The 558,765-nt window shown below is 48.6% G+C and overlaps 8 protein-coding genes, 3 long non-coding RNA genes and 1 other non-coding gene across 37 annotated transcripts; 6 read left to right on the top strand and 6 right to left on the bottom strand.

Annotated features, from left to right (window-relative positions):
- Positions 1–39,006: 39,006 nt before the first annotated feature.
- C10H11orf24 (chromosome 10 C11orf24 homolog) lies at positions 39,007–66,626 on the bottom strand. Of its 5 annotated transcripts, none has more exons than XM_037402895.1 (5): positions 66,505–66,626; positions 61,741–61,862; positions 45,288–45,526; positions 42,117–42,233; positions 39,007–40,884 (listed from the first exon to the last, which is right to left on the bottom strand). In XM_037402895.1, the coding sequence occupies exons 3-5, from the start codon at positions 45,442–45,444 to the stop codon at positions 39,671–39,673; spliced, it is 1,488 nt and encodes a 495-aa protein (XP_037258792.1). In that variant the 5' UTR covers positions 45,445–45,526; positions 61,741–61,862; positions 66,505–66,626; the 3' UTR covers positions 39,007–39,670. The 5 variants fall into 5 exon arrangements, with proteins under 5 accessions (XP_037258792.1, XP_037258791.1, XP_037258795.1 ...); XM_037402894.1 differs by having other exon boundaries at positions 61,751–61,862; XM_037402898.1 differs by lacking the exon at positions 61,741–61,862 and having other exon boundaries at positions 39,007–40,191; positions 40,228–40,884.
- A 69,374-nt stretch (positions 66,627–136,000) lies between these two features.
- On the top strand, positions 136,001–166,574 carry KMT5B (lysine methyltransferase 5B). 3 transcript variants are annotated; one of them, XM_037402167.1, is made up of 10 exons: positions 136,001–136,661; positions 144,430–144,672; positions 145,486–145,633; positions 155,659–155,824; positions 157,124–157,233; positions 159,153–159,319; positions 160,012–160,031; positions 160,211–160,347; positions 162,360–162,556; positions 163,836–166,574. In XM_037402167.1, the coding sequence occupies exons 2-10, from the start codon at positions 144,513–144,515 to the stop codon at positions 165,302–165,304; spliced, it is 2,574 nt and encodes an 857-aa protein (XP_037258064.1). In that variant the 5' UTR covers positions 136,001–136,661; positions 144,430–144,512; the 3' UTR covers positions 165,305–166,574. The 3 variants fall into 3 exon arrangements, with proteins under 3 accessions (XP_037258064.1, XP_037258065.1, XP_037258066.1); XM_037402168.1 differs by lacking the exons at positions 136,001–136,661; positions 144,430–144,672; positions 145,486–145,633 and adding an exon at positions 150,873–150,937; XM_037402169.1 differs by lacking the exons at positions 136,001–136,661; positions 144,430–144,672; positions 145,486–145,633 and having other exon boundaries at positions 155,673–155,759.
- An 18,819-nt stretch (positions 166,575–185,393) lies between these two features.
- On the bottom strand, positions 185,394–202,630 carry LOC119154454. Of its 3 annotated transcripts, none has more exons than XR_005106472.1 (4): positions 202,534–202,630; positions 201,472–201,704; positions 196,393–196,486; positions 185,394–191,295 (listed from the first exon to the last, which is right to left on the bottom strand). It is a non-coding gene; the product is annotated as an uncharacterized LOC119154454 (long non-coding RNA). The 3 variants fall into 3 exon arrangements; XR_005106470.1 differs by lacking the exon at positions 202,534–202,630 and adding an exon at positions 201,838–202,149; XR_005106471.1 differs by lacking the exons at positions 201,472–201,704; positions 202,534–202,630 and adding an exon at positions 201,838–202,149.
- On the top strand, positions 202,355–225,613 carry CHKA (choline kinase alpha). Of its 3 annotated transcripts, none has more exons than XM_037401973.1 (12): positions 202,355–202,832; positions 206,714–206,825; positions 213,891–213,944; positions 218,051–218,164; positions 218,783–218,916; positions 219,189–219,293; positions 219,647–219,705; positions 221,347–221,434; positions 222,367–222,475; positions 222,934–223,040; positions 223,368–223,449; positions 224,210–225,613. In XM_037401973.1, exons 1-12 carry the CDS (start codon positions 202,501–202,503, stop codon positions 224,267–224,269), a joined length of 1,356 nt encoding a protein of 451 aa, XP_037257870.1. In that variant the 5' UTR covers positions 202,355–202,500; the 3' UTR covers positions 224,270–225,613. The 3 variants fall into 3 exon arrangements, with proteins under 3 accessions (XP_037257870.1, XP_037257871.1, XP_037257872.1); XM_037401975.1 differs by lacking the exon at positions 202,355–202,832 and adding an exon at positions 203,155–203,257; XM_037401974.1 differs by lacking the exon at positions 213,891–213,944.
- A 26,923-nt stretch (positions 225,614–252,536) lies between these two features.
- On the bottom strand, positions 252,537–266,012 carry RNH1 (ribonuclease/angiogenin inhibitor 1). 2 transcript variants are annotated; one of them, XM_037402883.1, is made up of 10 exons: positions 265,921–266,012; positions 262,079–262,184; positions 260,184–260,354; positions 258,262–258,432; positions 257,432–257,602; positions 256,528–256,698; positions 255,862–256,032; positions 254,758–254,928; positions 253,321–253,491; positions 252,537–252,881 (listed from the first exon to the last, which is right to left on the bottom strand). In XM_037402883.1, the coding sequence occupies exons 2-10, from the start codon at positions 262,162–262,164 to the stop codon at positions 252,794–252,796; spliced, it is 1,371 nt and encodes a 456-aa protein (XP_037258780.1). In that variant the 5' UTR covers positions 262,165–262,184; positions 265,921–266,012; the 3' UTR covers positions 252,537–252,793. The 2 variants fall into 2 exon arrangements, with proteins under 2 accessions (XP_037258780.1, XP_037258779.1); XM_037402882.1 differs by lacking the exon at positions 265,921–266,012 and adding an exon at positions 263,677–263,734.
- Positions 266,013–271,413: 5,401 nt separating this feature from the next.
- TRNAA-AGC lies at positions 271,414–271,486 on the bottom strand. The gene has a single exon. It is a non-coding gene; the product is annotated as a tRNA-Ala (tRNA).
- Positions 271,487–271,611: 125 nt separating this feature from the next.
- On the top strand, positions 271,612–353,555 carry LOC119154592 (USP6 N-terminal-like protein). Of its 7 annotated transcripts, XM_037402354.1 has the most exons (17): positions 271,638–271,694; positions 284,925–285,006; positions 318,674–318,950; positions 321,323–321,521; positions 327,413–327,486; positions 328,020–328,105; positions 328,905–328,944; positions 329,636–329,716; positions 337,305–337,412; positions 340,970–341,079; positions 341,910–341,958; positions 343,446–343,566; positions 344,434–344,528; positions 346,166–346,231; positions 347,616–347,715; positions 348,918–349,070; positions 349,296–353,555. In XM_037402354.1, the coding sequence occupies exons 5-17, from the start codon at positions 327,421–327,423 to the stop codon at positions 351,323–351,325; spliced, it is 3,105 nt and encodes a 1,034-aa protein (XP_037258251.1). In that variant the 5' UTR covers positions 271,638–271,694; positions 284,925–285,006; positions 318,674–318,950; positions 321,323–321,521; positions 327,413–327,420; the 3' UTR covers positions 351,326–353,555. The 7 variants fall into 7 exon arrangements, with proteins under 7 accessions (XP_037258249.1, XP_037258251.1, XP_037258250.1 ...); XM_037402352.1 differs by lacking the exon at positions 321,323–321,521 and having other exon boundaries at positions 271,612–271,665; positions 318,674–319,026; XM_037402353.1 differs by lacking the exon at positions 321,323–321,521.
- An 8,311-nt stretch (positions 353,556–361,866) lies between these two features.
- HRAS (HRas proto-oncogene, GTPase) lies at positions 361,867–405,590 on the bottom strand. Of its 2 annotated transcripts, none has more exons than XM_037402074.1 (6): positions 405,190–405,590; positions 371,721–371,874; positions 367,191–367,369; positions 364,739–364,898; positions 363,917–364,041; positions 361,867–362,168 (listed from the first exon to the last, which is right to left on the bottom strand). In XM_037402074.1, the coding sequence occupies exons 2-5, from the start codon at positions 371,829–371,831 to the stop codon at positions 363,922–363,924; spliced, it is 570 nt and encodes a 189-aa protein (XP_037257971.1). In that variant the 5' UTR covers positions 371,832–371,874; positions 405,190–405,590; the 3' UTR covers positions 361,867–362,168; positions 363,917–363,921. The 2 variants fall into 2 exon arrangements, with proteins under 2 accessions (XP_037257971.1, XP_037257972.1); XM_037402075.1 differs by lacking the exon at positions 405,190–405,590 and adding an exon at positions 391,655–391,754.
- A 10,382-nt stretch (positions 405,591–415,972) lies between these two features.
- On the top strand, positions 415,973–423,024 carry LOC119155116. The gene is made up of 2 exons (XR_005106612.1): positions 415,973–416,115; positions 422,567–423,024. It is a non-coding gene; the product is annotated as an uncharacterized LOC119155116 (long non-coding RNA).
- Positions 423,025–427,358: 4,334 nt separating this feature from the next.
- On the top strand, positions 427,359–492,771 carry LRRC56 (leucine rich repeat containing 56). Of its 4 annotated transcripts, none has more exons than XM_037403279.1 (14): positions 427,359–427,679; positions 428,568–428,702; positions 439,614–439,778; positions 449,595–449,682; positions 456,600–456,660; positions 476,544–476,640; positions 477,052–477,249; positions 481,454–481,631; positions 483,744–483,944; positions 485,428–485,492; positions 486,636–486,760; positions 487,630–487,823; positions 490,425–490,791; positions 491,577–492,771. In XM_037403279.1, exons 2-14 carry the CDS (start codon positions 428,658–428,660, stop codon positions 491,776–491,778), a joined length of 1,986 nt encoding a protein of 661 aa, XP_037259176.1. In that variant the 5' UTR covers positions 427,359–427,679; positions 428,568–428,657; the 3' UTR covers positions 491,779–492,771. The 4 variants fall into 4 exon arrangements, with proteins under 4 accessions (XP_037259176.1, XP_037259175.1, XP_037259178.1 ...); XM_037403278.1 differs by having other exon boundaries at positions 428,565–428,702; XM_037403280.1 differs by lacking the exons at positions 427,359–427,679; positions 428,568–428,702 and adding an exon at positions 442,210–442,260 and having other exon boundaries at positions 439,682–439,778.
- A 39,932-nt stretch (positions 492,772–532,703) lies between these two features.
- RASSF7 (Ras association domain family member 7) lies at positions 532,704–552,081 on the top strand. 5 transcript variants are annotated; one of them, XM_037403052.1, is made up of 7 exons: positions 545,284–545,400; positions 546,053–546,250; positions 547,202–547,355; positions 547,557–548,461; positions 549,439–549,607; positions 550,271–550,381; positions 551,042–552,081. In XM_037403052.1, the coding sequence occupies exons 3-7, from the start codon at positions 547,253–547,255 to the stop codon at positions 551,071–551,073; spliced, it is 1,320 nt and encodes a 439-aa protein (XP_037258949.1). In that variant the 5' UTR covers positions 545,284–545,400; positions 546,053–546,250; positions 547,202–547,252; the 3' UTR covers positions 551,074–552,081. The 5 variants fall into 5 exon arrangements, with proteins under 5 accessions (XP_037258952.1, XP_037258951.1, XP_037258949.1 ...); XM_037403055.1 differs by lacking the exons at positions 545,284–545,400; positions 546,053–546,250 and adding an exon at positions 532,704–532,928; XM_037403054.1 differs by lacking the exons at positions 545,284–545,400; positions 546,053–546,250 and adding an exon at positions 533,881–533,944.
- Positions 552,082–556,090: 4,009 nt separating this feature from the next.
- Positions 556,091–558,386, bottom strand: LOC119155103. Its single transcript, XR_005106607.1, has 3 exons — positions 558,331–558,386; positions 557,821–558,144; positions 556,091–556,447 (listed from the first exon to the last, which is right to left on the bottom strand). It is a non-coding gene; the product is annotated as an uncharacterized LOC119155103 (long non-coding RNA).
- Between the last annotated feature and the right edge of the window lie 379 nt (positions 558,387–558,765).

The following is a 558,765-nucleotide window of genomic DNA, read 5'->3' as shown; positions in this document are numbered from 1 at the left end:
AGCTGCTGAGGTGACTTACCCATAGCACCAAAGGTGGCATCAAGCCACGAGCCTGCCTGTAAGGGTGCTGGAGGGGAGCAGCAACCTCTCCTGGTATCCTGGGACCCAAGGTCCCATACTAGGATGTCATATGGCTGCTGCTAGCCCTGCTCCATCCAAGCACTGCTTGTTTATCTCCCTATCTGACCCTGCCAAGCTGCACGGGCAATTTAGGATTGGCAGCGTTTTGTACCAACGGGGAGAAATAGCAGCATGCAAGCAGCCACACTGGAGAAAGAGGCGGTATTTTATACAAAAGGGTAAAAGAGATGAAGACGGCACTGACTGACAAAGGGATCTGGACTGAGAGATTTCAAAACAGAACATTTTTCAAAGGAATGTACCCACCATAACGAGAGATACTGAGACCAAGTCGATCCACCGCTGACCGATCAGAGCCAACCTTGCTGCCACGGATGACTATTCACAGGCATAAACTGTGGAGTTTCACACCACATGGAAGTGTGTTCTTCGCCCTAGCACAGATCTGGTGTAAAAGTTCATGTTCAGAGTGGAGTATTCTTGCCTGGTACCCCCTTTCCTTCCTGACTAGCTCTACTGCAATTAGCAGGTTGGGTGATAGACTCCAGGCTAAAACAAAATGAGGAGAGAGGCCGGGCCATGGAGGCAGGCAGCTAGGGAAGAGTCTTGCCAGGATGCATCTTTGGGGCTTTGACCGTAACACCTCTGCTAAAAAGACATTAATCGTAATCTAAAGTGATGACAAATCTAGTAGCAGCCAGGAACGCAGTATTCCTCCGACCTAGATGATGCCATCTTAAACTCAGTTAATACATTGCAGGGGAATTTGGAGAAAAGTAAATTTGGGCAACTCTGAAAAGAAGTCTCATCTACATGCTGACAAAGTTGCCTTCCACCTGTCTTCCAGCCCTGCAAGAATTCCTCCAGCAAAATCAGGGGACACAAAGCTGTGACATTCCTGAAATGTCTGATATACACATTTCTGTAAGAAAGTAAAAAACAGTTTTAAAAACCAAACCAAACCCCCAAAAACCTATCAGGATAGCAAAAGCATGGTCCTATCCTTCCTCCTCATGGAAAAAAGAGGGATGCTTTCTATCCTGTTGTATGCTCACAGTGCCCAAGTAGGACTGCAAAAACAGAACCAATACCGCATTTCACCTAAGATTTCTCGTATAATCCTGGGCAAGTCGCAGCCTAGCATTTCTTCAGTTTCCCCTACAATAAAAGGAGCAGGGGGAATAATTTTCCATCCTTTCTGCGTATAGTGTGAGGGAAGCAGCAGCAAGTTTTGGGCCTCACTGTAGGAAGCAGGAAAGGGAGAAATCCAGACTGGGAGCCCAGCACCCCCATGGCAGGCTGTACACAGGCCAGGTCTTGCATTCTGCCATTGCCATCACTGACGGAGAAAGGAGGGACACGCAGAGACACAGGAGGGAAAACAAAGAGCCCAGCTGTATCTGACCATCTAGAGATGTCCTCCAGGATAACCTGGCCATCCCACCACAGCTGGCAAACTTGCCTTGACTTGGGGGTGCTAGTGGATAAAAAAGCTCGACAGGGCTCAGCAATGTGCGCTCGCAGCCCAGAAAGCCACCCGTGTCCTGGGCTGTGTCACCAGCAGCGTGGGCAGCAGGGCGAGGGGGGGATGCTGCCCCTCTGCTCCGCTCTCCTGAGACCCCCCTGCAGCGCTGCGTCCAGCTCTGGGCTCCCCCCAGCATAAGAAAGACACGGAACTGCTGGAGCAAGTCCAGAGGGGCCACAGAGATGGGCAGAGGCTGGAGCCCCGCTCGGTGAGGGCAGCTGGGAGAGCTGGGGCTGTTCAGCCTGGAGCAGAGAAGGCTCCGGGGAGACCTGACAGCCGCCTTCCAGCACCTAAAGGGGCCGACAGGAAAGCTGGAGAGGGGCTTTTTACAAGGGCAGATAGCGACGGGACAAGGGGGATGGCTTTAAACTGCAAGAGGGCGGATTTACATCAGGTATTAGGAAGAAATTCTTCCCTGTGAGGGTGGTGAGACACAGGCACAGGCTGCCCAGAGCAGCTGTGGATGTCCCATCCCTGGAAACGTTCAAGGCCAGGCTGGACGGGCTCTGAGCAACCTGATGTAGCTGAAGATGTCCCTGCTCATTGCAGGGGAGTTGGAACTAGATTATCTTTAAGGTCCCTTCCAGCCTAAACCATTCTATGATCTATGAAAATACTCCAAATGTTTTCTGCATGTTTACTGCTCCTGGATTTCTCCCCCCTACACCAGTTTACAGCATCCTTCCCTCCCAGCTGCCAGAGCTGTCTGAGCTCCTTCAGAGCTAACATTTACTGACAACTGAAGAAGCCCCTAAAGTGAATTTACTGCCTTATAAATGACACCCAGGTTTATTATATGATGAATATCAGTACCAAGACACGCATCTTTATTTTTCTGGGGCAGCACTGTTATAGTCAAGATGAAGTTACTAGATCTGGATAGGCTGAGTGGGGATATTCTTTGGTGTTTTGCAAAGGGAAGGTAAAATGAACAGGGAGAAACAAAGACAGCATCAAAACATTTTCCTTCTCTACTTCTAAGGCCATAGGACAAAATAATTTTCCTTTCCCTGTGTCTCAAATAGACTTCTTCACATTTCTTCTCTCAGCTTTCAGGCTAAGAAGCATTCTCAAACTAAATATATGTAGGGATCCCTATTCTTTCTCCGCCTGTATCACAAGAGAGAATGTTTACAGGTAATGTAGAACGAGTCAGAAATTATAGAAGAAAGCATCATCTGGACACAGGTTCTCTCATTTCCTCCAAAAAATACATGTACTAAGGAAAACATATACATACAACAGCCATAGTTAAGATTACACCTCCTGAGAAGAACTGAAGTAACCTTAGCAAGCGATGGGTTTGGTCAAGGACTTACCAGGACAAGCTTCAGAAAAGCTGGGTTTAGTCTCCAGGTCCCTCTGTCACAGACTCGACAGACACCACTCGCTTTCTCCTCCAGCATCAGGTGCTCGTACTTGTCCCACTTAGGTGGGATTTTCACTCCTTCTTTACTTGCTTGCCCTTCAGAACACCCTTCTCAGCACAAGCCAGCCCAACAGCCGCTGCAGCTGCGCGGGGCGTTCAGGTACTGTTTTGAAAAAGGCGGCTTCTTCAGTGCTAAATAATACTTAATGTTTAAAACTAAATCACTGCACTGCAACTCATTAAGCTGCCTGAAATGATGGGAAGGTGTTACCATCACCACCTCTTTATCCATAGGGAAGGTGACAGTAAGACAAATAATGCCTTTCTTTATATCATGCAGTTTTCCTGGCATTACACAAGGATAATGGCAGATCTTGTTCAACCAAATATCTCAGTTGTATACCCCAAGTCTACACGGCAGTTTTCTTCCTCATCTTTCTCCCCCTTCCCCAGATAAACTCTAACATGACCTCAACAATTAAACCAGCGCAATCAGCCATTGCAGACACAAAAAGGAGCGACTTTTTCAGTTTAGATTAAAACCAGTGATCTTTCAGCCTGTGGTTTCTGTGCTACTTGTAAGACACTCCTAAAAGTAACAGTGAAAAGCAAGCCAAACATCGGTCCATTGAAATTTTCTATACAGGACTCTCTGTGCTTATTATGAAAGCTTTAAGAGCTGAAAAAGGTAGAAAGGCTTGGGATGCTCAGGGAATGGTCAAGGGTCGGTATCAAAGCAAGCCACTCTTCCAGAGCCTGGGCAGCCAGGAGAAAGAGCACAGGTAATTGCAGGTGTAACTAAAGAACACTATCCATATCATTATATAGAGAACAAATTGGATGAGGAGTGGCTGAGGGAACTGGGGTGGGTTTAGCCTGGAGTAAAGGAGGCTCAGGGGGACCTTACTGCTCTCTACAGCTGCCTGACAGGAGGTTGTAGCAGGGTTGGGGTCGGTCTCTCCCCCCGGGTAACAAGTGACAGGACAAGAGGAAATGGCCTCAACTGGCACCAGGGCAGGTTTAGGTTGGATACTGGGAAAAATTTCTTCACTGAAAGGGCGGTCAAGCCCTGGCACAGGCTGCCCGGGGAGGTGGTGGAGTCACCATCCCAGGGGGTGTTCAAAAAACATGTAGATGTGGTGCTGAGGGATGTGGTTTAGCGGTGGGCTTGGCAGTGCTGGGTTACTGGTTGGACTCCATGATCTTAAAGGTCTTTTCCAACCTAACCAATTCTATGATTCTATATTATATTATATATAAGCTGGAGAACTTTCCTGCATAGACAGGGCTCCGGTGCCACACCTGGAATTGCAACACCAGCATTTCCAGTGCAGCTGTTTCCAGTGTCCCAACCCCAGTGAGGCTGGTTATGGCAGTCACAGACCGGACTGGGAGCTCGCAAAAACCCATTTTGTCAAATAGTTATGGTATATTTTAAGGGATGGAAGTGCTGCAAATAATCTAGGTTGGACTACAGAAGGAAAAGACCGAGAATGGCAAGCTTTGAGCATTTGCCGGTGCTTGAGATTTGCCACAGTATCCAGGGCCCATCTGCCGAGAGCTTCTGCGGACAAACAGGACACACATCAGTAACTCAGATGCAGGGAAGTGCGGAGACATTGCAAGCCAAGGGATCTGAGTGCTACAGAACAGGGACTTCTTGGCAGACATAGGTTTGCAAGAGGAAAACTAATATTTTAAAAACTATGAAAAATATACCACGGCTGTTAGGGGTTTTCTGTGTTAGTGGGACAGCAAGGGTAAAAAAGTCCGTTCCCAAAGCCTCCTGCTGGCTAGCAACCCCAGGAACGGAGGGGCTGACACTGCTTGAGAAACATGTCACCATAAAAAGTTCTGAAAACATAAAAATAGTACAGTGGGGGTTTTTGGTGGTGATTCTTGGACACCGAATGCTTTTCTGGTTACAACTACAGTCCCTGCCACAGCTACCAGAACAGCAGTCATCGCATTTTGCCACACTGTACAAGCGAGACTTTGTCTCTAAAACCTCCAACGACAGCCACCTTGGCACAGCTGCTTGTAAAATTAACTATTCCTGGCACTGGAGCCACACCTGATGCCACTAAAGTTCTGTATCAAAGAGAGGAAATATCCTGAAGGGGCATGTAAATTCAGTGGCAGAGGAGGAAGGAGATCACCATCACCCGGGTCTCAATGCACGAGCCCTCTCCTCAGAGCTACTTTGCCCTGTGTTCCTGGGGAAGGACCATATTTTATTACAAGCAACACCAGTATTCCTGTGGCAGTCTAAAGCATTAGCAAAAATTAAAGAACTCAGAACAGAGATAAGCACTGAAGCAACACTAAAAAAACCCTAACTGAATCACAGAAACATAGAATGGGTTGGGAGGGACCTTTAAAGGTCATGTAGTCCAACCCCCCTGCATTGAGCAGGGACATCTTCAACCACATCAGGTTGCTGAGCCCCATCAAGCCTGGCCTCAAACGTTTCCAGGGATGGGACATCTACCATCCCTCTGGGCAGCCTGTGCCAGTGTTTCACCACCCTCACTGTAAAAGATTTCATCCTTCTATCTAGTGTGAACCTGCCCCCTTTTAGTTTAAAGCCATTACGCCTTGTGCTATCACTGCATGCCCTACTAAAAAGTGTGTCCCCATCTCTCTTACCAGCCCCCATTTAGTATGGAAGGCGGCTGTCAGGTCTCCCCGGAGCCTTCTCTGCTCCAGGCTGAACAGCCCCAGCTCTCCCAGCTGCCCTCACCGAGCGGGGCTCCAGCCTCTGCCCATCTCTGTGGCCCCTCTGGCCCCGCTCCAACAGGCCCGTGTCTCTCCTGTGCTGAGGACCCCAGAGCTGGACGCAGCGCTGCAGGGGGGTCTCACCAGAGCGGAGAGGAGGGGCAGCATCCCCCCCTCGCCCTGCTGCCCACGCTGCTGGTGACGCAGCCCAGGACACGGGTGGCTTTCTGGGCTGCGAGCGCACGTTGCTGGCTCACGCCCAGTTTCCACCCACCAGCACCCCCAAGTCCCTCTCCGCAGGGCTGCTCTCCATCCTTCACCCCGTATCCATACTGGGGGCTGCCCCGACCCCGGTGCAGGACCTGGCACTTGGCCTGGCTGAGCCTCAGGAGGTGCAGGTGGGCCCACTGCTGGGGCTTGTCCAGGTCCCTCTGAACGGCATCCCTTCCCTCAGGGTCGTCACTGCGCCACTCAGCTTGGTGTCACCTGCAGACTTGCTGGGGGCGCGCTCGGTCCCACTGTCCGTGTCACTGGTGAAGATATCTAACAGTACTGGTCCCAGTATGGACCCCTGAGGGACACCACTGGTCACTGATCTCCATCTGGATTTTGAGCTGTTGACCACTTCCCTCTAGATACAACCATCCAGCCAATTCCTTACCCACCAAACAGTCCACCCATCAAATCCATATCTCTCCAATTTAGACAGAAGGAAGTTGTGAAATAATTTTCTTATAGATAAATCCAAATAAAAAGTTGAACTCCAGAAAATATATTCTGTCCCCTCCTTCTCCTTTCCGCAGACTGTCGTGTAGCCTAAATTACATCTGCATAACCAACAAAGCAGGCCTGTTTGTAAAGCAAGGCACTCCCCTTCCTCCATAGTTTGCAGGGACCTAAATGAGATAGAAACAAGGGTAAGGAGGAGAAGTCTTCTCCAAGTGCAGTATTAATCAGACAGATCTGCCCTTGAGACAGTGAGGATGCAAGGATGGATGCTGGATGGCTCGTGGAGAAGTGATGTGCTTTAGGGTAGCATCTTCACATGCCCCTGCGCTGCTCCAAACATCTCGGCACTGCGCAGGTGTCTGGGTACTGATTAGAGCAAGAAAAGGTACTTTTGAAGGAAGAATAAACACAGTGTTTGTTCGTGTAACAGCCAAATCCTGCCTCACTTTACACCCCAGCCAGCCGCGGTTGCTACACACATGTAAAACACCAGTAAGCTGTTCCGATGCAGCTGGCAGGCCACGATGTGCAGCCTTCGTGGGGGGATCACCCTTTCGGTCAGCACTTGGGTTTGTGGAGGAAATGTTGCGAAACACTGTGATCTGTTACCACCGGTACATGTCTGTCACATTCAAAGCTCACTTCCACCATTAAACGCATCACCAGGCCAAGCCCTGTAGGACTGGCAGGCGCAGAACTGGTACCAGACCAACTGGGTGGTGAGGCGCTCCCTTCGCTGGGTCACAGGCAAGGTGACCAAGCTACTGTCTTCATTTCCAGCATTAAAAAAGAAGCTTAGTCCACCTTTGAAAGCTGCTCAAGGTAAAGAACGTCGTAGGCAGGCATGAAGACATGCACAGCTAGTTGCCACCTAAGTTGTGTGGGTGGTTCGAATGCCCGGCAAGACCTGCTCTGTCAGGGCCAGGTGGGCATCTCTCCTGTGCGCAGCGGGAAGTGCCCCGTGATACGCTCAGCGCCACGACTGCTTAGATATTAAACTGGTGGCTGTCGAAACGGATCCTGAACGCAATCCGTTACACAAACTCTACCTGCCATCTGCCTGCTGATGGCACCAGGGGTGGTTCTTGCCAGGACTGCAGCGCGTGCTCCTCTGGGCCACCGAGGAAAGTAGAAGGAAGTTGTGGGAGGAAAAAGAGGAAGGGAGGGAAAGTCACAGCCAAGCGTAACTGAGGGGGGAAAAACCTTCTGATAAAGTTTCCTCCACATTTACACATTACTAGACATCACTACACACACAGATTCATCACACTTAACGTCCTCTCCAGCAGTGTCGGGTTGGCACTTTGGAATATATAAGAGCCCATCACTAAGCCCACGCTGAGTCTGCTGTGTGGCGAGTCAGGTCACTGAAATTCTGCCTGTAGGAAACGCGAAGTTATTCCTGTGGCGGTGCAACGTGTGCCAGAAGGTCCAGAACTGGGACTAACAACCCGTAGATGGCAGCATTGGTGAGCACCGCTCCTGAAACCCCCGCCTCATGCGCCCGGCCAACACCTCTGATTTTATAGCAAGTTTTTTAACACCTTTCACTGTGGAAAACGGGGTGGTTCTTTTCACCATTCATTTACTTTTCACCATTTCAGCTTTTTAAATAATTTGTGTTTTCTTCCTCATCCCTGTTGGAAAAAGCACATTGGCCCGGCAGCAATAGCTCCCTGATCAAAATCAGAAATGTTTCAGTCAGCGCTAAGGGACGTGCTGCCACGGGCCCTAGCTGGCTGTAATAAGGACCACAGCTATTCCTAGCAGAGCTGTAATTCACAGTAAGTTAGAAGTCTAGTGAAGGCAAAGCCTGGCATCCTGTTGGTCTGTCAACGCTATTTAAAAAGCGTAAATTTGCTCTTGCAGGGAGTCCCAGATTAATTATAAAACAAACAAACTTTTGGTCATACAGAACTACAAAACCTGTTCTCACTTTCGAGTCAATTTGAGTTTCAAACTCCCGTGTGCCAGCAATGGTTGTTGAATTTGTGCTGCAAACAGCATGGGGGAACTGATCAGGTTGGACCGTATCCACACTGCTCAGCAAACACACCACCACCACTTCTGTGAGCTTCTCTGCCCTCTAACCATTAGTTCCCACAAACTGGTTTTTGGGCTGGGTTTTCCACTTGTAGCATCTGTTCGGTTCTTCCCACCGTTTGCACCTTACAAGCCTCTAGTGTCCAGAAGAGAAGCTGAAAGTCTTGATCAGGGCTCTCATCCTGCTGGAGAGTTCAACTAACCTGAAACCCACTGGAAAAGTAGCACGGTGAGCTCCAGGCAATCCAGCAGACTCCTGGAGTGCATTGAGGATAACTTAAACTTCTTAAACCTGCCAGCCCTAGCAGGAGATGGACCTGTTCCTCGCCAACACAAGCGAGCTAACCGGTGACGGCAAGACTGGAGGCAGCCTGGGTTGCAGTGGTCATGCACTGGTGGAGCTCGCAGTCCTGAGGGACATGGATCAGGTGAAGAGTCAAGTCAGGAGTCCGTATTTTAGGAAAGCAAACTTCCAGCTGTTCAAGGAGTTGGTCAATAGGACCCCCTGGGAACCTGCCCTCAGGGCCAGGGAGCAGAGCAGAGCTGGCAGATCTTGAAGGATGCTTTCAATAGAGCACAAGAGCTCTCAGTCCCACATGTAACGAATCAGGAGAAGACAGCAAGAGACCAGCATGGATGAGTCAAGACCTGCTGGTTAAACTAAAGGGCAAGGAGGAAAAGCAACAGGCAGGGGAAGCAGGGACAGGTATCCTGGAAAGAGTACAGGGAAGTCGCTTGGCTGTGGAGGGATGGGGTCAGGAAGGCGCAGCTGGAGCTGAACTTGGCAAAGAGTGCAAAGAATAATAAGAAGGGCTTCTATAGGTATGTCAGCCAGAAAAGGACGGTAAAAAAAAAAAATAAAGTACACCCCCCCCCATGCTGATGAACACGACTGGCAACTGGTAAGAAGGGACGAGGAGAGGGCTGAAGTACTCAACAACTTTTCTGCCTTAGTCTTGGCTGGCAGCCTCTCCTCCCACACCTCAGTACGACACAATACAGGCCACACAGACGCGTGATTCTGTGATCAGACACTTGGCATATTCTGGACTCTACACCTTCCCTTCACCCATCTTTCTCCGATACTAAGCGTATGCATCAAACATACAATATTTGCACAACAAATACATAATAGACATGAATTTTGACAGAATGATACAGCAGACACACAGGCACAGGAACGTGATGCTGAAGAGCCACTGAGAACTTATGCACAAGAATTGGTGTAAGGCTCATAGTTGTACTGATGAAGTACCAGCATGGCATCAATCCAATTAAAATAGAGAACACATGATGTCCTGCTTAGGAAACAGAAGGGTTAAGGTTTCATTGCTTCTTCGACTTCCGTGAGATCAGAGCAATTCTTTCAGCCATTGCTTCAGAGTGCTCTCCAAAGAGGAGGACGTGTCCAAGTTAAGGTCTTGGTCCTCTTCACTCCAGAGGAAAATGGGATCTTCACAAGAAACTTCTATCAGCTCTACCTTCAGCTGACTGCCTTCACTTCTGAAACGGGCCAGCCTTGAAGGTAGCTTTGGTACACCGACTGCCACAGCCCTGTGCGACACACACCGCTGGCATTTCTCAGTTTTCCTTGCTGCTCTCTTTCCTGAGGGATTTTGTAAAACGAGCATTTAAACTCCTCAGCGTGGTGGGTAAGTTGGAATAAGATCTGACAGAGAGTGCAGAGATGGCTGAGGTAAATTCAAACCATAAGCAAACAGTTTAGAGACCAAATTACAAATCTTTAGCCAGACTGAAACACAACAACGGTCACCTGTAATTGCCAGGGCAAGTAAGGGGCCACAGGGACAGGAATGCCACAAGCACAAGTTGCTCACCCATGTGCAAGGAGAAATGCTGCAGATGCAAAATTCTGAGAAAACACATAGGGGAGCGAAGTCATCCCTATTTGATGCTGACAGCATCGAAATGCAGGGAAACAGCAAAGCAGGGAAGGAAGCTGGTTGAGAAAGAGCAAACGATAAAGTCTCAGAGTCTCAGGAAAGGAAAAAGTGAGAACAGCAAAAGAAGCTGTTGTAAAGAACATGGCATTAAATGAACAGAATTCAGATGCTACGGGAAAGACAATTGTAGAAGAAGCCTCCAGTCTCTAAACAAAGCATACCTAAGACACAGACTGTGCTAGTGCAGAAGTGGCAGAGAGACACTAAGCCATGAGGTTCTTCAGCAACCTCCCCCATGGAGAAGAGGCATTGAGGGTGCAGGAAAAGAGATAAAAATTACAAGCAATGATAGTACAAGTACAAGAGAGGCCAATGCAAAAGGTAAAATACAACTAGCACAGAGAAAAAAAGATGACAAAGCTTGTGTTGGTACAATATTACTAAAAGGAAAACAAGTGAGGAACAGATCTATTAAGAGGCAGTGAAGGCATTAGACATCAGCAAGCAGGCGGCGTTTAATAAATTTTTTGCTTCAGCGTCTATTAAAAAATCACTGTGGATCAGGCAGTCATCAGAATTAACACCAGCAGTATCAGGGATAACCTCAGGCTAGGATTCATAAAGAAAAGAATAGATAATCTAGATAGGTTTTAGTTGGATGAAATGAATCCAGGGAAATTTAGAAGAACACTCAGGGCCACCAGTAGCGGTACCTGACAGCTTGTGCAGGACTAGTGTGTTTCCAGAAGAGCTGTAAGGACAGCGTCTACCTTTGAAAAGGGGAAAAGGAGAAGTCGGAATTACGACTTGCTTCATTTAACTTCAATTCCAAGAAAAATCAGAAGTAACAAACCATATGGAAGCACCTACCAGCTAATCAGGAGGTAGGTAACATCCAACCCACGTCTGTCACAAACAGATCCAATGAAGCACTTTTAAATTTCTTTTTATGACAAAGACCTTGTAGAAAGACAAGGCAAGCACAAGGAACCACATAGGCTGACTCTGCCGAGGGCTTTAACACTGTTTCATGTGACCTTGGCAAAAACAAACTAGGGAAAATATGGTCTGGGTGAAAAATATTACAGAATAACTGTGATATTAATCATAAAGCTGCATCAGTAGCTGCAATATTCCTCCAGATTGGCAGTCTAAAGGAAGGAGGACTGAGAGGAGACGTGAGAACAGCATTAGCTTCTGCAAAGAGAAAAGGGATAACCTACCTTCCACGCCCGTGGCGAACAGCACAAGGAGTACGGGGAGCAACTCACAGAAGACGGGGGTCCAGGCTACACACGAGGAAAAACATGACGATGCTACGGATCGCTGGAATGGATAGAGGAGATGGAGGAATCAGCCCTGCCAGAGGTTTCAGGAGGTCAGATCAGACAAACACCTCTCAGATTTATTGTGCACAGTCAGTTCAGTGCTGAGGCTGGGGCGGGGGGCAGCTGACCCCTTGAGGTCCCTTTTCTCCCTTGTTTACCTTAACACTTTTTTACAGAAGTATTACCTTAGTTTACTAGGATGTCCAGCAGTACAGAGAGGTAAACCAGTGCCAATGAACAGAAGTACAAACTGACCAGTTTATCTCAGTTGCCCAAGTTGAAAATATTCAAATATTTACCAAGTTAAAAAAAAAAAAAAGGTAGAAGATAACGCTGTCAAACCACCTCACTTTTGTAATATCAGACATCACTTAAAAAAACCAAACCAAATATTTTTAAAGAGGGCAAGAGCAACAACTAATACAGTCACTTAAAAAGTCCTGTAAGGAAAAGAGTAGTTTTCTGTCATTTCAGAAACTCTCTCTTTCATTTAGTGCAGATTCAAGGGGAAGAGTGGTGAGAAAAACCAAGGCTCCCCAACCTTCCCGTCCCATAATTTCTTTCCTCCATCTCTGTGAATGATCTGGAAGACCAACACATCTTTCTTTCTTGTAAGCACCCCTGAGTGGCCACGCACTGGTACCCAGGAGCAGAGCTCCTCCCTTCTCATCTCCCAAGTGACTTGGGACTTGCCAGAAGTGTCCTGGTGCTGCTTTTCCCCCCTCCAGCTTCCGAGACTCCTCTCACCTGATGGGCCCAGGACTCTGAGAGAGCAAGACCTGCACCGCCTGACCTAGGATTCCCCACACCCCGCATCTCCCCAGCGTTTCTTCTTTTTCTGTGATGGATCTCCTACCCCTGCAAGTAGCCCCATGCCTTTTCACGCAACCTCTTGAACGATTCGGCATGCTCTCCCATCTGAGCAGTTCCTACGCCGCCTGTGCCCTTCAGAAAGATTTCCACTTACATGACCATGTTGCCCTGACCCACTGTCACTACTATAACCTTGCACACGCATTCCAATCTTTTCTACAGTTTGGGATTTTCCTCTCCATTTGCTAGAAAAAAACCAGATGTCAACATTGGCTGCCATGAAGACAATAACCTAGACAAGGCAAAGCTTTTTGGCATTTTTAATCACCCTTGTGCATAAACCCTCTCCACAGAGTGGATGGAGAAGCCACAGGGTTAGGCAGGGCTCTGTCATGTTCCCAAGGGCTGCTGTCCCTCTGTGTGTCCATGAGATGAGAGGATGGCCACCCAGGCACAGCAGACACTCTTCCCCGCTGATTTTGGGCTTCCCATCGGGACCTACAGAGCTGCTCCCTGGCTGTCGGCGAGGTCTCCCCTTGCTCTGCAGCTGCCCTCAGACCCCTGCAGCCAGCACAGCCTCAGCAGGGCAGTCTCCAGAACCACACGCACGTCTCATTGGGGATTTGTACCCAACTTGGCCAGGAGGCCAGTTTGGACCAACACCTAAACCAGTGAGACCTCCCGGTGCGCCTTGCCGGAGGGCTCTTCTGGGGAACGCCAGGGAGGTCCCACTAGCCCACAGAGCATCTGTGTAACGGGACAGCGGACACCAGCAGGCAGCTTTGGGTAGGCAGGGAATAAAAATAGAGGCAGCATCACCCAATGATGTAGTCCAAGAGGCTGGAGACCTGTATTCTGGTTCTGTTCTCAGTTCAGCAGCTGATCTGCTGAATAACTTTTTCATGTGCTTTGGTTTTCCCACCTATAAAAGGGTGGGAATTAATTTTGCTTTCTTCTGAAATGCTTTCAAGTCCACCATGCTACATGCTAGTTCTGTCAGTCCATCAGCAAGGCAGGCAGACGCTTCTTCACGTTAAAATCGCTGTCTATATCTTCTTTTATGCACTAAAGGACTTTCAGGATGCGCTGCCAGCTCGTGTGAATGGGCACAGTGGGCAACACTGGTCTGCTCTATACAGTCCATAGCATGAGAGAAGCTGTGCTGACATCTGTTATTATTGTGAAAAGACACCCTAACTCAGGAACTACCCAAAACCAAATGGAAAATAAAGGGAAAACATAACAGGAACAAAGGATTCTTCGCAATTGGGCAATAACAAGCCAAAGTGGAAAGTTTAAAGTGGCTACTTGCAAACAAAGAGCTGGCACTTTATCTGCCAAGACTGGAAAAAAAAAAAAAAAAAAAAAAAATCAACCTCAAGAAGGCAAGCCAGGGGAAAATAAATCATCTATACAGGGGCAATAGCTCTGTGTCTGACAGCATTAGCAGGCGTAGGCTGTAACAGGTTATTAAGCAGCTTGGCTCTGAGAAAAACCAAGGGTTTATTTCCAAGCCTCTAAGAACTGCAGGCTGACCGTGAGTCTACCTCGTATAAAATATCAGGACTCCTCGCTTTTGAACTAAAAGGTACGTCAGTCCGTGAGTAATGTGAAATTAAAAGGCGGCAGGCAATAGGTAAATCCATGGCAGTTCACTTCAGCGAGAAGCCGTGGCAAGGACGTGGTGTGCTGCTGCTTGGCCACAGGGAGACACGCAGGTCGCCCAGCCCGGGTTGGCGGCTGTGGGGAAGTTTGCCCGTGCTCCTCTCCGAAGCGGCTGTATTTGGGATACGAAGGTCTTGTCCCCGGAGGACTAGGGAGGAAAAACAGAGAAGCCACATCCCGTGGCGTTTCAGCTGACTGGGAAGCAGAAGCCAGACCTGCTCGTGTTCTCAAGTATCGCAACCTGTTTGGGGAGCCAAAGGAAGAGAGACCTGGGGAAAGAGCAGCCAGGCTCTCGAGCTGTCCTGAAATCCAGCGACGCCTTACCACCGCCCTCTCCTCTGGCAACGTGACTGGCACATCCTCTCTGCACTGTCTTTGCCAGGACCCAGGACACAAAGCCCACAGCTTACCTGGTGCTCCAGCCCAGACCATCTGGATGTGAGCAGCAGAATACTTGTTCCCATCTCTCCCCTTTATTTTTAGCCCTTATAAGTGATTAATTGTGGTGATTTGGGACCTAGAGGGGAAAAAAAGTTGGAAGAGGAGGGATGGGGGAAAAGAGGGAGGGAAGAAGGAGGTCATCTGAGCAGTTCACTTTGTTGTTACGGTAGAAATGAAAAAGGCTCAAGTTCTTAGCACTCAGACCTCCGAGAAACCCGTGATGTTAGAAAGGCAGTCTGTGCTCATCAGCCTTTGCTTAAATATTGACTTTGGCTCCGGGAGTGCCCCTGGCCCAGGCTCTTGGCGCCATGATGTCACCATGAGACGCCAGCACCAGACCCCTGGTAGGAGCAGTGGCCGTCAGGCTGGCTTTCTGGCACTGCGCTGGGTTAGTCATCCGCTGCCCTGCTCCCCATTATCACACCAACGTGTCCGGAGGGAGCAGGCCAGCTTGGCTCTAATCTTTGTATTTCCCAGCTGTCTGCACTAGGAAATCTCCTTTATACACTCTGTAGCTCTGTAGCAAAGTATCCAAAAGGACTTTGAAGGAGTTTACAAGTAGTGGGTACAATCCATGCTGGAAGAGATGGGAACAGCTTTGCAGTCCAAGACCAAGCTCACCAGCAACCTGGTGTTCCTGTATGGTGGGATATTACCAGTGCCAGCCAAGAGTCTTACAGAAGAAGCAAAAATCGCTCACCCTCTCCCTTAATACAGGAGGAAAATTAGGAAGAGTAAAGTGAAACATCCTGATACCTTATACACACATTCCAAGGAGCATCATGGCCCTCTTAAATGGGAATAGGTGGTCAGAAACAACCGTATTTTCAGTTTATGTGACGATGCTCTCTACCTGTGCCTGCCTGCCAGTCGTTATTTTCTTCTTCTTCCTTAAACTTTTTAAACCCGTTTGTCAGTCTTGACGGAAGAAAAGAGGATTCAAAGATACCAAATTTGCACAAGTTTCACAGAAATTGATGGCTAGCTGAGGAGAGAAACCTTACTAGTATTCCCATAAAAAGGAAGGGTAAGGCAGGACCTGAACTCAGACACACGAGAATCTGTATGGGACAAGACCCATTCTGGCGGTCCCATGTCTAGGTAATTTTTCAGAACAGAGCCGCTCTCTTATTAGGCACTGAAGATCCCACTTGTAAAAGACAGATCCGCAGGAGAACTGCTTCGTTCTCACCTCTGCCCGGGCAACTACGAGCTAGATCTCTTATAAACCAGTCTGACAGCCAGGCTAAAACAGCCATACAAGAGGGACTGGTTGAAAGAGCAACATTCAGAAGTGCTTCAGCATTCACTTCTGGAGACTGGGTATTTCAATTAGACTGGCAGTCAGATAAGCGTTGAAATAAAGGGCTGGATTTCTTACACACCTCAGTGTGCTAAGTCCGGACAGATTGGTCCTGGGGGGTCACGCTTGAGAAACACAAGCCCAGCTGCTGGGTATTCATAGCATTAGCATAGCTGGCCCCACTCCGCCAACACGTGCATTATCTGGAAATGTCCCCTTTTCCCTTGGGAAGGTCCTCCCACCAGCCTAGGCCAGCCCAAGCCTGCTGAGGATGGCTCACAGACAGGTCACAGGCTGAACTCCAGTGAAACACCCTGCCACCAAGGGTCCCATCTGGGGGACGCTGTACAGCACAGCACGCTGTCACGGGGTGCCTGTGCCAGCCCTGCTGGCCAGCTTTGTTCCAACACTAGGACGATGCACTAACAGTTTACCTTGAAGATATGAGACCAGGACACCCTTGGCCTGCAGCCCTGCCACTTCTGGTACCCAGGTCCTTCACCAAACACATCCCTGGTGGCATTACCGGTACAGCACCAAACCTTCCCAGTAGCCAGGCTGGGAAGAAAAGGATGAAGCGTATCTCTTTTCTGTTTGTTCCAAATTGCATTCAGTTTACGTGGCCACATCCAGCAGAAGAAGCAGTTGGTGATCCACACGGAGGACCAGGGGATGGCTAGCACAGAGTCCAAGAGGAAGGGCTGAGACGTGGCTGCACCGCCTGTGCTCTGAGCCTGCTGCGTGGCCCTGGACACAGGTTTTCACCTTTCTGCCTCCTGTGAACAGCAGCGATGGCGCGTGCCCGCGTGCCAGCACGTTTCTGGATTGGACCCGCAGAGCTCTTCTGCACATCCCTCACCTCCCCTTCGGCCCTCCGCTCCCTCCGGCAGGAATCTTTGCAGAAACTCAGCAGAGCAGCCATAAATACTAACAGTTCTTCCACAGTACAAGTTCAAGCTGGCCTGAGAACAGAATTCAAAATATGATTTAAAAAGCAAGCAACGCATTCGTAAACACAGCCCATAGAGAGCCCAGCGCCTGGCCCCTGGCACAGCTGGGAACTGCGCTGCGGTCACTGCCAGGTGAGGTCAGCAATTTGTTATTTCAGCGGAGGTGGGGAGGAAAGGGCAACCCTTTTGCCAAATTCATTCAGGGCTGGGCTGTGAAAGTGATTTCCCGTGTCCTCCAGGCTCTATCCCCCCTCCCTCCACGCTCATCCCTGCCTGCCTTCCTGCATCTTTTACACCAGCTCTACCGTGGTATACAAGGGTTCCTTGTCACCAAGTCCTCCTCTTGCCTTTCAAATGAAAAACAGCTGTGGCAGGCATGTCCCAAACAAAGCCTTACGCATTCCTGGTGGAACTGCCTCTTCACCGCCAAAACCCCCAGACTTTATATTTACTACAGAAAATTCAAAACACAACCACTTTTCCTCCTCCAAGCTGTAATTTCCTCCCTGACAGGCCCATCAAATTTAAGATTTCACGTACTATTCTTATCTCAAGTCCCTGCTTCCCCCCTGCCCCACCACTTAGCAAAGCTGACAGCCCTCCAGCACCACCAGCACTGCTATAAGTAGCTCCTGTGGAGCAGAGGAGCACATTCTTCCCTCTCTGAAAACAGACCGCAGAGGGTGGTTTGAAGTAGAGATAGGAAAATCACTGTGGCACAAGAATCCATCTGAACCATGCTAGACCTTCTCACCAGGTGGACCCCTGTCTAAAACCAGGCAGGTGGTGAACACCTCTCCTCTCTCACTTGGGTTTTACTTCGCATCCTATTTTCTGGCAGGTTTGCCCAGAAACTGCTACGGTGAAATTCAAAGGGAAAGCCTGGGCTTCAGATATTTCAGGTCCGGTTCTGCAAACCGAAGAAGTCTGGGTGATCCAGTTTAGGTTTCGGTACAAAGTGATAGGTGCCCGCTGTGAACAGAAGACCCATGAGCATTTTACCCCTCCAGTCTGGCTCTGAAAGCCAAGTCTCGAACTGGGTTTGTGCTGGCACAAGAGCAATTATGTTGATTTTTGTAGATTGTACTCTGAGAAACCTGCATTGATCCGAACCACTCCATGAACTCCAGTGAGTTATCACCTGTAATTTTTGCTACTCACAAGAGGAAAAAACAACCACATGCAAGCCACTGACATAGCCAAGACATACAAGATGAGTTTGAGCACCAGCAGCACACCTCAGTGTATCCCGTCATAATCCTGTTGTAATGCCATGACTCAAGTACCAGAGTGACCTCTGAATGAACAAGCTTGAGTCCCACACAGCCCCCCAGCTGCCATACAGGGGTTTCAGGTAGGTTTTAGAGTAGCCAACAGGGTGCTTTGCACCCCCTTCTCTTCTCACAGCTGCTAACGGGCACCCACCACTACCATGCTGCTCCTCTTCCTCACCCCCAGCAAGCCGCACCAGCACCAGTCACTGCCAAGGTAGGTGATGGAGCTCAGCAGAAGCCTCCCATGAGCAGGGTCCAACTCCACCAGCCACAAACTGCAGTCTGGAAACGGCGAGGAGAGCACAGCGCTGCTTGTTTAGCAAGATTTGTTCAGCTTTTTGCAGAGGTTTCCTACGAGGCTGTGCTCACCCTTTGGTCAACACCGAGGTTTACAACACGCTCCTGCAAAGCTCAGGTCTTGTCTGCATTTTTGCTGCCCGATTCTCCTCCTACCCAGCAATCGGTTTTAGAAGAACAAGGGCAACGTGAGCTACCGACAGCCCCAGAGATGGGGAGGAGGAGGGGTCACCAGCCAGGGGAAAGCAGTAGCATGGTATTTTCTTTCCTGACCACTTTTTCTGGAGTCTGAGCTCCAGAACAGCAATTTAAGTTACCAAAATTTGTTCCAACATTACACAAATGAGCGAGGGAGAGTCTGAAAGCGAAGCCGAGCAAAGGCGGGGGAAGCAGCCTCTCCTCCCAGAAGACCTTTATTGAGGACATTACTTCTTGATTTGCTAGGATGTATTTATTAAGACTACCTCAAGCTTGCTCTCCTGCAAGCTATCTTCAGGCACTAGTTTCCATAACACTGGAATTCTTGAAGCTTAGAAAGGCAAGTCTTCTGTCGGCCTGACAGCCAAAGAACAAGCATCCCTGCCTTTTAACTCCTACCCGGTTCTCCTTCTCAGCCCAGCAGCTTTGCTACGTAGGCAGCATGCTAGGTCATGCATGGTGGAGCAATCGTTCCCCTGCCACATCCTCCTTACTCCAGATGATCAGCAAATCACGCGGAGATCCCGGGAAGGTCGGTCTCACCAGAGTACCTAGAGGCCATAAGTAGCAAACAGCAGCCGTCACGGGACTTGCCAGAGCCTGTACCTGCAGCTATGTTCTTCTGAAGTCGGGCAGCCCCAGCCCCCTCCACAAGCACCCCAAAGCTCCCCTCCCACCAGGGTGCTCAGCGAGCTGAGAGTCTGTTAGCAGAAGTCCCCAGTTTGGAAATACTTCCTCCTAGTCACCACCCCAGCAGATTTTCACAAACTGCTGTCAAATTCTGATACTTGCACTCTTCCAATAGAAGAGGGTGTATAAGTATGGTATTTTAGTACCACAGCACATGGAGCTTACCTAACGTCCTACCTCATAGAATCTCCCACTAAGATGGGTTCAGGACAGTCCATGCTGTGTCGCAGAAGATGCTCACTTGCCCTCTGGCTACAGCACTGCTGCGACCACAAGCCATCTGCCTACCCCCTGCCTCTGAGCCACCGGGCACGTGGCCTTGAGGGAATGACTGAGTCAAAGAGAGTTTCCGGCCACCAGCTGGCCAGCAAAGCCAATCTCAGCAAAACCTACATAGGACGTGGTGGTTGATATGTGGACTATGATTTCCTACATTACACACAACTGTATTTCTTTAATATAGAGGCAGGGGCACTGTCTGGTCTTTACATCTCCCTGCAGGTATCACCTCCAGCCCCCAGCTGTGCTCTCTGGAAGATTCCTGCTAACTTTCCAGAGGTCAGGTACGTAGAATAAGCGGTAAGTGGAAGAGGAGAAAACCCTTTTAATGATATTTATAGAGACATCTGTACAGTAATTCTTTTTTACTGAACCAGACCCGTAAAGTTACCAAAACGGAATGATCAGGGGCTACAAACAGCTCGGTATAAAGGGTTAGCGCAGCAGCATCCTCAGTAACGTAATGGAGGTGACAGAAGTGATGAGCGAGCAGGCCAGTCCAAGGGTGACAGGGACACGGGGAGGTTACGGAGTGCAGGTGCAGCCACACTCCCCAGCCCTCCGGAGCACCGGGCATATGTGCCAAGCAAGTTTCTACCAGACACAGCAGGGGAGGGAAAATCCTTTCCCAGATTACACGCTGTCCCTTCCCACAGGCAGTTCCTTCAGCAGCCGAAATGTCTGTGATTAATTTGTGCAGGAAACTGCTGCATCTCACCTCCTACTTCAGCGGGAGATTTGTGGCGTTGCAGAAAGGCAGGAGTGGCCGCTGCTCTGTTTTGGAAGGAAAGCGTGCAGGACACTTCAGAAAAGAAGTTTTAGAAGGAGTCAAGGAATAGGCAAGACAAAAAGATAAATGGCAAAGTTTGGTGACTTCAAACTGTAATCGCAGTAGGATTCTTGATCTTTTATCACCCTCATAAAGCAACCAATGTGCAACCTCATTCCTAAAACCTCATAAAATCCCATAAACCATATTTATCCTGTTCTTCCAACAACAGCCTATGAAGCAGGGCTTGTCCTGGCACAGAACGCTAGCACCTCAGCCCTCCGGAGCAGCGTCAAACCTGCAGGCTGCTGCAGCCCAGCTGCAACCCTGCAGAGCATTCAGGCTAGAGCCTGCAGTTCTGCCGGTTTTGAAAAATATATATATTAAATACACGCAAGTAAGGGTGAATGCTAAAACACACAGAAGGAACCGGAAAGACCCACTATTTCAAGGAAGGAAAGGGAAACAGAAGAAGCCGTTACATTTCTCTGAATGACTGCTAAAGCTGCTTTGTTCAGCTGCAAGAACTCCCTTCTGCAAAGTGCTAGAGGTGATTCGGTCACAACCAACGCATTAAATCAGGTCCCATTTGGAAGAGAGGCAAGAGATCACTATAAGCTGGAACCCAACAGCTCACGTGCTGAGGTGGCAGGCGCTGGCTCCTGGTAGCAAGTTCTTGAAAACAAGAATTTAAGCTATTTATGTCCAATTTACTCAAATTTCTGCATTACCTCCCTAAGCTTTCAAGAAATCATCAATTTCCATCAAATTTAATTTAAAAAATTAGATAATTAAAAATATCACATTAGGGGTGACATTTCCAAGGACATCTACTCATCCTTAAACTTTCAGATTAAGTTTGATCCTTGAGCGATATCTTAGTTGTTTAGCTGGATGGAACTGTTAAGGTGAAATACCACATACGATGCAAGAATTGGCAGACTGATTTGGCCAGGGCCCAGCATTTAATATTTACTTTCTGTTGCAGAACCAGCAACCAAGGTGGCTTCTTGGTCTAGTCTAGAAGAGCAAATAATCCTGAATTCTCAAAGTTCATGGCTCACATGACACCTAACACGCAGTAACCGGCCATAAGCATCCTCTTGTTCCCTGGCACAGACAAAACAATTCAGTCTAGATTCTTCATGAAGACAGGCTTCTGTTCCTGCAAACAAAGCTGCTTTAGATGTAGACAAATCCAAAGCAAACTGGTGGTTACACGTATCTCAAGAACCGCCGAGTGTTGGTGCTGGGGCACAGGGCTCTGCCCTCGGTGTAGACGTGAGGCATCGCTTCCAGTGGTCTCCACCTGCAGGACAAATGTCTGTGTCCTGAAAAACAAAATCTGGTGAAGAAAAGTGCCTTCCCTGAAGAGGGAGAGGGGAAAATAATAAACCAAACTCACCTACTCAAAAAGGGGAGCAACTGACTAGGCAAGACGCTGAAGAGAAGGGTCAGGACTTGGACTAAACCACAAACGAACCCAGAGCCGGCAGTGTGGAGCAATTGCCATAATTTTTCTAGAGAAGGTCAATTTTATTGTAGGACTTCAGGAGTGATGTACATTCGGTACCAGAAAAAAATCCAAACGTGCTGCCCCTGGTCTATGCAAACACGGATGATATGGAGAACACTTGCTGCTCCGCACAGCGCAAGAGCTAACAGGGGGTACGGGGGGTGGGAGCAGCAGTTAAATTGCCAGGAAAACACATCTGAGACAAGCTGTGGGAAATCTGGTTTTTAGTGTGGATAGCACGTAAATGGAGGAACTCTCTGTCACCAGATGCTTTGAAGATTAACCATAAAATTTGTCTAACCTCTTTTTCAGTCAATTGAATTAGCCCATCAGGGTCTATTAAATGTGCTGATGTAGATGCAACCTCCAGCTCAGGAAGTTTTTAAACCACTGATTGCTGAAAGCTGAGAGCGCCTTATGGGGTAAGCATACCCCGACTGCCGTGTTTTCCCTACTCGTTACTGGCCACACGAGACACCTGACTCAGGCTGAACTTTGTTTGAGTTGGTATTAAAGTGTTTTTCTACAATTACAGTTCTTTACTTTGGCAGTGTTTAACTTCTTCCAATTCTCGCTTACCCAAATTGTGATCTAGTTAAGAGAAAATGAAGAATATTGAGAGTTTAGGAATTACAATCAAGAAGAAAGTTAGAAAGAACACAGTCGTTTTGCCTCCCAGGGAAAAAAAAAAAAAAAAAAAAAAAAGAGGACTATATGGCAAAACACCTTAAATACCTTTTCAAACAACAAAAAAAAGCACTTTTTAAGCTAAAGAACATTGTTCAAATTGTTTTCCACCTGGAAGAGAATATAAAAGGCTAAATGTACAATAAGTGAGATTTCGGTTAATCATTGCAATAAAACTTCATAATTATGAAGTTGGTGAAGCATTATAGTAGACAACTGAAATTGCAGAATCCTCTTCATGTAGGAGCATCAGGAACAGGTATAGGCAAATCATTGTCAAGGTGTCTAGGTACGGTCTAGGTATGCTTGATGTTCCTCTGTCCATAGGAATAACTGCATGATTTTATCCAGTCTCTTCTCGCCTGCATGTCTCGGACTCCCTTGCACTCAAGATGCCAAGAACAAAATCAGTGGAGACTAAAGAATACAAAGTGCAGCACACAAGGGGAGTCAGAGTCATCCCTAGAAAATGATACATTTGACAAAGCTGATACTTCTAAAGCCTTGTGAGAACACTCAAAACCATTGCTCCAGCCCACTATAGAAAGACGCAGCAGGAAGAGAGGGAAGGCTGCGTTTGATGATAATACGTTGCTCTGGGAGAAGCAGAATCAGTACAACTCTTCCAGCCACATCCATCCCGTGTCCACTGTGAGATCTCCACAGCTAAAAACCCAGCAGCTCCCTTGTTTCATGCCCACCAGGCAAAAAATAACGCTTTGCTGCTTGTCGAGAGCTCTGCGTAGGCTGCCCAGCTGCCTAGCACATGTACTGGCTGGCCAGCCCGCGTCACGCTGCTTTGGTGGAACAGATCCTGGGACAGGGTCACAGCTGAGTTCTGGCCTCTTCCCCAGCTTGGGCACCAACCTGTGCTCCTCTCTTCTGTCTACCCAGGAGCTTCAGTGGATTTACAGGCACTTTACTGCGGTGATGCTAAGCCCTCTGCCTAATTTGCGATCAGCGGACATTGTAGGCATCACAGGAATCGGCAGAAGAAATAAACGATTCAAGTAGTGACTAGCTCACCTCCCAGTTTCAGTGGGACACATCTTTCCTCTACCCTCCTGAATGGAAGATTAAGGGATGATTTGACAAGAGTTTGGATGCACCTACATTTCAAAATAGATGGGCTTCCATCACCACTAGCAAAGATAAAATAAGCTCAAGTGGTCACATACTGAAGTCCTGGCTAGCAGCGGACACATTTGCAACCCTATCCCAGGACATTTTGTGTCATTTCTCCCCTTGCTCTCGCTGCAAATCGCCGTCAGAGAAGAGTGCACCAGGCTCAGCTGGGCATTCTCCCGGTCTTCCAGCAGCCCCCAGTTCTCCAGCATCAGGAACGGCTTCTTTCTGGCACAGGTTTCTTTCCCACATTGGCAACCACTGTGCTTGTAACTAATGATCTATTCGCTGTAATTAAACAGTGAGTGCTGCCTTGGGAATCAGCTGCTATAATCCGTTACAGTAAAATAATGAAAACGTCATTTGAGTCAGATGGTACCGAGACCATGGGTTACAGGACAACGTATCAAATTATGGACTGATCTGCAGTAGGTGCAATAACATATTGCATACTGTTAACCGTACTGGGTTAAGTTAACCACTTAAACCATACTGGGTTAAGCTTCACGGCTTGATCCAAAGGGCAAAATGTTGAATTAAGCCTAAATTACCTTTGGCAGCGCTTGACCGGACCAGTAGCATCTGCTGTCTTAAGGACTGGATGCCCTCACTGAAACCAGCGTTCGGCACTACCTGAGGCCATGGTAAGTGACAGTCCCCCAAAACCGCGGGGATGACAAGCGAAGTGCGGGGGGAAAACAGACAAGTCAGCAAGAAAGAAACCTTGTTGCACCCCCTCCCTCTGCAAAATTTGCCTGCTCTGCTTGAGACTGAGCTCCCCATGGATTCCTACTCATTCAGAAAGGGAGATCTCAAGAACTGCCAGCACGCTCCCCGGGCAATACACTAACCTCTCACAACAAAGCAGAACGATAGGCAGCTTCAGTCACCGACAGCTGCAAACACAGCCCCTCTCACCACCGCTGTGCTAGCTGCAAATCTGTATCATCCTCTGCCTCCTCGCTGAGCGCGGGAAGGATGTGGTTCACCAAGAATCATTTTCCAAATCCATCCCAATTGCTCAATTAATTAGCCTTTAGCTTCAACATGAGGAACCAGTTTCTACCTTCTGTAGAAGGTCTATTTTTAGTAAAGCATCAATTTTCTCTGTTTTGTTATCCCTTACTCACTGTTAGTCCTGCCCACACAACAAATCTGGCATTGATCGCTTGTGGTAGACAAATATTTTTGGCTTAGGCTATGAAAGAGGCAAGAGGAAGGGTGTAGAGAAAAGGAGTGTTAACCATCAGAAAGAGCATCACTGTAAATCAGAATTGACATGGAGAAAGCAAACCTAACAGAAAGAAAAGGGGGAAAAAAGTACTGTGAGTATGTAGAAGTGAATGTGTGTTTGCTAATATAAATAAACAGAAGCGACAAGCATCCCTCAGCTTCTGCCAGCGCAAATTCAGATCAGCAAATTCAAGTCCATTTGAAGGGACGCTTCAGCTTTGGCTAGTGTCCCTGGTGTGCCAAAGGCAGCCCTGCCAGCTGCCCAGTGCCATCCCTTCCCACCAAACCACGGACCTAGACCAACACGGGACAAGACCGACAGAGCATTTCGCAGGCACTTTATATCCTCATACCGATTTCTGACTCGGAACAGCTGTCAGACAAGGGGCTGATCCTACCTGAGATCTCACCTCTGCATTAACTGCTTTCCTGCCTGGCTGAAAGGAAAGTAGGTACTGGGGGTACTAATACGACCCAGGTACAGTACACCCAAGAAAATACTGCTCTGAGTGATGATGGTCCTGCTACTTGAACGGGGAAAAGGGAGAAGTCAAAAGGAAACATCCTCCTCGTCTACATTCATCCACCTTGTAATGACGCTGACACCTGAAGTGATTGGCTTTAAGGACAGTCCGGCTCTGTGTGTTACATGCAAGCTCTGTCACCCTAACTGGGTGACACCCGGCACCACACGGCTCCAGCTGTGGCCACCCCCAAAAAAAGCCTTTCCGAAACTCCTGTGCATAGTCTCATCCTCGAACTCCAGGTCCCGTCCCTCATCCAGCTCATCTGGCAAGACCTGCTTTCCTTAGAGAATGTCTGAAGCTGAATCCAGAGCTGGACTCGATGCAAGTGATGGAGCAGCATAAACTGCTCCACACCACAGCGCCTCTGCTCCGTCATCAGGATTTAACCTTCACAACTCACCTTGTAACCTAGATCTTTGCGGAGACTGCCTGAGCCAGGCAAGGTGAAACAAGGCAGCGTGACCAGCCTCCTTTGACCTGCATGCTCTGCAATGGCAAAGGGTAAAAGATACTGAAAACTATAAAACTAGCTGGAAATTTGGCCTAAAGCCCTGCATTTCTGAGCTTCAGCCTGCTTTATACAAGCCCATCTGCACCACGAGCTCTCTTTTGTGAGCTGCGTTAAAAGTTTAAGAGCCTTGGAGCACCTCAAGCTTACTGCCATCCTTAAAGCCCAGCCTGTGAGAAGCAAGGGGCCTCTCAAAATTATGCAAGCCAAAGAAAGCCTGAAACTTGAGGACGGTGGTTTATTGGACTCAGGACAGCAAGAAGCAGACTCAGCTCTGGCTGAAAATGTCATTAATGCTACAGGTCCTGCTATGGACTGAGGAACACATAGCAGAGTGGGAGACAAAGTCAGGGGCACCAGGAAAGGCTGAAGGGACAAAACAGGAGTGCAAACTATTCCTGAACTGCTTATCATTGTGTACATACGTGCCTACCACTTTCATCCCTCTGTCACCATCTTGACCCATGCTAGCCCTGGATGGGATCTCCAGCCACAGCGTGTGTGCAAAAGGAAAATAATCCTCATTTGATCTGGAAATCTCATATTCCTGACTCCGACTGCTGCTCTGGGATTGCTGGAAGAAACAACTCCTCCCGGCCAGGCCAGGTGTTTAAATAGCTTGGACTGGAAGTCACTGCCCTGAGCCACAGCTCAGCAGTTGCTAAACCTGGCCATCAGCCAGCACCCCAGACCACGAACCGTTCCAATTCCATCGGCATTTTTGTCATCTCCTGGAAAACAGAGGAGCTTGAACCAGACAGATAAACAATAGAAACTAAATGTCAGGGATGCCTATGATCAGTCCAAATACACGAGCTGTCTACAGTTCTGCGTGAGCCCACCCCTTCCAGTATGTAGGAGAGAGGGAAGGTAAACCCTGTGGCAAGACATTTATCGTAGAGATAGGCTCCAAAAGAGTTTTCAGGGAAGGCACGCAGTTTGGGAGGCAAATGAGCCACCCAGCCCAGCTCCCAGGCCTGCTGTGGGCAGCGAGGAGGAGCAGGAGCAGGATCGGGAGGTTATTAGGCTCCACCTAGAAGTCTGCCCCAGAGCCCCAGGCCAAACGCTGCTGCCTGCATCCCCTCCCCTAGGTGCGGCCAAAGCCGGCATCGCCAGCTCTGTGCAAGGTTCACGGGCACTGGTGCAGCCCTCTCCCATCCTCCTCCCCTCTGCATCGTCAAACAAAAAAATCCCAAGATAATACTGGCACATTTCGCTTCTGGATTCCCGGGTTCCCAAGCCAGTAAACATCAATTCAGCTAGTGGTTTTGTTTCTTGGTTGTTGCTCACTTTAAGCAGAGAAAAAACAACCCATTTGGGATTGTGCGAAGAAGAGCTGAAGCTTATGGAAAGTAAGAGCAGAAAACTGTTTTCAGGAGCCCAAAGCATTCCATACAGGGGACGAGCCATCCTTCACAGTGCAGAGGGAGGAGATGCCGTTTAAGGGAGGTTGCTCAGAAGCCTTCAGTTGAGTTTTCAGTTACAGTCTCCCTCAGTCATCTTAGGTATGTCATCAGTTCCTCTTAGGTCAGTTGTATTTTCCCACATCTGTTAAACAGGGGCAGCAAAATCTCCCATTGCTCCCCGTCCCTTTTGCCTGGCCAGATAGCATAGCCTGCAGCTCAGCTCTGCTTGTGGTCTTAATTAAGACTTGAGGCCATGGGTTCAGAGTAGAGCTGAGTTTAACCCAAGCTGTGCAAGACACCAAGGGAGGCAAACAGAGGTCCCTTCCCACGTTCAGCTTTGCATTTCTCTTGTTCCCAAGGGACAGCACCTATGCAGCGCTCCTGCTGTGGCCCATCCATTCCCAGTGCGATCGCTCCCAGGAGAAGCACACTAACTTTCTGGAAATGCTCTTCCTCCACAGGCACCACACCTAAAGTATAAATTATTTTCCAGAAAGTGGGGGAATTTTTGGGTTCCCCCCCTGTTTTAACCTTTTGCTAGGGTGTGGAAAGTGAATAAACCCAACTGAGCATTCCTTACCTAACAAACTTACAGTTGGCTGCTTAATTAGGAATTTAATTAATGTGACTTAATTATCTCCTAACGAGATTGCTTTATTAATGCCCATGGCCATAGCCCTTTAGGGCTCTCGATCTTGTCAAATCTCAAAAGCTAGGCTGAGTCAACACTTGAATAAACAGCTGCCAATAAAATACCATGTGCTGCCAGAAGTGGCATTCGGATTTTACCAGATGATTCCTTCCCCAGGTTGAGCTCCAAACCTCCGCACCAGCTAATCTTTGTGCTCAGAGGTCCCTTTTCTGCATGAGATGCAGAGTGAAGAACTGACCACTTCTGACACAGCTCACAGCAGGCAAAGTTTCAGAAGTCTTACCGGCCAGCCCGCACTCCAGCTGGTGTAATTATAGTTCCCTTCACTTAACTCAGTTTTCACCAGGAACCAGTTTTCTCCGCTTCTGAAGAGCCGTTGTGCAATGCTGCCATATACTGTTAAGACCTGTTGAAACGACAGACTTTTGGCATCTTCTTAAGTACCTGAAGTACCTATAAAATGCTCCTTGGCCACCTAGCACTCTTATTACTATTAATATCAGAAGAGAAGCACGTATGGACAGTTCTCATTTCTATTCTCAAATGGCTTTTTTCAGTTGTAAGCAACTTCATTAAACTTATTTTCAGGTGGAATTTTGCCCTTCTGGTTTCTGCCTAATATTTTTGGAAAGTTTGGTTCAGCTGTTTTTTAGTTTTAAGGCAGTGAGTAGGCAGGAAAAATACAACCGTTGCCATGATTTGAAAGTTAAAATAAATATTCTATCACCTTGTCTTGAGCAATCCCGCACTTCACCAAGAAAAGAAAACTTATAAAGTTGGCTCAGACATGCACTTGTTAGTTTTCCAGTGAAAACACATCTCAAATTAGCTGAATCACATCAATGCCTACTGAGCTAACCTACCCAGAATCCGCTGCTTAAAATCCAGGAACAAATCCAGAGACGAGTCTCTTCAGCAATACCCACTCGAGCAGCAACGGTGATAGAGGTCATGGCCCCCGAATGCTAGAAAACACTCTGGTCAGACCCTGTCCTTCAGGTCAGAGGAAGGTGCTTTAAAGGGATGGTTACATCCAACATCCGAAGAGAAGAAGATGGTGCCAGAGAACAGCCTGTTCCTGATATTTTTGTTGTTGAAAAAGTAAAAAAGCAAGCAGCACTCTCCCACCCCCAAGAAGCCATGCTGTTAAAGCAGCACCGAGTGAGCAGCAGGACCAGCTGATCAGTGCCACAGGAGATGCAGCAGCCCCTGTGGAGCAAATGCCTAACACCTCAGACGGGGTCTATATCATACAGAACAGCATGAAGCCACAGGTTCAACACAAAACTAGCTGGATGAGAGCAGAAGAGTGCTTATTAGACAACAAAAAGGTCTCCCCCCCCCGCCTTTTTTTTTTTTTTTTCCCATGGCTACCCACATCCTAGACAAGTCTAGAAAAAAATTTTTATGAAAATCCACATCTCAGCAGACCATCTCTGGTCCTTTCAAGGCATGCTGAGCCTTGGTACCATGCTCCCTCTCCTGTGATCTGAAATACCCAGCATTTCTTACATGCAAAACAACTGCAGCCCCGTTTGCATTTTCTCCTGGCCTGCCACAAGACGAAGGCGTGTTTCCTGGCAGGCGGTTTGTTGCTCTTCCAAACCGCCCTGAGCCGTCTGCTCAGCGTTACAGCCAGCGAATGCAGCCTGCCGCGGCACAGCACGCTGAGGAAATGTCCTGGAACAGTTTTATTTGGAGCTGACGTCTCTGACGGTGAGCCGATGCCTTGTGGAAGGTTTCGGAGAGGAGCTAACACTACCTCTAGAGCAGGACAGCTTGTTTCCCTCCCCCTTCACCACAGATCCTTCATCTTGTACAAAACCAGTGGTACCTGCATTGTCAGGGATGGGGTGGGAAGCAGTAAACTGGAAACCAGAGCCCCAGGACCTTCTCTTGACTTCACCACTCCTCTACCTCCCTAAGTTAGCTGCCACTTCTCTGCATTCACTCTTTTCTACCCCAAAGATGTCTAGACTGTACAGGTCACAAGCTCCACCGGCAGCGTCCCAATGTATGTATGCTACCAGCCTAATGCAATGGGGACCATGACTAAAATATTTTAAATAATTAAATATCAACTAATAGAAGTCATGTGGTGTAGGAGGGACTGGCCAGCTTCTCCTCTTTTCATGCACTTGGAGGCTAAATGCTTTGTAGACGTTCCTCTGTCAGCTCTTCTGGCGAGTACCACATGAAGGAAGCACCTCTTGCTCTTCTGTCCCAAGATCTAGAAGTACCTCTGGCCTTTGGGTGACAGCCATGGAAGGATGGAGAATGGACCCCACCAGTAAGATGTTAAAGACCATGAGCAGCAAAGCTGGCTCTGGTCACTTGAATTTACTCGTCACCCATTTCCAGGCACCTGCACTACAGGGAACTATCAGTACCACTAGTAAAAGATGTTAGAAGACTACAGAGCCTAAGTGACCCTCCAGCTCCAACCCCCCCAGGCCAACACAGTCGTCTCCCCTGCCTTCGAGTGGCCTGCATTCTCTACAGAACCTGTATCATGACACATGGCACAGCTCGCTAGTGACATTTCCAGGCACACCTGAATCTCCTAGGCTGGTGACAACATCAAGCACCACTGCGTTTGATCACACTGCACAGCATCTGGGATGAACAAGGCACAACCACTCTCCTCTCCGTGCTCTCACCCATCCCACGGCCACCACTCCGCCAGCAGTCCTGGCTCAGAAGCAAGAGAAGAGCCTGGTGCTCTCCATCAGCCTGTCCATGCAAGGACCGCTCTTCCTGAGCAGGTAGCCAAAGTTCCCCAGACAGGGTGCTTGGTAGCAAACTTCAAGGACCTGTCTCCTCTTCCTCTCTACTTCTACTGAAGCTTGCTGAACACTCCCATTTTCTGCCCTTCCCTGTCCCTGGTGAATGCAGCTGTGAGAGCCACACAGCAGGAACAGCTGGCCCAAAAGCAAGCAGCAGCAGCCCCCACAGCTCGTTTGCCATCCTCCTGGCCCCTTCCCTTCTGAGCCAACAGCAGAAACCCTGCCCTGACACCAGAGCTAGAAAAGCAGCTTTTTGCTCTCCCTTCTGCTGCCCGCACGCACGGATCAGCCAGAGAGCAGCACCGAGGGCAGGCAGAAGCTGCAGCCCCACAAGCCGAGCCACCAGCACACATACATGGGAGAGGAAGTTGTTACTGGGTCCCAGTAACACAAACCAGCTACTGCTCGGCTAGGGCAGCCACAGCTCACCCCTCTTCGGGGCTGCAAAGCAGCTGTGCTCAGGAAACCTGCTGCTTTAGCTTGTGGTCCACATTCCCAGTGAATAAGGAGGCACCCCAGGAGGTCCCAATGAAATCAGCACCCGAAGTCTTCGTTTGCCCAAGCTGCTTCAGCATCTCAGCCCAGGGACCTCACTAGTGTGGCTTCTCTCTTAAGATGCCCTTTTTTTTCCTCTGGGTTCTGCTGGTTCAAATAGGCAATGCTGCAGCACGTCCCCAACACGTGGCAGTTGTAGCTAAAACGTACTGGCCAGGCATTTTGGAAATCTTGGAGAAAAAAAAAAAAAAAAAGAAAAAATACAGAAAAAGACAATCTCAGCCTTCCAGTGACCTGCCTTGGCACCTCAGCCCCACTTCAACTTGCAGCACAAGTTGCTCCATCATCTGTCCCACATCCTTTCCCAGCTTCACCAGTGCAATTCCAAGCCAGCTATGAGGTCTTTAAGGCAAGTGTCTCTTGCAAAGCCTACATAAGCACACACCGAGAGGGATCTGCACCAGAAAAACCCTCAGCAAGGCTGCTCTAGCTAGGGGATGAACAAAAGACCAGGTGAAGTGATTTAAAATCCACCTTCCACAGAAGTACTCCCATCTCCTGCCCAGTGACTACCTGCCAGGAGTGTGAGAACCTTGCGGAGGGACTGATGCCAGCGCTGCTGTGACCTCCTCTCTCCCATGGCATGTGGGTGGCCCAAGGCAAAAGGTCGCACAGAAAATAATTTTCCCCTTGTCAGAGGCTAAAATCATCTGTATAAATATTGTAGCAGTAAATTAATGCAGACTGCATCCCCACCCAACCCACATGGTATCGCAAGGCAGGCAGGTCAGCTCCAGCCCACGTTTCAATTAAAGAGCACGTTGCGGTGAAAACTGTCCCTGCCTGCTTTTCTTTTGGGTTTAAAATTCCTCCAATGCAGCTGCTTTTAGTGCAGGTTGATTATTAGTCTCATCTACATTACGACCTCCTCAGCTCGCTTGAATGACCAGAAAACCCACGGAGAGAGAACAAACAGATAGCACGTGGCAGTCTTGCAAAAGGTACGTTGGTCATTTGGTGAGTGAAGTTTAGTTTTAATTAGTGGTGGTAAAGGGGAGTTTGTGGCATAATAAATCTCAGAATAAGGATTAGCCTCCCTGTGGCACCTTGCTGGTCATTTTTGGCAGGAAATGGCAAGACATGAAGGAATATTAAACCTCGCGCTTCAGGGCTGGAGCCAAGCAGATTCAGAAATGTGGAAGAGACATCTCACACATGCCTGATTTTACAGGAGAGGTCTTGCGCTTTCCTTTGAAAAGAGCAGTGACATCTGTGCTGGCAGTGGGTGAAGTACATACACTTCAAAGCTGCTGTGGGACGACAGTTCCTAGACCGACACATGCACATACGGCCGCACACATGTGGGGTGGGAAGGAGCAGCCTCAGTGGGTACCCACGCACCCTGCTAGGGGACGAGGCAGTCTCACCTTGCCACTGCAGCACGTCGAGGCAATCGGAAGTTGCACTAGGAAAAGGACAAGGTAACACAGCGAACTTTTACGCAGTCCTGTGGCCAGAAACTGGCTCCACGACCCTGCTGTGCGGATCAGCAAAGCCCAGTATTTTCAGCTAGCAATGCAAGTCAAAGAGGTAACAACATCTCGTCAGCACTAACACCAGGTACCTCAAAGAACGCTTCTGTCCTGGCTTTTAATTCCCTCTGCAGACGGTTCTGTACAAATGCATGCAGAGGAGTATTTCACTTTCATCTGGCCAGAGATCATGTACACCCAGAAGCATAAAGACTAACAGACCAGTCAAGGACGGACTATTCTCCATGGGAATGCCTGGGTTTTTTTTTTCTTTAGCATGCACACAGTTCTCTTCACCTCATCTGATTTCTTCCATCATTCATTACCTCTCGATTTCTTCCATCATTCGTTACCTCTTCACAGAAGAGTTCTCAGGTCATCCCATTCATCCCCAGAATTTTTCCTGTGCTGCGTTAACCTGCAAGGTTTGAAATTCCTGTAAGGCTGCTGCTCCTTCCCTTGGGAGATCATTACACAGTCTGACAGCTCATACTAACATTTTCCAGAATTCCCCATCGGCTAACGGAACTGCAGACATTCCAAGAAAAGGACACTCCACCAAGCCCTGCACACGCTGATGGAAGAACCAAGGTTCACAGCTGGAAAAAACCACACGGGTTGTCCCAGCGCAAGCCATGTGCATCTGCTGCCCATGTGGAGCCCTCCACCCCTTTCAGCCACTGCTCTCCTTCCTGCTTTGGTTCACATGCATGTGGTTTTCAACTGGTGAGATCATCTTTTGAAAAAGCTTTATGTTTGGCTACAAACAGACCCCAGGGCTGCGTGTGATCCAGGAGAGGCACGGAGACCATGTTAATGAGGCTTACCATTTCCTTCCAAATGGGATGCTCACTGCATGTCACAAACTGCTGGGGGATGAGATTGCTCTCTCCTGCAGAAGAGTATTTCTACTTCTCTTTGCAGACCAAAGTAGAAAGTGTAAAACTTTCCACAGACATTCCCGAGGCAATTCTGGACCACAGGAACCTGCCTGACCCTCTGTGAGATGCTCAGGACTTCAATGCCAGCTGGGGGCCGGGCGCTGGGGAAAGCTCCAGTGAAAACTGACCCACGCCAGGGTGCCACTTCCAGGGCAGCTCATTTCATCTGAAGATCTTTAACCTGCTACTAAGCACAGTCTAAATACTGAAGACACATAGGAATATGTAAAAATCAATAAATCGGGGCAGGGGGAGGGGAAATCTGCCTTCAGCTCTTACAACATCCTTGCAATAATACACTTTGACCAGCAAACAGGAGAATGAGATAGAAGAGCTGGCTTTTATCCCATAGATCAGACGCTTTCTGCCTGGAACCTGTAGCCGTCAGCTTGCAGCACACAGCGCCGCTGCTGATCTCTCGCTGTTGGGCATATTCACCAGGATGCACGCAGGAGGAAGCAGTTCAGAGCGATCTTCTACCAGCAACAGGTCCCCGTAAAGAGCTGGTCAGACATACAGAGCACATTCATCCAGAGCACGTCTCTTCCATTTGCCCTGCGCACCCTGAGGAGCTGTATTAGCACAACCTACACAACAGGCTTTGCCCAGTTGATTAAAGCCATCAGTAAGGACTTCAGCTGCTCCCCAGCAGTGCTGCCCTGTGCGCTGATACTAGCAAAGCCTCCTCCTTAAGCAAAGTCTTTTCTGGCACTTTCCAGGCTCATCTGCTTGCTGGCACCACCCGGATCACCCAAGGTACCACACCATACCAAGGATGCTCTTGTTACTGTCTGATACCACCAGGGTGCAGGACCAGCTGGCAGCCGCTGCACACCCCCACACCCCTGCTGTGGGAAGGGGTGTCTCAGTTTCCCAAGAGCAGGGGAACCTTCTGCCCCCTGGTACGGCTTACCTTGATCGTCATTGAGCTGCCGATTTCAGCTTAGCTGCATTGACCAAGGATGAGCAAACCTGCTCAGAAACATGCCGGGGCAGGGGTGGGGGGTGGGGGGGATGACAGAAATCACAACATAAAATTTTGGATTTTATGATCCTGTTTAAATAATTTTGAAAATTCTCACCTTCTAATCTGCAGCAGTGCCTAAAACCTCAAGACCTCAGAGCACAGTTTATGATTAATCTAATTCTAGAATTTGGTTAAATCTTGACTTTTTTTTTTTTTTTACATTAGCCATGAAAAGTCACTTCTAAATGTGAGCATTTTCAAGCAGAATAAATCCCTCCTCCTTTCTTCTCCATTCCTTAGCACTGTAAGAGTTATGCAGGAAGATTTAACAGTGTGTACACTCACAAGCTCGGGCTCTACAATTTCACGTGCACGCAGTAAAGAACAGGAACCACTTGCAGAAGTCCATGACCCTCAAACCAGTGTAATTGGTTTCACCTGCCCCAGCTTGAATGGGTTAAAATATTGAGCCACTTTTCATGAAGACATGTTATTTGTTTGGTTTTTCAAACAGATTGTACGATCACCAGCGAAACAGCTTTAGTCTTTTTAATTGGGACCAGCAGGATGTTGGGCAAGTACTGCATGCTAGCAAAGGAACTCTCCTTTAAACGTACTTCGTAATTCGAACAGAACTGCAGCCAAGGCACAAACTGAACATCACCCAAGGCTAACCAGGAAGCCCCAGATCAGGCGGAGACTTGATTATTTTTATTTATTTTTTTTTTCCCCAGAGCTTTTGGGGTTTCCCTGCCAGAGGGAAGCTGAACAGGCGAGCTCCAGAAGAGCTGCCCCGCAGCACAACCTGCTGGCATCTCTCAGCCAAGGCAGGGCTGCTCCGCACAGCCAGCCCAGCAGCAGCACCACAAGGTCCAAGGACATGAAACTACGAGGCGGTCGACCCAGAATGCTGTAGAGCAAAGACCAGCTTTGCCCACAATAACTAGCTATCCAGCAGGGCCAGAAAGTCCAGGCAGAGCCCTGACCCTGAACTCCTTATGCCTCCTGGCAGAGAGGCATTGCTACACCTCTAGGCTTTGCTCATTTCGCCTGGTTTCTTCCAAAAAAGCCCAAACTCAGGAGCCCGTACTTGGTGCAAGGTGAAAGCATTGCTTTTGAACGCATAGGCCAACTTCAGCAAGTGCAACAAAGGTAATTACGTTTTGTGAGACTCGGAGGCCGTGGAAAGGAGACAACTAGAAGTGCCCTGGTCAGGGCAGATGCTGCAATACCAACTCGCCCCCACCGCGTCCCAGAGAACCCGCGCTGGAGACAGCCTTTAGAAATGCTTCAGCAGGGCAGCTGCACTCAGCTTTCCTCTTCTGATGCCAGAAACAAGCAGCCACCAGACAAATGCAGATAAACCACCTTGATGATAGGTCTGTTTCCAGAGCTCCCTGGGTGTTTTCCAACTACATGCATTAGCTGTTTTAAAGGTCACACTTAAGATTTCTGTATACGCTCCCCGATTCTCTGGACACCATCTGGCATATTGCAAATTCAAGTTTGCAGTCAAAAAAATTCTTCATTCCTATTATCCCTTTAAGTGTTTTAATATTCCATTATTTCCTTTCTTCTCCGCTGTCTAGAACAACAGACTTCTAAATACAGGCAATTAAATAAGAGGGAGGTGGCATTTAGAGTTAATCTAATCTACATTTAATTCCAGCGTGTTCCTCTGTTTTATTGAGAAAGAGGCCATACAACAGGTTGAAATGCAATGTGTGTCAGATATGCTATGCTTCACAGCAGCAGAATGTTGGTTTTGGCAGTCCCTGGCAGATGTCTTCTAGGTAACTTGGTAGGACCCTGTCTATTGTTATATTGTGAATTCTGCAGGCAAACTTTCAAAGGTGTTGCATTTCCTCATCTAACGTACTCGCTGCTAGCTATTGCAACACTATACCATGAAATGCAATAGATTTGCCACCATTTGCAGCCTCAAAAGCAAAACAAGTGAGGCCACTTCTAGGAGGCTGGGTTTAGCCCAAAGAGAACCAATGGGTTGGAGGTAAAAACAACCAAGTGAATGTTTGCTGCTGGTCACCTCCAACACAAGAGCCAGAAGGGAAGAAATCCTAAGTGCTTCGGACTTGCACATCAAGCCACCGCTACAGAAGAGCCCTTTAGCAGACTGCATGGCAACCTACTTTCCACAGTCCCACTGCACCCCCTCTTCAATGTTCACAAGTAGCTAGATGCAAAATGGAACCAGCAAAGCTGCCAAATCTTTACAACTGGGTTTCAAAACTCAAGCCAGAAAACACACCTTGACTTTCAGAGGCCAGGCCCCAGCCCAGTATTTTTAATTTTTTAATGTACAAGGCAAAAACCGTTGGGGATGCAAATAAAAACCTACTTGACATTTCTCCTGCTGGCACTGCACTTTGAGCACCATTGCAACAGAACAAGGGGCAATGGTTTTAATCTGAAAGAGGGTAGGATCCAAACTAGATACAGGGAAGAAATTTCTTATAATGAGGGTGGTGAAACACCGGCACAGGTTGCCCAGAGGGATGGCAGATGCCCTGCCCCTGGAAACATTTGAGACCAGGTTGGATGGGGCTCTGAGCAACCTGATGTGGTTGAAGACGTCCCTGCTTAATGCAGTGCAGATGGACTAGATGACCTTGAAATGTCCCCTCCAACCCAACCCATTCTATAGTAAGCATTAAGATCTCTACCTTGTGTGCAAAAATGCAGAGGCAAGACTCGCGCTGGTGCTCAGCCTTACACTGAAAAGCTCAGTTTATGCTGAGAAAGTAATTCACAGCTGGAAGTACAGTAACTCAAATAAGAACAAAAAAGACAGGCTGTGCCAGTATCTGAAGAGGAGACCTGGATGAAAACATACCAAGGCTGTGGGAACTGCAATGAGCTTCTGAGGAGTACTCACCATCCTGTAAGAACCTGTCAAGCAGCCACAAAGATTTTTATGGTGGTGGTTTCTCTTAGCCATGATGTAGTTGTAATATTCTCACTCGTCCGTGAGAAACTCCCTAAGACTCTTGTAGAGTTGTAACCCAATTCCACTCTTGTAATTATATCATACTCTCTTAAATTATCCCCCAAGAATTTTGTTTTTAATAAATCAATCTTAGAAAGTATCTGGTTTTAGAAAACTCTTTCAGAGTTTTGTTTAAGTAATGCCTCCTTCTCCTCCCTTCCCTTCCTACTCCCTCCAAGAAATCAGTACAGGAATCTAATGTCTCTTCAAATACGAGACTAAAACCCAATGCAACTTCACAAGCTTCCATTCCACTCCATGGAATCTGGTGTCCAGCTTTGGTCTATGAAGAGATCCACAGAGACCAAAAGAAACAAGGCCACAGTTAGTGCAAAGCTCATCCAAAAAATTCCCTATTTCCAGGATAAGCAATTACAAGTCTGAGGATCATAGTTTGTCTTCGCAGAAATGGCTCAGAGAACTTTAAATATATATATACATATACACACTGCAGAGCACTAGCAGAACAGCTGCAACACCAGCCCTTTTGCAGGAAGGCACTTCCTACAGACAGGAGGGATAAATGACAAGAGCGAGCACTATTGTCTTGATTCACCCTATCAAAATGCAAGCATTTATTCAAGATGCCTAAACGAGGAGAAAAAGTAGTGAACTGAACCCGAGGCAACACCCACCTCCTTACCTGGGAGACAGCAGGGAGTGGAGGAGATGGCCCTTATCTCAGTATCTGGACTAGGGCTCGGAGACCACATGGGTAGGGCTGTGGTTAGTGACTCCCCTGCAATTAGGGTGAAACCCGAGATCCCTACGGAAAGATAAGTCTCTGGACTTTGTGGTTGTACAGCAGCACCAGCCCGACACTGGCTCAGAACAGTCCCGAGCATCTCGATGGGCTGCCACTGCCCAGCTACGGGGATGTTCCCAGCACCTTGCTGCACAGATACTGCATGCGGGCAGCTGCTGGAAGATGGCAGAAATCAAGGTTCAGTTCCCTTCTGCTGACGAGAAACAAATTAAAAATAACCTTAAAATACAGTACAATTCAGTCCCTCAAGCTCACTAAGCAGCGGATGGGTTTGCATACCTGGGAGGCTGGCAGCATGCTGCTCTGCAATTACAGAAGCAGCACCCTGGAAGATGATCAGCATCTTCTGTGATACGTCCATCCTTCCACTGAGGTCTTCAAAGCCCGCATACTTGGAATCCCAAAGTACAGCTAATTTGCTTAAGACCCAAAAGCCCACTTTTCCACTTCTGAACTGGCAGGGACAGGAATGAAAACAGAAATGCAACAAGATATGCCCTTCCAGGGCCCCATTTATTAAGTGAATACAAAAATAAGATCATTTCAGTGCAGAGGCACAGTAATCCGCTCCATGGTGAAAAGATATCTTGGGTTAGCAGTAAACAGAGTTTACAATGCCTTGTAAACAGACCTCTTTACAAGCAAGAAGCATACTGAAACATGACACATGTTGGATTAAAAGTTCCCCGTTGCACCACTACTCCACACTTCTCATCTGGTGATTTCAGAGCACTTCGCAAAAGGTAAGAGCATCCTTCATTCTGTTTTCAGAGGAGCACACGTGAAACGAATGAGACACGTGGAATTTGCACTGTAAACTGTTGAAAGCGCCACAGCATTTTCTGAGGATGATGGCTTACCCCTTGTTAGGTTTGTTTTGCAATGAAAAATAATGGCCAAAGCTATAGTGCATTATGGAAGTTTTTAAAAATGACTTTTTTTTTTACAGCAACCTGTTGTATGGTTGAATAAAAATTACTCTTTTTTGTTTCTTAATACAGTACATGGCATTTCTCCTCAATTGCACTAGAAGCTAATTTGGAAGCACTTTCAATTTGTGTTATAGGCAAACAGGAAAGAAAAACAAGTCAGGCAGGCTTTCCATCTCCTTTCCATCTCTCTGCCCACTGTTTCATCCCCACCCTTTCACATCTCCGAGTCCACATACATTCCATTGATCAGGTAATCCACTTGTGTGTAATCCTTCTTCTTGTAGCTCTCATAGGCCTGCATAAGGAAAAGAACTATAACAGTTATGAAAAAACACGTACCAACTAAAAGCACTGCAAGAAGCGAACTTTTATCCACTAAGTACTGAGTCAGCGGCTCAGCAGCAATGAGAAGATACTCATTGTCTGTGTCCTGAGTTTCCACAAGGCTCGAAGCTGTTGTTTTGGGTGTATGTGCTGGAGCTATGGTTGTTGAAAAAACGTGAGATGCTGTCTTTATCTCATGTCCAGTCGTAGTTCCTGCTGTAGTGGCAGTAGTTATAACTGTGGTACCTCCTGTAGAGCCCAGAAGAGAAGTTGGTTTACTTAAGGATGTACTTGCTTCTGGCTCTGGATGGGGCAACGTAACGGCTGGCAGTGAATTCACAGAGTGAGAACTCTCTGAGGGGGTGAGTGTCGTGGCACGTGTGGAAGCAGTGGCACGTGTGGAAGCAGTGGCACGTGTGGAAGCAGTGGCACGTGTGGAAGCAGTGGAAGACGTTCCTGCATCCTGCAGGATGAGGGTGGTCAGTGTGCTTGGTGTCTTCAGGCCAGCTCCAGCAGTGGTGGGGCTACTAGAGCGGAGAGTGCTGGTGGTGGCTGGGTTAACCTGCGTGCTTTGAGGTGTCTGAGTACCTGCTTCAGGAATGGCACCGAGGGGAGCAGAAGAAGTGGGGGACAATACTGAGACAGAGTTACTATTTCCTGATTTTTCAGTGGTGGTCATAAGCTTGGTGACAGGGCTGGAAGTGGAAGCAGGGATGTTACCAGAAGTGGGAGAAGAGGCAGTAGATGACACAGCTTCAGCAAGGAGACCAGAACCTCCAGGGCCATCGGAGGCTTTGGCAGTTGTTTCATAAGCTGTAGTGAGGACAGATGCATTTGTAACGTTTGTTGTTACAGCTGTGGTGGTGGTGGAGGTCACTGTGGTGGTGACAGCGTTGCTTGTTGTTGGTTTTCTTGTATTCGTTCCTGCAGCTTCACCCTCAATCCCAAGCAAATGCCTCAAGTGAACCTTGGGAGTCCAAGCAGTTGAGGAAAACGCATTTTCCACGTTGTGTTGGTCAACTCGTGCATTCACTGTCCTCTCCTTTTCCAGTGGAGAGTTTTGGTGGTGGTACAGGACTGTTTCCCTTTTCCCATCAACCATTTCTTCAAAAAGACAAAACCAATGAGTTTCATAGGAATAAAACTCTCAAGCTCAAATCTGACCTTATACCCCCAACAAGCAAACCAGAACATGTATTCTGCAGTATGTGCAGAACAACTGGAATACATCAGTCCTGAAATCAGCAAGAACATGAAAACTCAGGCCTCTGCTTTTATTACACATAATCCTTCTAGGGTTTTTTTGTGTGAGTTTTTGGGGGGGTTGTGGGGGTTTTTTGGTAGGTTTGGGGTTTTTTTGTTTGGGTTTTTTTTGGGTTTTTTTGCTACAGACCTCTGGCATTTGCCCAACCAGGGAATTAATTCCAGAAAGTGGGGGTGAGGGTGGACAATGAAGTATAGATCTACAACCCAGAAGCACATCATCAACAGAAACAGCGTTATGAATGCCAGCTCCTGAGAAGGCTCATGCTTTCAAAGTCACATAGCATTGACAAAGCCCTTGTGCTCACATTCAATATTTTCACTTCTCAAAACTGAGTGGATATTTCCACTTACACCTTCATACTTTGGGAGACTCTCCTTCACCACTAGTGATCTACATTTATAGTGATATAAATCCCACCTGCTTGTCAAAGGCCTGGTTGCTACGTTGCAGAGAAACCTTTGCCAAACCAAAAGAACCATGAACAAACTTTTTTTTTTAACTTGGGTACAACAAACTCTTGAAACATGCTTTAGAAGATTGATTCCCAAATTACTAGCAAGCTCTGTTTTGTTATCGTGTCACTTAATTAAGATTGAAGACCCTGGCACTAGAAAGTCACCATGAGCAATTGCTGCTATGGCTGCTCGGATTATAGAAGCAGCCGGCTGCCTCTGGCACAAAATCCTGGCAATCTCAAAAAAACCCAATGCCAAGACATTTTCCTTTCTCTTAAAAAACATAAATACATCTGTTACGCCTTTATTTTCCAAAGGACAGCGTGTGGAGTGAAAATGGCTTGAATGAATGATGTCTCCAGCATGGAGACAAACCGTTAGTAAAAGCTGGAGAAGTTACTCAAAGACAAATCACGCACATGTAAGTGCCAGAGCCCTTAGGAGGGCTAGGGAAAGAGTATTTTCCAGTGAACTGACTTCACCTACAGAACCATCCTGCAGGCATTTCACAAGCCATCTCCCTCAGCTGAAAGCCAGTCAAGGTCTAAGGGTAGGCGTTTAAAGCAAAGGGACCAGGATCCTGGATTTAACAGGAGCCCGAAGCACAGCATTACCTCCAAGCAGATCTTTGATGCCTTGTTCTCCAGCATCCTGGCACACGCTCAGCTGGTGACACTGCAGGAGGATGCAGTGATTCTGGTAGAGCACAGACCAGTTACACTGGTGGTCACCTGAAAACAGCAGAAAAAACAGGTTGTTGCACACAGGATACCAAACACTGCTTCATGGCTGCAATTAAAGAATTTTTTGAAAAAGCGACAGCTGGAAGGTCTAGCCTTAACAGATCCTGACTCAGCCTTAGTGAAAATAACTGGGAAGCCACTGAAATCAAATGTAGCAGCTGCAGCCCACCTACCTGCTTGTCTTCCAGTACCAACATCTAACAACAGGGATTCACTCACCCAGACAGGGACAAAGAGAGCATACTACAGTTTGGACCCATCAAAATGCTAGCATTTGTCTAGATGTCTTAACGAGGGGGGAAGAAACCCAAACAGGTAAGCTGAAACTGAGAAGACACCCATCTCATCCCCGACGGGAGACAGCTCTCACCTCAGTGCTTGGAGTTACATAGAAATTTATTCATTTGCTGAACAACGACACCATTAGCCACAGGAGCCATCACAGAAACTGTCTTTTAGTAAGTCAAATCCCAATGTAAGTAAATGAATTCATCACAGCAGGGAACTCTCTCTCCCGGCAGCCCTTCAAGCTCACTAACTTTTTTTCTGGGCATGCTACAGACACAAAGCCAAGCTCTGAGGGAAGGAATGAACCTCCTCTAACCAGTTCTGAGGAGACACCTCAATCACTGCGTCCAGTTTTGGGCTCCCCAGCACACAAGGGCAGTACTGACATACTGGAGCACATTTCAAGATGCTACTAGAATTCTGAGGGGCTGAAACACATGATTTACAGTAAAGCCCAACTCAACAACAAGGGGAAAAAAAATAGTTCCCACCACAAGGGCACTCAGACACTGGGCTGGGGACCACAGAGGTGGTACAATCTCCATCAGATCTTGAACAGCCAAGATCTAAGTCAGGTTTGGGGCAGAGATCCTGCCCAAATTATGCTATGATTTTATGTCGTATCACAGTAGCACGCAATTGATTTCTGGGGCACGTGCTGTTGACAAAAACCACAGATGATAACACAGTGCTCAGCCTGGGGTGAAGCAGATATGTGCCCAACTGACCACCTATCAGTGGATTAAAGGGAACTCAAGTGTATGGTAGGAGAAATTAATTTCTGTGTTTCATCAGAAGTGTGAGAAAGGGCAAAGAACATGCCAATGTGGTACATATGGGTATATTTAAAGCTCTTAACTACAAAGAGAGTTACCCTGACTGAGGATTAAGGCTATGGGAAGCTTGAACTTTTCATTAAAAAAACATTTGCATTACCAGAGTTATTAAAAGGGCTTGTGGAAAATTTAAGAACTTGGAGAAATCGCTGTACCAACAACTGCAGTCTGCTTTGACAGCCCTAAGGAAACTAGCAAAGGTGGACTTTTTCTGACTTTGATAAAATGTTAGGAAAGCGACTGAAACCATTCAAAGACTTTAAAAAAAAAAAAGGTCATTAAAAAGCAATAAAATTAAAAGCTTCAGCTCTCACAGAGCGCTGGAATTACAGCAGCAGCCCTTCAAGAAATTAAAATCCACTCCTCAGAAATGAAAACGTGTTTGGATGTGTCCCAATTCCCAACCTCACCCCGCATCCCTCACTGGGTAAGCCACGCTATTAGAAAAACACAGACCATCTACTACTGTAAATTGTGCTATTTATCACTTCTTGAGAAGGGGAAAACAAAAAACCAGCCGCATCTCTTGCACTGGCTACATGCCTAAGTTAGCCAGTTCAGAAAGGTCAAGAGACTAAAAAAAATGGGGTCAGCATGGGTAAAGCACCCTGGTTTCTGCTGCCATCAGGATGGCATCCAGCGGCTCATGACTTCCCTGTTGCTCCCCAGGACAACCAGATAACCTCTGTTGAGCTGAGCTGGTGAGGATGCCCCTTGATGCAACTCCAGATTAAGGCTCCAGCTGATGCGTCCAATGCAAGATTCATGCAACCAGTGGTCCCTTTGTGCTCACTTCCAATTAGGAGACAGAAAAAAAAAAAGAAAAGAAAAAAGGACAAAAAAATAGAAAGCAGGAGGACAACAGAAGCTCTTCAGAGGTATTTTGAAAGGAAACCTCTGGAAGTGACAGCTGACAGCACCTTTTCTACCCTAACAAGATACCGGGAGGTTAAGATGACGTGCACAGTGCTTAGAGATTTTCAGGTGGAATAAACACGCAACACTACAGACCCTTAGCGTCAGCGTAGTCAGTGTGAATGTGCCATCTCTTTAGGATTTGCCACCTTAAAAAGCAGAAGCTGAAGTTTTCACAGCTCTGGTGCCTGGGAAACAAATCCACTCATATTTTACCTCCTAAATAAAATGCTGAGTTTATAAAGGTGCTTTTTTTCCCCACTATGAAGGGATGTCTCATGTTTAAAATAAAAGGTTTGAAATGACTGGGCATTAAAAAAAAAGGCATCTTTATGATGTTCCTATCAATCTGACTGTCAGACATTCATCCACCTGAGCCAAGGTCTCATCACCACCACGGCATCACCAGTTGTTTGTAGGTGCTACAAGCTTTCACATGTGGCTAGATAAGATAGGCTCTTTCATAAGGACAACTGTGAAAGACTCATTTAGAAGTTTAATGGTTTTTAAAGACATCTCAGAGGTAGACAGCAAAAGCCTTCCATCTCCCCAGACTTGTTAAACCCTGTGCTTATTTGTAGGACACAACTGGTTTCTTCTAAGGCAGAAAAAACCTACACAAATACCAGTGAGCAAAGACTACTCATTCCAGTACAGCTGTCTACAACAGCACTATTCACTTGCAAACATCTGGCAGCATGGAATAATCATTCTTCAAGTCAAGGGACCTAACACCGGTTGCACACTACCAGTGCACACCAAGCGCACAGGCACGCTGTTCCTTACAGAAGCTAGAAGGCCCCTGGGAAACAGTGATTCTGGATTCAATTTAACCAATAAAAGCTGCCAGAAGTTATTTAGCACCACAGGACTGCAGAGAAGCCATAACTGTAATTGTCTGTAAAGAATTGGAGTTAAGAAAGATAGTTGTCAGGGGAGCAGAGGAGACCTTTAAGGAACAGAAAATCCAGCTGTAATTCCAGCCAAGGGACAAGAATCTCACCTGAAGCACCTGGGCTTTGACAAGCCTGCCTGCACTGCTTCTCCGTTGTAAGCCTGCTTATTCGCACTACGTGGACTTTTCTCCCTTTCAGGACAGAAAGCCTCTGTTCACATATACAGAAGGAAATCAACAGGAAGAATACAAGAGCAGTCCACATCTTCAGGGTTGGTCTTGCAGGGAGGCTTCTCTTCCCAGGAGCAATTCTTTCTTATATCACTTCCAGATCCACTGCAATATACCTATTAAAAAAAAAATCAATTTATATCTAGAGAATGTTCTACTAAACAGACTCCCATCAGCAGAAATAAAAAAAAAAAAAGTACAAAAGGCAGGCCAGTATCACTACACACATCATACAGGCAATGACGTAAAGGCAGGAAGAGAGAAGACCATTCCCAAATTCATGGAGAGGCTCTTTCCTAGGAAAGCGTACTTTGCTCTTCTTCCCTTAGGTCCCAGTGGAGAACAGCTCAAGTCAAAAGCACCATGTACAACACCAGACTCAAAGCCCACAGGTGTACAGCACCACAGACGCGACTTCATTTTAGTTTACTTATTTTAAAGCCCTGATTGCCCCCCACAAAACAATAAACAGGCAATGTCTTTCTTCATTACCAATGCACACTAACACTGTCCCAGTGGATGGCCTCTCATGCTTTAAGTCACTGGAGCAGCTTCTATTGACTTCAGAGCAGGTCACCAGCTCTGGTGATCTGGATTTACCCTCGTTTCCAAGACTTTCTAAAGCTTTGTATCAGCTTCCAAACAGCTCAGCCCAGACCAGACCAATTTTAAGTCTTCCCTAAGTAGTTTTCAAGGGCAACCCTCTTCCTCACCACCGAAGCAAGCTTTAGTCCTCAACCTGCAGTTACGAACAGAAATGTCATGGCCTTCAAAGAGCGTTGAGATTCAGCTTCACATGATCTCTCAGAGGTGTACACGATGACTGCAGTTGAAGATGCAAAGGAGTTCACAACACAGCATGAGCAGCATGTGTAAGTGGTATAAATAGCATAGTGAAAAACATCCACAGCCATCAGTGACACACTTAAGACTGCAATTTAGCCACCCACGCAAGAAGTTTTGCCCTGGGCTCTCAACTCCAGCCCCAATCATGCTTGTGAATTTAAGAATCTAAGAAAAAGCCTTTCCCTCCACCTCCAGGAAAGCCCAAGATAATGTTTATTAGTTTTGACTCCCAGACTGCAACATTTTGATGCTTCATACTTTCTGTTTCCAACTTTTTCTTCTTGTTCTATGTCCTAAAGCCCCAAACTATGTAATAGATTTTTAGCCTCAAAACCACCCTACCTGGAAAAGGGTGAAATATAAACAGCTACCCAAAGCTTTGGAGAGGGCACACAACACACAGGTCCACATCGGAATACCGAAGAGTCAAAGATGGGGACAAAGCCTGATACTAAAAGGCAGTGCCCCAAATTCAGCATCCCTTGTCACCCTGCAAGTTGCCTAAGGAACTCAAAGCCTCCTTCCTGCTCTTTTATTTATTCTAGTAAAAAGAGTTGGTTTGCCTGTTGAAAACAGATGGAGCATTTATACATCATCTGCTTTCCCAGAGAGCCGGGGAGCCCAAAAGGACCAGACCGTACCTTCCCCACTAACCTTAGCTCATGCATCCCTCTGCAGCCTTCTCCCTGGAGTAAGCGTGCACGGCATCACACTAATTCTGTGCAAGTAGGTTTCTCACTGCAGCCAAAACTTCATGCCTGGCTCATCCCACCTGGCAGCTGGATATATTTCTACATGTGACCTGACAGCAGAAGTCTTGGTGGGGAAAGGCAGCTCACCAGCCCCATCTAGTCCTGTGTACCAGAGACTGCGCCAGCGTCCTGGGGTCTCTCATTTCGGGGTCTCTCTCCCATTTCTCAGGGCACAGGCACAGCGCAGACCGACTTTACTGGTTCTTTCCCACCACCTGCCCTCCCCAGCCCACCTCAGAGCGAGCTGAAAGAACCAGTGCAGGAGAGGAGGGCGACGCACAACCACAGCCCCCGCCATGCGGTACACAAGCATTAGATGCTTAGGAAAGCAGCCCCATGTTTTCGGCAGGGATTTGTGTTATTCAGCCCAGAACTTCAACACTTTTCCCTCTGTTCTGAATTGCAAGGCGCTTCCACAAGTGTGCCTCAGCCTTTAGCATGCTTCTACTGTCACTCTTCGCATATGTTGTAATCTAATTATTGAAAACTCCAGTTGACAAGACGGCAAGCAAGGGGGAAAGCAAGCGAAGATGTGAAATACTCTGTCCACACTAGATTTTCCTAGAGCGGACAGATCACCTTTGCTCACAGACAGCAAGAGTTTGCTTTAAACTCCAAACCTTCAACTTCAAGCAAGTGATTTGTGTTCCCTCGCAGACACTACAGGTACCTCACCAAGACACTCAGAACACCCTTTGTCAAACTGCATTCCCACCACGATATGCAGAAATAAGGGCACTTTTGTAAAATTCACAGGCAGAGATTCAGTAAGTGGTATCTAACCCACAGAAAAGAAAAAAAAAAAAAAACATCATGAAGGGTAGATTTTCTATTTTAAAGAGAGTCTGGCTGCTTATGTTTGCTGTCCCTTTTCAAGGTAAAAGGCTTACAAGAAGCGATATTTTATAGCTCAAGAAGCGACCCTGCGAATAAATTGGCTGTGCAATAATGTATGCATTTACTGTTTTAAAGGAAATGGTGAAAAATAACAGCAACAAGTACAAATGCAGAGCACACTTATTATAGGGGTGGGGTCTTCCTACCTTTACACACAGGTAAAGGTACACATCCTACCTTCCTAGTTATACTAACCAACCCTCAAAGAATAAACACCTTCCACCGCATTTTGGAAATGCGGATATAGCAGCGTTATATCTGTGAATAAATACCATTATTATAGTTAAAATCTCAGTCTTTTAGGACAAACAAAATAATCTTAATCAATCTCAGCTGACCCAAGAACTGCATACACTTGTCAGGTCAGGTGTTGATCACGCTCTGTGCCTAGAAGGTGCTGCACTAGCATAGCCATCTGTCCCCTATGCATTTGTATCCCCAGCCACATTAACCCACCAGAAGTCCTTCCCATCACAGCTGAATTTGGTCCTACTTGACTGCCACAGAGGAAAATAAAAGCCCAGTAAATGTCCCTCACCTCTTCCAAAGCACTGAGCAGCCTTTCTGGATCAGGCCAGCACCAGTTAAGGTGGACATGCCGAGCTCAGACGCGAGAGGTCTGTCTCCTTTCCCTCTCACTAAACACGGTCTCCTCAGGGGCCAACCGATAATCCTTCCCCCAAGGCGCTCAATACAAACTTACAAGGTTAAAATACATTTAAGTGTTCTTTAGCCAATTATAAAAATCCTTTTACAAATTGAGCGAGACCACGAAGCAGACAGATGCGATACACAGGCTGTCAGTGCAGCAGACAAGCAAACAGCTCATTTCCACGTCCAGTGAGGTGATAACCAGATGCAGTTGTGCCTTAATGCAGTCCAGATGATGCCCGAGATGATGTATTAAATATTAGAAGCTCCAGCCAAGTGGTTGGGGGTGTTCTGCCTCTTCCACCTTAGCACTATTCCATACATCCAGAACAAGAGTTGCAATTACTTGCGGGTCACTTTTCCCTACTTAACAACTGCCTTCCATAATTACAAGCTATAAGCTTTATTTCTGCCTTCCTATCACACTTCCAGCCAGTCCCATACGGCTCCATTTGTACTCAGAGACCCCACTGAGCCCCCACCCCACACGCCTACATCCCAGAAAAGCACCAGCTAAAGCTGCTTCTCCAGATCGTGTTGCTCCCCAGAAGGAACCATCCTCTGGCTGTTGGAGACAACACAAAGGAAGAGATGAACACTACTGTTCCCATCAGAATTAATTTTGAGAAATCAGGGCAAAATTCACTCTTTGAGCACTACCTTCTCCATCTGTAGATATCCCCAAAGAAATTAAAAGTCCAACCAAACCACAAAAGATAGCAACAAATAAAATCTGAGAAAGGATTACACTCTGAAAAGTGCAAGGTTTACTTTACCGTCTGTGGCTATAACTCAGCAGGGAACAAGCACGCTGGAAAACCAGAGTAACTTTGAGTCAACAACTGAATGAGTGATGACTTTGCAATGTACACACACATCCAGAGGGCATTGCCTGCTGGGTTTCAGAAGCCTCCCTCCCTTCTTGCTGATCTCCCTGTGCTCGAGCCAATAAATTTGTGAGGACAAAAAAAATCCAAAGCATTATTTCAAACAATATCGATTGGGGTGATGTGGCAAGTGAAGCCTTTGGAATATAAACCGCTTGCTTCCATGCTCTCCCAGGCAGCCTGAGCTGCTCCTGGTTAAGCAGCTGCAAAGTGCATGCAGTGATTGCACCAGGGCAAAAGGACAGACAAAAAAAAAACCCACCAAAAAACCATGAAAGAGGGAGTGTGTGTGTTAGAGATCACACGTACAAAGTGAGCAAAGCAAATCATATAGGGCAACACATGCTCCTTTGAGCTGTCAAAGAACCAGCATGCACTGCCCCAAAATTCATACTTACAAGCATGTGTAGAATAGGTCGAAGAGCTACAAAGAAATATTCTATCCTCAGTGTAACAACAAAGCAGGAAAAACAAGGGTGGGATACCTTTCGCAGACAACGATGCTTCTCTCCCATCAAAATGAGAAGGCATAAGGCCTGTTTTCAACTTGCAGTTGCTGCTAAACACTTCATTTGTTGTCAGCTCTCAAAACAAGCGCTATATTTCACTCTAGAAAAATAGAATTAAACCAGATTTTGCTAAGGGAAGACAAGTACATCTCATTTTGCGAATCGAGGCTCGAATGCAGGAGGCAGGGAATCTGTGCTGCAGTCTTGAGAAGTGTTTGGCTTCACAGACTTATCTCCAAGGCTGAAGCTGCACATGTGGATAGGTCTGGAGATGGAAGGGGCAGCACCAAGGCACCTGAGGCTGACCCACTGTCAGCTGAGCACAACCAAGTGAAGTTGTATTATTCTCCAAACAGCAGCTTCACAGCCATTAAAGTTCCTTTGGCTCCCAAGGAAAATTAATGACAAGTTACAAAGCTGTTTCCACAAATTGTCACGTGCTATCAACAATGAAGGATGAACTGAACAGAGACTGTGAAGCAGGGACATGTTAGATATGACAGGGGAGGAAACGTGTTACTAGGTCCTTGGTCTGGACAAGTTCCTTTGACTTCAGCACACAAACATAGCATGAAGTGTTCCCACTTCCTTAGAAAACCCAGAATAAAACGGTCAAAGGTCCATTTGCTGCCCCAATACAGGCTCTCCATGTCCCCACCATCTCCGGTATTAACAAAATGTTCCTCTGGGAGGACGACCGAGATGGGACATGCACAGTTCTGTACTTTCAGAGGGAGTTCTGAAAGAAAGTTACCTCACAGACATCAGCCAGGCTAAGATGGTGACCAGCAAGCTGGATCTGATAAACACCTGGGGCTGACATGAGTCCAGCAGAGCATTCCAGGTTGCTCAGCTCCAGTGACAGGATGTTCTGAACATGTTCTGAAACACCATTTGGAGAAGAAACATTCTTCTGGACCTGAGCTGGCAATATCACCTACATTCCTTCTCCTACCACACAACTTCTGCAGTTGGCCACTTGAAGAAGAGTTGTCACATCCCTCCACGTTCGCAGGCACACTGCTTGCTGCAGCAAGCACAACAGGGGTATTGGATGGGCAGCGGTTTGGTCTGTTGCTGCCTTTTCTGACATTTCTCCTGATACACGTCCACACACACACACAAAAAATATTTGATAAAATACTACAAAGCCAAAAAGTCCACTCAGACTGCAGCACGTTGGACTCTCTTAAGAGCAACAGCCCAATAAGCAAAAGCATTTTAATCAGGCAGCCATAAAGTTATACATCTTCTCCTCCCCTAAATATGAACCACCTTCTTCAGTTTGTAGCGTAGTCCCCATGTATGACTGAGTCTTCCACCAACCTGCACGACACACACGCCACAGAGGAGTGACTGCAATGCCTACAGCAACACCTACAGGCTTCAGGGAATGAGCCAAAAGATGCCAACAGCTGCAAATGATGAAATCAAGAGAACAGAGACAGCGTCCTTGCTCAGCGCACCCAACACACCCTCTAGATTCACATCTGACTAACTTAGATGGGAGTTATTAAACCAGAGAGCAAGGAATAATCCAGTGTCACTGAGCAGACAGCCTCTGAGAAGGCTGCTGCATCCTCAGGAAGATTTGGTGTGGAAATGGTGCTTTTTAAAAGAAGTTTGTAGCTGCTAAAGTATTTCTCCAGCTGCCACATATTAACCTCTGCAAGAAAATAGATTCTTCTGTTCGTAAGCAGCCAAACACAATAGATCAGGACCTTTAAGATGTTCTGCGTGAATAGAACAAACACCTTAAAGTCTCTTTCAAAGAGGCAGAATCCCAAGTTTTGCTGAGAAACTGCAATCGCACCTTGACGACACATGAAACTTTCTTAAGTATAGAGCACTTGAGGCTCCGTGCTGACCAAGGCACGTTACGCTCTGCAGGGCCAACGCTGAGCAAGGCTCACAAGGAGCAGCCACCACACTCCCACAAATGGAACGGAAAGCCATTCCACGCAAGACGTGGATTAATTGCAGGCTCCAAACAGCAGACCTCATTAGTGCAGATACTCAAGTGCAATATCCTTCAGGTTCAAGATTTTCAGCAGCTTGCTCAATCTTCCTTTCCCTATGGGGAACCCAGGGAGGATGGAGGTTTTGGTGGTGAGAACCCATGCCTGACAGTGACACAACTCAAGCTCAGGCTCCTTCCCCACTTCCATCTTCCCGTGGAAGTGATGCAGGGTTACAGATTCAAAATCTGGGGCACATTGATAGCTGCACTGGTTTTTGTGGGTTTGGTTTTTTGGGTTGGTTTTTTTTATTTTATTTTATTTTACCAGCTTTACCCATCTCCATCTTTCTGTGCCTTGGTCCCCCCCACCCTATTCCTGTCTCAGGACACAAGGTACAGCTTATGCATTTGTTATCCCACTAACGAGGACAGCCCACGCTGGCACCATTGAAGCTTCACTGCCATCACACTTCGCCTGAGCAAACAAATGTTCAAGCCTAAAACCCCAAAACCAGCATCACCCATCCATCATCCTTTCTCACCCATATTAGCGCCGCGTTCTGCAGTTCAGATGGTGAGAAGAGCTCCTCAGCAGGAGGCTTTTCCTGGGAAAAATGACCCAGCAGCCATTTCACTTATGAAAATGTGGCTTGTTTTGGAATATCTGAAACAATCCAGTTTTAATATAAAGAAAAATGAACTGCCAAAGGCTAACTGCATAAAGATGTGACTGGACAATAAATCTGTCGACAAAAATACCTCCAAGCTATAAAAATGTGTGCTATGGCTCAACCTTCCCTGGTCTGGTCCACACCCAAAGCGGCTAGCAAATTTTCAGACATGCTGCTGTCTCATGGAAATGGGACATCACATGCAGGGCATTTCACACCACGTGCTTCAAATTAAACAGCTTTCAACAAGGCTCTCAAAGGAACCATCCCAGTGGGCTCCCACATGAACTCTGCAGCCATTGAGCTAATATAGAGCAAAGGAAATCAAGAAGGGTAAAAGGCAAGGTCAGGATTGTGGTTTCTCTAAGTGCCTGCAGAAGCGTGGGTGCTTCATGCTTGCTCAGAGATGGCATTAGAAGCTGGAACCAGCACAGTGTACGTGCACAGGAATAAACCATGTCCCAGGTGCTATTCAATACAAAACTGCCACGTTCGGAGCTAACAGAGACTTAAAAAAACCCAGCGACTTCAGCATGAAGGTACAATTAACCAAGTGTTACTTTTGGAGCAAATAGAACTGCCGTTGCGTTAAAGTCTGGTCACCCACCCACCACCTGCCCTGCAGAATTTTACCCCAGTCAGCAATTTCTTGGTAATACAGGTCAAGTTAAATTTCACTGAAGTTGTTAGTTCCAACACTATTTTTCACTCCAGATATTTTTTAATAAAACATTATGCCCCTCTATAGGTTCACGTAGCCATAATGCTAATTTTAGGTGTGTCAAAAGAGAGGACATTTCTCCATGTAAAACACAAGGTTGCGCAAGTTTGCTCAGGAATTGAAGCCTGTGCATGGTTTTCAGTAGGCTTACACAGAGCAGTGATGAGACCCTATGTCACAAAAGCATCGGGCAATACTGTGAAGAGCTCAGAAATGGAGAAGAAAGTTCAGACAGCCTGGACACAGCCAAAACATGGTGCCAGTGCAACGGCTGAAGGGGAACTTCTGCTCAGCACTAAAAGAACTGCAAGAAAGAAAAGCATTTTGGCTACAGGATCTTTGTGCATATCCTGAAATATGAAGATTTTTTAAAAAATTGTATATATTTAAAAAGATACATGCCTCCACCTCTGGTTAGCCTTACGAGCAAAACAACTTGAAGGCTCCCACATTATAGGAGGTTTCTTCTTTCTAAGCTAAGAACTCCCGTTAAAGAGCAAAGGTAGCTTTATGGAAAGTCTGCCAGGTGAGATGCAGCAAAAAGACATTCCAGCTTATCACAATGCTGTATGATACCAAGGAGCTTTTCCCCATATATACGTTAGCACAAAGCAAAAGATTCTTCCCAAACTCTCCAAGCCAGGAAGCCATTTATAGCAGTATCGAATGAAGGTTGCTGGCACATGCCTCCCCGCTTTGTGATTTTGACAGCTTGAGAGATGTGGAAATCACAGGGCAGGGTGGGTGGGGAAGCTTAGCCAAGTCTATTTTTTTCCAAACAAAGAGATAATCAAACACAGTAGCAGCTCTCCTCTAGGTTCCTCATAACCAGTAGGTCTCCAAGTCATGCGCCATCCTGAATTTAAAATTATGGGTCATCAGAACCTAGAGGGAAAACTCCCTTCCCTCTCCTTGCTCTCAGGGGTGTCTGTGGCTGCCAAGGCAGCATCTGTAGAAGTGCTTCAGCCCAGCTCTTGGGTCTCATCTCCCACGCAGCAACAGGGCAGCAGCCGTGCTTTCCTGCCTCGTTCTAGGTTTCCTCTTTCCAGTTTCAGAGGAACTTACTTGAGCCCTGATGCTGATTAATAAGTCAAAGTAAAACAAGCTTGGTTTGAGCTCCAAGCTCTTCCAGTCCAAAAAGCCCCTTATTCACGGAAGAGAGACTGCACAAGCAGTAGCAGGTTCTTCTGAACTTTTCTGAGCTCAGTACGGAAGGTGTATCTGTCTACCCATCTGCCTCTGATGCTGCTAATGAGGACTCCAAAACCATTCCACAGGGTTACCTGAATACCATGGGCATCTACAGCCAGTCAGCAGCACAGCTCACCAAGACAGATTACCACAAACATCAGTTTAATTTATACCAAAGCCATGGAAGTGAAAAACTGCATGTTTTCCCATAATGTCCCTTGTGTTCTATATTTCAGTGGCTAGATGGGGTCCAAATACAGATATTTTCCGAAGCATTCTTGGATGCCTCAGTGCTTATCTCAATTTTTGCTCAGCAGTACAGCAACATAATATGGGAAAAACAAAGTTGAAGCCTCTCTCTCAACTCCTAACACCTGAACTTGAAACAAAAGCAAAGAGGTTATTCTTGCTCTTCTAGACGTTGTGACCTAAAAGCAGCAGCACAGCCTGAACCCATTAGAAAGTTCTAGCTACTGACTTTATGCCAAATATGCTCTGATCCTGTAATGAGGAGGAACAGTTAACTAGGAAAGCCAAAATACCAACAAGATCAGCCCATTCTGGTCCAAAGATGAGCTCAGCATACACAACACACTCAGAGAGAATTCTACAGCTATCTTTTAAGTGACTGCATGGGTCAGAGGAGCAGCAGTCACCTCTCCTCCTCAGGTTCCCTCTCTATTTTGAAGTTTAGTGGAGAACCGGTGTCTTCTAAGGACTTGGTGAAGGGTTCTTTGTGGAAGGCTGTGGTCATCTCAGTAAGAAGCTGGAAAGCAGCTTCCCAAGCTGTTTCTGGTCAATCTAATGCCAATGCTCCCTTCCAAAAGGCCAAAAATTAAAGAAGCAGAGAAAGTTAGCTCCCCTAGCCTTAAAGCACGGTTGGGCTCAAGGTGACCTGGGAAAGGAATATGAAGGAAGACTGCGACTGATGCCAGGTTTTCACTTTCTTCATTAACAACCGGTGGGCATCAGGCTCCCGCAGTATGAAGCTGCTGACTTTCAAAGACAAGAGAAAGAAAGAACATTTCCACTGAAAGTTGGGCGACAACCCTCAGCTCTCCTCTGCGATTCCAAAGTTTACTTCTGCAGACCCCGAAGCACCTCCTTAAAGGGGGTACCATGGCCTTTCACACAGAAATCAGTCTTTAGGCTTATAAAGCAAGAGGCAACAGGGCAACTCTCAATCTAGCAAGGATTAAGTCCTAGAAAACCCGTCACAGTGCTAAAAAAAAAAAAGTGTGTTTGCTTTTAATGGAGAAAAGCCTTAGCATGCTCCACTTCAGGAAGAATCAGCTCCAAGTGGGACCCTGTGACTACCTCTCCAAGGCCAGAAGCTGTGACTGAGTTGCGTGTCCGTTAGCTAGCATGGTTAGCCTGCACCTAAAGCCAGCAACAGGCTCTAGCCACCATCAATGAAACATTTGCACCACCTCTTCTTGCCTATAGAACGTTTATGTATTTAGTGAAAGCATGACATCGGCCTAGAGCTGTGTTTTCAGGTTGACATTGTATCAGAGACCTTTCCGTCAGCAAATTATTACCCTAACGTCAGTAACCCTGAGGGCTTCAGAAGGCAGAGTGGAGATCATATTCAAGTGAACCACCATGAAACAGAAGGGTTCTCCGTCAGAAGATGCTCTGCTGCTGGTCCATGGTCCCAGTTCAGAGCGATGATACCAGAGGCACACAGGGAGCATGAGAGCAAGGCACAGAGACACCATCTCCCCTACCAGCTGCATCTCAAGCAATGCAAGCACCCACAGCAGGTTCTAACAAAGCTATAATAACAACTCGCACTTCAAACTCACTCATTTTCCAGACAGCCTAGCTGTAACTGAACAGTCAAGTACTTTTCGCATTCGGTGGAAGAACATTCACGAGTTTCATTTCGAAGTGTGAAGAAATCACAGGCTTCCTCTGCCCTAGAAAAATAGCACTTCTGCCTCTACCATCTTCCCAATAAAATCCAGCTCCTGTCTCAGCCTCTTGGGCATCTGAGCCACTTTACAGGAGGACACTTCCATTTCAATTGCCTGAAACAGTATCATGAGAAAATGTGCCCAAGCAGATAACAGAGCAGGAAAAGCACCCTGCAGTGAAGATTAGATGATGTTCACAGCATGGACTGGGGTTTTGTGGGGTTGGGTTTTTTTGGGGTTTTGTTTTGTTTTATGGCAGGCATCTGAAGAGGAATTACACGTCAAATCTTGCTTACCACTGATAGGCCAAGATGGAAAATTTTCTCTTCCCACATGCCAACATCTACAACATCAATCGCTAACCACTCAAACTGCAAGCCCAGCATTTCAGTCTTTGCTTTTTAAAGGTGCTGCACATTTCCTTTACTTCCCTCCAGCAATAACTTTCCTGGAGACAAGAGAAAAATACTGAAATAAATTTGCACACGTATTTTATTTACAAATTCTCCCCTTCATCCAGACATCCTTTATGCAGATGAATCGCCATACAAAATCCAGCGTGATAGCTGTATGTTTGTTGGATGCCATCCACTCTATCTTGCTCAGAAACAACTGTAAATGTGAACGCTTGAGCATGCTGTGGGGTATACCTAATGAATCACAATTTTGGAGTGTGTATTTTAACTCCAGAAGAAACCTCTGCAGGTGTAATCTTACTGATTTCAATATGGTTCAGCAAACAAATCTGTCCCAAGGCACGCAATAACCTAAGAGCTCACTCATTCAGCGGAAGGGTTTGCAGTTTTCGGTCTGCCCCCAGGGGACAGCTTGCCCACTCCACAGTTCGCGTTACATCTGGCTTCACTTTCAGAGGGGTCAAAGACCAAGTGGAGAACATACCACCCAGAAAGAACTGCTCGCTAATATTGACAAAACCTGCAGGGGGGAAAAAAGCACAACCAAAACCCACAAAAAAACACATCTCACCAGCATTTTCTGTTTATATATTAATATATATCATTCAGATATTCCTTACAGGGATGGATCACCAGCACCAGAAATCCATTTCTGTTACAGCTGTTTATTTGCTGAATGTATTTCATTGCATCAACACATATCCAGCCTCCAGACATTACCAGCTTTTTCAGAGCCTAGAAATCCTTGCTCCCTTTGCAACAGACTGAAAAGCAACAAACAGGAATCTATGAATACACATATCCAGTCAAAAGCTGTTTGCCACATAGAAAATGAAACAAACTTTCATGCCTTTGCTTTTCAAGTCAGCTGGTACCAAAAGCCATCTGCATTACAGCTCCATCCAGGCCACTTGCTTCTCAAGCCCAAGCAACAAGTGTCCCTGAAGAACGTTATCAGTGTCCCTGCCTCAGGCAGCAATTCTTCACACACACAAAGCATGTGTTCAACTTTATATGCGCGAGTAAGTCTAGCAGAACTAGCAGAACCTGTGACCCACATAAAATTAAGTCAGGGAACCATTGGCAGGCTCATGACATTGTATTCCCTGCTGGCTTCACTGCCCAAAACGTGCCCGCTAGCCAGGCATACCTCAGACATAGCAATGCACTGCAGCCACAGCACATACCTACTGCTGCCACCTCAGAGATGGTCACTGTAGCCAGAACACGCGGATCCTGCCTTGTCTACACAGCAAATACAAGCTGTTGGCCATCTATCAAAAATCATCATCAAAGATGAAGATGTAATTGTTCTTGGGTCAGTTATCACCCTGCTTCATGGAAGAGTCAATGTAGCTTCTGTAGAAGGAAATTATCCTTCATATCTAAAATCTTCGAGGCTACTCATTACATGTGGATTTGTATAAATGTTTTTGGTGAGGGACCATTTCAAAGTTCTAATGCAAACTAAGATGCTGTTGGCTATAAAGAAAAGCTTTAGCGTGGACTGCTAACTGATTAGAATAGAAAACAAAGAGCAGAAAGAAGCCATAGGTTTTCACGAGGACAAGCAGCCACCAGTGAAGTTCCAGTTACCTGTGCTGGGGCCTCTGCTATTCAATGCACACAAAAGATTTGAAGGGAAAGAGGACAGTGGGAAGATACTGGCTTTTAACTGAACTGCCAGAGGGTCTCACGATACCAAGTGCTGGGGAACAATGTCTCTACCCAGCACTCCTTATCACTGTCAAAGACAATACTGTACTAGACAGACCTCTGCTTCTCCCTCACAGTCCACTAACCTGGCGCAGTAAGCTGACTGATGAACCAGCCCTGCAGCTCTTATGACCAAATGTCCACTGCACCACTCTCAATAAAGGCCCAGAAGCAGCTTTGTCCAGCAGAACTGGACATACAGTTCAGATGACAAAAGCCAGAAGAAATTCCAGAGACATGTGAACCTGCAGACCACGCAAACCAAGTTTATTTTGTACCAGGTAGCTTGGACAGTTATGACTTCCAGTTAGACGTTAAAGAAGCTCTCTGCACATTTTTTATAGAGTCACAGGCCAGTTGAGGTTGGAAGGAACCTCTGAGATCATCTGGTCAAACTCCCCTGTTCAAGCAGGGCTGCCTATGGCCAGTTGCCCAGGTCCACGTTCAGATGGCTTTTGAGTATCCCCAAGGATGGAGACTCCACAGCCTCCCTGGGCAACCAGTGCTAGGGCTCAGTCACCTACACTGTGAGAAAGTATTTCCTGATGTGCAGAGGGAAAACCCTATGTTTCAGTTTGTGCCCATCGCCACGGTTGAAAGAACACCCTCCCTTCAGGTATTTATATACCTTGGTAAGATCCCCCAGAGGGATCTCTTCTCCAGGCTGAGCAGCCCCAGCTCTCCCAGCCCATCCTCACAAGAGAGCTCCCCAGAACAGGAGTCACAACACCAATTCAAGAACAGAAGCCTCTACGAATGCAGAAGCGAAGGGCAGTTCGTACGGACAGTTCATACGTGAGATGGCTTAACTCACTGCCAGGAAGAACAGTCACGTTCAAGGGCATGTGCTCCACCTTACTGTTGGGGGTGAGGTGGTCTTCACCCACAGCACTTACACTTCCCATTCCTGAAGCAGCTCTGCACAGCGGTACCACCTTCAGACAACGCAGGAGATGCTGCTCTTGTAAACAAGGCCATTTCCAGGCATGGAAAGCATCTGAAATACATTGGGCTTGGCAGTTCTACATCAGCCCAAGCAAATAGTGAAAGACACCGTATCATCTGTATCGCAGACCAGGGAAGATACCACGACTAACCCACAAAAACCTCACTATAAAAAGAAACTGGAAAGATTAAATAGGTTTTGTGTATTTTGTAAAGCTTTACACAATCAGGATTCATTACCAAAAAGGACTAACAACAAAAAAAAAATGTTTGAGGAGGGAGCATGCTTGCTCTTTTCAAAGCTGGTCTCACGTTTTCACGCTCAGTCTCAGCACTTTCCATCACGTGCATGAATGAGATATTTTCCAAACAATCTTTTTTTTTAAAATGAAAACTGGGTATATACTAGTTTCTTTAAAGGAGGGAAGCACATTGCTTTTTCTTTAAGCCTCATCAGGTCAAAGGGTGTCAGAAACCCACATGAAGATTCACAGAAGTTGCTATGAAATCCTAGTGACAACATCATCTTTGCAGATCAGCCAGGATACAAAGGGCTTTAGAGACAGTAAGAATTTATAACTTGAAAGAAAACTGGTCTCATTGGGAAAAAAAATCCTTGATCAGCTCAGCTAAGAAAGGCAGAAGAAGTGCTTATAGCAATACCTTTTGTTTATTAATGTAATAATTAGATTAGCACCCATTTACTGCGGGTAGAGATCTAGGAGTAAATGCTCTTTGCTTGGACATGGAGAATTTCAGATTACCACTGGGAACTTCTCACCCATCAGAAACTCCCATCCTTAACCCCCTTAATAAGCCAGTCTCCTGTTCATCTTATGGCAAAAAAAAAATCTAAAAAAATAGAAAGCTGCTTTTCCACCGTGCTCTCCTTTTTTAATTAGATATGGGAACTGAAGTCCAGGTGCTACTGTCAGCAAAAAGACACACTGATGACACACAGTTTCATCAAAAAGATGATGATGTAAAGGAGCTTTGCTGACACAAATATACCAGCACAATCTTTGTGACACGGGTCAGCCCATAGCACAACAGGTCCCCAGTTCAAAAGAGCAGAATGTAGATGAGACAGACCAACCCTCCCTTATCTCAGAAGGTGGAAAGAGAGGCACGAGAAGCCCGAGTCATTTGTGTACAGCTGTAGGAGGAACTGGTGAAAACTGAGTCTCTTGAAATCCAGCTTAGTGCATGAGCTACAAGACAGTCTACTTTCCCTACGAAAGCATATATTTAGTAAGAGTGTCATTAAAAGCATCTCAAGAACATTCAGAAATACCTGCTGTGGAGTTTGTCTTTTCTGGAGGAAGGGGGGAAGAGGAGCATTCCCATAACACAAATCACATACAAATCAAAAATGATTAATCAATAGTAAGATTCAGGGGATGATATACATTGAGAAATGAGGAAGTGACCAGGCAGCATAAACGCATTAAGTAGTCTTCTCTCCAGTTAATGGCTTGCTTGATCTTAAATGGATCCCCAATATTTCCCTTTGACCAGTCTGCATTCACAACACTTCTATCTTCATTCCCTGTTCTTCAATTTATTCATTAATAGGAATGAATTTTGCCTTCAGTGATCTGCACATGCTCAGTTCCCGCTGACTTCTACAAAATTTCCCCCTACTAGTGGACTTGTTCCACAACAGTTTCAAATTTGTCCAGAGGGAGCAAAAGGAAAAAAAAAAATGGAGTGTAGAAACTTGCTAGGCAAACACTTGTAACTGTTTTCTTGCTGTCAGGAATTATTGCACCTTTAGGGGAAACCAAAAGCCAATAAAAGCCTGGATACAGTAGGACTACAGCTGAAAGCATAGGAGGAAAAAAATAAATGTGTAAAGTATTATTGTATGCAACCAAAGAGCCACTTCTCCAAGACTGTCAAAGCATTTTCACAAAGACATGGCAGAGTGGAAAGGTTTATCCTGCTTTTTGATACAGAGAAGCCAAAGAAAGAAAGATAGAGAAGACGACTCAGCAAAAGAACATGCTTAATCCTATTAAAATTAATGAGATTTCATCCTGGCCTCCACACATAAGTTGTATTGGGAGTTTAACTTAAGTGGATTTAAACCCAGATTCAGTTAAAGTGCTGCAAAGTCTCCCCAAGCCAAACAAGTATAAATCCAACACAAATATACATACAAAATTCAATTTAAATTTCATCAAGTCACTTTTTTCTTGCCCCCCACCCCGCCTTTTTTTGAATTTTTAAAAAAAAAAAATTCTAACCCCAGTGCACCTTCTCTATCTGAAGTATGTGCTCCAGCATTTTGCTGAACTATTGCATAAGCAGTTCTCCAGGCCTGGCACGGGGTCAGCTGGAGCTCCGGGAAGGCAATCCCAACGCCCTGCTGGACAGTCAGAGACAAGAGGGTCATCATTAGCAGAAGCAGTGATGGAGAGGCAAGAGGGTCATCATTAGCAGAAGCAGTGATGGTCATGAAAAAGACTTGCTGAATGTCTCAATAAATAAAACCAGAATGGCCCTTGTACACAGATAACCTCCCCTTCCCTCTCTGTGTATTTAGGGAATAACAGAGGTAGCTACGGGGGCTTGGACATGCCCCAGCCATGTCTGCAGAGCACAGTTTAGTTGTCCTTTGGGGGACACAGCTCAACTGGGGCTCCCCAGGCAAAAGTGACAGGAGCTGTGGCAATGGGGACAATCCAGGCACGCAACTGCAGCCTGCCCCGACGGCGCAGACCTAACGTCCTGCTCAACCGGAGAACCCGGCTGGCTCCTCACGCCAGGGCAAGATGCACAGCTGGGCTGGGGGCCCCGCCGCATGCACGGCCGGGCAGTCAGTCCAGCTGGCTGCAAGTAAACAAGTACCCATATCCCTGGCGCTCTGCCCTCCATTCCTGTCTTCATACCACATTGTCCGACAAGAAAAACAAACAAGCAAGCACCCCAAGTGCTTTCCAAATGGTTAACACATTATCACGTGAACTGGGAGGAAAGGCTGCGACAGAAAACCCAGGCTCACGCTCATTCCAGAGATCTCGCGTTCTGCAAAGTGCATTTGAAAACTAGCTCTGCCACCACAGCGATGCAGCCATCAGGGAGCATGTTGCAGGCCCATCCTGCCCAATGACACTGCACAGCGTCAACTACTCTGTGTCAGGGCAGTGGCACTGCCACCTCTCAGCACTGAAAACCAAGATCTGATCCTTGAGGCCAAGCCCACAATGGCCAAGAAAAACAAAGCCAGCAAAGGCAATGGAAGACCACCATAAGTTTTGGCACCCACACTGATCAATACTCAAAACTGCCCAGAGGAGACCTCATTTCAGTGATAATCATAATAACGGCACAGCAGAGCCATCAGCTAAATGCAAAGTAACCATGTATACATCTGAAGAACCAAAGCAACGAGGAAGCCAGACAGCACAATAGCAAGCAGCCAAGTGGTGCTCTACACACCAGCAAGGGAAGCGTGTGGTTCCACCGAGTATTAAAACCCACTTCTGCAGTCCTTGCCGCTTGCTTTTGTTGCATAAGTTGTTCACAGGAACACGAAGTAATGTCCATGCAGACATTCCTCCAAGAAGGGTGTTCCCATAGCATACCAGAGATAAACTGTCCTCTACTGGATTAACTGCTGCGCCACAGGCACCCTGGACACCCTACCTGCACGGTGATCTCCTTGGATTGTCAGAAGCTGGAGGAATGCGAACATTTCCAAAGTGCACAACTGGGTCCTGCCTGCACTCATCTTCAACATCACTACGGCCCCTGCAGCGCCAGCAGCATCCTTACACCCCAGCCACCAACCCACGAGCCCTGCATGTCAAAATTGTGCAAAGGGAACCACAACTTCAGTCCAAAGGAGCAGAAATGACAGGAAGAACAAATAGGTTAAGCGCTTGCTACCATCCAGAGAGAAAGGGTTCAATCACAGTTTACTTCACAGGACGACTTGGCTTCCCAGTCAAAGTCAACAGCCCTCTGGGAGTTGTTCCCAGACCCAAACAGGCCAGGAATCATTGACAGTGGGGTCTGAGGAAGGGTTACACCTGCAGGACAGGCTGCAAGCTGGGAAGGGAAGCAACCTTGCTGATCCAGAGTGCACAGTGTCAGATGGCATCCAGCCACACACAGGAGGGATATTGCCCTCCCAGTCCTTTTACAGGTAGGAGGGAAAAAAGCCACAAAGATCACCTAGTCTGGCTCCTGGTGCAGCAAAAGCCATGGGAGTTTCATCCAGCAATTACTGTGGGCAGGGGGGAGGTGGGATGGGTATCTCACCTACCACACAAATGAACTTTGTACCAGCTCTGTGTTCATAGGGATGAACACCCCCTTCAGAGAGGCATCTGAACCCAGTTTAACCCCTTCAAAGGGCAAACGGCCAGCTGGTGTGGATTGCCATTGCTCTGCAAGGGGGCCAAAGCAATGCACAGCAGCTGAGGATCTACACGCAAGTGCCAGTGAATTGACTGCTTTTTCCTCTGACTTCCCCAGTGCGTAATTGCCCTTGCTATTAGAAGTTTGTATCAAACACAAAGCAACAATTAAAGGGCAACAATAAATCTGAACCAGACATTAGCAGCGCTTGAACACACATATATGTGGGGCCCAGCAAAGAGCGCAGACAGGTCAGAGCAGAGGGGTCTGAGCATGGCTGTTGAGCACGCGCATGCAGGCAATGTAGAAGGCAACCATATGGAGATGAGGGCTGCGAGGAAATGCATATGCATGACACCCAACCATCCGCAGGACTGCTCCGAGTCCTAAGCCCAGCATCACTCAGGACACACGTCAGCCAGGATGAAGCAGGCGCTGTGATATGTACCTGGCTCGTGGGTACACAGAGGAGCAACAAGTTCATTTCTCCTACATCCAAGTCCCCTGTAATTTTTCACTGCAAATACAGTGGCACAGACTCCTGCTGGGCCTGCTTTATGGTTCTTTCAGTTGATAAAACTACGTTCAAGTGTGGATGACAACACACAGAACACATGCTGTGTTAACACTATGTGCCGGAGCATGAGAAGACACCAGCAGAACTGTATATTAAAACTTTTTTCCATGAAGCTTTTATGTATGCCTTTTTGAAAAAGGAAAAAAAAAAAAGAGGGGGGCAAGAAACTCTACCCAAACAAATCAGTTCTTCATGATTTCTTCAAGCAAAGTTTTGGACATTTTCAGCACGCGCTGTTTTAAACAAACACCTTCATTCCTTAATGCCCCTGTGACATTTTCCCTTGAAAATTTACTCAGTCAAGTACAACTGAGAGTCAGCTACTACATTTAAAAGTAGCTACATTACCTAACCTTGTAATCCAGGGTATGCAGCCAGACATTTCAAATACATTATCAGGCCTTCAGTATGGATGCTTTCCACCACTGAAACTTGAAATTTCACTTGCAAATTACTCCCATCACCTTTGAAAACTCTGTGCCGGGAGACTTCCTTTAGAAGGCAGAGGCTGCAGGTTGCATGGATGTGCCAATTAGAATTTCAATAGCAGATAACCAGATGCAAAGTCTGTTTTCTGGCAGATGGGTTTATAAATCCGGCAGGGAATTTGCAATAAAAACAAAAAATAAAGATGTTTGCACCAACGTGTTAAGAGGTACATAGCCTGGAATTTCCCCCAGAAAAGTACAACAGTATGTGTGTGTATACATATAGATTATATATATATAAACTAGAACCAAGCAGCAAACATGCACAGCAAGTGCATTAGTCTCCTACAGACATGAAAGCTAATAAACATGGATAGATTCCCTCTAAAGTATCCACTACCATGTAATGGGCTGCATTAACATACACAGTAGAAGATTATTATGGTAGGTAATTAAGATTAATACAGTAATACATGCACTTTTGAGAAAGAGACACCACATCAGCATGCACCTTGTAACCGAGTTTTCAAATCTACTGATCAGCCATGCACTCTGAGGTCTAAAGGGCACCAAGTGCTCGCTATCAGATAGCACCTTTACCTCACCCAGCAAGGCTACAACTTAGCTCAGGGCAGGGAGGATTAGTGTCTCTACGGGTTTGCTCCTCCAGTAAGCAGTCAGTTAACTCACTTTATCAGGAAACAGGAGCGCCGTTGCGTGACCAAGCCTGGCAGGGATTCAGGCAGCCAGTTGTAGGACATCCAGGCACCTTACTTGACAGGATTTTGAGACAGGATTTCTCTTTGCTAATCCTAGAAGTCAAAGTTTGGGAGACTGCAGAGGAGAAAGTTCAGGGATTCACAGAATCCACCAGAACAAGATCCGCTGTGACAGGATCCCCCCACAGGGTGCTGTACGCAAGGGCTGGGTGGAGGAACACTATTTATTCTGCCCACCATGTACTGGATCCCAGCTAGCACCTTGTTAACATGGCCCAGGGAATGATGAAACCTACCGAACCCGACGAAAGAGACTTGGGTACCATACCGCATGCAGCAGGGCCCCGCTTCCAAAGGCGACCTCAGCTGTACACACTCGACGTTATTTACTCAGACACGATATATTTTGACATATCCGTGATGCCATGCATAAGGGCGACCTGCCACGGACACCCCATTTTTTGGGGTGGTCCAGAGGGCCTAAACCCGCCACGTTTCAGACGGTGACCGACTTGCTGAGTCAATCAGCTCTCCTCCCCGCAACGAGACGAGCTCCCTGCGCCCCCACCTCCCCAGGAACAGACCCTCCGCCGACCACACACGCATCGCACTGCAGGGAGCGCAGACCCATCGCTCCCACCATTGCTGGGGGCGGGGGGATACAATTTATTCGCAAATTTACACGCAACTTCCCGCGACGAATGTATTTGCAACTTATGTGGCAGTTTACGGGAAGGGCTGCGGAGCTTCTGCTCCCCACCCAGGCCGCGGCCCCCGTCCCGCCCGCGGTCCGCAGCTGTGCAAATGGACACCCACCCCACGGCAGCCCCCCACCACGGAGACATCCCACCCATCCCCGTTGCCGACTGGCACGGCGCACCCCCCGCTCCCCCAGGCCGAGGGCGAGCCGGCCGTACTCACGCCGTGGCGGAGGGCAGGGCCGCTGTGCAGAAGAGGCGCTCACCCCGGCGGAGGCGGCCAAGCCGCCCGCCCCGCTGGCGCGGCCCCCCCGGGGAACCAGGCAGCCCCGCCGCCCGCTCCGCGCCACATGCCACGGCTTCGCCCCGCCCCGCGCCCGCCCCTCCTCCCCTCATTGGCCCGTCTGTCCCTCGCCCCGCCCACTCCCGCTGAGGCCGTGCCCCCTTCCACCCATCACCACGCCCCCTCTGCCCGCGCCGGGGGCGGAGCAGCGCCGTGCGCAGGCCGCGCCGTTCACCCCGGAACCAGGGGGGAGCCGCTTGCCCGGAAGTGACGTATGCGCGGGGGCAGCGGCGGGGCGGCACGGGCTAGGCCGCCGCCCCAGCGCTGGGACCGTGTGGCGGCCCGGGCCGGCTGCCCCCGGCGGCGGGGCGGGCTCCGAGCCCCGGCTCGGCCGGGCCGGGCCGGCCCCGCCGCTGGGGCGGCGGGGGGCTTTGCCGTCCTCGCCACGGGCCCGCCGGCCCCTCGCCCGGCTGCGAGCCGCAGCGCTGGCCCCGCCGTCGGTTCCCTGCCGTTACACCGAGCCCCGGGTGCTGCTGTTAGGTATAAATCACCCTAACCGCGCCCGCCGCTTAGGGGCCGTGCCATGCGCCGGGGCGAAGCTCCAGCCAGAGGAGGAATTGCCATTCTCCTCCCGAATTTTCAGAAGGGGACCCCCGCCGCCCCCATCGTCCGTGGGAACGTCTTGGGGAAAACTCGGTTTGATGCCGGCGCGTTCGGCCTGTGGTTTCTGCAAGCAAACCACAGGATTTACTTATTTCACCCTAAGTAGAGGAACAATGACTTAACAAGTTGGGTCCAAGCTCTCATAATCGCCACAAAGGAGGAAAAATCAGGAAAATGTGCAGGCTACCAGCTTCTGGCTGCCCTGGAGTATGAAAAGTACTCCGCCAGCTATTCCACCAGCCATACTCCACCGTAATCTAGATAGAACTTTTCTCGTATCGTCCCTAAACTGGGCAAGACTCTGTTTCACTAGACGTGATGGTCCACTGGCAGCAGCAGCACTGTTTTAAGTAGAGAATGCTGCTGAATTAGGTATGTATCGAATAGCAGAACTCCACGCCTTGCTGATTGCTATTTTTAGTGTTGCTGCCTATGCCAAAATTTTGCACGTTGGCAGCCCACAGCTGCTTGGGGCAAGCCCTAGCAACAGTGGAGCTGTGAAGCTTTTATATGCCACGTTAGGTACATGTATATACAGAGACATATATGTCCGAGTCGCATCCTGAAGTGTGGAGCCAGCTCTGTGAAATGGCAGATGGTGCAGGGCTTCCTTTAAGCCAAGGGCTTAAATTTTAAATTTTAGAGCAAGCACACTACCTCCTGAATTCAGCTCCTTTGGGTTAGTATTTCCAGATCACCCAAAGAAGAGTCATCACAAAAAAGTGCAGAAAACAGCACTGTGCACACGCAGGCACAGTCCATACTGTCAGATGCTTTACATAGTGATTGTGGCATCGAACAGGTGAAGAAGGAGCCCATCCTACCTCAAATCATGTAAGGATTTCAGCTGCTACTGCTAATCTGGCTGTAGATGAAAGTGATGCTGAAATCATTCACACATCCCAATGTAATTTTAGAACACACAATTTGGCTTCTCAAAATGAGCAAGGAGGAGGAGGAGCTGATACCCTGGTCCATCAGTTAATTAAAAGTAGACAAAATGCAGAGCTGGCTAGCACTGCACATTAATGACTCAATTTAAAGCATGTCTGTGTATATATTGTATTGATATATCATTTCATCATTCATGTAGGATGCTGACATCTACTGAAATATTCCCTCCCCTCCTTTCCAGAGAAGGAGGAAGAGAGAAGGAAGCTCTGCAGTTTAAGAGAATTAGAAAAGACAGTTGAAGGGGGGAGGAGGACTGTCTGCTGTAGAACAGATTATCTGGCAGAACCAAGCACAACAATGGAGGAAATAATGTGAAGCTGTTGAGCAAAGCAGGAGGGCACAAGGCCCTTAGGGTTGGTGTAGTGGGGAACAAGCACATACTTGGGAAAAACAGTCTTGGGAGAAAAAAAAATGCACATCTGGGAGAAGCCCAGATGTGCAGTGGGAAAATAGAGGCACTGAAAAAAAGCTGTGATGCTGTGATCATGCAAACAAAGAGAATGGGATGTCATGAAAGTGCCCTCGCCCACCTCTCCCTAGGATGCATGGGGAATGTCAGTCGGTTGGGCTGTTTCCTTTGAGAATCCCAGAGGACATAATTTTGAAGTGTTTATAGAGATCTTTGCAACTTTACATCCCTCTTGTGAGAAGCTGGGGTGCTAAGACATGCTTGCAATAGCAGGTTTTCACAGAATATAAATAAGGGCTAAGCCACTGTTGAGCTTTCACTTGGTTGGTATTTATTCCAGATTGTCAGGAGAGCAGAGATTATGGGATGTAATGAAATGCTATCAAAGGGGATTGGGCTGGAGGTGCAGGAAAGGGGATTTTAGGATATTAGTTTAAATGGAAATGGCTCAAATATACTCAAGCTATGTCCCAGACATTAACCCGTTCAGGGATTTTGTACTGACAGGGCTAGAGACCTCAGTCTCTAGCAGATCTGCATTTGTGAAATAACACATTTCTGTTTTAAGAACAGATGGTGATTGGGATAGGGAATATTTGCTCTTCTGGAGTATTCAAATAAACTTAGCTAGTTGATCACACATCTCCTATTATGTCTAAGAAAAGGTAGAACTACGTTCCTTGAAATAGATGGAAGGCTGGACCTCTCTTCCCTGCATTGCAGTGGCCCTTTTCACCCACTGCCAGGAGACATTCCCAGCCTGCTTGGAAGAGATGTCCCCCTAGAACCATCATCCTTCTAAGTCTGCATGTGGTAGGTACAAGCTCCTATAACAGCGTTTTAACTTGGTGTGGGCCAGATTCACCTCTGATATAGTTCCAGTCTGATTAAGCCAAGAACTTCTTCAGCTTTTTCCATAACCATTATTTCACAGAGGACATGCCTTTGACAACTCTTAGGCTGCAATTAGGGAAGAGTCTGGATAGAGCTGTTGACAATATGTTTGCAGAGTACTAAATACCATCGAATATGATCTGTAAATATTTACACTTGGAGGAAGAGATTTGCTCTTTGCATATTTTGCATGCTGGCATCTGCTAGGCTGAAAAAAATACTAATAAAAATCACATTGTGAAAAAAATAGTCCGTGCTGATTCTTTGGAGCTATTTACTTAAGGACAGTGGTGTGATAAAGAAATACATTCCTTGGGAATTACATCCTCTCCAAAATTTCAGTGCTGGAATAGGCACTCTCACTCTGTGGAACTGAGGCAGCACACACTGCAGGGGTGCAGGTTTTCCTAGTAAGGAACCCTAGGAAATTCATGGCGCATTTCACCTGGGGAAGGAGTGTCCTCCTTGTTCAGCAGGATTAGTACCCACAGCTATAGCTGTACAATGGCTTGCTTTGGCATGACAGTCTTGAAGGGATTTAGTTACAGTTCCTTTCTGGTCTTGCACCTTCCCCAACCCTGAATTCAGTCCCACCAAATTGTAAGTCTGGCCAACTCTTCCAATTTTGTGACTTTTCTGAGCATTCTAGTTTTCCCAAGCAAGATACTGCATAAGAATCTTGACCCATTTTTAAATGGTTTTGGTGTATGTGAGGAAATGTCTGGAACTGTGAAACAAGTGCCCCTAAAAGTAGAAATGTGGATAAGCATATCTCAATTTCAGTGAGCTGAACTCCTCATATTTGAGCACAGTGGTTCCCATCCACTGACAGTAGTCGCTTAAAAGTAAAATTTCATCATTAAAATTCCAAATGCTCTTTATAAACTTATTTAAAGCCAAGATTCTCATGTAATATCATAATTGTAGCAATGTACACCAAATTAAAGAACTGGTCACAGAGACAGGCCATCAAATTGACTGCATTTTGAATTACTATAAAGGATTAAATACATGCAGACAGCTAAAATTACCCTCTCTGTGCATCTACACGTTACAACCACAGATATAACATTACTCAGGACCCATCAGGATGCTCCAGTTATGTTCAAACTCTTCAAGCTGTCCCACTGGCATCATGTTACTGCAACTTCATCATGAAAAATGGATATTATGCTCTGCCAGACATCCTGCCTCTCCAAAGCCATGGGAATCTCTGAAGCACAAGTTTAAACATACATTAACTCCCCACAGCTAAGCAGCAGCATGAAAGATATTTCCAGCAGCACATTAGCAGGCATATACTGCACCTAACATCGTGGCACAGTGTGTTGCAAGGGCTTGTAATTTAGCTTTCTCCTTACTGGCTAGCAGTGCCTCCTGGTGTGGCTCCACGCTAGGCTCGTCATCCTTGATGGAGCAGAAGAGAAAGTACAGGATGGAAGTGGAGGGAACCAGGGACTAAAGAGCTACAGACTGTGCAAGAGGTAGGGCAGAAAGGAGGTGCCAGCAAACTGTTACAATTGCCCCTGTGCCATGGCAGAAGGCAGAAAGCAGCTCTTGAGAAGTTTCTAACCACAATGCCACATTACCCTGCTGCCAGGCTGCAACCTGGAAAATCTCTTTACCTGAGTACCGACGGATGGCTCATCCGTCGCAGATGTGCCACGTGAAGACTGGGTGGGAGCGCTGTCATAGCTCATCTCTGGGCTGCAGTTGGGAGCTACGCTCCACTGTAGGGGGCTGGTATACACTCCGGTTGGCAATGGTGCCATCATATATCATAGGGATATATAATAAAACCAGAATATAAATTCATTCCAGTTCCCAAGGGTCCAAACTCAAGCTTCTTGTCTGTTCCAGCATTTGGATTTCTCATGACACAGTAACTCCAATATCGCCACAAAGGGGGAGCATATGGTGTTTTCTGCTTCTGTTTTGTAATATTCTTGCTGAACAGACGTGGAATGTGTCTGATGGGTACTGTACAGATACACACAACAAGACCTGGTCCTCACTCCTCAAACACCATCCTGAAGAAGAGCAGACAGGCTTTGTCTTCACTAATGGGGTTGGCAAAAGAGAAGGGACATGTTTCTAGTGCATTAACTGATGAAATTTTCCTAAGGGAAAGCAGAAACGTGCTTTGACTGGTCAATGCAACCTGCCTTGTCCACACAAAGATTTTAAGCACACCTCTCCTTCTGGCATAGGTGTGACCATACAGGGAAGTAGAAGGGTTGGGGGAGACACAGATCAGAAGCGACATGCCAGGGATATAGCTAAATTCTCATGAGAGCTACCGTTGACCTGGTTTCTGCTCTGCTGTGTTTAGCTCTTCCATAAGGATTTCTGACTCACGCCAGAATGCTTTGCACTGGCTGCTTCCTTTTCTGAAGGACTGCCCAAGCTGATGCAAAGGATGTATTTGGGAACAAGAGGCAATCCCTTCAGAAAGAAAAACTGGAAAAGCAACATAAGCAAGAATCCAAACAGTGGAAAAAGCAGGTTGCTGAGTTGGGGTTGCACAGAACAGGGAACTACCATTCAGAAAAGAAAAAAAAAATGATGAGTATAGTCGCCAAATCCCATCTTTGCCTAGAGCTGTGCCGGGAGGTTTTTTAACTGGAGGGATTAAGAGTGCTTAAAAATAATAATCTGGAACTTGAGCCTGTATCCTTTATGCTGAAAGCAGGGTTTGTCCTTCTTGAAGAGATCAGCCACAGTAAGGAATCAAGCTCAAATGCTACTTTCCTGATGGAATAGGCAGCAGACTTTGCACCACACCTGATTTTGAGTGCTATGTACTCCAGTCAAATATAGGGCTTCCTGCTGCAGTCCTCCTCCTCCCTCCTTACACCACAAACCTAGACCTTGATCCTTTTCCAGGAATACCTGAAGATTATGTGCAGCTGAAGGTGGAGCTGACTGAATGCTCTGCAAGCGTTGCTGTTGAATTTTTGCTTTTTCCGGCCTCTGTGTGTGTGCAAGCAATGGATTTGCTAATGAATTTTGCATTGTTTTCTCTCTACTCACTGTCTGAACAGTAGCATCCATTGAACCATCGGAGTTCTGGCCTTAGACAGGCACACAAGGAAGAGGCCGTAGCTGCGTGCATGACTCAAAGAAACAAAGATCCTTACAGCAATGCCTGGCAGTGTTGCTGTCAGCCTCATGTCTGGTGGCATTTCTGCAAGACACCATTGTGTCCACCACCTTTCCACTCCAGGGTTTATCTCTTTGATATTAAAAACTGAGGTGAACAGAAACCTGCACAAATGAACTCAGTGTGGAGCAGATGTGCTACCAAAAAAACCCCAAACAAAAAAAAAGCTAGTTATTTTAAAATAAAGCCTTTTGACTGGATTCAGGCAAGTTCTGAGGCATCCCTATGGCAAAAGAGGCACTGCATTATTAATAAGCCATCACAGTCTGTACTTGTAGATATTTTAAAATCAAAAAGTCAACCCAAACAAATCACACAGCAGTCTAAACAGTGGAAGCACTGACAGAAGAACAGGGTAGCTGCTCTAATGATACAGCGAGCACATGAGCACCTACATCTTTTTAAACAGGGGTCCATGCAATGTCCACAGAAGCTGGAGGACAGAAGTGCATGGTGCCATTCTCTTTCCAAGATCAGGTACAGCCAGGGCAAGAGAGGACAGTTAATCAGTAACATACTTTCTGATGCTTAGTTTCCAAAATAACAATCTGTTTAACATTAACTGAGCTGATAATAGTTTTTTCCCTTCCACATGGGTGGCATATGCCAGCCAAGGATTCAGAAACTTCCCCCAGGGCTGGTAAGGGACAGTGCAGCAGGAGGCAGCAGTTACAGGGGGCAACTCTGGAGTTTCCTCTCCAGCCTGTCCAGTTCACTGTGGGTTTCCCAGCCTCCACGCAGGACACCCTAGGACTGTTAACAGCCTCAAAGAAGTGGGGTGGTGCAAGAAGATTGCCTGAACATCAGCGGGGAGTCAGAAAGCGGGCTAGACAAGGAGGTTGCATGCGTATGATCAAGGGTGGCTTAGGGACTGATTCCCCCTTTCCAGAGCCTGTGAGGAAGCAGAGAAAGGTTAAAGCTTCTTGTCCTCACTGCTTTTTCTACTTGATTAATCTGTTGCCATCCTGTCAGCCAAAATGAATGTCTTTGGTATAAGCTGAGTCTTGTGCCACTTTGGCAACAGAGCTGAAGTCACCCTGTAAAGCCCCAAGACCAGCACTCAACCAGATCCCTTAGGGTTTTCTTTGACCTCCTCTTCTGGACTTGATTGCATCCCAGAAGCAGAGAAACCATGTTCCATTCATGCACGTGCCACCCCTTGCTCCACAAGCACACTCAGCAGCTGGCTAAGAAGCGTTTGCCTTCACATCATCATCTGGTGGTGGGGAATGTGCTCCACTGCCAGGCAGTAACGCTGCAGCACTCCATGTGCTCCAGGCTGGGGCTGAGCCTCCCAAACACATGCACACACACCTGCACATGCACACAGGTGGGAAGGTGTGTGCTGGATGTAGGCAGAAATGAGGAGCACAGGCGGTGGAGGGGGACTCACCACCACCACCTCCTACCGCTGCACCGGGTCCCCTCTCTCTGAGGACGCAGCCTAACGCAGGAGCAAATAATAGCCCCTAGCTTGTGTATATGCAGAAACCAGATCATCAGAGGTCTCTCCCTGGTCATCTCATTTTCATGTGGCCCTCCTGTCTCTGAGGTCTTCCTGCTCATAGCCAGGTTTAAAGTACACTTGTGATGGCTGGTCCTGTGGCCTTTTTGGACTGAAAATGTAGACCAGCTAAACCCTCCTGCTTGCTGCTGTGGGCTGACCCCTTCTGTAATCTCTACATCCTGAATCAGAAGTGTGGAAACTCCTTTGGTCCAGGCTCACTCTTCAGAAATGCCAGCTGGCTTGTGCAAAGGGTATTTGCTAGAGAGAGGGAAACCACTGAAGGGAGAAGTAAGAGTATTCCATTATGGGAGGGGAGTGGAAAGAAGAGTTTAAGCAGGAGCTGTTGAATGGGTCTCTTTAGAAATATTCTTACACCAAAGTCCACCAGGTCTCATGCGTACATTGTGGTACTAAATCTGTTTTTATTTTGTAAGAAGGAGGAGGATAGAGGGAAGAAAAGGATGCAAATAATAATCCTAATCACACTGTACTGTCTGACAACTATGCCTAAGGGTAGCACAATACTTCCAGATGGTTCAACTCCTGCAAAAACCCTCACGTGCTACAGGGAAGTATCTATGACCATCAGTCATAGGGCATGGGCTGGGTTACTTGGCCATGGGCCCATTCAGTCAAAGTACTTTTTAATACAACCATGTGGAAGGACAAACACCAAGAAATAAACGTTGCATCCCAGGCTCACAAGAGACGGCGTGGAAGAGAGAAAAGCACAGGCTGCATCTTGAATAAGGACGTGATAAAACATAAGCTGGGCACAGACATATGGAGCCTTGGAAAAGACTTAGGAAAAGCAGCTAATGCACCTTCAGAGGAGCTCTCTGTCGGTACAGAGGACAAACTATTTTATTGGTTACTAAGAATTAGCTTTGGGCTGGCAGAAGCCATGTAGATCCATCACTCTCGAGGCAACAGGAGACAGGACTCGAAGCTGACAATTCAAACAAAGCTTCTTTTCTTGCCTTTCACTCTCATGAATGTTCCTCGCTTGGAGGGGGAAAAATACAACTAAGTTACTGGTCTATCTATTTCCCTAGCTCCTTTCTTTGTGGATAATAACCCAGCTCAGCAGCTGTTAGGTCCTTCGAGCCAGTAACCTTAGCCAGACGTTTCATGCCAAGAGAGAAAGAGCAGCAGGTGAGGAGGGAGCCGATACCAAAGATCTATGTATCCTAAAGAGCTGTATGTAGGGGGAGCGCAGGAAAAGGAACCTGGGAATTATTCAGGGCTGGCAACTGGCAATCAGATTTAGAGTCATGAGTTATGTCTGTATGTTAGGCATCTCTTTGGTACTTCACAAGTATTCCATCAACAGTGAGAAATAAGAGAGGACTCAGCATCCCTGATATTGCAAAAGCACAGAAAAAAAATGCATAAACACATCAGGAATGAAAAACCCTTAAGCAAACAAATATACTTGCAGACTTTTTTTCATCTATCAGTATGAAGCAATATGGCTACTTGCCACTTCTCTGCTCATTTGGTCATCAGAAAGAACCCAACTACAGCAAGTTTCATCACTCCTGTCCAGAGAGAACGTTCACAGCTGTTGGCATAGAAAACAATGCAAGCAAACCACTGACACTGCATGAGGTCCCTAGTTCCCCTTGATCTGAGACTGGCACCATGCTATTTGAATTAATAAGGTACTGGGTGCAGTCCTTCTAAACCCTGAGTGGTTGCACAACACATTGAGCAATAACATAACACACTGAAAAATTCTGTCATTGCTGGCATATAAGCTGAATGAGTGAGATATACGGCCCTCCGCTCATTAATGACTAAGTGTGGCAACAGTTTTTCATTACATTGCTCAAGCCACGTCAAACCTTCAGCAGACCAAGCAAGTTAGGCAACAATTTACACAGTTCACACAGTTACCCAAAATGCTAGATAAAACTCCCTAGGTTTTTAGTAGATCACAAACCATTTTTAGTAGCTTTTAACTTACCTACAGTAACATGTAATCTCTGGTTTAATAGTCTAGAGAGCAGAAGGGAAAGTGAAAGCTGGAGCTCCTGCAAGGGAGGGCTAGCATCCTTCAAAGAAATAACTACATTTCAGAGATCATATTCATGGATAGCAACCACAGCTTGCAACCTTCCCTTTGAAAGGGTTAGAGCCTCTAAAAGAGCCAGGGAAGACACTTGCTAGCTGGGTATCTTCCACAAGGAAAGGTATTGCTCAGCTCTCGTGCGGTGAAGTACCTCCCCTTTGGTGTCTGCAGGAGCAGTGGGTGGGCTTCAAAGGCTATCTCAGTTCAGAAGCTCAACCAGCTGCTGAAAACTGATCTGGGAAATGGTACGGTTTGTACCCACTACACCGGTTCAGGAGCTGTCGAGGTCAGCTCCACAGTTGCCTACCCATGGAGTACCAGGAGGGCTCAGTTATTATCATTAGGCATCTCGGGAGGCTGCTGCTATCTTGATGTTGACTGCTTACTAGATGCCAGGAGACATTACTCATCACATGAGAATTAAAATTGTTATTGGCCATATTTTTTGCAGCTGGGCTTTCAAACTAGTTTCATTTGGCCAAGGGGTTGCACTGCTTTTTTCTTTTTGGTTCATGTTGACTTTCATTTAAGCTGGATGTTGCTGCAGGTAGCGAGGGCTACATGTCTGAATGTGGTGGTGCATGTATGTCATCAGAGCTTCTCCCTCTGGACATACTGGTAACGTTGCTACTCACATACCTCCATTTTGCCTGCATGCATTACTGCAGGTCATGTACCCAGTATGAATGTTCACATACACACACCATTTAGTACCAGCCCAGGAGGTAGGCTGCAGTTTTAAAGCTGGTGGTAGAGCCCAGAGGCAAGAAGGCCTTGGGATCACGGGCTCCCAGCACAGTTTTGCGGAGCTGAGAGGAGCAGCAGCACTGTCCATACAAGCATGTCAAGAGGGCGTTAGGCAGAGCTGTGGCTGGTTGGACCAGCTCCTGCCAGCAGGATGCAGGAGGACAGAGCACAGATGCATGAGTGGTGGCCCAAGGGGTTGTTCAGGACGCCAGGGAAGGGCAGAGTCCTAGGCTAGATCTGTGGGTAAGAAGATGGGCTGATCTGAAGGGAAAGGAACACTGGCATTTTATCCACACTGAGAACCTGTGTTACTGCACTGCTGCCTCTATCAGCACTGAAACACATCAGAACAATATGAATAGAGAATGGGGGAGTGAGCTAATCAGGGCATCATTTCATCCCATAGGATACCATGCCATGATAAATTACCATGGCAAGAGCATTTAGACCACGTTTGCTAATCCCAGGCCTCTCCATGCATCTTAAGCCTCCCTGGTAAAGCAGCCACAGACCTAACACAGAAGAGGTTCCCATTCCAAGCTCTTCTTTTGAATCCTTAACTACATATTTATTGCTCTGGCTTCTGGCTTCCCCATGAAGTGATGTTTATACCTCCAGTACAGATGGGGCCCGTTGGACAGAAAGGTTGTGCTCTCTGATGCTGAGTTCCTACAAGCTGAGACAATAAGGAGGAAGGATCTTTGGCAGCACAGCTGCTGAGGAAGAGGAGGCACAAAGCCTATGTCCATTATGAGACAGAAGGGAAGCCACACTGTTGCTCTAGAAGTCACCAGAACCAGCCCTTCTACCTAGCTTTTCTTCCGCCTCCTCACAGTACTGCCAGGATAAATACAAAGCTCAGGGGAAAACAGCATTTGTTGCTTTATTGAACTGTCTCTAGGGATTGCTGCTGATTTAGCCTTCTCACACGGCTCTGCATCATTAATCAAGATCACCTTCATCAGAGCAGCCAGGAGCCTTTAGAAGAAGGAACTGCAGGAGAGGAATCTTTGGGAATTAACTCAGATGCTTTGGACCTGACTTATCTGCAGCACTGTCAACTCACTATTTTCCAGTCATACAATACAGCTTTGGGGCTGTGGGTTTCTGGCTTCTTAACAGTGATTTAGATACCTGAGCTTTCACCCACTAGCAATAATACAGATTTATAATACTTAGGATTAGAGAAAAAAGTCTAAGAACAAGTGCACCCTGTAGCCTAGCAGAGTAACCAGCAGAGCGCCATGTTTTTAGGGGGAAAAAAATAGTATTTCAGGATGCTTAATATTGAACTAGCACATATGATGCTTACGATCCCTCTTTCCAGCCCCTTGCTTTGCTCCCCCTTGAGGCATCTGAAGCTTGAAGTCGCTTCTTGAATCTCCAGCCAGATTCTTACCGGGTTAGTAGAACACCTCCTTCCAACCTAGTTGTCCCACCACCACTGCCTAAGGGCACAGTCCCTCTTCACCATCCAGTGTCAGCTGAGCTAAGCCTTTTATTGCTATCTCTGCATCTAACTCACAGGCTGAGCAGAACAGAGTGAATTGATCTGTAATTAACCCCTGCTTGGACATTCAAGACCTATATGAGAAAAAATTGGTATCCACCCCACTCCTTGGCAATTCCTGGACTCACCGCGTCAGAGCGGGGCTAAAAGCTGCAAATCCAACAGCAATATACAAATTGTATTGTGCTCTCAGAAAGAATTACTCTGTCCTTGCAGCTTGTGTCCCGATGCCTCTGATGGTCCCTGGGACCGCTTCACCCCACAGGTGCCCCTGGGGTCTAGGTTGTGTGGCCTGGCTTTGCTGAGGGGAGCTAAACCTTTGTGGAAAGCTGGCAGGAGAAGTGACTTTTACCATAGGAAGCTAGGTCACCTGAGAGGACAGCCCTCCCTCCTTCCCACAGGTTTTGTTTCTGATCCAGCAGAAGTCAGTACATATTTCGTCAAAAGCTGGTGCTTCTTTTTGCAGCTGTTTCTTCCTGACTCTGGCATTCTTCATGCATGGCCATGCATTTCAGATGCGTAACGCAGCATGTCTGCATGCCCTAGAGGTTGCTGGTTCCTGCCAATGCCAATCCATATGGGGTTAGTCAAGTGTAAGAGAGTCCAAGATATGACCTCTAGCCTATGAGCATTTCTGTTTCCAAGTGAACTTTTTAAGTATTTCTTCTGATTTGGGGGTGACAGATGGTCTGCCCCCATGCTTTGAATCCCCAGACGTCTAAGGAAACATTAGCAGGTAGATGAGGTTCAGAATTCACCCTTGTAAACCAGCTGAGTCAGCATCAATGAAATAAAACCACATTGCAGCTCAGCTAGCAAGGTCTCTCCCTCAGGGCTGGACCGAAGTGGCTGCCAGAGGAAAACAGAAGGGCTTGAAGGGCTCCAGCAACACTGTCAAACTTGAGAGCAAGGGCATGGGTAGATCAGTGGGCATCCTGACTTCACCCTTTGCCAGCAAACCTCTTCCCTCCTTGCTGTTCACTAATGTAAATTCAGCATCAGCTGGCAGAAGAAATATGCAGACTGTACAAGGTCATAGATTTCTGTATTTCCCATGATCTCAAGCCTGCAGTTTTCTCAAGCTTCATCATTTGCTACTGGAACCATTGCCTTTAGTACCACGTTACAGATAATGACACTCCCTCTTAAGCTGGAAGTTTTCATTAATGGCAATAGCCACACTAACAGACAACTTTCTGGACAGCTTGGGTTGCAGCGTTAGCTGCTGGGTTATTATGAAGGACAACTGACTGCTAGAAATCTCTGCCTAAACAGAGAGGTACCTCATGGGGTATCATATGCAGAGTAATGTGCAGGTTTTTTTCATTGCAGACTCTTCTGTATTCACACATGAAATATAGGTGGAAAGTTAGCTCCCTGCCCCTAGAAAACAACCTCAACCTGCAAACTTGCATCATATTCTCATTTTGTTATAACTACTACAGTCAATGTCTTCTTTCCCCTTTAAATGCAATCATTTGCTGGGAAAGAATAGCTAAAAACTTAGCTGGTGTTCATATAGATTAAAAATTACCTAGCAAATTCCCTTCTTACACTTGAATTTGCAGTCCAGGTGTCTGTCCGTGTCAGTCTGATTCATTGCTGCGGGACCCCACTGGTAGAATTGCAAGCCCTGTAGCTGAAGGAATCGGACCTCTCCCCCTTCCACTGCATGCCAGTGTGGGTTTGTACAGCTCAACATACCAGGCAGCTGCAAATAAAGCCTAGGGTGTGCTGCTGGTAGAAAGAGTCCAGCTGCCACCATCAGGGGTGCTGGGGCAGAGTGGGTGAGCACAGGGTCCGCTCAGACCACAGCCAAACTAGGAGCAGGGAAATTTCTGCTGGGGTGCACGACAGGAAATCAATGAGTCTGCAAGATTTTAGAGACTGTTGGATGGAAATGAGAGGCAGAAGGGGAAGAATGCCAAGCCTTACGTAAGAGTGGTGGTTTGCAAACTGCTGTGGGAGAAGAGGTCTCCAGGACGATGCACTGGTTTGCTTTCCTGGGGTGGGAGAGAGACACAGGATATTTCTGTCCAACAAAATCCTGTAAAGGCAGCGATGACTTGGCTGCAAAAGAAAAAGGAAGGATAAGGCAGGAGAGGGCGCCACTGGTTTGCTGGCATCTCCCACCGCATCTGGCAGGCTTTGCTGATCCCTGCTGACGTAGGTCCAATCCAAAGCTGATTGAACTGTTCCCACCAAGTGCAGCGGACTCCGGAGAAAGTAGACAGCAGAGAGATCTCAGCGAGACATGCTGAAACGTCCCTGCAAGGAGAGGCAGGTGGGGTGGGAACATCGCTTGTGGGGTGTTACTCCAAGGATGCATCTCTCCTGATACATACCGCAGCACCAGGCTGGCTTCATCCCGGCACCATCACATAAAATATGCTCACAGAGCCCATGCAGCATGGAGCAGCTGTGGTTCTGTGTGTCTCCTGGTGTGCTGGGTCACCACCTGCTCACTGCTGGGTCACACGCTGCGGGGCAGTATGTCCCCTCTGCATCCCTCTCTCTCTCCACCTTGCTCCTGCCACTGATAGCAAAGGAATTGCTGCAGGAGACAAGCCACAGCCTGGGTGCGAAGGGAGCGAGGAGGCAGGATGGTGGGCGGATACAGACAGGCTGTGAGCACCTTTGTGCTGCCACTTCCCTCGCACTCTGTGACAGCTGGGCTCCAAGCTCCAGCACGCTGATGCGATTCCCCAGTGTTACGTGTTACGGGCAGGGGAGGAGGAGGGCATGCTGCTGCTATCTGCAGCTCCTTGTCTTCTGTCCTGCAGGACCAAGGCTGTGCCCAGCAGAGCAGGCTTCATCCTGTACGTGGGAGGGGCAGTGGAGGCTGCCACTGGGGAGGGAGAGAAGCACAGAAGGGTGGAAAGCCCTCATTTCCAAATCTGATGTACAGCTGCTTAGCCTTCCTTGGTGTACACTGAAGAGCTCACTGACCTCACAACACACCAGCTTCACTCACGTATTGGTGAACAGAAGCAAATGGGGGTATTTGGGAGCAAGAACTAGAGTGATCTGGAAGGGGAGGGCACTGTAAGTGATCCCTGAGGCTCTTTGCAAAGCGTCATGGACCGTTTTTGAGAGCCTGCACTCACACTCTTGCAAATGCACAGCTGGAGCGTAGTGCTGCATGGGGGGGGCGGGTGGGGAAGGAAGCGATGGGGTCTAAGGGAGCTGTGCCTAGCAGCTGGGGCTGAGGATGGCACAAAGCCCAGCAGACAGCCAAGCTGGAGCAGTAAAATAGGAAAAGGTCCGCAATGGCAAAAGAGCAAGTTCTCCTGTGTCCCCAGGGATTTTCCTGCTCCCTAAAGGAAGGTAGAGCTCATGGCAGAGGCCTCAGATGACTGAAAGTTCCAAGCTACTGGAGGGGAGCTTTGGGGGAGAGAACAGAGCAGCTTTCTTTTAAGGAACCATGCTCCCACCTGCCCGCTTCTCCTCGGCCACCGCAGGCTGCTGGTGGTGCTCACCATCCACAGGACAGCCAGGGGCTATCCTCAATGGATGGCTTCTTTGGCTTGCGCTCAATACCAGCCTGACCCTCTAGGAACAATATTGCTGCCTCTGAGAGCAGAGAATGACTCCAGGTGAGAAAAAAAGTGTGTGACAACAACGTGGCTATTTCAGAAAGGATACCCAGCCCTGGCATTGCTTTCCCTCAACAAGAAATGCACCAGCATCTCCCAGCTCCTCTCTGCTGTCTCTCCTTGATACTTGCAGGTGCTGCCTCCTTTTGATGCTGCTTTTTTTTTTTTCCTGGCTGCTTGGTACCAACCTCAGCTTCTTTCCTCCTACCAACCATTCTTCCAAGAGTGAGAGCATCCAGGCAGCACTTGGGTATGTGCCAACGTACACACGCTCTGCCAGATCGCCAGCACAACAGTGGGGTAGGACATCCAGCGGTGCAGGGGTTAAGCCAGTTCTGCTCTGGCTGTCCGGGTCTCTCCCCTCCGTTTTCTCCCATGAAAAATAATCAGCAGGTTTTAGCCTTGCAGGCATGCAGAGGGGGTCCAGCTGCTCTTGTGCAGGCAGTAGTATCCTCTAAGCTGCTGGGGACTAGCTGTCTGAAGGAATCATTTCCAGGGACACATTCACAGTTGAAGGGTAAATTTGCAAGAAAAAACAAGCAGAGAGAGCCAGCAGAGAGGTGCAGCTTATTCTGGCAACATTTAACACAGAGGCCGAGGTCTCAGTGTTTGCATCTCCCAGTGTTTTAGGGAAAGGAGAGATTGTTTTCCAGCGGCCCTGACTGGAAAAAAAAAAAGCGAACATATAAAGAAATACTCATCTTTATGAATGAAGGAAGAGCACAGCTGAATGTCGCTCTCTGTCTCAAACTGAATTTCCACAGGCTGGCTCAGGAGATGGGTGACAGGTAAGAACACAGACAGAAAATGTGCATTTTTCAGCATCAGGTCACAGCAAGCAAATGAGATGCAATGGGATTTGATCTGCCTAGCTGGCCTGGCAACCAGCCAGCCCAGAATAAGGCAAGAGAGGCCATGGTTTTGTAGCAGTGGTAGCTTTCTTTTGTCTGAAAGTCTAGCAGTTGCAAGACTGGAGAGAAGCATCTGCCTGGGTACCTCCATCTCTTTCCCTCTATGCCATCAAGTTACCAAAATCAGCTCGTTCAAAGGAAGAGCGAGGACAGGGAGTCTGTTACCAATCCACTGCATGTTAGAGCACACAGAGCTTGTAGCCTTCAGCCATTCTGTGCCCACTGACATGACATCAGGGGTTCAGGTGGCAGGGAAGAAGTCAGCAGAGCTCACTAACCTCCACCTCCTCTGATTGAAAAGTTCAGATGATTGAAAAGTTCAGAGGTCTCAAATGAAGGCAAGAGGAGGCAGATCTGAACGTTTAGGAGGAGGTGGCTTTTCACGTGATGTACAGTGACAGTGAAGAACTGCCCACAGTGGGATGTGGTGGATGTTGGACAGGAAACACCAGACAGGTTCAGGGAAGACAAATCCACCCGGACACAAAAGCCTTATTTGGCTCAGGTAGTGCCTAAACCACACATACGTTGGTGGAGGCTGTGAAAACCCTCAAGAAGTTTGACTCTGAGCTTGCTCTGTTCTTCAGCTCTTGCTCGGGTGTCTGCAGTTGCCCACTGCCAGACACAGGAGAGGAAGTAAGGTGACTTGGAAGCTCTCACTGTACCCAAGAGTCATTCACAACTTTTACAACTGCTCGTTTGCAGCTCTGTGTCAAGGTGGGGACATCCATAGGCCTCAGTTAGCACAACCAGGCTTACATGGGACCCACAACCGCTGCTCATGGGCCCAGGAGCCCCGTTGAAGTTCACCGTTGTCCCTTCAGTCCTGGCTTGATATATGTTGTAGGCATACCTGCTCTCACACCTCTTCCTGGGTATTTGGATTTCCTGGCTTGACCTCAAACGTGACTTTACATCCTTACTTCGACTTGACTGTCACAAGATCACTGATGGGACCCACTGCCGTTACGATCCCTGCACCCCTTACCCAGCTCTGATGCTGTGGGACTGTGCGCTGTCTGCGAGGGTGCTACAGCCCTGTGTACGCTTGGGACTTAAAACCAGCTGTGATGGGGGTATTATAAGCTGATGCCAGAGGACTAGTTTCTGTGTCCTCTCTTAGCTTGGCTGGAGGAGCGTGCTGCTGGCTTGCAGCAAGGTTGTTACTGGAGTGGACAGAAGGCTGTAAAGCAACCAGCAAGTGTCAGACTCGCACCATAAAGCACAGGACACAAGAGCAAACCCAGGGTGGTTTATGAGGGCAAGGGCCTCTGAGGAGGAGGAGAACCTCAAAGCTGAATCTACAGGAAGATTTGGTCCATCAGTCAGAAATGAGATACTCTACAGGAGAAGGACTGGGCACTGGGAGCCCACACTAGCTCTGTATCGATTAGGGACACTTCAGAAAAGCTGGATTTTTTAGTTAGATCGTTCAGCCAGACAGGAGGATGAAACTGCATTTCTCCTATGGGGATGGTGTTTACCAGAAGAAGCAAACTACGTTTTGTTTTGCGTTCAGGTGTCAGCTGCATCCACAGATGCTGTTTTGTCATCAGAAGGTCCCTGAGTGGTTTAGACTGGCCTCAGAGCCTCTAATCTTGCTGGAACTACCTGCTGCACTGCACACAAGTGGGCTGCTGGAACTGCCCAGCTGGGCAGGGGGGTTCAGCTGACTGCTTGAGCTTCACCAGGGCCTCTCTGAGACTGGCAGCCCCAGACCTCTCTGCCTGGGAGCAATCTCCAGTTCCACAATTCCAAGATTTAATCCTCTCCTCCAAGGAGACTTGGCAGACTGTAAGGGAAGCCAGCTGGTGATGGTCTCAGGCTCTCCCTTATCTACCTGTCCACTTTGCTGCATTCACTTCTCTCCTCGCTGCATTATTTCAGTTGCAGCTGATTTATGTTTTTGATGAGCAATCAATAAGATGCTGTGACTCTTTTCCATACCCTCCTGAGGCCTCTGCTCCTGCTCTCCCAGTTCGTTTCTGGGGGTAGCAGTCAGCTGGTGGACATCCTCACCCTCAGGTGAAATACTCTGCTTTGTTTTCATGCTGCACCAGCACTGATTGCTGTTGTGTAATGCAGACCTGGGGCTTGCCTTTTCTGCCTGAGCTACACAAAGCTCTTGGTTCACTGAGTGGCTTGGATCTTCTTTGCAGGAATGAAGCCTCTTCCCTGTCTCCTGTTGCTTGCAGATAGCCAGAGAACCAGTGATGGAATTTTCTTAAGGCTTCTTCTACTACTTTTAGGGAGTTTCAGACTTGCTGTAACTTTTTGTCTTTTGTCTGCCAGTTTCTCCCCAGTTTCCTTTTATTCCCTCTGTGGATTACAGGAACATATCAGTGTTTCAGGACTCTGCAAGAACTCTGCTTTTCCATGTCCCGTTTTCCTGGGTAGCGAAAAAAAGAGCTGCTCCATGCCCAGGAGTTCAGCCCCCCATGCAGCATGGACACCTTCCTATTCCTTGGCCATACTTTGTCCCTGGCTGAAAGCAGAGCTGCTGCTGCCTCAGCAGGGTAAAGCTCCCTTTCAGCTTACCAGGTCATGCAACCTCTGTGAAACAGGCCAGGCTGAGTGGGAATCATCAAGCTGGTAGCAGTGCTGGATGCTGAAAACAGGAGAAAATTTTCTGCCGCTTTTTAAATTGGAAGCACTAGGCTGTCCCAGTTTGGCAGATTTCCGCTAATCCTTCCTGTCACCTTTCCAGTATAAAAAGCTTTAAACCCTTCTTATTCTGGTCTGGTCTGAAAGTCCCTAGCCTTGTTCCTCCTCACCTGCTCTGCCCCAATTACCTGCACTGCTGATGAAATTCATGCTCCAGAGGGGTACTGTGTACCCACTTGTCCACCCCTGGTACACCCTACACCAGGGTGTGCCACCAACGTAGGTGGAGGTCTTCTGCTTTGACATCTCAGCTGAAGAGTTTTGGAAATCTGAACACTTTATTTACCCTCCTGAACAGAGTCAGGAGCACTTGGAAAAGTCAAGACCTTTCCACCTGACCATCATCAGAAGTCACCACAAGCTGAGCAGGGAATACACATGGTATTCTTGGGTTAATCAGAGCAGAAAGGGACATGCAGACAGAAGGACATGGATTGACATGGAGTGGGCAAGTGCTTTTCAGGGAGGAGCAGGCTGCTCCAGATGGAAGCAAAGGGTCCACATAGGGGTATGTTCCCAGGGCTGGGAGGAGAACTCTGGTCCTTGGCTCCATGGGGAGCCCCAGTGCTTTGTGGCTTTGCAATGCACGCTGCTGCTTACATGCAAAAGGCCACTAAGTCCACAACTGCAGGACTTTGTGTTGCACAAAGCTTAAAGCATCAGTTTATAACATATAAAGGAATGCAGAATTAGGCCCGTATTCTTTGCCACATACTGGTCGATCCTCTGGTCGGCTGCACATGAAGACTGCAGCAATGTAACTGAGCCAAGTGCTGCAGGAGGCTTTGCCTGATACTTTCAACTACTCTGCCACAGCACCTACCTTGGGGAAAAGTGTTGAGAGATAAGGGCCAGCCCCACTTAATTCTTTCCATATAAGCAGTGATTACCTGCTGTCATAGAAAAGGTATGTGTATAAAACTATGGCCTAGGAAAAAGTAATTAGGACTTTTGAGATTTCCTTTCTGCTTTTTATATTGACAGGTTGACAAAAGACCAGCAGACGTGATTGGTAGCATTCTGCACAACTCTGGTGTCAGCCCCATAACAGGTCAGGATCAATGTCGCACCATTCACGTGGCAGCAAACAGGTGCTTTTCCCTGTGGTTCCCTTCCAGACTCCAAATCTGCTTCAGCTTCTCTGCTGCTTTAAATTAAAACAGAATAATAATATGCAAAAAGAGATGCCATTACACAATCTCTTCTAGCAGCTGGCACAGCAAACAGGAGCACACTAAGAGCTCAGGGAAGGGAATCACTTGGCAAAGCATTGCCTGGTCAGGAAACTTCAGCTCATCAGAGGTGAAGTTGCTTGTGCTCTCACTGAAAATGATTCCCCATTTGTAATGTCTGTGAGATTTGAAATTTAGTCCCTGATCAGACACTATGGAGGATGGGATGCGTGGGGGAAAACTACTTTAGCAAGGGGAGAAAACAGTTTCCCTGCCTCTTCTTGCCAGGGCTGCTGGGTTCTAGACTCTGGTCCTCACTCCACCACTGCTTTGTAGTGTCACCCCATGCAAGGCTGGGTGCTCCAGTTGCAGCACCCAAACAAAATGACCAAGTAACCAAGGTGCATGGAGCTGCAGGCGCGGCAAGAGTGGTGGGAGATTCCCTGTTTCCCTGTGGTCCTGGAGGGCTTGTGAACTCTTTTCAGAGTCTTTTCTGCCAGCTTTTCGTTGAAAATCTGAATTGGTTAAGTGTTGCTAAAAGCAAACGTGGTTTTAAGTGGGTCTCTTTTCCTCACCAGTCCCCTTGAAATGAATTTTCTTGGCATCTGTGGGGTTATAAAGGTATTAGCTCACCCATTTCTGTACCACTTCAGAGGAAAAGACAGGTGGTACTTGGCTTCACCTATAATGAAAGAAACAAGCTCTTTTTCTCTTTTCTCTTTTCAGAAAAAGAGGAGATTCTGGGCCACCTTTAATCAACTCGTTAAAGCCCTCCCCATCACCAAAAGGAACCCCTTTATTAAAAGGGGAGAACAAATGATCTTCATAAGAGTCTGGAATTGAACCATCAGATGGCTTTTTTGTTGTTGGGTGGGGTTTTTTTGGTGGGAATCTGAGATCTGAGGAGGGGGATAGAGTCATCTGAGGATGATGCACCTTTTCTGACTTGTCAGAAAGGCAGCTTCAGTCTCCCTTGCTCGTTGTGCTCCAGCACGGTCAAACGCCAAGGCCTGCGTGATGCTGTGCACTGTGCAAGCCACCTGCACGGGGGAGGGAATGGGGGATGCACTAAGTTTTGCTCAGCTCACCGACTTCAGCACTGAAATGGGAAAAATCCTCACACAGCTGTTGCCTTTTGTTATGAGCCCCGAGTGGCTGAAGTGCAGCTGTTTAATTAGCATTTTCCCCAGAATTTGGGGCTACCACCTCCCCAGAGGCTAATATTTGGATTATCTAAGGCAGCGAAAGGACTGAGGCTTATGGGGGTTTTTATCAGAGGACTGGGAAACTGGCTGCTTGTGCAAATGAATCATATCAGCATGACACACTAAAAATCCGGAAAAGCAGTTGGCCACATGACCAGTTTGAACCCCATGTCCTCCTTGTAGGCTGGTGACTGAGCTGGGGAAGAATCAAAGAACTTAAGAGTCTATAGACTGACATTACCATTAATTCAACAGCTGTCTGAGATAAGGGAAGGGTATTGTCTTGACCTTAGCCAGGAGTGAATTATGCATGTTTACAGATGCATCCCTTCAAGGGTGTCACCACTTCTCAGCAATAATAGCAGAAAGAGAAAATACCCTTCAAACAATAGAAGTGAAGTAATAAAAAAAATAAATCCTAACACTGGTGGATGTGGTGTCCTGGCAGCATCCCTTTGAAATTTGTTTAGTAAAGCTTTAAAAAGGCTGGGCTGGCAGGACACACAGCTCTGGAGAGGAACTCAGCCAGCAATGAAGGCTGCCTGGCTGCAAGATATCATTTGCTGCAAGTCTTCCAGAGATGAAGCTATGCTCTCTACCAAGTCCCAAGTCCTACACAATCCTGGGTTACAGTGTAGACCTTTCATTTGCTCTGTTGAGCATGTGAGGGGGAGGTGATCAGTGATCTGCATCTTTCTCTCTAGGGTGATAAATTCCTAGCCACTTGGTGGGTTTCAGATATGCTGACATCTGACTGTTTTTAGATTACTGGTAATCTGAGGGGTGGGGATAGGCAATTTATTGTGTTTGCACCATGCCTGGTAAAACTGTTGAAACCTCTAATCATCATTGTAATAAAAGGGTATAATAGTAATAAAACTAATCCTTCACTCAGGACTTCAGTATCACAGTGGGGAGGATTTGCATGATGTTCCTTTCAAAACATGGAATTCTCACTCTCCTTTCCCCTTCTGTCACTGCTTCAGCAAAACAAAGTCTCCCCAAGCAGTTTGCAGCATGAAACTTATGACAAAGATGAGAGTCTAACTTCTCTGAGAAGCAATGGCACAATCACACGTGCACACACACACACACACAGTTGCAGTAGCTTTCGGCAACCAGTTTATCATTAAGCTATGAGGAGCATCTCACATGTCAGCTTGTCAGAGTTCCCTTAGAAAGTTAAATGGTGCACACTTTATTTGTAATTGGATGCAAATTAAAATATCACTCATGAGAGGGCTGAAATCCTGAAAAGGCAGACTGCATGCATTAAGCCTCAGGATCTGAATAATGTCAGAGAATATACTGTTCGTTTTTAGTTTGTTTCTGTCCTCTGCCACCCCAGCAAAGTGAATAAATCAGTCTCTTCCTCCTTCCTGGAAAGTGAAAGGGGAAGATTCAACATCTGCTGATGAAGAGCATTTGACTCACTCACAATCTGCCCATTGGAGCTGCTCAGTCCAAAGTCTGAAAGGCAGGATGTCAGCAGCTCTGCGGGGACAGCAGGGACAGCCAGCCTGCGGCCATGTGTCTTACTGGGGCTGTGGAGGCCAGCCTGCTCTCCACGGCAGCCTGCCGCATCCTCAGTGACTGAAGTAAATCAGTAGATGTGCCCTTGAATTCAGCTGTGAAGAGGAGGGTGGTGTTAGGAGATAGCCACCTTCCTTGTGCTTGGCGTGGGGCTGGCCTCTGAGGAGAATATGCCCAACCTCCCTCATGCCCTAAAGAGAAAAATGTCTTGCTCAGAAGCAGCCGGAAGAGATTTTTCCCGAGTTTTTCCTTCCCATTCAAGAAAAGGTCTCGTGCCTTCCTCTGCCCAGCCACGTGGGTGTGGGCTGACGGATTCCTTCCTTGTTCCCCCATACAGAGACATGCCTTTAGGGGATGGGCAAAATGCAGCAACTGTCTTTATCCTAAGGGAGCCCTGGCACAAGCAAGGGATGAAAGCCAGGCTTGTCACAGCTTCCATAGAGTAGCCATTGGCCAAGGACGTATTGCTGAGGAGAGCTCTCTCTAAACTATTCCAGAAGGAACTGGTGAGACTCCTTACTTGGCTCCACTCCCAGCAGAAGCCTTAAATCCTGCAGGCATTACCATAATAAAGACGGGCGACAGGAAGATGGAGGCCTCATTCAGAGCTTATAGCTGGTCTTTGTAGTCCCTAACTTTTCTTTCATATCTTTCATACACATATACATGCCCCAAAGGTGTTCCAAATCTGCAGCCATCCTGTCTTCCTGCCTCCATCCTCTGGCTGGATTTCCAGTTTGCATTTGTACCCAGCCCAGTGTGATCAGTATCCATTCTCCATCATCAGTGGATTATTTTGGGGGGTGGGGGGTGGAAAAAAATCCACACCAAAACCTGTTAACCCTAGTGCTACTTGTGCAGAGAGGCCAGGGCAAGGTCAGCTTAGCAGGGCAACCTGGGTGAAGCCTGGTCTGCAGCAGGTTTATGAGGACATTCCATCCTTAGGGTAACATCCTATCTCATTATGGGCAACATCCCATTGTTCTTTAGGACATAACAACAGACTCTGGGTGCAGAGGGAAGGCAGCCAGGGAGGGAGGAGGATGGTGTGTCCATACAGGTGTGTGGAGGAAGCTCTTCAGGGAGATGGGAGACTCTGAGAGCCACCCTTTGGTGTCAGGCTTCCCTTAGGCAGAGCCATCCCTTTAGCAGTAAAAGAGAATTAGTGACATCTGGTATTTCTGGTGGAAAACAAAACGATCCCTCTAAACAAACAAGTCACACTGGCTTGTGCAGCCTGGAAATAAGTATGGGATGGAGAGGTGCAAAACTGGTGTCCCTGTAAAAGGATGTTGCCCCTCCTTAATCACAATATTATTGTCTTTTAGGGAAGATTTTTGCAGTGTCTTACCAAACAGCTGCCTGTCCTCTGCTTTTTATTAACAGGCACATGGGATTATAAAGCTGGAAGGGAGCAGGGAAAGTCTTCCCCACAGCACAGACACAGGCATCTTGTGGGAAGGCCAGGACCAGTCTCTGTACCCTATTCAGATCACTGGAAAGATGCTTTTCTCCCACCTCACTGGAAGTGCCTGTCCTGGGTGTCTCAGCTTCTTGGGGCACGCTGGCATCTGGAAATGAGTTGCAGGCAGAGGACAGTATGTCCTCTCCTGGTATCTCTTATTCTAGGGAAACTCAACTAAAAACCTAAACACAACAAAGCAGCTCCAAAAGCAGTTAAACCTTCCTTGCTTCATGAGCAGCATATAAACAGTCTGGCATCACACATCAGCCTCTCTATGACTGAGGCAACTTGTTCATCACAGCAAGGCAGAAGTAGTCCCCTAACGTATACCCAGAGAAATTTCTCAGAAGAGGCTTCATAAAGAGCCTCACCTGCCCAAGAAAGGGATTACCATCAAAACAGGACCCTCATGGGTTAGGAACAAGAGAGGCACACAATCTTCCACCTTCACCCTGCACACGGGAGCTCAGCTCCTCCAGCTGCCCTGTTTTCTTCCCTGCCTATCACCTGAGCAGGGTCTGAGAAGGTCCCTGCCATCTCAGGAAGAACCAGCTGGACAGCAAACACTCAGCCAACTTGCTGCCATTGTTTCCCCCAGCTTGAGCAAGACACAAAAGCACTGATACACTTGTATACCAAGACAGGTTGTTAGTGGCTGTGAGCTTACAGAGAGGAAATGGGGATACAGGATCGATACCGCACAGGAATCAGGAGCTGGTTGCATCCTGCACAGGCGGACTGATTTGGTTTGGTTTCCCTCCTGATGCACAAGGCAGACAGGTGATATAGTGAAAAAACCTAAAACTCTGCTGCAGACAGAAACTGCATAGGTAACAGAAACATTAACAACCAAGAAAGAGGGAAGGGGGGGAGCCACTTGGAGAAGGGACAGTTAGTACGAATGTAGATGAGCTCAACAAGAACGTAAATAAGGAGCCTTCTGACAAGGACACGCCAACTGCTAAAAGAAAACAAACTAGGGTAAAATAACTGTGGTAGTAGGAGATCAGCACTTTCTATGCAAATGTAGGGGATCCACCACTGAAGAAGGTGGATCCCCCACCCGGGGATCATGCTGGTATAGATTAAAACCAGCCCAGTGGGCATGTATTAGCTTGGCATGTTTAGAGTGGACAATAAGGAAGGACTAATCATTAGCCAGCAGATGTTTTAAGATAACAGAAACTAGATAACAAAGACTGCTAATGCATGCAAGAACTTCAGGTAACTGCCCAAGAAGGTGAAAAATACATCTTGAAGAAGTATCAGAGGGGGGAGACTCTGAATGTTCGGAAATCTTATGTATATGCATGACTTTGTATAATAAATATTGGGCTGCTTGTTGGAACGGTGTGCAAGTTTGGAGGAGCGAACCCCCTTGCACCCCCCTTGCACCCGATGCCGCAACAAACATACCTGCTTTATAACTCTCCTGGAGTTGTAGTTTGATTCCGCACATCACAGGGAGAGATGTGCTTGTTACACTTCTTCTCTGGAACAACAGTCAGCAAAGTCCTGAGCATTTCCAAAGGAAAAGATAGAAAAATGGTGTCCGGGTTCTGCATTATACAGGCATTTAGGCACGAGTTGAGATGTGATACCAGTAACACCAAATGATGTTGGAGACATTTGTTCTCCCTACCTCCTCCCAGTCAACTTTACCTAACAAGTACAGCAGCTATAGATATCTCCTTTGCTAGTAGCCCCCAGGGCACTACCAGCTTTGTTTTTTCACCTGTATTATCTTTGCAGCTTGCCTTCCTGCTACCAGCAGCAGTAAACACCACTTTTCTTTTTACATAGGGTAGGAAATGGTCTCAGAGGTAGGATCGTTTTCCAGATTTGTTTTTTCCTCTTTTTTCTCTCCAGACTTCCAAAGATTCAGGACTGAAACTTTGCTTTGAGCCTTTACCTAGTATAACCACAAATCCTATGACTGCAATTGGTTCTGTTAACTGAGTAGGTGAATAAAATTTTGCTGAGTAATTTAATTAAATTTCAGTATCTCTACAAATATATAGGGACAGGATTCCTTGTGGACTGTCACAAAACCACCAGCAGCCAGATGCAGGTCATGCTACAATCCCATATTATACCTCATAGCATGATACAAACAGTTGGAGGTTGTTCACTAGGTAGCACTGGTCAAGTGCAGCTGATTCTTATAGGGGATCTGCTATGAAGTTTAGCCATTTCAAATCTCAACATTTTTTATCTAGAATTACAAATAAGAAGATTATTTTTTTCCCCTTTCTGGCACTGCATGTAAACCAAAACATGAGTTAATGCTCTAAAGATAATGTCTAGCCCTGGGCCGATTGTTAATGCTCTTCCAAAGAAAACTCTGTGCAGAAAATTATGCTGCACAGCAGTTGCAAAAATCATGCTGCAACCCAAAAAGCAGGAGCAGGTGATTTTGCATAGATCCGGATTACTTCCATAGCTTTTTACTTTTCCCCATAGCTGGACACAGATGCAAAACACTGTCAATATTTCATTCAAAGTTTTCAACTGCAAGGGCAAAATGTAGAGGGGTTGCTAAAGACCAGTTTCTGCCTGTAGTTCATAAACCTAAGTGTGCTGGCGAGAGCGTATAAAATCACACTGCGAAGACAGAAAGAAAAAGACTTTCTTGCTAGCACTGAAATGCCAAACCTTGAGAGAGGCAGAAACAAGGGTTTCTTGGGCACTGATTTGCCTCATCCTCTCAATAAAGTTGCACATGAAGATCTGCATAGCGGGTAAGATAAGACGATTGGAGTTTGATGATGGCTGCTTTAGTTTAGTTAGGCTGACAGGTGTTTCCTTTTCTAAATCCCTCGAGGGGCTACCTGGCTACCTTCCCTGAGGAGACAGTGGTTATCTGAGATGATCTCCTTTGTGTTTTATCTTCTGTGAAGCATTACAGGTGCTACTGTATTTTGTGTGCACTACCCAGCTCCCCTCAGAGCTTTTCTAGGGTGTTTCTAGACATTGACTAACTCTGCTCTGAGTCTGTTTCTTCTGCTCTAAACAGAGATGCTCTAATACAGCGAGTCCTGTCAGGAGAGCAATCTCACAGCTTTAATAGGAATGATGTGGTTCTCAGCCTAGGCTGGTTCCAATTATTTAATGGTTTCATCATGCAAAAGGGTGTTTATAAAGTCCTAGCCCCTATTCCACTCTGAAAGCTTTCATGGTTCTAGCATCATCTACCCAAAGATCTCAAAACAATTTACTGTGTTTCCTGATACCATGGATATTATCTCGCTTCTCCAAAAGGAGAATAAAGTCAAACTTTGCAAAGTGGGTGATTGTTTTTGGGAGCCTGATTTTTGGCCACCTTTTGGACTAGTTTCTAGAGCTGCAGGCTTTTCTGAGTCTCACAGGTCAACAGTACTGCAGAGATCTAGTACTTACAAAAAGCAAACCACAGATATTTTAAGTTTGTTGTTAAGAAAAGCTAAAGATGATGAAAAACTGACTTTTACAATTCAGAAAAATGTAAGGATTAGATAACAGAGCACGGAACTGAATCTGAGAGCTTACACAAGCCCCTGTAAAAGCTCTCCAGCCAGCTGATGGCTAATAACCCCCCTTGGAGTCCATGGAGGGTTGCTGCCAATGGGAAATCCTGCAGTTGGGTATCTTTGGGAACAGGCTGAAAAGCTCTGTTGCAGCTGACTTCAGCATCCTGCCAGTGGTACCCCAGAAGCACAAGACAGGAGTTTGAGGACATGTTTTTCCCTGCCCATGGTCTTAGAGGGCTGTAGTCCTCCTACCCTGACTAGGAAGAGGACGAATGCATGCTCCTTCCACCACATCCCAGGGTGATTGTGAAACAGCCTGAAGTGACTTAGGCTCAGCTGGAGAAAATGTTATGTTTTCGTAATGTTCATAACATAATGTTCTTGGTCTGCAGTTTGAGGCCTAGTAGTTGTGATAGATTTTTACTATGAACTCAGCTGACCCCCAGATTTACTCACTTCAAGCTCTGCCATCTGGGCCTTTGATTTCTTGGGCCCTGATTTATAGCAGTCTACTGCTGCTGCAAGGAGTTACATGCTCTAGACTGGGTGGAGAAATAATCAGTTTGGGGTGTACAGTCCCAGATTAGTAATTAAGGAGTGTAGTAACACTCACAAATTCATTAGCATCTAGCATTGTTTTGGCCTCCCTTACAATGATGAATGATGTCTTGCTCTAGTACTGTGATGTCCCTCACTTCTATGTACAGTTTGGAATCGATTCTTTAGATCAGGTCTGTGATATAGTTGTTTAAAACTGAGAGGAAGCATGAAAAAAATTTGTGAGTGCTCAGACCACAGAAACACTCGTTTTTTCAACAGATTTAAACAAGTAACATTGATAAAAACGAAAGAACATGCACATCACAGCTAGGAATTCAAACCCTTACAAAGTTTCTTGGGATAAGCATCAATTTGCCATAAAATTTAAAAACTAGCTGGCTAAGTTTATGTAATTCTATCTTACCTATATTCTGGTAGGATTTTTTTGTCATAAAAATTGTATTAGTACTTAGTTGTTTTAACTTGCTTGATTTGTCCTAAAATAATCATTATTGTCGTCAGACTGGCTGAAAAACTTTCTAACACATGGGAAGTATTTTTGCAAAATGGTGGGAATACTGAAATAAACTGCAGTGTGCCTATAATAAGCAACTGTACCACTAGCGTTTTGCAAATCATAAACACAGTGATGGCTATGTTATGGGAGGAACTATTGTGATACTGAGTTTAAATGCATTTGTTTGTTTTTAAATGATTAATTGCCAGGTTTGTGGCCATCCATCATTAGGCTTCAGGATTAGTGGCTGCACGGAGGTGAGTAGAGGCTGAGGGTGTTAGGTTAGATTGTGCAGGGTCCCTTGCTGTGCGCAGAAGATGCCTTGCATGCTGCTTGAGCCAGCAGCCAGCTCAGCACAGCAAACAGCTTGACCGCACATCAGACAGTGATGAGACGGGAGCTGCACAGATTCTTGTCACCCTGTGATTGCTACAGAGACTATGAGACACCTCTGTCCTTGGGACGCCGAGTGCCTGACATGTCCCCTTTTCTGCACAGGGCTGCAGTGTGCCCCATCTATGCAGGGGAGCCCCAAGTCCAGCACTGCCATGGTCACAGTGTGACACCAGAGGATGCAGGGCATCAGCCAGTGCCTACAAGAGGTGGGAGAAGCATGTCTGCAAGCCAATTTATAGATGAGTAAGAGTCCTACTTATGTCTTCCCATGTAGTAAATCCAGACAGAGGTTTTGTGTGAACTTGTTTTCTCTGCAGGGCCAGGGACTAAGTTGTTCATATTTCCCTCTCAGCTCTGTTGTATATGTATGTACTTATTTTATAGTGCAAGAAAATTAAAAGCAGGAGAAACCACAGAGCATTTTCTGCTGCCAATGAGCCAGTGACTTACCTGTAATTAAAGAGGAGGTAAACTCATTTATTTGTTGATTCAGGTTGGGGAGGGAGGAGTATGTTGACTCTTTATTATCCAAAACAGAATTGGGTAAGCCCAATTCACTGTTGTGGATAGACAAGTCACCTTCACTTAAAGTGAAAAAACGCCATCAGTCCAACAAAACTGATGACATGTAGGAGAGCTCTGAGTATATAAATTCTACTCTTTGCAGCATTAAGTTACAATGTTGTTTCTCCCACCCTGGGTAGTGGGGCAAGTCTGTCCTACACATCAAAATTGTTGCCAGTTACAGTCTTAATCCTTAATACCACAAGGCAGTCTCTATCATGTGAGTGTTATGGCCCAAGGAGTATACAGTACTGCAGATAAAGATGGACAGATCCTATTACAAGCGAAATCCCCCACTGCTCGTTGCTGTCGTCTGGGTTAAAGGACATGCACAGTGGCAGCACTGCAAGTGGACAAGGCTAAGGCAGAATCTGTGGTGTTGAGGGTTTAAGATACAGTTAGCATGCAGCCTTTGTGGCTTAAAAGCTCATTTGTTAGCTTTGTTCCCTTATGAGCTGTCAGGGTAATGTATGAATCCATGATTCCTCCCCTATGGGCTCCAGATCCTGCTTGTAAGAGGTCCTGAAAAGTATTGTCAGGAGGCTCAGTTCACATTACCACAACCTACCTACCTACTGGAAAAATATCCACCACTGGAAAAGGTTGGAGATGGCTGGTGTTGACCAATTATACTAGTTCTGGTTTAGAAAAAAAATAAAAATGTTTGTATTTCAATGTTACTGCTTCATCTCTTCCATTCCTGTTAATGCTTCCCTTTACTTTGAACAGAGTGCACCTTTCTCCCCAACAATACATATTCCTGTAAGGAAGCACGCACTGCATTATCTAACTAAAGATCATGCAACAGGTGGGTATGACAGATGGGGGGACAGCAAGGTAACAGTGAGCTAATTGGGATTAGAACCATAAACAGCGGTGGTGGCAGACATTATGACAGACATTTGCATGAAAATTGGATCTTTGCTTATGAAGAGTTCATTGCTTCCTGCTGTTCTCACCAAAAAGACATGTTGCTTTGACATCACAATTGGTTGCTATGGAAATGCTGATGCTACCAAAGATAGGACTGAGCTGGAGGGCTATAAAAAGTCCTGGAGACCCAGCTGAGTCCATATGCATTTGGGAAAGGCCAGCACAGCATTTATTTTTGGCAGTGGCACAGCAGCCCATTCATGTGACACCAAAAGTGGATAAAGGGACATCACAATACAACAGAGCATCATAATGCTGGGACTGGGGGGGCAGGGGGAATAGTTGAGAGTAGGGGGAAAGTAGAGTACTTGAACTGATACCACCCTGGCAGTAAAGCTCCCCACAAAGGAAGTAAGTTTTAGAAAGAGGAAATGCTAGAAACAGAACTTTTATGTTCCCCAAAAGATCTCATAGGCTTTAACAACCTTGTGAGATACGTCCCCTGGTTAATTTTAAATCTCAGTAAACACAGAATCATAGAATCATAGACTCATTTAGGTTGGAAAAGATCTTTAAGATCATTGAGTCCAACCGTTAAACTGACAAGTCCACCACTAAACCACATCCCTAAGCACCACGTCTACACAGCTTTTAAATACCTCCAGGGATGGTGACCCAACCACCTCCCTGGGCAGCCTATTCCAACTTGATAACCCCTTCAGTGAAGAAATTTTTCCTAATATCCAATGTAAACCTCCCCTGGTGCAACTTGAGACCATTTCCTCCTGTCTTATCACTTTGTTACTTTGGGAAAAAAGACCCACATCCACCTTGCTGCAATCTCCTTTCAGGCAGATATAGAGAATAAGGTCTCTCCTGAGCCACCTTTTCTTCAGGCTAAGCAAGCCCAGCTCCCTCAGCCGTTCCTCACAATACTTGTTCTCTAGACCCTTCACCAGGTTCATTGCTCTTCGTTGGATGTGCTCCAGCACCTCAATGTCTGTCTTGCAGTGAGGGGCCCAAAATGGAACACAGTATTTGACTATTCAGATACCATAACCAATCACACATGCTCATCATCGCTGTTTGCTGTGGCTTTTGAGCAGTTACCCACTTTGCAGATAGAAATGGATGTCCCTGCAGTCTTGCAAGAGAAGTTGAGAATGGTTATTAACGATTTAATACATGTGTCCTATGCCTCCCTCCCCCTGGAAGCAAGTGCCTTGGGAGAGCAGCATGATAGCTGACTGTCTGCCACAGTTTTGGCAAATACAAGGCTGTTACAGTGCTTTGCTTCCTGCATTCTTAGAAATAACTGCCCAGGAATGATAAAACCCTCTCCTCACCTTATGCTAGGGACTGGGATGTTCCCATCTGGAAAGAAAATGTCACACCACTTCCTACAGAGGCAGTTTCTTTATCCCTAGTCCTGCAAAAGGCAAATGCCACTGGCAATCATTAGCCACAGATGTACTGTCATAATGATTTGGGTGGCAGAGACAGACACACAGTTCCTTTATTATTTCTGTCTCAGAATTGCACTGATTCATTCGGAATGAAAAATGGAGTCGCCTGATTTAAGCAGAAACCTGTCTGACTGTGGCAGAGAGACAAATGGGTCTGAAATGAAGCTGTAAGTTGCTGTGTTTTCTTTCTCCTCCTTTCCTCCCCTCCCTGTCCTGTTGACCTATGAAGTCACACAGTGTAAGTTAATTTATTGCTTGGTCCCATTGGCTGTCAAGTCTGCTTGCCTTTTAGGTGATGCACGAGATAGATAGTGGCACAGCAACTTCTAGAGCATGCCGATTTAAGCTGGAGCAGTAGGACTGTCGACTCAAGAGCATTAAGTGCATAGCACCTCCCCTACCCCTGATCTGGCTGACCTCAATCTCCTTGCCACTAAGGCCAGGCCTGGCTGCCCCAGGGAAAAGTGCAGGGAACCCTGACCACCATTAGCAGACAAGTCATCTTCCTGCCACCGTACTGAGCACTCTACCTGTCCTGGCAGAAGCAAACTGCATACTCAGGTTTGCTAAATCCACACAAAGAAGCCCCTAAACACCCACCAAAGCGAAGCATGGGGTCCCCTTTTGTGGGCAGCTCCCTATGAAGGACTGCTTTCTCCTCCAGTGGCAGCCTCCTTGTGTCCCCACGCTGCCTGGCACCAAGGGAAGGAGGAAGGGTGTGTTGGAGATGTGACCGGACGCTGTTTCCAGCCGAGGAAGGGCTTGCAACTCCACCCATGCATCTCTCAGGCCAGAGTTTTATTCTGTAACAAAGCTCTAAACAAAACATTTCTTGTGTTCATTGTGGATTCCTGCTCCTCAAATCCTTCTCAACTTCTCTTTGTAGTTTCTCCTGTCCTTAGACAGGTAACTGAGCCACTTCTGGAGCTGCTAATTGAAAAGACTTTCCAAGCTTTGGCCAAAAAGGAGGCAGATCCTTTTGTCTTAAAGGCATACAGGGATATATACAGAGCAGACAGAGGAAGACACACTGTTGAGCAGGCTTATGGCACTCTGATCCAAGCTGAGATAGGACTAAAGGATCCTAATTTAGGGACCTACAATCAGTTCCCTGCAGCAATCTCATCTTCACAGCAATGCAAACCCCCTGCAATTACATCACCAGGTCTTTATCTTTTAGTCTTTGCTACTGATACATCATAATTAGGTTCTCATATTTACCACAGAAGCCCCTTGGTTTTTTTCCAAACTCTTCAGCAATGCAAAATATGTACTGTTCTTTACATAATGGCCACATTGCTCTTGCTTCTGCAATTCTTCTTATGCAAAAATCTCGCCAAGCTTTACCAGTAGAAGTGAAGGGAGCCTCACACCCCAGCTCCCCTGAGAACTGGAAAGCATGTTAACTTCATCCTGCAGTTATTCTACTCTGCTGTTCGCAAGCTATCAAGATATAGCCAAAAATCATTCAGCAACTCAAGAGTCACAAGTTAGAGGACCCTTAATTCAGCTCCTTGGATGAGAAGCATTCTTTTTCTTCAGCTCTGTCATGGCCATAATGACATAAAGCTTTACAAATTCAAGTTCCTAGACAGGAAACCTGACGTCATGCAAGTACTCAGTGGGATAACTTACCGGGCAAAGCACAAAACAATGCAGACAATTTCACCACAGAGAGCCAAATGCATCCTGCCAGGCTCTTTTTAAGCCATTAGCTCTGTATTTTATAGTGCACAGACCTCAACATTGCAATGTTGAAATGTGACAAGTGGTATTTGCTTGACAGGCAAGACTGATCTCCAGATGAACCTTTAAAAATGGAAATTATGTGCAAAAGAAACTAACAAAAACTTCCACCAATTCTGTACTTAAAATGTGAAACATGTTCTGTACCTCTCCAGTCTTCCCTTGCCAGCAGCCAGGGTTTTCAGGATTTTAAATCCCACACTATCCTGTCAGCCTGCAAAACTTCCCCCCTTGAATCAGGTTCCCCACCCACCCCTGAAGTGCATAACACAATACTTGAAGTACTTGGGACAAGCACTTGCCATTGTGCTCATATGTCATTGCTTTTCATCATTGTGCCGGGTCAAATGAAAACAAAGTAATTTTAAGTACAGTGGGTGTAATTGTTACAAAAATAGTAGAATGGGCTATTATAGGCATAGCACTTTCTTTTGAAATAAATGCACGCTCTCAAAATATATTGTAAGATGCTACTAAATTTTTGGTAATTTTCCCAACCTGAATGCGTGGGAATATGTGTGTGGGGGTTTTAAAGAAAATAAATTGAAAATGTTTTGCAGCCCCCCTCATGATGTCTCATAGACCACAGATTAAGAACTGATGTTCTATATCAAACCGTACCACTTTTTAGAACCCATTTCAAAATTCCTTTCTTAAAAACTTGCAAAGATAGCAACCCATAACAGATAAAATACCATAAGCCTTGATGTTGCTTGAAAATAATGGTGTGGCATAGTTGGTCTCATAGGGATTTTCAGCCAATCTTACTAATCTGCTGTGTTATGCAACTTTTAAAGATAAGTCCATAATAGCAACAGATTTTTCAGCTTCAGAACTGATAACAAAATAATTATGTGAATTATTTTCAGCTTTTGGATCTGTCCTCATTTTCCTTGTCCTGGACATGCACTCAGATGCGTAGAGTTCATTTTTTCACCTTTTCCTATGATTGCGAGTAAGATGCAAGGAGCCACATCAGCCAGCTGATAACCATTTTAAGTCTGCCAACAGTATCTATAATTTTCAATACTGAATGTGACTGATGGGGAGGGGATGGTCACATATGGCAATTCAGGATAGCTCAGGAAAGCATTCTTACAAGCCTTCTCATGGCTGACCTGGTGATATCTGTCTCAGCATCTCCTACTGGCTTGTCTCCTCATCAGTCAAGTATTCAGATAGTTCAGCATCATCCACCCCAGTCCAGTCTCATGGCCTCTCACATAGTACAGCCACAGGTTGGTCACATCCTTACAAAATACTGGAATTCTAACTTTTCCAGTGAAATTGAAAATTGTTCACAGAGCGCTTTTGGTCTTTTCTCCTGACAGTCTCTGTTCTGGAGTGGTCTGTATTTGCTTGCTTGCTTGCTTTTCTTACATTTCTGTTGTGCTTTCATTGATCTATGTCCAAAATGCAACTTCTCTGTCTCTTCCTTCTGGATATAGTAATTGTTTTTTTGCTGCTCAGCCCAATAATTTCTCATCATATGATCAAAGAAATCAGGGCTGTTACAGGATATTTTGGCTGCCAGTTCGGTATTGTGCTCTATCCCAACAATTAGCAATAGGAACAGGCTATTAAAAGGAATGGAGAAAGCACGGCCAGTGCCCCTTTGCCTTCCTTGTTGGCAGCGAGGGTTTGTGTACCTGGCAAAAGTCTTCTGGTAAGAGCTCATTTTTACAGTAGAAAAATGGAGGATGAAGTGGTGTAGCTTTGTCTCCTTCCTTAACCTGTAGCAAGCTTGCAGCCGCCTTTTTTTCTACCCGATTCACACTCCAGACCCATATGCTTGGAGAAACAGAGATACAGTGGTCTTATCATGGGTATGAAATGCCTGATCCAGACCGTCAGACCATGTATTAGCAGATGGAGCACATACTGTCATGCATATTTATCATTACCAAGCAGAACCTGCATTGCATTGCCACGATCTCAAAGTATTTATTGTTTCAGATATATCTTTGGCCATACTTTTCCAAGTCCTTTTTTGTGCCTTGGAGTCCACTGTTCTGTTTTGTTTCCCTCTCTTTCATATCTCTGTTTTGAAAATAAGGTCATACAGAAAAGTTGTGAAGACGTCTACATCCATATGCCAGACTTTGCATCTTTTTCAATTTGTTTGCGTATCTTATCTACAGCTACTGTGCACACAAGGCGGACGACCTGTTTGTTCCATGGCACTGCAACTATATTTTCCTTTGTCCTCCTTATGGTATCTGTGAACAGCCTCCACAGATAGCTTTACGTCTTCCTGTGGGTTCAAAAATTCCAGAAGTGATGTTCACGTCAGAACATCCTTGGCCTTTTTCAATTCCTTCCTAATGTGGCCTACCCATTGGGTGACACTGTGAAGAACCAGCCCTTTGTATTGTATGATTTTACTGACCGTATGTATTTTACTGAGTGTATGAATTTACTGACATACCTGAACATAAGTAACAGTTTCAGATTTTTTTTCAGACTGGGTTTCAGATTGTATCTTTAATATTGCTTGAGTCTTTGCATTCTCAACCAAATTTCCCTTTGACAACAGTCTCACCCTCCAAATGAAGTGAGTTCATGCTTTGAAATAGATATTCAGCCTTGTTTTGTTTAAGTTTACTAAGCTCTTACAATTTCCAGTCCTGTCCTTTACTGTTCTTAAGCTAAGGGTCCCTAGTGCCCAGTCTGTTAGGCCATCAACATAGATTTTCTTCTCTGCTAGACATAGCGCTTGGGCCCATTATACTGCAACCAGAAGAACTGTGCTGAATACACTCAAAAAAACACCTATTTAAGAATGCAGTAGCTGCCAAATGCTGCTCTTAAAAGTGTGGCTCTTGGAGCATGTTGTGTTCAAGGAGATCTGTTAAAATCCTGCCATTGCATTCAATTTACTTAAGAATTTGGCTCATGCCATCTCAGAATGGATTTTATTTATTATGGTCAAGTGAAAGCATTCCCTTTCATTTGTTTTTGTTTAGCTCCTTTGAGTTTCCACAAAGTCCTCTGTGTGCCTTTTCCCTGATCACTATGGAGTCAATCCAGTCTACTGGTTCTTTTATTCTTCATCATCTTGCACAACTTGCCTTCCAGCCCCTTTTTTAAAAACTTGCAGAAATTGTCATGCAGCATGCCCTGCAAGTACTAGATCGGCTGTTGGATGCTGTGGGGAACTTCCCATGTCGCCCATGAGTCTGTTTAACAGCCGTATGTGTGGCTCTAGATTGTCCTGAAACACAGTGCCATGTAGTCTCTTGATCAGGCTGAGGGACGTACACATTTAACTCCACGCTAGATGACTTCTTAACCTGCTAACATTTTCCCTTTCTATTTGAATGTCAGGGTGTGCTCTCCCAGCTCAGGCACTGTTCTTCCAAACAGCAGTTCTTTGCAGATACGTCTTTAACTCTTCCATTCTGACAGGTGCCTTATGCTGACTGTGCTATTGCCAGTGATGGACAGTTTGTGACTCTCAACTGGAAAATCCTTCTCAGTTTGCTGCATGGTGTTACAACCCTAAAATCATCTCCTCATCATCACATGAGGAATCCCTTTCCTCGCTCACTATGCACATTCTCCTGCATTTTGTAAATGTTTTAACAGTGGCCTGGGTCTAGTGTAAGTTCTACATATTTCTTGCATCATTTGTGCTGATTTCCACACCACTGGTACTGTTTTCTGCTTCCCATTTTTCTGCCTTCCACTGAATTTCATTCTGTTAACTTTTTCCTAACCAACACAGCTGTGTGCACTGAGTGATCTTTTCAGCATCTTTATCTTGGACTTGTATTTGCATTGACTTGGTGTATTCACACTGGCCTGTCCCAGGGTCAGACTCACCGAAGTAGCTGCTTAGGAACGTTTTATTGCTGTGCTTTGTGACCATCTGGTCAGTAAACTTTTTAATGTCACTTACTGATAAAATAACCTCTTAGCCCTGGACAAATCTCATTTTCCCATCATTCCATGCTGTCACCTTGAGCCCTTCCCTAGTAAATAACATTTTTTGCAAGAATACATGATCCTCTGACACTTGCAGACTCTCCACAAAATGCCCTGCCATACCCCGCTGCCTTCACACAGCGTGATGGCCTTACCTCACACTCTGGGTCTGCACTGTTGAGCAGTTGTTTCTATCCTCCAGTTTAATTGTCCCAGTAACTTTAAATTTCCATCTGACACTTTTCCAGATGTCTTTAGTGTGTCCCCTGATTCTCAGGGCTGCACAGGCTCAGCAGCAGCTTTCAATATTACCGCTCTTTCCAGGTCTCATATTCTGTACTGGTGCTTTCTTCATGAGCAAGATAGGTTTCAAGATAAAACCTTCATGACAAATGAAATCTATGCATGGAATAAGATATTTTTTTTTTAAATCTGGTCTTCCCTAAATGTAGGCTGTCACTACACATTGATATATTGTCCCTGTGCTCTTCTGTTTTACATTTAGCGGCCTGGTGTGCTGAGAGATGCAGGGCACTGAACACTTCTTGAAGCCTGCCATATACCACAACTGGATCTCTGTGCAACATTTTATCAAACGTGTGCATCCCATTGAGTTTCAAGTTTTGGTGCAAACCCGCAGCTTCACTATATATGAAACCTGCTCACTTCCAGAAGCTTTTGGAGGAGGCTTGACCAGAGTGGGGTGACTTCAGGTGGAAGTTATGAAAAATTTGGAAGTTTTGCTTGGATTCACCCACAATTTCACCACAAAAGCTCCATTCTAAGCTGAATCTGAAAGAATTAAGACAATTGGGTTTTTGGTTGGGTTTTTTTGGGGTTGTTTGTTTGTTGTTTTTTTTTTTTTTTACTCTCTCCTGAATGAATTGTTTAAAGCACAGTAATCCAAATTAATGTGACATTCAGGATTTCCAGCAATGGAATAACATTTGAAAGTTCATAATGTATATGCCACTTTAATTCTGCTCTCCTCATGTAGCTCCAGGTTGCTGTATAACCAAATGTAACCATATACATTTTTCAGCAGTATTTGATAACATTCTAAGCTGACATCTTCACAAGGCAAGAAACTGTTACTGTTAAATGACTACGACCCTACCTCTTCAGGCCAACTACCTGGACTGGCCTTTCCAGTATTGTGCTCAGCCAGTCCATCTTATTGAAAGAAATCTGCATTCACTCAGTGACACATTCATGGATTATGGACCCCTTAATGACAGGAGAGAAGAAAAACATGAGTTCAGCTGTGAGCCTTTTCTCTGCCTTTGTTGTATCAAATAGGTATGCATGGCAGAGGATCCCGTGAACAAAACCTTCATCCACTGCCATCCTGCCCTCTGCTTAAAGTCAATATCCATATGCTCATGGCTAAGGGCTCCAGGAAGAATTGCTGCCATCCTGAACACAGTTTACAACATCAAAAGATTTCCGCATGGCTGAAAATTTTCACTGCTCCAGGAGTTTCATCGTAACACAAGCATGGATCTGTCAAACCAGCTCTGCCTCTCCTTTAGCATATTAGCATCCAAACACCAATCATGGAAAAATACAAGCCAGTGTCAACAAAACTCAGACCTGAAGAACTAGCCTTCCTTCCCTTGTTGCTGGCCTGCAGCCATGTTACCACTGGCTGCAATCTCATCACACAGCATGCTGTAACCTCAGGAGGGTCAGCTGGGGTGCTAGCTTACACGAAACTCAAGTGCTAAGGGGCCAGAGGGGTTTTGTGGCAACTGGTTCTATTTTGGGCTCAGCCTGTGTTTCCATTCCCTGTGAACTTCACTCTCCAAGATGTGGCTTCAACCTAAATGCCACTAAGTTAAACAATACTGAGGGCAATCTTTTAGCCAAGCTGAGCTGGACGATGTGGGGCTACTAGAGATCTCATGCCACCATTCCCAGTGGAGAAGGTTAGCTCTGAAGTGTGATCGGTCCCACTCTAGAAGATGGCTTCTGCTTCCTGCTGTCTCACCTGCTCTGACAGTTTCCATTTTCTATTTACAAACCCATGTATAACACTGAGGGTCCCAAAGAAAGGCAGTGATGAAGCATGTGTAAATATGTAGGAGAAAGCTGGGGTGGAGCGCTTCCAGTTTGCAAAGACCTTCTAGATCAGACTGTGGCAAATAAGATGTATAATGTAACCTGGCATATATTCATACACATATGTATGTGCACATATACAAATGCAAAGGTCCATACCCTCTCATTTATGCAGCTACTTTCATCTTCAGACTACTCACAGTAATAAGAACGTCCTTCTGAGATAAGATAAAGGAGCATCTTGTCTTTCTAATATGCAGCAGAACATAGAGGTGAGAGCTGTATCTACAAGAATGAGTCTCCCCAGCCTAATTTGCAGGTATTCATTGAAACCGACTTATTAAAACCACTGTTAACAATGTTATAGAGGCAAGTTTATGGACTCAGATGGGCAAACTTCACAAATTCTTCCTGGGGCTGCTTAAAATACCACTGTCCTTAGGTTTCTGCTACTCCTGCTGCAGCAGTAGCACACCTCGCAGCACAGCTGGCAGAAAGGGAGAAGTTGCTGGGTGTTCCAGTTCACAGACTAATACCTTAGTTCAAGCTCCCTTTTACTAGCAAGTGAAGCTGAGATGTTGGACTGTGAATGAAGAGGAGGCATATGCTCCTTTGTGTGCATTTGGGGCCATGGACAGTCCCATCCAGCAGTGGTACAGTCAGTGCCACCTGAAACCCACACAGACAAACATGAGTCACAACATTGTGTGGGAGATCCATGATGGGCCCAGACTAAACCCTGGAGCTACTCTGATAGCAGGGTGTTTCCGAATGTCAGATCATACTGTGATCCATTAGCTCCCCCAACAGACATCCTTCAGGGCAGGAGCCATTTCCACCAGCCAGAATTACTAACGTCGCTGATATCAGAAAAGCATCACACGGGGAAACTAGACAGCTGCTCTTTTGTATTTGCTTAAGACAAGTTCCCCTGCACCCTCTGCCATGGTTTCCTTACCTCTAAAATGGGCATATGCTGCCAGGCATACAAAGACATGCCACTCCTCATTCACAGCTGAAAGCAAATTAACCACATTGCGGTGGTTGTGTCCAAATGAAGACACCAACAAAAGCAGCAGAGCAGCTACCCTGTCTTCATTCTTTCCCTTCCCTCCATGTTATGCTCAGTGGTAAAATTTAGAGTCTTAATATCTGGAAGTGCCCCAAATGCCTTTCCCTTAGAAACCACGTGCAAACGGTATTAGGTCTTAGTTTAAGAATGTTGTTAAGAAATTTAACAGCTCTGCAGAAACAAGTGCAAATCACTCAGTCCCCTACCTCCTTTCCCCAGCCACTGTCTGGGGAAATAAAAGTGCAATGAGGCTACCATAGAATCAAATCTGCTGTAGTTCTTCTGGACAGAATTTAGTCTTAGAGACAAAATTTCAAAAATGTAAAGGCTTCATTAACCACCACCAGCAGCAGCAGAACAGGGAGGAGGAGTGACAAGATACACATATCTAATGATAAGGTTTGTGCTGCTGATGGAGATCACTGATGTAAAATGGAGCCCAAAGTACATGCTAATTGCTCTTGTTGGTACAGTCCCCTCACTTGAGAGCAAAAAGGGATCAAACTACCTCAATCTGCTTTTTCACCTTGGCTTCCTACTTGCTTGCTGAAAATTCAGACACAGTGACCAACAAGTGCTATGATTCAGGTTGTCCCCGCTCCCTGAGAGACCTTTTTTGGCAGTCTTTTGGGTTAAGGAAAATGAGTCTGTGATTCATCTCTCTTTCTGTTAATGATGTAAAAGGGACAGAGCCAATCCACGGCTTCAAATTCAAACTTTTTTAAAGCTAAGTTTTTAAGGCTTCGGTGGAAATCTGAGCATGCCTTCGACTGCCATGGAAACCCAACAAATTGTCAGCTCAGGAAGGATCACTGCTACTGTGTGGAGGGAGAGCTCATGCCATCTCCCCTGAACCTGAGCAGAAGCCCAAGTCACATCGTGCTAGTTGGCATAGTTCAATATGAATGTCTTGAGACCAGCTTGCAGCATCCCTTCCAGCCCTGGCAGGAGATGTTATTCAAGTCGTGAGAGTTCATGATCCTCTCCACTCTCCATCAACGAGGGCAATTACAAGCATCTGTTATGATGTGTATCCTGCCTGGCAATGGGTAGCTCACTTTTCAGGGGCTACCCAGTCCTCTGCGACTTCTTGCCTCTACAGGGATAGGCTGTGTTTCAATGAGTGCTGAGGAAAGCATGTATTTCCCAGCTTAACCTAAAGCTCACTGAAGTCACTGAGCTTTGGTACAAAGCCTAGCATTCCCATGAGTCATGACCTGTAAGGGCAGTTTACATTATCACTTCTTAATGAGGAACACCTCTTTGCAAAGTGCATTATAACGTAAGCTGAATATTTTGCATCTGAGTGCACTAAAAAAGGGAGTGAGTCACACATCCCTTTCCATCATGCTTTGCAAGATGATATGATATGACTTTGAGTAGTCACAACAAAATACTGGTTTTTTGCCTTTTAAAGAAAAACAGTTGTTTTCTTTTTCTTCCATAAAGGAGGCTCAAGATTTGGGTCATGCTGAGTTGACCTCCTTGTGAAAAGCAAGAAGCCAGCATGGCTGGTTTTCAGAAGGCAAAACTAAACCCAGTGTTACGTGGAGAAGTTTATTGCTAGCCATAAAAAATAAATTATGTTGTTAAAAGCTTTGATTTTGTCAATGAAGAGACTTTCCTAGAAAGGTTTTCCAGATTAGATTGGTTCTGTAATTGAAAATAAAATTACGCAGAGGAGAGTCAATAAGCTTTCTAGGAGGGTCTAGTACTGTCGCCACTCTCTGTGTCAGTCAACAGCTCTTTGGCTTCATAGTTCAGTTAAAGCTGGGATCCTGTCGGCAGTGCTTGTGTTATCTAGGAGTCTTCTAGGAACATGGCTATGTGACTGACTATATTTCTGATACTACACATGGGAAGCAGAAGGCTATTTTATGCCTCTGGGCCAAATTCAGTTCAGTAATTTGCCCTGCAGGGATGGCATATACCCCGCACACCAAGTGAGACTGCATATGCTTGTCTTTGGGAAGAATTTGATCTTGCACAAACCTCTGAATTAAACTGCAAGAGACTACATTGCAATCAAGTTATATGTCATAAGAAATCCTAAGTAGAGTTTAGAATTGCTGATGTTCAGAGCATACTTGGAGATTCTTGAAAGAATAATCCTTTTCCAGTTCAAATCTTAAAATAAAACCTCAGACCTTATCACCAACACAGGGCCAAGTGCTGAAGAGGAGCCTTTGTTACGTGACAAGCATAGCACAGGCTGCCTTGGTTATGCTGAAAAATATGGAGTTCCAGATGCAAAATACCCTAGATGTGAAAATGGACAAAACCATTCTACTTGCACCTTTCAAGAGGGTGAGGGGTTACTACTTAGGCCAGATGTTGTGGATGAGTCTGCCCAAAGCAAGGATAGATAATAATGTGTACACTGGCATGATGGACACAGGCAGTATCCAAATTTCTACACTGACATCTTACTTTAAGCAGTGCCATTCCCGTTTCTTGTCAGGAGACAGCTAATGGCAGAATCCAAAAGTATTAGGGTCAACATTCTACCTACAATTTTTCAATTAAAAAGTTACATAATTTACAGTTTTTGTCTGCCTTTGAAGTGTTAAGTATTTTAGCACATAAGAAAATATGATTCCAGGGTAAACAAACGGCTGATCTGATCAGAATTTGCTCTGCTGTTCTTTCTTGGTTGGTGGAGATAGGTATCTAGGCAGTTCTTTACTTCAGCCACAAGTTATAAGACCCAATTCAGGACTTACAGAAAGAAGCTTTGTGCCCTCTGTTAGATGGCAAGGATAGAGCTAGGCGATAATTGTGATCCTTTCTGATTGGAGTTTGTGACTCTGCCTTTCTGCATTAGCCCCATGGGAACAATCACACTGATCTCTGAAAGCAGCAGGGCTTATAAAAGAAGTAGTGGGAAGGCAGGACGATCTTCATGGCAGAGCTGACAGTGGTGGTGGCTGTTGCTTAGGAATGCACATAGAAGCAGAACCACACAGTGTCTGGGAGTGCTTTCAAGAAAGCAATAGCTGGGGTTTTGGCACAGAGACTTCAAGCTGAATCCCAAGGGAAGAGGAAAGCAAACTGCTAGCAATACAGAAGATGATTGCATTATCAAGCAAAGCTTACAGAACTAAAGGACTCTGACGTGACTCTGACGTAAACAAATGTCACAAGATGGACAGGCAATTCAGTGTCATGAATGAAATCAAAGAAGTGATTGTCTCCTCAGCAAGCTGATAATTTAAAAACAGGTCAGGTACAAGCTCCTGAAGCTTTGACGCATTACAGAACCACCCTGCTGCAGGCCACTGGTACCCAAAGGGAAACTCAATGGACAAGAAGAGAAATGGGAGGGCCCACAAAAGAAAGAGAGGAGGAAGTTCTGGCAGAGAAAAAGGAGGAAACAATAAGAAAAGTTTGTGCTTGGGGACTGAAATTCAGAGGGTGCTTCTGGTTAGCATGTTTCTCTGGGTACTGTGATCGGCCTCAGTGGCTATTTCCAGCTACCCTCCTTCCCTGTGTATCCCCTTCTACAAGACAACAGGAGGAAATAAAATTTGAAATCAAAGAAATTAATGGGAAATTGGCTACAGGATAGACTGTGGGGTCTAAGATGCTCTCCCCTCCTTCCTAATTCTAGGCTAAGTGTCCTTTAACACCTTGCGATAACAGAGTGTAAGCCAAGCACAAGATTTATTGACGTTTTCTGTACATCTCTGTGAGAAGCCATAGCTTTCAGTTCTTTATCATCTATGCTGGATTACTGATTACTAACATTTGCTGAATGCCAAATTGTATAACATGTTTTATATATTACATGTAATGTAATTCTACTTAAATTCCCAGCTTTACTTGGCTGCTTAGGTATCCGAGTGCCTCCAGCACTGCATTAAATGAAATTATTAATGTCCACCACATGCTAAATATTCCCTCATCTTTTTTTCAAGAAGTATGTGCAGTAGAATGTCTTCTATCATACAGGTGCTTTCATATCTGTTGTAGGGGATTCTATCATGGCTTGTTTTTAAGGGAAGAAGTGTTTTTGTTTTCTTCCTGTACGTGCTGGTTTTTGTGTCAGGGTAAAGAAGCAACCTTTGCTTTTTGTGGAGAGTCTTGCAATGGCGCTTGGTCCTTGCTGGCCTCCATGCTGGCTGCTCCAGTTCTCTCTCTAATTTGGGAGAGCCCATCCTTTTGTGAATAATCCCTGATAAAGGTAAAGGAGCTGAGAAATCACACACAGATGCTAATGGCAACAGTCAAAGTATGTTTCTTCCATGGAAGAAACCCACTGAAGAGGATGCAAATTCTGAATCTCCATTAAGGTCCAATATGTTTTACAAAATTTTATGTCCTACTCCCACCTGCAACGGCCCACAAACATTTATGCCAGGGTCCTCAGACTTTTTAACCAGGGGGCCGGTGCGCGGATGAAGTGGCAGGCAGTCATCTGCGGCTGCTTGGTTTCCCCCCACAACCCCCGGGGGGAGGGAGGCGGAGGGGTTCTATAAATACCGGGGGCTGGATTGAGGACCCTGGGGGCCGTATCTAGCCTATGGGCTGTAGTTTGAGGACCCCTGAATTTTATGCCCTCTCTAGCTCCTCCAGAACAGCTCCACTGGGAAGTCTGTCAAACTCCCCTGGACAAACAGGCAGGCAAAATGATGGAAGGGAAAGAGCATGTACAGACTTGGGGTCCCTGGGGTGAAATACTCTCTGACAGAGTCTGAGTGCTGCCAGAGAAACTCTCCAGATCTTCCTGCAGACTAATACAGTCTCCCACTGCCCTGCCCATCACCCAGCACATGAGATTAAGTGACATGTGCCACATCGCCCTGACACATAACTCTGGGCCTGGGATCTCCTGCACTGATGAAGAAAGAAGGTGAGCTAGCCAAAGCACAGGCAGGAAACATTGGTCCTCCTCTGGGAACGCTTATGCCAGAGCTCCAAAACCAAATTAGTGCTGCTCAAAACTCAATAACCACTTTTTCAGTCTCCAGCCTGCAGAAGGATGTTCAGTGGGGTGTGCGAATATAATCCAGTGAAGGCAGCATATTCACAGAGCAGCAGAGCAGGGCTGCTAGCAAGTTCTACTGCACATGCAGGAATAGTAACTTTCAGTCTTATAACACAACCAAATTGGGCAGGATTTTTGCAGGGATGGCAAAAACCACCTCTTTGACGCCAGGAATATTTCCTTGCCAAACCTCAAAGTCTTGTGCCAACCCCCTAAGGTACTAATATGTCTTTCTTTTAATTTTTTTTCTCTTTTTTTTCTCTTTTCTTTAAATGGATGTTAATATTGGCATGACTACCCACATTTTGCTAGCTAAAATAGTTCTCTAAATTACCCTGAAAGTGTATGAAGAAGTTAGCCTGAACCTAAGCATGCTTTATCTCCATAAGTTTAAAGCTTGAAATAGTCTTTTGTGATTGAAAAGGAAGAGGCTGCCCTGGGAAGGTGTTAGGCACCAAATATAACATCAAGACCCCACTCTTGCCCAACATTAAATTTCAAAAGATGCTGGGGCAGGTATATGAAAGGCTTTAATTTTCCGTATCATTTGTACTGAAATTTTCATGGAGAGGGCTCACTGCAACGCTGGAGCTGCATCTATTTGACCTCATTTCTGTGGCAAAACTGTTCCTCCTTGGCCAAGATGGCATTTATCTGGGCTTCCCCACATAGTGCCTCCCCAGCTAGCACTATTAGAACTTTTCTCACTTCTGGGGGGATAGACAGTGAGAAAAGGGGCGAAAGCTAGAAGGAGGGCCCTGACCATTAAGTTTCCAGAAAGAGCTGGCTTTGCAGTCCCCTCTTCTCAGTAAGGTTAAACAAAAAGCACTGTAATCACTTCGCAGAAGCACTATCTCAGATTCCTGAGCATGCGTTAAATAAGACCTTTTGTGATTTTTTTTTTTTTTTTTTTATATATAAAAGGCAAATCGTCTGAATTTCGCACAGGTGGTGTTTGCGGCAGGGCAGTGTGCAATGAAGGAGCTGCTCCATCGGCAGCTCAGAACCAGCACTACAGCAGAGCAACACCATAGGAGTCGGAGAGAAAATAGCGGGGAGGAGGCACGGTCTGACTGCACAGAGATTAACTCCTTCCCTCCATTTCCCATGTCTCCGCAGAACCCTGCCAGAGGGGGATGAGAAAACTCCGTTAATATCGCCTCCCCTCCTGCAGCTGGCCAGGAGCACGTTATGCTGTGACTGAGATGGGACCTGCTTGTCCCGTCCTCACCTCCCGGCGTCCTGAGATGGAGCCATCACTTGCAGAGCCCAGGAACACCAGCCGGCTTTTCCCTGCAGCTCGCAGCAGATGCTGCTCGGTTTCCTTCTTTCTTTGGGTTAGTTCCCGTTTTCATTATCTCTGCCTTTGTCTTGCAGATGCTGACTGCATCTCGGTCCTGCTGAATGCGGGCCGTGCTGTGCATGGTGCCATCCCCAGCCACGGGGTTTGGGGCCATCCCCAGCCACTCTGGTTTTAAACTTGTTTTCTTCGAAAGGGGACGGGAAAGCCTTTCTTATTGTAAGGCACAACCCTGGGAGGTGAAAAGAGGATGGGGAGATCCTGGCGTTTAGCTCTTGCCTAGGTGGTCGAAGAAATAGCAGTGTAAATTAAAAACCAGTGTTCACCCTACACACACCCCGGCTCCCCGCCAAGTCTGCACGTCTTGATTGCTCTTTCTAAGCACTTTGCTCTAAAGGTTTTTGTTTAGTCGGGATGTTCAGGGAATGGCTGCTTTTCATACCAATAGCCGCATACAGATGCAAACAGTGCATAAAGAAAGGAACTGCCTCTCACTGGTTTACTACAACTTTACCGTATTAAAAAAAAACAGCCATCCAAGACACCCAGAGCAGGAACAAAACCCCAGTTGATGGGTATCAAATTTCCACACCTCCATTTGTTTATTCACAAACAAACCATAGGCTGAAAGTGAGTCAGAATGGTTAGGGTTTGTTGTTGGTTTGGGGTTTTTTTGCTAGGATGGAACAAGGAAAAAGTCCATCTCCTTTCTTTGTTGGAGTTCCCGAGGTATTTGGGAAGGGACACAAGTAATTTCCCTCTGCTGCTGAATCACATCATCACACTGAACATTCCCTTTATCCATCTCCTACACCACAACTGGCAGCTAATTCAAATCCACAAGCCTGGACACACCTGCAGGCTGACCACCTGAGATTTACTGGCATCCAGTGGCCTCCCAGTCCAAGGAACTAAGGTCTGGGTCTAGGAGCTAGAGTCTGGCTCTGCTGATAGTTGTCTGGGCCATTAGAACAAGCGACTTCTCCATCTCCCTGTCTTCTGTCATTCTTTGTGTTGTCTCTTGCAAGAGCAGTTTTGCAAGAACAAAGCACTGCAGAGAAGCAGCTAATAGGTACATACAGCGCCTTCTACTATGGCACCTAAAAAAAGCCCAAGTTTTTTTCCAGGCTGTACTGTAATAACAGTAACATACAGAGATTAGCCAAGCCATGATACCAAAAGCAGCTTGAAACAACTTCCAAGAGACTAAAAGTAAAATGAAAGTAACAATTACGTATTTTGCTTAACAGCCACAGCAACACCATCAAACCCATCAGCAAGTAGATTTAATAGCCAGGCTGTTGTCTCATTCAATAAGCAGTATGAATATGTATTAATTGGCAAGCTCAGAGTAGGCTTCCTTGAATTGGGGCAGCAGTGGGGGTCCAAAACAGAGGAAGGTCAGCACCTGAGCTTTCTCCAGTTACCTCAGTTTATTTGAAGTGTAGCAATTCCTTGCTCCATGCAGGTCAGATTTAGATTAGATTCCAGTGAGACCCAGGGTTTACCACAGGCCTGCAAACTATGCGCTTCTGCCAATGTTTTGATAGGATTGCCACTGCTAAGTGACAGTCCCCACAGAATGCTTCTGTCTACCATTTCATGCATCATCTCATTGAATATAATCTGATTGCACAAGGTGCAATTAAAGCATGGTATGAATCTTGAGTACTGGACATCCAGCTTCACACACTGGACACATACTTAAACATGTGCAGGTGTAAGTTGATTCCTGAAATAAATGGAAAACAAGAAAGTGCAAACATTTAACATCCATTTTCCTGCCAATTCTGCCTCCCTGTAAGAAAAGTGATGAAGAACTAGGATTACACAGGTTTTCCCATTTTCCATATGAAAATCACAGAGGTCGCAGTGTAACATAAGAGAAAGCTGAGAAGGGATAGGGGAAAAGAGTAAAATAGCAAGTAGATATGGTGAGAATCCAAGACCTTTTCTATCCTGCCTCTGTAATCTAGCTGGAGCACATCCAAGTTGACATCAGCAGTCCAGCCAAAAAGAAATGCCTCCTGGCCCTTACAGTTTCTGATGTGTTGCATCAAATGCTGTCAGTTCAAATTAAGCAATGCTGTTTTCACACTGCATCCTGCCTGCTGTCTGACTTGTTGCACTTCTGTGTGCAACTTCATCGTACCCTGGCAGGGGCTGGTACTGCCCTACTCCCTGGATGGTTTGAGGAAGCAGCATGGCCAAGCTGGCAAAGCACTGGAATAAGGATCAGACTTGCCTACCTCTGCAGCTCTCTGGAACTAGTCCCTTCACTCCCTGGTTCTCTCCAACTTTTTGTTTAGATGGAAAGACTGCTAGCCATTCAGAACAGGAGACTGATGCTTGTGCAGCCCACAGCAAACAGATTTCCAGGCTCAGCTAAACACACAGCCTCAAATGAATAGCAGCAGCACTGAAAATAAGTGGAGAGTGCCCAACTACTGCTACACTTTATATTTAATTGTGTTCTGTGTCCAAATGCTTCTACTTTCTCTGCAGACCATTTTTCTACTCATTTGAAATGGCAACAGGTACATTCAAAACAATCACAACATTCAAAAGCTACAAATAGATGCAATACAGTAGCAAGGATTTTTGGAGGAGGATTAACAAATCTCAAACTGTCAAGGTGTAAAATTATGTTGTTTTGAAAACTGGAGTAGACAAAACCCATACACAACATCTCTGGCCTCTGTGCCTTGCCCTTCCAATTCTTATGGTCAATATATTCTTGGATCTTAAGACCAAACACTTTATTTGCTCTCAGCTGTTAAATGAAATCACTGGACTGTTGAGCACAAGAGATTACATCACAGCAAATACAAATTTTCCCTCACAACACACTGAGGATCATCTTTTACACCATGCCAGACCCTTAAGTGCTACCAAATTAGTGCTGTTTCATCTCCTCAAACTAGCAGACACTGAGTTTCCAGGGCTTTTAGAAGCTATACGCACAAGGTTTCACACTGGCTACTTTAGGAAGAAAAGCGTGGGTCAGAAAAAACTTTTTCTTTGGTGTGGTTTGGAAAAAAACTCATCTTTCCTGATTTTAGAGACTGTCATTCTTTTCCAGATGCTCCGATAACATTTTAGGGCTTCACCTGTTAGACAAAATGAGGTCTACATTGCAAAGCTCAAGGTTTCTTGAGCCAGATTCCTAGGCTCACCTGGGGGCTGTCACTTATTTAAATGTCCTGCCTTATGTAGCCATTGACTTCAGCTGCAATCATGCCCCTAGCTCCATGTGGTGGCAGGATTTTCTTCACAATACATGTATTTTTTATGGGCCACTACACCCATCTCGTAGGAGGAATTCCTTGCCAGAGCATGTTTTATTTCTTGTCAAGACACACACTTTACTGCAGAGCAGCCCTTTGTGGAGTAGCAAAGGAGGCTACCTCCTCTTGCTAGTACAAAACAAATGTCTCAGAAGGAGACACCTCACAATTTATTCACAAAGCCTAGGACACAGCTGTTCTAAAGGAAAAATAAAAGATGGACAAAATACAGGTTTAGGCTCCTTAAAGTGTCCTGGGGATTATATACACTATCCATTTGCATAGACTCTAGTGTGGTATGATGGGAAACACCACTGGAGTCCATAGCCATATTGAGCCCACAGGACATCCTAGCAAGTTACCAGCCTAAACATGTAACCGTTATCTCTTGACTACTTAATTTGTGTTTCTTTTCCCCTTGCATTCCTTCTCTGGTTCCCAGTGCATTAATTTATCTTGTCCACAGACCTAAAGAAGTTCTAAATACTATCTTCTTTGCCTGCTTCCTCTCAGGTAGGGCACTGATTTACTCCTGAAGACTTGAAGAAGGTGCCCAGTCAAGTAAAGAAGTGCAACTTGCACTTGCTGAGACTTGCTCGTACAACCACACCCTTTCAAACCACTTGGAAGGAGTGTCTCAGAGCAGGTTTTCCCACTGAGAGACCTGATCTTCCACCTGTTGACCTCTGGCATGGAAATTAAGAAGGAACCTGTCTCAGTAGACCATGCAAGTGTTTTGAGAAACCCTGTTCCTGCTACTCTTGAGAAAATCCTTTCCTCCTCCTCTTTTCCTTCCACCCTCCTTCCTAACACTTCTCATTTGGCATGTCTATTACATTTACAGACACGCTGCTGCATAAGAAAGTGTGATGCAATGAAAGATCTCTGCTGTCTCTTTCCAGAACTTCATGGTGCTAAAACCAATAACACACATTCACTGTGGAACAACCCAGCTCAAACTGGCCATGCTGTAGGAAAAGCCTCCCTTAGAGCAAAATGGAGACTGGAGACTTGTGGGCTTCCAATGTCATCATAGCGTGGAGTCTTAAAACAGCTAGGTCAGATCCTGAAAGCCATAATGCATAAGCAGAACAAAGATTCATACTGGCTAATTTACACCACCGACTCTGCAGTTAGTTCAAGTATCTGTGGAGTTTCGCTGAAGACAAACACTAAGAGGAAGACATCAAAGACCTTAACAGACCTTGTAGTGTTTACTACAAGGACATCCAACCAAGATCTTTCTGTGATCATTATTCCAGAATAAATGGATTGGAAACAGCAGGCAAGAAGTGTTTGTTCAGGCAAAGGAGTTTTGGATTTTAACGTTCCCTCTGATTTTTGCATAGTTTTGGCACTTATATTTAACAACTGTTCCAGTGCCTCTTGCTGAACAAGGAGCTAGGTGTTACAGTAAGCCTATGTCAGTAGTGCTAACCAAACACTTGTGATCCTGAGCAGATGGAGAAATGCAGCTGAGTGTCATCATATGCATTTTACTTGTTTCTTTTTCCCCCCTCTCTCCTAGCCTCCATTACTGAAATAAAGATTGCTGAATCCACTCAGTCCTTCTGCATTTAGGGCCAATACCCAATTGCTTCTGTAATATTTTTTAGGGCTTTATCAGTTCAGTTTTACATGGCTCATAACAAAGCTTTAATCACTTTCTTTGTGAGATAACTCAACAGTCTTCTAGACAATATGACAATAGTACATTGGTCCTAAAATTAAGCAAGAGAAGCTGTATGCTAATTCCCCTGTAAAGACGTCCTGTGAACAAACCTGGCTCCACAACTTCTATCTTTGCATATTTTAACTGCTACCAGAGAGTTATCAAACCTCTCTGTAGTATAGCCAAGTTCTTCTTCATCTGGTCCTTTTTCTCATTGTCTTGTTTGAATGTCAATTTGACTCCTGGTTAGAATCAGAAGCTGAGAGTTCGCAGTGCTGTCACTAGGTAATTTTTAGCCTTGTTCCACAGCCATCAAAGTGACTAAACATTTCAATTTAATCCACATGCTCTCAGTTCTTTGTTGAAAGTTGCTAAGGCAGATTTGAGACATTTTTCTAACCACTCCAAGTTGCTCTCATGTTTTCTCTCAGTTTCCTGTGTAGGTCTTTCACATTTAATAGAGCCCTTCTTCTGGCAGAGTAAAGTGTGTTGAATCAGACCATTTTTTTTAAGATGACTGGCACTTGTTCTTGTCAGATAAGAAATCCAACAAACCCAGGTAGAGAGAATCCCTAGCTGTAGAATAAATGGTGCTTGTTTAAGACAAGACTGTAGGTATGAGCAAGGGCTTCCACAGAGCTGCAGTTGCAACACTGTTTAGTTTACCAGTAACCACACATTCTCTGAAAGTCGTCAGTGGCATATACAACAAGGTCCAAATCCTAACAGGGTTGTTTAAGCAACTAGGTAGAAATTAGAAATCTTGTTACTCATGGATTTGTGATGAAGCAACATATTCAAAGTGATGACCAAGTAGTGCATTTAGCATCTCTGAAATTCAGCCATGCTCAGAAACCTCAGGTCAAACTCTGTTATAAAATAGGGTGAGTCATGAAGAATACAATTGCCTTGAAGGTCTCTCAGAGACCCCCAGGAGCTTGGCATGCCTATGCAGAAATAACCAAAAGTAGATTCATCCTTGTCAGGATTTGAATTGCAACTCTGTCATATATGAAGCTCAGAGTTAGTTGAAAATTACTTATTTAGGTAAGCAATAGTGTGCACTACATGTTAATGTTTTATAATATGGGGACTCAACAGGAAGAAGGTAGCAACTAGAAAGAAAACTCAGCAGAGAATTTTGAAAGGATAGCATCTCTCTCTCATCTTACTTAATATTGAAATAAATTGTCCCAAACAGACAAACATGAATATAGACTTTTGTCATTCTTGACCTAGAGAAATTTAGATTCAGTGCTTTAATATGAATCTGTAACACAAAAAGCTTATTAGGTGGAATTTACGAAACTGTTTTGCTAAATGTGGATTGCCCAGACTATTGACTTTGAACCATTTCCACTGCTTTTTAAAAAAGAAAACTTTGTATCTTATTGTTTTCCCCTACTCCTGAAATACTTTTCTTCTTCTTTAAATGGGGCCATCACTGAGAATTGCACAGAGATGCACAAAGATTGCACAATGCAAGAAATGGTGTAATGCAAGCATGCATTTCACCCTCCTTTTAAAACATACTACCTAGTGAGAGAAAACATCTATCTTTTTTGTAAACTTCTTATTTTAGCTCCAAATCATTAGTATTTTGCCCAGTTCATTCGGAGATTCAGGAATTAATTCATCTACAAAAGGGGAGATAAAAATTATGCAGATCAAGGAGGGGAAAAAAAAGGGGGGAGAACGTTAGATATGAAACATAATATCCCTCAGGCTATTATGTTACCCACTTGTGTTTTCATTAACATTCAATATTTCTTCTTTTAACTTGCAACTTGTATGCCCTGTATTTTAAGGCATCAAATTACACTGCCATATTGAGGATTATTTAAGCAATCCCAGTAAGTAGGTCAGCCAGTAATTTACTCTTGGTTTATTAGAGGGTGCTAAAAGAACAGAGCAACACCGTTATTTGGTAAATGAACAGCTGGACCCAAATTGTTGGGGGATAAAAGGCCATTAGTTGAGAAAATGTTTTGTTAAGATTTCTAGTGCAAAGGAAAGTATGGCAAAATCTTTGTTTGCCACACAAATTTGTGTAGCGAGCAAACACAATTAGAGCAGCCTCTTTTGCACAGCAGGTTAGATTAAGCATCAGGAGGAACAATGCAGAGAAGAGCTCTGTATGACCCAGGGGACCGAGATGGAGGATGCATTTGGTCTTGTGTAGCCTGATTAGACTAGGTTTTTCCCCAACTGTGTTAACAGTCCAGAAGCTACCACTAAAAGAAAGAAAAGGATCCCAGTCGGTTTTCTTCATAATTACAAGGAAGAATCATTCAGTTATGATTCTGACATACGTAAAAGCAAAAATGATGAAGTTGTTCTTATGAAACTAGAATAGCCTTCTGGCACCAGACCTCAGATATTTACTTGTGAACTAATCTCCAATTTCCCAGTGTTCCCACTGGAAATTCTCTCCAGTACTGTAATGCATCAAATGAATTTTAAAGAGAAGGTATTGATTTTGATGCATGGCTGTAGGTAAATATGAAAGGCTAGCAAAAGCTTTTAAAAGACACTAACTGAATGGCACAGAAAGGGTGAAAAGGGCAAAGATCTTGTCTTAAAGCAGGCAGATCAAAGCTGTAACATTCATCCTTCCTTCTGAAAGCAGTATCTGCAGCTCCTCCATGTGAATACTCTGTGGTGAGGGATTTCCATGGATTTGGATAAAGATGAGGGTGATGTCCTGTTTGTGAATCACCATCCCCAAGAAACTGTCACAGTCATCCAGAATGGGCAACTGTGTATGTTCATCCTTGGCATTCAGAGAGGCGGCAAATGGTAATGCTCTTCTGCCTCAGTTCTTTTACAACAGTGCAACTGTGCCTGGGCTGTGGTAGTGAACCAGAAGTTTTGCTGACGTTGGCTTCAAGAACTTCCTTGAATGGTAGCTCTCAATTACAGGTTGTTTTTTCCTTTACTTAGAAACTTTGCTCCTTAAAAACAAGTTTTATTCATGAACCCAGATCTAGTTGGCCTTCCTCAGCGCAGGAAACTGATTTCAAAAGTTCAGCTTCTCTTCCCTTCCTCTCTCCCTCACAAAGATTTTTTTTTTCATAACCTCTGAAGCAAAAACATCATTAAATTTCCAAATCACTGCTAGAGGGTTTTATGGGAGGCTTAACTTTCCAAAGGAGCCTGCAAGAAATCAGAATGAGGGTTTTATTAACAGCTAATTAAAAATATCCTCATAAGTTTTCATATTTATAAAAATGCAGAGGGCAAGTAAGACCATCATGTTTGCTCTGCTACAGAAAAGAGAGAATATGAGGCAGCAAGCAAGAAGAAATGGGTATTCAGAAGGTCAATGTTGGGACAGTCCCTGGTCTCTGTTTAGTTCCCAGTTTTCTAAGTTCATAGCTTGTGGTGGATAACAGCATGTTCCTATTAAATACTGGTGACTATTAGGCAGTTACAGAATACATTTTTGAACACATTACAAAGATCAGCTTTCCACAGAAGGCAGTATGTCCAAATCCCTGCTGTCCAGAGCATTAGGAAACTTGGGCAAATGCATGCATAGAGGCATCCCCTTTTTTAAGGGTTCAGGAAAACAAGTATAGACTCAAAATATGAACAGAAAGTCAATAAATTAGGGTGGTGAAAGGCAATAAATTAGGGTAGGGAAAGGCAATAAATCAGGGTTGTACCAGCCTGATGGGGGAAACACATTTCATCAGAAATTCATTTTAAAGAAAAGTCCTAGATCCTTCCCTGACAACCGTCTTGTAACTGAAAATTAGCCCAACAGCCTTGTAAGCAGCAGTATCACTCTCTCTCCTTCAGGTAACCAGGAATCAACCTATTTAGGATGTCATGCATCGTATTCCATCTGACCGCCCAGAAGCCAGCAGAGACTGCACAGTGCAAGTTGTTTCCTGAAGAAAACACTCTGCAGTCAATAGGCAATCGTATCGGTTGAAGTTTATGGCTAGTCCTAAGGCACAGCCATAGAAAGAACACATATGAAGAACATATATGAAGAACACATCCTTCAGGTGGCACATGAACAGACTGCTGCTCCATTGTTTTCTCCAAATTCCTCACCTAACTTCATTGCTAACAGCTGTGGCCACCTTATCCGCATCCAGGCCCTGCTGCCAGCAGGACACTGCATAACTGACCAAACAAACCAAAACAAGAAATACAGCTGCTGCCTTCAAGGTGTCAGAGACAGCATGACCTGCACAGACTCACTGCAACCTTGAAATAGCTCAAGCACTGAGGAGGGATGGACAGAAAAACTTAGAATTCTCCATTTGAAATAGTAGAGGAAGATGACAGAGTCAAAACAGGTAAGCAAAGCTCATGAGTGTCTTTTGCCAAAACCTAAAGAATAAGGCCATTAAAGAAATGTACGTCTCTGCCATGATGTCTAAGCATGTTAGTATTTCCATGGTCAAGAGAATCAGAGATATGATTCAAAAATGTTGGCAACAGGCAGCCACAAAACTCATGCAGTCACCTAACTTTGTGCAGAGTACAGAAACTATCCAGGCTCCAGAGAGTCAGAGGGTGTCCGGCATTGTGAGGGATGAATCACCTTTCTTCACAATTCTCTCCTAAAATAAGAGGTTCAAGAGCAGAATCATAAATAAGACTGCAAAAAGCAAGAGAGCAAACAAGGATGCAGTAATCCCTTATTTGAAAACAAGCTTGACTCTGTGCTGCTCCCCCCAAAAAGGGCACTGTCAGTCTGTCCTGTGTACCTACTGTCTCACCACAAGACATTACAGAGACACACAGAGTCCATTAATAGATTCCCTTTGCAAAACTCCACTTCAGAAAACCATTTTCTTCCAAAGAAACTGAAACTTCAAGTAAAAATCAAATCATCTTACCCAGAAGATATGACAAAACTTTCCATGTCAAGAAACAGACAGGTGAACAGCTAGACAAAGGCAGCAGGATTTTGCAAAATGTCTGCTATATAGTATCTGTCTGATACCATGAATCACTAAATTACTGGTTTGTGACCTGTGGATTTTCCATTCCCTCACACAGCAGAGGGGAATATGGGCTACAACGTGCTCTATCAGAAGACTCAGTAGTACGGCACTTATACACTAGCTACAAAATACTGCTGAAAAATACACCAAAAGTAGAACCACCCCTGCTAGTCCTGCAAATACCACTTACAAGTAAGTGTACTTTACCCAAACGTACTTTTCTGCCTTGAGTAAACAAACGTATGAGGAAAACATGAACAGCTAAGAGAGGTTTCTTCTTTTTTTCTGTTTTTATGTCTAGTTTAAGTAATAAATAGATTGATTCTAGACTGATGACTTCTCAGTCAGGAGGGGTCATTTGGCTTTTAAAACCTTACAGGGACTGTAAGTAGACCACCGCTGCTTGCCTGTGAAATATGGTTGTGATCTAAAGCTTCATCCGCAATATAACAAAACTGGAAGAAGAATGCAAAAGAAGTATCGGCATTTCTACAGGAATGGAGAAGTTATCACCTGAAATCCACACACAGAGCTTGGGTTCAAAGATGCAACAGCCTTACGAGTATGGCCCGACCTGCAGAGCACCGGGTGGCCAGAGCCATGCTGACAAGACAATGGCTGGAGGGCGAGGGCATGAGTGTGAAGTGGCCTTTTTGGGGAAAGGATATGTGACACTAGCCAGCCCTGTCCTACTAGCCCTGCCTGCTACACATAATGGATACTAGTTGAAAAGGAAAAAAGCCTAGAGAGCAGGTTAGTGGTTATTAGGGGGTGCAGCAGGCCTGGCAGACTGGGGACCATGTACAGGCTGTAGCCTCACTAAGCAGCTGATGCAGGATAGGATCTTGTGAGCCAGAATTTTGGAGTTTAGCATCAAGTTACATTTGCAACTCAAATATCACTTCAAGCATGTTTCAAGTTCTTTTCTTTTAAGCATCTATATTTTAACTGAAATCATTGATCTTTTCTGTGTATCTATACTTTCTGGACAAAAAAGAATGGCAGAGGCCAAGAGTGTACCTGTATCAGATATTAGGTGTTACTATGAAAAAATTAAGGCAAATTTATATTATTTGACCATAATGGAAAGAAGGCCCAGACCTATCAGGGGCTACAATAAAGAACACATCCTGGTTTCAGTTGTGCAGTCCTTTAAAGGGGCTGCTCTTACATACCAGCTCTTCTGCTTTCTTGTGGAGATGAACACACGATCAAAAGCAAAGCTGGACTGGAAAAAGGATGATTATTCTTCTGTGCTTCCCAGTTTCAGCACAGAAGCTGTTTCAAAGCAAAGAATAAACTCACTGTATTTCTTGAGGCAGCTGAGGAAAACCTTCACGGTTTGCTGTCAAGGTACACTAATCCCTCTGCATTCAGCACAACACTGCACATGCAGCAACATCTTTGGCAGCTGGGGCTTACACACAGTGCCCTTTATGCACTGAAACACAAGGCAGTTCTTAATGTCCAATCTCGAGCCTGGAATTTTGTTGTGGGTACATAAGGCAGAGTCTATCAGCCTAATTAGACATTTAATAAGGCATTGCTCTTATCATCAAGGTCCTCAGTGAAACCAGGGCCTTCCCACCGCCTTCAACTTTCCCTAAAAAATCAAAGCTGTATGCATCCTGAAACCACCTAGACAGCTCTTCCCTGCCACCTCCCCTGCCATGTCACGTACAGATTTGAACCTAGCAGCCTTTTCTTGGGACTAAGCATTTATTAGCTGCCTGTAGTTATTTTTTCCCAGGGTAATTGGGATGTGAAGAAGGTTGCATTGATAAACTGGGCTCTGACTCCCTGAGAGAGAACAGTCACCCTCTGCTTGTGACAGGTCAAGCCGATACGACCTTTCATGTTGGCAAGATGTCTGTTGGAGAAGCAGCTTTCTGACAGGATGGTACAATGCACATTTGAAAGCAGAACAACTACAAAGTTCCTCTTCATGTGAAAAACCACTGACTAGAAAAGCCAGGATCTCCTTAAAAGAAAAAGGGGCTTCCCATCAATATTCAGAAGTTTTAAGGAAAGTTTCCCCATCATCAGATGTTCTCTTGCAGATCAGATGTTCAGGTGATAGGAAAGACAGCAAAGCACAGAAAGGAGAAGTAAGATTCGTTTGCTTTCTGTAGGTAGACATGTGTGCAGACATCTACCCTGATCACTCCATCCACATTCTCACTAATCCTGAATGTGGAATCTCCTTGTTTATCCTGTTGCATCACTGAAGAAGTTTCTCTGTTCCTCTCCACCTTCCCTCAGAGGCATCTTGGAGTTCTTCAAAGAAGTAAATGGGTTTGGCATTTAAGGGACTGGCCTTCAGCTACAGACTCAGAGCCCTGAATCATGTGAGCCAGACCTGCCCTCAGCCTTGGAGCACAGGCTGCTTCCTTGTCAACACTTCACTAACACAGTGTCTGCACACTGGGGCCTCCTTTCTCCCGGTGGTAAAACTACACCCTCCTACAAACCCGATCCAGGTCTTCAAAACCCACGGAGATTTCAACAGAGATGACATTGCCAAACCAGCCTTCATCTTGTAAGACCTATCATCTGCACTGCTACCACCATGGTTACTTCTGTCAGAAGACTGGGAAGGATCGTTAAAAAGTGACAGCAAATCGAGTAACGTATGTGAGTACTATCTGCACGTGCAACTGAGGAGCAATAGTTTCCAGACTAGAGCTTTGATGCTTTTCCTTCTAGATGGTCTGAACAAGAATGACAATTTTTGTCTTCTAATAATACTAAAGAACTTTTTTCCCAGCTCAGTGAGAAAGCCGGATCCCAGTTCATTCTTCCTCTAAGTAAAAGGAGAAGAGGCAAATGTGAAAGGCTGAATTTCAGGAGGACCTTTTACTTCATTGCAATGCACTTTTTATACACTCTTTAAGTTACATGACAAACCTTTTGGGTAGATTTCATTAATTTACTGATAGATATAAAAAACAGGATTAGAAAGACAATGAACTAACAGAGGGAGACAGGAGATTAGTGAAACATTTCACATGCAAAACTAGAACTGCATTAAGGAATCTGTCATCCCAGTCCTTCCCTAACCTCTAATAGCACCATTTTCAGCAGAAGGGTTTTGTGCTTCCATAACGCTTCCTCTGTAAACTGCCAGCAAAGGGTTACAACTCAGTGGAAAAGCAGACAGCTTTCGAGACTGACCAAGAGGAAGGTGTCTTCTGCAGAATAACAAAGTCAGAAGAAAGGGCAGGCACCCCTAGAACACATTATACCCTGATTTTTTGAGTTTGTCTGATCCCATCCTCTGTCATGAAAAGTATTAGCCCCACTCACCAAGTTCAGAGCTTGCAATCCTCGTTCTTACACCTGCTATTTTGCAGTTTCACACAAAGGCTAAAATCACCAGGATAGAGCCCATAAAGGGGGGACACCCCCCCCCCCCCCTTTCAAGCCAAAAGAGCCTTGTTGCCAAGGCAAAGCCCAGTCCAGATGTGTTGGTAATTTCTCACTTGCCTGTATGAAAAAACGCATACAGCCAAATATTTCCTCTTTGCCTTCCATCCAGCCTCGATGAATAACACAGCCTTTGCAAAGCTTAGAACAGAGACATCAAGCCATACATCCATGACAGTAGCCAGATGTTTTTTTGCAAAACTTCAGTTCTAGACAGAGCTGAAAGGAGAGTGTAAAGGCCATTTCCAGTGACATATTTCAATGTGTTTTACAGTCACAAGGAAGCAGGTCAAGTATGACAGCTCCGGAAGTAATAACAACTGAGGTGGATTTATTGCATTGCTCTTTGGAGTCCAGAAAGACTTTCTATCATATTTAAGGAAGGGCTGTTACCAAAACTGTAATTCTATTGCACTGAGATACAACTTCTTATCGCAGACACGTTGAGTGAAAGCCTCAGAAGTAAGCATAGACTAATGTTCAATTTTTCTTGAGTAACCAAAGTAACTCATTATCTATCCCAGAGACTCCAGCAGAACCCATGGCTGCATAAACGAAATAGCCAACTGGGCATTATGACCAAAATTTTCAAAAGCAGCTAGGGATGGAGTGCCTGCCCACTTTGTGACATTTTACAGTGATCTCTAATTACAGAAAGAACAGAGCAACAACCTCTCTCAGTCAGTTGAAGCTTGGTACCTTACATGGCTAGAGACTGGGAAAACCAAAGGGAAATCAGAAAATTCCATCTCCACACAGTGAATTTGCCTTGGACCTTCATGAACCTCTCCTGAGGCTGAGCAAGTACTCTTTTAGGGCCAACATCCTGTGAAATGATGTGCCACTCCAACCTGCAGAAGTGTAAGGGTGGTACAGGAAAAGCAAATGCTTTGCACCTGTAGTTGTATCACCAGAGAAACACCAAGGCTGGTGCATGTCTTTCAACCCCAAATAAAGCCAAAGGGTTTTGCCCACATAACTGATAGCTGGTACTGTATCCAAATGCCTAACAAAAACCGGCTGGCCTTTAAAGAGATTTTTTTCTGGCTTCCTTCCAACCTGATTTCAATGCTATCTCCATAATATGCTAGCTTCCATCGTAACAGAGATGCAAGAAAAAAAAGATGCTTGATAGTTGCACATATTAAATCCTGAGCCATTTTCCTTTGCTGCAGGTGTTGATATATCATCTAGTCCAAACTTACTGCAGCTCATACTTTTTATTCTTCCCCAAAACAGATGAATGAAGCAGACAAGGACAGAATTTAATTCCTCATCTTTCCCTCCCCTCCCCTAAATTAACCTCTTGCATGCTTCCAAAATGTGTAATCACGTGGTGGGAGACAATCTTTTCCTTTTCCAAGCAAGTCCTGAACACAGTAAACCCCATTTTGCTTGATGGAAATGTTGCAGGGATGCACTCTACTTATTTCTCATCACTTGACAGAAATGCTCCGTTTTTCTAATTTTTATTTATTTATTTATTTATTTTTCCCTGGGAGAGGAAAAATTCTTATGCCAGCCCTGGGACATGAAGTTAAAATTACAAGCACACAAATTATTCTCCTCACTGCACCATTGCTGGGTAAAGCAGCCTCTCTGGAAACAATAGCTGGAGCTTGAGGTATCCACAGGGAAAACAGAACATCGTGCTTGATTTAATGCCCTTCTTATGGGATTTACTCTTGGCAAAGTGCCTGTGTGGTTGATGTCAGAAGGGATGCATGATTCGCATGTGGATCCAATGCTCACTGTGAGGTAACTCTTTAGTACTCATGGAGCATAAAAGGAGTTAGCATCCCATGAATTAAAAAAAACACAAACACTAAAAGCACCTGAGAACCACCCTCCATCAGGAGAAAACTGAATGCTTGCCAGACTGGTAGAAGGAGAAAGACAAATATCGACATCTCTCTCCAATATAACCAAAAGCAGTGGTGAGAAGAAATTATTATTAGGTTCTGTAATCAGACAATGAGCAGAACAGTGCCAGTGCATGAAAATCTGCAAACAAAACCATGAAACAAGCACAATTTTGAGTCCTTTTTTTTTTTCCTTTTTTATGCCCTTTGCATCATTTTAGAAACAGATGCTATTTTTTCCAAGTGTGAGATAATTAATACAGGTAACATATATGGACAAATAAAGCCTCAATCCAGCATGCTTTGTTGGAACCAGATCACTACCCATCAGAAATTTTCCATAATCCTGTACTTAACAAAACAAAACAAACAGAAAAGCCCCCTCAAACTTTTACAGTAACAAAGCTTGCAAGGTGAAAAAATGTGTGGTTTTGTTCTACCACTTGAAACAAAGCACCCCACTGCTGTTCACATGGCTGGAGACCCTGTTCACTAACAGAACTGCAAAAAGCTTCATTTTGGATTTAGAAATCTCGAGTGGATGAATGCAGTTCTTCCCTCCCTTATAACAGGTGCAGCCCAGGCAACCCAAAGACAGAGCACAGCAGAACCTGGTCCACTGCTATTTACCATGGATCTATAGATAATAAATAGTACATTGTTCCTTTTGGTAGCCGTTCAGGATTAGATCAGCTGTAACTACTACCTCTGCTTTGCCATTTAAAGGAATTGAGGGTCTGAGAACATTAGGCAGCTTGTTGCTTTTTATGGAGAAAATAAGTCTCAGAACTTGCAGAAATAATGCAGAAACAGAGAGGAATACTGTACATCATAACTCCTTGGGACCCCACAGATTCGCACTGTGATTTGTCAGTCTGCACAGGGAGGAAAAGCCTGGCTGTGAAAAGGAGACAAGCGAGAGTGTTGAAGCATAGCACCTGTACAGAACTAGTAGCCTTCCCTATTGGTATGACAAAAGAAAATAAGAAAATCCCTGCCAATATAACAAATCTCTCAAGTACAATGGAGCTCTGGGAAGACAGTAACAATTCCTCCCTCCAAAGCATGAAAACAACTGAGATCAATACAACTTAAGGATGATACTTGCCAAGCTCTCAGTTTTTTTGCACAGCATCCTTCATATAAACTAGGTCCAAAGTAAGCAAGTAGACACGCAGAAACAAACAAACAAAAAAAACCAACCCACAACCCAACCAACCTAATTTCCGCTTGAAAAGGAAAGAGATGCATTCAGATACTATTTGAGAGGAAATGAAGGAGCCTGTTTCAGAACTGACCTGGAAGTTGCAAATCAGGGACAGGCTGTGGTCCAGCTGGTCATCTGCTTTATGTATAGCTCCTACACAGTTAAAGGTAAGCTTTTGGATATATCCTACTACAAACCCATCAGTGATTTTAAAAGCATCCAAAGGACAGCATTTCATTCCAGAAAGCAGAAAAAAAAGGAGGAAATAATGGCTATTTTTTCCCTCTGTTTCCTGATACCTTTCTGTGCATTTGTGTAGTATCTAACATAGTGGGATCCTGATGTCACTGGGCTTCACCTCTGACACTATAAGAGCAGCAACAGGCTTTGTTACATTGTTGAAATTAGTAAACTCACCATGACTTCAAAGGGCTTTGTCTCAAGGCAACGAACAATTTCTGAGCCTGTTTTTCTTCAAATTCTAAACTTTGTTTTCTGTACAAATATCACCTTCCTTCTATTCGCACCTCTTACGCAGAGACAGGTCAACTCAGACAGATGGTGGTGAAGAAAAGCAGGAGTAAAGCAGTATTTGTTTGGTACCAAAGGAGTATTCCTTGCTGAGGACAATAACTGCAGCACTCTCCCAAGGACTGGTGAAAATCTAACTATCAACAAAACTAATCTCAGAGAAGAGGAAAAGCTGGAAGGGTTTTCACTAGAATCTAGCCAGCGTCCAAACACTCGCTGTGAACTTGCTGTGAGAAATTCTGCATCTTTAGCAAAAACAATATGCAGAGTTATTTGCAAATTAACTCTGTTCTTTCCTGTTATGCAACTCTTCATCATTTATTCTTATCTCTCTTTTCCTCTCCCTCTACAACTTGCATTACTTTTTGAAAACGTATCCCTTGTTTGAGGAACAGGATTTAATATTGTCCTAACTGCCTCCTATATTTTTGGAGGGGGGAAAAGGAATGGAAATGAATATTATTTCATTTGCTTGCATATGCTTACATGTTAGAAGGGTGTGATAAACCTGGGATCCATACAGAGAAAATTCTCCCTTTCACCATGCAGGATTTTTATGGAGGAAAGGAAGGGTTTCTCCCTGAACAGGGATAGTGTTAGGAGATGAGACAGTCTCTTCCCCATAGACAAAGAGTTTTGGTTTCCAGGTGCCTTTTGTAGCCTCCTGGATCTGTTGCCTTATTCCTAAACAGAAAAATCCAGTTATTAGAGATAGCACTTATTCCTGTTTAGCACCCAGCACTCTTCTGTCTTTTTGTTTTGGACATAGCCTAATGTGCACAGAGGCACTGACTGCAACATTGTGTGACAGAGGTTCCAGGATCAGAAGATACGGACATTATTTGTATTTGATGGTGGCAGAAAATAAAAACAAAATAGGACTTAAGAAAATCTCCGCAGATATCTATTAGCTTATTTTAAAAATAAAGGGAAGGGTTGCTGTTGATAAGCGTTAGGGCAGAAAATCTGCCTTTACTGCCGGCAGGGAGCTCAGCTTTTATACTCATAATTTCTGCACCATGCCCCCGTATTAAGTCACTGAAAAGATCCTTAGAATAATGAAGAAATACAAACCTCCGTATTTTATAAATAACACTCTGCAGACCCTAAGTGAATACAAGGATGTAATTCACTCTAGGATTTCTGCAGCTGTTAATAAATCACTCAAGCTGCACTCTGGCAGTTTATGACATCAGCAGATCCCCTCAAGTGAATTACAGCCATTAATTTACACAGAGGAGGCCATCTATCATCTATTATTGACCATCTGTTACTAAGAAGATGTATATTTTTGATAAATTAGTAAGATTTTTATAGAAGACTTCTTTAATTTTATTCCTATGTACATTCATTTGCAATGTTCAACTTTGGGTTTCTAATAGTCAGTGAAAACCGACTTGTGACATCAGCCAGAGGTGATTACACATTGATTGCAGTGGTACGCCTCTCAGCAAGTTAGCGAGGCACAGTGGCTAGAGCTTAGGGCCATGCTCCTGCACAGATGGAAGGGATTGATCCTCTCAAAGATGGCACAGGAAGATATTTACTCGCTCAGCATACAAAGGAAACAAATTCTCTGCGTGCCCATGCCAAGAGAAAAGTGTCATTTGCAATGTGAAACCTGTTACCCCTTTGCATGTCATTTCTTCCCAAAAGTAAAAATAATGGCTATAGAGCATCTGCTTGCTGTAAACAGGAGACAAAACATTACCATCAATGAAATTTCAAGCTCGTTACACTCTACTATTTACTTCAGCTTCTTCCTTGTGTTTCTTTCTGTTTCCTCATGCTTCTACTTCACTGGGTGATACTGCTGGGCTCTTAAAATCGGTGGAACTGATGATAGGGATTTGGGCACAGTATTTCCAGTTTAAAATTCCAATGTAAGTTATATGTTGGAAAACAATATGTTCCAATATAAGTTATAGAACAAGACGTGGTGTGCCTTAATACTTTCACAGCACAAAGGTGCCTTATAGCCCAGCAGGCCTGCTAAAGAGCCAGAACATGTATGACAACTCGGCTTTGTTATTGGCACATAAACGCTCCCAGATGTCCATTTCAGAAATGCTTACGCTGGTTCTGTGTAAAAGTACTGCAGAATAAAAGTAAGCAAAACAACCCCAAACGTCTGCGTGGCTGAGTAAAACTGTCGAGCGGGTGATGGACTTTTCAATTGTGGTTATATGTTTGTAGTCCTCCAAATTACCCATTGCCACAGTATTTAAGTCAGATTTGCAAATAAAGTAAGAATGGACATACAGGGACAAAACACCATTTGCCCAGCTAGAGCTGTATCTTTTTCAGCTTAAGCTGGATTTGGCTTCATATCAATGGAAAGGTTTTGTTGCAGGGGTGGTTTTGAATAGGGAAGCTTAGGGCTGAGGGCTGGATTCTGACCTGCAGCTGTGGGCAGAAATCTGGACCGATACAAAGCCCCAGAGATCACAACGCAGCAGCAGCTTCTTCACGTAACTCAAGTCTAAATTTCAAGTTTTGCTTCTTGAAAGACGTTTTTTACAAAACCACTCATGACATAAATATTTCAATAACTACAGATTTTCAGTGAAAACCAGATGACCAAAAACGTTTGCAATAGTAGGCCTGTACTGTCATAGCATATATGGGACAGTAGAAATGTAAAAGTTACTATTCCCAAAGTGGGAACTTCTACGAAATCAGGAAAAAGCAGATTTTTATAACTGCAATGACTAAGAAATACTACTTTGGGAATTAAAGGCTACTGATTCTTGCCAACTGAAATAAACTCATCCATTGCCTGGCAGACGCTCTAAATCTTTTGGTCTCATAGTATCAGAAAAAAATTCTCCAGCAGAAGTCACAGAATCACCACAGATATCCCAAGTAACACGTAACTGAATGAAATTTTTATGCCTTTAGAAAACAGTGCCATCATCACCATCCTTTGATAACTAATTAGAAAACAATAAAAGTTTGTTTTATCTGAGACCTTTCATGTTCTGGTGAGGGTTAAGCCTGGTACAGTGGTATTATCTTAGGCAGTGAAACTGGTGTTGAATCTAGAAGTCTTTCACAATAAAAAATATAATAAATTTATGAAACTACATTTGGTTGGGAGCTAATTGCCATGTTATCTACTGTTTTCCAGAAAAAACATGGGCACTCAAAAATTTTTAACAGGGTAAACTTATTCCTGAAGCATCCTGTCATGATTTGACCGTGGCTTGAACACCCAACTTTCTTATTTTCAAAGGCGGCATTTTGTTTTGTTGAATTAATTCAACAATGGGAACTACAATGGGAAAACAATATAACATAGAAGAAATAATAAACCCAACTGTAATCAAACCGGAAACAATGCTTATTTTTTCTTTAACTTTTGTTACCAGAATAGCAGAGGAAATAAGGTTTAGATGAATGTATTCTGAAAAAAATAACATCCTTTCAGATGTAGCCAGGGCTTTGTCACTAGATCACCTGCTGGAGTCTACGGTGGAGATGTAAATAAGGGTTTCTGTGTGCACTGCTTCAAACACAATTAAGGACTTACCACCTGTTGCTGGAGCTATGAAAAACTCTTGTTACTGTCAGGACTGAAGCCGGCATCTTCCACTCTAGCAATATCTAACCTTCCGACGCGACGGCACTCGTTCCCGTAAATATACGGGACAACCTGGTGCATCTATAAAACCACATACACACATTGTTACCAATATTATCAGTGTGTCAGTGCTTGCAATGTTATTAATAGCCCATTCAGGTCTGAAGTAAGTCTTTCAGAGATTTGTAATTTAACCGTAAACGTCTGTGTTAATCTGGTTTAGCAACGGGGCCTGCAACAATCTCAGCTTCAGAGGCAACTTCTTGTTATCAAACTAGAGTAAAATCTATTTAGCTAGCAATTTGGTTTGTTGGGGCACACAGACAATTGTTTTGCTTATATAATTAAAGCAAAATTAAACCCCATTCCACACAAAATTATATTTAATTAAAAAAATTTAGCATCCTACTGGGGACAAAACTGAGGATTTAGCATTTTTGGCAAGTGGCTACTGAAAGATGTTACGCAGCAAAGCTTTTCCTCTTCCACAAGCACTCAAATTTAGCTTAAACTGAATGCAAATAACTGCAAAGCTTCTAGTAGACTTAGGAAATGGTATTTGAGAACAACCCATACTGTAATCAGCAGACCACATGACACCACACACGAAGGGCAACACGAGGCATGTCATAAAATAATAAAACTTCTGAACTTTGAGCAGAAAACGCTTGCCTTCAAGTTTTCCAACTCCTACAAATGTGGAAACACTCGGCAGTTACTGTATTAACAAGTTTCTGGGTGTTTTTTTTCTCCAGAAACGCGTTTAATTCATCCCTTTTCTGCTGCCGTGGTGGCCTGGTATCCCACTGCCACCTTTTGTTCTGAGGGGGCTCATGCTGAGGGGCAGGCGACCCCCCCCCGGGTCACCCCCCGGCACGCCGGGGTGGGCTTCAGGAGCCGGGAGTAGCGGAGAAGAAGGCAGCCCGGCCCCGCAGGGCAGCCCAGGGCGGGAGGAGCCGTCCCAGCCCCGGCAGGCCGCAGGGGCCATTTTTAAATGCCTCTCCTCAGCGGCGGGGGGAGCAGGTGCGAAGCCCGGAAGCTCCCTGAGGCGCTGAAGTTGCGGCTCCCGCACCCTCAGGCCGACTACCCCCTCACAAACCCCGGAGTCAGAGCGAAAGAAGCACCTAAAGCCCCCTCCGACCACCCGGGGTCACCAAAGCAGCCGTTCACCACTCGCCCCCGCGGCGGGGAGTCCCCCGTATTTAAAGGGCAGCTCCGGGCGGAGGGATCCCACCGCCGCGTGAGGTGGACCGGCACTTCTTCTCCGCACACACGGCCCGAGCCGCGGGTGGACCGGATCTTGTTTTCTCTCAGCGAAATCCCTCCGCCGCGGCGCAGCGCCGCGCTGAGCTGTCATGGGAGCGGCAGACCGCGCCGTCCCTCCTGCGCGGCCGGGGCGCGGGGGCTGGCGGGCGGCCGGGCTGTCTCTGTTGCCGCCGGAGTGAGGGGGCGGCGGGAGGGAGCGGGAGCAGCGGAGGTTGCGGGAGGGGGGCGGGCAGTGTTTTCTTTCCAGCGCTGTATCCCTCCGCGGCGGCGGGCGTGAGTTCGTGTTTGCCGCCGTGTCCCTCCGCCGCCGGCAGCGCAGGGGCAGGCGGTGTCTCCCCAGACGGGGCGAGGAGGTCGCGGGCTTCACCGGCAGAAAGAAGAAGAAACTTAGGAGCGCGGTGGCCTGCCCGCCTCGGCAGCCCGGCGGAAAGAGGGCTCCCCGCAGAGAAGAAAGAAAGAGGAGGAACCGGCGGCGACAGCGGCCCGTCCTCGCGGCCGCCCTGCGGGGTCTCTGCGAGGGAGCCCAGGGGACTCTTTCTCGCGGGGCTCGGCGGAGGGATCTCTACGCGCTTCGCTCCGTCGCCTCCCCCCTGCACCGCTCGCTGCTCGGTGCCGCCATCTTGGATTTTAATCCGCCATTTTTTTCCTCCCCCCACTCGGAATTATTTTTTATCACTATCGCCGCTTTTTTTTTTTTTCTCCCCCTCCTTCGTTTTCCTCCCCCGCCGCCTTTCCCTCGCTCAGCCTTCGCTTCGCCCCCTCCCCACCTTCCTCCCCTTTTTCCCCCTCGCTCCTTCCCCTTTGATGATTCATTTTCCCCCAGCGCCGGCTGGGGCAGCGCCGAGGGACCCAGCGCGGGGGCAGCGGGGAGGTGAGTCCGTGTCTTTGGGGGGGGTGGGGGCCCTGCGAGCGAGGCAGGCGCCAGGCCCGGCCTGTCAGCGGGCGGTGCAGCGGGGGGCGCCCCGCGGCGGGGCCGGGGGCTCCGGGGGGCCGTCAGGCGGCGTGCCCGCTGCGCTGCCCCCGCCGCGGCCCGGCTGGGGCGGTGAGGGGGGGCGCGCACCGCGCAGGGCCCCGCCGCCGGGGGTAGGGGGAGGGCGGGCTGGTCGCCGCGCTGACAGCCGGGCCCCGGCGCTGCGGGCCCCGCGGGCACGGGGGTGTCGGCAGGCGGGGCCGGGGGCGGCGGGGGCCCTAGGGGGCAGCAGGGGGCCGGGGAGGGCCCGGCCCGGCCCCGCCGCGCTCCCTGCGGGTGGGCTCAGCCCCGGGGGCGAGCGGGGACCTGGCAGGGCCGGCAGTCGGCGGCGGTTCGTGCGGTCCCGCTGCGGCACTGCCGGGCCCGGCGACACGGCTCCCGCCTCGGGGCCAGCCCCAGCAGCAGCTCCGAGCCCGGCTGTGCCGCTCGCTTGGCATTACGGGCTGTTTGAGCCACCGTTCCGCGCTCGGAGCCTGCTGCAATTAACGCCTGACATCCTGGAGTGTTTTGTGATTTTTATTTTTATTGTTTTTTTATCGCGGAATACATGCTTTTAAGGAAGGGGGGAAAGCACAATCTTTGTCCGGCATCTGTATCTGAAACTTAAAAGTCATTTGATCTTCCACACGCTGCTCGCTGAAAAAGTAAAGCAGCGGGTGGCAGAGAGCCCGTGGTGTTTTGTCGAGTTGTGTCGCAGGCTGTGTGAGGATCTGAAGTGTGTAACTTGGTGTAGTTGTCTGGCGGGTTGAACTCAGCGCAGGGTGACACATATGAGGCGGCGATTTGATCGAAGTGTTTAATAGCGTAACTACGAATACATAGTGGGAGGTTTTAATCAATGAGGCTAAAATGTGTCACAGAGTAAGTTGAGACAGTCATGCCCTGTTTCTGTCGTCTTGGCACTGTAGCTGTGCGTGCATCCTCTTCTGCTTTCACTAAAGATGATCTTTTGTCTTGAATTCTTCAAGCCTTCTTCCTTGCAACTGAGGCTGTGTGAGGAAATCAAGATTTATTTGATTGAAAAACGGGGTTTGTTTACCCTGCTATTCTGTTATTAGAGCCAGACACGTACAAACATCTCTGCTTTATACCCATTTGAGTTTGCAAACTGGAAAGTAAGCCTTATTTAAAGTAATTACTTAGTGCATTGCGTATTAAATGAATAAGTGGGATGATTAAATGAATAAGTGGGATGATGTATCCTTGTATACTTGGTAACAGGACTGACAAGGCTCTTGAATACTTGTTTTGCTCTGCTAGCACTATCCTACTGCAGGACTACAATTCCCAGTATCCTTTTCACTTCAGACAGCATTGTGCTTTAATGCAACATGCCCAAATTAACATAGTAAGTGTAAGGTATGATACTTCTGGGCCAAACAGTGAATCCATAGCTGTGGTTTGAGAACGCAGAGCATTTAGGAGCAGTCCTAGCTTAAGTGCTCCTGACCTTGTCCCCCCACCCTCCGGCAGCATCCTCTTGTATACGGTGGTTCAGGCCAGGGAGGTTCGGACTTTTCTGGTGACTCCCCTGACTCGGTCACCACTTGCCTCCCCAGTGGTTTTGCTGGCACAGAGGGAGGATGGTGTGGAAGCAGGCACATACAGGCGGGGAGGCAGCAGGGCTGCTTTTGAGGTTATGCTGGTTTGAAACCTTCGTTGAACTATGGTGTGGTTTGTGCCAGCCATGGTGGGGCTCCCCTGAGCTGCTAGGTTCGGCTGAACCGGTGTAAGTCACATAGCTAAACTCTTCAAACAGCTGATGCTTTTTCTTCCCCTTTGAAAGGTTCTGCTGCTGCTCCTCCGGTACTGCATCCTCTCTTGCTCTAGTGCCCATTGGATCCTTTGCTAAACCCACTCAGCACATTAAACCAGCAGAAAAGTACCTGCTGACCCCCCTGTTGGGGTAGTGGGTTAAACTGAGTTATGGAGAGGTCTGCTGAGCTCCAGAACTGGTGGAAGTGTTTGTGTGAATTGGCAGAAACAGCAAGCTTTTGGACTGGTCTGTGAAAACCTGCTGAACGCTGGAGTTGCTGCAGTGAGCTGGGGGGGAATCATGCAGCCTTTAGGGTGCTTTGCTCAGCCCGTTATTTGGTTTCACCCTGAGCCAGCACCTAGTGGGTGGGGGGGGTGGGCGGGGAGGGAGAGGAGAAGGGGCAGGAGCTCCTGAAGCACTTCTCTGTGCATTCCCTCTCTGCTGCTGGTTCGTACTAGCACCTATTGCTTCTGTGCCTGCATTGTACTTGGATTAGCATCCTGATTGACACACAGAAATCACGTGGCAGCGAAGGGACTGGCACAAGGGAAAGTGGCAGTGTACAGACTGAGCTATGGGTGCGGGGCTGAATCCTGGGTTTGGCTCCGGTTTGAATCCACATGTGCTCTCACAAACCCCCATCCTGGGGCTGGAGTTCTGCAACAGTTTGAACTGACAGGAGCTGGTAATTTTGACACAGCCTTACAGCCTCCCACGTGCTGCTGTTAACCCCTGTCCAATTCTTCACCGAGCTTATTCTGAGAACTAAGCAGCTGAAAAGAAACATCCAAAAAACATTTTTTCCCCCTTGTTTTTCTGGTGGTTTAATTTACTGAACCAGCTTATCCCAGGGGCAAAGAAAGTCAAAAGTGGGTATGAAATCAGGTGGCTGAAGTAAGCATCTGCAGGGGTGGGACTGAAGTAGCATTTCCTAGGTAGCTTTTGTCCTGTTGAGGAATCACACCCTCAGCTCCAGAATCTTTGAAGTCCTGTGGGACTGCCTGGCCTGTCTTTGAGGTACAGCTTTGACTACACGGATTATGGGGAAGTAAACTCCCAAATACCTTTTTCTTTTTTTTTTATTTTTTTTAATTTTTTTTTTTTGGTCACCTCCTGTGGTTGCAAAGACCTCTGTTCCATGCCTGGTTTTGCTGTGTTTTAGTATCATCGATAATAATTTGTAGTGTAACATACAACGTTAGGTTTCTGTTTGAAGTGACACTGTACCTTGGCTTCACACCCTCTGTGAGCCAGGAGCATCCTATGCCTCCCTTTCCTCTCTGGCTTAATGGCACTTGTCTGAGCTGTCAAAAACAGTAACTGAAATAAGATTTGAGGCTGTTGAATAACTCCTTAAAGCTGCGCAATTTTTCATTTCACTTTGACTTTGTTCAGAGTCTTCTGTGGTCTTAGAAACTTAAACATGGGGGTGGGTGGAATTTTTTTTTCTTCCTTACCTGGATGCAGTGGCTGTAGGAAATAGTCTACAGCCTAGTGATTCTATAGAAAACCTGGTTGCATGATTCTGCTCTGCTTCCCAAATTCCAAGGTCTGTTGCTTTTTTTAGAACTATCAATAACGAAACTTGTATCTTTTTTCTTAATATCACTGATTTCTCCAGAAAAGCTGAGGCTGTGGTCATTGGGTCTTTTTTTTGTGTGTCCTGTATTTGCCTTAGGCCACTGTCTTGTTGAGGAAGACTTTTTGCAGCTAATTTTAAAAGAAAGCACCAAAATAAACAAACAAAAAAACCCAAAACAAAACCCCAAAACTGGTTTAGATGTTTGAGTTCTTAAACAGAAATAAAAAAGAAACCCTATTTTAGAAGGAAGTCCTTTGGCTGCCTGTGTACTGGAGACCATAGGGAAGAGGAGGATGACCATGCCTGGGAGGAAACCTCCTGATCCTGATGTCTTTGCCTGTGTCCTGGAGAGGGATGAACAAAATCCACTGTCTCTATTTAGAAGCTGTCCTTGTCCTTTAAGTAATAAATATATACAAAAACTGTCTTACGGAAGACTAAAATAAATGATACTTGAATTTCTTATGGTTACTGATGTATGTGTTTCTGTGGCTTAGGGTTTTATTGATTTGATTTTTGTTCAGCTTTTTTCCCCCCCTCACAACAAAACTTTTCTGAATTGATAGATTTCAGAGATGAGAGCCTAAAACCTGGGAGGCTCAGACAGCTTTTGAGATCCATTTTAACCGCCATAGAATTTCTTTACTCAAATTCATAGGTATTTACTACACTTCCCAGTATAAAAGGACTGAAGCTTTCCATGTGTGATATAAATGTGAATGGTACTGTTTAATCAGTCTGGTAAACACATGGATAAGTCTGGCTTTGTGAGCGTATTACATGATGACCGTGTTAATGATGTTTGTGCTTCAGTTGTTGATTGGTGCTTCTGAATGTTACAGAAATGCAAATAATGCTCACAAAGTGTATTAATAGGTTTAATAAATTTAGAACCAGGTAAATGAAACTTGAGTTTTCATTTTTGAGGGCACTTCTGCAATGAAATGTTAAACTCTTCAGTGAGAGGTGCCAAATGTGATTGAGCTACTTTTTGACATTTGAGGAAACGTGCCTGTAAAACTACCATAATAGAATTATAAAAGGCAGTATAGTTCTAACGAGTAGTAGTGTAATTAATAAAGGGTTAAAAAAGCAATGTGGATATTTGCATGGAAATAAAAAAGGTCCCTTGGAAGCTGTAGTTGTGCTGGTAAACTTCACAGTATAGATATACCCAAAGTCATAAATGATCCATGGGTGATGCTACATTATATGATGGTGGAGCCCTTTAGCAGGAATTTCAAAGTATGTGGAGGTGGAATATGTTCCTTTTTTTTCTTGAATAGGAAACTGGTGTTCATGTCTTACTTGTCTCTCTCTGTTCCTAAAGGACTTGTCAGCATGAGGCTGATGTAGAAAGTGTTGAGAGCAAACCTCACCTGAAGATGTATTAAGGAACACGGGGTGATGAGTGGGGCACCTCTTGCTCTCTTTTAGGTTATCTGTTGGCACTAGGAGCTGTGGTATTCACTGGGAAAGGAATCCTGTCTGCTGGTTCTGGCTTTTCACACTACCCCTTAAAAGCAGCGTTTGTCTATTGGGAGAAGGAGTAGAGGCTGAAGAAGCACAGTTGCAGTCTTCAAGTTTGTCATCTGGCTGGTATTAGAAAGTAAAAGGCAGCAGTAGATGGAGACAAAGATTGTCTTGCTTGCTAGGCTCAAATAAATGGTTTTTCACAAGAATATTTGCTAGGCGAATGACTTGATTTTGCTTGGGAAGGACTTCTGTTGTCATCTATATCAAGGTACTTTGCAGCAAAAGTGAGTATTTTTCCTAACGAAGTATATACTAAGAGTATGGTTTGAGTGTTTTTCTGTGGCCACATTCCTCCTTACCTTTGCTATGATACTTCCCTTGTCGTTACTGTATTTGTTAGGGAGAAGTGTGTTAGCAGAGATAGTACTCACCCTTCCCCAACTGGACTGATGGAAGATCAGTTTCCTTCTTTGTTCAGAGTACGCCTTTTTCCAGCTGGAAGTGTAGCTACTGTACCTCTTAGTTGTCAGAAGTGCTGCTGTATTGGATGTTTTTCCTCCAGATCGTTGCATCCAATACAGTAATTGCCCATGGTCTGACTTCATGGTTGACTTTGTTTGCCTGTACTGCTCCCAAACTGCATGTGGCGCGCTGTGGAGTATAGTTGCATCCTGGCTTACAAAGAGACCGAGGCTGAATTTAGTGGAAGTCTTTGATGTAGTTTTCGTTTTAATGCTGTTTATTACCACTGTTAGAAAAACAGGGAACAGAGTTTAATTAAAGTATGTAGAGCTGTAAAAGTAATTAAGCAGAAAGAGGGAAGATTGGGTTTGTCATTAAGTGTTTATGTGGTAGTCAGTCAGTGGCAGATCTTCATGGGATGGCTGTGTTCTGAAAGAAGTTCAGGTGGGGTCCTTAACAAGAAAGTTTTGGGGTTTTATTTGGGTTGTTTTGGGTTTTTTTCCTTTTTAAATGTATGTTATCAGGCAAGCTCTATGATGGACCAAAAAAAAAAAGAAGCAAAACAGTTTAGTGTTGCCTAGTGCAGGTTTAGCTCCGAGATTTCCAGGGGTCGTTTTTAGAGGTACTATGTAAAAATCTGTGGTTCTGCTTATAGCTGAATGCAACGAATAGGGTTTTCCCAAGCAAATTTTCAGTCCCTGGTTTGTTTTCTGAAGGCTGTATCTAGTAACTTCCTAAAGAATTTTTTCATTATGCAGAGCAACTTTTGCATTCTGGTAGTCTCAGTTAAAGATTGCTGGTCCAGCAAAATAGACATTTTAAACTGTTGTTGTTGTTGTTTAATCTTGAGGTCAAAGCCAGTCACCACTTGGCACTGGCAGCAAGAAAATTCCTTGTCCACTGAAATTGTCTCAATTCTTTTTCTTTATATTGAGGCAGTAGTTGAGCCAGCTTTTCCTCAGTATGATTTGTTATATTTTTGTCAATAATCTTACTATCCTTCTTTGACAATTTGTAAAACTTTTTAAAACCTGCAGACTTCTGAATGATAGTTCTATGAAAATGTTTGAGCCAATGTATCTATTAAAGTCACTTACCTACTGTTTTTCTCTAATACCTCAATCTTCTGAATCTTTTAAAGCGACTTAGTTAGTAATCGTCTGGCCATAAATATTTCTGTAGCTTTAAATTCCTCGGTTATGAAGTTGTCTAACAGAAATCAGTAGTTTGCTACTCTTAACTGATTAAAAACATAATTTCTACAAAAGACACTGTCAAAACTTTTGTTAGTTTGTTGCAGATTTCTTAGCAGATTGAAATGCCTGTTAGGTGGTGTTATCTGCTGGGAGCAGAGCATGAATGTTCTTTTTTATATTACAGTAAAAAGAAAAGGTATGCTTTGTTTCTTTATGAGGCAGCAGTAGGGAGGACGATTAATTAAAACCAAATAAATTAATTACTAATGCATAAATGTAGTTGTAAAATAATTGTTTAAATCAGCATTGGATTTTTTCCTGCAAGTTACACAGAGTGAGACACAACTGTGTACAAAAGCATTAGTAACTTTCTTCTAGTTATTTATGCAGAAGGCATTGAGGCTACAGACAAAAACTAGCATGTGATTTGCTGGCCACTGTAAAATTTCAGCTCTGTTTGTGACCCCACTTACTACTGGCCCATTGAGCCAGGTGTGTTGTGACTGGGGCTTTTTTTTGTTCCATGGAACAGTAAAAGTAGCCTGGGCCCTCTAGATCATCATTGAGGGTTTTTTGAACTCTGATTTTTCAGTAAAGGTTTAACATCTTTCCCCTACCCCCATTCCAAAAATGTTGTCATTTTTCTGATTGCTTTTCTTTTTCCTATTGTTTCTTTAACTGTGTTCATCTTTAGTTCCTGGAGGATGTTTATATAAACGTCATTCTTTGCTGTAGAGTTCCAAACAGGTTACAGGTTTCATTTATTAGGAAATAAAATTGTAATTGGGTGTGTTTGAAAATACTCAATTTTTGGTGTAACATAACTGTGTGTCTATTTATCCATGTGTATGTATGCCTATATAAATATATAGGTATAATATGTGTATAGTCCAGCTCTTAAACTGCTATGGACAGCTCAATTTTATCAGCTTTAGAATTCTGTCTTTGCTTCCAGATGTGATTGTAAGTCATAGGACAATACTTCACCTGTGGATATCTGTACTTGCAGCAGTTCACTGTACTAGTGCTAATTAACTGCTTTTCTTTCTTTCTAATACAAATGCAGATCTCAGTCTTTCCCCCATCCCCTTTTTCTTTCTTTTTTTTTTTTTTTTTTGTTGTTGTTGTTGTTAAAACTGTGTCTTGGAAACAGTTTCCCAGTAAGTTCTAATCATGTTTATGTTTTGCTTCTGGTAGGAATTGGAACTGAAATTATTCATCCACTTCTCCAAGCCTTTTGAAAAGTGACTAAATGCAACTGAGTCAGATTGTCTGTGGGAATGAAGTGGCTGGGAGAATCCAAGAACATGGTGGTGAATGGCAGGAGAAGTGGAAGCAAGTCGTCTAATGACCATGCACAGAATCAGACCAAACTGCAGCATGCTGGAAAGGAGAATCCGAAGACGGGCAAAAATGGAGTTGAGAGAAGGTCTAGCAGATGTATGTACATGTTTATGGGGCTTAGCGCTGTATGTCATTCACCTTATCAATTTGCAAGTCAGGCTTCAGTCTTGTCTTCATGAAGGAGGTCTGCATTCAGCGTGTAGCTATCGTCAGAAGTATTAATCGTGTTTGTATTTGTTGGATGTGTTAACTCACTTCAGGTATATAGATCTCTTCAGATCAGTCCAAAAGTTAAGTGAAGAAAAACTGTATAAGTATAAAATACACGATTGGCATGAAGTGAGAACTAGTGTGATTGGAAGTGGATGATAATGTAATTTGAATTAGTAGCCCAACTTTTAGTAGGTGTGCATGTAAAAGTAAATCCCATTTTGAATGAAGTCACATATATTGATAGTCATTGTGAAATGGTTTTAAGGAAGATGGATTTTTATTTTTACTGTTGGTCTGGGCTAAATATAAATTCAGTGTAAGTCCCTTATTCAGATTCTGGGAAAATCAGGTTTGAAATTTTCGCATTTATAGGTCAGAAACTTGAGAGGCAGGCATAACTGAACTGTGTAGTCTGGAAAGGTGCTTGTAGTGGGGGAGGGGAAGAGAGAAGGAAAGCAAAATTAATTGAGACACCCATAAAATACATTCTAAAATAACTTTCTCCATTAGCTACTACAAAAATGAACGAAAGCAAGAGTGAAAAATTAACTGTGCTCTTGCTTCTTGAGATATCATATATCTCCCTTAAATGTTGTATATTGTTTGTCTCCCAACCCGTGGCTGTCTGTCCATGAGCATAGCTGGACTTTGTAACATTCCTTAAACAATATCTAATATATGCTCTCTTGTTTGCAGGTAGCGGTGCTTCAGGATTTGAGGGTCAAAGTCGTTATGTGCCTTCCTCTGGAATGTCTGCCAAGGAACTGTGTGAAAACGATGACCTAGCAACTAGTTTGGTTCTTGATCCCTATTTAGGTTTTCAGACACACAAAATGAATACTAGGTAACTTGTCTTTATTTTTCTAGAAAAGATTTCATCTTCTTAGTTGATGTAAGCAGAGCAAAACTATGGAATTTCTTGCATGTTTGTGGAAGTCTGAATAAATAGCTATTTGTGAGTAGCTGCCGCCTTTAAAACGGAATTGCATGTGAAACTGGAACTCAGAGCTGTGTGGCAGGGTGCATTTGTAACGCTGTCATAGGTCTTTCTGTTAGCCCTCATGTGTTTTTATGCTGTAGAACAGGTTGTTGGCAGACACTGTTTCCTAGCTTAAACAGTTAAGTTAATCATAAGTTTTAAACCCTTAGTCCTTTGAAATATTTCGAAGACGGAAATTAGTGTTTGGGGACTTTTCTGTTTATTTCATGTGCCTGGGTGCTCCCCCCACCCCCCTTACTTGTAGGACATCACAAGAAAAGTGCAGCTCCTGAGCACTTCAGTGTTGGTGCCGCTTGATTTTAAGTTCTTGCAGACTCATGCTAAAGGAATGATACTCAGACATGTCTGCATGTATAAGATAAATTAATGTGCATGCTGGGAACTTGCTTAAAAAAAGAATCGCATATACTTTTGCACCGTTATGCACTTGTCTGAATACTTATGGTCTAAATTCGGTGTGGCAGTAAGGTTTAGTTGTTGCATGCTTCTTCCTGTTTTATAGACATACTGCTGATTGTAAGTATATTCTGTAGATCTCTATTAAGCTTTTGTTTGTGTACAAGATCTGCATTGCTAGCTTAATGGAGAAGCTGTATGTAAGTGGTAAGTTTCTAAGGACAGGAACGGTGTGCTTATTATTGTACAATAATAAGAGCTGGGGTTTCCAGGCCATACATCATGGGAAACAGGCTGCTCAACCCTTCAGACTGTTGCTGTGGCGGTTTTTAAAGAAGAACAGTTTACCTGCAGAGCATGGTCACATAACCAGAGTAGCACTTAGGTAGATTTTTGTATGTATGTATGTAAAAAGCAGATTGCCTCAAAAATGTCTACTAGATTAATTGGTGGTGTCACGTAACATAAATGGTTGCTGGTATAACCTGACAGCATGAGTTGCACATGAAATTGCAGCAGAGTGGTCCTAATCACTGTAAAGACTTGCTCCAAAGAGATTTTTTTTTTCTCCCCACTGGAGACTGCAACATCTGTCTTTGAGGAATGCTTGAGTTCTTCCTGTTGCGTCCATGCTATTGCATTGTGCAGTATTGCATTGTGCTATTGTGTTGTGCCTCTGTGCTCGCACATTGTGCCCAAAGCTGTGGCCAGGTAGATGTTCTTACAGTTCAGAGTGTCTTTGTATTTCCTGCAGTTAATCAAGCTAAATATATATGCTCAAAAGACTGTTGTTGTTGTGTGAATGGTAGTCTGCAAGTTATGCACGGGTAGTTAATTCGTACGCTTTTTATTAAGGAAAAGATGTATTCATTGTTAAATAGTTGGAGAAGCTACTTTCATAAATGTTTTCTGCTGATATGTTTTGAACACCTAAAATACTACTTTAATTACTAATTTGAATCAAAAGACTACACAAAGGCTATCATCATGTATTTCTTCCTATCCCAGACTTGGAGAACAGTTACAGGCAGCCTTCAAGGACTGTAGTTAATAATCTTGGAGCACTATGGGAAATACTTAGGTGAGGCTTGCAATTCCTACCAGAAACATGTCTTCTTGGCTCTTTCATAATGTCCTATTGAGAGAGTTTCTATTGTTGCAATGAGTGAAAATAAAGGCATCAGCATAGTTCTTGTTTATCTTTTTGATACGGTGATGACATCTGCTTGTTACTGTACCTGTGACACTTAGGTCATCTTCATTCCATCTAGTAAACTGTAGTCTTTCTAGAGCTCCTGAGATATTGTTCTTGTATGGCTTTCAGGGAAGGTGGGGGGAAAGCAATACAAAAAGACTGGAGTGTTTACCAGATGCCAGCACACAAATACGTGACTGTAGTAGAAATTAAGATTTACAGCTTATGTTTGGGCATCTTCTGCTTCAGTGTGATGAGGTCGTATTAGTTACATAGTTTGTGTATTGAGGTGCACTTAAAATGAAACAGCCGTGTGTGATGGCAAGCAGCTATTTCCTGTTCCCTTCTGCCTGGTCTGAGGATGTGCTGTGAAAGGGACAGTGCCACCATTCTGCTTTTACGTGTTTCCAACAGCAGAGGTTTGTAGTTTTGTAACGAGCAGCCCTGCATAAGTTGATGACCACACTGAATTTGTACTTTAGCTTACTCCTGGAAGCCAAGTCTGTATTTTTGTACTTGTCTTCTATATAAGCACTTTCTGTATTTCATTTGTTCCTGTAGTTGAAGAATTTGTAAAGACCTTTTGTTTTGTCTAGAGTATATTGATTAGAGGAAAAAAACCCTCGTAACTTTCTAGTAAAATACCTAGATTATTGTTGGAATGTCTTTGTTTTCCATCTTCTTTATACTGAATTAGTGATCTTATGGTAGAATGGTGACGAGAACATGATTGTTATTTTTCTTTTTTTTTTTTTTTTCCTGGAGCCGTAGCTATAAAGTCCTGCAATTCCTGAATGCCCTCTGTCTTGGGAATTGGGCTGTTAGCTCTGTAAGCTGTCAAGTCAGTAGTGTCTGAAAGAGCTGAAGACTAGTTCTGGAAAGATTACAATTGGATTCCCCACTGAGTTTGTCCAGTGTTCCTCTGAAATACCTTCTTGTCACCAGGGATTTGATGGACAGCATAAAACGTAGCTCTGGAAACATTTTCAGTAGCTTTACCCACAAGTAACTTTTTCTTTTCATCATTTTGGATTTGCAAGAGAAAGCAGGTTGTCTTCAGAGCTTCTGGCCCTCTCTACAGGCCTTGTGGTCATTCTTTCATCAAATTGGTAGCTCTTATCTCGACAGAATAGCAGATTAGCAATTAATAAAAAAAACCCCCACACCCATATGTTAAGAAGCATAATCTTGTCAAGTATAGCTGCTCTAAGAGGTTTTGTTGCTTCTTGTACAAATCCTGTTATATCAGACCTTTTTTTTGTGACAAAGGCTATCCTGGCTGTAAGATTTACTTAGTCTTGCATGCTTGTCCTCTTTGTAAAAACAAAACTAACTTTGCAAGCTATACTTCCTGGGTTGAAGGTTGTCTAACACTAGATACTAAGACTGACACTTGTAAAAATCCAAGTGAATTTTTGTTTATCTTGCCGTCTTTTATTTTCAGATGCTTTTCCCCAGGCTGAGCACTGAATCTTGAAGTTGCGTGCCTCAGTGGCTAATCCAGTCTTTACTATTGTGGATACAAATGTGTCAGCGTTTAAATCTTAAGCCAGACTCCTGATCATACTGCTGCTGTTACCAGTCACTGTTGTTTCCTGGTTCCCTAAAGCACAGACAGCATCATGCTAGGGAATCTGAGAGCAGTTCCAATGTCTTTTGAAATTTGCAAGGGATTTAGGAAGTCAAATGCATTGTCAGTTGGTTTAGGGGAATCGAGGGGTGTTTCCTAACTCTGTGTTGCTGCTTTCAGTGATGTTGCAAACAGGTGTGTGGTGCAGGTGGTTTTGTCTGGTAACACGAGACTAAAGGACTAATAAGCTTTAAGAATTTCTATGTTTTCCATAGCAAACATGAAGTGTTTGGGGATGATGTATGGGGAAGCTGCTTTCTCTCAACACTGCACCAAGAACAGTTGCTGGCCTTGGTGTAAACTGTCAGTCATTCCTGAACTTGACCGAGTACATCAATTTTTGTCCCTTTAGAATCACTGTTGAGCAATAAAGACAAAAAAGGCAAAGTGGTTCCATATTACTTGTATTCGTGGGTCTGTGCTGAATCTCTTGTGTGCTCCTTAGCTCATTTCAATATAATAATTAAAGGGCTCGGTATTCGTCTTGAACTGTGGTGTTTGGAGGTAAAGCAAGTTATGTGGCTGTATACTTCAACTTAAGTGTTGTGGCATGATAGAGGTACTGGATTAGAGGTACATAGCTGTTACATGGCGACACCCTGTTTCGAAGTCAAGGTTTTACATTCTTCAGACCTCTGTGTTTGTATACTTTCCAAAATGATTTTGTTTGACTTTTGTGTAAAATCTGCTTGCTTTCTTCTTTTTTTTTTCTTTTTTTTTTTTCTTTTTTTCTGATAACTTAATTTGGTGAAGTCCTTTAACTTGCTCCTGGTTGTCTTCCTTCACTGTGTGTAATCACACACAGTGATTACATTGGACCTAACTGTTTTGCTGCTGCTGAATGTTTTGAATTTAAAAAAAAAAAAGAAAAAAAGATACACCAAACTGTGCCCCTCTCCTAACCAACACCCACCACCTTACTCTTACACAGTTTTTCTACTTTCACCTTTAATTTCAATAAATAGTGTTATAACTCCAAAGGATGGAGTGGCTTGCATCCTGTAGCCATGGTAACTGCTAAATTAAATTTACTACATGGAGTGTCAGAATAGGAATGAAGGAAAGTGTTGGGGCTTTTTTTGTGTCCCCCATATGTATTTCGAACCCACCCACCCCTATTTATTTGCTAACCATATTAAGGAGAATGAAATGACATGGTTATTAGAATTTTCTTTATGTCTGTTCTAGACTGTATTGTAGTTTTGACCACAGTTGTGTGTGTAGTTTCAGTTCAAGAAATTTAAGTAATGTGGATTACTTTCATCGTTAAAAACGACATTTTGAACTTTGGCCTTTAAAGAATGTGGGTTTTTTTCCAGATAACAACACTGGAGATTAAGCACAGAACGCGTTGATTTTTTAATATAAGTAGATTCTAATTAAGATACTTGTACTACAAGGTTGGGCGGGGTGGGAAGCCAAAATGTATATCAACTAAATCAATTGTTTCCACTTATTATAAGAAGATTATTTTCAGCTTCTGTTGTGTCTTGAATGCTTAACAGCCTTGCAGTTTCAGCTTGTGTGCTGAATCTCTAGTATTAGATGAACAGTAACTTGCTGTCTTTCCATAGCCACTTAAATAAAAATACCCAGACAAAGTGCCTGTTGTTAGGAGGTTAATGGGATGCTATGTTTGATGAATTCACTCTTCTTGATGTTCCCTAGTCAGAAGTTAAGAAAGAGGTTTAGAAGTATAACTCTTTTATCATGCACTGGTATGCTAGATGGAGTTCCGTACTGGATCTCTTGCAGGATCAATTTATCCTTTTTGTTCAAACTCACTGCTCTCAGTGACTAAGACTGAGCAAGGTACTGTGCTTCTGAACTTACCAGAAACTCTCCTTTAACTTCCTTTATAGGCAAGCATCTCACTGACCTTTGGCTTTATACCTTGGAGTTTCAAGATTCTTTAAGTATTTCCGAGGTAAGAGAAACTTGAGAGAGAGAGAGAGAGCTTTGCTTCCCCCAGCCATTTTCTTACGTCTTCCTTATTGAGACCACCTCAGTTTGCCCTTAACTACTGGGATAAGCTCATCTTCTAGCTGATTTTGAGATTGCAGTAGCGATAGCTTTTTTGGATCCTGTTGACTAGGGAAAAATAAGTATTTCCTAGGAAAGTGTGAAAAGTTTCTGTTCTGCAGCTTGTCAGGAAGAAGGGCTATTATTATTTCTTTAAAGATGCAGTGATAGCTGAGTTTTTCATTCTTGGCTTACTTCTAACAACAGACTGTTTTGCAGCAGACTCCGTGTGAGACCTGACCCCTAAAGCTGTTTGTAGGGTGGCTCAAGGGGTCTGTGCCTGTGAGCAGATTCAAATACCAGTGTGTCTTGTTCAGTTTCCATGATTGAATCTGATAAAGGTACTGTTCATAGGAGCAAACCAGAAATCTGGGTAAACAATTCTGACTTTAGTCGTTTCTCTGTTTAGAGACGGGGTTGGCTGGTTTGTTTTGTTGGTTTTCTTGTGCTCTTTCCATCTCTCGATTTCTCTTCTTTGAACTGGGATCTTATTTCACTGACACTTAAAAGCCAGTTTCTTTGGCTCAGTTTATAGATATATACATTTAGCTGTGGGGTCTTTTCAGGCTGTCTTCATGGTGGTGCTCAAAAACAGTCATGTAGATTCTTCTAACAGATGCATAGATTTTTTTTTTTATTGTTGTGTATAAATGAGGAGGCTGTGTAACACCAACATGATCATATTTAAGGTTGCTTCTCAAAAGTGATTGGCTTTTTTGGTAGTTAGTGCTGGGAAAGACTAATGAATAAACTGCTATTTCATGATACTCCTGGGAGAAGTAAAGTGTCTTATCATCAGACCCTCAAATTCTTAAGGAACACTTGACTTCTCGACTTCCTTGGTATATTGGCTTCTTCAGTGTCTCAAATCAGAAGGTACCTTTTAAAGTATATATGGAGATACACCTGAGAAAGTACTGAAGATTTCACAGGAGTCTGGTGCAGTATTCTGGATTAGCTCTTAAACTTGATATGCTCTCAGTGCAGTTTGCACGTGCTGTTGAGCTGTAAATAACTCGCAAACTCAGGCTCACGGTGCAAAGTGTTGTTCTGTTTCACTGGTGTGGGAACCCTTGAGGTGAAATGCTGTACATGATGTTGTTTTCCAGCGTCTTTCCACGTACTGGTGGACACTTGCTTGTTTGGATTCCTGTTTGGCTTTTCTCATTGTCTCTGCCTCGTCACCATGTAAAGAATACTGGTATACTGGTATAGCATTTTGATAGAGGTACTACAGGTGGTACTTAGTGCTAATTTTTGAACCCTTGAGTGCTGAGAGTTGTGTTCTTTGGAAAACCCAGTTCCTGTTTCAAGTTTCAGATGCCTGGCATACAGTGTAACGTTCATCTGACCTTTTCGCATTTCGGGGGTTTTACAATCTCTTCACCCCCTTCCAGTATCCAGCTGCCTTTTTGGCCTTTTCAAGACTTGGGTTTACACTAACTATTCTGCTTGTCAAGAATGATGTTGCATGAGTTTCTAGTAAACATTTAAAGGAATTCCACCAGCAGTGTGGGATGCCTGAGACAAGAACCTGTAGAAACACCTACTGAATGGGATCAGTGGAGGTATGCGAGTGACTTACAGGGTTGGGGCCAGGTTCTCAGCTACCCGAGGTGGCTAGTCAGGCGGACATCCAGTCAGTGTCTGAGAGTAGTATGCTGTGAAAGACCAGAATAGCTTTGGGGCTATAAGAAGTGTATATAATGGCTAGGACATGCAGGGTGTTGATTCTTTTTCTGTAGGTCTTGAGAGCCACTGTTTAAGCATAGCATTTGCTCTACATTTTTTTCCTCCTTTTTTTTCCTCCGCTGGTGGTTGAGTGGAGATCCTGCTTTCTTTAGTTTAGACCAAGCTTCTTTGATGATACACAAGTATGCTTATGTCTGTCTGCACTTCCGTTGCCTGTCTCAGGTGCTAATGCAATTTTGAATGTGATGAGTTTTCCACCTATCTTTGCTCCTGCGGGTCACTTAGCTAAAAAGATGGTGCATTTCAACATATACATAGAATGTAAGGGAGAGGGCAATTGTTCGTTTAGCCCAGCAAGAGCAGAAATAGCTGAAGATCAATTTCTGCTGTAAAACCTGTGGCTTTTCCTCCTGTTATGTTTGTGGATAAAGACGTAACAAAATGTTGGCCTGTCATGTTGTACATATTGCTGTGCTTTGTACTTCTCACGATGTAAGTACAATTGAGTGTTGAGAAAACTGTTTCTGATGAAAACTGAAAACGAGAGCAAGTCCTATTCTGAAACTAGTCAGGTTCAGTTCAGGCTGTATCATTTTAAATTCCCTTAATATCTGAGGAAGCTCTGTGAGTTATGACTGTCAGATCTGGGAGAAGTCTTCCTGCTTTGGGGAGAACCGGGAGACACACTTCTTAGAGCTGACTGGCAAGTCAATGGCGACTTCGCTGTGCTACAGAACAAAAATAATAATGACCATGTCACCTGTAGTCTGGAGGGAGTTTTCTTCCAGGATGAGGTCTCACCAGCTTGTTAGGCATTTTGCTTTTTGGGGAGATGGGATAAGTACATTCTTTAATAAAGAACTTGATTGAAACTTCTTGGCACAGTGTGTGCTACAATTCTAAGTGGGCTTCTGTTTCTTGATGAACTCTTGCTATCTTGTTTGGTGTTATCCCAGCCAGAAGTAAACTTAGCAAAGTCTTCTCAGAACTGCTTACTGTATCTTCTTCTATGAAAGCTCACGGTTTATGCTGATAATTTTTGCCATAGTCAAAAAGATCTAAATGGTCACTTAGTTATATTACAGGGAGGTTTTTCAGATGCAGAATGTGGAGAAGACGTGTAAAAGCAGTAGCACGGGACACTGATAACCTGTAATGCTGCTGTTAGGAAGCCTGTATTGTACCAGGAGCATAAGTACAGCATTTTACTTCTAATGAAGGAAATTGAATCCTCATCATTATTAGTTATTTCTGATTAACCTCTTACAGTTTTACAAGGTGAAGTAAAATTGGGCTGTGCAACACTGAAGGTATTTTGTTTTCTCCATACAAGATGCATAGAAGCAGCAGATCTTATTTGGTCATCTGAAAAGAAGTTACTGGCAACATTCAGTGTTCAAAGATAAGGATAAGCCAAGTGATACGGTAATTTAAAAAACAGGGTATCAGTAAGGGAGTTGATGAGGTTTCCTTCCACCAGCTGCAAGAATTTTATTTCCCCTTGTTTACTTCTGTCATCAGATACATTTGGTAAGTAAGAGGAAATAAAATTGGCATGGTAACACACTTCAAGCAACAAGTGATGGGACTCAGTCTTACGGATTTAATCAGATGTTGTTAGCTTGTTTAACGCTTTTGTCATACGCTGTGTAAGCAAAAGGTGTCAGCTGTGAAAGGAGCTGCAGAAAACTGTTTCTCTGGCGAGCCTGGAAAATTTGTATCTTTGTGAAGAGTACCCTGGGGTGTCTATACTTCAAAAGTGCACAAAACCTGCCTCCACCCCAAAGTGGAGCATGTATGGGTATGGGCTCGGTCAAAAGTGATGTATAGAAATTGACATAATCTCTTAAGTTCTGCTTTATCTCAATGGTTTTGCAGCTCAAAAATGGAGCTCCTACTTCTTGCGGTCATATAGCTTTTTTCTGTAACCATTTTTTTCCTGTTGAAGATATGAAGGATGGTTTTTCTTATATCTCAAGCTTTGAGAAGAAGGCAGAATTCTCTGCTAATGTACCATGGTTTATTGTGATATGTTACCTACCTGTGATTTTCAGCTACCTGTTTCTGTAGCCAGTATTTTGGGGGAAAATGCTTCTGATCGCACTAACTTCTGGAACTTCAGCCTTCCACAGATATTGTATCTATGCTGTGTATTGCAATTTGTAGATATTTCTTGTGTAGTCATTAAGAGTTGTGTTTTATATGAACACAGATGTTGAGCTTGCGATCTACAGAAGCCCATACAGTGCATTTGTCAATATAGTATGGCTTTGGGTTGGGCAAAAGTTGATTTGAAATCATTCCACAAGACAGTTGCACATTTTTTTCTGTTGTGAGATTTCTTACTCAGTCTTTTTAGTTGTGCTGTTGAATTGTTTGCTCCCAGTTTAAAAAAATCTAGTGTAGTATGTGAGGTTGTAGAGGGCTTACATTTAGAATCACACACACATGCACACTTCCCAGCCTAGCTATAAAAGGCAGAACTGTGCAAAGATCCCTTAATACTGGTGTAAACTAGGAAACTTACAGCCAGTCTATTTGCTGGATTTTTTTGCACATGGTAGTAAATTCATTAGGAAAGTAAGGACAATAACGCTTTTATTATGCTAGCTCTTTAGCTGTTTTGTTCAAAATGATAGGCATCGAAAACAGTGAAATTTTATTCTGTGTTGGTTAATCTTATCAGAAATTTGTTCAATAAATAAATTGTGCTTCTCAGCAGAATGGAGGGCTTTAATGTTCCAAGTAGTATGCTTGGCTTTACCTTACCTCAGGAAACGAGGACCTGTGATTTGAGAATATAATGATCCGTTCCTTTACACTAGGAGTTAAATATTTATATGGCTAACAAAAGAACTCCATGCTGCGAGTAGCTGTGAGGAAGAGTTGAGAATGAGTAACAATGGACTGGAATAGTTTTATTCTTTATTTCAGATTTCGACCTATAAAAGGAAGGCAAGAAGAACTAAAAGAGGTGATTGAACGTTTTAAGAAAGATGAGCACTTAGAAAAAGCCTTCAAGTCCTTGACGTCAGGTGACTGGGCCCGGCACTATTTTCTTAACAAGAACAAAATGCAGGAAAGGTTGTTCAAGGAACATGTAGGTGTATTTGTAATTAATGTGCTTTTTCAGATGGTTGAAAGGCTAAGAAAATGTACAGATTTCTTAGGAATGTAGCAGTAGTAAAGTAATGCACTGCTCTGTAATGTTACTTGTTTGATTTCCTTTTAACAGAAACTTGCTTTGTTTTTTTAAAAACCCAGCTAGCTCTGTGCGCACACACAAACCTTTTTTTTTTTGTTAACTTACCATTGCCTTTTATTTAATACACATGTAAAAAGAAGAACACATTTGCCTCTTTTGCTGCTGGCTTAAGTCATAAGCAGATGAGGAGACCTGCTTCTGGGAGTCGAGTTTCAAAGACTTATTTCATGCTTTGAAAGGGTTTTTTCTTCCTTTTTTGTTTATTTTGTGTTGGTGGTTTTTTTGTTTTGTTTTGGTGGGGGTTTTTGTTTGGTGGTTGTAAATTGAACTGTGTGACTAAAAGATGAAGGAAAAGGGAGAAGCCTTGCTACCTCAAAATACCATAACTGTTTTGGTTATAGAGGCTTTATGTGGAAGGTGTTATTCCTCTTCCTTCACTTCCCACACCCCAAAGCCATTTTGTATATAGCATAAAGGTGGTTGACTCTGAAAGTTGCAAGGAAATCACAGTATTTTTTTACTTAAAAACAAAACAAACCCAAAACAAACAGAAAAGCAACCAAACCTTCTTCGGGAATGAGTGTGGTGTTCTCAGATACAACCAAAAGGAATTTGGCCTACTTTAAAGTGATCAAATTTAGCAGTGTAAAAAAAAAAGTAGGTAGCAAATAATTCTGTTTTCCCAGAGTGTTTTTTGAATAATACATCTGCACTTTAACTAAAAAGAATGTATTCAGCAATCCCTGAATTCAGTATCTACATGTGTTATGGAAGTAATATATTTTTCAGAACTGGATAGAACAAAATAGCATCCTGTGGATTGTTAGGTCTCGGTGGTTCTTAGAATTCTTCTTGAATGCAACCACTCAGTGACCTGAAGCAGAAATCCATTTTCATTGGTTGGGTTAATTTTGTACCATTTGAGGAATCTTTTAATTTTTTTAAACTCTTTGGATATTCATGTTATCCATGTGAGGATTCCTGCAAGTTACTCTGAAGAAATAATATGAACATAATATGTATAGCTAAAATTTATAATCAGAAATACGTTTCAGCAAACAACATCCCGCTGCAGTATTCATTTTTTGTGTGGTGTTTTTTGTGCGGTTCACTGACTGTCATTATTTTTATATGAAGTACCTCACTGCCTTTTTCTTGCTTATAACAGAAAAGTACTGTTTTCTTTTGTGGCAGGTATTTATTTATTTACGAATGTTTGCAACTGACAGCGGGTTTGAGATACTGCCTTGTAATCGGTATTCTTCTGAGCAGAATGGAGCCAAAATCGTTGCAACGAAAGAATGGTAAGAAATACAGTTTACTGTTACGTTCTATTTCTGTCAATTATTCTGGAAGATTCTAAAAAAGAAAACTAAAAAGTATGATTTAAAATCAAGAATGCGACCAGAGAAATAAAGTTTTATATTTTTACTTGCAAATTAAATTTGGTGTCTGTTTTTGCAAAGTACTTAAACACAATACCTGCGTATGTGAGACATTCCTTTGTAGATTTGGGCGTAGCCACACAGTTTTCAGTATACAAGGCTTTTTTAATCTTGTTTTCAGTCAGATAATTATCTTCCTCTAATCGTGAGTTGTTGGCCTTTGGTGAGAAACATGACCGTGTCAAGACTCGCATTATGCTGGATTTGCTACACAACAAATGATTGTGGGGGAAATGTGCTTTTTCACCTTGGTGAAACTGAGGGGTGTTAATTTGCATATTTTGGTTGTGCAAGATAAATCTCTCCTGGAAACACGAAGTTGGAACCCCAGTGTATTTCCCCATCTCGTTTTGGCACAACTGAGTTTTATTATAAGCATTTCCGTGGCAGCACCAGCAGATCCCTGGGTTAATTCAGATTTCAAAATAAATGTTCCCCTTCCTCCCCCCTCCCCTCTGTAATTTACAGCCGGTTTGCTTGGTGGCAGTACATGCTCGGAACAGCACATCTGAGACGATGACAGGCCATTACGCGCAGGCGAGGGATGAGTAGCTAGTCGTTACGCTGGCAGCGTACCGAGCGAGCATGCCATTGCAGTGGGGGTACGGCCTCGGCGTGTGGGAGGGCGAGCTGTAAGAAGGTTGAGGGCAGTAGCTCTTCATGACTAGCTAGAAGGTCCACAGTCATGATAGAATCGGTATTTTGGGGGGTTGGGTTTTTTCAGTTTGAATTCTCCCCTTGGCTGATTCTTTGGGGTGGAAGCTTTATATTTAGGTCTGTTGGAAATGAATTAACTCTTCATGCTCGAAGTCTTGACTGACCTGTGAGAGAGCAAGACAGGAGGCCCGCTTCCTAACCCTGCTGATACCTGGAAAACTAGTGAGACTCAAAACTGATAAAGAGATCTCAGCGCTCTATATAAAAGAAGAACTTTGCGCTTAAAAGGCTCAGCTTCTAGTTCATGCCCTTCATGTACGTTTAGTATCTCCACATTCATCTGTGTCGGAGTAATCGGGCCAGAATTTGGAAGGCCACTCTGAAGAGCAGTGGAAACCATGCCCTTGCAAGCTGCTGGAGACGGTGCGCTTCTTCCTGGGCTGGCTGTTCGGCGCCTCTGATCTGCTGTGCTTGTGGTGGCAGGTCGGCTGGCTGCACGCAGAGGCACCGGGGGTTTGTTGGTGTCCTGCCTCCAGTGGTCTGTTTCAAGGACCAACTTGATGCTGAAGAACTACTTGTGAGAGAGGAAAACATCTTGCATGAATTCTGGCCTTTTTTAAGTCGATACTATTGGGTGTTTTTAAGGAGCCACGGAATTCCAAGCGTCTTTTACTATGGGGTGTTTTCCTGACCAAAGCAAGAAGTATAGGAAATGCAAAAAAGGGCGGCTGGAAGAAGTCAGAACATCTTAAGTGTTGATGGGGGGCGGGAGCATGCACAAATAAAAATATCTTGCTTTTGGTTTTAACAACTGTAGAAGCTGAAGTAAACAACTCTTGCAACTACTTGCAGTCTCAGGAAATTATAGAAACAATGGTGATAACGTCTGTCAGAATTGATGTAATTGATTCTATATAGTAGCATAAAGCCATTTATTTTGTGTCTGACAAAAAGTCTCTTCAGCCTAATATCTTGTCTCTAACCAAATTAAAACACGAGGCCTATAAGGATTGAGAAACGGTTTACAAAACGCTTCCCGTTATTGACAGCTTTTCTTTTTGTGAAATTACTTTGTAATTTTGGCACATGTTCTTATTTCTCCTACTCTTCTTACGCTAAAGGAAACGAAATGATAAAATAGAATTACTTGTGGGCTGTATTGCTGAACTATCAGAAATGGAAGAAAACATGCTGCTGAGACATGGGGAAAATGACTTCAGTGTTATGTATTCCACACGGAAAAACTGTGCGCAGCTGTGGCTCGGTCCTGCTGCATTTATCAATCACGGTGAGTAGTAAGTATAGGAAGCATGTTAAAGGGCTGAATCAGTTCTGCTTAGGAGTGTTGTTATACGTGAGCTGAACAACACGGGACCTTAGGGGAAATGTCTGAATCTGGCACGCTGGCTTATCGTAGGGCAAAATCCCGTGGGGATTTTCACAGACCAGAGCTGATCACCTGTGAACTGGGAAACTCATGGAAGGTGCTAGGAGGTGATGCCTCCTTAGGTGCTAGGAGGTGATGCCTTCTTCCTTCGCGGAGACTTTGGAACTGGCAGCTAAATTAGTGGAGCATATTGCAGGCTACCTTGAATTCTTTGTGAATTTAGTCAACAGTAACGTATTTCTTAGGTGAGCTTCTTCTGCCGCCTTTAACCTTTAGCACAGAGGCTTAACTGATTCTGTTGCATGTGTATGCTGAAGGAGAGCAGGTAGGATTTAAGATAAATCCTATTACCTTAAAGAGGAGGGAAACTTGAACATTGGTGATAGCGTAAGTAAAAGCTCAGAAACCAATCTATATCAAAATACGCATCTTTTTATATATAGCTTTGTGCAATACTAATGTAACTCCCAGTATTTAGTTGAGATTCTACAGTTATTGAAGACAGAGTGAATCCTTACTTTAGATATCTACAACTATTCATGTTTCAGGTCTTATCAACAGTTAATTGACTTTATCTTTTGGACCTTTTTCAGATTGCAGACCTAACTGTAAGGTAAGCAAGAAATTAAAAGTAAATAAGCACCCCACGTTTGTTTGTTTGTTTGTTTCGGTTTTCCCTGCACCTTTTCCTCCCCAACTGTTTTTTTTTTTTTTTCTTACTTAGATACTGTTCAATCTTAATGATTATGATTAACCTCTCCCCCACCCCCTTCCTGTCATCTCCTTCCTCAGTTTGTATCAACGGGCAGAGATACAGCATGTGTGAAAGCTCTAAGAGATATTGAACCTGGAGAAGAAATCTCTTGTTACTATGGAGATGGGTTTTTTGGAGAAAATAATGAATACTGCGAATGTTACACCTGTGAAAGGTATGCATTGATGTAAATAAGTTTAAGATGGAGTTGAGCGTATTCATCGTATATCTGGTGAACCTGAAAGTCCTTGATTATGAGTACTTAGATTTTTTGGATGCATCAGGTGATCAGGCCCAGCCGCACGGGCTTAGGAAAGGCAGGTCCTGCTTGACTGACCTGATCTCCTTCTGTGACAAGATGACCCGCTTAGTGGACGAGGGAAAGGCTGTGGATGTTGCCTGTCTGGACCTTAGTAAAGCCTTCGGCACCGTCTCCCACAGCATCTCCTGGAGAAAGCGGCTGCCCACGGCTGGGAGGGGTGTGCTCTGCGCTGGGCTGGAAGCTGGCTGGACACCGAGCCCAGAGCGCGGCGGGGAATGGAGTTACACCCCGCTGGCACCGGGCACAAGCGGCGTCCCCAGGGCTCGGTGCTGGGGCCGGTCCTGCTTAATGCCTTTATCGATGATCTGGGCGAGGGGATCGAGTGCTCCCTCGGTACCTTTGCAGATGACACCGAGCTGGGGGTGTGTGGATCTGCTGGAGGCAGGCAGGCTCTGCAGGGGGATCCTCCTTTGATTGTTGATTTTAACATAATATGGACATACATTCTCTTTCAGGACAAACTAGTTTTACGTGTCTGAACATTTTCACTAACTTGTCATCTTCGTGTTTTAAGTACAGGAAAATGTTGCATTTTAAAGCTAACGTTTGGGTAATTCTAACTTGAGGAATATGCTTTTCATTCACCAGGCTGTGTTACAGCAATCAAATATGAGATTTTATTTTTTTGAATTTTGAAATTTGAATTTTGGGGAGTGGAGCAAGGAAAAATGAGACCTTAGCAACACTGATGAGGCAACTGTTGCTTTGTACACCACAAAAAATCACGTTTTAAGTGACCCAATTTTGACTATGCTGTAAAGGGTGTTAATTTGTAATGTTGTGGGAAGGCTGGCACTGTACAACTTTTTTTCAAGCCTTCAAAAGTCATCACCAAGAAAATTTGCGTATCTTTATGTATGTGCGTGTACTGTTCTTAGGTGAGCCTGCTGTTCACGCTGGCAAACTTGAGACAGCTGGGCACCAAAGATGCCATGTCAGAGGACTGTTTTGTTTGTAGCGCCATTGCTTTCTGACCTGAAATGGCTGTTGCTTGTGCTGAGTTCAGTCTAGGGTCTTCAGAATTCAAAATAATACTGAAAGAATGTTCCATCTCAAATAAATACCACTTAATTTGAGAACAAGCATTGTGTCTGCATAATAATTAACCCTGTGGAGCTTGAGATACTGTTTGATCGTTTTGGTGCACTTGTGGTTAAGATCCATAGATTTCCTTCCAGTACAACACACTGGAATCCAAACTGAAGTTGTCTTCAGTAGTTACGGAAAGTGCAAGCGTACTGGGTTATTAAAGTGTATCGGAGGAATCCTAGTAGTGGTGGTTGAAGTGCAAGTACAGGCATTCTTAATCTTCATCCTTTTCTCTGATTGCTTAAAAAGAAAAAAAAAAATCAGCCATTTCATTTTCATGGTAAATACATGCTGGTGTATTTCAAAGGAACAAGAACTGTGCGATAATTTTACTCCATCTTCTGTACTTTCCAACTCTTGCTGATGCAGTTAACAATCTTTGTAACTGAAGCTGGCATTTTTATTACGAGCCTGATGTAATTGGGGAAAATGAAAATACTACTTACGTTAGGTTAGGTAACTTAAAACAACCATATTTAATTTTCACCTGTGTAATTTGACAATGAAATGATATTAAAATAGACATAAAGCAAGGGAGACCTACTTCTGCAGTTTTTCTTCTTGCAAGACATAAATGGAAGGTTTTTCCACACATCTTACTAAAATGAGATAAGTGTACAGATACCTTATTAAAAGAGCTAACAAGATGCTAATGCATTCAGTTATTGGTATTGTCTCTCCAGATGCACCTGGGATTCAAACTGTTGTATGTGAAACAAAGTTCCAAGTTTATATTAAGAGTTATTAATACATCGTGTCCTCGTTTTCCTTTGTAGACGTGGAACTGGTGCTTTTAAATCAAGAGTGGGATTGCCAGCACCTACTCCTGTGATTAATAGTAAATATGGACTGAGAGAAACAGATAAACGATTGAACAGACTTAAAAAGTTGGGTGACAGCAGCAAAAATTCAGACAGCCAGTCCGTCAGCTCGAACACTGATGCAGATACCACTCAGGAAAAAGCTAATGCAAGTAAGTAAGGGGGAAAGCTCAGAGCGCAGCATTAAAGGTTTCCTAAAAACTTTCACCGTGATGGAATTCCTCTCTTAGCTTCGGGATGCATCAAGATACTGGTCTTGAGAACTGTAATTTATTCAGGAATCTGAAGGCAATGTCGATAGCAAATTCATCTTTTTCCTTAAGTGTTTCAAGAACAATAGGTGGTATGTTCTTGTTCTATTTAGATCAAGAGCAAATGGTTACATGCAACATGTAATAGCAACGTGTCAGTTGAAGTTCTATCCATTATGTATGTATTTCAAAATACAGTAAACTGTCATGTGCAGTAGTATGGTTTAGGAAGGAAAAGTTACAGAGTTATCTACATTCTGTAGGAAAACAGTTTTTAAGTAGAGATTATTAAACAAAGAGTCATTTCCTTTAGAGATCCTTTAAGTTGGGCAGCTATTCGCTCTCTGCATCCAAGACTGATAGTTCAGGTACCTATTCTGAAGTGAAAGTGCACAGTTAGTCATCTCAGAAGAAGTTGGAAGGGGTTTTTGTTTGTGATGCTCCTGAGGGACTTGTCTTCATGGATTAGTGAGTATCATTTATTTACTTTCCCCCTTTCCGTGCCACTGCCACCCTCAGCATAGGCAAAACATAAATAACTTAAACTTTGACTTAAGTAGCAGACAGGTTTGAAGCCACATAAAATATTTTGGTTCCGTCCGCTGCTGTAGTACTTAAAAAATGCCTCCCAGAACCCTCTTACGATCACTTAATGACAAAACTTCAGAGCTGCAGCTTTGCTTAGGCAGCTGGATCTCCTTTGATTACCACTGTAGGTAACAGGCACCTGGGTACCTGGAACGGAAACAGTGATAGGAGTTAAGAGTTTTGGTTTGTTTTGGTTTTTTATTCCTCCCCTGGAGGAAGACGTTCCGGGGTTAATCCTAGAGCACACTGACCCTCAGGTTTTGTGGAGTAATACTCAGTAAAAACTGTAGATAATGAGGGGTGGGTTTTTGAAAAAAATCGGTAGGAGAAGAAATTCAGGAAAACCCGAACCTGGTATACTGGCGCAGTGAGGGAAGTGTACCTGGAATTGAGGTGTGCCTTTGGCTTGTCTGACAATTCCTTTCAGGTCGGAGTTGCAAGTTAGACAGTCTCACTCCTTCCTTTCTACTGTCTTAGCCTGTTTCACAGATGTCGAGGAAGTGCTTAAAGTAAATGAAATAATTACGGTATTTGGAAGTGGGAAACTCGGGATAAAGCAGTGCCATAACTAAACCACTTTTTTCTTTTGCAGCTAACAGAAAATCTTCAATTGGCGTAAAAAAGAACAGCAAAAATAGAACATTGACGAGACAGTCTATATCAAGAATTCCAGCATCATCAAATTCTACCTCATCTAAACTAACTCATATAAATAATTCCAGGGTACCAAAGAGACTGAAAAAGCCTGCAAAGCCTTTACTTTCAAAGATAAAGTTGAGAAATCAGTGCAAGAGGCCAGAGCAAAAGAACGCTTCTAGAAAGCTCGAAATGGGGAATTTAGTTCTCAAAGAGCCTAAAGTAGTTTTGTATAAAAACTTGCCCATTGAAAAGGATAAAGAATTGGAGGGACCAGTCAAAGTTGCAGTCTCTAGTGGATGCTTAACGAGGCATGCAGCCAGAGAACATAAACTGAATTCTGTGAAAGGTGCTCACGAGCATGGTGATATACCACCCTGCACGTACATAACAAGGAGGTCAATGAGAACAAGGATGAATTTGAAGGAGACCTCTGACACAAAGCTTGAACCAAATATGTTGGATAGCTATAAGAATAATTTGACCGGAACGCAATCGGACATTTTAGAGCAGCAGTCTCATGCGATAAACGAAAATGATGTGGCTCATGGACCATCGCATAAAGGGGAGATCAGGTGCCAGAAAAATGAGGCAGGCATGTCAAAAAAGAAATCCCGACAAGGAAAACTTGTGAAACCATCTGTAAAAACAGAAGAAACTGATACTATGCACAATACACCTGTGAAAGATGAACTACCGGATTTGATTAGTTCTCATTCAGAACTGGGAGAGAGGAATAACGGAGTGGACACACCTGTTGGCTATAAAGACTGTATCCCCGGATCTGGTGGCTGCTCTGTTGTAACGTCTGACAATTTTAAAGCAAAAGACAGCTTTAGAACTGCAAAAACTAAAAAGAAAAGACGAATCACGAGGTATGATGCACAACTTATCCTTGAAAATAGCTCTGGGATCCCTAAACTGACTCTTCGTAGACGTCATGATAGCAGTAGCAAGGCAAATGACCAAGAAAGTGATGGAATGAATTCTTCAAAAATAAGCATCAAATTAAGTAAAGACCACGAAAAAGATAATAATTTATATGTAGCAAAGCTGAATAATGGGTTTAACTCAGGATCAGGCAATAGTTCCACAAAATTAAAAATACAGCTGAAACGCGAGGAAGAAAACAGAGGGACGTACCCTGAGGACCTTCATGAAAATGGTGTGTGTTGTAGTGACACGCTCTCCCTTTTGGAGTCACGAATGGAGGTAGATGATTATGGTCACTATGAAGAGGAAACAGCAGATGAATCTTCATCAGAAGAGGACGATGAAGAGGAAGATGACTATGATGATGAATTTGATGACTTTATTCCTCTTCCTCCAGCGAAGAGATTAAGGCTTATTGTTGGCAAGGATTCAATAGATATTGATATTTCTTCCAGGAGGAGAGAAGATCAGTCTTTAAGGCTCAATGCATAAGCTTATAGGTCTTAAACTGACCTGGATGTCATTTTTAAAAAAAAATATCAAAAATTAAAAAAAACCAAAACCCACAACAAAAAAAAACCCAACAAAAATTCCATTTGATTATTCCTCAACTGAAGAACTTTCTGAAAAACTTAGTGGCAGCACTTCTTTATTGTTTATTCACCTATCAACGTAATATTGTAGAAAGTGTACAGCATACTGACTCTTCTTAAGTCTGATTTGTGCAGATTTTTATTGTACTTTTTAATAGCCTTCTTATGTGCAATTCTGAGTTAGAGGTAATGCTCTGTTGTAAAATAAAGGCTCAAGCAAAGTTATGAAATTGCATCAAATCTTTCAAATGCAGGACAATGAGAATACAGTGTGGCTACATAATTATTTTTGATCAGTAAAGAGCATTAGTTTGCTCTTACGATATTTGACTAAACAATTAAAAAAAAAATCATAGTAGCAGCATATTAAGGTTTTCTAGTATATGTTAATATCACCAGCAATGATTACAGCTTTTCGATTTATTTGCTAGATGTTCCCCCGCCCCCCCCCCCCCCCCCCCCACCCCCCCCGGAGTTTGTCAGTTTTAACACTGTATGCTGTCCCAGACGTACTGTTTGTGGCCTTTGTTATAGTAGCAAACCGTTGGTTGGAAGTCAAATTGATTTCTTTAAAGAAAAGAGAAAAAAAAATTTGAAAAGGTGTTGACAATTTGCTGACTTTTTAGTACATTATATGTACAAGGGTAGCAGTATGCAGAATAAAAGTTTGGATATGGTGTATTTATTGCTTGTTATGTAAATTAAACACCTTGTATTTAACACTTTTCAATACTTTTAGATAAAATTGTTCTTTGCAAGAATGATTGGTGCTTATTTTTTCAAGAATTTGCTGTGAAATAATGTGATTACAACGGGCAACATTTATCCAATGAACTGCAGCTATCCTAAATTGGTTCTTCATATTTTTCTGTTGCACTTGTAAAATGCTACAAGGAATTTAAAGAAAATCTATTCACTTTAACTTATGATAGTTTTATGAAATTAAAAACAACTAAGTCACAGCTTTTGTTCTGTGGTAACCTATAAATTGTTTGTCTTTTAAGAACCAGTTGTAAAAGACTGAAAAAATATGTATATGTTGTAAATATTTGTGTGTTGTGAGAAATTTTGTCATAAGAAATTGAGATAACTTGCCAGAAGGGTTTTTAAGTTTAGAAATACATCCATGCCAATAAAATAGGAAATTGTAAACCTAGTTTTAAACTCTGCATCAGTTGGAGTTCTTTGCTCATACGCAGTTCACTTCATACTTCAGAGTCTGCTTGATAACGATGAAGAGCGTCGGGGCAATCTGGGGCTCTTTCAGTTTTAATAAAAGGCTGTTAGGAAACCTCTGGGCACAGCGGGCTTGGTTGTGTGTCAGTCGGCTCATGTGTAAGTAACTTCTTGGAAACGGATCTAAAATGTATTTGGGATAACTGTGTGGCACTGTGGTCTATGGTGTTGGTGGTTTTGGCCATGGGTTTAGAGTGTTTATATCTCGGGGTGCAGAAACAGAAGTCGCATCGTGAAACACGTGCTGTGGAACTCGCTGAGTGCGCTGTCAGCTGCCTCCTCTTCTCCTGCCAGGTGCAACTCCCTCTGCCCAGGAGAGCAAGAGCCTGAGTTAGGTGACCGCTGTGTTGCGCAGCTGTGGAAGCCTTAGTGGAAAGGGGTGGGTGAGTTTGCCTGGGAGCTGATCGTGTGGCTCGGCCCGTCTCTCTGACCCTCACTGCCACGAAGAATTTTTTCAAAGAAATGCTTCCAAACGCACTTCAGCAATTTGTCAGACTGCAGGTCAGGCGGTGGAATCTGCCTTCATCTCACTTCCCTCCTGTATTCTTAGCAGAGAATTAAGTGCAGAATTAAACATAATATTTGTAACGTTGTTTTTTACAATGTCCAGCTGTTAAAGGCCAGCTGTGTCTGATGTACAGAGCGTATACATTTTCCAGAAAGAGGCAGGCCCGTATGTCATGTAGCGCACAGTCTCTCCCGTCAGGCCTGGGCTTTCACTTCGCGGAAGAGTGAACACAGAAGCTCGGGTAGGTACGTGGACGCCTTGGAGTACTGAGCCGGCTGCGGTGGATTGTCTGGTGGGATTTTTAATTGTGCTATATCGCATACAAATGGGTTATCACAGGTCGGGTGACGGGGCGGATAGCTGCGGTAAGGGCTCGCTCTGTCGTAGGAAGTTTACCAGCAAGCAGCCGGTGACAAGTAACAGTCGTGCAGCTCTTTCCTTGGGAGCTCACGTGGTCACCGGGTGATGCGCCCTGCGAGTGTGTGGCTGCATCAGCGAGAGAGTGGAGGGGGCGGAACAGAGCATCTGCCCGCGGTCTGGGGTGCCCCTGCCCCTGCTTTGCTCCACGGACCGTTTTCCTTGCAGCTCCCCGTCTCCCTGCTGCTCCTGCTGGCACTGGTGGGCCCTCCGGCAGCCTGGGTGGCTCTGGCTAGGGTGCCTGGTCTGCAGAACCCGCGCACTGAGCGTTTGGGGGAAGGGTTGGTGCAGCCAGCAAACGCGGTTGGTACTTACTGACCCGTGTGCTCAAGGGCAAGCTTTGGGCTGGCTGAACGGCGTTGAGCGATGAAAGCAGAGCCTGAAACGGGTGGTGGAAGAATTGCAAAGAATCTGCCTTCAGAGGCAATAGCTCCTTTCCTGGAGCAGGTGTTCCTCTCATAACTCTTAGTTCAGTCAGCCCTGTAATGAGAGCTGCTTTTCTTTTCCTCTGATGTGGAAATAAGTACAAGCGGCTCTTTGGGCATCAGGAGCTCTGGATTGCTCTTCTTCACTGAACAGTCTTCTTGTCTTGGAGAACTTGGAACAAAAGCTTTTAGTCATTGCCAGGGTAGACGGCTCCATAGCTATGTCCTGGTACAGATTTTTGGTGTTACGGATGCCTTAAAAATAATCCAATAACCCCACCACCCCCAAGCTGATGGGGTAGGCAGGGGTTGCAGAACCCCTGTCTCTTCTATCCTTCCCCTGCTGCAGAAAATATTTTTTTTCATTGTTCCTATGTAAATTGGCAGGTCCTGATGCTTCCCTCACCTTAGTAGTAGTAGAAGATGGATGTTTGTGTCGCACACGAGAACCCGACGGGCTGGGGACGTTCCTTGCGGTCGGGATGAGGCGCTGTGAAGCTGTTCATCCTTTGGCTCTTGGGACCCTGCGTAGCCTTTGTGTCTTATTCCCCAAGGGACCAGTAGGAAGAGACGCAGCAGCTGGGTGGGCGTAGGGTGCCCACAGCTCATCTTCTAGCGAGCTGAGGCACTGGAGGGAGCGTGTTCCAGATGGGCCCTGTTGTACGTTCGGCCTAACAGGTGGTGAGGCCAGAAAGGTAGCGTTATGAGCACCGTGGAAGTGGCAACTTGGCCGCAGGTTTGTGAGCATCCTGGCCCAGGCAGCACGTGCCCAGGACAGGTTTAGCGTGAGCTGCCCAACGCTCGGGCGGCGGGCGGGACTGTTAACCCACTCGCACCTTCAATACGGTGAATGGAGAGGGTAGGGGCAAAGGTGTCGGTTCTTCGTAAGGCAAAAACCCACACGCTGTTTCTTCACAAAACAGTGTTACGGAATTGTGAGTGTTCTTTAAAAAATAAAGGCAGCGAGCGTACAGGAGAGGGAGCGCTCCCAAGCGCTCTGCTCAAGTAGAAGCTTGCGTGGACTTACTGTAAGTGAAGTCACCGCAACGTATGTTACGGTTTGATCCTACTGGGTACTCTTGGTGTCAGTCCTGGAGAGAAGAGGTGACTGCTCATTGTGTTTGTCATGCATAGGGCAGTGTAACCTTTCCTGTGGTCTCTGGAGTGATAAGAAAGGTATTTTACATTTATTTGAGGAGGAGCGATTTGATTGGAAATAGCCAAACAAGAATCAAGCCTTTTCGTGCTTCACATGTACAGGGACGTTTCCCTGGACATCGGGGAATTTCTGGAAAATTGCTTGTGCTGAGAAGCAGCGATGTTCTGCCAGCAGCAGAAGCTTGTGATTGTCGAATGTTACTACAACACTGAGATGAGTCCCCCTCTGAGCCAACGCTCTCTCCTGCCTCAAATGCTGCTCCAGCAAGCAGGGGAGTTTGGACTTGAAAAAACTGTGCCTGATAAAGTTGCTGTGCTTTCTCTAGGAGATTAACATGCAAGTCTGGTTGCTTTTTTTTTTTTTTCGTTTTTTCCCCCTCCTTCTGTCTTTCAAAGGCCGGGTTGTTTCCCAGCCCTCCACCCCCCAGTGTATTTGCTGGCGTTAGGTGTTGTCTCTATGTACCGTGCATGCTCAGTTATTAGCTTGCATGAAGCTCACCATCGTCCAGTGTTACTCTTGTTCTCGGTGCATTGGCTTTAATCAGTTGCCCTGATAACTACGCCATGTTAAATGCATCCAAGGTACTCCCTGAAGTACGTATTCACCTCTGCTTTTGGATGACTTGGTTTGGTTTGCATTTTTTTTCTGGGTTCTTTCTGTGTTTTGCCTCACACTGCCAGTGCGCGCTCATTAAAATAAGCTCAGAAACAGAATCCCTTTGCTCCCCGCGTTTGCATGGTTGGTTGCATTTTTTAGAACAAAAGGGTAAAGATTTGGGAGCTGTGCAGAAGAAAACTTACTGAAAATGAAAAGGAAAGTCACGTAAGTTTGCATTATATCCGCTAGTATCATGCGTACTCCCGAACTCCTTCCCCGGCCAGTATTCTCTTGCTTGGGTTGGGTTGTAAGTAAACCTGCGCCCTTGCGTAAATCTCTGCTGCTCCTTCCAAAACTGGTGATGTCCCAGGTTAGTGAGGTGACAGTAGGTTGGTGCTAACCGTGTATCTGCTTTTTTTCACCTGTTGTAGGGGCTGCTTTTTTTGCCCGCCAGGGGAACTTCTGTGGCAGTCACGCTTGAGTTCACACCCCTTATTTACACTAACCCCATAAAATATTTTTATTATTACAAGGTGTATGTGGTTGTTTCAGAGTTACGCCTCCTCCCCACAGGCAAAGGGGATCCATGACTTCTTCCCAGGTGGCTACGTTTGAGATGTCATTTTCCTCGGATTTGTCCTTGCGTGAAACATAACCAGAGCAGCTCCTGCCTCAGGAACAGCAGCCTCGGCAGGGCTGTCCCGCCGCTGTGGGCGCAGGTGGCCGGTGCTGACACAGGTACGGGCCAAGCGGTGCTGCTTGGGAGCTGTTTCAGCTCAGCAGCCGAGGACCGGTGGGTTCATTAGCGAGTTTCTGTCAAGTGTGGAGCCATCAGCGGGTCCAACAAACCATAGATTTTTCCGCTGATGCTTTTTGATGTTCATCAGAAGTCAATTCTATTTTGTAATTAGATTTATAGTCTTTTCTGCTCCAATTACTGTTTGGGTACCACTTTATACAACAGAATTGGTTGTAAACTGGCAGATCTAAGGTAGAGGATGGCAGTCCCAGAGAGGCGTTGGACAGGACATGGTTCCATTCATATCCGCAAAAACCAGGCGTGTGCAGCGTTAGGGCAGGGCTGCTGGATCATTCATGGTCGGGGTTACCAGCACCTCTTGGATGATACAGGCTGACGAGACAGGAGGATGGTCCGTCCGGATCCGGGGACAGCCCTCGGAGCTATCGTAGATAGCTGTCGTAGATCTACGGTGACATCCAGAAACCAAACTGCTCTTTAAATGTGGGACTGGACAAAGGTTCTGGGGATATATTAATCACTCCTGAAAATTCAGTGCATTTTCTTTTATATTTCAAAGTTGTGTATCTCTTCATAGCTGAATAACTTACGAGGTTTTTTAAATCTTAAAACCCTGTAGATGTCCCATGCATTTTCTGCATGCTGACTTCCATTTAAAACCATTTTGAAATTAAAAAATATTCTTTTTATTCTTCTGTTGGGGGGGGGGGGAGGAAGGGATATGTATTGAGACAGAATACGTGGTTTTTTTTCCTGTCCACACTTAGCTGCCTTGTTAACTTTCATATTGAAATTGAGTGTTGTAAAATCAAGTGGAAAAATAGTTTCACACCCTGCCCCCCCAAAAAAATATCAGTGCTGTTCCACACAGCATTGTGTAAGGTTTAAGCCTGGAGTGAGTCCTTTTGTGTAAGTTACTCTGAATTCCAAGGCCAGTATTGAGTAGCAGAGATGATTCAGCTGCCTGGAGTAAGTGACTAATGGGAAAGGATCCCAGCTGGGGGAATATGTTGTGTAATAAAATGAAAATCTTTTCAGGTTTATTAGATTTCTAGCAAAAAGCCCAAAGCTGTTGATATATCTACTTTTAATTTACAGCACAGGATGACAAATGAAATCTCTGGTGAAACTAACTGTATGTGTGTGTGTGTTTCAGTTATTTTGGCAGATACAAACAGCATCAAGTGTGAACTCAAGATACAGAAATAGCAGGCAAGAAATGGGAAGGGGATTAAGGAAAAGTTGAGGAACTGAAATATTATAAGTTTTCTGAATATTTTTAAAAGTTTCAAGGCAGGCTGAAAGGTAGCATCTCATCTTTATGTTAAAAACCAACCAAACCAACCAAACCCCCCAGAACTTAAAAGCCTTTTCTTTGCAGAAGAAATACAGAAAACATTGATATTTTCTAGGTTTATAGTACACCAATTCTAAAGCTGTAGCTATGCGCAGGAAGCACTGATGGTGGTGTTTGTAAGTGTAGTCACTTAACGGAGAGTTTACACCACTGAGCTCGGGTCGGTTTGAGGAAACCGGGAGTATTGCTTGTAAAAGGAGCGTGTGAACATGTTGCCCATGTGCCAGCCTTGCCTTACCGGCCGCTGCCAGAGATGGACCTTCTTGGGTCTGAGCGGTGTATCAGGGTGGCCGGGACGTGCAGGACCTGCAGAGGCTGGCAGGGAGATGAGGATGAGGAGTGTGTGGTAGGGAGGAAGGGAAAGCCCGTGCTGTCGGCTAGTGAGGACAGGCAGATTGTATCTAACCGATGATGATGATGATGATGGCTGTCCCATGCCTGCTTGTGTGCGGTGCTTCTCTGCTAGGTTGGGCAGTAATTATGCTGTCAGTAAAAGTGTTGTAATCAAATATTAAGGATAGAGTTATTAGGCTAATCAGTAATTAGTTTGTATGGGCATGGCCCTTCTCACAGCGCTGTCGGGCAGAGCACATGGATGGATGCCCCCACGTCAGTGGCATCCAGCATCCGATTAAATGGTGTGCCTCCCTGCTGGGAAGTATTTGGGTCACAGGGTCCTCTGCTCGCTCCCTGCTTACCGCTTCCGTCTGGGAGTTTCATGTTTTACTCCATCTTCAGGCCCTTTCTTTAAGGGCTTTTCCAGTATCACGCTTCCACCCCGTGCAGCTGACCCGACCTGCAGGCAAGGCGCACGTGCCCTGAAAAAAGATGCAGGCAAGGTGCAAATGCCCCAGAAGCGGCACGTCTACAGGGAGAGGAGAAAGGTGTCTAGAGACTGGAAAAGCCACCTGAGAGCTTGCGTCTAGGACTGTGGAACTGCTCCGGTGCTCCCGGTGAGTGCTCGTGGTTGTCCTCACGCCGATGTGGACGGGTGGTGCTGAGCATTAGCATGAGGACCACGGCAGGAGTCTGGGAGAGAGAAGGTAAAATTCAGCTCTGGTTGACATCTCTGAAACTCTGCAGTTCCAGCGGAGGGTCCTCCCTCCCCGCTCGGAGCGCAGTGTCAAAAAGCCGAGGTGTGCTCCCCCTGCCCACAGGCAGCTGTGGTGGTTAATCGCTAATGGGGAAATGATTCATTTAGTGCTCTTGGTTTGACTCAGCCTTGTGAGCATGCACACAGAGCGTAACCTTTATACACAGCTCTGTCTTGCTGGGGACGGACGGACTGCTTAGATGTGTGGCTTTGCAGTTTTGCTTTGTGTGAGACCCTTTGGGATAAGAGCTGTGTGCTTTAATTGCAATTCCGTGGCACAGCCAGATTTCTTCTGGACATCACTTGAAATCTGAATTTCCTGGGTTTATCACCTTTGCTTTGAGAAAAAGGTGTTGTCCTTGTGGCTCTTTCAATCCGTAGAGTTCCTAGCTGTAGTCTTAACTGCAAAATTCAGGTTACTGGATTTTGACTGTGAGCAGTTGTCATGAACAGGATACTCACACCCTGTTCCTTTCCAAGGTGTTTGCAAAGGAATTCCTACCTTGCTAAAGAAATATTTTCCAGAAGCTGCTTTTTTTTTTTTTTTTCCCCCCTCTTAAGTTTGTGGAGAAACCCGAAGTGAATAAAACTCAAAGCAATACTGTTTCTGAGGCTATAGCCGGCTTGCAAAAATATTCCAAGTTATAGAAAGGTTAAATTTAAATTGATCAACAGCAGTGCAAAATCTTTTAGCTTTGACATGTATTTTCACACAGTAACGACCTCCCATTTTTGAACAAATGAACGGAAAAACTTTTCCATCAGGCTGACGATGCTAAAGCCCCCCCCCCCGCCCCAAATCACTGCAGAGAAGCAGGCATTCTCAGAAACTCGCTTGAGGCATCTCACATAATTTGACCAGATGAAACTTAATCCATCTTTAGAGAAAAAGCCTCAAAGTGAATTTTAAAGAAACAAATAGGAGCCTCAAACCCTGCTTTTCTTCCCCGCGAGCAAGCCAGCTGGCTTCTCTCACCTGCGCATTGCTTTAGGAGAGCAGTACTTTGCATCTGGAAGTTGCTCTGTAAATGCTTGTTGCGTTTCACTGCTTCGTCTCCCACACCTGTATTACTTACACGCTTGGCTGTTGCCAACGGGGACCTCGGGAACACTCGACAAAATTTTACGAAGGTGCCACCTTGTTTCTCCCTGGACTTGCCGAGGACAGAGCTGGCACCCACCAGCTGTAGCTGTTGGTGCCCTTGGCTGGGCCAGGCCCTGTGCTGCTGCCTGGGCTTGGCGCGCGCCTGCAGAGCCGGGGGCTGCAGCCCCCTGCCCCCCGCACAGCACCCACCCGGCAGCAGGGTGCTGGGACGGGGCTGGCTGGCTCCAGCACGGAAGGTCCCCAAACATCCAAACGGCCGGTGCAGCTTCACTCGGGAGATGGTGGTTTCTTGTCGCCCTTCTCTGGGTTACTGGTCTGGACAAGCTTTTATCCATGGACTGTTATGTTCCCAGCACAAGGTGGCACTCACATTCCGAGGGAGGAATATCCCTTTAGGAACCGGCCGGTGTTAGTTACAAGCGGTTTGGCGCTTTATTGCTCTTTACCGTGTCATATCCCAGGAGTGCGTCTGAATGGTACCGGGGGAAGAGAACACCCAACCAGCGTGAGCCGGCGGGAGGGAGCCAGCCAAGCCAGAGCAACGCTCGGCAAGGGGAATCGGGGAATAGCTTGCTCTTGCTGGTTTTAATCCTTCTGTATTCCACCTGCAGGAGGTTTCTCCTTTGGGATTTTCCAGCCTCATCCATGCCTTGAGTTTCTGCTGTTCCCACAAGCCAGAATCACTGGTGTGAAGGACACAGGCTGTGCCGCACATCCCTGTGCCAAAGGCCCTGGGAGCGGGCGAGGCGCAAGTACAGGAGGCACAGGGCTAGCAGGGAAAAAGAGTGGGAAGAGGCGAGTGGTGTAACATCCTCCTCATCGCTGAGTCTGTAGGAATCATTTCTTGGTCAAGATCCAGCATTAACACTTGCCTCAGGAATGCTGCGTGCGTTCCTGGGGGGGGAGGGGTTGCTGGCTGGTCTTACAGCTCCCAAAATCGAGTGAAAACAAGTTGGCTCTGCCTGTTTGGTTGCTACGGGCCGCTTTAAAACCAGTAAAAACCAGTGCGCAGGGGTCGCACCTCCATGCTATGAGCTGGAAGATCCCAGCCACCTAGTCAGCATCTCTTTCTGGAATACTGAACCCTCGTGTTTGGTTTACTTGATATTCTCCCCCACAACGTAAGGTATTTATTATCTAAATAGTAGATTCATTTCTGTGAAGTCTTAATGAAAACTATGGAGGAATACAAGCAGCAGAAGATGTACCAAACACTGCCTGGCCTTCCCTCAGTCCAGGGTGTGCCGCCCCTGCTTGCTCTGGCAGCCCTGGCTTGCTGCTCCCACGGAAACCATGGCTTTAAACTTCAGGACTCTTATTTTTGCCTATCCCTTTTTTGGATCAAAAATGACTGAGATCAATGCAGCAATAATCTACCACGTATCAAAATGATCTATGAAGGGGATCAGTTACGGTGGCAAAGAGATGGAGGCGTTGGGGCACAGAAACATGAACTGGCTGCCTTAAGGGAATAGAGCCGAGCGGTGCCAGACTGAAGTGGCGCTGATCTCCTAAACCCAGTTTAAAGTGCAGAGAAGAGACCTGATGCGTCACCTTCTGTGCAGGTTTAAGCATTCCCTGACACTGACCAGCTAGTCCAGTGGTACAATGGTGTTTAGAGATGCAGGAGATGTTGACTGGCTGTTAAAAGCTGTTTGTGTGCCCCCGAACTGAACCCCAGAAGGCAAATTTTACTTCTGCAGAAAAAGAAAGCAGAACAGTGCCCAAACCCTGGTCTGCTTTGAAAGTCTGGCTGAGGTTGGGTGCTCCGGAAAGTCAAATTGGCTGACAGAAAGGAAGGTGAAGAGAGAGGAGGTGCTGCCAATTCTAAAGCGTACGCAGATGCTTCTCATCAGCGGAGAAGCGGTCGCAGGTGTCGGTGGGGTGAGCGCCCTGCGAGCTGCGCTTCTCCAGAGCTCATGAGAGAAGTGCCCCTGCCAGAAGCAGCATGCCGAGGGAAGCAGAAGGGACCTGTCCTCTGCCTCAGCCACCCAGCTTGTGTGTGTGACCTCTGGTAGAGGCAGGCTGGTGGCAAAGCACCTGAGGCACCAGCTGCCCTCCCGTGCCGCAGCCCCGGCGGCAGTGGTGCCAGCCTCGGGGAAAAGGGAGCAGCGTGGGCGCCTGGGAATCGGGCTGCTTGGCTGCTTTGGTCAGGGAAGCCTGCAACGGATAGTATTTTTTTATACTCTTGAACTTTTCCACCTTATATTTAGTGCTTCTCCTGTTCCTGTTGCCCTTCGCACTTGCCTTACTAGAGTTGCCTTACAAGTCACCGAAGCATTTGAACTCTGGCTCCTGGTCTCTGTAAAACAAGGATGATACCACCTATTGCCTAACAAAGCCTGTAAGGCTAATAAAGCTATAAGCTCCTCAGGACAAGGGCTTTTCCTAGTTATGCAGACTTCTGTGTATGTATTATGAGTCTTGAATTAGGTAGCCATAACTCCCATGGTCAGTAAAACAATTAGACCTCTTTCCTTTTCTAGCTTACAGAAGATGTAGGGCAACAGTAACCTTCCTCTGTTCCTTTTTATCTTTTGGAAACGCTCTTCCCCCCATACAAACCTAGCATATCTGTAGAAGTGAGACTTGTATCCCTTTTATGTTGCCAAGAAGCTGCAGTTGCAGTAAGAATCTATTTAGGCTAATTAGATTTTGCAAATCCATTACGGTTCTCTTGCTGGTGCCTGCAGACAAAAACCGGTGTGCCTCTTACAGGGCCTGACCATCGCATAGGGCTTCCCAGTGCTCGGCAGGCATGAGTGCTGCTTCACTTGACCACAAACTGGTGTAAGAAGGAGGAGCCTTGGCTCTGGAAAGCAGCTGTAAAGCCGAGAGGAATGGCTGTGCGTCTTGTGACCTTTGCTGATGGCATGCGTGATTGCCCGACGTGGTATCACATGATGACCATCATAGACTGCTAAGAATCAAGCAAAGCTTTTTTTCTTCCTTGCATCACCAGGGTGAAAGCTTCCACAAAGCTGACGTAGCACGTGCAGCTCGACAAGGTGGATGACTTCGGGCAAACTCCAGGGATTTGGAAAGCGTTAGGTTTTTTGGCAGCTCTGCCACTGCTTCCTCTTTACAGGCAAACGTGTCCCCCTTTTCCCCTCTGTAAAATGGAAATAACTCTTCTCTCATTTTTAATTGTGTGTATTTGAACCGTAACTTTTCCACAGCAGAGATCTTCCCCCGCTCCCCGCTCCAGCTGGGCAAGGATTTAGAAGGAAGAGGCTAAAGGGGCATTAGTTGTAGACCAGTATCAGCCAGTATGGTATATGCTCATGAGCTGCTAAGCTCAGCAGAGCCTTTCACCTCTCCAGGGCTGCTTCATGTGGATCTTTGCTGGCTGCTGTAACATGCCATTTTTCCAGCAGCTGGTTCTAATCTTCTTGCAGGATCTCCTGAGCTAGCTTCGCTGCGAAGATTTTAACTGGGCTTTGGTATCCTAAAGGAGTAAAGGGTAGGTAAGTGGTGATTTATTTCTCACCACAAGAGTATGTTTCAGGATTGTCCTTCCTTTTTCTCACTTACAGACTCTGAAATTTATTTCTCTGGCTAAAAATGTCAGTCCTTACCAGCAGTCATGACTGGAACTGATAATCTCTGTCCAATTCCCAGAAAAGAGGCATTTCCACTCCAACGCTCACCCTGAGAAGTGCTTGTAAGCACCTAGCTGCTGGTTTGGGAGGGGAGGGTGGTCCAGGCGCTGCTTGGCAGCGCTGCCATAGCAGGGAGCAGAGGTGGCTGTGGGCTGTGCCGGCTGGAGCGGTGCTTAGCCCTGCGGTGGTGGCCTGACCACCCTGGGCTCCTCCAGCCAGGACGGAATCACGCACTGGGAAGGGCAGCGTGGGGGTCTCACACCCTGCCCTCTCCGACTGGAACCTGAAGCATGGGGACTGTCTGCCTGTGAGCTCTGTGGGAGCGTTGTTTGCTTGAAGAAATGGTTTGGATTGTGGTTATTTTTCATTTTTTTTTGGCAAGATTTCCCCGGGAGAGGGAGCAGTCCACACAAATGATGTCGAGGGGAATTAATCAGCTTGTCCCAGCTCCAGCTAAACTGCATTTTCTGCGTTGCTGTCAAGTCCTTCTTTCATGCTCCTCATCCTCAACCCCTCTTCCTTCACCTTCTGACTCCTCTCATAACCCTGCCGTACCTTTGCCTGTGCTAGCCCTCTGAGGCTGGTATTCAGTGAAGACGCTTGCACCTCTTCCCATTTTAAATCATCCTTCCTACCACCAAGGCTGCTTCCAGCACCCTGTCCCACAGCCCACATCTCCTTCACTGGTCCCTGCGCCCAAGTCACTTCCCTCCCAGCGCTATGTCCTCTGCACCCCTGGCCCGAGCCACAGAGCCAGGGCTCAGTGGCAGCTCCTGCAGTCACTGTGGTGATAGTCATCAGGCAAAAGAGGAGATGCATCAGTTCAGGAATTTGGGGCTGCCTTCGCTTCTTTCGGTTCTAGCAGCAGTCACTTCCAGAGGCTTGCTGCTGCTTAGATAGCTGTTTGGAGGTTGACTGTTTTCCTAGCAAGTTGATTATATTTCCAGTGACACATGCATAGAAAACCAGAGGAAGATTAGGGGTTGTGGAGTTCAAAACCGCTGCTGCCAAAGTTCCTGTCTTCATGGTGTCTTTTGTTATATCAGGAAAAGTTCCAAAAAATGGTAGCCTAGTTACCGCTTGAAGGAAGGGTTTGTGGCTTCTTGCTGATGACTTCTTTCTTTATTCATTCCTTTCCTTTTTTTTTTTTTTTTTAATAACCAAGAAGGGATATAACAGAGCTAACCTTGTGATAATCAAGCCTCTGTTGCATTGTATCTCAGTACATCTGATACAAAAACATCTACTGACATGTGCTGTGATTCTTAGTGCTGCTGTAAGCTGAACCGCTCTGGGAAAATTTCCAAGGAATAATGGGCAGAATTCTCAAGGACAAGATGAGGAGGACAGCGCAAGGAATCTGTTCAACGGCAGTCCTGGGAAATTAGTGTGGCAGGGAGGCTGTCGTAGCAGTGACTGGCATTCATAATAATGTTACTCTTTATCTCGATGTGCCAGCGGAAAGATTTAAGAGGTTTTGTGTGTGGATGACCCTCAAATTAAGGGTAGAACTGGAGTAGTGGATTTTGCAGCACAGACTTGAAGTTCTACAGCTGTTAGGGGAATAAACGGTTTTCACTGGAGTGAGATCTGCAGCTGTCTGCTTGGAGATGGTCATCTCTGGTAAAGACATACCCTGAGACAGAAGCAGTCTTCTAAGAGCATGGCTGTGACAGTTACGTCTCTGCTGTGTGCTCTCTCTGACTGTTCAATACAAAGAAGCCTACAGACACATGCTGTGATTTTTAATGCTACTGTCAGCTGAACCACTCCGGGAAATTTTCCAGGGACCATTGGGCAGAGTTCTGAAGGACAGACTGAGAACAGTGCAAGGGACCGGCGCTAAGAGCAGTGCTAGGAGGCTGCTGCGTTAGAGACGTAGCCTGAAAGGGGGCACGCTTCTAAACGTGTAGCTTCTTTTAAGTTAGTACAAGCAGGCACGATCACGTGCTGGCAGACAGCTTGTGTTACAAACAGCCCCCAGTACTCCAACGTAACAGCATCTAGGCCCGTGACTCAGTCCCCGTTTGTGTAGGTGGGTGAAGTGGGATTTCAGTTATCAAGCTGTGTGTCCCCTTTCTTTGGGCAGAGAAGTGTATTGCAGCTGCACTGTGTTGCAATTCACAAAGCAGTAGTCGGAGTATGATGGTTTACTTCTCTAGTGTTGCTCTGTCTGCTCTTAGTGAATGTTATCTAAGCCCATCAGATCATGTAGTTCATGTTGATTTTGGAGCCTGGTGGGTGATACTACCCGGCGGCCAGGGTAAACAGTTCACACTGCAGCCAAAGTTCACTCTGGCAGGTCTGAGTTGTCATCTCTACTTCCAGTTTGCATTGACAAAATGGTACGAAAAAGGCAGGGGGTTAGTGGAAGTGGGTGAGGCAGTTTAACTCGTATTGTTGATGTGTCTATTCAAAGGGCAACACCAGAGTCAGCTGAGCATGAGTAAATTCTCATTTATGAGGGCCTGACCTTAGACTCTGGACCTCCACAGCTGAAGAATCACTAAAGGGCTGCAGAATTACATTTCCACCGAAACAAGGATGACTTGAACTTCAATAGAAATGCCAGGTCCACCTCGGCTTTGTAATGTGCTCTGAAATAACAGCATGCGTTACTTCAGAGGAATCCGTTTTGCCATCTCACCAGAGACCTGTTGGCTGGTGCCATCCAAGGGCCAGTGCTCTGACAGAGCTTACATCTCCAGGAGTTTCTGTTCAGAAGACATCTCTAGGCATGGAATTCCTGCTTCCTGTTAAGGCTGGGTGCACAGCAGATTTTGTCTGTTGACATTGGCAAGACTTTTCAGGCTTCATTTCAGTGCCTTTCTAGCTCTTTGCTTGGCTGTTTCATTACTTGAGTTGCATGACTTAAGTTCTGAAATTCTTTTCAGATGTTTTTTCTACTTACCAGCACCACACTGCCTGGATATGACTATCAGAAAGCACAACAGTGGTGCTTAAACCGTGATAGTCATGCATAGTGGGTCTCCCAGGATTTTGATTCCATCACTTTTTGCTTGAGCCTGGGTACCTGTTTAAACAAGGAGAAAAACTACCATGCAGGATAAGCTGTTGCAAAGTTCAACTGAAGTTTGGGGTGAGGCCTTAGATGGGTTCTGACAACCAGTGGCTCTCTGACTTCTACCTGGGAGGCAAATCTATGTGGTGGAAAAGCTCCTGGTTAAAGGGTTGTGATTTTGTCCCTTTGTGGAGGAGCCCAGTTAAAGGGCAGATCTCACAGTGCTGCCAGGAAGAAAAGGACGCTTGTCTGGATAGCTCTTCTCTACCGCCCAGCCTCTCCACAGGACTATGGATGAAATAAGTTTTCAATTCTACTGCGGGATAGAGAAAGCAGCCCAAGTTCACAGAGCCCAAGGGTGGCATTTTTTCGATAGTCCCAGCTGCCACATAAGCCAATGGCAGATTCGTCCCCGACCTCCACGGTAGCGGCACTAAGCCAACATTGTATGCTCCAGCAAATCATTCCCTCAGGCTCCATAAATCCTGTGCTGTTGTCCTGCTTCTGGGGCGGTGAGAGGACACCCTGTGTCAGCGTGCTCTGAGAGCAAACTATGCGGCAGGGGTGGCAACAGTGTTTTAAGCTGCTAAACTCAGCATGCAGGGATGGAGCTGAATGCCTAATTGAGAAATATCAATGCCCAGACCACTGCCAGTGAGCGAGCGTCGCTTGTCTGGTTTGGCATTTGCAGAAGTGCATGTTGCCACTCTCGCTGCAGAACACGGGGCTGTGGAAAATGGAGGTTTCTTGACCTGTTAATCGGGGAGAGACACAGCAGCTGACACTATGGACTACCCTTATGCTTGGCTGGAAACACTATTTGCTGTTTTAAGCTGAACACAGCCTCCTAACCTATTCTGCTCTGTTTCTCATCTGCTATTATATTCAGTGTACAGAAGCCTTTTTTGTTATGAACTGAGATACTATGTGAGAACACACCTTCCCCCAGAGCAGAAGGCCAGCAAGTCTCTTTGCAATGACTTCCACAGAGGGACAGCAAAAACACTGGTCAGGTTTGAAGGCTTTGGTTTCTCCAGCTTCTAAGAACTTCCTCTCTTTCAGATGCTCTGGAAAATACATCAAGACTGGATGAGTTAGCAAGCGAGACAACAGAGAGGCTGTGTGGCACCTGCATGAAAGATGGCAACAGGAGAAGGCGGAGGCAGAAAGCATGGGACAAGAACAGAGATAAGAGTGACCTTGACAGGAGAGGATAACAGGTAGTGATGGCCCGGGAGATGGAAGTGCAATAGGCACTGGAAAGGGGAGACCTTGGAAAGATTAACAAGACTAAACTGTACTGAGGAGGAGGGGCCATGCACTGAGGTTTCCAGGCAGCTGTGCAACCATTTTCTCATGCAGTGAAGGAAATAAAAACATGCACCATGTGGTAGAAAGCAGAAATCCAAGAGCAAGGGATTTTTCTGTTTCCTCCCCCAGTTTTGTGAAAAAAGTTTGCCCTTTCTCTGGAGTTGCTAACTTTTCTTCTAGAAGCTACTTCCTTCAGAAGGCATGGTCAATTTTGCAGTTCCTCAGAGTGCAGATTTTAATTACACATCTCAGTATAATGCCTTTGTTTGGAGAAGTGTTGTGCAAAAAATTGACATCTGAGTTTTTACAGCTGGCAGAGCAATAATGATTTAAAGGAAATTCCTCTCCCTATACAAGTCAAGGCATGCTGAATTCACCCTTCCCCAGAAGCTTGTGTCACCGTCCATGCAAGCAAAGCAACTAGTCTGGGCAGGTGACATTTCTCATCTGCTTTGAAGTTCCAGTCAGTGGCGGATCAGACCCACTCAGGGACTGAGTGAAATCTGTCCTGCCAGCTCTACCACTCACTCAGCAGGTTCACAGAAGACTGTAGCGTGGATGTCACTGCACTGTTGCAGTTAGTAAAACCTTGAAACTGCCCTAATTCTGCTGATTTCATTCTATCTTGGCACGCAAGAGCTCAGGTGGCTGGTTTTTACCTTCTTCCTGAAGTTTGCCCCGGTGCACATGGAGAACTGGCCCTACTTTCCCTTTGGCAATCTATGAAGGGCCCCATTACTCACCTTTCCTTCAGGGAAATGATGAGGATGGATTCTCTTGCCTGCAGGAGCCCAAAAGAACGTGAAGCACCTGGACTGGAGGCTGCTCACCCTCCATATCCAACACCATCTTCCTTGGTATTTCCAGTCAGTCCCTACATTGAAAGAGTTTGGGGATAGGCTGATACCACCAGAAGAAATCTGGGTTCATTCTAGCTACCACTGACAGGCAGTGCTTCCTACGGGATGTGTCCCACATGCGTAATGGCGGCAGCTCTCAGCTTGCTCTGGTCTACATCACAGCCGGGACAAGCTCAATCCCAGATCTGCAGCTTATGGGCTCCCTTTGGCCAGATGCTTCTCAAACGCAAGATTGTGAGGCTCGGTTGGATCAGTGACCTCAGTGAAGGCTCTGAGTATTCAGAACAAACAGTTCCTCTGGCTTAAAAGCTTTGGCAGATGCTCCTGCTTTCATGTTCACTTACTTGGCATAAGAGGGGCTGCTTAACAGAAGACTTAAAACCCTCGCACTCTAGACAAGGTGCTTTGGTGCTGATTGCTTTTACCATATTAGAAAGCTCCTGTCCTCCAAATCATGGAGGACTACGCTTTGCTTCTTATATCCTCTTTGCTGAGCTTTTTGGGATTACTTCAGGCCTTGGAAGTCAATATGAAGGCTTGTGTTAATTTGAATGATTGCTAACTCAGGCCTTTTGCTGTTCCATGCCCACTACACCCTAGTCTATCAAAAGAGAACCACTGATGGAGGGAGAACCTGGTCCAAGAGGGTTGAAAAGCTGGAACCCTGGCATTACTGATCTCCACAGGTGTCAAGAGACCTCGGCTGTGAATTGTCAGGGGGTTTGCACAAGTTGTGAGCATGAACGAATAACATGAGCCTTATCTGCTAAATAAACTCTCTCAAGTATTATAGAGGTGCCCACGACCTGGGACGACCCTTAATACTCCACAGCACTGGCTGCACGTGAAGTGGTTAAGTGCATGACTGACGTGTAGATGCGAGCCAGCAAGGGATGCTTAGGATTCTCCATTTCTTATGCTGAATTGCAGGAGAAGAGTGAGTTGGCTCTGTAGTATGGGATGTAAGAGCCTTGGGATACTTAGGGGAATAGCACAGGAAAGAAGGTTAGAGAAGGAAAGGCTGGAATTCAACGGTCTCCAAAGAGGATGCAGATTATGAAAGGGGGAGGGAGACGTGCTCTAAGGCAGAGAGATCAGCAAGCACTAAGGTGTGTGCTGATAGCAATAAACAAGCTGCTAGTGTTTTGGCTGAGGGGAGTTGCCTCACTAATCTCAGCTGAGACAGTGGAAGAAAAGCAGCAACAGAGCTGAGTAAAGAATGGGACGCTGGGAGAGAAGAAAATCGGGAAGCAATTGAATTACTATAAGGTGGTACAGGAGTCAAAGGGCACACAGTAGCAGTGTGTAATCACAGCTGAACAGCTCTCATCAGGCCAGTCATCTGTCTGCCTTTCAGCCCGCTTTTGGTTTTCATCTCACTTATTTTGTCCTCCCCCACCTCTTCTTCCTGAGTCAAGAAGTGGATGTTCTGTTTACAGAAGTGGATGTTTCCTCCATAAGAAGTGCTAAAGCTGCACGTCACTTCTCCTGGGTGCTCCCCTCTCCTTGTACATTTATTTAACAGCAGCAAACACTTTTCATTTAGAGATGCTGCTGTAGTTCACAGAGGTCCGCTGGACATGTCCTTGGCAGATGGATTTCCCCGTTTGCTCAGGATTTGCCTGTGACATTGGGTCCCAGAGGAATAGCCACTGCACAACTGTAGTCTTCTCTGTGCAGGGCATGCTCTGCACAGTCTATAGCTGGGTACACAGTGTCTGAGAAACCTGGCCAGGGCAGTTTGCCTGGCACACTGCAGTCCTAGATGTTCCAGCTGGAAGTAGCACCCCACCTCTCACTGTTGCTGGGGCTGCGGCTTTGGTACGCAGGCTGCTAGGACTGGAGCTTTGTCTGTGTAACTAACGCTGCCGCTCCTAGCGATCCTTGGTCCAACTGCTTTGCCAGAGGCCCTTTCCTTCTGAGCCCCAAACAGCAGCAGTTTGTCTCAGGATGGGTTTCATCATACTGAAATGGAGGCATCCTAGCCAAACAGCCTCTCTGTGCTCTACGTACCCGGGACGGGTTGAGCTGCCTTCTGCCAGTGCCATAGACCGGCAACGCAGATGAATGCGCTCAGTATTGGAGGAATTTCTCCTTTGAACACTGAGATAACTAGCTTTTAGTAGATTCCCAACATAGCGAAGGCTTGTGTTAAGTGAATTTATTTCCTCCTTCCTCTCACTTTTACGTATTGAATCAATATTTTCTTTTCAGCAAGTCAGCTGTGCCTGCCTCTCTGTAAGAAACATTGGAGTTTGCTTTAATTCTTCTCTCAGAAAGTTCTGCTTATCCTGCCTGTATACAAGGTCTCACTTAGGAGACCTCTATTTGCATGCGGTGACTATGAAGTATTTCGGAATAGCTGGTTCTTTTGTCCCTGCTAGTGTGTTCCTAACACAAACGTCATGAACAGGGCGGATGGTGGGTGCAAAAACTCTTTCAGCATTGGCAAGTGTTTGGTTTGGTTGATGGCACCTTGTCTTAAGTGACACAAGTAAACTTGGAGACAAGAAAGGAAACATTATCAACTGGTGTGTTTCCAGAGGTTTACACTGCTGAATTGGCAACTAGCTCTGCTTTTATTTCCCCCAAGACTGACACATCTACACTGCACGTCAATTTTAGTGCCGGCTACAGCAATTTACAATCTTCCTTTCCAGAAGTGAAGTTTCTCAACCAATTATAAATGAACAAAAAATATTTCTTGCCAGTCATGCGACCGGTCCGTGAGCAATAAGAATTAATCCAATGGACACAGGTACACAGAACAGTCTGGGAATCTTGCAAGGAAGTGTTTTCTGAGGAAAACTTATGTCTGTAGGATATGGTATTAAAAAGGGTTCCATGCTGTATCTCCTTCTTTCCCAGAACAGCCCTAAACACTGGAGTGCAAGTCCTTGCTGTTCTTGGTGGTACTGGCAGTGAGTGCAGGGCTGGTGCATGCATTGCTGTGCAGAGGTGGGAAGTTTAAAAGACAAGGAAAATCAGAAAAGCACTTTTCAGAAAATGTTAGCCATGTCTCCAAAGTGTTGGAGAGGTGGAGAAAGATGAGAACAGCATAGAGAAGATTATTACAAAATAAAGCAGAGATGGTCTTCTTTAAAACTACGGTAGTTCCATCTGTCTCAAACAGGCAGAGCAGCAACTTCTTTTTCTGGCCGTTGGAAGCTGTTGAATTGATGGGCTGCAGACATTTGGCCTCACTGCTGTGGAGGAGACCATCCTCTACAAGCAGCCTGCTTGCCTTCCAAGGCCACATCCAGACCCACAGGCACATTTGCAAAGGCACTGGTATGTTGCTGATTTGTGGAATTTCCATTTCCCGTGGTGATTTTGCCTCAGAAGGGGGAGCTGGGGATAAGACTGGAGCTGGAGAGATTTTCATGTGTGTGTGGGCCTTGGAGGGCAGAAGAGGGAGGCCGCTGTTACTTAGTCTCAGAGAGGCAATGGGCAGGGGGACTATTTCTATGAGAGGTGCAGACATTTCCTACAGTGGGATCTCTGAAGTACCTGCTGGCTGAAACATTCCAGGCATTCCTGCGCTGTGCTGTTAAGCTCATGCAGCAGCAGCTAATACCGCTCAGGCTGCAGCAGCCTGGCCTTGGCAAGTGGCTCTTAGTCACAGACTCTCAGATCCACTACTCAAAGTAGCAAATTTGCCATGTGGAGTAGCGCTGCAAGCTCTGAATTTGCAGCTGCGACTGCAAGACAATTTTAGTGCATTTAGACCTGTCAGAAGCAGGCAGAAGGACTTGCAGTGGGCTATTCAGCATAGCGTTTTCTCTCAAGGTTTCCTGGGTGCTTTGTGCATGTCCCAGAAACTGTAGTTCTCCATAGCTCTTACCACTCCCATAGCTGCCGTGTCAAGCTGTGCTTACACCTACTGTAAGGGGCAGAGAATCTCAGTGTCAACAAGCTTGTAAATCATCTACTTAACAGTCACAGGTAAGATAACATATTAAATACTAAAGGCACCAAGAAATCCTTCCCACCTCACTCACCCTCCCCACCAAGTACTGAATCTTGTCCAAAGCTGCACAAACAGGATTCTAAGATAAAGACCTTGGGTAAGAATTACTAGAACAAACAGAGCACGGAGTGATTTGTTGAGGGACTGGCCTTCTCAAGGCCGAAGGGTGGGTGTGGAAGAACACACCTTACTGAAAGGAAAGCTAAAAGCATTATAAAAATACATCTTGGAATAAACAAAGCCCTGTCTAGAAGTCTAATATCTTAATTACATTGATGTAGCGTAGGAGGAAAACCATACAAGTACCATGCACTCTGTGCAAAGTATATTGTCTGGGATTTCAGTAACTAGCAGCACAAAAACTTTCTAGAAATGGAGGGATCCTATTCTGCTTAGCATGATGCAGTGCAGCAGAGCTATTCAGTTAATGCAGCTCTAGCAAGGAAACTACATGCTCCAAATTGCGCTTCTGTCTTTCCTTTAAAAGTGCTTGAAGAGAATTTACCAATCATCTGCAAACTGCCTGACTGTGAACACAAAGAAAAGAGCAGAAATTTCCCAGTTTACCTCTTCCCCTTCCCTGCTGTATGCAACAAACCCTTCTGTAGCAGTATAGTTCCTGGGGGCACGTTAGCTCAGTCACCGTGTGGTGCCTGTCTATTGATGACTGGCTGGATGTCAGGGTTTTCTTTCCTATTTTTGCTGTCGCATGGATGAAATGCACTGTTAGAGCACTAGCTGCTATTGATGGGGGCTACGTTCTGATTTAAAGGCAAAAATCTCCTCCAAATCTGTGATTTTGCTAGCCTGTCATCAGGACCTGGGGGAGATAGTTGTAGGTGGGAACATGATGAACCACAGGACTGTGGTTTTAGGTCAGTAACATCTCAAAACCTGTTCCTCTTGCAGTTTTTTCCCCTTGAAGAGTATGTGGTCTATAGCTTTAGTCAGTGCATAGGGGTAATGGCTACATCCCCTTGACTTAAAGCTTGTTTAACTTTCCTGTGCTGCTGCAGAGCTATTGTTAGTTTGCAGATAAGGCAAGTGTTATCATTTTAGCACAGTCTAAAAGAAAAGGATAGGAGGGAGCTATTAGATTCTCCAGCGTGTTACTCTCTGCCTGGTGACAGAGTTGTCCTTCACACTGATCTCTCAAATGTGGTAATAATAACAGTAAAGCTTTATTTTTACTGGTTATCAGCCAAAAGCAACAGCTAGGCTAAACCAGAAAATATCATCCCTTCTGCCTTTGCAGCATGTGTGCTGATGCTCTGCTACTTCGCTAGCTCTTTCCTGAGGAGACAAGCAGACACAGAGACTTTCATCCCACCGCAAACAACCTGGTCTGCCTAATCCTGGCCACTGTCTAAGAACAGGCCTCCTGCTCTCTTCCCAGCAGGCTGATGCTCTCCTGTCCTCCCGGTGCAAATCAGCAACACCTCCCTTCTCTCCTATCTTGCTTTTGCACCATTTTGCTTTTTACCATTAAGACGTGGTGGGTTTTTCACAGCTGCCTGTATCTGCCTCTAGCAGTTGCTGCCTCTTCTTCCTGCATGTGGGCATGACAGTCTTCTGTCTTTTCAACAGGGCCCTATCACAGACAAGCTGCCAAGTTTGAAACCAAGGAAAAGAAACGCTGCATGTCTGACCAAAAAAGCCCCTGTAAGGGCGAGAACTGAGAAAATACACGGACTGATTTCATGTGGGCACTTTGCATCTCTCTGGAGTGCAGATGCTCTTTAAGGAAATAAGAGGCTGTCTCACCCAAGCTGTTGAGGGCTATACTGAATTCAGGTGGATCTAATCTCATTTGTTTATGCCGTGCTTTTAAGGAACGAGGTGCTGCTGCAAAGGTTACAAAGCAGAAGGAATTCTGGCCCTCCTACTGGAAAAAAAGAGCATGCTCCTGGCATGCTGATGGTACATGGCTTAGCTTTCTCATCATTTGTGTGAACAGTGGGGAAATAACCAGGAAGTAAATCCTGTTCAGACAGAATTCAGAATCACTTTGGATGGTGTTTGTCTTCATTCTAGATGTCTGCAAAGTAGGTGTGTACACCCGAGCTGCCCAGTCTGGGCTCCTTTAATAGCCAAAGGAAAGAAATTGGCACTTGTCTGAATAACTTTCAGCTGTAAGCAAACCTTGCCCTTGGTGCTGTTGACTGTACACAAGAGTTTGGGTTGAGCTGAGATGCAGATGTCTGTGGTGACATCACACCCCTGGCATAATAAAATCTTGGAGAAGATCCTGGCACCCAAGTTATTCTGTACTGTGAAAGGAAGATGTGAAGCACAGAAAAACTGTAACCGAACAATCTATTAAGAACAAGGAAGTCCTGTTAAGGTTGTGAGTCTACCAAGTTTAGAGATGAATGGTTTTTGAATAGGGAAAACAAGTGTAACAGACCCCTGTAGACTTCAATATGAGGGACAAAGCGTTGCAGGGAGCAAGTCATCCATTTCAGGGCTAGCCTGCTGGCCTGTGTGGCCATAGGACACCGACAGAAAACCCCTGAAGGCTTGTCAGTAGGTGCAAATGATGGAAATAGGATTTTCTAGGAAGACAGGTGGTGATTGAATACTGCTTCTATTTTTGGGTTTTTGAGGTCACTTGATTTGTTTTGAAGTCATTCTAATTCAGGAAGGGGGCAGGAGTTGGTTTTTTGGCTACAAATTTGGTTTGAACTTTAACTGAGCAGTGTCTTTCTGTGGCAGTCAGCCATACAGCCACGAGGAAGGATTTTGAAGGGCAGTAAGAGGCAGCATTGGCAGCATCCCTTGGGCTGTGCTGACAGACTGGGTCATGTACAAGTGCTGGAATGGCCTGACCCAGGCTGTGGCCATCACTGCTGAGCCTCTGCCTCCCACCTCCTGAGGATAACAGAACCGCTGGGGCCGTGCCAGGGAACACCAACTGCCAGGCAGGTGCAGGGACACTAGTGTCCTCTAAGGACAAATACACAGAGTCCCAAGCCAAACAGGCTAAGGACAGGGAAGAGATGGCCTGGCTCCACTCTTGTTGATGTGCCACGTAGCTGTGGGTTTGACTGTCAGGTCCACAACAGCGGACCTCCAGGAGGAGAGGAATGGCAAGTCACAAGACAAGAGGACAGCTGAACGCTTCAAAACATCTGTATGGGGAGTATCTTACCAAGACCTTGCACATGCTGGCAGTGCGCTAAGCAAGTTAGTTATTCATCCTTGAACCAAAACCTTTTTTAGCAATAGCCTTCGCAGCCATAGCCTTGGCAGGTTAAAAAAGGAAACCTCTTATGGAGGCTTAAGTAAGCCTTTCCATCCATTCCCTGAGGAAAAGGTTTCTTGTCCACTAGCTCCTTGCTTGGCAAAAATGCTGGTTTCAAAGAACCTTGTAAATCAATGTCTGGCAAAATCTACAATACAGGAGTAAGAAAACAAATTAACTCCTTGTCCTTGGAAAAGCTTTTTCTTGTTTGACTGCTCTGTAAGAGAGTCTCCTGAAGACTTCAGAGTGACAGTAATCTTACAAATATTGTGCTGGGAGTCAGAATTAAGTTGGATTTTTGTTCTGATATTGTGGAGGCCTGTAATCACAATAATTTTTGGTTTGCGTGGCTGATGAGCTAGAATTATTTCTCGTAGCAGAGCCAATTGATGAGATAGAGATATATTTTGATACTTCTCCATCTCAAGCATGCCCAGAAAGCACACATCTTAACTCTTACATGTTATTGTTTAGAAGCTGGGAGAAAATCCTATAAATATAGTAATGGCTGCGACACTGGTACAAAATTGCCCCCTTTCACTGAACCCAGCACTAGAGGAAGGGCTGAGAAGGAATTACACAATAATTGACCACACCTTATTTACAACACTTTCTCTGCTCCAGTATTGCGATTAGAATCACAAAGTGGCTGAGGAGATCTTTTTCTGGGCAGAAAAGGTGCACGTGGGGTTCAGAGCAGCAGTTCTTGAAGGTAGTTCTTAAGTTAGTTGCTTCAGCATACGTCTAGCGTAGTTGTTGTTCTGCTGAGTACCACAGAGCTCTGGTTCCCCAAACTGATGCTCGCTGCCGCTGAATTTGCTGCTGGCATTTCTCCAAATGGCAGCACAAGCATTCCTAGACAGCTGGGGTGCAGATCCCACGGTAATAAGCAGAGGAACGAGTACTGTGGGAACTCTCTTCCTCCTGCCCAGATGCAGCAATGAATCACTGCATGCATTATCCGATGACTGGCCGCGAGGCATGCCACGCTTTGGTGAGGTGCGTAGCTGAGATCCCCAGCATCCCACTGGAAGTTACACCAGAGAGGTCCCATATTCTGCTGGAGGTCCTGTGCTCTTCCAGGGTGCGTAGATTTGCCAGGCTCATATCAGAGCCTGCAGAGAAGCTGAGGCAGATCTTCAGATGGCCAAACCCGGTCCCAAAAAGGAGGCTTGTTTTGAAGAGGACTGGCAAACTGAATTCCTGTGGCAGACAAGGCAGCTTCTGTAGGGCAAAAAAATACGGCAAGAGACCAGTTGGGAACCAGCAGAAGTTTGTTTCGGCCGCAGCAGCTAGATTGCAGTAGCCAAAAAGTCCTTAAGATGTAACTAGTTTGTCAACCACTGAACAAAATAATTTCTTGCACAATTCAGAGCAATATGCTAACTACGTATGTAAGGAAAGGGTTTAAAATTGCACAACGTGCTGAGGAATGATACAAGTGGGGATTTTGTCCCACAGCTATAGACAATTAGAAGGAATGGGGAGATAACTGAGTTCACTCTCTCCTCCATTCCATGGAGCATAGGAAGCCTTAACCACAGCAGATACTGCAGGCCAAAAGAGTTCAGTTGTGCATGCACGGGATGTGTCCGTGGCAAGGAGAGTTTGTGCAGAGAGCAGTTCAAAGAACAGTGATTTTCTGCACGTGCATTGTGGAGAGCATATTGTAATAAAGGTGTCACTTGGGGAACATTTTGCTGGGCTAATTGGGTATTAGGAAAAAGTTCTTCACTGAGGGGGTAGGTGGTCAAGCATGGGAACGAGCTCCCTGGGGAAGTGGTCATGGCAGCAAGCCTGTCAGTGTTTAAGAAGCATTTGGACAATGCTTTGTAGATATATGGTTTAACTTCTAGGTTGCCCTGTGTGCACTCAGAAGTTGGACTCCCCTGTGTGCACTCAGAAGTTGGACTCAATGATCCTCGTGGGTCCTACCCAACTCAGGATATTCTATGTTTCTAATTACTCTGCATTCAGTGACCAGTTAGGTATTGGTTTTTACTATCAAGCTTTTGTGATTTATGTGGTGTGATCCTCTAAGCTTTGATTCCAACCACTTCTCTTACAAATATTATTAAGAAAACAGTGTTACTCTGAAAGCTAAGATAATGTATAGATCTATTTTCTGTGCCTTTAAGAAACAAAAGCAATGAACTAATCTAAGAGATAAAGCTATGCCAGGCTTCCTACATTTAAAAGGTTGAGCTCTTTTGATGTAAACTTAAATTACTCAAAACAGGAACTTCATTCCTATGATGTAAGCTTTTTCCTTAACAATTTGCTTAGTGAATATAGCAATTGCAGAGCCACTCTTAAAAACGAATATCCACATGACTTGGAGATCTGGAGCAGCTGGCTTGTGTTATTCACAGTCCACTTATTCAGACTGCTTGGAATGGAGCATACACGTGCTTTTCTCTGGTTGCTGGCTTAGGACTTGCTAAGACAGAAGTGCCCTGGAGATTTTGGGGAAACTCATTCTTGTTTAGATCTGTAACTGTGAAATGTATCCAGAAGGATCTGTGCTGGCCCTGCTCAGAACAATTGGGATTCAAGGCTAAGCAAAGGAGATATCTATATTGCAACAGAAGAGCAGATTGCTAGTGTAGATGTGTCTCACGATACCTTTTGTTAGTGTGGAAACAAACGGGATGGAGCACTCCTTTTCCCTTGAGCTTCCTACAACTGACGACAGATTACTATTTAGTGTGGAAATGTGGAAGATAGCTTTTCATTTTGTTGTTGAATGTGTCCTTCATCTCATATTCCTTCTTCTTGATTTTTGGGTAGCAGTTGTTATAGCATCTATATGTCAGGAAAAAAGCTATGTGCCTCCCTCTCCCCCTGCTTTCAGTGCCCCATAAAAAATAAATTCTTATGTCTCAGTCCCCTCCAGATGTTACACCTATCTGGAGTGTAAATAACTGAATAACTTAGTATTTACACATGCTGTGATACCTTTGATTTAGAGCATCAAAAATAGGTTCTGATATAGTGTCAATATCAAAAGTGAAGGGAAATGCTGTGTTCCCATTAATTCAAAGTGAAGTGAGCACTTTGATGTGAATCTGAAGTGAACGCAGAGGGAGTGGTCCTCTCTAAAGTAGTTCAGCCGGCACCTGTAACCTCTTAAACTGCAGTCGTATCTCTCATGTGAATCAGTATTTGAACTAATATTTACTTAGGACTCAGGCATGATTTATGTGGGAGTCTTGGTATTGCAACAACTGCTGTGTTACTCAATCAGATTCCCAGATGACTGGTTAATACATAACAAGCCAGATTTGTAAATTCAGTTGGCACAAGTTATCATCAGAATGGAAAGGAGAAATTCATTATATCATATTGTATTTAATTCATAAATCTATTAAACACCTGTAATGGAGTACAACATGCTCCAGTTAAAGAGGCAATGGGTTTCATCCTGTTTTCAGACGATTTCTAATCTGGATTAATTGCTTGGTGACAGTTTTCTAGTTGTCACGAGAAATTGTGTTATTCCTCTGTCAGAGTGGAAACAAAGTAGGATTAAATTAGTTAATCACAAAATACCACAGTTAAAAACTCCATAGCGTCCAACATTATTCCAGTAGCAACTAACAGTGAGCTTAATTCTGGGGTCAAAAACCAGCCTGCAGCTTTGAAATTTAGGTATATCACGAAATCGTTTTGGCTATCTATAAAGTTACCCTCGCCTCCCAGGCATTATTAATGACTGCTTCTGAATGAAGGCCATTTATCTGGATGATGTGGAGTGTTTCACAGAAAAATCCACTCCACTCATTTTATGCCAATATGGCAATAAAAATATTATTGTATATCTAAAGACCTGTACAATAACTAGATATTGTTAGTCAAAGATACTAGGGCAAAGGACTAAGTTTGCAAACGCTGTTTGATTTTTTGGAAGAGTGTTTTTTTAAAAAATGAAATGAAGCATCACAGGAAATTTAGAGCGATGTTTCCTTCTATAAATGGAAATGAGTTAAAACTCTTCATACAGGCTAAGAAATCCTCAGTGTCTGTGTAAAACTGACAAGACCTATAGTTTTCTAGGTTTTAGGCTAGAACATTTGAAAATCAGCGTGTCTCTGTGTGTGTGTACACCAGGAAGAACACAGCCAGCACCCTATAATGCTGTAACTTTACTCTTCTGATCTTCCTGTATTTACCCTGTCTGCCCTTCAGCACGTGTATGCTCCAAGTCCAGTGACCACTTTGGCAGGCAGTGCCCCATGAATAATCATACTGCTGCGTATTTGGAAACATGTAAAGACCTTCTTTAACCTCCAGCTGCTAGTTGTTATCACTGGGAAGGAACATGTGTCTGACTGAGGTGGATAGACGAAGCTGTTGCCTAGAACATGTATCTTGGCTCAGGCTCTGCCAGCAGAGTCCCATGGCTGCCATTGCTGCAGGCTTGGCTCCCCAAAGATTCAAAACCTCTCTGCCACCTCCTTACTCTGATTGTGCCCAAGACAGAAGTTTAACAGCACACGAGGAAATAACCCGCTAGAAACCATTCTTTGGCTTAAATGATGAACTCTGCTAGGATGCCGTAAGAACTATGCCAATTACTCAAGTACAATCAGTGTTTGAGTCAAAACTACCATGTCTGGAATCCATATCTGGAACCCACCCTCTTACATCCTAACACAGGAAAAAACTGCAGCATGCTTGAATGACCAGCAATACTGGAATTGCAAGTTCCATCACAAATCAGTTATTTCAGCTTGGTATTAGTCCATTGCTATGCATGCCTAGCATAGCAAATTGTTGCATAATGAGAAAAAGAGGAGGAAAAAACTCCAATTGTGAAGTCCAAGTCACTTTAAGATTATTCTGTGATCTACTTCATTATTTGGGTCAACAACAGATTTTGAAAGGGTTTGGAAATGTACACACGTTTTTATTTTTCTACTGGCTGTTGTTCAAGCGAGGTGTGGATGTGCCCTTGGATCTTTTTATTGTTGTATTGCATTGTATTGTACTGTTGCTGTATTTAAATATAGGGCATTTACTGTTACGTTAATGGAAGCTCCATGAACATGAGAATGAATCTTCTAACTGGCTTTGCTCCTGCCCTGTCTGTGCAAATGTCCAGTGAATGCTCTCGGGTTCTTCACAGCGTATGGGCTCTGAGCATTTAACACAAGCAGTGACAGTGCCTGATGCCTCGTTGTAGTGCATTACCAGCTTTTGTCCTATGTGCTTCCCTACAGCCTTTCTTAGTGACCATTATTACATCCATGGTAATTAATTCTGTGGCTTTTTTCCCCCCTCCCTAGTCACCACATCATACCCACCTCATGCTAGTCCACCTGCTGCCGGGGGAACACGCCCCAGCTTGTGTAGGCAATTTGCCTGTGTTGCACACCTAAACCAGCTAGAGGTGGCTCTGGCATGTTCTTCCTTACCGCAGTTTCTTTGGCTCCCAGCTATGCATTCCCACAGTGGAATTCACAACGCAGAAAACTATTAGCCCAAGGACTGGCCACAAGTAGATATATTGGAAAAGATGCAATTTAGCCAGGTTTAGAACTTTCTGAGTGTTTTTAGTGATGAATGTGGTCACTTTCAATTCCAGGCAGAGTTGCAAATATGTGCTATCACAGAAAAGAAACTGTATCCAGTTTCTTTTTCCACTAGCAGGCTGAAATCTATCCCGGTGAGGCTGCAAAGGATGCAAGTGAGCCTACGGACCAGTGGCAGGTCTTTTCTCAGGCAAGATAGCAGCAGGGCTCCACCGCAAGCCAGGGCCAATAAGAGGAAGCAAAGGGCCTGTTCCTCTGCAGCTTGGGTGTCTCTGTCACAAAACAACAGTGGTGACAACCCTCACGCAGGACATCCTCCAGCAGGTGAAGTGAGCAAGCAAGGACCACCTGATGGGTGAGGACCCCCCAGTGCCTTCCACACACTGCTAAAGCCTGCAGAACCAAGCGCAGCTCTGACCTGACGAGCTGCTTCTTGCCCAGAAATAATAAAACCAGGGAAGATTAAGAGGGAAGAGAGAGCTGATCCAGTGCAGGTAGAGAACTCGTTACTATAGCAACTGTTTTCTCCTTTGAGCATAGGCTGGGAGGACTCCCTTGCGAGGGGATTTCTGCACAGTCCCCAGGCTGGGAGGAGAGGTTGCTTCAAGAATCTCGTCTGACAAAGGCTTCGTGGCTGCACTCTTGAACTCTGCTGGGGATCGGGGGGGGGAGCTGGGAGAGGTTTGTAGAAGAGTTTGACGCTTGTCCAAAAGTAAAACAGATGTTGAAGTGCCTGAACTCATGGGAAAGATTACAAAACTGGGACTGTATTAAAAGTGATACTCACCTCATGGTGTATTGTTCTGTGGGTTGCAGATACATCTGAAGCTGTTACAGCACCACAGTACCCCGCACAACCAGGAGTTTCAAAGCTGGAGTTTCTAAAAGAAATAAGAGAATATTTAGCTAATTCCTACTGGATTTTTAACTCTCTCTGAGGCCCCGAGAAAGTTTCCCAGCTGGGTTTCTTCAATGAGGTGAAATTGGTAGAGAGTAAGAAATTAAGTAACTTGTAATATAATAAAGGCTTGGTCAGTCTGACTCCAAGAAAAGTAATTCTCTGGGACCTGAGCCAGGTATTGTTATCTTACCATACTGCTTGGAGTACCTGGCACTGTACAACCTCTGGGTCTCTGTGGTTATCTTAGACCAACATAGCAAATGAATGAGCATATTATCCTTTTGGTGGGGCTGCTCTCCGGTGTAACACTTCCCCTGCATTCACAGGAGACAAATAAATACCAACTCAGTGCCTAGGGTAAATCCTTCATCTTAAGCCCTTGTTAACCCTGTCTGCTCTGGCAGGTATACTTCAGGAACCAAACCTGCACCTTGGTTTTTTTTGCTGGTATTTTGTGCTGGAAACTAAACAAATGCAGAAATAAAATAAACTAACGTATGACCACCTAAATTCAGTCCTGAAATTCGCTTTCTTTCTTAGGGTCAAGCACAGAAGACATTGTAAATTCTCTTGGTAAGGGATGAGCAAAGGGAGCTTTGGGTGAAGTACCTCCAATCCCCTATTGTCTCTAGGCTGTTTATTGTCTATTTTTCCATGCAGTATTGTTGCTGGAGACATGGATCTAGGAGAACGTTGCCTGTCGCGATCCCAATACCCTTCCTATCACTGAGGAAGAGGAGGGGGGGACAGCTGTGCAGCCTCTGTCTTGCAGCTGCATCTTGCCTAGGTGGCTAACACAGCTTCAAACCCTCACAATCCCTGCCTTTCAGAGTAGCATTTTTTTGGCTTTTGATGCAGGAATAAGAAACAGCAGCTTAGTGCTCATTTTTTTTAATTCATCAGGGCTTTTACCAGACGTAAAACCAAGGAGTTGGAAAATGAAAACAGGCTCCCTGGTCCAAAAGCAACTTGAACGCAGAAGTAGGCCGAGAGTATTTTGCTATTGCAAAATGCTCCCCCATGAGCAGTATGCCGAGGAGGTGAGCCAAGAGGCTGAGGGACTCAAGGACAGCCCTGAACTCTCACCCATACTTGCAACAACTGCACAGTTCTGTGTCAAAGTCTCTGGCCTGCGCCTAGTTTAAAAAATAGGGACAGACAACCCAAGAGCAACCTGCTACCGGTCCATCAAGAATGTTTATCAACACCTACTATTAAGAAGCCTGCAAGGCCTTTCAGCTGAAATAAGTATCTGCCATCCTTCTACAAAAGTACCATTCTCTCCCTGCCATGTGGCAGATCTGGCCTAGCTGGCATTTGATGTTGCCCGTAGAATCTGCTGCTGCTTGGCATGATAGCCAGAAAGACTTGTAGAAGGAACACTTAAGTGCTTTGTGAGTCAGAATTCTAGACTTAGATCTTTTGTGAGCAATAAGCAATTTTTACTGCACCAATGCAACTGTGGGTGAATAAAATCATGCATCAATCCAACTGCAATTCCCATTGCTGCAGATACACAAGTATTACAGAAAAATGGGAAAAAATATTCTAATAAGCTTCAGTAAATCACACATATTAAAAACCCAACAAATGGGTCACGTTATATTGTCTTATATGAATATATATATATGAAAAGAGAAATATGCCTTCTCCCAATTGAGTATGTGATTGAGACTGCATTCAGAACCAGTGAAAAGTAGAAATTTTCCTCAAGACTTGGTGAAGAAATGTCTGTTACTTCAAAGGAAGTGGTGGACATTGCTGGCCCGTTATATTTTGGTCAGCCACTGAATTATTAAGATTGCATGGTCATGGTATGGAGTTGAAGGAAAAGTAAATTACAAAAAAAAAAAAAAAAGCTGGGTTTTACTGTCTGAGGGGAAGGAGATTTCTGTGATGAATACCTTTCCCTTCTCCACACTGACAGCAGAGGTCACAGAAACTCTCAAGCCTCTACTCACCCCAGAAAACAGGACCTTAGTCCAGACTGTACCTCGCTTACAGCATAATTAGTCACTATGTGTTTTGTCTGTGCCCTAACCCTACTTATCTCACCATTATTTCCTTCACAGGTTTTTAAAGCCAGGTTAGGGTTATCCAGGGGATACAGGCAGCTAAGAATTATTCTCCTTAATGGGTCCTCTTTATTAGAAGCTACAGTAATTAAATCTATTAGAGTGGAATCAGAAATTGAACATAGATACAGAACCCATGTCTGCCATCTATAAAAAAATGTGCTAATGCAGCTTGGTTGCTATGGTGTAAAATCTGACATCAGGAACGTGAAGACACGTTTGCCTTTTTCCGTTACTTAAGGGATGGCGGTTGATTGACTAATCCATTGGCTAGGATATTGCATTGCTACCTAACAACAAGGTGCTCCTAGTGCACAAGAAATGGAAACAAGGCTCAGCTGCTGCTGAGAACATAATCAGGTTTCTCAAGTCTGAGTCCAGTATTCTATCTGTTCAGTCTTGGAGTGTTTGAGCCAATAATTCAGAAATGAATTCCCTTCTTAGGGTTTTTTTTCTGATGCCTTTTAGGTTTCAATACATTCTGATGTTAGCAGAAGCCCAAGTTTTTCTGAGTTTGACTACATGCATTGTCTAAGTGTAATACATTCCTCCTCAGAAGCAGAAAAAAATATCACATACACAAGTACAAGAAATAGGTTTGTTTTCTTCTTTTTTGGATTGTTCAGTTTGAATGTGGACTTGAAACTTACAAGTACCACCTTAGTAGCACTACAATGAGAACCTCTCTCTCTGTTTATCCATTTAAAATACACTGCATGAAGAAAGGCAGTGTAAATTTCTCCGGTGTTGCTCCTCCTGCACGCTTTGAGCCAAACCAGGGAAGTTCTTAGGTAAGAGCAGAAAATTATTTTATTTTCACCTTTAGTGAAAGCAGTACCTGTCCTCCCACATACTCTGCTGGGGTTTGCGTCATGCCTTCAGGACCCATTTCATCTCTGGCATTGCTGCGTAGGCTTTCAAGAAGACCAAGTTCACGCCATTGCTGCCACATGGCTTCCTGCCCATTCGAATCAACCACATTTGAAATGCACAATTGCGGGATAACGTGGCTGAAAGAACTATTACCCACAAGTTAAAGACGAAAGTCCTCTTAACTAATAATTAATTCCCTAACCAACGTTTACTTTCTGGGAATAATAAAAGAAAAATAATTTGGGCAAGTAACATTGATATGCCTTCATATCAAATAAACCTGCAGCCAAGCCCTTATGATTACACTCACCTCTATTTCTGTCATGAGTTCCTCTACCGCTCTGTTCTCACCTTCATTGCACTGTATGTGCTTGAGGTTCCCCAGAAGACAGACCGTGTTTGTTGTAAAACACTCTGAACAGTTTTCAAGTGAGTTACACCCTTCTTGTAAACTCAACAATACATTACAATGAGTTACTAACTACTAATAAGCTGTTAAAACAACAAATGATGTAATGAGCAGAACAAACTTCTAAAGGAAGTATGTGTATGGGCTTCATATGGATTGAAGATACTTATCAACACAGAATTCATTACAGGACTGAAACCCAAGCTAGACTGACACTATGAAAGTTGTAATCAAAAGGATATAAAACAAATAGAAACATAATTTCCTATCTCCTTCTAAATTCTCTGAGGCTTTGAAAGACATTATTTAAGGTTTTGAAGCAAAGCTTATGACTTGGTATGGACAAATGTCATTGAAATGGCCAGTATCAGTGAGTTGGAGCTTTCTTGTCTAGTAGAAGAGGATAGAATTCTCTCTACCCAAGAAAACCAAATCTTTTATTTCTCTGACGTTTCTGCCTTCTCTTTCCACACTGATAGCAATCTAGAAAAAAAATCAGTCAAATTAATTAGGGAAAAGTCTGTTACTTATGCGATGACAAAGTAGTGTGAAGCTCAAGCACTTGGAAACAGAAGGGCCAGTTTGAAAGGCAAATTTTTCTGGTATTTTTACCACTTCTTCCTAGACATAGAGGCATCATCAGCATTTGTGGCAGAATGAGCTTTCCATCCGTAGAACTGTTTTTTGGTGTTTGGCTATTCAACATCAGTGATGATGTCAGGTATTTCAGCAAGGACCTGTAAAAGGAAGGTGTTCTCCACAGCCCCGTGTTGCCAACTTCAGCAGCCACTGCATGCCCCCTCTCCAGCATCCTAATGTGTACTCGGATTAAAGGACTTTATTTCGTAAATGAAGAGGTGAGGCACAAAGGGCAGAAAAGAGATATTTTGTCTGTTCTGTTCCAGTTTGGCACCCCTAACTCATACATCACTCTTCCTCTAAATTAGGGTCTGGTATGCCTCAGCCATGACAGTTTTGGTTGTGCTGAAGCTGCTCTGCCAGCACAAAGTGGTTCTGAAGCCAGTTCTGGAGCTTTGCTGCCACTTCTCAGAAAATACCTGGGCTATTTGGGGTTTTCCCAGCACTGGAGTGCCAAAGTGTGCAGACAAAACCAGGGAACAGCTGATGCAGTGAAACAGTTTGGGGAGGGATGAGGGAAGGATTGTATCAGGAAGTCCCCTCGCAACCCAGCAATCCCCAGCTTTAATGATCACTGCAATAATGGCAACTATTATTAAAAAAGCCCACAAGCTTCCCCTATACACAGTAAAAGACCATCAAGGGAGAACAGCCAAAGGAGGAAAAAAGTCAGGAAGGGCAAAGGTAGTTCAAAAGTCATTTGTTCCTTTACTGTTCAGTTATGACGAAATGGTGTAACACATCAGGCAACATTCTGGTCCCCTCTGGCTGCAGGAGGGCCAGGAAAGCTGTGGCTCCTTCCAGCTGGCTCTGACACCACCGCTCCGGCACTTCTCACAGTGCTGCGAAGGACCGGAAGGCAGGTGCTGATGTTTCCCGTAACACGAGAACGCCTTTCCACAGCCAAAACTAACAAAGAAAATCAATTTTGTAGCACTGCATGTGGAAATTTTTCTTCTTGTAGCTTACCTTTCAGTTCAGGTATGATTTTCTTCTGAGCCAAGAGAGCAGTTTACCATATAGACATGAACCAGCCCTCACACACAATAACTCAGTAACTTTCCATAAGAAGCAGAGTTTAAATAAACATATTATTGATTGGTGTAATCCACTTTGTACAGCACAGAGATTTCCCACGTTTTCATGGCAAGTCATGGGAATGAATGACACGGGCACGTTACGAAGCGTCGGCACGGCCAACCCTAAGGGAGAACAAGCTCAGTTAAAACACCATATAACCAAAGACACCAACCAAGGCAGCTCCACCGCACAACACGGCGTGACGTGACCCGCACCCTGCCCGACCCGCTTCCTTCCCCTGTCCTCAGTGCTCACCTCCGGCTCAGACCCCCACCACGAACTCTCCCGTTAAATTCTCCTCAGGCTGGAGCGGCAGGCACGGAGGGGATGTAACGGGGCGGGCGCGGCGGGAAGGGGCAGCGGGGCCTGAGGGGACGGAGCGGGGCGGGCGGGAAGAGGGAGCGCCGCGGCGACTCACAGGAGGGGTGGGGTCACCTCGCGCTGCGCCCCCCCCGGCTGCGCGCGCCGGTTACCGCGACAACCGGGACGACGAGCCAATCGGCTCGCTCCTTTCCCAGGGGGCGGCCCGTGACAGGCCGAGCGAGCGCCTCGTGCTGCCTCGCCCACCAATCAGCGGGGCTCTCCGGGGGCTGGGCGAAGGCGCGCGCGCTCTCCTCGCACTCGCCTCGCAACTTCTCCCCCTCCCCAGGCTGGACCCGGCAGCCAATCAGGACAGAGGGAAAAAGCGTGAGGCAAGCGGGCCCGCGTGTCGCGCTGTCTATAAAAAGGGGGGGGCCGGGAGCGAGCGCGCCGCTCACTCGCCGCTGGCGCTCGCTGCGGAAGGACGTGCGTGAGGTGGGGGAGCGCGCCCAGTTGTCGCGCCCGCCCGCCCGCCCGCTCGCTCGTTCGCTCTCCGTCTTAACGGCCGCCGCGCCCCCTCCGCGCCGCCGTCGCCCTCTGGCCCGCCCGCCTCACGCTATGAAAACCAAGTTCTGTAACGGCGAGACCGACCCTTCCCCGCTCGGGCTCCTCCTGGGCTGCAGTTCCGGCGGGGGCGGCGTCGTCCTCCCCGCCGCTGGGCAGCCCCCCTCTCCGCTGGCTCACGCTGACCCCGAGGGGAAAGACCCCGTGGCGGCGAGCAGAGGCGGGGGCGCCTCGACCCCGCCCTCCGCGCTGCTGCTGCCGCCGCCTGAGGAGGAGCCGCCGCTCGACCCCCGGACGCGGCGCAGGGCGTATCTGTGGTGTAAGGAGTTCCTGCCCGGCGCCTGGCGGGGGCTGCGGGAGGAGCAGCTGCGCATCAGCCCCATCAGGTCAGCGCTGGGGGGGCCCCGCTGGGAGCGGGCGGGGCGGGGGAGTGCGAGCCGCCTCCTGGCGGAGGAGGGGCGGGGGGTGAGGCTCTTCCTCTTTTACTCCTAAATTAGTAATAATAATCATTATAAAAAAATCCTTGCTAAATTTATTTTTCGAGGGGGGGAGGCTGGTTACCGCGTGGGGAGCGGCCGCGCTCTCTGAGGCGGGGGGGCCCGTGAGGAGGGCGCGGGGCCTCGGGGGGGGGGGGGGGGGAGGTGTCAGGGCCCGTGAGAGGGGCGCAGGGCTTGGGGGGCGGCAGGGCCCGGTGCCGGCTGCGTCAGGCCCTCCCGGGCGGGGGGCGGTGGTGCGGGGCCGCCCTGCGCCGGGGGAGGAGCCCGGAGCCCGGCGGTGGGAGCGATGGAGCGGGCCGGGGCCGCCGCCTGAGGTAAGTGCGGGCGCGGGGGTCCCGGAGCGCGGGGTTAGCAGGTAGATGCGGTGTATCGATGACGTGAGTCATCTTTTCGTATATATAGTAACAAGTGCTTGTGACTCAGCGCGTTGGCAGCAGGAATATGTAAATTGGGGATGTTCTAGAAGCCCTCCGTAACGTGTTTGAGATCAGGGGTTTTTTATATGAGCCCTATATGCTAGTTAAACCGATGTTAGTCCAGAGTTGCATTTTTACGGATTGCTTGTCTATTGTCCTAGTGATCATTCTACCTGATTAACTGTAGTCCCGTACAGTTTCAAAGGATATGGCTGTCAGCTTCTCCCTCAGTCCTGAGTTTCCTTTTTTCCAGTGTTTCTCTTTTTGTTGATGCACAAAATACATGTGAATCTACCCCCAGTTAGGGCATAAACTGTTGACAAAGCTCTGATATGCCGGAGTATAATCAAAACCCATGGTGCTCATTTCTAAATATATTTTAAAAGCCTTGTTAACAAAAGAGCAACTCGCTGAAAGCCAGAGCAGATAGTATTTGTCTTTTTAGATACTTTCTCCTCCCTTGACGTGATCATAGTAAGTTTATGAAGGGAGATAATTTTCAGAAGACCAATACGGATCCTAGACAGTAGACTGGTCTGATAATATGCTTGTAATCTGACTTGCTTAATTCATTATTCATCCTTACTGTGTACTGCTGACTTTGGTACTTACTTTCTAAAGCGTTGGGTTTTAGGGCAGTTATTCTTGAATTTCTTGGAAACTTCCCCTGTGAGACACCACTTCAGGATGGCTTGATGGTTTCCAGATTGGGAAGAGGAGAGGATGGGCTGAAACTTAACACATAAAACCATGCTAATTGACAGTTGCATTTATTTTGGCAAAAGTCTTCTCTTTGCTTTTATCTACAGTGAATGCATCATACTGGTTTGCTAATTGTAGTTTCACAAAAGTCAGGCACGTGGTGTGTGTTCTCCAGGGTGTCTGTCAGTATTGCTGTTTTCATGGTGTTGGTACACATCATGTTCAGGAACAGCTGTTAGGTACCTGCTGTCATAGGGTGAGGGGGTCCAGGCCTTATTGTTTGCGAGCAAAGAAGTAGATTTGTAACTAATCAGAATGCAAGTGTATAAGCCCATCTAACTGCTGTGGTTTGGGGAAAGCTATGGGAAGCTCTGAAAATAGGTGACCCTTTTGGAAGGACTTACCTCTAAGTAATAATCTGTACCAGTAGACTACTGGGTAGCTTTATCTGTGTGAGATATGCCCTTTTGACCATTCAACAAGCTGCTGAGTCTACTGACCTTCCAGGAAAACAGTTCCTTTTATTGGGCTCCTGTAGGGTTTTCTTGATTAAAGGTAATGCTTCAAACTTTAAGTGTGTAAAACTATAGTGAAATTTCTGTTCAGCCTCAGTAAGACACTGCTGTTTGGCTGGAGAGGTATAAAAAAGAAGGGTTTCTGGACTTCCCTGCACTGTATGCAGGCTGAGCGTGTGTTTAAATAAGTAACATAACTGTACCAGCTCTAGTCCAGTATTTTTTGTAAAGTGAATTTCAATGTGTTTAAGTGTAGATATTTTCACCAAAGTCTAAATCAGAGGCTTAGAAAAGGTGGTATTTTTTTTTTTAAAAACTGTCTAGCGCAGTTTAAATGAAGCCAGAAATGTAGCTGGTATAACTAACCAGTGTTCTGATTGCATCTGAATAGTCTGGTGTTGCTCTTTGTTTGATATCCTTTCCATCTGTCATTTTTGTTTCCCCCTACCTGTTCACCTTCATGGTTCAAAGTTACTTCATATCTCTTGTCTCTAAACATCCTTCTTTGGATGCCTGCCAAGCCACCTGGTTTTCTTCTGTCTCTTGAACATATTGTGCAACTGCTGTTTCACCCGATTTTCTTGAGATTTCTTTTTTTTCTTCAGTGGTTGAATTTGGATATGTAGGCCGGCCCTTCTTCTGTGTATCATCTCCTAGTACATACATACAGATTGTCTACTTCGTGGTAGCCTTTTTCTCTGGAAAGTCTTTGCTGTTTCCCCACTGAGTTGTAAGAGAACTCAGAAAAATATTTAAAAAAGCATAGAGAGGAGTGTCAGGTTAGGGCTGAGAACTGCATTTTGGCTACTGCAGTTTGGATCTGCCATGGATTCCTGGAATCAAAGCTCACTGCAAGGTAACATTATATACTTATGTTTTAGGTGTTAAGAAAAACTGCATTAATTCATGAAGGAAATCACAACATGGAGTACTGCTATTTAAATTCTAGCATTACTGCAGTAAGTTATGTAGCATGCTACAAGTAAAATTGCTTACTTTTTAAGTTTGTGCTACTTCATCCCTTTACTGCTAGCTACTGTATTTGGATTGTATCTGGTTTTGAAAGGCCTTTCTTTAATGGAGAGAGAGACAGGTTTTTTCAGTAGTGCTGATTTGCATTTCTGTTTTGCAAATCAAGTTTCAGTACTTTTTCCTCTTATAGTAGGAAAAGAGGTAATATGTAAAACCTATTGCAGAAGGGAAAATTGAGAACTTATTAATGAAGATACTGATAATGAAGAGGGTGCAGAAAGACAATGTAGTAAAGAAAATGTGGGCTGAGTAGACGGTGGTGTTAGTGGGCTGGTAGAAGTAAGAAACTTAGCTTCCGTCATCTAGTATCTACCTAGCTTGATAAACCTGTAGGAGACAAATGCTGTCACTTTTTCCTGTAAGAACACCCTTGTAAAACAGTAATTATATGAAAAGTCAGCATGCCTATTTATATAAGTTCAGGCTTATGCCCTAAACGATTGAAGCTAGGACTCCCTAGTTTGTGTCTTACCATGTAAGATTCTGAAGGTGACTTCAGTTTTGACAAATGCATGAGCACTTTCTTTAAAATGAAGAACTGCTTTAATTGTAAAACTCAAAATTGAAAATGAGTGCCCAAGAATGACAGCATAAGACTTTATCGTCAGTGGTGCTGTGGCATAGGTGTTCAGGTTAAATATTTGTGGCGAATCTTTGGAGCTGCCATCGCAGTGGTACTAGCTCTTAACTCAAACTTAGGGTTTTTGTACTCACTGCATGGTTTTAAGCTTATTTTGCTGTCTTGTTTGTGCAACCAAGTATATCTGACAGAACTCCAGCATCACTTTCTAGAAGTTCTGAAAATAATTAACAGAAATCTGCATCTTATCTTAGTTGCCTGTTACATTTTACTTCAGTTTCTTTGTAGCTTGAGCTGTAACTTGGATCAGTAGATCTTGATGGTGAGTCATACATTAAGTATGAAGCTGCCAACTTTTTTATTGAAGGTTTTTGTTAGGAGTTATTGGTACTGTTGGAAAAATCTCATGTTAGGAATAGATCAGTTAATCATAGTAAAAAGATGATTAGTGTGCCTCTGAGTTCTAGAAAACGAAATGTGTATGCTCATCCAAGTTGGTTGATAAACTGACCTTTCTCTTGATAGAGGTGGCCTCAGCAACATGCTGTTTCAGTGCTCACTGCCTGATACCATTGAGACAGTTGCAGATGAACCACGGAAAGTTCTCCTGCGCTTATACGGTGCAATCCTGCAGATGGTGAGTATGGAGAGTGCTTTGGGAGTGGGTGGGTTACCGTTGCTTAATTGTAATATGTTTGGAGATCTTCATTTGTGACACACTGCAAGTGTGTGCTGCTTTATCCTTTTGGGAATGTGTTTTAGTGGTAGTGGGGTAGGTTGTTAGCTTAAGGCAGTTCTGTTTATAGTTTGTTACTGTCTAGAACTTGCACTCCTTTCTATACAGATCCTGACTGGCATGTATCAGCTGAAGGCTCATTTGCTGTCTGTTTGATCAGTAATGTTTTGTTTATGGTGTTAAGTTTGGACTGTGGTGTTTCAGAAAAGTTTGCTTCTGTACAGTATGTAGGGCTTTGGCATAACTAGCAAGATTGAAGAGACTAAACTGCTTAACTTTAATCTTGGTAGCACTTACGAATCTTGGATGTAAAAGCTGAAGGTTTTGTCAGACTTGTACAGTGCTCAAGCATATTATTAGATCTTGCGGGTAATTGTGTTGCTGAAAAATTTGATCTATAGTGTTAGAATAAAAATGAAATACAAACGTCAATACTGTACAGCCATCTCATTCCAAAACATGCTTTCCTAAATGTGATATGCCTTGTAGCTGGCATAGAAGCTTAACCAGATGCTTGTCGAACTCTTCTAATGTTACTTTTCTTTTATTTGGTTAATAAAACGTAAGTAGCACTTGAATTTGTCAAACCTTAAGAGAAGTGGTTGGCAAATCTGTTTCAAATTGTAAGGTTTAACATAAAGAATATTTTGTAAAGGTGATCTCTTCTAAAGCTTGCAGGCTGTTATCATAGGACTGTACAGCAGATCGTCTCTTGCCCATTTCTGCTAGACAATTAATTATGTTGTAAATAATCATAAGTCTTTTAACCTTATGAAAAATTGCAGCTTCATAAAACTACATTTGGATGTTGGCAGTTGCTTCTATTTGACTTAGAGGGTCTGGTTTTATTATCCATTAATTTGGTATTTTCCAGTACTCAGTCACTTGCTCTGAATAACTGATCCAATACCTGCAGGAGATTGACTCTTCCTGAAATTTCAGCCCATTCTTCCTGCTTCTGCTGCCTTGACCAGACTTACTATTAAAAATCTCATTGGATACTGTTGCTTAACTGGCTTTAAAGTGTTTTTATTATACTATGTGAGGTATTAACTTTCCCCATGGTATCAGATTTTACCAGAAATATGTAAAAGATTCCAGTGGTTTGAAATGGCATGAAATGCTTGGCTATACCACTCTAGGAGTGTTGGGAAAGTTACTGTTAAACAAGAAAAGTGCGTAGAAGTTAGTTAAACCAAAGGGAAGACTATTTAAGCTTGAAGAGACACCAAAATAAAGTGAAAAAAATGGTGATGAGAAACTTTGTTTTTGAAATGACTCCTGGGGTTGATGCTAAGAATTTTTTCCAGAATTATTGGCGGCTTTAATGTAATGCTGACAATATGTAGGAGGCATGAGTAGGAACATGGGCTGTAAAACTGCTGTAGCGGTAGAACTTTTATTGCCCAATAGCTGTGAAGAAATGTGCCCTTTCCCTTATATTTCAAAGGAAAAGTAAAGTAGACCCTAGAATTTGGTTGCCCTCCCCATCCCTCGGGGATTTTTTTTTTTAAACTTGCCTTTTCTGTGCCCCTGTCCACTGAAGAAATCAAAGTCAAATTTTGGGCTCTAAAATCAGAACTAATTCGGTTTGAAAATTGAAAGTGTGTTCATAACTTTCTAACCTTTCTGCTCTTGGTGTTGAAGGATCTTTTGAGATGTCTAACTTCCTTTATTTCCGTAGTGGCAGTGAAATGACTGCTCTTGTTGGTGCAGTTCACTAAAGGTTAAGTAAGCAGAGAAAGTCCCAAGGTAAAACTTTCAGATTGCATTGAGGTTCACAATTTTGTCGGCAAACATTTGTCTCTTCCAGCCCCTCTACCTTAAATGCAAGTTAAAATATAAGCAAACTGTTTTATTGGGGTATTTTGAAAACCTCACTTAGGATTCTTAAGAATTTCTGGGTGGCGTAAGCAGAGCCTTATGATGAGCCTGTTAAGAGGGAATAATTTGATATTTTTTAGTAATGTTACTTAAGTTTAAAGCCCTATAGAAATTAAGGGACACTGTTTAAGTAAGTTAAGTTTTGAGACCTTAAGCTAAAATTGCAACTTAATTCTCCATGACTTAACTGTAACTGCCACTGGGTATTAGTAGTTACCACTTGTTTGTTTGAGCCTTTGTAGCATGTTTTAACTCTTGTCCATTTTACTTTCTGTTGAAATTGGAACATAAAACAGTGATAGTATCAGCTCTTCTTATTCTTTTAGTATAAATACTGTAGATCTATAGCAATCTGCACCAAATTGTTGTATGTACAGAAGGCAAGCATAACTTAAATTTTGAATAGAAGTGAAAAATAGATACCTTACTAACTTAAGAATGAACAATACTGGCACCATAATTCTTTGAGCCACCTTTTTTAAAGGAACCTTTTTTGCCGTTTGAAAATAGCCCCAGTTTGCTTACTATGAATCTTGGAAGACACAAATGTCAGTACATGAAACTCATCCAATATAAACCATGCCAGTTGGCTAAAGCTGCCACACAGGGAAGGCTTTGTGCCTTCATCTGTCATAGCTGATATGTTTAAGCCAATTTTTTTGTGTGCATGACTGTTTTGGGGGGAGCTGGGGGGGAGATGAACTGAGCTGGCTCGGCCATTATTATGAATGGTCGCACTGGCATGGATGTTTAAAAAACAAGGACTTCTCTTGAGTATATCCTTGAGCAGAACTTTTTTTTTTAAGACAAGTATTTGTGCTTGTGACAGGTTAAATTACTAACCACATTAAAACTCAAAAGTTTGAGGCACAATGCAGATATGTTCTACATTGAAAAAAGGGAAATGTCCTACTCTGCTTCACTTATTCTTGCTCTGGCTTAGTTGCTAAATTTAAAGGGGAGCATTGAAAGTAAAACTTCCTCATGACAAAATGTCTTTAACTGTTGGCTATATCAATGTTAAAACAACTGAAACAAAAGGTTCTCCAGCAATATGCCATTTAATATCCAGACTTTAAGACTGGATTTCATATGCAGATCACGCTGTAGTGTTTCTACTTAAATTCAGAACAACCAAAACTTCTCCCATCTTAGAAATGCTGATAGGATTTCAACATAAGATAGCATCAACAGAAAAAAAAAAAAGCTCAAATTAATGTGAATTTCTTGGAAGTTCACCTATCAAAAGGTAACTTGGGGATTGATTCCCATTCTTTTACACATGTCAAAAGAACCTTGAACTCTTGATTCACTGGGGCTCTGTTACTTTGCAACAGCCAAACCAAAATAGTGTATATAAATGAGGAAAACCAAACCAGTATACCTAATGTTCCTCTCTGGTCTCTCAATTTTCTATGTGAGCAGATGCAAAATCAGTATAAATGGTTGCCACAGTTCTGTGGTAAATCTTTTTCCATACCTGCCTTGCTGCCTTTTATTTTTTGTAACTAAATAAAATGCAGACTGCTGTGTAACTGTAATTATCAACGTCTTCTGTGGTTGTTGGTGTCCATGTCTGTTTGTAGCATGGAGTAACTACAAATCCCTGGCACTGGCAGACGGCTTGAAAGAAACCAAGCACCTCTTACGGGGATATATTTGTGTTGGGTGGAGTTAAGGGTATTCTGGGGGTAATGTACCACTTTAGTTGTATATGCATGTGTTCTCTGCTGCAGGCTTGCCCATGCGATCGTGCCTAGAGCACTCTGGTTTCCAGGTGACAGACACGATTCACGGTATAGTATGAGATCTCTGAAGTTGGAGCATTCTCTACAGCTTTCATTTTCTTCAGTACTGGATTTCATTGTTTAAAAATAAGGCTTAAGTAGCACCAGCTACTGTCTGTGCATCTGAATGTTTACAGCAATAACAAAATACCAAAGTACTGCCCCTTCCTTTCCTCTGCTCCCTCATAAGAGAATGGTAACTTGAAATGAAGAGGATTAGAGATGTCTTTGTGGCTTTTGTAGGGCTTGAACTGGAAATTATTCTTCACATGCTAGATTCTAGGACTTCAGCAAATTAGTAGCAGTTCCTTCAGCTCTGGCAGGGATCAGTGATCAACAGCAGATTCTTAGAAGCAGAAATAGTTATCGCTGAATCCAAAACTGTTTGTTCCCATACCCTGAAGTTCAAATTGATGTCTTCCAACAGCTTCTAGAATTGAGAAGTTTCCCCTGCGTAGGCTGCTTCTAACCTCTCAGGCAGTTCCTTGTAATGTTGTAATTCCTTGATTTGTCTAAATCAAAGTGTATTTTAGTATTTTGAAGTCTTGAAAACTACTAAAGCTGAGTAAACTCGAAAAAATGGAGTTACAATGGAAGATATAAATTTGTGGGCAGAGCTAAGGGTTATCTGGGGGGGGAAAGTTTGCAAGTTCCTCCTCTAGACAGAATTCTGTCAAGCATCATTTGGGACTTCTGATACAGAGCTCATCTTGCAGGTACAAGAAAAATAAATTTGGGGTGTTAGGGAGAAAATGGTGATGAACTCAATTTTCTATGTTAAACTACCAGATGTATAAACACTGTCTGGTCATTTTCTGATCACAGATCAGATAATGTGCAATGTCTGCCATCTTAGGACTTCAGTCTTGTACCTGAAGCTTCCTGCCTTAAAATCAGTTCATATGATCACAAAGTAGATTCTTAACTTCAGTCATCTCTGTCCATACAGCTGTCCTCCCTTACTAAAATTGTAGTGAGCTTTCTTAATCTGCTTGGAGAATAAACCTTCCCACAATAAAAGCATCACTGAAGAAATATTGTAAAGAAATCTTAAAGGCTTAGAACACATGGTCCAGTTCTAGTTAATGCCTCCATATAGAGGGAATGATTAAAAACCTGCAGCAGTTATTCAGTCATGCTCTTACTGTTGTAATTAAAATAGCCTCACTGCTATTGAAGTAAATGGCTTCCAGAATTGGGCCTAAGTTGGAAAAAGCTGTTAGTTTATGGAAAAACTGAAGTTGTGATCAGTTTAGCCAAGAACACATGAACTAAATATGTACATCAAACACCTCACTGTGTGAGATGCTTTGCTTTGAACCACTGTTCTCATAGGTGATTGTTCAGTCAGAAAACAATCAAATCCTTCCACTTTAACATCTTGGAGTTAAACTCTTAAACTTCTGTTATGTAAAACTGCATCCTGCTTGCTTCATTCTCCTTGACCACGTGACCTGGAGACTTCCCTAATTCTAGGCTGAGTATATGGCCACTTGTGAAGACTGATCCTCTCCAAGCTCCCATTCATATTTGCAAGTTATTTAACAAATTACTTTGTATTCATTTTCCTCTGGACACTAATGCTCCATGCTGAGGGAACAGAAAAGAGGAAGGGATGCCAGAGGAGTCTCCTTTTCTGATGACTCTGCAGTACACATCCCTAACTGTCTTTCTGATGGCACAGTAGATGCCATTAGGCTATCTCCGACATTAATTTGAGGTGGACTCTTAGAACTGGCTAGCTCTTTATACAGTATGACTTACAGAAAGTGGATGCCGGTTCAGGTTCTAGGGAAAAGCCCAATCTGCTTACCTTCTGATGAACTGAACCATTCTGAGAGCACCATTAATCAGGAAAGACTCCTGGATGGTGAGTAACTTTCTGACTGTTCAAGAAAAATCTGTAAGTGGTAATGATGTAGGACATGCTTGTTCAGAGAAGCCCTCTGTAAATGACTTTAATACTATTGAGTAGTTACGCATTTAGCTTTAGTGAATATGTTTTGACACTATTAATTTCCTTGAAAGGAATATAAACTAATAGTAGTTTTCATATTTTCTTGTTTTAAACTTATTATCCTAGTGGAATGGGAAGTACTTGCTGAAAGACCATCGATTCATGTTAACTATACTTCTTCTATAGCTTCTGAAATATTGTAACTGCATAGCTTGTGTAAATCATTAGCTTGTTGTATTGTACTTAAGGGAGCTGGTGTTGCTTAACTGTATTCCATTAAGTTCATATTTCCACCCTTGTTTTGGACATGTTAGAGCTGTGGAACAGAAAGGTATGCACATGGTTCTATGAATCAAATGTTTTTGTTCAGAAGGTGGAGATGCAGGCTACCTTTATGGGCCTCTAAAGCTAGTCTGGTTTAAACAGTCAACGGTGGAATTGCAACATAAATGGCAGCCACAAACTGTCGCTAATTCTAAGCAAATATTTGCTTTCTCTTCTCCTTACCTTCAAGCCCTTTAAAGGACAAGGTTTTTACTACATCTTAAAATTTTAAATGTGCAGCTCTATTAAAAGCATGTGCCATTGAGAGCTCACTTGCTGAGGGTATGGTTTGATACTCTTGAAACTGCTTTGTAATGACTGTTCATGATCCAAGCACAATACATTATGCATGGAATTCGTTAAAGTTTTGCTAGTATACTGCAGTTCTGAGACACCCTTAGCTTATGTGGGCATTTCATTTGAAGAGAAATCTTGAATTTGTGTGGCCAGTGGTACATAGTACGTATAGCCTAGGCAGATACTCCAAGGAAATTTAGTCACAAGAAATTTGGAAAATAAGGTAATAGAAAAAAGCAAGTGCTTTGCAAGCTTCATCATGTGCCTCTTCTAGTAGTCCTTCTAAGGCTTTTATGTCATCTCTGTAATGTGTCTCAAGTGCTTTAGCTGCAAGCAGAGTATCATCCTAGATGTTGTGCAGAGGGACTTAGTTACCTCAATTAAAAATAAAGATGTTCCTCTAAGCTTATGATACATTGAAACCTTGTTTTGAAATACTGGGAAGCAATAAAAACATACCTGAAAATCACCTTTCAGGCTATTTACGGGAGTGGCTTGGTCTCAGTGGCACATCCTTTTGAAAGACTTTGGAGTTGTTGAAATAGTGCGGTGGTCAGAGGTCAGATGGATACTAGTGCTGTAGCTGTCACAGATCAAGACAGTGTTGAGACATCTAGTTAATTGTAGTTGGCACTTCTACTCCCTTTGTTCTGGTGGTTGCAGGTTAATCATGTTAAATTTCATCTTCTCATTGTGTTTGCTTTTTCTCATTCATAGAGGTCCTGTAACAAAGGAGAGTCTGTACAGTCTCAGAAGGAAAATGACTTGCAAGTGAGTAATTGAATGTCCTTATTTCGCAGAATTCTATAGGTGATAAATGTGGTTATCCTGCTTCTAAACAAGCAGTTATTCCACCTGGTATCTGGGCTGTACTTCCAGAAACTGTAAACAGTAATAAAGAAATCTTACTTGCTTATAGAAGTAACATTATAATGTGTGGACATCTATACACAGTTTGGAAAGATTTAAGCATTCCACCTTAACAAGAAACACTCCCCAGTTCTACCCTCAATGGTTTCTTACCATTTCTAACATTGGTATCAGTACTGCTGTTTTGAATACTAGGCTCCTCTTCCCTTAGTAGAGGAAGACCAGTACTCTGCTTTAGCTAATCCCTATTTTATAATACAGTGATGAACTTCTCTGAGGAAAGTATGTGAAGCTGGAGAGAACTTCCTCTTGAATATGAGGTGTTTCTGATTAGCATTGTTCTTAGATTATCTGTGTTCTGCGAACTTCAAAGTTTTTGCATTTGGAACCATTTCCGCTCAAGCAGCATAATGTTTAGCTAAGTGCAATTTTTCATAAAGTCATCTGAACAGAGTTTAGTAATTCAGTTTTCTATCCTGGCAGTACTTTTTTCAGTAAGGCATAGCACTGCAGCATGTTAGCCAGATGCTTTTCTTGTTACGTACTATTGTTTTTCAGATCTGTAATGGTTTTGGCAGCGCTGAGGGAGAAGTACATTTTACTTGTTTGATAAGTGCTGCTTTTCTCCCCTTATATTTTCTGCCTTCTGGGAATGTCATCTGAAACAGTTTTTTGGGATTTTTGGTGGTTTTTTCTGGTGTGTTGAAACTGGTTTTAAAATTGCTGTTGTTGAATGACTGCTTTTGAAGTTTTGTTGAACTTCCAGTTTAGTTTATTGGAACAGCTTCAATCAGTTGAACCAAGACTGAACTGAAAAATGTACTGATTTGATTCCTCAGTTTTCTTCAGAGAGGAAAGATGGAGGTGGTTTGGTTTCTCCTGTGCCCCAATCCAGTAAAAGTTCCTAAAACTATAAAAGAAAACAAAAATCCAAACAAACCCTGGCCTGGTGCCAGCAGCTCATGGAAGTTTGCAGTACAGGAAGCAAGGCTTTGAACTTCAGGACTGTCTTTGTTTGTTGCCTGAAAATAGTGATTTTTATGCTGGTAGGTTATTGTTTTCTGCTGGGAATCTCATAGTGCTGGAACTTCACGGTTAGATCAGTGTACTCAAGAATTCCTGTCAGGATAAACTGGTTAATTTTCTTGAGTCTAGATTAAAATTGTAGGTAGGTTTGATCAGAGGAGTTAATGTCATCCTTTGGGGAGAAGAATATCATCTGGGTAGTAGTAAAATGTTCTGCTTCACTAACAAAAGCAGTGTAGCTGTTCTGAGCTGCCTGGTGTTTGACAGCTGACTAGAGAGGGATGGTTTTCCATCAGCTCATACGGCCCTTTTTAACAGGGATTATCCACGTTTGTTCTTGGCTTTGCTATACTTGGGGATAGTTTTCCTCAAAATACTGCGTTTCTTGTATTTTATAGTGAGCTTTTGTCAAAGAAAGAATAAAGCAGAAGTGTCAGTTCCAACTGGAATACAGACGGGCTTTTGATCTCTCCCTGCCTGAATGGGAGTTGCATACTGGAAAAGTCTTGTAAAGAGTGTTCGTAGGTTTGAAATGCAACGTTCAGCTCTTAAGTATTCATTTGAAAGTGTGAGTGATCAAATTTTATCCAGAAGCTTGTCTTAAATACAGGTGCTCATGGCTACATCTATCTGATAAAATTGAGTCTCAGAGCTTCAAACAACGGATTGTTGTCTTGCCAGTAGATTGCAAAGTATTTGAAGACTTTGAGATAGACTATTTACTTGGCTACAGTGCTTGATTCTTTAAAAAAAGTCATTAGATCAGCATTTTAACTGGAGCATTGTATACCTCGGTATGCTCAATGTCCATATGAAGGATGCTATAGACTTCAGATGTCCTTTAGTAGTTTATTCCACACCCATACTTGACAGTAGTGTGTGGAGTGGAGAATTGGTAAAAGGTCTGTCGGGTATTACAGAGGGGAAAGCTTTGTGCCTGAGATACATAGATAACCTATGAGCTCTGAGATGCAGAGCTCTTGTTGGACTTGTTCTCAAATGACCGTTCTGTTACAGTAGAGGAAGCTTTTTCTGGTGCTCTAACCTTTTTTCCTTATTTGCCAGGACATTGAAAATCAAATATTCTTGTACTGCTGTTTTTAGATAACACTTACCTATACTTCTTAATCTTGAAGCAGATCTTTCATGGAGACATGCCGCATCCAAACACTGCTTACACAGAAGTTTACAAACTTGTGATCCTGTAGTTGTGGATTATCTGAAAGTTCTAAATCTGTAAGCACTTCTCAAAGGACAAGGGCTAGGCAGGTGGCATGGCAGGAATAACCCAGAAGTGCACTGCTGAGTAACTGGAAATGTCACTGTTTTTCTGGTTGTCACTTCTGATGTATTAAGGGACATCTTAAGGAAGAACACTTCTTTGGCACTTGCTGTCTTTCAAGTATCATGAGTTGGTTTCTCAGTAAGATGTGAAAACAAGGAACTGATGACTTAATGGGGACAGCCAATAGGATTGCTGTAATTGGACTTTTAAAATGCCCTGGTGTTGTACCAGGCACGGACAAATTCGATATTGGCTAATAGAGCAGACATTCAATAACCTATATCTAATTTGTGTTTTGGTGCTTGGTGTTAGCCTCCAGAACTGAAATCAAAAGTTCAGATGTGTGGTGGTGAGGGCATGCGAAATAATGAGAAGCAAATATTTTTGGTGTGTTAGTTCTGCTTTGAGGAGTTGAGATGGGAAAACAGGACATGTATGCAATACATTCATATGCAAATCATCTTAATATCAATTGATATTCTTGCTGCCTCTTGTACCTTTTTTTGAAGTTAATGCTTCAGTACATAGTTACATGAGTCTTTCCTATGCTTCAATATGAATTTCTTGAAGAAACCAGAATAATAGTGTGGGCCAATAATAAAAAAATTCAGTGGAACTGCCTGGAGTGTACTCAAGAGTGGAATTCGTTTACAAAGAGTTATTTACTGTCTGAGACCGCAGTGACTACACTAACTCAGGAGTCTGAAATATCTGAGAACGTTCTTAACTTTGTGCTCTTAGTTCTTACGCTTCTAAGTGTCCTGGGTCAGACTTTGAGATGAGTTGCTCAAAAGTAGGCAGAGGCTTAGCAGACCTCTAGGATTTAAGTACAGCTGGATTGTGGTTAGCATAACTGCTAGAAGTAGTGATTCATACTGTGGCTTCTGTTTGCTTACAGCTAATCTTAACCATCAAGGAAGCTATACTTAGGTGATTTTTAACTGTATTTGAGATGGATTTCATGTATCTAATAACTATTAAACATTCAAATGAAAAGAACTGTCTGCTTGTGATCATTATGGGCTGAATTTATTGATGGAAGGAGAGCCTTGAAGAAAAATTATTGAAACTTGAGGTATCTTTGGAGGTAGAAAAGGAATAATGGTTATTCACACACATCTTCCTTAGCAGGAGTTTACATTGGGGTTTTTGTTAGTTTTTTTTTTTTTAAAGAAAGGAAGATCTAAAATGTGCTTAACAGAAACAAATCCTAAGTTGTCATTCTAAATGATAAATTGGTTAGTTCAGTTGTTCACTTCATCCATTTGCATAGTTAAAATGTCCTTTTGTGAGGCAGTGTTCCAAAGTGTGTTAAAATAGCCAAGGATAATATTTATAGTTCCTGTGCTGTGCTTCAGTAGGATAAACTCCTTCAGGAAATGAATTTGCAGAGTTCCCACAGGTTAAGGAGGAGAGGGTGTTTTGGTTTTTGCATAGCTTTCCTTCAACCTGGCCCACCAACAGGACCTGCTGCGTAATACAGATTTTACTCCCTAGCTTTAAATGTGAAGGCAAAGTACTTGTATTGCTCCCATGCTGTGAGTTGTTGCTAGTAAAAAAACTTTGGTTAGTAAAATGTTGAGTCGTCCTCCTAAAGTTAACCCTAAAATTTCTCACTTTGTAGCAGTTTAGCTATTGTGTGTGCTGAAGTTAATTTCTGTGTGAGCACCAACTAACGCTTTAATTTTTTTTGTAGGGGGCAGAAGCCATGGTTCTGGAAAGTGTTATGTTTGCCATTCTTGCAGAGAGAGCTCTTGGCCCAAAGCTGTATGGAATCTTTCCACAAGGGCGACTGGAGGAATTCATTCCCGTAAGTCCTGTTCATGATTAGTGGGCTGCTGGTAGCTGTTTTAATTGATCATGACAGGAAGGTCTCCGGACTGCCCAGAAAGGCAGGGATGTGGGAATGGAATACTTGGCAGCCTGTAATAATTGCTAGCTGTAATATGATACAGTTACAGTGGGTGTTGGAGAACCCAATTATAGCTCTTGCCAGCGAGGGATATCTTAAAAACTCTTCAGCTGTAGCAGAGACTAATAAATGAAGATAAAAAACCTGTTAGATACCAAACATAGCATTGGAAGCTATGGAGTAACACTTTCCTTTAACAGCAACAAGAGCAGATGCTTTTGATGTTCTTAAATATTTATACCCAATCAGCTTTGAAGGTATTTTTAGTGTGAGATGTGATATTCCCCAGGTTTTGATCTAGAAGAGAATTGACTTAAGTCATGTGTAAGCTAGGCTGGCTAACTCTGCTTTTGCAAAGACAGCAAATTTGTCAGTTCATTTGGGTTGAAAATTGTATTGCTTGAGTACGATGCTAGAATTTTGTACTATACGATAGACTAATGCTACTGTTTGTAATGAATCACACTTTGTAATTATCAATTAACTGTATTTTAAGAATACTATGTTTTATTACAGAGCAGGAAACTAAGTACTGAAGAACTAAGCTTACCTGATATATCTGCTGAAATAGCTGAGAAGATGGCTAGATTTCATGGCATGAAAATGCCATTTAATAAAGAACCTAAGTGGCTTTTTGGAACAATGGAAAAGTAAGTTATGCAATACTTTATGGAAAAAGGTGACCTGTTGTAATTTTGATAAACAGATCATTCTTCCTGAATGTCTTGAGAGCCCAAGTTCTCACTGTACCTAGAAACTATTTTGTAGTTACTTGAGGAACTTAAATTACCTTGAAGAATAGTAATGCTTTCTGGAGTAACTTTTTTAAGACTTTCTTGATTTTAGTTTAAATGTGATATTAGTATGGGAAGACTAATACACTTAGTCATAAATGCTGTACTATTGTTGCTATTTCTAACAGATATCTAAATCAAGTGCTGAGGATTAAGTTTACCAGAGAATCCAGAACTAGAAAACTGAACAAACTCCTCAGTTACAATCTCCCCCAGGAAATGAAAAATCTGAGGTAGGCTTATTTTGTCTATCCCTGTCTTCAGATTTGCACATTTTGAGTATGAATTTTTTTATACTTGTTCAAACACATTATACAATGTAATACCCTGTCTTTATTTTTCTTTACAAGTTGGGGATTCTTTTTGGTTCTGTAACCACCCCGAGTCTCAGGGCTACCAGTTGATCCAATCAAATTGCTGATCAATGAAGTACAACTTTGTTGTCCTGATCTTGGGCTCCTAATTGAAAAATAGGGCCTTGCTAGAAATGAATAGTGCTTCAAATTCTTAAAACAAAATCCATTCTTTACATCAAAGTGAACTGAGCTTAGTGATTTCTCACTTATCCTATGTTACTGTTTTCTAGAGCTATGCTTGAAGCTACTTCATCACCAGTTGTATTTTGCCACAATGACTGTCAAGAAGGTAAGCTGCTAATATTTCGTGACCTTGTTCAAGGATGCAGTATGAAGCCTTTGCTGGTCACTTGTTTGCTTTCTGGGGCGTAGTCGTGTTATCAAGGTGCTGACCTGAAACGGTAGCCTGTGCACTCCCGGTGCACAACAGTTGCAAAGCAAAGTGAATTGGCTTCAGCAACCCTTCAGGCTAATGAAGAGAACATCTAGTATCATAACTGGATTAAGCCAAATATGTACACGTGCTCTTAGTAGACTGATTGATGGTGGGAGCCTTGAGTCTTTTCTGTTAAGACTGTACCTTTCTTAGCTGTCTGCAATATACACGATCAGGGTAGGATATACTTTAGTCCTTTTAAAAGAAAGATACTGAAGAAGTACAGTGAATGGTGAAAATGGAGACTGGGGTAGTTTGACTCAGCAGTTCTCAGCTTGTATTGATAAGAAATATTAGGAGAACTTTATCCACATTTTTTTTTTTTAGCGTGCTTTCTTTGGAGTCATGGGGGGAGTTACAATTTTTCTGAGCCAGTTCTCTATAAACAGTTGAAAAGGAAGCAGAGCTGAAGGTGTTGAGTGTGCCGTGTCTGTGCTCCCTGTCACCTGTACAGTGGGTGAGATGGGCAGAGCTGGAAGGATGCTGTACTAGGACCATATGCAGGGCTGGTTTGTTCTCAGGAGTCCCAGCCTTGTTAGCTAAGGCTGAGGAGCTGGCCTGGAAGAGGATAGCCCTGAAGGATAGGTAGGCACGTAAGGATAGGCAGCACGAGGGAGAAAAGGCCACTGATCTGAGGTCTGAAGAGCTAGCTCAGTAGTGGTGGAGTTCAAGGTCTCACTGCTGGTATGGAAAAGTCCGGTACTGGAGGAGTCAGGCAGGTAGGACTGGGGCAAGCTTTGGCTCCAAAATTTCCAAGGTGAGGGTCGGGGGTTGAAATACTATGACTGTTCAGTTGGTGCAAAGGTGTGACACAGAAAAAAGATGTACCTGTGGAGAGGGGGCGAGCTACTGCTGAAGTTGAAATTACTCTAAATTTATTTACTAGTTGGCACTTGACAGAAGCAGACTTGATGCCTTTCAGAGAAATTATAGGGACTTAAGTGAATTGAAAGACAGGTAAAGCTATCTCCCTGATATGATACAGTGGAAAAGACTGAGCTTTTCCGTAGGTGCTGGTTGTGCCACATACTAGAATAACAAAGTGATCAGTCTGGCTTTCAGGCTGCTGAAAAGCAATTCCTGTCCCGAGTGTTCTGTGATCAGTGATAGGGCTATGCAGGTATGAGAGATGCTGCATAATTTACATCTCAGGCTGTGGAAAGAAACAATTCAGCAAGGGCTACTGAGGCTGACAGTGTCACCTGAGTTAGCTGCAAGCTAAACACCAGGGAAGCGGGACCCTTGGAAGAATGCATCTACCTCTGCCTGTACAAAAGAAAACTTTTCTTTCAGTTTTACAAGGTTTATAGTGTATACCTCTACTTCCAATGAGCTGCTATACAGCCAGTGCAACTTGGGTCTTCCTGTTGTTCTTCTGCACAGATGTAAGGGATAACTGGGACTATCTGAACAATGTTTCTTAAGATACAGTATTTCTTTTCTCTAATTTTCCTGGGACTTTACTAATATGCTGTATTATCTTTAAATTTTCAGGTAATGTCTTGCTTCTGGAAGGCAGAGAGAATTCAGAAAACCAGAAGCTGATGCTCATTGACTTTGAATACAGCAGCTATAATTACCGGTAAACCACTTCTTATATTCAGCAGGAAGGTGTATTACTTTCTGCATGCTACAGTGAGAGCAAGTGCTGCACTACTGATTATCAGTCTATTCTAGTGAATTATGTTCCGCTCTACTAGCGGTAGGCAGCAAATATAACTGGTCAAAACAGTTCTGGTTCTGATGGTGTTGAGTATAGGCATACAGCAGTCAAAGTTTTTGGAGCTCCTTGGTTGTCCAGACTAGAGGGCTTGTGTGTGCACAAATGGCTTCTTGCTTGCATTGTCAAAATGTCTTTCTAGTGGGGAGGTGAGAAGGATGATAGATTGTGTGTGTGTACATATGTACGTGGGGCAGGTTTTGCATGTTTTCTTCACCCTTTCAAATAGCTTTCTCATCTGTGCAGATGAGTAATCCTATGTTTTTCATGTAATCACATAGTGAAATGCTTTCTGTTTTTACCTCAGTCATCTAGTACCTGTGTTTAAGAATGATGTAAGTGTGTGGAGCCATTGGGATCATTAAATGTTAGCATAGCTGGAACATAATGGAACCCTGAATTCCAGTAATGAGGGAGTAGGATATGTTAAATACCTTGAGCATGACGTTTTTGCCTGCAATAATGCTAATGCTAGAGATATCTGACTTTGTGCTGAGATGTAGTGTGTACTCAAGTATTTTTTAACTGCCTCCATTGGTATAAGACTTTATAGCAAAGTCTAATATTTTCATGTAGCTGATAACTTCAATTCTTAACTGCCCATCCTTACTAATAGAATTTAATGACTTGCAAAAAAAGCTGTATTCTAGTCATCAATTCTCTACCTAGTTTAGCAAAACTGCAGTAACTTATAAGTAGCCCTGTACTATTAAACTTGATTTTAGGTTTGCTTAAGCAAAGCCAGAATGCTAGTATACAAATATTGAGATGCTCAGTGTTTCTGCCTCTTTCAGAGGATTTGACATTGGAAATCACTTCTGTGAATGGATGTATGATTACACGTATGAGAAGTACCCATTCTTCAAAGCTACTGCTCTTAAATATCCTTCAAAGAAGCAACAGGTAGGCACATACAACATAATGAATAAAATGCCAGCATCCACACTCTTCAAATCCTGACTCTCTTCCAGTTCTGTTTTGAACTTTGTCCCAAGACCTTTCCTTCATGACTTCTTTAAATATAACACTTTGTGTAATCCTGACTGCCTTTGCTTTAAAAATCACCGAAGCTTCATAATAGCTATTCAGGAAAGAATATTTTGTGTGCCATGTAGCTATCCACCACAAAGTCTAATAGTTGTGGATTGCAGCTGTGAAATTAGTTGGCAGCAGCAAAATGTCTGTTGTCCCTAATATGGCTTTTCTTAAACCAGCAATTAGTAGAACCACCATTAATCTTAAAGCTAACTCCAACACTGTTGATGTCTGCAAACTTACTGAAAGGCCTGCTTAGTTCTTTCTGAAAGAAGCAAATATGTCTTGAGATGAAGAGCTGTAACGCTTGTTTACTTGCCTTCCAGCTTCATTTTATCTCCAGTTACCTGTCTGCATTCCATGACGGCTTTGCAAAGCTGAGCAATGAAGAGAAGTCCAAACTAGAAGAGGAAATGTTGATAGAAGTTAACAGGTAGCTTGTCTTTCACAGCTGTATCTTGAAACTTCCCCTGTGACACCTATACTTGCATACCTCACTGGGTGGAGAAACTTCACCCGAGAGAGGTGTTCATATATACTAAAGGAAGATCTGTCCATTGTAACCTTTAGGTATGTGGTATACGCTGTTAGTGGAGTAAACAAAACACTGTTCCATGGGAAAGCTATGGAATTACTTTTATAATGTGATACTTAGAGGTGTGGACATCCCCAAATTAAGGAATCCTATTCTAACAGGATATTGAAATAAGGTGCTGTGACTTAGCTGGATATTTGAATAAACATAGTCTTGTAATTCCAGGTTTGCGCTTGCATCGCACTTCTTCTGGGGTCTGTGGTCTATTATACAAGCAAAGATCTCATCTATTGAGTTTGGTTACCTGGTAAGTTATTTAATCATGATTCCATGTAACTAAACATGTATTCTAAGTAACCTGTGGTACGTTATCAGAAAGGAGATGAAATGGCCTCCCACAGCAGCTAGTATCTTCTAATCCTCTTAAAATCAGTTCGTTACTGGTTTGTACTCTTAGCATAAGAATGCAAGCACCTAAGATGATAAAAACTTCAGAAATTCTTCCCATTATTATGTAGAGAGACCATAGCCTTAAGTGTTAGGCCTTGCAGTGAGATGATGTCCTGCAGCGAAGTATTATTCTGCAGTAAGGTCCTGTTCCAGCGGGATGCTAGCATGCACTAAGTGTGAATTTGGAAATTGAGAACTGGGTGCCCATGTAACAACATGTTGACGTTTGGTGTGCAGCAGTATCAATGACAGGTAGCTTGTACTTGAGAAGGGGATCAGTGTAACTCCTGATAAATGTTTAGTGTACTGTAAAGTGATATAACTGTCAGGTACACTGAATATCCTGCAGGAAACATTGCAGAACCCAGCCTTTTTAGTTCAGGTTTTTTCTGACATGCTGGCAGCAGCTAATAATGTTAGAGTTGAAATAAGGTGGGAGAAAACTTTTTAAGAGTCTGGAACACCTCTGGAGAGAGTATCCTTCCCAGACAGAGCTAACTAATACATTGAGATGGTGGGCTAGGGAGGTTAATAACTTCATTATGTTTCCCCGTCCCAAGACAGAAAACTCAGCTGTGTTCACTATATTGAGTGCTGAATGTCCCTTACTTCCGCAGGAATATGCGTTATCCAGATTTGATGCGTACTTTGATCAGAAGAAGAGGCTGAAGGTGTGAATGTGGGAGGAGTGGCCTGCTGGTTACTGTATGAAGAGGGCAGCTGGACAGAACTTAGACTGTGCTTAGGCTACTGTATCTCTAACGAAGGTGTCACTGAATTCCAGTTCCTTGGAACACAGGTGTACAGTACTGAAGACTGTATAAAAATGACTTGTTTACAGTTTCGTAAATACTTGGAATGAGATTGGGAGGCAAAAGTAAAACACAACAGTGCAATATCTTTAAATCTTTTTGATCTAGAAGGTATTTTATATTATGGGAGAAGCTTACACTTCAGTGTCAATACCACATGCATCAGCAAACAGTGTTACTGTGAGTACGTTTTCAAGGGGGGTGTTGGCATTATGGTTTGTAAGCGGAACAGTTGTAAAAGATGATTCATTGTAGACACTGCCTCTTAATGAGAAAAAAGCAAAGGAGACAACTGTTAAACTGTGAAGTAGGCTTGAAATCTTACTGTGAGATTAGGTTCAACATGCCCCATGAACACTATCTTCAAAGCTGCTGATACGTTACACTGCTTTAACCATAAGGCAACTAAACACACTGAAGCAATATGCTTTAAAGTGTTACCTACATATACATGAATGTTTTTCTCTTAAGCTGGTGTGCCTGTGAAGTATGAGTGAACTTTGACCTGGACATTCTGAAGGAGTTTGTCTTGAACTGTTCATTCCATGTCCTTCAAGAACATACTTTAGCCCAGCCTGGTTGTCTCTTAAAATGCTGTGTCCTGCACGGGGGGTTCCGTGGGCTGGCAGCACTGGCAAGAGTGCCTTGAATTGCTCTAGCAACTCCCCAGATAACTGGATTGGCATTGACAATACTTGTAATTGGAGCTCATCTTTCTTGTGTTGCCACAGTATATGGCTGTAAAAATAGCAGAGCCAAAGACTGCGGAGAACACTTCAGGAAATTGCTGTTCTGCCTGTCCAATGCTTATGTGGCTTGAGAGGTGCTTTTCTTGCACCTTCAACTTTCACCGTGTTCCAGCAATCCAGTGAAGTGGAGTGTCTTGTGGGGAACAATAACGTGTATATTGAAACTTGAGTATAATCTGTGTACATGTCATGTAAAGATTTCTTTAGATTTTTGGGAGCTTGTTTATTTTGAATGTTATTTGTTTGTGCTTTCTAACACACTGTATTATAAATAATAAACTTCTAAGCCTACCCTTTTTTACTTGTATAGCAAATACTGTTCCAAGCAGCTCAAATGCACAGCATTTCATGTACTGTATAGCATAACTTGTAAAAGCTGTCATCTTATTCTCTAGTATAGAGAATAATTTTCCATACACTCTATTAATACTTTATAATAAATATGAAGCACTTAAAAACATCATAGTTGATACTCTTCAGTCTTCATTATAACTACAGGATAAAGTAGGTGCTGTTTCTGGCCTTAATCTAGGCTGAAAGTACTTTCTTGCTTCCCTTCAAAGGCAGGTTAAATTAAGCTTTAGGTGGGATATACCTTCTATTTAAATGTCTTTGGTGTTTATTGTATAAGTGAATGCCCTTAGAAAGCTCAGGGGAGAAAGGTGGTTAGAGCAAGTGATGAAGCAGACTGGCGATCGGTTTATTAAAGTCTATAGTTGTAGAGGCGGGAGAAGGTTTTGGTTTAAGCACTTCCTCTATCTCTCCTGTTAACTACCCTAAAAACAAAGGTCAAATTTACCAGCATTACTGAGTTCTGCTGGCGCCCCAGGTAGAGCGTTTGTAGTATGAATAGCCAGGTTATTTGTCTGGGCTATTGAAGCTTCTCTTAACAGGTACTACTGCACGCAGCAAACCCAGTGGGAATGGAAGGGGGGTAAACACGGTTCAGCAGGATTCTTTGCAGCTAGCTGGAAAGGACTGACATGTAATAGGTGTCTTGATTCTGTAGGAAGCGTTGGTTTGTATTCTGACGGCAAGTTCAAGTCCTCAGGAAGCCTGTGGAGACTGTCCTCTGACTCATCCATTGCATCTCATGCTTGTCAGAACCAAACGGGGAAGGAGACCCGGTCGCAGTAGTGCTAACTGTAGTAAAGGTGCATCAGAGGTGAATCCCTTTGGGCTCTTGTTAAATTCTGAGAGGAAACTAAGCTATGAAGTTCCCTGGCGGGACTGCTTCGGGTAAGTCCCAGCGCTGCAGCTGTGATTTCTGAGGGTGAGGGGAGGAAAGGCCCTGAAGGAAAGCAAAGCGTGCTCTGACTTGTGCCTTTTGTAATGTAAACGTTAAAAGAGGGGGGGATTCTTCCAGGTGTTGGGTTGGCTTAGCTGGGGGCCCAGGTAAGTCAAAACCAACGAGCAGAGAGCAAGGCGCTGTGTCTTCCTGGTATGATTTTTTTGTTGTTGTTGTAGATTTGTCTGTTGAGGGCAAGTTCTTGAAGTTTCTTTTGAGACCTTGTAGTAGACAAAGAGGAACTTGAGCACAGCCTTCTCTTACTCCTGGTCACTGTTCAAGCTGACTAAGCAGCTATTTAAATGTATTGGCATTTCTGTCGTGGGATATTGTTTTGTGAAGTCGTATTCAAAGACTTAATCTGATTTGGTTTTTGTAAAGACAGTTTAAAATTACTGATTAATTCTCCTTTCAGTTGATTTGTGAATACAGCTTGTGCTTGAGCGCTGTCTTGAAGTTGCTGGGTTTTAATCTGTGTTGTGAATTTTTGTCTTGGTGTCCATGTTGCCTCACAAGTCACTGGTGAACAGACCTACTATTAACTGGTGAAAATGTGGCTTTATTATTATATGAGTTAAAAAAACCCCACCTTTTTCTTTCAAAGGAAACTCTTGGTGGTCTAGCCAGACAGCTGGTCTCAGCTGCCACTTTGGGGTGATTCAGTGGATAACTGGCAGAGTCTAGGGTGTACCCCTGTTGCTCCTACAGCCATTTCTATAAGGTGAAAATCTAAATGCTTTGCCTTGGCGGGGGGCGGGGGGGAATGTCCTGTGGCTCATTAAGGCTCAAACCCGGCAAAATTCAGCCTGTGCAGTCTTTGGGCTTTATCGGTTGTGCTGCCTTCTGTCTGTAACTGGAAAAAACCCATGTGCTTTTGGTCTGAAATGGATACAGTCTATTAAACACCTTTCATAGTGACACTACTAAATAGAATGAGACTATCTGATTTTCGGAGCTGCTGTTCTAATAACTGATTAGGGAGATTAAGTTTGTGTTCAGCTCTACCCTCTGGGAGCACGCTCTGCGAAGTATGACAATGGTGAAAAGCAAGAGCAGCCTGTGCTCTTGGTGCAGTGCGGTTTGTTCTTTCTATCCGTTGCAGTTACTTGCCTTAGTGGGAAGAAGCCGGGGTTACTGGTATTTTGACTAGTTAGTTACTTTTTGAAAGCTGTGGTTGTTTTCCACTGCTAGGCTGCTTCACTTAAGGGTCAGAAGCTACCTTGGAAAATCCCTGTTCCCCAGCGCTGAAGAGACTTAACAGGAGAAATCCGCCGGCTGTTTGGCATTCCTCTTTGGAGCCTTTGAGGTGTGATAGCGTTCTGAAAAGCGATTACCTGGAAGGGTTGCTGTGCGGGTTAACTCCCTCTTGGTGCGTCTCGGAATTGCTGATATCACAGAATCGCAGAATGGTTTGGGTTGGAAGGGATCTTAAAGACCATCTAGTTCCAGTCCCCCTGCCACGGGCAGGGCCCCCTCCCACCAGCCCAGGTTGCCCCCAGCCCCGTCCAGCCTGGCCTTGGGCACTGCCAGGGATGGGGCACCCACAGCTGCTCTGGGCAGCCTGGGCCGGTGCCTCGCCGCCCTCACGGGGAAGAATTTCTTCCTAATACCTGATGTAAATCCGCCCTCTTTCAGTTTAAAGCCATCCCCCTTGTCCCGTCGCTACCTGCCCTTGTAAAAAGTCCCTCTCCAGCTTTCCTGTCGGCCCCTTTAGGTGCTGGAAGGCGGCTGTCAGGTCTCCCCGGAGCCTTCTCTGCTCCAGGCTGAACAGCCCCAGCTCTCCCAGCTGCCCTCACCGAGCGGGGCTCCAGCCTCTGCCCATCTCTGTGGCCCCTCTGGACTTGCTCCAGCAGGTCCGTGTCTTTCTTATGCTGGGGGGAGCCCAGAGCTGGACGCAGCGCTGCAGGGGGGTCTCATGGGAGTGGAGGGGCAGCATCCCCCCCTTGCCCTGCTGCCCACGCTGCCGGTGACGCAGCCCAGGGCGCGGTTGGCTTCCCAGGCTGAGTGTGCATTGCTGGGCCATGCTGAGCTCATCCACCAGCACCCCCAAGTCCTTCTCAGGGCTGCTCTCAACCCGTTCTCCGCCCAGTCTGTATCGGTACTGGGGACTGCCCCATCCCAGGTGCAGGACCTTGCGCTTGGCCTTGCTGAACCTCATGCTGTTCACACAAGCCCACCTCTCACCCCCGAGGCCCCTCTGGATGGCATCCCTTCCATCCAGCGTGCTGACCGCACCGCACAGCTTGGTGGTGGTGGCGGCAAACCTGCTGGGGGTGCGCCCAGTCCCGCTGTGTCGCTGACAAATGTTAAACTTGCCCCAGTCCCAGTACCGATCCCTGAGGAACACCACTCATCACTGGTCTCCACTTGGAGTTGTTGACCACAACTCTTGGAGCGTGACCACCCATGAAACTCCGTATCCATGGAGTGGTCTATCCATCAAATCTGTTTCCCCAATTTAGAAATAATACCAATATAATGTTAATATCTGTAAGAATTTCTGCTTTTTCCTCCATATTATCTTGGCTGAGGTTGCGCTACAGCTCAAATGGAATGAGGTGGGTTTGAGCCCTTCCAGTGGGTGTAATTGTTCATCCCAGCTGATTATGGCTGTGGAAACCCCTCAGGGGCCTGGGGCTTGCAGCCACGTTGGTCAGGGACCTAATTTGTCCTCCAGTTCACTTACTAGACATGATGATGGGAAGGAATGAACCCAGCTTAATTCTGTGAGGGTCTGCACAACTGGAAACTGAAGGATGCATTCTCTGATTTGCAAACGGAGAAGGAGAAAGCAAATGAATTAATTCCTAGAATTAAGAAAACTGACTCCTTAGCCCAGGTGCTAGCATCTCTGAGCTTGTGTATCCTGCCTTCCAACCGCAATGCTCTGCGTTCATGAGGCTCAGCGGATGAGTGATGCGGCATTAAATCGCTGTGCCTGAATCTGCTCCTGCCTAGAGATCCCAGTTTGTCTCCTCTGGAGACCACATCCTCGGCAAGCTATCGCAGCTTTTTAATGGTCCTAAAATCATAAGCCCAGCAGCCAGAAGTCAGCAGATGCTGCTGCGCCACAACTCAGCTGCCCCAGCGAGCCAGAGCCGGCGCAGGGAGCACAGCACAGCCCTGCGTTGTTCCGTGGCTTACAGAAAAGCAGGTAGGTGGAAGAAGCGCTGGTTGCTGTGCCTTGCAAAAACAATAAGGCTTTTAAGAATTCAAATCCTCTCTTGAAAGATCCTTGAGGCAGCCTTGGGCGAGCTGCTTCAACACGCAGGCAGGATTGCCCCCGATGCCAGCCTGGGTCCACGTGAAGCAGCAAATGGAGCATTTCACTGGAAATGAATAAATAGCCCTAATGGTTCTGGACTGAAATAAAATACAGCATGCACTTACAGGGCCCTGGCAGGGAGCAAAAAGGAGCTACTGTACTTGGTACCCAGGCAACAAAGCTGATCACCAGCAAACAGGCTACTTGTTTTTCCTAATACGAAATTCATTTTTTATGGTTTTCATTTTCGAAGTATGCCGAGCTCCGAGTGACACAGCATTAAGTGCAATTATATTATAATGTGCAAACAAAGTGCTGTGTGTTCGTGTGTGTATGATCTATATTTACCAGTCTCATTAAACAGGGATCAGCCAGTAAAGTCTGAACGCAGTCCAGTCTGCCCTTGGTGAATACATTGGACCCTGCCTCAGGAGAAAAGCATCCCAGCCAGGAGGCGGTTTGAGTCTTGGAGTGGCGTAGCACTGAAGTGCTCGTCTGAGGGATGGTGCTAGAAGAGGCAGGAGGGTAAGCAGAGGTGATGGGATTTGTTCGAGAGTCTCTGGCAGAGCCAGCCCAGCACGCAGCAGTCGCGTTCCAGCCCGGCGTGCTGTGTGCTGGGCTAAGTATCCTCTCAGAAAGCCTCACAAACGCTGCCTCTGCTGCCAGCCCTGAGAATGTTGCTTTTATTCATTGTTCCCTTCTTACAGAAAAAAAGTAAGACTCGGGAATCGGCCATCCTTCCTAATTCTTGAAGCCCACAGCTCTCGAGGCGCTGTAAAGTCAGGGCTGGAAACTGCTGTCTGAAGTGGCCCAGAGGCAGAATTTAAACGGCACACGGGAGAGTTGAGGTGCTCCAGCACCCCGTGAGGGCATCCACAAGAAACTCCCAGTTCCCACCAAGTCGGGAAAACAGCCGAATCTAAAGGTACAGCCTTGAACAGGGTCGGAATATTACCAGTTGCCCGTGTCCTGCCTTGGAAACAGAGATCTTCCTGCCCAGCAGGACACTCAACCTCCGGCTGGGTAGAGAGAAAGCACCCCCTGCAATCATCTCAAACATCTGCTGACCTCTGCTCCGGTGTTTGCCATCTGGAAACTCTCAGCATTTCCTCTGCACGTGGGTTTTTTTCTCTCCCTGCCATTGCGCTTCCTCCCCACAGCCTGCGAGGAAGCAACCGTGCCACGTTCGTCTGGGCTGTGTGCGCTGAAGGAAAGGGCATCGCAGCTTCTGCCTTAAACCCCTGCATCGCCCACACTGAATGGTCCCCCCAAGCCCGTCTTCTCTCTCGCTGCGTCTGACTGAACCACGAGCCACTGGAAGGCAGCAGGGACTGTGACCCCGCAAGCCTGTTGAAGCCTGTTGCAGAGGTAAATAAAGAGAGCAAGGCATGGAAAGGAGGAAGGAAGCCTGCTGCAATTGCACAACACAAAGGCCATTAAATAATACAATAATTTCCTCAGGAAGAGATTATAGAGGATTGTGTGTAATGTCTCAGGTATGAAGGGCTTAAAAAACTCACCTTAGAATGAAAGTCTTAATTGCAAGGCTAGAGCTGCAAAGAAAAACGTTTTTTTTATTAATCCCTCGCTAAAGTTGTTTGGAAAAATACTGGTTTCTCTTTATGAATAAAAAAAGCAAACCATTCATTTACATTGAATCGTGTTTTGGATGAAGGCTCAAGACTCAAATTTCATGATTTTGAAATTCATTTTGAGGTCTTTTCATTCCAGTTTGAAAGTGTGAACAACCTCAAGGAAAATGAAAGTTTTCCATGATGTCTTTATTTGTTTTTCTCTCTGGCCTCTCCCAACTAGTTTTGATTTTTTTTATATGTATTTTTTGATAGGTTTATTTATACATACACAGGCTTTTAGGCAATATTTATATAAATAGGTCTTTGTACACCCGTAAAAGTACTGAGTAAGTGACAGGTAACGAAGTTTCCGGAGGAGCAGGTAGATCTCTTGGTTATCATCCTTTCTACTGTTCAATTTAATAAAAAAAAAAGACAAAATCAGAAATATTAAGGCATACCTAAGCAGCAGTTTCTGTGGCTGCACGCTCCAGCTGTGTTCTGTATGAGACCACCATTTGTGTCACAATCTGTGTTCTCACTTCCCGAGCAAGTAAAGAAAACCCAAAAAGAGGAAGGGATGAAAAAGACAGACAAAACCGGAGGCACTGCAGACAGCATTGCACCAGCGCCCTGCTGCGCAAGTCACGGGCTCTCCTGGGCATCCTCGAGGGCTGTGCTCTGCCATGGCCCCTCCAGGCCACCTCAGCACTGGAGCGAGGTGGCAACACGGCAGCGTGGACCTTGCAGGGAAGGGGCTCCCCCATCTCCAGCTCACGATGCTCCTGCCTTTGCCTGGCTGCTTCGTGGCTTGCACTTCCCAGCCTTTCTGCTCGCCGCCGTGCAAGAGCTGGCAACGAGAGAGAGTGGTTCCCAATGAGCCTGTGATGCTGGCGGGGGGATTTGGAGCAGAGACCCTCTAGGGGGTCCCTTAGGAGTGCCCTGAGGGCGCAGCATCCTCGCTGGCCTCAGACACCCAAACCAGGCTTCTTGCTTTCACCTGCTGCTGGATGTGGCGATGCAGAATCCAGAGGAACTGACAGAAATCTAGGCTCCCACTGAAATGTTTAACGGTGACAAAGAGTTCAGATCTCAGCTCTTGTGGTTCCTGGTAGCGTTCCCTCTTTGTCTTCGTGTGTGGGAGAGGCTTGAGCTCTCAGAGTTCAGCTGTGAGTTGAAGTCTGGATACAGCTTGTTCAGCTGGACTGGTCTCCACTCCCAGTATGGGTCTGTGCTGGGCAGCACACGGTTTAGTGCCCTGCCCTCAGCCCAAGCAGCGGGTTCACCCTGCCTTGAGGTCCTTGTGCTCTTCTCATGTCAAGTCTAAGTCATCTCTGACCTATGCAATGTGCCCGAAATCTTGGTGCAGATTTGACCAGATCTGTAAGGTAATTGCTTTCTGTTCTTGCTGATCCTTTTGCTGTAGGAGCAACCTTAGCTGCAGCGTACTTGTGCATCATGGATTCCTTCAGTGGTAGACCAGTGTGAACCTGGCAATGTGCACACATTGAATTCACTGTATTTTGGAGAGCTGCTAGTGTTGCATCACCCTATGGTCTCTGGCAAAAAACTGAATGCTCTGCCAGTACAAGCTGGCTGACCTCTGAGAAGTACGATGTGTTGATGTGTTGGGCTCAAGATACCTGTGTAAAGTTGCAAAGGCACTGGGCAGGAGGTGTAGGCGGTGTGGGCTTTAAAAGCCTGGCTCCAGTGAGTCAACGGAGCCTGGAGATGATCCTGTGGAGCTCAGTGGGCTTCCAGGTGAAGCAGCAGTAGATGGTGGTGCTTAAAGAAGCTGTTTTAAAAGCAACTGGTGCTCACCAGAACCTGACCTGAGGGAGCAGGACTCAGGACCTAGTGGAGCTCGATGTTCCTGCTTGGTTTATCCCCTTGTTGTAGCTGGAGATCAGTGGGTCAACAGCTTATTTACACTTTTTTGTCCCAGAAATTGCAACACAGCTTTGCCTGTCCTGAATCTGCTCCTTCCCCGGGGGAGCCTTTGGACGTAAGCTCTGCCTACAGTTCCCAACTGCTTTTGGGTCACGGGGGGTGAGTTCAGCGGTTTTCCCTGGGTCCTGGCTGAAGAAGGAAGGGCTGAGCCACAGAAGCGGGCAGCTCACGGAAAGGCCAGCTCCTTCGTGTCGAACCCCTAACCCCAGAGGACGAGGATGTCACTCAGAAGGGGGAAATGTTATTTTTATCGTGCTGGCTATTCTGGCCGAATGACAGATGTCTTGCCTTAACCTTTACCTCCCACCAATCCAGAAGACTGTGTGCTGATCACCGCCCTTCTGATTAATGCATCTGTATTTTTATTACGTCAGGGTTTCTATGAAGGCTGCAGGCGCTGACTAGTTACTGCTCTTCAGCCCTGCCTCCTGTTCCTGGGAGAAAGTTATTTGGATTCCGCGCTGAGGTGCAGGGAAAGGACTGCACAAGCTCTGCAAACAGATGAGAAAAAACAGAGAACGTTTTTGGCACAGTCACCCCAATCTGGTCTTCATTCAGCTCCCATGCACCTGGCCGCAGGCTTGGCTTTTGTTTGGTGCCAGTTTTCCCCTCCTGCTGCTGGGAACTTCCAGTTGACGGCACTGGTTTGTTTGCAGAGATGGCTTGTGCCTTGCGTACACACATCTATACACATTTAAAAAAAAAACCCACCCCTCTCTTTGCGGGCCTTTGGGGTCATGGATGTTCCCATTCAGCAACTGGGCTTGGCTTTGGCATTCGAGGGCAAATACTCTGTGTGCAGAGTGACAGGCTGTGGGGCAGCTGGTAGGGATGCTGGGCTGACGATGGGGGACGATCAGCCCCTGGGGCAGTGTCCTTGCAGGAAAAAAAAACAACGTGACTTCTGTGCTGGGGGACTGGCTGGGCATGGGTGAGACAGTGTGTTGTGCATCACTTGGGGTTTTTTTCTTGGGCTTTATTCCTCTCTCTCCTTTTTCTTAATTGATGTTGGTTTTGTTGTTATTGTTGTTATTATTATCATTATTGTTGTTACATTTTACATCATTTAAATTATTAACTTGTTCTCATCTCAACCTTGTTATTATTATTATTATTATTATTATTGTTGTTATATTTTACATCATTTCAATTATTAACTTGTTCTCATCTCAACCCACAAGCTTTATCTTTTTCCACTTCGCTTCCCCATTCCACTGGGGCGCAGAGCAGGGAGTGAGCGAGCGGCTGCCTGGTACGTACTTGGCTGGGGTTAAACCACGACCGTCCTTTTGTGACTGTGCTTCTGTGCTTCTGTTCTCGGTGCCTCCTTCATCCTCAGCCTTAAGAAAATCAAAGCAGACGCTGCCTTCCCGGCTCACATCTCATTGCGTTTAACAAACCGGAGCTAGCCAGCACTTGCACCAGGCCACCCCAGCGTCTGAGTACGTAAGAAACAGAAACAAATTACCTTGGGGATGCCTTGATTAAAAAGGTCACGAGTTTTTGTGAGCCCAGCTGCTCATTTTTGGGGGGGACCCAAACCCTCCCTCCTATGCATAAAAGTATGGCGAGGGCAGACCTGAAAGCCACCTGCTCAGCCACCTCTGGGGGCTTTTGGTGAAAACGGGATGGCAGGAGGGATCCGGGTGAGAAACCTTTGTTTGGGTAGTGAAGACATCAAACCAAAGTTCTCGCGGCATGGGTGCAGTCAGGATCCAGTCCTGTCCTTGCTGGGGGGGGAGAAAACCACTGTGCCGTGGGCTGTGCACCATCCCTGCGGGGCATGCCGGTACCGTGCCCGTATCCCGACGGCCTTTAATGTCATCTCCATCTAAACCCCAGCTTTCTGAACCACAGGGAAATCGTGTGTCTCATGGCTAATGATTAAGACGTTCTGGGGACCACAACTTTGCTTGGAGGCATTGACTTGTTCACTAACACGTTTCAAACCAGATGTGAAGCCTGTTCCCTGGAAGGCACCCGATTAGTGTGCTTCTCAAACTGGAAGTCTCTTTTTCTCTTAGGGAAGGCATTGCTTCACTTCCCGTGACTGCGAATAGCAAGTTTGTGGACTGCCTGCCCAGGGTGATCTCTCAAAATCCCACAACCTTTTGCATCGCTGAGGAAGACAGCCATGCTGGGGATGGTTGGTACAACACAGGGCTCTGGAAGAGGCTGGGATAGGGAGAGGAATCATCCCGAAATATCAGCCCTGAGCACCCCCGAGTTCCCATACAGAAAGCCTTAAAAAAAAAAAAAAAAAAAAAAAAAAGGAAAAAGGTACCATTTCCCCTTTAAACAGCTGTGAAGACTGGGAAGAAAGAGCTGAATCTTAAGTACACAAAGTGAAACGATTACCGGAATTGGGCAACAGTCCGGGGCACCAGTAGTGTAGTTATTTCTAAAAACATTAATAAAGGGTTTTATATAGCTGGGACCGTGAGACTGGCTGGGATGCCACGGGGCTTGCATTTCCACTGCAAACCAGTTCAACCAGTGGCCCCTCACCAAGCATACAGTGTGGGGTGCGTGTGTGGAGCGTGTGGCACATCAGGAGCTGGGTCCAGAGCCGGTCTAAACCACTTGGTTCTTGAGCAGAGATTTTCAGCTGTGTAATGGTGAGCAGCCAGTGCTCCTACAGAGCAACACGTGTTCTACAAAAGGGTGTTTTGCAGCCGGTGGTGATTCAGGCAGACTGCTAGATTTGGCATCTGGCCGGCTGGGTTTTATTTTGTTTTGTGTTTGAGAAACTCCTCAGGCACGGAAGGGTTTCTGAAACATTTCTCCATTACCCAAGTGGTTCAGTAAAACCAATTTTCTCTGTTTGGGTGATGTCTTCTGGGGAGTGTGTTTTCCCATTTCGTTCCTGGTTAGGGGAGCGGGTAAAGCCTTTTCCCTTTGTTTTAAAACCTGGGTGTTGTGGTGATAGGAAAGACGACCTGATTTTATAAAACAGTGTGAAGAGAGCTACATCTCAGAGAGATTCAGCACTTCTGAAAAGAAGCCTGGCCCTGACCAGAGAGAGCCAGAGCCATCATTTTACGGGTCTCCTTGGCAGCCGTGTGAAATTAGAAGGTGAATTTAGGACTAATCTTGGAGCAACATCGTTCAAATGGATGCCGGGAAGGTCAGAATGGAGCTAGAGATCGGGATCTCCCTTTCGCAGGGGGAATTTCCTAGGGAGGGTTTGTTGGAAGGGGAAATCCAGAAGAAATGATGTTGCTCTGTCTCCTTGAGGGCTTTCTGCTGCCCAGGCTCCAGGCAGTGGCCACCCCGCTAAACAGCAGTACGAACACAGAGCCACCGCGTGGGTTGTTTGGGGTTTTGTTTTTTTTTTTAATTGACAAGCAAAAAATTAATCTAGTTAAGAAGCTTATGGTACTATTAAGCAAATGCTCTGGAATACGTCCCACGGGCTAGTTGGTCCCTGAGCGCAGGGACTGGGTTTTTGGGCTAGCTGCTCTCTCTGAGTGTTTCATGCTCCGGGGCTGGGGGGGGGGTTTGCTTCCCATCCACAGCTGTTCCTATAGCACCAGCCCTGTGCACATGCCGGGCATGCCGCCGTCTGCACCCGCTGAATTCATTCCAGTGCTGCTCTTATCGATGCCTCTTAATGCTCACTTAAATGTATTTTTCCAGCTGTCAGTCTTGCTTAACTAAACAACAAAAAAAGTGTTCGATTGCTGCCCTTGAAGATAAAGTGCCGAGAAGCTCCAAGCAGCTCCTTATCTCGCGGGCTTCTTTTGAGTGAGAACAAGAGAAACTCAACGTGCATTAGGGCTGCTGGGGTGGGGGTGGGGGAGAGTGAATCCAGTGGGAGCCCCGTGCCCAGCAGTGCAGGAAAGGTGCTGGCTACCCCGCGGAGCTCTGCCCGTGGAACCCAAACCCATCCCGTGGGTGAGAAACTCAGCGGGCATTCGGGTCATAACCTGGGCTAAATCTGGCTCTTTTCCCCTCGGTACCTGCCCTGCCAGCTGTGCCAGCTGTGGCAGCCGTGGCAGGGGCAGAGCTGCTGTGTTTGGTTCGTGGTGCTGTAACTCCCCGGAGAGCACACGGAGCTGGGGCATCATCCCAGGGCATCATGGCCAGAGCCCCAGCCAGCCCCGGGATGTCTCCCCAGGCATCCCGCTACGGACCAGCAGAGCTCTATACAATTAAAAGGACAACACAAGAACAGGCTGCCTGGACCACAGATGTCTTTTGCGCCTGCGCCAGATGTTTAAAAATGGCAGTTGTGGTGGTCAGATGCCCAAATGTGCCGCTCCGGTGAGGCTTGAGTTTTTCAGGTTATAGCCAGGCAGTTGGGGGAACTTGGGTGCCTTTAAGATGTCAGGTTGGATGTCCATCTGCTGGGGCACCAAAAACCCTGCAGTGGGTCTAATTTTTTTCTCTTGCTCTTGCCGAGCTGCGTTTGGATGGCAAACCCGTCCCGGCAGGACCAGGGCTGGCTCCAGGAGCAGGCAGCAGAAGGGCTCATTCCCAAAGCTCTTCGGGCCACCGGCTGAGCAAACCAGCATCTTTATTTCTCTTCCAAGAACAAATTGAACTCTGTGCTTGGCCGGTACCTGAGGGAGACGTCTCCCGGGAGTGTTGTTTGGCTCGTGGTAACATTTCCTCCGCTTGCTTACACCGCTTCTTCCTCTCCCCGCCTCATCCCCCGCGCACGCACCTTGTTTCCAGAGTTTTTCCTGCCACGTCGTTATCCCCATCGCAACCGCGGTGAGTTATCGCTGGAGCCAGGAGTCGGATGCTGCGTGCCTTTGGGTCAGGAACTCCTCCCCTCCGATCGGAGGATGTGTTGTATTTGTTGTTGGCCCTCGGCCGGCGCGGTGCCCACAGGAGGCAGCTGGAGGGGTGCCGGCGAGCAGGGGCGCAGCGGGAAGGAAGCGGCTGGGACCCAGAGCCCGGCTCAGCTCACAGGGTGATGCTCCTCAGGCGCCAGCGGATGCTCAGCAGGGAAAAGCTGAGCCTCAGCTCTCAGCGGCTTTCTCACTGTGTGTTTGCATGGGAATGGGGCTACCGGCAACGCGAGGTGGCTGGAATATATCGCCTTTGGCCCTCCACCAAATCCCAAAGGCACAGCAGACTCAGACCTCTGTTTCTCCAAGGATGCAATTGCCTTTTATCCCCCCTCCATTCTCCCAGCCTGCTGTTTCTTTAAAAACCCCACAGTTTAACCCAAATCGCAACCATTATGCTACCACCAGGTAGCAACTTGCAACTTTCTGCCGCGGCCAGGGGATGGTCAGACCAGACAGTCCCCAACAGGCTCCCAGGTGACAAATGGCCGGTACGGGATGCAACCGAGCTCCCGCAGGAGTAAAGCCTCTGCCTGCAGCTAACAAACAAAACCAGGGCTCCACAGGTTTTAATTCTCCTGCTTTTATAACAGGCTTTCTGCGTGATTGCGGTCTGCACCCTTATCTCTTGCCTGAGATAACATTTGCCTCCCAGCCAGTTTGTTGGAAAAGTTGAATCAGCCATGAAGCCACTTGGGTTCGGTGATGAGAACTTTGGAAAAGGAGGTAAGGGGTGGCAGGGAGGTGGATGCTTATCTGGAGCCAAGCAGACGCTGGAGGCTCACGGGCTGTTCTGTTCTCACTGAGGAGGCAGGGACAGGGAGGGAGACGAACAGGACTGTTCCTCCTTCGGACAACTGTCACCTTGCTGATTGTCACCTTGCTGATGCCGCCGGGGGCCCTGCGAGAGCTGACACGCTGACACAGAGATGCCGCCTGATCCCCGGCTGGCGCACTGCAGTTTATTTTTTTTAAACACATATTTGCATTTTGTTTACGTGGGGTAAGTACCAGGGGAAGAAAACACAAGTGCTCGCTGCTGGCTGTTGGTGCAATGCTCTGCCTTGCTTGCCTGGGTGGGGGCTGTGGATCACCACTGCCTGGTGGAGCTGGATGGGGACCATATGGCTGGGGGGGGGCATCAGGTGAGGAAGCAGTCATGGAGCTGGCCCACACACACGCTGCTTCTGGCCTTGCAAGCACAGGAAAATCCTAAAATACACGGAGGAGTTCCCAGAGGGATCATATCCCATGCAGAGCATGGGAGCGCTGTAGGGCGGTAGGTGGCTGGGCATGGGCAGGCATGGCCGGGGGGGCTTTCTGACTCCCTGCTTTTGGCCTTCTGATGGATGTGATGGTTTAATCTTGTTCTGGGACTGCAGTTTGGGTGGGAAATGTTGCCCAGCATCAGGTCCTGCATGTGTGTGTGTGTGGGGTTTAAGGTTTGGGCAAGATCCTTGAGATTTCTGAAGGAGTGGGGCTCCACTGGTGCTGCTGCAGGAGCAGCAGCTTATGTGCAAGGTCATCATGAACACTCCCAACGAGGGATTGTTCTTATCAGGACTGCTTAGGCCGTGCCAGATTAGGAACAATCACATGCTTGTTTTTTTTCCAGAGAAGCTGTGGCTACTGGTTTCACTAGCAGCAGCTACCAGCATGCAGGGAGGGGAGGAAGGAGGGGGACAGGCGGGTGGGCTGTTTCTCCTCACTAGCAAACATGGCTGTACCAGAGCATCTTCATGGTGATGCTCAATCATTAGGATTAGCATCATCCTAGATTATTTTTTCTCCTGGTCAACAGCGAGGGGGAGGCACCATCCAGCTCTGGCTCAGCCCCTGTGTGGTTTGAAGGTGCCCACCCCTGCCGGGGGGTGGCTGGGGGTCTGCAGGAAGGCAAGCAGGGGGAGTTGCAGCCTTTTTAGCTCCTTCCCCTGACAGCCTGTCACAAAGTGGCACTTTGCAAGACCCCCACTGCCCACCCCAGCAGCTGCCACTGTCCCCAGGGACGCAGCTGCACAGGCCAGGAGGGGACCCCAGGAGGGCCAGCTGGGGGGCACAGGCAGGACCTGCTGCTGCCAGCCTGGCTCGCCTTTGGGTGAGCTTTTGGGTGGCTTTTGCTCACCCAGAGGGCCCACGTGGGGTGCGAGGAGCACAGTCGGGGCTGACTTTGGGGTCTGTGTGGGCAAAGTTCCAGCGGCATGGGGAGCATGGGAATGGCAGGGGAGATGCCCGAGCTTCACGCATGGCGCACGCGGGGGGCAGCTCCCTTTTGTCTCTTGCTTTCAACTGGGGAGAAGAGCCTGGGGAGCGGGGCTTGCGCTGCACGAAGATGGGGGGCAGGGAAGGGGAGAGGCAGGTCCCTGCTGCGCTGTAGAGAGCAGGTGCTTAGGGAGGAGGGGGAGGGAAGGGTGGACACGGGAGGTTTGCCAGGCACCACAGCAGCTGGGAGCTCCTGGAGAGGAGACACGTGGCACGTGTGGGCAGATTAACGAGCTGAGCCGATCAAAGGCTGCTCAGCCCTGCGCACATACGCCCGGGGCTGCTGCCAGCACCTCCGCAATGATTTTTGCTTGGCCAGCAGCTGCAGGAAGGTGCTGTTCAATGGGGGAAAATTCATGACCATCTGAACTTTTGCTCCCACCGGCCGAGACTTGGTTGCAGACTCTCCTGGCTGAGACCAAGACTTGGGTGCCAAAGTGTCCAGTGGCACAGCCTGACTGCCTGCAGGGCCCTTCCCACCAGCTGAGGGGAGCATAGCCCTAGGAACTGGCTTAGGGGACTTCAAACCAAACGCTGAACTGGTTGGGCCCCAAAATTTGTCTCCAGAGCTGAATGTGAGATCTGCCATAGTCTGGAGAGGTCTAACATGTCCAGCTCCGAGTGTAGACCTGAATGGGATGAGTACTTTGGTGTCCGTCTTGAACTGGACGTCTTGCTTCCAGTCCATTTGCATGGTGCTTGGCTAGGGCTACCCGACCGTGAATTACAGGCGGTGCCTCCAGGCTTGCCGCGCACAGAAAAGCAAAGGGTATGACAGTGTTGTCCCCCAGGCACGGTGGGGAGGCCCACAGCCTGGCTCTCCATCTGCCCCCCCAGCTCCACCGTGCCACCCCAGCGAGCTGCAGCTCTGTGCCCGCAGCCTCACGTGCAAACTCCTCCGGGCGCAAGGAGAGAAACCCCCCTCCTTCAGCCCCTCCATCCCAGCCGTGCGCAGGGGGGAGCTCATCTTCACTGCAGCGCATGATGCCCATGGGGAGAAATCCCCGCAGTGCTGGGGGCTGCTGCTGGTCCCAGGCTGACCTCGCACTGGGCGCTCTGGGCCAGACCCCTGCGCCTTGGCTTGGTGCAAATTGGCTGGTGCCTGCATGAGAGCCTGGCACTGCAAAGCTGGGGGGAGGAGCTTGGAAGAGGATGCAAAAAACCTGAAAAACCCCAAAAATAATCCCAGGTCATTAAGACCTCCGGCTGAAGCCACCCAGCCCCCACGCCAGAGCTGTGTTGCCTCCGCTCTGCATGCGTGCTGCCTTCAGGCTATCCCCGGGCGCTGCGTGTTCCCTGGGGCAATCCGGTGGGTCCCCCAAACTTCTGCTGCTGCCTCAGTAGGGCGTTCTGCTTTACGACCCTGAGAACACCGTTGCCTGTGGTTACTACAGGCGGGCAGGAGAAGCTGTGTGAGGGCTTGAGGCCACAGCTAGTTGCCTTTCAGAGCTACCCCAGGCGCACCCAAACCAGCCGAACACGGCCAGCCACCGGCACGAGCAATTGCGCGGAAATGCATCTCCAGTTCATGTTAATAGCTCCAAACCTAAAGTGGCCAGAGGCTAATTAGAGAAGCTTTGAGACTTTGAGAAGTAAAATTATCTTCATAGTTTAACTGCATAAACTCGCTGACTCGTTATATTGAGGGTGGAATAACGGGCTCCTGAGCACCGTGTTCACCTGCCAGCCAGCGGCTGGCTTCTGCTCCGCACGTTGGCCTTGAGATAGGGGGAAGGGAGTGAAGGTTGTGGCTCTGCGGGCTGATAGGGCTTTGCCTTAGTGATATGTTTCTGCTAGGATTTGCAGGGCTACTTGCCCATCTGTCTGCACAAAGAGTTGGAACTTATTATTTATATATATATTAAAAATATATATAAATATGTATTTGCGATATATTTTTCTATATAAAATATATATAATCCCACAAAAGCACCGTATCTTTATTTGTAAGCCACCTTTTTCTTCCTGGGCTGAGCTTTGCCTCGCTCCACCCGCAGTCAGACCTGTTTGCTGCCCATGCGCTCCCCTGCAAAGGCAGCGCAGTGACGGGCCTGAGTGGCTGCAAGCAAGTCAATACACAGTGTTTGGGAGAGGAAACTCATCTGCCGTAGCAGACAGGAGCGGGCAGCATGTTCCCAAAGAGGCCAGGGAAAGCATCTGCCCCAGGTGCGGCAGCAGGCAGGGCGACGGGCATCCCGTGCCTGGAAAGGGTGGCTGCTGCTGCGTGCCTGGACAGCTCTGGAGGTCAAAGCCTGCAAACATGGTCATGGGTGACAGGGAGGAGACGCCAAAGCCAACCAAACCACGCTTGGCCTCTGCAGGGAGGGCAGGACAGAGGATGGCAAAACCAGTGACTCCTTTCTGCTACCTCCTTGCAGCCCCGCGATGCTGTTTGCCTGGAGAGCTTCCAGCACTCAGGAGCCACTGTCCTGTTTGCAGCAGTTTATTGTCCAGGCTGCTGGACTCGAGACGCCACTTGTTCTCGTTCTAAAATACACTACTATCGTTAGCAGCCGCTTAAAATACACCTCCAACGTTTTTTTAAATCGCTATTCATTCCATATTGGCACACAATCACCTGTCTCCATTTTGGGCTGCCAGTCTCTTTAAGCAAACCAAACGGGCATCGGCGTAATGTGCAGTGAGCTCTTGTCTCCATGGGTGGAGAAGGTGCTGCAGCACAAGCTTGGTCATCAATACACCTCCATCCTTCCCTGGAGACTTCACCTGGGAGATGCATTTTCAAACTCCATCCCTGTAACACCCTGCCTTCCTGCGGATCCTACCTGAGGAGTCTGCTGGGAACGGAAGGGGTCTGCTACGGCAAACACCCCACAGCTGGTCCCCGAGGAGGCAGGGTGGGGATTTCTCGTTAGTCAAACGAAGGGCTGGCTGTACCGACACACAGCTCCCTGGCCGCCCTATGGGCATGCAGGCAAGGCTGTGTGATGGAGCCATCGCCTTTGCAGCCTTCACACTTTGGGAGGCATTAGCTCGCTCAGGGTGACCCTGACTTCCCCCAGCGCAGCATTTCTGGAGCGTTTGTTGAACCATCGGACCTGTGGGAGAGAGGGAAAAAGTGCGTCCGTGAGGGTGAGGTGCCGGACGAAGCTGTGCCACAAGTGCATCCGCATGGACCACACCCGCACCTCACACAAGGGGGGCGACCTGCCTTTAGGGCCAGTTTCCCTGTGTTTCCACCCTCACTCTGGGCTGTCAGGGGCATCAGGATTGGGCTGTCATGACAGCGAAGGCAGCCCATGCCAAGGAGTACAATTCAGACGCTTGCTTTCCGTGGCACCACCTGAAAAATGGCTCCTGCTGTGCCTCCACCTCTGCTGACGCCCCGCTGCTCTTGGACATCCGCCTGCTGGCACAGCAGGTGACATTACCTCGCCCTGTCCCCTTTCTCAGACCATCTGTGTGAAGGCCATGGCCCCTCTGATCCTGCTGAGTCCTGCCCTTCCTCGGGACGAGCTTTGCCCCTGCCAGGGCCAGCCGGGGGAGAGGGTGGCCACTGGCATCCCCTCGCCCGAGGGCACGTCCCCTGCCAGCTGCCCACGCGTGCTTCATGGCAGCCCACCGCGCGTGCTCGCACGTGGCTTCAGCCCCCGCTTTGTGTCCCCCCCAAGCTGTGTCTCCAGCCTGTGGTCCTGGCGTGTGGCCATTCCCCACCCTGGCTCCGCTGATTGCTCCCACAGGAAAACTTCCCGGCCAAATCAAAGGGGTTTTGAAGTAATGTGCAACTGGGTGCCTGTCGAGGAACGTGAGAGCTGCAGCAACGCGTGGGAACCACCATTCAGGTTCAGACCATCAAGCCATCCAGTCCACTGACGTCTTTTGAAATAGCAGTTGCTGGTGGCTCCAGGGATGGAGGGAGAAATCCAGTGTGCGCCCGGAGTGGGGCAGGAGCATCACTGCTGATGTTTCTGAGGTCCTTGGTCCTGCTGGAGATGGAGATGATGCAGATGCACAGTTTGTCCAGCTCACTTTGTAGCACCTCCACCTAAAGCAAGTTTCTTCAAGAGGAGGAGAGAAATATGGGTCTTTTATAGTCTGGCGGTGGTGAACTTCCCCCCTGTTCGTGCGATGGTAGGAAGAGGAGGAGGTGTGTTTAGACCTGGTGCCTTTGCAGTAAGCCAGGGGACCACGGGGGCGCGTGGGGTGCCCCCAGCGCCCCACGTCCCCTCTCCCGGCCGGTCAGCTCTCTGGCGTCGTGCAGGCAGCTCGTCCTGCTTCAGACCATGGGCAAGAAAGAGCTGGAAAGAGCCTGGCCTGGCCGGGGAGCCGCGTAAGCTGGGGCTGGGCAGCGAGGGCAGCGCTCAGCAGAGCCCAGCAGCTGCGGGGCGGCAGGGAGAGCAATCCCAGCGGAGCAGCTGCTTCCCTGCCCCGGCTCGGGCAGGACGGGCTCTCTCCCGGCCTTCCCCCGCCTCTTGCCATGCTTTTCTTTCTGCCGTTGGCTCTTCTCTTAAGTAGAGAGGAGCAGCTGCGACCCTCTAATAACGGCTCTGTACTTGGCAGCTGCCGGTGGTATTTGGGCGCTGGCTCCTCTCTGGTGCTGCTGAGCCTGCCCTGCCGCGGTGCTGTGCGTGCTGCGTGCCTGGGCTGCTGCCCGGCCAGCTGCGGGGAGGCCGCCCGGAACCCCAGGAATGCGTTTTGCTGGAAACCGCATCCAGTAAGGGAGAGACAGGCTGGAGACAGAGAAGAAACTGGGTCTCTTCAGTCAAGGGGGAGGGACGGAGGATGGGAAAGGTTTGCAATTGCTTCTTTGTCAGGACAAATTGAAGAGATGGATCAAAAAGAAACAAGTAGAAGCTAAACTTTTCTTCAAGTGAGAGGAGACTTTTTGCAACACTTTCCCCAGGCATTGCTCTGCCGGTGTTTTTGCCTCCCTCAGCAACAGACTTCATAAGCTCTGCAGTTCGCCTTGCACCTGGAAACAGGAGCAAAGGTCCCTGCGCATGCCGGGACACCCACCAACCCACCGTGTTTGGCTTGCAGCCTGACAAGCTGAGGCATCCCAGCAGCTCTACTTAAAAGAGGTCAAGATCTGCATTTGCCATGCAGAATTCACCCAGGCCACCTCTAGTTCCCTCTGGGAGGCTGCTGAGGGGCAGCGGAGGATGGGAACTGAGCGCACAGGTGCTGTGGGTGGGCTGCAATACCTGCAGAGCCACAGCAGTGGGGCTGGCTGCCGACCTGAGGCATCGGTGCTTCGCTCCCCCCTTCCCTGTTGTGTGTCTGTGACTGTCTGGTCCTGCTCGGGCGGTGGGGACAGCTGGACGTGTGGCCCTGGTGCGCACGTGGCCCTGTTACCACCCACGAAGGGTTTCTGTTTAAGTGGGAGAACAATATTTTATATTACATAGATAGAACTGGAAGAGCAATATTTTATTTTATATAGATTGTGTTCTGTTCTGTTGTATTCTACTCATTCTATTCTACTCTGTTCTATTCTATTCTACCCTACTCTATTCCACTCTATTTTATTCTACTCAACTCTACTCCTATTCTACCCAATTCAATTATACCCTATTCTATTCTACTCTCTTCTCCTCTCCTTCTCTTCTCTCTTCTCCTCTTCTCTTCCATTTTTCTCTGCTTTGCTTTGCTCCTCCCTCCATTCCTTTCAGCCAGAGAGTCTTTTTATACATTTTCTTGCCAAAGGTTTTTGGGTCTTCTTTTCTACCAAGGCAGGACAGGCTTGACATGACATGTGCATCTCCGTGTCCTCCCCGTGGCCCCGCCGCCTGAACCGGGCTGTCACTCCTTCCCCATCCTGTGCTGACAGCCTGCAGCAGGCCAGGTGCTCCCGCACATTTGTGACTCTGCCACTACCAGCAAAGACCTCACCCTTCCCCTCTTGGCCCGAGCCCCCTCCAAAAGCACTGCAGCCCCCTGAGATGCAGCCCCAGGAGGAGCTCAGCTGCCCTGCTAGAGCACCAACAGCCCTGCCAGGGTCCCGCAGGCTGGGGACATCACTGTATTTCCCTGTAAATCCCAGAGGGTCCCCTTCCCAGCCCATCCCAGGTGCCTAACTCCACACTGGGCAACGATGGCAAAAATCCTACCTTCAGAAATGGTACACAAGCACATCCTGGGAGCCCCCTGAGAGCACAGATGTGCCACGCCACCACCAACGTGGTAACAGCTTGGTTTGCTGGACTAGAAGAACAAGTTGCCACCCTGCCCGGCAAGAGAGGGGCCGACGTCGGCAAAGCTGGCTCAGCACAGGGCGTGCGTGGGGAGCCATGCGGCGCGGAGGCTGCTGCTGAACTCCAGCACAGCTGCGGATGGCTGGTGTCCTGGATGCTCATTTGGAAAATCCGGCCATCAGGGTCACGGGGAAAGCTGCTCCATCCTGAGCTCCCCTGCCGCTCCCAGGAGGGGCCCAGCAGGACACGGAGGAAGGCTGAGCTTCTAGATGCTCATAGCAGAGCATTTATAACCCCTTGGTGCTCTTGGTGAAGCCAATCCTTGTCAATATGTGAAGTCCTCCCTGCTCTGCAAGCCCATAAACAGGAGAAATGAGTGGGCTAAGAGTACGTGCTCTTCAGCTGCTTGTGCTATGCAGTTGTTTTAACTCTTCTTTCTCTACCCAAAGCAGTAGGATCTCTTTTCTTTTTTTTTTTTTTTTGGTTGTTGGTTTTTTGGTTGGTTTTTTTTTTTTTTACAAGTATGTCCTGTGGGTGTTGGAGCTGGGGCTGTTGGACCGGGTGCCAGCAGTGAATGAGAAGTCTTTGCACACACCAGTGGAGCTTGACCCACAGCCTTAGCTGTGCCAATGCCATCTCATACCCTTCCAGGGTGGCCAGGCGTAAAATCCAGGAGCATAAAGATGCTTTAAACACTCAGAGGCAATGAGCCATCTGAAAAGCAGGAGTGCTAAGTTACATGGAGACGACAGGGCCAAAAACTGTGGAGGGAGGTGAGAAAGAAGGTGAACACCACCCTCCACTGCTTTCCTTCCTCCCTCATCTGGTTTTCCCTCCTTACCCACCCTGGGCTTCGATGGTTTTCCCTGAGACATCTTGGATCAGTCCCATTCTGCCTCTCCAGCCTTGGGAGCTCTGCTTGCTCTTGATGAAGCCATGCAAATCCGGGTGGATTTCTTCCCCAGAGCCTTCGTTAGCCGACGCTAACCCACCTCGTTGGGATTATAGCCATCTTTGATCCTGCTGTAGTCAGGAGACGTGGCTGCATGCCATGTAGCATGTCTAATTGAGATTTGCTTTGCATGCTGCAGCACAGAAGGGGGAACAGATCCCCTGGGATCCTGCTGTGCAGAAAGCAGCAGCTCCCCGCTGCAGTCAGGGATGAACAAAACAGTCTTTCCCCACCCCACCTCCCCTTTTGTGGGCAGGTGTCACAGAGAAAACTCTTTGGTGCTTTATATTGTAATTATCTCCAAGTGCAGCCTCATTACTTGATTTGCTTTTACTGCACGTTAGAGATGAGCCGATGCATCTGACCCAGCTGCAAGGAGCTCAATTAGCTGAGCTACACCTAGAAGTCGTGGCAGGTAGGCAATGTTTCCTAGACAATTACAATATGGCCTGGGGAGTATTCCTATACCCAGAAGCAGAGGTGCTTTAATCATCTGTGAAGCATAATTAGGGTCTGAACTAAGCATCTAAGCAAAGTGTGCAACAAGGGAAAGAATCACACGGTGTGAAAGAGTGAGCTGGGGTGGGCAGTGCTGGCTTTGCCGGGGGCTTTGGTCCGTGCACTGTCCTGCTGGCACGTCCCGGATCTTGGGATGTGACAGTCACCGGTGAGGTAGGAAACAGGGAGCAGCACCGCAGGATTTGCATGAGTTGCTTGCAGGGTGCATGTGCAAAGAGCAGCTGTGCTGGTGCTTTACGTCCCTCTGCGGATACTGCGGCTGCTGTGTGCCCGCCCGACGGCGGGGCAGCTTGCCTTAGGAATTCTTTTTGGGCGTCTGCTCTGGAACATCATCAAGGGCTTGAGGCATTGCCAACGGTTCACCTCTCCCACTGCATACCTGCCTTTAATTGCAAACAAGAGAGGCCATGACACAATATTGGCAAGCTGAAGTTTCCATCCCCCCAGCTACATCATCCCGAATCCCATGTGCCACCGATTTGCCCTCTAGCTTGGAAAGGCTTATCGCCTGTGCAGGCATCTGACCCAGCACACCCCTTCCCCCCGCCAGGGGCTGCCTGTCGCCCCTGGGGGGCACAGAGGGCTGTGGCTGAGGGAGGCAAGCCTAACCTCACGTATTCATAAAGCTGCCAGTTTGCCAGCCCTTGCCAGCCTGGGAATGTGTTTGGCTGGCAGCAGTCACGGTGTGGGTGCCAGGGTGGGAGAAGCAGGGAAGGACGGGCCAGGATGCTGTGCCCCGGGGGGGGTTGGGATGCTGTGCCCTGGGAGGAGGAATGCAAGGTGTCCACGGCCTATTTGCAGCTGCAGCAGGTGAATGGGCCAAGCAGGTCAAAACTCTTCTTGCCTTACAGGGAGAAGGACTTTCTCCCTTAGGTCTTAGTGTTGGGTGGGTTTTGGTTTTGTCGGTGTATGTTTTCCCCACTGGTAAAAGAGAGGAAATGAAGGATGTGCTGGGGAAGAAAGGGTGGCTGAGGAATGGAGCACACGGAGAGGAAGAGATAAGCTGGAAATGATAATGAACAACCATAATTTTCTGTGCAAAAGGGGAATTCAGGCAAGAAGTAACTCCCTCTACGACTGTTTCAGTAGAGGGCTGGGACTAACTCAGATGGCAAGCAAAGATGTTTGCAAAGAACAGGGGAGCTGTGGTTAACTCTTCAAATAAATACACTTGGCTCAGTTTCCCCTTTTAGATTCAACTGAAATTGTTGCTAGCATTTGTGTTATTTGGAGCTGGTGCCTGGGGCCTTGCTGTGCTGGAGCTCCTTCCCGAAAAGCCCAAGCAGCAAGGCAGCAAGGCAGCAGTCAGGGATGCCAGGGCAACCGTGGCATGACACCCTTCCAAAGCAAGCACTGGGTTTAGTGGGGAGCAACCTCTTTGCGAGGCCGGTGATGTTTGCTTAACTGCTTCTGCCAACGTTAACTGGGACACGGTGACCTCCTGCTGGAATTCGTATGCTGTGATGAGTGAAAAATCAAGTTTATTGCAGAATCCTAAACGATTAGCAGAAACCTGAAGTTTTCACACACTCTGAACCACTGTTCCAAACCTGCTCCCTTTGGATTTAAGTTCTCTGCTGCTTGATCTCAAGGGGTGTATTTTTTAAGCTTCTAGTATTTGCTTTAAACTGAAAGTCACACCTGGATTTCTTAACCTTCTAATTTGGCTGCATAATTTTATCTTTAAGCTTCCTTATGCTAGGTGGGACTCAACCCTTGCTAGCAGAAAGCCAGTATTTGCAAAGCACTGGTATGGTGAGTCCAACCATCTGAGGACCAGCCTGTGACTGCGACGTCCTGGGAGCTGCTGAGTGCTCTGGCCGTGACCTGGGACGAGCAAGTCTTTGACCGCCAGCCCAATATCTGGTCCACATGAGGGTTTTGTGACTCAATTCCTGCCTACTCCTTTTAGCTTAAAATGGTGAAGATCCATCCATCCAAAAATGCAGGAGCAAATGTCTCTGTCTTTCAGCAATCCCAGGTTCACGGTTTGTTGCGGAAGTGAGCGGGACCACCTAATAGACGAATAAAAACAGGTGAGTTTTAGGGATACAAATCCTCACTTAAGTCTTGTTTATGAGCACAAGTGTCTCTTGCTCCAGTGGCTCGCTCCCAGATCCTCGGATTTATCCCAGGTTTTTATAGTCGAGCACAAGACCTCACATTGTCCTAACGCAGGGGTCCTCAAACTGTGGCCCGCGGGCTAGATACGGCCCCCCAGGGTCCTCAATCCGGCCCCCCGTATTTACAGAACCCCCCTGCCGGGTGTTGGGGGGGGGAAACCAAGCAGCCGCAGATGACTGCCTGCCACTTCATCCGCGCGCCGGCCCCCGGGTTAAAAAGTTTGAGGACCCCTGTCCTAACGCATGGCACGCAGTCTGTGTGCCCAGGCTCCCCCCCATCCCGGTGGATCCGTAGAGCTCTGCTGGGCTGGCCTGCCCTGGGATGCTCCAAGCTCATTGAGATGGCAAAATGGGGCTGCAGCGGTTTTTCCTGCTGGAGCCGGTACGCGGATAAGCAGCAGGTGCTGCAGAGACCGTTCCCAACCCTGGTTTTGCAGGGAATGCAAAACCGCTCTGGGAACCGGCGGGCGTGGGGGTTGCCCCCAGCAGGAGGGTGCCGTCAGGGGCCGGACACCTGTGGGGGCCATGGTGGCAGCCCCGTCTCAGGGCTCCTCGGCCGGCAGCAGAGGAAGAAGAGGCATTTTCCAGGCGTCCAGCGCTGGAGGCCAGCGGCAGCGGTGGCCTGCGTGGGGACAGTGCCACCGCCTGGGTAGCCAGCACGGGGATGCTGCGGGGACGCATCCTGCCGAGGCACGGGTGCTGGCTGCCGGCTGGCTCGGCCCGCGTTCGCCTTTGGCTGACGCAGCCCATAGCCCACCCTGCCAGCGAGCTCCCTGCCGGTCAGCTCACCTCCCACCCGCCTGGCTGGAGACCCCCGCTTCCCTCCCAGGCGTCCTCTCCTCTCCTCTCCACCACACCAGGCACGCTCAGAAATCCACTTCCAATAGTCCCTTAATTTTTTGGGAGCGCTGCCTTCGCACCCAGGCAGATGCCTGGTTTTGTGGGTCCCCCTACGCGTCCTCTCGCCCCTCTTCAGCCCCACCTTCTCCCCCAGCTGCCAGGAGCCCGTGCATGCCCAGCCCAGGAGACACCGCGAACGCCGAAAGCCTGTGCCAGAGCCCCTCGGGACGGGCAGCTTTCCGAACACACAGATCGCTTCTGCCCTTGCTGGAGAAAACCAAGTAGCTCTTGGAGCAGAAAGGAGTGGGGTTTTAGCGTTTTGGGCAGCCTCAAGAGAGACATGCCTCGAGGAAAAAACAAATCCCATCCTTCACGCCTACCCGAAGGCACAAGTAAGCTACTTCTCAGGGACCATTTGAGATTTGCAAAGGCTACTGAGAACCCACACTCAGGTCCAATCCTTCCTTAAGTCAAAGGAAAGCCAGTTACAGCCTCAAGCAAAAGCAGACGCCTAAACCAAGGTATTAGTAGTATTGCAGTTCAGAAGCGTTGGCCTTAAAGGAGAAATACACAGACATATCCTATTTTTCTTTCTGTAAGTAGAAAACCAAAGCATTTAATGATTTGCAAACAGACTTTATTAAAGTTCCTGTAGAACCACTCTTGCCAGAGCAAACATATCAAACCATTTAATCCTTTCCCATATTAGCAGAAACGCACACAGCATCTTTTGTTTGTAGGAAAATCACTTTTCAAGGGACAGCAATTTTGATGTTACGCAGCTGAACAGCTGCTCATTTCTTTCCTCTATAGTGCATTGGCCACCACTGCTTTTCCAAGAAGTCTTCTAGGGAAAGGCAGGGGAGAGCTCCATGTCAGATTAAAATACATTTGTTTTTTTGGAGAGCCTTCCCCAGAGACCCAGCAAAAGCACCACCCAATAATAAGACAGTAGGTAGTTCTCCACGGGCTCTCTTTAAAGCCTATTGCGTTAGTGTGGTGGGTCGACCTTGGTGGGACACCAGGTGCCCACCAAACTGCATTATCACTCCCCTCCTCAGCAGAACAGGGGGGAAAGAAAGTAAGATGGAAAAAAACAAATATGGGTGAAGATAAGGGCAGTTTAATGAAACAATAGCAAAGGTTGTGTGCATGGAAGCAAAGGAAAAAAAAAACCCAAAAAAAAAGAAAAAAAAGATGTTATTCTCTACTTCCCATCAGCAGGCGATGTCCGGCCACTTCCCAGGAAGCAGGGCTTTAGCGCATGTAGCAGTTGCTCCGGAAGCCAAAATATTGTTAAAGGACAAACGCCCGCCCTTTCCTCCTCCTTTCTCTCTTAGCTTTTATTGCTGAGCAGACATCATACGGTACAGAATATCCCTTTGGTCACTTTGGGTCAGCTGTCCTGGCTGCATCCCCTGCCAAGATCTTGCCCACCCCCTTACCCCCGCCTCACCGGTAGGCTGGGGAGTGCTGGAGAGACAGCCCCGACGCCGCGCGGGCACTGCTCGGCCGCAGCCAGAACACTGGTGTCTTATCAACACCCCTCCAGGTACCGATGCAAAGCACAGTGCTGCGAGGGCTGCTGCGGGGCTCAGCGAGCCAAGGCCGTCAGAAAGGGTTGCGGGATTCCAGAGCTCCTAAAGGGTAGAGACCCACTTCTAGAAGCTGCCCAGTAACTTTATTTCAAGGATAGAAAAGCTGCTGTGAGAGCGTACAGTGCTTTCACCAGCCTCGGAATCAATACATCGAGAGATGCACAGGAGGTCAATCAGCTCCCCAGACACCCACTCAGGGATTCCACAGACATTTTTGGTACAAGCAAATTATCTATTAAGTTAATCAGCTTTATATATGAAAAAGTTCAGATTAAGAAGAGGACGTTGGTTTGATGTTGCTCCGCAGGTAGTCACCACTCATGAAATGATCTTCACTTCAGGCTTGGACTCCTCCACGGCTCTGAGTTCATCATCCACTTCAGAACTCCAGTAAATGTCATACAAACTACACCCAAACAAAAAGGCAAGCTGGTTTAGTGAGCATCCACCCGCTCAGGAAAGAGAAAGATGCACAAACGGCCGGTATGGGAAGGTGGTCTAACAGGAAGGACCCTGTCTAGGTTCAAGAGTCTGGCCAGGCAGCCAGAAACATGCCTCATGACACAGGACCCATTACCACCCCCCCCAGCCCAGCACCACCTCCTCCTTTATCTTGGGCCTTATGGACCAAAGCAGATCAAGGCACTGTGGTCACATCACTTGGAAGGGACAAGGAGTGTTTTGCAATATGCAGATGGCATTTGGCCCACCCTGGGTCACCCGTTGCCTTCAGATGCAATTCCCAGAGAGCTGGTGCTCACAGCCCCCCACCCCGCAGCCCCCCAGCTCGCTGGAGCTCACCACCTGCCAGGTGGAATGCAAGCAGGACCAAAAACTTCTCTCACATTAAGTGCTGCAGATTGCAGCTGGGATTCAGCAAGGCTTTGCTGAGCTTCCTGACGCCTTCATCGTCCAGAGGGTTTTGGCTCAGCTCCAGCTCGGTAAGGCACGGCTTGCTAGTCATGATGGTGGTCAGGGTTTCACAGCAGGCTGACGTGATATCACAGTTGCCCAGCCTGCAGGGAGAGGAGGGAGAGGCCAGTGCAGTGAGTGATGGCTCCAGAGACCAGCCCACCCTCGGGCAGCGGGCGCTGACATCCCTAGCACAGCCCAGAGACCCCTGTTAGGCTGGCGTCTCCAAGACATCAGCAGGGGCTGGGCTGTGGTCTTCCCATGGAGACAGCCGTCCTCGTGGCGACTGCTGAACACCTAAAAGTCCTCCCTAAAGCTTAACGGTGTGTAGCTACAGCAGGAAAAGGAACCCTAAGAAGATATCCCCAACTTCAACATCACACAATCTTCTCTCGGGTTTAAACTGATCATAAATCACCACTAAAGTCTACTACTTGAGATTTGCAACCATCTCTCTAAAAAAAGGGCAAACTGAGGCCTCTCAGCTGAGAGCCAAGCAGCTTTAACTGGTCAGCAAACATATCTTTCTGGGCAGAGACTTCAAGTCTTGCTGGTGTCTTCCATGACTCATCTGCCTAACTCACTCACTGTGAGTCTCTGCCACCGGAGCACAGCTCTGGCTTCTGTCAAGTGGCATGGAGGGGACAAGCATGGTGCCCTGAGCACCACGCAGGCCACAGCCACACCAGTCCAGAGCTCAGTGCCCACTGGGGAAGGGAAGAGGCAGATGGGGAAGGAGAGTCCTACCACAGGGCTGGAGATGATGCTTCAGCTGGCCTCCTGCTCCTGCTGGTGAGGCCGGACCAGCCCATATGAGTGGCCAGCTGGGGTTAAACCACGACACCAGAGACTATACAGGAGGCAACTGGCGAATTCAGGCAGGCTTTGCACTGCGACTGGCAGGCATGAGGATTAACGTGCTAAGCCTGGACCAGGAGTTCCTCCACCTCGGTGTCCCACCCAGGAGAGGCCATACAGCGTGAGTTCAGAGAAGGGCAGAGGAAGCTCTACAGTGCGTGGCTTGCAGAACAAAGCAAAGATCTCTCCAGTCTCCCTATACCTTGGCTTTAGATCCTGAAGGTATGCTGCACAGTGAACTCTCAGTTCTGCACCTGGGAGAGCACCTCAGGATGGCTACGAATGCACCGTCACATGGGTGACGGCCTGTACTTGCAAGAGACCATGAGTGACAAGATACATGGAAGCACTTTTGGCTTTCGTTTACTTGCTAGTGGACTAGTTAAACATCAGTTTGTGGTGTGAATTGCTTCACATGAGCAAAAAAATACTGTGCTACCATCTATTGCTATCCTCCTCTCTCGAAGGGTAACACAGCAAGACAGAAGTCAGCTTCTGAGGGTGCACCTTACCATAGGGTATGGATGCTGCAGTTGGGGTGCAGCAGCCCCTGACACAAGAGTTCAACGCCTGCATCTCCCAACTTGTTCTCGCCCATGTGCAGTACTTTCAGGTGCTTGTTTGTGCTGAGAGCAGAGCTGACGGCCTTGCAGCAAGCAGTCGTGAGCCCGCACTCCCTAAGCCTGCAAAGCAAAAGTGACATGAGATCTAGTTGGGGGATCTAGAGTATCAGGCACCATTTGCTTCTTCACATTTGCTTCACAGGAGCCCGGACAGTGGGAACAGAGGAACCAAAGCCTTCCCACAATCACCGTGCTCCTCTCAATGCTCCCTGTCTGCTCGATCCTTCTAAGCAGCACATCTCCCACTCCTCACGTTTGGGATGCCTCTACTCGGAGCGTGCACCTAGGAAAGGCACATGCTCACAAAGCACAGGAATGATCAGAGATGAAGCGTGCTGCTTTCACAGTCACCCTGAGCACCGCTGTGCGCTCCTGAGGCACCTTACCAACTTCCAGGCCACCAGGGCAGGGGATGAACCCAGCTATGGGCAGGAGCTGAACTTGCCATGTAGTAAGGTTCAGGTTATGCTTGTTCAGGTTCTGTGTGGAAGAACAATCCTCCTTTGCCAGCCACAGCTGGTACCAGACCATCCCAGCCTAAATGGTAACACTGTCAGCAGAGAGGATGCTGAGAATGGTTTGTGTCATTAGAGCCTTCTTTTGGCTCATTAGTGAGGGCACTTGGATCCAGTGGAGAGCCCGAGATAACTGATCACAGCACTCATTTTGCTATTACACGAGGCCTTTCAAACTTCAAAAGTCTCTTAGCTGCCATTTGTTGCACAATAAAATATATTACACAGAAGCTCTGCAAGCATCCTATTGCTTATAACAGGATGACGACAGGGCAGACCTTCAAAGCCTCTATGAGTTTAGAAATACAAATCCCTTTAGCTCTGTAAGTCTAAATCCTTTAGGTAACAACTGACATGAGTTGTTCACGGAACCATTGCGACTGAGGATCTATCTGGTGGGCATTACTTCCCCTACATCTTTCCTTCAGTGAGGTCTCCAAAGGCGGCAGTGGGGATGTGAAACTTGACAGCAGCTCACCATAGCTCCTGGAGTTTACACTCGGGATCCTTCAGTGCCTGACACAGCATTTCCATGCCCGAGTCTCTCAGGTTATTGTCTATCAGACTCAACTCTGCGAGGGTCTCTTTTGTACTAATGAGTTTGGAGAGATATTTACATCCAGCACTTGTGAGATCACAGTCCCATAACCTGCAGGGAAGAACAAAATATTATTTTCCCCCCAAGAATGACTTAGATTAGAATACAGTGTTATTTTAGTATTCTGTATTTCTGATTACATCACCTCATTTTCTTCTATCTTTTACAAAACCCATCCATGCACCATACCACACAGCTTTCAGCTTACTTTCCACCCGTTGCACCAAAACCTCTGTTTGTAACACAAAAAAGAAATAGGAACATGCAATGCTAGTAGACAGATAACTCAACAGGAAGCCAAGACAATGCCATCACAAATTTCCATTCACCACCTCCCCAGAATTTTATCCGAGTGATTTCAGTGCGGTCCTGCTTCTCCACGGCATCCTCCGCCCGGTTTTGAGAACTAACTAATTTGCAGTAGATTATTCTCGTTTCACTAGGGGGTGTACCTGAGAAAGTTTCCGCTTAGGAGCAAACCAGCGGCGCACTGTAGATAGTTCAGAGGCTGCAAGAGGGATTTAAGTAATCTCTGCCTACCCTTACCATAGCTTCTCGATTTTGCAGTTCGGATGCATCAGTCCTTGGCAGAGGAGAGCCAGACCAGAGTCCCCAATCTTGTTATCCCCCACAGAGATCTCTCTCAGTGATGACATGCTACTGAGAACAGCGCTAATCTCCTGACAGCTATCACTGGTGATGCCGCAGTTCTCCAGGCTGCAGAAAAAAGAACCGCTGGAGTTGCTGCTCCAGACCCACTGTGTTAGATACCCCCCAACGCCCCCAGTTCAAACTGAGAAGGGTCTAACAGCTGGTTCCCTCTGACGCACCCATTCACATCCGTTAACGTAAGGATCATTTTTGCCAAACTCCCCCTTTACAGCGACTGTCCTTTGTAAAAGGAACTTCTAGTTGTACCACACAGCAACTCCCCGGCAGCCAACCCCTGCTGAAGCACAGAGGCAAGATAAAATGAATCATGCTTCTCCCCTAAATCCCTTCGGAGGCTTTACCCCAGACACGAGGCCAAATCCAGCATCTCTGTTGTGAAGCAAAAAAGGGACCTGAATAAAAACAGTCAGCTGGGTGGTAATCCAGGGGTAAGAACTGGAGCCACTGAGGGAGACTGCTGCTCTCCTCCGAGATGCTGGCGAGCAGTCACCCCTTGTAATTGCAGGTTTAACCTGGGGTACGTCATGCTCACACTGTACCAACAGGCATAAGAATGAGCTCAGAATCACATGCTAAAAAAAAAAAAAAAAAATATTCAAAAAAACTCGAAAACTGAAAGCTCCCAGGTATTTGCTTGCCGTTTCCAGTTACAGAAATCTGAACCAGCAAGAATTCTGGCCAAATGTTAAGTTTCCCTGACAATAGTTTTTCTTATCTTATAGATGGTATGACTAGCAGCAGGACTAGTTGCAGTTAGAGGTGACCAGCTCCTTCTTACTGTAATAACTCTAGGTTGCAGCTTGACTCCACCAGCCCCCGGCACAGCTGCTTTGTAGCTGTATCTCCCAGCGTGTTGTTACTCAGGCTGAGCTCCTTCAGGGTGGGCTTGCTTTGCAGAGCAGCATTGAGAGCTTCCACAACATCAGCTGTGAGTTCGCAGTAGTCCAACCTGCAAGAAGAAAACAAATCCAGGGGAAAAACAACCGTCCTCATCACATCCTGCTACCCGCGAGATGTCAGCCGGGCAAAGTGTGCGTTAGCCAGGGCAGAAAACGTGGCAACATGAGCTGAGGGCAGGCAACACATGAAAACAGAGATAACCGTAAGAGTTTTTAACGGCATCTCCCGGTTCGTTTCAGGAAGTGTTAATTCTTAAACTAGACTCCAGGGGACCCTAGCAAACCAGATTTACACCAGTCCTCTGTTAAACCAATGCACAGGCTGCCTTGGAACACACGACTTGAGTTTTGCATTGCAACACGTCAGGCAGGCTCACCACCAAGCCCTCCCAAGAGGAGCTGGGGCTGTGAACAGACCTGGGTCCTGCTCAGCCATAAAAAAAGGACCAAGTGCAGCAGAATCAGACTTCCCCTGGGTGTCTGAGAGGTCCTGCATGAACAGCCACCACTGCCAGGAGGGCCAAATAAAACCTATGGGAATAGACACCCAGCTCTTCCAAACCCATGAGATCTACCAGCACAAATAAGCATGACACAATTCCACATAGAATAGGAAGAAATCCCCATCTGGCAACAAAACTCCAGCTTGTCTCAAGGGAAGGACAAGCATGACCTGCCTGATGACCAAGAAAGCTCAGTGATTACTTACTGCAGCTTCTGCAGCTTACAGCTGGGGCTCATCATCCCTTGACAAAGCACCTTGACTCCAGCGGTTCCCAGTCTGTTGTCACCAATGCGCAGCTCCGTCAGGGAAGGCTGCGTGCTGAGGACAGCACGGAGGGTCTCACAGCTGGCACCTGTCAGATTGCAGTTTTGCAGCCTGAAGGAGAGAGGCAACCGGTGTGAGGGAAACGCAGGGAAGCTCTTCTCAGAGGGGTGCATCTGCTGAGGATGGAGCTTGGAAAGGACACCGTGGGCACCGACAGTGTGTAACCCTCTAGAAAGCGGTATGTCTGAGTTACTACTGCTGTTTCACAGGTGTGCCCAAATATTTTATCAGCTAGTATTATACCTGCAGCATGAATAATACTCCCATGCTTCCTTCAGTATAATCACACATATAGCACCTCTAGCAGAAGGATCCAGCCTACATTAAGCAGCACCACCACTGCTTAATGTTTTAATCATCATGAGGCTTATCCCAGAGATAAATTAATGGCACCTTATGATTTCTTGCCTGTTCTGGAAATGTGATCCAGAGTAGCTGAAACTAAAAATCTCACCCAACTTGGCTTAAATCTCTGAATATCACTTCAAAGTTTAACAGTATACTGCAAGAAGGATCTATGAAGCTGCTCCTTCAGAACTCAGGCTGGGAGAAGTAGTGTAGGAACCAGGTGGTATTGCTACGGGGTGTTTAGAGTTCTCCATCAAGACTTTCTGGCAATGTAGAGGTGTTGTGCACAGTGGTACTAAGATTGATTTGGGTTTGGTTGCTCTTTTATTCCCTAGCGTGCCTTACCAGAACCCCCAAAATGGACAATTATGTTTCTAAAGAACTGAAACAGCCTAATCCAGGCTGTGACTTGAGCATCTGGAGAAGTCTGAAGGTTAGGACAAACTCTCTGAAAAATCACTTGTGTTAGGCTTCCAGTACAGCCCACCAGAGAGGTGCAGTTCGATTAGCTTCACAGTCAACTTCTCCTCTGTCAGTGAGTCCTCATTGCAGAGGACACAGGGACTTTGAAGCAAGCATATCTAATCTAAAAGGGACTTTGAAGCAAGCATATCTAATCTAAAAAGGCAAATGATTTTATAAGGTAGTGTCATGAAGACCCTAGACCCACCTCAGGAGCTGGTGAACTCCAGTACCCTGCGGAAGAGATGCTAGAGAGAGAAGGTAGCATCTCTTTGAGGGTCACTGAGGAGCAGGGGCAGCAGCCACTGGCTTTCACTAAAGCTCCTGCACCATGATTGCTGAGGGAAGCCCACTAAGGCTATAGCATGCTGCTGGCACCTCCGCGGAACATGCTGCCTTGAACCAGGCTGGCCCTGACCTACTGAGAAGACAAGGCTTGAGGCAGAGCACAGAAGACTGCCAGCTCTTGAAATGCCACGTCTTGTGAGAACAGCATTTTGCTTGGCTCCTAGAGAAAGGAGCAAGCAAACTGGACCAGATGCTAAACACTGTTCGTACAACTGGCAGAAAAGCCCTCTGAAAAATGCATTAGTGAAAACGTCGGGTATTGTGCTAATGGCAAAGCGGGGCCCTCTGTGGACATCCTTTTGTTTAAACCAGCCTAAACAGATAATCCAGCAGCCTAGGCCAGGGGAAGATCTGCTACCTCTTCTAAAGAAAGTCTCCAGAAAGCCTTCACTTGGCCGGAAAACCCCTCTCCCTGTCATTCCCTCAGTGCTGAAAGACAAAGGAAGACAGATTGACGATCTGGAATCTTCCAATAAATATACTGCTTCGATAAAAACTTCTGGGTTTTTCCAACCACCTGACCTAGGTAAGCACTGAGATGCCTCAGCATGGCTCTTAACTGCCATTACATACTGGCTTGCCTCATGCCTTCACCTGCAGCAAACTGCAGGCGTGTTAGAGCGAGACAATCAACGGGGCTTTACCATAACTTCTGTAGGCTACAGCTTGGCGTCAGCAACCCTTTACACAGGTACTCGATGCCTGCATCTCCCATCTCATTGTTGCTCAGCTTCAGCTCCGCGAGGACTGGATTCATACTAATGATGGAGGAGAGATCCTCACAGTGACTGCTGGAGAGATTGCAGTCATCCAGCCTGAAAAAGAAGAGAAGCAGCACTTTAGTTCTCAGGGTGGCTCCGTTCTCCCTGGCTGGAGAATTGCCTGTGAAAGCAAAGCAGGCAATTCACTCTGCTGCAGTCCCTGGGACACCTCTGTTAAGTACGTGCGGGGCCTGTTGGATGATGCGTGGCCCAACAAAGACACGTCCTCTCTGCAGGGCTGCAGTACAGGGGGGGCTGGGTGGCAGCTCCCCAAGCCACAGATCTCCTCTGTGCTGTGCAGAAGACGGCACACGACTCGAGTCATCCTCCCTTGGCAAGGCTTCAGCTGGATTACGCACCTTCATTTAAACACGGATAGCAACAAACCACCTGGTGTGTGAAGCCACGTCTAACCGGAGGCCAGCTTACAGGCTGCCAGACTGGTTCTGCCCTGAGACCAGCCCCAGCGACACCCATCAGTATTTGGTCTCACGTAGGTGAGTCACACTGGTCTGCACCGTCTCTCTCCAGCGTAACCCTCAGCACACAAACTGCAAGTTTGCAGCGTGGCAGGGGCTTCTTCCACTGGACATCAGCATTTTTCTAGTTACTGCTAAATTGATGGGGGGGGGGGGGGGGGGGCGGGGGGAAGGGGGGCTGCTGTGTGTGTGAGCTGAACTGGAAGGAGAACCAAGGAAAAGATTAGGAGCCCAAGACAGGCAGGGAAGCCTTAAGGGAAGCAGAAACGACATGGGACAAAAGGAAGGTGTCACGGAAAAACCCTACAGCCAAAGGCACAGCCAGGACTGCCGAAAGTAGTTGCCTGGTCACTTGTCCTTAGACAACTATGAAAACGGAGGCTCTAGTAGGCTTCTCATTCCCTCCCTCTGGCAAGGAGACTTGGCTCCCCATGGGATCACGTTCAACAATCCCTGCTGCAGCTGCTCTCATCCACTGTGAGTTAAGCAGCCCAGCCTCTGCCCAGGAGGCAACCATCCCACTGCCTTCTGGCACCCAAGGCAAACCTTGGGAAGTCAAGGTCAAGCCCATGAAGCTTGCCTGCACATAGCTCCTCTGCAAAAGAAAAGCAAGTCATCTTCAACCTGCCTGATGTCCTCCAAGTCATTGCTGGCTTGGTGCGGCCCATCCCCTCCAGCTAAAGCACAACGATGCCAGCCCGTGGGGTATGAATTCCCAGTCAATCAGGAGAGCAGGAAGAGCGCAGGGGCAACTCTTCTGAACCCTGCCCTACAGCTTACACTCCAGGAGATGGTTCCTTCACACTGGTTTGCTTAACACACAAGGCAGGTGAAGGCCAGATGAGCAATAAAAGCTGATGGCATGTGGCTTGTGCATGACTATTAAGTAACAGTTACTTGACAGCATCTGACCCGCTGCCCAGAGAGTGCGCAACCTAATGAGCACGGTGAGATGTCTTCCCTCTCAAGGGAGAAGGACAGGAGTTACCAAAACAGCGGTCAGATGCTTAGACAACCACATTACCTAGCTGAGCTCTACGGCATGCCATAGAAGAAGTACCTTACCTCATACCAAAGGGTGCATATCTGTAGCTGAAAAAGCTTAGGGTGGGTTTTTCTTTTTTTAACACTACCACCCCCCCTCCCCCTTTACATTAACTTTCTGGATAAAAATATGTAGAATCATTCCTGCTACTGTGCAATTTCTAAGTCACAGGTTAACAGCTCTGCAGCTGAAAAACACAGGAGAGAAGCACAACAGTTCTTACTTAGAAGAGATGATACGCAACTAGTTACTACCTGATGCTTTTGCAGGACTTCATTGTGGGCAGAAGTTCAGCCCATCTAGATGGGCTTATCTCCTCACACTGCATGTCAAGCTCCATTTTGACAGTCGAGACAAGGTCTGAAAATAAAATTTTAAAAAATAAAACACACTTTCATGGACTGAGAAGCAACAATCACCCCCCACCCCAAGCTCTCAGTTGTGAGCTACACCATGCAGAGGACAGATTTTCCAGCACCAGTATGAGCCAGCAGCATCAGAGTGGTTTTGTCTGAGACCCCACAAAGCCCTCATCCGACAGGCAAAAAGCACACGGATCCTGGAGAGGTATGGCAACATTTTCTTATCTGAAGGCAGCTTGTACAAAAGTAAGATGCTCCCCTTCCCTCTCCAAGGGACCTTACGCAGAACGAGCTTTTCAGAGGCAGAGGTGCCGCTGTCTCACTGCTGCACTACTGAGTCACACGGGTGTGCCACACCACTAAGGCTGTGACACTGGTTGTGAGACCTCGAGCTACATTTAACATCAGGGTATTTTTGAGAGAATGAGGCAAATGAGAGCTCAGATTAAAGTTCCTCCTGGCCACGTATCTGTACGTGAGAGGTGGAACCTAGGTGGATGGCAGAAGCATTCCTCCACGATTTGATATCCAAGCTTCCAAGGTCAGGCAAGTCCAAGTACAGAGAAGCTGGTAAGCAGGAATTTAGGTTTTTTGCTCTGCAGCCCAGCTGCACTTCTGAACCAATATAAACACAGCACCTCGCAGAGCCACTCCAGGCAAACACGCACAGGAATATGCCAAGGCTGAGCTCTGGGCTCAGAGGGGATGGTGGCAAAGGCAGCGCTCCAGAAGGTGACAAAGTGCGGTCTTGGTGTCTCGGCTTTGCTAACATGACTCAGACTGCAGAATGTTTGTACCAAAAATAATAAAAATCTCCTGAGCTATCACATAGGAATGTGAACAGTAAAAAAACCCAAAGCACCAGGCGTTAGGGACTGCAGCTCATCTCTGCCTTCCCCACCTCAGCCACCGCCACAACGCACAAGCTACCCCAGCCCGGGCTTTGCAGGGCGGCGAGCTGGGCGTCACAGCACGCACGGCCCCTCACCCGTGGCCAACGGGACCCCCACGGCCAACCAGGCCCCCCACCACGGCCAACGGGACCCCCCACAGCCCCACAGACAACCGGGCCGCCAGCCACGGCCAACGGGCCCCCCACAGACAACCGGGCCCCCACAGTCGGCCCCTCACCCATGGCCGACAGGACCCCCTGGCTAATGCGACCCCCTCCTAAGCCCCACAGACAACCAGACCCCCAGCCACAGCCAACGGGCCCACGCAGGGCACAGAAGCGCCGCAGGCGGAGGACGGTGCCCGGTACATACATATGTTTAAATATATAAACACACACACAGAGCCAGAGGGCAGGGCGGGCAGCTGGGCACCGGGCGCTCCCGTACGCGCTCGGCCCCCCCCAGCAGCCGCATGCGGAGCCCCGCTGGGCTGAGCCCGGCCCGGCCCCGCCGCCCCGGGGGTCCCCGGCGTCACCGAGGGGAGCCGAGCCCACGCCGCCTCCCAGCGCACCCGCCGCCGCCGCCCGCACCACTCACCGGGCTGCCGCTCGGCCGCCATTTCCGGATCGCCGCCGGGACCCGCCCGCCCCGGCCCGGCCCGCCCCCGGCTCCCGGCTCCCGGCTCCCGGCCCCGCTCCGCCCCGGCCCCGGCCCGCCCCCGGCTCCCGGCTCCCGGCCCCGCTCCGCCCCGGCCCCGGCCCCGGCCCCGGCCCGCCCCCGGCTCCCGGCCCCGGCCCCGCTCCGCCCCGGCCTGCCCTGGCTCCCGGCCCTGGCTCGCTCCGCCCCGGCCCGCCCCCGGCTCCCGGCTCCCAGCCCCGGCCCCGCTCCGCCCCGGCCCCGGCCCGCCCTGGCTCCCGGCCCTGGCTCGCTCCGCCCCGGCCCCGGCCCGCCCCCGGCTCCCGGCTCCCGGCCCCGGCCCCGCTCCGCCCCGGCCTGCCCTGGCTCCCGGCCCCGGCCCCGGCCCGCCCCCGGCTCCCGGCTCCCGGCCCCGGCCCCGGCCCCGGCCCCGCTCCGCCCCGGCCCCGCTCCGCCCCGGCCTGCCCTGGCTCCCGGCCCTGGCTCGCTCCGCCCCGGCCCTTCCCCGGCCCCGCTCCGCCCCGGCCCCGCGGAGCCCATCTGTCCCCTCTTCCTCCTCCTTTTTTCCCTTTCTTCCCTCTTTCCCCCTTTCTCTCCCCCTTCCCTGCCCTCTCAGCCACTCTGCCCGCCCCTTCCCCTCTTTCCTCCTTACCTCACCCTTCCCTTTCCGTGACTTCTCCCTGCTTCGCTCTTCCCTCCCCTTTCCAGCCTTCTTTCCCCCTTTTCCCTGCTTTTCCTTCTTTCTTCCCTTCTTTCCCCTTCCCCTCTTCTTCATCTGTTTCCTTCATATCCTCTTTCTTCCCTCTTTTCCCCTGTGTTTCCCTCACTTCTTTTCCCTCTCTTTCCCCCTTCTCCCCTTCCCCTTTTCTTTTTTCTGTGCTTCCCCACTTCTCTTTTTCCTCCCTTCTTTTCCCCTTCTCCGTTTTCCCCCTCCTCCCCTTCCCTCTTTCTTGTCTTCTCTTCCGTCCCCCTTTCTCCCTTCCTTCCCTCGTTTTCATGTGCTCTCTCCACCTCCCTTTTCTCTCCCCCTTCTCCTTTCTTTCCCCCTTTAACCCCTCTTTTGTTGCTTTTCCACTCTTTTGCTTGCCTTTCCTTCCTCTTTCCCTATTTCTTCCCTCTTTTTCATCCTCTCCCCTTCTTTTCCTCCCTTTCCCTTCCCCCCCCTCCTCTGTTTTCCCCTTCCCCCCCCCCCATCTCCCCCAGAACAGGGGCAGGGGGATACACAGGGATGAAGAGGGGAATGGGGAACCCCCTGCAGTGAGGGATGCGCAGGGGGTGGGAGGATCAGCCCGTAACGGACGGTGTCCCGGGGCTGGCGGGGACCCGGGGTGCGATGGGGATGCATGCAGGTCACCCAGGGGAGAGGCACCGTGGGGGGGCTTGGCCGGGGCAGACAGGACCCCCTGTTGCACTTCCCCAGGGAGGCTGGAACTGGGAACAACAAAAATATCCATTCCTCAGCGCTCTCCCTGACTTCCAGCGTGCCTGCGTACAGGGGCCGGCTCGGAGGGCCTGGGCTGCCCCCCCTCCCCGTCCCTTTCACCAGTCCCATCCGTGACACATCTCTTCCATTCCGTCTCCCTCATTAGCGCAACATGTTGACGAGCAGCCGAGCTGCACCTCGCCCGCACAAAGGCCTCTCCTCTGAGCTGTTTGAGACGAAGCCACGCGAGCAATGGAGGATGGGCTGGGCACGCTGGAGTTTGGCTGCCGTGGTGCCCATCACCCTCCCCGGGCTCCCCCAGCGCCGCGGGACCCACCAGCCCAGCGCCCAGCAGCGTCCCCGCACACCCACCCCCGCCCGAGCCAGGGTGCCAATGCCAAAGGCGTTCGTCATCGCTCGGTCCCTTCCTCCTCCAGCTGCCAGCTACTCCCCGTCTCCCTATTGTTTGCCGGTACTTTTAGCGTGGTAAAAGCTCTTTCAGACTTTCACAAGACAGAGCAAAGGAAGGTTTTGTAGTGCCAAGCGCTTCCTAGGCAATGTACTGAGCTGCCTCCCTTCCTCCCCTCCAAAATCCCAGTTTCTTCTTCCTACAAACACCCCGTCCCACTGGCTCGCACAACAGTTTGATTAAGCACAACCAGCCGTTCCCTACAAAGCAGCCTCTGCAATTCATGGCTTTAAAATCATTCCATGCTCCTCCCCGGTACGCAGAAGGGAAAGTTTAGGGAGTTTAAGAGCCCGATTTTCCTGCTGATACGTACCTCGCTCTTCTGGGCGCTCTGCAGGAGCGAGGAGGGCAGAGCTGACGCCTTCCTGCTGCTGTTACTACGCAACTTCTGCTGTTGTACGCACGGTGCCTGCTAGAGGGAGGAAAGCTGGTGCCTGCTAGAGGGAGGAAAGCCGTTTCGGGTGGTGATGCCTTTTTTCCTCCCAGCTCAGCTCTTCAGGGGCTTGTGGAGCCTCACTCCATACACGATGGTGATGATGCAAAAGTCCCACAAACCCTGATGATGATAGAGACGGCTTTAATGTCTTACCCCAATCGTGTAGCCACTCGCCGGGGTTTAGCCCAGAGCAAGGGAGTAGTTGCCATTGAAGGATCCATCCAAAAATGAGGCCAACCCACTATTAAAGCGTAGATAGAGATGCTGGAGTTTGCATAGTTTCTCCGTTCCTCGGGCAAGCCCTGTCCCGCCTGGACTGGGTGGGATGCTGAGCACATTGCTGCCTCCCTGTCACCTCACCTGGGGGTTAACCCCCCCAGCAGGGGCTAGGGCACGTGCAGCCTGCAAGGGTCCTCCAGGGGCAACCCTGGTCGTGCCTCCCCAAAACTGCCTCTCGGCAGCAAGCAGGACCCCAGACCTACACCCCCTCCTCCCAAACTCCTGCTGGCTCTTCCCCTCCCCGAGGATTACCCTGCCACCACACGCTAATCGTGGGCTGAAGTAACCCGTTTTCTCCCCCTCATCCTCAACAGCGTGAAGGTTAATTAATATTTCAATAGACTGCAAATGAACCGGAGGCAGAAGGTCACCTTGGGTTTTCCCTCCTGTGGCTGTGGATGCCGGCAGAGGAGCAAGCAGGGAAGCACAGCCCATGTTGCACCCCCAGGGGAACACTAGAGGTTCTCCCCCACCCCCCACTCCAGTTGCCTTTTGTTATGCTTCTTCTGGAGGAGATGGGAACCGACCACCAGAAAAGCTCAGAGAGCTAACCCCCACCTTTCCTACTGCCCAGAAGAGAGCCAAGTGCCGGGGGCACACCTCTTCCCCATTCCCTCCCAAGGAAAGGCAGGATCATCCACTTAAAGGGGTTGCCGGGACAGTCCTTGTGCCCCTGGCTCTGATCTGAAACCTGCTGAGCCCCAGCCCGAGCTTCGGGTGGCACGAGCTTCTGGCTTCAGGGCTTGCCAGGGGGGTGGGCAAGGGTGCTGCAGCCAGGGAAGGGGGTCTCGGCCCTTCTTGCTTAGCCTGATGCTCTCGGGAAGACCACTAGTGTTAGGAAGTAAGTGGACGGGGGCAGGTGGTTGCACCATCCCTGGTCTGCCAGGCAATTTGGAATCAGGTGCCCGTCATTCAGCCCCACAGGCAAAGCGTCATTCCCTACCCAGCCCCTGCCAGCACCTGGCTGCTCCCCTCCCGGCATCAGGAATCTCCACAGGACAAAGTCTAGCAGTGTTTGTTAGAGGTTGCAGAGCGGTTTACGTCACACAGATCTTCTCTAGAGCTCCTGCCCTGGGCAAAGCACCCGCTGCAGGCTGGGCTGTGCTGGTGAAAAGCTAGATTTACAAGCCAGTAGCCAGGCCAAGATATTACCAGCTTCTCCCAGTTGTCCCTTTGGCTGCCCTCACTGTGGGGGACAGCAAAAGGCATCTTGGGGAAAAGCTATGGCCCTTTCCCCAGCAAGCAGGACCAGGCTGTCCCACTCACCAAGGTACACACAGGTCCAGAAGAAACTGTGCCAAACGGGCTGGGGAAGCCACCAGCAAACGGTGGTGAGAAACGCAGGCGTGTGTCTTTCCACGGCAGCCGTGGCAGGCTCTTGGCGTGGAAGGCATGTCCATTTGGGCGTCCGCACTGACTCAGCTCGGACTTCCTGAGGAGTCTGACGGTGACACGCGCCCTGTGTTCCCTTCTTCTTTATCAGCATTTCCTCATCTCCTTTCTGAGGTCAATCAAATTCATCTCCCTTTTTTCTGAGGGCTTCCCTCTCCTCTGGCCTTTGTACCGGGGAGGGAGAGCTCAGTGCCACCCGCCTCACCCTGCGCTTGTGGCACGGCTGCCACCGACACACCACCCCAGGTCTTGTGTCCTGGGGTCTGGGGAAGTTGAGATGTGTCTCTGCATTTAAGGTGACTTCATTTTAAAACTATATTTACCCACATAACCCCAGAACAAACTTACAAAAGGATACTTAGATTAAGCTCATTTAGCATAAGCTGAAAGCATTCCTTTCTCCCTCTCTAGCAGTTTCCCATTTTGTCTTCTCTGCTCTCATGACGCCTCTGTGCATACTCTTAACTGCAATTAAAGGCAATAAAATTTTCAGGGTAGTGACAGACAGCTCTTTTGCTAACTTGACCATGCAATGCCTACCAGGGAATTTGTTACATAAATTCAGCTGTGGCAATTGGAACAGCCAGTGGCAAGCATGTGCTCAGCTCCATTTGTTGCACTGAGAGCCTTGTTTTAATTCCTGCTTGATCCATTGCTGGAAGCCATTTGCTCCTTGGGTTTGTGTGCGACTTGACGTAAGGCTTTGTAGGGGGAGGAAATGCAAAATTTGGGTCATTCCTGAAGAGCCAGAGGGCTGATAAAGCACTGGGGAGTGAAAGCATCTTTGGAGCCGGAGCAGAGAACCCAACACTGTGGCCTGGCTGATGCCTTGGGAAGACAAAAAAAAAAAAGGGAGATCAATAAACAGATGGTGGTAGCCTGCAGTTGGGAGCTGCAGGGTGGCCAAGCAAGCTTTGGGCTCCTCGGCAAATACAGGCAAATGCTCACCCTGACTTGCATGTGTGCACGCACACATATGGATGCTCCATACTGTGGTAGCTCGTTACAGATTCCCACAAGAAAGCCTTAAGGGAGGAATTTTTAGCTGTTCTGATGTGGTCATCTTGTTCTTGTAAAAGAAAAGCTGGTCTCTTCATTTCACGCTGGTTTTATTTTTTCAGGGGGTGGGAATCATTATAATGAAATAGTGCTGTAAGTATACGCGTGATATTTTATCCCTGTGTGTACAGTCTTTCACCGTGGGTCCAGTGAAAATGGGGCCCCAAGAAAATGGGATTTTCCAGAAGTGTTCGCCAACGACTGCACTGCACTGACCTGCAGAAAAAAGGAACTTCAGGGCAATTTTTCACCCAAACCTGCTTTTCTTCGGCATCTTCTGCCTCAACCCGTGGCAGCTGCTGCCTGCCAGTCTGCAGAGGGCGATGCAGCACCAGTCTGACCAGTTTACGGCTCGCCCTCATGTTTTCCATCCTCCCCAGGTTGCCCATGGTCACCAAGGAATCGCAGGGGCTGAGGGCTGAGATGAGGCTGAAGGTAGAGGGGAAAATGAGAGGACGGGGCCGCAGGCACAGCTGTACTTCACTGCATGGTCTCTCCACGCCAGCTGCGTGGCAGCTGATGAAGTGGGAGACTGCGATGGATTTCGCTTTCCCGTTCCATCCTGCTGCATGGGAAGGCTTGATCCGTCTGCTGGAGCTTTGAAGGCCATTGTAGCGACAGCTGGTCATTTCATGAGTTTGTCTGGGACTCAGGAGCCTGAGTGTAAATCAGCTTGAAAAGGCAAGAATGGAATCTTCAACCCCAGTAACCAAACGCTCATCTGTTTTTCAGACTTCAGTTTGCCTGTTACCATCGCCGTTTTCCAGGAGGGACTGGTAGATGACTGCTGCCAGTGGAGACATCTCCCTCTAGCATCCATGAGACTACCGATGAGAATTCATGGGCATTTGTGCCAAATAATTACTTTGAAAAACCACTGCATCCTCACTTCAATCTGTTTCTTCCTTGGGCTGTTGGGAATTAATTGGGAATTGTCTAATTTAAACACCCATGCTGCCTATGAGGAAGGGCAGTGGGGTTAGAAGGACTTTCAGAGACCTGCAAGAGTTAAAAAGCAAAATAGCCACGGCTATAGATGCACAGAAAGACCATAGCTAAGTAGAGCTGCTCTGCAAAAATCTCCGCACCTGAGATTTATTCAGACCAAAAAATTATTCTCTTTTAAAGGAGGTGCAGTAATATTAAGGCTTCTTACTCTTTCTGAAGATGCGCTTTAACGGAAGGATGCTGCAGAAGGGCTTGGTCGGTCTGGAAGGCACCCGCCGATGTTTTCCACCATGCCCCAGGTCCTTGCTTGGGCGTGTGAGGAACACGCTGGGAAGCCCTCTGGGATGTCAGAGCGTGGGCTGGGGGCCAGGTCTCTGCCCCCCGCAGCCAATCCAGGGCTTCGGCACGTGCCCCGCAGGGGGGGACCCTGGCCCAGGCCGGCTGCCAGCGCGTGGGGCAGGGGGGCTGCAGCTTGCTGCGGTGTAGGCTGGGGGCTGCGAGCAGCTGGAAAGCTGAATTCCACTCCTCACCATCTGGATTTGTCAGGACGATCGTTTCCTCATGCACGTAACGGGAGAAAGCGCGCAGAATTGCTTTCCACCTTTGGGTGCCAGTTAAGCGCGTGACTGGGATGGAAATGCCAACCGAGCGTATTCCTATGGGATTGGGTTCTCTTCATGACACACCTTCAGTTTTTAAAACCTCCTCTCTTTGAAGCTTTTGATTGTTCCTTCTGGCGTGTTGCAGTAAAATAATAGCAGAACATGAAGAATTTGAACGTTTGCCTGAACTTTGCACCTGGATAAATTTGCTGGGCAAAATCTTGCCAGTTTGTTGAGTCAACAGTGCATGCCTCGATGCCTCCTTGAGGTGTTTTGCTTCCTTCTCAAAATTACTCAAGGCAAACGGGGTCTGTTGGAGGCTCCTGGGAGAGGGAGGATGCTCCTGGGTGGGATGAGGAGGTGAGGGCTGCGGCCGTGGGAAGCACCGGAGGCGGCGGGTCTGCTGCCTTGTCCAATATTAAATGAAAAAGCAAAATAACTGATCGCCATGCTGTGCAGGCTGCAGTCAGCGCTCCGCTCGCCTTGAGCACGGGTTAGGTGAATGTATCTTTAGGAGTTTTAAGGAAGTAAATAAGAACTTAAGGAATTTTTAAGAAAAAAGGAAAACGCATTGGGCCGTGCTGTGGAGGCCACAGTCAGCACTCAGCTTGCCCTAAGCACGGGTTAGGTGAATGTATCTTTAGGAGTTTTAAGGAAGTAAATAAGAATGTAAGGAAATTTTTTAAAAAAGGAAAATACATTAGTGAATCGGTAAAATGCATCTTTAGGAGTTTTAAGGAAGTAAATAAGAATGTAAGGAAATTTTTTTTAAAAAAGGAAAATACATTGGTGAATCGGTAAAATGTATCTTTAGGAGTTTTAAGGAAGTAAATAAGAATGTAAGGAAATTTTTTAAAAAAGGAAGACATATTGGTGAATTGGTAAATGTATTTTTAGGAGTTTTAAGGAAGTAAATAAGAATTTAAGGATTTTTTTTTAAAAAAGGAAAATACATTGGTGAATTGGTAAAATGTGTCTTTAGGAGTTTTAAGGAAGTAAATAAGAACGTAAGGAATTTTTAAGAAAAAAGGAAAACGCTTTGCTGAATCGCCAAAGGATAGAGAGCTGCGGCCCGGGGCACGAAAAGATGTGGAGAATGCGGGCATCGATCCCGCTACCTCTCGCATGCTAAGCGAGCGCTCTACCATTTGAGCTAATTCCCCTCCTGGCCGTCACCTTCTGCCCGCTCTACTCTATTCTCTTCTCGCGAGAAGCTGGGCGGCGCCGGCCGCCCCCCGTCCCGCCCGGGGTGGCAGTGCGCCTGCGCGGGAGCGCGCCGGCCGGGGCTCGGCGGCGGCGCGCCGGGGGACGCGCGGCGGGGCGGGAGATGCGCCCGCCCGCGGTGAGGAGCGGCGGGGCGCGGAGCGGCCGGTGCGTGGCGGCGGGGGCCGGGAGGGGGCAGGGAAGGGGTGAGGGGCACGGGGTGGGGTGAGGGGCACGGGGGGTGAGGGGCACGGGCGTGCGCGGCGCTGAGGGGAGCGTGCGTGGGGAAGCGGCGGGCGGGGCGGGGGGTCGCAGAGGGCATGTGCCTGGGGGCATGGGGGGTGCGGAGGGCTGTGGGCGTCGCGGGGGTGTGTGCAGAGAGCTGCGTACCCGGGGGCACCGCGGGGGGTGTGGGTGAAAAAGGCTGTGTGCACATGGGGGGGCTGCGAGGGGCAGCTGGGCGTTTGCCGGCGCGCTGTGGTGGGAAGGCATGGGGGGGTGCGGGGCTGCGGGGGGCATTTTGTGGGGTGAAGGGCTGCAAAGGGATGGGGGGGCTCAGGGCATGGGGCTGCGCACCCGGCAGCGGCTGGGGCAGCCCTTTGAGCCGTGGGGGGGCTGCACTGAGGTCAAAGCAGAGCAAAACAACAAAAAAAACAGGTGCTACCCCGTGTGTCGTGTGTTCCCCCCCGCCCCCGAAGCAGCACAGGAGCTGCCCTTGATGGCCCTGGCTGTTCTTCGGGGCGGCCTGGCCTTGCCAGCAGCCAGGCGTGCTCCCGGGGGTCCCCAGCCCCACCGCTCCCGGGGACACACCGGCTGGCACGGCTGCAGCCGGGGTACCCAGGGTCAGCGGGGACCCCCAGCCCCCACAGCCTGGGACGCAGCTGGCAGCACCAGTGGGGCGCCCCGGTTTGGTCCCTGCGGGTGGCGGGGGCAGCTGGAGGGGATTAGGGAACCTGCTGCTTGCAGTTGCCCCCCGCTTGCCTTGTGATGCCTCCTGTAATGACAGCACCCCCACAAGTGACATGTGGCACCGTGGTGAACGGGGGGGGGGCTTTTCCCTCAAGAAATGTTTCCCTTTATTTTGCGCTCCAGTGGGAGTTCAGCGCAGCGTCTCCCAACTGGATGAGGAAGGAGGAGGCGCGGGGTCTGGAGCGGGGGGCTTTGGGCAGCGGTTGAAATGGTGGCTGGGGATGTGCTGGAGCTTTGGGGGGGCTGCGCCGGCTGGCCGGGAGCCGGTACCCTGCCTTCGGTGGGAAAGCGGCTTGCGCTCCGTCAGGGCCTGCCTGGCAAAGCGGGGGGGAACGTCAGGACCTTTCTCTGCCAGCACAGTGTGAGGAAGAGGAGGCTGCTAATGGGCTTGACGCGTCAATGTGAAGCTGTGTTCAGCGGCGGTATCCAGGGCTTAGTTAGAAACCTGTCCTGGTAAATGCCTTACCTCGTGCTCAGTCACTTTTCTCGCCCTCTGATGTTCTTGAATAAGAGAAGGCAAACCCGAACGGCAGTGAAGGCCTGTGCAAAATGCTTTCTAAACCAAAGGGATTACAAAATCCCTTCTGTTGTATAACCTCGGTGGTGGTTGCTTAACACCTTGCAAAGTCCTGGGCTGAGCAGGCAGGGATGCCTGTCCCCAGGGATGCCTGTCCCCAGGTTACAGCAATTCCCTGAGCAGCGGGGAAGTTGGGAGAGAGCGATGGGACCTGCTGTGGCTCCCGCACCATCGGGCTCCTGGGTGCCTTACACGGTTTGCTTTCCTGCCTTGCATTTGTACTTCTGCCTCGGCTGTGTTCAAGTCAGGGTTCTGTTGGATTCAAACCCACTCTGCTCAATTTTACACCCTTCCTGAGGGATTCGCCTTAGTTTATCCTCTGATGTACAAGTTACTTCTTTTCCTGGATGCATTTGCTGAGCTAGCCTCCTCCGGCCTGAATTCGTGATGAAGTACTCCTGTCTATCAACAGTTTCACAACTGAGAAATAGATTTTTAAAAATTATTTATTTCTTTTCCTTGACAGCTTCTGGTCTGTGAATGGGCTCTGCCTCTTGCAGAGTTTGCTTAATAGCTTCTCTGAATGCTAATTTATCAAACTACTTGGGCTTTCAAATTTACTCCTCTCTTGTCCTTTTCAGCATACTAATACGTTGCATCTTACTTTAAAGGGCTGGTGAAGTATGAGCTTAGCTCTTCGGAAACCGTCCTACCTTTCATCTACTGTTTTCACGGTTGTGAGCTCCCTTCTTGTTTTTTTTTGTCAGCAGAGAGAAGATTGGCCAACAAACATGTCCTGGAAGACACAGTTATCTTTTAAAAAAAACCCAACAGTGTCCAAACAGCCGCGCCCAGCCAGCAGTATGATTTCTTATCTCGGAGCTTGACTCATAATTCTGACACCTCCTTACCTTTATCGTTCTTTTAAAAAGAAAGTCATTTTCTTAGCAAAGCTGTACCCCTGGGTGCCAGGCTGAAGAGCCTTGCACATGTGTCATTTCTTTTCCTGATGCCCTCCTGTCTCTTTTACATTGCCCTGAGCTGCAGGACCCCATCATCTTGCCCATAGGCTTCTTTTTTTTTTCTTCTGATATCCAGAAAATAGGGAAATGCTTGAGAGTATCTCCTGCTGGTGAATCTCGCCTGAGATGCAAGCAGTAGCCTTTCCCCAGCTCACTTTTGCAAAACATCAGCTCGACGCTGTGGAGCTGGAAAAAATGTTTCAGGCTGCGTTTTGCATAGATGCTCTGAGATGCGAGTGAGGTTTCACCGCCTGGGTGTTACATGTGTTTTTCCTGTCACGGGGCAGTCTGCCTCCCTGAATCGTTATGTTGCTGCGAGCAACTGGCAGAGCAAATGCAGGGGCAGGGGGAAGAGAGGACTGCCTTCAGCCTGGCTGCATCAGCCACAGCCTCCCTCCTCTGCTCCCTGGGTGGTTTCAATGACGGGCTTGTACAGGATCTTTTCTCACAGCAAAAACACTTTCTTTTCCTTTTATTTTTTTTTTTTTTAGAATTAAAATCACACCAAAGAGTGCGTGTTAAGATAGACTCTGGAGCTGAAAGCCTGTTAGTCCTTTGCAGTCACGCTGGAGTAATTCCTGTGCTTTTCTCTCCGGCATGTTAATCGCAGGAGAGAGGAGTTCAGCTCCCGCAGCTCAAGCTGTTGTAAGGGCACGTCTATACTCTGCAGATCAGCTTTCCCCTTGCTGCCTTTTCCTTGCTTTGGCAGTGCTGTGCACCTGGCTCTCCACACCTGGGGTGAGCATCGTTCGAGTGCTGGTGAATCTGTTTTCTCCTTGAGCTCCTGCCCTGCCAAGGACAGAGAAATCCCTCTGCAGGTGACTGGCAAAAAACCCCACCAGCCCATGTCAACAAACCTACAGCTGCTCTGTGCAAAGAACAGCCCCCAGAGATGCTGAGTTGCGGTGCTGTCAGTGGAGCTTTGCTGCTCTGCATCCCCTTTAGCTTTCGGCAGCCGGTGGCGCTCCCAGTTGTCCATTTTATTGCGTAGCTCAGGGGTGGTTTAAGGAACTGGTTCACGTCGTGCTGCAAACTGCTCGGCGTGGCACTGCAATAGCTGCTGTGTGATGATGGAAGGCAGTTTTCTAGCACGTGCAAGATAATCTTCCATGCTGAGGTTAGCGATCTTGGCTGGTTTGCTACGGTACGCCTCCCCATTTTACACAGCGGTGGGCATTTCTGAAACAACTGTTCAGGCTTGAGTGCTTGTTCTCTGATTTTCGAGGTGGATGGGTGCTCTCCTTAGCTGTGGGTTTGCTTTGACACCCTCAGCATCAGGTATTTGCAGAGAGGCTGATGCAGATTCACCCTCCCTGAGTGTCTGCTTGAGCATCCCGCTGTGCTTCCCGGCTCAGCATCCTGCTGCGCTGCTCCTGCGCGTGCCGTCCCCCTCTGTGCTGCGGGAGAGCTAAATTGGGGTTGGGAGAGAGCTGGCAAGAGGCCTGCGTGTTCCTGGAAAGATATTGATTGCCCTGGACAATTCGGGTTTGTTCCTTTTGTTTCCCTGGCACAGGGTCAGGCTCGTTAGGGCAGCAGCTCGTTGGAGGATGGAGAAAGCGTGTCGGCTTTGCGGGTTGAGGCTGGAGCGGTGCCATTGCAGGCTGCTGCTCTCAAGTGTTAAGTGTGAAGCAGCCTGCCTGGTAATTCCATTAATGGGAGCCTAGTGCCGGAGAGATAAATGTAATTCCAGGGTAAAGCCGATGCCGGGGCTCAAATGGAGTGGATTTGCTGGTTCTCCTGGGTGCGCTGCTGTGAGTAATGTGCTCCTGTATTAACCCACAGACGATGTTTAAAGTCTAGGTGTCAGCATAGAGATGGGGCAGAGATAAAAAAAAAATTGCTGCTAAATCTGCATGTGAAGAAATCCTTAGCTTCAGAGCCTAGCTGCCTCTTTGCAGCGGGTTTTACCAGGAATAAGTTTCCTGTTTAACTTCTGACATGTGGGATGGCCGAGCTGAGCAGCCAGCCGATTCAGGAGACAGCTTGCATGGGATCTAGCCAGAGCGAGCTCACCCCGTGTAATCAACGCAAAGCAAAAATGATACCCTATGTATATTACACCAGCAGGCTTGCAAGGACATCAGAGCTAGCCACCACAATTGCCAGTAGCACAAGCTCCTCCGTATTTTTGAGCAGTGAGGTCCCAGATTGCTGTCCTGGCTAGCTGTTTTCGCAGTGCAATTTCTTCTTTTTCTTCTTTTTTTTCTTATTTTTTTTTCTGTAGACCACATCTTCCTGTTTGCAGTTGTATAATACCGCCGTGGCACCATCAGTGAGTCTTGCATTGAAAAGGAATGGTTAATTGGGATATTTTTAGCTCTCCTTGTGGCCGGGATCCTGGAAATTAAACACAGGAGCCGGCGCCGTTCAGCTTTATGCAGAGGGGCTTCCGAGCACTTGCATCCAGCAGGGTGGGAGCTCACAGCACCGACGAGCCCTGGTGCTGTGGTACCCCCAAAATGAAGCAAACGTGGTGCTTTCCCACCTTCTGGAGCTCAGTGCAGGGTTTTCCTTGTGGGGAAACAACTTGTCATCAGGCCAAGGCTGGGGGGGAGAAAGGTCCATGAAGAGGAAGCAGGTGCTGGGGGGTCTCAGCCCCCCACGTGCCCCCATCATGCTAGCTTTGCCCGACTGTCCGTCGGTACAAATATTGATCTCCTTAGGACTTAGGGTGCTGCCGGCATCCTGACGGCAGAATTACACCCACCTTGCTCAGAAATGCTTGAGGTATTCAGCAGCTTGTGGATGCCCCTCTCCTGCGAGAGGTGTGGTGGAGATTTGCTTGTTCAGCAAAGCGGGGTGCACGCTCTGCCGGTGCCCGAGCAGCAGCTGGGGCAGCCGTCCACGCTCTGCAACCCGCTCATGCATCTCTTCTCTCTGCAGTAGCTGCGCGGCCACGTGTGGTTGCTTTACACGCATGCTTTGGGGCAGCTCGCTTGCCAGAAACCAGCAGAATCTCACAGAGGCTCACCTCCTGGCTGGAGTTTTTACATCTCCTGCCTCCCGTTCCTTTCGGTTCTGTTCCCTGCCCAGTGAGGGCCATGCTTCGCGTGCCTTGCCCCGGCTGCTGCAGGGTTTGCTGGGGAAACACCTCTGGCAGGTGCCTTGACCAGGTGTGTGAGAGCCACGGCTGCTGCTCGCCACCACGGTGGCAGGATGCTGGGGGGATGCAGCTATCGGTCTTCAGCTGGTGCAATTGCCTTTTTGTTTTCAAATTTTTTTGGCCTTTTTTTTGGCCTTTTTTTTGCCTTTCTTTTTGCTTTTTTTCCCCTTTTTTTTTTTAAGCTTTATCCATTTCCATCATAGCTGCCTACTCAAGTTTTAGTTTAATAGCATGGCTTTCTCTTCCCAAGATGAACTTTTTGAGCATCTCCTTTCCTGCTTTCATAGCTCTGACATCTGGTTTGGGCTTGGGCAGTGCAAAGTTGCACCCATAGCGAACTGTGTATCTTGTCAAACATTTCAATACAGAGCAGACGAGGAGGGAGCCGGTAAGAAAATGACCTGCATGTTTAAAAATTCAGTTTCTTGAGAAGTGTTGTGCCTTTGGTGTCTTGTTCTTATGGTTTCTCTCTTCCCTCCCCTCCCCAGTTCCGTGAGTCAAAACTGGTCGTGAGAGCATCCTTGCTTGAATGTGGGGGACTTATCAGGGAGGATGTAATATGTTTGTTTCCTTTGGGTGGTAATAAAGCGGGTCAGAAGTGTTTTGTGTGCTTTGGCTGCTGATTACAGCGTTAACCAGATCAAGTTCCTGAAGTTGTTTCAAAGCATCACTATTTTCTCTGCTTTCTGACTTGCTGCATGGATTTCACAGGGAAACCTGTACCTGCTCTGCAAAGCATTTATTGCTTTATGGCTCTTCTGGCCTAGGTGCAGGGCTGAGTCACCTTCTTGCCACCTTGGTGCAACAGTTTGGGGGCCTGGCATTACATTTCTTCTTTACAGAAGTGTCTTTGAGCCACAACTGCATCCTCATCTAGTTTGCAGGCAGCTGTACCAGCTCAGCTGTGGAGGAACGGCCTCAGCTGCTGCGGGCTGATGCCCATCACTCTGTTCCCTAGAGACAGGGCTGGTAGGACCATCTCTTGGACCTCCTGGAGATGCCAAGCCTGTTTGCTCTAGATGTCTAGAGGCTGAGTAAGTAGAGGCTGGTAACGTCCTTCTGACTGTCTTGCGCTTATAGTGTAAATCCCACAGCAGGCTCTGCAGGTCATGAACTGAGGATGTGAGCAGTGCTGAGACACCTTGAACAGCACGACGTTTGGTGAGCGATGTTGCCTCAGTGCTGGGCCCTAACAATGCCCCTGGAAAAGCCACAAGGAACTGGATTTGGCACTGATCCGTGTTGTGGTATGAGGGAGTCAGCTTGTCTGGGTCCTCTCTGAGTTTTTGCAGCTGGAGGCCTTGTGGCGCTGTGTCTGCTCAGCTTTGGGATGTTTGGGGGCGACCTGATGGCTGTGCTTTGGTACCTCTGTGGTGAAGAGGGCTGGCTGGAGGCTGCTCAGGGTCTCCCACGCTGCGAGAGAATGATGCTGTGAGCTACAGAGGGTGGAATTTGAAGTTGAATTGGGGGTGGGAAAGGGGAGTATATAACATACAGCTCAGAAAACCAATAAGCTTCAGAAGACCTTAACCATTGAAGGGGCTGGACTTGTTTCTAGCTGACGTGTTTTAAAGCGTGATTAGCTGCCTCTTGCAGTGGGATGCTGTAATCCCCCAAGGACTGGACTGCTTTGCCATGCCACTGGATGAGGTCAGTGGAGACCCAGCTAGCGTCCTTGCCCAAGCAGTTATCTCCTGCAGGGTGCTGGATCCAGCACGGGGGCAGCTGGATGGACAGGGAGGTCCCATCCCAGGGAGGCTGGGCAGGAGGCGTGAATGCCCCTCCAGCCCTTGGCTGGGAAACGCATCCTCAGTCTTCAGTTTGTGGCTCAAACAGTGCTGCTAGTCCATATTCTTCGGCTACGGGAAGTGGCAGGCTTGGAGATGAATATGTTGGGTTAGCCGGTGTCCTGCCTGAGCCGACGGAGTGTGAATTTAGATCTTCTTGGTTTATTTCAAGAAACTGCATTAAGAAACGAGTGAATGAAGCTGCGCACCAGAGGCTGCTCCCGCTGCAGACGTCTGCTTGCAAAGCCGCGTTGCAGAGTGATTCTTCCCGGCGCTGCAATGCCGGCGGGGAAAGCAGAGCCACAGCACGGGCCAGGAGACCTTTGGGGAGGTGCAGCCGAACGCCTGGCTTGATTGCTTTGGCAGCCCGTCTTTGAGCCAGGCATGGGCATTGCTTCTGTCTGTTAGCAGGGGTTGCTTGTGTCTTGGTGGGTGCAGTGGGCTGCTGGTTCCTGCAAGCCGAGGGGCCTTGCTCTGCCCCAAGTCCCTGCTGCCAGGAGGTGGCACGCAGCTTAATTGAAAGGTCCCCGCCGTAAATGTCGCCTGTGTGATGGCTCTTGTGTCCTGCCTAGCATCGGCTCTGTGGTTACAGCTAGTTGCAGCTGACTTCAAAGACTCTGCTCTGTAAAAACTGGCTTGAAACAATCTGTAGTGGCTTGTTTAGTTTGGTGTTTGGTGTTTTGTTTTTTGGTTTTTTTTTTTGCTTTAAAGCTAAAGATAAGGATGAATTTCTGCAGAGGGGAAAGCTGGAGCTTTGTAATAAAGTCCATGATATTCTTCAGGATGCTTTGGGATATTTCTGGGGTGTGCATGTGCTCTGCGTGGTAACAGTTATCTGAGAACAGCTGGAGATGCACAGCTGGTTAATTGATTTTAATGCCGTGGAAACTCAATTTGAGTAGCTTTGTGTTTTTTCTGGAGGGGGGGGAAGAAAAAAAGGGCGCATTAAGTGAAGGAGCAACTCTGGGTATTTCTGTGAAGCGTGTTTAAAGGAGGCTTGAACGTGAGGGTTTTAACTGTGCTCATCGGTCGGTGTTGAGAGCTGGCGGAGGCGGTGGTTTCGGTGCGAGCGCGGCAGAGCTGGTAGGCAAGGCTCGCCTGGGGGCCCAGGGCAGCTTCATCAGGAGCCTGGTGACTAATGCTGCACAAACTTACAAAACCAAGAGAGGATGAGCTCTCCCTCCTTCACCTCTGTAAGGAGCTGGGGGCAGCTCCGGTGGACTGCTGCCGGGATGTTTGCATGGTACCTCTGGGGATGCTGGTGCATCAGCTCCCTCCACTCAGCGCAGCATCGTGACACGTACTCTTTTTAGGTGGGGATGGTGCTCTGGCTGGGTTTGGAGGTGAGGTGGCTGGCTGGGCTGCCAAGGCTTGTGCCAGCAGCCCATCCGGGACTCTCGGCTCTCTTGGGACCCCTCCATCCACCCCTGTGCCAGAGGAGAAGCGGGATGGAGGTGTGGGGGGGGGGCAGCTGGGGCCACCCTGTGGGGACCAGGCAGGGCTGTGCTGTGCTCTCCCTCTGTGTTCCTGGGGGTGGTCAAGGAGGTCACGTCTCAGAGTGAAGGGCTGGCTTAGAGTTTGAGTTAGTGCTTCTGGTTTTCTGTCTTTATTTTCCAGAGTTTCTCTGCATGGAATTGGAAAACCCCTTCTATGGGCTGCTGTGACAGCCTGAGATATGTCCAGATGGATTTGAACACTGGTGCTGGAAAGGGCTTTGTCTATTTATTCTCAGCATCTTGCTGTCTGCTTTGCTTAAGAGTTTTTGCTAGATCCTTCACATATGCTTGTCCTTGCTGCTCTTCTCCTGAAAAAAAAATATTTGAGAACACCCTTCAGCTGGGGCAAAACACACCAAAAAAAAATAATCCCCAAACCTCTTGGAAAAATTATTTTTAACTGCTGTTCCTTGGTATAAGCTGCAAGGTTTGCATAGCTGTGGTGTGTTGCCGTCTGGGTGCATCAGCCTAGTTTGGAGACCTCACGTAGCACTTCACCGGGCTGTTTTAGATGGGTCTTTAGAACGGGCACATCCAGCAGTGAATGCAGCTGTTCAAGTGTTTTTTAAGTGACTTACCCCTGTGCAAAGACAAAGCTATGATGTGTTGAAGCATGGTTCCTTGAAAGCCTCATCTAGGTTTCCAGATGTACCGCTGTGCCATCTTTCTGAGGTCGTGCTTCCCATCAGCTTTAGCTGATCTCAGGCTGTTCTCCTGCCAGAAATCCTTCCCCTTTATTTTCTTCTTTCTGGAATGGCTTCCAGTTGGATCAAGCAAACGATGGTTGCTACCACAAGCGTAGAGATAATTGGGTTGTGTAGAAGGGGGAGGAGGGAGGAGGCAGGGCTGTCTTGGCAGCAAAGGATGGTTTTGGATCAGTTAAGCTGATGAGCATGTGGGAGTGGGCACCGCTTGCCGGAGGGCAGCTGTGTAGCCCCCAGCCAAGCATGTCCAGCTTCTACCCCAGCGTCCCTCCCTGTGAAGGAGGGAATAAGGATTGCAAAGTGTGTTAATGTTTCTGGGAGGCTGCAATGTCAGTGGAGTCCTACGAGGTGCATTGCTGACTGACAGCTTCATGTATGTGTTGAAAACGTTCAGCTTCCCCGTTAACCCAGGGGGGTATCCCTCTGGGAGGACTTTGAGCACAGGTTTTAAATAAAACGGTGAATTTGACTGCAGCTTTTAAATAAAACGTTCTGCTGAATGTATCAAAGAGAATATTACATTGAATATAAGGGTGTAGTTGTCTGTGAGGCGCTGGCACAGATTGCCCAGAGAAGCTGTAGGTGCCCCATGACTGGGAGCGTTCAGGGCCAGGTTGGATAGTCTAGTGCAAGATGTCCCTGCCCAGGGTAGGGGGTTGGACTAGGTGACCTTGGAAAGGTCCCTTCCAACCCAAACTACTCTGTGATTCGATGGTTTCTCTGCTTAAATACGCTGCAGACCAGGGCCTGATGTGTTAGTGCCTCTGTGGGAGGGAGCAGGACCAGTCCCGCTGTCCGTTCTCTTGCCCTAAGGCTGGGGGTAGGTTTATCTTCCTGCTTGACTTCTTATAAACATTCATCCGACTCATCTTGAGCTGAAAAGCCCTTGTCTTAGGTGCTTGTTGCAAATACTCTGTTGCCTTGATGATGACGTGTCAAGGTCTGTTGAGTGAGGAGCCGGCGGGCTCTCCCGGTGCTAGCTGGACCCCATATCAGAGGAGCCCATCGTACTAGCCGGATCCTGTATCGGAGGAGCCCATCGTACGCGCTGGTCACAGCGGGTGGTGCCCCTTGCTGTGAGAAGCCGCGCAGATGCTCAGCCTTGCTGTTGGCTGGGCCCCCCCCCCGAGCTGTTTGCTTGAGCTTGAAATTGCTGGTGTTGCAAGATCATCACGGAAGGGGAGGAGAAAATTAGCGTAAGCCTCTTAAAGAAAACTTTATTATTTCTCAAAGATGGCAGGAAACACCCCATCCCTCTATTTGAGCTTCAGAGTAGGGATTCTCTTATGGTGGGTGTATCTGCTTGTGACCATGCAAAGTCGCATGGTCAGTCTCGGGGTCTGGCAGGTCCCCCAAGGTCGTGTGCCTTCCCTTTGGCCAGTGCCACCCTTCTGTCTTACTGCTTATGCTGGGGGGACTTGGCTGCTTGCTCCTGCCACGCGGAGCCCTCCTGTTTCTCTGCCCCACTGCCTTCCTCGCACCCTTCACTCCTGATCTGGGGATGTTTCCTTCTCCCTCTGCAGGTATCACTCAGTCGTCTGCCCCTATGCTTCAAAACTTTTTAAAAAAAGTCTGGTGAATCTTTATTTGCTGCATTAGATGAAATAAAACAAAATGTTATCGTGCTGGTTCAGTCTGCCAACGAGCAACATGTTGTGACATCGAGGTCAGGGCCAGAAGGAGGTTGTTGAGGTGGTGACACTGAGAAATACATGTTTTGGTGGACACATTGAAGCTGCGGGAGGGCAGCAGAGGAGCTTTGCTGGCATGAGTGTGTCATCCATGCCCTGCAGTGCCTGGAGCGTGGTTGTGTCTCCAGGAGGGAGCAGCCCTGGGGCGAGCGATGCCGCTGGGCTGGGCGCTGTGAGAAGGGAGTTTGGGAAGGGGGTGGAGGGGCTGGTTCCCTGGCTCTCAGCTGTGTCCCCAGTATGTCTGGCTGCTGCGGGACAAAATGCTTTGTTTGAGAGCTGTGGTTGCTTGGGGAAGGCAGGCGAGGCCACCTTCATATGGGTTTGATTAAATCCAGCAGCACTTAGGAGAAGCTGCAAGCATCTCTGCCTTGCTCAGCAGTACCGGCAGGCGAGGAGCTTGAACTTTGCCAGTGATGTTTCTGCAGTGTTGTCTAATAGTAGCAGTCGCATTGAGAAAGTTGTTGGAGGAAGAAGGAGCTGGAGGAGGGAGGGACAAAAGGTTGTTTGCATGGCAGCCGTGCTGCTCTCCCCCACGTGCAAAGCCCTGGCGCGGGTCGGTGCCAGTGCAGATGGAGTCCTACAAAGCTAATGCAGCCCCTTTAGATTTAAGCCACGCGAAACTGAAGTATAAATTTCCTTGCTGGGGGAGGAAATCTGTCTTTTCATACTTCCATAAATAAGCTGCCACTGAAGATTATTGGCCAGGTTGGATTTGTCATGTTATTTTGGTCTTTGTAGAGACTTTATGTTCCACTGCAGAACAGGGTTTGTTTACTGACTTCAAAAGAAAAACAGAAGACCCTCCTGGAGGTACACAATGCAAGTAAGTAACTCTTGTGTGTTGGCTAGTGCGATAATGTAAAGCAACAGGGAGAGCAATTACAAATGTTGATGGAAAAATCAGCTTGAGGCTGGAGTCCGAGGTCTGTGCTGTGGTCTTCAGCATTGTCTTCATCCTTAGAAATGCCTTCAGCCCTTCCATAACGGGAAGGGAGAAAGGGGGAAATGGGGGTTCAATGGATTATGGTTTTTTTTCTCGGTTCTTTAAATACCAGCTGGCAACGGCTGATGTCTGTGAGTCACCCACAGAGACTAGGGAAAACAAATCTTTTTTTCTCAGTCCAAGGTAAACCAGCGCGCTGCATGAGTAAGTTTTCTTGCCGTTCCTGACAAGGTCCAGCAGGCAGGAAATATGTGAGATGTTGTGGGGCTGATGCCGTACTTGCTGGTTCGGTGCTTTGGCTGGAGCAGCTGTCCCACCCTGTTCCCGTACCTCCCTCTGCTTCCCAGTCCTCTGCCCGTTGCAACATGCTTGAGGATGGTTGTTCATCCGCCGTGTTCGTGGCTGCCCCTGAACCGCTGTGTGAACAGAATGGGAAAAGTAAAACCGGCTGGGATGCAGTGACCGTTGCTTCAGTTGTATCATCAGAAAAAACATTCCTTACAGCTCCTTAGAATTGTTTGCAGTAAAACATCTTCCCCCCCCCCGCCTCCCCGATACTGCTTCTTCTGCAGGCAGCAGGCGCCTTGCATGCCTGCAGTGAGGTGTTTCTGCAGCCCACGGAGGCGGCTGCTGTCACAGCTTTTGCTCAGATATCTTTTGTGTAACTAATGTACAAAAAGCTTGATAAAGCGATCAGTGGGAAATGTAAAACCATTTATGTTATGAAACCATAATGAAGAATCAATGGTAATCATGAAAAAGTGGAAGCGGCCTGGCTCTGAGGCCAGATGGGATTCACCTGCTCTGCAGACTGTAAGGAATCACTCTGCTGCTGTGCACCAGGAGATCTTCAGCGGCATCTCGGGGTGAGGAGCAGGGGCACCGCTGCCTCTCCTCTGCCTAGGCGTTAACCTCGCTGCACTGGTGGTTGAGGAGTCTTTGTTGGATGAACAACCTTGGTCCTGGACTCATCATCTTGCTTTTTACCTTGGCTTCCCTCTGTGGTTTCGCAGGAGCACCCCGACAGCCCGGTGCTGGGTGACCCCGCTGCCGTGCCAGGGATCTAACAGCCGCCCATCTCTCACGAGCTTGCTGTGGCATCCTTACCTTTCCCCAGCCCGTTCTTATTAAAGTCCCTAATTGCTCTTCTCTCTTACCGCTCGCAGGATTTGCCAGATCCCGTATGCTGATGGGGATGGTGTTCTGGCTCCTTGTCGGTGCCTCTGGAGAAGCCGATGCTCTGAGCAGGTACGTTGGCTGTGCTCCTGGCGAGCATCTGTGCGTGTCCAAGAGCAGAATGTGTGCACCGCTTGCCTTACCAGTGTGGACTGGCAGATACTGTGGGAGAGGCTGCTCTGCAGTGAGTAGGTTTTTTCTATCCAGATGTGAAAACACCCAGGCAGAAGGTAAGGTGTGCATGGAGCCTCTCTGCCAGCCCTCTGAGGAAAGCACTGGAGAACACAGTGTTGCTGCAGAGCGGCTGCTGGGGGGCCACGCTCCTTGCTAACGTCAGCACAACCTTTTCCTTCCTGTGGCACCAGCTGGGGGATCCCAGTCGAGCTGGGGGCTGCGCCCTCCCCTGCTTCGCTGGCCTTCGATCGCTCCCCATCCCGAGCGGGGGTGGGGGGAAGCTGTTTTCATGTTGGTATCCAACCATGAACAAATCTGCTGTTGTTTTCTGAGTGTATGGCAAGAACAGCCTGTAGCAGCTTATTCCTCCCAGGATCGTTCCTGCTGTGCTGTGCCGCTGATTGCTGTCAGCAGCAGAGGGGTATGCCTCCGCTGCGCTGCCTGGTGCATCCTTTTGCACGAGTTATTTGCTTTGTTATTGCTTTAAGGCATCAGTGCTCAACAGAAAAGGTCTCGTCTGCGCTGTCTACAGCTGTTTGGCGCTGTAAGTGGATTACTTGAGTCGGTTGTCACCCAGATGCCAAGCGTGCTTTAAGTGGTGCCCTTCGCTCTGCTGCCAGTGGCTCCTCGTGCACCTTGACTGCAATTCCTGTGGCGCTTTGAGAAGAAAATGTAGGCCTGGGTTGCAGGCTACTTTTTGAAGAGCTGGAATTATGTTCCCAGCTGTCCAGAGGTGTGTGTGCAGCCACACACCGGGATTGGAGTGCGATATTTGGCTAGTTGTGGTCACTCGGGGGGGTCCGAGAGGCAGATGAGTGGATGCTGTGGCAGGAGCATTGATGGGTAAGGAGGGATTGGCCTGGCACCCGAGCTCGAGCCATCGGCTTGTCCTGAGAGCTTACAGAGCAGAAGAAGCTCTTCCTGAAAATGTCCATCCCTGATGGATCTCATCCCAAACTGGCGTTGCCTTGCGTTTGGCCTGCCTGCATGCTGGATGGCCCATTTGGAGGATGTAACTGTAACTCGCCGCATGACGATTCCTTGATCCTTCAAAAAGTGAAATGGATTCATTATGGAAAGTGATCTTTCTTGAAAACCTGGTTCACCGGGACTGTCTGGGTGGCGCGGCAGACGCGCTGGAGGAGTAGGAGTTGGGGCGGAGCCGTTTCCACCTCATTCCCCTGTTATTTCCTGGGATTTATCGCACCGGGCAAGCAGACATGCTCTCCATTCCAGAGCTTAAAGCAGAGCTGGTTGGTAGAGCGCTGCCTGTGCTTCCCCTGCTAGCCTTCTCGTCATACTTTCCTTTCCTTAAATTATTTTTCTGGCGTCAAAGGCATCTTTTCAAAGGGAGAACCGCACTGAGAAGGGGAACAGCAAAGGTAGGAGTGCCTCTGTTTGCTGGCAAGCTGTGGCAGGTGCGTCTGAGTCGGAGGGAGCCAGCACTGAGTCAGTGCCCCAGACTCCCGGTGACTCAGGTGGCAAAAGCCCAAGTCATTCTTTTACGTGCCTCAGCTGCAGCAGGTTTCCTGTGCTTTGGTTTTGCCTCCTGCAGCGGCCGTGCGGGGAACGCGTGTCATCCTCTTCCTGCCGCACGGGTTATGAGTGGCTCGGTTCGCAGGGGATGCAGGCACGCGGTGGTGGCGCTTTCTCCTGCTGGCAAAACGGAGAAACTTGATTTACCCCAGCACCCTCAACCCTACCTCTCTCATTCCCCAAACTCCCCACTTTTTTTTTTTTTTTTTCTTGTTATTCATTTTTTTGTAAGATGGGACAAGCCACAGTGGTTGCAGCTGTCTGTCACTGAGCTTGATGAGATTCTCATGCAGATCTGGAGGTTGTGTTCTGGCAGGTCTGCTTGCATGCATTATACACTACTTCATCATACTGGGAAGGGATCTATTTTCTGAAACGTTTATTTTTAGTCAAGGCTTTCCCTGTCTAACTGGCAAAAGTTCAGCATTTGCAGCACAATTTGCAGAAGGAGCGATTTCACCAAATACTCCGGCTGGGGGAAGGGAGAGGAAATGTCATATTAGCTAGGAAAAAGCCTAGATGCTGACTTGAAAAAAATAGCTTGAGAGGCTGTTGTGAGAGCATAAGGATGGGTAATGCAAGTGGAGAGCAGCGTTGCATTTGCTGCAGTGGGTAAGTCAATCTGGGTTGCTCTTGTTTTCCCTTGTGACGGCTGCCCCGGAGGCTGAGCAGCACTGGGTGGGTGGGAGCTGCTGCTGGCGGGCTGGTGGGTGATGTGGCGTGACCCTGAGCAGTGAGTTGGGGCGCTGAGCAGTGATGCTGAGCAGCGGGTGAGTTGGAGTGCTGAGTAGCAGGTTAGGACCCTCACCTCAAGGGCAGAGCATGGCTACGCAGCACCTTGCGCTCTCCTGTTGTGCCCGTGCTTGGGGCCGCTGGAGACTCACTGGTGATACAGGCACTGCCATCCCCGTGTGTGTGTCCCCTTGTCAGATACCCCACCAGAGCAGGGTGGCGTGTGGGATGTCCTGGGGCAGTGCTGCTGTCTCCTCACAGCTGCTGCTCCGGGGGCAAACGATCTTCATATGCCTCATTGCTTTCACCAACTGCTCCTAACCATTCTGCGGCATGAACTGGCTTCTCACAGGCAGCTACCCTTCAGAGGCGCAGAGATCTTTTCATCTTGCTCTTGCATCTTGCATCCCCCTTGACATTTCTACCACCCCTTTCACAGAGGCATCTCTGTCACTGCTAGCTGTTAATGCTGTGAACACCAGAGGATGACAGCGGGGAGCGGAGGGCAGTGTTCAAAGCCTTTGATACTTACTCCTCTGACAAACAGGGCTTGGCTCTGCGTGTGGGCACGTGAATAATTTGTTTGCTGCTCCAGGTTAACTCCTGCAGTTGGCTTTATCCTGCTCTGCTGCCCCCAGCCCGTAACAGAGAATTGCACAGCAGCTTTGTCATCGTTCCATTAAGAAAACAAGAAGAAATGGTTCAAGCTTCAATTTTCTTCTTAATATTTGGAAACCAGAAGAAAGAAGGTGGCACTAGGATTTTAGGTGTACTCCTGCATTTGATCCGAGTGGGTGTACGTTGCCTGCAGGTTTATCTTTGTGAAGAACTGGGAATGAAACTTCTAAGTGCTGTTTCAATCACAGGGGTAGGAGCACCATGAGGATCAAGGTAAAAGCACCCATCAGCTGTCTAGAGCAGTAATCTTCCCAGGGGGCATCAATCTAATTTAACTCGAGTAAAGAATGTGTGCACTGGGGGAGTCTCTGCTGGGTTTCCTGGGAAGACTGGGAAAAATTAAGTGCTGAAACAACACTCTTACCTCCAGGGAGGGGCTTATGTTTTCCTAAGACCTGTTATTATCTTCCTATTGAAAAAAAACATCTGTATCAGCTGGCAAACTGGGAGTGTTTTAGCTACTCAGTTTTCCCTGGTTCCCTGGGGACTCTCTCATTGTGATCCTAATTGCAAATCCCCTCTCCACGTGGGATGCAGAACATGGGTTCTGCACGTGTCCCAGTGTTGCTGCCGTGGTCAGCCCCACGCTCGCCACGCATCTGCTGACCTCTGAATATAGAGGTTTCATCAGTTTGAAGCTTTTCCTCAGGGAAAGTTTGTGGGTGGTTGTTTTTTGCTTTGGGTTTTTTCCTTCCCTCCCCCCTTCTGTTGCTAGTTATTTCAGGGGAACTCCTGTCTTAGTAGTGCTTTCTCCCCAAAAGGTATTTCTTTTCCTCTCCGCCTCTTGCCCCCAGAGGCTGGAGGAACCCTGGTATGTTAGGAGAGCCAGTCTCTGCTTTAAATGGCCTTAAGCATGTGAATATTCAGCTCAATTTCCTTTTCCAGTGGCTTGTTACGAAATGAGCAGGAATCTCAGGGCATCCCTGGGTCGCCTTTCCTTCTGACCTTGGGGTGCAAGCAAGGAGGGTTTTGCTCCAGCGGGTGAGTGCTTGGAGGAGGAGGTGTCCACCTCGAGCTTCGAGTACTCTGGTAGGAAAATATTTTTGCTATCAGTGGATTTTTGCCGATACTGTTGAAGTAAGCTTAAGATATGTGGGCAGATATTGCAGTCTCCTGGTGAAGACAGTGAAAATAGGCGTCCTGGGCTGGCCGGGGGGTGCATCTGAAGTGCTTTTGCCCGGAGCGATGCCCTGTCTCCGGCGGCTGTAGCGTGGCTGCCCTGGAAGGAACTTTCCTGGGTGGAAGCTGAGCAGCCCCGTGCAGGTCCCCATCTGCTCTCACCCGACTGGGTTCTGAGCAGGCTGAGCACTGTGCCTGGCTGGTGCTGAGCCCCAGGGCTGCGCGTGTGGCTGTAGCGGTGGGGGCTCTTGGGGAGGGGGGGCTACCTGCAGGGAGGCCAGCGTTTGCAAGGGTCAAATGACCGCGTTGGAAATCGTCATTTGGCGCAGCGGGGCGGCCGTGGCACGCGGCTCCGTTCCTGGGGCATCGCAGGGTTGGTGCTCAGCAGCCTGCGAAGCCGACAGCGCCGGTTGAAGCGTCTTTCAATTTGCTTTCACGGGGGGCCGTCTCACGGAGGGTCAGCGCTTGGTGCCTAAATTGCTGCTTATCCCTGGAGGCTGTCGTGCCCTGCTTGGCCCCGTAATTCCCTGCCGCGCGTTGCGTGCTTCCCAGCAGCTTTTGCTGCGGTTTGCAAAGGGAGGACGAGGGGCAGGAGGAACCTGGAGGGCGGCTGCTGGTGGGCAGGGGGAAGGAAGCGTGCTCTCCAGGCAGATCCCGCTGCGGTTCTCCATGAAGTTTCCCTTTCCTTGGCTGACTCGTTGGAAAACCCTTTTCACTCGGCGTTTGGTTTGGAAAGAGAAACGCCCACACAGATGGCCGCTCTTCAGTTGTCGTTCACGTTGGGGATTTTTATGTTCCTTTTTGCATTACCCTCAGGTGAAACCCAGGCTTGCTGCCAAAAAACATATCCCAGAATTAGAAGGGAACTAAACACTAAGGTTATTCTGTTTTTTTCCGCTCTAAGCTAGAAATGCAATGGGCTATCTAATATTTTGTCGGCTCACAAGGGATTGCGTTGCTTTTTCTTTTTGGCTGAGTTTCTGTGTGGTTCACTTGTTTGTTTTCCTCACGTAAAAGATACAGCTTTTATTAAGAGTTGTTTTAGCTGTGTTTTGCTCCTTGATTGAGGCTGTCTGAATGGTGCCACTTCTTGAGACAAATGCTTTGCCTTGGAGTCCTGCTGCTCTCATCTGATAGAGTTTGGTTTTGTTGTGGTGGTTTTTTTTAATCCTACCTAGCTCCCAGAAGAATTGCTGGATTGTTAAATAACAAGAAGTATTTTTAGCTCTTGGAGACACTGTAACTGAAGGCCAGGGAAGGAGAGCGATAGCATTGCTGGAAGACGGGCTCAGTGTGCTGGTGATTTATGAAACCAAAGTCGCAGCCTCTTGCTTGGATCCCATGTTGGGATCCAGGATGCTGTGGGTGGCGCAGTCCACCTGAGCTCCAGTTTTCTGGCCGTACAGGATCTTTGGTCTGGCATTGCTTTTTAGCCAGTAGAGGAGAAGCAGAGCTAGGTCACGGCTGGCTGGTGTGCAGCTCTGGTGGGACTTCACCCTCCCAGTGCCCTTGAGGGGATGCCGGAGGGTCCCGCACTGGGCTGCCAGGGTGCTGGAGGATGAGGCTGAGGAAGAAGGTGGAAATGGCAACCTCAAGGCAAAGGTTTCTGGTTTGTTGCTAGAATTACAGCTTGCTGTCCCCTTGTTTATGTTCTCTGACCCTGCAAAACTGCTGTGGCAGGCTTTGGTAAGCTGGAAATATGCCGGTGCAAGGAGCTGGTGGTAATTCCAGGTGTATTAACTCATTCCTGAAATACCCGTTGTTCTAAACCCATTTTTTTTATAGGATAGCTGCTTTTGGGGCCTCACTGGGCGTCCTTTGAGTGGAAATAGGACTGTCTGAAGGCTGCTTTAGGAGGACAGGGACAGATACCTGCGTGGCATGCAGTGATGCTGCCAGTGCTGCCATCAGCCCCCATGGGTTTCCATACCCCCGTGCTGTGCATTTAGGACCACACGGAGGAGAAGCGCAGCCTCCCAGGGATTCAGCAGGTTGCGTTTAAATATGCTGAGATTCATCGCTGTGAGATCAGTGGTGGCTTGAAAGATGCCCCTGCTGTGTCCCTCCTGCAACGAGGATTTTTTAAAGGAGGCATCTGTGGAAGAAGACGAAGCAGCAGACAGATGGGAGGGTGAGATGTGTGCTGCTGTACCTGCCCACAGCCCCATATTTATTCCCCGCGTGCATCGTCCCGTCTTGGGATGTAGATGTTAGGGGGGGGTGTAGCTTGTCTTTGAGACGTGAGGGGATGGAGAGGGGTTGACACGGCCACCGAGGTGCCTCCTTCCCTCCACAGTCAGTCCTTCGTGGCAGTGCTGAGTGGGGGCAGAGCTGGTCCCACACGTGGGGCTGGGGGGCACGGCGGGCCGCACCCCTGCTCGGTGCGAGTGCTGGGAGCCACCAAAACCCCTGTGCTGGGTTTCTGCTAAAGGCGCTCCTGGTAAAAGCCAGGTTCATGGGAGCTGGGATAAACAGCTCGACCACAGCAATTTCCTTTTTGGTCGTTATTTCCTAGCGTGCAACTGCTGGAATTCTTCTGTGTTACTGGTACCGTCCTTGATTTCTGAAAGTATGTTTTTCTTTTTCTTTCTTTCCTGAGGGTTTTGGGCAGTGTTTTCCAAAGCTATTGTGGTGTGCATTTCCCCTTCTCTCCCAGCAGCAGCTTTCATTTTTGAATGAATAGCTCAGCATTGTTCACATTGTCTTCCAATTTTATGGGCTTTTTTGTCCGTCCCCCCCCTTTTGACTTCAACTAAAGCAGTCTCCTGAATGCTTCTGGAGTCCTTTGGGTCACTTTGCAGAAAATATTTTTTTCCTGTTAGAGGAGGTGGTGTATTCAAAGCTCCAGGCAGGAAAACCACTTTTGTAGCACTAGCATTTGAGTTTCTGAAAGCATGATTCTTGCCGGCCTTTTGCTTGGTTTTTGGCCAGGTTTCAGTTAAGATCGCGCTAAGTTCAGCTTGAAGCAGGACTTCCTAAGCTTGGTGGAGTTGACTTTTGTCAAAATATTTCTAACAGCTTAACAAACCCTGCTACTTCTGGTTTCTACAGAGCATCCCACACATTAAATATGCTCTACTCTTCCAGCCCAGTGCCCATTTCCCACTCCCCAATTCCCTCCACGAATAACAGGTTGTCGTTATTAGGACCTGCATGCAGATGTGATTATCAGACTTGACATAGCTTTGCACCAAGGACGTTTATCTCCGTTGAACTCCAAGGCTGGACCCTGCGGCCAGCATGGTGTGCATCTGCAGACCTCCCGTGGTTTGCTCAGAGCATGAACTTCTGCCTGTGCAAGGACTTAGGTTTGTTTCCCCAATTTAAAATGAGCTGCCGTAACGAATTTCGGCACTCAGATTTTTTTGGAACCAAATATCTTTTAAGTGCGAAGTGGGTTTTATTTGCATTTTTGGGTTTTCCCCTCCCCTTTGAGCAGCGAATACTGGTGAAAGGCTTTGGGTTGTATCAACCCGGGTGGATGGTGTTCGAGGCATAGCAGTGGTGTCTCCTAGGATGTGTCTGACTTCTTCCCCTCTCTGCTAATCAACGTAGATCTTGTCGAGAGGGACGAGAGCTCCTTGTCCGTTGGGTACTGGGACCCTGCTGCTGTGGCAGTGGGAGGACCACGATGAGCAAGCTGCTCGGGGACAGGATGCGAGACACCCACAGCTGCCAGCTAAGTACCGTGACCTTGCAGTGGCTGCAGCTTGTGGTCTGATGCTCAGGAGATAAAGTTTCCTGAGTGTTAACTGTTTGAACGGTGCAATCCTGCTGCAGCTGACCAGCTGGGTTGGATGGACTCTAACAAACAACATGCTCCTCAGCTATCGTGCCCCTTAAGATAGGAAAAAAAAAATATTAAAAAAAGGGTGGAGGGGGAGAATGGGATGGACACATGTAGAGATCAATAATTTTTTCTCAAGTTGCCGTTCTCATTTATCTTTTGAATTCGCTTTTTTCCCAGTGCAACACCAAAATTTTGCAATAAAATCCACATGTGAGAAGCCAGTGGCACGTCTTCTAGTCCAAACAGCTTCCATGTCATCCGCCTCCTTAAATGGCCACAGAGAGATGTTTGGATTGAGGAACCGGAGGGCGAGGGCATGTTGAATGAATTAGTTTCTCCCCTTTATACTGCAATGACGATGCCGTTAGAGAAACCACATGAGAGGAACATTTCTCAGAGCATCTCTTTTGAGTTCATGTGTTTAAAACTGCAAACTGGAGTATTTTTAATCGCAGTTAAAACCTTTCTGGGTTTTTGGGGGAGGTGCTTTTCCTTGGTTAGGTTTTCTGGCAGGGCAGCTGTAGTGTGCATGCTTGCTGCTAGTGACGGGTTGGTCTCTGAGCAGAGGAGGTTGTGTCCTTCTCTCTCAGCCCTTGACCTCTTTTGAAGTCATCTCACTGTGTCAGCCCCTCTGAGAAGGTTGCTGATAGGTGTGGAGGGATATTCATTATTTTTCTTTGAAATCATGTGGTGTTTATATTGTCCTGGAATGATGGTCCAAGCATGGTCCCGACTTCTATTTCCATAGGAAAAGATGCACTTTCTTTCCTCCTTTAACCTCGTCTCTCTTAAGGTTGCTCTAAGCAGCTGTTTCTTTGGCTGCTTTCAGATACCAGCCAAAAATACTGACGTTCAGCCTTCAGAGGCTTTATGTATGGGTTAAATGAAGGAATAGCATAATGAGGGACCTAAGCATGTCACTGCAGCATCCCTTAGGTAAGCCATGTTTACCTACAAGTGCCAAAGTATAAGGTAAGAAGTTGATTATACTCCTCTTTGAAAAACCTGGTTAGAGGTCAATGGAAAAAAAATGTAATTTTCAGAAGGGCTTGTACTTGACGATTGCCTGAATCCTGAATTCACACAGTTGCTGAGTATTATTTCCGAGGCAAAAAAACCCGCCTTTTCTTTCTGCCACCAGCACTGGGGATGCCCTTCAGGTCTCCAGGAGAAGGTGGGCAGCAGTCCCCTCCGTGCTGCAGCGGTTTCTTCCTCCGGCTCGTTTTGCCTGGTGTGTTAACGACCCTCCAGGTAGGCTGGCTTGTGTTTAAATTAGCCGGTCCTCTACCTCACTTAAGAAGCTCTCTTGGATAAATGTTTAGCGTTCACGTTGAGAGAGAACGTTTCTGTAAGTAGCCTGATGCCAAGTTTATTGGTATGTTAATTGGGGGGGAAGAAATAAAATATCCCTGGACTGTACAGCTTGCTTGAGCTTTCTAGCCGTAGCGGTTTGGCGTGCTGTGAAAGAGACTCCTGCTTTCCTGATGGAAACCCTTTGGATTAAACTTCCTTTGAGTCGAGGGACTTTGTGCGTCTGGTATGGAAAAGCCTGCAAGCGTACCCAGCTCCCAGCGTCTGTGGAAAAACCAGTTGCTGCGTCTGCTCGATCCTGGGGATCTGCCCGAAAGTCTGGTTTTTCCATTGCTGGAGCACGGTATCAGGCTTGGCACGCTTTGTCACACAAAATAACACGGTTAGGGCTTGCAGCTGGCACACCTTTCAAACAGCCTAGTATTATAACCTTGCCATAAAGGGTTCATTACGCTGATGAGGTAATGATAGTAGTGTGCTGGTATAGCTAAAATGGCTCCTAGAGCTGTACTAGCACGGATCGCTTGGCTCTGTCCTTCCAAGACCCCCTGCTGTCCCTTAAAAGATTGCAAAAGCTGCAAGGGTGAGGCATGAGAAAACAGACTTGGTGTTAATAATTGAGGAGCAAGATGCCTGATGCTTTAACAGTTGCAGCTGCAAAGATGAAAATATGATTTAGGTGTTGGTATGATAGGAGCACCGTGCCAAATGCAGGCGGTGGGGATTTTTACCTGCGTGAAACTGTACTTGCAGACATAACTATTCATATTGTACTTAACTATTAATATATTTAGTGAAGGATTGCCCTGGATAACGGACTGAACTTGAAAAGTCACAGCGGTCCTACTTACTGTACTTTATAAACTGGATTAACCTGCAGATTGGGCAGCCACCTCCTTTTTGGTGGGACGCATGACCTGACCAAAGACGAGTCTTTGGCTTCAGTTCAGTTGCACGTTATTTTCCTATCAAATCTAGAATAGCCATTTCTGAAAGCGGCAGGGAGAGGGATGCTTGATGGGTTTTTGGTACACCCAGGGCAGTGAAGAGGCCGGGAGCTGTGGGTCCGCTCCGTTTGGTAGCCTTGGCCCCGGCGTGCTCCCTCAGCGGAGCAGATGCCGGAGGGCACCGGCTCAGTGCATGTTTTGCAGGCTCTGCACTGAAACGCTCTGCTTGGTTTGAGAGATATGAAATCGTCATATCTTTTTCCCCGGAGGCTGAGCTATTTGCCTAGCCTGGAACTGAAGAGGGGAAAAAAAACCCGAGCCATTATTAGTGGGTCGAAAAGAGCAACCGCCAGCCTGCTTAATGCAAGGGTTATGCCACAGCCCGGAGCTGGGCTTTTTGTGAAGAGGACTCAAGTAACAAAAGCAAGCAAACCTCCCGACAAAACAGAATCCAAAACTAACAAAGGAAACATCTGCTCTTCAGATGAACCGATATAGGTGAGGGAGGGGAAAAAACCAAACCATCGGAGACCTCCAAAGGCTTGCTGCTTTGGCCAGAAACCTGCCGTTTGGAGCTGGCAGGCATTTTGTAGACTGGTGATGGTGATGCTGGTGTTCCTGGGGTGCAGTCCTGGGCAAAAGCAGGCTGGGTGACAAAGAGTGGCGGAAGGTGCTGAGCTAAGATGCGGGAAAGCCACGTCTCGGGTCATGCTCTGTTTAGATGAGTTGAGGTGCACTTCTGCAGGCAGCTCCAGTCCTGTTCTGCAGCGTGGTTTTGATGCGGTGAGAAGGTACGGCAGGGAGAAGGGAACCGGGCTGCAGCAGCCGCCTTCTTTTTCGGCTCGTGTGGTAGAGCAGGGTGCAGTGCCGGTGTGCGGCGGCACCGAGGGACTGGCTTGGCTGCTCTGCACGAGCATCTTCTCGTGGAGGTATGGTAGGAGCCCTGGTCAGCAGGAAGGGCACTTAGCTTCGTGCTGAGGTGGGTTGTTTTATTTGAAAGCCTGACACCAGGCAGAGATGCTTAGGTTAGTGTTTTTATGAGGGTAGCATTTGTCATGCTGGGTTAAGGATCCGTCCCTGCCAACGTGGGAGCAGGAGGGCTGTTTGGTTACTCTCCTGGTTGCCAGAAGCCTGGCTGGTACGAGGTGGGAGAAGCAGCGAGAGGAAGGGATGTTTTTGCTGGATGCCTAACATAAAGAGCAGGTATGATATGCCCGTGGGCTGCACGTAAATCTAGCGAACAGGTGCTTGTGTCGGCACTGCTGTCAGCTCTCATTTTCTCACAGCTGGGGGACCATGAATTGCGCAGACCCCATGGAGAGGATGTCCTGTTTTTAACCTTCTCAGGGAAGGGATTTGTCTGCCCTGAAGCACAACACATTTCTGCGTGCACCTCTCCAATAGCAAAGGGTTTCACACCCCTTTGCTGAACGGTCCCTGGAGGCAGCTGGTGCCACGTCACTCATCTTCACCTCGCTGTAGAGTGAGAGATGCTGGCCTAGGGCTTTTAATTGTGATCATCACTCTCATTATTACTGTCCGTAATGTCCGTAGAGCTCAGTCTGTTATTTAAACCAGCAACTTGGTGAGAACATCCTCGTAAAATTGTAGTAACCTATCATTTTAATAGCTTGGCTCCTTGTATTCAGAAGTGAGTAACCTGGTGTTGCACGGACGCCTGGAGCAGCTGCCAGGAGCGGGAAGCACAGGAGGAGCACAGAGAAACAGGAAGATTTGGTCAGCCTGGTTGGAAAGTAGCTGCAGCAGTGAGCAAATGCTTCCTCTTAGGTGCAAGCATGACTTGTGACAGCAAGGCAGGAAGCTGACAAGGTGCCTTGGCTTGGAGGACAAGTTGAATGATCTGCATAAAGTCCTTATGATTTCCCCTCTTGAGGCAGAAGTGGCTGAAAACCTTCAGAAGAGACCTCCGCCTGATTATCATTGCTGGCAATTTGTTCTGGATGGTTGGTTGCCACGGGGAGAAGGATGGGCCATCTCCCTGCCCCGTATCGCTGGTGTTGCATCTGCTTCTGGTTCAGGTGAGATGGAGATGCCCTCTGCGTGAGCCATTAACCTGTTTCCCGGACTTTGCTGCGTTCATGCGTCTTCTGAGAGAGCAACCCTAAAGTGAGCTGAGCGGCTTCCTCCCTGCCCCAGCCGTTTCCACCGTTAACGAGAGGGGGTTTCGTTTTGGAGGAAGATCGCACGCGAAGCTGCCCTGGCAGGTTTGCTTGTGCCAGGCTTCACCTTGGACACTTGGTGAAGCAGAGGAGCAGCTCCCAAGCAGTGCCCTGGTCCTTCAGCTGCCAGAGGGCAAGCGCAGGAATAAAGCGGCTTGAAACCCTCGCTGCTCAGCACCGTGGCACAGCACCATCTTCCTATTCCTTGTGTGTATACTGGTGTGTATACTGTGTGTATACAGCCTTCTGGCGTCATCCACAAGTTAATGGTTTTGGTAAGTGTTTGCTGTGGCAAAGCCATGGTGTAGGGAGGCGATCCTGGTGCATTTTCCTGGAAGCTCGTCCGGTCTGGTGGTGCAAGACTTTTGCAAGCACGATCTGCTTGTTGCAGCATCTAAGATTGCAGTGGTCGATGTGGCAGGGATGGCCAGGCAGATGGAGGTGCCTCTTGCCCTCAGGCTTCCTCTGTAAAGCTCGTGGGCAATTCATCATGAGAGCAGATGCCTTTTATAAAGGGCTGCTGGTTGTGGATGCTGGATAAATTTTGTGCAACTCATTGGGGGTCTCAGTTCTGGAGTCTGCGCTGACTTTGGGTTGATGAAGGATTGCTGCACTTGTTCTTGTCCCATTTGAACTCTTGCAGCCTCTGGTTCAGAGCGACACGCTGCAGAGAAGGTGGGACACGCTGTGTCTCACTGCCTGGGGCTCTGCACCAGAGAGAACAGTGTTTCCCCTCCGAACCCTCTGCCCAAGGAAGCGCAGGTGGTGGTGGGTGGTGCAAGGACGGTTACAAGGATCTCCGTGGTCTGCTCATATTGCAGAGCCCTGGCAGAGATGGTCTCTTCAAATGCGGGGGGAGGGGGCTGAAATGCTGCTGCCCAGCCTTCTCTCAGCTTTGCTGTCATTAACGCCGGGGTATGGTAGCTGGAGAGGGGCAGACCTGCCACGCTGGCTCCAGCCAAGGTCCAGCCTGGCCAGTGTCCCCCCACTAGTGACCACGGCTCCAGCCTGGCCAGTATCCCCCCACTAGTGACCAGCAGAGAGGATCCTCAGGGAAGCAGAATGAGTCACTGGGTTTAACAGCTGCAGGCGGTCTTGTTCGGCAGTTCGCTTCTTGCTTTGCAGACAGTTTCTGTAACTTGCTCTGAGTAACAGAACATGCCACAGCCCATTTGTGGGTCACTTGGAAAAAGTGTTTCCTCCTTCTGTTTGGCTTTTTTAATCTGCTGTCTCATGGTCTTTCACTGTGAACAGTCGTTCTTTGTTACTGACATGGTTTGCATGACACCAATGGCCTCCTGCAGGTTGTTTTGTTTCTTGTCTCGGTACAGAGATGCCTTTTTTTTTTGTGATGCCCATGGCTTAATATTTCATGATGATACACTGTCTGCCTTGGCCGTGCTGCTCTGGAGTCTGCGTCCAGGCAAACACTTTGTGGACGCTTTGAAGAGGATTAGAAGCAACCATCTAATTGGTGAGAAGATGGGGTAATTGCAGGCTTAGTTGAAAAAGCGTGCTGTGCTTCGTTGCATTGACTTTCTTGCTGGAGGAGTTGTTGAGCATACTGAAGAGAAGGAATTTGGAAACATGCCCACATGACCCCACATCTATTACTCAGCAGGCATTTCTGTTGCACATCTTGCATTTATTTTCTTGCTGAAACATTAGGCAATTTATCAGTCTTTCCATTCCGTGGCTGGGCACCCCTTTGCGCTCTCAGTCTTTCCAGCTAAAAACAAAGTGAGAGCGCTGCTTGCTTAACAGCGTGATCTCAGCGGTTCATCTAGAGGAAGACAGAAGCTGGCTGCTCTCTCCGTTTAATCACTTGGTTAAAAGTACTGAAAGCTACAAACGAACTCGTTTCAGTTTTCTAAATGCAGGGATAAGAAAATAGCCAGCCCTGTTTCCCCAAAATTGCCTGAGCTGATGTCCATACAGCTAAAACTCCAGCACATCCAAAGCCCAGGGTCCTGTGCAAGAGCACTGCTGCTTGAGGTGGCCCGAGGTGACTGATGAAGGGAGCAGGCTAGAAATTAAGCCTACAAATCTCTACTTGTGTGCCAAGCCTTGTGTTTTCTCTGTGCTGCTCCGTGTGGAGAGGATTGGTGATCCATCAACAGCAATAGAGTAGAAACTGGGTGCTGACTGGTTTTGGTGAAACTTTTCCTGTGTGTCTTGGTTTCTCTTTCCAGTGGGATTTCCTTAAACCTCCCCTTCCCATCTTCTGGTGGCTGGTGCAAGATCAGATGGAGAAGGGCGTTTGTCCATGGCAAGGGCTCCCAAACACTAAGAGGACTAGTTTCATTGATGCTGGATGTGAGCAGAAGGAATAGTTGCCTGCCTGGCTGAGTGCCGGTGGCTTGCTGGGACTTCTTTCGCTTTTTGGGATGCTTCACGGTCCCTGTCACGGTTTCCCGTGGGGCTTGTATTTGCTGTGCGTGTGGGATTTGTGCTTCACCTGGGACCAGAACGTGGCTGATGTTAGGTGGGGAGCAGCAGCAGCAAAACCAGGCTGCTGTTGTCTGCTCTCTGAAAAGCACTTGGCTGGCGGTTTTCCCCTGTGCCACCTTCTCCAGCTCTTACTCCAAATGAAAGTCACTTGCTTTCCTCTTTTGTGTTTCTGAAGAACCTTGTGACAACATACCACCAACATTCTGCTGTCGGGTTGAGGTGTGCCATGCCCTTCCCCTGAAGCAAGGAGGAGATGTTATGCATTAAACGAAGTAACTGACCTTTTTTTATTATTATTATATAAATTTTATATATATATATATATATATATATATATATAAAAATTATATAATTAACGTAGCTGGCATTAGCAGTCCTGGGAGCTAAACTTCCCTGGGCTTGGTGTGTCCTTTTTGCTGTGAGATGGATGTCGGCACAGTCTGGCTTCGCAAAGCAGAGTCAGATGCTGTTGGAGAGCTTTCTCCTGACCTTCTGCCTTCCTGCTGGAGCCAAGCCTGCGCAGTGCCGGCCTTTGCTGATGAAAAGTCGAGGGGCTGGTGTCCCTCGGCATGCGTGGCGCAGGGGATGGAGCAGGGAGCATCTGTGCTTGTGCGGAGCGTGCCGTGCCCACGTGCCGGAGGGTGTCCGTCAAGCCTTGGCGTTAGAGGAGCTCGTTAGCTGTGGCAGGGGGCCTGGGTTTGGGTCAGCTTTTGGGCAGCTGCTTGGAGGCGGTGGTGGGTGCTGAAACGTTCATAAACTGGAGTGTGACTCTTCGGGCTCTTCCCAGTTGCCTCGTGCGAGATGGGGGAGCGCAGCCAAGAGCTGCCGTGCTCATCCCCTGCTGCTGCTCCTCGGCACCCTCCTCCGTGTTAATTCTCTTCCTTAATTCCCATAACAAAAGTTCTGCCTTCAAAAGCCCGACTGAGCAGAGGTCTGCCAGAGCGATGCCAGGAGTAAGAGCTTTTTCTATTTTTCCCCCCCTCCCCCCTCCTGTGAGGTTCATGTGAGGGAGTGTGCTTTTACAGTCTCGAGAAAAATAGCAACAAAACGATGCCAAATACCGGCTATAAAAACCCTACTCATTTGCTGTGCGCCTGTTGCAGTGGCAACGGGGGCGTCTCACGCAAGCCCCTCGTTATTTTGAGCTTTTTTCTTTGCTGCTTACATAAGTTTAAGACTTCTTTTAATATATTCCCCTATATTTAGAAATAAGGGCACAACAGTTCGGAACACCTTCAGTCTTTGTGCATCTCACAAGATGCCCAGGTGTGCTGGGACCGGGTTGACAGCCCCGCGTCCAGCACGAGCGGGGCTGACCCTTCTCGCTGCGAGCGTTTCCCCGAATTGGTGTTGTCGTCCTCTTTTCCTTTATGAGCTTTCTCCTGCTTTCCTCCTGAAAACCAACACGGTGGATGGTGGCCGGAGGAGTCAGGGAATTAAAAGTGAACTGCTGAGCTTGTCCTCAGTTCACCCCTCGCACATCTCTCGCTGCGGCAGCCTGCGTTAGCAAAGATGGTGTTGGATTAGTCGGAAGAAACAAATTTTCTGCTCCATGAGGAACTGGCTAACCATTACGTGTCTCAGTTTCCCCCCTCTAATAATGTGTTCTTGAAGTCTTTGAAACTGCCTGTCTTCTCCCAAGCTGGCATCTCTTTACAAGGGGCAGGAATTTTGTTACGAAGTCCCGTGCAGCGCTGCCATGAGTCCAGTGCCGCTTCCTACAACCAGGCACAAAGTGTCTTTCTGTGCATCGCTGGGGGGGAATAGCCTCCCTAACAGGATAGGGCTTGAACTTTTCCAATTTTTTTTTTTTTTTTTTTTTTTTGTGGGGGATATTTTTGCAGATGTTGAGCTTAAAGGCTTCTATTTTTAAAACCTTAAATCTTGAAATGTGGCTCCACAACACTATGTAGTGGGATTTGGAAAATGTCTGCTAAAATTGTCTGTGAGGAATGGTGGAACAGTTAGGTCGTGTTAAAGTTGTTAGACTTTCTGCTGCTGGTGCATGTGATTTTTATTTTATTTAATGAATGTAGACCTATGAATGTTTTTCTTTTTTTTAAAAAAAAAAACAAAACACCCAACTAACGGGCCTTCGATCTTAGACAAATGTCCTTTTTTTACGATGGTATTTTTTCCCCCAGTTAATGGCTTTTTTAGTGGGGGCTGCCCTGTTCTTTCCATCTGAGCTCTGTGCCCACACCTCTGAATGTTTCCATTTCAGACAGGAGGAGGACGCTGGTGCCAGCAGAAGAACTTCAGAAGCTGCTATGCAGGAAAGTGTCACAGTTCTGAGGCATTAGGAACAAGCAAGGAAAAAAAACCCCAAACCCAACACCAAGACCTCTTAAACTTTTAGTGCCATGCAGAGAGAACAGAAAAACTTGCTTCTTGGTTCCTCTGGCCCGTGTCACACTAAAATACTGGAACGGAATAATCCTGTCATCCCGTAAAAAGAATTGGAGAGGTTTAGGGGCGTTTAGTAGTTTCTAAAGAAAATACGACGTTTTAGCTATTGAATGCCGCAGTTGTGCTGTCACGCTTGGTGACTTCAGATGGCACTTTTGGGTGCTGCTTAGCCGCAGGGCACAGGTAAGGGCAATCTTTCTCCATCATACTGCTGGTGGTCCGTCCGTCCCCTGCAGAGCCAAGTGGTACCCGGTATTTGTGCTCGCCCCCATCCCTAGTGCCCAGCTCCAGGCGTCCTGGTGGAGCCGGGTTTGAATTAGGCAATGTTTTTCCTAAGAGCCTATTGAGAGGGAAGGGGAATGGCTTTTTTTTTTTTTTTTTTTCAAGAGCAGCTGAATGCAATGCCCTAGTTACCATGGTTTTTTAAATGGAGTACTTCAGAGGATATACAAAAGCATCTTTAGCACTTGCAGTACAAGGAGAATGAAAGGACCTAGATTATGTCAGCGCTGCAGCGGGGGCTTAAATGAGTGTCATTCATTTCTTGTCAGGACATGACCCAATTTGGATTGTCTTTATGGAGTGGGAGGGGAGAATGGACCTGTTTCAGATGACTTTTGAGCCTTAAATGTATTTGCAGGCTTTGTGTAGGGATGGCATTGGCTGCCGCGGGGTGAGCAGAGCCCTTCGGAGGGTGTTCCCCATGTCCTGCCCTTCCCGGCCAGACGTGCTGCCAGAGTGGGTGGGATCACGCCACGTCTCTCCGCGTGGCGTTGTTGTGGATGGGGAAAAAATGAGTTGTCCCACAGAACCTGCCCAGTTAATTTTGATTTGTTTTATTGCATTTTCTTGCAAGGCTTTTAAAGCCTCCAGTTACTCTATAATTTGCAGACCAGTTCCAACCAAGCAGATGCTTAGCCAAGGGCTGTGACCCTGCAGGGCTGGTAGTGGGTCCTGAAGTCTGCACACTGTGGGATGCTTCTTTCTGCTTTCCCCCCCTCCCCTTCTTGTAAAATGACAGGTGATCTGTTTTAAGCCCCACCTGTGTCACTGTCCGCTGCCCCCGTCTTTTCTCCTGGCTGCGATGGTGATGGAGAACTCCCCTTTCATCTGAAGGGCTTTGCAAGTTGGGCGTTGGGTGTGCTGCTGCTGCTTGCATCTCCTTCTGGAAGGCTCATACCTGTCTTGTGAACAATTTTGGTCCTGCTGGGATAAATACGCCAGGTGCAGATCCTGTGAATGATGTAATTGCTGAATTATCTTCTTTCTTTCTTCTTTTTTCTTTCTTCTTTTTTCTTTCTTCTTTTTTCTTTCTTCTTTTTTCTTCTTACTTTTCTCCTTTTTTGTTTTTTTTTTTTCTTCTTTTTTTCCTTTTTTCTCTCCCCCACCCCTGCTTCCTTGCAAGAGTTCTTGTAGTCACTACATCAAGCTTGACCCTGATGATGCAGACTGCTTTGAGAAATGTTCAGAGCAGAAGCTGCTGTGAGCTTAAAGCAATCAGCAAATTTGGCAGGGGGAAGGAAGAAGATAAGCAGGGAAGACTCATGAGGAACCAGAGCTCAGAGAAGCTCAGCCTTTCCAGCAAACAGTCCTTCCTAGTTCAGATGGGCCTTGTGTGGTGGAGACTGGTGGAAATCTGAGTTTCATTGTAAAGTCATTAGCAGCATTCCCATTCATTTCAGCAGAGCCAGGGTGGTTCCTCTGGAGAGGCACGTCTGCCTCGCATCTTCCGCAGCCTGCTGTTAAAGGCAGCCCTTTCCCTGTGAAGAGGGGGAGGATGGCATCTACCCCTTCCCGCAGCTCTCCCAGCAAGCCCCGGGATGCTCTGCTCCAGGGGAGCTGCACCCCAGCTCTGGTGGGGTACCGCAGGGTGGTTGCCGAAGGATGGGACGGCTGCAAGTGCTTGGAGGGACCAGCTGGATTTGCTCTTTTGGGGAGACAGCATCAGCCGCAAAGCCGGGATGCTCCGAGCAGGGATGCAGCTGGTGCCAGCCGACTTCTGCGTTAGAGGAGGTTGTTGCTCTGTAGGAATCGTCGGGCAATGCTTTTAGTTTTGCCGAGAACCTGCTGGCTGGGAAAGCTTGCTTGTTTGCGGGCGAGAGTATCAGAATGATGTTGAGTGCAGGTGTGCTGGACAGCCGGGGCAAGGGCGGTGGGTGGGTGGTCTCATGGGGCAGGTCCCTGGGTCTGCCAGCACACCAAGGTTCCCCAGGGTGTAAATGGCAGGTTTTTGTAACTAAAGGCTTCGTGCAGAGAGGTATCTCTGGCGTGGGAGATGTGAGCCCGCGTTCACGCTTGGACGTGTCCCTTTTCTGTCTGTAGGAGCTTTAGGCTGGTAATTGTGTTCGGTTCATTTTTCTTCCTATGTTTTTTTTTAATTATTTTTATTTTTTTTAAATCAAATTTGATAATGCTGGTCCAAGTGAAGGATAATGAAAATTAAGTAACTTGCCCTACCTCTTACACAGCCATTGCTGCGCGTAGTTAGTAGTTTAATGAGAAATGAGGCAAGGCAGAGCTCGTTTTGCTTTCCTGCGACTGAGCTCTGCAGCCCTTAGGAGTGAGGTGGGATGGTAATCGGGTGCGATATCGTGGTCCTCAGGGCAAGACTACAGGAAATTCATTGTATTCCATTAAACAGGATGGAGCCTCTCACGTGATTATTATTTTTTTTTTTAACTTTAATTCTGTAATCTTGATCCGGTATCTAATAGCAGGAAGACTCCCTAAACTGGGAAATGTATTTCGTCTGCTTGGGGAGTAAAAGACTCCTCCTTGGTCTGCCTGGGGAGCTGGGGCTGTCCCCAAGCTGTCCCCGAGCGTGGGGCATGCTGTGCAGCAGCAGGTGCTGGGGGTTGCAGTGCCACATGCAATGCATGGAATCCCCTTTTCACTTGCATTCGGGCTGGAGGGGGTTTTGTGGCTGCTGCTGGCTGTGCTGCGGGCTGGGTAGTGCTGGCTGACACCCGCCTGCCCCAGACTGCCCTCTTGGATCCGAGGAGTTGCTCCAGAGCAGCTTTCCACTTTTGTCATCCCACTGGGTGGTTTCTGTCTCTGGGGGCAGTCTGTCATTCATCTGTCCTCACTGGTAAGCTGACTCCTTCCAGAGCTCATTAAGGTTTCAGAAGGAATTAAAAAAAATATATATATCTTTAATGTCAGTGATGTGCATCAGCAGGATCGATTACTACTTTTTCCTTCATCCTTATAGCTTTTCTCCTAGATTCTTTTTTTAGGCGTGGGCGGATTATAATTTAATTTCCTCTTGAATTGAACAGCTTTAAAAGGACTAAAATCAGTGGTTGGTTGGAGTTGTGACTGGGGATGCAGAAACTTTCCTGCCCTTCTCCTCTAGAGCAGACAATGCTTCAGGCGCGGCAGAGAGCGGAGCGCTGGGGAGCGGAGAGCTGTCCTGCGAAGCAGCCCACTGCACGGTTGCAGCCGGAGTCCCGTTTCAAGCCCTGCAGGGGGAATGTTTTGGGATGCTCTTCTAAATCTCATGTGTGACCTTCAGCTTTTAAAAGAGCACAGCTGAGTCTGCTTTATTACCTTGCCAAGTCCGAGTCGCATGCTCTGGTGCACAAGCCTGGAGAGCGGCTTTTCTGCCGCTGCACTTCTCCCTCGTGCTTTTACCCTGGGTTCGGTGTGACATCCCTGCCTGCTTTCCCCTAATAACCTCATTGCCCTATTTCAGCTACATTTTTACAGGGTAGAAACCCTACAGAATTAATTTTCTGCTTGCTGTAGAGGTGCAGCTCTTAAGGGCTCACCCTGAGGGAAGGCAGGTGGGACTCTGGCAGCATCAGACAGGTGTCTGGTGGGTATCTGGTGGCCTGTCACTGGAGATGATGGAGAGGTGGGTAGTGTGTTGCCACAAGGTGGCAAGACTCAGTGGACACAGGGAATGACTCCTTAGAAAGTTGAGCTGCGGCAGCTCAGGTGTCCACAGAAGAGCTCCCACCTGCTCTTATGTCTGGGAGGAGGTTGCTGGATGGTAGAGCCATGCAAGGACCCACGGCGCAGGTGGGGGTGACATCCTTGAGCATCCCCAGCGTTGGGGGGCGGGGGCTGACATCCTTGAGCATCCCCGGCGTTGGAGGGGGGGCCTGACATCCTTGAGCATCCCTGGCGTTGGGGCTGACATCCTTGAGCATCCCTGGCGTTGGGGCTGACATCCTTGAGCATCCCTGGCGTTGGGGGGGAGGCGAGGAAGCCCACAGCCTGGCTGGCTTGCTGGGCTCCTGGCTGCTTTGTCCTGAAGCCCCCGGGGGGAGGATGAACTCTTTTCCCTGAGGTTCCTGTAAGACAAAAGGCAAAGTGATACAAACCACAACAGCTTCCACTCTAAAAATACCATAAAAGGCTGCGTCCTTCGGAGCTGGGCATGGGAGCAGCTCCCACCCACATTGCTGCAGCGTGAGTCACTGGGCGATCCAACTGCTCTCCCTGTGGATGCCCGGCTGAAGATGTGGTGAGGAGCAGAGGGAGGAAGAGGAACCGCTCCGTAGCGCTGTGGAAGTGATGAAGAGTTACGAAGAAGAGGATGACACGCAGGCAAACATGAACTCAACTGAACTGCCAGATGGTTTTGCTTTCATTTGTGGGTTTTCTTGTTTGTTTTTTTGAGAACTTCCAGCAAATGCTGCTTGCTGACGATTTGAGCTTCAGGGGTTTGCAGCCAAGAGTCTTCTGAACATGCAGATCCCCCCCCAGTTTGCTTTTAGGAGGCACAGTAATTGCCACATGAACAACATGAAGCTGGGAAACCCCTCTGATCTGGAAGTATGTTTTATTTACTCTCTTTAAGAAAAACGTTTCTCTCCCTATCCTCCCTCCTTGTATTCATCCTCCTGTCCCCTGCCCCGGAGCAGCAAGAGGCTGCACTTCCTTGTGACAGGTGGTTTATAAACACATCTCCCTGACGTTACACGCCGCTCTCCCCCCATGCTTTTTATCCGACCTATGCAGGTATTAGGGAGAAAACTGGGTTTGTTTTGGTTTCTTTCCTGAGTCACCACCCACCTGCCCTGCCCCGGCAGTGGGACGGTTATTGTCATCCCTTTCCCTTCCCTCCTCCTTGACATCTTGGCTATCGGGGTTTACCGGATTAAGTTTGTCAGTGGGAAATTCTATAAAAAGCTTCCTTTATTTAGACACCAGCCCAGTAATGACATCATGCGGACACAGTCTTCCAAGTTCCTCAGAGCCGAGCGGGTGGAGGGAGGTGGTGGCTGTGAAGCTGAGCCCTGGCCCAGTGCATCTTTGTGGTCCTGCTTGGTGGCTCTCCAAAGTCCCCCCAGCCTTCCTCCCCCCGGCGGGGGGGGGGCAGGGGGCTCCCCAGCACACTGAGCCACCTCCTTTAGCAAACTTTTTAACACTCTAACTTAGCTGCGGTTTTCTCCCTGCTCATCGCTTTCAGGTTAGTCCTCGGAAGGGCTTTTTGGTGGGTACTCACCCTGACTTCTCAGGGGAGCAGGACGCTTGCACGCTCGATGTCGGCGATGCTGCTAAATTTTGCGTCGGGCCAAGGTCAGTGACTTGCACAGGGGAGCAGGTGGGCTGAAGGGCCGCACGCCTGCGGGGACAGGCAGGGAGCAGGACACGGCCACGCGTGGGATGTGCTGCTTGTTTCACGGCGGAGGGAAGGGGGCAGCTGGGGGGGGGGCAGCGGGGCAAGGGTTGGCCGCCGAAGCAATGGACTGACAAAATTATTTCTGATGTGCGTGTGGTTTCTTTAAAAAGTACTGGTTTGAGTTCTGGACCTGCTGAAGAAGTTATTCCTGGATTTTGTTTACATCTTTGGAGGAAAAAGCATGCTGTGGTGTGCGAACCGTCCCCTTGAACATGCTCAGTTTGTTGAAGTGTTAGCACAGGCATTCCCTTACCTGCCTGCAGTAATTCCTGGGGGATTTTTTCTACGTGATAAATAAACAGGAGCTTATTTAAGCAAAGAAATGGTACAAAATTCTCTGCTGGGGGGCACTGAATTGACTCCCTTTATTCTGCTCATCCTGTTGATGGAAGCCGTCAGGTTGCCGTACGTAATGGCTGTTTTGCTGTCCACTGAACATCGTTCATACCCTTTGGAGCTGGGAGGATTTTGGGCAGCAGACTGAGTAACCGATTCAGTCTGTCCATAATGCAGATTTTTCCAGTCCTACCTAGGATTTGGGTCAGATGAGACGCGGTTTCCAGCCCTGTGCTGATGCTTGCTGCCATTCTGAATGTTGACGTTACCTCCTTGCCACGTTCTCCACCTTGATACTCTGAAGTATTAAAAAATAAAAATAAATCCATATTGCACAAGCACTCAGCAACTCGGTATGGGTGGCCAAAATACTTTGTTCTCTTTAGAAAGTTATTTTGCAAAGTGAGAGGTGGTGCTAGAAGAAAGTGCAGGTTTGCAGCGCCAGTTTCAGACTGTGCCTCACCATCAGGTGGCACAGAAAAGTGGGGTCTTTGAGGCAGCGAACAAGGTCTTTTTGCAAGGTCTCTTGTGTTCCCTGGCCAGAAAGTCCAGTGTTCAAAATACCACCTTAATTAAAAAGCAAACAAACATGTTTTTACCATTGGGAAGTGACATCTGATAATGTTTTCTTGATAGAAGGGGTGTGGGGATTGGGTATTTTTAGCTTCAGCTATTTTCAAGTTGTTGTTCTTTTATGACCTTCTCTTCATAATACATTTCTCTTAACGCTTTCTTTAATGTTTTTGTAGCTCCAGAAGGTTTTTCAGCCAAAGGCGTGTTGCTGGGGGGAGGAGCGGCCCACAGGCAGGAGAACTGTGGAAATCTGTTTGCTGGTGGGTTTTGGTGCCCCGCGCGATGCTGGCATTGGGCACATCTCGTGAGGGACCTTTCCCGGGTCAGAGGGGTGGCTTGTGCTTCAGCTTTTCCCCCAGCTGCAGCAGCTAGAAGATGACCCCTGCCCGCTTCTTAAAAGCAGTTGAGAATGGGATCAAAAACCGAATTTGGATGAGTTTAAAAGGTTGGAAGAGGAAAGCTTGGAGAGAGCAGTGACATCCTGCTGGAGATGCTGTGGTACAGGAATCCCATGGGAGGGCAGGGGTCTTACGTTTCGGTCTTTGTGTGGTGGTTTGGGCTGTGGCTGACTGTCTGCAGACACGTGGGACTTGCCTGCAAGTGGTGTTGTCCCTGGGGTGATAAAAGAGCCAACAAATTCCCATGCCAAGCCTGAAGGTCACCTTCGTCAGCCCCCGGGCTGCTGGGCTTCGCCTTGCCTGGTGTCTGGGGACCAAAAGGCCAGCGCAGACCCTGGGGGTCAGGTGAGCCAGGCCTGGGCTAGCACAGACATCAGGGTGGCCGTGAAAAAGCCGCTCAAAGAGCGGTGCTGTGAGAAGCAGGAGAGGACAGGCGTTCTCAGGTTAGGCTGCTGATGCCGCCTTGTCTCTAGGTAGTCACCAGGGCAGATGGTTGGGCTTGCTGAGGTGGACCATGTGGTTAGGCGTTTCTCCATGCTTGCCGTCAGGGGAGGAAGGCAGTTAAATGAGCGTAGGTAAGAAGCACATGCCAAGGGAATGCAGGCGGGAGGAAGGACAGGCAGGAGGTGGCCGTGCTGCATCCACGGCGAGCTGCTGCATCGTGGTGGTGCTGGAGGGGCGCCTGGCTTAGCCTGAGCCTGGGGAAGGGACGAGGAAGGTCTTTAAGTGCTTCTTGTTTATATGTTTTTCTCATTACCCAAATCAGCGACGAGGAGTTTCTGCGAACTGGCAATAAATGAACTGAAGGAAACCTTCCCTGCGCTGAGGCTGTGTTGCTTGCCGACGCGTCCTTTCACATGGTGGTGCCCTTTTAGCGACCACAAGCCCCATCAGAAATGACAGTCCAGCTTGTGGAAGGTGTTGACACCGCATGCGGTCACTGGCCCGGCCTTGAATCAGAAAAAATAAAAGGGTGGCCGCTCCCTGGAACACAGAGCCCGCATCCCATGGCCACTGTGGGGTACGGGCGTGCTTGCAAGCCCCATGGCTGGGCAGGACCTGCTGTGCTAAAGAGCACCTTGCCTGGAGGAGTTTATGGATCATTCAACACCAGAAACTGGCCAAAGTGGTGTGTTTTGTTGGGGTTTTTTTTAAATATATTTTGTTTTATTTCCCCTGATGGTATTGGGCTGAGAATTCACTTGTTTGCTTTGAAGCTCATGCTTTTAAAATCTGTTCAGTCTGCAGTAGAGGCTCACGCCAAAGGGATTGCTGGAGGTAAGACCTGACCTCTCCTCTTCTGGCTGAGACCCCCTGCCAGCCCTCCCGGTGGATGCTGCAGCGCTGGTGCCGAGCCCCGCAGGAGCGCGTTGCCTGCGACCCCACACTTCCCCTTGCATCGGTTTCGGGGTACCGAGCGGCTGGCTGGGTGACACCTCCGTTGCTGGAGCCACCACTGGTGTGTGAGCAGCTGGGGCTGGGCACGGCCGCCGTGGGCGGGTCGCAGCGAGGAGTTTGCAAGGTGCCAGCTGGGGCTGCGGTAGCGGAGTGTATTTCATGTCCTGAGTAACAGTTGGACTTCTGGTGCCCTTTTTGGTTTTAGGACCTGACACTTGATACTCTGCTTAAAAAAAAATTAAATTAAAAATAAAAAGTGACCAAATGCATACATGCATTCGGTGCTTTGCTTTTATGGGAACTGTGAATTTGGCACCGTCTTTTCCTGTGCCACCTGTGCGTAATTCTGCGTGGCTCGGTGGCCGGAGCGCCGTGGGCTTGGTGCCGGCTGTGGGAGCATTCCCTTTGGTGGCTGAGCAAAAGAGCAGCATCAGCCGGAGTGGAGGTTTCATCCAGGTGGTTTTGGGGTGAAACGTGGTGATAAGGGATCTGGCAGGAAGGAAGCGATGCCGTGGTGAGAAGAGAGGCACAGCGGATGCTCAGGGTATGATGCAGCAGGGACCGGTGGTGGCAGAGTGTCTTCTGGGGATGCTCTGCAGCTGGGAAACGGGGGCAGCTGCCCGGAGCCGGGTCGGTGGGGCAGAGCTTCAAGCTCTCTCCAAGCCGGGCAGTGGAGCATCCCTGCTCCTGGAGGAGGTGTGGAGTGGGCAGTCCCCCCCAGGGACGGGAAGGGCAGGCTTGGGCTGCGCTGCGTCCAGGCTGGATTTGCCAGGTGGGCATATCCAAAGCGCCTCTGTCCCAGGTCACCCCCTGCAGCTCGTCTTTGGGAGCCAGCCTGTTATTCTACTGGAAACCCTTCCGAAACAAGGAGGGGAGAAACAGTCTGGGAAAGCAAATAATTTTCTGATAACGGTGAGCAAGAGTACAAGCTTTTGTTTTCTGTCAATTGAAGGAAGTGGGAGAAACACGTAATAACTTTAGCGCAGCACCGGCTTTACTGCTGCAAAAGAGATTGAGTGCTCGCCCTCCTGGAGCGAGGTCCTAGGGGAGGGTCTGGTGGGGGGGTATCCTAGGGAGAGGCCAGGCTGCTTGGGGAAGGTGGGCAGGGCGCTGCTTTTGTTTTGCTGTGGCTGTGCATCTGCCTGAAGGTGCTGAAGGTGCAAGCCGAGCTGGGAATCCAGGTCTGGGCTTGGGTGGGAACTGGGAAGACAGACTCCTTGGTTTGTGTCAGCCAGGACGAAGCATCTGTGCTTTAAATTAAAGGGCGGGCTCACAGGGGCCCCTCTACTCAGCTAAGGGTGGTGACAAGGAGCGAACCAGCTCTGATCGCTGCTCTCTGGAAAAATCCTTCCTGCTAAACGACTTGATATTTTGGAAAAATGAACTGTAAAAAACTCCTGTGCTATTGCCGTTCTATGTTGAAGTCTTACCTGAAGGCCTGCAGGCACCTTCTAACTTGAGCACAGATCATCTTCTTGCTGGCCCCACTCTTTACTTCAGGGGAATAAAAAAAGCATTGGGTTTGGTGGGGGTTTTTTTGTGCCTTTCCTATCAAGGCGCCCTCCGCTGCCCTCAGATGCTTATTTATTGACAAATCCCCTTTTCCAAGCTTTCTTGCACAGTGCCAAGTCCAGCTGTGCTTCAGTAGAGCTTCTGCTCTCCCAGGTTTTGTTCTTGGAATGGGAAGATTCCCATTCCCCAAGCTGCCGAGGAAATCATCGTCCTGCTTGCATATGTCTTTTGTAGCAATTAGTTGAAATGTTGTGTTTATAAGTGAACTGTTTTAGGTGAACTGTCTAGTTGTTGCTTTGTTGGGTGATTGTTAAAGCATTTTCAGGATAAATGCATCTTTTGTTCAAATTATCTTTTTTTTAAAATTTTTTTATTTAGCTGAGCATGTCTGCAGCTAACTAGGACTGCATCTTGGAACGCAGGTGATATCTGAGTTGTGTTCATTTATTTCCTGGAGAGACCAGCATCTGCTGCTGCTTCTACGGGCAGCCTCGCACGCGTCTCCATCGTACCAAATGTTTGGCTTTCTATCACTGCTGCAGGCTCTCATCCGCTTAAACTTCTCCCTCTGCTTTTTATGTCATCGGAGAAGGCATTTTGTAACGTTTTTAGCTCTTCCATGTGTACTGTCGCCTTCCCCGTGCAAGCTCAAGCTGTCACCGGAAAAACCTTTCTCAAATATTTTCATGAACAGACTTGAGCCTGCAGTGGTCCCCTTTGACTCGCTGTTATCCAGCTTCTGTTCCTGTTATTCACGTCAGAAATGCTGAGGACATGGAAAACAGTAATTGTAGGTAATAGATCCACTGTGGGTTTAAGCATTGTATTTTCTAAAGTTCCTTGTGTTGTCTTCTCAAGCATTATCTGATCGAAGGTGCTGCCTGAGTGCCTCTGAAACGCTAGGAATGGGAGGATGGTGCCAGGTTGGATGTCTTGCCCATGTCACCTGGCTCACTGGGCTGTACATCCCCGCAGGTACCGGCCTCCCTGGTGGCACCTGCGGGGTCAGGTCCACACGAGACCAGCTCGGGGCTCCAGGTGCCACCTTTGCGTCCCTCGTGGGGCAAAATGAGGGATGAGCCAGATGACATGCTGGGATGCAGTGTTCTCCCCCCAAAGGCAAGCTGAATTCCTGCCTTTCCTCGACGTTGGGATCGTGGCAGGAGGTTTCCAAACCCGAGGTGGGAGGAGGTTGAGTCGGCAAACCTGAGGCTGTGGCTCACGCTGGTTTGAGGTGGCGGGGGGATGCTGAGGGTGTGCACTGTTACATGGTGGTAGGTGCCACCAAACGTGGCAGTCATCTGTCATCCCTCCGAGGGGGTGTGCGTGCCGGGGGCTCGGCCTGGCTGCTGGGGGTTGGGGGAAGGTGCTGCCATCGCGGTGAGGCCCGTGAGACGGCAGCGTGGCGACATGGGCGCTCCTCGCCAAGCCCCTCGGGGGCCGGTGTTCAGCAACCCCAAGTGCCAAGGGTGTGCTTGCAAGGGAAAAAAGTGTTGTTGGGGTCTTTCAGGGTGAGCGTGGGGCTGCTGAAGGAAGGGGGGAAAATCATTTTATCCCCCAAGCCATGTGGACAGGCACCAGCTGTGCACCCACTGCGCTGGGGGTGGCGTGGCGGTGCTCTGGGGCTGGGGGCTCCCCACGGCAGTGGTGGGGAGACGTGCTCCATGCCTGCGCGGGGTTGTGCTTGGCTGGAAGGGCTCCGACCGCAGTTTTGGGAGCACTGCATCGGCTGCTGTTGGTGGCCAGGAGCTGGTGCTGCTCGGCACTGGTCGCTGCCCGGCGTGGCACCTCACCACTTGCCTGCTACCAGTTCTGGGCCCGTACCAGTGGCTGGGAGACTTGCATCCTCTTCCACACATAGCTTTTACCAGCACCAACCCACCCGGCTGCACTTCCACCGCTCCCCTGAGCATCATTTTGTTGCACTTGTATCCCCGAGTGTCATTTAATTGCGCTTGTATCGCTGAGCATCGTTTTGTTGCGCTTGTATCCCTGAGCATCATTTCGTCGTGCTTGTATCGCTGAGCATCGTTTCGTCGTGCTTGTATCGCTGAGCATCATTTTTGTTGCGCTTGTATCCCTGAGCATCGTTTCGTCACGCTTGTGTCCCTGAGCATCACTTCGTCGTGCTTGTGTCCCTGAGCATCACTTCGTCGTGCTTGTGTCCCTGAGCATCACTTCGTCGTGCTTGTGTCCCTGAGCATCACTTCGTCGTGCTTGTGTCCCTGAGCATCACTTCGTCGCGCTTGTGTCTCCCTGAGCATCATTTCGTCGCGCTTGTGTCTCCCTGAGCATCATTTCGTCGCGCTTGTGTCTCCCTGAGCATCATTTCGTCGCGCTTGTGTCTCCCTGAGCATCATTTCGTCGCGCTTGTGTCTCCCTGAGCATACTCTTACTGCAGTAACATGGCCTGCTCCCAAATATCAATGCCATTTCATTTTCCCTGGCTGGAAAGTCACGTGTCTGTCTGTGTTTCAACCCCAGCAGTTTCAATGGATCCATTTTTAGTGTCAGTTTTAGTTTTACGTCGACCACAGTATAACAGTAACAGCCAAATACGTTGTGAATTGTAAGATGCGTTTTGCAGCCCTGACCAAATGACACAGATGTTGAATTCAATGATCTTAGAAAAAAACCCCAAAAAGGCATGACAAAAACCCTTGAGTTATTTTTGTATTGACTTCTGAGCTGGCAATTTGCTTCTAACAGGGTGTCCTGCACAAGCACTGCTGTTTCGTAAGCTGAAGCATTAAGTCTGCCTTAAGTCTTTGCCTATAAAAACCGTTTTATAAACATGCTTTCCACGGAGTGAAGAGGGGAGGACTTCTTGTGTGAACAATTTCCTCAAAGGGAACACAACCATTAAATTTTCTTGTTTATATAAAATGTCACTTTTTTCACAAAAAAAAGAAATAGCAAAAATTCCTGCGGCAGTGCAGTTGGGGTAATTTTAGGAGTTATCAACAAGCAAAAAGGAAGGGAAAGGTTATGTTGTAACTAAAAAAAGATTCTTTTCATACTCCTTAAAGATTTTGTCTCCAAACGCTGTCCTGCATATGGTTTAAGGCTGTAAAAGCGCTTGGGGAGACATTTTCTCAGTACTTTCCAGCATCGGATCAAATACTTCTTGTTTCCCTGAAGTTTTCTGTTGCTGGACATGCTTATGTGGGGCTTTGGTGGAAGAAAAGCCATTCAGGACAGTTCGCCCGTTAGCGTCTGGAGATGCTGTTTGAAGGTAAAACAAGTCCAAGGTCCTGCCGGCAGGGAGTGTCCTCTGCAGAGGCTGCCAAGGACAACTCACTGCTTGGGGTTCTGGGTTTGGAGGCGGTTTGAGCTGATTAAACTCATTAAAACAGCTGAAGGAATGAGGGTGGTACTCAGGACCTCGTTGGAAATACATATTTTCTGAGGGGCTGAGCATTCGTCTGGGTCAGGGTCAGGTTAGTGGCTCAGGCTGCCTCTCCTCCAAAAAACGGGGCACAGCCAGGGCTCCGGCGAGCGCTGCGAGACCCACACAGCCTAAGTTGCGCTTTAGCTCAGCTTATAGATCGATAACTTAGGAATCATTCCCCTCGATGATGATTTTGGGTGAGTTTTCCACAGACAGGCTTGCATCCTGTCGTTAGTGGATTTTTAATTTTTTTTTTATATATAATATTTTAAATTTCTTTTTAATTATTTATTTCATCGGTCTCGAGGGCTTTATGTGACGGTACATGTGTTCTTGCCTTATTTATGGTTTTAAAAAAGATGCCGTCCCCCCGTGCTAAGGAAAGCGCAAGCTGCTGGCAGCACCATGGCTTATTTTTGTAGCCTTATTCTTTTGGCTTTGGCTAGTGACCGTGGCTAGTTCCGCGGGGCTCGGGGTGGCACTGAGGTACCAGCTGGGCCACGTGGCCTCACCCGCTGCTTTGGGCATGTGGGAGGTGTGAGTGCCGCTAGCTGGTGGTGGCCGCCTGGCCCAAACAGGGAGTGTTTTAAATAGCAAAAGGAGATGCAATAAGAGCTTTTAGCGAACCCCAAATTGCCACGTAGAGCTGGAGGCAGGAGTGACTGTGGGGACGGTAAAAGGGATGAGTAGCGTGTCCCGTGGTGTTGCTACATGGACCAAAAAGAACAAAATACGGTATTTTGAGAGGAATGCATGTATATGCGGGGAATGACCAGTGTTGTAGCTTCCTTTAGCTTATGGTTAAAGAAATGTAAACTGCTCTTACAGCCTTAAGCAAACAGAAACAGCTGGTTCCTAAGTTCCGTGTTTATAGAGTTCCTTTCCTGGTAGTGCATCACCTGAAAAAAGGGGATTGCTTTCCCCCCCACCCCAGCTTTTCTGGCTTTTTTATAGACACTGGAATGGAGAAAGGAGGGAATGAGGACAGAAAATCAGTCTTCGATTCCCAAAGCAGCACATGGACTTTTGCATTCTTCAGCTTACTTCTCTTTTTAAAATGAGAAATCATTTAAATAATGATGTTTAAAAAAAGTATTAAAATTCATGCATCTTGGGGGGTTTTGTGCTGGGGTTTTTTTGGTGGTTTTTTTTTTTTTTGTTTTGGCTCTTCTTGTCTGGAGAAGATGAGTTCCCGTCAAAAGAGCTTTAAAAAAAAAAAAAGTTTGGATGTTCTTTTATTCCCCATGAGGTCTAAAAATAGAAGCTGATGAAGAATTACTTGTAGACTCGCTGTTCTGCTTGGAGGGTTTAGCTTGTGTTTAAAGCTGCATCTTCTGCCACTGCAACAGCTGAGCGTTGCAGGAGCACCAAGGCTGGGTTTACCGGGTGTAAGCAGCGAGCAGAGCACATCTCTGCACCAGCCTCTTGCTTCCCTCCTCCCAGCTCCATCCTTGGGCAGAAGACCTTAACCCGAGTGCCGAGGCACAGCGCAAGAAGCGCCTGTGAAAACGAGAGCGAGACCTAAGTGCTGGGAGCACAGAAAGGATGGTGGGAAGAGGGTTGAGGTTTTATTTACTGGCAGCGCTGCCGTGCGTGCTGGTAGTGGTGAGGCGGGTGGGTAGCATGTGAACGCAGCCTTAGGTAGTTTTTCTAGTTATTTCTATAATGGAAGTAATTAAAGACTGATATATCTGGGTTTCACGGTATTGCCGTAGTCTAGGAGCGAAGCATCCTCATCGTCGTGTCCACGGCTTGCCGTTGTAATTTAAACGCTTGATGCAAGTTGGGAGAGCAGGGGGAAGTGTGTGTAACCTGCACTGCAATGTGTGTAAGCACATTATAAGCTACTCAGTCATAACACATATGTAATGTAACCTGTGTTATAGATTTTTTGTTACTTGTATAACTATTGTTATAGATTACTTGATGATAACGGTGGCCACCTCTGAAAGGGTGTGAAGTCTTCTGCTCTTCAGAGGCTCCAAGACATTGTGTCCGGGTGCTGGAGGGGTGGCCGTGGGGAAATCTGGCATGGGACAGCCCAGGGACGTGTGGGGATGTCCATTCGGAGGGGCTTGTGAGGGAGGTAAGGGGAGAGGGTTTTACTGAAGCGGCTGCTCACGAGGAAAGTGAACTGTGCTTCTTTCCCGGGCATCAGTGCACGCTTCCCATCCCCAGCGCTTGCTGGCTGCAGACAGCAGCATCACGCTTCAGGGTGGTGTCTGGATTCCGCGCTTGTGAAACCCATGCGTTGCTTCTATGGGTTGATTCAGGTGAGAATTAGAAACCAGTTTTTAAAAAACGACAGCTAGATGTCAGGCTCCACTGTCCTGCGAACCACGTTAGCTGTTTGGAGGTACCAGGTAGGTGGCTCAGGTGGTGCTGCCGGTGCCAGCTCTTCTGCCGTGCAGCTCGGTGATGGTTGTGTTACTGGTCTTAACCGGGCCAGAGTCCTGGACGAGTGGCCTGGACCCCCCATTGCATCCCTTGGTGGTGGCAGCGTATGCTCAGATCGGCTGACATCGGGCGTGATGCTGCGCCTTTGGCTTGGGCAAGGGTCGTATCCTGCCTGCTTGAGTTGTCACTAGCACGTGTCTGCTGGTACAAAGGTCTGATGGGCTCAGAGGTCTGCACAGGAAGCCCCTCCATCCCCTGGCACTCAAGCAGACCAGAAAATGGGCTAAAGCACCACCGCCTGCTGCAGCCCGGGAGCCGGCTTGTACCTGAGCTGAGCATCCCTGGATCAGCACCCTGGATTAGATGACGATGTGCGGCTGGAGGCATGCAGGCTGGTTTCTGGTACCTGGCATGTGTGGTCAGATAGTTGTAAAATTCCTGCCCAGCCCCAAGCTGAATCCCTGCGGCGAATCCTCTGTGTCAGCACAGGGCTGGGCTGGGCTGATGCTGTGAGCTGGGTGGGGAGGAAACTCATCCTGGATAAACCCACCAAATCAACAGAATCCGAGCGTGACCCACACCCGGGGGTTTTCTTGCAGCGTGGGTGACTGTAGTGTCCTTTTTCCCGTTCCAGCCAGGCTGAGGCATTGCCAGGTTGCCCGCTCTGGTGGGACCTGCCTTTCCTCCGCCTGCAGAGACCCCCGGTGCTGGTGAAGGACGGTGCCTCTGCTGTGCCAGAACTGGAAAACTTACAGACTTCTTATTTTCTTTGCAGTGAGCCCGGGGGAAGAGTGGGCCTGCGTGTGCATCACCTCCCACCTTGCCTGTTCCCCCCGCCGCCGGCGGTGAGCCCTCACGTGCCGGAGGAGCGGTGGGCAGAGCCGCAGCGGTGCGCCTGAAGCCGAAGGGCGGTGGGCTGGTGGGCTGCGGCAGCTGGGGGTCCTCACCACCCCTCGCAGCGGAGACAGCCAGCTCCTGCCAGGTAGATGCCTGCAGGGGAGAGGACAACTGCAGCGGGGCTGATGCATCTGGGCACCTGATAGCAGGCTCAGGTGAGGGCACGTTGCGTGCAGCTGGGTTGCCTCCCCATGCTTTCTCCTCCAAACTCACGAACCGGCTCTGGAGCAGGTGAGAATCGCCCTGGGAGCCATCGTGTGCCGTGGGTACGCGTGCTCATAGATCGGCAGGATCCCGTCTGCGACGTTGCTGGATGCTCTGGCTTGCTGGGGCATTGCTGGTGGCATCAAAGCAAGTTGCAGTGGTGGTTGTCACTGGAGTGTTCCCGTGCCGCTGCTACGGGAGGTGAGCGTGGTTTTATCCAGCGTGACATCCAGTGCAGGTCTGGATACAATGCGAGTTTACTGGGATAGGAACTTGTTTGAATTTTCCGTTAACACATCTGCGTCTCATATAAAGCGATCTGTGAGCAGTCATTTTCAAAGACCCCCGAGACAGTTAAAACATAAACCTCCGTGCAATTTAGCTGGCTTAGTGCTCCTTACGCTCTAAAAAAAACCCCAGAAGAGCTCGCTTGCGTGCTCTTGAGTTTTTGTTGTAGTCAAGGAAGTAAACATGCAAACAGGATCTCCTGTATCTGGGCTCGTCCTGCTTGATAGTAGTTTAATTCCTGAAGTCGTAGCTCACTTTGGGAGTGCAGGGATCTCCTTGTGGCAGCGGGGCTGCCAGCGAGGGCCAGCTTTGGACTGGTGGCGTGTTGCTGGAAAGCAGGTGCCTGGCCAGGGCACTTGCCGCTGGGCTTGCTACAGAGGGGGGGCAGCAGAAGTCCTGGATGCAAAGGTCTTGTCCCCTTGGGGATTGCAGCTTTGGGTTTCCAGTAAAAAAAAAAAAATCCTGCGGCAGCTGTGCTGATGGAGGGAGGGATGTTGGCCGGGTCTGGTACTAAGACCTGCGGAGCAGCTCGACTTCCGCGCAGGGAGCGGGTCTGGCGCAGGGCCATCACTTCCCCCTCCGGCTCGTCACCTCCCGGGCACGCAGCCCTGCGGGGCAGTGCCTGCCGGCAGCAGCCCAGCCTGCGCCTCCTCTTCAGTGGCTTCGTGGGAGGCTTTGAGGTTTCCTCGGGCCGTGGTGATGCTGTCGGGGTGCACCCGAAGCCGTGCTCGTTTTGGCTGCACTTGGTAGGTACGTGCGGTGCTGTGGCCCCGTGGCTTTGCTGCTGGTGGGCTTCGAGCGCGTGGGAGAAGAGCCTCCGATGGCAGCTCGCCTCGGCTCCCCGCTGCCCCCCACATCATCCCAGGCGGCCGGGATGGGGAGCCTGCTGCCGGTTGGCAGCCCGCGTGCTTTGAAGCATGTCGGGGTGCCTGCTTCGTGTGCTTAAAAACCCACACCGGCAGGGTTTATCCAACGTTTCGCAGCTTGCTTTAGCCGCTTTGTAAGCAGACTGCTGCACCACTTCACGTGGCCGGGTTTATTCCAGGGTGTGCAAGCGTGTAAGTGGCTGTTACAACTAGTAGTAGCTTTGTGAGTGGGAGCAGTGCTTTGCTGGGGAGCGGTGCAGACTGCAAGTGTGCCTTGTGTGAGGGTCTCACCCCGTAGCAGGTGGTGTATAATAAGCCTTTTCGTTTGCACAGATGCGTAAGCATTTCCCTTAAGCCCGCTCCCCCCATGGGTAGATTGCAGGCTTATAGCATAGACCGCTCAAGGCATAAAACACTGCATTAAAGTGTGCTTTTAAAATAGAGCTTGAAACAGGAACAGCGACCTGTTGAGTTTCGGCAGCGGTGGATGTGGTTGTAGTGAGGACGTACCTTTGTGACTTTATTCCACAGCAGTAGCTTCAGTCTGATGCAGGCAGTGTTTTAAGTACAGCGTGTCAAAATCTGCCTGCTTTCCCCCCTCCTTCTCTCTATTAACAGCAGTCTTTATTAGTAGTTAATTGGGCGCATTCAGGACTCCAGCACACTTTCACCTAAGCTCATTTCTCCTTTTTCAGTGACCTTCTGCTTGCACTAGCATGCAGAACAAAAATCACACGCGTTTCCGTGCGCCTGGGTGCAGCTGGGCAGGAGAAACACGCGGTGCTGTGAGAAGCAAAAATACAGATTTTACGGTTTTTCCCCTGGAGGCGGTGCATGCTGAGGAGGGGTGCAGGTGGTTGAGATGACTCTGCTTGGGGGATGTAACTGTTAAAGATTTTGCAACTCGGCTGTATGTGGCTGTACGCCAGCATCGTGCTTGCCTTTAGTTTTGCCACTTAGTCTAAGTGGTGGATGCGGTGGGACTGGAGAAACAACCAAAATTCCAGTCTGTCATCTCCAGTGGCTTGCAGAGATGCTTCTCTACGGTATAAAACATTTAAAGATTGGGTTCCAGAATATCCCCAAATCCAGCCCGAGGTTGAGAACGTGATGCTATGCTGTATTTTCTAAAAAAGAGGAGGTTTTACTGATACTTTCATTTTCAAAAGCCCTTCTGCCAAGTGACACCGGATCTACAGTTCACCTTGCAGCAAAGTGAAGTTGGGCAATACAGTTCCAATGCTAGTGCAGCCTGACAGTGTAAAACCCACGTGAAACCAGCGTAAAGGCATGTACGACTTCTGTGCTTTCCTCATAAGGAGGTGGAAGGGGCTTGAAGAGACGGAAAATTCAGCAGCTTTGTCTCAGGTGATTTGCTTGGTGGCATCACCGCAGCTGTTCCAAAGGCTGGGAAGCTGCTTTCTGGCCAAGGTGGCAACAGCCAAACTGCTTTGTGAGGAGGGCTGGGGGCGGTGGGGTCTGGAGTCACGGCTGCGGTGAATTTCTGGGAGGGCATCCCAAGACACGCTGATGTGCAACCACCCACGACCCTCTGCAGCCCCCATCAGCTGGGCTTCTGGTGTCTGGGCTCCAGTCAGACCGTTTTGCAGTTTTGGTGGATTAAATCCTGCGTGCGGGTCTCGTGTCGTGGTGGAGTCGAGCGGAAGTTTGTCCTTGGTTTGTATACATTGAGCAGCGAGGAGGGGAGGGCCTGGTGGCGAGCAGAGGGCTGCAGGCGTAGCCTTGGCAGGTGACCTCTCTGGAAAGAGGTGGCAGCATCCTTGTCTTCTGCAGGTGCCGGCACAGAGGGAGCAAAACCGGCAGGGTAAGCAGGAGCTGCCGTTCCATGGGTGGGGGTGACGGGGGACGTGTCCCCACGCTGTGGCACGAGCAGCGCTGCCACCATACCGTGGGAACGCTTGGTTCCTCTTCTGGGCGGCGAGCAGGCTCGCAACATGCGGTGGGTGACTGGTGGGCAGAGGTTCCCACGCGCCCGGCCAGGCTGGTCCCGGCAGGGGCCACCCCACGTGGGGCAGCGGGCGGCATCTGACTGGGAAAAATACGGGACTTTGCTGGAGGGTTGTAATGGTAAATGTGATTTATGGATATTAGGGTTTGCACCCAGTCTGGGATTTTTGATGCAGACGCTTTCTTTCCGCTGCTGGTACTTGAGATCCCGGCTGGTGAATTGATTGCTGGAAAGTTGCCCTCATCCACCGTTCGGAGCTTTTATTTCAGGTTTGCTGCTGCTGGCATTCCGTGTGGGTAGGCGGTACCGTGTGGCGCCATTAAGCATCTTTAGCTTTACTGTTGCTGGGATTCATTTTTACTTCCCAAAGTTGTAAACTGGAAGCTGCAAGTTGTAGTGTGAGGGGACAGACGGTGGGAGTTTTCAACTTGTTCTTTTCCAAAGGAACTAGTCGGTAACTTTGTTTCCGAATTGAATTTAAGTGTGCCTGGCTTGGGGCTTTCTGTTGGTTATAGCTAGTAAATTTATCTAATACCGTTCTTGCATGGTTCACGTTCTCTTACATCCCTGTTCATAGCGGCTTCACCTCGTGTGTTTGTCACGGGGAAAAAAACCAAAACTGTTTGCTGGGGGAATAGAGTACTCAAAGGAGAAAATTAGGTGGCAGGCTTAAGAAAGTAATTTTAGTGGTGTATTTAAAAAAAAAAAAAAAAAAGAATGAAAAAAAGCCTCCGATCTTATATAGGTATATGGAGAAGCGTGGCAGGTACAGTCTGTGCCTATGTATAGGCAGCCTATTTATATCAGCGCAGCATGATGTGTTTTGTCAAGCTTTGCAGAAAATAGATGTCTCGGTAGTTTTCATGTACATAAAGTGTCACTTCCCTCCAGCAAATGCTGTAACTTCGTGGTGTCAAACTACTCTGGTGTTCAAATATGCACGGAATTAAATAATGGGCATACCTGCATTCAGTACCTGCGTTCCGCACAGGGTGCCACAGAGCTAAGCTATATGCTGTCACACCTCCAGGGCACTCTGAGCATCGCCTGGTGGGGCACAGCACTGCCTTTGCGCTCCAAAAAGCAGCCTCGGGCTCCGCGGAGGCCGGTGCAGCCACTTGCCCTCCCCATCCTTCCCACCGCCAGCAAACCTTTCCAAGCTTTTTCTTTAAACTGGGCCTCTCGTGCTGTTCTAGCAGAAAGAAAACCAGCGTGCTCGTGCTGGGCATGGCTCCTGCGCACCAGCCTGGTGTTTCTGGCAGCAGGGAGGCTTCGGGTGCCAGAAGGTACGTGGCTCCTGCGGTGTAAAGCCTGCCGCGCTACCGAGGCGCTCTTCCTTCGGTTATTCTACTACAGAGTGTGGTCAGAGACTTTCAGAATAATTTCTACTTCATAAATATCTTGAAAAAGAGCCCATTTAACTTGACGTACAGTTTATTTTTTCTCTCCAGCCCGCAGAACAGGTGTATTTTCAGCAGCATGTGAAGGGCCCGTGGCTCGTGGTGTTCCCCGGGGTCACTGCTGGGTCAGGTCCTGGTCACCTTATGACCCAGTGGCCTGGGTGAGGGGACAGCACACCCCAGCAAGGTCATGGGTGATATAAACTGGGAGGAGCAGCTGATGCACCAGTAAGCTGTGCTGCCGTTCAGCCAGAGCTGGGCAGGCTGGAGAGCTGGCGGAGGGGGACCTGGTGGAGTTCAGCCAAGGCCAGCGTAGGGTCCTGCCCCTGGGGAGGGACAGCCCCAGGCACCAGTGTGGAGAAGGACCTGGAAGTGCTGGTGGGCAGCATGTTGCCCGTGGGCCGGCAGTGTGGCCAAGGGGCCAGTGGGATCCTGAGGGGCATCAGGAGCGTGGCCAGCAGGTCGAGGGGGGTGATCCTTCCCCTCTGCTCTCCCCTGGTGAGGCCACATCTGGGGTGCTGTGCCCAGTGCTGGGCTCCCCAGTTCCAGAGGGACAGGGAGCTGCTGGAGAGGGGCTGGCAGGGGCTGGCAGAGGCTGCAGAGGTGATGAGGGCATGGAGCATCTCCCGTATGGGGACAGGCTGGGAGAGCTGGGCCTGCCCAGCCTGGGGAAGGGAAGGCTGAGAGGGGATCTCATCGATGCACACACATCTCTCCAGGGCGAGTGCCGACAGGACGGGCCAGGCTCTTCGCAGCGGTGCCCAGCGACAGGACAAGGGGCAACGGGCACAGACTGCAGCACAGGAGGTTCCTTCTGAATGTGAGGAAGCACTTCTTCACCTTGAGGGTGACAGAGCGCTGGGCCAGGCTGCCCAGAGAGGCTGTGGGGTCTCCTTCCCTGGAGACATTCAAACCCCACCTGGACGCGACGCTGCGCACCCTGCTCTAGGTGACCCTGCCTTGGGAGGGGGGTGGACTAGAGGATCCCCAGAGGTCCCTTCCCACCCCGACCCGTCTGTGACTCTGTGACCTAATTTGAATTATTTGTCTCCATAACAACCAAAAAACAATGTCAGAAGTGGGGGAGTGAATTTGCATCTGAGTTAAACTTTGCAGAAGAAAGATGTGAGAAGGAGAAGATGCAGATACGTTAGGTGACGCCCTGAGACAGTTGCTCAGACCTTGCTGCTTTGAAAAATGAGCAAAATTAATGGGAACATTCGATATAAGAGCTGCAGCTTGGAAAAATAAGACAACAAAATGTACTTTAATACTTCTATCCTTGCTCTGTTTTGATTGTGGAGTCAATAACGGGGAAGGATACACCTATTCCTGCCGTGAATTTACAGAGTTTGCTTTTCCCTGGTGTCTGCATAGATGAGTGTGACGCAGTGAAATGCCGGTGCTGGTGGCTGATGCTGTGTTGTGGCAGAGCTGCCCTGGTAGACCTGATTATTGCGTGTGCTTTAATATTTCTGTCACACTGCTGGCGCCTGGAGCGATGGCTGCTTTCCGAATGAAGAGTCAGGGAAAGGTGGATCTCCCGGCCGCCTCCATCCGTGCCTGATCGACATGGTGGCAGCAAGCAGGCTGCATTAAGGAGTTGGTAAAGATGAGGCAAATAATGACTGACAGCTGTCTGAAGGTGCAGAGAAGTGGGCTGATCCTTGGAGACAGCGCTGATGCCCGTCATGACTCCCCCATATTTTTATTAATTGCTGAAGGAAAACCCACATTCTTCAGCTCGTCCCCGGTGCCATGCCTTTGGCTGCTCTGCCTCACCCCATGCCAAGTGCTGCCGGCGAGATGCAGCTTCAGCCAGAAGCTGGGGTAGCATGTTCTACAAGAACCCTTCAGGTTCCTCCTGGAGGGCAGTCAGGGTGGCTCCTGGTGTCCATCAGAGAGCTGCAGCAGCAGCTTGGAGTAACCTTGCTCTCGAGCAGCTGCTGACAGTGTTTATCCATGGGTCGCGGTGCTCCTCTTCTCTGCAAGGAGGTGGGCACCAGTGCTTTGGGAAAGGACCAGAGCGCAGCGACGCAGGAGTTACTTTCCAGCTTTAGATGCAACACAGTAGTCAACCTGCTCTCCTTTATATTCAAAATTTTGTCATTTCTTACGAAGTCTGTTCAAGTCTGCTTTCAAGTCTGTTCTGCTACGGGGGATCCCAGATGCTCCAGGGAGCTCCTTTCAAGCTCTACAAGAAACCTCTGGACTGTGTTATTAAAGTTGTTTAACTTTCAGATGTTTGGAGTAAATCACTGGATCATTTGTAATAAGGCCGTGGGGAAAATATTTTTAAGGCTGTGTTGGTGGCTTTTAATAGATTTTTCCCAACCCTGCTGAATCTTTTCACAGCAGGGCAATAGGCAAAACCTCCTTAGAGCAGGCAAAATGCCGTCTGCCTTTATAGCAAGCTATTCTAAGAGGATTTCTACTCTTCAGTGTTCCAAGAACTTTTCCAAATGCTAAGCTGCTTGCAACTGTGGACTGAGATTACTGTGCCTTGCTGCTGTTGAAATGCATAGTATCTACCTGGGACCTGCGGTGAGCTGGCAGGACCCTGAGGGACAGCACCGTGTCGGTGACAATGCAGCGTGATTCCCAGTGCTGGCCCTGTCTGCACCGAGGGGGGTTATAATTCGTAGGGGGAGCGTGGGGAAAAAACTTAAAACTATTGAAAAAAGCTTTAAAAAAAAAAAAAAAAAAAAGCAACTGATCACTGGGGAAGGGCAGCACCAGGAGGATGTGTAGCCGTGGAGGTGAGGCCATCCCCGCTGCTGCCCGTCCCCGCTGCCGTGGCCGGTACCCAGCTGTGGCAGCATCCCTCCCGTAGCCACCGGCGTTGGTGCCGTGGCCGTTGCGTGGTCTGAGCTGGGCTGGCCGCGACGCCCTGGGGTTTCAGAGAAGGATGCATCAGACCTTCCCTCTGCTCTCTTCCTTGAGCCTCCCGTGAGGACTGTGGCTCCCCGGGGATTCTGCCTGCCCGTGTTTTCCCCTCCCGGTGTTAGATCAGCCTTTCCTGTGGTGAAGCAGCGGGTTATGGCTTGACAGGGAGGATGCTCCTCTGGGCGTTTGCAAGACAACGCTCAAGCTGCGTTTGACTTGGGAAGTTACCTTGCTCATATGTACGTGCGTGGGACGAGGCGAGGCAGTGGGCATGGACCTTGGGGAGCTAGACTGGGTCTTGTCCAGACCAAGACTGGTCCATCTCGGGTCAGGTGAGACTCTGCAGCCATCTTGCTGCCGTGTTGTTTTTCTTCTGGGGGTGCGTATAGTAGGTGTTCATCTAGAGGCCAATTCACTTGTTGCGTGCACGCTTCAGCAGGCAAAACCTTCTCTCTGGTTTCTCCTTTGATGCTAAATCTGCCTTCAGATGCCTCTATACAAAGCATCTCGGGGCTCCACATCCATAGCTTGGGGCAAGAGCGTGGTGGTTTGCTGCCAGCCCCATGCGGTTTGCATGGGTTTGCAGCCCATGCATGGGTTTGCAGCGCCCCGTGCAGCGCCAGGGCTCTGTGCCCAGTGTGCCTGTCTGCATTTGAAAGCACAGTGTCTGTCGTACAGGCACGTGTGTGCCTAAGAACAGAGGGATGGCGCCTCATCTCCCGGCAGAGATGCCTCCCCCTTGCTCAGATTCGGCGTGTCCCCATGCCGAGAGCGGGGAGCTGGCGCACAGCGTGCCGGCAAGCTCCAGGCAAGCTCCGTGCAAGCTCCATGCAAGCTCCGTGCAAGGGCTTTCCACCCTCAGCCTGATTTTACCTGTGGGATACAGCTGGAAGCTGAAGTTGTCAGCAAAGCCTTTTTCTATTAGCACTTTCCTAAAATTTAATTCCTGTGCTGTATACTTACCTTCTTTTCCCTCCCCTTTTTGTTTTTTTCTTGCCTTACAGCTTCTGACATGAAGAAGGACATAGAGTCTTTAATAGCTCAGGAAAAAGCGGAGATCGTTGCCAAGTATGAGAAGGTACCAACTTCGAGTTTCTCCCTGAAATGCTGGCTAAGGCTGAAGCTATTTAATCCGTTAGGAATACTTCAAATAAGAACTTCTGCCTGCCTGCAGACGTCGCCCCAGTAACCCTCATGCCATCAGGCTTCGTGCCAGCTCTCCCTGCCTGCTTCTGCCGGCACATCCCCTCTCACCGCATCCTGAGTTTCTCATGGATTTCATGCGTGCTCAGCGCAGGTACCGAAAGGTCCTGGGCTTTTAGTGCTTCAGTGCTCCCGTAACACCGGGACGGCTTATCCCCGACGGCACTGGTTTCTCTGATGTATGGCCCTTCCCAGCTGGTAGCAGTCACACCGGGAAAGCTGGATAGGCTGGATTTTGCGTTTTTCTCTTGCCTGCGTTGATTTTGTCTCTTTAGAGCAGGTTTGGGGCTCTTGGCTCCATGCCTTCTAGCGTGCAGGGAGGGAGGGATGGGGGCACAGGGAGTGGGATGCAGGTACTGGGGCATTCCTGATGCTGGGGCAGCTCACAGGTGTCCGTTGTGCTTTCAGGGCCGGCAGGAGGGAGCTCAGATTGACCCGTGGGAAGATGCTGATTTCACGCTGTATAAGGTTACAGACCGGTTTGGATTCCTGCAGTAAGTCCTCCTGCCCGCTCCTGTTCCCCCTGCCCCGCGCGTCTGTGCGGAGCATCCCTCTGCGCCAAGCGTGGCAGACCCAGTGTCTTGCCTATAATCTGCTCCGTGGCTTGGATGGATCGATCCCAAATGTGGGAGGAGAGACCAGATGTGCCTCCTCCCTCGACCACACGTGTTCAAACACTCTCTGAGGCTTTGAATCTGCTGCGAGGCTCGGCTCGGGAATAGTTTCCGATGGCAAGCCCGGCGTGAGAAGGTGGGAAGAGGCTCTGGCATTGGCACCTGATGATTCAGGGAGACGGAGGACAAGACAAGATTTCTGATTGTCCTCGGTTCCCTTAGGGAATCCCCATCCTAAGTGAGATGCAGGTGAATTAAATGCATGCCCTGTACCTGGGGAGAATGCGTAAAAGAACTATTTTTATTGCAAATCCAAACAAAAAGCTATAATAGTAGGTGTTTTGTGTGCAGGAGAGGGTTTTGAAGCAACTGCTGCCCAGAAATCCGCACCTCCTCCCGGGCCCTTTTAATTGCTGGTCATGTGTGTATTGAAGGAGCTTTATGCCCAGGATTTCCAGTGACATCCAGTGCCTGACCACCCCCCACAGCTCCTGTAGCATGGTGGGGTTTTGGCCAGTGCTTCCCCTGCCTCTTCCTCGTCAGGGATGGCCATAGGAACGCACGAAGCCCCTCAGCCATATCCCCTCGGGTGCCAAGGTGGTCCCCCAGCTGCAGCACCCCGCGCTGCTCCACACCCTTCCTCACCCATGGAGTAACTGGTGACCCCTTGCTTTTCCAGTGAGCAGGAGCTGCCGACCCGTACCGCCTTGGAGGAGAAGGTGAGAGCTGCTATATCGTCATGGCTGTCAGATCCTTACCACACCGGCTGGGGAGGGGACGGTTTGTGAGGGGACAAATGTGCAAACGAGAGCAAAGCACCCGCTGGTCACTGCTGCTCGCGTGGAGGTGGGAGCTCTGCACAACGTCCAACTGCCGGAGCTTTTATTTTGCTGGGTCATGCACCTCCCCTCCACGCTGCACTGAAATTGCACCTTTTAAAGCAATTTTGGGCTTTTCCCTCTGCTTTGGCACAGTGCTCAGTGACTGCGGTTTAAAAAGGGGATTGCAGGTAACAGCCATCTCCATCCTCATCTTCCCTGGACTGGGAGCGTGTCCTCTGTTAGCATCTTGTTAGCCGGGGCTAAATAGCATCTCCTTTCTGCCAGTCTGTTCCGATGATACAATTTGAGGCTAGCCGAACCTGCAGAGATTTTTGTTGTCAAGCAATCCTCCTCTTGGAAGTGCTTTCTCTGTGTTAAGCCTTGTGTCTCTCATTATTTTTGCCAATTCTGCCTCAGTTACCATGGGCTGAGATTACCAGTTCCTGCAGACACCTTTGGATTATTCCCTGATGCAAGGTCTCTGCACTGAAATTTAAACCTAAAGAGAATGAAGTTTTGTTTTTTCAGGAGATATCTTCTGGGGCTCTTTTTCTTAAATTCGTCTTCCCTTCTTCCCCCCTTGCAACAGCAAAAGCAGCAGGAAATAGAACGTGTGGACAAGTGGCTAAAGATGCTGAAGAAATGGGGCAAATACAGAAACAGTGACAAGGTAAGGAGGAAAAGAGCACATGTCTGGAGGGGCGGGCATGGTGCATCCTTCCAGTGAGCCAGGCTTTTGGAAAGTTGCTAGAGAAACCAGAGATTGCTGGAAAATATCGCCTAATTCTACCCGTTAAGCTTTAATCTTTCCTTGAAGTTGCAGTTGAGGGAAAAGTCCTGTTCCGAGTGGTATGGTTTTAAAAACGGTTTCCTAAATGCTGCTGGCGTGTTTGTGCTTCTGCTTTCCCGTGCCAGCAGGAGCACAGCAGAGGTCCCTGCCCCAGAGCAGGGGTGGTCACACGCCGCAGGTCGCTTCTGTGTCTCCATCACCTGGGGGTGGCCCAGGAGATGCGACTGATATGGTCCAGCTGATGTTCCTTGTAGTTCTTCATGGAGGGAGAGTTATTTGACCAGACACGGCCTAGATTTTGTATTTTGCTCCTAGCTGTGCCCGCGAAAAGCTCCTTAGGTGTTAGATCGTGTGCACTCGTCTGTGGAAATCAGGGATGGGGACGCCAAGCTGTGTCTTGGTTTGGTGTCCAAAACAAACCCTGCACCAAACGCCACTGCAAAACCGAGTTAGATTTAATACCTACTATTTGTAACGTCTTCCTATGACAAACCTCTTGAAAGAAAACTCCCTTGAACCTAAGGACAGGACCCTTGCTGGGTAAGGACAGGAGCGTTAGCCTGACCTGCTGTGCTGCGGCGCTGGGCGCAGGGGAGGGCTGAAGCCCAGCACCCCCCTGTCGCTGTGGCCTCTGCAGCCCCCTTGTTGGGCAGGAGGAGCCGGCGTCGGGATGTGTTGCTTCCAGCTCCTGCTGCGAGTTTGCAGGAGAAACTTGAGCCCAGTTAAAAGGTTGTGCAGAGGGTATCTGCAAAGCTGCAGGCGGGCATCGAGCAGAGCATCCCCCTTGCCTGGCCATCCAGAGTGATGCCAGGTTCCCCCAGCAAAGACCAGCTGTAATCTTGTCCTTTTTTAAAAAAAACCCAAATCGTATCTTCGTTACAGCAGGGATAGGGTGGAGATGGGCTTGGGGGTTTATAATCCTTCGGTTCGCTTCGGGGTGGTTCTAATTATCTTGTTCATCGGTGCTGCTTCGTGGGCAAAAACGGAGGTTCTCCTGCGGCTTTGGTATTTCTAATTAGAAGTTAGCACTAACTGATTAGTGGCCTTGTGGGTAAAAATTCCAGCGGAGTGCAAGGAAACCCTTCAAGTCCTGGAGGATGTTTAGGATAGGTAACGATGGGTGGTTTTAGCATCCTTGGCTTGCCTGGGTCGGCTGGTGGGACAGGCATGGTGTTGGGGCGTGTGGAGCAGCAGCGGTCCTGGTCTATCTTGGATTTACCCCGATAATTAGCAGGTGTGTTAACTGTGCGGCAGCCGATGTCGCTCAGGTCTGCTGCATGGTGAGGGGGCTGGACCAGCAAGTGGCTTTTGAGGGACTCGGGGTCAGAAAATGACAGAACCCTTGTAATGGGATAAATGATGCTATTTATAACAGCCTGTAAATGGCCGGTGGCTCCTGGGCACAGTCGCGGCATTGTTCCCGCGCCGGGGGGGGGGTGGAAAAGGCCGTCCCCACTCCCAGCAAACCGAGAAGAAGCGCTTGGCTCCACGCAGGGAAGGAGCAATCTGGTGACCCCAGGGAGTAGAAAGGAGCTTTGGTTTCAGTCCCATCCAGCCTAACACCACCCCGCTGCCTCGCACCAGTGCAAGCGCTGGCAGGAAGGTCTGTGCACTGGAGCAGCCGCACAGTGTTACGTGCAAAGGCTCTTACAGGTGTAAAAAAAAAAAAAAAAAGTGCTTTAAAAAAAAATAATTATAAAATCAGGGTGTATCCTTCGCCTGGGTGTGCAGCCCCATGCGCTTGTGTTGGGAGTGTGGAAGCTGCTCAGAGATTCCTGCTGCAGCAGCTGGGTGCAGCTCAGAGGTGGCGTTTCAGGGCCCTTTTGCTGGGATCACAGTCATGCCCTTCAGGTGGTTATGTTGTTTTCTAGCTAAAGTAAACGTGACAAGCCCTTGATCTGATTTTTCGCAAGTGGAGTGGGTTGATTTTGTTCCCTCTCTGAGCACTCAGGCTGTCACATCTGCATTGCGTGTTTGCTTCAGATTTGTTTTGGCCACTTCACTGATGTGATGGAAGCCCAAGTGTCACAAGACAGCAGCTCTGTCTTATTTTGACAAAGACTAGGATGTCATCTTTGAAAAAACCCTCTGCTGAAGACAGGAACCTTCCTTTTGATGTTCATTTTGATAGACTGTGCTTGATTAGAGGGAAAAAAATCCTGTTGCAGGAACCCCAGGCAGTTTCACAGGGAAGCTGCCCTGACTTTGGCTCTGCTCAGGTGATGTACAAACCCATCTTATTTTCTAGGCTGGGACTTTCTGGTCTTCAGGGCCAACCTTTCGAGTCCCCATGCAGGTGCTGGGGCTGGCAGACAGCTGACCATATCAAGTCCGTGATGAAGAGGGACTCGTGCCTTATCCAGCAGGCTGCCGTGTTTTGCAGTATCTTGGTACCTGGTGGGGGCTTGGCTTGTTGTCTCAGCTTCTGTGTACCCATCCTGGGCACGGGCTCCAGAGCAGCCACCATCAGTGGGCAAGAAAGCAGCTTTCTGAGCCCCCTGGCGCGAACCGTCACCAGAGAGCAATGCATTTTGCTTTCTGTTTCCCCGTGTGCTGCTGGTTGTGGTCTGGGTATTGGGGCTGTCACAGATTATTGGAAAAAAAGCTGAAAAAAACCCTTAAGAGGAGGGACTTCTACAGTCCCCAGCCCAGGATGGCCCGGCTATGCCTAATATCCTTCCTGGCACAACCTGTGTCTGGATGAGCAACAGATAGGATTATCTTAATGAGAGCACTGCCTTGGGGTTCCTTGTGCTCATCACCGCATCGCATCTGTCTCCATCTCTGCTCTAGACACATTGCATAGCGATCTGATTTAATTTCAGCAGCAGCATCAACAAAAAGTGACAGCAGCACGATTCCTGGCAGGGATGGGGTTAGACTGGTGCGATGGTGCCTTTCCCTGGCTGTACGTCCACAAGGGGAAGGGTACGAAACCGCAGGAGTCCATGCAAGGACCACGCTGCTTTGCAGAGTTAAGGTGCATCCAACCTGCAGCGCAGGGCTCAATCGTGTAATTCGGGGTTCAGCACGGGGAGGCTGGGGTGGTCGCTGTCCTCTTCACGGCTGTGTTAAACCTGAGTTTAAATCCCAACCTGACCCTGCTTGGGAAGGTTGGGACACGATGGGTGCCGTGTCAGAACTGACCCAGTTAAGGCAGCGTGGTTTTGCGGAGACCAAAGAGGCTGTGCTGCGTGCGGTCTGACAGCGGGACGGTTTATTCATCGTAGCCCTGAAAGAAGTTGGTTTCGGCCAGACAGACCGGCCCTAGGAAGGGGATGTGACCTCTGCGTCGTTCACAAGCTGCTTCTTGCTGCTGGCCATGTGGGACAGGACCTTTAGAGAGGGATGTCTTTGGCCAGAGACGTCTGGGTTTTAGGCAAAGCCCGTCTTTGTGCACAGGGGTAGCCTGGTCTCTGCTGAGGTCACGGGAGTGCAGGGCGCTTAATCCAGTGCATGCCAGCAAAGCGGTTTAGAATGAATCGGGGATCTGTATGGACTGACCCCCAGGAGTGAATAATCCGCTGGCGCTGGGGAGAGCCAGCAGGCGTTGATCGTGGAGGGTCGTCTGAAGTCAGGTCTGCCTGCGAGTGCCACGGGAAGGAAAGGGGGTTACGCTTGGGAGCTGCAGGGTGACTTCTGCCGCTGCCTTTGCCATTTTGGAAAGGCAGGTAGCATTGTCCTCTCCCCCAGAGACAGCCCTGGTAATAAATGCCAATACCCACTGATGACGCGTCAGCTTTAGGATTTTAATTTGCCCCGGCAGACAGGCTAGCAGCCCCTCCGGCGTAGCCAAGGCTCCGGCTGCAGGGACAGCAGCTGAGTTGGGAGCAACTGATATCCATACGGAAAAAAAGCTATGTACAGCAAGGTCCAGGCTGCCAAGTGTCTTGCATGGCCGCGTCATCAATCGCAGGAATAAATCGCATTGTAAAAAACAGGTCCTCTTCTCCAGGGTGAAGTTTTTCACGGCTCAGCTCTCCTGGTGCATCACTGGTGGAGGAAGTGAAGGAATCCTTCCTCTCCGGAAGGACCACTCCTTGAGCCCTAAAGGAACTGAAGAAGGGGGGCTGCCCCCCACTTCAGGTGTTGGAGACAGATGGCGGGTGTATGGAGAGGCTCTGAAAGTGAGAATGCCACGCATACCCAGAATTTGGGCATTACTCCTGCTGCCTCTTCCTGGTGGAGCACGCACACAGCTGAGAAACTAACAGTGACAGGCTCCAAAACGTGGAAGCGAGCTGAAACGTGTAGATTCTGCTTTAAAAAAAACAACCCAACTTCCCGTGTTTCAACTACTGCGAAAAGATGTGCTGTGTTTAATGGCAGTGACGCCACCTCTCTAATGAAAGACTTGGAGCGCTTGGTTGGGTGCTTCTCGCAGGAGGGCTCTGATGAGGGAAGATGGAGCTTGAGTCTGGGCTTCTAGAGTCTTCCCTGTCCCATCTACTAGAAAAAAAGTGCTTGGAGAGGGGAGAGGTGGGGATGGGGTGACGATGGCCTCCGTGCCGTGAGCTTCATGTGTTACAGCCCTAAGAGGGAAGATGATCCTACGGCGAAACCCAGCACAAGGTCACTCCCTTCCCACCGACGAGGGCTGAGCAGTGTCTGAGACAGAAGATGGTGACCTCAAGGGTGGTTTTTTTCTTCTCACACGGAGCAGGAGTTGCCATCACCTGCTGCCTTCCCTCCATCAGTTCCTCACAGTGTAAATGCTCCTTGTGGTGATAAACTTCCCCGTTTGCCTTCAAGTCTCATGAGGAAGGAAAATTGTTCATTTTTCTTGCGTGTGACTCACGGCTCCGAGGGTTTAGCACTTTCACGCCTGGAGGCGGTGGGAGGAGGAGAGCCCTGGGATGAAGAGCAGGGAGGCATTCCAGTTCAGTTCCGTCTCTATGCATTTTGTAACTCCCCTGTTCCTGCCACGCTCTCATGCGGAGAAAATCATTAAGAGACCTTCACTATCTGCCAGTGAGGGCTGCACTCATTAAAGTACAATACCAGCTCTGGGAATTAAAAAAATATTTTCTTTCCACGGAGCTAAGCATCATCTTCTACCTCAGCGGCTGTCAGTCAGTCTTTCCTAATCTGTCGGAAGTAAATAATTTCTTCTGAACTGGTGATTTTATCTGAGTGGGTACACACTCCAGTTTCTTGATCCCGTCTCAGCTTTCGCTCCATGGAGTCAGGAGCACTTGTGGGCACCTCGCCAGCACCGCTCTGGGGACGCGCTTCACTATGTGGCTTTGTGTCGCCTGACACGTTGCACTTCTTGTGTCCTGGTTTAATGTCCCTCGCGGGATGGGCATCTCTTGTTCCTCTCCTTGGTCCTTCAGCCGTGGGGATGGGGCTGTCCGGCACGGCGTGGGTTGCTGTCCTCCAGAAGCTCCTCACGTGCGCTCGGAGGAACAGGACCAGCTCCCCTGGGCGTGCGGGCAGTGAATGAGTGATGTCCCGTGGGATGCTGTTGGATGGGCGGTGGCCTTCCATGGGCATGTCTCGCTAGTGAGATGCTTTTTCAGGGGCAGCTCTTACTTGGTGCGTACGGAGCAGAGAGCAGGAGCAGGCAGAGGATTTCTGTAGGGGATGGTCCTGGCTATGCATTGCGCCGTCAGGTGTGAAGCAGCACCTGGGGCAGAGCAGGCGTTTGTCAGGTGCTGAGAATGGGGCTGTAAATGTTCAATGGTGTTCACGGGATCGGGATCCATCACACTGACACTTTCTGTGTCAGCAGAAATACTGAAATATTTAGCGTAATGGGGAGGAGGAGCGTTCTAACACACACCTGGCTCTCCTAGTACTACATGGTGGTCTTGGCATTTATTACGTAGCTATTCTATATACTTATTTTGACCGTGATAGCAGTGCCATTTCTTCGTTATCCCTTAATCTGTCTACTTCAGCCCCACCTCCCGTCTCGCCTGGTAGTAGCTCCGTGGAACGAGAGCCGTCGCGGCTGTGGGTCGCACTCAGCAGGCGCAGCGCTGCGGTGCGGGTGGTAACAAGAGGAGGAGCAGGGGTCTGTGCCGGGGTCAGGGCTCTGGGGGGGGGGGGGTGTGTGTGACAGCTCAGTGCCATGGCTGTGGTGTTTATAACCTTGTACGTAGGCTGGCATTACAAAATCAAGCCAGAAGGGAAAAAGCTGCAGATGCAGGAGGGGTCGTAAAGGAAGGGTAACAGGAGCAGGTGTTCGGCTTGGGGTAAGAGGTGCAAAGGCAATGCAGCAGGACCACGTCCAGAAAGCCTTGTGCTAGGGTATGGATGCTTCCTTGTGAATTGCAGCCCTTGAATCAGCCTGAAATGCGTGAAGAAGAACCCCCTATGGGGAAAAAAAAAAAACCAAAAAAGAGGGACTTTGAAGGAAGTCGGCTGCACTTGTACCAGGCAATACCAGTAGCTCCAGTTGATTGCCCAGTGGGGCACTGCTCTGCTCAGCGCCGAGCCCATTCCCATGGCAGGGAATCTGGCACCTCTGTCCCCTCCCGAGGAGTCGCCCGGTCCCAAGGGATGTCTGTGTCACAATGTAAATCCCCTCCACAGCTGGAGCTTGGGCACATGCAGCAGGTCCTTCAGCGTAGCCCGCGGTCCTCGGGGGCCCAGAGGAGTGGGCGGTTGCCTTTGTCGTGCAGCTACAAGGCGTTTCATGGGTTGGATGAGTGAAAGAGTGGAAAATATTCAGAAATTAGACTTTTTTCTTTTTTTTTTATGAAGCTTTTTCTTTTAATGGGAGAAATCAAGGATGGAACAAAAGCTCTTTTTTCTGTTTTCCATTGAAATGTAGTAGTTTCTTTAGAGAGAGGGGGCTTTATGACAAGAAAAAAGAGAAGAGGCATCTGTGAGATGTAGTGAACATGTGGAAACTGGAGGAGGGGCACATGCATGTTTGTCCCCAGTCCCCCTCCTTGCTGGAGGAGCACCCTGCACATCCCAGGTAGAGCCTTTGGTGTAGCCCACAGTCTGCTCTGCCACTTGTCAAGCCATGAGAGTTCCAGTGGACACATCCCTGTGGCTCTCATGGTCAGAGCTCTCCTCTCCAAGGAAAAATGTATTTTTCTCTAAGTCCCTGAGGATCCAGGTGAGAACAGCCATGCCAGGTCAGATCAGAAGCTTCAAAGCCAAGGATGCTGTGTCTGGTCCTTGGAGAGGAGCCCAGGGGCAGGCTGGTGTGCACAGAATGTGACTGCTGTGAAGCACCTGAGATGTCTCCACGTATAAAGGGGATGGTCTGTGTCCAGCTCTTCCAGTAAGGTTAAAAACATGAGGTGCAGCTTAATTTTGGCTGAGTAGGTGTCTTTGGTGGATACAGGTGCTCAGCTCCTCCATCAGATTGGCGATGCCCTCTCTGTGCCAGTGCAGGCAGGGGAAGTGATCGGTTGGGTGCCTTCTCAGCTGGCTGGTGGTCCACAGCAGCAAACTGTGGAGCAAATCTGTTCTGCAGGACCAGCTAACCTCGTTTCCCTCCCTGCAGATGTGCCGGCGAGTGTACAAAGGGATCCCACTGCAGGTGCGAGGCCAGGTCTGGTCGCTTCTGCTGGATGTTGAGAAGATGAAGAAGGAGAACGAAGGAAAATATGAGGTAGGGGCTCTTCCTGGCACAGATTGTGGGAGCAAGGTGATGGGGAGGCTGGTTTGGTGGGGCTTCACCAGCTGGGGCAAGTCGGGTGGGTGCAGGTGTCTCCATCCCCACCCACATGGGCAGGAGGGAAATAGGGTCCCTACGGAGCTGCTGTAAGGGCCAGGGGGGCACCCGGCCCTTGCATCCTCCCTGTCAGGGTAGCGGTGTGCCAGCCGCCCTACGATGTGCGCTGCTGGTGAGGTCCGATCCTGTCGGTGAACTCGGTGACCTCTGAGAAGGAAAGGCTTAGAATTTGCGAGGACTGAAAATGCAGAGGGTATAAACCGTTTATCGCCGTGTGTGTGTTAGGCTGGAGCCTTTCAGCACGCTAGCCAGCTGCTTTCCCTAATAGCCTGCTTCCATTTACTCTGCTGGAAGCCGCGAGCAAAAATTGCTGGATCGCAGTTGCTGCATCCTTAGGGAAAAGTGCAGGGAGGAGGGAGGGGGAGTTCAGCAAAGGTACCTCTTGCAGCTCCCCGGAGCAATGCGGAGCGGCCGCAGGTACCCCGGCGCGGGAAGGTGCTGGCTGTGGGTACCCCAAATGATTTATTTTGCATCACGTACCCAGGCAGGGATCAGGGTGTGATGGAGACGGTTACATTTTGGAGGCAGGAGGGCAAGTCTTGCTTCCAGCAGGTGTTTCTAAAAATCCCTGCCTATCGAGCAGGATGGTGCTAAGGCTCATTATAGTTAGTGGAGCGTAGATGTTAATTGCGAGATGCTGCTGGGATGGAGTCCCATGCAGGGCTTGGGGCAGGCGGGCTGGGCTCCGGGCAGCAAGCGGAGGTAACGAAGCTCTCGGAGGTAACGAAGCTCTCGGAGGTAACGAAGCTCTCCCAGCTGCTGATCGCGCTCCCTCCCTCGAAGCCGTGCTGCGCAGGCAGGGGAGCAATCCAGACAAATGAAAGTCACCAGGAGTTTCTCTGCACTCCGGAGGAGTCTGCGTTAAGCAGGAGCTTCAGGGCTAATAGGCTTTGCTGGTGCAGCCCCCCTGCAAGCTCGTCTTTATCTGCCTCTTCTTTGGTGCCAGCTGCCGCCAGTAATTAGCTCGCCCTTCATTTCCTCCCGACGAGGCTCAGGGCAGCTCCGGGGTGTGAGGGCTTTTGCTTTCAAGAAGGGACTAAGCCTCAGCCCCCAGCCCTGCGTCCTGGGGGGGCTGGTCCCACGGCCACCCCGTTTCTCCTTGGCCGTGAGCCATGGCACAAAAGCCTGGCTTTTGCGTGTGCCGTGAGTTTTGAGCGTGCCATCCAGCACGTGCTGGGCAATTTTTCCTTTTTGTATACCCACTGCTCCCTCTGTAGAGGTGTCCCCTGCGCTCAGGCTGGCGGAGGAGCTGCTTTTCCAGCCACGTGGGCTGCCTCGCTCCCTGTGTCCTTGTCGTCTCTGGAGTGATGCAATTAAAAAGCCCAGTGCGATTGCTTCCGTAGCGCTTCATCTTATCCCAGCTGTCCTCCAAGTCCTCTCTGTGCAAGTCCCCGAGTCTTCTTCAAGGCCGTGGCAGCTCAGTTGTCCGTGGTGCCACCGTCCGTGGTTTCAGCGTGGGTGTGATGCTCTGCCCTCCCCGGGGTTTTATAGCCACAACTGGGAGGGCTTGAGGAGAGCTGAGAAGGTGGACAGGAGAAACGTGTTGGGGGCGGGGGGGCAGAGTGGAGGCATCCTGGCTTTTATCGGCCGCTTTGGAAAAGGTCTTTGGGATGGGACCTCCAGCTTCCCAGCCTCTGCTCTGCCACTGGCTTGCAGGGCTCACGAGCTTGGCAGGGCATCTGTGGACCAGGTTACTTAAACAAGGGGAAAAAAGGACATCAGCCCATCCTGGGCTTCTTGTTTACCACCTGCGGAATTAATAAAGCCTCCTGGGTGCGTGGAAGTGGCAAAGTGCTGTGCAACCTACCTGCTATTCAGGTGCAGTGATTAAAAAAGCCTAAAGTAGGGAGGTTTACAGTCTTTGGCAGGCTTCTGTGTTGTTGAGGGCCTTTAGCAGGGGAATTTGCACTGAAGTGACCGGGTGCATATGAACAGTCATCTTGTCTCAGGTAATCTGCCTGCTTTATAGAGGGCAAGGAGCCATAGGATGCCGGGAGCACAGGATTTACAGCAGGGAAATGATCTGGTTCATCAGATCTTCGTTCTGTCATCACTTTTATCCTCCCTTATCCTGTGCAGGCAATAATTCAAAATAGCCCCTGCGCCGTTCCTCCTCCAAACCGCTGCTTTCAAGGTTGCAGTTAATATTCCCAAGGTGCTGTGACTGTGCTGTGCTGGACACGTCTGGGAGCTAATGATCTCCTGATGTTCCCCAGAGCTGATGTGGCCACCTCGGGAGGTCAGCAGCAGCCTGGAGGTGCCTTGTGTCAAGCTGACAGGCGTTGGTAGGACAGCAGCTGCTGGAGGTGATTCAGGATCTGTGCAGATGTGCTGTTTTCTGTCTCCTGTGTGAGCAAGGAGGGTCTTGAGCCTGGGCTCAAGACTCGCTGCTCATCTCCGCTGTCCCTAAGCTGCTGCTGGATCTCAGGCTACCTGAGACAGTCACAAAATGTATTTTATTAATGCAGTTAACCCTGGAGGTATTGGAGGAGGAAGGCATGATCACCAGTGGTACCTAGAGGCTGTGGGATGAGATAATGGTCCTTGCCCGCACGCCCAGGGCTGAGCGGTGGGTTACGGAGGGGACTGCAGTGGGGTTCGTTCATGGAGCATCCTCAGCTTGGGAGTCTGAGGGCACGGCTGGTTGGGGTGGGCTTCGGTTTGGTTTGAATTCCCTTTTGTTGCAGTAGGCTTCGGTCCTTCATCTGTGTTGGGGGGATTCATGGGGGGAACATCCTTCATCTGCATGGGGGGAACATGGGCGTTCTTGGCTTTGAAGTCAGTTTCTGTTCTGGACTCAGCCAGTTCCTTAACATTTGCACCAGTCCAAGGGAATACCCCAGCACGGCTTTTCTAGCAGAAGCTCCTTAAAACTAAGATAATTTTCTTCTTCAGGGGAAGTAGTAGTTGGAGATCACTTCATAGAGTCTGGCGTAACTTTGGACTTGATTATGATTGAGCCTGTGAAAAGCTCAGAGACTCGGCGCATACATCTGCTTGTTGGTTCCTTAGGGAGGTGCATCATTCCTCAGGCGCCAACAGAGGTCTTGATGCTTTATGACAGCCAGACAGGGTACTACGAAGAAGTCAAAGTAAATCAGAATTGAATTCAGTTGCAAAGGCTTTAGATTCTGAAAACTCAGTATCTGCATTGCAAGAGGGCAAAGGCTGGGTTGGCAGCTGCTGGCGTCGTGGCGTGCAAGCATGGGGTTGTCCCCTTCGCCGTGCAAGGCGGCAGTGTCCCCGGTGGCTCTGCCGTGGCTCGGTGCAAGGCGGCAGTGTCCCCGGTGGCTCTGCCGTGGCTCGGTGCCGTGGTTTTGGTGCTGTGGCTCGGTGCCGCTCCGGCAGTGGGAAGCGTGTCTTCTCCCTGCGCAGGAGGTGTGGGCTGGGATGGTGTCCAGCTCCTTCCTCTTGTCTGCTCCTCTCCCTTCCAGCAAATGAAAGAGCAAGCAAAGAGCCTTTCGTCGGAAATCAAGCAGATCGACTTGGACGTCAACCGCACCTTCCGGAACCACATCATGTTTCGGGATCGCTATGGAGTGAAGTGAGTACGGGAGGCGTCGCGTGGCTGCACGGGCATCGGTGCCGCTGGGGGTGCGTGGGGTGGAGTGGCCACCAGCCCCCTGGCTCCGAGCAGTGCCCAGGAGAGCAGAGCCACCTCTCCCTGCTCCACCAGCCACCAGCACACGGTGCGACCCCCAGGTGCTGGGCTGCTGAGTCTCTCTCCACTGAACTGTGTTCAGCCCCGGTTCCTGAGCCCAGCACCAGCCTGTTGCGGTGCCTTGTCCCCCAGGGAGCCAGGGCTGGGGTGACGGGGTGGGTCTGTGGGGAGCTGGCTGGCATGGGGCGGACGGCAGGGTTGGAGAGGTCTGACAGAGTGGCTGTGTCACTTGGGTGAGTCACACCTGGCTGCCCGGCACAGACGTGCAGCCTGCGAGGAAGCCTGCGCCGCGTATCTGCGCGGTGCTGACCCCCTCAGCGAGGAGGGGAGGGAGAAGGGAGCCCACTGATGAAATGGTGGCAGTGCTGTCCCCCAGGGTATGTCACACCTGATGCCTGGGTGGTTACAAGTCTATTAAAATCCCACCACGACTCTAAACCCAAGGCGTGGGGGTGTTGAACACAGGGTGTGCGGGTACATGCATGTCTCTGTGGGAGACCCCCTGATGGAGCAGGCTGCTGGTGACCCCCCTGAAGGAAGAGCTCCCATCCCCCGTGCCCACCAAGGCACTTTCTGGTTCCATCAGCCCTGCTCCTTGCAAAAGGCATCAGGACCAGCTGGCTGGGTGTTCTCAGCACCTTTGCACTCTTTGGTGTGCCCACGAGGCTGGAGACCCCACGCTCGGGTGCTTTAATGTCCTTCTTTCTCCCCAGGCAGCAGGCGCTCTTCCATGTCCTGTCAGCATACTCGGTTTATAACACCGTAAGTAGTACGTTAGTCCTGTTAAAGTGAAGAGCATTGCACTTTATATATGTCGTGTGTGTGTGTGTGTGTATATATATCTCTCTAAAGATTTTTAAAAAGCTTTATATAAGTTTATATATGTGTATACATGCATGTTTGTGTATATATGTATTTACACCCCCGCGTTTAGCCAGTCATAATTCCAATTTTAAATCCTCACGCTGGCTGTACAGACAGCTGCAAGGCTCGCTGTCAACACAGGGCTCCTTGCCGCAGTTGTTTCATTCCCTTGTCTGTTTTGTCACCTGGTAAATGCCATCTGGTAGATGCGGTCTGGGTGAGTGTCAGCGGGGGACAAGGGACTGCCCTTCGGCTCTCCGGCAGGGCTAGCCTCTCGGCAGAAGGTCTGTCGTCTTTCTGACTCCTTGTCATACGCTCAATGGCATCCTTGTTGGAAACACTGATTTATTACAGCCTACCAGTAATTTTTAGCTAAAGGGCATGGGCAGAATAAGCCTAAATTAGCAGCTGAACCTACCGCCTCCGTCTCCAGGAGGGGACAGTTACCCCAGAAAGCAGAGAAGATGCTCGGGGGGGTTAGTCAAGGAAACAAGGACCCTGCCTTCCCTCAGACCAGATAAATGGTTACCGGATTTATTTATTTAATTACTTCAGCGCTTATGCGGCTGAAGGAATCCACAACAGCATTGGAGCCACATGCTGTTTGTCATCTCATCCCCTCTTCCTTGATGCAGCTGCAGGCACCTCTTATGTTGGGGCGTCTGTCCCTCGCCCTCCAGGCTCAAATGGGCTGATAGGGGTGGGGGGCATTGCCTGCAACCCCCCACCTCCCACTGGAGAACCTGCTGGAGCAAGTCCAGAGGAGGCCATGAAGATGGTCAGAGGGCTGGAGCCCCGCTCGGTGAGGGCAGCTGGGAGAGCTGGGGCTGTTCAGCCTGGAGCAGAGAAGGCTCCGGGGAGACCTGACAGCCGCCTTCCAGCACCTAAAGGGGCCGACAGGAAAGCTGGAGAGGGGCTTTTTACAAGGGCAGGTAGCGACGGGACAAGGGGGATGGCTTTAAACTGAAAGAGGGCGGATTTACATCAGGTATTAGGAAGAAATTCTTCCCCGTGAGGGCGGCGAGGCACCAGCCCAGGCTGCCCAGAGCAGCTGTGGGTGCCCCATCCCTGGCAGTGCCCAAGGCCAGGCTGGACGGGGCTGGGGGCAACCTGGGCTGGTGGGAGGGAGCCCTGCCCGTGGCAGGGGGACTGGAACTAGATGGTCTTTAAGATCCCTTCCAACCCAAACGGTTCTGTGAGTCAGTGCCGTGGTGGATGCTGTAGACCTACGGGAGCTGTGAATTTGAGCATAAACGATAAAAAGACCTTGAAACAGGACCAAACCTTGGACGAGGAGAGGGAAGCACAGGCAGCCTGACCAGCTCCCGCAGCTTAGGCATCGCGGTGGGGTCTGGCGGCACATGTGCCTCTCTTGGCTCTTGCAGGAGGTGAGCTACTGCCAGGGGATGAGCCAGATCGCAGCCGTCCTGCTGATGTACCTAAACGAAGAGGATGCGTTCTGGGCGCTGGCGCAGCTGCTGACCAACCAGCGGCACGCCATGCACGGTACGGCGGGGCGGGATGCGCCCGGGGGGTCTCAGGGCTGCTCGGGTGGCTCGGTAGAGCCTCCTTCCCCCTCACCTGCTTGTTTAAAGTGAGTGAGGCTTAATCACATGCCAGTGCAACCTGACTGCGGAGCTGGGCTTGGCTCTTGGAGGCAGACAAGTTCGTCAGAGAGAAGTGCGGTTTATCGGCACTGAGCTTCAGCGCTCGGTAATTAACACGTTCACAGAGGTGCTATCTTCCTTCTGGAGCGCCTTGCCCTTGGCAAGCAATTAACTCAAGGTTATGAGTTTTTAAAAGTCTCACAGAAGTACATCCAAGAGCATCGTGTAATGCTCTGTTTTAAGCGTGCCATCAGCTACGTGCCCTGGCGTTTTTATGAAGATGTAATTCCACCAAACATGCTATATTAACTTCAAACACATTAAAGATCCTTTCACCTTGCTTGTGGTTAGCAGTAATCTGTGCGCGGGGAGTCAGGTTGTTCTCTGAGCAGAGGGCTGAGCCTTATGGCTCGATAAGACCAGACAGCCTTCAGTTTGTGTCCTGCTGGGTTACGGGGCGTTGCACAAGCTTGTGGGGCTCAAACGCCTTCAGCTTATCTCTGACCCTCGGAGGTGCATCCAGGGAGGGCTTGGCCAAGGCAAGGCTGGGGGCTCATCGGGGCTGCTGGGGGGCTGGGGTGGGGGTGCTGGTGCCCGGGTGGGCAGGGTGAAGGGTGGGCTCCGGGGGGGATGCCGAGGGAGGTAGCTGGGCTTGCTGTGGGGTCCGGCTGACTTCAGCAGGCAGCACGGGATGAGTTTCTAGGCTGCCCCGGTGACTGCCTCAGAGCTTTTCTTGATTATTCTGTATTTCTCTCATCTTTTCAAGGTTTTTTCATTCCCGGGTTCCCGAAGCTGCAGAGGTTTCAAGCTCACCACGAGCAGATTTTAAGCAAACTCTTTCCCAAACTGAAGAAGCACATGGTATCGCTTTGGCTATCAGTCCCCCGCACTAACACCGCGGTTTAACGCTAAAGCAATTAGCGCCGCGTTCTGCCAGGCAGACACACAGCTGAACGCGTTTCTAACTGCGTTGAGGCTGCTTCTCTATTAAATGAGGTGCCTGAATCTGGCTGAGGCACATGGCTGTCGTTTGCTCGCTGGTTATCACCAGTTTAGGGACCGCTAAAACCTGGAGGCTCCCATAGGGAAGGCGGGAAGGCTCCCGGAGCCTGCGGCACAAGGAGCTGCGGCACGCAGCAGCAAGGCTGGACCACGCTCTCACGCCAGCTGCGAGGCCCCAAGGGTGATGCTGGACTATCTGGAGTCTTAATTCACTGATTATTTAACGGCTTTGCTGTTGGTTAAAGACAGGAGGTGTGTAAGGTTTGCTGTGTGTTTTGCTGCTTGGGAAAGTCCAGTTGCTTTTCTCTTGAGCAGATGGTACGAGCCCATTTGGTGGCTGGAGGAGCATCTGCAGGGCACATCGACTGCAGTCCGATTTTGCAACACCTGTTCTCCCTGCCCCCCTTTTTTGGTTTTTCCTTCCCCCCTTGTCCCCCCTTGCATTTGCTGTAGACGGTTGGTATCCAGTGGCCAGACTCCTGCAGGTTCCTTGTGCTCCCAAGGGGCTCGGTGGCCCAGGTCCAGGAAAAGCTGTTTATATTGCCGTCTTCTGCAGCAGCGCTTGCGTCGTGCTGCAAACGAGCCAGCCCTGGCCGTAAAAGTGAAACAAAGCCAAGACAAGGTTTTCACTTCATTGTAGCCATGGGTACGGGGGGGAAACCTGGACAGGGAGGATGGGAATAACTCTCAGAAAGCTGCTCATGCCTCTCGGCTCCTGAAGGCTCCCCAGGCTTGCAGGTGCCCAGCACCAGCTGAAAGCAAAGTCTGGAGACGACGGTTAATCCCATGGGCTTCTTTCTCTTCCCATCCCCGCCGCTCCGCTGGCTTTGCGCGTCGCCTTTATGCACGTGCAGGGTGCTGCGCATCCCAGCACCGGCTGTGCCATGCCAGGGAAAGCAAAGGTATGTGCGAGCGCTGTGCCGGGTGCCAGGCAGGGATGGAAAAGTGATAGACCGGGGTGATGCTGGTGAGGTTTTTAAGAGTTTCCTGGTCTGGCAGCAGCCATGCCATGCAAGTGAGGCAGTGCTAGCAAAGCTGGCTTGCTTGTGCAGGTCTGGATTTACCTTCGGGATACTTGGGGCTGTCGTTATTGCGGTGCTCTGAGAGGCTCGCCTGGGAATGGCTGCGGAGACAAAAGTGGCAGCCCGCAAGGAGCACGTGGTTTTTGTCCGGGAAGGTTTTTGTTAGATCCTTGGAGTAGGTGTTAGGCCAGAAAAGCTTCTCCTAGAAATGCCCCTCCAAAGCTGTCTCTGGCCACGCTGAGGATCAGGGGCGATGAACACCGTGGGTGAAGGGCCAAAGTGGGGCTTCAGCGCCGGGATGGAAAGCAGGGGCTTTGCTGGGAGACAGACGCAGCCAGATCCTGCACCCAGACCCTGGCATTAAGCAACCAACCAGCCGACCTCCCCCCCCCCCCGCAAAAGCCCTGTGAGGTGCCTGACCCCCCAGCAGCCAGCCTGGTGAAACGCCTGTCTCTCTTTGCTCTCTCCTCCCAGGACAAGGAGCAGATGACTACGGGGATTTACACCACCAAGTGGTTCCTGCAGTGTTTCATTGACAGGGTGAGGATGCTCTGAGGCTTGTTTGCTGCTCTGCCGCTTGCGTGCACGGTTAATCCGCCTGGATTTTTGAGAAAGTATCGTAATTGAAGAAGGTGTTAATATTTTATAAGGTGGGGTATTATGCGCGCACTTGTAAGTTAGTAAGGGAGAAGCTAAAAATAACTGTGTGTCACTGATGACAAGCCAGTCCCTGCTGCCTCATCACAAGCAGGTGCCGGGAGATGGCTCAGCAGCGGCAGCGTAAGCTGCAAAGTCAGGAGAGATCCTTCTCCTGCCCACTGGCACTGCTGCAGAGGCGATTATTAACCTCACTTCAGCTTTGGAAACAATGTAGGGAGAAGAACTGCTGGAGGCACAAACCTCAGCAAATAGCGCTGCAGCAGCTGCGGGCAAAGGAGCAGTCTGGGCATTGGAGACACTTGAAAGCGTGAGAAAATTACCCGGATTTGTCCAGAGCTAATTTGTCAGTCCCAAGCCGAGAGTACTTTATTTTCAGGGGCAGCGTTGTGCTCACACACTGGAACGCAAGATCTGGACTTGCTCATATTTAGGACATCTGTGTGTCCTCGGTCTCAGTTTTCTGCTGCCCCGTCTCCTATAAAACAGCAGATGATCCCTTCCCCTGGAGAGGGATCTCGCTGCTTTGCAGCCTGACGCTCAAAGCTGTATAAAATGCAAAGTCCCTTTAATTGCAGCGTCGTGATGAGAGGGTCTTGCCAGACTCTGGAGAGTAAGCACAGCATCCTAAGCTTGAACTGAAATGTCACAGTGGGACCAGTATTAATTTCTGTGCTGGTGAGATGCCTGAAATCTTTGCTGGGAGGTGATGGACGGCTCCATCATTTTGGGTATCAGTTCAGTCCTGTTTGTTAGGTTGGATCTGGGTTTTTCTAGCAGGCACAAATAAGCCTGTGTGTAATGAAGAGTACTTCTCTAGACACCGAAGGAGTGATTTTTTTATTTTTTTAATGCTTAGTGAAGCACTGTTGGGCCCTCAGACCTGTGCCATCAATAGCCTTTCATCTGTCTGGGCAATCTGGATGGATACAGGAGTGGTTTTGTGTGCTCGCAAGGCTGGAAGATGATGATGCTCCCTCCAGGGTAGGGGAGTCCACGTGCTAGCATGCCTGTGTGGAAAGTTTCTCCTTTTTCTGCATTCGTGGCCAGGTTTTAAGTACTTTTCCAGCCACCCAAGGGTCTTAGCTTTAAGGCAAAACCATCAACTCTAAAATAGGGTTTTGTGTTGTAGACTAATCCAATGCCCTGTTGCATGTTGCGGTGGAAGGGGACGTGGCGGTGCCACCAAACTCTGCATCATCATCCCACCAGTCGGTGCCAATGAGTTTGGTGCTAATGAGGCTTTTTGTTTGTGTGTTTGAAACAGACCCCCTTCACCCTCACCCTGCGGCTGTGGGATATCTACATTCTGGAAGGCGAGCGGGTGCTGACAGCCATGGCTTACACCATCCTCAAGCTGCACAAAAGTAAGGTCCCAGCAGGGCGCATCTGGTACGGCAGGGGTGGCGCCGTGCTGGGCCACCCGCACGCAGCTGGTCCGGCGAGCCTTGGTGGCCACCACCGGCCTGCTTCGTGCCTGCCCCGGCCCCAGAAGGCACCGGCCCGTGCTGGTGCTGCGGGGAGGCTGTGAGATGCTGCAAGGGTTGAAACGCTGCGCTCAGCGCGCAGCAAGCCCCACCTGAAACGCTCCCGGCTGCCTTCGTGCTTGCTGCGCCCCGCATTTTATCAACAGACTTTTAGGGGTAACACAGACCCATCTGACTGCAAAGCTCTGTGTAGTGGTTCAGCTGAAAGGGCTGTTAGAGGGAGGAAGAAATCTATTAATACGTTTCTAAAATGACCAGACCCAGGGTTTCTGACATAATATTAGGGCAATGATGTTTCTACCTCGAGGTCTTTGGGATTTTGAACCCCTCTTCTCCCATAAACTAGCAGCCTTGCTTTTGTCACCCCGTTAGGTCTCTGATCTGGGGCGGGAGCGATGCTGACGGTGCATGTTGGGAACCTGTGGGCCAGCGGGATTTATCGGGACTGTGTGTGTTGGCTTCTGCAAACAGCCACCCTGCTTCTTCCTTCAGCCGAATGAAGAACAGGCTATCCTGAAATACATCTTTAAGTATCCCGTTGGTTTGCAAAGGCTGGGCAACTGGCAGGCAGAAGTTTCAGCCTGGCTGGGAAGTCACCTCTCCTTCCTAAGAATGTGTGGTGTGGATCGGCATCTCTGCCTGCATCCTATTCCTGCCTGCATCCCACCCCTGCCTGCACCCCTGGCGTGGGTCAGCACCTCTGCCTGCGCCTCTGCCCGGGGCTGGCGGCTGTTCAGTCTGATGCTCCGGGTCTGTCTCCTGGAGCTTTTCCTCCTCCTAGAGGTACTGGTGAGAACTTCCAGAAATGGCCCAAACCATGCATCCTGGTCAGCGTAGGTCCCAGCCGTCATCATCCTGCCATTGCTGAGCTACTGCCCGCAGGTGGCACGGACATGTAAATGTATCAGCAACCCCCAGCAACAGCAGGAGGGTGGGAAAGAGGCAAAAATATTCAGGCTGTCCCACCTTGGAGTGGGAGCAGCAGCAGAAACCTGGATAAAACCAAAGCAATGCAACCCACGCTTGTGCTACCCAGCAGCTTGGCCATGCCGCTGCCATTACTCCTGTCTGTCATCCCCCAGAGCGCTTGCTGAAGATGACGCTGGAAGATTTACGGGAATTTCTGCAGGAGAAAATTGCCGCTTCCCTGCAGTACGAGGACGATGCCGTCATCGAGCAGCTGCAGGTGTCGATGACTGAACTGCGCAAGATGAAATTTGACCTTCCCCCACCAGGTGCGTCGAGGGGAAGGTGGGCGGCCCGGTGGAGGCAGCCGGTGGTACCCGTGTCCCCTGGGGACCAGAGCATCCCTCTGGCGTGGCTGGGAACCGGGGCAGCCCAGGAGGGCTGGCACCTGCTGGGTGCAGCGTCTGCCTTCCCCCCGGTTGGGGCATGCCGGGTGCAGAAGTGAAGTGATGCACGGTTTGGGGTTTATTTTGTTTTCTCTGCTTCCAATGCAGCAAAGCCTGAGGAGTTCCCACGGAAACCCCTGGGGCTGGAGCTCTCCCTCAACCCAGTAGCTGTGAAGGGCAGCGTGGCGGCCAACGGCCAGAATGGGCGGGTGGGCGAGCACCCCCCAGACAGGGAGCCCCATCCCCAGCGAGGTCCCGGGGCCCTGGGAGGAACGGCGGTGGCAGACTCCAGGACTCCCACCCTCCCGGGCAGCGAAGCAGCTGAAACGACGGACATCCCCCTGCATCCTCCTGTGGGTGGGCTGCCGGGAGAGGAGCGTCGGGTGGAACCCACCGAGGATGGGCAGCTGCCATCTCTTCTGAAGGCAAGTGAGATGCAGGGCCACCACCACCTCCTGCCCACGGCCCTGCCTCCGGAGCAGCCGCTCCTCGCTCCCGGCCGTGCCGTGGTGAACCACGGGCCGGTCTCCCTCCCCACCCCAGCCAAGCACGGCTCCTTGGACTCCTTGCTCGAAAACGCGCCGTGTCCTCCGGACTTGAGCACAGCTGAGCCTTCTGCTGTGGACCACGCGGTATGGCAGCCAAGTCCTGCTGCCCGGCTGGCAGGAGAACAAGCATCTTCCCTCGGTGAAGACAAAGCGCTCGATGCACCCCCTCGCCCCTGGCCGGGCGGCTGCCAGCAGCTCTCCGGCACGTCACAGCACGACAGCTCCCCTGAGAGCGAGCGCAGGGAGCAGACAGCTGAGGAGCGCTGCCAAGTGGCATTGCCAGACCCAACGGACTTGAAGCGCTTGGCAGCCAAAGCTGCATCCACGGGGGAGCTCACCAGTTTGCAGCAGAACGGGCCGGGGAGCCCCACTGGCCCCGGGCGCTGGCCGGAGGGCTTGTGCGCGCTGCCGGGGGGCAGCATGCCCCTCTTGTCCGGCAGCGAGTCGGTGGCCACGGGGCTGGGTGAGGGCTCCCCCGGGCAGCCGGCACCGGAGGCGGGGAACAGCCCCCACACCGTCATCAAAACCACCACTCCCCTCCACATGGCCCACGCGACAGAGCAGGACTTGGCCAACAGAAAGCAGGTGGCATCGCCTCTGCCGGAGACGGGACGTCCCCTGCCTGCCAGCTCCGTGCCACCCCCTCTCGCGCTGGACCCGGCCGAGGCAGACGCCCAAAAGAGCCTCCAGAAACCATTAAACGCACTGAAAGCCCCACGGCCCCCCCCTGAGCCCCAAACCAAAATTACCGCCGCAGGTTGCCAAATCCCACTCGGAGAACAGTTTCCTCTCGGGCTCCCCTCCCCTGGCGAAGCTGCCCAAATCGGTCACCTATTAGTGGGGACAGGGGGGAGGCGAGGGAGAGGAAGCGGGTGCTGGAGCAGCACCCTCACCCCGTTTTCGGGACCACCCCCCCTTCAGCAGGGCCGTGTCGGGGTGGCAGCACAGCACTGTGCTTCGGTACGAGCGCCCGGCGAGGAGGTTGGAGCGGTGGCCGCTGGTGCCAGGAGCCACCAGCAAATTGGGTTTGCATCGTTCCTATGGACAAATGGGAAAGCGCTTTCGTTTTTGTGTTGCTCGAAGCTCTCTGAGCCTCATCACGCGTTGGTGGGGCAGCAGCAGGGCTGGGGAACGCAGCTGGGGAACGCGGTGCGTGTTTTCTGCTCCTGTCTGCGGTGGGTACCCGTGGCCGTGGGCGTTTCTTTAAAATGCCCGGCGGGTGCAGCCAGCAGCGTTGCTCCCAAAGGGCCCTGCCACCGTAGCTCGGCGTTCGTGGCAGGTGGTGGGAGTGGGGGGGGTGGCAGGGCCGTGGTGCCCGGCAGGGCACGGGCAGCGCTGCCCGCTCCGTGCAATCCCGCAGAGCGGTGCCCGGCTCTTCCCGGCGCCTACTGCAGTGGCGGGGGCTGTCTGGGGCAGGGGGGTCTCCTTGGTGGGACCCCGGTGAAGGACCACCGCCAGGGTGGTTTCTTTCCCAAGGTGACAGGGACAGCAATGGAGGTTGAGCCTGGTCTTCCTGCTGGCCTTCCCCTCCTGGGTGCAGGGTGGGAGCTGCTGGTGGCGCGGCGCGGCACGGCGAAGCCGGCTTGGTGAGCAAGCGTCGGGGAAGGGGAGCGCGCTGCCCCCAGCCTGCACTCGGCCCACCCAGAAATCAGCACCCAAGGAAGGAAAGCCAGGCATGGCGGTTGGGATGGTGATGCTGTAGAGCATCAGCGTCACCACGGCACGCTGCTGGGGAGATGAGGCAGCGGGTGCCTGCGTGCCCTTCATGCACCGAGTCCTGCTGGGCTGGCCATGTCCTCCCCATCCCGCTGCACAGCCCAAACCATCGGCTGGAGGTGTGCCGGGACCCGGGCACGGCTCCAGTGTGGAAAGAGCTGGTCCAAACTCCTGTTCCCAGTAGCTACTTCACACCTACAGGTGAAAGCGCTTCCTCAGGGAGGAAGATTGATGGAAAGGGCAGGTAGTAAGCTGGTCCAGATGTGCTCTGTTTGACTCTGCTGGCCAGAAGAGGTGGGACTGCAGGTGGGATTCCCATGCCATTCCCAGGCCCTACGCAAAAGCTCCGTTAAGTTCTAAGGAGACTTTGAAAATGTTTTTTATCTCACAAGTTGCTTCAGTAACACAACCTGATCTGAAGCCTACCTGGAAGCCCAGCAGAAAACTTCCACTACGTTACTCTGTGGGGTTTATCAGGGTTCCTTTGGGTCGCTGTTTGATATTTTTGCCTTGTGTGCACGTGGCCGTTTATGTTAGCAGCAGGGAGCACAGCGGAGGGTGCACCCCATCCTTGGCTGCGGCCAGCCAGACACAGCACCTCGGCTTCTGGTGCAGCCCCTGCTCTGGCAGGGACCACGGCATCCGCAGTGCCCAGCCTTGCCCGCCCGCTCTCGCTCCGCAGCGCAGGGATAACCCCACTAGCTACCTCGCCGGCGCGTGGTGAGGAGTGGAGCGTTGCTCTTGGAGGAGAAGCGCTGTACGAACGTTCAGGTTTTGCCTTTTGAGACGCCACAGGCCCTTTCTAGGACGAGGGTGCTTGAACTGGTTTTCGTTTAGGGTGTGTTTTTCAGTAACCGTGCAGTAGTTACACTTGTTGGTCTGTTAAAATGCCGGGGCAGTGTTTCGGGACAGGTAGGGGTTACGTCAGGGGGCTGCTCAGCACCTCTTGGCTTGGGTTCTGTAGCTGGGGGGTCGGTCCTCTGCTTGAAGCACACGTAAGACTCCCGCTGGCGCATCCCAGCGTTTGACTCGCTTGTGGGAGATCTGAGACCTCTTTCCCCTCGTTCTGACCCGTTTCCCCTCTTTTCAGGTACTCAGCCGTTGCACGTCGTGCTGCGTGCGCGCCCGGGCTGGGGTGCTGTGTAGTACTGACGTTGGAAAAGGTGGTTGGCTCTGGTTTTGGAGACATGTCAAACGCACAGTACCCGTTGCGTGGCATTGGGTGCATGGTGGTCACCAAGAATTTGGGGGGGTTCCTCCCCTCCAAGCCCTAACAGGAACGAGAAGCAAGGTCCTCGGTCACCTCCAAGCCTGGGGGAAGCCACCAACTGGTTTCAGTGACCTTTGGACCAGGCTTGCCCATTCCTACCAGTGAGCTTCTTGCTGGGAAGGTCCCCATCCTCCTTGATGTGCCACCTAAGCAGCTCTTCTCCAGCCTGCAGCCCCTGAAAGCTGGCAGGTTTGGGAAGAGTTCCCGGGGGCAAATAGCCTGAGCTGGCTGGAAGCTTGGAGGGATGCCCGAACCTCTTCTGTCTCTTGCCGCAGAGGAAGATGTGTGCGGGTGTGCGGCAGCGGGGCGGGCAGGATGTGGCCCAGCCAGCCTCAGCTCTTTTGCTGGCGATAGGAAGGGAAGGAGAAGGCTGAGGGTGGCAGCTCAGCAGGACAAGTGACTGGCCCAAGCCCCCTGCCCCAGCCCCCTGCAGCGGCCTCAGCAAAACTCAGGAAAGCTGCTGCCCCGTCCTTGTCCTCGCAGCCTTGGGGTGGCACCTCGCTGCCCTCCGGGTAGTTTTAAAGACCAGTGTTGTGGGTTTGGCTTTAGTTTGTTGTTTGGTTGGTTTGTAATTGAGCACTTTGAGTGGCTGCAGTGCTGGGGGGGGGCAGCGGGAGCCAGGAGGGCGGCACTGGGGGACCCACACTGGGGACCCACACCAGGGACCCGTGCCAACGCGGGACGGCGGCTGAGGTCAGGGTTTCAGAGCCTGGCTACCATCTGCTTTTTCTTTTTAATTGCTATTCTTGTTTACAGCGTGGAACGCTTCCTCCATGACTCTTTCTAATGTATTATAATTATTACTTTAAAAAAAAACAACAACGTTTTCATGTCTGTGCTTTTTATTATTATTATTATTTTGGGGTTTTTGGTGCCTTTTTGTAAGGAAGTTTGGGGGCGGGGGGTGGGAAGTCAGTCAATCCTTTTTACACTGTTCCAAACAGACCGTCCGGAGTATTTGATGCTGTGCTTCACATGGTTGTAATGGTGACAGTTAAAGGAGTTTAGCATAAAATTAGTCTCCACGAGGTTTCTTACAGCAACAGATGCTGCAGCAAGACTGGCTGCCTCCTGGTGCTGGCTTTTAGCTTGGTTCCCCACATGTGCTTCAGCTGCGGTGAGTCTACCCTGCTCCTTTCGTGCCTTCCTCCCTGCTTTCCTGCCCTGCTTAAATCCCGGCATCCCCAGCAGCAGTGGTAAGAAAACTGCTGCTTTCGACGTGCTGCCGTCCTCTCCCGGTGGGCCATGGGCAGCATCCTGCCCCCAGCCCCTGCGCATCCCACGTGGCCAGCAGCCCTGCTGCAGTTCTCATTTTTTTGCCCAAGATTTTGTATTTGGAGTTTTGCTGCCCACAAGCAGCGCTGGGAGGGTCAGAGGGGATGGGGAGTGAGGGGACACAGGCCTTGGGCACAGCGGAGGGGGGGAATGTGACACATCATGATGCTACACCAGTCAGAGCCAAGTCATGCTTACGCTGCTCACTGGGAGCGTAAGGGGGTGCCGCTGACAGCGGAAAATGGATTTTAAAAAGCTGTATGTGAGCAGCCCCTCTGGCACCCCCCAGATTCCACGGCCACTGCTTCCCGTGCTTAGATCACCACAGCACTGTTGGCTTTGGGGTGTCACATTTGCACGGTATTTTGGTTTCCCCTAAGAGAACACTGCCGTTTGGTACTTCAGCAGCATGGTTATGGTAAACGCAGGGTCATTGGTCTCTAACAGGGCAGCACGGAGGCACAAAGACTGACAGCAAAATCCGAGCTGGATGCCATCCTAGGGCTGAAGGACAGTGCAGGAATTGTGGCATCCTGGAGCATCACCCAGCGAGTGCCATCAGCTGGTGTTCCTGCTTCTAGCAGTGCTCTGCCTCACCTAAAAGAGGTCAAACAGGGACAAAAAAGGCTTCTACCTTGTTCTCCTTAAGTTAGCGCATTTATATTAACTAGTTAAAACCCAGCCTGCGACCCTGGGGAAAAAAACAGCAGCAGCAAGCACCACGTCGCAGCACTCTCCAAACTATCAAGCTGCAACAAGGTCCGTTACCACCTCATCCCAGCACACTCTTCATGCCAGACTCTCTGCTGCCTTCGCCTCGTTTCTCTTCATCCAGGGCATGTGTTCTGTCTCCTCTTGCTTCTTCCTCTCTCTCGTCTTCCTCGGCTGCTCTCCCTTCATTGGCTCTCGACCCCTTCACAGAACCAGCCACAGCTGCACCTTAGCTACATCGGCCAACGCGCCGCCCCTGAAGCCAACCACAGCTGTATATTATCAATGCTAATTAACCCAGCTTCATTCCTCTACAGAGCAGTGCAACAAGGAGGCAGCTCTTGGGGTGGCTCCTGTATCATCTCGCGCTGGATGCCAGCCCAGGGATGCTCCACAGCGAGCAGGGGCAGGACATCGTGGGCTGGAGGAAGCCAACCTCATCCCTCGCGTGTTTGCAGGTGCCAGCTGGGCAAACCTGCTGGCCGGGGCAGCACAGAGCGAGCGGGCGACTGGGGCCGGGTGTGAAGGGCTGGCAGTTACCTACATGATGTTGAGGATGTGGCATCTGTCTGACCGCTGGGACAGTGGCAGCTCCATGCTGCCACGCGGGGAGCAGAAGCATCCAGAAGCACAGGGTTCCCCCAGGGAAGGTGAGTCACGCTGGGTTTGAGGGGTGTAGCGGGGAGAGTCGTGTTCCTCTCCGAAACAGCCTCGTTTTGTGTGGTCATTGGAAAAAAAATGAAGTAAAGGCATTGCTCCCTGGCATCCCCAGGCGTGTGCCCGGTCGTGGCCTCCTGGCTCTGTGCCCCTGTGGGGACCAGGGAGCGGGGCCGGGCTGCACCGCGTGCCCTGACAGCATCCCTCGGGCTAGTGCAGGAGCACAGTGGTACCCAGCACCGAAGGGGACCCGCTAGGGTTGTGGGGCTTGGGTTTGGGGCTTGGCTCACGAAGGACATGCCAAGCACCCAGTGCAGAGTGCCCCCCCCCGGGAAGGCCACCCCTGGGACTTGCCCAGCAGGTCAGCCCAGGACCTCAGTCCCTTACCAGAGAAGTGACAGACCTCAGGGTGGACACAAGCCATGCCTGGGGTCCAGCCTAGGCCAAACACCGGGAGCAGCAGGTCACCGGCATGGCTCCCCCGCTGCCAGGAGGGGCTGGGGACAGGGTGCAGACAGCCCCTGTCCCCTCCTGTGCCCCCAGGGCCGGGTGCTGCTCCCAGGGACCGAGAGCAGGACAGCTGCGTAGTCCCAAGCCCAAGTTCACCTACAGCGGGGACCAGTGACAGATGAACCCTGTGGAAGGTACCGAGGCTGCTGCTTAAATCCTAACGGCTCTGTCAGCCAGGGTCAGGTCCTCCCACTGCCTCTCCCTCCATACTTGGCATTCGCCATTAAATCCCATTAATATTGCCATATTCTCATTAAATCCCCCCCTTTCTGTGGTGGAGTTCATGAGTGTCACCCTTTATCCCAGCTCCCCGGGCCGGTCCCTGCCCAGAGGCCCCCCCCAGTGCAGAGCCACAGGCGACGCTGGGTGCGGGTGCCCGGGCATCCCTGCAGTTCCTGCCCTTCCTGGCCCATCCACAGCCAAACCAGCCGTGCCAGGAGCTGGGACAGGGGCAGCCACGTCTCGCCCTGTTGCTTGCTCGCTCTGTGCCAAGCCACGGCTGCACTCCTCATCCTCCCTGCCCACCACCCACGGCCACCAAGAGCTTGGCAGCCCTGCTGCGTGCCTCTGCCATACACCAGCCAGCGCTGAATAATTTATGCTCAAGTGGAGCCTGGAGCAGAGCCAGGCTGAGGCAGGGAGCGAGGCTTGGGGCTGTTTGAGGCTCTGGTCCTGGGATGCAGTGAAGGGAGAGATGGATGTGCTGTGCCTGGGAGCTTTATGCCCCAGCCTGTTTGGCAGAGGTAGTGCTAGTCTTCCTCCTCTTCAACTCGCTGTGCTGCTTTGCCTGATGCTCGCATGCGGCTGTGCTGCTCGCATGCTCCTCGCATGCCGCAAAGGGGCTGCGGCAGCAGCGGCTGGGAGCTGGGCAGCGGGGTGAGGGCACGCAGGGCATGCACCCCCAGCCCCAGACGCCCTGGCCGGGGCTGGTACCTTGGCACTGCAAAGCCACAGCCCCTTGCCCTGAGCCCAGGGCCAAGCAAGGCTCGCCTGCCCTGGGGAGAGCGGAGCTGCGCATGCACAGATCATCTTCATCCCAGTTCCCACAGCTGCTGGTGGCCAGGACGTTTGCTCCCACACCCTCCTCTGAGCAATGCTACCCCCCCTTCTACAGCGCATCATCAGGTATAAACCTGCACACAGCAAATAACAGCCTGGCAGTGGGAACAGGCATGTCTGAGCCCTTCCCAGACCACCTCCTGCATCCCACCACCTCCTGCATCCCACCTCGGGCGTCGAGGAAGCACGCAGGGTGCACGCCAGCATGCTGTCACTGAGCGAGGCCACCGTGCTTGCCCAGCAGCACAGGAGGGAAGCAACCGGAGCTGGAACAAGGCAGCCAGCCACCTCGCTAGGAGACAAAGCAGCTGGTCCCACCCCACGAGAACCCCTGCTCGCTGGCTGGAGCTACAAGAGACCAAGGTGGGGATGGAGATGGCTTTGAAGGCACGCGCAAAGGCACGGGTCCGAGGGGCTGGTGTCACCGAAGCCTGGCCCCGTTCTTCAACACGGTTAAAACGAGCCCTCCCTAAGACACAGAGGAAAGTTAACTGCAACGAACTTCCATCCTTGCTCCAAAACTGCTATGAGGTCCCAAGAGGCACCTGTGGACAGATGCACCCCAAGCCCCTGCTGCCACCCACCCTGCCATGAGCCTGGGCCACTCTGGTGCTCTGGAGGCCACGCAGCCCTGCAGCTCCCTCTGGCAGGCAGTTCCTGGGGGAAGCTGGTTCTTGGGTGGCTTTGCTTCCCTGTAAGGCTCCTGGTGGAGCCAAGAGGTGATACAGAGGTACTGCTCGGGCTGCAGAGGTCTGCAGCATGGACTGGAGTCTAGTCCAGAAGGGAAACCTGGTCTGCTCCTCTTTACCCAGCTACACCGCAAGCGAGGAGGAGGATGCCAGCACTGAGCCACCAGGGCTGCTCCGTAAAACAGCCTTTCATTCAGCTACCCACCCCCTCAGGTCTCTCCAGCAACGACAGCTGCCAGCCTCCCGCAAACTCAGCGCAGATGCTTGCCAAAGCCTTCAGCAAGCACCATGTGCTCATCCATCCCGGAGTCATCCTCTCTGCTGGCTTAGGGAAACGCTTCTGTGGAAGCCCTGACAGACCGAAAGGCACGAGACCTGTTCCAGCACTTCATCAGCATCTTTAAGGACCTGTAAGCAGTTCTGTCAGCTGACTCAGCTGTGATGTCTCTGGAGCCCCAACCCCCCCGTTACAGGGTGTGGGGCACTTGAATGATGTGGGAGAGAAAAGCTTCTATGTGTCCTGGGCCATCCAGACCTGACCTGACCTGACCAGACCTCCTCATCTTTTCCATCATTTGAGGATGGGTTCCAAGGTGGCACGCCTCCCAGACCTCCTCACCCAGCCCGTCACTTAAGGATGGGTTCCAAGGTGGCACGCCTCCACCACCAGAGACGCAGCCTCGGCAGCTGATCACCACGATACTGCTGCAGCCTGCTCAGGGGCGGCATTCACGCTTGCCCGAGACCCAGGGCACAGCACCAAGCCTGCAGCCTTGCCATGACCGGCTGAAGAGAGATCACAGCCCCCAGACGTGAGATGATGTGCCCAAATGCAGCAAAAAGCTTACCTCGGTGGCCTCGTGCAGCTTCCAGCTACGCGCCCGCGGCGGCTCTTTGCAACAACCGCACTCTCTGCCACAGCAGCAGAACCGAGGTGGGCAACAAACTCCTTGTCGGAAGGGAAACGACATCTTCTAGTCCAGGGACTTTGAGAACAACCGGGCGTTAAATAACTACAGGGAAAATAAACTACATCAACTCCAAGCCCAGACCTACGCTCGCTCCAATGAAACTGTCCCCTCCCTTTCAGATTCCAGCAGCTCAGCTGGCGAGCAGACAGCACGTGGTGAGCTCATGCGCCCACCTCCTGCCTGGTGCCACCCACACTGCTGTCCCATCCCCGTTACCAGCACAAATTCGGCAGGTGGGAACGCCGGGTTCAAAGTCACAGCCCCACCTGCGAGGGGCGACACGGCTTTTGGCTACCGCAAAGATCAGATCAGAGCTGACGTGTCGTACTGTGTACTGAAGACGTATTTTAGGACCCTCCCGAAAGCCACCTTCCTGGGACAAAGGCGCAGCACCACATCCATCCACGATCAGCACGTGATTTTGGGGGAAGAGCTGTGGGTCCAGCTTTTAGCACCCCCTTTTGCTCCCCCCATCTACCTCCAACTTTCAGCATGGACCTGAACATTGACCTGAAGCAATGCTCCCTGGGGTCTTCTAATTACAGCAAAAAGCTAACCAAAGGTGCTGCCAGCTCCTGAGGTGACCAGCACTGCCTGGCAGAGGGTCCTGGCTGTAATTCACCGGAGGACTGAGAGTGGTTTGCAACCTGCCGGCCTCGGACCACCACCATCCAGGTCCTCCTGAGATGCTGGCCATCTTCAGTTCCAGCTCCTGCCTGCCTGCTGGATGTCTGAGGTGCTGTCCTGGCGTAGCACTGTACCACCACCTGCACAGAGATGACGGTGTGCCCAGGCTCCTGAAGAACTTTTAGGTCCATCTGCAGAACCCTGGTGACTCTTAGCACCCCTTTATGTCTGCTTTAGCCATAGGTACAATAGGACTGTGACCAGCCAGCCCAGAGACTGTCAATATCCGGAACCGCTTGAAGCGTACAGCAGGTCAAAGCTGTGAGATGTCAACTAGGCTCTTCCACCAGGGAGAAAAGCCTGGCTGGTGCCTGGTGGTGTGCTGCTAAACACAGGCGGTGACCGCTGAGATGCTGATGAAACAGCTCGTCTTCGGCTCCCCTCGGTGCAACACCCATGAGGAGCAGCCCAAGGAAGCAACAGGATCGTGCAACTAGAAGACACCAGCACAAGCCACGGTAACACACGGGACTTGACCAGACCCAGAGCTTTCCTGAGCAAGCTGGAAAACCTCGCCCTGAGGGGTGCAGAAACCCCTCTGAAGGGGGATGCTCGTACTTCTGCTTCCTGCTCCCGACCAAAGGGCTGAAGGACGTCGTATTGCAGCCAGCGCTGCCCTCGCCAAGCTGTGCCTGCCCCCTGAGAACGCCTCACCCCGCTGCTCCCCGGAGCTCCTCAGCTTGCCCGACCACGGCTCACGGTCCCAAACTGCAGTTTCTGGCTCCCAACCAGAAATGAGCAGATACTCTCAGGGGTTAGAGCCATCCAGAGCCCCAAACACAGCGTTACTCCTCACCTGAGGGCCTCCAGCTAAGCTCTATGGCAGAAACAGCACCGGGTTCCTCGTGCAGTTAACAGCACCAAGCACGGGTCCCCCCCATCAACCCACCCACTTACCATTAAGGCTTTTAGTCATCATCTTCTGGAAAGACGGGAGCAGCCCGGCCCTGGGCCCTGCCTGCAGTTCCCCCAAGCAACCAAACCCACACTGCCAGGCTTCACGCTTGAAGCAGCTCGGGTTGGGAGGTTTTCGGGGAGGTTTTCGGGGAGCCTCTGGTCCAGCCTCACCATCCAACAGCAGCTGCAGCATCTTCAGCACTCCTCCAGCGTGGGGCAGGCGCCGCTGCAAACAGCACAGCCAGCTCAAGGCAGGGCAGCTTTTCCCTCGGGTGACTGCTCCTACTCGAGCCGGGATCAGCCTTTCTCCCGCAGGAACCGGGTGCCAGGCAGCTGCAGCCAGGGTGAGGGCTGTGCCCCGCGGCACGTCGGAGCAGGCAAGTACAAAACACAAGGCATTAGCACAAGTCTCGTCTTGCCCAGGCCAAAAGCAAAGGCAGCAACTCCGAGCAGCACTGCAGTTTGCTTCTGCTGCTGCCTGGCACGACAGAAGATGAGGGGTGGGACGGGAGGCTGCCCGCACGGATGCTGGGAACCCCTGGTGGGCTGTGGCTTCATGCTGGGGTGACCGGGGTCTTTGTACCCGCTTTGCCCTGTGACTCACGCTGCCCTCGCTGCTCCCAACCCCTGCCAGCCTCGGCTGCTGAACCCGGTGCCTTTGCAGGCCTGGGCGAGCCTGTGCAGCGCAGCTGCCCACCAGACTTGGCTGGATCACCTTCCCCCTGTGATGCTCTTCACTCTGGATGCCAGCTAAATTAGCCTGCGCAATGGCTTGGGAGAGGGAAAGGCGGCAAGCAGCAAGCTGCCTGCTGCACCGAGTGCAATGCCTTGCCCTGGCCCTGCGAGCAAAAGGCAGGTGAGAAAAGCTGGTCAGCCCCCAGGCAAAAATCCCAAGGCTCATTGAAAACCGGCTTCCCAGTTGATCAGTCCTTATCCAAAAAACTCTTACGTACTCTAAACCCAGGGACTGGAAGTCTGAATCCTTTCGTCCTAGCTGCTGAGCAGCCAGCCAGCTGTCTGCAGCGCCGGAGAGCCCTTCTGCTACGTGCTCACCAGTAATTAAGCTGTGCACAGGGCAGACGAGGATCTGAATACCATTACGCAGTGCTGACAGACTGGAGCAGCCCAAGGTCTATGTGCTGTGCAGGTGTTAGTGTTAGATGGGTGCTATAGGGGAGCAGAAAGGCCTAATTCTACCTCTGGAGCACATAAACATTTGAGAGGTGCTGTGCCAGAAAGAGCTGCCTGGGAAAAAAAATAAAATAATCAAGGAAGCAACCAAATGGCACCAGCTGAGGTGAACCCAGCTCTCAGATCTCCTCCCTGATGCTTCTTCCCTTCCAGGTATCACATCTAAGGCCATAAAAAAATAAGAAATACCACAAGGACTAGGCTGACGGCAAAGCACCCAGGGGAGCGCCAAGGACAGGCTTCGATGGGCTGCGCTCTTCCACGCCACCAAAACTTGGGGCCAGCAAAGAGTTTCAGGTGGACTGGGGGGACGGGGACATGACGATGACTTGCCGGAGACAAAGACAGCTCTATCCCGATCGCCTTCACGGTCTACAGCATGGCCTCGGTCCATGGAGAGCAAATCTCAGCGCCCTCCCCTCCCCGCCGTCCCACCAGCGATCCTCCCGGAGCACCAGCAGCAGCGCCTCTGGAAGGAGGACACAGCCAGCGAGACGGTTTGTTGAGACCATCAAATAATAATTTACTGTGATTCAATCTGTGGCTTTGTACAGTTGCCGGGGTGGGAGGAGGCCAAAGGAGGAGGGGATAGGAAAAGAAAAAACGTCGTTTGCCGCAGGCTTGGGTGAAGTGCGAGATAGTCCTTGGAGGGGCTCATGCTCCCCCTGTCCTCTTCCTCCTCCTCTTCCTCTCCCCCTCCCCCTGTACTCCTCCCCTGAATCCACTTGCTTCTTCCTTCGCTTCACCTCTTTCCTTGCGCTCGGCACAGTGGGAACCTCTCCAAGACGCGGTCCAGTCAGCTGAAACCAAAAAAGGACACTCGTCAGCACCCCCTCGCCCTCAGGACCAGCGGGGGCTGTTTCCGTCGCCCACCCTGCACGTTTCGGGATGACCCTGCTAGTGCCCACAGAGGGAAAGCAAAGGGCTACACAGGCCCCGGAGGTGTGGACCCGGCTCAGCACGGAACACGCATTCCCTGCACGTTCCCCCCTTCCCCCCCCACGCCCCCCCCCCCGATCTGAAGGCACGGCCCCTGCCGGCACTGCCACCCGGCTGCGACAAGGACCCGGCTTCTGGCCATCGGTGCAGGGGAGCAGCAGCATCCGCCAGCCCGCGCTGTCAGCTGTGAGCCAGAGCAGGAAACGAGCCCCGAGCTCACATCCCCATCCGGAGGAAATGCTCCCGAACATCTGGAAGACCCGAACATCTGGAAACCCCTCCTAGCAGTGATAAGTGCGCTGGGCACAGCACTCGGCTTGGGCCCCCCGGAGACCTCGCGCGCCTCGGCGGGGAGCAGAGGGGTGGGGTGCTCGGCTGGTTTTTTGCTCAGAGGAAGCGAGCACTGCCAGCATTTTTATTTTTTTCCTCGGGGAAGAGCTCTGCTGCGCTCACAGCCTTTGGCTCAAAAAGCAACGGAGAAAAACCAGCTGCCCACTTCCACCTTCAGCAAGACCCTCTTAGCACCACCTCCAGAGACAATGTGCTTCGCCTTAGGACTCCCAGCAGTTGTGTAAAGGGGTGAAGGGCCAGGCCAGGTGCTTGGGAGACCCCCCCCAAAAGACATTGAGGGCAATGTCTGTGCACGGTTTTCTCCCACACCCCAGTCCCAGGTGGCCTTAGACGTACATCTCCCCCGCGCGCTCTCTCCCAGTTGCCTCCCTCCGTTTCTGCCATGGAAGGAGCTGGTCACACAGCCAGATGTTCCCAGGCGTTTGGCTTAAGGCCATCCAGCTCACACAGGGACACCAAGAGGAGCTCTCCCTCACTGCTACCCAGCAGGATTGCAATGATTTAAATACTCATCCTTCCAAAAAAAACCCCCACAAAACCACCAACATGGAAAGAAAAAGAAGAAGAACAGACAAGTGAACATGGACCATCTGAAAAACCCTGTTTCTGGCTCCAGCACACACAATTTATGAAAGCAGAACAGCCCCCTTATGGCTAATTCTCAACATTGCCACAGTTCCAAATATCCCAGCGGATGCACGTAATGGGGAAGATGCTTCTGAGGAACACGGGACTTTCACAGTGAGGCAGGTCTGCTCCGAAGCTTTAGGACGAGGGAATTTACAGGAGTTTCTCAGGAGGCAACGTGCTCACCCAGCTCTTCATCTGAACTTTTCTAGGGCCAGCGTGGTGGACACGCAGTGAGCCGCACACCTGTAACACCAGCTTAACTCCCCTTTCAGTGTTTCAGTGGGGCAGCACGGGAAGGAGCTTTCCTGGGGAAAGCATGACAAAACACATGGGTTTTTTAATCCGTTCCGTAGAATTTTTGTTCCACAAAATGGCGGGGGGGGGGGGGGGGGGGGAAGTAAACAATCCTTTCTTCCTACACGCTTCCTCAGGAAAGTGGGAATTTTGACTTACCCATGTTTTGACAGAAAAATGCTGTTTCAGTCAAAAAAGCATTTCCTTAAAAAATACCCGTTGCTGAAAATTGTTTCTGCTGCATTTGGTTGCAGATGAGCGCGCCTGCAGTCGCCTCCTGCCCTGCTTCCAACCTAACCCCGCTGCACCCCATTCGCCTGCTTCCAGCACTCACCGCAGTCACGATATCACACATTTACAGTTCATGCAGCCAGGGCCGCTCTCGTCTGGGGGATTCAGTTTGCGCAGCTTGTGCTGCCGGATCTCCCGCACCAAGGTGTAGAAGGCATCTTCAACGCCCTGGAAGAAAAGCATCACTTCAAGCGGCTGCCCGCTTCGAGAGGGGACAGTGGGGAGAGGGAAGAGCTCTGCTCCCCAGCTTGGTGTCCCTAGCGCTGTCTTCCAGCAGGGCAGATGGCAGTTAAAGCACAAAACCAAGCTGGGAAGATTTAACAGGGATCTTAGCGTGGCCCCCAAACAGAGAGCGAGATGGAGTGAGCCACCACGAGGCCAAGGAGCTCTGAAGTCCTTGAGATGCATCAGCTTTCAGCAGCCTGCAGGAGATCCAGCACCCAAGAGAAAAGCCACCACTAGACCACGGAAGGTATCATCTGCTCCACTCCCACCTCTGTGCTCTGGGAGCCCCACAGGGTCCTTCCAGCGCTGGCACATTCTGCCTGCAGGTCTGCCAAAACAGACCGTGGGTGAGGCTGGCCCAGTCCCCTGAGGTTAGCTGACCTGCTGTGGGGGTTAGCCCAGAGCCCTGGAGAAACCCCTGAGACAGCATCTTGCCTCCACTGCTGCCAAAGGGATTATGGAGGCTCCAGCCTGGACAGGGAGGGAAGGGAAGGGAAGGGAAGGGAACGTCCCGATGGAGCGTTTAGCCTCAAGGAACCAACTAACCCCAGCCCTTACACCCATCTGTCTGCCCGTTCCCGGCTCTCCAGGACAGCGCTGGAGAAAAAAGAAAAGATTTTGTTTACAAGCCTCCTCCTACCTGTCTGGTTTTGGCAGAGGTTTCTATGTAGGGGATCCCGTAACTCCGGGCCAGGTCCTGCGCTTGCCGGGTCTCCACTGTCCGGGCTGGCAGGTCACATTTATTTCCCACCAGCACCATGGGAACATCATCTGAGTCTTTCACCCTCTTGATCTGCTCCCTGCAAGAGTAAAAAGTGCTAAAGTGAAGGGAGAAAAGGCACCGGGGGGCAGCTCCGGGACATTCCCCACCAGTTTCTTCGTCAAGAATTAACAGCTCTGCTTCGTTCCTGCCCGGCGCCTGGTGTTGGGCTTCCAGCAGAACATAAATGACCACAGCACGTAACCGAGTAAACAGCAAACTAGCTAGGGCACTTTTGGAAATGAAAACTAAACACACTTCTGCTCTTTCAATGCGACTATTTATAAACACAACTTGAGATCATGACAATCTGTATTAAGACATGAGCTTAAGACAGTTTAAGCTGAATAAAAATGAGTCCTTGAGCAGTCACCTGTGTTATTTCCAACATTTTAGATCAAGTCATCCCCCTGAATGGGAACAAAAAGAAAAAATCCTCTGCAACCTGAGTTTGCTGAGCTGATAAACCAGCTTTTGGCAGCCGTAGCCTTCCCTGCAGATGCACAGGCAGCATTCGCTTCCGTTCAGTTTAGTTCAGGTCATTCAAAGTTGAGAAACCAACTGGGAAGCAAAAAGGCTGCAATGCTCGCGTCTTCATTCCAGCCTCAGACTTAAACCTAGGTGGGCGAAGATGAGATCTACCACTTCTAAAAATCTGAAAGGCCACTACGACCACAAACAATCCATTCCGTTCCCTCCTGGTAGATAACAACTTCCTCTGCTTAATAAATCATTTAACTTCAGATGCAGAACAGCTTTTTTTATTTTTTTTTCTTCCTCATGCATTCAGAATATTTAACTTGGGTTTATTTAACTAACAAAAGCATTAGGTAAATTTCTGCTGATTTCTGCATTTTAATCGAATTCAAATTTCCATCCAAAAGCAGCTGGACATGTATCACACACACGCCAAAAAAATAATCAATCTCCTTTTTTAATGTAGCAGAACATAGAAATGAAGTCTGACTATATGTATGATATGCCATAAAGCCACTTAAACGTTCCATGTAACATCCTGATCAGCAAATGCAAGTACTAAATTTAGTGCACAGGCTACACTTAGCTGAAAAGAGATACCTCCTAATGGTTACTAACCGGGGAGAGCTGGCATTTCTCTGGGGAATATTCTTTTAAAAGTGCAAACACAAAGAGCAGAGGCGAAACAAGATGAAAGCCAGTGATTTACATCATGATTAAAACTGGGGCTTGAAATCAAGCCATCCTGCGAGTGATTCACAGGCACCGGCCCCAGTGCAAGGATGAATGCTGCTGAATCCCTCAGGTGCTTTAGGAAAATCCCATCCTTTGTCCTCCGGTTCAGCTAAAACAAGCCAAGTTAGTCCGGCCGTATAGGTATTACGCCAAACACACCTTCTAGCCAAAGACCGAGGCCTCTCGACAGCTCAGAGCAGCATCTCTGCCTACGGAGCGAGGAAGGGCTGCGCCTGCGCCCGGAGCAGCAGGATTACCCCAGAGCCGGGTCTATGCCGAGGGATCCGGGTCCCTTGGTGGGCAGCGCAGAGCGGGGACAGGCACAGCCACCTCCTGCATCCTCTGCAACGCGCCTCCCACCACAGCTAAGCCTCGGAAAAAGGCAGAAAGCAGAGAGATCCCTCCTAAGCCAGGGTAACCAGGGAAGGCTCCCGCTGCGTTTCTGTATCTTGGTGCTCCAGCTCTGCGGGGATGATGGCAGCAGCGGGGGGAAGCAGGCTGGGTAGCCTGGGTGCAGCCAAAGCAGGAGCACGCCAGGATGGGGGTCCCTGCTCTGCCACTGCCCCCCCAGCACGTCCTCTCGCGAAGCCCCGGGCCGGGGCTCTGCCGCTCCTCCGGCTCTGTCCTTGCCCTGGCGGCAAGCGAGCTCCGGCGGGCCAGGAGTGCCCCCCCGGTGGGCCAGGAGTGCCCCCCGCCTCGCCGCAGGGGCTGCGGGCAGGGAAGCAGCCCTCCCGGCCCTTCCCCACCTCCTCTCCCAGCTCCCAGCCCTGCACAGCTCCCTGAGATCGACTGCACTAACAAAGCAATTCCATTAATTAGGGAGGGAAGGGAGGGGGTCACAGAGGATCAGCTCTCTCTTTAGTCACCATAAACACTTCAACATTACATTACCGAGTCCCCAAAGGCCACGAGCAATCCCTTCGGATGGGTTTTATTGGAGTCACTGACATTAGCCGTCTGCTCCGTCTCTTCCCTGGGGAACGGCCACTTGAGCTAATGGTCTTTGCTGGCAGCCAGCGCTTCCACCGCGGGGGCTGATCTAAAAGGGAGGGCGGGAGGGTGCAGCAAGGCCTCCCCCTCGCACCGGGCATGAGGGAAGGGGCCCCTCCAGGATACCAACCTGTACTGGTGAATGTCTTCAAAGGACTTGGTGTTATTGATGGCGAAGACGCAGAGGAATCCTTCCCCCGTTCTCATGTACTGGTCTCTCATGGCACTGTACTCTTCCTGCCCTGCGGTATCCAAGATGTCTAACAAGCAGGTCTCTCCATCGATGACGACTTGCTTTCTGTAGGAATCCTGGAGGCCAGGAGAGGGAGAGAAAGGCAGGAGGATGCGTTAAGGGAGGGCAGGGGTCTGGCCAGGTGAAGGGATGCAGCAAGTGCATCCCTGGGAAGATGCCAAGTCACACTCTGCTCAGTTTCAGCTCCCATTAAACAGCCGACTCAACCTGTTTCAAAAATGGGAGGTAAAGGGAAAAGAAGAAAAAAAAAAAAAATGGAAAAAGGGAACAGCTGAGCACGTTTCCCTTTCTCTGGCAGAGCCACAGAGCAGACAGCCCCTGCCTTGCTCTCCCCATTCCCAGCCCTGCCGCTAGCAGACCAGGGGCAGCTTTGTCTCTGCCACACCACACAGCCCTCAGTAACTATTTTCCTAAGCCTTATTTAGTCCCAGCTAATCCCTTCTGCTGCCGCCCTGCCTGGGTGCTGGAAGGGGACACCCGGGAAAGGCGGCTCTGGCCACCCAGAGCTTCCAGCAACCACCACCTGCAGTCTGTGGCGCTGGAAGGTGTTCGAGATCACCCGCAAAGCCAGCACCTTCAACGCATCTCCCATCAGGCACCAGAGGTGATAAGCCACCAGTAAGGCTGCAAACTGCTTGACAGTAAACCTCTGCTTCAAACATGAGACCCCCCAACCACACTGTGAGGAGGGTGTTTCCCACAACCAGTCTGTGCCCAGAGGGCTCCAGGAGAGGCAAGGACTATCCAAGCCGGTCCTTTGAAGTTGGGTTTTTTTTTTTTCCCTTGCAGCAGAAGCAATCACAACTTATCACAGATGTGAGAAGACCTGGAAATCACTGAGTATCCCTCTAAAAGTTCCATTTTCAAGGCAGGCTCCTCCAAGCACCACTCCTCCCCACCATGCCTCTCCCCAGTTTCAGCAGCAGGGATGCTGCTGGGGCAGCCCGTGCACAGAGCAACTGCCTCCTCCCTCTCCGGCAGCCGTCCCCTGGGTACGGCACAGCATCCTCCGCTCTCAGCAAGAGAAGGAAGCCAAAACCAAAGGCACAAGAACGGTGAGAGTCAGCAGTATGACCGCCACAGCGCTTTGCAGCCACTCGCAGAGGCTACGGCTGCAGTTTAAAATTAATTCAAATGTCTGCTGCACTTCCAACGACCACAACAATGTTATCAGATGAGCTCTGCAGGTCTGCAGACAAACAGCCGACACAGCAAAGGTCACCGACAGGAGCAGCAGCAGCACAGAAAGGGAATGGGGCCAAGCCTTTGGTTCATTACTATGTCGTCATCTACTGGGGCTAATTAAAGTCTACCCTCACCTTGTGGAGAGGGCCACAGAATGAGGAGATGAGATCTATTCTGCCATGACCTTCTTGGCCGTGCCTTCCCAAAAAGGGGACTGCTGACCCACCGGGAGTAAGTGTGGAGTGATGGGCTGGCTTTCAGCCAGCCGCTCTGAAGGCAACTGGCAGGCTGCCCTGTGGGGATGCACTCCCATTTCCAATCAATAATGTATCTGGAGCCTCCTTGGCGCAAGGGAGAAGGGCACTGGTTCCACCTCTAGGGTCCCAGTGTCTGGCAGGGACCGGCAAAGGGGCCGCCAGCGCCTGCTCTTCCCAGCAGACCACCCCCCTCTTGTGTCCAGAGGAGCAGCCCCTCGGCACACGCGGTCACAATTCATTGCTAAGTCCCGGCTAAGGCGGTGCCACCAGCAGACAGCACGCCCAAGGAGAAGCGATCCCACACCTCGGCTCAAGTCACCAACAGCCTGCCCCTAAGGCCAGCCGGCTCGCTAGCAAAGCGAAGGCGCTACCAGTCTTGCAGAGGATGCTCTGCAGCCCACTCCCCAAAGGAAAGGGACAAGCTCTCCCCACCTCTGCCTGGTGTCCAGCTGGGGGGATGCTGTGGATGGCAGCCCAGCCGGCCCCGCCGTGCTGCTGGGTGACCCGGTGGCTGCTGCAGAGGTAGAAGCCACCAGCCCGCCGGTCTGGCCACCGGCACCCTGTGGCCTCACTGCTCCCGTGCAGACCCCATGTCCCACCCCACCTCTGGGCACCAGGGAAAGGGGCCGGACCCAGCTGTGAAGTGCCAGGCGGCAGAAACAACGTCCGCTTGGGGTTCAGCCGGGGGATCCCAGACGGATGCTGGGAACACCTCGGTGTGCTAAGGGAGCAGGCCAAGAGGTCCATTTGTTAAACACTATGGTCAGGATACGACCAAAGCCTCGGGAAGCCCATCACTAGGTGACTGCTAAAAGCTGGAAGACGAACTGAAGAATTTCTCGATGCAGTCTGACTCTTCACTCCATCCCGCTCGCTCACCATGGGACGCTGCCAGTGGCGCACATTTCCTTGGTGCCTTGGCCCTCCTGTTCCCAAAATAAAGGTCTTAATGCTCCTCAGCAGCCCCAGAGCAGGCGTGTGAGTGCATGCTGTAGCAGGTCGGCCGGCACCGAGTTACAAAGGCAGACGTTTGCACTAGAGACCCAGGCGTGCAGGAGGGGAGCAGGCACGCAGTCAGGATCTGCCCCAGACAGAGGACAAACTCACTTCTCCACCCCTCCTGCCCTGGGCAGGATCCTCTTGGTGCACCCCGACCCGCTCGCACCCCACTTTGCAGCACAACCTGCGCTTGATTCATTTCGGTGATGGGTAACGCCTGTGCTCCATGCTCGTACATTTTTTTTTTCTTTTCTTTTTTTTTTTTTCCTCCTCCTTTTATCCTGCTCATTTCAGCATTGCTGTGCTGTTTGTTAGCCGGCTGAACAGTCAGAGTCAGCTCCTGGGCATGATCCAAAGCAGCTTAGTCACAGGAGGGTGGTTTGTTGGTCACATTCAGATGGCTGGCAGGTAACTCTGTGCGTCCTAAATCCTCATAAAATGAAGCATAATTAAAAGGCGTCACCCTGGAATGAGTGAGAAGATGGCTGGGAAGGAGTGGATGCGGGGCACGACCAAGGGAGCTGCAAAGGCATCAGGGCTGGTGGGACCTGCAGGTGGAAAAGCACCAGGAGTGAAGAGCTGCTGCTTTTGGAAGAGGAGGAGAAGAGCAGAGTGGGGCTGAAGGGGGAACAGCGGAGGAGCGCAGGCGTCTCCGGGGGCACGCAGGAGTGGGCAGGGCGAGGAGGGGGTGCTGGGAAATGCCATGCAAGGTTTACATTCCCCACTGCCTGTTTACATGAAGAAAATTTCCAGCAGAGTACGTACAGGGGGCAGGCAGCTGAAGACAAAAAATATCAGGATGCTAAAACCCACCGTATCACTGGGTCAGAGCTGCCTCTGCCCACCCTACGGTCCAAGAGAGGACCCATCCATGCAGACGTCTCCCCAGGGAGGCTGCTCTCCATCAGCACTTCTCTTGCCAAAACTAACCTGGAACTGGTTTCTGAGAAAAGCAGACGATGCTACTGGTGACAAGCACGAGAGGGTAGAGGGGCTGGGGAAGAAGGCAACTGCATCCGTACACAAGGTGCAGCACCGAGGCTCCAGAGCCCTTAAATTAAATTCCAGTCTCTGCCGCGGGCTTTCTAGGTGACCTTGGCCAAATGACGTAATGGCACGTGCTTTTAAGTGCTTTCTCTCCTTCCTGTCTGTAGGATTGTAAGACTATTTCTGCCTTTCTACCGAGCCTTGTTTTGCTTGTTTACTTAAGTTGTAAGCTCTTCAGGGTGGGGACTACACATACAACACCTACCAGAATAGATTTCTGATCCCAGCTGGGGCCTTTTAGCCATTATGGTAATAATAACTGCAGCAACCACAGCTGCATTTATACACATCTGGTATAGAATCCTTCAGGACTGCAGACAGGGAGGTTTATTGTCCAAGAGGCATGACAGTGCTGTAATCTGCCTTCCCAGGGTGGACTTACTCGTTGTGCAGAGCAGTGATGGCTGCCCATATTTCCCCCAAACGAAGGTGTAAGTCATGCAGGGAGTAATTAGCATCTTGCTAGCAACAGTGAAAGCAGACGGAGAACAGAATATGGTTTTTAAAAGTAAAAAGAAAAAGCATAATGGATATCGAAGACTAGACCTCCTCTCTGCACAGCCCGGAGGAGCACAGGGTCCCTGCCTGCTTCCCCAGGATGGTTCTTCAATCCCAAACCTTTAACCCCTCCGTATGCTGTCATCTCATCAGAAAGTCGGACTTCTCAGCCCCTGCCTGGCTCTGCCCGCTTCTGCTGCCTCCCGCTCTGCCTCCCTGGCCATGTCTCTTCAGCAGACACTGCTGTCCTTCCGCAGGAGGCACAGGCTGGTCACTGTGACCTCCAAACACATGTGTAGCGACTCAGAGGAACATCCCTGCTCAAGTTCAGACCCGAGACCAAGGTGAGCACGCTCTGAGTTGAGAGGAGCAAGAGGAAAACATGCAGACAGACACAGACCCCATGCCCAGATCAGCTTACCTCTATCGTGGGGTCATACTCATCAACGAAATGGTTCTGAATGAGCTGTATCGTCAAAGCACTCTTCCCGACACCACCAGCTCCCACCACCACCAGCTTATATTCAGTCATCTTCCAGCCGACCCCAGCTCAGGACTTCCAGGAGCACCACCACCTGCAAGGAGAAACGGCCACCGTGTTAGGAGAGGGGCTCCCTCCCCGTCGCCCCCCGCTCTGCGGCAGGGCTGCGGGGTCAGCCCCCCTCTTCTGCTGGGAAAGCCAGAAATCCACAAAGCACAGCCTCATTCCTTGGGCGCCAAGCGTTCCCAATGTCTCCTGCACGTCCCAGGAGCACTCAAATGCTGTGAGTTAGAGACACCGAGGTCTTGGATCCAGCGCGCTGTAACGCAGAGGTACCTACTCTGCAAGGCAGAGGCGAAGGGATGCACCCCCTAAGGTTTTAATGGTCTTTTAAGTTGCTTTACTTCGGTAGGGATGGATGATGGGACAAGGTAAACTCACTTCACTGCTGTTTTGGATGGCAAAGAGCCATCCCTCGCTCCTTGGGGTGAAAACCAGTAAGCCTTCAGGGATGCAATGTGCTTTTAATGCAGCTTTATGAAATTGTCCAAGAAATTGCCACTGCAGGGTATTCTGCCGTACGACCACCCTAGTCTCTCATCTCACGTTTGCAGGTGTACCACCCCGGCCTGGAAACGGGGAGATGGTGGGATGGCCCGTATGTCCCAAGGGTCAAGGGCTTTCTTACCTTCTTCCCACCCAGCACGCTGACTACCCTGGAAATCTGGCCAGAGGGAATTACCCTATTTCAGCCTGTCACCCCATCCTGTGCCTCCAGGACCCACTGTCTTTCTTTTGTTTTTATGGTCTGATGCTCTGGGGTCTCAAACGCGAGAGCGCTTCACCTAAACGCATCAAAACTGGCCTAAAATCGCAGCACGGAACGGCAGCATCGAGAGCTATCTGACCTGACGCTCCGGGCTAGTAACAAAGGATACTTTAAAATGGGCAAAAACAATCCATCAAACTGAATACAAAACTATGTTTGTCACGTGATATGGTGCAATCCTTCAGCCTGACAGTCTGGATGCAAACTTCACACATTCCCCAAGCAAACTCAAGAGGCAAGGGAGTGTTACAGATAAGAGAATGGAGGTGCAGACGGTGTTAACCAAAAGCAACCAGTTTAAGAGGTCTGGTTTTCCAGAAGTGCTCACAGCACTGTCTCCGATTTGCCTTATCTCAAGTTGGCGATCCAAAATTGTTAAGATAGATTTGAAAGCCTTGGCCAATGTGGTTTGGATGTCCACAGGAGGGGGGAAGTCGTCCCAGCCCCCCCCCGAGGACGCTGCCAGCTCCATGTCTTCACCCTCAAGGCTGCGTTAAACTTCAAACCGCAGGCACCCCCGCAAGATGAAGCTAGCATGCCCCACAGGGGAGCAAGAGATGCTATCATGAAGGATGCTAATTGGGAATGCTGATTAGGGTCAGGACGAGCAAACCACGCTTCTGCAGCAGCATGTCCTCACCATGGCCCTTCAGCAGGAGAAAATTCACCCCCACCCCACCTCCTCCCTTCAATTTCTGCTCCAGCTCCACTGAGAAAGAGGAACTTTAACTCAGGAAGATTACAAAACCCCAAAGGTTTAAATAGAAATCCACCCTCATTGGACTGCAACCCGTGCCCACTCAAAGTCACCCCAGGGTCAGATACTCATCCGCAGCTGTCATCTGCAAGCTCTGGGGAAGCCACCCGAAATGCGGTGGGTAGGGGAAAGGCGAGCCCACGGTTCCCCCGGCCGGTCACCATTTGATACAGCCTGCAAAGGCACTGCACAGGGATTACACCCCCGCGGACATTTACACCACTCCACCTTCCTGCCCGGGCTCCCCCAAACCCTGGAAGCCGGGTACGAGCTGTGCTGGTAAAGACCCAGCCTGCATCTGACGCATTTGCTAACGCAGCAAAGATGTAACGGAAAGGAGGCCAGAACTTTCTGCCTTCAATCCCCACCTGACTGCAGCCTTAAAGCACTCAGACAGCTCAATCACCCACTCGAGCTGGGAGCAGCCAGACACAACCGCCTCTCGCCAAAGCCCTTCCCTCAGCTGCTGTCTCGGTAGCGGGATGCAAACAACGCTCATGCCCTTCTCAGCATCCAGGATCCTGGCGAAGGGTAAGGGAGGTGGTGCAAAAGGGTAAGCAGAGCACAAACACGACACCAAGTGGGGCTTCGGGTTGCTGGAGAAGCTGAAGGTCGTTAAACACGGTGGGAAAGTGGTGATGGTGGGGGAAACGAGGTGCAGATAAGGGGATACCCTAGGTCCATACTCCAAGGTGCCACTGCTTCCCAGAAAAGTCCAACGTGCCCCTGTTCTGGCGGCCAAGGAAGAGATGCAGGTTGAAAGCAAGGCTCCAGGCAACAATCCCAAGTGATGGCACTACTTGGCCATGCACACGTTGCCCTCACATATATGAACCTCTCCATACACTGCTCCTCTGGGCCAAGAGAGATCCCCACCCCAGGCTTCTCACCTCTCTCCGATGGGAAGAGAAAACTACCGTGAGGGGCAGCGCCAGGCTGAAATGGGGCGAGGAGCAAACGCTGACCATCTCCACCAACGCTGCTGGCCGGGAGAGGGTCACTCCTGCAGCAGGACAGCTTCACAGCCGAACACAGACGGGTCGTGAGGGTCTGAAGAAAACCTGCAGCCAGTTCCCGTCTTTCATACGGAGCAGGGAGACCTGCGACCCCTAGCAAAACACACGGCAGCTGCAAATAAAGGCCCGCAGTGGCTACGACGGACCTTGCTCTGCATCTGGTGCTGATGACGGAGCAGCTGCCTTGATGATGCTCAAGGGGAACTGCACAACCACCCACGTCTAGGGGACACACTACGGCAGTGACAAAAGCCCGGACTCAATATGCAGAGGAGAGGACATGAGTCCTTGAGGAGGGAGTCCTCCCTGGAGACCACCCCGGCGGAAGGCACTGCGTGGCCTACCCCTTCACAATCCCACACAGCCGCACCAGCCCCCTGGTGCACAGTGCAGCAGGAGGTGGGGGCTGAGGTATCACCCACGGCAGCTTAAGGGTCTTCCCCTACTCCGGACCCCAGCTGAGCCCCGCTGCGCAGCAGAGGAGCAAGCACACAGCAGCCAGCCGTGCACACCACCAGCCCAGAGCTCCGAGCTCCGGCTCCTCCGGAGAAACACAGAGCCACATCCCCCTGCTCTGCACCCACCCAGGAGGCGGGGGGAACGAGGGTGGCGAAAACACTATTGCTCCCCACGGCTCACGGCCAGCGCACAGACAATCTACATATGAGAACTCTGCCCCGTTGGTGTCTGCTCACCCACACGGTACCTAGAAGGTGCCGGCACCCCGGCTAACCCCTCACCATTCTGCACACCAGCCCTGCCCCGGCAACGGCAGGGGAGATTCTGCAGCTTGCAGAGGATGCCGAGCCCAGCCCACCCGACTGTTTCATACCATTGCCGCAAAAATGTCCCAACATAGCGCGAGAGTGTAGGGAACGATGGAGAGCTCTGGCTGTGAGGGCTGCCTGCATTAACGTGGGCTAAAATCGATGTTCAGACCAGCTCGCTTCCCTCCCCAAGGGATCCATGACGCAACCTCTTTGCAGGGAGTGCGCAGATCCAGCCGCCCATCAGAGCACGTGCAAATGCCACAGGAGAGGCAGCCTGGCCAAAGGCTGCGGGGAAAGCGGGGATTTCCATATGGCCAAGCTTTGTTACAGAGCTGAGCAGCTGGTCCCATCCCTGCGCTGACCTCACCACCACCACCTCACAGCTCCCCATCACACTCTTTGCTGCCGAGCCCGGGAAGAGCGAGGCTGCTCATCGATGCACGCGCAGGTTTCGACGCAGGGGTGGCTGTTCCTCAACGTGCCAGGAACATCACCACCACCGCATGGGCTGGCTCAAGGAACAGCCATCCCCAAGACAATGTTTCTGGCTCTCCTCAAAAACAGAGGCAGGGAAGAAAGAGTGGGGGCTCCTGCCAGAGAGATGGTAACAGGCACCCCAAGTTTTCACACTCAGTCTGGGACGCACCAGATGGAGGTTTACAGCCCACTGGTTGTTGTGAAAGCTCCTCCTGGCATGAGGATTTCCAGAGAAGGATAAACAAGAGTTTCTCTTTCTCGGCAGCTAATGCAGAGCCCAGACATAGCTGGCCACAGCGTAACGCAGGGACACTCGAAAGCGCGACCTCCCAGTCCCACGCTGAGCAGCAACAGCGCTTCCTCCATCTTCTGCAAGCCCTTCAAGATCTGAAAGCTTGACCCAGGTCACTGTCTGGTGTTTTCCCTGTCTCTCCAAATCGATTACCTCTGTGGCACGTGACTGTTGCACCCCTGAAAAGCCACGCAGGGCTGTCAAACAAATAGCCGAGCCAGACGATGAGGAGGAGAGCCATTCGGGAGCACCGGCCGGGAAGAGGAGGGCTGGGATCCGCGTGCCAAGCCAACAGCCCCAGTGTGGAGCTGGAGCTGCCGCCGCTGTATTTCCTGACCTCGTGGATTTTCTCCTGTAGCGAGAGGGCTCCTGGCTCCCGTTCAAAGCTGTCTAGGAAAGCCTCGCCGAGTGCTTCCGCCTGGCAGCAGCAGCTGCTCCCAGCCCAGTAGCCGGAGCCACGCAGCTCCAGCAAACAAGAAACATCTGCCAGCCTCGCGCAGGAAGCTGGGGGAGCGAGTGCCCAGCCCCAGTGGGCACCAGCACCCTACCTTTGTCCCACAGGGAGGGGATGAAGGTGTAGGGGAGGGCGGAGGGCACATCTCCTCATCTTCTCCCCTGCCTGCGTGTGCTGAGCAGCACGGAGGCTCTGCCTGCAGAAGCAAGGAGCGAGATGCTTGGTGCAAGCTTTCGCAGGGCTAAGATCTAAAACAGGTGTAGGCATCGAGGTTACAGGTGCTACCTAGAGACCCAGCTGTGTCCTGCAAAGAACCACCTGATGTTCTTCACCATCCCTCTTCTCCAGCACAGAGCTTCATCTGCCGGCGGACAGGTGGTTTTAGGGACCTGATTGTGAAACCTCCAGACACTCACTTAGCAGAAGCAGAGGTGAAGAACTCAAGAGGCTTGGCCCCATCACTATGCCCCATTGCAAGACCACAGTTTCAAGAAAGCCTCAGGTGTCAAGCAAAATGGATTTGCAGTGGGTTTCCCACGCGTTCACCACAAGGGAGGCTCTGACACTTCCAACAGGATCACAGACGGAGCTTTCTCTGTGTTCTCCCTTTCCTCCGGCCTTGTTTCTCCCCCAGGATGGCCACCAAGCCAACTAAACAAGGCAAGAGAGATATCTTCGTGCAGTGCTGCCATACTGAGGCCAGCTGTGACTGAAGTTGTACAGCTGCTCATTACTGGACATTAACCCTCTACCTGTCCTTTGGGAGTCGCTGCATGTGAAGGCATCAGAAGCCAGTTTCACCTCTGCAAATCTCTTTGGACACGTCTCAGATTGGGCACCCTTTCCTCCAAAAGCCCTCTCCACAGTAACAGAGGAGCCCTCAGACCACCTTTATTCCCTCCGGCAGAGATACCATGCAGGCAGTAGTCTGCAGTCTTCTAGGCAAAACCTTGCTGGCTCACCCTGGTGACTGTCCAGGCTCCTCCATTTGCTCAATACTGTCACCAGTGTCACAAACCACAACGTCTGGAGGGATGCAGGACCCTCACCAGCCGCGTGAAATGCCACCTCTCCTTTTCATTCAAGGGTCAAAGTGCTGATGTTCTCTGTGGCCTGCCTAGCCTGAAAGAGATGAGGGAAATGAGCCTGGCAAACCGATGCTCTGTTACAAATCCCAGCCTATCCAATGCTTCGTTTTAATTTACTTGCTGCTTTTAAAATTAACACGTGGGCTGCAAATCTAACTCAACATGCTTGTTGTTGGCTTGCTGGCTGCATACCCGCAAACTCAGACAATGCAACCCACAGATGAAAAAAGAGAGGGATGCCAAAGATGCAATCAAAGTTGCAGATGGTGGCCCTGCTTTGGAGAAATGACTTGGAGATAATAAATGTCTTCTATTAGGGAAAAAAGTCTACGAGGAACTGAACGGCTTCTCTGCAAGCTCTGAAGAAGAGGCAGCCTGTCCCAAGACACTGAGCACAAAAATATTGCTCCGAAGGAAAAAAAAGAAAAGAGGTAAGGAACAGTACCCTGTAGGAGGCTCAAAACACAGGCACAGGTTCAAGGGGAAACCTGGAAGGAAGAAGAGCAGAAAGCTGCAGGCAGGTCTGGAAGGGAAGGATCACCTCTCCACAGCAGCCATAAGCATGTCCCAGCAGCCGGGTGCAAGCCATGGCTTTGCACAAAGTCCTCAACAGGCAGGGATTGGTCCAGCCCTCGCAGAGCTTCCAGCTGAAGCACCTCTGGCAACACAAGCCCTCTGCCAGACTACCCAGCCACCAAGGGCGCGCGAAGTCCCTGCTCGTCTTCCCTCTCCAGAAGAGATGGAAGGACAAAGGAAGACAAGATAGTACCACCCTCACCAAAGCTGCTGCTCATCTGCTGTTCCCTGGTTCCCGCTTCAGCTGTCTGCCAGTTGCGTAAAGGACAAAGCTGTGCAAGCCCTGGTAAGCTGTTCTTCCTTTCTGTTGACGCAGAAGGCTCCGACACAACTTACATGACCAACATGATCAAGTTAGTGCCACTTTATTAAGGGATACACAGCAATTTATTATAGACCCACAGCAATTTATACCCCCAGCTAAAAATGCACACGCTACGCAGGCTTTGTTGTGTAGAAGGTGATCGGTTAAAACCACTCGTTCACACGCTTCCACCTGCCCTAGGATGGGTCCCGGGGTGGTGCCCACACGCTGCTCGCCCCTTGTGCAGGCATCCTGTTTGTCCTCATCTTTCTGTCCAACTCTCTTATCTCTCTGCGAATACCCAGTTTCTCTGTCTCCCTTGGCCTTGCATGTGTCCTTCACAACACCTGCAGCTTGTTACAGCTCCGGCCTGCTCGGCCTGCTACTACAACAAAGTTACTTGGGCTGGATTGCTCGTAATATGTCCCTTGTCTTCCAGCCACTCCACAGCTTTCCATCTCAAATCATAAAAATTCTTAATAAAATCTTTGTTGCCCGCTTACTCTAAGAAAAACAACTGGCAGGCAGCTATGCCTAAACCACCAAACCAGCAAATGACCTCGACAAGACAGCAACGCAATAAACCCAAAGAACAAACCAGCTACCCAAGAGCTTGCCCCCTGGATGAAGGCACGGCCCCCTCAGCCGATACGGGCCACCAAGATGACTATACTCCAAAGAGAGGCGAGCAGGCCCCTTATCTCAGGAGCTTACAAACCAGAATGGCTCAGGCCCATGCCTCCAGCATCGTGAACATGGGACAGGGAGCAGCACGCCACGAGGAAGCTCCGGTCGGTGCCGAGTGGTGCTTGCTAGGGGCGGTGGGACATCCACCTCCCACCATCACCACCCTGCCCCTCTCCCTGGAAGCAAGGAGCCCATCCCACCACAGTCTCTGCAGAAGAACCAACCTTCCCAGCTAATGTCCACGGAGGGAAAGCAGGCTGCTCTGCAGGTTACCGGCTGCCAGTCCCTGCAAAGGTCCGAAGGAAAGGGGCAAGGAGACGATACGTCCCACCCCGCTGCAGAACAGAACCCTGAAAAAATCAGAAGCAGTGGGAGAGACCACCTGGGCTAGCACCCAAATCGCCAGCTGAAAACACCTGTTGTCTACATCAGGCAGGGCCAGGCTTTTGAAGGAATCAAAGACCCTTTTTTAATTATGCCCACAGATTTATGATCTAACACTTCAGTGCTGTTGGAGACTCTACGAGCAAGCGCAGCCTGCGTAAGGGAAGAAGGGACTGAGTTTTGTCCGAGAGCCTGGTAAAGGTGGAGGCATGAAGGTACGAGCACACCATGAAGCAGGCTGGGACGCCAGGGGACAATTACATAAAACCCGAGCTCTCTTCTTGCCATCAGGACTTAGGACCTAGCGTTGGCCCTGCCAACGCATGTGGGAAAGCAGTGGGGGGGAAGAAAAGCTCTCAGTGCCGAGATGCAGAAGACTGCAAACTGCCAGGGCTCCTGCACCTCCACCTCCCCGGGCCGAGCGGGCGGTTCAGAGGCAGACGCTTCCCTGCCTGGGCTGGCAGCCATCCGCCTCACCCAGGGAAAGAGACTTCTCCCTGGACTCCCAGCCCTCTCCAGAAACACAAACAAAGAGCTCAAGAGACGAGGCAGCTTTTAACCTTCCTCTGCATTAAAACGCCAGCTATAAACATAAATGGGATGTTTATAGGTGATTTATAGTCATGAAAGGCAGCGTGATGTACCTGGAGCATACAGAGAGATGCACATGTACCCAGGAAAGTTTAAAGCAAGATCCACATTACAGACAATAATAACTATAACTGCTAAAATGTGTGGTAGGCAACCATGAACCCAGGCACTGAGCAATCTCTTGACTTGCCAGGCTCAGTACCAAATTGTATTGATTTTCCCACAAGATATAAGGCACGATGAAGTAGAGACTTGGACCAGACAAGTACGCAGCGCCAGTGTAAGTGGATCTCTGTAATTACAGCTATTAACAGGGACAGAGAACAGTAGGCTTTGAGGCAAATGTTGCCCAGTAATAGGGGGGGAGGAGGATTAAAAGAGATGATGTCTCCCAGCTGGTTTCCTAAGGTACCTGGTGTCTTCTGCCTGGTCCTCCTGGTGACAAAAGGAGCAGCCCCAGGCAAGCTGCTGGGGAAAGGTACAGCCTCTCCTGGGACCCACCGGTCCTGTCATCACACTACAGCAGGTCACAGCCACCCGGCCCTCTGCTGCAACAGCCTGAGAAGGGACAAATTCAGACCTCACCACTGAGCTGCAAGCGATGGAGCACTCAGTGCTCCAGCTGGGGGTGGTGGCCATGCACAAGCAGAAGCACCATCCTCCATCCTCCTCTTTGTACAGTCAGGCAAGGGGATGCACACAAGCCAAGGGACTGGCCCAGAATCATCAGCGGGTGGTAAAGCTGGGAACTAGATTCAGGCAATGTGAATTCCCATCCAGGGTCTTCACACAAAGCTCCCAGTAGAGGTTTTTGGATGGGAGAGCTGTTGGTCTCCTGCTGGGTCTTTGTGCTGGGCTGTCAGAGCTGGCAGCTGCCCCCCAGGCCAGCTTTCCTGGGCAGAGATGGTTGGGGAGGCTGGGTACATCAAGCAGGAAAGCCTGGTGTGCTCTCCAATTATCCTAATGAAATCACAACTGGGTCATGTGCCCAGGCGGCCAGCAGAGAGACGGATGCTCTGATGCACAGATAAACAACGGGAGACGCAGGTAGGGCTGGAAGCAGAGGGGTAGGCTGAGCACCACTGCTGTTTTCCCCACTGGAAGCCTGGCTAGAAGGGGAAAGCCACTGGTATAAAGTAGCCTTACACATCACTTAAGGCAGCCAGTCTCAACCTGAGCACCACTGATGCATATCGGGCCAAAAAAAGGTACCTCATAAAGAAATACTTTCCCCTTATGAGAATTCTATTCTCCTCTCCCTCCCCATTCTTCCCTGTTCCTCCCAAACAGCTGCTGACAGGGAAAAATTAGGAAGCTGGTTTCAGGAAACACATCCAAGCCATTTTCACTGAGAAGAATTTGCAATGGAAATAGGCTGGCTGTTCAGCTTCCTGCTTGCTTTAAATCCTAACACATATGTATTTTTACAGCAAATAAATGGGTAAGGAACCAGGGTATTTGCAGCTGGGAAGTCTCAAGAATTGTTTTGATAATGCTTTCAGTTTCTTAATTTTTTTGTGTTTTAACATTTAATGGATAGGAGACCATTTAAAAGGCCAGGGTTTGGAGCAAAATAATATTACAAGAGTATTGGTGAGCTCCAGTCTCCAGGAATGAAACGGTACACGCAGCACATGTCCTATCGTACTACGGCTCCTGCAGCAGAAAGGTCCGAACAGCAAGCCAGGCGCGTTGGGACTGGGTGGCATGAGGTGGAAGCTGCTGGCCAGCAGCAGAAAAGCAGACAAATGAGTATCCTGGGACAGCACAAGCCCAGTCTGCTTCTGCCCACGCGGCACTCACGCTCTGGATGGCTAACCGGCCCCACAGAGAAATAGGGTCCTCGTCTGGGGATGGCTCAAATCCCCCTGGAAGCAGAAGAAACACAGAGGAGGAGTGAGGGGGATCCCTCTCTGCAGGGCCAGCCAGCTCCAACTGGGTTGGACTCAGATAGGCGCATGTTGGGGTACTCTTTGCTCGGTACCCAACTTGGCTCCCCCAGCTGCCCTGGACAGCACCTAGGATCCTGTACTGCAAGGGGAAAAGCAGAGTCAAACCCCATCCGTCCTCTCCCACGTGTGGTATATCACAGGCCACTAACCAGATCCTCCAGAGTTTCATCTTTCCCAGGGAAAGGTGGTACAGCATCTTTTTCCCCCCCCTCATTTTTCAAGACAGACAGCAGAGCAGCACAGATGCAACCGTGTCATCTCCACAAGCTAGTTATGGATGAAGGACAGCCCCATCCTGGGATGAGGCAAGAAGACTGTTTCCTTCTTGCCTTTCCATTCCCAATGGGACACCAATAAAAAGCTGTTTGCTCAAAGACAGAGCTCAAAGGAACAGCCTGAGTGACCCCGAACAGCCAAAATCAGATACTTCCACAGCGCCTCCTTTGTAAGCCATTTAATTTACGTGATCAAATATAACGATCACCCTTCTGCATTCATTTAGCCCTTGCAGCACCTTTGCAGGCACACACCCTTATTTATTAGCACAGCAAGGACGAACGGGAAGAAGGCACCACAGCAAAAAGCAAACCTGCAGGGCTCGCTTTAGCAAATCCGGGAGAAGGAGCTGGGGAAAATGCATTAGAAAAGCAAGTGATGGGGCATCTTAGGGAGCCAACAACAAGTGAGCAGCAGGAAGAGGAGATAAAAGGAAGCAAGCAGGCACCTGCTGCTGGGACCCCATCCCTGCTCTCCTTCCCACTGGGACACGTTAGTAGCAGGGTGACACAACGCTGTCACAAGCATGAATATGCACCAGTCATTATGCAGCAGATATTCAGGGGCACTCCACTGATTTATGGACCCGGCAGCTGCAGCACCAGCCAGCTGCAACCTAGAGGGATGGGGACGCTGAGCACAGCTGGCAGAGAGGTGTGGAGAAGACCTCCAAAGTCAGCCCTTCAACAGCCAAGGCGAACGAATTCATCACAAGCAGGTCTGAAGCCAGGCAGAGCCAACCAATGCACTGCGTGCGCAATCCTGGGCAACCACCACGCCACACCGACATAGGCAGAGAGCTCCAAAGGTGAAGGTGCAAGATTTAAGTTTGGATCAACAGACTTTGTTAAATTTGTGTCCTGGATTCCCCAAACCCCACTTTGCAGCTCATGGCCAATCTCAGCCACAATAGGCTTGTTAATGTGATGCTCATGTCCCCTCCCTCTGCAGCAGCCTGGATTGAAAAAAAAAATCCAAGCAATGTTGCTGTGGGTGGATTATTTAAATGCATCACTGTCACAGCACAGACCTGCTGCAAACAAGACTGAAGATGTACGGATTACAGCTCTCTGTACTGGAAGGGGAGGAATCTCTCCTCTTTTGCCTCTGGAGTGACAAAGGGACACTGCACAGGGACTCATCCTGCCTGCCTTGCAAGCATCACAGCGAGGGCGCAGAAGACGTGCTCCTTCAGCTCCGACTAGCCTCCATGCAGGTTCGTGTCTCTCGCTCCCTGGGAACACACAGCGTAGCAGAGCAAGGAAGTAGTAACTCCACCCTGCAATGAGGAACCCACAGCCATTAAATGACTCGCTGATGGTCACACAGGAAACTCATGGTAAAGCCGGGATTTCTGCTCCCCCACGTTCAAGCTTTACCACAAGACTGTGCTTCTTATTAGCGGCTGCAGTTGACTATGAAGGGGACGGGAGCACAGCACCTACTCCATCACCTCTGTCACAGCCTCCAGCATCTGCTGGCAGACCTGCACAATCAGCAGAAGCAGGGGGGGTTTCCTTCCAGAGCTTCCTTGGGAGCCCACAGCAATGACGACATGCAGGATTTGGGTGGGCTCACAGCCAGCATCCACAGGCGCACTAGGGCTGAAAAGAAACCACAGAAAAGCAGGACCCCAAGCCTGTGGTGTCACCAACACTGAGGCTTGACGAGCTGATTAACAAATAAGCAAAGCCTCCGAGAGAAAGCAGTTGAGGTCCCTCTGACAATGCCTAAAGGTTAGGTGGACCTGCATCTTCTTGAAATCCCTCAGCTGATCCCCAGTCCTGCAGGACATCCCTGGTAAGGCACTGAGTAGATCCAGATCTGACCTTGGCACCGGGCTTGACACGGCCATCAAGCTCCGGAGACCCTACCCTACATCTTTGATTCAGCTTAGATATTCCTCTACATAGATCAACAACGGAGAGAAGGGCAACGGAGGGCTCTGATCCTCCTTGGATCTCGGCAAGCACTCCCTCCCATCACGTTAACCAGACTCGCTGGTTTGAAAGAGGTATGGATGGGAAGCACGCTGTGCCCTGAGCTTTGGGGATGGCAACTCGCTGTGGCAAAGTCAGAGTGTTCATGAAGTAAATGGACAAAAAGATGAAAGGGAGCTTGGACACGAGCTCCCAACTGCAAACAGAAAGACGAAAACCTTCAAGTCTTTAGAGAGAGAATGCCTTTAGTAGGAGAAGTCAGTCAAAGACCAGCACCTGCCCACCCCTGGTACCCCCAGCAGGTACCTGGGGCTTAAAACAGCCACAGACAGGATTTCACCCTGTTCTTCAGCACCTGGATTGTCCTGAGAGTACACAGAGCAAGAGACTGTGCAAATTACAGCCCAAAACATCTGCGGCATGAGCTGGAAAAGTCACGGCTTGGGGAAGGTAAACCAGGTCAGCGTGAGCCTGCAGGTGCCCTTCTAGGTGAAGCATCCTTTCCTCAGGCATGGCAACACACCTCCAGCGCAGATCAGCCCCTGCACAAACCCCCCAGGCAAAACCCCACACAGCAGCAATCAGTCACACACATTGAGAAGTTAAAAAAAAAAAAAAAAAAGAAAAAAAGAAAAAAGAAAAAAAGGAAAGAACAAAATAGCCAAAGAAAAAGGGGACTTTTGAACTTTGAACTGCAAAGCACTGTAATTACTGTAGTGTAACATCATTAGGGCAGTGTGAGCAACGGCTGGGAATCAAAGATGTTGCAGGGGATTCTCATGTAGCCCAAAACCTTCTTTTACTCTTTCCAGTGGGAGCTATCTTTGGTGCCAGAGCAGTGTCTAACCCTGCCAGATTATCTGCAAACAAAAAAGGGGGCTCCTACACCAAAGTTTCCACTTTGGAGAATTTGTTTTTAGCTCCGGTTGGTCCCTGCTGCCCATATAACACTCAAATGTTTTACCTTCTGAAGCCACTGACTTCCTTTGCAGCAACGAGGTCCCCAAGCTATAAACACCACTTCTTTTTACCAGGCTTGTATCTATGGCTTCCCATTTTCTTTCCCAGTGTCCAGCCGTCTCCCACTAGCCTCTCAGATTTTCTGATCCTGCTGCCCAAGCCCAGATGCTGGGGAGGCACACATGGCAGAACCATTTAACACTGGATTTATTCTTGGACTTTACAAGGGTCATGCAAGCAGTTCTGTATTTGGCCTGCAAAAAACCCCATAAACACAAATGACAAACTTAGAACTTCAAAGCTGACATCTCGCAACAGCCCTAAGCCACTGTGCGTGTGTAGTATGAGCAAGGTGTAAGATGGTTTAGGTCCCCAAAGGGAGAGAACAGGCGAAGACCAGGAGTCAGAACCAAACATCCGAGCCCTAAAACTGAGATCTGACCTTGCAGGATCACCTACCTTAAAGAAAGGGTAAAAAGTAGTGGCTTTAGTGGCTTCACTGCACGGACAAGACAGTCAACACTGGCTGAGGACCTCACTTGGTCTATTTTAAGTTTCAGCCTCAGCCCACTTGGAGCATTTATCCCTCTCAGCATCTTGAGACAACAGCAAGGTAGACTGATGTTTCCTGGGAAAGGAAGGATTAAAAGTACACCTTCGTTCTGGCAAGGAGGCGCAGGGAGTGCCTACAGAGCAGCTCCTCCTCCCGGGAGACCTGTCTGCCACCAGGAATTGCACAAGGTGCTGGTGGGCGCTGGCACAGAGAACTCACTCCTGGGACCAGCAGCAGTGTCTTCCCAGGACCGTCTGCTAAGAGGCACAAGCATCCCCCCCTACCCCTGGCTCCTACGGACACACCGAGCCTCCCTGAGGAGTATCTGTGAGGGGTGGGGGTGACAAAAATAAGCCTGCACATGTTTATAGCAGTCTCTGGGTTCATCCATCCTAGTGGAGGTGGAGGCATCTGTTAGACAACGCCTGGGGACCACAGCGGAGGAACTGCTGCAGCAAAGATCAAGCTGACTCACGGGTTTTTTTGGCTTCGGTTTAAAAAAATATTAAATAAATAAATAAAACAAAATCCGAACCTCCCTTCAGCCCACTGGGGAAAATCCAAGCATCTGCCTTCAATCCCCCAGCATCTAATAATACAGGTTCATTATAAGTAAAATCGTATTTTCTATATGTTGCAAGACTGGGGGTGGGTGGGAAGATCTATTACATGACGTACGTCACTCTGCAAATCACTGAGTGCTGGGAGCATTTCATGCTATCGCCCATTTGCCTCCAGCCCCCCACTCCTGACCTTTTATTCCATTGCTTACCACTGCGTTCAGCCGCTGCCCTCGCAAACACCAGCCAAGACCCAAGAAGTGAAGCTCTGGTACTTAAGCCATGCCTTCTGGAAAGGGGGTTGAAAACTGGACCTCAGGACACCAAAAACCTCGTCCAACTATCTCTTGGGCTACAGCAAATACCACTAAAGGGGCGCCAAGCAAGGCTGGTGGGACACAGCGATGGGGTATGCACCAAAGACCACAGCGTATATGCTTGCTCAGACTAGTGGCTGCATCCCTTGTCACACCTTCAGGCTTTTTTTTTTTTTTTCCTGCTACTATAAATATGAATTCTAACAGCTACAAACTCACTGTTCAAGTGGTAGGAGCCTGCTCCTACGTGTGGTCTGGGGTTCCTCTCCAATTCTGCTCAACCATGTGAACACTGCCAGGGATGCAGGCACAGGATGCTCTGGGCAGCCTGTGCCAGCACCTCACCACCCTCTCAGGGAAGAATTTCTTCCTAATACCTGATGTAAATCCACCCTCTTTCAGTTTAAAGCCATCCCCCTTGTCCCGTCGCTACCTGCCCTTGTAAAAAGCCCCTCTCCAGCTTTCCTGTCGGCCCCTTTAGGTGCTGGAAGGCGGCTGTCAGGTCTCCCCGGAGCCTTCTCTGCTCCAGGCTGAACAGCCCCAGCTCTCCCAGCTGCCCTCACCGAGTGGGGCTCCAGCCTCTGCCCATCTCTGTGGCCCCTCTGGCCCCGCTCCAACAGGCCCATGTCTCTCCTGTGCTGAGGACCCCAGAGCTGGACGCAGCGCTGCAGGGGGGTCTCACCAGAGTGGAGAGGAGGGGCAGCATCCCCCCCTCGCCCTGCTGCCCACGCTGCTGGTGACGCAGCCCAGGACACGGGTGGCTTTCTGGGCTGCGAGCACACATTGCTGAGCCATGTCGAGCTTCTCATCCACCAGCACCCCCAAGTCCTTCTCAGGGCTGATCTCAACCCGTTCGCCCTGTCTGTGTTTGTGCTGGGGACTGCCCTGTCCCAGGACCTTGCACTTGGCCTTGCTAAACTCCACGATGTTCACACAGACCCACCTCTCCAGCCTGTCAAGGTCCCTCTGGATGGCACCCCTGCCCTCCAGTGTGCCAGCCGCACCGCACAGCTCACTGGTGGTGACAGAGCTGTGGAGGATGCACTCGATCCTACTACACTGGTCGGGATTTTTTTTCTTCCCGCTAGTGGTTAGGAAAAAGCAAGCAAGAAAAGGGACAGGTGACATGAACCGGCACTGTTAAAGCTGATGCAGTCTGATCAGAGGATGCAAACTTCCTAGCTCTCATCACAACATGATCTGCCTTGTGAGCTTCAAGTTGGACTCGGAAATTATCCGAAGATATGGAAATGATCCCCCTGAAGAAACAGCCACTAGGAACAACTAAAGAAAGCCTTTACTTTTGAAGAAGCAGCTTTTCCAGAATTTTGGTGTTTTGCTTTGGGTTTTTTGGGTTTTCTTCCTTTTTTTTTTTTAAACAGAGCAGAGAACCACCCAAATATCTGCAGGCAGGGATACTACTTTATGGGGCCATTTCTCCTCAAATCCTCAGCAGGACAAAATTTGCCTTCCTTTAGGAGAATAAATACAGAGAGTAAGCTTGAACTCTGAATTTTTAGTCTTGCCAGTACTGTGAGACCTCAAACGTGACCACGTGCTTTCACAGGAGCCTAGCAGAGAGACAAACGCGGGCGCGACTTTGGCAAGGGGTGATGTGCTGATAAAGCCTCCCTGCCTCATCTGACAGCAGCGGAGCTCACTGGTGCCGCTTCTCAGGGCTCCTACAGCACACACAGCAGCTTCTCACTCTTGGACGTCATTCACACCTAACTGGAAATAGCCTGCTACTTGATTTCCTCCTTAAAATTCTCTTATTTTCAGAAAGCAGCTCCCTGAGGACCATCTGTGTCCCTACGATGAACCTTCAAGGCCACGGCACGGTTCCTACATAGCTCGCATTGTTCCCACGTAGGAACATCAACTGAAAAAATAAAATAAATTTTTTTAAAAAGTGAATCAAATGTTTGCAAAAAGCTTTTTTTAGAAACGAGAAGCTCATGGAAAACCCCTAGCTCACATGTCAAACCAGCCTACTTTAGCCTGAAACACTACTTAAGTAAAAAGAGATGCTGCAGTGTTTTGTAGAGAGTGAGTATATTAACACAAGAGAAAAATTTATACTCCGACAGCAAGGAAAGCATCGACCTCAGAAAACTGGAGTTTGCCAGTGTCCTGGTTTTGGCTGGGACAGAGTTAATTTTCTTCCTAGTAGCTGGTACAGGGCTGTGTTTGGATGTAGTATGAGAGTAACGTTGATAACACTGATGGTTTAGCTGCTGCTGAGCAGCGCTTACTCTAAGTGAAGGACTCCTCCGTTCCCCGCGCTGTGCCATGAGGAGGTGCACAAGGAGCCGGGAGGGAGCAGAGCCAGGACACTGACCCGAACTGGCCAAGGGGCTATTCCGTACCACAGAGCATCACGCTCGGTACTTACACTGGGGGTGGGGCTGGCTGGGGGCTGCCGGTCACTGCTGGGGGGCTGGCTGGGTGTCAGTCAGCGGGGGTGAGCAACTGTGTTGTGTGTCGCTTGTGGGTTTTCTCCTCTCTTTCCCTCTCCTCTTCGTTATTGTTGTTATATTTACTTTATTTCAATTATTAAACTGTTTTATCCCAAGGGTTTTGCCTTTTTCTGAGTCTCCTCCCCATCCCACCTGGGGCCCAGGGAGCAAGTGAGAGTCTGCGTGGTACTCGGTTGCTGGCTGGGGTTAAACCACAACAGTCAGCTTACCCTCACCATCCATCCTTAAAAACCTGGGATAAAGGTTGTCTTGTTCTAAATTAACTCCCTCCATCAGAGCCTGATTAGGGTCTAGGATCTGGACTCAAACCCCTACTAATCACAAATATTTTAATCACCTCATATAACAATTTTTGCCTTTCCTGCACACCCAAGATAGGGCAGAGAGGGTGCAAGACCTGCACTGAAGAAAAGTGTATCTGAAAATAGTATTTCTTACCCAAATGGAGATCTACCATAACGATGCTGTTCCAAGTGGTGGCTGCCATTCCACAAGCTTCATCTGCCCTTCCACAGGGTTTTGATCAAACCCAGGACATACTATAGCAACTCAAACAGGACATCTGACTTAAGCTACAGTCACAACCCTGATCAGATACAAAAAATCATGTAGCTGGCCTTTTGTTTCCCCCCTAAAAGACTTCCATATGGCTACAAGGTCTGAAGACGACACCGAAGTGATCAGTCAAGATTGCTGCGAAAACACACAGCTGATGGCCCTGGCTGAGTTTTATACGATGACAACTCCTCCGTGCCACTATAACCACTATAAGCAAGTGCTTCTTTTATTCTACAGCACCAAAGGAATCTCTGCTCTTGAAAAGAAAAAAAAAAAAAAAAAGCAGCAGCAAGTTCAGAGAGTACTCTGGAAAACACGATGAAGCACAGACTTCATGGGGTTTACACAAAGTTTTGCCACTGTACCTAAAGATGAAGCATGCTCTCCAGGTCTAAACTAGGTACCTTTTTTTTGAACCTGTACTAAAATGGAGGGAATTTACCCTCTAAAGGGGCTGATATTCATCCAGTAGCTCAGGAGAGATCATGCATGAGTACCTTCATGAGCTGTGTCAGCGCCTGGCACAGCTGCGACAAGCACACTTCATCCAGCCCTCTTGAGATAAGACCACATTAGCTGAACGAGGCAGAGAGAAGGTATTTATTTGCATCACACCAAGTTCAGATTCCTTTGACAACATCCCATGGCATGAACTTCACTGCTCTTGCACAATCTGGGCGACGATACGAAGGAGCAAGGCAGGTCTAGCATCTCCCAGCTGCTGCCAAGCAAGTGTGGGAAGGCACCAGGGAAGAAGGGCCACGCCGCTCAGCTGGGCTGGCATCCACTTTGACCAGACGCAGGTTGCAGGCTTGGTACCCACAGCACTACGTATTGTCTGTGCCTTGCCCGCAGCAGCCACAACGTCAGCGGACAAAAGCTCCCACCACCTCTCCAAAGTTGAATTTGCAGCAACACGTTGCTGCTCAAGGGAAAAAAACCACAATGTGCTCATTTCAAAGTAGCCATCTGGTGAGGAGCAACAAAAGGGAGAGGGGAGGGGGAAAAAAAACCACCTAGTTCCACTTCCCTTTCTTTCTTTCATGCAGAGTTGAGAAGCTTATATTAATTGCAAGCTTATATTAATTGCAAAGTATGAGAATCTGAACAAACACCCTCCTTGGGCAACCGGGGCCAACCCAAGGAAAATATTTGCATCTATGGGATGATTGAGTTGTGCAACTAGCAAAATATCAAGCCAGATAAGGCAGGGACCTTTCACTAGGCTCTACAGAGACACTTGCTACTCCACAATGCTGACTCAGGCTAAGACAAGTTGCTTTAATTTTCTCTCCCTCGCTCTAGCCTTCACAGGGGAAATAATACCCACCGACTTCATATCCAGTCTAAAGCCACGAGACGGTATTTGCAGAGCTGAATCAGAATCCAAAGCAGCCTCTGGTGGAGCAGGGGAGGGAACCAGGGTTCTCTGCGATGGGATTTGTCTTCCCAGCCTAAAGGTAAAACCTTAAGGAAGGTCTTGGCGCAACAAGGTTAGCTCTGCCCTGGACACCACACACAACCTGACCGTGTTACACTATTTCTCATGCCTAAGGCTTGATATAGCCTTGTCTGCCCAGACTTAGTTACACATATATGTTATTATTAGGGAAATTAGTTAGGAAGGTCAAATAGTTACAAAACCTTTGTGAAAGAGACTGATGGATCCGGGTTTCTTCTCCCAGCTTTCAAAGACCCCTACACACGCCTGTTCAGCCAGGAGAGCAAACAGCCGAGCAACACCACTGCACATCTCCCACAGACCCATCAATCGTCTCCCGTTGACAAGGCAGCAAGCGTACCGTCAGTGGCAAAAAGCAACGAGTAAAAAGCACTGCTTTGCCAGAGTGCATCCAGCCAGCAGCAGGTCGATCGCAGCAAAAAGCCACTACTAGCACGATACCGCTCCTGCAGATGGGGCTCAGCGTTTTGCACGTGAGTAACAGCACAGCAAAGCGCTGCAGGTAACATTTTGCAAACCAAAACACTGCGTTAACACCTCTCCCTTTCTGGCTTGTTTTTGCCCTATGGAAGGAGTAACGGAAGGAATTACCTTGGGCGAGCAGACAAACAGGGCAGATGCACGCCCGCTGTTTGGTGCCACCGACCATGCGCTTGCTGACCAGGCAAGAGGCTACGTGCAACAGGAACGCTGAGAAGCTGCAAGGACCCAGCGCTGTGCCAGATGCCTCCCTGCTGGGACATTCTTCAAACAGGGACACTATTTACCGTACCAAAGTTCAGAGGGGAAGGACAACGAGGAAAGTATCAGAGCAAAGTGTATGCTGGGGATCTTAACTACAAGGCACTGATACACCTTCCCTCCTGAACTCAAAGCCTCCTGAAGGTTTTCACACGCCCTCCCTTGTCCTCTCCATCCCCTAGGAACGCGAGTTGGAAAGTAGAAAAGCTTGTGGTAGACATGTAGCCAGGAAAGAGAGCAGATGTGTTGTGAAGCGAGGAAAACACACTATATAATGGAATATAAGGTGTATTTTTGCCGTTTTCTGTAGCACGGTCTGCGTGCTTCCCACCTAGGGTCAGCCAGAAATCTCCCGCTTCATAAATTCCCTGGTCTTGCAAAGTTTAAGGTGACTCCAGCAGGCACAGCAGACTTGCAGAGACTCTCCAGAGCGAGCCACCATTTTACATGTGTCTGAAAGGATGGGAATTACAGCGTGAGTTTCAGCAACAACCAAAAAGCAGGGTACAAAACCAACGCTGGTTTTCTTCAGGGTTGTAGGATTTAATGCTGACTACACAGGCATGAGACGTAGGGTAAATATCCTGGCATGGCAGCCTCCTCAGCCGAGCAGGCTTGCAACCAGCTGCCAGCACAGGGACTCGAAGGCTGAGCGCAGTTCAAGCTTTGCAGGCTTTTGCTGTGGACAGGTTTTTCACTCCCAAAACGCCTGGCACATCACATTTCTGCCACCGGGCTAATACTTCCCCAGCAAAAGGCATGATGGAACAAGTGCTCCCAATCAAAGGGGAAACAGCCAGTCAAGAAAATCCTCCCCAGGCTACCAGGCTTTATTCCTTCCAGTCGGCTCAGCTTTGTTTTTCCAGTTCTTTCAAGAGCAGTTCTGGGTCTCCTCCAACCTGCTCCCTGCAGACCACGCCAGGGTCTTCAGAGCAGCTGTGAAGGTTCAGCTGAAGTGGGATACAGAACTACAGAAACCCGCTCCATCACCCCCAGAGCCTCATTACTGCATTTGGTAGCACTTCAGTGTTAAAAAAAAGCTCTTTTTTTCCCCCGAACATAAAAGGTTTTACCAACCAAGCCTGGAACGCCCAGATGCGCAGCCCTTGTAGAGGCACTGCAGGGCTCCTGCTGCTGTCATCTGTTCAATCCACAATTTGAAGTCCCCATGCCCTGGTCCCAGCTCCAAATTTAGAGGTCTCATGTCCTTCCCCACTGCAATGCAACAGGACTGCTGTTGGGGCACACATACAAGGCCATGAACTCCCGAGAGGTACCTGAGTGACCCCTGAGCTACGCCAGCAGCCTCAGCACGAGAGGATGAAACGGGACAACACGGCCCCGTTTCCACCTGCGCTTTCTGCCATCACTCGGTTAAACACCCTGTGGTGCAGAACTGGCGCAGGCTGGGAGCTCTGTCCTAGCACCTTTACCAGCAGCACCTCCGACTGGTGTTTGTCTTCCAGCTGCTGTCTGGATACGTCCCGCCAGCTCCTGGCCAGCCAGGAATCGAAACGAAGGGCAGCTTCTGGAGCAAGGGAAGAAGCACCAGTTCACCAAACGAGACAGCACAACAAGCACAACCTACATCCAACACTGCCTTGCTCCCTTTATGTGCCACCCCGACCTGCTCCACGTAGCTGGTCCAGCTGCGATTCATCTCACCGACAACACAGAATCTCCCGGAGAGAGAGGAGACAGGCACGTACTGGCTGACCGGTTTCAGATGTCTACCTGCGTCAGGATCCTCCGCTGCCTGTATGGGGGGCTGAGGATACGCAGCTGGGATGTCGGATGTCAGCATCTGGACAGATGAATCGCACCCTGATGTTCCCCATCTCACACCTGGTCCCCCTCTGGAGCTACCTCACGCTGCACCCAACACACAAGCACTTCCAGTCCCCAAGGCCTGATGGCAACACCACACCAAGCAGCAGAGGAGAGGCCCATGTCCTGAAGTATCTGCCACTGAGAAAACTTCACAGTGTTTTCCCCCGTACCAAGTGGATCCAAGCTATTTTGGGGGCTGACTGAAGAAAAGGCAAAGCTGCAGGTCTCAACCTGCCTCTGTGTCAGCAGGAGAAAGGCAAACATCCCAGACGCCAACTGCTTTGTGCCGTGAGAACCTGCAAGGCTCACTCCATGCTCACCAAGAGCCGCACCAGGATGGTCAGGGAGGGATGCACACACCCGGCAGGGCTGGGCAAGGACACGGGAGAGGAGAGGATACAGCACCCAGGCTGCACATCTCTTTGAGCAGAGAGACTTGGGATTTACAGACCAACCTTGAGGATTCTTCTCTTTTTTTTCACAACTTCTGATATATGATCCTTTGGGGCAGGCAAGGCTGGAGTTTGATGCAGACAAATGCAAAATAATGAGTCGAGGGGCAGGAAGCCAAAGCAGACGGCGCACATTAAATGGAGCTGGCGTGCTGCTAGGCTGGCCAGGGAAGAGATTGAGGAGTTACTGTAAGATTTGTGAAGCCATCAGCCCTCATGCTACAGAAAAGGGGGACTGCAGGCAGAATAACTGCCCTGACAACAGGATCAATGAGGAATAAGTTGTTACGAAAGGCCCTCAAATCAGATGGGGGGGGGGGAGGGGAGGAAAGCAAGCATGGGAGAGACTGCATGACATTTACTCACATTGAGACTGAAATAAAGGGTTCAGAAGAAAACAAGGAGTTCAAATTAGCTCCCTGAAAGGGTGACTTACTGGTGGCAGACCTTTTTCTTCCACCCCAGCATACACCTGTCACCGAGCTTGCAGGCTCCTGCCTCAGATTTAAAATGTTATCTCTTTGTGTCCCAATACTGACAGGTACTTGCTCCCGTTGCCCCCACAGAGCAAGCCATGCCAAGGAAGTGTGACTGGCGGTTGTCCACCTCCACGCATCAGCTGCCAGTCACATCCCAGTTCCACAACATGAGCCATTTGATTATTTTGATCTGTTTTGTTGGTGGCGAGCTTTTTTTTTTTTGCTGCTGCTTCTTTTTTCTTTTCCTCCTGCCATGGGACTGATCCTGAAGTTGCTCTGGGCTGTGAATTGAATAAACTCATTAACATAAGACTTCGAAATAAAGGAGAAGAAAACCTGAACTGACCTGAGAGATGCTGTACTGTGGTCACTGCAGTCAACACAGTTCAACCAGCTTCAGCAGAATTCGAACAAGACTTCATAAGCCTGTTGCGATGCAATTGCAGGGCTTGCCAAAACCCACGTACTTAGTAGCATGCTCTGAAAAAGCCCAGCCCTCTGCTAGGCACTCAGCTTCCCACCTCCCGACAAGGAGCACACTTCACACAACACTCTTCTTGAGGACCCTTAAACAGGGCGACAGAGGCAACGCCATACCTCTTTCTTCTGAAATTGTACGGCTTCCTCTAAAACTCAGGCAAGCTTTCTTTTGCCTTCCCAAAGGAAAAAATCCTGCCTTGTTTTCCATTTAAAATGGTAGAAATTGCAGGCCAGCTTTACCGAGCTCCCTTTGCACCCATGGGTGGGTGACTGCCATACCCAGCTAGCTGCCCTAGGCCTCTAGAAGTCCCCAACCAGGGACTAGAAGGTATGGGGACCTGTACCCTGAAGTGCTGTCATCTCCCACCTTTTATTCTGCATCCATTTCATCTCTAAAGCTGACCAGTACCAGAGGGTCTTCCCTACCACCTGCCTGCCGGGAGAAGCATCACCAAAACCTCCTTTGCTGCCACAGCAAGGACACGTGCAAGGATACAGTAACAACCGCCCTGTTCAGAAGATGCAAACGGGCTACAGCTCCGTTGGAGTCAAAAGAGGAAGAAGAAGAACCTAATTTCCAGGAATTACACTTCTGCATGGGCATCTTCCATCGGCGGTCTCATCTAAGCAGCCTCCCACCCTGGATGGGTTCATCATCCACTCCACGGTTGCTCTGAATCACCCCAGGGGTGACCACACTTCAGCAACAAATTAAACTGTCAAGATATATTCCTTTCTACCCTGGTTTTTAAAATGTGTGAGCACAAGCTGCCAGAGAATTGTTTTGGAAAAAACCAAGAAAGAATCAGGTACCTCAGAAAGTGCTTTGGGAAAGAGTAAAGGGTTTTTTTGCTTCTTGAGGAAATCTCTTCTTTTTTTTTTCCTCTCCTTCCCTGGGAAGTTGGTTGGGGTTTTTTGTTGTTGGTTTGTTTTGGTTTTTTTTAATCTTTAAAGACTTGGTCAATTATTTGCATCTTGTTTTTTTAAATCTCTACACCAAAAGCGACTTGGCACAGGTGACCAAAATGGAGACTGCTCGTTTTGCAATCATCTGCCGCCAACACATATCAAAATCCTAAAGCCCTCTGGTTTTCAAATCAATCCCCATCCAGAGGGCTAAAACATCTCCTTTCAATTGCCCAAATTTTCTCACCGTTTTTCCAACCCACAGCAAGCCAAGACACTCAGTTTCACCATAGGACATCTACCCATTTCTGCAGACACAAGCCCCGCTCGCAGCCTGGAAGCCTTACACGGAAAGGACTGCTATGCCAGCCCTCCACTCGCATCTCTTTTAAGACCGGATCCCTAAAATATTAAAACAGACAAGACAACCTTGCTTGAAATGACAAAAGGAAACAAAACCCCACCTTCTCAGGGTTCGTTGTGACGAGAAAGCATCTCACCCCTCAGAAAATCAGATTAGCGACACGCCAGCAGTTGGGTGCTGTATCTTTTGACACTCATCAGTTACCAAGGGAAGGGAGAACCTGATCTGGTAATCAAAGCACCAGACTAGGACAACAATTTCGGTTCTCAACTCTTTTCCAAGCTTCTCCCATTAACATGGACATCCATTCCTCAGTTCCTCAGCTGTAAAACAAGAGGTGTAATAACACCTCTCCTTTCCCTGCCCGGAGCCTGCCCTGGCAGATATATGGGGCAGGGACACGTTTGTTACCTACAAGCAGTAAAGGTGATAATTTCTACCAGCAAAATGCTGGGAAGGAGCAAGAAGAAAGAGAAACTCATGGATTAACTCACTTGCACAGCAAGAACTTGGCACTGGGAGTGCAGTTTTTCACATTCTGGCTGTTCCTCATATCTGCTAACTGGACATTTCACAGGCTGGAAGAGGGTGGCTGCTTGGGACGTACGCCACGGCAGAAGAGGAACAGCAGAGATGCAGAGTGATGTGGAAGAAGCATTCTCTCTTACCCATACAGGTTCATGTGTTCATCATGGAACGAATGTGGAGCAGAAGACACCTTGTCTGGCTCCTGATAACCAGGTGCAGCCGTCGTGGGGATCAGATGACTAATTATTAAGTGCATGTTACTCGGGGTCTGGAAGTCCTAGCTTTCCTCCTTGCATGACAACTGCCCAAATTCTTACCTGGGATGGCAGATTAGAAATGATCTCAAGAAGAAAGCCACAATGGTAGTTGCTGCAATCAGGCAAGAAAAGCCACTCTCCTATTGTGCCCTCCTTGTGCCTGCTACAGAACAGGGAGAGAACCGCTCTCACCCCACCGAGGCACTGCCTGGTTAGACCTGCACCGAAGGACCACTAGGATGGTCTACAGGAGGACTGTGGTGGGCTTATGATGACCCTCCACCTAGGATCAGCCCTGAGATCCTGCGGTTCACGGGGAGTGGGGGTGGTAGCCAAGCAATTGAGGCCAAAGCTAAGCTGCAGCCATACACCCACAAAAAGCACTTTGCTGCAGCTCTAAACAACCACTGTCAGTGGTTTAAAAAGCTCGTGTGCTCCAAAGCACCCACCACCCTCTGCCACTTATCACAAGTCGGCATAGCCAGCTGATGGATCTCCAGCCCAACGTCAACCGATCACCTCCACCACCTACCCCCGTACAGACCATCACCCGCATGCGGGATCCAGCCCGTGCCTGGCACCGCTCACAGTTCTTGCTTTCCCCGAGCCTTAGCCAACATTACCAGAGTTTGTGTAATGACTTTGGTCTCTGAACGACCAACCAAGATACGTAAAGGGACTGGGTTTTCAGAAGACCGTGCTTTTCACACTGTTAGTGTTCTAACATCTAACTGATGTTAGAAAACATCTCTAATCAGGTGCCTGACATCTTTAGCCACTGGTCCTTCCATACTGGGTGTACTGCCGATGGAGCACCGGACAACATGTCTGTGTTGACTCTGCTGGCCACTCTCAGAGACATGTCCTGATGTTGCCTCCACTGGGGCTTTCTGGGATGAACACCATAGCTTTCATCCCTTCTGCACAAGGAACCGTGGTATACCAACCACACTGGATGCAACTTGCACAGGGATCAGGCGAGAGATTTCTACCCTCACCCATCCGCCTCCCTGCTCTGCCACAGACCCAGTGAGACGCTGCTCATGCCCCTGTGACCATGAGCCGCACCAGCACGCAGCCTCCTCATTCTGTGGAAAAGTGGGAGCAGAAGCACTTTTCCAGATGGAAGTCCACCTCTCGTGCCCCTGTTCCCCACCTTCACCGTGATCATGGTGGTTATTTCTTTCCAGCACGTGTGTTTTGAGAACGAATACCTTGACACTTGGAAATTCATGGGGGCCACCAGAATAGCCACAGCGTTGGCAGCTGCAACTGAGCACAGCAGGATGGAGGATGTACATCTGTACCCCTAGGAGCAGAGACAGCAGATCTGACCCTCACAGACTTAAGCAGAAGTCACAGCCACCGCATCCCCCAGCAGAACGATGAGGCAGAAAGCGGAGCCAGGATGTGCATCTACATCCTCATCCATCAGCAGCTACGCCGACTGCCAGACAGGCGGTCACACCACCAGCCAGCACAGCTATGACCTGCCCCTGCCTAGCCCCCCAGCACTTATCCTCCTGCTCCCTCCCACATCAGCGAAGCAAGAAGCCAGCACACGCCTGTCAAAGCAGGTCAAGAAGCAGACCACTTGCCCACAGCTGCCTGCATGGAAAATGGGACAAGCTCCCCAGAAAACGCAGGCTGGCCTCATACGATGGAAAAGGCCAGGGGAAACAAGGTAGGAGAAACCTTGCATGACCAAGGTTATATATTCAGGCGGGGGAACATATATTATATATTCACAAGCGGGGGAGGCGAGGGGCATGCGTGCACACACACTCACACGGGCAGGAGGCACCTCCCGTGCTCACCACCACTTGCTGGGGCTGTGTGCCACCGAGGGGAGAGCCGTGCTGTTCACCAGGAGCCTGACATGGTGGGACCCAAAACGATCCACTGCTTCAACGGACACAGATCCGACGGGAGACAATGGAAAAGTTAGTTACAGGATCGGCACACATACAAGCCGGGGTCTGTCCCATATCTACCACCAAGGAACACTGACGGGTTATTCATTTATCATAGTCAGCTACTGTTTTATTTACTTATCCTATCAACCAAAGCCTGGTTCCTCAAGCCCAGCTGCCTTCTGGAGGATGAATTCCAGTCCCTCACGTAGCACTCAGCTCCCCAGCATCTTTACTCCAGCAAAGTCAGCTGCAGGGAAGACACACGGATGCTACGGTCGCTACAGAAACCTAAAAATTAGTGCCACACAGCAGAACCACTCTGGCTGCTGCAGCGGCTCACAGGGGTAGGACCAGGGACAAAATGCATCACTTGCAGACTCCAATTTCATACATTCAAGCTTCTTCCATACGCATGGTTTGGAGCGGGCTGAACAGAGCTGGATGCAAGCCACAGAACTGCTGAAGGCAGCGTGGAGCATCAGAGCAGCCTCAACACTGATACTGGAGCAAGCCTACACAACGACAGCCTGTTACCCCAACAAACCGCTGAGGAATGGAGCTCACTTTTCAGCAAGCCTCTCAATGAGATCCCAACTTGTCCGGGGCACAAGCACTTGCTAGCCAGACTCTCCCTTGCAGATTTTTCACCAGTCTGCTTTTCTCAGGGGAGACGATCCTGTGCACGTCCCACTGCCATGCTCTGGTTCAGCCTGGACCGGCAGGACAGCAGACAATCCGCCCACCTTGCACAGCCTCCACAATGCCTTCCTCCACCGCTCTCCTCCTCGCTTCTCTTCTTGCGGAGCCTTCCCCAGCAAGAACAGGGCAGCCTGGAGCAGACCCCACTGTGCACACCTGCATCCCTCGTTTCGCTCCTACTCCCTGGCTTCTTAGATCTCACGCCTCTCCTTCTCTCAGTAAGAGGATGACATCCTCTTCACAGGCCACAGCTTCTCCCTCACGTCTGCTGTTCTCTCAAGGATGCTAAACAAGCAGAAGATGTACGGGCATCTTCCCAGAGACACTGCAGCAATGTCTCTTTTTTTGTATTCGTCAAGTTATCGCTCCCACACACTCACATCTAAACTCAGCTCCACCAGCTCATGAATTTAACTTACATATGAGCAGCCTCATCTGTAACGGGTTTAGCTATGCAAAAGGAAAAATCCCGTTATAGTTTTGGCCCACAGCACTGTATTATATAAGTACCTGGGCTGCTGCTGCCTCTACGTTATCAGCATGCTCCTCACCCAGGACATCCTACCCTTCCAGCAGACAGGCTGGTATCTGCTGGGTCAGCATCACTCCTAAAGAAGAAGAGAGCCCGGTGAGGTAAGGCAACCAGCTGAGCCAACACCAGAGAGGGGATCAGGACTCCCAGGTTCACGGTCCTGCACTTTAACGACCATTTAATCACCTTTCAGCACAGGGATGAGCTGTTCCAAGAGCCCATGTCGCCAAGATGGGCACCAGGTCGTGCATTAAGGCAGCAGCACAGAAAGACTATTTCCCCTGTAGGCATTCAGGCCATTTTGCATCACACAGAGCAAGCTGTAAAACCATACTCCAGCACTGAGAAGTTGATAATGAAGTTTTGCTTTTACTGAACCAGCCCTTAAACAGCGCTGGTCACACATTATAGAGAAACCAAGAAATAGGTGGCAACACACAGAATAAAACGTTATCACCTCAAAGCATTTTCCTCTGGATAGCTGTAATAATACAGCAAACATCAGCAGCTTCCCTCTCTCCCTGCGGTAAATAATTAACTGCAAAATAATATTCCTCTTGGCTCCATCCTCCCCAATCAATTTTGCTTCGCAACAACATGCCGCCTGGATTGCTCGCTGTGCCAGTGCACCCGAGCGCTACCCAAAACATTTCACAAGACACGGAGAAGCGGTGTAACTGTTAACTCGGGCACAGCGCAGACCTTTCCTTATGGGTACAAGAGGGTATCATCACGTAACTCCCAGTACTTACAGCAGACAGCTATGACATACACAGCTTAGCTCATTCACTGCAGCAACATCACTGCAACCATCAGCGGAGGCGAATCACGCACTCTGAGCATTCCCATCACACTCCTCCGGACTGCCTGAGCTGTACTGCCAAGGCATAGCAAATTTCCTCCCCTAAAATACAAAGTTTTCTGTTACCTTCATTGTTTTGGAGAATATTCTGCACCCCACACCCCCTTAGATTTCATCCAGGGAAAAAAAAAAACTCCAGTCTTCTCCATAACAGCACTTTTTAAAGAGACTTTAAGCTCTGAATACTAGATTTAAGTTGAATATTGTGACTGCTCGGTCATGCATGGTAACTTGTTTGCCTCTTGCTACTTAGCCTCATCAACCTGACACTCGAGAGACTCTGAAAGCCACAGGTAAACCAGAAAACCTTCAGAGCACTCATTCCTTTTGCCCTATGGGAATATACCTCCTGGACATCACTCCAGAGGGGAAGGATGATGCCAGGAGGAAAGCAGGGCTGCCCAGCAGGGAGGATGGCCTTGGTCTGGCAGCAGATGGAAGCAGGTTGCATACAGATAACTAGTAACACAAGGTCTGCCATTTGATCCTAGTTCTTTTCTTAGGATAGAAAGTCATTCACATTTAAAAAAAAAAAAAAAAGTCATAAAGAGAGCACAGGCTAAAATGAAAGCTGGGAAAAACCTCCAGAATTACAGTAACACCCTTCCTGCAACAGCCAGAACACCCAGGAAGAGGCAGAGAAGCATTACTACCAAGAGCATTACCACCAAGCAAACATCTTCATGCTCACAAGCAGTTTGGCTTTATGTTTTTCTGGGTTTAAACGCATACCACCAGGTTTAGTTGAGCCGACTGTGAAGTGTTCAATAAATAAAAAAAAAAAAAAAAAAAGGAAAATGGCTTAGACTCAAAAAGCATGGAAAGTTGAAGAAACAGGCAGAAGAAAGAATGAAAGGAAAACCATGACACCAAAGAGATGAAGAACAATAAAGGGAAAGGAAAAAATAAGTTAAACAGATACTGAGTACAGTTCAGGAAAAGATAAACCGTGAAGAAGTAGAATGGAAACTGGAAGGGAAAGATAAGAGAAAGAGGAACGTGCCACGGCAGAGCAGTTGAAGGGAGTTGGCAAACAGATCATTTGTTTAATCTCATCCATATTTGTCAAATAATTTATTTGATTAATACTTTTTTGTGGTCTTCAACCAGCTATAGAGCTGATCAAATATAATTTCATAAATATATTATTAGATTAATTCAGGTAAAATTCAAACACGTTCAACATTTTTATCTGCTGCTTAATAAGCTCTGGGTTTTAAGTTTACACTTCAAAAATGTTAAAATAGAAAGCTGATAATAAATTACAATTAGATAAAAGAGTGCTCAGAGCACAATCATTTTGCTTTTCCTAGACCAACAAGAAGTCCAGTGGCGTAACACATGTTGAAAGACAGATGAGACATTTCTACCTCTTCCTTCCTCACCCTGCCGCAAGGAACCCCTCTCCACCAGCAGTACTGTCTGTCTTGGGTTTCCTTTTGGTGACTGTTTCCCCCATGTTGAACTTCTTTACTCCATCAAGCTCTTTTACCCCAATGAAACCTGGGGAGCTCCAAGGGCAGCCTAGCAGGAAGGGAAAGTCGGGGTTCACCAGCCGCAGGAGGGGTAGCGGTGGTCGCCGTCCCCAGCAAACGTTTACATTTGTGAGCCGAGCTCCGCTCCACTAAAGGGAAGGGACATTAGGGGAAGGATGGCCACCTGGGCAAGGATGCCTCAGGACCTCTGCTGTCCCATGGAAAAGCTTCTCAAGTACCAGCAGCCTTTTCCAAACCTCCCTAGGACAACTAGGGGGAAAAAATAAGGTCAGTTGGCAATATTTCAGCCTGAGTTGGTTTTTTTCCCTCTTCCCTCTCTGGCCCGACACAATAGCAAGGAAAGCCCCGTGAGAGCCCACAGGGTGGAAGCCACCAAGGCAGACCACCTCCACACACGTGGCAGCAGGTCTGCCAGGGACCCCCAGGGGCAGCACCAGACCCGACAGGGAAACTGCGGCCACCACTTTCCAGGGCGACTCGGAGAAGCCCCAGGTTCCCCCCACCGCTGCCCTACCTTCACCACTGACAACAGCCAGGAGCCAAACTCACCACAGGAGAGAACCACACCAAGAGTAACTCCTCCGGGCCAGAAAAGTGTCCCTCAGGTCATAAGTCCTGTCTAAATATTACAGTGATATCCCAAACTGAGATAATTATTACTAATTACAACATCATTTTTATGGAAACGTGAAGGGTATTACCATGCATAATTCATCTCTTTTTAATTAAAAGACATAAGAGGTTCACTAAGATACAAAAAAAAAAAAAAAAAAAAGATATGTTGACAGCTCCAACCCCAAAGCAGACTTTTCTGCAGCGATAACACCCATCAGCCTGCAGACCCACCAAGGAGAGCAAACAGGGAAATCCATCAGCATCGGCCTCCCCGGTGCTGAAATGAAGCAGTTGGCACGTTATTAATCACACAGGGAAAATGTTTGATGAGGAGGAGAGGACCAGACACACGGGGGGGGGGGGGGGGGACACACATGGATTCAAAGTCACAGCTGTATTACAAACACTTGGGGGTGGGGAAATCACACAAATCACCAGCTGCAAAATCAAAATACTCTGGAGCTCTGCAACGATAAACACATGAGCAATTCCGACCAGGAGAACCCAACATTCACCAGCATCCACCTGGCAACAACCTCCAGCAACTCTTCAGCTGAGCCCGCACAAAGCCTCACATGCTTTGCTCCATTCAATCCCAGGTCCTGCCCCAACCCACGCCAACCAGAGCGGGGTACGCCGCGACAAAGCCTCCCCAGGAGCGGGGACCCCTTCTGCACCTCAGAGACCTACCCAGGAGCAACTGTGCAGGGCGCGGGCTATAAAAAGCCTTGACTTAGGTCATTGAAAAAGTCAATGGCTTGACTTGGGTCATGGCTTGAGGTGGGTCAGGCCATTCCTGGCTGCACCATCCTCCTGCTTCCAGCTGTTCTAAGCATTTCTCCAGCCGCTCCACAGTTTGCCAGTCCTCTCCCAATTTCTCATCTGCTCTTTTGTCTCCAGGCATGCTCTGCTCCTCGAGGCGACTGAAAGGCATCCCCAGGCGGGACCCCCAGGCGGGCTGAGCGAGCCACCCAAGGGCGCCTGCTGCCACTGGGGCCAAGGGGTCCCCGCGACGCCCCGGCACGGTGGGCAGGGTGCGAGCAGCCTCCGCACACCGCAGAGCCCCGTGGCCTTGGGAGGAAGGGAGGTGCCGCCAGCTCCGCAGAGCCACACACACGCAGGGACAGGGGGGACCCTGCTGCGACGTACCTGCGCCCCCACCACCTGCACGCCCGTGGGCCGGGCTCTCCCTGGGTGCTGCACCCACGGTGGGTGGGCGGCCAGAGCATGGCAGGCACCTGCTTTGGCCAAGGGTGAGGGTCCGGTGTTCCACCCCAGAGCATCACGGGGGCAGCGTGGGGATGCCAGGGGATGAGGGAGGGCGGGTGCAAGGTGCTGCAAACTGGGGGTGCGAGGAAGAGAAGGGAGAGGGCTGCAGTTTGGGGATGTGGGGGGGAATGGGGGGGGAAGGGGGCTGGGGGGGGGAATGCGGGGGGAATGGGAGGGCAAGGGGGGAAGGGGGCTGGGGGGGGGAATGCGGGGGGAATGGGAGGGCAAGGGGGGAAGGGGGCTGGGGGGGAATGCGGGGGGAATGGGAGGGCAAGGGGGAAAGGGGGCTGGAGGGGGATGTGGGGTGAACGGGAGAGCAAGGGGGGAATAAAGGGGGTGTAAGGTGGTGGAGAAGGGGAGGATGCAAAGGGGGTGCGGGCGGAGGGCAGGGGATGGAGGCAAGGGGGTGCAGCAGCTGCGGCTGGGCGGCCCCCGCCCCCCCCCGGCGGCCAGCCCGGGCTGGGGTCGGCAGGCAGCGCCCAGGCAGCGGGGCCGGGCCGCCGCCCCCAACCCCCCCCCGCCGGGGGGCCCCTCCGTCCCCCCGCCCCCCCCTCCCCGGGGCACGGCGGGGCCACAAACTTCCCGAGGGGGGGGGGGGGAGCTGCCGCCCCTCTAACAGGTGGCGGCCCATCGCCGCAAAACCGGCGGGTCCTGCCGCCCCCCCGGCGCCTCCCACCCCCCGGCCCCGGCGGTCACTCACCGGCTCGTCCACCCCGCCAAGGCGGGATGCGCGTCCTGGAGAAGGGAGTAAGTTTAAAGCAGGATAATAATATTATTGGAGGAGGGGTGTGGGTGTTTGTTTGGGTTTTTTTTTCTTCCAACAGACGAAAATCAAACAAGACGAGGCGCCCCCCAGGCGGGCGAACCCGCCCCGCCGCTCCGCTCCGCTCCTCCCCACCCGGCCCGGCCCCGCCGGGGGCTTCGCTTCAGCCGCGCGTGGGCCCGGCGGCGAGGTGAAGTTTCCACCGCGGTGGTGGAGGCGCCCCCGGCGTGCCGCGCCCGCCCCGCATTGGCACCGGGCACCGGGGCGCTGCGCCGCCGCCGCCGCCCGGACAATGTGCGTGCGGGGGGAGCGGCGCGGAGCGGGAGCGCGCCCCGCCGGCGGCCGCCGCACACGCCCAGGCCCCGCCCACCCGCCGCGCAACGGCCGCCCGCCGCCCCTGATAGGCGGCCCCCACCCCAACCCCCCTCCGGGTGGGCCGCCGCGGCTGTCAATCAAACGTCACCACCCGCCTCGACCGCGGCCTGGCCGCGGGGCGGTCCCTGAGGCGACGGCGGGCGGCCGCGAGGGAGGAGGGAGGCGGCGGGCGGCCGAGCCCCTCCGTGTGACCCCCCGCCCCGCCGCCGCCGCGCCCCTTCCCCGGGGGCCGCGCCGATCCCGCCGTCCCTGCGCGGGGCCGCGCCTCCGCTGCCCGCCCCGCCTGAGGGGCTGCCCGCGCCGCGGCTGGGGGCAAGGCCTGGCGGCCGCCTCGCTGCAAGCACCGGCCGCCGCCCGCCCGCTGCCCTCGGCCCGCCCTTCCCCGCGGCTGCCGGGCTGCGGGCCCGCGGGGGCAGCGCAGCCGCCCGGCCCTGCCCGGTGGGCTGCGGGCCGGCGCGGGGGGCGGAGCTGGGGGTTCGCCTCAGGCCCCCGCTTGGGCCCGGGCCTGCGAACCGCCGCTCGCCCGGGTAGCTGCTGCCGTCGCAGGGGCACGGCCCTACGGGGGGCGCGGCGGGAGAGCCCTGGCCCTGCGGGGCCGGCTGGGGGCTGACCCGGGCCGAGCCGCCTTTCCCGGCTCCCCACCGAGGCCCGGCAGCCGCCGCGCTCCGGGCAGGAAGACCCCCGGCCACCGGAGCGCAGCCCTTGTCACCGGTCCCAGTGCCTGGCCGTTACCCATCACGGTGCCTGGCTGTCACCCGTCACTAGTCACGGTGCCTGGCTGTCACCCATCACCAGTCACGGTGCCTGACCATCACCCATCACCAGTCACGGTCCTGGCTGGCACCCATGGGCTGGAGCCAGCTGGCAGGGCGCTTCTGTCTGGGCCCTGGAAATGCCTAGAAAAATAGATGGCTCCAGATTATTCAGGAGGGATTTGGGCCAGAGAAGGCGCAACACCTGGACTGGCTCCACGTCAGACAACCGGTGTCCAGCTGGGCTTTGCAGCGGAGACACACACCATGTGTGAACAGAATTGATCTGATTACAGGCAAAGGTATGAGCGTGGCAGGAGGTTCTGTCTGATCCTATGTGGGTCCCACAAGGAGCACCACTGAATTGGAACTAGTAAACCTTGATGGACTCCAGCTTCATTCCGTGAATTCGGGTCTGCCAACACAGCGCTTCCCATCCTGCCACAGTACGCCTGTGTTACCAGACATTTTCTACCATTATGCACTGTGGTTCCCCTGTTACTTTGGGAAGTGAATAGTGGATTGCGTAGTCACCTTGTTACCCAGGAGCATGCAGAAGCGATCCTGCTGTGGTGCAGAATACAACGCTAAATACAAGCATGCATTCCTGGTACTGGGAAAGCACTGTTCACTCTAATAGACTCTCAAGCACACTGCCACGATTTGTTGTTTCCATTAGAAAAGCATCTAGTAATCTGAAAATGGATCTAGAAACCATTGTTCTAGATACTACGCTTGACACATAATAAAAAGAAAGCTCATGCCCTGCAGAGCTTGTAGCAAGAGTAGATTAAGCGAGTTCTTAAGGATACCCATTGAGAGAGTTGTGCAGGTTTTTTCAGGTCTCATAGACGTGTTGCACCAGCACAAACAAACCTGCCAGAACACTTTCTAAAAGCCAGTTCGCAGACAGGCAGGTCCAAACAGAAAGGCTGAAGCTTTAACCTACCTTGGAACTCTTTGCTGGTTTCTAACAAGCCCTCCCGATTCTGAATGACCTCTCAGTTCTCGACAGCAGCAATGACCACAGCTCGCAGAAACACAGCATCTCTCCTGACCAAGCCGACAGCAGGGTCAGCAGCATGCAAAAAGGCGATGGGTTTCACAGGCAGACACACGTACACACGGCGCACCGCCTCTCCGCACTACCTGTCTCGTCTTGTTTTAGCCGTTCCTGGCGAGCAGGCAGGGTACTGGAGCATGCAGAAATCTCGGGGTTTTTAAGCACCCTGAGAGTGGGCTCATGTTTTTCAGTACTAGGTAGCCCAGAAGAATGTGCCAAGGAGCAAGAACCAAACAGGCAGTGTAATAGATAGACACAGCTATGGGTGAACCTCGGCTTCATGCTTCTTGGGCTTCTCTGTGACCTGCAAGAAGCAAGAAACACCAGAAGATGGGACTGAAACTGCCTCTTTCTTGCTCATTCTTCAGTGCCAGATCACATCAGGATATAAGATACCTGAGGACTACTTGCTGTTTGCAGACTGCTGGAAGACAGAGGCGTAATCACCTATTGGTGAGTCATAACCACACAATCACACAGGGGTGATGACACAAACTTGCGAGGACACAGAGAGTGATACAGCTTAAAAATACTGGGGCAAGAGCCTCAGCTGTTGCAAAGCAGTGTAGCCCCACTGCTTTTGGCAAAGCTGGGCAGATTTACACTTGCTGAGGTTATAGCCCATTCTGTTTGTAAAAAGTTGTTCTTCCTGGACAGATTCTTCCTTCCTTTCTCTAAGCTTGAATTTAATTCTAGAAAAATGTCTGGCCTGCTTAGAGCTCTGGAAGACAGAACCCTCTTTTTTAAACAAGGGACATGCAGTGCCGCTGCAACAGTACTGCAAATGCCACTGCCAGAAGGTAGTTCAGCCTACTAGGTAACTAACTACTCTGCTAACTCATCCCATGGTGTCTCCAGCTGGCCTGGCCACAGACTCCTCCCGCTGCCTGCCGGGCACCAGTGCAGGTTCCATGCTCTACCGCACTTGAAGGCAGGCAAAGAGAAATGCACAGCTTCCTCGTGCTACTGACTATTGCAATCCTTGCTTGACAGCAGAGGAAGGCAAGTCAAATACCGGGCCCGCTGGCACGCAGAGCAATAATATGGGAGTGGGGAGAATCTCAGAAGATCCTTACTGCCACAGTAATACTGCCAAAACAAAATCAGCAGTGAGGTGGAAAACTCTTCCATCATTCTCATGCCTTCAGTTTTTCCTGATCGTCTTCACCAAACTATATGTAGCTTGCAGGTGGGAGGCCATAACTGATGGACGTGCTTATCCTGTCGTGAGTTTTTGTAAAAGCACTCTAAATGTAGTCTGGGAAGGTACGTCACTGGGTTTTGTAGGTGCTGTGACCCAAAAAATAACTCCTTGATATTGTCATTCCCACTTTAACCTCTGCAAGAGGGGAGTCATAGGCAAGGCATGAACTTAGCTCTCCACTGTGTGACATACAAACTTATGCCAAGAGCTTAGTTAGCAACTGAACTGCTCATTAGCTATAGATCAAGGCTATCCCTGACATTTTTGAAGCGTTAATCTTTTTTTAGAGTTATTTCTAGTAGAAACACCCAGGCAACAGCCAAGTTAAACTATTCTTTCTTTCCCCCTAAAAAAAACATCAAAAGAACATGAAAAGTTCTTGTGATCATCAAAATCATCAGCAAAGTAAGTAACAGCAATTTCTTATCTTCACAAGGATAGTACTTGAATACATCTGGATATTTTTGATATTCTGAAGGTTATATCAATTCTCAGCAGGCTCAGAGGGTAGATTAGCAATGTCAGCTGCTTTTGTCGTTCTGAGACTCCTGTTGCTTCGCCAAATCTACAAGTTCACCTGACTTGTAATTACGCAGATAGCTTCCTGGTTCTTTCCACGTCTTTTGAGTTCTCCCTGCACTCAGCTAGTCCATTTTCCTGGATGCATACTTCTTCTGTGTAACCAAAACTTTCTTGAAGTGTTTGGAAGGAGGACTGTATCACTGTACTCTCCATAGCATTGACTCTGAGAGCATACTAAGAAAAGCAGAGATCCCCGTGAGATTTTCTTCCTTACAGCACCATATTATTCGTGATTTTTCCTCGTGCAGATTCACCAGACTCAAGAAACCTGCAAGTATTTTTCCCATACTGGGATGTTTTTCTTGCTTATCTCTCCCTGAGCTTAGAGGATGAGTAGTGTCACGGCAGAAAGCAAACCGATACGCCATCAACTTTTATAATTTTGAGTTTTCTGGAGAACACAGATTGTTTCCTTTTAGTATCTGACAATGTAACACAAGTAACTTGCCATGGCAACCAGCTTATGAAACAGGGAAAAAAATTATCATCACAAGGTGCTTTGTTGCTATAGCAAGAAAAGAAGCTGAGACCTTGTCCTTTTTGTTCACTGCTGGGCCATGCATCATCTAGGTAGCAGAACCTGTCAGTAGAAGTTTATGTGAGATTTGGTGCAAGTCAGCTGCTTCATGGGCCTACCTGATACTTAGATCAAAACTGAAGTGCAGTCAGAAGGAAAGAAGGAAGTCAGAAGAATTGAAACGAGGCTGAATTCTCAGAAATACAAGGCCAAATCCATTTCCACAGCAAGCTGACGCAACTCCATAGATGCCAGTAAGGGATGAACCAATTTCTTCTGAAATTAATTTGGCTTCCATTCTCTGACAGTCTCCATTCTTCACACACACACACCCCCCGCTCATTTCTTTCTTTGATTCTTTTTTTTTTTTTTTCAAAGTGGAATAAATCTCTGCAGATTGGGAAGTATTCTGAAGTTAACTGAAAGAGAGGGTGGAATAGGCTCACAGAGTCTGTCTTCAAGCCCATTCTCTTCACAGGGATGCTTCTGGGAAGGGCAGACATTGCTACACAGCTTACCTGTGTTAATGAGAGAACTTAGAAATGGCAAAGGGAAACCCTCATCATTATTGCTGTGGGAGGCAATCAAAACTGAGCTTTGTTAGCTCAGGGGAGGATAATTCTGAAAACTCTTATATGTGCAAGTGGTCACAGAAGCCAGCAGAACTGCCCTGTGCTTAAGATAGGCTCATTTGTAAATCTGGAGTGGGTCTAGGGTATACACAAAAGTTTGTTTTACTCCTGAGCTGGAAAGGTTGCCTTCTGTGGCATAGTCTTGAAAAGTGAAAGAAAAACTGAAAGTTTTTTAATCCCTAGACTATCGATATGAGCTACAAGTAACACAGCTCCAACTGTGTGATGGAGTGAAGTGTATGCTCCCTCTTTCTATTTCAGAAACACTCTCTCCCAGTTGAAGTTTAAGCTGTTGGTATAGTCGTATCAGGCTTGAGAAACTGGCCAACCTTCTGCGCTGCCTGGGGGTTTAGCTGAATTTACAGGTAAAATTACTGTGACTCATGGACAATCCTCTTCTAGCTTCCTGGTGAGGCTGCAGAGAAAATACTGCTGGATCACCAGCCCAAACAATAGCACAACTTGGAAAGCAGCCTTTGAGAGAAGCTCTTAATGTGTTATCAGATAAATCTATGTGGAGATACAAGGCTGGAGTTTACTCCCAACAATGAATTGTTATTCTGTGAGTGACTGACTATAAAAAGACTATGGGGAAAATCTGACTTCTTCTGCAGCACAAAGGAAACCATGAGATAAATGAAAGTAATGTCAAAGAAACCATGCTAAAACCCTTCAGCCCTATGATTCAACAGTCTCCTAGAGACTCAGAAAAGTCTGGGTTAATCCTTACTGCAGATTGCATCAAGACAGACATAGCCACAAGAGACATCACAGCTGTGAAATTCTGCAAGCAGGTACCATCATCCCAAGGGCCTGGGACTCTCGGCGATACCTAAGACTTGGAAGCTGAAGTCCAGCTGAATGGTCACACAGAGGAAAAAAAGAAGGCTGGTCAGTCCTGGTTTCAAAGGGTTTTTTAAGATGACACTTAAGGACACTTTTTTAAGGACACTGAACTGGAGAGATTTACCAAAGTAATCAATTAACAAAAAAAAAAAAAGCATGAACTAATCAATCAAACATCAGTCAATCAACAAAATCTTCCTCTATACCATCTCCAAAACCATCAGGCTGCTTCAGATGACCCAGCCAGTGAGTGGACCCAACCAGTGAGTGGGACCACTTTGTTCTGAATTCCCAAAAAAATGGCATTAAGATTGGATTAATTCTACTAAGTAGAGTGCTCAGGCCTCTTTCAACAAAAACATTTGAAACATTGCAGAAGATTCTGGGAGGGCAGAGCAAAATCATCAGTCCTGGAGGGTTATCTGATCCAGGACAGGATCTTTCTCATCATGGGTTTCCTTTTCTGGAATAAGCAAGGAAACCAGGCAGTGCCTTGCCAGGTGCCTGGCCCAAGCTCCACCAAAGCTAGAGAGGGTAAAGATTCCCGTTGACTGCAATTAATTCTGCTACCAGTTGAATTTAATCAATTATGAACTGAAAATAGAAACTGGCAGAGACGAGATGCTCTGGAATTGCAGAAGGGAAAGGCTTTGTAATCAGATCTTGGAAGTGGAAGGAGGTCTATGTTCCACAGCTTAATAATACAAACAACTGCTGATTCCTTTTTTCCATTAATCCCCCACCAACAAAAACACACACACACACACAAAATACATGATTCAAGGACCGGTCATTTCCACGGACACCGTAGGGATGACCAACAATCATATCTCCCCATACCTGATCTGAAGCAGTGAAGGCCTCACCTGAATGAACGGTGGGATGTTTGGACTTCAATTTTGCTGATGGTGGGGCGAGAGAGGAGATACAGGTTAGATTTCTGAGGCTGTATTTAATATCACTTTCTACAACTGCTTGCTAGTTTCAGTCTGGTCTGAACACTGCCCTCAACGGAAAGTGTCCCGTTTGTTCCTGTGGGTATTCCTTAAGTCCCCAACAAACGTTCTTTTTGACTTTTCCTGCTTTTTTCCGGAGTTATAGCTGAATGTGTGGTGCGTCTAGAGCCTGAGCTACTTAGAAATGACACTGATTCCTTCCTGATGCCCGCACCTGACTAGGAGTGACCAGGGCTGGTAAGGTCCCATGTCTCCTTCCACTCTGCTGAGCCTGCCAGCATAGATCAGGGAGGGTCACATAGGGTAGGAGGTCTGGTGATGCAGAAATCTGCAAGTTGGGAGCCACACTGATTTTCCTGGCAGTGGTTTGCTGGCACACATACAGGAACTTTTGTTAGCTGTCAGCTTGAATTGACCGTCAATCATTCCCTTGGAGCCTGATCCTCAGGTCACTGCATTCTTAGAGAGGTTTTTGCCTTTGTCTTCATACAGCTGAAAGCCTTATTTTTTGTTAACAAGCCCTCGCGATAGTTAGGCCCCATGTGATTTTCATTTTCAAACTCTATGGAAAAGTTTGAACACTTTGCAGCTTGCATGCTACTAGTTCCTTTATGGGCCAGTTTGGATCACTTACCGTGCTCTGGGTCATCTATCACTTCTGCTGGCAGGAGCCAGATTTCCAGGAGTGGAAACCGGATGAGTTGCTAAGGCATGCCTTGTGCTCCATGTCATTTCTGCATTCACTGATGTGCAACAGATTTATCTGTGTGGTTCAAGGCGTCTCTGTACCAGATGAGTTTGTACTGAAATCTCAGACTATCCCACATATTCTCCTGGAGGAGACACTTAAGATTATTCTTATTCTTTCTAAAAGAATCTTCTTACTTCTTCATCAGCTAATGCTGACTTTCCTCCCCTCAGCATCAAGGAACAATTGGTAACTACATCTGTTTCTCGCAGAAATTTCAAAGCAGTGTTGCACAGCATGATTCAGCCACACACACATGGTACAACTAGATAGAATTAAATACATTTGTGTTTATCCACTTAAACTACTGGTTTCTTTTCCTTTGATTGCTTTTTAATGTACTGGCTGCGCATTGTCTCTTTCCCTGCCATGCAACCCTCCTTATCATCACACTCAATCTGCTGAGCCTTTTCTTCTCTTCTGTCAAGTCCTTCACTAAATTCTGGTTTTTCTTCCTCTGTAAGGAGCTGCCCTGAACCTTGGTTCCCACCTCTGAGAACAAGCAAAGCTGATGCAAAGCGTTACTCACAGAAAATGTAGCTACCCTGTAGACTAGGCAGGAGGATGGAATCCAGACTTCCCACCATCTCTCTGCTTCTTGGTCCTCTTGAGTCTCCAGTGTATGCTCTGCTCCTGTATCCAAACTTAGTAAAGCTTGCTTTTCCCATCCCTTTCCATTATGGACAGCTGCTTTCCTCTGCAGCAGCCTACTCCTGATGCTCTTGTGCAGAATTTCCTCCTCCATCCCTTTCAGTGATTACCTAAAACCTGCACTGCTGTGGTGACAAAGTCCTCTGGTGATCTTGGCTCTCATGTTCTTTATAGCAAAGGCAGGCGTTCCCACGGGGCAGCTGCTTGCCAGCAGAGCTAGAGATCCTGAGTTATAGAGCTCCCTGTGAGCTAACAGGGGTACCAGTATTCCCACATCAGATGAGATTCAGGCGGGATATTGGGAGATCTCCTTAACGGTTAGGCTATGCTCTTCTGTCAGTATCCCACCTAGGCTGTCCTGAGAAACCCCTAGTAATGGTGAGGATGTAGTTCTCCCATGCAAACGCTTTCAAGAGCAGCACAGGGCTAGAAATCATGCCTTCAATCAAAGAGTTGGCATAGCTGATCTCTCCAGGTTACTTCTACACCTGCTTCATGCAGATTCTCTTCTTGCTGGCAGTTCTACCCTTCCTTATTAAAGATCTTTCCCACACTAAAGCCGTAAAGTGGACCACCAGCGTCAATTTTGGTTGGCAGTTGATTCATCCCCTTTCTTCTGCTGCTTCTCTGTCTGGGAAGGTGACAAACAGAAGAGGACCTGCAGCCACTTGCATCACGGAGGACCAGTGCAGGGCCATTGCATGCTTCCAGGTAACTTTTCAGGCAGGTGTTCACGAGTTCAGCGGCGAGGTAAGTGTGTGTGTGTGTGCGCGCATGCAGATCAGTCAGATACTGTCTGGTGGCTTACAGGGGGCCAATGCCAAACATTTCTGAGGTCAGACCTCCTGCAAGATTCCTGAGATGAGATATCCATATCAATATGTTGCAATTTTTTTGTCTGGCCTCAAACTCGTGACTTTTCCTTTTCCACTTCCAGTCAGCAGACTTCAGTTGGGGAAATACTGAGGCTAACGTACTGAAACACCTATCAGAAATGTTATGTGAATCCAAGTGATTGATAGAATTTCAGCCATTGACTATGAAAACATGAGTAAGCTGATGTTAATCTACAGATGTTGTATTAACACTGAGTGATTTCCCAGTCCTCATTAGCAATACGCTTTGATAAGGGTAGAAGTGCTAGCTATAGTTTCCCTTCAGTAAGCTGTTTAATCATCACAGCTTACTGGCAGTGGGATTTGGGAGACTTACACGATCACAAAGTGAATTAAGAGTAATATAATACAATACCGTCCCTCTGTCTTCCCTGGGATAGCACACAGGGAGGGGAATGGGTTCAGATCTGCTCCAGTCCCCCGTTCAAGCAGCGCTGGTGTGCTCTCGTGAGGAGTAAGCAGGAGACTGCTGCCTCCTTAGTCGAAGGTATCCCTCGTTTTCGGGAGCACGCTTATGCCAGCTCCCCTGCAGCCATCAGCACATGCCAGTGGACTTGTTACAGCACGTTCAGCAGCACATTCTCACTGGTTTACTGAGGTCTGATCCAAAGCGTACTGTAGATATGGCGAAGATTCATAGACTTCTTCAGTGGTCTTTGGACTATTCCATGGAGGCAAAAATACAACAGTGATGGACACGTGGGGAGAGGACTTTACCTTACCACCACATTTCGCTCTAAAGAGGTGGTAAAAGAGATTGTGTAGCCCAACCCTGTGCATCCCAGAGCAGTAAAATCAACATGAACCCTCCTTAATAAGTGATTCAAAAGCACTTTCTGGTTTGTGAATCATCTGCATCCCAGCCTTTCTGAGGATCTTGGGCAATGAGACATGAATAGTGCAGCTTCTGTGGTCATCTCTACCAGCTTATGGGGCTGCCAGCCTGCTCTGGCCCTAATTGCCAGCTGCTCTTTTAAAATGCTCTCTGCCACTGAGCAGTTCTCATCCAGAGATCTCAGACATGAAGTAATCCTCCTAGCTTTTCTAGAAAAAAGCCAGCTACTATTAAACCTGTTTTACAGGTGGGTAGGCTGAGCTCCAGTCTGCCTGAGATCACAAAGTGTTATTTAGGGCCAAACTGCCTGGGCTGACACGTTCCTGTAGCAGGGATGACTGCCTAGGAGGAATATTAACCTCCTTCGTTAGAGGAAAAGAGTGCCCAGGCAGAGGGGAGGGCTGGCCACACAGGCTCTCTTTAGGTACATGCTTTGCACATGACTACAAAGCAAATAAACCTCACTGACTGCATGGCTTGAATCCAGGTGTCCCCTAGATGCAGACGCAAGCGTAGCGTGAACCAAAATGCCATGCCTGGCCCTTTGTGCTGAGCCATCCATCAGGTGGGAATGTAAAACTCGCCTGATTGCTTATGCCTGAGTCACCTCCTTTAGCATTTGTTATTGCCTAGCGCGTTAGCATGCTGCCTGCTGGATAATAAATGACTTCATTCGCTGCGGCACTGAGGACACTATTAAAAATTAACCCTGGCAAATGGTCCTGCATATTTTTTTCAGTCAGAGCCAGACAAGGGGGAAGAGGAGGGGAGCGCTGTTGAAATCTGATTTGCAGAAAAGGCAAGTGGTGAGTTTTTGGTAATGGGGATGGGTCAGGCTTCAGTTTAATCACTGCAGTTGTTGGTAATCGATGATCAAAATTCAGAGGGCTTAAGGCACTGGGTAGAGTTAAAAGCAGTGCAGGTAGAGCAGACTCAATAGGCATATTGCAGAGGACATCAAAGAATGGGATAAATGGGGATTGCTATCCTGATGTGTAATTTATGACCTGTTTGCAGAAATAAATGAATTTATCACATGGATGTTGTTACCACGTATAAGGAGAGTGGTCCATAGATTAAAAACTCCTCAGTTTTGGTTCATGTATTGCACCCTTTTCTCACAGTATCACACTTCCAACCATACCCTATCTATAGCAGCAGGCAGAGTATATTTACAGAAATGAAGGGTTTGCATTAAATATCTGAGGAAATAGATCAATTGACAGATCTTGGCTACTTTTGCCTGCAGCATGTACACAGTATCCATCAAATTGTCTTGAGTCAAACCCTCGCAGGCTGAATTTGAAACTCAGGCAAGGAGCCAGGCAGGCTCAGAGAGCAGAGGCCTTTCTGTCTGCATGCACTTCCCACCGTCTGTATGCTGCAGCCCAGAGCAGGGGAGCTGAGCTTTAGGCTCAACAAAAAATACTTCCTTACTCCCTTTGCGTTGCTCCAAAAGAGGGATTTGATCTGAAGCCTGCTGATGCTCATATTAACGATCCCGTTGTTGACACAAAAATCGCACGTTTTTCTGAGATGTCATTCAAGCTGGCTTCGGTACAGCAGCAAGTGGCATGCCCCATCCCAAGCCCACGGTTCCTCAGGGCTGTTCCGGACCCTTGGGTAGTTCCATCCGTAGATGGTTGATACGTGTAGATAGTCTAGGTGGTAATATGAGATGGAATGCCAGGTGCAGTGACTATGCAAGCAGATCTACCCTCTGGCTGGCATGCTTTTTTCCAGAAGTGTATCATAGCTGTTGATTTCACAAGCTGTACTGCAATATGATGGCATCTATCAAAGGGCCAAGCTGAGGTCTGCATGTTTGTACTGAGTCACCTGCCCAACTCCATGTGGCAGAGGTATTTTAAAATGTCAGGCTTAAGCAGATATTATGCTGCAGCAGGGAAGATGATATAAAGTTCCTGTATAAACAGTGTTATGAATTTGCTGGATGAAAGGTACTCAGCTGTTGCTATGTCCAAGCTGGAGACATTTCCTGCTCTAAGATCTATCCTTACCATTTCAGGGACCATAAAATATTCCTCAGATTAATTCCTCCTTTTTATTTATTTTCTTTTCTTCTAGCTCTCCATCCAGACACAGCTTTGTCGTTAGCCCTAGTCACTGGCTATCTTGGCCAGCTGTGCGAGTCCCCAAGTGCCAAATCCAAATCCCTTCTCCTCTCTGGTCCTGCCCATGTCATTGATGGGGAATGCGCTTCCAGAACAAGCAGCTCTGGCTCCCATGGATCTGGGACTTGGCCACGCACTGTGCCACACAGCAGGAAGGCTTCCAGACTTATCAGCAGGGTAGGGTGGTCCCAGGGACCTCTGTTTCTCAACAGCTAAGGTGTTTGCCTAACATGTTGGTTAAAGAACAGGCATACCAGAAAGTTGTGCTTGCAAGTACCAGATCCTCCCTGAACATATTTCCTAGATAGCTGCTGTATAAATGATGAGGAAGCAATCCAAGCGTGTGATCACAAACAAGAAGGTGTGCGGTTTGGTACAGGACCTGCCCTTGCTGGGGTGTTCGCTCTGTGACAAACAGGCTTTTTCACTCTGTGGTAAGATCCTGCACTCATTGCATGCAGCAGGTAACAGTTTGACGGATCTCTTCCTGCAGCCCAGCATGCTGCTGGAACAAGGATTTTATTTTAATGATAACTGACCAGGAGTTATCACAACGGTTATCAGTCAACACAACAACATTTTATAAATACAGTCTTTGTGGAGGTAGTAGTTTTGGAAATCCCAATAGCTTAAAGTTAGTTTGGCACCTCTTTGTAGGATAGGTGGTGGGTGTGATCTGAAATCACTTCCTTTAACTCCAACAAGTTTGGGATCACATCCACGGTTTGGTTATTTATTTATTTATTCCCCTCCCAGTCTTTATATGTCACTCTCTGGGTTGCCAAGGGCTGGACATGTAAGGCAAGTATCTCAAAGGAGAAAGAAGTGTCTGGTGCCACCAGCTGTAGGCACACATCCAGCGGCTTGGTTCTCTAGGAAAGGAATTTGTGGACTGCACCTGGAAAATCTGTCTTCCACAAACCAGGAGCTAGCCAGTAAACACTGAATGCATAGCTGAGCACTGGACACTTGTGTTTCTACTGACTTCTAAGCAGAATGAGAAGGAAATGTATTTTTTGCACTAGTTTAACTTGTACCCTGATCTGCCACTGCAGGGAGTAATTGACTGATAACTTAGAAATTAGCCAGCTGCCAGTGTTTGCTGCACAAGATTGCTGTGAACGGGCTGTTAATGAATGTCCCTGTGTGAGCAGGTCCACAGCATGGTGTGGGGAGTGACCCGTGTAGGGCAGGACAGGGGAGGAGGCTTGTGTGGGCTCCAAGGAAGACAGGTTCTGGCAGTGGTGATGTGTGGGGAGTTACGGGGGGGACATGCATTTCACCACACTGCTGGGTAGTACTTTAGACATCTCTTTCTACATCGGCCTCCACTAGAAAATAGCAAGAGCCAAGCCCTGCACAGAGTCATGTTAGTGTAATGCTAACGCAATGCATGAACTTCTGCTCATCTCATTATGACAATACTTCCGAAAGAATCAAGTCTCTGCATCCCATCATAATAGAAAAGACCAGGTGCAAATCCAGCACTGTTTTTTCCCCGCTTTGTGTTTTCCAGTAGTTCAGATCCAAACTGAAACAGAGCTTGTCAAAGGTCCGTCTCCTTTGCTAACAATGGTGGGCAAGTCTCTAAATGCAAGGTCTTTGCTCAGACTGAAGGAAATGAATGGAAATGAGTCAGTACTTCAGGAGCATCATGACTCCTACAGATAAAAGTAGTTTGTGGTCACGAGAGGATTCACATTCTGTATTTCTGCCGTCTGCTAAAGGGATTTGCTCAGCCAAACACACACCACTCAGCTCAGGCACTAGGAGTTTCTATTAAACCACAACAAGGGTTTACCCCAGGGTGCCTTCTAAGGTGTCCAAGAATAGAGGATACTGGGATGGAGTGCTTAGCCAGAAGTGCAAGCATGCAGTGATAAAATGCAGGATTTCGTGGCCAGATTGCTGGCCTACAAGCATGGCTGGAGTCCCTTGTAGCAGCCAACATGCCATGTTCACTGCCCTGTGCTGTCACCATCCAGTGGGGCTGCTGACAGATCCAGCCTTGAAAACAAACTGTCAAGCAAAGCATTTGTCGTAGGTGTGAGATTTGTGCAGACTGGGATGTGCTTTATGGTCTTTAATACTCTGAAACACTACCTGAGCATCTGTCTTGGTCTCACTCAGCATGCTAAGTTAGGTAACAGAGCTGAATTTTACTGAAACTTCTAGACAGTGCATAAAAAGTACAAAAGCATACCAATAATCCATCTTCTGTCATCACCAGTCTAACTCAGCTGCTGGAACAACAAAGTATATAGTCCTTTTTTCTAAGCATGCATTATGCAAAATCAGAGCCAGGGCTATAAGGAGACTATTGGAAATTGGGTCTCTCCAGTCATTTTGAGAGCAGGGAAACATCCTTCCCTCTCTACAAGGACAGGATTCCTTCTAGTAGTCTACAGGAAGTTACACATGACAAATACAGATGAGTCCCAAGGCTTTCCAAAGAGGCTATCCATGGAAAAGGCAACCTGGACCCCTCAAATTCTAGGGGAAATCCCAGTGCAGGATGGTGGGGTGCGGCATCACTTTTCATTCCTGTGTGGTATTTGCTGGACTGGAATCCAGGCTGCGTGTGGCAGAAGCAGATGTGTAGGGTCAAGTGCTCCTCTGACAGAGCAGATACAAAAGTTTTCGCCTTTGCACAGCTCATTCACTGATGCTGAGCCAGAAGCACACGTAAATCACCGAGCAGACCATGGAGCTGAAACACTCCTGGGAGTACCAGCAATGGGCAAGGCACCTGAGGCAGAAGCAGCACGTTGGCTCTTGGCGTGTTGGGACAGAGAGCCGTGTCTTCTAGGCTATGGATGCTGGCTGTAGGATTGCATAGGTGTGCGTGGGGGTACACAGGGTATATGCAGCGTTTGTGTTCCAGCCTGCAGAACTGCCTGATCCCTCATCTACCTGCTGACCCCTCCACCACCGCAGACTGTGCCCCAGCCACCCTATTTCCTCCGCTGTAGGACATGGACTTGTGAAGGACTTTTGCCAGAGCTGTTGTCTATAGCGTGGCTCGCAGTGGTGCTGTTGCCGTGATGGCTGAAAGCCTTGGCGTACATGAGGTGCATTCAGAGTAAGCTTTGAACTGTGCAAAGTGCATGCAAACTAGCGGTGTAAGGGCATGCAAACTGGTGCTTTGCCCTGATTAATTTTTCTAAAAGCCCCAGTTTCTCCACTGCTTCACGCCATATATTGTCACTTACACTGATGGGAAATTAGTATAATCGACACCTTTCTGATTTGGTAACATTTTGTGGTGGCTTTGCATTGGCATAAAAAGCAAGTACACATTGCAAAGCTGCTGAAGACAGCTAGATGAATTTCACAGCTAATGCCTGCTTGGCAAAACAGACCTAAAAGCACAGTGCAGCCACAAGTTTCTTTACACTACAAAGAACAAGTGATGTTGCTGAAAAACTATGGTGAAACAGTCATTGACCTTAACTCCTTTGCAACATCAATTCATTTTTCTCTTAGTTTAATGTTGAAAAAAAAGTTGTAACTCAATCACTGACCATGGAATACATCCCAGAAGAAATGCAAGGACCACCAACAATGTGGACCAGGTGTGAATTACAAATAGCATCAGCAAGAGGCCTTCTGTGTCCCAGGGTCATTCATCCCATAGCCAATGCTATTCCTTTTATATTTTTCTTTTCAGCTTGCCATTTTTAAGCCTTTTCAGCAAGACCTTCTCTTGCTGCGGGTTTCTACCACACCAAGCACTGTGATGCCCCTAAACTGAATGAAACCCCTATAATGGTACTACAGTTGTAACAAGATTGGGTTTTGTTCCTACCAGTTCGTTAGCCAAAGTGACCGTCTGGCAGCTGTAGGGCAGCTTTCGGCTTGTCCCGTACAGTGGGGCAGGATGCTATACCCTGGAAGAGCAGATGCGTGCAGATAGTGTCCTTGAGCTTTCCAAACCCAGGAAATAGTTTGACCCAAAAGAAACTGAGAAAGGTAGGTGGCATTGGAGACAGACACAAAACAATAATCTCTTATTTTATAGAGTCATCTCAAGTTACCATTGATTCATCTTGAGTCAGGAATGATATAAACAAGCGAGTGCAAGCATGCTTCAGGCTCTCAATATTTTCCATATAAGAAAGCTTTTGCTTCCTTTTACCTATAAAATTGGGAAGGGAGAGAAAACTTACATTTGTTTATTTATTTGTTTGTTTATTCATTTATTTACAACTCTTCAATAAAATGAAGGCAGAATTAGGAGATAATGCTTTCTGGAATTAGGAAATCCTGGCTCGGTAGCTCAAATATTAACGCAGTGCCTCATCTCACCTTTGCTACCTCCTGTCTTTCATCCTGATCAATCATCTTGACTGCACTGTAATGCAGCTGCTCTGGGCAGAATCTCTTGTCACGAACCAAACCCTGCTTTTCTGAAGCAATGGTACAAAGGAAGGAGAGAGGCCTCTGGTGTGGCATCTGCACTGGGAATTGCTTGAAAGCAAATGGGATTCCACGAGAGTTCTCCCCTCCCACCAGAGCTGAATCAGGCCTTAAGCTAATGAGATATCCCAACACAACTGAAACCTGCCTTAAGCTTACCTTTTCTCTAAGAGACCCTTCACCGTGAGAAATTGCCATTTGCTGGTTTTATTGCTTTATATTACCCCAAAAACGTACCCTGAAACTCTAGCAAGCCAACGAGGGGGTTCATTTTCCTTGAGCAGGCATGCAGCAGTGAGAGGACTCGCTCTGTCCCTCAGGACCGAGCTCAGGACCTCTGGAGTGCATGGTCACCTTCAGGCACCACGCAAGGTTTCTGTACAACTTCAGTGAGATCAGTCGTTTGGTTTATTTTTTCATAGAAGCAAGGACAAAGAAAAACCGCGATCACCCGTCTTTCAGTGTGAGTTAAAATACTCTATAAAAACATCTAGTGGAAGTTTTTCTAGGTCTAGTTCAGCTTGCAAAGATACAGCTTTGTCCCAAATGCCGTATGTTGTCTGATGAAGCTTTCCTTTCATATTGCAGTTTATGAATTCACATAAGCCTGTGAAAAGGAGCAAAAACAAATGCCTGGATTCAATGAGTCAGAGAAGACATTTTTTTAATTGGTTCCTCTCATTGCCCTTTCTTTTCATGCCAGGTGCAGTGACAGCAAAATAAACTCAATTCACAGACTCCTGTCATCCTCCGGATCTGTGGATCGGTTCTGACTCCCTCCCAGCCTCATTCATTGCTTCTGAGGATGAAGTCCTGAACATCTGCTGTGGTCGAAACTATTCTTACATCATCTTCTGAATGCAGTGACTTCAAGCCCATGAAACCATGATGTTAATGCCATAGTCAAGGCTTCAGCCAAAGCTCTTTCTGCAGACCTGGGCTGACTTTTTTGAAAATGCCATGGCAGTTGCTAGTTCTTCACCAACAGAGGAATTACCAGAGTCGTGTAGCATTAGGTTTATCATGCAATACAAGAAAATGGGAGAGTTTTCCAGCAGAGCAGCAGTCTGCTTGGGGGTGGCAGTACCATAGTATGAATTCCTTACTGAATCTCAGATGAATTTTGATTTTTGTCTTGTTGTATAAAATGGGGAAGAATATCCTTGCTCTGTGTTATCTACTTAGAATAATAAGCTGCTGGAGGCAAATGTTTTACCATGCGTGGTATTAATTTGGTAGTGTTAGCTGTATTGACACCTTTCTGTGCAAAGATTAATAACAGTTAAAAATCAAACCCAAATGGGGCAAGCCTGAAGATTATCTAGGTGTGGACTCACAGCTGAAGTAATTACTGTTCTTCTGCTTTCGATAAGAGATGTATAACACTGTGGTAGTGATAGCATGGCTAATGAAAACTGCACAGAAATGGAAGTTATCCAGGGAGAACGCAAAATTTCAGGAGTTTAATACACTCAGGGACTGAGTAATTTCTGCCTTGCTGTACTGAAAGGACATCTTAAACAAAATTGTCACATTTGGGATGATGCTACAGAAATAGATGACTGCTGTTGCACACTAGTTCTGAAGAAGCCAAGAGGCAAAAGAGGGGAGATGTAGGCTAATGCACACCCATCAGTCTGACCCCCAACAGTATGTAGTATTTTAGAACAAATTTTGACTACAAACATCATTAAAGATATGGGAAAATGCGGCGGGAGCTTACCAAAGGTAGGTTATACCAACCTCTGGTAAGAGGGACTGATCTAGATGAAAAAAATACTACTATTTGGGACTTTAGGACAACCTTCATTACCGTGTCCTAAAGGAAATGGATAGTTCTGCTGGAAAAGGGATTCTCACACAACAGAGAGGTGATACAGGGCTGCTAATGGGGACAAGAGATCATGCTGCAAGGGGAAATACCAGGCTGAAAGACAGCTTGAAGTGAAGGCTTTTCTGGAAAATACTCGTTTTAATTTCTGTTAGTGCCATTTGGAAAAGCCTGAAGCATGCTGATGACATTTGCTAATGATTAAGGTGTATCATCGGAGGAAGATGGTAAGAAGGGGGTGGGGCGGTAGGAATAGAATAAAATGTAGTGGTACAGGAGTGCAGGGCCACGTAGTTACAAAACCTTTTACTACAGTGGGGACTTCCATTCCACTTGCCTTTCCAACCAGGGAGGACAAAGAAAGAGAGGACCAATTTGTATGGCCTTGATAATGTGACTCTAGGATATACCAGCCATTCACAGTACAGAAAGGAGAGTATTTATTCCACTGCACGACACATCTGGAGTAAATTATACTGTTCTGGTCACCCATCTTCAAGAAAGGAAAAATGGAAAAGAAAAAACATGATGATAAAAAGAATTGCGAGCCTGTCTTTGATGACAGGAGATTTTGAGCTTGGCTTGTATGACTTAGCAAAATAAATGTCAAGAGGAGATGACAGCGAGCCCTATAAATACATCAGGAATGCAAACATCATAGGGGAAGTGTTATTTTAAGCTGAAAAATAATTTGGCGAAAGAACAAGTAGGTATAACTTGGCAATAAATAATTTTAGCCCATAAATTAGGAGGTCTGTAATCTTCAGAGTGAGGCTTTGGTCCGATCTTTCAGGAGGAGGAGGAAGAGGGTGACAGTTATCTAAATGACTCTGGTGTGGTGGCCTGCAATAGCAGAAATCTGGTTCCTCTGGCTAGAAAGCCCCTGTGGTTTTAGGTTCCAGTACAATGGAATTCCTACATGTTAATACTGTGGCAAATGTTAATATTAAATATGAATAAAGTGTCAACAGCAATTAGCTGTTAATCAGTAATATTAATTAATGACTGGGATGATTGGATGTTGCTTGTGACTGGATGAAAACCAGGAGGACAGACAAATCTCTGTAAGGTAAGAGCCCGAAGGAGAAGCGTGTCCGTCTAGGCTCGGTTTTCAGAGAAAGTTTCACCTGATTCTTGTTCATTTGGGTAGCACCAATACAATTAATCCAGACTAACCTGTTTCATGGAGTTCCTATGATGGTGAGATCAGAATCAGGCCCAACATCTCCAAACAGGTTCAGGGTGTTGTAATTGTGACTATTAAGGTTTAAAAATTTTAAACATTTCTTGGCAAAAACCAAAACGTAACTCTTCTCTCCTACAAAGCTTCATGAATGCACAACATCACGATTCCTGGATAGAGATCACATCATCTCCACAGTTATTACTTTACAGGTTTCTCACTGACCTCAGCTCAGCTCTGGGAATGGTGCCAGCACAATTACAGTAACTCTGAATAGGGCAGACATAAAGCTCCTGTATCTACCCTGAAATTGTGCCAGATTTTTCTCTTGCTTAATGATGGAAAGATGCATTTCTTCTTTGATTGGTTTCAAATAGTTCAGGCTGGGCTGGCTGTAACAAGATTATTTCCAGCAAAAGAAGGAAAAGAAGTAAACTACCCTGCAGGTATGTGCATACGCAGTGCGCTTATTCCATAGATAACCTTGGGGAAGGTTGTTCCAAGGAGAGTTGTGGGGGAAACTGAGTCAAGGTGACTTCAGCTAGTTACCTGGAAGGTAAATGGCAGAGCTGGGAATAAAATTCAAGGGGCAGGTGCTTGATTCAGTGTTGTTTTCACTGAACCACGCTACCTTCCTGGAGCACGTCAAGGCCCATTGCCTTCCTTCCCGTGAAGCTGGGCAGCTGGACTGCAATGACACCAGGTGGAGATGAGTGCACTCATCACCTTGGAAAATCAGGCCCCTGGTGATTTTCTCTGATGTTAATTGACTGTCAGACCCTGCAAGAGGGGAGTCAACACATTTCCTGAACTGTGCTCTAAGAGAGTGTTTTCCAAACCCGAGGGTAAATTTAATGTTGTTGCAGAGGAAACGGTGATGGGACTCAGCAGCAGCTGCTGCTCTCCAGCATCCTCCCAAAGGTACGGCGCATTGGAGCAGGGAGCAGGGAGCGCCTGCAAGCAGTGTATGCAAACCCCAACCCCTTCTACTTGGCAGGCAGGACTCTGCCTTCCCTCCAGACCTCCTGCCTTCCTCCCCCAAGAAAAAGAGTCCCGAGGGCTGCTCCCAGGAAAATGCTGGGTACCATCCTGAAAGGTAAATCCCTGAAAAACCAGGCTTTTTGCGTGGGACCACTGAAGGTGCAATCACGTTTTCCTAGGTGCTGGATTTATGAATCTATTCTAAAGTGTGGAAATGGGGATTCTTCTCAAGTGAGAGTGAGAACGGTAAGAGCAATGTTCTGAATAAATACATTGTGATGAGTCTAAAAGATCAGGTAATGTGTGTGTTCAAAGAGGCAAATTTAATTTATGGACAGATGAGTCTGGGTGATTGGATTACCTGATTTAATGAATTACTGCCTCTCAGTGGAGCTGTGAAAACTGACTGCATTGTGCTTTCCTCCTTTGCTTTTTAAAATAAATCATATTAAGGGAAAGCAAACAGGTTTCATTTAGAGAGTGGAAGGGCTGTTAACGTGGTCAGTTAAGATGGCTCTGCAGATGCACGGTAACTCGCTAAACTCTGGAAGTTAATCCCATACACTAACGTGGCTGTGCCCTGCATGTGCCCTGGGCACTGATGGCACTTGTTTTCTGATGTTCCATAATTACACACACACACACACACCAATTAGTAATTTATTCATATTGGGGCTGACTAGTGAGACAGGAACACAACAGTGCCATGGCTATCTCTGACAGGGGATGTTGAACGGTGAAAGAACAGCGCATTGCTGCTCACCAGGCTGCACCTCAGTTACACCTTTGCACCGATGGAGATGTTTCATCGCATCACCAACAAAAGTTGACCCACATCCGTTGGATCCAGGTTATGACAAACTTAATTCTGCCACATCTAATCTTTTGACCGCTCTGGTCAGGAAATTTGGTCTCTTAGTCTGTTTGGGTTTTTCTTTTTTTAAATGCAAAATGATTTGGGGAAACCAGCCTTGTTCCGTATCACCAGTTGTATTTTTTGGTCCCCACCACTGGAGCTGATGGAGCGGCTGCTCCCCACACCCGGCTGCCCGCAGGCACAGGGTGTCACCTTCGTGCGTGGCGTTGGTGCCCCCTCGGCCTGCAGCGAACATTCTTCACGTGCTGCTGGGAACAGAGGTGCCCCCACCTCCCTCCTACCACACCCCAGCACCTTCAGCCATGTGGTCCCCTGCGACCCACGCCCCGCAGGGGTCCTGCTGCCTCTCCTGCCCCATCCCTAGTGCTGTGCCCACCTCTGCCCTCCCCCGCTCTGCTCCAGCGTTTCCCCTCCTCCCCCCACAAGCACCCCCCTCTGCTCCCTCCCGCCGGGATCCCCTCCTGCCTCGGCAGACGCCCCGCCCTCCATTCGCCCCAGGCAGCGGGGCGCCGCACTGAGCTGTGGGGGCCGCGGGGGCGTGGCCTCGGGCCGCGGGGGCGTGGCCTCGGGGGCCTGGTCAGGTGCTGAGGCCTCGAGCGGCGGCGGTTGCTGGGCGACCGGCGGTGGCCGCGCAGCCCCGGCCCCAGGCCCAGCCCCAGCCCTCTGGCCGGGCCCCGCTTCTCGTCCGCGGGCGAGAGGGGAGGGCGGGGGAGGGGGTCCGGGGGTGGCTCGGTGCGTGCGGCGGGCCGGAGGGGTGGTTTCCCCTGCCCCATCCCGTGTTTCCACACGCCTGCTTAAGGGCCCCTAAGAAAGGCCTCCGCGGCACATCCTGCCTGCCCGGTGCCGCTCAGGCCCTGAAGGCCCCCAGACTCATACCACTGCCCTGCGCGGAGGTGGGAAGTGCCTGAAGGCCCCTGTTTGTGTCGGTGTTGACAGTGCATCTGGTAGGTTTAACAGCGTGTTTGGGTTATGCTTTGGTAGAGCTCTGACTGCGTGTTCCTGGGCGCTTGCAAGCTGTGGGAGCAGCCCAAGGTGTTCCACCGGGGCGTGTGGCTCTGCTGTGGTGGCCCCTCAGCTGCTGCGGTGACAGGAGTGACTTGCTGAGGCCAGGCTGGGGGGCCCCGGTGGCCTTGGCTTCCCAGGGGAAGGGCTCGGCTACATTCCCCATCCTGCTTCCAGCCCCTCTGTGGTCTGGGGGTGAACCCACTACCAGCTGGAGGCTCGTGGTACTCGCCCATAGTTTTTAGCAGACAGTAATTAGCTAATTGGTTATCTTAGGCTCTCCCTTTGTCTGTGAGGCCTGTGCTCTCCTGGCTCTGCACCCATCTTTTACAGTCATTGTTTCCTGACATAAACGTCCCTGCTTACCTGTTATTTTCTATTCTGACTGCTTTCGCGAGGCAAAATTTTCTGATGAGTAATCCAGTAAAAGTGTATTAAATGTTGACTTCAGCCTTTTACCCCGTGCTAGCCTGGGGGAGGGGTTTTCTCTAACAGGTTCAGCCAAGGAAATGACTGTTCTTTGAGTAAATAATTGTTTTTTAAATAACTATTTTTTTTTTTACAAATATGTAGATTCTTCTGTATCAAATCCTTCACCTTCTCATGATCCTCTTGGGAAACTGTTTTCAGTTACACTTTCATTAAGCTCTTCAAGGCTGTACCACCTTGTGTCCTGTTACACTTTAAAGACCAATTGAATGTGGACTTCTGCTGCTACAGTGGATAAAGTACTCTTTCATTATCAATTGCGGAATGCTCAGAGTCTGCGTTTGTTTGGGGCTTGGTTTGATTTCTCTTGAAGATTGTGTTCTTAACTGTTGTTTTAGCAGGATACGGAGCAGTCATAAGGAATTGCACTATGAGCAACTAAACAGAGATGAACGCTGTGATTAGTAAATGAAAATCCCTGTAGCAGAGGAATGGGAAACGAAAGACACAGAACAGTAGTGGCATTGGAAGAAAAGGTAAAATAATTTCAAATGTACAAATGACTGAAAATGTTCAGAACTTCTTTTTTTCTTCTCCAATTTGATTTTATTTCTCTGCTTTGTGTTATTTTTGAATTTACCTAGAAGAACTTGGTTTTAAATTTAAGTGTTTGGGCATGTCAGATCTCAGAGTTGCTGTAATTAACAGGTTTTGGGGGTGGTGATGTGCTAGGATTTTATTTGCTGGTCTTTGAGTTCTCTCTCTTGGCATTAACATTGAGAATTACTATGCTCCTGTAGATCTGACCTCTCAAGAGATTGATGTGTGGGTACATCTACCTATGGACAGTTTAATTTGTTAGTTTAATCATATGCTGCTGTCAGTGGAAGAGATATAAAAGCAGGATTTGGATTCAATGTGAGACCAGATGTGAGTTTAGCACTGGGCTGGAGTGATATTATTATTTATGAGGATGCATGTGCTCATCTAGCTGAAGCTCCTTAGGGGATGTAGTTAAAAAAAACACATATATTCTCTAAGTTTGAAGTAGTATAAAATTTGATGCTTGCACAATAGTAACATTTTGTAATAGACCATAAATCTGGGATTGCTACATTTGTCAGTAATGGGAGTGGCTTAATATTTATTCAGGAGGAATTATGAAGAGGTTATTTTTTAAATCGGAAAATTTATGAACTTTTCACAGAAATTATTTTAGGTATGTCTGTATAATTTTAATTTGCTAGGAAAATGCTTCGTGTTTTTATACCTTCTGTAGATTCCTGTATTGGCTTGGAAGACAGTTGGGAATAAAACCTTTTTTATATCAGTAAGGCCACAAGTACTTGTAATACAAATCAGAAGACCAGCTTTGCCATGGCAGATGTAATCAAGGCTAATGTAACTGTGTTAAAAAGAAAAGATTGTGGACCCTGGCCAGTTCAAAGAAGCATTATCTAATATTTAAAAAAATAAGATTTCAGAAAGTATTCATTCCTGTGATTATAGCATCTGACATCAGGAAGCAATATTTTAAGTATCCCGTAACGTTGGCTGTTTCTTTTATATTTTTTGCATCTTGAGTTAATTTTTTAGAGTTCTAATACTACCTCTCGGTTTCTCTCGGTTGGTTGGGTTTTATGTTTTGTTTTGTGGGGTTTTTTTTTGTTACTGCTAGCACAGGTAGTGTTTGGGTATGTTTTTGTTTTATTTCAATAGAGTATCCACCCAAGTTCAAAGTGATGGGGGGGTGGGGGTGCGGGGAAGTGAAATGTATATAAAATGACGGACTTTAAGTAAATTGTGGCTACTTGGGCTACTATAGCATTAATCTACTGCAATAGTTCTCTGAAAATATCATCTTGCAGCTAGTGAAAAGAGACAGTGTTAAAACCTGTTAAAAGAGGAACTGAAAACAGATTAAATTCATGTACCGGCTCTGTGGCCGTATCTTGAATTTTATGTGCAGTTCTGATCATCCTGGATGGTAAATGGCAGAACTTCAGATCGTTCCTGTGAAATATGACAAAGACGAGAAATAGAAAACGGACAAAATAAATGAGACTTTTCAGCTAGAAGAGATGAAAAAGGAGATGATTGAAAAGAAAGCTATAGATTAATGAATGGCATGGACATATGGATGAGTCTTCCATAATTCTAAGTGCTTTTGACCTCATTTATAACTTTAGCCTCCACAACAACCTATGTTTGTGTCTTCCACAATTTAAACAAATACGATGCGAAAATACACTTTCTCATCTTTAAAAACTGCTTCCTGATAAAATTCCTGGGGCTTCTTTTGTTGTTGGATGACTATTTGTCATGTCACGACACCTGACAAATAATTACTTCCCTATACATCTCCCCAGCTGTTGAACGCAACGCACCTTTTGGCTCGGGAAGTTACTAAGCAGCTGACTGCCGGAAATTAAAACAGTATGTAGGGAAGGATCGCTTTGGACTACCTCTGCTTCTGGTACTGTTTCTTAAGCATCTGTTTCTGACTACAGTAGATAGCTGGGCATCTGTCTTGACCCAGCAGGACAGTTTTAGTGCAACCTCATTAGCAGACTAAATTGATTTTGCAAAGTCCTTTTCACTGTCAGTTTTCTGCCCTTGCTAAAATTTTGGGAGTGTGTGTTACTAAATAAGCTCCCGTGCCATCTTCCACTGTTCAGTATTTTCCTGTGAGTTCAGCTAGAAGTCATCTCTTACTATTCAATGTATCCCATGTGAGCAACACATTGGAAATCGGAAACATCCCAGCCTTGAAAATGCCTCTTCAAATGGTTTTGCGGGCCATGGAATCTCTTGCTTCAATCAGCTTAATTACCTAATAAAACGACTGAAAATTGTTTAGGGACAACAGAGCACTTTGAAATTCAGGAATGCCATATATGATGCATTTTCAGCCTGCACAGAAGTCTGGATTTCAAAGGGCTCATAACTGCAATGCATCAGTAGCTGGAAAAAAAAAAAGACTGTTTTTATTGTCCTTTTCTTAGCTGGAATCTGGAAATGCTTCTATATGGTGGATACTACAAAATGCTTTGAAGACTAAAAATGTGGAATTTTTCTTCTCTGCAGCTTTGGGCTGTCACTTAGCCCTGAGTCCATGGGCTAGAATAGACTGAATGAGCAGCGCTGTTACAAGCTTGATCTGAGACTGTGCTCACCTGTGCAGGGACACACTGCATCTTTTTGTGCCTCAGAAAACTGAGCTGCGCTGTGCTATTATTGCCCTAATGAATGGAGAGAGCCTGCAAGACCTTTTGGCATGCAGGAGACTTTGGGGAAGATGCTGGAGAGAGACCAGTATACAGGTGACTTATCCAGCTTCTTTATAACGAGGTAGAGGGTGTCAATGATGTGAAAGCACCTTGTCTCAAACCCCAGATAAAAGCGGCAAGGCTATGTTAAAAGCAGTATTTGTGCAGGGTGAGAAAGTTTTATATGCAATGGGAAAGGATAATTAGTGCGACACTAAAGCAAAACTAAGTTTGCAGTGAGAGGGGGAGCTTTTTTTGTATTGTCCCATCTTTGCAACAATTGACACTGCCTTGTATATAATTAAAAGTGGGTGAAACTTGGAGCCCACATGGGACATTAACTTATTATTTGGCTCTCATCACTTACAAAAAGTTTGAGATTAATCTTCTGTTCGGTGTGGCCACCACTGGAGTATGGTATAATCTATGCAAATCAGTTGAAAAATTATTTACTTACAAAAGCTTTATTCAGTAAGAAAGTACCTGTACGCTGATAACAGAATATGTCCAAAGGGGGCACCCAGCAGCAATAACTCAGGGATATTATTGCTTGGGTGATGAATTAGCCCTGAGTCACTCAAATCTTGATGATTTTTTTTTTCTTTTTTTTACTCCCCCTAAAATATAATTTCATCGTGCTGCTGCTTACTTTATAAATATATATAATTTTGCAAGCTATGTGCTGAGACAGTATCATTTATTGTTCCAGATGTTCAATATATATCATAAGTGGAGAGCTTCCTGAAGGTAACTTTTCTTTTAACACACTCAGACTTGCATACAGAGTGGTTGTAGGATGTGCAGTGCTGGTCTTGGGCACTTGGGCTGCCTTTCTTCAGCCCAGCTTCAGCAGCTCGGAAATAGTATGCTGGGATTTGTATTTTCAAGTCTTCTCAGTCAAATCGGAAGCTTAAGAAACAGCTTGGGCAACTTTCACTTCAGTGTGAGCCTTGACCTATGGGACTTTATGTAACATGGCTTGTGAAGAGCAGAGAGGTGTTCAAGCTGGTTGTAGACCACCTCTTGCAGAGATGTTTTGAGGAAAGAATACACATTTGGGGGAGGCTGGTGGGAATGCTTTTGTTAATACTTAAAATGATACTGGCAGATGCTTTTATCTTGGGTTAGCCAGGTGATGAACTTTGTGCTTGGGTCATCCCTCTACTCAAGCTGCGCAAAGTTGTTCATGTGAACGAGTCTTTTCAAGATTGGGACCTGGAACTATGGTGCTGAGTTAATTTCCTCTTTGAGCTTGGAGAGCATGAATGATGAGTGCCCATGACATGAAGAGGGGTTTGTGTGCCCTAAAACTTGTCTTGTTTTCCTAACTGTTGATCTTAAAAAGATACTGACTGTGCAAAGCCTTGCTTTGTTTATGTCCTTCCTCAGTATGTCCAGTAACAGCATCTGCAATTTAAGTAATTGCTAAATTGGACCTTTTGAATGCAAGGTAGGTAAGTGAATGACCTAGATGATGTTTTAGAAGAAATAGTTTGGGCTATTGTCCTTTGAAGATTAACAGAATATCCAGTAGATATTAAGATAACTTGTGGAGTATTAAATATGAGATCAAATCTTAATTCAGCCTGGCAGGATGCACTCACCTGTACAGTCTGTCTTCTGAAATAACAATAGGATATTGTAGGTAAAGCCAAAAAAGAAGGACATTAAGTTTTTCTTGACAAAAGACTTCATTAAGCTGATGCTGTGATTTAGATTAATATCCGTACCTTGGGAATAGTTGGAAATAATAACATTATATTTGCATACTTTTTATTTTAACAAAACTGAAACTGTAATGTTAGAATTGCCTAAACTAATTATATTCCCCAATTTTCTGGTCCAGTGACATCTACATTTAAGGCAGGATCTGTGTGTGTGATAAGCGCAGATATGCTGGTTCCCGTGTACCTTGGCGTTAGCTATCCATTTCAGGACCCCGACCTAAGGACAAGAGGATTTTAAATAGAGCAGCCTTGTTTCTCACTTATTTCACATCTGGACACTGTTGTATAAAAACCTATGACCTTGAAGTGCCAAATGCAGCTTCCTGATCCCTGGCTACCTTGCTGAAGTTAAAATAGTAAGAGACTTTTACCTCCTCTGCTAACTGAAATGATCATAAGATCATTTGGCAACCTTCTGGCCATGAAGTCGTGGGCACCTTGCAACTCTGTTTTTCCATAACCCCTGTTGTTCACCACTTACCTCTACATCCTAACCCCTGTTTAGCTTTTCTTAGGCTGGTTGTGGGGAGGAGTGGGGACAAACAGCAGCAGAGTCTTTTGAGAAGTTTCCTTGCAGCAGGAAGTTCACCTATATTAAAAAAAAAAAAAAAATTCAGTCTGTAGCATCTTGCAGTGTCACCTAAGGATTGAGATAATCCACACTCATTCATAGTCACTGTCTGTAGACTCGCGTTGCAGGGAGTATCAATAAGTGTTTGTAGCCAGACAGAGAATGCCACTGATCCCCTCCCACCACAGGACTCTAGAAAACAAAAGCGGTTGATTGGACTTCGATTTATTGTTTCTTTGACATGTAATAGCACGTATAATAGAGAGTGATCTGCTTTTTATCCTGCTATGAGGACAACATTTGACAAGCTAACTCCAGAATGATTTAATTTAGAGGCATTTCTAGCACACACGATGATAAATTTCTCATCACCTTACAACATCCTCAGCAGGATCTGGGAAAGTATTATATATCTTGCTTTTTTAGTACATACGATTTGTAGATATATAAAAGAGAAATGGTGGCATTTAAATGCATTGCCCTTTTTTTTTTTTAACTGCCATGTTTTTAAGAATATGAAACACCTTTTATCTCAAGGGTGTTGGCTCAAACCTACTCTGAGTTTGTAGCATGTGTTTTCTTCTCTGGGATCGCTGCTGCTTTGGATGATGGCAGTTTGAACACCACTCTGTGTATGGGGTTAATACAAAAAGTCCATGAAGCACCCAAAAACTTTCCCCGAGGACTGTGTGGGACATAGAACCCGAGGCTTACCTACCATGGTCATGGCAGCTGTAGAGCAGGATTTACACGTAATACCAAAGGACTGTCAGGCACCCTTACAGTCTGTAAAACCATAAATAAGGAAGGTAAACAATGAGGCAAACCAGTGCACTTGCTTTATGTGCAAATGTGGGTGCTTGAACCAAGCCCTCAAACTGGCTGAACAGTTAAACAAAACCATCTTTGTAAGCGCTGGAGTTGTTCAATGTCTTGAAGTCAGTGGATTTTTAATTACAATAAGTGGGATATTGAGATCTTGATATTTCAATGTTCTCATAAAAGCTTTTTTCTTTAGTGGGGCACACAAGTGGAATATTTATGAATGGTCTTTATAGTCTTTACGTGATTCCTTAATGTTAAAGTAGCATTACTGAAGTAGTCACTACCTCCTTCTGCTTAACAAACCCAGAAGATTAAACCAAGATGATTTAGTTATATATAAAGAAGAGCAATTCACATTAATATCAGGTCAGATGGGTTTTTTTTTCAACTTTTTAGAAGTTGCACCTGCTAAAATAGACTGATATGTTACAGGGTGCTTTATATTGCATAAATGTAGCAGGAACTGTTTCAGCCATTAGGGTTGGATTATTGTAACAGTAGTTTTATGATGACATCATAGCAATTTCCAGCTGCCCAAACAGTTATTTTCCAGAAGAGGTTATCTGTAGTGCACTTGCACAAAATTACACTTAAAAGGGCACTCATAGTTCCCTTGGGACTTATAAACCAAACCTTTTGTCAAATCCTTAGCAAACACAGAATTCTTTGTTTTCGTTCTGTGTCAGTGGTAACAGTGTGGGCACTACTATGATTTGTGATTCTAGATTAAACAAATAAAAACTACATTGTGCAGGGCAAGAGAAATGAAAGTCTGCAGTGCAAGCTTCCTGTCATGAAGGGATAGATAGCACAATGATTCTCAGATGTTTTTTTCTAGGCTATTTTTAGGTTGGTGGCATAAAGATAAGGGTATACGAATTGCGGTACCCTACCTGAAATGGCACTCCTCCCTGTCCTGGGGAGCGTTTTGAAGCCATGGGTAGCCACAGAGCACGAGAGGATGCTGGCTGAGAAGCTGGCTTAAGGGACTAGAGCTTCATTTTTGTATGGCATGTTAATATATAGAGGTATATGTCTTTCCTAGAGTAAATCTGGGTTGATTACTGTTGGTAGGTTACCATTTAAAAATGAAAAAAGCCAAATTGCTTGGACAAGCTCTTTAGGCAATGTCTTGAAGGCTGCATTAGAAATTATCATGCCTAGTCACACAATTCAGAGGATCTTTCCCAGACTTAAGAAGCCAAAAGTAATATGGAGTCAAGCATTTCTGGCAATTGCTGTATTGAAAGGCATATTAACATATATTTAATGAAGAATACACGATCCTGTCATTGACTCTTTGATAAATCTCATAGCAGGAAAATAAAATCTTGGAGTTTTACCAGTTTGTCAGACCCTAAGAATATCAAATAACTATTCTCTGCCAATTTCATTCTAGCAAATTACAGTATTCTGCAGGGATTTCAAATCGCATGTTGTTCCAAGGACCATTTCATTTTAATAAAGATCTTTATTAGCTTTATTACTTTATATATGTTGAAAATGTCATGCAGTTTTTAATGAACTTGCACAACATATCAGTGAATTGAATAGCTTACCATCATCACGCTTGCTTTGGGAAGGAGCATGGCAGCAGTGGGGAAGGTCAGCAGATTAACTGTTTGTAGAATTCAAGATCTTCCATCTCACTGCTCTCATCATTGATTTCTCCTGCACTTACTGATTATCTGCCTCTAGTTATCCACATACAGAGCCTGCCAAGTCAAGACCTACGATGCAAATCCTGCAAAAAACAATTCATTGATTTCTTTTATTCTTAATGTTCATATGCAGGACAAGACCCCAGTTTTTTCAGCCATTTTCACTTTCCCTGACACTTTCATCTACTTTACAGTTATTCTTTTGCTCTGCCATTGAATTCATTGGAGGTTTTTGTTGGGTGCAGTTAGCTTCTGTCCTTGTTGGTTCCACAGTGCTGCAGGCGTGATCCGCCTTACCATTCAGCGTATATATCCAACATAAAGCCAATGTGACCATCTTCTCTGTGGAGTAAATCTTCAGGTTCGTGACTTCTCAGACCTCTTTAATGACAACGAAGTCTTTCCAGTCCCTGTAAACTGTCCCACTTGAGGCCAACACTAGTTTGGGTCAGCGGCTGCTTGTTCTGTGCAGCTGACAGAGCCATAGATTTCTCACTTGCTTTTTAACACTTTAAATGAGTGGGTGAGGTGGCTTTACTGGAGTGATCTTACCTGTCTCAAAATCAGATGGACCTGATGAAAAAGAGCAATGAAAAAGATCCTGTATCTGTAGGGGGATGAGTGTTTTGCCAGGCCCCCTGCTCACTCTTGCATAGTGCTGGAGATATTGGAAGTTTATGGATTTTTATGTAAGATTGGTACCTCACCACCCTGCACACTGAGATTTTTCTGTGTTTTCTATATATTTGCTATGTTTCTCATTTTGAGGATGTTATTTTGATCTGTGTTCAGGAGAAGATTCTTCTCTGGAGAAAGTTTTGAGGTGATAGAGGCATGTCAAAAGAATTAGTTTTGTTTGCTGACAATAACTCAATTTGATCCCGGACAATTTGTAATGAAAATACTTTTCTCCTCACTAATCCAATGTTACAATAATTACAAGCACCAGATCAATAGCGGGAAGTATAGGATTGGAAGTGTTGCTTCAGATATTAAGCCACAAATTGATCTCTCTGTCAAACCTTAAGTAAGTGCTGTATCAACACATATTTCAAAGATTGGAGGACGTTCTGAAATGTAATAGTGATGGACTGAAGAAAGGAGAACAATAATACGTTTTATGCAAGAGTATTAACCCTTTACAGCCCAAATCTACACACACCTGTTGTTAACTCATTATGTTTTGCACCCACACGTTACATCAGTGATTTCTGACTATTATTCCACTTGGTTCCATATGGGATTATCTCTGGATAGTAACGAACCTCACCTGAATTAAAAGAACCATAAGCAGTTGCACACAATCCAACACAAATCTTTTGCAACTGTTGAAGTATTCCAGCATTTATATGGCAAATATTCTAATTGGAGTCACTTGCTGACCAAAATAATAGTTTCTTAGGAAAATAGACAACACCGGAAGACCTTTGTATCACATAAGATTCTGAATTTCCTTGGACAACTGATGGAACTCTGCACTATGTCATACTGACCTGCTCTAAAGAAAGTAGAGGGGGGAAAAAATCTAAGAAATTCTAGAATTCTTTGGGAAAAGAAAAAGATAAACTTCATAACTCTCTCTTTTCTTTCAAAAACTAAGACAAATAGGTTTTTTTTGAGATCACTTTTCCCTCTTAATGAGCAGAAATAGGAAATTTGTCCTTATACAACTATAGGCACGCTGAGGTGTTAGAAGCTGCAAATGTCACTGTTCAGTTCACTTCATGGTGTTTCTTTTATAAGCCGTTAAGAACAATTGAAAGAAGTGTCTCTGAAGAATTTGTATTTGAATATGGTTTTTTACGCATTGAACATTGCCGTGGCTTGGATGTAGCACATTTGAGAGTTCAGCTTCTCCTCTAGGAGGGCTTGCCAGGTATGTGTAGTGATCTAGGAAGAATAGTTCTTGCTCCTTGTGGGTTGCCTCTCCCCTGATGAACACATGGAAGGAGCACTCAGGAGCGTGAGGGTTTGCTTCCTGTCTTTCTAATGCTAGGAGATCCTGCAGGGAGGGGTTTGGTGGATTGTTAAGTTGTTCTTCTTCAGATAAGGGCTGCTAATATTTCTGACTACTGAGTATTTTGAATTTTTTTTTGCTAGTGCAGAGATGAAGACTCTTGACTGGACACAAGTCGTCACAGCAAGAATTCTCTTTGGTGTAAACCTCTCTCACCTACTAAGTGGTTAGTCCTCTCAAGTAGAGATGATTAGCTGAGCAGTCACAACTTCTGTGTTTCCTAACTGAAATCACTCCTGTGTTTTCCTTAGGAAGGAAGGTGGTAATTCTCAGGTCTTGGCCACCACTGAAGCCTTGTCAGCCAGTTATGATTAGCTTGATTGTTTAATTAGTTTTCCAGCACCAAGAATAAGTATTGCTTCGCAGTGGAGAACAGAGGAAAACTGCAGGTGTCCCTTCAGCAGAGTGAGGAGGCTCTTCTCTAGTCTAGCCTTTTGTTGTTACAGCAATGTTTCCAGCTGTGATACTTCCTCGCTGCCAAGTAGTAGCAAATAGCAGTATAAATCATAGTAATGCTTGTACGGTTCGGGTACAGCCGATTGATTTTTGACTCTTAACGGGTGTACGTACACTTATTCTCATATTTCAAAATTAATTATTAATATTTCTGTAAAAAGAATAGCTTTGGGGATTAAAGAATGAACACTTTTGAAGTGTTTCATCTTCAAACTTTGGATTTCATTCCTCACTTGAAGCACACAGAGTTTTGTTTGAATTGTATTTTAATTTTATTTTCTCCAAGACTCTTCAGAACTAGAAGTCGATAGCCATGGCCTGCCTGACCCAGAGGGCAGTCAGTAGCAGTGCGGGTATGTTTAATTTAGGGCAGCAAATACAGACTGCTGCTGTCCGTGCTCGCCTACAGGCAGAGCTCAAAATGCTAAAGAGCAGCAGCGACATGTCTTGGTGCAGGCACGTGCAGCCTGGAGCTCGGCGGCGTTTTGCTGAGTACGGTTCACATTTCTCAAGAGGGGATGGGTAGGTAGGAAGCCCATGTGGAGAAGGGTGAGTGGAGTAGTGAGAAGACTGGAAAGGACTAGTATCGGGAGTTGTTTGTTCTTGACTACCTTTTTTGTACAGAGCTATAGGTGGTATGCCTGGCCTTTTGTATAACTGCAAATAATAGTTTGTGTAAAAGCTTATACTCAAAGCTGAATGAGCGGTGCGACTAGGATAGCTCTTGAGGGTGAAGAAAAGGAAGATTACATGTTACATGATGCATGATTGCTTTGGGGTTTTTTCTGAGTAAAGAAACCTGTATCACCATAGGCGCTTGCTGACTTGCAATGGGAGTCAAAATAGATTTTGCTGAAGGGAAAATAGTAAATACAGGGTGGGGGAAAAAAATCAGACTGCTTGTTATCCTTTTGTTCAAAGCATATTGAGATGGACCTGAAGTGGAATCTTGGCAAAGTTTCTCATCGGGCCTCAGCTGCAGTCCGGGTGACTGATTTGAGTTGGCGAGGCAACCTAAATCCCAGTCCGCTGATTAAAGATGACGGAGAGCTACTTATCGATGAATACCTTTCCCCCAGGAAACTGGTGAGTAGACATCCAACTTTTTAATGAAGAGACAAACTGGCATATACAGAGCTGTATTAACTTAACCTTCCAAGTGCCTTTGTGATGGTTGCAGGTTGTTGCATATCTGACAGTTAGACTTCTGCATAAAGTAGATTCTGTCTTATGGAAATTTACCAAATGTTTGTCCTCCTTTCACCTTGTTTCATATAAAAAATATTCCCAGCATGAATGCTGCTGTCTTTATTGCTAGGTTTCTTGAAGCAGCAGGAAGAAAAGTACAGGTAGCATAATTATAATTTAAACAGATCTCATTAATGCCATCTGAAGTACCTCGAATCTTATCATTAGAAAAAGCTTTTTACATTAACCTTGTTCTAGAGATTGGAAATGTAACTTTAAAAGAACAACTTTTTTCTGAATTAGTGAAATCCTCTGTCCTGCTAAGAAGCCAATTAAAATATCCTGCCAGTGCTAGAAGTACTTTCTATATATATCAAAGTATATGAAATTGCAAAGCACATTTGAAAGCCATGTTCCTTTTTGACTGGAGGAAATTATTTTGCCATGCAGCCCGTTGAGAGAGAGTAACATGCTGAAGTCTTTGTGAAGGAATTCACTTGACAAAATATTCGTGAAGGAATACTTGGTTACATATTGTGCTGGATTTGCTCAGGACTAATTAAGGGTGAAATCCTTTGGGATATGTAGGAGCTGAGAAAATAACCTCATTTATCCCTGCTAAAGAAGGGGAGAGCTGAGAGCAGAAGTAGAAGTTCAGGAGAGAAGCTGCAGCTTTGTGTTGCAGAGCTGGGTAGAAATTAGTGAAAGACAGATGAGGCCAAGGCTATGGTTTGGATGCCCCCAACGTGTGTGGGGGGGGTGGCGGTGTCTGTAATCTGCCGCAGGGACGCTGGCTGCTGCGGGGGCACGTGCCAGCTGCAGGTTTACGCTGCTCCCTAGCTATAACCGTGCACTGTCGATTGGACAGCAAGTTATTCTCAGAACTACTCTTCCCTTAGCAGCTATGCCTTTTAGTGTTTATGAAATACCTGGAGATGCAAAAATCACTTTTTGCAGAGTGTATATTTTAAGCTTTCTGGAGAAAAATCAATACATGATCTTGCAATCTGTGCCATTCACTTTCTTTTGGTTCTTGTGAACCTTTGACAACTTAGTCTTTTTTTAAAATCTGGCATAGAATTTGACCAGTCTAATGTGTTTGTGGCCTATAACACCCTGTCTAAATCCAACGGGAAGCTCTCAGATTGGCCTGTTTTCTCAGGGCGTGAACCAAAGCCCATTAGAGTAACCAAAACAGCTGCCCTCTGACTTCAATAAACTCTGAATTAAACCCTTAGGAAGTTCTTTCGTTGGCATGAAATTCTTCTCTTTCTGAAGCTCTGCTGCTTTTTGTTCACAGTAAACTGTGAGCAGGAAGGTGTATGTAAGGCAATGTTACCCACTTCCCATGAAGTTACAGTTCATTATTTTATAATATTCTTTTAAATACAGATCTGAAGTGAAATTCTCCTACAACTCTAGGCTATTTTTTAAAATGGGTAAAACCCCTTTATTATTCTTATGTACCCTCTTGAACTTAATGGAGTCTTGCCTCTTTAAGGTTGTGTATATTAATATTTGTAAGAAATTCCATTTCAAAGTTTCTTTTAAATGGATGCGTACTCTTCTACTAATTTCTCTGGACACAGTGATTTCCTGGCCCTAGAACCCGACATTTGTGTTGACATCGCTGGGGCACTTCCTGCTCAGAGGAAAAATGACATGGCATTGTTAAGGAAACATTTGTAATGTTTATAGCTTGGTTTAATAACATAGCCAATTTTTCTATTCTTTGACCTTTATGTTGATCAAATGGAAACTGCTGCTTCCATGAATTTACTTCCTCTGGATCTGCAAATGTAAAAATAGAGACACTGTTCAAACATTTAATCTGAAGCAAGTTTTCAGATGCTTTTTTTTTTTTTTTCAAGGAACCACATACCACTGATAAACAACCTTTCAGACCATTTGGTTTGCTTAAATCGATACACTTGCAATATCTTCTTGATTGTCTTTTAGTTGTGAATATTTTAGGAGTTATTGATTGTGTTTGCTGAAGTGCTCTGAGATGGAAACTAATATATTTTTAAAATACATGCTCATTAAAGTAAAATTATTTTACATTCAAATAAGGACATGGGCCTGAGTTCTGCGGTGTTGTGTAGGGAGATTTCTGGACACCTGGTGGAGGTTCCTGAGGAAGGTTTTCATTCAGAGATACACACATCTTTACTCCTTGCCTTTGCAGTGTTCTGCCTTGCGCCAGTTCCGTTTGGGCTGAGGGCTGGGAGGTCTGGCTGTGCAGGACCTGCGAAGGCTGGGTGCCTGGAATTGCAGCCTGTGGCCGCATCTCTGCCTGCACATCTCACTCATTTTCTCCTTTTTCCAGGGTGATGGCAGTCTCCATTAGCAGTCCTCGTTATTAAGGACTCCCTAAAAGGTGTGATACTTGTATTCCTTCACTTTTTTTTCCGGTTGCTGGGTTGTTTTCCCCTGAAGAGAGGGAAGTTTGGCTTAAACTGATTTTTATTCTCTTTCTCCCCATCCTGCCCCACTTCCTTTCCTTTTTGCCTGCTTGGACCCTGTAGCACCTAAGACAACTCCTACAAAACCATTGGTCCCTTGTCTCTTCTGTTCCTCTCCATAGTGGATCCTCACCTCACATAAATCTTACGCTCACTCATTACAGGATTTGTGCTCTTCTGTGGCCTTGTTTTGGCATAACATTCACTTTAAAATCCTGTGTGACTCTGTATCCCTGTTACGTTAATCACATCTTCTGTAGTTTCTGCTTGCTGCCATCTCTCTTGCTGCGATCTCATGTGATGCCCTTTTATATTTGAATACTCTGCATCCAAGCTACAGGTCAGAAGCCTTTGATGCGAGGGTTGGTATCATTAGTTGTTCTCTTTCTAGTATCAATGTCAATCCAGTATCAATGTCAATTTTCTGATGTACTGTTTGATCTTTACACTGTATGAATGGGCATTCTTGCTTTTCCATTTGTACCTGTCCTGTTAACATTTCGGGCTCCCTGTTCTGCCTGTACTTGTGTTGGGCTTATGTGTTGTTGTCTGATGTTGCAGAATACCAGGGTGAGCACATTCCCTGTTCTCCCTTTGTTCTCAAATCTGGCTATTAATGGGCAATAAATTACAATTAATTTTTAACTTTTAGGGCTGTAGCACAGGTTTCTCATTAAGTGTGAAGGAACTGAAATTAAGAGCTCCACTTGTCTTGAATCAGAGTTTTATTTTGTTCTGTTAACCCCCATCCCCTCCCCATCGTTTGCAAAGGATCTTTTCCTGACTCCAACAAAAAGCATTCAGCTTCTCAGAATGAACTCATTTTACAAGGTCAAATGATCTTCCAGATATTGTCACATTATCAAAACTAATCACGTTTGTGTGTGATTTGTAGAGAAGAAAGGAAGTATTCTTATTTTGCTATTTGTTGATCCTGCTCCAATTAATCATGTTTTCTAAACTTAGGAACACGTGTTCGGAAATGGTGTTTAGTTTTGTTGCTCAGGAGGTTAGGGTGTATTTCATATGGTATGCACGCATCCTCATGGGGAGAAGAAAATCCTAGAGGGTCCTGGAAAAACAGATTGGATTCTTGCTGAAATGACTCAATCGTTTCCTTTTTTTGCCTTTGCAGAAAGTTTTCCTCTCAGTTTTAAGCTAAATGGATTTGAAAAAAAAAACCCTGGAGATCAAGGAAGCAAATGCAAAATCTTGATAAATTAAGTGGAGTCTAGGAGATGAAAGTATGACTGATTTTGGATTTGCTGAATCCTTAATTAGGATTGTATAATAATTTTTAAAATAATAATTAAGAAGTTTTAAGGGAGCTCTGGAGGTCTTCCAGTTCAATCTTCTGCTCAAAGCACAGCTTGTTTCAAAGTTAGATCAGATTGCTCAAGATAGCAGATAGCAGTAAACATGATAATGTGAACAGGGAAGAAAAATTACAAAGCCTCGTTTAGTTTGGGAGCTTTCCTTTTATATGTTGTTATCCTAACACTAATGCCTTTACTACAGTGAAGGCTTGTAGTTGTTATATTAGTGTTCATCTTGCTGCTTAGACATCTGATGTTTTACACTCAAATTGTCACATCAGGAAACTCTATTTATATGCATACATGCACATATGCATGCCTTTATATGAAAAAACCCCAGATTTTCATTTGCATACAGTGACAGCTGCTTAGCTGACATCAAATGGCAGATTACAGTCTTGAGTTTTGCACGTTCAGTGACACAACACTGAGCAATGGCTGTAGCTGCTTACTACGCACCTGATTGCTAGACAGGAAAACAATTAATATTGGGGTATGGCTTCTTTTATATCTAGGTGAGGGAAAGTAAATCCGTAAAACAAATTCAAAGCAAAAATTGATCTAAGAATATCTACTGTCTTGTCCACAGTTAAAACTGGGCTCCTACAGAAACAATACAGGCTATTTCTGGGAGATCAGCAAACCTCCAATGTCATTTCTGGTGCTCCACGTGCCCTTTGAAGCTTGCAATAGTTGGGAAAACTCCCAGCAACTTGCAGCATCAGACCCTTAATACTGGTTTAAAACAAGGTGTCAGGACTGTGAATCCCCAGCACAAGTCAGCAGGTAGCTGAACCGGAGGTGGCAGGGCTAGGCTGGCTGTGTAGATCTGTCGGTGTGACTTGGAGGCTTCGGCACGGGAATAAAGACCTCTTTACTGACGCTTCCACCACCACTTAAATGTCATAATTATTGCCCTCACCTACACTTCTCATGCAAGCCAAGAAAGATGTCTCTTTATCACAGATTGAACGCCTGGCTAATCTCTTCATCTGAGCTGAGAGAAGAATGTGTTTGTATGTTCATGCAGCAAGTAGTGAAATACAGCTAAATATTGTAATTATGGGCATCTGCAGCACTTAGTCATTTTGAAAGGAAGATTGTACATGGGACCACAGGGAAGTTATGTTCCCTCTCTTTGAAAATCCCTTGACATAGAATCACTTAAAACTTTGTTAATGTTCTAATAACTTTCTTCTTGGAAGAAATATTTTGTCATGCTTTATATTTTATTTTTTTTTTTGTGCAGGGAGAGATTATACTTGAGTTGGTAATTTGAAAAAAAATCCTTGCAAAATGCAATGAACACATGAATGGACATGAATCTAGGATTTGCATACAGGTGTAGTATTAAAAGAAAATAAGCTCACCACTCAGGAATTCCTGTCTTAGCCAAATTAACCAGGATCAGCAAAATAAATGCACAGCTGGAAGTGCTTCTCTGACAGCTGCACGCAACATGCTCTTCAGCAACATATCTACTTTTCTTAAGAGTGTGTGAAAAATCTAGGAAAGAGAGAAGAAATCAGTTGTATACACCAGCTTTAATTGAACAGATATTATTTGCCAATTAAGGAATTTACAGAGAGTTGCAAGTGGGACTTGAACTGGATTTTGCGTCATTCCCAGGTGACTCTTCTGCCAGTTGGGAAGCTCTGCAAGCACAGAAGTATTTTTCACTTGCAATGTTTTACAGAATACTTATTGGCTCTTCTCGTCAGTCAGGGGAAAAGCTTTCCAAACCAGTGCACACTCTCCAGTGAGCTGTTGGCCAGACATTTTGCATGATGGGAATAGTTTGTGACCTATCATGGAACTGCTCCTTAAAATACTGGACAAATTATTTACCAATAGCTTCTGCATGATCTCATGGAAAATAGTTTTACTCCTATTTTGGGGGAGGTGCAAAAATGTAAAATGAACCTCATCCATCTTTATTTTACTTACCATGTATTCTTCTTCAAAGGATTGTACAGTAATTTACCATGGAAATTTATCCTTTCAAATAAACAGACTTAGGGTGGAGTATAACTCTTGCTGCCTAGAATGAAGCTGTCCGGCCACCTTCTTGACATCATATGCCAGAAAGATTTTGATGTTTGATTCTTCAGAAAACATCCTCCTCCTCTGTCTAACCAATACCTACCTTGCTAGGCAGTGGTAAACAGAATCCTCTCTGAACATCAGCAGTCAGCCTGAAATTATAGTTGGATTTTTCAAGGTATCTTTTCCATGTAAAGTAACTCTGATATATCAAACTCTTTGCCTAGAACAGATCCTCGGTTTTGCCTGCTCTATGTTCAGGCTAAGCAGCTGTAAATAGCTGAAGAAATCCCTAGACGGCACAGTACCTTCAAGGCTGTAAGCATTCCCTGGGGCACAGGCAGAGAGGAGTTCTGTCCCTGGCTGTCAGAGCAGTGCTGTGAGCTGTGGGAAGGCACTCATTACCTGGAGTCACAGTGGGACACCTCTGGACCAGGGCAGAAGCCTGTCCTAGACCTAGCATGGCCCTAGGAACAAAGAGATGCAGCACTCCTTAGCATCAGTTCTACCCAAGTGGTGCCAGACATTTCTGTCCAAGTTGATGATGCCTTAAGTGTGTTTGGCCATGATTTTTTTTTTCTTTTGCTACCCAATAGCAGCAAAATTCTTCCTAAATAGCCCTCCTTTCAAATTGTGATGAAGGCTGCTGTGCTTTGACATTAAACAGCAAGATGAAAGGGACATCCTGCTAAACATCTGTTATCTTGTTTAAATGTTTCTGTGTCCTTCCCTAAGTCTCCTCTGTTCCTGGTGCCAGAATTTTAGCTGTCAAACAAGACACATCACGCTTCCAGCTGCACCAATATACCAAGAAAGGTGTCTGGGGAGTAGGAGTGTCCTAACTGTCTTTCACGGGAACCGTTCACCATGTAACCTTCTCTTGAACTGCCGCCCTGGCCTTTTGCTTGCTAACTAGTTTGCAGTCAACACCTGGGGTCTCTCTGCTTCTAGTGCCTTGAAATGAGCTCATATCCTCAACCTCAAAGCATTTCTTGTTTCCTTCATGTAGTATGATAGCTTTTGCATCCTACAGCCAATCGGTTCCAAACTCTCTGAGCATCACCTTGGCATCAACAGATGGAAGGACAGTGATTTTCACAGAGATGCTTGAAAAAGCAGAACAGGGAAGTGGGGAACACATGGAGTCTTGTCGCATCTGGTTAGCACATGCTTCAAGGCAGCTGTCTATATTTCAAATAGCTGGTGATGGGAGCCAATAACCCTTCCCAGCACTGGAGCCACAGCTCTGTCTGTTGCAGTACAAAATATGGATGTGTTAAGCAGCTCATCTTTCAGACAGGAGAAAAAGTACAAATGGTGGCTCTGGAAGAGGAAAAGGAGGGCAAAGAGGCCCACTGGTAATCCCTGGTATGAGGAAAAGGAACAGGGAACCCTGGATGAGGAGAGAATATAACTTTGTGCAGTTCCTATGCTTGGATTTTGAAAGAGGAGAGCAAGGAGCAGAACTGTGAAAGGAGGCTGTCTAGGTTACAGTAGTGGGACGAACAGCATTCAGGGAACTTGCAGACAGCAAAGGAGAAATGCAGAGGCTCCTTGCGATGCCAGGACCTTCTGCTACACTACTGACAAAGCATGTGAATGACCCTAAGCTTATGACTTATTCTGAGACTTCTTCCTGGTCTGCCTTCTAATGATGTAGGCTCTTAGGACTGTTTTGATGGGGAGGGGGCAGATATTTTTCAGAAGAAGCTTCCTTTAATGACAGTAAGCCTGTGTCCAAGTCCAGCTATCAGAGTGCATGGTTGCATGCCAGGACATGAGCTAGCTCTCATTTCACACGTACCCTCATGCTATATGACAGACAGTGTCATCTGCTGAAAAGGATTACTGCAAACTGTCTTGCAGTGAGGGATCTTGTGTATACTGGGGGCAGAAAGCAGTCTGTAGTTTGTAAGCTTGCCTTCTTTGCAGGAGCAAAACTGTTTTTGTGGTGGCTGCATCGGGAGATAGAAAGTGTATTTCTGGATGCCATTGGGGACTCCCAAGTTTTCACCTCAGACCTTTGTTTTTCATATGCTAGTGGCAAGGCAAGAAAGTCTAGAAGCTTTCTTGGGTTCAGCACGCTTAAAATCAGTTTAAAAAAAATTAATTTTAAACATGGTGTTTTAAAGACAATTCAAAAGCAGTTGAAGATTTTGGATGATTCTGTTTCTTAGGAGTCCAAGTGAAGACCTTACAAAGGGAGCCAGTTTTTCAAGGAGGGATATTCAGCCTTTTCAGGAAACCATGTCTTTTTAAACTGTTGTCTCAGTTAAACTCAGACTTGCATTGGAACCTTTGTTTGTAAGAGGGTGTGGAACCATCAGAGTAAATGAAGTTGTAGTCACTTGTACACAATACAAATTTTACATGATGAGCGGGAATGTCGCAACCACCATTTTCCCTGCAAAATTAACTGGATGTTCTTCTGGTTATTTTTTTCTGCCCAAAACTCATAAACAGATGTGGTCTTGCACATTCCCTTCTAATGAATAATTTTCGCCTTATTAAACAAACTGAAGAATGCTGTAACTTTTTAAGAGTAAGAAAACTTGTCCCCTGTAGGTGGAGGTTGTTGAATGACTTCCTGCCTTCAGCTTAAATAGAGGGACAAAAGGCAGGTGACAATAATTCTTCCAACCCGTGCTGTTGATTGCATCATTGAGGAGGAGACACTGATGCCAGGGTAAGCCATTTCTTTGAAGTGGACTTTTTTTAGCCCCATGTCCTAACTCTTTTGGCACAGAAAGGTGAAAATTATTTATATTATATACATAGTTGTATCACTATGCGTGGTATCAGCTCTTTCAGGCAGTTATTGTGACGCAAAAGCCTCATTTCTCATCGCTCAAGGGGTGTTTCAGACTCCTCCATGAACAGCTAACCCATCAGGAAGAAAGGATACAGTTCCCTCTTGGTTTGTTTTGTTGAATTTGTGCATGGAAGGATCCACTGAGCACCTAAAGCAGATGCATAGGAGGTGGTGGGACGTGTAGCCTGGATGAGCGAAGCTGGGGAGAGAGGAGCAAGGTCATAGCAGGAAGGAATAGGGGATGAGAGCAGCGGTAACGTGAGATCGCTTCAGCTGCTTCTGGAATTGCAGCCTGGTGTCTTAGGACTTCACAGCATTGCTCTAGTTTTCACTGGCTGTCCTAGAGCTTCCCTTTCTCCTCTGTATATAGTGTCTCCTTGTTTTTATCCTCCTGCTTACCTCTGCCAAGGCGAAATCTATGTGTATGTACCAATATAGACTTTAGGATATTCGGAAAGATCCTGCATTCACATACACTCCCCCCTTGCTTAATGCAGTGGCTGATGCTATTACTCAGATTTTGCAAAAACAATGGAAGATTTTGGAGACTTTTATTTGTATTGCATAGAACTTTTCAAAAGAATCTGTAATTCTTATAATTAGTGTTGATGTCTTTCAGAAAAGTGGGCTGCTTCAGGTAAACTCATGTTTTCTTTTCATGATTCTGGGTTAAAAGGCTAAACAGTGTGTTTTGTTGAGTTTTACTGCCTAGTGCCTTTTTGATTACCAATCTGCTGAGGTTTACTACAAGATTTAGGCAAATCTTAAAGCATGGACATACTGTTTACATTAAACTAATTGCCATGTAGGTCTGTTGTTGATCTGCAGCTTGAATGTAGCCCTCAGCCCTGACTCCTTAAGCAATGCAGAAGTTATGTGAGACTAGAATAATTCAGATCTATGAGGAAGAAAGATCTTTGAATATTGCATTTGTTTAAATGTTATTACACATCTAGCCATTATGACCTGGAGTATATGTTGACAAAGCACTGGTTGAAAGCCTTTCTACACCTTTTTTCTCCTGTGCCACCTAGTTTATTGCATGAGAGTACACATATATGTTTGCTTATCTTTACAGAAAGTTTTGGCAGGGGTAGATGATCTGCAGCAAGTGAAGGCCCTAGAGATGCGAGTAGATACAAGAGAGAACAGCTTGGGGAACTTTGGTAAGAAAACAGTTTAACTTCTCACTCTCTCAAAATTTCCTTTGTCATGTCTTGAAGCAGGACTGGGGACTTCGAAACCAATGGCCAGTGTAAAGTACCGTCCTGCTCAAGAGCTCTTGAAACATCGTCTCCCTGGTATCTCTCACTCCTTGATCTCTGTTTTCTTCTCTGAGGGTCTAAATAGGACTGAAAATAATGGCAATGGGATGAGTGACACCACTTCTGTCTAAGGCCAATTAGTTTGAACAAATTTCTGAATGACATGCCTCTAGGCCCTGAATCCGCATTTACTGGTTACCTTGTCCTCTAGAGTTTATGGCACTACTCTAGCAAAATAGTAGCCAAAGTTCAGTTTCTCTCCACTGTAAGATTTCCCTGTGGCTGAGAAATTGCTAGTGGTATCAGGCTGCTCGTGCTGCCAGCAGCCTGTCTTTGCATCCCGTACTGCCTCATCGAGCTCTGCCAGATGATGTGCTGGAGCAAGGTCCTATAGATACGTCTTTTTGATGAGTGCCAAACAGCCCTAATGCTTCTGATACATTTCTGTGTCATCGCTGCACTGGGGAAGTAAGGAAGTTCCAAAGGAATTCCCTCTGTAGCAGAGTTAACACTGAGAATATGAAACCTTCCTTTTTTCCAGTACTGGCAGTCATTTTCTGTCCTGTGGATTCCCATTGCAACCAAGCCCATCTTCTGCTATGTTGAAGCTGAGTAACTACTGCGGGGTATTATTTTTTGTGCCAAAAGGAGTCACGTCCCCAGAAGCATGTGCTGGTATTTTCAGCCAAGCAGTTCATTTTCATGTGCAGTGACTGTAATGTAACAGCCGATATCAGCTTTAGTGGGTCTTTCGATGTCAATTTGTCAAGAATGGTTAAGCAAGTACAGTGAAGGGGGCTTTTGTCTTGAATTATAAACCCACTTTGTATTAGTTATTCTGTTTATTTCGTAAATAGGTCTCTTTCTGATAGGCATTTGATAATACAAGGTAAATTACGTCCGTTTCTTTCAGAGATCATAATCTGGTCAGTCATATTTCCTCCAGTTAAGGTAATCTCATTATGCCGTTTCTACAGTGCTCGAAAGTGGTGCTGCCATTCCTATGCCATTTTGTATTAGCTGTGACAAGCCAGCAAAGTCTTTCACATTTTTCACTCTGTACTTTCCTTTCCATTACTGGAATCAATCCCTTTCTTTCTGCTCCCCCTGGTTAGGACTTTGCAACTTTTACAGAATATGGAGCACTATTCCCATGTTGCAAACGATTTCCGTCTTGTTTATGTCACACCATTCGCACCAAGAGTTGGCTCTTTCTTGAGAGCTACAAAAACCAGCAGCTGCAGGTCCCCACTGCTTTTGAGAATAACAGAACATGAAGACCATCCTGAATTGCCTTCTGTCTTTTTTTTTTTTTTAAATGCATTTCTGAATTTCTATCCCATGAAAATTTCTTTGCAAATGTCAGCAGGTGGCTAGGGCAGAAAATTTGCTACTTAATGCTTCCAGTGATCATCAGTTCCTTGCAGGTCTTTTTTTCACATCTGACTTTTAGGGGCATGGAGTAAGGCCTTCCTTTGGGGTATTGCAGGGCAGTTTGCACCTTCAGGGTGAATGGTGTAAGCCAGACTGCTGCTGAAGGTGTTGGGCTCATTGCATGCTCCTCACCAGCTGCCTGCCCCTGAAACTGTGCTGCTGACCTGGTCTCTGCTCACAGGGGCCTGGATAAATAGCCTGAGGGAAGGAGTAGGGTAAGAACCGGACCAGATGGAATGACAGAATCATTAAATCATAGAACAGTTTGGGTTGGAAGGGTCCTTACAAAGCATCTACCTGGGTGAAGACCTGAGCACCCTGGTCTGATCTCACAGAAGACTTAACTCTGAGCAGGAGTCTGGGCTTGAGAGCTCTGGCTGTCCCCTCCAGCCTGGACCGCTCTGCAATGTGGTGTTTCTGTTTGCATTCCAAACCTAATTAGCTTTCTGTATAGCCATATCAAATCACTTAACCTTGATTTCACTGTATCCCATAGTTGCAGAAGATGGGTAAAAGCATCTTTATCATCAAGGAACTACTTGTTTGGATGATCAGCTTGCACTGAGTAAACAATACTGGTTTAACTGTGTTTATGTGTAAAGATAGAAGCTGTGCAATCTCTTAAATGGCCAGGTAAAGGAGTTGCAAGTTACTAGACTGTGCATAGTTCTGGGTCACCCAGAACCTTGCAGCACTTGAACCCCAAATTTACACCACAATTTGCACTTGAGAAATGTTTTGGTGTTTACAGCCGTACACAGGCTGTAACACAAGCATTGAGGGCCCACATCTCCTTTAGCAAGATTTCCAGAGTGATTTAAAACACGTTGCTTGAGGTTTTTCTTACAAGCATTCCACTTGGGGATGTGCTAAACTTTAAAGCACCGTCCTGCTAACCTTTCCTGGTTCGTCAGGTCAGCCTCAGTACAATGGTGTGACACGGTGGGGAAGAACAGTTATATTTCTTAGGTGTGGGTGTGGGCTAAAACATGAAAAGACCGATATTAAAATATTTTCATGTGACCAGGCTTAAAATTAAGGAAAGGCTTCATGCCGGAGCGTGCATCTGAGCCTTAGCAGGGCTCGAGGTAATTGCTGAAAGCTCTAGCTGTTTGTTTTCAGTGCACCTTGCTGAGCGACAGGCAAAACACTGACCCGTCCTGGCAAGCCTTGTATCCAGCTTTGCGGATTTGGGACATGACTTCTGTGCTCTTCAGCTGCGTGTAGGCTTCGGTTCATACTCAAACAGATGGAGTATTTCCTTTTCATTAGCTTAGCCCTTCAGTTTTGATTGCTGACAGATCTGGGACCGCATTCGTGACTGACTCGTAGAAATTCCTGTTGAAAGTGATGGTGGGGTAGAGTCATTTAAGACACTACATAGTTCTCTTCTTTCTAAGTGATTTTAATAGCTACAAATCACGTTACCCACAGTGCTCTTCGCTGGTACTTATTGAATTGTTGCCTGCTGGTGGCCAGGCTAAGTTGATTACGTGTCTGGAGACTGCCGCTTTCCTTGCATGCATTTTATCAAGGAAAAGCTCTGCTGAAGTTTCAGAGGCAGGCACGTGTTATTTTTCACACAGGGTCATCGTCTCTCTTTCCTTTTGCTCCATTTGTCAGTATCCCTGATGGGAAGCTGGGACATGTTTGTCGGCAGCCAGCATTGCAGTGGCAGGAGCTTGTGTGGTCGGGAAGCCGGTGCAGAGGCTGGAGGCAAGAGACCTGCACACACTGGTCTTGGTTTGGCTGGTTCCGACAAGCCTCGCTGAGAAGGTGCCACAGCACCCGCTGCAGCAGGGCTTGGGCAGGCTCTCCAGGAGTCACAGGTTTGTACTGGGGCAGTGAGCATATGTTAAACCCTGCACTGATAGGGTGGTTTGGGTTTTTTTGTGAGATTCTCACCTCAGTTAGCTAGACTGCAGCTAGCCAGGGTTTGCCTGCAAGTGCTGCGGTCTTATCTCCAGTGGCATTGCCCAATTCACCCCAGACATGTGCAAAAATGTCTATTTAGAACATGTATGGAAATAACTTGACCAAGTTAAGTACTTGTGTAAGTGTGACTGACTTACACAGCTTAAGGCAATTAAACAGCCTGTTTAATGTACATAGGTTGCTCTTGCTAGAAGAGTGCGGCCTGCGTTCGCATGCCTGTTTTGTACTGTTGGATCAACAAAACATGTAGGTTGCCTGATGCCAAGGCAAGTATTTGTCAGTCATTTCAGTAATATTTTTCTTGTGTATGTTTTTCACTAGTCCATATTCCAGAGGGTGTAAGGAGTCAAGGCATGGTGATTTTTTGTTAACAATATAAACCCAAGATACGTGATGCTACCTAAAGAATACATCCGAATGTAAACAACAAGTGCTACAAGTGTTGTAGCTTGTAGAATATAATAAAATCAGCATCTTGCCTGTTTTCTCCTTACTCCTGGTCAGGTATCTAAATGCCACCTGCTGTACCAAGGCAGCTCAGAAAAACATCTGCATTGCTACCCTGCTTGTCAAGTGCAGCACTTAAGACAATGTTGTTGAGTGTGCACATATCACTTTTATTCACCTACCTTATACTCTGATTTCTTTCTGCTCTTCATTTAGTTTTGTTCCACTAGGGTAGTACAGTGGAATAGTTTAACACTAGTACATTGTTGGTGCTTAGTAATTTCAGAGCCGTATAACAAAAAGGGTATTTAGTGAAAGGGAATTGTAGACAGATGAGATAACATAGCTTGCCATTCTGAATTCTCAGCCTTGTACTGCAGTCATCAGCATTTTTCTGGATCGTTCTGAGTTTTAAAAATCAAAATGATACAATCTGAAGGCAGGATGAGGAATATATTTTTTGTACTTTAAAAATTAATATTAGAAGTTAATATATTATTGATATTTTATAGTATTTTTATGTTAGTTTAAGAATAAATTGTGTCCTTGCTCTAAGGAAACATGCCGTGAGGTTTAAAAATAAGAAAATTAGAAGTATGTTGTTACATTTGGATAGATCTTTTATTTTGTCACCTTCATTTTAAGATTTTCTCTTCTCAACATAGTCTTCCAGTCTCTAATCTACATATAAGGAATTAGGACTACAAAAACCAGCAAAGTCAAATGGACAACGAATTCTTAGCACCAACTAATAATTATATGTAGAATATAAAACTTAAGGGAGGGAAGAACCTGCAGAAATGTATTGCAAAAGTCTTCTTGGCAGAATTTTGCACCACTGCACATAGTATACTTTTATTTCAGTCTAGTAAACAGCACATTAGAGCTTAACACTATACAAGTTCCCAGGGACAGATTGTGCCAAAATACAATAAAATGTCTGAGATGGAGGATCAGGTTACAATAATGAAATAACCAGATGTGAAAATTGTATCGTCAGCCTGTCACCCTGCCTCTTTGAATCCTTTAATAGTCTTTTTTTGTCTTTTTTTTTCCCCCCCTGAACCAACCCTAAATGCATTTAGTGGAAAGCTTTTTCTTGAGCAAGTCTCTCCATTTCTCTTGAGCTCGGCTTCTTGAGTTCTCATTCAAATCTTCTGCTTAATAGTTTTTAAACCTCATTTGCTTTGTAATGCGTTGCAATAGCCTTTGCTTGGTAACTCTTCAACCTCTCGGGTTGAATCCCTGGCAAGGCTATTACCCACTGCTGTGCTGGGACTGGAGGGGCTGCTGCATCCTTCTTCTTCTTCTTTCCTTTAACGCTTTGGGAGAAGTAATTTCATCTCTCTGTGCTTCAGGTTTCTTGTCAGAAACATGATAGCAATTTTTTGAAATCTAGATTCTGGTTGTTTTATTTTTTTTGGGGGGGGGGGGGCAGATCAAATTCTTAGTATGTGGATTACATGTGAGGAAGTCTTTGTGACTCAAAATTATTTGGTTGCCATACTTTATAAAACTTGTTTGACTTCAGAAAGCATGCTCTGCAGGATGAGGACAGTGTGTTATAGTTTCTGCTACAGTTTTAATGTATTATGGAAAATGATTTAAAAAAAGGCTTAAAAATTCACAATGTGTTTTGAATCTTTAGTATTTTTTGAGGAGCTTTGCAAAGACATGGAGTTAAATATTTGCAGTATAGCATGAAGATCAATACATGTGTTATGATCACTCCCAAATAGCATTAGGTATAGCTAATGCTTCTACTAAAACATGATTTATTAAAATGTTTTTGCCATAAACGCTCTTGTTCTGTTTGGGGAAATGGGATGAACAACGTGACCTTTTCTGTTTGCTTTTGAGATCCCACTCCCTTTTTTTTTTCTTTTTCTCTTTTTCTTTTGTTTTGATTTTTTGCAAAGAGCTGGAATAATGTCCTTCTGGACACTGCTAAGTAACCCTTGCCAGAGAGAGATTACTCAGAGGACTCATAAAAATATTTTCTGAGAACAGATTTTAATGTTTTAGTATGATCCAGTTTGTCTAAAATTGGTATTACCTCTACATGGTTGCACGTTATACTGGCGGATCCTTGTCAGCCATGGCCAAACTCTACTGGTGGGAATGGGTAAAGTTTGCTGTTGTCAATAGGAAATGTTTCCTGGGATTTGAGCTTATGTCCAAATTATTCCGTTAGCTTGGAGGGATTTGGTCTATGATTTTGGTTCGGAGATACCTGTAGAAGCATCCAAAAAGGCAAATCTTAGGAACAGAAAGAAGCATTAATCAAAGTAATAACTAGAGAGTACTGAGGTTTTCATAGATATGAAGCTTGTACAATTGAATAGTAAACAATGGATCACATCCAGAAAATTAAAAGGCGAAGGCAATGCTTAGCAAAACATAAGTAGTGTTTTGGGGACCTCTGAACTATAACAGGTGGTGTTGTGACATGGGAAATTATGCCTTTGTTGTTTGACTCAAAATTACATTTTGAATAAGTGTTACCTGGCTGTATATCGAATAAGTCCATCGCTACTTGCCATTAAATAGGTAGAAAAAGATTCTGGGGGAGAGAAGCAAGAGCATTATGTAGAAATCAGAGGTCATGAATGCTATACTCTAAAGCACCCGGTACCTCTTTGGAATATCACTCAGTTAATAGTCAATAAAGGTTGGGAATCGGACCAAAGGAAACAGTCACCCACCAAGCCAGTTTCTGCTGTTGTCTGTCTGGAAAGATGCTGTATCAGAATTGTCATGGAGGGGTTCCAAAAATTATAATTGGGTGGTCATGCAGACAATACGTATATGTTTCAAAAATGCAAAGAGTGAAATATTTTTTGAGTGAAATAATCTCGTTAATTTTTCTTAGAAGAGGTCCAGCACAGATCTGGCAGAAACAGGTAAAAAATGCATGTAAAATTAGATGCTTCGACTTGTAATTGTCAGAGGTTTCCTTTACTCCTAGGTCTGCAGAGTGATTCTTTATTCTATTCCCGTAGGTGCCTATCTACCTAATCTGAGAGAACTGAAGTTGAACAATAGTTTGCTTGTGTCCGTGAGGTAAGACATGAATGATAACTGAAATAAACATAAAGAATAACAGCCCTCAATTTTATTTAAGTGATAAAATCTTCATTTGTGCTACTTTCATTTCTTCCATTTCCCCATGCCATGATAATGGATTAGGTCATGAATATACGCTCTGCAACTATATAAGCTTAAGGACAGACCAGAGCTGGAATAAATGAGTGTAGCTGCAATGGTGCCAATGAATTAGCCCCAGGCTGCCACCAAGGAAGTTCCTGTTATGCTGAAGTCCCTGGAAATTTGTCACAAATTTGAAAGGAGCTAGAAATTTGCCTCTTATCTTTGTCTAGGTGCTCAGATTTCAGAGCGTTTCAGCCTTTGGGCTTTTATTGTGCACAGTAGCCTGTTCTATACGGGTCAGACCAGTTCCTCAGCTGATGAAAATCACTTTGGCTTCATTGAAGTCAATGAAGTTGGGTTTATGAGACCTGCTGTGAAGACTGCGTGTCTCTGGCTTGCTAAGCTCCATGAAAGCATCACGTGTTTTCTCCTAGAGAGCTGGGAGGTTGGCAGGTTGGGAAGGTAGAAGTGAAAACCATCGCAATGAGGAGGCAGAGCTGTCTTCTCTCTCCTGGGCTGATACCTGTATTATCCTTGGTAATTAATACATAATAGAAATGTACAGTTCATATCAGTAAAGGGCTGTGTAAAATGCCACCTTAGTGGTGAACAGGACTGCTCTCTGGCTTTGTATGTCCATCTGCTAAATGGGCGGGGGGAATAGTGATTTTGGTAATTCTTGTTAAAGAGAACATGGTCCCTGATGGGAAACAGCAATAAATTCTTCTCGGTCTCATGCATTATCACTACAGTAGCTAATGAACATCAGTTGTGACACTTTGATCTTTATTTTTCCTTGTTCTGGTGACGGGACAAAGTATTTGCAGTCTGAATATTTTTTTCCCACCTTCTAGTCCGTAACATGGAAAAGTGGTGATTCTACATTGCTGCAATTATTTTAATGGCAAACAGCCAAGGTCATAAGCATGAAATTGCTCCATTATTGCAATGGAGGAGTAAGTAATGGGTGAAAAACAATCTATTTTTGACAATAACAAAAGAAGTTTTATTACATTAAAAGGAAAAAAATTAAAAAGAGGCTTTTTGTTTGGTCGAAAATCCGTATTCTTTTAAAATGTGTCAATGGAAAATGTTTTGACCGGTTCTGTTGGTATTGAATACAGGATGCAGTTCAGGAAAACTAATCTGTTTAGTTTGACTTACAGCTTTGTAGGATTTTGCACGCCCCGTTGTACTGAGACTCTAACTTCTGTCATGAAAAGTTTTAGCAAACCATTTTCTGTGGCCTGACATCCTTGTGGTCCTTGATGCAGGTAACGTGTGGTCTCAAGCTGAGTTTTGATTTGATCAGCTAGAACATAAATATGTTTTGCCTTGAATATCAGGTCTAATATTGTGACACTTCCCAGACACATGAACCCCAAGGAGCTCCCTGCTTTTCCTTTAAATAAGCGTGCTTTCTATACACCAGTTAAATGCAATTATTGGGGAATAGGTAAAGAAGACCCTGTTAGCTCTCCCAGAACTCAGTCGGTATAGTTAGAGCAGCAGCTTTCCTTTATCATTTCCCATCTTTCACAATGGGTCACTGATAAACACAGATCACTTAACGGCACAGCCCATGCAAGCACAGCCTGGATGCTTGAACTTTATTTTTGGATGTCTGCATCATGTCAATTTAATGCCTTTTAAAGCAACATTGCTGTCACAGCAGTAGTGATGTCTGCTAGAACTAACGTAACATAGTTCCGTTCTAGCAGGCTGTTGCCATTTACTCAAAAATGTTTAGCAGTCTTATTCCTGAATTAAACTTGATTTTTGAATTCTGTCCAAAAAGGGGTTATTTCATTGTGTTTGACCAAGCCCTTGCAGCTGAGGTTTTTGAGGATGATGGAAGGGATGTTCTTCCTTCTCACTGGAAGTAATGCCCACAGACTTTCTCACCCATAAGGTCAGAATCGTTGTGGTTGTGATTTGAAAATAGGTGGCAGATAGCAGGAAACGTCTCGTAAGGACAGACTGGAAGATTGCTGTTTACTGAAAAGAAGGTAAAGGCAGAAAAGCAGGCAAAAGATAGAAGGTGTTTCATATATACTCTGGATGTTAAAAGCAGACATTCTTTTCATGCTATATTACATGAAAAAAATGTATTATGGTGCATTAGTATGAACAAAAGACTGTCAGTGTGTATGCATGAGTGGGTAATTAAGATGGGAAACTTGCTTTTTGTCACTTTATTTTTGTTTTGTTCTGTCTTGCAGAGTAATTATTTCAGGATGAAATGGAATTAAAACATCTTTTTTTCAGTTTGAAAACGTGAGAAGAATTCTCTTGCTAGGAAAGTGCATATAGGGAGATGACAAAATAGGGATTTATGATCCTGACTTTAGTTACGGAGCAGGTCATCTACCCAGTCACACGTCACACGCTGCCCTCCAGTAGCAGTGACGGGCTCAGGCACTCCCTGCAGCCTGTCACCTGGGCAGCTGCGTACTTGTGTGGGAGCTCCAGGTCGCCACATGCCTTCTGGCCAAGTGGAAACCACAGCTAGGTTTCATCTCGGTGGGGGGTACACAATGACCACTACTGGAGCTTGCCTCTTTGAGCAGTCAGGAGGATGGTGCCTCCCCGTGCAAACTGCCTTGCCACGTTGTGCCCTGGCTGATGTGCCATGCCATGCCCTGGCTGATGTGCCACACTCCTGGACACTCACGTTCCTGGAGGGGCTACTTTTTCATAGGTAGGGGTTTGGCCACCTTCACTCCTGGCCCTGCCTTCGCTGAGCCAGAGCTGCTGCTCATCAGGGTCCCGATGCTCCCTGCTCTAACGGGGAGCCCCAGGGCACCCCCTCTCAATCTCTGCCCTTGCTTCTTGGTTTGCTGGTTCACAGAAAGCTCCCCATGGTCCCTCGGCACAATCCTTCACTCTGGAGCATGTCTGCCGGAGTAGCACGCCTCCAAGACTTCATTATCAACTATTTAATTAAATCCATAAGGGAAGTATATCCAAGTTTATTTGCAGATAATCCATCTTGGCAGTTGAATGGGAATTTCTTTTTTGGCTGTTTCTGGGTTTTAGTTTTCTGCTGGTCCTTTGCTAAAGGGGAATGGCTCTGGAAAATCCAGCGTACTGTGGAAAGAAATCAGTTCAGATTGTTGCTAATTTTCTAAATCGCACTAATTTTATGAGGTCCTTATTTGGTGACCTTCACCCATCTGCTAGCAGCTAAGAAATTCTAGATTTATGAACTGATAATTGAGGATGAAACGTGGAGACTATTCTGAAGAGTGCCTGTTAAAAGCTGCCTTTTTTTTGTGATGACACATGGTCCTCGTCTTTGTAACGTTTCCAGTAAAAGAACTATATTTCAAGGCCAATGAATTACTACTTCTGCTTTGGCATGCAGCCTATGTATTTTTTATCAGATTGCTTTTATTCTCAGTTCAGGGCTGAATGAAAAGATCTGTTTAAAAATGTGAGACAGGTATCTTTATGAAAGGGCTTTTAAATCAGATAGGGGCATCTCAGGAACTGGTTCTTAGAAGTTTATAGCAGAAGCTGTTTCACCAGCTGCTTCACTAGAAGTTCATTTCCTCACATTCGGCTCTACACATTGCAGCCAGCAGAAGACTGGTCTGCTCCCAGGGCTACTGAAGCAACTGCTTGTAATGGAAAGAGGTTATTATATTTTAAGTGAGATGAAATGCAGAAACTGCAGAATGTGGGGACAAAAGGGCGAGGTATATAGGGAAAGGAAAGCAGATTTCCCTCATCCAGGTGAGAGTTAACGTTTCTTTGCTGCAGTCTGCATTGCATGCAGTTGTGAAATTGCTCTTCCTCTATTGCAAAAGGGTCATTCGGAAGAAGAGGACGGTAATTCCTGGTCTGTTTGGGTCAGTAAAGTCATCATGGGAGGCTGGAAATGAGACAGCTGTCCTGAAGGCTCAAGTGAGCAAGGTGCAGAGGACATTCAAATTCAACAGTTCTCACGCTTTTATGAGCCCTAGGATAGAGTTCTGATATTTTATTTTTTTTTAACACCAGCTCCTGGGGACAAGACTAGCTACACAAGAATCTCTGTATTCACTTTTTGGGAAATTTCAAGCCCTCTTGACTATGAAAAAATAACTGAAATTGTGAGCGGGGTGATTTGAGTAAGGATTTTACCCATCATTTCATGACTTTAAGAAACCAGAGCCAAACTAATTCATTCTTAATTGAGGGCAAGGGCTTTAAACCAATGTTTAAAAATGTTTTTGAGACCTGAATCAGGATGTTTAGGAAATTGAACTTAGCAATATTACTCCTTAGTACTTATTCAACAAAGAGTTGAAGCAAATGCTCACCTCTTAAAATCACAAGAAGTCTGAATTCAGTGGAACTGCTCACAAGCTGAAAATTGAACATCAGTCCAAGTGCTTTGCTGGATCTAGACCAAGTTACACTGAGCCATGACAGTGATCAGCCCAAAATTTGATGTGTTGCTGATAGCATCTCTAGGCACCCAGCATTTGTTTGATAGTTTTCTCTCAAGCAGAAGAAATTCAGGGGCATCATTCCCTTAAGTTTGTTTTTTCCTTGTAATTTTTACTTATCCCTTTCCTTGCTCTTTTTTGCTCTCCAGTTTGCTTGTCCTTCTGCCGGTCATTTCTAATTTTTTGCAATTACTAGGTTACTGTCTGGTGCATATAACATAAGTACTGCACGTAAATGCAAGGAGTTTTCTGCAACAAGGATCAGGATTGCTTTTATGATAGATAAGATCCCAAAATATTTTCTAAAATCAATTCAGTTACTTTGCATTAAAGATGCAAATGTTTGTCAACAGATGATTTATTTATATTACAGTAGTTGCTCACGGTGTTTAATTAGGGGTCAGGGTGCTCTTGCTCTAGGCTGTACTCACCCATGCAGTCAGGAGAACCACTGCTTTGATTTGGTGAATCTCTTTATGTCCAAATTTCAGTGCCCATAGCATCACTGTTTACTTCGACATTTGCTTTTCTGGATAAGGAAAGCATTTAATTGTAAATGCAAGCTAGTTTATTTAGGAAGTGTTTCTGTTGTTCCTTTTTTCTTGTAGCCAGCCCGAAAGGCCTTCAGCAGTTAAAGTTGCTATGAAGCCTATCTTAAGAACATATTCTTTGAGGACTTTGGGTGCTTGCCAGGAGCTAGGAAAGCATTTGAATTGAATCTTAATCTCTGTATTAATGAGTCTTCTCTGTATTAATACCTGCAGATACCTGGGAATATTACAAACATTGGCCAACTTGCTGTGACCTCAGGTTTTATTTAGCATTGACAGGTTTAAGGACATTCTTATTATTAATAAAAAATAATGGTTTGGGGACAGAAATACAGCTACTTTTAGTTGAGGGGATTATTTTCAGTAAAGCACACTCAGCTCGTCTGCATTAGGCATAGGGAAATCTGATTGCTTTGCCCATTTACCTGTTGTGGGTAGACCCCTCTGAGCTGCCTAGCTCTCCCTTGACAAGGAAGGTAACGTAATGCTTCTGATTTTCCTTGGTTTAATTTCACCGGGTCAATTGCCCAAAGTAGAGAGTGTGAGCGCGTTTATGACGTTAGATATCAGGGAGTCTGACGGGCTGATTCGCCAGCAAGGGAAGCGGAACTTGTTTTCTGCACAAATGCGCCGTTGCAGTTCTGGACCTTGGGCTCCGTTCTGCAGCAAGTGCAGAGGACACCAAAACAAGTTCTTGGCCTTGCAGTGTCTTTCCGTGGCTCTTGCCTTCAGCACTATGTTTTATACAGCCTTCCTGAGCTGAAACTCCCCTGCCACCTATTCCAGGCTGTCAGGTACAGAGCATACCTGTAAGGAACAGGGTTATGAGGCAGGTCCTACCATTGCAGCTCCAAGTTTAAGTCTCCTGGTCCTGACAGGGTCGGTGGGGAAGATCTCGTGCATCCATCTCACCTTGGAGCAGAGAGAATCTGCTCTCATTGTCACCTGAGCAGTTCCACAGAGGTAGATTTCTTCCCCTAGGGAGACAGCTATGGTGTTTCTACCTTGTGATCCAAGCTGCGCTACAATACAGGGCATGAAAACTATAAGAGGATCATCGGAGACCACAACACTTTTTGCAGCATGCATGTGGCTAGCGAAATAGCAAAGTAAATAAATAGTGGACAATGTGTGCAGCAAATCTGCCATTAAACATCTGCAAGGTAAGGTAAGCCCATCATTTAATGAATAGTTGTGCCCTTTCTCTGCTAACCATCTGAATAGACACACCACTTTTGAGTACGTTTGGTAAAAAGTAACTTTTCAGGATGTTTTCTCATGCCAGGCACCTGTCCGAGATGGGAGTTCTGCTTCTCTTTATCGCTGCCTCAGCCACTGCCTTGCTAACATAGCTCTGTTGTATATTGGAGCAGCAAATACCTCTGCTGGAGCCTGGGCTTGTTGACATGAAGCCCTCAAACCTCTTCCATGTACGATTTTCTCTGGGGTCCACCTTCATTTGGTGTTGTCCAGCCAGGAGATGAGGCTCATCTCGAAGCAAGCACTCCCTGAGCTGCGGATGTGCTGGTAGGACGGTGTGGTCCAGTGGGGCAGGGGACTGGAGGGGAGATGGTGGACACTTCTCAACTTTTCCCTTCTTGTGAGAAGGTCTGAGGGATAGAGATGTCCCGCATTCCTTCTCTGGTGTTTGAGGGTAGACTGTCCCATGGGAAGAATCCAGCCCTTACCATTTCAAGGTCAGCGAGCAGAAACAAGTGCATGCATCCACACCTGCAAAAGCCACATAAATCCCTGGCTCTCCCCCTCTGCACACCATTGCTCCTTTCCTTTCCTTCATCAAGAAAACAAGTAGGTAAAAGCTTTTGCCATTTCCAAAGGGAACCTCTGAAATCCTGTATTCATTGGTGTTCTGGTCTTAGAAATGCTGTTTGTTTACAAGTAGTAATTACTTAAGCTGCACAAATTGCTTTTAGTGAATGAAGAACCTTGATGGGGTCCGTCAGCACACCTGATTCCAGTCTCTGGGGTTACAGGGGCAGCTTTACTCTTTGAACCGACTGGAGATAGCAATGGCAAGGACTAGAGGCTTTGTAGCTGACTGGGCTGTGGCAAGACTGGGCTTTGTGGCTGAGCCACTGGGCCAGGACTTCAGAAACAGGACTCAGCTCCTGGGTTAGCTCTTGTTTCTGCAGCATCCTGCGTTAGCTGTAGAAATCTGCTGTATTTTCAGCCTCAGTTGTTTACTTCATACGTTACTCTGGAGCAGACAGTCTTTTGAATGAGTTATGTACAAGGCTTTGCCTAATGGGATCGTGATCTCACTTACATGTTTTGGATGGCTACTGTAATACGATAAATAAAAACATTGGTAATAGCTGATTTCTGCCAGCCAATAAGTACTTACATGCCTGGGTATTATGGTTTGCAGCTGCTCTGTTTCAGCTGTCAATGTCAGGGATCAGTTATGAAAATGTACTCCTAAATGTTCATTTTAGTGATGAGAAAGAATGATTATAATTGTTGTCTGAGAAAACCCAAAGAACTGGGTTGGGAAGCAGTAGGAATTAGCCCATTGCCAGTGGAGCTAACCACCTGTGGAAGGCTTGTCTTCATGGTAATAGGTAGGAAAATAATTTTAGCATTAGTTTAATGGCTTTGTAGGTTGGTTTGGTTCTCTCCTACAAGAGAGTTGCTTGTCTGCAGCTTGTTTGGTTTTTTGTTTTTTGTTTTTTTTTTTATTGAAAATAATTATATTCAGTGGGAAATTATGTCCTTGAAATGCAAGGTGAGTGCTGATTTTAAAAAAGGGAGAGTCAGGCTGGATGGGAAATTAAACTATGTGGTTGTATTCATCAGTTGGTAACTGCCAAGCAATATGAATAAACAATGAAGAAATAAATAGAATTTCAGTGTATGATCAGTTTATGTAATTTAATTTCTAGAAAATACCTTCTATGCAGGAGTTGATTTAGTTTTCCTTATTTTCTGTGGACACATTACTGCCCACAAAGGACCTGTTGCTCTTTTTCCCCTAAAATACGTGCACACTTCTTTTTCTCTAGATTTATTTCTGATTTGCGGTTTGGCAAAGTTTTATCCTTCTGTCCTGAGATCTTTACAGGGTGCATGAGGCCTCTCAGGGGTGGAAGAATACCTGCAAAAAGAAATACAGAGATGCCTTTGTGTTTTAGGAGGTGAAGTTTGCGATTCCATCAGCAGGTATAATGCATGCACGTTCTTCCCCCTTTGCCTTGAGCTGCACTGTGTGTTCATATTCTAGAGGTGAGAACTTGAAAACAGGCCTGATACTGAAACCTACCACCCACTGCTGGTAACAGAAGTTTTATGAAGGATTGCACGTTTGAAAGACCATTTGTGGCAGCTTCTGGCTTGAACTTCACCAGCCTCACAGTCCTACCGCTCCACTTTCTACTGCTTCATCTCACCATAGGCAAGAATTTACAGAGGTTTGGTTTACTCTGCTTAGTGTTGTTTAGTCCAACTTGCCCTTGTTTATAATTATAATAATTATCCCTATTAAGGTCCCACAGACTTTTTTTTTTTTATGTTCTTGTCCTTAGCATCCCAAGGTAGACCTAGTTTTAAAACATAACATTTGTTCCCTAAGAGCTTCTTAAATTGAAGAATTTATTGCCACATGTTAAATTTTAACCCTAGAATTAGTAAGAATCAGTAGCATAAATTTTAACCTTTATAAAATAAACACAATAAAATATAGTTGCTAAGTCATACTTGAGGGTTTTAAAAATATTTGAAAATGTGCTTATTTGTATAATCAGTCTTATTTTATCACTCTTATGTGTTTAAGCAATACAGCCACCATTGTCAAAAGGACCTTCTGTAAGGTTCATCTATGTCAATAAGCAAATTCTGTATATTTTTAGTATTTGCTCTAAACTGCAGTATGCAATGATTCTTCCTACTAAGTTAAAAGTGCATTTTTTTTTCTGGGTGGATTGTGGGGTTTTTTGTTTTGAAGAATGTCATTATTTTTTATTAAATAGTTTAGATTAACTGGTATTTACTTTTAAGCTCACAAAGCATTATAATTAGGGGGAGTCATCTCTCTCTACCTCATACACTCATTAATATTAAATACCACTCATAGCCATCTCACAGAGGGTTTTTTTCCTTTTTGCATTCCCAAGCTAACTTAATGGTGCAGAAGAAATGTTAGTCTCAACAGGGTTTGAAAGGAGACTGTATGTCCGTATATTTGTGCCTTGTGAAATAGTTACCTCATTTCCTACAGTCTATACTTAACAGTGATACCAGGTAGTTTGTACAATGTCTCCGAGTTAGCTTGTGTAAAAATTGATAGGTACGTTGACTGAAAACCTTTATTTTCACTGGAGATCCATGGTGTGAGCGTCCACTGTTGAATAATGTGGCAGGTAGTGGGTGACGTGACGTTCTGCAGCTTTTTGGGGGATATGTTCCCTTACTTCACAGCCAGTAGCCAGCCAGCTCAAGGTAGTAGAATTGCTTTTCTCAAAACCAGTATAAATCATAGCCACGAAGGGGTTTATCCCAACTCATGAGCTACTCGGAAGTCTGTCTTATGCGTTTCTCTCGCACGAAGACTGTGTGCCGTTTTGGGGAGACTGGGCACTTAGTTACTTTTGCAAAGGATCCATTGCAAATTAGTCTATAAAGGAACTGTTTGTTACTCATGGGTGGCAGCTACCGTTGCCTCCAGAACTCAACCAAGACGGGTGGGAGAATTTTGCGTGAGTGCCTCTGAAATAGTTTATGCAGGCCTCCTGGGACTTTTCTTGGCAGGAGGGCACTGGGGAGCTAGAACAACTAGTCTGCTCACACGGGATGATCAGTGGAGCTGATCAGCGGCATCTCTGGCAGCTGAGAGCCCTCATGAGGATTTGCACTTCTGCCATAAAGTTCATCTCCATGACTGGAGACACATTTCAACATCTACTGCTAGATCCCCCTGGAGTGGGAATTCGTTTGAATGAAGCCAAAGAATGGGGTGTGGCATTTGCTATACAGCCGATGAGCACACCTGCTCCAGATTTGAGAGCTATACTGGGGTACTGTGACATAAACTTGCAGGTTCTGTCTTGTAGTAACACCCTTAGTATGGAAATCTATAAGGTCTGATCTGCCTCAGTAGTCAGGGTGACGGGCTCTCAGGTCCCCCAAGCTTCTCTTCTGCATCTTGTTTGCTTGCTGTAGAACATCTGGAGGCCAGTACAAGCAAAGTCTTCCTTGAAGGTATTGTTTAAAGACAAAGTGTTGGCTCAGGACATGCAGAGTCAAGTCTATCATGCCAAATCCAGGGTGAATATTAGAGGCTGAGAGGGAAAAGAAATTTGGAAGAAATCAACTGGTGTTTGCCGGCCATTCACAGGCCTAAAATGTACCTGTACCTCTTCCTTGCAAGCTTCTGTATTTTTCCTGTTTTCTTATTGTATATATACATAGATTAGAAAAGGAAGGAAAAGGTACAAAGAAGAAACTACCGTCAGCCACAGGAGAAAATCATTAGTGTCATACAAATGTGCCAGATTTAAAGAATCTCAAGAACCTGCTTTCCTGCCACTGTACATTCAGACTAAATAATTTTAAATTACGTTTTCTCTCTGTTTTCATAACAACCCATTTCTGCAGTATTGCAAGTGGGTTTTTTTTCAGTGGAAGCTATAGCCATTACTATGACAAAAATTGAATAGCAACTCACAGCTGATCCATTTTTTTAGTTCTGTGTGGTCAATTAATCTAGAATTCCATTTTTTCTGGTACTCGGAAAAAGAGGTTTGGGGGGCTTTTTTTGTGGTGTGTGTCTTAACACCACTGAATCTGTCAGCTGATTTGGATCTTTTACAGAATATTCCTTCTGTTTACCCTGCAGCGTTAAAAGTTTTGAGTGTTCATTTTGAAGGATGAGATCTATATTAAATCAAAGTTGCAATATATCTGTCTTACTCTGCCAAAGCTCAGACCTGGAACATACTGTGAAACAGGCACACAACATGTGGGAGACTGAAAAGTTGTTCATGCAGGAAATTTTAAAGAGCTGTGGGATTCATTCCCTCAATGTAAATAACTCATTCTGTAACCACAGTTTCATTATCCTTTATTTTTTTTGTATGTAAACTTTCAACAATGAAAATGAACGATTGCCAAAGCTATAGGAACTGTCAGTAGCTCTGGGGCTAAATTGAGGGGCAATGAATATGTGGGTGTGAGAGTTTTATTTACTGTGTGTCTCAACTTTATCCTATTTGAAAATTCTCCTGCTCTTGTGGAAGATGTAACGCACCCAGTGAGATGCAGCACAGCGTACTGGGTTTCCACAGCATCTCTGGGGCGCAGCTTCATGCCAAGGGTGGGAGCTGGAGTAGGGTGGAAAAAAAAAAAAAAGATCAAGGGCAGGTCTTGGCCCACAGAACCGCACTTTGGCAACCCCTGCTCCTTCCAAATTGTGGGAGCTGAGTTAAAGCAACTGATCTTTCATCGTTAAAACGCTACCAGTAACTAAGCTGACAAGCAGTTTTAATGATCAAAAGGAAATTAACACAAAATTACATTATCCTTCCCACACACGCTGTATGTTCGTGTGTTAGGGAATTGCTGTTCCTGACTCTGAGTACATCAACGTTGATCAAGCCCATTATTCTGCTCCAGGTTTTTTGACAGCAACTAAAAATGAGAGTACTTGAAACTAAAGCTAAGTTTCATGTGTATTAACTTTAACAGAAGTAAGCATCTGCATTAACTGAAACATGATTGACTAGTTACAGAAGTGTGTTTAGCAGCACTCGATTTCATTTACAGCTACCTCTCTCCTCTTGGTCTCAGCAAGCACTTTTGGTTTAAATGAGGTATAATCTGACATGGAAAATAAAGTGCTTGCAAGTAGCATAGTGTAATATTGCAGTTGCTGCAGTGAGTTCAATGAGGCAGCAAGAAACAACAATACGAGTGGAAATGTTAGAAGTCAGGAATGGCCCAGAGCTGTATCTCGTTAGGGTTGGGTTCCTTCCCTGTTGTCACCTCCTGTCTCCTATCTCCATCTCCTGCCATCCTCACCTGCCGGCACCGGAGGGGAAGGTCTCAGCCCCACTGAAGGCAGGGGGAGGTTTGGCACTGCCGTTAGTAGAACAAGGATTTTCATGCAGTGTCTCTGGTCAAAGTGTTGGTCACAGCCGTGTCCGTGGCAGAGCCCAAGTACTCTACCAGGAGCACCAGCGTGGGCTCTGCCTTCGTGCCTGGACAACAACCAAACTGCCTTGAACGGTTGTTGGTTTTGACTGCTGCAGCCAGGTAGTCTCCTCCTGTTCTTGTTTTCAGGTTTTAGCTTCAGAGAAAGTGCTGGCCAAAAGCACGTGGCTCCTTGGTAATTGCAATTTGCTTTAGCAAGCCCAGGAAAGCTGTGGCAGCTGGCTCACGCTGTGGCATAACGAAGCTGAGAAGGCAAAACAGAGTCGCAGGCTGGACAAAGTGCAGGACCCGGAGTGCTCTCCCTGATTTACCCCTTGTGCAGCACCAGGGGAGCTGCGTTTTCTCCCCAGAGATGGGTTTTGCTGTCCGCAAAGCCTGAGGCAGAGATCCACAGGTAAAAAAAAAGCAATATGCTGGACCTTTTCCCCTTTCCAAACTTGAAACTTAAAAGCAACTAACCAACAAAATAAAACCCCAGCCTGGAATAAAAGAGTGGAATCATTTTATTGGGAGAAATATTGCCAGTGGCATCAGCGCAGTAGCCCATTTGGAAAACAGCTTCTTATTCACATGGAGGTTGCCACAAAAAGATGGGACAAGAGAGACACCCTACTACAAAGACCTTTGGCAGCAGCAACTTTTCATTCACACAGAAATTCTTCATTTGCATGTAAAAAGGAGTTATGAAAACGGAATTTCATAGACATGCTTGTTATTTAAAAAGACCTTTGGTAAATACATACTTTCTGTTCAACCTAAAACACAGTTGTCTTCCTCTGATGTGTTTAAGCTTATGAGTTGCGAATTGCCTAGCAAAGTCTTTTTTGCTTAGTTTTTGAAGTCTCCAACAACATGTCTCAACAGGGTTAGGAACCCTTCCAGTGAAAAAGCCGCACAGCTCAGAAGGAAGGCGGAGGCCAGAATATTAGGTGCTACTTTTCCATGGCATTGCAGCCTAAAAGCAAGCTTCTGGCTGCAAAAGATGGGACACCACTCTTGTTATCTTACCCCTAGGGCAGCGGTTCATGCTTGCACAAAGGAGCGTATGATGCTAAAGGCAACCTGTGTGCCGTGGCTGCAGGAGGTGCAGGACAGGGGACACACAAGCCAACGTATTGCTGCTTGAATTTGGACGAGGAAGTACAAAACCATCCAAGGCTGCAATACTGGAAAGCAAGTCAGGTCTTCACATTGGTATGACCATTTTTTCAAGCGTGAAAGGACACTGCAGGGACATAAGGACACGGCCTTAGCCCTGCTTACGGAGTTGGGGGCTGTGTCATGGATTTGATCAAGTACGAGCAACACATGCATACAATCAGTTTTGCAGTTTTGAATACTTTACAGTTATTTGAGAGTACAATGAAACTATTATGTAAGCTTCCTATTAGAACATATGTTACTGATTTAAATAACATTCAGGCTTTAAAAGTTTTTGCTTCTGATGTCAGAATTATCTGTACAACGAAACCATTGTGTGCTGACATATGGACCAGATCACTGTTATCACAGTGCGGCTTGATAAATTCAACTGGATTTCTGTAGATCAGAGACAAGATTCCCCCCCCCCCCCCCATTCTCTTTACTTTTTAAGACTGTAGTTTTGTCACTCTCTTAAAATCTAAATCTCTTCGATTACCAATGCCTTTGTTTTCAGAGTGATATTTAAAAATAAATATCTGCATCAACGGCTATTTTAGAGGGATTGCTACTGAAGATTTATTCAACAGATGCATGTGGTCTTTGAGATACTGCTTGCAAGTTCAGTGGATTTAGTGTTTTATTGCTAGGCGAATGATTTGAAACCAGCTTCCAAAAGAAACTATGGTTTTCAAGCTGATGAACGTGTTCAGGGTTGTGCTGTTGTGTTTACTGGGTAGCTTGAGCTCAGTGGAGCTATTCAGGATTTATTGTGAAACCCAGAACAGGATTTGGCTCTCTAGGTCTGGTCTCCATCCAGTAAAGTTTTGGCTGGAGTGAATCAATCCCCGAAGAACAAGGATGTTGGATTAACGGAAGAACGCGTTATTTCTCAAACTTGTTATTAGGTGTTGTAAGCCAAACTGTTCCTTGCCCCTCAGCTCTCCCCCCGCTCTGGGGGAGTGATGACAAGATGGGAGCGTCAGATTTCATGGGAAAAAATCCGAAATGGTCATGCAGAAGTGGGGAGTGTGTTGCCAAGACCCTCACAGAAACACAGAGCTGTTTTGATGAGTTCCCATCCCTGCAGCAGTATCTAGAGATAGTTGAAAACCAGGTTTCAAACCTTCGGCCTATGAATATAATTTTTTTTTTAATCAATTGTAAATGCAAGTTTCTGGGTTCAAGGTGAAAGTGGGGGAGCCTGTGTTGGTTTCTTGGCGCTTCTGGATACTAAAGCAATGATCTGTTAGTCAATGCGTGTTGTACAGGCAAGTGCGTAGGTGTGTGTGGAGTAATTTCTCCGCAGGACACTGGTTTGGCAACCTCAGAGGCTGTAATCCTGTTTATCACAACCAAAGATATGACGTACGCGTTCCCGTCTCTGTCTCTCTGCTTCAAACCTGACCTGCACGAACCGTAGCAGAAGTGAGCAGGTTATAGAATTGCTTTGCCTATTAATTCCTTGCCCTTTCTGTGAAGTTCCTGGCTTCCACGTCACTCAGGACAAGACACTTGTCCACTGGAATTATTTGCTGTGTATATTAATGGGAGCTACGTCTCCTCTACGGTGTCCTCCAGTTCCTTCTGTATGCTCTTTGTTGTTTGTACATCACTGGGGTGCTCCCGTGCTGCGTCAGACGACCAGATGCCACCAGCTTTCTACAATGTCTCATCTTTTTCCTATTTCAGCTTCAGACTTTTCTCCCATATTCTCTACCCTATTTTTGGAATAGATGCTGTCATTTTCTATAGTTTCTATCATGCCTAATGCAGAAGGGTTCTGGTCTTTGAGATGCATATCATTAATTACAGTCTCAGTCAATGATTTTGTTTTTGCGAGGGGTGTGTTTTGTTACGCTACATTATAATTATATGTATATATATATACATATATATATGTATAATTATAGTGGATTTTTCCTCTTACTACCCTGGTAAATGGAGAGTTTATTATTATATTAATTTACCCTGGTAAGTTATTACTGCAGATTCCCATTAATTCCATTTCTTGTTTAAAAGTCATGAGATACATCTACCCGGTTTGGGCTGATCTGACCCTCTGCACTCAACATAAATGAAAACATACCCGTGTGCACGCTTGCACGCACACAGCGGCCACGCGTGCTCACACAGCTCCTCGCTTTGCTCTGACCCCCTCCAAAGCGGACGTGCCAGATGCAGGAGAGCTGGTCCCAGAGGAGGCACTCCCATCTCTTGCAAGCTCTTAAGTTCTCTTCTCACCAGCCAGAATATTTCAGAAATATTTTCAGAAATGCAGGTGCGTGCAGTTGTCAGGAGCAGCTTGCTTTGACTTACATTGCTGTTTCACCTTACAGCAGCTGTGCTCTTGGGGGCAATTATCTGTGTAGTAATTAACAAGGGATTTTTCTCTGATGCTGCAGCTTCCAAAAGATTAATTTGTTAGTTACCGAATAGAGTATTTGCAGATGTACTTTGCTGCGATAACATCTCTGACTGGAGATGACTTGTTACAGACGCAGGCATAAAGATCTGCAGGGCCAAAATGTGACTGCATGACCCAGAATTTTGGTCTCCTCCAGCACCTAGCATGACCCCGGAGTCAGCGAGGGGAACTTTGTTCCTGGCTTTAACTTGCAGTGAGGTTCTGCAGTCAGGGCTGGGCAAAGGAAAAATTCCTTTTGCCTCTTCTCCTCACTGCTGTTTGTCTGCAGTAGCAGGGAAGGAGAGACAGGAGGCATTTGCTCTCCAAAAGAGCTGGAGTGCTCTTCTTGAGGGGCAGGGGGCAAAGATGCCTTGGCTTGCTAGCTGCCTTTCCTGAAATAGGGTATAGAGAGCAAAAATGGGCTGAGTGATACCAAACCGTGCGACAAAATTCATGCTTTCTTAGTCTTTTGTTTCATGGGTTAAATGTGAGCTTGGGACAGTCAACTTTAACCTTGTAAGAAACCAGTTCCCATTAGCCTCCATGTTTTTTTGCTTTTCTGAAGTGTCTATAGAAGCATTTTTGAATAACGAGACCCTGTAATCGAACACTGGGCTGCACTGCAAACATGCAGCAGTTCTGCCTTTTGCAGGTACCCGAGACATGGGATATAGAACCTAATTCCTTTGGTGGAATGCTAATAGGAATCAAATTTGACTGGTATTAACCTCAACCATGCTACTCCTGACTTGCACCAGAGTTAGCTGTAGGAGGCTCAGAGGTGCAACCCGTGAATGAAACTGGAATGGATTTGAGACCATGCACTTGGCAGCATAAATTGTGAAGAGTAATGTAAGTAGGTTTTAGAAGTCATTGAAATTAGTGTCTTCTTCTGGTGGTGTCTGCAACAGGAGAATGCTTGGAGACTCGTTAGCTCGTAATTCTGAAAGAATACCTGCTGTGCATGACTTAGCAAGTGGCGTGAGTAGGGACTGGCCCTGCCTGGTGTGCGCTGCGTTCGGCTGTAGCCAGCACTGGTACTGAAACCTCTGTAACACACACAGGGGAATACGATTTAACTCTGGGAGTCTCAGACCTCTGAGCTGGAGCAGGGGACTGCTGCTTCAAAATGCATGAAGTGAGCAAGGTTTTAGCAGGAGGAGGAATCGCTGTTTCTTCTTGGGGCCTTGTGTAAAAACTGCTTGGGAATTAATCCTTCACTTTGTTTTGGCATCCTTTATATTGACAGAGGAATGTTAGGAACAAGCATGCTACCTGAAGCTCCATCTTTTGGCTAAAGACCTTCACTTAGGAACTACAAGACAAATTAAAAATAAAAATAAAATCTATTAATCGTACCTTACCATACCATATCTAAAATAATCAGGTTAGGATAGTCGTCAGTTTTGCTGGCCTAATGAACAGAGCGTCTTATCAGAAGCTCTTGTTTCAAATATATAAAAATGAGAGCGAGCACTTTCTTTTACCTATGTTCAGTGGTTTACAGAAAAGAAAATTGTGCACCAAAATTAGCCTGAAATTTGAAAAACTCATTAGTGTTTGAAGTGGGTCATGAAATGAGCAATGTAATCCCTTCACGTTACTCCTAATGTCATATTTGTGTTTACGGATGTGTTGCCCTTGGTTGATGGTAGGTTCTGCTTTTGTAACGTAATTTAATTTCTTTCTTATTATAGGCATAGAGCTTGCAAATCTAATAATAAATTTCTGTAAATATTACTTTGGGAGGCATCTGTTCCTTAAGGAAGCCTGAGAACCCATGTTTGTTTTATTTATAACATATGCACAGCGTAAATAGTTCCTGGAAGATCTTCTGCAGGGCTGGGGATGTGATGACATCCAGGGACATTGTGATCTGGGTGACTGCGTGGGAAGACACGTGACAAACTCCCATTTTTTTAGGGGCTTATCTGGTCACAGGTCCAGTGACAGGATGGCAAGCGTTCCCTGTTGTCCTCATAGCTAAGGGACGAGGTGAAGTTTGCAGCAAGTTTGCTGCGGGACCGTGTTGTGTGTACGTGCAGGGAGTTGTGTGTGCGTGTGGCTCGCTTTGTGCTTGTGTCTTTGCACCAGCGGCGCGTGTGAGCACAGCCAAGCTACCCAGATGCACAGAATTTGGTGGGGGAGTTGTGGTTTATGTCAGTTGAGGGTTTTCTTCTGTAAGGAGGAGTAGCCTTAGATGGAAAGAGATGTCGGGTGACTGAGATTTTTCTTATTTGCTTTGTCGTGGCCTTTAGATCAGCTGCACTGTTTGTATTTCAAAGGCTATAAAACGTTACGTAAACCCATCGTATGGTGTACCCATTGTGAGCTCACATCTGCAGCATCCAGGGCAGAGATGATGAGGGGCACCCAGTGCCTGGGGCCCCTGCGTTGGTAGAGGATGGATGAAATGAAACAGGTCTGAATGAAACCCACGGAGAAACCGTGCCCCAGAATGCAGAGGGGTGAAAATCCCCAATTTCAGCCTAGAAACTCCTATTTGACCCTGTATTTGATAAATCACAGGAGAGGCACATCTGGGGGTATTTTTCCATGCATCCATCCTTTCTTCAACCTTATGCGGTCTCCTTTCTGCTGATGTGGCTCTTCCCAAGTGTTCAGATGGTGGAGAAACAATGAAAAACACAAACAAGAGTGCATCTGTCCCCACTAAAAGTTTCCTGGCCTCTTGGGCTGGCTGTGCAGTATCCCTCAGGCAGGTGATTGACCATCGGGTGTTTGCTGCAAAGCTGCATCAAAGCTGCACGAGGTTCTCAGAGGGCAATGAAAAGCTGCTGGGTTTTCCCATGGTCCATAAAGAGAAGACAAGAGTAAGGGATCTGTTACCTTTATTCCAAGATTAGAAGGGAACCCATGACCACATTATTTTATCTTCCGCAATTTTCCCTAGACAGGGCATTCAAGTATATATTATTTATGATAATGTATATTATAAAAACGGGTATTCTAAAACATAGCTAATCCACAATTTGAGTGGGTTTAATTTAAAATTTTAATTTTTTTTTTTTTTCATTTTAAAAGTCCAAGAATCTCTATTTAAGAACTATATTCGCTATTTGGATGTGGACCTGGGCAGCTGGCGCTGCTTGAGCATGCGCGTCGGACAGGGTGATCTTCAAGGGTCCCTTCCAACCTCAGCCAGTGCTGTGATTCTGTGAACTCCATGCCAGTCTCTACCTTTTCTGATAAACTGGCCTTGTATTTAGTTCCCCCCTGTTTAGTTCTTTATTATTCAGATGGTCTGCTATCACAGCTGCAGCAGAGAATTCTGACCTTTTGCTTGGTTTGGGATTTGATAAACTGTTGTGTTTTATTTATGTTTGAGCAGTGGCTTTATGCAACTTAATGTTACTAAATACAGAAGGTGGTTAAGCCCTCAAGTTTATTTGCCACCATTTTTGCATTTTTCAAAGGCACAATTATCTTTGGATTGTGCACTGTTGCAACGTCAGTGGGACATGACACATGCATGGAGTTAAGCAGGTCGGTATGTGGTTTTTTGGATTAGGACCAGAAAGTTTGGATACAAATGATCCCTTATTTATATTTTGCTAGACCTAAAGGGTGGGAAAATGGGATGGAAAGGATTCTAATTTTCTGCTGATTCAAACAATGGTTTTTGGCAAGAGTGCTATTCCTTTCAACTGCAAAATCAGAAGAAACGTAACTCCGTACGAGGACAAAGTGAGGTGACTGTGCAATCGGCTCAGATATGTTAATTTGGGTTATTGGTGAAGAGTAAATTATGCCAGCACAGGCAAACCTCACTTAATTCTTAGCGTTTGGCTGTGATTTATGACAGAACTACTATGATGTAGCTCTTGGAAGAATTTTAATCAAACCAAACTGGGGTGCCACGTCGTCATACAAGAACAAAGAGGTCTGTGAGAGAGGGAGGTTAAAGAGGGGTACAATTTCATTCTCCACCTTTGAAGGTGAACATTTTTAATGACATCTCTTGTAAACAATGTGAGATTTGAAGGAAGTAGCTGTGGCCTAGTCTTAGGGAAAGTGAAAGCAAGTCCCGAGTTCCTTCGCCCATTCAAATAGAACTTGAATTGTTTCTTTTCTAAGGGATCTTGGAACCACGTTGTCCCATCTCTGTGTCCTGTGGATGGCTTGCTGTGGGCTCTCTGATTTAGATGGGATCTCTTCCTGCAGCTCTCTAAAGGTAAGTATAGATGTGTCCTGCCAAATGACAATCTCAAAACTATCTTCAGTTGATACTTTTTCCTTGTAGGCTTTGTTCTCTTTACAACCTTTGTTTTACTAACGGACTTTGGTTGGATGCCTTCAATTGCATGTTTTAGTTTAGAAGACACTACAGTTTTGGTGGGGGTTTTTTGATAAGGTGTAACTTTCAGGCCTGCTCCTGAAGATGCCTAATGCAAAATAGCATTCGTTGCTATATTAGCCCTAGATATTTAAGGTGACAACAGCCACACTTGAAAAGTGTTCACTTGCGTGCTCATTTCCTGTTGTGCCATGTCATATTTCAAATATTAGAAAACATTTTGCAAAGCTTGAGTGTTACTTGTGCAAGCCTGTGGTTTATATATTTATTCTGTTTACTTCTGCTGAGGAACTCTACATAGCCTATAACGATATCTCTGACCTGAGCCAGCTGACCTGGCTGGATCACCTTGAGGTTTTGGACCTGGAAGAGAACAATATTGAGGACATCAACCAGATGCAGTACCTAGGACTGTGTCGCAAGCTGAGCCGCCTGACAGTGGAGGGCAACCTTATTTGTCTGAAGCCAAATGCAGAATCAGCAGAGGTGAGGACTTGGTTTGCACACATTGTGTTAATTTTTGGCAGTGCTTTTTTAGTCTGAGTTGGAAACGAGAAAAATTCCTGCATCTTCCTATTGTATCACTCCGAGTGATGACATGGGATGCATTTCTTATCTTTCATTCCTGTTGATTTTGTCCTCTTGTGGGTATTGTCTCCAAGATGAGCACAAATGAAATACAAGGAGTGCTAGTAAAGACTCAGGCCTGTTTCCTAGCAATGTGTTCCTTCTTACCTATGAGAATGGGATTAAACTAGAAAACAGCTGTTCTGATCCATACAGCTGTTCTGCCGTCTCCCAGCTTCCAGTGCAAACAAGCATCTTAATGGAAGACCAAGGAGAGCATGGACCCCAGCTGTATGGATCCTTCTAGCCTGTAGGGATCTTGTAATGGGTTAGAAAGCCAATATTTTTTTTACAAGATGTGCCAGTTGCAATGTCTCAGTTAGTTATCTGTTTTTGTTCGTTTGAATTTCTTTTGGAAGCTCTCTGGTCCAACAGCGAGTGCTCCAGGACCACCACCATGCTCAAAAATTGAACCCTCAGAAAAACAATGCTTGAGATAACTAGGAAAAGCTGTGCTGTAGGAACAGCTTGCTGTCCTTTCCCCTGAAAGATTAAAATCAAATGGCCAAAAATACCTTCAGCAAAAGCTGAAGATACAAAATACAGTGATCACCTCTTACATACTGAAATGATAAAATCGTTTCTGCGGAGGTATTTTGTTGAGGGCATGAGATCCACTGTGTCACAAAGATAGAAAACACAGTTTTCATCAGGAAGAAACACTGCTTTGGGTTTCAGGGCACTCACCAAGAAAAGTAAGGGAGATCTAAATCTACATGGACAGTCTCAAAGCTGTATTACTCCCTTTTACTTTCCCCTGCTTCAAAAAACCAAGCATTGCTGGGATATAAAAATGAGCATCCTGGCATGTGCTGAAAAAGTAGCTGGAGGAAAAGTAGTGTTTAAAAAAACTGGTCAAATAGGAGTGTTCCTCATTTTGGTCACATGGTGTCTAACAAAGATCATGAGGTGACAGTTTATGGCCAGCACACAATATCTTGTCATCCAGACCTTCTGGAAGGTGACAGGCCCACACACACACACATAGGTGTGTAACACGCAGCGCTCAGGAAGGACGGTGCAGTCCCCGGCGGCACCGTGAAGAGCTGATAATGCAGGGGTTATCAAAGGAAGCAGAGCAGGAGCTGGCACTGTGCCTCCGCTGTGCCGTGTTCCACAGTGTGCATTTCACAGTGATCATGCCCGTGCCGTTAATTTGCGTGAAAGGTTGGGTTTGATATTTGTCTTGGATTTAGACTCGAAAGCTCTGGTGCTATCACTAAAACTCAGTCATGTAGTAGACGTACATATTTTAAATCTTTGTGCTTTTTAGATACACGAGTTACTAGCATTTTTCAGATTTAATTGTTGGCTTGATCATATCCCTCAGTAAAAGGAGCCACAGAAGGTAGTGCTTTAGCTATCATAATTTTCCTCTCTGGAATCCAAAAGAAAATATTATACACTTGCCTTTCTGTTTTGAACTGCTAGAAGTATACTTCAGAGACCACATTTGTAATGATTTGCAAACAAAATGATTTCTCTATTAGTAGTTCTTCCTTACGGAAGATGCAATCATGAGAGGAAAAAACTTATTCCTACAGTAAGGAAGCACTGCCTGCTTCTGGTGGACAAAGCACGCCTACTTAGTGGTTTTACTCTCACGGAGACAAATACAACTTCTGAGACTTCCTTCTCATAGCCTCCTACCACGAGCATGATGCAGTATATCCTAACAGCGCAGAAAGTCTGTTTCTACTCCCTTGTCATTCCTGCTCAATGAAAAGTGGTGGTTTTGGAGGACACTTGGCATCCTCAGCCCTCAAATGCACTTGTAATGGAGAAATGTCAGATCGCCCTTGGTTTGTTTAGCTGAGGAAATAAGTCCTCGGGATGCTGCTGCGTGTTGTCACGTAATGGGAATTCGAAGAGGAGTGCGATGTGGTGCTGTGCCCCATGCTCTTCTCCCTGCGGAATGGCTGTCTCTACTTCTGCGCAAGTAGTTGCATTCAAATGCCAGCCCGAATGTGTCGAGGGAGCCTGCACGATGGTGTTTTACACCGAGCTGGAACAGGCAGGCAGTAAGTTCACTGTGGTCTCCCACCCAGTCTCCGTGTTGGGAAGCTGCTCAGCCCCGGGATGGTTACAAAGCTGGCCCTGCCCTTGCCTGCTAAGAGCTTCTCTGTGGGCTTTGTCGCTTTCTTCATTTCAACTGATGTTTGCATTTCTTCAGGGTATAGAAAAGCCACCTGAAATACAGGAAAGAATAGATGTGGGCTTACTTTGCCGTGCCCTTGATGGCCAGCTCTAATTCCTCAAGCTCCTTCTTGTAGTCTAGCCCTTGCTACAGCTCTGTCAAAGCTTTTCTGCTTATTTACTTTTAATCTACAGAATGGTCCAGCGAAATTTACTGCTCTTTCTTCAGACAGGCTGTTTGGTCTCTGTAATTTGATTTTCAGATGAGCTCATCTTCCCCTCTTATCTAAACCAAGAGCAACAACCTGATGATAAATTCTGCAGCCTCTGTTGCAGTCATGTACCATAAACGTAACGTGATGCTTCCCCCCGACAGGACATGGCTGGGAATTGGCTGTAGCCCAGGCACTGCTCTGAGCACATGTGGTACGGGGTAGCATGGCAATCGGTTGACTCATTTTCTAAATGAAGATTAAAGGCTTAGTTAGAGAAATTTAGTGTCTGCCTCTTAACAACGAACTCGCGCTTTGTTTGGTGAACTCCCCCTGTCTCCCTCAGTGCTGCATCGTGCAGAGGGAGGGAGCATACAGCCATCCAGGTCCCACAGAAAGATTTCTGTTTGTTGAATGAGGACTTGGCTTTGTGGGGTTTCCTAATATTGCACACAATGTCTTGAAAAGCGTAATATTTATCCAGATGAAGCAGTTGATTTGTAGGTAGCTGTTCATTCGTATTCTGCCAGTAGCTGTGCACTCTTGCTTTCCACTTTCTTTTGGTAGAAGAGATCGCCATCACCGTGTTCTGCCATTTGTAATCGTGAGACTATTTTACCCAAAAATATTCCCGCTGCAAAGCAGCACGACCCAGTCAGCCCTGAGGTATTTTTCCCAAAGATGAAGGTGCCACCTGAAATTGGTCTACCACTGGAATCCACCAAAGCAGCCCAATTCGCCATGTGCTCTGAGCACAGTTGTAACTGTTCTGGGTTGGCCTTGCTGCTCATAGGTCCCCAGGCGTTGGCATGTGCTGGTGAATCATTTTATAACGTGTCAGCTCCACCCGTGCCTGCAGCAGGGAGCTGCACCCACGCTTTCCCCCACAGCTGTCACACGGAGTCCATGCGCACTGGGAGCAATCACGCTGTTTTCTCCAGCCCTCACAAAAGAAACTCAAGCCCAGTCCAGTTCAGCCTTCTGCACCTGCTGTTGGCGTGCCACCTTTTGCAGAGGAAAATGTAATTTGGAGTAAGCCATCGCTTCTAACTGTATAATATCACACAGCGAATCCCCAAAGACTGCCCCGGAAAATCAGTGCAGTTCATTCACTGTAGCTGGTCTATGGTTCCCTGGGAATGTTCTCTCTTTTTCCATGGGCAGGTGTAGCAACACTCAACACGCTTTCGAGTCTTCCCTGTCACCTGAGTATTGATGCAGCAACCAGAGAATCACAAAAGCAGGGAGAGAGGCTGGCTGAATGCTGAGGGTGCACAGGTTTTCCAGGGGCATCAGTGGCCTTTTATGCTTTTTTACATTATACATAATGTAAAACATAATATACATAATATAACAAAGACAAATGCCAAAGTTATCAGTGACTAAACAGTACGTAAAGTTTGTGGTGTTTTTTAAAAAAAACAAACAGTAAACTTTACATAAAGTAAACAGTAAAGGAGCCTTTGGGCAGGAGGCACGTGTTTGCAATGCTCAGGACGTGCCCATGATCAGTTCGAGTAGAAATGATGAGAGGAGGAAGCACAGTGAAATGAAACTCCTGTCCGTATGTATTGCTGTTGAATGAGGTGAATAGGTTTGCCTCGCAGAAGGCGTTTCAAGTTATACGGCAGTCGTACAAACTGAACACTGTTGTGCTGCTGGTGGATGTCCACAGTCTGTCAAATAAACTGTGATCACTTTCTCAATTTCTCCAGGACCCAGATTATAATTACAGAGCTGAAGTAAAAAACCTCATTCCCCACTTGGAGTATTTGGACGAAGTACCAGCAAGCCAGACTGCTCTCCTTCCTGCCAAGAAGATACATAAGGACTGGCTAATCATCAAGGAATCCATCAAGAAAGGTGGTTTAGCTGGAGACTTGTCATGGTTAGGTATGTCAGGTTTCCTATTGGGGTTCATTTTTCAGGTTATGATGTGTGAAAAAGAAAGATGAAGAGCAAGCTGGCCTCTTCAAAGCCAGCGTTCAATTATCGCAAAGCGGTGAAGGACGTTGTCTTCTCCACTTGGGAAGTGAGGAAGCTAGAATTCAGCATGGTGCAGATTTAAATGAAAGCTGTCCTAAGCTGTGCATCAAGATCAAAAGAATGCAGATGAGTTCTAGAGCATCAAACAAATCCAGCAGCAGTTGGGAGTCTGTACTTAGCGTTGGTTCTGCATGATGGAAAGAAGCAAAGCTTGGAAAAGAATGTTTCAACAACAGCTGTTCGCAGGCCTTTCCATGGTAGCAGTCAATCCCATGTAGCACGGATGTAGCGGGATTTCCTACTCCAGTTTAATAATAGGAAAGGCAATTTGGTCATCCCCCGTCAATGGTAGCAACATCCTAGCAACTGAGATTGCATGGTCCTGTAAGAGATCTGTTCCATTTCCTTTGCCTCTGTGATTAAGTCCATTACAATCATTAGTAGAGAGTAAATGGTTTGAAAATAGATCTGTTGTGCCTTTGCCTGTAGCCTTCGTTATACTTCAGATGTCCACGCTTTTATGTATCATGCTACATGCACTTTACCACGTACCATTAAATATTACAAAGTATTTCCTATAACTGCTCCTGTTGCTTCCCATTAGTGTGGGCAATGCAGTTGGCTTCCCAGCCCCCCCCCCCCCCCCCCCCCAGTTGTGGTGTGCCTGCCAACTGTACTCCATTAAAAATTTAGTTTGTTTTGGAATAAGTACATACATTTGTCATTTATTTAATCCCTGCGGGTCCGAATCGTTAGTTGTAATAGTAGTTATGGTAGGGAAAAAATCCATTAAAATCTGATCCCTCAGTGATCCTGCTTTGGCAACGTCAGCTACACTTCAGAAAACTAGTTAACAAAGGGAGCAGACAGGAACAGTGGGAATGAAGCACAAAAATGTGAATTCGTATTGTTTCCTAGTGTAACCAGACTTACAGTCTTGCCTTCAGCTCTAAACTGATCATCTTATATGGTCAGATTAAGACATCCCCATATTTTTTTCTTTCCTATAGTGATGTTGACTCCGGTACTTTTCACCCACTGTGTATTTCATGGGTTTATAACTACGGCCAAGGTATATTAAAGGTCCCTAACACTCAGCTCTTAAGGAAATGGCCGTATTATTACAGAGCTGATTGCTGCATTGTGGAGCTGGGAGATGCTCAACACTTCACAAAGCATGCTATTCATCTAGGCACCAAAATGAAATTTGCTTTCCTATGGATTGTTGGCTGCATGTGCTGCTCTTACAGCTGTGCTGTGCTCCCAGGACAGCCGGCAGTCGGGCAGGTAAGAGGACAAGGCTCTGTCTGCCTTTGCTAGCTTGTGTATAATCCACCCTGTCCCACAGAGTTACAAAACCTCGGTTATCACCTTTCTTTCTGGGGTAGAGAAGTATCTGTCTCTGAGGCAGTACTGGCAAAATCTGTCACTGCCATTCCCAGATTTCCGTAACTCCTGGTACGTGGTTTGCCCTGATTGACCAGTAGCTCTGGCAAGGTGGCCATCATCATTGTGCCTGGGTTTTTGAGCAATGTATTTTAAGACTGAGGGCTTGGATTGTGACTCTGGCAAGCCTGCAGCACTTCCCCACAGGCAAGTGGGCTGCACATGAGAGGCAGCTTACTCTTACCGTAGGCACGCAGGCAGGGGAGGCAGCAGAGCCCTGGACACATCCAGGCTCACCCCTGGGACACTCGGAGCTGGGTGGTGGGCACAGAGGGGTTCCTGACCCCCGGTCTCTGTGCCAGGAGGAGGGTGGGAAGGGACTGTGGTTAGTTGGGGACTCCAGGTTCTGCCTGCTGCAGAGGACAGCCGCGGGGGACTGCATGCAGCACCAGGAAGCCCTCTGTCTCCTGGCTGGACCCATTCCAGCACATTTCTTGTAGCTACGATGACGTATTTTTCTGTCCCCGACAGTTCCAAGTGTGCAGCAGCAGCCCACTGTATTAGCAGCGTATGGTGACGGTGTGTCTGAAGCCTTGCACCACTGTGCTTACACTAGTGAAACCTCTCTCTTAGATTCGTGTCTCGGGGCAGTAGCAAGGCAGTCTGGCTGCAGACCAAGACCCCCGACAACTTCCAGACCTGGAACCAGGCTATGGTCTGCTAATGCGGGGAGATGTGGCAATGCCCACCTCTTGCACAGTGGCTGTCCTCTTCCAGCTCCCACCGTTCCTGATGAGCTGCTCGCAGAAGATGCCTCCAGTGATTTGACACATGGTAATGTATGAGTTTTAATCCTGTTCTTTCCCACACCTCCACCTCCTTCTGAATGTTATTACTGCTGATGAAAGCCTGGCTACTTTGAATACCACCCACCCATTCTGCTACTAGATCAGGTTCAGTATAGTTTTTCTTCCATAAGACTCACCTGCTTTAGCGTGGGCTTTCCTTTAATTTCCCCTGCAGCAGAAGGTGCAAGTCACCCTGGCTTCCCCCTCCTCAGCCCCTCACCCCCAGGCATTACGTGCTGCTGTCCCTCTCGACAGCCCCGTCCTGCAGTGGTGCTGTCTTGCTGGAGTTGCCTTTCACACCTCGTCAAAAGTTGTCCTGCTCAGTCCTTTAAATTACCCGTCAGCCTAGCTGGGGCTCGCTTAAGTCACATCTGGGCACATCTTGTTCAGTCACAGGAATGTGGTCCAAGGTAGTCCCCTAGAAAGGCACGCTGATGCACACTCAGCCCCCGTTGGATCATGCACACGGATCAAACTGCGTACATCACTGCTGGCAACGAGCACTTTCTTTCGGGTTTCCAGGGGTGGCTCCCTCAGCAAGAGGAGTCAGTTCCTTGACTTCACATACCTGACCTACAGGCTCGCCCAAAACACAGGTGCACCGCTGCCCTTCGTGCCCTGGCCACCTGGAAGTACTGCCATGCTAGCAGCTCCTGGGGACAGCCGGATGGAAAGGGAGTTCACTTCTGGTACAATATTTGGTGCTTCCCAAGACACCCTTCCCTGGCTCCTGGAAAGACCTTGATGGTGCAACTCCGCTGGCCCATAGAGTGCAGATTAGATAGGAAGATGGTGTTTGTTTTCCCAGCGTTGTGGGGTGCTTCGCTCAGATGCCAGTCCCACCTGAGTTCCTTGCTGTAGGTAGGACTCAGGGTGATGAACTAGATGAAGCAATGCAGTGTCAACAGCTGAGCGTGCATTCGGGAAAGTACATGGAAACCAAGTGCAGCATTGCCAGGGAATGAGACCATGATTTCACGTGCACTTTTAGGTAACTAGCTCTACTGGTAGAGACAGTTTCACCCAATGTTCACTGATTCTTCCTGCCCCTGTACTGCCTTGTCTCTTGTTTTGGCAAGAGCATCTGCACAGCCACATGGGGAACCTGATACTGATCGAGGTCTAGCTGAAAAATAACCTAGCAAAACAAACAAACAAAAAAATCCCAAATAGCATATTTAGTTTTAATCTGACTCTGTTTCCTGATCTGACTTGCCTGTGTGGCCACACAAATGTTTGCGCCAGCGCAGTGGAGGAGGCAGAGCAGAAGCAGAAGGAGACAGATTCTGGCAGAAACGGAGAAACTGCCTCTAAGCAGCAGTGTCAGGCCACACCAGCTGACACGCTGAGCCTATGCCATGGAATATCCCATCTTCCAGTCTGTGGGAAATGATGTTGACTGATTTCGAAGACAGCACCTTTTGTTAAACACTGGAGTAAAAATGTTTCCTTTTTTCCTTTCTTCTTAGGACTCAGTCAAGTTATATGCGGGAACCCCACCAAGGCCCTTCGTGCCAGGAGGCAAAAGCTAGGTGTATGTTTTTCTTGCAGACTTCATATTCCTGCCTAGTGACCCCTATAAATCCTGGGATAAACCTGAACGCCCGCTGTGGCTTGTGGGAGCTCACTCTCTTCTGTAGCCCAAAAGCCTGCAACATACAATTGGCCTCGAGGAGGACGGAGGGTCTTTTGCCCCGCCGTTACAAAGGTGCCCGTGTCCTAGCAGCCATCAACCATCAGCTGTAAAGGAACATGTGAAAACTCTTTATTGGCTGCTGGCAGCACATTTCCTATCATTCTAGCCGAGCAAAGCGCAAAGCAAGATTGCAAAATTTGATGGTATTTCTACAATAGCTATTAGATACAATTTTTTTAGAAGTGTTTCTTTGATGCTGGCATAAATAGTCAGATCGCTGATGCTGCCGAGCCATTCCTATTGCCTAAACAAACACAAAGCCAAAGTGTGTTCCTCTTGGCAGCGGGGTGGTACCCCAGCCTGGCGGGTTGGCCTGCTTGCTTCAGCAGAAGCTGGGTGAGAGGGCACCCCTATAAAGGGGTGCAGTCTGGCTTGTCATGGTCACTTTTTGTGAGCCCTGAGGTGCAGCATGGCAGGGATACACGTGTGTGGGTTTAAAGAGGCAGTGCTAAATCAGGGAAACGGCCCGCACAGGGTACCTGCATCGCTGCGCTGTCGGCAGCCTCACTTAATGCTGACAACAGATGTTAAAGAACTGCTGGGAAAAAAATGTGTCCTTCCCTTGCCTCCCTGCTGCTACTGCCCGAGCACTGGAAGCTTTTCTGAAACAAATGTGAGCATTTCAGTGAATGACTGTGTGTTATAAACTAAGATGTGGAAGGGGACTGCGGTCATATGCCGAATGGTGCAATTTCTGTGGTACTGGTCTTAATGTGCTTATTGGTATAGATGCTATGGGCTTGTACGCCAGTGAGATATACATCAGCATTTTTGTTACAGCCACCCTGGGTTCCTCAGGCTGTAACAGTGCATGTGACCGGGGCATGGTGCTTCTTAAACTGAAGAGCAAGAAAGTAGGGAGGGGTGATCTGAGAAGTCAGGAGTGACAGCAGATTTTGATGCCTTGTAAAATCCACAATCTAGAAGCAGAGCTGGGGAGAGCTCCTGAGGTCATCAAGGTAACTCCTATCATTTTTGCAGCCACCTGCACCTTTGAAACTGTGCGGTCTGAGGACAGAAAACATTTACGGCTCTGGAGGAGGAAGAGATCTGCACCAGGAAGATGTGTTCTCTGACCTGAGAGTACAGAGTGAGCAGCACAAGCGGTGAGACAGCGGGAGCAATCTTGTCGTGCAATAAAACAGACATTCATTTTGTGCTGTAATAATAAAATAAACTCTTTGGCCACCTGGTGGCAGTTTCAGGGGATAGACTTGGCCTCCTGCCTTCCTGTCCCTGGAGTGGGATTCCTTCCATCAGTCCTTCCGGATCCTTCCATCCATCCTCCCCAATCCTTCCATCAGTCCTCCCGGATCCTTCCATCAGTCCTCCCAGATCCTTCCATCCATCCTCCCCGATCCTTCCATCAGTTCTGCCGCTGGAGCTGCTGTGGGGTGGCCAAGGGAGAAGAAACCTCTGACCTCTCTGTAGAGCAGGCTGAGGACCAGCCCAGGCAGGGTGGGCTGGCTTGCTTAGCGAGAGCAAGGAAATGACTTTTCGTAACGGGTAAGGCATTCTTGGCCCTGCCAGTGTCTATCTTTCAGCCAGTAAAAGTGAAAGTGGATGAGGTTTTCTGCAAGCATCGCGTTGGGCTAACCAAATGAAAGGCTGAAAGGAAAATACTGGCATGCTGAGATTCCCCCATCTATCTCACAGACAGATAACGGTGGGTTTGGAAGTAGAACTGATGATGAATTTATTTCTCTGAGCTTACTTCCCTGTGTAGTACTTTAAATCTGCCCCATTTCACTTGATTAACTTTTTAGCACGCTTTCAGATAATCAGACACAGGCAGCTTAGATGGCTGATCCATTTAGAATGATTTTCCACATCTCCAGGAAAGTGGGAAATCGCAGTGGGTGACTAAATCTGCTGCCTGGGTGTTTGCCTGTGTGGCCGTGCCAAGCTGCACTTGGCTGGCTGCACGTTCACAACTCCAAGGCTAACTACGGGTGTGAAACTCAATGTTGCCCAGGTGCCTGCAAACAGGTCAGCAAGAAGAAGCCACCCAAGCACTGAAGGCAGCTCTTGGTGATGAGGAAGAGGGTGACGACTGCAGCCTGCCCGACAGCTGTGAAGATGAGTTGAGGGAGACCTGTGATGAGGACCTCATTGAAAGGATTTCACTTGATTCTTCTTGCCACTCCTCTCTGTCCCAATCTTCCTCAGGTACTGGACCTAAACCTGTGGGCGTGGGTTATCCCTTGGTAGTGACACGTGCTACTAACCATTTGTAGATAGGTGTGTTAGTAACTGCGGTGTTTTGTGAGATCTGGCTTCTGTGCTCTAGAGCAGCAGTTTGGAAATACTATTGCAGAGGCAGACCCGAAGTAATCCGTTCAAGTTTTTAAGCAGGGCATGGTGGCCAGCCGTGTTGACTATCAGTTGATACATTTTGGCATGGATCTGTAGAATTAAGAGGAGCAACGCTGATCTTACACCAGCTTAGCATCAGCTCTAGAGGAAGGACATGCTTCCGTCTTTTACCTTGTGTCATTAATTTCTGTCAGTGCCAGGTGAGTCTAAAATACAGTTGTTCCAACTGAACTATATTTTAATCCAGTTGGCACTGACGGAAATAATGGCTGAGCTAATGATTAAGGTTTAACTGGGCAACTGGGAATTCTAGAAAGATATGCAACCAAAGGAATACATTCAGTAAAAGAGCTTAAAACTGCGGTGTGCTCTTCTGCTCAGGAACAAAGCCAAAGGGCTCTCTGGAATTGCATGAACGAAAGCAGAATTCCCACTCTTCGCTACTTTTTGTATATTGTATTGAAGACTATTAGAGACATTAATAATGGTTATTCCAAACACATATCAAGTAGGAGACCTTACAAAAGTACAACTTTAATCTGTTTCTATTGTTAATAACTTCTTTTTTTTGCCTCAATAAATATTAGCATGTAAGTTTTCATTTTATACATTTCTTTCAAGGGTAAAAATGGATCTATTAAAATTTGGAAAAATATATTTTGGAAAAAAACCAGAAGTATCATCAAACTATTCAATGTCTCTGTGTATTAACAATAATATAAACAATATCTCCTTAACAGGAACAGAAGCTGTTTAGAAAAACCTAAAGGAATGACCTGTTGTCTAGTGACCGCAGAAGTCTTAGATTATGATCTCATGGTCTCTTTAGATGTAATCTGATCTTTTTCAGATTTAATCTGATTTCTTAAGGCTGAGTATGATTTATTATGATCTCATCATCTTTGTAGATTGAGTAGACAATGCCCCAAACATCTCAGAGTGTACCAGTGTCATGTGCTATAGGACTATGGAAGTGAACGGATGGCATAGATCTGCCCATCTTGCAATCAAATCTGTTAGGATCTGGTTGCAAGATGGATGGAGCAGTTGAAATCTAGTATTACCTAAGGCATGGGGTGGGGGGGGAGATGACCCAGATCCCAAATCACAAGCAGCTGGCCATAATAACCAAGATTCAAATAATCACAAACACAGTAGCCTTTTCCCACTGTCACTAATAGACACATACATGTGTTTTGCAGAGCAAATACCCGGTAAAATTTTAGCATCTGATAGCCTTTATTCAGCAAGGCAGTTAAAAATCACTTGACCTCTGTGACTTGAGACTGTGTCAAGATTTGGAGATATATTTAAGTGCCTCAACACTTAGTTTCAGAAGTTTGTCCTACCCAATGTGGCTTTCTCACAGAACAACTTGTAGCTGGAAACAATCCTTCTGACCAGGAAAGGACAAGTCACTTGAGCAAAACCGCTCTTGTGTAAAAGTGTTTGCAGCATTGGATCTGTATAATCTGCATTCTTTGGGAGTCATTGAGTGTTATTCTGGGCTTTTGAATCAGGCATACCAGTCTTTCAGAGTGTCTTTACTTAAAAACAAATAAAAAACCCTATGAAATTCAGGCATTTTGAAAGCGTACAGTATGATGGAAACTATGCAGTGAACGTTTTAGATCAGCTTTATGTGGTTACCTAAGCAGTAAAATACATCCCCATTAATTAGGGGCTATAAAGCTGAACTTTCTGAGCCTGGGTTTTGGTGGCACATTCTTTAGATTGTGTTCCTGCCCTGGACCACGCAGATCAAGCGTTTAGGTACAACTGGTTCTTTTAATAGACAAGAGCAATCAGATCCCTGCTATCTATAGAATGGTTTTAAGCATATATGCATGCATGTTATATTCATAAATCAGGAACAAGATTTTTCTTCTACGTATGTTGCACCTGAGGATTACGTGGGCTAAAATATGAACAGCCCGATAGTAGCCCTGCGTGTAATGCAGTATTTTCCCTAGCAGTCAGGCACTTTCTGTTATTTTAAGGCTAATCTCAAGATCTTATCCTTACACCTCTGCCTCTGAATAAAAAAAAAAGTGGATCCACTCACCTGTGATTACTCCTGTGCCTTGAATGTTAGACCACTGGATGGAGTCCTCCAGTATTTAAAGCAAGTCAGTGCAAACACTGGCCAGGAGTGATGCAGGTATGATCCTGCCTGAGAGCAGGAGGATGGTTGAGCTGGTCTGTCCCTCTTGAGCTGTGCATGGCTCGTGAGCAGTTCCAGTGCATGGCACATCACCAGCAACACGGGCAGGGAGGCTGCCAAGTAACCCAAACCCCTGACTATCAACAAGGCCAGCATTGCTGTGTGCCCTGCGACACATTTGCCCACCCAGCTCCGTCACACAGCATTCTCCAAAGCCTTTTGCTCACTGGGTTGGTCATTCAGAAGTAAGATGAACTGGTAAATCACTGTGCTTCTCCTTCCTGTTTCAGGTTCGTCACAGGGTCAGGAAGGTGCAGTGTTCTCCAACCCAAACCACCGTCTAATTCCGTCCCCTCCAAAAAGCCCTTCACCTGCATCCCTAATGGGTCTTGCAGCAAGACCCTGGAAAATGAGGAACCACAGGGTAAGATGCCTAAAAATACCCAGCCAAGAGGAGGACAAGCAGTGGACACAGCGAGGCCAGGCAAGGGCTCACCAAGAAACCCCATCCCAGCCTCTGGACAAGGCTCTTGCTCTCCTGAGCCAGCACAGCTTGCCAGCTGCTTCTGGATCCCAAGGGCAGTGCCAGCCTGCTGGGAACGCTGGCCGGCAAAGGCCTATTTCAGGACCAGCAGCTGCTGGATCAACAAGCATCAGGTATGTGTGCACCACTGGCAGCACTGTCTGCAGTGTGTCAGGAAAACAGGAGGGACTTTATGGCAGGAAAAAGCAGCCTTCTGTGTCGTCTCCGGAGTCTTCTGCCTATTCTGTAAAAGGAGCTCCTTTTTTTTCTGCTGACATTTACCTTTGTCCGCCTAATGTTAAAATGAAACATTTTCTCATGTTCCTTGAGGCTTGATCTTTGGAAATTTTGTATTTTCTTGAATAATAGTTGTTTGCTTTTTTTCCTCTGTTCTTACTGTTCCATCCTCATGTTCCCCACTCAGAGCCAATGCCCACATCTGTTGCAGAGCTCTTGTAGTGGTGCTTGTTCAAGGCTCTCCTCAGGTAAACCCCAGGACAAGTTCCTGAAATCCCACTTCATTTTTTTTTTCCCTTGACACTGACATTAATTCATGTCAGAATGAGCTCTGGAAAATAAAGTAGGCATTAGAGCAGTGTCACATGCACCAAAACATGGTTATTTCTGAACCCGCTTACTGTAAGATTAGCATTGTGTTGCTTCTTTGAAGGAATAAAGCTGAGTTGCGACATGACACCCAGATGTTGAAGTTCATGTAGTCATTACAGAGCAGCAGCGGCAGCGAGCGCGTGCCTGCATGGGAGGCTGGTGTGCCTTGTGCTGCTCCCAGGCCTGGCAGCTTTTGGTTCAGTTTTCAGAGCAGGAGATGGCAGAGCTGGTGGGGAGAATGCGGCTCTCCAGACCCAGGGTGCAATTTCATCTTAGCGTTTCTCTCTTTTTTTTTTTTTTTTTTCCTCAGGCCAATCGTGGACAAGAGGAATTGTGGATCTCCTGGAGAGATCAACTGCCACGCGCTGGCTGTCTGCTCATCCCCAACAGCCTCGGGGGGGTTTGGGCTGATGAACACCGTGCGGCCCCTGACTGCCAGCGCCGTGCTGCAGTCCCTGCCAGACAGAGCCACTGCCTCAGCAACGTCTCAGAACAAAAGTCCCCGCTCTTAGAAGGTACCCGGGCGGCAGCGTGTGTCAGAGCCATGTATGCAGCACCGTCTTGAATCGATGTCATCTTTCCGATTCTTCTGCAAGCTAAACACAAAGCTGTGCAAGTAGAGCAGTTCAAACAAATGACATGATTTGCCTCAATTAAGGCTACAGCCGGTCCAGAAATGCTTTCTTTAAAGAGCACCCGCTGATCAACAGAAGAGCTAATCAACCTCCTATTACAGCAAAACATGGGTATTTTTGCAGCCGTCGTGCACTAAAACAGAACAAGCCCTGAAGTATTTCCACGCTCAGCCAGCTGACCTAGCAGCAGCCCCGTGATGTATCTATCTTCTGCAGTCGTGGATGTTTAACACGCAAGGGACAAAGCCAAGGGCTTGAGAGGAAGCATTGGCTGGAGCAGGCTGGAAGGGAGGGCTGCGTCACCTTGAGGAAGAGCCCGGCAAGGCTGGGTGCTTTCAGCCCTTCGGCCGCCACAGGAGCTCACCCCGTTCACAGGCACCCAGGGTTCTTGGTGCCTGCATTGCTGTGGGAGCAAATGCTGACCAAGTGGGTCATCCCAACGAACACGTTTGTTTGCTCCGTTGCCACCTGGAAGGATTTCTCTCACTTCCTATGGATAGATGTTGCATGCCAGGATTCCTCTGTAAGCAGGTGTCAGAGCATCCCCTGCGTGTGCCTTTCGAGTCAGGCATCCCACCTCTAGACTTTCCAGTTTCCTATGACTGAATAATTTTAAGTAATGCTGCAGCAAAAACAGTGCAGGGAAGTAAGGGAGCAATCTCTTGATTTTTTTCGGTAGGGCATTTGCTTTATATTTGGGTGAGATTTGAAACATCTATTTTAGTGACTGCAGACTGTGAGATGCTGATCCAAATGCCTGTGCCTTACAACTTTATTGATGTTGCAGTCTGAAACCGAGTGTCATCACATTTTTTCCCAGTTTAAATTACTATGTTAGGTATATATGTTTAAACCAGTTGATAAAACAGTAATTACATGATGAGTGAATGAATTGGTTTATGTCTTCTTTCTACTGGTCAGCTTAACGTAGAGGAGCAGAATAACAGAGAAAGCCCCAAAACGTTGTCTCATCATGGTGATACTTGAACCACTTTCTCCTACAAAATAGTCTGGAGCTTGAAGCTAGCTCGCCCAGTTTTGGTGAGTACTAGAGAAAATCATCCATCAAAAATCATTAAGAATTATGTGGCCTGTGGTTCTGTGCAGTACTAGGGATGCAGGCAGGATTTCCCATCAGATGTTGCCCAGCAACAGGGCCTGTGTCTTCATACAGGGTCCTAACATCGACTTTTTGCCAGTGTCACTGACCATGACCATCACCAAAGGAAAAATCTGACCTTGTGAAAGAAAGAAGAAAGCGGCAGCATAGTTTCCAGAACGCTCTGCACCCTCCCTGCCTGCTTGAGGTCTGCAGCCCTTGCTGGCGGTCAGCACTGGTGGCCACCAGGCCCTTCTCTGTAGCCAGAGTCATGTCAGTGGGAGGTGGGTAGGACTGGCTTCTCCAAATATTCAGAGCCACCTTCTCAGTCTGCATCCTTGATGTCAAAGGAGCAGAGGGGGAAAAAAACCGTGAGTGAGTTTTTGTGCATGGCAACTGGGGCAGCTAGATGGGTCTGCGCATGCGCATCTGCAAAACTCTGGATCTGGAAAGTGCTCTCAAAAGTGCCTGTCAGCTTTTCTCGTGGCAAACACAACTCATTTCTATACGTGCATGAGGCAAGGAGCTTCTCTGCAGTGGCAGAGGGGGCTTGGAGAAATGGTCGGGAAAAAAGCTCTGCCTCCTGTATGGGAAGTAAGAGTCACTGAGGGCTTCATCAAAACCATTTAACTCAGGGTTTCCTTTTTTATCTTCCCTTCGGGTACCCCAGTGGTAACTCTCAGGGGTGCAGGCAGTGTGTGACCTTCAAAACAGCCACCCCCCCTTGCTAACCAGCCCTGCTGCACTGATGGCCTAACCAAGGCAGTGCAGTGGCGTGGCGGGTGCGTACAGAGGCAGGAGGAGGTGTCTGCTCTACCTGTTGATCACCGCATCCGCTGGTGGCCCAGCACCTCCTCAGGTGCACATTGGTAGGGATGGGCACGTTAAGACAGGCTTGAAGCCACATGCTGTCACGTCCTGGCAGTGTCCCCGTGCGGATTTAGTGTCCAGAGCTGACTCAAAGGCCTGAGGAACAAAGCAGATGGCACCGTGTGGCTTTAGTGGCCCCGTGCTGCAGCAGCAAGCAGCAATGCCAGGGGCTGGGGGCCCTGGGCACTGGCGGGGCAGCATCTGAATGCCGCTCTCGTTTGAATCTCTGGGTTCTGTGCAGGAAAGCAAAAGCTCTGCTCTCAGCTGGACCTTGCGAGCCCTGTGCTTCTCTGGGAGGTGTGCTCGGCGCACTGCTGGCCGCCTGCCCAGCGCACAGGGTGGGAGGCTGCAGAAGGACACTCCCGTGCTCAGCAATGTGACAACGCTTATCTCCTGGACGTTGCTTCACTGAGGTGGACCTCCAGCTGTGTGACCCAGCAGGACAGAGCCTGGTTTTGGGCATACAGAGAGGAAGGTGAGGTGGCTTGGCAGCAGAGCAGTGGCACCAGTAGGAATCTGACTTCCCTCCACCATGCACGCATCTTGTTAATACGGTTTTGGCACAGGGAGTGGAAGAAGACTAATTAGTTCTCAACACGTGAAAGCTTAGCAGGTAGCAGAGGCAAGCATTGGTGGACAGCTCTGTCGGAGGCAGGGGTTTTGTGTGCCACCTTCATCGCACCCTTTCTGACCTGCTGAGTGGTATGTGCAAGAGCGTGTGCTCTGCAGTGAAATGCGTAACGAGACCCAACACCAGGCTGTCATGCATGGAGCAGCAGGGAGGCTTGTCACGAGGGCAAGCCTGCGATGACAGCCTGCCTGCCCTAACCGGGAGGAAGGGCTGGCAGTCTCCCCTCTGCCAGCAGCGGCTGCAACTCAAGGTTTCCCAGAGCCGCCACACTGTTGTCTGTTGCGATTCCAGGACAAGCAAAATAAATGGGGCTGTTGCAGATTAGATCTGCACAGGTTATAACAGATCCACAGAGCAAAGTATTGCTCTGGTTTTAGCCTCTGCTCATCCACTTTCCACCCTTTTCATCTAAAAAATACAAAAGCCAGGGCTTTAATAGGCTGATTAGGAAATGTCAGGCATGATGGGCTACCCGTGAATTTGATTCTCTTGGCCCAAAAGGGAAGTATACAGGGGTTTTCATTGTGGGGTTTCTTGCCGCTGTTTCATCCATTAAAATCCTGCATTGGTCTCTTGAATGTGGACAAAGGTAATGAACGAGCTTATTCCCATCCTTGCCTTTGCAGACTTAATATTTATCTCAGTAGGATCCTTGCTTCCAGTTGGATGCAACCAGTTTTGGATGTACATCAGCAGCGTCCATCCCCTCACTCTTGTAATGGGCCAGGAGCTGCCGATGCCTTTGGGGATCTCCCTGCTTTAATGGGATTTGCTGCCAGCTGCCAAATTGGTGTCTAGTGAGCAAGCAGGAGAGAGGGGCGAGAACTGCTCCCCTCCTCGCCGATTAATAAATCAGCACCACGGGGAAGAGTTTTTTGCCAGGAGCTGAGCCTCACCAGCGCATGCTGCTAAGGGAGGGGGTGGTTAGCTGGGGGCACCTGCCCTGCAGGGAGCAGGGCTGGGAGCAAAGGGGTTTGGCCCAAAGCAGCAGAAGCACGGTCCATCCAGGAGGGCTCTCTCGTCACTGAGCTGGGGTCCCGCAAGCAGCTCTGCTGGAGCGGCTGGTGCTGCCCTTCGTACTGAAAGGCTCTGCTCCGCCGAAGCTTTAAAAAAATAATTGGAGAAAGAAGCAGGAGCTGCGTGCCAGCCAGCCAGTTATTTCGGTGTCTAAAAATCCATTCCTCCTCCTGAAGGGAGCATGTCCAGGACCGCAGCCCACCCAAACAAATGGCCCCCAACAAGCGAAGGCAGCTCCCGCTCAGGCTTGGATTGCGTTCTGCACCCCCTGGCTCTGCAGAGCCCAGCCTGTTGCGGGGACCTCAGCGTCCCATTTGGGGACAGGCCAAAGGCGTCCGGTGTCCCCCTCACAGCCACCTCCTGCGCAGGGCTTGTTACCGTGGCTGTTGTTCTCATTGAAGGCTTGGGGTTGCTTTGCACTTGGAACAAATTCATCTTCATTGCTAGGTGAAGAGGAGATACTTTCAGCTGCCAAGGAGGAGAAAGCCTGGGAGATGTCCAGAAGGAAGGTCTCATAAAACCTCCTCTTCAAATACATACAAACAACGGGTCAGCTCAGGATGATTTCCTACACGGTTCCTTGGCTTGCCACCGTGTTCAGAGCCCAGCGTGCTCAGGCTCATTGCTGTGGGCGATGTCTGCACCCATGGTAGGACATGGGTGCTTCTGGGGTATGGTTAGTCAGATGGTTCGTGCTCCAGTAGTGCCCGTCCCTCCATTGATAAAACAGGGTTTGAGCTGGCTTAGATATCTGCGTGGACCATCCAGCACCAGGTGAGATGATTCCTGCCCTGCAACAGCTTTCTTGATACGCCAGGCCATGCTGACCATGGTTTTATTGTTGGCCGTGTCTTACTCCTGTAAAGTTCCCCTGGGGGATACTGGATATGTCCTGGCTGAGGTGAAGGACCAGCCCTGAGGAACGAAGGTGGCACAGGAGCGTGTGACCACTGGGGCAGCATGCCTTGTGTCCGTGTACAGGGCTCCTTGAGCAGCCTGAGAAGCTTTTGGACCTTCCAGGGAGGCACGGGCAGGTAGGGCAGGGTGGCTGTAGGGCAGCAAGGAGGGCTTGTCCTGGACTGAGTTGAAGGTGCCACCACAGACTGTGGGCTGGCGTGCTGTAGATGCGCCTGGGAGGGCGGGTCTGCTGCCCGGTCCCCCAAAAAGGGGGGTGTCTGTCATCTTTGCTCCCAAGGAGGAAGATGCTGGCTGGACTTTTAGAAACCAGTCCAGCTAGTGGGGAGGTGACTCAGGGATTGGGGATCCTGCCTGGGAGGTCTCTTGCTATCAACAGAAGAAAGACAACCTTGTGGTGACAGCCTTGATCAAGCCTTCGGGGCAGTGGAGTCATTTTTTGGCTCTGCGCTGGTTTCCTACGGCCCAAGGACAAAGAGTGTGATGGGAGGAAGCGTAGCAGGGTCTTACCCAGGCAAGCAGAGCAGGACTCATCCCAAAGGCATCCACCACTGACCTGTCCTCTCCCCACTGCCACCAGAAACCCCATTGCACCTGCGCATCCCCAGCTGGAGCTCCGCACCATCGTGCTAACGTTAAGGGAGGAACTGGGATCATTTTTTAAGCGGGGAGAGGGGAGAGGGCCTTGGAATGGGATCTCCCACATGGCACAGAGCAAACCAGAAAAATTAAGCGTCGGCTTCCAGGGGAGAGAGTTGCACTATCATTTGTAAATGTCAAACCTGTGCCTGAGGAAGGGGCTGCGCACGCAACCAGGCAAGGTGCTGCTGCAGCTGAATTTGAAGAGCAAGAGGAACATCGTGAGATGGACACTAGAGGGAAGAAGAGAGTCTCACAAGTGGAACTTTTAAATAAAAGTAAAAAGACTCAGACCAAAAAAGACCCAAAGGGAGGCGTTGTGCACACAGTTGGCTCAACATTTTCTTTTTCACCTTCTCCGGCACCCGGTGTGCTGGCCTCGTGTGATGCCCAAACGCGCTGCGCTGGTAGTGGTTTGCTGTATCACTTCCTAATTTACTTGTTTGGAAATGTTTCCTCAGGAAACCTGCAGCGCCCACAAAATGTGATGGAGAACATCTCCAGCCCCTGCCTCGGCACTGGAAAGCCGTGGTGCCGTAGGGCATCCGATGATGCTACGTGCAATCCCAGCATGTCTTAAAGAGGTGATCTCTGTCACCGGCTATAGCTGCAACCTGCAGACAGGTCCTAGAGCACGCATGGCTCCCGTGCCAGCTTCCCCGCACTGCTTGACCAGGGATGTCTTGTCTCCAGAGCCCAGCAGGCAGAGCTTCCCTGGGGCTGTGCGCCTCTGTGCTGCCGGGCCAGTCTGGAACCGGTCCTCCCCCAGCCCGGCTGCATTACAGCTCTCTGCCGCTTCTTTCCCCTTTATCCCCCCCTTTACCTCTTCCCTCCTTCTTCCCCTGCCCTGCTCCCTGCTCTCACCCAGCTCAGCCCACTGCCTGCGAGCCCTTTCTGGCGTCCTGGGCAGGACCTCGCTGGAAGAGCGGTGCAAGCTGGGCAGGGTTTGCGTTTATTGCTGCTCTTCTCTCTTCCATGGCTTTCCACCCGCAGGGATCTCGGCCCTCCTGCTGGGAGACCCTGGCAGGTTGCAAGGGGCTTCACAGCAGCAGCCGTGAGGGCTGATCCTGAAGGCTCTGCCACCACCCAGCCCACATCTCTTCTGCCCCAGCCCTTTCCTCGTGTGGAGCTTGGCAAAATCAATGCCCAAATTCTTACTGCTGCTCCGTGGGCAGGATCAGACCCTTCTTCTCCAACGGTGAGCACCAGCCGAATCCCTTCCGAATCCCTGGGCCACCTTGCTGCTGCAGGCTGCTGTCACCAGCATCATCCACGCCCCAGGGGACATCTAGAGCTGTGACAGGGGCCTGAAGGTGGGTACCACCGTGCCTACTCTCTCCCCAGCAGCCAAAACACATCAGGCCCAGCCATGCTGCCTGTGGGGATGGTCCTGAGCACGTGCTGTCTCCTGGTCATGCCCTGGGCTGACCAAGCCTGCACAGACCAGGGCTGTGCCAGGGCACGGGCAAACCGAGGGCATGGGCGATCGCGGCTGCACCATCTGCCACGTAAAGGAGCTACATCGTTGTCAGGTTCAGGGAGAGACAAAGCAAAGGTGGAACTGCCATGGGACAAGAGATGGAAACCTTTGGGAGATCTGCACCAAGAGGAAGGCGCTCGGCAAGAAGAGGAAGAAGTGTACCCAGTGGGCAGCACGGGGGAGACGGGCGCGCTGACGGCAGCAGGCAGGGTGGGAAGGGGCTTATCCAGACAAGAGCTGGGTGCTCCGATGCAGCAGGAGCAGGTGGCTGTCAGATCGCCAGCTCAGCAGCCAGCCCGCCCGTCTCAGCTCCCAGGCGCCGGTGCACGATGCTCCAGGAACACTCGGCTGTGCCAGGCCATGCTGTGCAGTGCCCCCTCCGAGGGCAACGTGTCCGTGAGTCCAGGCTCTGGAGCACGGGCTGCGTGGGATGCCTGCGTGGGAGTGCTGCCAGCCCCGGGTGGGAGGGGGCTGCACCCACCGCACCGACGAGCAGCGATGGAAAGGGGCTGTGGTGTCAGGCCCGAAGTGCAAGAGGGGCTCTGTGCGTGCGCATGTGTGTGTGTGACCACAAGCGTGCATGTGCCTGCCCCCTGCCAGGCCCTGAGCCCTGATGGGGACAGCTCTGGCATCACTGCCACCCTGCCCTGAGCCAAGGGCGGAGGGCACGGGAGATGGGAGATCAAACCAGGGCTGCAGGGGGGCTTGGCCAGCGAGACCCTGATCGCTCCGACTCAGCCACCTCAGCAAACCTCAGCCTTGCTGCGTCCCTCTCTTCTGAGGTGTCGGAGCAGCGGGGGGCAATCCAGGGCCGGCCGTGCCACCGGGCCACCCCACCGGCAGCAGTCAGCAGCGTTGCAGCCTTGCGGGATGGCAGCAGCCGGGTCCTTCGCTCCCCAAGCCCTGTGCCTGTCTCGGCAAGGATCCCGGCATGCTGGCAGGGTTTGGCTGCTTTATTTAATGGGCACTGGGGCTGTTGCCTGCGATTTATTCCTGTTCTGGATCATGGAGCTTGAACCGTCTTTCCTATTGCCAGCGCTTCTGCCATGGCTTCGTTTGCAGCATCGTCGCTGTTCAGCAGCTGCCTGTGCTGTATGTAGAAGCGGGGTACCAGAGCTGAAGGGCATCTCCCAGGCCCCTGTGGGACTGGCAGGTGCTCAGCACCATCTGCATCCGTAGATGCCACCTCTGGGAGGCATTGCTCAACTCTTGGCTTCTGTCTGGGGACGGTGTGCTTTGGTCCTGGCACGTTGACCCAGCGGGTCCATGGTTCCCCGTCTCCTGCCCAGGCAGATGTTGGTGCGTTTCACCAGAGCCACTGGCTTTTTGTGGCAGGATGAGGTTGGCTTGGGATGGGAGCCCCAGGGAACACACCGGTGTGGATCTGGGAGACCAGGCAGGTGCCGACGCACCTGCTCTGAGAATATTCATGATATTCATGTCAGGGAGGAGGCAGCAGCAGACAGAAAAATAAATACAGCTCAAAAGCAGGAGAGAGGTGACTGTAAGGGAGCATAAGAATATCTCTGCAGCATAAATCCTAACCTGCTAACCCCAGCCCCCTAAACCCTCACCCCTGGTCCTGCATCATCTCCAACTGTAGCCAGTAGCAGATGCCCACAGAAAAGCCACCAGAGCATAGGAACAGGACAGGTAACGTCTCCTCCTCACCTTGCCCCATCCCTGCGGCTACATGCCTGTGGCACAGGACAAGCAAACATCCAAAGGGGCCCGAAACGCACCCCCAGCCTCCAGCAATCCGTAGCTCAGTGGCTGTGAGTTTAATCAGTGAATTTAAATCTTTGCGTGTAATAGATGGCAGACATGGTTGATTTTTCTCCATCAAGTCTCCCAGGCTTTTTTTTCGCGGGGGGAGCATCCATTGGCCACTCCTTGTCCCCACGCCGCAGCCCAGTGGGATGCAGCTGGGGCGACTTCCAATGGCCCCACGTTTTCAAAGACTTGTTGTCATATTTTCTCTTTTTTTTTTTTTTAAATAACAAAAGCCCAAAATAATAACAGTCACGACGGGATACAATGTTTGTTTTCTAAGTGGTGCGGAAATGAAGAGAGGCTGTCATTGCTCCTCACTCGCAGACTGTTCATCACCTCCCAATTCCCATTCTCCCCGCGCTGCCACACGCGCAGCCCCTCTCCTGGCTTCGTGGCTTCCCCGGCGCAGCCTGTCCCAGGCCTGGCCCATGCCCGAGGCTCCCCCCTTCAGCTCCGCTTTGCTGTGCCGGGGCTTCTTGGTGCATCCTGAAGCCAAGGGCAGGTGTTTGCTCCGGCTCTGCAGTCTCCTGCCGTGTCACAGCGATGCCTTGTGCTGCCGGTCCCGTCCCCCCGTGCAGCATCCCTAGGTGAGGGATATGGGTGGTCTCCCTCCAAACCGTGGCATGCCAGCGCTTTGTGCTCCAGCGTTATCACCTGCTGCCCGTGGCCCTGCTGCCTCGCTCATCTGCAGTAGCTGACGGCTCCTGACAAATTGCAGAGCGAGCAGCAGAATCGGGCATGGGAGACGGGAGCGGGGAGAGCGCGCCAGGCTCCATCCCTCTGTAACATGCTGGCCAGTGTCACCCCCTCCCCGGCACACCCCTGTCCCCGAGCAGGCGGCAGGCACCGTACGGACGGGTGAGCACCTCGTGCCGCAGGTGCAAACACACGCACCCGAACCCCGGCCGGGGCTGCGGAGGGGAAGAGCCGTCCCAGCCGTGTCCCCCCGTGCCCTTGCCACCCGGTGGGGACCTGCCACGATGCCGAGTGCTGCTCTTCCCCACGGCTCAGCCCTGCAGCAGCCCGCCTTTTCCTTGTTTGTTTTTCTCCCCTTGAGAGCTATTCTTTCCCTCCCATATGCTGTAATAATTACAAGCGATAACTTAACAGCTGCTCTGCTATTCCAGGCTCAGCAGAGCCACGCGCCTCCACCTTCCCTCCCTCCCACGGCTCCAGGTCAGCGTCTTGGCTCCGGCAATCAGGGATTCCTGCAATTTCTGCCACTCGGAGGATCTGGACTCTTTTCCCCTCTGTTGCCATCTGTCTCCCGCCCGCCTGCCCCAGCATCACCGAGGGGGATGGGACTGCGACATCCATCTGTTACCATGGAGAGAGCTGAGCCAGCGAAGGGACGCGCCCGCATCCTGGGTGAAGGCCACCGGAGAAGGGGCAAAAGGGATTTTCTCCTATATTTGTTTTAGGACCATGTGTCCAGTGTCACTCGTGGGGTCTGCTGCAGGTGACAACCACCACCCTTGCTCACAACGGCCAGCACCTCCCAAGCCCTCTCACTGGAAGAGATGCTGGCCTTAGACCTGGTGTGGCAGCTGCCACCGTCACAGCTGGTGGACCACGTGCACATCCCTCAGACAAATGCAACGCCGTCCGTCCTCCCGTGCAATGGTGGCACTGCAAAAACGATCACATTAAAAAAAACCTTCTTGGGTTCCTCAGCTTTGGTAGCAGCCCAACACTACAGGCTGAGCTAAAAATGGTGCAGAGCTAGAGAGCGGAGCAGAGCCAAGAGGGCCAAATGTGTCTCTTTGGTGGTGAGCAACAGTAATTGCAAAACTGGACTCACTAATTAAAGGTTGCATCTGGTGTTGGCCTGGGCTGACCCCGGAGAGGCCTTTGCTAAAGATAAGGGAAGAGCAAGGAGGGTGCCAGTGGCCTGGAGGTCTTCACCGTCCTGTGTTGATGCTGCTCCAGCGGTGTTGCCACATGCACACACAGCCCGTAGCCCCCCAGGCATGTTGTGCCACCCCCGGTGCTGCACCTCACCACATCCCCCCTTGGCAGGCTCCCGAGGAGGTGGTAGCCCCCTGCACAGCATCCCTTGGGGCCAGGGTAGCACCCAGCCCTCCTGCTTTGGGCGTGAAAGGGTTTTTTTCTCTCTTTACAAGAGATTTTTGCCTGCAGTTTATCCGATTGCTGAAAGCCCAGCATGAATATACGGTGGGGTGAGGGGTTTCTGCCGGCTCCCCCCTGAAGGACACACTGTGTCCCCGAGCATCCCGGTTTGTCCCCAGCCGGTGAGGCTGCTGAGGCCAGGAGCATGTCTCCAGCACAGACGAAGCCTCCCAGAAATGTGTCGAGACGGCCCGATCCGCAGCGATGGTAGCGAGACGTGAGTGTCTGCTCCATGCTGGCTCATCCAGCCCACGAACGGCTGCGCTTCCCAGGCAGTGCAAACCCACCTGCGGGCTCCCCTGTGGTCCCATCCTGGCCACTTCCCATCTCCCAAAGGCAGCGTTCCCAGCACCGCTGGCTGCAGAGGGCTCGGGAAGGTGACAAACCCCCCCAGCACACCAAGGCAAGCGGCTGTGGCATGGCCAGCACCTGCCCTCCGTTTCGGCAGGCTGGGGTGCACCCAGGCTGCTGCTCTGCCTCCGTCGTGCGTGCTTGGCTTTACCGGGGGCGCAAAATGCTGGGGGGGAAGGCAGGGTTTTACCTATGGGATTTGCCAGAGTCACCAGCCCGCAGTGGTCCTTGTCCCCACATGCAGATGTGTACCACAGCAGGTGACACCTTCCCCTGCCACCAGCCAGCCTGTCCCGGCGGGCAGCGGATCCCGTGGGATGCCTGGAGCGGGTCTCCCTCCGCGACAGGGGCGGATGCTCTTTCTCGTGATCCTCCCAAAGTTGTAATTGGGAATCAAAAGTGGGAGCGTGCAAGGAGGAGGGTCTTCCCAGGAATTTTGCTTCCCAGGCTGGGAATGCTGCTGCTGGCACCACTTCAGCACAGCAGCGGGCAAGGTCAGGGGCTTTTGTGCACACGCTGTGGGCTTCCCATGTCGCAGGGTGACCACAGAAATCCCATTCCTCGGCTTTGGGCTGGCAGCCGCGATGCTCTGCCTCGAGTTACTCTCCACCCAGAGGGCATTTGGAAGAGGTAACACGGTGCTTATCTGAGCTGGCTTTGATGCTGGGTAGCTCTGCAGGACCACCAAGCCCAGGCTTTGCTGGTGGCACTGGGACACGCTGGAGGACCGCTCGCTGGGGGAAGCAACACGTGCCTCGCTTACACCTCCCACGCGGGAGTAGGCAGCCCCAGGAAGAGGCGGCTTGAAAAGCCTGTGCCATCTCCACAGGCGAGCTGGCAGCTCCATCTGGCTCCGCTTCGGCGAAGCTCTCCGAGGAGCTGCCGAGGGCGGCCGATGGGGCCTGTGGGTGGTGTGCTGGGAGCGGGCGAGGAGGAGGAGGAGGAGCGGGTGCAATCCATGTGCCCCGCACCGCCAAGTTTCTCTTGAAGGGTGCTAAACCTTCAGGAAAGCAGGCGCTTTGTCCCATGAGAGGGATGGTGGGTGTAGGGGCCATGGAGGGTGTAGGATGGTGCACTGCTGGTGCTCAGCTGGAGGGGAAGGTGCTGAGGGGCTACAGCGGCCGCACGCAGTGACCCGGGGACGTGCTGGGCTTCGAGCCCAGCAGCTCCAGCCCACAAGTGCTCCGAGCCACCACGCGCGCTTGCCATACGGCAAAGTCTCTTTGCGGCTCTGCTCATTTTCACAGGTCTCGCACTTTTACTCTCCCAAAAGGTGCCGAGATGCTTTTCATCGAAGCTAGCAATGTGATAGCAGAGTCCTCGTTGAAACTAGGCAGCTGGGGCATTCGTTAGGATAAAACCACATGGGGTTAGCACTGTATCCCTCTCCTCTCCCAGCCCAGGCTAATTCACAGCAAAATTACAGTCCTTATCTCCACCCGAGTTTTGTAGCAGTGTAACTGCAGCCATTTAGTTATCGGCTTCTTCATTTCAATCTCTTTGATCATGTGCCACAATTAATCTGATCTCTACGAGGTGGGATGAGTGGGAGTCAGAAGCAAAATTGTAATCGTCTGTGCCTTTGGCATGCAGGAATGGAATAATTTTGTAGTCTCATCTCCGGGCTGGTAGCTCTAGGAAAAGCCTCCATCACTTTAACGGCCAACAACGCCGTGCAGGGCTGAGGGACACTGAGCTGAATGGAAATGCCTGGATCCAGGCACCATCCCTGCTCCTTGCTCGCTTGTGTTTGCAGCATCTCCAGGCTACAAGCCACTGTGGCCAATGCCTGCAAACTGGTGGGCATCAGTGACCTCTGGGCACGAAGGCAAGTCCGCGATAAGCTCCCTGCAACCTCGTCGGTGTGTGCTCTCACCCGCCACACCGTGACACCGGGCAGCTGGTCCCCAACGCTGTTCTGTTGTCTGGGTGAAAGGAAACAAGCTTGTAGTGGGCTGGGAGAAAGGGGCGAGCAGAAGGGGCATGGGGAGGTGACACCCTGCTGCCCATGGGGAGGTGACACCCTGCTGCCCAGCCCTGCCCTGGCTCTCCTGGCACATTTTCCTTGCCAGATCCCCCCTGTGCAGCATTGGCACTGGTTTTTGCTATCCTGACAGCTGACACAGGGATGTCTCCCCTCCGTCTAGCCCAGACCACCCTCGCCCCCACCGCAGAGCGTTGCTTCTCGTTCCACCTGCACACACCCGTGGCCCATCACAGCCCCTTCTGCATCTAAAACATCTCACCAGCCTTCCCTTCCTTAGACGGAACGATCCTCTATTTGCCCAACTGACCATCCAGTCTCCCCTCACCCCCACTTCTGTTGAATTATGGGGGGGTTCCCCAGATTCTCTGATTTCTCCAGACTATGTTGCATGGTGATCCCTGTCTCGGGTGTGCTGGCAATTCCTCCTCTTTGCTGCTGCCTCCAAACTGAACACCTGAATGCGTTAACACTTTGGGGCCCTCCCTGTTTTGACCTGGGCAACCAGTAAACATGCTCTGTGCACTCCCTCTGTGGGGTTTTTCATCTCTCCAATCATTCCCCAGACTCACCTATGAGAATGTTTCATCCATAACAATGCCCAAAGTCTTACTAACACCAAAATATGTTACCTCCTGCTTTTCCCCCTCTCCCAAAGCCAGTGCCTCCACTGCAGGAGGTGGATGGATGGGTTTGACACAGCTCACCCTCAACAGATCCCAGCTGGTGATGGCAGGGGATCGTTTACACCGGAGCAAAAGCGAGAACTAGGCGGGAGATGGGCGTGATGGGGCTGCTCTTCGGCCAGTGTTTCACTGGATGGTCCTGCTTGCTTTGGAGGGAAGCCTAGTGTGCCATTCCTGGTCTGACTGGCCTTGTTAATGGTGCGTGATAATAAGGAGATGTGCTGCGGGTTGCATCTCCCTGCAGTCTCCTGTGCGCCCCCCTGCAACACCAGCACCCCCCTGCCAGGCAGAACTGGTATATGATCTCAAAAATAAGCTTATCCCAGGGGAAGAGTTAAGGCCAAGGCTGTGCTCTGTCTGGCTGCCCTCTGGATTTGTCCCCCAGTTGTGGGGTCCTCCGTGCGGTGCCTCTTGCCAGATGCCAGCTGTCACTGCTGGTCACCCGCGAGCCTGGCATCCCCCCTGCCCCCGGAGGCTGGCTCTGGCAGGGAAAATCCAGCATGTTTAATCCTGCGATGGTTTCCAGGTGCTCAGCCTTAGTCGTCAGCCTCCTCAGAGTTTCCCACCTAGGGCAGACCTGCTTTGCAACACGGTGTTAGAAGGAAGCCCAGTGAAAAGCAATTTGGGCTGGGAAGCCTAAACGAGGTCTCGTTAAAATGCCCTCGGTGAAGGGCTCCAGCACCACCCCGACCCTCAGCTGGGACTCCCATCTGGCACCAGAGGAAGAAGAGACGAGGAGATAAGGAGGTGACCGTTAGCACAGGTTTATGAGCAGAGGGGTGGTTCACACATCCTGGCAGCCCCCTCTGTGGCCCAGGGGGGGCTCAGCCCCTCTCCTGGCTGTCCCCAGCCTGCCTAAGGGCTTGTGTGAGGAGCTGGGGCTGCTGCTGGCTGCTCTGGTGCCCACCCTGCAGCAGAACCACGCTTCCCCCTCTCCAGCACGGTGGGACGTGGGTGCTGGTTGCCCTATGCTGGTTCTGGCTGGGCTGGGGTGCCCAGATACCCCAAGGAGATGCCGGCTTTGGGGAAGAAGCTTTATTGCCTTATGAGCGATGATGGATGACTAGCTGGTGCTTGGCACGGCACGATTTTGGGGTCCGTATCTTCTGTGTGCAGGGTGAACTACAGCGCTGAGCACCTGCACAGCCTTAATACGTGACTACGCATTTCTGAACGGGCTTTGGCATCCGACCCCTGTGGGTCTGGGTCCCCATGGGGGTGCAGGGTGGGCTGCACACCCTTAGGAAGGGAGCGATTCCCTCCCCAAGCCCCATCAGAGGACAGCAGGCACCGGGGAGGTGGGAAGATGTTGAGACTGGAGAGTCGAGAGCCCCAAGGGGCCATTTCTCTGCTCGAGCAGTCGTGCGTCTGGTCGCAGCACCGGGGCTGAAGAAAAGGCTCGGATGCGTTATCGTCACCCCCATGTCCCCCTCGCCGTTCTCCGGCTGGCCAGGGAAACTCCCAGCTGGTTCTGGTCTGGTGTAAATATGACAAGCAGCATAAAATCAGCTGAGACCTGTATTGACAGCCTCATTTGGAACATAACGGACTAAGGGTCCCTTCGGTTTAATTAAGGATTTTATTGATGAGTTATAAATTAACCTGAATTTAGAGTGTTTATTTCAAATGAGCACGTATACAAAAAAGCTTCACGTGGTTCCACTAATCTAAATTTGCAGTCTTCATTATTTTGGATTCATTTTTTCAAGTGCACACACGACGTTTTTATTGGTGTACATATCAGTCAGAAGTGTGGCAGATTTTGAAAGTGAAATATTTTTGTCTTTTAAGGGGTGCAACACTTGATATAAACACGTCTTAAGCATCGTCGGTACCTCCTTCCCTGGCAAAAATAGACTATGCCAAAGGAAAGGATGCCATTTTAATTTTACGGTGATATATATATGCCTGTAAATATATATACATATTTGGGGGGGGGGGGGGGGGAAAACAACAAAACAAAAAAATCTGGGAAAGTTACTCTGCTTTAATTACTCCAGTAGCCTTAAATCAATGAACTTGTGAGTGCTAACTAGGTGTGAAGCAGTGGCCAGAAGGTGACAGCAGGAGTATCTGTGGTGGTTTATGATCTGGTTTTTCGTCCCCTCCTCTCCAAGCTGCTCGCTACTGTCTGGCTGCTCGGGGTTGATGCACCCATACCAGTGGTGGTGGGAAGGGCTGGGGAACCTGTTCTCGTCCTCATAGCGCTCGGCTGGGTGTAGCTGAGGTCCCCCTCCGACGTCGCCCTGCTGCCCAGCTGGGTCCCCCACAAGTCCCCTTTCTGCGCAGGGGAAGCTGCCCCAGAGCCCCCCGTCCAGTGTAGCTGCTGGGCGGCTGCTTCAGAAGGCAGCAATTGTATCCATCAAACCCTGCACTGCAAAAATAACCTTTAAGGTGCCACGCTTTGCTCTGCTGTCCCTAAGGGTGCTGATGAGGCTGGGTGGTTTGGGCACGGGCCATGGCAGCCTGCAGCCTTCTGCGCCGCAGGACCGGGGCAGCAGCCCGCCCGTGGTGTTGGAGCTGTGGTACCACCCAGGTTATCAACCAGAACCCACCGGGGATGTCACCGCCCCAGCCCAGGCCACCAGGGCCATGAGAGGAGCGGCAATGACCTTTGCTTTGGAGGAGAGACACCAGAGCGCAGACGTCGGTTACACTCCTGCAGGGGAAGGAAACCCCAGGATGGCTGAGTCAGTCTGTGAGCAGCGCGCCCGGCATCACCCAAGGAATCAGCTGCGGAGTCAGGAGCTGAAGCTTTTCTGTGATGGCTCGGGTACGTGCAGGCGCTTGCAGGTGTGGAGGCGTGAGCTCGTCCTGGGAAAGAGAGACCAGTGGGCTTTAGCTGGGAGAAGAGCAACGGCTCGCCATCGCTCCCCCGTCCCGCAGCTCAGGCGCCCGAGCTGGCCTGCAAACCCAAGGCAGCTCCTCCGCAGGGAAGGGCAAGAGGCTGGGAGGAAAGGAGAGTGCCTTTTACAAATGTCTGCTCTAGGTGACCCTCCCACCTCGGGGTCTCGAGGCTGAAAGGCAGAGAAAAAGGCCTTGTTGACCCGGCGTCAACTCCCAGCTGTCAGCCATTCAGCTCCCTGCTCCTCACATGCCGCTGCTTAATCCGGGAGGAAAAAAAGCCCAAAGCTGCCCAGAGCCTGTGCCATCTCATTAACATTTGGCTTAAGTGAGGTTTTTACCCTGCGCCGTGAGGCTGCCGCAGTGCTTCCCTCCATCGTCACTGTCCCAGCAGCGCCGGGGCTTGTCACAGCCCCTGCAGCACCCCGCTGGGGGGCTGGGACCCTGCGCCCATCACCGCCGGCCAAAGGGGAGCCAGGCAGAGCCACTGGCATTTTTTGACTTCGTGAGAACTTTGAAAGACCTTTCTGTGAGACTGCGAGGTCCTCCTGGCCAGGTCAAGGTGGTTCCCAGCAGACACAAGGCAGAGACCAAACAGGTCTGGCTGGTGCCTGGCACCTCTTGTTGGTGCTGGCAATCCCACGAGGCCGTAAAAGCCACCCCACGGTGTCTGGCTTGCCACCACGTCGCTCACCGTGGGACCTTCCATCACATCTTCCTTCCAGAGGAAGGGAAGGTCAGAGGGATGGTGGAGGAAGACATGGCATGGGAGGGACAGCAAGGACCACATGGTCATCTTGAGCTCCAGCCAGCCCTCGCCTGCCCCTGCGCCTGTGCAGATTCACTTCATTAAACATTAAAGCTCTGCGGCTGCCTGTGCAGCTAGCATTACATGTGGTTCATCAGACACGAAGTTGGCAGGGGCACCTGCTGCCCCGGGGGCTGGCATGGGGCTGGCACAGGTTCCCTGCTCCCAGCCGGGAGCCGGAGCTGGCGAGAGCCCGTCCCCGTCCACCAGGCAGGTTGGAGGCGGGAGGTGGGTGGCTTTGTGTTTCTAACGTGGGCGCGGTGGGTTTGGTAGTGGAGCAACACGGCCGTGGGCTGAATGGGGCCGCGTGGGCTTGAAGACGGAGCTTCAACCCTATAAGAGATGAATGATGCTCTGTGGGCTTGGTGGGATCCTGCCACGGAAGGACTTCTGTTTCTGCTGGAGCATAATAAAGCGGTAAGTCACCTGAGGCTGCAGCTTGGCTTCTTTGACGTAGGCTAGCGGTTGTAGGACACATACTACGGGGAGAAGTCACTCGCTGCCAGGCTCTCCTGGTGATAAGCTGTAGGACAGCTCTGATCCTGGGAGACCTGATGGGACGAGACAGGGATCCACGTGGCTGCTTAGCCACGAGTAAGGAGAAACTCCTGTACGAGGTCAGGGTCGGAGTCGCCCAGTGCCCTGGGAGCCATCAGGGAGCAGGAGGTGCTCCCAAGGGCATGTCACTTAGCACTCCCTCCTTCCCCACCCCTTGTCCTTTCCTCCAGGAGTGAGGTCCACCCCGGTGGAGTGTGGCCCCTGTGGCCCCTCACCATTCCCCACTAACACAAGCCAAAAGCCCAGCCCCACAGGCTTCCTCAGCAGCGTGTGTCTGTATTTATTAACCCAGGTGATATTTTTTTTTTCCCCCACCCATTTGTCCAGTCGTGTCTTGGACCTGTGTCAGTGCTCACGGCTGACAGCCCCCTCGGGCAAGTTCCCCAGGTCTGTCCCCCACCGCACAAGGACTGTGTGCTTTGAACTCGGCCCGTTTCTGCGCTGGGAAGAAGCAGCGAGGCCGGTCCCTATCAGCCAGCCTCCTCTGGGCCACGCACCAGCCCGTAGCCCTCAACCACAACCTTCCCAGTCACGTCTTCTCCAGACTGAGGAGCCCTGGCATGCACAAGTCTTTGCTTGCAGGGAAGCTCCTCCAGACCTTTGATCCTCCTTCATGCCCTTCCCTCTGCTGCCCCATCACACCTGGGGCTGGAGGCTGCAGCCAGCGCCTGCTGGGGCACAGGTCAGTGCGGTGGCTTGGCCAGGGCGCCCACCCCGCAGCTCTCGCTCCCTCCAGATGCTGCTGTCTCTTGGCTGCAGGCTGTGCCGGCTCCTCTGATCCCCATTGCTTAAGTAATTGGCACCGCATACCATGGCTAACCAGCTGCTTATTACATTTTTATTTTTTTTATCCAGGACTCTTTCTCCTCTGAAGAGAAGAGGTGACATCTGGGTGTTTCTGTGGGTGCTGGGCCATCTCCTGATGGCAAAGCTGTCCTCCCCGTGTCAAATCCCTGGGGTTTTCCTGCAGAGACCCCACAGTGCGTAAGGGACCCTAGGCAAGAGCCTGGTGTTGCCCAAGAGCAGAAAGGAACACGTTTAGTGCTGTACCAGCGCCTTCCCTGGGCTTTCATCCCAGGTAAAACATATTTACAACAGCGTGGAGCAATGCAAGCAAACAAACCTCGCTGTGGTCAGGTCTCTCCTGGTTGATTTCATGCCGGTAAGTCAGTGATCGACTCAAACTGGAACTTCAAACTTCTCTGAAGGCATTCAGCCTGTTGCAAAAGCAAGAACCAGATGCACAGTTTGGGTCCTGAGATGAACTTTGCTGCAGGTGAGGCTGTAATGTGACTCTGCCTGGAGGGCTAATAAGTCTTTTTTTTTTTTCTTTTTTTTTTTTGTCTCCTATTGTTTTCTTGCTACAATTTTTCCTTCCTCTTGGCCCCACCACAACTCTGCTCTCACCACTCAGCCCTAATCTTTTCTTTGGCAGCTAAAACTATTATCTTTATTGTTTCAGGGCTTGGCTTCCTCCTGTTAGATCTCCTAATTGGATTTTTTACTCTCCAATCCATTTAGTCTCTTCTTTGCGTTTAGTAAAACCCTTTAACCCTTCAGCACCCCTCCACCTTGCTAAGCCTTGAAGGTGCTCCCTCCTCACACCGCTCCAGTTTGTCTCCTTTCCCTGATTTGGATGGGCACAGCTTTTCATCGATAGGCAGTGTGCTCTATCCCCATCCCCTTTGCTCTTCACAGGCTGCAAGGACTTGTTGGGCTTTAACCACGAACAGGCAAAACAACCTGCGTCACCCTGCAAGAGGAGGTCTGAGGTCACTCCAGGGCCAAAATCATCCAGAAATGGTGGCGGTTTAGCTGCGGGTAGCAAAAGGCTGCTGCTTCATCCAGCTTCGCCTCCCAGCTTGGAGGAGACGCCGGTCCCACCAGGCATGGTGGCACCCAGCTGTGTCTGCTTCTGGCTCTGCCACGGGTGTCTGGGCCAACCATGGACAGGTTGCTCGAGCCTCTACAGGCTCTCTGGAAAACACAGAGGGTGAAATGTGCTTTCTTCCACCTCCCATCAATCTCGCCCCTTTGGCTTGCAGGCTGTGCAGGACGGGGTCTGCCGGTGCAGTGCCTCACGTAACCAGGTCAGGGTCCGAGCTGGGGGCTCCCGGATTGCCTCGCAGGTGCTTTCTGAACAGCCACGATGAACCCTGTCTTCCATACCAGCAGCGATCTCTGTCCTCTCCGTGACTAAATCGGTGCAAGCCCAGAAAAATCCTGCTTTGATTTACCCAGCCAGGAGGTACGCCTGAAGCTGCGCCGTGAGCGCGGGTGCGATGCCATGGGGTCTGGCACGGAGAGGAGGTGGGTGCCCCACACCCAAAGCAGGGGCTGTTGGGTTTCACAGCCTAAGCCTGCAGCTCAGCCCACTGGATGGAGGAGGATGGAGCCGAGGTGATGGCAGCGCACCACTGCTCCGGCTTTCCCGTCAGGCCACGTGGTGATGCGGTGCTGGGATTCCCAGGCAGCCGGGCTCTTCGCTTGTAACGTGTCTGTGCTACAACTCAGGGCACGGCAAAGCGAGCTGTGCTCCAGCTCAGCCAGGCCCAGTGGCAGCAGAGGTGGTGGAAGAAGACATCTGCTTAGCAAGATGCTGAAGACCTCCGCTCAGCAAGATGCCGAGATGTAAGTACAAAGGGAGGGAAAAGGGGTGGCAGGGGTACCAACATCCCTACCAGCCCGCTGCCCAACCCAGGTCCAGGTGCCTAGATCTTGGCAGGCCTTGATGGACCTGGTCCCTCTCCTCCTTTCATGCTGTTTTCCAGCCTTCTTTCAACCTCGGTGCCTTTGTGCCTGGAGTGCTGGAGTGCGTTGCCATGGTTAAAGCTGTTATTCACAGCAGGGTTTGTATCTTACCTGTGAGACAGATCGAGGTGGAGATGCGCATGAATATGTGTGTTTACCCTCATCCCAGTTGCCACCAGGCACGTGGAAAAACAAATCTGATGGGGAAGGAAAACCCTTCAGGGGGAATGGGAAGCGCAGGGAAGTGCCACCTTGGAGGAGTTTGTCCAGGCTACAAGTATGGGGAAGAAGAGATGATCACCTAAGAGCAGGTGATGTGGGGAGGGCAGAGGTGGGCCTAGGTTTGTTGGAGGTATTATCAAACCGAGAAAATGCACAACTTCAGGCCAAGGCTGTTCTAAGGGGGCAGTGTCCATGTGGAAAAGTGGGGATCTCACGGTTCCCTTCCTATGCACTGCTCCTGCGCTGGTGGTGCCAGCACAACTTACCTCCTCACCACTGGCATTTTCCTGAGGTCTGGTTGCTCCAAGTGCTAAAGGGGTTTGCAAATTTTCTTTTTTTTTTTTTTTTTTTTTCTTTTTTAAGATGTGCTTATCAAATATATATATATATGCTTAATTTTACTTTATTCTTTTTCTTTTCTAATATTTTTTATTTGAGGTAAGAGGGAGATGGGGAACTGGGCCTTTGGCTAGTTCCCGTAGGGTAGGTATTCTTGTTCAGGGAATAGTGACAGCAAAAACTTTGGCTTTTAGACTTCTAGGGGTTTTGGCTTTGGTGTATCAAGTCAAGATAATTTTATTGTTGTTACTTAGAGACCAAGTCAGAATAATGGACCTGCTAGGAAAGATGGACCAAGTTCCCAAGTTTTGTGGCTAATGTTATTACACAAATACAAATTGATGGGACAGTTCTGAATTGCTTCACTCAAACTTGCATTGAATGAAGAAATGAATCAATAACTGTTGGGCCCTCTTTGAGCCCCTCCAGAAACAGCTGATTTCTCTCCTCCTCCCAGCCCACCAGCCCTGGTGGTGCCCAGCTGTGGATTTGGGGCAGCTCCCAAAGGAGCCTGAAGGGAAATGACGCTGTGCTGCTGCATCCAGATACGGCGTAATCCCATCGTGCCACTGCATCGGTGCCTGTGATGTGGCGTGGCTGAGGCTGGGACATCTGCACCGGTAACAGGCAGAGCAGGGTCTTGCTCGGAGAAGCAAGAAGAAGTAAAACTGAGTCACTGGACCCTGGAAGAGGCTACCTACTTGCTGCCTTGGATGGTTAACCGTTTGAGTCCACTCTGCCCCATCACTGAGTTTAGCATGTTGCATTGTTATCTTTTAGCCTTGGTGGCATGATGACACTCATGGTGATGTGGTGGAGGTTTCTGCTGGGACCCTCTTCCAGTATAACCTTTTCAAAGGATCTGTGGTCAGATATCCCATCTGGATGGATGGATGTCCATTGCCCAGCGACCCAACAGCTTTGCTGACAGCTCTGCCGCAGGAGAGCTGTACAAAAGGGGATTTTGTGCTCCCTCCCCATGCAGGTAGCGGCAGCATCTTCAGCTCTGGAAGGAGCTGGTGAGTCCTGGAGGAGGGAGTCGAGCTCCCTCGCCCAATCCACCGGTGCTGTCCATGCTTGGACACCACCTTAGCAGTGGCCCCTGGCTAAGGAGTGAGGCCCAGGTCCTCTGGAGTATTCTGATATCCCACATCCTTTGATTTTGCCTGGAGGCAGGACTTGTCTCCCATCCAACGTGAGGCACTTGACTGTGCCTGGTTATACCTGGCTCCTGCCAACGCAGAGGAGGGAGACGGCACCTCCGGGGGTGAGTCAGCCACCTAAGAGAGAAGTCACTCTTAAGTGTGGGTTTTTTCCATTGACTGAAAATTTCCAGAGGAGACTGGGACCCAAGATTAGCTGCCCACGCTAAAACTGAGATAAGCAGACGGTGATTCGGGGGACTGGAAGCTGACTCCTGCCTCAGCTGGGGGGAGGTGAGTACAGGATAAAGTGGAATGCTGCTAGATCATGTGCCAAAGTGCAGACATCGCTCTCCCAACCAAAGAACTGCTGGTACAGCCCCAGCTTGGTGTCTCTGACAGACTCCCCAGCCCCACCACTGGCCGTTTGCCTTTTGCAGGGGTGCGACACTGCAGCCCACTGCTCTGTGTGGCTGTGCCACGGCGATGCCCAGCCGGCCGGCTCTTGCTGCTCTGCCAGGTTCTCCGGCCCTCGCAACCTCGCAACCCCCACTAACAGCAGTGGTGGGGATGCGCTTCCACATCCACCTGGCTCCATGCTGACATGCACCTGCTCTCTTGCCACATTGTCTGTCCCCTTTGGGAAGGCTCCCAGAAATGGTGTCGCTCTCACCCTCCTGTGCTGCATGTGCTGGTGGGGCTGCAGCCCTGCCTGCCAGCTGCCACCCTCACCGAGCTTTGTAACTGCGATGATGGAGCTAATGAGGAGGTGAAATCCATCCCATTGCTTTCTCTGACTGCCGTTCCCCTTCTCCTCCTGCATTGAGTCAATGGAGAAACCTGGTATTTGAGCCAAATGAGGGACATCTGGAACCGTGGTCCTACCAGAGCTGCTGGAGGCTGATGCCAAGGATAAGCAGAGCAACCTCAGAGCCATAGGGATGCTTTCCTGTGTGTTTGTCTACTCCATAAGGTCACCACAAATTAACTGTGGTGTTAATGAGCAAGTTAAAATCCCATTACAGCCTCACACAGGCCATCTTCTGCAGAAGCGGTGTCCTTGATTCCATCATACCTCACTCATAAGGTGCCGCATGGAGCCTGAAGGTGAGGAAGGCAGCCTGGGTCCTGGTGCTGGACAATCAGTGTGTGGGTCCACCAGGAAAAGGCTGCTACAGCGCATCCGTGTCCGCCCACGAAGCGGAGTAGGGTGAGGAACCGGCCTGGGTTCAGTAATTCTCACCAGCACCAGGTGGCAAGCAAGCCAGCCCGAGTGCCGGCCGCAGGAATGGATTGCACCCCAGCAGCGTTGCTAATTAATGGAGTGAAGCGACTGTTTGGGAGGTGGTATAATGGAGAGGTGAGTCAGGCATGGCACCACACGTAGCTGATGCTATGGTTCCTCCCTCCAGCGTGCTCAGATCACTCTTCAGGTCTTCTCTTGGGAGCTGGCAATACCTCAGTTGTCTTCTGGGGAGGGTAAATGGCAGGCAGGAGGGTTAGCAGAAACCGGGTATGCTTATCCTAGAGGCTCAGCACCTGCTCTGGGTGTGCAGGATGTTATCCTGTCGCTGCGTCCCGTGAGCAGGAAGGAGATCCACACAGATGCCTGGTTAGAGGCTCTAAGGAGCTCAAGGGGAGAAGTTCTACCCTGATACCTGAGTCCCTGTTGTCCATCCACCTCCCACTGCCACCAAGGTGACATGGAGATCTCTCTTCAGTATCTACCCAGGCACCTGGATCTACCCACCTTGGGAAGAAGCGTGGTGGGTCTAACCCTCCCCAGAAATCCAAACACACCGGTTCCCACCGCTGGCACCGGAGGAGCACGGGGGGAGCAGCACAAGAACACTTCTTTCACTCTGGTGTGCACCCTGGTAGCAGCCGCATGTGTGTGAGCAGGGACCCCCACCAGGGATGGTTTGTCTGCACTGAGCATCCCAGCCCCTGTGCTCACGAGGGGCTCGGGGGGTCCCATTCCAGGCTCTGTAGAAAACATCTTGCGAAGCCCGGCTGGGAGGGAATGTGCCCTCGCGACAGCACCTGAGGCAGAGCATCCAGAGCATCCCTGGAGCGGTGAGCCTCGGGGGTCCGTGCCCGCATGGCGTGGCCTGGGGCAGAGCTGGGCAGGCGGGGGGCACAAGGGGCACGCTGCCTGGGCTCTGGGCTGGAGCTGGGAGGCAGAGCGAGGACACACGGAGAAGCCCAGGCTTTCAAACTGGGTTTTGGCGGTCAGCGAGAAGAGCTCCTTTCCCTCCCCTTCTCCCACGGCTCTTTTGTTTTCCGCAGCCCAACAGAAGAGGTTCCCAGTAGGCGGCCGTGGTGGGGGCAGAGCCCACCGGCACAAAGGCAGCTCCCCACGGGCTCTGTGACCGCTGTCACGCTTTTTCACTCAAATAAGCGCCAGCGGCAGATGACGTGGGGCTGGTGCTCCCCAGCCCTGGGGCTGATTGGTCCCAGCTCAGGTTTGAACGCCAAGGTGTCCTGGCAACGAGGAGCAGAGGAGCCAGACTTCCCCATCCTGCTCCGCTCCGGGAGCACAGCGGGTGCTAGGGCACGGCGTGCGCTGCAGAGCCAGGAGCGGCACGATGGGCTACCGACCCTCCTCCAGGTACCACCGGCGTGACCCCGGTCTGTATCCCGGGTCTGGAGTTGGATTGAGTTTGGCTCAGCGTGGGCGGCAGGTTGCTGCCGTCGGCGTTGACTTTGCACCTTGCTTGGCCGGCACCTGCGCCCCCGCACAGGCATGGCTGCGGGGGAGCTTGGGCCGAGGGGGAGGCGGGCAGGGGAAATCACTGGGGGGTCTGGGGGTCTCGGAAGGGACCGTTCGGAGGGGTTTGCGGGAGGGATGCTCAGCAAGAAGCTGTGAAGGGAGAGGGGAGTCAAGGGGCTTTCAGAGCCGTGTGGCCAGTTGCCCCGCGATGAGGAAACAAGTGATTTCGGGTGGGCTTGGGTTTGCCTGGTTGATCAAACTCATGAAAGACCCCCAGGGTACCCAGGGATAGGAGCCGTGTTGAAGACGGTGGCTTTAAATTGAAAAGAAAGAGATCTCATGCTGGCAGCTGCTCTGCTTTTGCCTCAGTGTGACCCCCCACCTGCATGCCTGTCCCCCTGGAGCGGGGTGGGGGGGAGCAGGGAAGGGTCCCCAGGGCTCAGCTGTGTGCAGGGAAGCGAGGGGCACTGGGGGTGGAGCGGGGGTGCTGTAAAGAAGGGGCTTTTTCCTTCAGCTGGGAGGTGGGAGCAGGGCTGCAAGGAGCTGGCAGGGGGAGGGCGCCTGCCTGCACGGGGAGGCAGCGCTGGGCACAGCGCATCCTGCACCCCTCAAAGCTGGCAGAGCCGCGCATGCGAAGCCACATGCCAGCCGTTGGTGACGGGGCACATCTGAGCTGCACAAGATGAGGAACCCCCTCGACAGCGTGGCATCCACCCCAGAGGAGCCTCCTGGCTCCGTGGCAGGTCGCAAGCTGGCACAAGGGCTGGCGTCCTGCACGGACGCAGCAGCGTGTGCTGAAAAGCAGCGGCATGACTTGGAAAAGTGCTGCAAGTGGGGGACGGAGCGGGCTGGCAATGCCCAGACCTTTAGACTCACGGCTATAATGTATCATATTCGAGTATATTATTAAATAAATATATTTATCAAGGCACAGGGCTGGGGGCTGCCTGAACAAGCCTTTCCCATAGACCTGAAGGCAGAAGGAGACTCGGAGATCCCTCCTAGGATCATGCTTGTAGCAGTTCCTCAGCATCCTGGTGGCAGGGAGAGGCAGAGGGACTCGACAAAATATGCAGAAAGGGTTTTGCTGACAGCACGTCAAGCAGAGCTGGAGCAGGAGCGAGGATCCTCGGGCCAAGAGGGCGTATTTGATTTGCTCCATCCTTGAAATAGCAACTAAAGTCTTTGTCCAGAGATCCCTTGGGAGCACACCTGGCAGAGGGCACATGCTTTGGCGAAGTGACTGCAGCCATACAGCTGTTTCCCTCTACCCCCACCCAGATCGCAGAGGGATCTGTGCCTGGAGCAGGGTGATGGGGCATAGGAGCCCTCGCAGACCATTTTCCGTACAGAGCCACGGGGACTTTGGGAGCAGGGCGCAACAAGGGCTCCCCTACCAGAGGTGTCTCCAGGCCAGTGGTGCCACCACGAAGCAGCCCCGTGATGGGAAGTGATACCCAGGTATTGCTGACCTGGATTTGCACCGGTGACCTGGAGGTGTGAGATTAGCACAGCCAGCCCATCCCAGGGCTGCGGGAGGATCAGAGAGAGGGAAAGGGTCGTGCCTGTTCCATTGATCATTTTTCGCTGTTGAAATGGGAATATGTAGCACCTGTTGTTGGGGGGGGGGGCAGAAATCCTGCATCATGCGCTGTGGCCAAAGTTTATCATTTTAGTGGGGAGCCTTACAGCAGCCTAGATCAGCCGGGTACGAGAGAACCAATGATGCTTTTTGTATCTAAATAAAAGGTAAGCAAAAACCTCTGTCCCATGTAGTTAGAGGAGATTTGACACAGATGAACCTGGAAATTCAGAATCCTAAAGGTGAACGAAATGAATTGGGTATTTTAACGATTGTTTTCAACAATCATGTTTTTAGAGCTGATTTTTAAAGTTCAGCAGCTCGGGACTGGGTGATGGTGCTCCTGCTTGGACCAGCCGCTCTCCCTGCTCCAGTTTGCTCGAATGAGCCTGGTGTCTCGGAAGGGTTAAGCCAAGTACATTCTTCAGGCTTTATTAAACCCATGAACAGTAATGTCAGTCTGAAACCCAAGAGAGAGGAAAACATACCCACGCCTTTGCAGGCCATAAACAGGAATAAATCCAGTGCTCTCCCTGTCTCCCCAGCGGTTCTGTTGAGGCAGTCTATGACCTGGGAGCGCTAGCCCCAGCGAAGCAGGACTTTCCCAGATAGTTATTAAATAACTTGTCGTTCCTGGTGTTTTATGGAGCAAACACTGCCTGTTGCTGGCTAATAGCATCTGCTTTTATTTGAGTGGGATCATATTTTATAACAATCCTTCTGCTCGGTTTGCACGTTTGCAATGACCCCAGCAAGTAATATCTCCGTGGCTGGTAGTAAATTCGCCCCCAGATGTTTACTGATCATATTTACTGTTGACTGTAGCAGCTACCAGTTTTAGAGCTGTAGTGATGATGCAGTGATTAGGGTGGGTTGATGGGACACAAGGCAGTTGGGTAATTGCTAGCGATGAGCTAATGAACTCCCAGGTAATTGCACCTTACCTGGAGAGCTGGGCTGTCATGAGCGGTGTTTTAAAGGCAAAGCTGTGAGGTGTAGAAAGGACAGTCATTGACTCCATGTGACAGCGCTGAGTCATGACCAGGAAATTATCTCTTCTCTTTAGCAAGAAAAATAACGCTTGATCTCTTTTCTTTCCTCTTGCTTTCTTAAAGGAGAGACACTCACGGTAAGACTTGTGCGCCTGTCAGTCTGTCCCCTTCCTTCTCTTCGTACCCTCTAAACACTGTTGAGAAGTAGAGATGCTCTGCTTCAGGACACGTACAAGTGTCCTGAAAATGGGTCTCGAAGGGACGAAGGAGAACGACAGGCTCATGCTGCCCCGCAAAGGCTGGGCATAGAGCCAACCCCTGTTAGACACCAGGGAGCCCTCGTAGCAGAGGGACCCTGCCAGAGTTCCCTCACCAAGAGGCTTCAGCAGAAGCCCAGATCTTCCCCAAGTGATCCTGGTTCCTCGGAGAGCAGGCATCATTAATGAGGCTATTAAAGGGAGACATTAATTTTACTTTTAATGAATGTGGGATCTGCAGGAGTTCGCGCGGTCACTCGCTAGAGCCCCATTGGCCCTTGGGCAAGATTTCCCAAGTCCCAGCCATCTCCGCGCGTGTTTGGGCTCCTCGGGATATTACTCAGCCTGAGTGCATGCGGAGATGACAGTCCTGGCCTAGCCCGACCGTCGGGCTGTCTCCGGCTCTGCACCACCCCAGCACCTGCGGTTTCCAGCCTTGGCACTTCGGGTTTGTTCGCTCCGCGTAGCCGTCAGTGGAGAAGCCACAATTGCTTTGCCCTCCCTGCTCATGGAGGAGAAGGCTGGAGGCTCGATCCCCATAATTGCCACCCTCTCCTCCTCCGGGAAGGAGCAATCCCCGAAGCAGCGGTGACACTAGCGTCCTCCAGCGCTTCTGGAGTCTTCATCAGCAGGTCCTGGAGGGTTTTGGGAAGGACGCCGGCTGCATTACGGCTGTTTTACAGCCGGGAGGATGGAGGCAAAGCAGGAAGCGGGGGCAGAGCCCTGACGTGCGCTGCCAGAGCGGGGCAAACGGCAGGTTTAGGTCGGGGCTCTCCCAGCGGAGCCGAGGGGCTGATGGTGGTGCTCACCTCGCCCAGGGAGCAGCTGCTCAGGTGGGTCTGGGACTGGGAACGCTCTGCTCCAGTGGCTCCTTATCTGCTAGAGCCTTTTCATTTTGCCTTGTGATTAAGAGACAAAGACAGAGAGTGCGTCTCTCCTCTCTGTTTCAACGAGTTTTCCTTTCCCTCTGTAGTACGAGAGAGAAACTGCAGCAAAACCAGCAAAACAATCTTCAGGGCAAGATTGTTCCAGTGATGGGGAGGAAATAAGTAGTCTGTGGACCCAGGACCACCCAGGAGAGGGGCTGCTCTTGATTCAATCTTCTTGATGCTCTTGGCCCCACAATGAGTGAAGAGGTTTAGCAATGGCACACCGACAGTGACGCTGCGGCACGGTTATCAATTTCTTACAAATTTGGGGCAACCAGAGCAGATATTTCCAGGTACAGGCTGATCCAAGCAGCAGCACTGGCCCAGGTGGCTGCAGCTCCATCGGCATGGCTGGAGCTGCTCTGCTGCTACAGTTAGCGACGGGCAAGGTGGTTCAAGCCGTTCTCATCTCCCAGCTTGATCCAAGCACTCGCTCCTACACCTTCTGTGGCACAAGCATCCTCCACCTTTGTTGGCACAAGTGTCTCCCTGACTAACTGATGCAGGGGAGGAAAAGATAACCAACTTCTCCCCCGGGATGTTCCTACAGCTAGACTAGTTCTCGATGCAGTTCTCTGCACTGGGGATGCTGCCCAGGCTGTCGGGCCACCAGCACCCACTTTAACCAGTCCAAAGGATCAGCTGAGATGGGAAGCCATGGACGAATCCTTTCCCTTCTCTTTCCTGTGGTGCTGTTAAGGGAAGCACGAGCTGATCATGGTTTTATAAGCAGCTGCCAGCTGTTTGAAGTTTTTGAATCATTGGTCTGGAACCACTCGGTCTGGTGGCTGCGACCACAGGAATGCTGAGCTGGACCAAGTCCCTTGGAATCTGCTTTCTGGTACCGAGGTGAGCACCAGGCTTCACACCACCAGCTTTGAAGCAGAAGGCGATGAGGTACAGTCAAAGGTCAGAGCACGAGATTTGAAGGCAGGAGCTGCTAAGTCTTGATCCTGGCTCTGCTACTGACTCTTTTTGTCCCAGGGCAAATTATTTAGCTTTCCTTCACCCTGTTCCACTTCCCTCCCCTTTCCAAAAATCTTTGTCACATGTGGGTGAGGGAGAAGCTTGCCAAACGCCTGCTGAAGCGCTTTGAAGACGGAAAGCAGCATGCACAAATGATAAGTTACGGGATAAATAAACAAACCTGGCTCTGCATCTCCCAGGCTAAACGAGGAAGGAGGAGGGTTCGCTGGTGGGTGGCACCCACCTCCTAATTACAAGGCTTGTCTCCGGATCCCTTCAGTGTGAAGCATCCTCTTGGCTGAAAAACGGCTGACACGGTCACACCTGAGCAGAGGTAGGGGAGGAAAAACTTGTCACACGAGTCAACCGGAGCGGCCAGAAATTTCCTTTGGGGGGCAGGGGGTGAGCGGTGGGGGCCGGCAGTGGGGTGGAGGTGGTCTCCTGGGCCACCTCCAGACCTGCCAGTTCTGCTGTTTCTGCTCTTCTTGTTTGCAGAGTTTTTTCAAGCGATCGTTATATGGTCTGGAGGGTCCTATAGGACCCGGGACAGTCGTTGCTGTAGTCACTGTTAGACTCCATTCATCCTCTTTGATGCCTGATTTTTGAGGGGGGAAACCTCTGGCATTGTAGTGCTCTGCTGGTCCCACGCTAGTTTGTCAACTCAAAAAGCAGCACAGCCCTGAAGTGTAAGACTGAAGGAGTAAATGATGGCCATGCTTTGCTTTCTGAACCTTGGCGGCGTTTCTGGGTCACACCTCTAACCCGTCTTCACGACAGCAGCAGTTAAAACCTGACAGCGCATGTGTCCGTGCTAGGAAAAGTGAGATATCCGTGTAATCAGCTCCTGTCAGGGTGACAAGAAACACAGGAGATGTTGTGAGGGCTGATGGCTCTTCGGCGAGCAGCCCCAGCCAGGTGCCTTGGTCCTCTTCCACAGCCCACGGCTCTGCCCTTGCTGCCGCTTCTTGCATTTCACGCGCTGACACCCTTGCCCTGTATCTGGGCTGTTCTTGCAGGGGCAGCACCCTCCGAAGAGCACCTGGGGCAGGTTTGCAAGTCTGGCCCGGGGTTTGGCCGGGTACGGCGGCAGTTTCCTGGGAAGCGCAGGCGTAGCAGCCCGGGAGCAGGGAAGCGGTGGTGCTGGGTGCCTCTGCTTGGGATGATTCATGGTGTGGGCAAAGATCAGCCGGGACCAGCTGCATGAAGGCACGTAAGTACTTAAAAATGCAGGTTGATCTCCACGTGCTGTTTATTTGGCTTTTAAGCTGGATCTGAGAATTTTGTTCCTCGTTTGGGAAATAGGAATTAGCATCTTTCCTTTCTCCTTTTATTAGTCTTCTCCAGCCTGAAAGCTTCTGGGGTAGGAGACGTTGCCGTATGTGTGCAAGTGTGTGTTGCAGGCCCTGGTCTCAGCTGGAGACTTGCACTGATGCCCACAAAACCGGCTCTGGAGCCGAGCAGCCCAAGATGCTCTTTCAGCCTTGCAGAGCCGCATGTAGTGGAGGGTATATTCTCCCCGCTGAGCACCCAGTTCCCGCAGTGCTGTGGGGGGAAGGGGGTACCTGCACTCCCTGGGTGTTCCCCCATCGCTCACGGGGGGTCAGCAGCACCCTTTTCTGATGGGTGCTTGCCCTGGGAAGCCCCTGAAGGGTGCCAAATCTATCCGCCCCGCCTGGATTCTCTCTTAGTCTGCAGGCAACAGCCTGGGGGAGATCACTGCCCCCACCCTTCCTGTTGCCAGACAGACGATAGAACCAGTGACGGATCTATCTGTTTTCAGGTTAAAAAGCTGTTTAAAATGCAGCCGCAGCCAGCTGTGGCCCTCTGCCCCGTGAGCTTCCAAGAGCTCCCTTGTAGAAATCCTCTTTTTTTAACTCAGCCCTACCCTTTCCTAATAGTCTTCTCCTGCTGTTTTCTGCCTGGCAAAGCCCCAGCAGCAGCCCCCGAGCAACACGGCACGTGTAGTGGAAACGACTTTGGCTGACTGGGATGCTTTTGCAGGCAGCCCAGGTGCTGTACACAGTACAGTGGGGAGGAGAAGACGCCTCCGGATGGAAGTTAGAGATCTCTTCCTCCTCCCTTTTTTCTCCTGGCTCCAGCAATTCAGCGGTTGTGTCAGCATAACTCGGCAGCGTGAGGATAGGGAGGAGCTGGAGCCTCCGTAGCATCATGCAAAAGCCTCACTTTGCTCTCAGTTGCCTGTTGCAGGCACCTATTTATATCTCCTGGTTATAGAGGGGGAAAAGGAGCTGGACGGGGAGGACACCATAGGCCAAGGCCTCCAGGGGCAGGGTGGACACTTTCTCCTCTGCGCTGGACATTTGTACACCAGCTTGCCCTGCCCTGATGTCTCTGCATGTGCAAGCTCTCCCTTGGCAGGGATTTTCCTGCCTTTCCCGAGGGACCCTGAGAGCTAGTCATCCCCGGGCTGCCTTCCCAGGGCTCCTCGTCCTGCCAGCATGGAACAGCATGGGCTGTGGTGCAGGGCTCCTTCCTTCCCCGCATCGGCAGCAGCGAGGATGTGCTGGGCTGGGAGGCTGGAAATTTTCAGATTACAAAGCTGTTTAAAATGCCTCCACAGCCAGCTGTGGCCCTCTGCCCTGTTAGCTTTGGTAGGTTGAAAAGTCCAAGAGCAACAGTGCTAAAAAAAATATACCTCCTCCCTTGGTAGGAGAGCTGGGTGGGAAATTCTGGCTGGGGGCTGATGTGCTGGGACAGGGATGTTGGGATGGCAGTGTTACTGGGAGATGGCTGTGCCTGCCTTACTGGTGATGGTGGAGGGGAAATCCCTCACCCGGAAAAGGAACAAATAAATTATATGTGTTCAATAGATAGATAAAGCATTGCTTCTACCAGCACTGGAAATCAAGCCATTTCTCCCCACCTACTCCCAGATTTTACTAGCATAAACTGGAATTTTCTGTGCAGTTTTTTTCCCCCCCTACTCAGACTTGAAGGAACTCTATTTTCAAGCAGCCGATGACTTTTTTTTTCTAAAAAGACATTTCTCAATTTTCCCCTGAACGCCGGCTGAGATCACCTGTCTCTCGGAAAACCAGGCCCCTTTAAGATGTCTCAGGCTGCTTTGAATCACTAATTGCTTCTGAATAGGCAGGCCAAATGTTTTATCACTTCAAACTCCCATAGCAATGCAAATCTATACAGCTGAGAAGCCTCTTTCCAGGCATGGGGGTGATGGGTATAGATAAGGATTAAAAATGGAAACCAATTCAGCCCGGGGGGTCCTCTTTGTTCCTCCCTGCCCTCGGCGGGGTTGCCAGGGCTACATTTGTTCCCCTGCATCTTTCTTTTTGGATGGGATCCAGCTCCCCTTGAATGGGAAGGCGAGAGGTACAGTGGCTGGAGAGGGCTGGATGAGATCCTAGGTACATACATATTTCATCGCCCATGCCAGGCTCTGCATTGTCTTCTCTCCCTGCTTTCACAAAGGTGGTGTTTGCTAAAACTCCCCCTCGTAGAGGGGGATGCAATCCGGGCTTCATCCTGTCTAAAGTTTCTGGCTGTCGGGTTGTTTTCCACTTGCTCTGAATGCCAGACAGGCACGTTTCCCATGCCTGGTGGGAAAGGGGGGCTGGGATGCTCGGTAGGAAAAGCAGGATGGGCCAGAGAGCTCTTTGGAGGTGGCAACGTGTGCCGTGGCGTGTCCTGTGTGGGGCTGCTGCATGCACTTCAGGGCTGTGCTGCTCGCGAGGGTGCGGGGGCTGAGCACCCTGTGCTGAGCCTCATGGGTGCTGGGTCACCCCTGACTTCTATAACTCACCCACAGCCTGAAGGCAAGTCTTGACTTTTCAAAGGTGGAAAATCTCGGCGAGCAAGGGCAGTCAAAATCCTTCTTTTTGCTTAGATCGCCTGTTATTAGAGCTGCCTGCCGGGTGCTGAGCACGGCTGCACTCAGAAACTGCCAAGAGCTCAGCATTAGGGAAGCGAAAGCCAATTTACTGACTTTCCAATCGAAAGGAAGATACACGCTGAATGTGCATCTGTTGGATGATAATTCTATTTCAGGCGTGCTGCTAACATACAAATGGAAAGCAACTTTCTTCGCATCATTGATGTAGTTACTAGAAAACCCCGGGTTAAGAATACAGCGATACTTTGTAGGCATGGTGTACTATTTATTCTTAGCATAGCAGGTAATAAAATCTATTTTCCTCTTTGGCTTTCCAAGTGAATTCCAGTTGACTGAGATACCTTACCTAACCTACTCAAGTTTTTTTGGACGTGGAGAGCAAATAAAGGATCCTGACAAATAAGATGTCCATGTAAAATCAATAGCTAGGAAGAAATCAGTCCCTGGAAAATAATAACGATTTACCTTTAAAATTAAAAGAAAAACTGCAAAATTTTGTCAGACAGGAGAGAAAAAAAAAATCTCTGCCCTTCTTTATTTAGGTATTATTCTTTCTGTGTTTGAGGTGCACTTAGGACTTGAAACAACTAAGGATAGCTATTGTTGTCTTCATTGTACAAGAGAGGGCTGCTCGGGTGCTTTCCCACCAGTCTGGGATTTCCAGGGAGGAACAGACAAACTGAGAGTTTGTGCCTCCCCCCTCCCCCTACCTGGGCTGATTTTAGGCCTCGGTTGGTCCCTGTTCACCAAAGAGCTTTGCCTCAACGGGACCGAAACCCAGGCTCAAATCCTGCAGGGGTTTAAGTCTTCAGCGATGGGCTCCAGCTCAGGTGTAATTATCTTGCTGAACTGGGGTCTTCATACATAACCCTGGGCTTCCTAGCTGAGGGGGTGGAGAAAAAGAAAAAAAAACAGGGAGTGGTTTTGAGTGTGAAAAGGATTTAGGACAATTAGAAACTAGACAACTTGCCTGTCCTTTGCAGGTTTGTTTATAGAGTTGGTCTTGGATGTCCAAGTCGGTACCCAAAGCAAATTGGGCTTGGGACCCTCCGTGTTCCTGCTGAGGTCCCCACCAGGGTGCAAAGCTGGGGGGGGGGGGAAAGCTGTGCTCTGATGCTTGGTACCAGCACCCGCAGCAGGACGATGCTGTGGGTGAGGACCTGGGGGGTTGGGAGACCTGTGAGGCTGGGGGTGCAGGGTTCCTGCATGTCATGCGCGGGGGTCCCCAGAGCACAGGCTGGCAGGTGGCTTCTGAGGCATGGTGTTAGAAAAGCAATTTGGGACCAACAGGAATGGCACGGGTAGAGAGCAGGAAAAGGTGTCCCGAAGGGTGGAAGCTGTGCTCCTCCCCAGGCTCAGGCGCCCTCCCAGTGTGAAACTGGGAGCCCAGGCAGGGAAGGAAGGGGAAAGGCTGCAGCGAGAACCAGAAAAACCTGCTCGCGCCAGCCGGGGATTCACATTACTCACACTGGTTTAAAACAGGTCAGGTTCGCTTTGGTTTCAAGGCAGAGATGGCCAAACCGCCTGAAGACTCTTAGCCCAGCTCAGAGCAGGTCCAGGCTCCCACGTACCCGTTTGCTGCGCCACTGCCCACCACGCTCTCCTAACCCGCCGCCAGCGCGAGGTCGCACCGGGGATTTACGCCTTCCCAAGCAAAGGCTGGGCTAGGGGCGAGCACACCGGCACGTTCCCAGCCCACCTGAGGGGTGCCAACCACCAGCAGCGAGGTGGCCCCCGGGGGCTCACACCCCCTGACCACGCTGCAGGCTCTGAGGAGGCTCACCCAGCCAGTTTGCTGGCTGAAGCTGGACGGGAGGCAGCTCCTGGGCTGCTCCCCGGAGCAAAGGGAGAGTGGTCTGCATCCCCCTGATGCTCTCACCGGTGAGAAGCTCACGGCAGCAGTGCAAGCTGCCCACACCACGCTTCTGCCCACCAGGAGACGGGCCAGGTGGCTCAGCCCCATATGACTTACCGGGTCGACTGGGTGTGAGTAGCGGGGGCAAAACCGCTCTTTCGTTGGGAAGAAGGAGGGAAAAAGAAGCTAACAGAGTTAGGAATCAGATCGTCCAAGGCTGATGGCTGTCTCTGCTGATTAGGCAGCAATAACAATAATTTACCTTTGAATCGCAATAGTTCATCACAATGCTTTGCGCCTCCCTCATGAATACTTGCCGCTTATCTTACCTCTCTTGTTCAGGGAATCTGAAAGCACTTCATAAACATTAATTATTCCTCCACACCTCTGCAAGCAAAGTAAACATTATCCCCATTTTGCAGCTAGGGAAGCTGGCCTCACCTAAGGAGACAGTAACCCAGCAGGGATGCAGGAGCCCAGAGAGCAGGTCCCGACCCCAGCTTCGGCCACAAGCACCTTGCTGCAGGGAGCTCTGCAGCGCGGGCACTGGGGGCATAACCCAGGGTAACTCAGACCCTCACCCACGCACGTTTCTGTGTTTGCCACCATTTTCAGGTGGCAGGAAAGGTGCAAAAAAATGGGTGAGGGCTGCTCCCGCCTTGGAGAGGTCTGCAACGTGGAGCTCATCACTACCTCACCACCTTCAAGCCTCCACCATGGGGACCAGGCACCTGCCAGCGTGAAGCACCTGTCATTATTCACAGCAGGACTCTCCCTTTTTTAATGAGGACATTAATGACCCTAATCTGTTGGTGTGAGTGTGGTTAATCCCACAGCTCTAAGGACTGGCAGTTTAGAAACTTTTCCTCTCCTGCCTCCTCATGCCTCACTTTGCATCCCAACCAAAGGCCTCGGCACTGGGATGAGCTGGTGGGACTTGTGCAAAGCAGAAGGCAGCGACCCCTGTCCCAGCTTGAAAATTGGGCTGCTGTGCGTAAATCTCCAGGACACAACAGTAAGGAAGCAGGCCATTCATCTCCCACCTCCCACCAGCCAGGGCGGGGTGACGTGCCTAGTGCCATGCCGGAGCAAGATACTTGATGTTAAACCTGTGCTCGAGTGCTTTGATGGATCTTGGTCCTTGCGGGAGTCCGGCACTGTGGATGTGGTGTGTGACAAAGATGTAAATTAAGGGGAGGATGTCCTCTGAAGATAATGAGCAGAGGAGGGGAGGACGAGAGACTGAAGATCCATGTAAGGCCGGTGGTAGCCTGTTGGGAGAGGGTGTATATATGTATATATGTTGTTTCTTTCAGACATCCAAAAGTCGACTTCTGGAAGCCAAATAGATGCCAGCATCAGAGCGGGAGGAGAGTTGTGTTTCATAGACTAGTCATGGTGGATTAAATGTAAATGAATCTGCAGCTTGATGGACAAATGGGATCAGTGCCGGGAACCCCAGCTCCTGGTGGGAGATGGATTAGTAACGGGTACCGGTGCATTGGCACGCAGGGAGGGAATGAATGGCAAAGCAGGGAGGTTTCCAGCGCTGCCCGGCCTGTAGCACCGCAAGAAAGAGACATCTCCAAGCTGAAAGAAGAGAGGTCAAGCCTAGATAAACACCAGCTTGGTCCCCCATCGGAGAATCACTGAGGCATGAAGAAAAACTTTAACAGCTGCAATGCTGCTTTTGAACCTCCCAGTAAAAGGGGGGGTCAGGAGGTCAAAACTTTCAATGCCTCTGGGAAGGAGAGGACTTTTCCCGGCAAGCCTTTGAAAAACCCGAACTAAATTAGCATGACCACACTGCTAAACGCTTGGGAAACCCGGACGGCTAGGGTCACAGGCTCCCCCAGCAGCAGCGCGGCAAAGAGCTGTTGCGTTCCCATACTCAACAGCCATAATTAATGGGGCTATTTCCTAGGCAAGAGGCAGATCTTGAGAACCCTTCCCAGCACCTGGATGGGAAATAAAAGCTTGTGGGATGTGCCCTGGACATCCTTTCTCCTCCTGACACTGTTGCCCTTTCCCCTTTCCCTCTCTCCTGCCCGTTTTCTCCCTTCACTTGTACCCAGCGTTGTTTTGGCTGTTTCTCCCTCCCCTGCCCTGGGTGCGCGCGGCTCAGCTCGCTGCCGAAGCAGGGAACAGCGATGAAGCCGCAGTGACCCAGCTGTACTTTTCCCTGCAGATGCTGGACGGGAGCGCAGGAGCTGCAACAGAACCACATCCTTTTTTTTCCTACTTTTTCTTGCAAAAGGGGTGAGAGCCCTGCTCTGCATTTTGAGTTATTTACTTCCACTTTGAAGGTGGATGTTGCTGGTTTGGACCTTTTGCAGGAGGCGTTCTAGCAAAGAGCCGGTGGCGCAGGTTTCTGGAGGATGTAGGGACCCGAGATTTCTGGCTCTGACCCCATCGTGGGTTTGGGTTTTCACAGTGCTGCCTTCCCATTTGGCTCCCATCCCCCTGCAACATGAGCCTCCTGGGCACCGCTTCTCTCCAGCCACTTTGCAGGTCACCTTCCCCCGCAGCTCCCACCGCCGGAGGTGTGGGGGGCAGATACGCACACGCAGGCATTGCACTGCTGGTAGCATTGTCAGAAGAGTCCTGTGTGCCCTACGAGGTGCAATCCGAAGACATCAGAAGACCAACATTGCCGAGAAGTTGGCCGCCTAGGGCTGCCCTGCTGCAGGCTGCTGTCGTGCCCCCTGTTCCTATCGCAGCCGCGGGACTCAAGCGCTCCGCAACTTTGGCGGGCTTCCTGGGGAAGCAGGATGGACACTTCATGGAATAAAGCGGGAGGACAGGAAGCACATGGCGATTCAGAGGCCAGAAGGCCTGCCCTTGGAGGGGAATGGATCGCCTTCCCACCGGACCAAGGTGTCTCCTCCCCGCGAGCCCCAACCCGGGCTGGCGGGGGGGAACAGTGGGGCGCTGGCTCCACAGTGCTGAGCCCCGATTCAGCTTTCCTGTGATGCTGCGGCATCTTTTCTTGCTCGTGTCTCTTGTTGTCCTAGAAACAGAGGAAAAAAATTCTTCCAGACAAGCCCTTTTGTTACATTTGAGGCAGCATCTTCGGTCTCTTAGCAAAACAGTGCATGGTTGCATAATACAGCCCTTGCCAGAAAAAACAACGGTGGGTTCAAAACCTTCCAACGAAACCTGGAAAAACTTCGCACCCTCCAAACTTTCCCAAAGTCCTAAGAGTCCTGAAAGGGTCGATAGGCATTTACCAGCCCTGCTACCAGTATGTGCTGAGCAACAGGAGGCTGTGCTCCTGTATACATATTTTACATACATATACAAATATATATATATAGATTTATATTTGTGGTAATATATATGACACATCATTTATATGTAGGTCCTCACTTCTGGCTTTGAACTACAGCTCTTGTGGTAGGGGGAATTCTGCTGGAAGAGAAAGTCAGCTTGCCATATGGTACTAGCCACTTACCTCTCCCGGTGCCAGGGCTCCCCTGGAAGTGCTGGGATTTTGGGGGTGGTTGCCTTTATTTGAGAGGGAAGCTCGTTTTCTGGGGGAAATGTGCCCTTCTGTGTGCTGAGCGAGGCAGGGATGCGCTGGGGAATTCCTCTGTGACACATGAATGTCGTGGCTGTGCCAGGAAAGGATGGCGACTGTTAAATTTCCTGAGGCTCTTGGGGTCCGGAGGCACATTCCCAAGGTCTTGGGATGTCCGCAGCCAGGGGAGAAGGAGGGGAAAACACCATGGGGACCATGCAGCCCTTGTTCACCCAGAGGGAGGGGGCTGCAGCTCCTGCTTCCAACAGTGCCTGGTAAGAGATGCTGGAATATCAGAGGACCTTCAGGCCGGCAAGAAGGCTCGGGAGCCGTGATGCTGACAGCTTCCAGCTCCTGTGGAGACCAGCGGCTGTGGGGCATCTCTGTAAATCTGACTTCTCGATCTTTCCCTTTGGAGATGGGCCTGAAGAAGAAACTTTCCTCTGCCCTGCCCTCCCAACAACGGTCAGAGGGGTTTGGCCTTCAGCACAGAGCCCCAGCCCAGCCATCCTCCAGGTCCTGGTGCCTCACACACCAATTTTTGCCTTGTCCCTCAGTCTGATGCGGTGCCACATGGTAGCACAGGCTAACACTGGCGTGCTGGGGCCACCTCAGATGGCCAGCCCCGTGGAGATGCGTGCTGTTAAGAGACGCTATCTGTGATGACCTGCTATGGGCACACGATACATTTGCGCTCATGAGGGTGGTGGTTTTTTGCTTTTTTTTTTTTTTTTTTTTGGCAAACATATTCTGTATCTTAAGAAGCCTCAGAACAAAGAGCCTTCTTGTTGTGCTCCTGAGCACATCAGCCAGCCAGCATCATCTCTGGGGAAGCTCAGATAGGGTTACTGTCTTGCCCGCAATGGGGAGGGTGCTGGAGGGACCAAAGGACCTGCTTGGTTAAAATTCAGCTGCTAAAGATGCTGAGGTCGCTCGGCTCTCCTCCCAAAAGCAGCTTGCCTGCTCAGCTCCAATGAGCGTGTGACTCTTTAAACTTTTAAGCCCCACCTGTAGAGCACCCGGCGAGGAGCCTCTCGGAGCACAGACCCCCGAGATCAGCTCAGTCACTGTTCCTGGGTCAGGCCCTGGAGATGGCCTCGGGGCCACGTGGGCTTGGGGAATAAAACCAGAGGTGGGCTGGGACACTGCAAGGCTTGGAGGAAGTGGTCTGTGAGCAGCCGGGCTGGAAGAAGTCACCAGGATGAAACTGTCCCCTGGATGAAACTGTCCCCTGGACAATTCCATCCCTCTCAGCTGATGGAAGGCACAGAGAACTCTTTGTAGGGCAGTGGACCAAGGGATCACGCAGGCTTGCGAGTGCAGCGTTGGGAGTTTATTTATTTCCCACGGTAATGGCTTGGCTTGGACAAGGGAAAAGAGATTTCCAATCTTTTCTAAAGCTGCTAAAGGTAGAAAGATTTAAAACTCAAAACCTTTTTTTTAAAAGACAGCCGTCCTCGGTAATGGCAAACAAACCTCTGCTCAGTTTGTGTCCGATTAGGATCTCAGCAGAGTATCCAAGCTAATAAATAAGATATGTATCTCCTGAGAACAGCTTTTGTTGTTTTCTTGCATAGATCTTTGTTCCTCCTGCGCCGTAAGGTCTCCGGGGCATGGCCCGTGTTACGGAGTGCCAGGTGTATTATCCAATTTTAGGAGATCATAATTATGAGGAATATGTCAGAACAACAGAAAACTTCATTTAAAAACCCAATTAAAACTGCCGAGTGACAGCTACATACTCGTGTGTTGCATCACCTCCTAGTCCTGCTCGGATGCGGGGAAGCGAGTAGTTAAGGACGTTGTAAACCTGACGAGGTCGATGTGAGATGGGGATTTGTAAAAACTAACGTGCGTTTCGTGACAGAGCAGCAGCCCTGCCATCAGTTTCAGGGCGCCCACCTGGGTCCCCAAGGTCTGATGGATGGGCTGTCCTTTCTCATGAGCGGGATGATGTTGCACAAGAGTTGCTGGAAAAAGAAATAGCAAGGCAGCGCTGTGCCTGCCCCGCCAGCACGGCCATGGCTGGAGCATCCTCATGATGGGGACCACCGGGCTTGGGATGCTGAGGCTGGTGCCACCGCAGCCGTCCTCATCAGAAGGGTATGGGCGTGCGAGGCGGGGGGAGCTTTCAGAGGGGGCTTTTTTGGGAGCTGGGCTGGGAAAAGCAAGTGAAGGGAGGAGGTGAGGAGTTTCCAAAGCCTCCGGCATGACAGCAAGCACCTGCTTCTTCCCAAACCGGATGAACCTGTCTCCCTCCCGTCGCCTCTCTGCGGTTTTAGGGTGTTCGAAGCCCCCGGCCAGCTGAAGGGGGGGGTGGGGGGGGGTGGGGGGGGTGGGGGGGTGGGTGGGGGGGGTGGGGGGGGTGGGGTGCTGCCCCCCCCCCGGCACCAGGCCAGGCTCTGTCCCTGCGAGGGGGGGCCGTGCCCCTGTCCCACCATTGACCTGCCACACCAGGCAGCTGGGGGGGCTTTCTAAAAAAAGGAGAATATGAGACTTCTCTTAAAAAACATGATGATGATTTAAGGCTTTTTCTTTTTTGGAAGAAAAAGAGAGTTTCAGGCCTTTTTCAAAAATAAAAGGAGAAGTAATACTTTTCAATAGAGTTTTTTTATTTAGAAGGAGATTTTAGGACTTTGGGAGGGGAAAGGAGATTTTAAGAGTTCTGAGTTTTTAAAAAATCAAACGGGAGGATTTAAGACTTTTTTAAAAGGAGAATTCTAAACTTCTTTCTTTAAAAAAGGAGGATTTAAGACTTTTTTTTGAAGGAGAAATCTAAACCTCTTTTTTCAAAAAAGGAGAATTTAAGACTTTTTCTTACAGGAAAATGCTGAACCTCTTGGTTAAAAAGGAGGATTTAAGAATTTATTTTTTTAAAAAAAAAAGAGAATTTGAGACTTCTAAAAAACCCAAGGGCACCGTGAGCCTTCGGGGCGGGGCTCACCTGCCGGGGAGGCGTGGCCAGAAGGGGGCGTGCCCGGGCGGGGGGCGTGGTCGGACGGGGGCGGGGCTGCAGGGCTCCGCGGCTCCGCGCTGCGGAGCGGAGCGGCGGGAGCGGAGCGGCCGGCGCTGCCGGGGAGCCGGGGCCGCAGCCGGGGCCGGGGCCGGGCCGGCGGCAGGTGAGCGCGCAGCGGGGCCGGGCAGGGCCGGGCCTCCCGCCGAGGGGCAGCCGCCGCCGCCGCCGCTTTGCAGCGCCGCGGCGCGGCCCGGCCCGGCCCGGCCCGGCCCTGCCCGGGGAGGGAGGCGGGGACGGAGGCAGGCGGGGAGGGGGCGGCGGCGTCGTGCCGGGGGTGAGCCGTGCCCGGGGTGAGCCGTGCCCGGCGCAGCCAGCGCCCAGTCTGCTTGCGGGGCCTCCGGCACCGGGGGTAGCCCGGCTCTTTGGAGGTGCGGAGCGGGACAGGTGCCTGCAGGACCCCCAGGGCCCGTACCGAGAGCTGGCAGCGGCTTTCGGCACCCGCAAGCCCCCTGAGCCCAAGCCGTACCGGCCGTGTCCCGCTTGCTCAAGCGCGGGGTGGCTTGGCCCCCCCGCCGGGCCGGGGCACCGGGGGCTGACACCGGCACCCCCAGCGGCTCCCAGCGCTGGAAGGGGCAGCATCGTGCTCCCACTTGTCCCCCAGGACACCAGCCGGAGCCCCGGGCTCGGCGCTGGCTGCATCCATGGGGCCAAGCTGCCCGTCCTTCCCCCCCTTCGGAGACACCCCAGTTCCCCAAGGAGAGGGGTTAAATTCCTCGAGGCGAGCCTGGCTCCCTGCTGCATACTTCTGATGCCTTCTGTGAACTCTGCCGGCAGGTTGTTTCGTAACTCCACTTCTCGCCCGACTCCGCTTCTGGCCCCATGAGGGTGGGAGAGCAAACTCCTCTCCCTGGTTTTTCCCAGCCCTGCAACAGCACTTTGAAATTGCACGGTTAAAAAAGGGCCAGTTGCGCGGTACAAAGCCGAGCGCAGGCTCGGCGATGGCGTTGCACGAGGCAGGGGTCGCGGCCATGCGTCTGCACTCAAGCAGAGCGGCTGCATCCAGCGCAGCCCGTGGCGCTCCCCTCGGGATGGCTGATTTCAGGAGGAATGAGGAAGAGGCAGGTGGAAACGGGTGAGAAATGCTCTGGAGAGGCGAGGCGGGAGCTTGGGCCACCGCTGGCAGTAAGGCAGGCCGGCTCCCAGGGATGCCGCTGCTAACGGCGTGCTTGCGGGCCCTGGCTCGGTGCTGTGCCGAGACTTGCCGGGCAGGCGCTGGGCCCGGCAGCGTGTGGCAGCACGAACGGCGGAGCAGGGCTGTCAGATGGCGGGGTGCGGGATCCCGCCAGGCTCCGGCAGCGGCGCCGTGTGCCCACCTGCCCGCTGCCCGCGCCGGGTGGCCGGGGGTCGCGCTCCCACCGCCGCAGCGATGGCAGCTCTTGGGGAGTGGGAGCGGGAGCCCGCGGGCACATGCTGCATCCGCAGCGGTTGTGAGCGGGCAGCGTGTGCGAACGCCGCTTGCCTGCCTTGCTGGGCACTGCCAGCCCTGTCTGCTGGGGAAGGGGCTGCGGGGAAGGGAGGATGCTCTTGCCTTCTGCTGGTGCCGCTGGAATGCCAGGAATCCTCCTGCATCCCGGTTATCTGCCTAGAGAGCCTGAGCACGGCGCCTGGCCTCCCTCTCGGCATAGCTCCGCTGCCTTCCCCACGCTCTCTTGAAAGGAATAGCACGGAAATCGGGAAGCCCCCCCCTCCAAGTACACGCATCTTCCCAAAACCTTTCGGCAGTGGTGAGCACTGTGGGGCTGGGGGTCCTGCGCTCTGAAATTCCCTTGTCAGGGGATGCCGGTTGCTCTAAAAAATAAAACTCTTTGCAAACGAGTGTGGGAGAGATGGGAGTTAGCTCTACCCAGGGCTTGAAGGGGGGTGGCGGCGGTGCACCTGACCAGCAGTCTGATAATAAAACAAGAACTAAGGATGATTTTTTTAATTTTTTTACTTACGCTTAAGAAAAGTGAGCTACAGCTGCACACAGATGCTCAGTAGCTTGGGGTACCCTCAGGCCCTAGGGAGCACGCTGGGGAGCTTGCCAGGCTTCACTAAACCTTTTGGCAGCCGGGTGGTAGGCAGCCAGAGCGGCGTGGTGATGTCCAGGCTGGATCACCCTGGGGGTGCTCCCTGCCCTGCTCTTTGAAATACAACTTGACCAAAAAAAGGTGGCGGGGGGTAATTACTGGAGATCCAGGGAGTTACTGTGCCTGGGCAAACAGGGGAGCCTCTGCGCCAAAGTGTTTTTGGGGACTGGCTGTGAAATGGGGCTGGGTGGGAGCTGGTGTGCTGCCCACCTCCGTCGCGGGGACGTGTGTCACGGTTGCCACCACGTGCTGCAGGGGGACGTTACCCAAGTGCACCTGCCGCTGTCCCCTCTGGTTCTTCTCATCCATGTTTTCCAATGTGTCTCTGTCCTGTCCCATTTGTGTCTTCTGCTATGGGGAAAAACCTCCGGTGGTGGCTTGGAAGTGACCCAAGCCCGTGTTCTGTTGTCCCTCAGTGTGCCAGGGAGCAGGATGCTTTGGGACCATGTCCAGGCAAGGGGTTGGTCCTCCCTGGCTGGGAGGCCATCGCGTGCGTGCCAGGGCTTCGGAGCAGAGCGGTTCTTTGAGTGCCACGATGTCAGGCGCGGTGGCGGCCAGGGAGAGGTCCAGGACCTGCCTGACGGTAGGTTGCTCTGTGCCCGGGTTTAACTAAAGGCGTGAGGGACATTTTAAGTATTAGCTCCGTGTCTACGCATTGTTTTCAAGAGCATCTTTTTATGGGATGTTCCTCAATCTGCCCCAACTTGTCTGTGCCCTTGTAAACCGGCGTAGTCAAATTAAGGCATAAGCGTGTCTCCATGGAAGGTTTTTAACAAAATCCTATTATTGCAAATGATTGCTAACAATTTTATGTCCTTCCATTTTTCGGATGCCAAGTTCATGAGCTTCTAAAAGCAGCTGATTATCTGGCTTTTTGTGGACTGGTGTCAGCACTTTCTTGAGGGCTGGGGTGCTTCCAGCTGCCCCGGGCAAGTCATCTACAGTAACTCATTGCTTAAAGAAAGGAAGGAACAAGAAAGGGAACAAAAAACCCCAAAACCCACAACACTTCTTACCTGAAGACATGGGTGGATCAGCCCTGAGCTGGAAACTTTGGGGCAGTTGAGCACTGCCTGAATTTGGGAAGGCTTCCCCTGCTGCTTCGTAGCCCTGCTGCAGCCCGTGCTTTGAGGAGCCGCATGCTCAACCCTCCACGTGTGCCCCCAGATGCCTCCAGCGTAACTGGGAGGACTGGTGATGGGATGCTACGGTGCTCTAGACAGAGGTACCCCAAGTGGTTAGACCTAGCACCACGCTCCTGAGCCTGGGGACTTTGGAGGCACCTATAGCATCCTATAGGATAGCCGCTGGGTCAGCAGAAAAGCCGGGCGAGCGGCAGCATCCCTTTGCTCCCTGCTTTTCCTGCCAGCCCGGGGAAGCCGCTGGCTGGTACTGTGAAGCTGCCTGGCTGAGGGATCATGGGAAGAGCATTATTTTTAGGGTTCGTGCTGGTTTAATAATTCCTGCCGGGAATATCACTTTCCCCAGGGGGTGCGGGTGTGCAGCAGGGAGCTGATCTCCACCTCCGGGTGCTCGCCTGAGGCGCCGGTGGTGTGCCGGGGGTCGGATGAACGCCGCAGGCTTCTCTGGGCAAGAATAAAGATGGTCGGGCTGGGGTTTTTGGCTGCTTTGCGCTTGCTTTTTTCACTCACTGATTTTTATTTATTTAATTTTTTTCCAAGTTCTAGCAACATTTGGAGGTGGCAGCGCTTCTCTCTGCAAAGCACCAGCACAAAGCTGGGGGGGGCAGGCGGTGGGCTTCTACCTCTCCGCGTGTCATGATTGGTGCTGGGGGGTTCCTGCAACACAACCCCCAACCAGCTTCTCTGACGGACAACCTGAGCTTAATTAATTGGCAGGAAGCAGCTCGTGGTCTCCTTGATCCCTTGACCAGTATGCCCAGGTCTTTGCTTAATGGTTTGTGCTTGTAGGAAGTCAGGTGTTCCCTGGGCTTGCTCCGAGGACGTCTCCCCTTCCTTCCCTCCCTGCTCACGTTCCTTTGGGATGTGGATTTCTCAGGGCAGCTTGTCAAGTCCTGGGGGTCCCATCCCAAAAGGGTGGGTGGCTCTGCCAGGCTTTCCCAGGGCTAACCCAGCCTGGGCACCAGGTTGTACCACGTCATGCCTGGTCTGAGGTATTCCCACCTGCCCCACCATCAATGAGGGGAAAAACTGTGTGTGCGCAGGGATTTGTGCCACGGAAAGGACTCCTGTAGGCTTTTTTTTTTTTTTTTTAAAGAAGTCCTTTTCTATTGCTCTTTCTAGTCTTTTAAAAATCCTACAAACTCAGCATCTTACGTTGCGAAAGGACATTTGCTCTCCCGCTCTGGCAGGGAAACGTCCCTGGGACCCAGGAGTGGATGTGCTAGAAACAACATTGCTTTGCAGCTTTGAGATGCTGCACGCCAAGGACTAGCTGTCCCCCAAATCTTCTTTGCCTCAGGTAATTTTTGGAGTGTTTTAACGTGGTTTGAGGATTGCCCAGGCTGTGTTGTTGGGCTTGGTGCTGTCCTCTTTGAATTCGCTTGGCTTTTTCATGACCTGCTGGGAGTATAAAGAAGTTGAGGCAGGAGGTTCAAAAGGCTGAGCTTCCCCAAAGTGACCCCAGGTGAGCATGAGTTGCATGAGGATTAAGCTCCTAAATGCTTCTGGCGGAAAAAAAAAAAAAAAAAAAGATATTTTTATTGCAGGTCCTTCCCTGTGCAGGCAGGGGGGCCGGCACAGACCCTGGCACTGGTTCCCATCCCCTTTTGGTCTTTTGGGTATCACCAAGTGCTGGCAGAGCCCTTGACCTTGGCATGGAGACCTGTGGAGCCCTTTGCCAGCATAGAAACTACTTCAGCCAGAGGTTCCCTGCCTCCTGACAAGGTGGCTTTGGGGATCAAAGTTGGTCACACAGCCCTGGTCTCCATCGCTCGTTGGAGGACGTGACTGGTACCCACCACGGATGGCAGTTTTAGTGCCAGGGAGGGGACTGAGCTGCCCCTCCAAAGAAGTGTCTCGATTTCAGTGCTTTAAAGAGCTGGTTATCTCAGGGTGGGTTCTGGCGGAGATGGGTAGCACCTCCACCTAATTAATCATGTGCCAGGTAGCGTGAAAGCGGAGACTTCTAAAATACCCAAGTGTCTTATCAAAGCTTTCAGCCTGGATTAATTCTAGGTCTCTTGTTTATTTGTCTCTGCATCTGTGTATATGTGAGAGAAAGAAAGGAACAAATTCAGCTCTCGGCAAATGGTCATTAAAGGCCTTTTTAATCCTACAAAGTTATAAATAAATATCTGTGGCAGCATGCACCTGCATATTCATCAGTGCGTCCTCTCCTCTGGAGCCCCAGCAGCGCGTCCTTGGTAGCAGGGTAGGAAACTGTGAGTTATTCTGGAAATGGAAAATAAAATCTGGAAGGTTTATCCCTGGTTTTGCATTTGCTAATTTGTTAATTACCCTCTCCCCTAGGATGAGAATTGGAGTGGAAAGAGGGTTGCTGGTGGCTGACGCCAGCTCTTCTGAAGGAGGCTGGAAGGCAGGTTGCGGGGAGAATATTTGTAGGTCATTTGGCTTTTTCATGTCCCTGGTCCTGTTTGGAGGAGAGGTGCAGAGCCTGAATTTTCCTGTCATCCTGTGGAAATGAAATCCTTGATCACTTTGAGATGAGCCGGGGAGACATCCCTGCGGGTGGCCAGGGTGCATCTCGTCCTCTGGGCTGGATCACAAGGAAGCTGCACTTTGAGGGTCCTTTCTGGCTCTTCTAGAGACACTGGGAGAAACTGCTCCTTAGTTGGGTTTTCTCCATTTTGGTCTTGCCTTGAGGGAGAGAAAATGGAAATTTGGAGGAAATGGTAACACTTCTCCTCTTTGGCTGGGGAGGAGAAAGCAGGTACTTTGGGTACTTCAGAGTGTTTTCCAGGGCTTGAACAGGCTCTTGCATCTCCAGATTCGCAGCATTCCTCCTGCATCCCACGTGATGAAAAGTGTAAGCTGTTTTCTGACTTGGGGAATGGGCTGTGTAATAACGAGGGAATATTCACAAACTGCAGCATGCATTTGCCAATGGCGGCTGTGGAAGATGAACAACGTGGCAGAGATGCTGGACCTGCAGCATCGTGCCGGTGTTTGCATGCAGATGGTCTGGCAAATACCCTTCAGAGCTTGGCTTTTAAGGGCTGGATTGTGAGTTATCCATGAAGGAACGGACATTTGGGCATCCCGGAGCTGCTGCACTGGGGGTCGCAGCTGGGCGGCAACTGCAGGTACAGCGGTGCCTTGACAGCTGAAGAGCGAGCGCCAGATTTTTGGTGTTAAAAAATGAAGGCAGCAGTTCTAGGGAAAAATTGAGGGGCAGACTCGACCCTGAAAGTTTTTCAAGTACAACCCCTCATCCTTAAGGCTGATCTAGCTCAGCCTGGGGCCCAAAGGCACCCAGACCCAGCCGTGCCCAGAGCTGAACACCGAAATGGCTCCCCAGCCCCTCCTGGGCTCGGCATCCAGGTGGGTTCAATTCCGCGTGGAAAAAGGAGCATGGCAGCACAAAGGCTTTCCCTCTTTCCCCTCTGATCTGCGTGTGGCTAATTTTGCTTCGCCCCCTTGAGAGGAAACTATGCATTTACTCTCAGGTGCTTTGTGAAGCGGCTCTTGGCTGGGCTGGGTGGCAGCGGTTACAGCGGGTGCTGCTAATGCTTCCCTTGCAAACCTCCATGCCCACGGCAGGCTTTGCTAGCCAGCCTTGCCAGCCGCCCTCCCGCCGTGGCCAGTAACCATGGGTGCTGCAAGGGAGAAACACGATGCATGAAGGCGAGGAAGACGATCCTTCCCCTTCCAGGCTGAAACGCTGATACCTGTGCGTGCCGTAGGTGGACGGAGGGGTTTTTGGCTGCTTTTAATTTATAATGAGCTTTCAGGTGGTTGCTCAGCGGCGGGGTGGACTGGCTAGTAAACATCCCCGAAATGTCGTCGCTGCCCACGATCTTTGGTGTTTCAACACGTGGCTTGACGCTGGCCTGCCATGGCCACAAACCTGGGCTTCTGAGGAGGGGGGAAAGAAGTTCTCCAGCTCCTTCCCAGTGCTGTTTCTAAAGCCTTCGTGTGGGTCCGATTCCATAGCAGACCCAAAAGCTTGGGTGAAAAAACCAGTGAGAGAAATCCCTGCAGGTGGGGCTGGGACGGGGTGAGCATCCCCCGCATCCGCCAAGGGGTGAGCCTCCCTCCCCTAAATCCCTGCTGAAGGCCATCACCCCGAGGCCTGTCCCCGTCCTGCGTCGCAGCCCTGGGCAGGATTTGTCCCAGGCTCTTCCCACCCTGCTCGGCATCGGCCAGCCTTGCTGGCACACCCCAGGCATGTTAGCGTGGGTCTGTAATTTTGGGGAGGAAGTGGAGCCTCTATTTTGTTCTTAATGGGGTTTGCTGGGGTGGTGTTTATGGCTCTCCAGGAATCCGTCTCTTTGGGCAGTTCCTGCAAGGTCCTAACGTGTGGGACACGTGCCCCGTGGGGTGCCGGGGGGCTTCAGCGGTGGTCTGTGACTTCAGGCTCAGGTGATGCTTCAGCACTTGAGTGACATAAGTGCCACAGGGCTTAGTTCTCCAGGTCTTGGCCCTTCAATCTGCTTTGGGTGCAAAAAGCCCTTGACATATGGGTGTCCCTTCTGTGGGTGTTGAGTGTGCGTTACACACCGGGAGATGCCCCCACGGAAGCCGCTCGCTCTAGAAGTGCGGCGGAGCCCGGGGACCCATGTGGGCTGGCATCCATCCATCCATCCATCCATCCATCCATCCGTCTGCACGTCCCGGCAAAGCTGCACCTTCAGGGTGTGTTTGCGGTGTCACTGTCCCCACCTGGGGCTTCTCCAGCTGGAAGAGGAGAGAAAAGCAGAGCCTGCAAAGCCCTCGTGTGGTTTTGAAACTACTAATTTCGGTCGTTTGCTGATTTTTAGGGCTTGCTGTCAGGCATGCTGTGTGGAGCAGGGAGCTGGATGGAGCGCGGTGGGTGGACCAAGGATGTGGGGACTATTATGGCCACCCCTAAATAAGCTGCTTGGGTTTGAATTAGAGCCCTGTGCCTGCTGCTTCCTTGCTCCTGGGTGCTTGTGGCCACCTTGTGTAAGAGCTGGTGGCTTCCATAGGTCTCGGGGGCGAGTAACACTTGCACACCCTCCTTGTGATGGTGGAGGGGTGAAGAGCTGCGTCTCTGGGCTGCCACCACGCTGGTAGGACTTGTTTGTCACCTCTTGAGCTCATTTGACCCTTGTCAGCTCTTTGTGCCAGGATGAATTAACCCATTTGCTGCCTCAGGCTGGAGCCCTGTGCCTGTGTCCTGGTGGCCCTCATGCTGCAGCAGGGGACGATGACCTCTTTGGTAGGTGGCTCTCTTGGCTGCTTTGTACCAGGCCAGGAGATGGTGTCCCTTCAGGATCCCAGGCCAGCATCCTCAGGAGGAGCGTGGCACCGTGGAACTGTCCTGCACCGCATGGCTACAGGCAGGGCTTTGCCTGGCGCTCCCCGCTTGCAGTGGCAGCGACCATCATCGGTGGTCACCAGCCAGGCTCTGCTTTGTGGACAGCTCAATGAGAGCTTTGGTTGATCGTCTCCACCTGGCGTGGGACCTGCCAACTCAGGAAGAGCTGCAGCTCTACCATGGCTGATCATCTGCGTCCAGCCCAGGAAGTGCCACAGCACCAGCCCCTGCCATGGCTGATCTCCCCCGCAGTGTTGGACCTGCTGGTGACATCAACAGCCCTCACCTTTGACCATGGCATCACCTTCTGACCTGGGATGGACACAGCGTGGAAGGGTCAGCAAAGCTCCTCTGCCCCTGCAACAGCCCAGCTGAGGGCAGGTGATGCTGCTCCAAAAGAGGGAGCCAAGGCAGGAGGACCCTACATGGGCTGGAGGGGAGCCTGGACCATGGCCCATCCCCTCCAGCCTGCTGCAGGACGGGCACCGTCAGGAGGCTTTGATTCCCCATGGATCTTCTCCACGTTGAGTCATTTCTCACCCGAGTAACGGGCAGGCTTTATCCCACCAGAGGGTTTCAGCACACGGGCAAGCACCACCTCTTCTGTTTGGTGCCCAGGAGCTGGGCCCGGTGCTTGGGGCAGGGAGGGACCTCAGGAAGCATTAAGCATTAAATAGCTGCTGGATGCGTCAGCGTGGCAGCTGATGGGGCGGTGAGTCATGGCCAGCCTGCCAGCGCTCCGGCACGCAGCGTGGTGGCACCCGGCCGCTCCTCCCCGCTCCTCCTCGCCTCTTGCTGTTTACTCCTGTATTGGGTTTATTTTTTTTCATTCGTGTGTCTGCATGCAGCTGGGATGAGCATCCCTCCTGGCATCAGGCAGGAGAGGAATGAAAGGGTCAGGTTCAGAGCAGGAATAAAATGACCAAGAATACCCCAGCACCTGCCCGGAGCACATCCAAAGGGATGCAGAGCCCCTGGTCCCCATGGACACCTTGGTCCTCTTTGGATGGTGGGCTCATCACAGCCTGCTCAAGTACAAATACATCTTTATTTATGAATTATGAGACTTTATAACCCTACCCCAGCTCAAACCCTGGCCCCAAAAGCTCGCCTTCTGGCTTTTGGCAATTTTAATCAGGCTTGCTGGGAAGCTCCCCCCGCGCCGCCGCTCTCCTGCCTGCCCAGCCCCATACCCAGTGCTCTGCTGGGGGTGGGCATAGCTGGGGAGGAGAGTGAGCCCCCAGAAATGGGGCAGACCTTGGCACTGGCGGGATGCTCGGCTCAAAACCTTCATGCTGGTCCCAGACGGTGCTTGTGTGGAGCTCTGGAAGAGGCGTTTGGGATGCTCTGGGATTCTTGTTGCAGCTGATGGATGACCTTGCTGTTGGCTGCAAAGCTGGTGGCATTTCCCTAAACAGATTTTTTTTTTTTTTTCTTGTGTGTGGCAAAATGTGGGAGAGAGGCACTTGCAAAGTGTTTGCAATCCTTGGCTGGAAGGTACTGTCTCAGCTTCTGGGAGTCCCTGTGGGGGACATGGGGGGAGTCCCTGCAAATGGGGGGCTGTCCTCGCTCCTGGAAGGAGGGCGACTGGCCACATTTCTTGGCTGGCTGTGTATTATTTCAGGTCCAGGGAGATCACCAAACCCTTGTAAGTCCCAGCAGCCATCAAGATGGTGGTTTGCAGGAGCTGCACAAAACGTGCATCCTCCAGCACGTGCAGAAATGCTCCTTCAGCTCCTCTTCCTTCAGCCCAGCAGCTCTGGGGAGGCTGGGAGACAGCAGCGCCAGGAAACAACATAAAGCTGCAAGAGACGAGATTGTTACTTTTTAAAAAAATTTTTTTTTTTTCATAGTGTCAGCATTTGAAATTCTAACTCCCAGTTAGGAGATTTGTTGAAGTGGTGGTATGAATCATCCCTACCTTCAATTTTAAGACCTATCTCATGGGGAAAGGAGCAGTAACTTAGTCACTTTCTTAGTTTCCTTCCGATAAAAATGATTTAGAAATCAGTGGAGCAGGGAGGGTGGATAGGAATAGAATGCAGTTCTCCCCCCCCAGAAAAAGCCCTTTTTGCTCCCTGTCGCTGTAACAAAGGCACCCACTGATTAAACAGGGGGTTGGCAGCAAAACTGGGGGTGGGGGGTGGGTGTTTATATTTGCAATTGGAGCCCCCCCCCCCCCCCCCCGCTGGTTGTTTAGGAGTGATGGTAAAGAGCTGGGGGCGGGGAGGGGCAGCGGAGGTGGTGCTGGGGGTGAGGGGGAGAGTTGGGGGTTTATTGCCCGGTGGGTTTCTTTGAGCCGGGGTGATGCTGGCGTGGGTGGGATGAGGCGCCGCTTGCGGGTTGTGGTGTGTCCCCCCCTCCCCGAGCAGTGACTGGGGGTGCGAGGAGCATCGCTGGTCCCCCCAGATGAGGATGAGCCTTCATCCCATCTGTGAGCCCAGGGCTCTGGGGGGAGAGGGGCAGCCAGGCTGGCTTTGGGTGGGCTGGGGGAGCTAATCCTGCCCTGGGAAGGGGCGAGGAGGGAGCAGCCCCTAGACCTATTTACCCCTGCCTTGCAAGGGGGCAGGTAACATCCTGGTACCAACAGCCAGCCTGGGCCAGTGACCCCCAAAATCCCCGGGGCTCACGGTGAGCGCTTGGTTAACCGGGGCCTCCCCCGTGCTAACCAGGATTAAAGGATAATAATAAATAATAATACACCCAATGGGATTTTGGGGTGCTGGGGGTTGCGGCAGGGCGAAACGCAGCGGAGACGGGTGCACCAGCTGCTTTCTGAGGGGGTTTCCCCCATTCCGGGGGAGGGGGGGGAAGGTGGCAACCACCGCTCCCAGCTTTTTGGCAGCAGCACACGAGCTGCTGGTAAATGATTAAAAAAAAAAAAAAAAAAAAACAAAACCAAAAAAAAAACCACCGGGGTGGCCGGTGGGGCACAGCTGGAGGCGGGTGCCCAGTGTGAGCCCCGAGAGGTGCCCAGGACCGGTGTGCCAGTGGTCATCCTGCCCCTGCGCCCAGCAACCCCCAGCAACTGGGATTTTGGGGCAAGGTGAGGCTGTGCCGCGCGATTCAACCCGCCGCGTTATTTTTCCTTATTTATTTTTAAGTTCCTGGCACTCCCCGTGGGGTCTGGGATAGGGGAAGCTGGGTTCACTGCCAGCCGGGTCTCTGGCCGGGGGCGGGGGGGGATGCTCCCTGGGGTGTGTTGTTGCCCCAAATGGGGCGTTAGGGAGCCGTGGCAGGGGGGACAGTGGCTTTGGGGGAGCTGGGTGGTGCTGTGGTGGCCCCTGGACTTTGGTCCGCACGCCGGGGGCCGGTTGCAGCTTCGAACGCGCAGGTAGGGGAGCGGGGCCAAAATCCAGCTTTGAAACGAAATTGGACTAAAACTTGCAAATTTTAGTGGGTTTGGGCTGGCGGGGAGGTCGGCCGAGCCCAAGGTGCACTTTCCCCCCCGCCGGATTTCCCTGGCCACCCAGCCAAGGCAAACATGAGCTCAGTGAAGAGGCATCCGCAGCGGCCGCCCCGTGCCACGTCTCGGCGGTGGGCAGGGGGGTGGCACCCACGGGACCCGGCACCCATGGGGAACGGCCTCGCCAAGCCGTACCTTCCCTGGTTTCTCCTTGCCTTTCTGGAGCCATGGCTAAAATCCTTCGTTGCCGGAGGCGGGACCCTTCAAAGCCTCCCTTTGATTGCTCAAGCAGGCAATAAAAAATAAGGAAGAAGTGGTGTTTCACCTGATCAAGCCTTCTTGCAGCCCGGCTGCACGCTCGGGAGAGCTGGAACAGAGGGATGGCGAGGCCACGACCAGCCGGGTTAGGTTGGGAAAGTGGTTTGGGACCAACCCCTGGACAAAGGACCTGGAAATTTCCTATATAGGTCCCTCCACCCAGGGCTTTCAGGCAAGTCTGATGCTCGAAAAAACCAGCGTTATTGGGGGGAAAAGATATCTCTTTGCATGTGTTTGAGAACACTAAGCTCTGATATTTGAATTCTTTACAGCTCGCATTTTTGTTTTATTTTATTTATCATTTTTTTGTAAGTCACTTGGGGTCGTTGAGCTGCTGGAAGAGGCAGGAGTGCAGTGTGCCCGGGCTAACAGATGTTATTTTAACGCAGGAGTAACTGCCGGGTGGGAGTGGGGCTGGGCACTGGTGCTGGGCAGAGCATCCCCCGGGAGCCTGGGTTTCACTGTGGGCACTCGTCCTGCCCCCCCCCTCCCAAACCCCACCTTTGGTCACGTTTTTACGCAGGAAGAGGCTTTATTTTAATTTCTTAATCCCTCTCTGATAAATTGAGATGGCGGTAAGGAGATTAAAATGTGCATTATCTGCATCTTCTCTCGGTATGCTGCTGCAAGGCAGGGCGCCCAGCGGATTCTCTGCCTTTTCCAGTATTGTTTGGAAAATCCACTGGTGCCGTGGTGCCAAATTGTCAGGGGAATCGCAGTGAAAGTCCAGCAAACCCATAAAAAGTTGGTGCTCGCAGCAGAAATGACCTGGGCATCTCCCTCTGGGCCCCACGCAGGCACACAAACCCCGTCGTTTCCCACTACAGGAGGGTTTGGACCGGCTGCTCAAGTCCTTTTATTTTTTTTTTTATTATTATTTATTTATATAGTTATTATAAATAGAATATATTTATTGTTTATTTTAACAATGTCAACAAAAAAATGCCACCGGTGCACGGGGCGAGCCACGGCGGTGGGTGGAGGGGGCAGCGAGCAGCTGCTCGGTCTAGGATGTGCCTTTCGGGGGGCTGGCGTTGAAGGTGATTTAATGACTCCGCTCTCAGTGTCTCGTATTCCTCGTTAGCGGCTTGGGCTGGAAACCTGCTTTCTTTTCTCCGTGCAGGCAGCGCATCCTGTGATGAGCCAGCGCGCCTGAGCCCCGGCAGCCGTGGGGATGGAGCTGAAGGTCTGGGTGGACGGGATCCAGAGGGTTGTCTGCGGCGTCTCGGAGCAAACCACCTGCCAAGAAGTGGTCATCGCCTTGGCACGGGCCATCGGTGAGCCATCTCCGTCTGCCGGGGGGTGCGCCTTCGTGGGTGGAGGCATCTGCCCAGCGGATGCCCCATCTGCCAGTGCTTCTTGGGAAGAGACTTTGGGTGGGTGGGGGTCATGCGTTGGGTGGCAGAGATGTCCCCCACCTCGGCACGCCATTGCTGGCCTTGGCTTTCCCCATCTGACACGCTTGCTCCTCCCGGCAGGTCAGACGGGCCGCTACGTGCTGGTGCAGAAGCTGCGGGAGAAGGAGCGGCAGCTGCTGCCGCTGGAATGCCCTCTGGAGTCGCTGGCCAAGTGCGGGCAGTATGCCAACGACGTGCAGTTCGTCCTGCGGCGGACGGGCCCCAGCGTGGCCGAGCGGCCCTCCTCAGAGGGTGCTCCCCAAGCCCCCGAGAGGACGTTCATCCGGGCCAGCTTGCCCATCAAACCCAGGCCCGCCGGCACGGATGCACCCCGTTCCCGGGAGCCAAAAAAATCTATGACCTTCAACTTGGGTCCTACAGGCTCAGGAGACCCATTTGCCATGAGCCGTTGGAGGCACCAAGCGCGGGAGGGGATGGACTTGGAGGGCGGTGGGGTGGTCCAGCCCTCCAAGGAGGAGCTGTTTAGGAGGGTGCTGCGGCAGCAGGAGCAGCTGCATTCCTTGGAGGCCCACGGGGACACCCTGGAGACGGACCTACGGCTCTGGGAGCGCAGCCGGCTCACCGGCCAGGAGGATGAGATCCTCTACCTGGAGCACCTGGTGCGGAGGAACGAGACAGAGCTGTGCGAGGAGGAGTTTTGGCAGAGCGAGCTCCGGCTGGAGAAGGAGTGTGAACGGGAGCGGCAGGAGCGGGTTAGGAGCTTGCGGGCCAGCCTGGAGGAGTACACCCAGAGGATCTATGAGCTGAGCGCCCGGACTGAAGCCCTGCAGGAGGAGATCCAGTGGGAGATGGCCGAGAGGGCCAAGAGGGGGAAGGAGACCCCTGCGCCCAGCCCCACAGAGCTGGAGGACATGGCTGCCAAGATGAAAAGGGACCTGGAGACCAAGGTCAAGCAAGGCACCCAGCTGGAAAGCAACCTGGCCAGCGTGGAGAAGGCCCTGGAGGAAGCCGAACGGAACCTGCAGGTAGATAGGGCTGGCCTGAGCAGCCCCCCGGGGTGGTAGGACCTGCAGCAGGGCACGGGACCGGCTTTCCAGCGGCGTGGGGCTGATGGGTTGGGGGGGGTTGGTCTTGCCCCACGTGGCCGATGCATGTGGGGCTGGGTGCACAGAGGGGGCTCAGCAGCGGTGACCGCTGTTGGCAGGGGACACCACCACTGGTACCCAGCCAGCGCAGGGTCCCACACCCGTCACTCTCTGGGCTGGGGCTCCTGCCGGCCGGCATGTGGGGGGTGCCGCATCACCCCGCTCCGGCACGGGTGCTGGTGCTGGTCCATGTGCGGGGTCGGCGGTGCAGGTGCAAGGGTCGGTGTTATCTTGGATAAGGGGGTTGTGGAGGGGGGCAGCATAGGTCCCCATGGTGCAGCTACACGAAGCCTTTTGACCGCACAAGCTGTGCTGGGGCTCAGGCTCACCCCGGGGAGCTGCACAGCATGGAGGTGGCAGCTGTGGAGCTGAGGGACCCCCCCGGCTCCCCTGGCCGGCACCCCCAGCATCAGGGGGTGCAGGCGCTGCGTGGCATCCCCCCTCCGCACACCCAGTCCGTTTCGGTGGAGCAAAAGGAAGAAGTTCTGCGCAGCCAGGCGGTGGTAGGCCCCCTTCCCCAGGCAGCCATGCTTCCAGCATCTCACGTTGAGCATCTCGCGTCTGACAGCTGCTCGCACCCTCTTGTGGAGATGCGGCAAAGCAGGACTGTTCCCAAAACATGGCCTTCCTCATCCCTAGCTGATCTTTAAGGTCCCTTCCAAAAAGCATTCTGTGACTCCGGGCACCTCCTGGTCCCGCAGGCCCCCGGAGAGGGGCGGCCAAGCCGCGGTACCCCCGAGGTCCCCTCTGCCAGCTCCGGCAGGGTGAGCCCCAGCGGGGGGGTGTGCTAGCTGGCTTTGGGGCATGGGGGGGATGTGGGGCTCACCCTGTCGCTCCCCTCGGTGTGTGTTTTGCAGGCCCAGACCCAAGAGCTGGAGGAGTTAAATAAGGAGCTGAGGCAGTGTAATTTGCAGCAGTTTATTCAGCAGACGGGGGCCACGGTGACCGTCCTGCAGGCCAGGTCCGAGGAGGATGCCCAGCCAGAGCCGAGCCCGCACGAGCTGCCAGCCTACCAGAGAAACGGAGGTCAGCATGCCACCGCCGGCTCGGCCACGGGGGCTGCTCCGTGGGACCCCTGCCTGCTCCCTGCCTCCCCTCCGAGGGGGTCAGCACCCCCTCCGAGGGGGTCAGCCCCAAAGCTGCCCGGTTCTGCCCTGGGCACTGAGGTTAGGCAGCAGGAATGGGGGTTTGGCACTGGCACGGCGGTTGCTCACCACCCCGGGGGGGCTCTGAGGTTTGCCAGCCCTGGGGCTCCTTCCTCCTCCCCGCTGAGGCCTCGGGGCTGCTTGTAGCCATGCTCAGGGGTCGGATCCTGCACTGCTGCTCTTGGGGCCGGGGTGGCCGCAGGGAGCTTTCCTTTGCAGCGTTGCTGTGTGCAGCGGCAGCAGAAAGCTGGTGGCCGAGGGCCAGCATCAGCCCCCAGGGGCCACGGGCTGGTGAGGACGGGCTCCGGCTGCTGATGACCTCTTTGTGTTTGGCAAGGGAAGGGTGAGCGTGGTGGCTGGAGCCCCGTCCGTGTCCTTGCAGGGATGAGAGGAGGTGGTGGTGGGCTTTCGTGGAAGGGGATGGGGGGGAACAGGGACCTGGTTGTGTCTCCTCCGGAGAGGGGGACGTGGCTGCCCCACAGCCCTGCAGCGGCCATGGGAGGCACGATCCCTGCTGAGCCAGGCGTTTTTCCCCATCCCTTAGGTTTTCCTCCCAGCACCAGCACTGACTCCCCTCCCCGGACCAGCACCAAGCAGTTCCTCGGCCACCCCAGGACCCTGCCGGAGCCCCTAGTGTCCAGCCTGAGCCCCGAGGGTACGTAACGTACGTCCTGGGGCGAACCCAGGAGGACGTGTGGGAAGGAGGGAGAGGCTTTTGCTGCCCAAAACGGGCTGCAGAGAGCGAGCACGTGCTGGGAGCGGGCGGCTGGAGATATATAAAGATGCCATTAGGAAGAGCAAAGCTTGCATCCTGGCAGCCTCCGCTCGGCTGCCGGGCAATCCGGCACTCTGCCTGGTCAGGAGCTGGGGGGATGCTCCTCACCCCCTCTCCTGCCACCCCGCATCCACCAGGACTAAGACTTTGCTGGGGTTAAGATGGGAAGGATTTGGCTCCCATCTTTTACAAGAGTAATGATCTGCTCGATGGTGGGGACCAGTTCCCCCCAAAACCCCTTCCACCTCCCGTGACCCTTCTTGCACCGTGTTTTTGGGTGCAGCGAAAGCAAGCTGCGACATCCCTGCCTGCCGTGGCGATGCCACCTGCATCCCAGCATCCCATTCCCCACATCACCATCCTCTCCATAAAACCGTACCGCCACCGTCTTCACGGTACAAAACACCCATCCCTATCTCAGCCTGGGTGTCGTGGCATGCGCACGTCCATCTCCCAGTGCGGGAGTTTCCCATCCCCCTGCTCGCGAGGGCTCGCCTCCCGTGATGGGGTCACTCAGGTTGGTTTTGTCTTGTCTTGCAGTTGTATCAGCCAGGCAGAGCATCTGGAGGTAGAAGGGCCCCGGCTGGCGGAGGATGGATTGCCTTGCAAGTGTAACTGTATAAATAAACCATATTATATATATTTATACATATATATATCTTTTTTTTTTCTTTTTACTGCTTTATATCGTGAATGGATGTGGACGGCCAGACTATTTTTACAGACTGTAAAATAAAACCAGAGACCGACGAGACAAAGCAACCCTTTTCCCCTGCGGATGGAAGTAACCCACTTTCTTCTATTTTTTTAAAGTGCTTTCTATATTCAACAGAAAATAGCGGCACTCCCACCCCACATAGCCTCCTCAAATGGCCCGTGGTGTGTTTGGAAAGGTCCCCGCTCTGCAGAGGAGAGTGAAGCGGCGATGGAGATGTACCTGGGGGTCGCTGGCGTGGAGCACGGGCAGGGGTCTGGCAGGAGCAGCCTGTCCCCTGGCTGCACGGGAGGTGCCGGAGCAGCTCTCCAACACGTTTCTGGCCCCCCTCGGGGTTTTTTTTATTATTGTTTTATTATTATAAGAAACCTGAAGTAGGAACCCCCTTTCCACGGTGCTGCGGACCAGGCTTCGAGGGAGCAGGGAACACACAGTGGGGGCTTGTTTTTCTGAAATCCACCTCATTTTTCAACTTTTTTTTTTTTTTTTTTTTAAATAAAAAAATCAGAATGAGCTCTTCCCCAGTGGTGGCATGGGTAGGGAGCAGGACCAAAACACTCTTGGTGACATTTCACTGATTATTTTTTTTTTTTTTTTCTTTACTTGATGGCCAGTAGTTGCTCTTGGGTTTTGTTCCTCTGTCTCAGTGGGTCGCCTTGTATTTTAATTGCAAAACCAAAGCGGTGTGGGGTGGGGATGATTTAGCCAGGAGGTCCCCAAGCCTGTTTTCAACGCGTCGTATGCAAAAAAAAATGTGACTTGGGCACCGCATTCGCCATAAAACCCCTGCTTTCCCCGTATGAATGTAATCCTGTGTGCTGCGGTTTCAATTTTCAATAAATCTTTGGGAAAGGATTTGAGCAAAGCGAGCGTGAGCGTGCTGTTGTGGCCCAGGGCGAGCCGTCCCCGCCAGCTCCTGGGCCGGTGCCCGACAGGCACGTCCGAGCAGTTTGCACACCCCGCGGCCGCCTCTTTTTGTTTCCGAGCCATCTCTTTCCATTTGCCGAATTAAAGCTGTAAGTATTTTATGACCAAATGTATCTTACAGACACGCTGCATATTTCCTGCCCCCCCCCCGCCCCCCCAAAAATCACAAAGCGCTTTACAACCCATGGATGAAGCTCGTCTCCGGTGAGAGGGCGTCTGTCTGGGATGAAACATGGCAGCGTTTTTAATAATGCACAGCAGCACCTTGGAGCATTTTAGGACAGCAGGAGAAGGGGATGGCGCTGGGCTGCAGATGGGAGCAGGTAAGGGGGAACCTCACGCTCACCTTCGAGCCCCTCCGTCTGCGCTGGGGTGACCGCAAGCGAGATGGCCGGCTCTTGCTCTCCATCAGCATCTCCCCTGGGCTCTGGTCCCTGGGGACGTGCCCCTCAAAGCTGGTTTTCAGAGGTGCCGCTGCAGCTCAGCGGATTGGTCAAGTGATACTGAACGATTAAAGTTTGCTTCGCTGGAGAGCGGCTGCATCGCCGTTGACGGCTGGAGGGAGCGTGGCTGCCGCGGGGAGAGGCGATTTCTGAGTTGGCTTTTGACTCAGGGGCTTGTGGGGTTCTTTGGTTTGGTGTTTTTGGTTTGGTGGTTTTTCTTTTTTTGTGGGAGGTGTTTTTGGTTTGCTTTGGTTTATTTCCTCCCCTGCCTAAATCCTGGATCTTAGAGAAAATGAGTCAAAATGACGTTTGCTCCATGCAGCTGCATCAAGGCGTTTTTCCCGTTTGCTTGCTTTTGGGGCTCCGTGTGCTTATTTTTTGGACTCTCTTGCTTTTAAAATGAGACTCCCACCTTGCTACGAAGAGAAGCAGAGGGGGGTGGAGGTTGTAAAGAGTATTGTGGTGCTGCTTGGGGGGAAAACCACCTGAAAAGCAGGTTCAGAAGACCCACCTGCCTTGGACCATAGCCTAATTTTGGGATGTTACATGAAGTCCTCCTCGTGCCCTGAAAAACTGACCTGCGCAGGTTAAAAACGGCACCTTCCTTTTTGGGGGCTACATTTGTAGCTTTGCCTTCTACAAAATGGGAATGAAGAGAAAAGGGTCATCACTTACAGCATCTCCCGCTGGGAAAAACAGGGCAGAAAATTAATTTGAGTCTTTGATTTCGCATGGGATTTTTGCCCTGCGTTTTTGGTTTTTTTTTGGTTTTTTTTTTTTTTTTTGTGGGTTACTTCTGTTCAGCCTTGATCTGACAGGCCAAGCCAGCACCAGTCTTTCTTGGAGGGAGGAAAAAAATCAGTTTAAAAATTATGTATCACAGCAGAATTTGGCCCTGAAGGTGACGCCTCTTGGCTGGGATGCAGGATTTGGAACCGCTGCATGGGATGGGGGACAGCATAACTTGGCTGTGTCCCCCCCTGAGGTCTGAGAATCAGGCACAGGGTTAAGGAGAGCATCGTGGCTGGGGCTTTGGGGGGGCTGTTTTTTCAGCTCAAGGCTGGGGCATTTTGCAGGTTTTTAATTTTTTTTTTTTTTTCATTTTGTGCCCTCTAAGCCATCACCCAGCCGCCGCAAAGGCTGCAAAGCGGTGTTTCACAAGGTAATAAATTACTTTGATTAACGCCTCTCCCCCTGCCGTAGTGCTCACCACAGCAGGGGGAGAGGCGTTAATCAAACTCATTTATTACCTTAGGAAACTCCCCACCCACGGGTGACCTATATTGCTGCTGGCACGGGGGGCGTGCAATGGCAGGGCGAGCGTGCAGGTCCCCGCGCCTTATTTAACAGAGTGAGGTTTGATACTGGCTCTGGCTCCCCCGCCTTTCCGCTTTTATCTGCTCTAAAGGCTGTGTCAATAATACATTTCTGCCATTGAATATTTTATTGATGGTTTGACTTTTTTGCTGCTCGCAATTCCCATTTCAAGGCTGCGTGATTGTTCCTAATTAAAATTTTATGCCCTGGGAGAAGCCTTCTTGCTACAGTGGAGATGATGCTGTCCTTTTCTAGGCCACTACAGAGTGGTAGGAAGGAATTACTCATTGTTATGAGATTAAAACAAAGCAAATAAATAAATAGTTTTTTCCCTTAAAAAACGAACCAAAAGCCCAGCATATGACGCGTACTGGAGAGGGAACAACTGGCTCACGGGCAAGGCAGGGATCCAAGCGTACCGGGTGGCTCGAGGATGCTGTGGCTGGGCGAGCGGGGAGCTGCATCCCTGTGTCCCTCAGGGTGCCGTGGGGCAGCTGCTTCCTCCCCTGTGGTGGGCAGGAATGGGCTTCACAGCTTCTCCCTCCTCAGATGCTTCTCACCACCAGCTCCAGTGCCACCCAAAAATCATAGAGCAAAGGATATACCCGTTTTTCACTGGTGAGCAGTCCCACCATTTTGGGTTTTTCTTGGTGGTGGGTTTTTTTTAAATAAAATAAATCTGCAAGTTACCTGCCAGGCTTTGTCAGCACCAGGCACCATTCAGGAGAGCAATTCAGCACCTCCAGCCTCCCTAGGGCTCTTCTCTTTGCACTACCCGATTCTTTTATTTATTTTTTTTTAATATTGCATCAGAAAAATGGCTCCCAGCTTCTCACCCACCCACCCTGGACTGTGTCAGCTTGTTAGGCCAGGCACCCTCTGCAGATGGTGATCAGGGCATGGGCCAGGCCCCAGGCCAGTACAATTTCTCAAGGGCAGCACAGCTGCAGACACTTGAAGCATCCCCAATTCACAGTCATGGATCCGTACGAGTTCCTCAGTGTTTGGGTTTCTTCCCCCCCTACGTTTCATCTAGAGCGTGAGAAGCATTTGTGCTGCCTCGCAGCCCCTGGATTTGGCAAAGAGCTTTGGAAGCGCAGGCTACAGCACCATTACATAAGGAAAGGTGTGAATGACTAGAGGAGAAAATGCCTGCGGGTTTTGCTCCCCAAGTGGTGTACAGATGCTCTACTGCTTGCTTCTGGGCCCACAGCTCCTGTGAGGGTACTTCGCTGCAGGTGGAGAAGAGAAACTATCTGAACTGGCGTGTGTGTCCATGCAGGGAGCGGTGTCTGCTCTCCCTGCGATGATTTTCCTTTCTCTGTCTCAGGGTAAAGACCAAGTGCGTTCTACCTTGCCCTGGAAGCAAAAATAATCATAAAGCACTAGAGGAGGCCGGGAAATTTTCTTGTTTATGGATGAGCAAGTTTCTCTCCCAATGGAACCTCCTGCCAGCAGAAATCTTTTTTTTTTTTTAGGATGTATTATATAAGTCCCTGCTTGCATTTAACTAACTGACTTCCTCTTAAACAATTTATGTACTCCTATTCCTCACAGGCCAGCTTGCTCCTTCAGTGAGGCTCACCACGTAGGACCTGCCACTGGCACGCGTTATAGACAGAACACGACAGGCGCTTCCTAGCGCGGTGCTTGAAGCGTTAGGACTGCTCACTTCCCTCTGTGAAGCGCTGGAACAAGAGAACAAAATCTTTGAGGAGCACAGAGAGTCCCTTCAGCTTAACGTGCCCAACTTTCAGCCTCTTCCCCTCCTGTAAGGCACACCCCTGTCTCCTCCCAGAAATCTTACAGCATCAGTTCTGAGCAAGGGCTTTTAGTACCTGACTACTCATTACCCGGCTAAGTATCACCTTACAAATCTGTCCATTAACTACTGAAAAGCATGAAGTTAAGGGGTGTCTTCACCCTGGTGTATTTTCTCATTGCTCAGGAGCATGCTGAGGCTTTGGGGCTAGGGCAGGGGCAAAGGCACTGATGCTGGGCTTTCTGCTTCAGGGACAACCAGGTCACAGCATTCCACTCTCCAAGATACCTTCACTGGCTACAGAGGCAAAATAAGAGATGGGAGGCATGGGGCATGCAACGTGCATCTGACACATCGCTGAGAAGGCACAGCCCTCCTCTTCAGATGGTCTGACGCTCTGGATTACAGTAATAAGCACCCAAACGCTGGTTTTGCACTATTTATTGAATACTTCAGGTGACAGCACAGCAGGTTAGTTTTGAATCATGCCACAAGAATGTTAAAAACAGGAATTGAGCTGTATGCTCCCACCCTGCTTACTGGAGAGAGACACAAAAAAAAAAAGGCAAAAACAAACAAACTTCACTTCAACCCCTTGCCTTTGCTTACTGGAGCTGGACAGGATGGTTCCATAGGTAGCGGGAAGTCGGAAGCATTCATACCATGGTGCTGCTCATGGGAACTGGGACAAGTCTCACCGGGTGACCTGCAGAGCTGCTTCTGCCAGTGGCATCTCCAGCGGTTAGTCATCGGGCAGCACAGTCCCAAAGGCAGGGCTACTTCTTCAAAGAAAAACAGAACGCCTTCATTTTCAGGAACAGGTTTGTTACACTAGCGGTCACCTACGAAAGGGGGTGATGGGGGACTGCGGGGCTTCACTTTCAGCGCACAGACACATTCACACACAGGTGTATTTTACACCAGGTTTCCCTCTCTCCCCTCTCTTCATGCAGCTACGCCAAGTGCCTGCTTGGGACCGGCAGTGGGAAGATGCTGTAGGTGCAGCTAGGGAGGAGGAAAGCCTTCTAGGGCTAAGAAAGTGCAAACTTGTGTCCCCCTCCAACCCCCACCACCAAAAAAAGGCCCATTTGGCTTCTGAACAAGCATGAAAGCAGCTTTGGTACATTCAGGCATTTCCCCTCTCTTTCCAGCGTGTTTGAGCACCCTGGACTCATCCTGTTGGCACGGGACACAGGGGAAGGCAACTTTGTGGAAGAGCAGATGCTCCTCCAGGACCCAGAGGGAGAAATGACATGTGAGAGCAGGCAGGAGAGACAGGGACAGGCAAAAGGACCGGCAGAATTTCTCTGTGAGAGACTTTATCCTGCAGAGGACATTGCTCTGCCTTCCGTGCAATTAACTACTTACTGACCAGAGCACTGCCGATTCATTCGGGTCAAGCCTTTGCAATTGTCTAAGGCTCCACATGGGCAGCCCAAGCAAGAGGGAAAATACCAGAGCCCTTTCAGGGAACCTCAGCAAGCTGCTAGTGGGTTATTATCAGCTTAAGCTGCTGATAAAGCCACACTGCACTTCAAAAACAACGCTTTTCAACTAGACAGCTTCTTGACCAGCCCCAAAATCACAAGAGAGAACTTTGCAGGAGAAGCAATCTGCTTTGTTACTTCCTCCGTTTCTAGTGACAGCCACCCTGGGCAGCTGGAGCAGTCCCTGCCCGGCTCGCCCTCCTGCTCCTCGAGGCCATGAAGCCGAGTCCCCTGTGTGCCACCATGGCATGACTGTGCGGGGCAGCTCCACCAGCACCCAGCCAGTGTGGCACCAGCCTGGTGCCAGAAGCAGAAAGCGGCGGGCAAAGGTGAGGGGTGGGATGGGAAACAAAATGGCAATGAAAAAGGAAAGCGAGGCTCGTTTCTGCTTTTCATTTAACAGACTAGAGAGTCTTGAAAGGTGACTCATCCAGGGCAATACCAGGCACGGTTTCTTCTGTTAACACACCCTTGGCAATAGCATTCAGTTAGTCACTGACTGGGTATCAAGACGTCACCGGCTGGGATGAAGCGTCTCTTTAACTTGGTACAGAGTCCACTAGCACTTATTCCCTTTGGAGAAGAGCAGGGGAGGCGAGATGGGGGCACGCCATCCCTCCCCTGCAAGTTTACCCCTGGCTCTTGGCACCGCAGCCCCTTCCCCTCACCTCCACTCCCCCGGGCTGGCTGCGAGCTGCCTCAACTCCTGTCAGGCTCCGCCGGGAAGGCCCCAGGAGCAGAGGAGCGGCGTGTGGGACGGCGGGCTGGCTCCACTGGCTCCTCCGCAGGCCGGAGCCTCTCACCTGGCAGGCGGGGAGGGCACGCGTCGTGGCGGCGAGGCGCGGGTCCCCGGAGGCGAGGCGGCCGCCCAGCGATGTCCGAGGAGCAGGTTAGCCGCTGTCACACGCACAGTGGAGTCGCCGAGAGCACAATGTGCGTTAGTCAGTGGCTCACCTGCTCCTGGAGGGTGACGGGGGGGCGGCGGGGCCCACCTGCAGCACAGGAGACACCGGGCAGCGTGAGGGAAGGAGGGGGGGGGGGGGTCGCGCCGTACCCGCGTTCCGCGGCGCGCCCCGGCACGGAGCGCTGCAGCTCGGCGGCACCCACCCCCGGGACAGGCCCCCCCCGCCCCTCCCCGTGCCGCTGCCAGCCGGGGGAGGTCCCCCGCCGCCGCTCACCTGCGCTCCCGCAGCTCCGCGCTCCCCCCTCCGCCGCCGCCGCCGCCGCCAACTTCTCGCTCTGCCCCGGCCCGGCCCACGCCGCGCGCCGCGGCCCCTCGCCCCGCCCACTCCTCCGCGCCCGCCAATACCAACGCCGCCCGCCCGCCCGCCGGCCCCGCCCCTGCACGGCAGCATCCAATGGCGGCTCCGTCCCCGGCCGGGCGGGCCGGGCGGGGCGGGCCCCCCCCGGCAGTGACAGCGGCGGGCGCGGCGCGTTCGCTTCTGCACGTCGCTGCTGCGGGGAGGAACCATTTGTACCTGTTGAACCGCCGCCCGCCTCCCGCTCACCCCGCCCTGCCGACCCCCTCCTCTCCCCGCCCTCCCCGCTTCGCCTCACACCGGCAGCCGCCAGCAGCACCCCTTTAGCCCGCCGCCACCCGCGGGACCCCCACA

Source organism: Falco rusticolus, chromosome 10 (assembly GCF_015220075.1).
Source record: "Falco rusticolus isolate bFalRus1 chromosome 10, bFalRus1.pri, whole genome shotgun sequence".
In the NCBI taxonomy this organism is placed as follows: domain Eukaryota; kingdom Metazoa; phylum Chordata; class Aves; order Falconiformes; family Falconidae; genus Falco; species Falco rusticolus.
The sequence above is the reverse complement of the archived record's forward strand: the minus strand, read 5'-3'. Positions and strand labels throughout refer to the sequence as shown.

Bases quoted from the DNA above. Each gene is read 5' to 3' on its own strand.
- C10H11orf24 (XM_037402895.1), bottom strand. From the start codon at position 45,444: ATGTGGACTGCTCTTGTATTCTTCCTGTTGATTTCCTTCTGTATATGT. The intron at 42,234-45,287 runs GTGAGATTCTTG...TGCTGTTTTCAG, and splicing joins TCAAAGCCCAGGTGCTTCAG to GTGACCACCAGTGTAACTGG. The intron at 40,885-42,116 runs GTAATGCTGTGC...GTCTTTTTGAAG, and splicing joins CATCAAAGATCTGCTTGGAG to AAATGGTTGATGGGAAAAGG.
- KMT5B (XM_037402167.1), top strand. From the start codon at position 144,513: ATGAAGTGGCTGGGAGAATCCAAGAACATGGTGGTGAATGGCAGGAGA. The intron at 144,673-145,485 runs GTATGTACATGT...TCTTGTTTGCAG, and splicing joins TGAGAGAAGGTCTAGCAGAT to GTAGCGGTGCTTCAGGATTT. The intron at 145,634-155,658 runs GTAACTTGTCTT...TCTTTATTTCAG, and splicing joins ACACACAAAATGAATACTAG to ATTTCGACCTATAAAAGGAA.
- CHKA (XM_037401973.1), top strand. From the start codon at position 202,501: ATGAAAACCAAGTTCTGTAACGGCGAGACCGACCCTTCCCCGCTCGGG. The intron at 206,826-213,890 runs GTGAGTATGGAG...TCTCATTCATAG, and splicing joins ACGGTGCAATCCTGCAGATG to AGGTCCTGTAACAAAGGAGA. The intron at 219,706-221,346 runs GTAAGCTGCTAA...TTAAATTTTCAG, and splicing joins CCACAATGACTGTCAAGAAG to GTAATGTCTTGCTTCTGGAA.
- RNH1 (XM_037402882.1), bottom strand. From the start codon at position 263,698: ATGGCGGCCGAGCGGCAGCCCG. The intron at 256,699-257,431 runs GTAAGAAGGAGC...TTTTTTCTGCAG, and splicing joins TGCAACCTAGAGTTATTACA to CCTGGAGAACTGCGGCATCA. The intron at 252,882-253,320 runs GTGAGAGAAGTT...GTTTGGGTGTAG, and splicing joins TGCAATCTGCAGCACTTAAT to TTTGTATGACATTTACTGGA.
- LOC119154592 (XM_037402352.1), top strand. From the start codon at position 318,987: ATGCTTTCTCCTCCAAACTCACGAACCGGCTCTGGAGCAG. The intron at 328,106-328,904 runs GTAAGTCCTCCT...TTGCTTTTCCAG, and splicing joins GACCGGTTTGGATTCCTGCA to TGAGCAGGAGCTGCCGACCC. The intron at 347,716-348,917 runs GTAAGGTCCCAG...GTCATCCCCCAG, and splicing joins CATCCTCAAGCTGCACAAAA to AGCGCTTGCTGAAGATGACG.
- HRAS (XM_037402074.1), bottom strand. From the start codon at position 371,831: ATGACTGAATATAAGCTGGTGGTGGTGGGAGCTGGTGGTGTCGGGAAG. The intron at 367,370-371,720 runs GTAAGCTGATCT...CCTGGCCTCCAG, and splicing joins AGTATGACCCCACGATAGAG to GATTCCTACAGAAAGCAAGT. The intron at 364,042-364,738 runs GTAGGAGGAGGC...CTTTTCTTCCAG, and splicing joins CCTCTGCCAAAACCAGACAG to GGCGTTGAAGATGCCTTCTA.
- LRRC56 (XM_037403279.1), top strand. From the start codon at position 428,658: ATGGGAAACGAAAGACACAGAACAGTAGTGGCATTGGAAGAAAAG. The intron at 439,779-449,594 runs GTGAGTAGACAT...TTATCTTTACAG, and splicing joins ACCTTTCCCCCAGGAAACTG to AAAGTTTTGGCAGGGGTAGA. The intron at 483,945-485,427 runs GTAATGTATGAG...CTTTCTTCTTAG, and splicing joins CTCCAGTGATTTGACACATG to GACTCAGTCAAGTTATATGC.
- RASSF7 (XM_037403055.1), top strand. From the start codon at position 547,253: ATGGAGCTGAAGGTCTGGGTGGACGGGATCCAGAGGGTTGTCTGCGGC. The intron at 547,356-547,556 runs GTGAGCCATCTC...TCCTCCCGGCAG, and splicing joins CGCCTTGGCACGGGCCATCG to GTCAGACGGGCCGCTACGTG. The intron at 548,462-549,438 runs GTAGATAGGGCT...TGTGTTTTGCAG, and splicing joins AAGCCGAACGGAACCTGCAG to GCCCAGACCCAAGAGCTGGA.